The 576,716-nt window shown below is 40.2% G+C and overlaps 5 protein-coding genes, 1 long non-coding RNA gene and 1 other non-coding gene across 15 annotated transcripts; 3 read left to right on the plus strand and 4 right to left on the minus strand.

The window, feature by feature from the left end:
- Positions 1-2,628: 2,628 nt before the first annotated feature.
- Positions 2,629-62,990, minus strand: TRMT11 (tRNA methyltransferase 11 homolog). Of its 3 annotated transcripts, XM_061131433.1 has the most exons (13): positions 62,862-62,990; positions 54,201-54,266; positions 52,438-52,511; positions 45,537-45,618; positions 45,341-45,433; positions 44,912-45,046; positions 44,031-44,187; positions 35,501-35,581; positions 32,756-32,920; positions 30,823-30,895; positions 30,553-30,684; positions 23,363-23,483; positions 2,629-3,191 (listed from the first exon to the last, which is right to left on the minus strand). In XM_061131433.1, the coding sequence occupies exons 1-13, from the start codon at positions 62,931-62,933 to the stop codon at positions 3,060-3,062; spliced, it is 1,383 nt and encodes a 460-aa protein (XP_060987416.1). In that variant the 5' UTR covers positions 62,934-62,990; the 3' UTR covers positions 2,629-3,059. The 3 variants fall into 3 exon arrangements, with proteins under 3 accessions (XP_060987416.1, XP_060987417.1, XP_060987418.1); XM_061131434.1 differs by lacking the exon at positions 44,912-45,046; XM_061131435.1 differs by lacking the exon at positions 52,438-52,511 and having other exon boundaries at positions 62,862-62,932.
- Positions 62,991-72,697: 9,707 nt separating this feature from the next.
- Positions 72,698-85,357, minus strand: HINT3 (histidine triad nucleotide binding protein 3). 2 transcript variants are annotated; one of them, XM_061131521.1, is made up of 5 exons: positions 84,993-85,338; positions 80,492-80,609; positions 77,052-77,121; positions 76,122-76,248; positions 72,698-73,194 (listed from the first exon to the last, which is right to left on the minus strand). In XM_061131521.1, exons 1-5 carry the CDS (start codon positions 85,191-85,193, stop codon positions 73,162-73,164), a joined length of 549 nt encoding a protein of 182 aa, XP_060987504.1. In that variant the 5' UTR covers positions 85,194-85,338; the 3' UTR covers positions 72,698-73,161. The 2 variants fall into 2 exon arrangements, with proteins under 2 accessions (XP_060987504.1, XP_060987503.1); XM_061131520.1 differs by lacking the exon at positions 72,698-73,194 and adding an exon at positions 74,699-74,935 and having other exon boundaries at positions 84,993-85,357.
- Positions 85,358-104,096: 18,739 nt separating this feature from the next.
- Positions 104,097-263,581, minus strand: NCOA7 (nuclear receptor coactivator 7). 5 transcript variants are annotated; one of them, XM_061131669.1, is made up of 17 exons: positions 262,720-262,829; positions 240,297-240,430; positions 238,589-238,699; positions 183,394-183,614; positions 163,211-163,290; positions 159,002-159,109; positions 154,585-154,698; positions 153,915-154,040; positions 151,956-152,140; positions 146,592-147,628; positions 145,134-145,302; positions 120,757-120,904; positions 113,018-113,143; positions 111,363-111,515; positions 107,100-107,195; positions 106,612-106,685; positions 104,097-106,233 (listed from the first exon to the last, which is right to left on the minus strand). In XM_061131669.1, exons 3-17 carry the CDS (start codon positions 238,636-238,638, stop codon positions 106,098-106,100), a joined length of 2,823 nt encoding a protein of 940 aa, XP_060987652.1. In that variant the 5' UTR covers positions 238,639-238,699; positions 240,297-240,430; positions 262,720-262,829; the 3' UTR covers positions 104,097-106,097. The 5 variants fall into 5 exon arrangements, with proteins under 5 accessions (XP_060987652.1, XP_060987653.1, XP_060987654.1 ...); XM_061131670.1 differs by lacking the exons at positions 240,297-240,430; positions 262,720-262,829 and adding an exon at positions 263,425-263,581; XM_061131671.1 differs by lacking the exon at positions 240,297-240,430 and having other exon boundaries at positions 146,592-147,595; positions 262,720-262,846.
- Positions 255,810-434,264, plus strand: LOC133048092 (uncharacterized). The gene is made up of 4 exons (XR_009690944.1): positions 255,810-256,007; positions 347,830-347,914; positions 349,775-349,907; positions 434,247-434,264. It is a non-coding gene; the product is annotated as an uncharacterized LOC133048092 (long non-coding RNA).
- Positions 273,195-273,266, plus strand: TRNAE-CUC (transfer RNA glutamic acid (anticodon CUC)). The gene has a single exon. It is a non-coding gene; the product is annotated as a tRNA-Glu (tRNA).
- HEY2 (hes related family bHLH transcription factor with YRPW motif 2) lies at positions 293,051-304,402 on the minus strand. 2 transcript variants are annotated; one of them, XM_061131674.1, is made up of 5 exons: positions 304,260-304,402; positions 302,256-302,334; positions 302,034-302,117; positions 299,420-299,501; positions 293,051-295,178 (listed from the first exon to the last, which is right to left on the minus strand). In XM_061131674.1, the coding sequence occupies exons 1-5, from the start codon at positions 304,340-304,342 to the stop codon at positions 294,493-294,495; spliced, it is 1,014 nt and encodes a 337-aa protein (XP_060987657.1). In that variant the 5' UTR covers positions 304,343-304,402; the 3' UTR covers positions 293,051-294,492. The 2 variants fall into 2 exon arrangements, with proteins under 2 accessions (XP_060987657.1, XP_060987658.1); XM_061131675.1 differs by lacking the exon at positions 302,034-302,117.
- Positions 434,265-567,432: 133,168 nt separating the features above from the next.
- LOC133048094 (large ribosomal subunit protein uL16-like) lies at positions 567,433-568,098 on the plus strand (the record flags this gene model as incomplete). The annotated part of the gene is made up of 1 exon (XM_061131683.1): positions 567,433-568,098. A coding segment is annotated over one exon (639 nt), but the record flags the coding sequence as incomplete, so codon positions are not given.
- Positions 568,099-576,716: the final 8,618 nt, after the last annotated feature.

The following is a 576,716-nucleotide window of genomic DNA, read 5'->3' on the forward strand; positions in this document are numbered from 1 at the left end:
ATCCGAGAAAAATGGGATTGAGCGAGTTGGAAATAAAAGTAGGTTTTGCTTATTCTATGAATACAATGCTTCTAAGAAAAAAATATCCTTACACGTGTTTAGTTTTCTAAATAACTTCATAATGGAGAAAAACCATGCTCTTGTAAGAGGTTGTCAAAGTCCTTATTCTGGTATAATTTACTCCCTTTGGTCAAACAGAAAATTCAACAATAAGATCATCAAGGTTCTTAGCCACAATTACCTCCCATTTCTATCCCTATGCTCCATATTAATTAATTAATTTATGCCCTGCTTTATCTACAATGGATTTCCCCCCCATTAGAACTATTAACATCACCTTAGTTCCATGGTGCTTTTACAAGGGAGATTAGAATGGGGTAGAAAGATCATCTTCCCCAAAACATGTCACCTTCACTCTTTAAAACATAAACATTATACCTTATTACATATCTCCTGGGATTAGCAATACCTGATAATACTTCCAGCATGGGTTATTTCTTTTTATCCAAAATGACTAAGGCCTCTGATTCAAGAGTTAGATTTGCTTATACTGGTATCTAAATAACCACCTTAACATCTAATTTCCTGATGTTAAAAAAAGTCATCCCTGATTATAAGAGTATAATAAAACATATTACCTAAACAGTTGTTTCTGTCCCAAACTTTTAAAGCACCTCTTTCATTCGATAACATAAACACATTCACTATAATCCGTCCGTTTTAACTCATACTCTACCTTTCCCTACCAAACTTGAAATAAATTTCTTTAGTTGTAATCATCATTCTCCTTAAATGTGTAAGCAATATCAAATTTTAAGTGAATTTTCACCATAAGGAAATAGTTGTAACACTGACTTACCTTCCAGAGTTTAAACAGCTTGAAAATGTGTTATTGCTCAATCTCTGTATTTAAAGAATTAGTCATAAGGAAGTTAGTGGTGAACAGGCCTAAACCTGGGTTACCCTGGGCAGGAGGCAGCTAGAAATTTATAGGAGATTTGAAACTTTTTTTTTTAATCTGCTGGCCACTTTGTCTAAATACCCCAAAGACCACCCACTCCACTATTCCCTCCCAGCTATCACAGAAAAAAAGAAAAAAAAATCCACCAGAATGGATGGGAAGGAGGTTACTTATGATGAAACACCACCAAGGTAACCATCTGGCTTTTATAGATGTTTTAATATATGCCAGAAGCAAAATTATAGAGTCTGTTATATTATGAACATTAACTAGGCCAGTCCACAGACCACCTAAGGTTCACTCACAGATTATACTGTAAATTCATACTATAGGACTACCTAATACCTAACATGCAGGCATTATGCTAGGTGATATTCTTGCTAGTAAAGTGCATGAGGAATACACATGAAACTCAAGCAATCCTGGAAATGATCTTCTCCAACTTATACAGGAAGTAGTAAGATCCTGATGCCAGAAAATAAAGTTGTTCTTTCTAGAATAAGAGGGCTTGTGACCTCTAAAATCGAAATCGGTTGAAAGTGATCAGCTTTCTTTTTCACTTTTGGGTACCAACCTTACAATCTCACAACAATAAATAATTAAAGAGTAGAAGACCTCCACCAGAGGTAATAAGAAATAATTTGAAATTTTTTTAAATGTAGAGTCATTTTTTTAGAACAAAGTGATTAAAATTAACATTGCAACTTTTCCAGATCTAATTTGGAACTAATCTGGACTAATTTTTGTGAAAACCAAAAAACAGGGCAAGGCTAAAATTTCATATTCCAAATTTAGTCAGCTACAAACTTTCAAACTTACTCCCCATACAACCTCAAAAAAATTTAAATAAGATGGTTTACAACAGAAATACTGAAAATAAATCATCCTTGAATACTTTTAGATTTTCCCCAGTGTACCACAAATCACATCCAGAAACCCAAACAAAGTAATCACTGAACTGTTTGAGATCTGCTGAAATTCAGAGCTGCAGAACAAGAAAAAGAGGGAGAATGTAGCAGACGGCCTGCTCCCTTTCTGCTTGGGCAGCACCGGTCTTCTGGAGGTCTTATGCTATGCACATTCAAATTGTGAGTCCATAAAAGCCAGCAGTAACACTAAAATAATAATAACAGCATAAATAAAAATAGGCTCTGGTTAGAGAGAAAGGATTCATTTACTGCCGCCCTGCTGAGGTACTTTGGCCACCGAAAGCAGGAAAGCTATTAGCATCCTGAATTAATGGGTATAGTGGTTTCCGAAAAAGATATTTTCATGATGGACACAATGTGGACTCAGCAAAGTTTCTCCTTCAAGAAAAATATAGCTTCTATTTCAAAGGGCTCTGATTAGACTTAATACCATTAGGGAACCATCAAGGATTTGTGTTGTTGTTACTGCTTTAACTATCAGTTACTTTCTAAACCAAAAATTGTGGGTAGTTAACTTGACCGACAGTCAAGGTTTAGGAATGCAGGAGCAAATCCAAGGTACAGACGAACTTCAGATGGGAACAGGACTCAAGGAGTTTGGAATCTTTTTAGGTTGTCAGGTCCTAGCCTTTCTCATTATCACCATGATCACTGTTACTACTTATTTGTCTGGGATTTATAAACAAAAGTTCATTTCCATCATCACACCCCCCTCTCTATACTACATGATTTTAGAAATCCTCAGTAAGCTTTATTAGTGACAATGACAATGTAAAACAATTACAATCAAAAACAAAATAAACAAGTCTACCTAATGAATAAATTCTCAACCACTATTAATTGCCTATAACATATCCAGCAGATTATCTGTTTAAAAAGTCAACATGATTAGTTCCCTTTATATATTAATTACCAAAAATATAACTGTTTTCAATTTCCATAATACTTGAAAGTACAAATATAAATTAAAGTTCAAAAGACCACATACAACAAAATAGTCTATAAAACAAAGCTAAAGTTAAAAGAATTGTACTGACTTTGTACCATTTATTTTATTATATAAAGCTATTTAAAACAGTACATTTTCTGTATTATACATGAAAATTCATATCCAGATGTCTTTTCTATCAAATCCTTATTCTTTCTCCGTTGTCAAAAATCTTAAATTTTCATTCCTGGCCAGATTTTTCTTCCTTGGCAATTCTTTTTGTTACCCCACTGAAATATTTCTCACGGAAGGAATTATGACCTTGGTACAGCAGAAAGTGATCGCTCAGCAGATGTGAATACTGGTCCCGGTTCTGGTTGGTTAGAAGATACAAAAAATAAAGATGTTTGAGTTACTTCTTTTGTTAGCCTGCAAGCAAAGCAGTTAAACAAAATCTCACTTTCGGGTACCCAGTTGTTTTCCTTTATTACATCTGAATTGGAAATATACCACCATTTTATATCTGGGTCATGCTTGTGTATCCAAAGTACTTTCACCTACTTCACCTCACCCAATTCACACAACGGTCCTCTGCACAAAGAGGACAAATACTCTTACTGGGGAAGAGGGAAAGCAGGGAGAACCATCTCCTGCAACTCTAGTCCGGACGGCCACCAGCGTCTTCCAATTCCTCGCTCAGCACAAACTGAAGCCATCTTTTTTTTTTTTTTTTTTTCATTTATTTTTATTAGTTGGAGGCTAATTACTTTACAATATTGTAGTGGGTTTTGTCATACATTGACATGAATCAGCCATGGTTTTACATGTATTCCCCATCCCGATCCCCCCTTCCACCTCCCTCTCCACCCGATTCCTCTGGGTCTTCCCAGTGCACCAGGCCCGAGCACTTGTCTCATGCATCCCACCTGGGCTGGTGATCTGTTTCACCCTAGATAATATACATGTTTTGATGCTGTTCGTCTTTGACTGTAAGAATTAAAGAGCGAAGAAGCTTCTATTCCAACAAATTACTTCATCTACATGATGTCATACAGGTCAGTAAAACTGTTTGGGGATACGTCCACATTCGGTTAATGACATCAACTACTCCTGGCAACTTTAACCTCAGTAGATGAAGATACAGGCTAAACATGTGGTCTTCACACTCTGAGACTTCAAAGACAGGTGAGGAGTAGTGCTCAGACAGATCTTTAGGAAACTAGAAATACGAAACTGGGATAGACTGTCATGCTTCAGTTTAGAAAACCAAGGGATAAGACTGACAGAAAACATTGAAACATCAGCTTTTTGGTCAATTCCACTAGTCACCTCAAAATGGGAAAAAAAACTGAATTAGAAATAAAACCTCATATCCCATGCCCTTCTGCAAGTTCATATTCAACTGCACAAGGATTAATGTGATTTGGAGAACAGACATGGAGACACAATTAGAAAATATGAAGCCTAATTTATTACCCTGGTTTCAGTATCAAAACAATATCTACAAATATATCTAGAATATAACAATCCTCAAAATATTCTTGTATTTTTCCTCATTCCTGTATGAGATGAATATCTTCATTCTTTCCCTCATCTCTAATATTAATAATAGCCCAGGTTTTGCCAAAATAAAGTTAATTTGGCTGATTTGTTTATTCAAAACTATTTTGCCCCAGAATGCTTTTTTAAAAATCACACACAAAAAAAACAAATTATTAAACATGCTGAGATTTCCTGATTCATTTTATTAAAAAAAAAAAGTGGCTACTTAAATTCTATGGCACTAGGAATACTATACTTCCAAATTCTTGCAAGCACATGAAAACATGATGGTGGTTACTAACTTCAGGCTATATAAATGTCAAAAGTTTAAAAATAAATTTTACCTATCTACAGGTAAAAAATTAAAGAATACCAAATGAAAGATAGTATTTATTATGGGCCAAAAAGACAACCCACTCCAGTATTCTTGCCTGGGAAATCCCATGGACAGAGGAGCCTGGTGGGCTACAGACCAAGGAGTCGCAGAGTCAGACACACATACACACACACACCACCCTAAATGCTTCATAGAAGTGGAAATGTTAGTTGCTTAGTCACGTCCAACTCTTTGCAACCCCATGGACTGTAGCCCTGCCAGGCTCCTCTGTCCACTGGATTCTCCAGGCAAGAATACTGGAGTGGGTTGCCATGCCCTCCTCCAGGGGATTTTCTCAACTCAGGGATGGAACCTGGGTGCCTTGCATTGAAGGTAGATTCTTTACCATTTGAGCCACCACGGAAGCTCAAATGCTTCATAAGCACTATCTAATATAAACTCATCAGCTCTAAGAGATAAGTACATTACTATCATATCTAGAGATGAATTACTTAAGAGTACAGGCCCAAGATAATACAGCTAGTAAGTGACACAGGATTTGAACACAGGTCTATCAGACCCAGGGACTACACTCTTTAAATGTAACATAATAAGGCTTTTTTTTTTTGGTCCCCTAAAGAGCTAACTTTTTCCTCAACTCGAGAAGCAGGAGTATCTCCGAGAACAAAGCATGTGATGAACAAAGGCGTCCCAGAAAGGAAGAGAACTGGATCAGAAATGCTATTAACTTGGTTCTAATACCTAAAAGAATTATTTCAATGACACAAAATTTTCCTACTAGGAGATGTAAGGAGCCACAGATGCCCTAACCCTAGGAGGACAGTTGACTTGAAGGGAGGACTCCAGGTGCACATCTCAGAACTGGACGGGGGAGAGCACAGTACAGAACAATGGTCCAGCATTGGGCCTCTGTGCATGCCAACTCTGATCAAACGTCTGCCTGAGGAGTCACAGGAAAGGACGGGACATGCCTTCATCTAGTCCTCCAGGTGTTCTGCATTCTGTCCACACATCAAATACGATCATTAGGAAACTTGTCTACTTGCTGAACTGCATGAGCTTAATCCTGGCAGAAACACCTTTACTTGGTTACAAATAGAGCTATGTCCAGAAGTGACATCTCTCCTGCTATTATTTCTCACAACTTTGCGTCATTCTCCACCCAGTCATCAAAATCAGAAACCTGGGTCAAACTGCTCTCTCTTTCTCACATTAAGTCAGTCCTAAAATCTTAGGTTCTGCATCCTAAATATTTCGCATCCACTCCTCCTCTTCATCTATAACTCCAGTACTACAGTTTAAGCCTTCCTCATCCCTCCTTGCTTTTTTCCTGAAAAGCCAGTTGCCCTGGCTTTGTGGTCCCTCTCTAGTCTATTTTCCACAGTGGGATTAAATACAACTTACTAAAATGCAAATCTACTACACCAGCATTCTGGTTGAATCCAAAGAAGTCCCAACTCTTCCCAATGCTGAGGCTTTTCCTTTAACGTTTGGGAGTGACATTCAATTTCACATCAGTTTGCTGAATGTCCTCTCACTTTCCCCTTCTGCACAAGAGGGATCAGAACACTGTCAGGCAGTGAGATCCTTCAGGTCTGCCTTCTGTCCATTATTGTCCCTATGACTCTTCTAAGCCATGCAAGATCACCTCTACACCAAAATGCACTGCAGACTAGTTCAGCAAATGTTCTAGGGCTGCAGGGTATACAGGTCAGAAATGTGTGATCCGAGTGTGCAAGCTTAAAAGGCAGAGGTGTGGTAAGACAGCTGAAGACCAGGATGGGCCAAGAACTAACTGAGGCTCAGCTGCTCATGCATCTAACCTACCTAAACTGCCAACTATGCAGCTCATGAGGGGAAGCAGGAGAGAAAGTCAGAGCACAATGGAAGATAGGTGTCCTCAGAAGACAAACTGAGAGCTTAACAAGATAGCTTGCCTTTGATTTCAAGGATATACACAGGGCAAACTGATGATAATAAAGAAAAGACTATAAAGATCAGAGGCAGAGACTAGGAATAAACAGCAGAAGCCTGGAAAACTCAAAGTGGTGATTACAACCTATACCAATGAATGATTACCAAGAAAACATGTACTAGCTATGGCATTCTTTATCTTACTAGTTTAGACCTCAAGATTTACTCAAAATACAGTAAAAGCAAAATAAGCCTCTTAACAGATCGTACGCTCAGTGCTATAGCGACCCAGTAACAGAGGAAGACATGGTGTTAGAATAGTGGGGAAAGACTACTATTAGAAATGCAACCTCTTCAGGGGGGGTGGGGGGGCGCACAGCAGTGAAGTGAGTCACTCAGTCATGTCCAACTCTTTGTGACCCCATGGAATAGTCCATGGAATTCTCCAGGCCAGAGTACTGGAGTGGGTAGCCGTTCCCCTCTCCAGGGGATCTTCCCAACCCAGGGATCGAACCCAGGTCTCCCACATCGCAGGCGGATTCTTTACCAGCTGAGCCACCAGGAAAGCCTTGGGTGGAGAGGGGTCCTATTCATCTCCCAGGGAGTAGAGAAGAATTTATGTGAGTCCTATACTGGAATGCCTCCTTCTACAAGGACTGATTGCCCCGATTGCAAATTCAGACATTCATAACAAAAACTCCTGGAGAACCCAAAAGCTCCAAATCCCTTGTTCAGTCAGGGACCTGGCAAGCGCTGTTCTATTACTAGCAGCTTAAGTCTGCTTCAGGCAAAGCCAGACACTCCAGGACTTTGACTACCATTTTCATCTCAGTGGAAAAGACATGGCTCACAAAATGTTTCACATAAAAGATTCAGTACGTTATGGTCCACATACATATATGTAAATATCACAACTATGAATAGTACACTCTGGTCCTTATGAAAAATACCATTTGCAGCATTCAGAACTTATGTTACCTTGACACTGAATAAAATAGCAAAGTCTATGTTTTTCTTCTCATTTCTCTCTCTTTCAACCTATCTTTAGTTCAGTTAACCAGGGATCACACTTGAGATGATGATATTCAACTCCACATATTTTTCATCACCTTTTGATAACTCTTCTCTATTCACATTCCCTGCCCATCTCAACCAAGAATATCTGCAGATTTTTTTTTTCAACTCAGTATCTCAAAGGCCAAGAGTTTACTTAAAAGGGAGAAGAGTATCCTCAAGCAACACAACCCTTGAAGTCCTTCACTAACTCCAGCTTGCCCCAGTGTTTGATTTCTGGTTTCTCTGACACTTCCAAATCTGTCTATCACTATCAGTCATGATATCATCCACGTATCATAAAACCTGAGTTCTGCCAATTTTTAGTAAGCAAGATATACTTCATGGAAAATAAACATACACAAAGAATCAGGAAATGGCAAGAAAAAAAACTATGGCAATGAAAGATTACAGACCACCTTTCCCAAATATCATGACTACTGGTTAAATTTTGGCACATGTAAGATTGTTGATTATACTATCTACTATTTATCATTTTTATAACCAGAAATCAAGAATTTCTGTAGGAAAATTCTGGCTACATAATGGGAATACACAGCTTTCCGATCTATCACTTAACTTTGTAAGACAAACACCAATTATGACAAGAAACATACAGACTCTGATTTAAGAAAGCAACTGATATACATTTATAGCTATGTGTTTGACAGAAGTGAATTATTTAATTTCCTGCATCTTTTCACAGCAGATTATTACCTAAATTTCCCACATACGGAGACTTCAAGAGTTTAAATAATTATTACCTAAATTTCCCACATACGGAGACTTCAAGAGTTTAAATAGCACAAGTCACACAGCTAGCATGTAATGCCAGAACTGTAGACTAGATCAGGCTTTAAAGCTCATACTTTTTCTGTCACACAGTTTTTTTTCAGTAGACATTACATCAAAACAAAGGTTAAAGAGTTAACTTCCTGCATGGTAGATTAGTGGGTTGTTCAAAATGGAGTGTGACATTTAGAGGCCGGTTTTCACCAAACAGCAACATCATGGTAGCACATGTTTCGGCTCTAAACATCTAGACAAAACCCCTTTAACCACTGTCCCACCCAGCCAATTTCTGGTCCTATCACTACTACTAATTCTACATAAACTCCCCGAGGAATTTTAACACAATTGCCAATGGGAAAAAAAAAACCAAAGGAAGCTTTACAATTGGCCGTGTACTTTTATGTGTACAGTGCCCCCTGCTGGCTGGAGCAGATAAATTCTTCTTTATAGTATTTCCTGATGTGGGTAAAGAGCATCTGAAGCCCAGCTGACCACGATGCATTGGACAGTCAGGAGCACTCCACTTCCCTCACTGTCTGAGTCCTGATTGCTGTAAACATATAGAGGCACAGAGCAGCAACAGGACAGTCGTTTTCCTTCAGAGAGCACTGGCATTTCTTCACATCATTTCATTTTTAGAAGAATGATGTGGAAATATACCAATACGTATTTACCTTAGTGATTCTAAAGTGTCTTATCACTGTCATTTATGTCCAATCTAGAATTGCAAATTATTCTCTAGAAAAATAAATAAAAAGTACACAAACCAGGCCTTATTCAAGTTAACCTTTATTTTTACAACTAACTCTACATCAGCCCTGGGTGTTCATTGGAAGGACTGATGCTGAAGCTGAAACTCCAGTACTTTGGCCACCTCATGTGAAGAGCTGACTCATTGGAAAAAGCCCTGATGCTGGGAGGGATTGGGGGCAGGAGGAGAAGGGGACGACAGAGGATGAGATGGCTGGATGGCATCACCAACTCGATGGACATGGGTTTAAGTAAACTCCGGGAGTTGGTGCTGGACAGGGAGGCCTGGCATGCTGCAATTCATGGGGTCTCAGAGTCGGACACAACTGAGCGACTGAACTGAACTGAACTACATTAAAAGTTGCTTAGTTGTTCAGTTGTGTCCGACTCCTTTGCAACCCCATGGACTTCAGCCTGCCAGGCTCCTCTGTCCACAAGATTTCTCAGGCAAGAATACTGGAGTGGGTTGCCATTTCCTCCTCCAGGGGATCTTCCCTACCCAGGGATTGAACCTGCATCTTCTGCATTGGCAGGCAGATTCTTTACCACTGAGCCATCTGGGAAAAAAGTAGAGCATCAAAAAGAACAAGAGACTTTAAAAGGGAAGTACTTTGGCTACTTATAATTTAATAAATGTTAACTTTTTAAAGGGGAACAAATTCTCAAGAAAAAAAAACAAACTATGTTTTATAGTAACATCTGAAGCTGCCACTTTAAGTGGAACTAATGACACTTTGGATTAATCTGGGAGAATATATATATGCAAGAGTGTCCTCAAACTGAACGTCATAAAACTGCTCACTTTAAAGAAAATAAAGCTGAGAACTGCACTTACGTAAAACTATCCTTCTAACCACTGTCTTCTCCCGGAGATCTGCCATTCTTTGTTATTTCCGCCTTAATTAGAAGGAAGGTGTTCTGATTTCCACAGTATAGAGATCCACCTGTTTTTTGTTTCCTTCTCATAAGAATAAGGCCTAGGTATCATAGGATTAAACTAATTCTAAATCACTGACTTTTCAGGAGTGACATCAGGGTAATGACAAAATTCAGTGTATTTTCAAACAGAAAATAGCTCTAACTAGCTGTTCTTACTCTTCCTTCAAATGAATGATTTAAATACTGTTGAATTTTATTGCTTTTATTCTAGAGGGGCCCCAAACAATCACCGAACAGTTACTATTTATTTCATAAATATTTACTGAGTAGTGAGCAGAACAGTCAAACTCCATTAATTCACAGAGTTACAGACATTAAACAATATACACCCTAACATATACTTACAAACTGTGATGAAATACTGGGAAGAAAAGGGTACCATAAAAATATAAGGAGATACCTAGTTAGATGGGAGAGAAGAAAATGAACAAGAAAGGCTTCCCAAAGGAAGTGACATTTACCTGAGACCCAAAAGGTGAATCAAATTTACTCATAAAAAGAGACAGGAAGAAAGCATTCTAGGAGCACAGTGAGGGAGGAAACACAGCGTGAAAAGATTCAGACTAGAAGGAGCTAAGCACATCCTGGGACTGAGCGCAGGCCAGTGTGGCTCAGGCTTGAAGAACGAAAGGAAAGGTGGCTGAAAAGCAAAGGGGAGAGAAGGATTCTGAACTTTAGTCTAAATTTCCCAGCAAGTTACTGATGAACTTTAAGCAGGGGAGTTTCATTATCTGCTTCCATTCTGAAAGATACTCTGGCTACTGTACACGCTATGTGATGGGAGGAGAAGCTTCAGAAGCAGGAAAGCCAGCAGAAAGACTGCTGCAGTAGCCCGGGGGAGCAGTACTGCAACCTGGCCTTTGGGACGGAGGGGCAAGGATAACAATACCTGCACCTACTCAGTCACCCCAAGCCAGATTTCTAAGATAGCCTTCAACTTGTCTCCCTTCCCCAATTATTCAGTCAGTCTTCAGGTCCTGCCACATCTACCTACCCAGAAACTCTCAATATCACTGTCTCTCCCACAATCTCTATGTTCTATCTTTCTTAGCTGACAGCCTCATTGTCTTCACAAGATCATGCCAGAAGCCTCCAGGCTGGTGTCACAGACATCTTTCCACAACAAAAACTTGCCTGCATATTGAAGTCTGGGTGACCTTCCTAAACAAGAACTTCTGTTAGTCTCCTAACTCACATCCCTCAGGATTCACCATAACCAATAGGATAAACTTGAAACTCTTCGGTAGGTAAAGACCTTCAACACTTGGCAGGCCCCTGGTTTTCCACTTTACCTCCAACCACTTCTCCCCAAATACTAAGTATCTCAGTCATGCTTCAATGTCGAGAATCTCCTGAATGCACCCGCTCATGTCTCTGTACCTTTGCTGAGAATGTGGGCCTCCTGACTCAAGCACCATCTCCTCGGGTAGACGCCCACCGGTATTCACATAGCAACGTGCACAGATCACTACAGAACCAAAGCTTCTCTCACATCAAGTTCTCTAAGGATAAGGACTATGTTTCATTAGTCTGTTCTATCTCAGCATATGACAGAAGTGGTTCTATAAACACAAGCTGAGTGAAGAAAGCCATGGCTTTCCCCTCAGAGAGCACACAATCAAGTCAGAAAAGAAAACAGAACAAAAATACCTGAATGTAAAGATCAGTAAAAGACAGTTTTCCTTCTCATTTCCCACAGTACTTTTTCCATTCGCTCTCAACAAAAACTTATATCCATCTTTATAGAGAAAAAAGAGGAGTCAGCAGGTTTGAACTTTCTCAACTTCCTTGCCTGCAGCCCACCCTCTACTACAAATTGGATCCCCTTGCTTAATTCTACAGTCTCATCTCTCACACCACTCCCTACCCACATTCTAACTGAAGCCAAAATTCTCTCACAGCAACCCCTTACTGCCAAAAGTGACTTTTAAAGAATCCGCCAATAATATATCTAAGGATAATCATCAATTTATAATTAATTTACTGTTTAAAAACAAGAGCTTTCCCCTAGAAAGGTATCACTTTGGGGATGAAGTTGAAAACCATTTATAAGAAAACCAAATGCCTTTTATTTTAATTATAGGTCAGGTTTAAGTTGTCCTTTTACTTACTTAACTGACAATTCCTGATAATGAGATAACAATTTTTTTCTACCTCACTAGTATTAACCTAAAGTCATTTATATTCTCAAAGTGGCAGCAGTTTATATAACATAGCAGTTTCACTGAAAACACTTGAATACAAATGGCTTATGAAACTTATTCTATGATAAGTGGAAACCAATGATGCTGTCATGGTAATAAAAGCCAAACTGGTGATGCTCACCTAATTTTGTCAAGACCAACTTCTGGATTCAGGCAACAGATTAAAGGTATAATATACATTCTTCAATAAGGTGAGAGGAAGAAGGCAAAGAGACGGAAGAGGAAAAGAGTCAGTAGATTTTCCTTCTTATAATTAGCAGAGAGTGAAATGAAAAGTAAATGATAGTGCTGGATATAATGGAACTCAGTTCAGCTTCAGGGTAATTACCCACGTCCAGCTTTTGTTTAAAAATCCTTGCTCCCCTTATCAAAGCTTCCCACTGTTCTACATCTGGTACTGGACAGTAGCTATAGAAACCACTTGTGCTAAAGTTATACAACTATAAACAGCACTAGGCCATTTCCAAACCAAGGACAAGCAGGTCAAAAGTCTGGCATCCAATACTATTAAGGGAAACTTTCAGCATTACTCTTAATGGGAACAAGGTAAGGGTTGGAAATCTTCCTCCCTAAATTAGGTATTCACATACAATCTATACTTGTAAAAAAAATTACTCTGTAAGGCATTAAGTTACCTAAAATCTAGTAAAATATTTTAATATATTAAAAAATCTTTATAGCTAGTGTTCTGAAAATGAGTGACATTCAGTGACTGAACTTTGACATCTGGCACTCAACACATAATGTCTAACTGTAAAAAACAAACAAACAAAAAAAAACCCATCATGGATATCTGTGCTATCATGATATATTCCACATGCTCACCACTAAAATCTATAACTTCATAAAATTCAAAACTTAACCCTAAACATTAAAATACAGGCCAACGCACAGGATAAAAATGTAATGACAACTTATTAGTTACTCTATCTAATAGTTAATTACAGTTAAGAAGAATCTTACTTACCCTAAGCAGCAAAGGATGAGTCATAGACCAAAGCATGCACAGACATGCACATACAAACTCTCCTGTTTTAATGTGGAGACACTTCGTCTCCTAGGTGACTTTTTAAAATCATCACAACCCATTAAAAGGAAAATTAATAAAAATACACGTGCATTTATATATATAAAGATCAAAAACAAAGAATTATTTTGCTTAGCAATGAACTGGCTAGCGATAATATTACAAAGGAAAGCAAGGAAGTGAAAGGAAGTGATTACCACAAGAGTCAGATTAGTGCTTATACCTGCAGGAGGAGGTGTTTATAAACAAAAAGAGCCACAAAAGTGGGGTGCTCCAATACTCCATAATTTTGACCTTGGTGGTCATTGCAGAAATGTTTACTTTATAATTATTCATTAAACTGTACCCTTAGGATTTGGGCAAAAAAATACATATTACATTTCAGGGTTGGGTTCTTGGTGGGTCATACGGTGAGAAGACAAGTTTGTATTTCAATTTGAAAAATACTAAAAAGACAATTCTAAATTAAATAACCATATGATAAACAAAGATACAAAAAATAGAAAATGTGTCATTTGAGATTTATTAAAAAAAAAAAAGCTCCAGAGGATTATGCTGACTCTGAACATACACTTCTCATTTCCCTAAATCATTCATGTCTTGGACTCCCAGATCACACTTTATATTTTGCAAATGACCTCTGCCTAAGATTCTGTAAGAGCAATACATTAACGACTGTTTTACTGTCATGGTTTGAAAATATGAACATGAGAGCTGGAACATTAAGACGAATGCTCCCTCTGCCATCAGAGAACTGCTTTTTCCTGCAAATAAGAGAGTTATATCCAAGTAGCATCATAAGTAGAAAGACCCAGGTATCTTAAATGATTCCTTCTTGGAGCTAGTAGGGGACAGAGTTTTGTTTTTACCTGGTTTACCAGAAATAGTAGCTTCAAAATATTGTGATAGCATTAATTTAACAAAAAATCCAGTCTGGCGAAGTCATTTAGTTGCAGAAATATAAAAGAAAAAGTCAAATGATGACTCTCCAAAATTTAAATTCATGGGAAAGTACCATTAATAGCAAAAGTAATTCACTTGGTAAGTAGATGGCATGATCCTTAAACTTGAATTAATACAATACGATATATAACATCATCAGGCTTCTATCTGTGGTTATAAGCCTTTTATAAACACCTCAAGTTGAAATATAATTGAAAAATAATGCAAATAGCTTCCTTTTGATTTCTAATGCAAAATAATTTAGAAGATTCTCTCTCCATCTCTGTTCCTCGACCTCTCTCTCACACACACACACATATTTTGATGTTAATGAATACTGTACTGTACTAAGACACAGACTGAGCTCATATCCAACTATCACGTTCTTAGTGTCATTTTGTCTTATTTTTGTCACTGATAAACAAACTAGCATCTATTTCCCACTAGGCTTAAGATCAAAATACTTCATACCTAATTTTTAATCTTTCCTCTCTGATTGAAAGGAAGAAACCCATTCACTGTGGCAAGGGATAGGCAAAAAACAAAGTATTTCAGAAAGAAAGGTCAACAGGAAGAGACAACCTTTAATTTAAATGGCTGCCAAAGGAAAAACAGCTAACAACGCTGATCCTGGGAGAGGGTAATGCATAATGGAAACAGGCACAGCATGAAGTCAGCAGAATACCAGGGTTTATCATCAGCAACACTGCTATCATTCTCATATGTCAACTACTCAGACGAAGTCAAATTTCTTCCACTTCAAGCCATCCATAAGACATTTTCTCAAACAAGTGACCTCAGTTTCTCTTCTTTCTCTTCCTCATTTGAAACACTGTTGTTGCTAGTGGTATGTTAATGGCTCTTTTTTCCCTCCACAGCTTTAAAATCTTTCAGTCCTTTAGTCAAGTCTTTCGGTTTTGGCCACCTTCCATTATGATTAATGAAGCATTCATAGGCTTCATGTTACAGGACTCTTTCATTTGGTCCAAAATAAAAAATTACATTAACTTTCATCACCTGCCACTATGACCTCCCAATATTCTCTGTTTTAAGTCATGTGAACTATACTGCCTAGCTACTAAAAAAAAAATAATGACAAATAACTCATACTATAACTTTAGTCTAAATTAATGTCCTTGTTATCTAAAATAAGTTTACCCATACTTTGGTGCTTCTCAAATCACCAGCAGAGTAACTAGGCAGGAGTCAAGTAAATAAGCCACAAAGAAATAGGGCACATGATGGCCTATTTAGTGCAATGGCAATTGAAGATAATTTTCTTATATTTAACCAAGTACTTTTATAGCATATAAAAGTTGTATGAATGTTTAAAAAAAAAGTTCAAGGAGATCTTGAAAATGGCTGCCTTGGGTATACATTCGTCTGTCCAAGTATACTGGTATAGAACACAGAGGATCATTTTGGGTAATTTTCACTGAAGACAAACTACTGCACTTGTATTCTTCTGGATAACTCTAGAGACCAGCATTTTTCTCCTATGAATTTTATATGAGAAAAATGTTTTATATGAGTAACCACTGTGACCACAACTATATATGGCAGCACTGACTACACACTGTATCAGCAGGAAAAATAAATTCTAGTACAACAAATCCCATTCTACCATGGCTTCATGAGGCATGAGCAAAGACCATCTTCAAAAGAAACTTGTAACATGCCAGTCAAGAATGTCTGCCTTTTAATCTTGGCATATTCTAAAGGATTCTAAAGGATTGTGTTTTGGTAAAGAGGCAACACGATGTTGAAAAAAGGATACAGAATTTCAGGTACAAAGAGGAGTTTTGGTCTCAAACTGGCCACTTCCTACTTAAGCAGACTAGGCTAGCCCTTGGGCACTTTCTCATCTCTAACCATATGCACAATAATAAGGTCAAATCGATGTGAAACTTCTGCAAAAAATAAAGCCTTATAAAGGGCTATTTGTCATTCATTTAGCTTTCAGATTATATCAACAGGGAATAATGACAAAAAACTGGCTTTTCTTAGCGTGCATTTTCACATTTTAATATAGTCGGCAAAAATTTTCTTCCTTACTACAAATGTTCAGTAAGTCTAAAAACCATAGCCAATAAAGATACAAAATTTTATGAACTATCCACACGCTTTAGATATTTTTTTACATTTATAACTTATGTTTACGTTTTAAAAGGGGGGAGAGGGAGAACACTTTATAACAACGTATCAGCTGGGCCAAAAGTTATACTGAAGTTAATCCTAACAAGTGACAAATCAAAAATGAAGAGACACAGTATACAAAAGTGTAAAAATCTAAAATTAATAGTCTTCCACTGCCAACGTCGACAACACTGAACAAGGTCAAGAATAATTTGTTAGATGTACATGAGAACTGTTTGACAATTTTATGTCATCACTTTCATTATAAAGGACTGGGATCTTGCTGCAATTATATACACTCCTCTCCATACAAACAGAAGGTAGAAATGAAGCAATTAATTAAAAGCCAAACATGACCAATTTAACATGACAAAGTAATTTCAGTTATAATAAACTCCATGCAAATTAAAACTCAGAGTAAATTTGATCTTATAAAGGGAAGGCCATTTCAAAAAATTACTCGAGCAACAGGATTTCCTTACTTTACAAGTTAATTTGAAAGGACAAAAGTAAAATATTCATTATTAAGCATATCTTAGAGGAGAGTGTCTTTATTATTAGATAGCAAAAATATTCTTGGAAGCATCCTTAGATCATCTTCTATTTCCTCTTCTGTGTATTAAATTTGCTTGGGAAAATATAAATCTATCAAAAAAATACCAGACTTTCTTAAACAAATCAAACTCGGAGGAGAGCAAACATTAAATGGTCCACAATGGGTCTTAATTCTGTCATTAAAACAGAAATGACTGGTTAATCATGGGGCTCCAGTAATTATTAAAGCCTTTTCTCTAGACTGTTATCCTTCCAATTCTTTAGAATAGTGCTTCAAGCCTTCATAAACACCATATGGTGCACTTTTTATGGAGGCCACAGAGTAATGACTGCTGATGTCATTCACTGTACTTTCTAATATCAAGACTTAAAACTGAAAAATCTGTTGGTAATATTAATTTTTCAAATGTATTAAAATAAGCATTAAATAAACAACCTAACTTTATACCTCAACAAACCAGAAAAAGAGGAACAAAGCCCAGAGTAGAAGGAAATATAGGTCAGAGCAGAAATAAATGAAATAGAGATGAAAATGATAATAGAAAAGATAAATGACACTACGAGCTGGTTCCTTGAAAAGATAAACTGGTAAGCCTTCAGCCAGACTCATTAAGTATAAAAAAGGCTCAAATAAGTAAAATCAGAATTGAAAGAAGAGACTTTGACACTACAGGGGAAAAAGGACAAGAGACCACTGTTAACATTTACATGCCAACAAATTATACAATCTAGAAGAAATGGGATAAATTCCTAGAAAGACTGCTAAAGAATTCTAATAAATTCCTAGAAATTCCTTCTAAGACTGAGTCATGAGGACACAAAAAATCTGAACAGACCAATTACCAACAGAGCCTGAAAAAGTGACAGTGAAGTGTTAGTCGCTCAGTCCTGTCTGACTCTGCAACCCCATAAACTGTAGACACCAGGCTCCTCTGTCTATGGAATTCTCCAGGCAAGAATACTGGACTGGAAAGCCATTCCCTGGGCTTCGCTGGTGGCTCAGACAGTGAAGAATCCACCTGCAATGTGGGAGACCTACGTTCGATCACTGGGTTGCGATGTTCCCGTGGAGGAGGGCATGGCAACCCACTCCAATATTCTTGCCTGGAGAATCCCCATGGACAGAGGAGCCTGGCGGGCTGTAGTCCATGGGGCTGCAAAGAGTCAGACACAACTGAGCGACTAACCATAGCACAGCACAGCCATCCCCTCTCCAGGGGATCTTCCTTACCCAGGGATCAAACCCCGGTCTTCTGTACTGCAGGGGGATTCTTTACCATCTGAGCCAGCAGGGAAATCAGTAGAGTGCATTAGTAATCAGAAGCTTCTAAACATACAAAAGCAGGGGACCAGAGAGCTTCATTCAGTGATTCCTACCAAGCATTAGAAGAAGAATTAATACCAACTTTTTCAAACTATTCAAAATATAGAAGACGAGGGAACAATTCCAAACTCATTCTATAAGCCCAGCTGTACCCAAAACCAGACAAGGATACCACAACAAAAGAAATTACAGGCTAATATCCTTGATGAATACAGATATACAACTCCTAAACAAACTATTACTGAACCAAACTCAACAATACATTAAAAGAATTATATGTATGACAAAACCCACTGGAAAAAAAAAAATAATAATAATAAAAAAAAAAAAGAAAAGAAAAAAAAAAAAAGAATTATAAACCATGATCAAGTGGGATTGATGCAACAGTTCCAGGAATGCAACAGTTTAATACTCACAGATCAATCAACATGATACACCACATCAACAAAAGGAAGAATAAAAATCATATGATCATGTCAAGAGATACAGAAAAAGCAGCTGACAAAATTCAACATCCATTTATGATTAAAAAAAAACCAAACCTGTCAACAAAGCACGTATATAAGGAATGTACCTCAACATAATAAAGGCCACGTATGATAAGTCTACAGATAACATACTCAAGAGTGAAAAAGCTTAAACCTTTTCTTCTAAGATCAAGACAAGGATGCCCACTCTTGACAATTTTATTCAACACAGTATTGAAAGTGCTAACCAAAGCAATTAAGCAAGAACAAGAAATGAAAGGCATCCAAAATGGAAAGGAAAAGGTAAAACTGTCACTATTTGAAGATGATGTGATAATATATATAGAAAACCCTAAAGACTCCACTAAAAACTGTTAGAAATAATAAACTGTGAAGTTTCAGATGCAGTAAAGCTGCAGAATACAAAAATCAATATACAGAAATAAGTTGTATTTCTATAAACTAACAAATTATCAGAAACGGAAATTAAGAAAACAATCCCATTTATAATTACATCGAAAAGAAGAAAACACCTAGGAATAAATTTAACCAAGGAGGTAAAAGATCTGAAAACTATGACACTGATAAAAGAAACTAAAGACAACACAAATAAATAGAAAGGTATTCCATACTCAGGGACTGTAAAATTTAATATTGTTATAATGTCCATACTACAGGTTCGGTGCAATCCCTATAAAAATTCCAATTGTATTTTTCAAAGAAATGGAACAATTCTAAAATTTGTATGGAATTGCCAAAACACAAAACCAAAAACCCAAACAGCTGAAAGACACACATAGATAATGCATACCTGAAAAGATGTGCAACATGACTAATCAGGGAAATGCAAACCAAAGCCACAATCAGTTAACACCTCACACCTGTTAGAACAGCCATTCTCCAAAGGAAATAACAAGTGTTGGTGAGGATACAAACGGAAGGGAACCTGTGTGCTTTGTTGCAAGGAAGGTAAATCTGTGCAGCCACAATGGAAAACAGTATGCTGCTGCTGCTGCTAAGTCGCTTCAGTCATGTCCGACTCTGTGCGACCCCACAGACGGCAGCCCACTAGGCTTCCCCATCCCTGGGATTCTCCAGGCAAGAATATTGGAGAAGGTTGCCAGTTCCTTCTCCAACACATGCATGCATGCTAAGTTGCTTCAGTCGTGTCTGACTCTCTGCAACCCCACGGACAGCAGCCCACTAGGCTCCTCTGTCCACTGGATTCTCTAGGCAAGAGTTCTGGAGTGGGTTGCCATTTCCTTCTCCAATGGAAAACAGTATGAAGATCCTGCAAATTAAAAACAGAACAACCATGTGAACCAGCAATTCCACTTCTGGGAATTAATCTTAAGAAAATGAAAACACTAATCTGAAACGCTATATACAACCCCACATTCAAGGCAGTATTATTTACATAGCCAACATATAGAAGTAACCTATCACTGATGGACGAATAGATAAAGATGTAATAAATACATGCAAAGAATGGGGTCAATAAAGCACAGAAATGGCACAGACCTAACAGAAACAGAAGATACTAAGAAGAGGTGGCAAGAATTCACAGAACTATACAAAAAAAGATCTTCATGAAACAGATAATCACATTGGTGTGATCATTAACCTAGAGCCAGACATCCTGGAATGTGAAGTCAAATGGGCCTTGGGAAGAATCACTACAAACAAAGCTAGTGGAGGTGATGGAATTCCAGTTGAGCTATTTCAAATCCTAAAAGATGACTGTGAAAGTGCTGCACTCAATATGTCAGCAAATTTGGAAAACTCAGCAGTGACCATAGGACTGGAAAAGGTCAGTTTTCATTCCATTCCCAAAGAAAGGCAATGCCAAACAATGCTCAAACTACCACACAATTGCACTCATCTCACATGCTAGTAAAGTAATGCTTAAAATTCTCCAAGTCAGGCTTCAGCAATATGTGAACTGTGAACTTCCAGATGTTCAAGCTGGATTTAGAAAAGGCAGAGGAACCAGAGATCAAAATTGCCAACATCCGCTGGATCATCAAAAAAGCAAGAGGGTTCCAGAAAAACATCTACTTCTGCATAATTGACTAAGCCAAAGCCTTTGACTGTGTGGACCACAACAAACTCTGGAAAATTCTGAAAGAGATGGGAATACCAGACCACCTGACCTGCCTCTTGAGAAACCTGTATGCAGGTCAGGAAGCAACAGTTAGAACTGGACATGGAACAGACTGCTTCCAAATCGGGAAAGGAGTAAGTCAAGGCTGTATATTGTCACCCTTATTTAACTTGTATGCAGAATACATCATGAGGAACACTGGGCTGGATGAAGCACAAACTGGAATCAAGACTGCTGGGAGCAATACCAATAACCTCAGAAGTGCAGATGACACCACCCTTATGACAGAAAGCAAAGAAGACTGAAGAGCCTCTTGATTAAAGTGAAAGAGGACAGCGAAAAAGTTGGCTTAAAGCTCAACATTCTGAAAACTAAGATCATGGCATCTGGTGCCATCACTTCATGGCAAATTGATGGGGAAACAGTGGAAACAGTAACAGACTTTATTTCTGGGGGCTCTAAAATCACTGCAGATGGTGACTGCAGCTGTGAAATAAAAAGACGCTTGTTCCTTGGAAGAAAAGTTATGACCAACCTAGACAGCATATTAAAAAGCAGAGACATTACTTTCCCAACAAAGGTCCATCTAGTCAAAGCTATGGTTTTTCCAGTGGTCATGTATGGATGTGAGAGTTGGACTATAAGGAAAGTTGAGCACCGAAGAACTGATGCTTTTGAACTGTGGTGATGGAGAAGACGAGAGTCCCTTGGACATCAAGGAGATCCAACCAGTCCATCCTAAAGGAAATCAATCCTGAATATTCATTGGAAGGACTGATGCTGAAGCTGACACTCCAATCCTTTGGCCACCTGATGCGAAGAGCTGACTCATTTGAAAAGACCCTGATTCTGGGAAAGACAGAAGGCGGGAGGAGAAGGGGACGACAGAGGATGAGATGGTTGGATGGCATACTGACTCAGTGGACATGAGTTTGAGTAAACTGTGGGAGTTGGTGATGGACAGGGAGGCCTGGCATGCTGCAGTCCATGGGGTCACAAGGAGTTGGACACGACTGAGCAAGTGAACTGAACTGATACACATATATATATATGTGTGTATATACACACATCTTAGCTTTCAGAAATGCCCTGCTACTAAAGCCCAATTATTGAGAAAAATGTCATACTGAAGATTCTGAACCTTACTCTGTAATAAAAATGAGTCACTAAACCGGCTCTGTCACGCAGTGGATAGCACACTGGACTTCTAAAAATGAGTCACTAAAATTCTTGCATAAAGAAGTGACCTAACCAACGCAGTGTTTTAGGAAGATTTATTTAACATATAGGGCTTCACAGGTGGCACTAGTGGTAAAGAAGCTGCCTATCAATGCAGGAGATTTAAGAGACGCAGGTTCAATACCTAGGTTCGGAAGACTCCCCTGGAGGAGGGCATGGCAACCCACTCCAGTATTCTTGCCTGGAGAATCTCATGGACAGAAGAGGCCTGGCAGGCTACAGTCCATAGGTTCACAAAAAGTTGGACACAACTGAAGAGTCTTAGCACGCATGCACATTTAACATATAAGAACTAGAGGTGTGAAAAGTAGGAGGAGAGGTAATTTAGGAACTTATCAGCATAAACCAGGTATATGGTAACAAGGGCCTGTATTAGCGATAGATAGGAAATAGAAATTAAAAGAAAAAAAAACAATAACTATGTAGAATAACAAACATTAGTCTTTATTACTGTGAAAGAATCCATAAGCTGTGAAGCACATGAAAAGAATGAAATGCAGAGTTAAGGACGAGTAAGACAAAATCCTCAGGCAGTAACACTCTCTTCTTTTCTGCTTGCCCTCCAGATCCAAAGCACTCATGGGGCTTACCGAAGTTCTAGTGAATATGGAAGTGCTTTGGTTGTTAATCAAGATCTGTACAGACCAAGATGAATTCTGCAGATTTAATTAAGCTCCATGAGGAGGCATTATTCATATCAATTCTGATCTTGGTATGAAATAACAGATGTTTTGTTCTTTCTTTTCAACCTGAAATGAATTGTGTGTGGGAGAGAAAGAACGAAAGAAGGGTAACACATGTTGGACCCTAACAGATGGGTCCTTCTCCCTTAAATAAAGTGACATTTTCTCTTCAGTAGAGTCTGCAGTCAAGCAGGTTCTGCTTTTGAAGAAAAAGGGTAACTAGTACATTGCTAATTACACCTTGGTTGTTTAATTAACAGTGCTCTGTTCTATAACTAAGTTAGCCCAAGGATAACAAACATAGCCCAAAAAATAAAGGTCAACCATTCTTTCTATTCTTCAGTTTCTATATTCTATTCCTACCCCACCAAATGCCACAAACCTGTTCAACTTTTGCCTCCTCCTAAATTCATTAAAAACTTAAAAAAAAATCTAGGACTAACATTAACCAAACTTCATGAGAGGAAATTAGAAAAATCTATGTCTTAATTCTTCCGGAATTTATCTGGAAAAAAAAAAAAACTTGGATAATTTACCTCAAATTCCTTCACCTTTTCCATTGTTATCAAGCGCCTTGATGTGTGACTGGAAAGCTTCTGCTCGCAGTTGCTGATGAGTTTCAAGCAGGGGTGCCAGGGTACCATCTCCTCGGTGTATCTGAAGAAAGAAGAGCTGACTGTTATGAACCCTCACAGGTGTATCCCGCACAGGACCATCAAGGGGGTTGATCCAGTGTGGAATGGGACCTCCTCCCCCTACAGGCTGCACCATTTCATTTCACATATGCTAACTGTCCACATAATCCATAAACCATCTGCATTTTTAAAAAGCAGCAGTTTAATTTTTTACCTGTATAATATGAGAGAATACCGATATGTTTTATTGAAGAATGCCAAGCATTTAAACCACAAAAATACAAGATGACAATCTGACCCTAAAGGATCCCGCAAGAGCACAAGACAAATACAGTACACAACAACTTTCTGACATTCCTGACAGACTGATTCAGCTAGGGATTTTTATAAATTCCCCAAATATAAAGTCCACTACACCATATGTTTTCCCCTTTAAAATGAAATGTCCATGCAAAATTTTAATGACATCTTGAGACCTCTAATAACTTTGTTATGTAAAGATAATTGAGACAAACTACCGCTAGAACATGACAGAGGACATCAATCCTCTGCCATGAAACAGAACCAGTCACGATAGAGAGCGGTGGTCCCCGCTGCCGTGCAGCACATGTACTGTACTTGGCGAATGAAGAGGACACCGAAAAGCACAGCAGTCCAGCTGCAGTTCACAGCCTGACATCCGATAGGCTTTTGGCATCAATCTTGGTAGAAGAAGCAGGTAGCAAATGTGGGGGAAATAGTTATGGAGCAGAATTCAGAAGAACAGTAGGAAAGAGGGCTCCCTAGGTATGCGCACCTTTAAGAACACCGGGATTGCCAGTTTTTGTTTTCTTTTTAAATCTTCATACATTTCTAGATACACAGTTTCTGCAAACATTTCTTATATGGGAAATCTTAAAGCTCTGATCCCCCTTATCCCCCTCTGATCCCTTAAAGACTGTCTCCCCCACCCCTCTAACTGATTTATCTAGGTCCCCGTGACCTTCAACAAGCTCTCCCTCACTACCTTGACCACTTGCTCAGAACCTTCACCACCCACTTACCAAACGACATTCATAATGCACCTCACTTCATTATCAGTGGAAGGAATTCTCTTGAAGTCATTCTCTGCCTTCTTCCCCAGGGCTTTCCAACAAGTAATGACCATTTTGGATTTCATCTCACCCCACAATCCTCTAATGCTAACTACACAATCAGAAATGTGCTCTTATAACATCAGCTGATGTCAAATTTGGAGACTTCATACAAGGCATTTATGATATGAAAGAATACATTCTATATCATAGTTGACAGACTAAAATAATGATAAGAGAAAGAAAATATAGTTCTGCCTTAGGCTTGCAAGCAGCAGGGCTTCTAGATGTCTGAAAATGTCAAATTTAGTAATGTACCCTTTTTTAAAGAAAAGAATCTTATTTTCTGGCAAAGTGACAAGGTATTATTGTTAAAATGCTATTTAAATGTATACAAATATAAATTCCTCATGCTTATATAATCTGTATAATTATAAAACCCAAGATAAATCTATAAATCAAAGGACAAAACCCATACACTTATGACATGAATAAAATATGCTGGGAGGGATTGGGGGCAAGTGGAGAAGGGGGCGACAGAGGATGAGATGGCTGGATGGCATCACCAACTCTATGGACATGAGTTTGAGTAAACTCCGGGAGTTGGTGATGGACAGGAAGGCCTGGCGTGCTGCAATTCATGGGGTCGCAAAGAGTCGGACACGACTGAGCGACTGAACTGAACTGAACTGAATATTAAACTGGTAAAACTAAGTCACTGGCATTTGGCTTAACAGCAGAAAAACACATTTACATATTCTAGATTATTTTTTTACTTGATCTTTGAATTTGAGCATGAAAGGACATCATTTAGGTTATCATTATCATTAACAAACTTGTTTTTAACTTACTAGCCTTGAATGAGCCAATAAATTTAATCACGTACTTCCAAAATGTACTAAAAAAATTAAAAAACAGCATTTAAAATCATCTACTATATATTTACTAATATACTTCAAACCAATGGATTGTTTGCAATCTGTTAAGTAGGAGCTATAAATCTGTACTATGCCCAGATTATGATGATGGAATGGTATCTTAATTCTGTTTTTACTACTATATCCCTATGATATAAGCAACTATTTAAAAACCCACATAGTTAATAGTCAGCTAGAATAGGCAAATCCACAGAGACAGATAAATGGCTGGAAAGGAAAACAGCAGGAGAGATTGTTTGTGTGAATGGGGTTTCTTTAGGGGATGATAAAAACATTGTGGCATTAGACAGCAGCTATGGTTAAATAACCTTGTGGCTATGCTAAAAACTGTGGGGTTGCACACTTAAAACCTGTGATTTTTCTGGACTTCCTTGGCAGTCCAATGGTTAAGACTTTGCTTCCCAATGTTAGGGGTGTGGGTTCGATCCCTGGTTGGGGGAGCTATGATTCCACATGCCTCGTGGCCAAAAAAACCAAAATATGAAACAGAAACAATATTATAACAAATTCAATCTTATTTAAAAATAAAATAAAATTGTGATTTTCATGGTATACAAATTAAATTTCAACTTTTTTTAAAAAAGGAAAAAAAAAAAAAAACCCTATATTTATACATAGGTTTTCCATCAATCAGTTCTGACAGTCATTTATCTTCCTGTGAATCTTCACGCCTCCAAATGTCATTAGAGTTGCACTTCCCATTTGAGACACAGATTTTGTGATTAGAGCACTTACTAAAACAATTTAAAGAATCATTTTTTTCTGTTTCCCAGATGAAAAATGAAAAATATGTTCTGTTCACTGCTCTGAGCCACCACAAAATTCATTTCTATCACAATTAAAATTTACCCCCAAATCCTACTCTGGAGTCCTTTATCAGACTTCTTCATTTTGTCATCATTTTTATCACAAGCTTAGCAGTTGGATTTCTATGAAAGGACATCTTTCACAAAGAAACACAGTTCCTAATCGTTTCATGTCATTATGTGGAACCTGGACAAGAAGCTACAGTCACTCAACAGCTGAGCAACTCCTATAACATCAAACACCCAAGTTGAAAGTATGCCCTTAACAAGTCAATGTTACACAGATCTTCAGGGTCATTTGCAAACAGTTGAAATTGTGAATAAACTCACAAATACCAAGAGTCAACAGTAACTTTATGTGATAAGTTTCTACGAGTAATAGGAGTAAACTACTAGAAGAACACAGATGCTAGACTGATGTATTCCGCTGGGAAGGGTTGGGAAAGTGTCAGAGGTCATAACAATTAAGCCTGGTCTTAAAAGATTACCAGAATTTTACAGCTGAGGAAAGAAGAAACAGTATATCAAGCAAAAGGGACAAAATAAAAAAGGTAAAAGGATATAAAGAGTACAGAGTGTCTTGATGCAGGCCCCAAATCCAATATACTAGAGCAGGAAGAATCTGGTCTAGACGAAGCAGAATTTGTTGAGCAGCAGTTTCTTCACCACAATTTAAATTGTCAAACAGTGAAAAAATCCTTTTTCAATCATCAGTTTTGATAATTCTTCACAAATAACTAAGCTGCGATGTTTTTATTATGCCTTACAACTTTCAAAATGTCCCGGGTTTAAAAAACGTAAAAATGTTCTGGGTTTAATGAATAATACCTTAACTTGATTATAATGTGCAATTCTTATTTTTAAACTTCAATCATATTAACAGGATTTGGTTGAGTAAATGAATTCAACAGTAGAACTAAAAGCCAACATCACTATACCAAAAATACAAAAGTTTTCCAATTAAGCTGTGCCAAGGCACAGTTTTAAAATGAATTATTTATTCCCAGTCTAATAAAAAACTATATCTGCAATACAACATAACCAAACTAATTCTATGTTGTTTAATTCACAAGCAAAAACAATATTTCAAACTTTCGCAGATGACTTTAGTTTTAAGTACATCTAATAGAAACAGTAAAGATTTTGGGTTATGTTTGCTGCAAAGGTGAAAACAGTTCATTCACTAATATAAACTCATGACAAATTAAGTTCATTAATAAGGTCACTTTGGGTTAAGACACAATGGAAGGAGGAGGAGAAGGCACAATGGAAGTCTAGTAATGAACATCGGAAGATCTGGAAATAACTCTCTCAGACAAGTAAGTCAGGGAAGTAAATGCCACAGAAGTCTTCCTATTTGTTTCCTAGCCTGGATGAAATTTGCCCTTTGATAAAACATCTAAAGCTTAAAAAAGAAAAAAGAAGTGATAAAAACCTGCCTCCTTTTTACTTCTAAAAAATCCCTTTGGTTTTATGAACTTGGAAATTTCCCTTTGTCAACAACTATTAAAAGAGAAGTCCCTGAAGAAATACCCTAGCCATTTTTTAAGATCTTCAGAAATAGTAAAATAGTTAAGTGCCTCCAATTTGATTTTCATAACAACATAAAAAGAATTATAAAACATACTCATAACCACATTTAATTTCAATTATAACTAAATAATAAACTACAAAATAGAGGAAAATAAAAAAATGCCAGAAAATAAGAAACACGAAAACTAATGAGGATATTTCAAAAGGACAGAGCAGCCACCTCAAAGGGACTCCCATAGTTTCAAATCTAGGACGATTTGAGTAACAAAATCATGATAGAATTAAATTATAACCCAATGAATAATACTGGAATTTCTGAATCCATACCAATATAAATCAACAAATTAATGGGAAGGAAGGGGAAATTAATCCTTATAGAATGCCAACTTACAAATGCAGAAGGAATGATGGAATAGCAAACTCATCATTATGGTGGCTGTCAACAGTAAAACAAGATATTGGTGCATCCTGGGTTACCATCCCCTGGAACATACTAGTTGAAAAGAAAATGGTAAATCACCTTCTTTATCAGAGTTCTGATATTTCTTTATCAGAAATGATAAAGTTTCTCCACTTGACGGAACAACATGACCAGATGATTAAGATCTCCAGGAGGGGCCGCTTCTGTGTGACCCATAATGCAATGCACTACACGGTATCATTTTTGTGGTATTCCTCCCAAGAGCATTACCAGAGTCTGGTCAGGATGGACCTGGTTAAGCGTCAACCTTCAGAATATAAGCCATGTACTGTACAACTCTTAAGGACACAAAAGATAAGGAAAAGACTGAGGAAGTATTCCAGACTGGAGGAGAATGACATGATGGATCAACGCAGTACATTTTCCTGGAGAGGCTATAATCAGTAAAATCTGAAGGGGTCCAAGATCGGACAGAAGCACTATCAATGCTGTTTCCAGACTTTGGGGCTTGATGGTGATTTGACAAGAATGCTCTTGCTACTGAGAAATGCAATGAAATATGTAGGGGTGATGGGAAATCGTATCTGCAACTTCTCAAACAGTTCCAAGAAAGATTAATGACAGTGGGCATTAATGTAACATGTGAGAAAACAAGGGTAGAGGAGGTTATGTGAACAGTTGGAAAATGTAGATGAGGGGAGGAATTAGAGCTTTTTGTACTGTATTTGAAACTTTTCTATAAATTTTAAGTTTACTTCAAAATAAATTATTAAAAAATTCAGTCCTGAAACTTGAATTAAAACAAAAAGACAAGGAAGCTTGCTGCTGGAATTTAGCTTGTCTAAGGCAGAAGACCCTGATGCTGGGAGGGATTGGGGGCAGGAGGAGAAGGGGACGACAGAGGATGAGATGGCTGGATGGCATCACCAACTCAATGGACATGAATTTGAGTAAACCCCAGGAGTTGGTGATAGACAGGGAGGCCTGGTATGCTGTGATTCATGGGGTGGCAGAGTTGGACACGACTGAGTGACTGAACTGAACTGAAGGCAGAAACCACTTTTGCATAGAAATAAGCAAACATGCTCTTTTCTGAAAATATTAATAAAACCTCATCTATCACTTCACATACCAGGTACCCGAGATCTTGACAAGATGCTGAACACAGCACAAGGAATAATGAAACCAATGAACTAGTCAGCTTTTAACTTTAGACAAGTCATTTCACTCCTGAGAATTAACTTCTCACATTTCTAAAATTAAGAAACGATTAATTTCTTAACAGAACATAAGCCCAGTGTTAAGGGGTTCAAATATAAATGTGCACAGTCTTATTAGCCAATAAACAAAATGCAAGACTAAAGTTAGCGCATGTAGCTCCCAATGTGACATTTATAAAAAAACAAAAAAGCATAGCTTCCAACTGCTGAAAGACCATCTACCATTACAAAAACACAAACAAGATAAAACTGTTCTAAAATGCTCTTTGTATAATTATATGTAGGAAATATAGACATTAAAATAATTTTTAAGAAAGATTTCTATAGCAGATTGAATAGCCAAATCTTGAGCTTGATACTGCTTTTCAACTCTAAAGATTCTGTTTTGTTCAACACATCTTGTCTTTCATTGTTGGTGTACATAGCTCTGTTTGAAATTAGTAATTACTGAATAATAAAACCCAAACCACTAATCTTGAACATAATCAGGGCTTTAAATATATGCAAAGCTCTTATTTTGGTCTTAGTTTTTTAAGATGATCATAAAAGCCAACATATATTAAAGCTAACAGGCAGTAAATAGATTAATTACTCAGCTAAGTTGTTAAAAATTACCTAGGTTTGTGGCCTGGCAAAAGAGCTAATGAACAGCTGACACATAGACCCTGAACTAAGAGTGATAAACAACATGGGCAAACTTTTGCACTTACAGGTCAGACAGTAAATATTTTAGCCTTATGGACCACGTGTGCTTCTGACACATATTCTTTTTCATTGCCTTTTTCCCCTCTAACAGCCCTTGAAAAAGGTAAAAACCAGTCTTAACTCAACTGCCTTACAAAAACAGGCTAAAGATCATATCACGTGCACAGGCTGTAATCTGCCAACCCCTGATGTAAAATAAAAAGTCCAAAGCAATTCAATCAATAAGAGGAAGGGGCCTGTTTTATACAACGTGTTGGTAAATAAAGGCTATTGTACACATTAAACACAAAGATATTCACTCTGAATATGATTAGAGACAGGGAAAAAAAGCATGTTAGATATACAAACACCATAATAAAAACGAAATTAAAAGTAAAATTATTATTATTACATACTCTGGTGTGTATACTGGTAACCAATAGACCAGTCTTCCACCTAATACGAGGGTCTCTGCTGAGAAGTTTAACAGGTCAAAAAACATATCACTCAGATGATAACTCAAGGAAACAGGAACGTGGCTTTCTGGACTAGACAAAACAAAATTTCAGAATCAGTGAAAAACTTAAAAACCAGTGAAAAACTAACACTATTAAACGCAGTTAATTAAAAAGAAGCAATACGCTTCTTCCCAAGGTGGTAATATATCATATTTAATATTCACTTACCATTTTTCTATTCCCTTTGGTATTTCCTTCTGGGAACCTGTTCTTCTTGTAGATTCTCTAATACCATACGGAGCTAGAGAGAAAGCGCAGGGAACACGGACAGTCAAAGGTCACCCCATCACCACTGCCAAGCAGGTGGACACCACGTGCCTCCAGGTGTGACATCCAGGAAGGACACAGCCCCTGTGCACCATCCCAGCAGAGAACGCAACGAGAGGGACACTCTCGCTGACACTGAGAGGGCAGGCAGGCAGGTGGCTGTGTTCTTCAAAATGTCAACATCACGCAAGACAGAGGAAGGCTGTGGAAATGCTACAAATTAAAGGAGGCCCTAAAGATATGACTACTGAAAGCAATGCGTGACATTAGACTGGATACTGTACTTCAGGGAAAAACATGCTATAAAGGAGTATTACTGGGTAGACCAACAAAACTGAATGAGAAACTACAGGTTAAAGCACTGCACTGACTCACTGAAATTCATAACTACTCTGGCTATCTAGGGCTTCCCAGGCTCAGTCGCAAAGAATCTGCCTGCCAATGCAGGAGCACAGGTTCGATCTGTGGGTTGAGACGGTCCCCTAGAGGAGGAAATGGTGACCTGCGCCAGTTATTCTCGCTAGGATAATCCCGTGGACAGAGAAGCATGGCAGCCTGCAGTCCATGGGATTGCAAAGAGTTGGACAGGACTGAGCATGCATGCTCTCTGGCTATCTGAGAGCCTACCCCTATTCTTAGGAAATACACACTGGAGTGTAGGAAGGTAAGGGGCCAAGATGGACACAACTTACTCTCAACTGATCAGGAACAAAACTACATATTTTTATAAATACATATAGAGTGACAGCAAGTAATACCGTAGGTTATAAATAAAAAGCCACCCAATTTCCGTAAGTATATTCATAGTGACTTTACAACGTGCCCAACTCTTTGAGAACTCATGGACTGTATGTAGTCCATGGAATTTTCCAGGCCAGAATACTGGAGGGGATAGATTTTCCCTTCTCCAGGGGATCTTCCCAACCCAGGGATCAAACCCAGGTCTCCTACATTGTGGGCAGATTCTTTACCAGCTGAGCCACAAGGGAAGCCCAAGAATACTGGAGTGGGTAGCCTATCCCTTCTCCAGTGGATCTTCCCAGCCCCAGAAATCAAACCAGGGTCTCCCGCATTGCAGGCGGATTCTTTACCAACTGAGCTATCATTGTAATGCCTTGGTAATTTTCCTTTTGGTGGATCTAAAACCACCTAAGTTACCAAAGAACTGAAGAGGTCTGAGATGGAAGGGGTGAGATACAGCTTGCCACTATGTACAGATTTACAGTCAGAGACTACAGAAAAGGCAGATCTATTCTTAGACAGGATGCCTGACAAGCCCAAGAACTCAGAAGGCAAGAGAAAACAAGTTCCTATGCACATTCCTGAAGCTCAGTGGGTTCACAATCCCAGTCGCTCACACAACTCCAGATTTCTCATAACTCTAGGAAGAAGATGCCAGTTACAATGGGCATAACAACAACAACAAACACAAAAAGTCAGACACAGAAAATCTGAGATACCTGAAACTTTCTTCTCCAAAATCTGATCCCATAATTGCAAATGATATATTGGCTCTAGTTGGTATAGTAACAACCAACTACAGTTAAACATAAAACAAATATAAAAACAAATTTATGTCTTAAAAATAAGCTGAAGAGAAAAAAGGGGTGACAAGTTAATATACATAGTTTAGAAAAACAAAACCATGTAGCTAAATTGGTGTCCTGCCCCACATTTATAATTTTTTCCTTCTCATGATGTGAAGAAGTCAGGAGTGGGGGGAATGCTAGTACAAGTTGGCTCTTTTCTGTTGTACTTATACATTTTGTACATTAAATGTAAAAGACCTTAGGAACCCAATGCTACTCTTACTTTGGTATAAAAACATACTTACGATCAGTGATGATTGCATCAAAATATGTGCCCTTCCTCCACGAAGGTTTAGATGCATCTGAAACCAGGACATCAAGGTAATACTTCTCTAAACCATACTGACGAAGATTTGCCCTAATGTTTTCATCCGGTCCTCTCCATTTCTGGTTTTTCCTACTAGCCTTTCCTAAAGGGAAAGAAAAAGGAAAACAGAACTAACAAACAACATTCTTAACTCTTGTCACTTAGCTAAAAGCAATGCTTAGCTCATCCGAACCTACATTAACTCAAACAGAACCTGCTTTTGTTTAAAATTTTAAATTTATAAAAATGAACAATTATTTTTATTTTAACTTATTATAAAAAATATTCTGAACAGCAAATTGTAGTGTTGTCTAATTATCCTTTCATGTAAAATGGTCTTAAAACACTCACTCAATAATTAATGCATTCAAAGCACACTAATAAAGATACAGGGCTGGTTTGGCAGAAACCAACACAATACTGTAACGCAACTATCCTTCAATTAAAAATACATAAATGAAAAAAATAGATATAGGGCTGAATAGAACATGGTCCTTTTCCTCTAGCAATGAAGAAATACTGATGAACCAGGTAAATGGAGCAGAAATGAAGAGAGTTAACTTCGGAAATGCAGTAGCAGTGACCATGGAGACAGGAAGTAAAAGGGAAACACGAGATATGAAAGGTTAAAGTGGGGGCTCAAGGGAAGTTCAAAAGTTTTAGTTTGGAGACATGAGGAGATGATGACATCATCAATTAAGATCTGAGGAAGCAAGAAGAAAAACAAGCCTAGGAAAAAAGATGAAATTCATTTAAAATACATCAATCTCGATATACCTTGAGGTACTGTAGAAGATTCAGAAAGAGATATTCAGCAGGGAGCTAGAGGCCAGAAATATATATACACACTGGGAGGTATCAGTAAATAAACTTAAGCTAAATGTATAAGAATGAATGATATTTTTTATTAATGTAAGTGGCAGTTATATGTTTGTTCTATAATTTCTCTATTTTTATAAGCTCCTCTGTATTACGATCTACTTCACAATAAAAACGAAACCTAAAAATTAAAAGATAAATGACATGACTCTGCACAGTATGTAATGTGATAGAAGGGGTCAACAAAGATGCCTGGTGAAAAGCAACATGTAAATAGACACTGAAGAAAACCGCAGGGCCTTCAGGAAACTGAGAAAGAAACAGACAAAGAAATCAAAGTACCACCCAGTGAAGTCACTGAAGGAAACCAAGGGAGGCATTATGAAGGTCAACACTGCCCAATACTGCAGACCTGAGCTTTCAGTAAGCATGGAAGCTGGAGAACAGGTAGAAGACAGTTAAGAGATGAAAAAGGGGAAAAAAAAAAAAAGATGAAAAAGAGGAAATAACAAGTAAATACTAGTCTTTTTAAGAAGCACTTTGGCAAACAAGAGGAAAACAAAGTAGTAGCTAGGAGGAGGGCCTCTACAGGGCTGATAGAAAAAGTTTTGCATTTTTAAAATAGAAGAAATTTGGAAGTATTTGAGAGTATAGTAAGAGATGAGAAGCACAGGACCAAGCAGACTGAGAGGTTATCACATAACTTTTAAACATAACTCATCAGAGTTATAAAAAGAAAATTTAAAATGAAGCACATAGGACAATATCCTTACAGCAAACATACTGTTTGTACTAAAAGCAAACAGGAATAATTCTTGGCACTCTGTCTATGCTAAAATACTACAAACAGAGACTATCTTTTTCTAGTTAGCCCATTTAGGTGAACTTTATAAAATGTTATTCATTCTCATTATAGTACTAAATTCCTTACAGTCAAGGTAGGAAAAAAGGCAGTTCATCAAATACAATATATCAAATTACCTCAAGAAAAGGAAGTCTAATAAATTCTCACCTATAGAGCAATTTACACTGGGTGAGAAAAATAAAAAGCATGTTTTACAGGCTGATTCTAGCTACAACGATGAAACAGTAACATAAATACAATTTCAAAATCAAAGAAACTTTACATTTTTGTTAGGTATAAAGAAATATTTTTAGATTGATTCAATTTCATACAATCACACTTCATTAGCATAGCTTCTAGATTTTAAAAGTGTTTTCCAAAATTGCCTCAAAAGCAAGCCAATGTTTATTTCACATTGCTCTCAGTCTAATGCAGAATCTTTAAAGTTACTGTCACCTTAACTGCTTTGAAGATGTTTTGGTCAATTATGAAATCAAAAACATATAGGGTACTCAAGGACTAGAGTACTTAATCAAGTATACACATAACAAATGACTGCTGAACAAAAGAATGGTGATAATTTTTAAATAGAAACTATGTTTTACTAAGGTGAATACACTAATTACAAAAGGCTTAGTTAGTCCCTCTCCTACTTTTTTCCCAGCCCTAAAGTTTTACAACCTTATTGATTGCCTACTTTTTAAAAATCTAAGACCAAAAATAGCTCTGAGAGAAGGGCTTTTTGTTATTCATCTTTAGTTCCCCTGGGAGGTCATTTTGCTCACTGGATAACTTCATGAAAAGCAGATACCCAATGAAACGTCTTACTGTTGTAAAAATAACTAAAACTATATTATATCACAACTCTATATTTTCTATATTTTAACATTAAAAACAGATGTATAACGCCATACATAATTATTTAAGTATTTTAAAGGCACATTTGGTACAAGAGCAAAGACTCATTTGCTCATTTGTTATAGAGGAAAGACTATAACACTGTCTAGAACCACTACTCACCCAAGCCATGAACAGTATTGTAGTCTATATCTGTCCCATATACGTATGCACCAAAATGAGCAGAAGCTATCAGAAGGCCACCTGAAAAAAATCACACAATTGTGATTTGTTAACCAGAAAGTCCCAGACTCTTATTTCTTCCTCTATTTAATCTGATCCAGATTCTTACAAACTAGCTATAGGCAGAGTACCCTGGAATGACCTTGGTTCTGGCCATATTTAATAGGCTTCAGGATGAAAAAAACTCCTAACCTGTGCTCATCACCCTGGTTAGAAAGCAAGAAATTAATATATGTCCTGGCATTACTACTTGAAAATTCCCAGCACTACTTTGGGAAAATTATTCATTTTTTTGGTGAAAATAAGGTGTTTAGACATTTTCCTTTTATTTTTGAGAAGTCTATGTAAAAGCATCTTGCTCCCTTCTTACAAATAAACATATAAGGCTGCTACACAAAGAGCTGGCAATAAGTAAGTTCTGACAATTGAGCTTAATTCTCACTGAAGTCAGAGTTTCAGATAAACTTAAAGAGGGCATAATTAATATATGAGATTAATTGTTACAAAAATTAAAATATGAGGACAAGTAACAGTTACTCCTATAATCAGTGAGGTAATTATCTCATTTTAAACTGTAAATACAAATTTCTGAATAACTATTATCAGACATAAACACAAATAGTTAACACAACAAATCTTTTTACCTAGTGCTATAAACAAAGAAAAAACAAATGTCCTAATCCAATCTGAGGGGACTAAGTAACTTGGTAGGTACGACCAGTTTATATGGAAAAAAATCCTAATAGAAATTAAAAATTAATGAAACCCTTAATGAAAAACAAAAGGTAATAATATTTTTAAATTGTTTAAGAACAAGAATTCACAAAGTTAATACCTGTTCTTTTCAGTGAACTTCACTTTTTAAATTACCCAAACTAAAAATGTTCTTAGTGGTTGGGTAAATCCTAATAGCTTTACTGCAGAAAGATCTGCCAGTCAACATGAAATCAGAAATATACAGAAACATATACTTAAGACGATGGATGAACTTGGATACGAGGAAATAACTAGGGCTCTTTCCATTCTATCCTTTTGAAATGCAATTAAAATTAAGATGGGTAGTGCCTCCAGAGGGTCAAGATCTATAAATCTTGTTTTAAGATTTATAGATAGATATAGATCTATGTATCTATAGAGATATAGATCTATATCTATCTATAAATCGTGTTCCTTCCATAGTCATTTAAAACATAGTTTGGTAACGTACTTAAAAATACTTTGCTCGATGAAAAATAACTGACTACTTCCTAGTGGAGCCATGAGTAAGAGAGATGGAAGCCTAACAGCACAGCAGAAATCAAAACCTAGGTTCCCCCATACGAACTACAAAAAGCATTTGTTTGAGGAGGTAAAGTAAGACCTCCTAATTCTTAGCCTATAAATGGAACAGTCAAAATTTAGGAAAGATACTGTATGTAATGACTTGAAATACTCATTAAAAAAAAAAAAACCACTTCATCCAAATTATGAGGCATTACTACAATTCTGCCAATTAAAGCAGATACTCACCTAGAAGAACTAGTTGTCAAGGGGAACAGAAAAGCTTTCCTGTGCTTCCTTAAACAGAACCTTATCCATTTGGTTAGAGTGAGCTTTGAGAAGACCCAATTTAGAGTACACTGCTGAAAGGAGATGAATAATCTGTTAGACTACATCTGTTAGTTAACTTTGTACTCTTTAAATTTTTTCAAGTTTTAAACAAAATCACTGTAAGTTAGCTTCTCTGGTCACTGGGTAATCATTGTTAATCATCTCATTTTATTTCAATTAAATTGAAGCATTTTTGCATTTAGTTATACCTCAGATGGAGTTTCCTTGGAAGCTTTTTGGTGGAAGGGGCAATAAAAAAGGAGGGGTGAAGTGTTGAGGGGGCAGATAATGCAATTCACCCAATTTCTCATTATGGTATCAAGTGTAAAAATACCACAGTGTGATCTAGACTAGTAAACCAGTGTTTTAATTTCTTATTACTTAAACAGTAACCAGTTTAAGGTTCGGGCAATATCTTATAGGCAAACAGACACATAACTGAACTTTATAAAATGGAGAAATTAATTTATGATTTTCACCCATAAAGATTTAAGTGGAAAGCTATACAAAATGTGAAAATCATAACTGGGATTTGGTTTTGCTGAAAGAAAAGGAGGAAAAATTGTGATACTACTTCACCTATGTTACCCTAAAAGAAGAAAACAAAATACAGAGAACTCTAATAAACTGGCAGCTTATGCAAAAGGATAATGCCAGAAAACAGAAATTCTACCAAAAATGGGACTACAGAGTGGTGAATCAAATGGGAAGCAGAAACTATTGAAAGACCTACAGAGATCCATTGTCTCTCTCCTAACTTCCTCTTCTCTTCACAGTCTCTTCCCAGAGCTAGGACAGTGGTTATCTCAACACCCTTGTCTCACACCTATCATTCTGCAAAGATAAAATTTTACAATTTTACTCTTTTTTATACCTATGGGCCACCTGAAGGCAGAAGAAGCCAAGGAATACACAACCAGTCTCCTGGGTATATTCTCCACTAAAGGAGTTGATTCATTTGAGAAAGGAGAAAGGGAAAGGAATCTGAGCTATGGCTGCAGAGCTATGTCACTGCCCCTGCAGACACTGGCAGACACTTATGCCAATTATTTTCATTATAAACAAGGAAACAGAAGTTTACAATTTTAACCCTCAATTACTTTTTTTGCTGCCATAATTTGCAAATTATGAATATCTTGGAAATCAGTCAAAGAAGGAACTAGGAAATGAACTCATAGCCAAATTGTTCATTGTAACAATTCAATATTGGCTATATCTAACATCTTTCACCAAAAAGGATCTCAGTGCTTAACAAAATAATTAAAAAATGATAAACTGTACAGTTCACTGTCTACCATGCATCACACAATTTCCTAAGAAGTTCATATACATATATTACCTCATTTACCCTCACAATATATTACTTACTATAATTTTACAAATGATGAAATTGAGGCCCAGACCAGTTAAGAATTTTACTCAAAGTCACATAGTAACTGGTAAGAGTAAGGACTTAAAACTCACTCTCTCTGCTGTTATGGTGGTCTATAATCAGATAACCTCCTCTAGGATCAGCAGCAACTGAAGTAAATATCTATTAGGTTGCTACTTAGATACACAAAAGTAAAAATTTGTTATTAAACAAATTAGATTAAGTAAGGGTACACACTCAGTTAAGAGTTATATACCATTCACAAGTCTTATAACACCTCACAGGTCAGCCTGTGACATAGGTATTCAACTGATGCATCCTCATCACTCCTTTAGTGATGTTCATATTAGAATAGCAGTACTTTCTAATTACTGAGAGCTGATCCAGGATATGTATCTTCTCCCTTGGAAAAATGGAGATACAAAACTTTAAAAAAAAAAACAAAACCCTTACTACAATGAGAATCTACATATTTGCTGAAACAGAAATGAACAGTGTGTTTCTGCAACTTATAATGTTATGCTAGACAAGACAGCAGACTGTCTAAAAGAAAAAGGGAAAGGTATTTAGGTAGGAAAAGATTATATCTCTCCTTTCAACTTCCCAGAAGTTCTCTAACCTAGTCTATAACCTTGAAAATATCCCAAATCATAAGTAGTCTATGGGGAAAGCATTTAGGAAACTAATAAATATCAATTTTCTATCTTTAAAACAGAAAAGGGATTGCACACACTTAAATTTAAAAACAAACAAACAAAAACTAAAAAGGAAAAAGGACAAAAATAGCCAATAGTGTGTGAAAAACTATGACCATGGAGGAAAGCACTGGGCTGCTTATTTCTCCAATCCTTCAGAAGGTACTACCCATCAAAGAGAGAAAAGGCCCAGGAAAGAGGACAAACTGCTTAAAAATTCTTGCCTGTTCACAATTACTAGCCATTATCAGTTTTAAAGGTGGAGCCAGTGGTAAAAAAAAAAAAATGCACTTGCCAATGCAGGAGATGTGAGTTTGACCCCTGGGTGGGGAAGATTCCCTGGAGAAGGAAATGGCAACCCACTCCAGTATTCTTGCCTGGAAAATTCCATGGACAGAGGAGCCTGGTGGGCTACAGACCATGGGGTTGCAAACAGTAGGACTAACTGAGCACCAGTTTTAAAACAAAAGCACTAAAAGCTAAAGTCTTAAAGCTACACTTAAACAAAAAACACAAATTATGAAATGTATTTTATCAATGTCTTTACAAAGATCCTCCTGCAATTTTTCATTAACTGTCCCACATAGTGCAATTAATTCTCCATTAACTGTCCTTATGTTGTCATTGTTCAGTTGCCAAATCATGTTCGACTCTTCGAGACCCCACAGACTGCAGCACACCAGGCTTCCCTATCCCCTGTCCCTCACCATTTCCCAGAGTTTGCGCAAGTTCATGTCCATTGAATCGGTGATGCCATCCAACCATCTTATCCTCTGTAACTGTCCTGTACAAACACTCAAATGACCAAGATATGTCCCTCACTCTAAAGACCTGCCCTAAAGCAAATAAGGGACAGTAGTCAACATCTTGACTGCTATGGAAGTTAGCATTTCATAATATGCCCAGCCTCATCCATGTCAAGGAAAGAAAATTTTACCCATACTAGTAACTATTTTTAAACTTTATGATAGTGCCTATGTGTGTGCACACGCATATTAAACACGTACATGTATGTATCTCATTAAAAAAAAAAAATCACTCCCCAGAAAAAGGTTTTAGAAATCCAAGAACAAGATAATTAATAGAGGGTTAGCATTTGGAAAAAGACAAATTAGATTTATTCCTCACAGCAAACAAGAAAATAAATTCCAAATGCATCAGAAATCTAAAAGGAAAAAAATCAAACTACTGAAGAAACCATAGCTGAATTCCTCTATAACTTGGATGTAGGGAAAGCTATTGCCTGGTTTAAAAAAAATTTTTTTTAAAAAGACAGTTATATGCAAAGTCAAAAGAAAAATGGCAAGCTGAGATAAAATATTTTATATATTTATATACTTAAAACAGGAAAAAAAAAGAGGGGGACTAAAATACAAAGTATTTTTAAAAATAAGGGGGGAGACCACAATATCTACAGAACAATAGGGAAATGACTTTAAGAAAATTCAAAAAAAGTTTCACAGCTAGTCCTTAAAATAGAAAGTTATTAGACTTCACTCATAATAAGAAAAATATAAATTAAGATTACACTGAGATAACATTTTCACCCAATGGACTGGCAAATTTCAAAAGCCTGATAATACACTCTGATGGTGAGGCTGTAGGGGAACAGGGACTCCTATACATTGCTGGCAAGCAAGCAAAATGCCATAATGGAGAGTAACGTCGCCACATTTAACAAAATTACACACACATATACTCTTCAACCTGATTTCCTAATTCTAGGAATTTACCCTAGAGCTATATTTCCAACACTATAAAAGTATATATATATAAAGATTATTCATTGTAAGCATTATTTATAACTGTGAATGTGGGAAACTACCTATATCCAAGCTTAGGAGATTGTCTGAATAAATTACAGTATGTAAGAATCTGCCTGCAACGCAGGAGACTGAGTTCAATCCCTAGGTTGGGAAGATCCCCTGGAGAAGGGAACGGCTACCCAGTATTCTGGGCTGGAGAATTCCATAGACTGTATAGTCCATGGGGTCACAAAGAGTTAGGCACAACTAAGCGACTTTCATTTCATTTCAAATCCATGGAGTACGCTATAAAATACATGAAAACAATCTCTATGAACTAAAGGAAGTGATTTCTAGGAAATACTGTTAAGTGAAAAAAGAAACCTATAAAGTTAGAGTAGAATTTGTAGTATATGTGAGAACTCACAAGTTCTAAACTATGCATATATGTTTAGTTATGTATACATACAGTATGTATGCATGAATATGTGTATTTGCATATGCACTTATATATATTATATATATATGTATGTATATATATACACACATGCATTTCCAAGTTGTCTGCTGAAAGGGTGTAGAAGCAAAAATACCTAGTACCTAGATCTTGGTTTCTAATACCATTCCCCACTAAAAGAAATAAGAATTTCAAAGAGAAATGACTGATCCCAGGGTCTGGGGAGGTAGGAAATGAGCCAGAAAGAAGAAGGAGGTGCTTAAAAAAAAAAAAGACTACAGGAACATATCACAAAGACAGATCCAATATGAAAGGGCTCGCACATGGCAAATCTGGGACAATTTGAGCAATAAAATAGTTAAGAAAAAAATGAATTAAAGACCACTTGGGAAAAGGAAGGGAAATCCACTAATTCTTATTAACAATAGATAAATGAATACAAAGAAAAAGAAAGAGCTTTTGCTTATAATAAGACAGGTATCCACTGGAGGTAGTGCTGAAGACAGAAAATCATCCCTTTGTAGCCAAAGTCAAGACTGGTGTGGGCGAGAACTGTCAATCAGCGCTAAACGTGACAACCAGAGGGGTGGGGGTGATTCAGATGTTTAGAATAGAACATTTACAAGATCTTGGTGTGTCTCCATACAGACTGCCTATTAACTGCAAGAAAAAAAAATAGTAAGAATTAGTGGACACAAAATTACTAATGCAGTGGTCGAGCCAGGAAAGTATGACCCCTTAATCTAACCATAAGGAAACATCAAATTACCCAAAATAAGGAATATTCTGGATAAAAAATAAAGAGAGGAGGGATAATATTCCAAGTTTCATAAAAGAAAAAGACTTCGGATATACTCCATACCAAGGGATCAAAGAAATGCTGACAACAAAATACAGTACCTGATGCTAGAATGAAAAAGAAAAAAAGATGGTATAAAGGACATTCATGAGTCAACCAACAAAAATGGAACACTAAATACCAACACTAAAGTGCCATATGAAAAGTATGTTTACTAACAGTGAAAACTATACTGTGATTATGTAAGAGAATATACTTATCATCAAGAAATATATATTAAAGTGTTTGAGAGGTAAAGGAGTATAATGGATGCAACTTACTTTCAAATGGTACAGAAAGAAAAATACTGTGTATATAAAACATAATGAGAAAGTAAGTGATAAAGCAAATAATGCCAAATTTTAACAGCAGTCCACTCTGGGTCAAGAATATGTAGGTTTTCTTTCTCTTGTTTTTATTCTTGTTAACATTTCCCTAAGTTTGGTATTATTTCCTGTCAAGTTCAAAGAGTTGGGGAGGCACTTAGGATGATCAGGATAGGAAAGAAAGGAATGGGTAATGTGTTGAGGGTAGGATATAGACAGACAACGGAGGAGTGGAGCAGAGATGCACCAAGACTGATCTAACAACTCAGGAAATTATTCCATCACTCAGAAACCTCTTGACCGTGATTCTATTTGCTCCTCATGTGCTGTATTCCTCACGTTAGTTTATGGTACAGTAGCTGGCTGGCAGACCCTAATGCTGAGACAGGCAGTGCTATGACAGAAAGGGCACTGAGCTCTGGGGTCAGTCTGCTTGAGTTTGAAACCCATGAGATTTATACAACGCACAACTTTGGGCAAGTCATTTACTCTCTCTCTCTGTGCCATAATCTCAGGAAGGTTTTGTAGAGTATCTCAATTTCAGCAGCTGTAAAGAGTTAAACTAGAGAGTAACCTTAGAGTTCTCAGCTAGTACCTGACATGCTTCCTATTCAACAAATGGGAGCTCCTGCATCATCACTGCTTACAGTTTCTGGTGAGTTTCTGACAGGGAAAGACCACTACAGTGAGAAAGTCCAAACGCACACAATTTATTCCCACAGAATCTGAACAGAGTGAATTTAGTCAGGTGAACCTAATTGTGAGTACTCCATAAACATAGGCAAGATGGAAGAAAAATGGGTTGAAGCAGGAAAATGTCCTCAGACTCAGCTGAAATATCCTTGGACTTCCACACAAAGTTAACTACAAGGACACCCAATCAAGTGCGGACAAAACCCAGGTCATGGCCTCAGCAGTCACGCTCTAGGCCATTGATACTCAGTCACTTTTCTTATTTTCAAACTCCACATGTGAACCTCCACAAGCCAAAGATAAGGCACATTAACCACTTTTTATATAAGTATATGATTGCCAATTTTAAAAGATGAATATTTTTTAAAATCATGTCACTCAAGTCTTTCTTCCTCAAGTTTTCCTGATTTTTTAATCAAGTATAATAAGAAATATCCTATATAAAGAAACTATAAAGCTTTACAACATTTCTATAATGAATGGTATGCTCCCCTTAGTGGTTTACTTAGGGGGAAAAACTCCACAAAATTCTAAAAAATTTAATAAAAATAAAAACAGTGCCCACAGAATTCTTTCAGTATTATCTTTAGAAGTAGCAAAAATGTCAAATACTAGCTATTATACAAATATGTGGTTGTCTCTTAGTGATAAATAAAAAATTATTGTAATCTTTTAGCAAAAATAATACTATGCTCTTGGCTAATATAAACAAGTAACATCGCTACATTAGTTAAAAACAATTAAATAAAAATACCTGTTCCAACAAATGGGTCAAATACAATATCATTTTTTTTCACTTTTCCATGGTTGGCCATGATGAATGATAAACCAGCATCCATGCTTGTATTTCCAATAAAGTGTCTCTTTTTGACACTGTATGACTCAATAAGCTCTCTCTGCCCATCTGCAATCTAGATCAGAGATATTTTTCAATAAGTATAAATCTACAAAATAGATTTAAAATAATTATTCAAATTAAACCCACAGTATCTTGATGACAATAACTTCTTTCCACTTAATCACTGCTTCATGTAAAAATGTGACTGAGGCAGTTACGGACATACACTTTTTATTTCTTAGTGTGTTCCCATTTACTTCTGCTTTTCAAAGTAAATTTGAATTGAATTTGAATGCAATTATTCCAGGAGCTGGTAGGGAGCTCTAGCCACCTCTGTTATTCTCCTAAATAGCAATATCGCGTAGCATAAACCACAGATTCCATTTGCCCACTCAGTGACTTAGGGAAGTGAGCAGAACTGTTCTGCAGTAATTTCATTTAAGAATGGAAACTTCAATCACAGAGCTCCACAAATGAGCAGCCTGCTGTCACAGCACTCTGCCTTTTCTCTGCTTTTATTTAAAAGTAGTTCACGCTTTCCGACAAGTTTTGGGTTAAGGTTTCCAGGTACGTAACCTCCTACCTAGGCCCCACATCTTATAATAATCCTCTTGCATTTCATCAGAATCTCTGGAAAAAACAAAACACACAACCACATATTTTCCACTGATTTTAATTCACACAGTAGTTCTGACTCTTCAGCTCCTTTCAAGTTTTACATATAAAGAGTCCAATTCAAAGGACTAACATTTAAGTTTTAAAGAAAAATAAAACAGGTAAAAAGAACACTTGCTTACCCATCTACCAAAATAAATATTATGTGGTTTTTCAGGGATGTGGTTTGGGTCCAAACCATAATCCTCCAAAATAGAAAATACATGTTGTGCCTTCTTTAAATTTACTTTCCCTTCAAATGGCAGAAATTCAAGCGCCTAAAAAATAAAAGTAACTCTAAATAATATAAATATCTAAAAGGAAAAATAGTGCTTATATAATAATTCCTATCTTGTAAGTCTGGTATCAGCATTAAATAAGACAAAACATGAAAAGTGCTTAGCATATAATGTGGTACAAAAGCACTTAGTAGACATTGGGGATTCTTACACATCAACGGTGGCTATTTTACATTAATCTCATAGGTCCTTTTAGCTTTGCTTTTGGGTGTGTGCTCAGTCATGTCCAGCTCTTTGCGACCACAGGTTTTGGTTTTTGCTAAATTCACTTACATCTATCCGTTTGACTTTTTCTTCTTGTGTCAATGTTTTATTAAATGTGTGAATCTTTATTTTATATGTAGAACCTGAATGCAGAAATGGAACCTAAAATAAGAGCAGATAAATTATTTAAGTTTTGTACATAGTACACATGTAGATAGTACAGTATCTACAGATATGCTTATATAAAACCACATTTGCTACGTACCATCTTCTCTACAGGGTAGTTTTTAAGAGAACTGTACAGCTCCTCTGGACACTTTCCATGACCCCACAGTTCAAATATAGACCTAGGAAATAAAGGATTGGCACTAATTTCAGTAAAAAAAATTAGTTCATACAGTAATATGTTAACAATTATTTCATTGGTTCTTCATGCTCACTCCACCAAAACAATTACTGCCTATGTTTCTAAGCTATTAAATGAGAAATACGTATCCTGAAAACAAATATAGCTTAAGTCTACATTACAAACACAAGTTGAACTTTATACAGAAGAAGAATTTATAAGTCAAGATCTTTTTTGAAGTCTTCATCATTATCATTTCATTTTTTAAAAAAACTAGGACACAAATGATGCCATAAAAATCACTTCTTTTAATGAAACAGTTACAAAGTGCAAGAAATTCAATCTTTCCCAATGTCTTCTACATAAAAGGAAAAATGACTGGATAAAACTGTTACCATTGATATTGAGCCATATTTGATAACACTTAGTAACTGTTACTTTTAAATACGAAATTCTTACTATGAAAAAAATCTCAAGCTTATATTTATTTTAAGGAATAAAAAAAATTAAGCAAAATTTTATTGCAATCAACAAAACCATTTTTAGAATCAGTTGTAATGAAACTTGATCTATATATTACAGTTTTGTGCATCTAAAATCAACTACTTTATGATTAGAAAAAATGCTGCTCTCAGGACTGCAAATATTATCCTTTGAAAATGAATTCCTCCTTTCCCTTGTACTGAATTTATAGAAATAGGGCCTCTACATTTACACTGCTCTTACTTAGCTAAGTTAGAGCTAACACTCAATATAACTCAAAGTACCAGGGACTGTTTTAAGGCCATTTAATATTAATTCAGGCATTCCTCATAGGAATCCTGAGGTAGCTGCCAGTATCATCATCCATTTAACCAGTGAGGAAACTGAGGCACAAAAAGATTACATGACTCTCTCAAGATATACAGCAATTTGTAAGGTAGGATTCAAACCCCAATCCATCTGACTCCAGAATCCATACACCACTTCTCTATGCAAAAAGACAAGAACTCCAGGCCATTCAGGAAAGGCACAGACAATGCCACAATTCATAATTATCCCTAATGAACTATTATACAGTAACAATAAAGGAACTAATGCCTGGAGTGATAACCCAGATTCAGTAAAAATAATACTCCATATCCTCTTTCAGAAAGAATTTATATAATGACAAATTTATATGTAAATGGAAAAATAAAAATATTCAATATATAACATCATAAGCTTCCATTATAACTGGCACACTGGAGTAACACCTTTTATGATTTAGATTTTCAGAGTAAACTGTTTCCATATATATGACTGCACTATTATGATTCCTATTTTAGAGATTAGAAAACTTACATGGATTGCTACATTTCCCATGGGTGCTATATAAATAAGCATGGGTGTCAACTTATTAATATCAGTATGATCAAAAATATTTCACTGATTATAGCAATAATAATGAAACCTTTCTGACAAATAATGCTTTAAGAAACTATCCTTCAAAGGAAGGAGGGTTAGAACTGGGAAATGTACACAGGCAGCACCAATCATTTCTGTAATGGTTTATTTTTTTTTTTAATTGTGGCAAATTACCCCAAAATGTTGAGATTTAACAAGGTAGGTACCTAGGTATTTGTTATATTTTTCACTCTGTAAAATGCTAAAAAAATGGTGCATGTTAAAAATAAGTCAAACAAAATCAACTTTCAATCCCTATTCTACCACAAAAAAATCTGAATTTGTTAGTTTTGAATACACACTTCTAATGTCCACTATTCAAGAATAATCAATGCTACAATTAGAATTGTGAATTTTATCCTCTGAAAATGAATTCCCCTTTATCTACTAATTATAGACAGAAGGCCTCCACAGTGATACTACTTTTACTTAGTTATCACTTAAGATATAACCTCAGCTATGCAAAATATACACAGACTAAAAAGCAAAATCAAGTGGGCCTTAAGAAGCATCACTATGATGAACAAAGCTAGTGGAGGTGAGAGAATTCCAGCTGAGCTATTTCAAATTCTAAAAGATAATGCTGTGAAGTGCTGCACTCAGCATGCCAACAAATCTGGAAAACTCAACACTGACCAAAGGACTGAAAAAGGTCAATTTTCATTTCAATCCCAAAGAAAGGCAACGCCAAAGAATGTTCAAAGTACTGCACAATTGCACTCATCTCACACGCTAGCAAAGTAATGCTCAAAATTCTCCAAGCTAGGCTTCAACAGTATGTGAACTGAGAACTTCCAGATGTTCAAGCTGGATTTAGAAAAGGCAGAGGAACCAAAGATCAAACTGCCAACATCCGCTGGAGCAACAAAATAGCAAGAGAATTCCAGAAAAACATCTACTTCTGCTTCATTGACTATGCTAAAGCCTTTGACTGTGTGGATCACAACTGTAGAAAATTCTTCAAGAGATAGGAATACCGGACCACCTTACCTGCCTCCTGAGAAATCTGTATGCAGGTGAAGAAGGAACTGCTAGAACCAGACATGTAACAATACTGGCTCAAAATTGGGAAAGGAGTATGTCAAGGCTGTATACTGTCACCTTGCTTACTTAACTTATATGCAGAGTACATCATGAGAAATACCAGGCTGGATGAAGCAGAGCTGGAATCAAGACTGCTGGGAGAAATATCAATAACCTCAGATATGGTGATGACACCACCCTTATGGCAGAAAGCGAAGAGGAACTAAAAAGCCCCTTAATGAAAGTGAACGAGGAGAGTGAAAAAGCTGGCTTAAAACTCAAAAAACTAAGATCATGGTATGCAGTCCCATCACTTCATGGCAAATAGATGAGAAACAATGGAAACAGTGAGAGACTTTCTTTTCTTGGGCTTCATTATCACTGTAGATGGTGACTGCAGCCATGAAATTAAAAGGCGCTTACTCCTTGGAAGAAAAGCTATGACCAGCCTAGACAGCATACTGCAAAGCAAAGACATTACTTTGCCAACAAAGGTCCATCTAGTCAAAGCTACAGTTTTTCCAGTAGTCAAGTATGGATGTGAGAGTTGGACCATAAAGAAAGCTAAGCACCAAAGAATCGATGCTTTTGAACTGTGGTGTTGGAGAAGACTCTTGAGAGTCCCTTGGACTGCAAGGAGATTCAACCAGTCCATCCTAAAGGAAATCAGTCCTGAATATTCACCGGAAGGACTGATGCTAAAGCTGAAGCTCCAATATTTTGACCACCTGATGCGAAGAACTGACTCTCTAGAAAAGACCCTGATGCTGGGAAAGACTGAAGGCAGGAGGAGAAGGGGATGACAGAAGATGAGATGGTTGAATGGCACCACTGACTCAGTGCACATGAGTCTGAGCAACCTCCGAGAGTTGGTGATGGACAGGGAAGGCTGGCAAGCTGCAGTCCATGGGGTCACAGTCAGACACGACTGAGCAACTGAACTGAACTGAAAAAGCAGCCAGGGATATTATTTCATAATGTTACACAAGTATTACACAACTATTTATTGTGCCATTACTCAAATGCATTCATCAAAGATATGAGCTTTGAAGGAAGCATATAAATCTGGTTCTCAATAAGCTATTTTAAGCCTATAAGATTTATCTTTGGAATTCAAACATCTCTCAGAGTCATAAATTTTAATATGCTAATATACAGTGATAATTATTCAAATGACATGTTTTTTAGTTTTGTTTCCATTTTCTGGTCATTTTTGTTGACTAAGTAAAACTCATTAACAAGCTTCAATTTATGAGATTAGATTTAGCAATGCAGCTAGTTTTCAACTGTTGTTGTTAAGTCACCAAGTCGTGTCCTACTCTTGGGACCGGATGGATTGCAGCACGCCAGGCTTTCCTGTCCATTTCCGGGAGTTTGCTCAAACTCATGTCCATTGACTTGGTGATGCCATCCAACCAGCTCATCCTCTGTTGCCCCCTTCTCCTCCTGTCCTCAATTATATGGGGGTTGTAATCTACTCAATAATAAAGCATTGCTAACCATATTAACAAAACTAGATATATGTAAAATCTTATTTGCACTGCAATATTAAATATAATTTCCAAGCAAAAAGAAGGAAGTTCTCAGAAATCTGTCAAACTGTTCAGGGGGCTAGAGGGGAGTGTTAAAAAAAATAAAGCAAGGACAGCATAAGTTTTTCAGTTTTAAAATGCTAGTTGAAGAGCTAATCAATGAATATAGTAAAGTTGCAGGATATAAAATTAACACACAGAAATCCCTTGCATTCCTATATACTAACAATGAAAAAACAGAAAGAGAAATTAAGGAAACAATACCATTCACCATTGCAACAAAAAGAATAAAATACTTAGGAGTATATCTACCTAAAGAAACAAAAGACCTATACATAGAAAACTATAAAACACTGATGAAAGAAATCAAGGAGGACACAAACAGATGGAGAAACATACCGTGTTCATGGATTGGAAGAATCAATATTGTCAAAATGGCTATTCTACCCAAAGCAATCTATAGATTCAATGCAATCCCTATCAAGCTACCAATGGTATTTTTCACAGAACTAGACCAAAGAATTTCACAATTTGTATGGAAATACAAAAAACCTCAAATAGCCAAAGTAATCTTGAGAAAGAAGAATGGAACTGGAGGAATCAACCTGCCTGACTTCAGGCTCTACTACAAAGCCACCGTCATCAAGACAGTATGGTACTGGCACAAAGACAGAAATATAGATCAATGGAACAGAATAGAAAGCCCAGAGATAAATCCACGAACCTATGGACACCTTATCTTTGACAAAGGAGGCAAGGATATACAATGGAAAAAAGACAACCTCTTTAACAAGTGGTGCTGGGAAAACTGGTCAACCACTTGTAAAAGAATGAAACTAGAACACTTTCTAACACCATACACAAAAATAAACTCAAAATGGATTAAAGATCTAAATGTAAGACCAGAAACTATAAAACTCCTAGAGGAGAACATAGGCAAAACACTCTCCGACATAAATCACAGCAAGATCCTCTATGACCCACCTCCCAGAATATTGGAAATAAAAGCAAAAATAAACAAATGGGACCTAATGAAACTTAAAAGCTTTTGCACTACAAAGGAGACTATAAGTAAGGTGAAAAGACAGCCCTTAGATTGGGAGAAAATAATAGCAAATGAAGAAACAGACAAAGGATTAATCTCAAAAATATACAAGCAACTCCTGCAGCTCAATTCCAGAAAAATAAATGACCCAATCAAAAAATGGGCCAAAGAACTAAACAGACATTTCTCCAAAGAAGACATACAGATGGCTAACAAACACATGAAAAGAGGCTCAACATCACTCATCATCAGAGAAATGTAAATCAAAACCACAATGAGGTACCATTACACGCCAGTCAGGATGGCTGCTATCCAAAAGTCTACAAGCAATAAATGCTGGAGAGGGTGTGGAGAAAAGGGAACCCTCTTACACTGTTGGTGGGAATGCAAACTAGTACAGCCACTATGGAAAACAGTGTGGAGATTCCTTAAAAAACTGGAAATAGAACTGCCATATGACCCGGCAATCCCACTTCTGGGCATACACACTGAGGCAACCAAATCTGAAAGAGACACGTGCACCCCAATGTTCATCGCAGCACTGTTTATAATAGCCAGGACATGGAAGCAACCTAGATGCCCATCAGCAGATGAATGGATAAGGAAGCTGTGGTACATATACACCACGGAATGTTACTCAGCCATTAAAAAGATTTCATTTAAATCAGTTCTAATGAGATGGATGAAACTGGAGCCCATTATACAGAGTGAAGTAAGCCAGAAAGATAAAGAACATTACAGCATACTAACACATATATATGGAATTTAGAAAGATGATAACCCTATATGCAAAACAGAAAAAGAGACACAGAAGTACAGAACAGACTTTTGAACTCTGTGGGAGAAGGTGAGGGTGGGATGTTTCAAAAGAACAGCATGTATATTATCTAGGGTGAAACAGATCACCAGCCCAGGTGGGATGCATGAGACAAGTGCTCCGGCCTGGTGCACTGGGAAGACCCAGAGGAATCGGGTGGAGAGGGAGGTGGGAGGGGGGATCGGGATGGGGAATACATGTAACTCTATGGCTGATTCATATCAATGTATGACAAAACCCACTGAAATGCTGTGAAGCAATTAGCCTCCAACTAATAAAATAAATAAATAAATAAATAAGTTAATTAATTTAAAAAAAAGTAAAATAAAATGCTAGTTGAAAATGCAGTTTAATTTCCAAACCCAAAGACAGATTTTTCCAACAATGAAAAAAGAAGAAAGGAAAAAAGAATAGATACTAATGATGAAAGCCAGAAAACACTCACGCAGGATAAATGAGAATGACATCATTATATTAATTCACATCAAGATATTACAATCAGAATTACACTAGCAAATAAAACAGTAAAACATATTTTATGGCAGGCTTCATTTTTTGTCATCTTACACTTCACCAATCTGTTCATCTAATTAAAAACCATCTATAAGAAAAACTAAAAAAATTTTAGGCTTTCAATACTTTGGTTATAATTAAATGTGGCATTTTTCCTATGTAATAACACAGCATTTACATCTTAAACCATACGCTTGCTTAATATAGAAGTTTTAAAAAGTTATTCTAAAGCACATGTTTCTGCATTTCATCATTGAGATTCTCTCATCCACAGTTTGAGTAGGTAACTCTCCTCTGTTCTCTCGTCACCATCCAGTGGCAAATACACGTAACTACAAGCTAAACTGAGCTCCCCGCAACAATCAACCCCTTCTACTTTCTGCCAATATAGCAAAAAAAAGGACAGAGTGGTTATGAGAAGTCCAGCTTACACTCATGCAGGAGAACATAATAAGTTGTTCTTACTTGGCACACACTGTCCGTTTCATTAAGTTTCTGGCAATATCCTCAGAGGGAATGCTAAGAATCCAAAAAGGAGACTGAAAGAAATAATAATATACAACTTACTTTTAAGTGGTTTTATGACCTTATTTAAGAAGTCAATGAGAAGAAATTCCTATTTGCTACTTTTATCTGAGAATATATAATCTGACACTAACCAAAATAAAAAACTACTCCAATAGTGGAAAAAAATTAATTAACAGATAACCTGTTAGGATAATTCAGTACAAAATCAGAATACTTTTAAAAATGACCATATAAATGAAAACATTTTGTACTGCAAATTTAAGGTTATTTACACTTAAGGTTAATTTCATGTATTGCGACCAAGAATTAATGCACATTTTACCCTTAAGTATAATCTCAAAATTTTTTATTTTTGCTAATATTTTCTTATAATACAGCTATTTTGTTTTGAATTACTAAGTAATATGTCTGAGTCATCCCCTTTTTTTTTTCTAGCTAGCTTTGGCCACCTAAGAGTGTGGAGTCTCTGCAATAACTATGATGAAAAATTATATGGAGTATATTATTCAATTATCACTTATTATTTTATCCAAGGAAAAAAGTTCAAGTGCATCCCGAGGGTTTTAATACCCAAGATTATAGGCATCTTTGTGCTCCACCCAGATAACCTCTCGCCAGAATGCAGCAATATATAGTAGGACCCCAACCTCAGTTCATCGCCCTCACCCAATTATATCCACATGCTCTCTCTTTTCCTCCTCCATCAACAACTGAAGTTCACTCAGGAGTAAAAGTCCAACACCAGGGGACTTTCAATTTAATTAGTTCTCTCGCTTTTTATGAGAAGTCCTCCCTGCCAGACCCAGTCTTGATTCCAATTTTTACACTATCCTACAAAAAAATTCAAAATAACCCAAATAGGGGAAAAGACAGTAACCTTAGTATTATTTTTATTAGGAAAAATTTAAAAGCCTGCTGAATGAAGTGAAATCATTAGATAAATTATGATTGAGTTAATTGATGGAAAATATACAGCCCTGTTAGTAGTGAATGCTAAGCAGAGGTATGTGACTGTATTAATGCTATCAAATGAAAAAGAGATACAGAAGTTCACTGCTAGTATTACAACTAAGGGGGGAAAACATATAACAAAAGATTAGAAGGCAGTCTACCCAGAAAGGGTTTATCTGTCCTGCCCAGACGGACAAAGCTTTGTCAGTCTCCCCAGGAAGGTTTAATCAGATGTCTTTGAATATGTGAGAAGGAATACAGCCCGCTTAATAAACATGTCTTGCTTAAAAAAAAAAAAAAAAAAAGTCACGTCAAAGAAGAATTGTGAATGATTATTTTTCTATTTTTTTAAACTTCCCCAATACACTGATAAACTGTCAAACACAAAATACATGGCTCATAAACTCACAATTTCACACAGGCATAATTAATTTCAAATTATAAAATGAGTATCAAAAGTAAGTCTGAAATCCAGCCAAATTCTAATTATACCTCATCAACAGAAGACAGACCTCTTTTCAATAAAGGGACAGATACAAATTATGGTAAACTACTGAAGTAAAATGTAAAAACTAATCAAGTAAATGTTGGAGATGAATCTAACTTTCCAAAACAAAAAAATTTCCAAAATATCCTTTTTATTCAACTGCCCTTAAAAACAGACACAAGTAACTATAAAGACATAAATTTAAGATTTCTAAGGATACTATATATATATAGGTCTAATAAAAAATATAAATTCAACTTACCTTTCCATAAGTTTCCTGACTACTGGTGAACTGACCTCCAAAAAGTGAAAGCAAAGACTTTATCTCCTATATTGAAAATATTAGAGAATACATTTTTAACACATGGAACTTAGAAGTATAATAAAATACAGTTATTAACATAATTTTAAAAAAAAGAGAGGGGGGTTTATTATCTACCTAAAGGGCTTAAATGTCAATACCAGACAAATTATAACTCTGGGTTCTGAAAATATTTAACAGTCACAACCATGGGAAGCAATTTCTGAGAAATTCTAGAATAAAAAAAAAAAGTTGTCAAAAGATTTTGAGAAAATGCCCTGATTTCTGAAAAGGAAAAAGCAGATTGCAAAAATGATATCTGACAATGGATCAATAAAAATAAAACCATTAGATAATTTGAGGATGTTCAGAAAGGAAATAACATGTTTGTAATGAGGTTTAGGGCTCTTACGTCTTCCCTTTAAATATTAATTTCATAAACATTTTTCTCCTTGGCTTTAGGATTACAAATTTTCAATAGGAAACAATATACTTTATGTTGAACACCTAGGTATTTTAAAATTTTATCAGCTTAAAACAAGGCTAAATATTCATTTTCATAAATATCTGGCTTTTTCCAAATTTCAGATTATTTCTTTAACAGAGAGGTGCAATAAACAATATTATACCCAGAGATGTGGAAAATTGTATGGCTTCTTAAAGTACATATGGTCAAAATACTTTCTTAAAGAATTGTTCTAAGTTATAAGGTCAGAGTATCAATTTGCCTTTACCACTGTTCAACTGGATGCTGTACTGTTTTTAATTAATTAAATATATGAAAAATAGCACTTCTGTTGTTTTAATCTTTTGATTACTTGGATAGAAAATTATTTTTAATGTATGTTTAAAAGCTGTATTTGGAACCATTCTTTCTCTAGAAAATAAAATCATTAGTTATGTATTAATTTATGATTAATGAAGGCCAATAATAGAATTTTACTAAATGTCAGAAGAGAATCCTTTACAGATTAAATTTGCTGTCTTGTCCAGTTAATTAGATGAATAAATATATGTTGAATTAAAAAACAGACAAGTGATTGGGGAGCATCACTATGGATTAATTGAATAAGTACAAGTTATGGTAAGTTAACCTCCTTTCTGGATAAAATCACAGAACTAGAAAGAGAATACAACAGTTACTTTAAAAACATCAAGAATGCAAAGTTGAAATCTGTTCAGACAGTTCATATAGCCTATGAAGCAAATACTCTGTATTGGTAAACACGAGATGAGGATACAAACCTTATAATTTATACTGCTAACAAATTTTATCTCCTCAAATAACATAAAGCAGGTAGACTCCCACTCTGCTGGGTGGGTCTTACACAGGATGAAACCTACTGAGAGGGTGCCTACGATCCCCTTTCCCCTCAGGCAGGAGAAGGAACAATTAACATCAAGCCCACCGCCAGCCCTGGTCACCACAGGACTAAGTCCACCCAGACTATGAAAGCCCTCTACCTCAAAACCAAGGAGAACGGGAGGTTTGTGCAACTAGTGCCTTATCTGTTTTTCCTTTTGTTTGTGCAACAAATCTTTTTTTTAATCCCAGGTACTAGAAGGTGCTGCATTCACTTGAATCATATGGACAGACCAAGAACTAGCAAGACACTATCACGAAATCACTGAAGGTAGTCCAATAGTTGGAGAAGGCGATGGCACCCCACTCCAGTACTCTTGCCTGGACAATCCCATGGACGGAGGAGCCTGGTAGGCTGCAGTCCATGGGGTCGCAAAGAGTCAGGCATGACTAAGCGACTTCACTTTCACTCTTCACTTTTATGCATTGGAGAAGGAAATGGCAACCCACTCCAGTGTTCTTGCCTGGAGAATCCCAGGGATGGGGGAGCCTAGTGGGCTGCCATCCACGGGGTCACACAGAGCCGGACACGAGGGAAGTGACTTGCAGCAGCAGTCCAATAGTTATTTTGCAACACAGGTGACACAGATTTAAACAGGAGGCGGCATTCGACCTCGGAGGCAGGCCACAATTTGGTGGCCAGTTCTTCCAAAGAGCAGCTCTGTGATTGTATACAAGAATATTAACTTCCCTCAACTCCCAGTTCCCTCATCGATAAAACAGGACTCAGTTACCTCAAAGGGTTAAGGAGATCTATAGCAAAAAGAGCAAAGAACCTAGGCTGTAATTGAAGGAATCAAGATAGTGATCACCACAACACTGTCCTTGAAGTTCAGTGAGTCAAGAAAGCAAATAAGACTGACAATTATACTACTTAAAAGAAAAAATGAAGTTATAGATTAAGTTTCTTGGCCAAGAATGATTATTGTTCACTCCTTATTAAAGCATATTATGAATTCATAACATGAATTCATACATTCATAACATTTTCAAAATTCTGCTCTTGGAATACAGTTAGAAATGAGCAACAGGTTAAAGCATAAAGGTTCCAAGCATTAAAAAAAAAAAAAAAGTGAGGATTATTCAAAATTTTATGGCATAGGATTAGCACTATTACCCAAAATCTAAGAAATGACTCAAAAGTCAGAGTAAATGTGATAATCCATGTTTCAAACTGAAAAGCAAAACATGTATTAAAACTACCACATCAACCTACTTGGAAAAAAGCAAAGCAAAAATTTTATTCATCACATGGCAAATTTACTTTTAGTTGAGAATCTTTTTACATCAGGAACAAAGAATTTAGACATTGGATACAAAAATATGGCATGATCTGGTACATACCTGATGCATTAATTCACATGAGCTTTGCAGTTCTTTTAGCCACTCACTTTTTCATCCACTTAGTTCACTTCAGAACCAGCAGTAAAATCCAGGTGTCTGAACTTTACTTTTAGTACAATAAGGCGGCTGCCAACTAAAACTGGCCCTGATTAACTGCACAGAGGCAAAACCAGAACCATATTTGCACTCTTAATCTTTCACTTTAAATCACATAGGCAGCTACTCATTACAGCTTTCCGGTCTGGCAATTCTAATAATGTGTGTGTGTGTGTGTGTGCGCGCGCGCGCGCATGCATGCATGCACGCACACACACATGCATGCACACTCAGTCAAATCCAACTCTTTGCCACCCCATGGACTGTAGCCCGCCAGGCTCCTCTGTCCATAGAATTCTTCAGGCAAGAATACTTGAGTGGGTAGCCACTGCCTTCTCCAGGGGATCTTTGCCATCCAGGGATCAAACTCACATCTCTTGTGCCTCCTGCATTGGTAAGCAGGTTCTTTACCATGGTGCCATCTGGGAAGCCCTCTAACATTAGATGGGTCCAAAAGCATCCTTTTGATTGCCTTCCCCAAAGAGATCCTATTTCACTCAATTCAATATTTATTAAATGACTAATATATGCAAGGCATTGAGCTGTGTAAAGATACATAGTTACCCTGCGGGAGCTAGGGTCTAGTAGAACTAACATTTACCCTAGTAACTGAAATGTGAAGTGTACAACAGTGAATGCCCTTTAAGAAGCAGATAATAATAATAATATACTAGAGTACAAAGGAAGAAAAGATTGCTTCAGTTTTAGAAGAAAAGTTTCAATGGAAACTCACTTTAAGCCCTGAAACACAGGGAGAATCTATACAGAAAGAGAACTTTCACTTTCAGTGATGGCAATTCAATTCAAATCTAATTCAGGTAATTCAGATTAAGCCTCCTGTTGAGAAGAATTTAAAAAAAAAAAAAAAAGACCTCTACTTGAAGGCATGAGAGATGACAAGAATTACCAAATCAAGATCCAGGACAGGGCAGAAATCTCAAGGTAAAGTCACTCTCTCCCTGGGAAATATATGGAATCCAAGAGTAGCGGTGAAGGTGGACAGCTTAACGGAGCCAGAAGAACAAAAAAGAGAACAGGGCCAACAATGGGAAGGAAAGAAAGTTTGATAAAACCACCCAGTTTAGACTGGAATCCCCCAAAACTACGCACATTATCAAGTGTGTTCAAATCAGAGCAGAAACAGACTCAAGGCCTGAAAACAGATTCAGCAATCCTGGAGTGTTAATGCTCCTATCGTCAAGAGCATTCGCATCATCCCAGCCTTCATATATTTCTAAAAATAAATTTAAATAGAACTATATTAAACTTTACTAAATAAATTTAAATAAAACTATATCTGGCATGTATTTTAAAAACACCCAGCACACATATGAAAAAGAAGCAAGAGAAACTGACCCACAGGACCCCTTTTATCAATTATATGCTTTAACATAACAGTGTTTTCTATATTGAAGAGGATAAAAGACAAAATTAAAAATTTGGGCAGAGGACTGAAAAAAAAAAAAAAAAGAAATTGAGCATCTGAAAAAGAATCAAGGAAAAAAATGATAAACCTAAAATAAACAAGTGTGTGGGCAAATCTAAATGAACACTGACTATACAAAATCAATAGGCTGAACAGTGGCAGAGGAAAGACCCAAACAAAACGGTGGGAATGACAGGGAAGGGTATCTGGCTGCACCGTTTGTGGCGGGAGGTCTGGGAGGGTGCAGAGGAGAAAATCATGCAATGGCAGGCTTTAGATGCCAGACTCAAGTTTCAGCCTTAGGACAATGGAGACAGAAGAGAGGACCGAGCTCTGCGGAGATGAAACTGGCATGAGGGAAATACACTAAGAAGAATTTAAGAAAGAAGAAACGGGTTAAAAATCAGCAAATACTAGGGACGCTATTTTCAAGACTGCAGCCTAACCACTCCATTCTCCCTGCATTACCTGACTACAGGTTCTCACCCTCCTTGGCTTCTCTCTACTTCCACCCTGGTGGATTAGAATCCTACAGGATTCTCAGTGGTATCCCTTCTCTGGTACTCCAGCATTATCTTTTTAAAACACAAATGATTGTGAGTCACTTCATGATTTAAAAAGGAAAAATGTTTGCTACTTCTTGGCTTAAAAAGGCAGGGGTGGGGGGGAAAGCCAGTGGTGCTCCATAAACTAAAATAAAATCCAAATTACTTCCAACAGTTTCAAAACGCTCCAGAATCTGGATCCTAGCCACCTCTCTAGCCTCACTATCTGTTACTTCATCCTCCTTCCCCACACAAGTCACACCCAAACCACCATAAACAACCACCCCTCTGGGCCTCTACACTTGCTTTTCTCTCTCAATGAAGGGGGCTCTCCAGTCCTCTTCATCCCCAGAGTATCTTCCTTATCAATTAAGATCTAACTAAAATGTTACTTCCTCCATGAGACTCTATGTCTTTGCACCTCATCTTGCCAACACACCTCCTCAGCAACACATTAGTCCTGAATCAAAGCAGCAGTCTTCCTCGCAAACTCGTAAGGCCGGTGAACTGAACACAACTGAAGAGAATCACAGAATCCTGGCACAATCACAAATACATGCTCTTCACCCCAGTTGAGTTTTCAGCATCACTCTAACACCCAAGTTCTTCTCTACTCAATTGTTTAGCTCATCAGCTCCCTCTTTGCTTTCAATGATTATTTCAAATTTTTCTCAATTTCTCCATTCAACTGCTTGGTCCTCTATCTTTCAAGAAAGTAAGTACCTTGACTCACTCATTACCTAGAAAATAGCCCTGTAGGCAACTACCCACACCTGCCCTAAGTCTCCTCTGCCCAAGCTCCCATCTATGGAAAGGCCAACACCTCCCACTGTTGGCCTTATACCCACTTTCCCCTTCCCTCCAGCCTAAAAACACACCAATTTCTCCAACAGGGAAAGGGATTCTCCCTCGACTCTAGGTCTCCCGCAAACTGTTAACCAATCTCTTACTTTCCTTTCTTTTGTTAAGAGCAGTCTCTCTCTGCTTTCTCATTTTCTAGTGATCACTAAACCAAATAATCTGTTTCTCCCCTAAAACTATACAACCACTCTAGAAAAACCCTAAAGCTTTACCCACTTGATTTCTTTGGTCTCATAATAAAAAACAGAGACATCAATTCGCCGACAAAAGTCCATACAGACAAAGCTATGGTTTTTCCAGTAGTCATCTATGGATGTGAGAGTTGGACCACCAAGGCTAAGCCCTGAAGAATTGATGCTTTCAAACTGTGGTGCTGGAGAAGACCCTTGAGAGTCCCTTGGACGGCAAGGAGAGCAAAACAGTCAATCCTAAAGGAGATCAGTCCTGAATATTCACTGGAAGGACTGATGCTGAAGCTCCAATACTTTGACCACCTGATACGAAGAGTCGACTCACTAGAAAAGACCCTGATGCTGCAAAAATTGAGGGAAAGAAGAGAAAAGAAGTGACAAAAGGATGAGATGGTTGGAGGGCATCACTGGCTCAATGGATATGAGTCTGAGCAAATTCCAGGAAATAGTGAAGGACAGAGAAGCCTAGTGTGCTGCAGTTAATGGGGTCGCAAAGAGTCGGACACAACTTGGCGACTGAACAACAAGAACAACTCTCTTCCTATTCTGACGCTTGCCTACCTTCCTCATCACCTTCTTTTCCCACTTCCCCTTAATATCAATCCTTCCAATGCTGTACTTGGCCCACTACTCTTTTTGATGCTATGCTTTCTCTGAATAATTTTGTTCTCTCTCCTAGAGTTCATATACAAAAGACTTCTAAATATTAGTTACCAGCCCAGGCAGCTCTATTAAGATCTGTGCATACTCATATTCACTGCCTCCTCGTCATCTCTGTTTGATGTGACACAAACATATCAAATTCAGCATAACCACAATTTAAATCTTACTTCTGCCTGTGCTATTTTAAATGGAAACACCTTGATAACCATCCCAGGAGTCATCCTTGATCGATCCCTCTCCCCCCCACCTTCAACCAATCATCTAACCTTCAATCCCCATCATCAAGCCCTGATGATTTTATCACCGAAACATTGTCCCAATGTATACAGCCATCTTATTCCTTGCCCTAATTCAGGCTTTCTTAATTTATTAACAAGACTATTCCAACAGACTCACCTCCTAGCTCCTGATTACCCTCAAATCCACCCTCTGTACTGCTTCCAAAGTGACTTTTAAAAAATCTGATTTTGTCACGTCTTTACTTAAAATTCTTCAATAAAATCTCGTTCTAAGTTCCAGAGTATTTAAGGCTTTGCATTTTACGAACCCTACCCTTCTCTCCAATATTTTGGCCACCTGATGTGAAGAACTGACTCATTGGAAAAGACCCTGATGCTGGTCAAGACTGAAGGCAGGAGAAGGGGATGACAGAGGATGAGATGATTGGATGGCATCACTGATGCGATGGACAGGAGTTTGAGCAAGCTCCAGGAGTTTGTGATGGAGAGGGAAGCCTGATGTGCTGCAGTCCACAGGGTCACAAAGAGTTGGACACTACTGAGTGACTGAACTGAACTGACCCTTCTCTCCCAGGCTTCGCTGGTGGCTCAGTGATAAAGAATTCGCCTGCCAATGCAGGAGACACGGGTTCGATCCCTGGGTTGGGAAGATTCCATGGAGAAGGAAATGGCTACCCACTCCAGTATTCTTGCCTGGGAAATCCCATGGACAGAGAAGCCTGGTGGGCTAGAGTCCGTGGGGTTGCTAAAGGGTTGGACACAACTTAAGACACTACAACAACAATCCTTGTCTCCCGCTCTCTTGTCATTCTTTGCTACATATTTGGTAATTCAGTAATAATGAATAGCTTGTAATTCTAATTTACTTGTGTCTCTCCCTGGCCTGGCTAACTTCTACTGTCTTTTAAGTTACAGTTCAAGTGTCATACCCTCCTGAAAGCCATCTCAATGGGAACATCCCCCACCCCTCAGATTTCCCTTCCATATGCTGGTATTTCACTGCGTGTCTATCACTGCACTTATCAAAATTATTTCATAATGCTCTGTTTATGCATCTGGTCACCCTTTAGTCTAAACGGTCAACTCCGTGAAGACAGAAACTCTGTCATCATTATATCCCCAGCGTCCAGCACATTCTATTACATATATTCTTAAAATCTTTCTTGAATAAATAAAAATTTCCCCTACTTTTCATCATTCAACCCTAGCACCCACATTCACCACCACTACTCCAACCCCCATGAAATTTGAGCCGCGTATTCGATACTTAAAATACTACCCTAAGCATTTCTGTCCGCTGTCTCTATTTTCCCATAGACGAAGAGCTTCAGCAGGAAGAGGACGGGTCATATTCACCTACCTGCTGCTGTTGCTAAGTCGCTTCAGTCGTGTCCGACTCTGTGCGACCCCATGGACGGCAGCCCACCAGGCTCCTCTGTCCCTGGGATTCTCCAGGCAAGAACACTGGAGTGGGTTGCCATTTCCTTCTCCAATGCATGCATGCATGCTAAGCCGCTTCAGTCGTGTCCGACTCTGTGCGGCCCTATGGACAGCAGCCCACCAGGCTCCTCTGTCCACGGGATTCTCTAGGCAAGAATACTCGAGTGGGTTGCCATTTCACCTACCTAACTCCGGTTAACTGGCACAAGGACAGAAGAATGAATAAATATGCTTAGCGAAGCTGAGAAGCTGTTTCGGACTTCTCTCTCACATCCTCCCGGGGCTCAGAGCCGTCCCAGGGGCCGAAGGACTGGGGGGGACGAGTGATCTCCCCGACAAGCACAGACCCCCAATCCCCGCGGGCTCCGACTGGGCGGGTCGCCTCCACCCGCACATCAACCCCCACTGCGCCGTCCTCTCCCGCCAGAAGCAGTGGACGGCCCTGCGGGCTCACCGGAAGGCGGAACTCCAGGTGCTCCTGTGCCATGAGCAGAAGATACCTGTTCAAGATACCCGGCGGCGCCATCGCAGCAGCCCACGACACGCCTGCGCGGTCCAGAGTGTCTCACCGTTTTCTTCCCCCACAGACCACTTCCGCTGGGGCGGAGTCTGAGCCGGAAGCGGAAGTAGGGCGAGCCGGGCTCTGACCGGAGTTTCCCAGCTGTTGAAATTTGAACCCTGCGGCTCCCGGGGAGGCTTCTTCCGGTGCTAGGTGCGTGCTAGTTGAGGCCACCTTGTACCAGGAGCTTGTGTGAGATGCTGCGTTGTGTTCCAGAGCAGGTTGCGATGAGACAGTGTAGTTCCCAGTGATCCTCCATCTGAAATGTACTTTTAACTTTCCCTGCTACTGCTAAGTCACTTCAGTCGTGTCCGACTCTGTGCGACCCCATAGACGGCAGCCCACCAGGCTCCCCGGTCCATGGGATTTTCCAGGCAAGAGTACTGGAGTGGGGTGCCATTAACTTTCCCTACAACTCTTCAGATCCGAGTTCTTCAAACTGAACTGAAATTTCACTTATTTCCGTGCAGACTTATCCAACCACTTTAGGCTTGGGGACTTACTTAGCTGGACCACAGACTCAAGATTTAGTATGCTTTTTATATTTTCAGTAACTTTCAAAGATACATGCCTTGTAAGCCAATTAGAGTCAGCTCTTGAGGAAGGTCATCTCTTAAAAGATCCATTCTGTACCTCACAGAAAACAATGTTCTCCTCAAAGTAAGTACAGTTGATCTTTGAACAAGATGGATTTGTACTGCTTGGGGTCCAGTTATATGTAGTTGTTGTTGTTTTTCCACTGAGTACTACTAAAGTACTACAAGATTAGAGGTTGAAAGGGCTTGAGGTCCAGTTATATGTGGTGGTTGTTTTTCCACTGAGTACTACTAAAGTACTACAAGATTAGAGGTTGAAAGGCCAACTATAAATTTTTACACAGATTTTCAACTTTGCAGGGATTCGATACCCCTAATCCTTCCCCAAGACACCCCCCACCCCATCTTGTTCAAAGGTCAACTGTACTTGAGTTGTGTTGTTACTCACGTGACAAGTCCACAGCCAATTGTATATTAAAACAGTGATGTTCAGTTCCGTCGCTCAGTCGTGTCTGACTCTTTGCGACCCCGTGAACATGCAGCACGCCAGGCCTCCCTGTCTATCACCAACTCCTGGACTCCACCCAAACCCATGTCCATCAAGTTGGTGATGCCATCCAACCATCTCATCCTCTGTCATCCCCTTCTCGTCCTGCCTTCAATCTTTCCCAGCATCAGGGTCTTTTCAAATGAGTCAGCTCTTTGCATCAGGTGGCCCAAGAATTGCAGTTTCAGCTTCAACATCAGTCCTTCCAATGAACACCCAGGACTGATCTGCTTTAGGATGGACTGGTTGGATCTCCTTGCAGTCCAAGGGACTCTCAAGAGTCTTCTCCAACACCACAGTTCAAAAGCATCAATTCTTCGCCCCTCAGCTTTCTTTATAGTCCAACTCTCAAATCCATACTTGACTACTGGAAAAATCATAGCTTTGACTAGACAGACCTTTGTTGACAAAGTAATGTCTCTGCTTTTTAATATGCTATCTAGATTGATCATAACTTTCCTCCCAAGGAGTAAGCATCTTAATTTCATGGCTGCAATCACCATCTGCAGTGATTTTGGAGTCCAGAAAAATAAAGTCAGCCACTGTTTCCACTGTTTCCCCGTCTATTTGCCATGAAGTGATGGGACAGGATGCCATGATCTTAATTTTCTGAATGTTGAGCTTTAAGCCAATGATGTAAGTTGCTTCTAACTATTCACACTGGCACAGATTTGATAGCAGATAGTTCGTAAGTTCTAATAATTTATATATTCTATGTATATGTTGTTGCTTTTGAGGATACTGAGTCTATCATGCTTTTGAGACCTGTTTTACATTCTACATAATATTGTGCAAAGTACAAAAGGGTTGGTATTCTGCATATCCCCACCATCAAGTGACAAGATCATAGTTGATGCTTAGTGGAAGCGATTAAGAGCATAGGCTGTTGTCAGTCTTAGGGTCAAACTTCAGTTCCACTATTTACCATCTATATGCTCTTAAGCAAATTTCTTTGCCTCTTTACGTTCAGTTTTATCAGAAATGGAATAATACTGCCTCCCTTAAGGGATTGTTCTGATTGAGATAATGTACATAAAGAGTTTAATAAATTGTATGGGGCAAAGGGGCTTCCCAGGTGGTGCTAGTGGTAAAGAACCCACCTGCCATCACAGGAGATGTAAGAGAAGTGTATTCGATCTCTGGGTTAGGGAGAGGGCATAGCAAACCACTCCAGTATTCTTGCCTGAAAAATCCCATGGACAGAGAAGCCTGGTGGGCTACCATCCATAGGGTTTCAAAGAATTGGACATGACTGAAGCGACTTAGTACGTGTAGGGCAAAAAAAAAAAAAAAATTTGAGGATATTTTTCTTCTCATAAAAACAACTGTATGAGAACTCCTCTTAACAAGCCATCTACTTTTTTTAGGTAAAATGTCTTGATAAGCCCACTTGAAGTAAGTGAGCCTCTGAATGTCTCTTGGCCAAGGCTTCAGAGGAGGATAAAACTACTAGATGTCAAAAGGGAGTTGTTGACTCCTTTGAGAAAAGAGGCCAAGGTAGACACAGAACTGATGAAATGTTACGGCAAGGATGTGCAGTGCTTGATAAACCCCCATCCCTCAAGTTTCTCAGAATGATTAAATACTACACATGAGGTTTTGATAGAACAGCTTTTTAAGTTTTAAAGAAATGCTGATTTTCACAGCTGGGTTGATTTGGTGCTGTGCAGAAACAGCAGGTGAGAATACTGGCCCTAAGAGAACCCAGATGAATTCAAGTTTCCCAGATTTTTCACGGTGAGATCCTTTGAGCTAAGGTTTAATAACTAAATCACCACTAATTCTTCACTCCAGAAATGAGCAGGAGAGCATCTGCATCATGAATCCCAAAGCGTTGGCTACATGGTCTGGGGAGATAGAAATTAACCCTGCATAGGCCATTAGGGTTAGTGTGGAACTACTCTGAGATCAATTAAACTGCCTTTGGAGGAATCACAGCTAGGACTCTTCAACATTTTGTGGCTTTCTAGAGTAGTTAAGCAGCAGCAGAAAGGTATGGACTTGGGAACTTGGTGTTCAAACTAGCATCTAGAGACTTGCAATTAAAAAAAAATCATTTTGTTGAAGTAAGTTCATTTACAGTATTGTGATAGTTTCTTGTGTACAACAAAGTGATTCCATTATACATATATATATTCTTTTTCATATCCTTTTCCATGGCTTATTATCAGATATTGAATATAGTTCCCTGTGCTATTCAGTAGGACCTTGCTGTTTATCCATTCTATATATCATAGTTTGCATCTGCAACTAAAAAAAAAAAAAAAAGAGTACTGGAAGGAGGTAAGAGGTTCAAATTCTGTCTTCTGGGAGCTGATCCAAAGCTCCATTTTTGTTTCATCTATCCAGGCAGATCTCTTAGAGACCTGGCTCCTCTTGTGAGATTGGAGCCTCTGGGATAGGCTGCTCATATTAAAAACCCAGAGGTATTCCTGGGAAGTCAGGAGAGGAGATTTTGCGTTCAGGTCATAATAGGTCACTACAGTGTTGAGACCAGTAGGACATAGTGAAGCTAGGAAATGAGAGGTATCAGGCCCAGCAGCAGAAGTGGGACAGTACAGCTAACTGAACGTCTAACACTTGAAAAGTGTTTAGATGTCACAGAGAACCACAGGGATTTGTGAATCAATGAGAAGGAGAAAAGTATTAAGACTAAATTTTTGCAACAAATTATAAGCAAGGGGATTCTGAGCAGTTCAAAGAGTACAGATTTGTTGTAACAAATCATAGAAGAACTATGAAAACGTCACTATAGTGAAGCAATCCTGAGGGGGTTCTGTTTCACAGGATTTCAAAAGAATACTCAGCATCTTCAGTCTTAATGAAGATAATTCAGGAAGAAAAGGAAAAAGAAAAAAAAACAACAACAACTGGCTGCTTTCAGGAAACAAAACTGAACAAAGTGGGACTCTTAAGAGTTCAAACTCAGCTCCTGGAGGTTAAATTTCCAACAAGCAAGATCTCCAGATGAGGATAAAAGTAGATCCCATCTTCCAGTCGAAAGACTCCCCAGAACAAACCTGAAGTCCCAGTTGCAAACTAGACCAACTAATTTGCTTCCTGTGAAGCATAATCTGTGCATACAGAAAAGTGTGAAGGGAAACAGGCTGGAGATTCAGCCTTCTCTCTTGGTCATCCTGCCACTTTCAAATAATCTAGGGCCATACACTTCCAGGCAGATGTAAGATGGCAGCATGATTGAGTTAGGCTGGAAACCAACTCTCCCCACCTGAGCAACTGCATGAAATTGAAACAATTTTTCCAAAAGGAGCCTAGGGCCTGCTGCCAAAATTAGGGATGCCTTTCTTCTTTGGGCCTGTCCTTAATTTCTTTCTCAATCTCAATGAGATTGAGATTGCACGATACCAAAAAATGGTTTCAGTCTTTTACTCCACTTCAGATACAAGGCCATGCAGGACCTGGGTATCATCTACACTGCTCCAGGCTTCAGTTTTGTAGCTTAGGTGGCTCTGTACATCTTTGAACAAATGCCATTTATTACTTCTCTTGGGCAGAACTAGTGTACTAGGCCTACGTTCACAGTGCATTTGCTTTATCTGAGCCAGATCTTTCATCTTTCTTTTTTTTCCTCCTCATTTTCCTTCTCTCGCTTCCTTCTCTCCTTCCTAAAATATAAGAAGCAAAATATGATATCTAAATAAAGGCTTTTGACAAGTGTACATGCTAAGTTGCTTCAGTCATGTCTGACTCTTTGCAACCCTGTGGACGGTAGCCCACCAGGCTCCTTTGTCCCTGGGATTCTCCAGGCGAGAATACTGGAGGGGGTTACCATGTCCTGCTCCAGAGGATCTTTCCAACTCAGGATCAAACTTTTGTCTCTTACATCTCCTGCATTGGGAGGCAGGTTCTTTACCACTAGGGCCAACATTTGTTTGCAGATACTAAGTAGGTGTGCAGCTTTCCCAGGGGAAAAAAAACACAGAGATTCTTATTTAGGCACAACTCCCAGTAATCACCATCTCTTGATCCTAGTTGCTTCCCATGAATAGGAAAATAATCATATGTAGTGTAGTTAGCTTCAGGTCCTAGAGGAAGATTTTCTTGAACATGTACTGTAACAGGGCCCAGAGAAGTTTTATTCAATCCCATAGGACACAGGTTCTCCAATTTAACTGCACACTGGAATTACCTGAAGACTTTTTAAAACTACAAGGCCTGGAATCTATCTCCAGAGACTCTAATTTGTCTGGCATGTGGCCTGAACACAGTTATTTTTTAAAAACTCCTCAGCTTTTATTTAATGTGCAGCCACCAGCATATCACCTGGGAACCACTGAGAAATGCAAAATCCTGCCCCACCCTACATCAGACACTCCAGTGTAGGGCCCAGTAGTCTGTTTTCAGCGAGCCCATGAGGTGATTAAAATGCACACTGGGGTTTGAGAATCACTGCCCAGGAGAGAGTGGCACGGATGATGGGTGGGCTTTGCGTCCCAGGTACCAGATAGCACGTTTTGCCTTCTTCGCACCCACCTTTGGGAAGAGAATGTATGTGATAAATTTGCAAAACACTGCAAATATTTTCTCAGAAGATATAACAAGAAAATATTCCTCTCTTACTAGCCAGAATGAGAATCAAAGACAAATCTTAGCTGAGAAAGTACCTAGTATAGCCTCCTGTGCTGTCACTTCAGTGGTGTCCGACTCTTTGTGACCCTATAGACTGTGGCCCACCAGGCTCCTCTGGCCATGGTGATTTTCCAGTATAACCTCCTAAAGTAGGTGATGTCTTGTGGCCCAGGCATGGTGATTAGAACTGAGGCTTCAGAGCAAGTTTTAAAATTCCAGAATGAAAGTGAGATAAATGTGTCCCCAAGGCAAGGAGAGAAGAAGTAAAGTGAGTCAAGATGGCAGGAGCTAGATAGCACTTTCCCCTTGCCCTGCAAATGTTTGGTTGGTAGCTGCATGAAATGCTTGGTGGGGGTGGATTCTTTGGAATCACAGAGGTTTCACACCTGAGTGATATTGGTCATGGACACTGCCATAATGCCAGGAAGGTCCTGACATCTAGGTTGTACTCTTGATTTTTGGATTGAAAGCTGCCTGAAATCATTATCATGGTGCTTGACCAGAGTTTGGTTTGTTATGGTAATGTTTTAAGAGATGCAGAAATTAAAATACGGTATTTCCTGACTGGTATTATGCATCAGTCACTGGGTTAAGGCAGTGGGAATACAAGGTTAAAAAATCATCCAACTAAGAGTTTTAAATCCAATGGCAAGAAATACACTATATTTCCTGGCTGGACTGTGTAAGGTCTATGCTAGGAAAATAAAATATCATGGACCACAGCTGATGGTACATTTAATGATGCTGTGGTTGAGGATGGGAAGTACCAGACATGACTCCCCTAAGGAGGTAACATTTTAACCTGGCCTTTAGAAGTGAACAGATTTTCAAAGGTGTGCTCAGTTTAGTTGAAATAGTAAAAAAAAAAAAGTCTGGCATGTGGACTATGAGTACAGGAGATAAAGCTGAAAAGGTTGATGAATAATCTTGAGAGGAAATAGGACATTTTCATAAGAAAGAAAATTGCATCATCAGGTCAGTAATTTAGAATGAACTCTGATGTAGGCTGTGTTAGAGAAGAACCAATAATGGAGGCAGAAAGCCCAGTCAACAGATTCTAGTAACATTCAAGGCAAGACAGGATGAGTGTCTGGAAAGGCAGAGACTCTGGACACTTACAGGAATGAACTGATTTTTGTTTCAGGGTCCTTCAAAATACACAGTCTGTATGATACCATAATGATACATGTCATCAGGGAGCGTCTGTGTGTGCTCAGTCATGTCTGACTCTGCAACCCTAATGGACTGCAGCCCACCAGGGAAGAATCCTGGTCTGCGTTGCCATGCCCTCCAGGGGATCTTCCTGACCCAGGGATTGAACCAGTCTCTTGCATTGCAGGTGGATTCTTTACCCACTGAGCCACCTGGGAAGCTCCTACATGTCATTCATTATATATTTGCCCAAACCCATAGAATGCACAACACCAAGAGTAAACTTGTTTTTAAGATAAACTATGAACTTTGGATGGTGACTGCAACCGTGAAATAAAAAGACGCTTACTCCTTGGAAGGAAAGTTATGACCAACCTAGACAGCATATTAAAAAGCAGAGATATTACTTTGCCAACAATGGTCCGTCTAGTCAAGGCTATGGTTTTTCCAGTAGTCATGTACGGATGTGAGAGTTGGACTATAAAGGAAGCTGAACACTGAAGAATTGATGCTTTTGAACTGTGGTGTTGGAGAAGACTCTTGAGAGTCCCTTGGACTGCAAGGAGATCCAACCAGTCCATCCTAAAGGAGATCAGTCCTGGGTGTTCATTGGAAGGACTGATGTTGAAGCTGAAACTTCAATACTTTGGCCACCTGATGCGAAGAGCTGACTATTTGAAAAGACCCTGATGCTGGGAAAGATTGAAGGCAGGAGGAGAAGGCTACGACAGAGGATGAGATGGTAGGATGGCATCACCGACTCAATGGACATGAGTTTGAGTAAACTCCAGGAGTTGGTGATGGACAGGGAGGCCTGGTGTGTTGCAGTCCATAGGGTTGAAAAGAGTCAGATACGACTGAGTGACTGAACTGAACTGATGAACTTTGGGGTGATTTTGATGTGTCAATGAAAGCTAATCAGTTGTATTAATAACAAATGCACCACTCTGGTGGAGAACCTTGATAATGGGAGAGGCCTTGCATGTGTGGGGCAGAAAGTATAAGAAATCTATGTACCTTTCTCCCAGTTCCACCATCAACCTAAAACAACTCTTAAAAAGTAAAGTCTTTTTTTTAAAGTCCAGAGAGACAAAATTTCACACAGTATTTTTCCGTATTTATTTAGCAGAAATTTAGCTAAGTAAACACAGTTTGAAATAGTTCATTATTAATAATTTTATCATTCTGCAGTTACCAAAAATAGTATCACAACATGCATAAATAATGCTCTTGATACTACTTTAAACATTTTTAAGACAGGTTATGAATTAGCATTTGTACTGAGCTGATGTTATAACTTTAGTAGCTAGAGTTACCAAATATTAATAATTACATAAATAAACATAATTAAACTGTATAATTAAACATAATAATTAAACTACAGCAAAAGCTGAGTGAATTTCAATTGTCATAATTTGATTATTAATCTTGACAGGAGAAGAGCCACTAAAAATTTAAGGCTCCAAGGGTTTTCCAGAAAAGGAGAAAAGCTTACTATGAGAAGGTATAATCCCATATAAATTAAATCAAATGGCTAATCAGTTTTAAGAAGCCCATACGGCGTCTGAGAATTCTGAGAACTCCTTAGATACCTTACATGTTATTATCATAATACTGTCCATTATGTCACTACAAGGTCACACAGTACAACACGTTGCACATGTTGAAGACTCCTTTCCTGATGAAGCTGCTCACGGCTAAACTGATTTACAGGAACATGTAACTGCGAATCTGCATAGGTGCTCAGCAAGCTACTTAATACAATAGTGCTGAAAAACTTGTAAATATGATTTTGAGAGCCCATAACCCCTCTCTCCACCTCCAGTGAACACAATGGAATCTGGATTTTCAATTGTAAAGTCAATAATAACGGAGGCAAAACCCAAGGAAAGTACACGTTGGTCTCTCGGCCTTAACTTCCACTATCTACCTGCCTAACACTGAGTCACAAATACTTAGCTCTACTGCCGCCTGTCTCCAGTGTTTCCCTCTTCACAGACTCTGCTATGGACATTTTGATACTTAACATACAAACTTGTACTCACTGGTTTTGTCTGATCCTTGTATTAGCAATTAAAGGCAGATGGTCCTTTCTCACTTCTATATTTCCTGATCCTGGCAGTGCCTGATACAAGTTAAATGCTCAGAAAATGTTTATTGAATGAATAAATGAACTAGACAATATTGATTCTAGAGATTGTAACTAAATATTGTAATTGTAGTAAGTATTTCATGACTTAAAACTATGTTTAATATATTGCCCCCCAAAAAGGAAGGAAAAAAAAAACTAGTCTTCTCGGATTATTTCTAAGATCAATACTTTAATATACTTTAAACCTTATGTTCATTTATATTCATGTACATGGTACAATTATACACTTGCACAATGTAAGATTAGCTTTCAGTGCTTATTTTTCATTCACATTCGCTGCTAATTAGTGTAGATTAGCACCAAAAGACAATTCTTAAAGAAATATGTCTCATGAAATGATTTATTAATAACATTAATATATTATTAAAGTAAATTTTCTCATCCAAGCCTATCCATCTCTACTTTCAAGTCAGGGCTTGTTCATGATAAAAGACAGGTCTAATCACTTTTTAATTCTAATTTTCCTTTGGTATAGTAAACAAGCTATCAAGTACCAGCTTCCTCCAGTTTTTAATATTTTAATAAAACCACTTCATGCTTCTTCCCCATTTATATACTTACAGGTAAAATTCCATTACAATGAATTCTCTTGGATAGCCAAATTGATATGTTGTAGCAAATTCACTGTTAGAGAAAAATTATTTTATATATACTATATAGCTTTCAGTATCAATTTATTACAAAGATGCTAGGTTTCAGGAAGTGAAAACCAGCATCTGAAATCTGTAAGTGACAACATATACAAGATCAGAGATCACTGTGTAGTATGGTACTCTTTATTTTGAAATTAATTACAGAACAATCAATAAGTAATTTGTCTCCTTCATATAACAAAGGTTTCAATAAAGTACTTTTATACCAGTTTATTCTTCATAAATAAATCACTATTATAACTGACAACTGACTGAAAAATAAAAATATTTGAATTTCTTAAAAAAATACAGAGCCCTTCTTGATTAACAGAATTTGTTTTAACGGGATTTATCTACAGTATCTTATACCTTAGACAATGAACCATTAAAACAAAGTCAATGACAAAGAATTTATATGACCATATCACATATTTCAGGAAACAAACATGAAGAAACAATTTCAGGCTACCCAGTAATAGCTTCTCATAAAACCCAGTGATCCTTACAATTGTAATTAGACTTCAAGGAGACCAAAATATTAGTCTATGTTAAGCCAAGATTAGGAAATCTTCGACTGTTGACATTTTCATGTTCTTAGTTTTTCAATCAAATGATCAGCCTGTAATTAAAAAAATAACATATCTTTATTCTAATTATCATAGCCTATATGAGATAATTTTACTGGCACTCCTATTATAATAAGCTACAACAGAAGAGCTTGATACTGCATATTCTTTTCCTAAAAATCTTACAAAAAACTCTCAATTGTTTTTAAACTATAATAAAGGTGTTCATTTAATATTTTGTATATAAATAGGCAGATTTGTATCCACATTGCCTATTTGTCAGAAAGTTTCAAAAAGAAAAAGAAATATAACACTAAAGTTTTATAAAGTAAACTAGGGGGGCTTCCCTAGTGGCTCAGCAGTAAAAGAATCCGCCTGCGGATGCAGGGGACAAGGGTTCAATCCCTGGCCAGGGAGGATCCCACAGGGTGTAGAGCAACTGAGCCTGTGTACCACAACCATTGAGCCTACTTTCCAGAGCCCAGGAGCTGCAATTCCCGAGCCCATGTGCCACAACTGCTGAAGCCCATGCACCCCAGAGCCTGTGCTCCACAAAGAGAAGCCACCGCAAGGAGCAAAGAGAGTGCCTCCCACTCGCCACGACTAGAGAAAAGCCCGTGTAGCAACCAAGACCCAGCACAGCCAAAGCGCAATAAGAATTACTTTTTTAAAAATCAAGAAGTAAACTATATATGGAGGAACTTGAAACGCATTTTACTAAGTGGAAGAAGTGAAAAGGCTACATACAATATGATTCTAACCATATGATATTCTGGAAAAGGCAAAACTGGAGACTTACAAAAAAAAAAAAAAAAAAAAATCAGTGGTTACCAGAGGTTAAGCAGCAGGGAGAAATGAATGATCAGAGCACAGAGGATTTTTAGGGCACTTTAACTACTCTGCATGGTACTACATGGATATATGGATATATAGATATACCTATGGATATATGTCATGATACACTTGTCCAAAGCCACAGTATATACTACACAAAGAATGAACCCTAATAAAAACTATGGACTTTGAGTGATAATGATGTATCAATGTAGTTCCACAGATTATAACAAATTTATCACTGTGGGGTAGGATGCTGATAGTGGGAGAGATTGTGAGTATCTGGGGACACAGGATATATGAGAACTCTCTGAACTTTCCATTCAATTTTGCTGTGAACCTAAAATCCTTAAAAAAAAAAAAAATCTATTTAAAAAAGAATAAAAACTAAGGTCTTTTAGTTATATTATTTCAGATATTTTACTCAATCATCTTATATATCTGGAATACTATATAAGATTTCAAGAATAAATGTTAATATCTTTATTTTGATTTTTTCAAAGTCTCATAATATATACTTAATATCCATATTTAAGAAGAGTTCGGATTCCCAGGATGAACCATTAATAGATATCATAATTTTGTTCATTCGTTTTTTTTCCCAACTAAAAAATCTTATAAGGAATACAGTTTAGAAGTTATAAAAAATGTATTTAAATTATTTTTATTATAAAACATAGTATACAAAATTAGAAATACAGATTTTAAAAAATACCTCTTTTTTATCATACCAACCTTTTAGAGAGACCACACCAGCTTCCTACAAAATGTCCCATTTTGTAATCTGAAGTACAGATACGTCTTGGCTTCCCAGGTGGCACTAGAGGTAAGGAACTCATCTGCCAATGCAGGAGATGTAATAGACAGGTGTTCGATTCCTAGGTCAGGAAGATCCACTGGAGGAGGGCATGGCAATCCACACCAGTATTCCTGCCTGGAAAATTCCATGGACAGAGGAGCCTGGCAGGTTACAGTCCATGGGGTCACACAGAATGGGACATGACTGAGGCAACTTAGCATGCACACACGTACATCTTAAATATATTTTTAATTAAAGAAAATAATCTGGACAAGCTGAAGAAAGAGACAGTAAGTCTGAAATGTGAATTTTCTAAAAATCAAATGTTTTTTCATTTCTCCTGTAATATGACTATAATAATAATATATATTAACTAATGGTAATCACTTAATTTGTAATTTGATGGTTTTTCAGATATAGCTGCTACAGGTCACCTTATCATCATGGACATATAAGAAACCAGTAAATTACTAGTCAAGTGGCCCTGGAAAGACAGAGTCATTTAATAACAAAGTTTGACTGTCAGGTTACAAGCTTATAATCAGTAGAATTCTATCATACTGTTGCTCTAGCAAAGCAGAATTCTGCAATTTTCGAGACTCACAGCTTCAACTTCAGGTTTAGTAGCTGATGCTACTTGCCTCTGTTTCTACAAAGAGGCTAATGATGATAGAGGCTGCATTTACTGAGCCCTTACTATCTGCAAGGTACAGTTTTAAGCACTTCTGCACATGTATGTGTTTGTGTGTGTGTGTGCTCAGTCACTCAGTGGTGTCCAACTCTTTGCAACCCCATGGAATATATATAGCCCACCTAGCTCCTCTGTCAACCGAATTTTCCAGGCGAGAATACTGGAGTGGCTTGCCATTTCCTTCTCCACGGGATCTTCCTGACCCAGGGATTGAACCTGCATTGGCAGGCGGACTCCTTACCACTGCACCATGTTAATTAAATCATCAATCCTCTTCTGAACCCTGGAGGCAAGCATGATTACCCGTAAGTCAGTATAGACAAAATACTTGGGCCTTAAAAAGTTTAAGTAACTTGCACATGGTCACTTGAATAACTAATGGAGCCAGAATTCAGAACTATTAATGCCACGAACTTCTATATCATCTCCTCTGCTTACAATTCAGACTTCACCACGGTGTCTCTTCCTACAGATTTGATGACCTTGAAAGTCCCCCAAATTAAAAGGATTATTTTGGATATGTGCAAATAGTATGTTAAAACAGATGACCAAATCTAAGAGGTGTAAGTGTCTACTGTTGCCAAGAAAAGAAAAACTACAACCAAAAGGACAAATGTTTTTGTATGCTGCTAGCGTAACATAACATTAACACTCACTGTGGTAAACCAATAGGAATTCACTCTATAAACCAATCTTGACATGAAGCTCAGCTGATCAGCTGGTGCCAGAACATGAAGGTGCAAGTGGGAAATGGAACAGAAGGGGGACACATGGAAACCCATTCTGAAACACAAAAGTACAAGATAACTGACAGATTAGTTCTACCATGGTTTACAACTATATTTTCAGGTTAAAACACATAAATGTTAAAGATACCCAAAACAGGTTACCTAAGGTAGACAGATTACCACTCAAACAACTCTTCCACTGTTTTTCTACATGAACTTCAGAGTATTCACCCAGTTCTTTCTCATGTTGAAGTTCACAGTAAGATAAACTCTTCATCAAGAAAAGCTTTCACAGAATATCATGGCACTGTGTAACTCATGATTTCTGAGCTGGCATTACGTCTTACTTCAGTTCTTATCATATCTTTAATTCTCCTAAAAACTGCTGAGTCACTGGACACTGATTAAAGTAGGGGGTCCTTAGTTCTAAGACATGACCAGTAGATGGCATGCTTTCTCCTGAATAACGTGGTCATTTCCTTACCATCACTAAAAAAACTTTCTCATCACTTTAAGTTTCTTGAATACTAAAAGTTAGATTTTTTCCCTAAGGAAATTCAATTTATACACAATTTTATAGGAATGCACATACTGAACAAAGGAGACTAAGTAACTTAACTCTACCTGCCCACTGCTTGAATATACTTGTCTGTCCAAACTGTAAGTGGTGATTATTACACGATGTTGAGATGTGAAAAGAAGTTTTGTTTATTAAATTTACCAATGAACAATATGTTCACTTTCAGGAAAACTGCATTTAAACCATGAACTCTGCATCTCTACTTTCATTTTCCTGAGGAAATAACATTTGAATAAAACCAACTGTATGTATTGGTTTCCATCTGCAAGTATACATACCTTGTATTTTCAAAGTCAGTGAAATTATTCCTTTCTAGAATGGCTTTTCCAGCAGTTACCATGTTCTCAACTGCAAAACAGGAAAGAAACTACATTATGCTATAGGAGACGTTAAGTTCATTACCTAGTTATTAACCCGAACTTTTAGATCCTAGTAAAAAGTCGTATCAAATGGATACACATTTAAAGACTTCTTCAACAGCTCTAAGTTACTGAGACGTTTGTTGATCAACACTTGAATGAAGGTTCAACCTATCACAAACTATCACACGTGAGCTGACTCTAAACAGCTCTTGAGGGATATTATCAAGCGATACTATTTAGGACATCTGATCCTACTGTGGTCTAATTCTAATCATAAGGAAACCAAGTATCTACACAAAAACTGTCTGAGTTAAGAAGACAAGAAAACTTTGAGCTTGTCTTTGAACTCAAATTAGGGATATGACACCCCTTTATACTAGCCCAGCTGTGCATAAAGGTTTGTTTTGGCTTCCAAACTCTCATCTGCCTTAGCATCTTAGTCTCAGTGATTAAGGGTCTTCAGATGGGATACGCTTCCCCATTAAAACATTTTTGGCAACCTAGTATCTTCAGAGCACAATGCCAAACTTTAGATTCCCTTCTGTTTCTGAATGGTGTAATCAAGCATTTAAAAAGGGAAGAAGTGCGGGAATCTGCAGAGGATAGTTGTTACAATGAGGCTTATAAAATCATTGCTATCAGTTCCCTTCTCGTAAGTCAGGCTTGAGTGGGAAGGCTTCCATGACAAGGTCAGTACCAGTCTATCAAAAAAAAAAAGCTCAAGCCAGACTGTATCTTGTTTTCTTTCAAAAGACTCCCAAGATTCGAGGGGGTGGGGTAAGGTTAAATTAGGAGACTGGGATGAACATACATACACTACTATATGTAAAACAGATAACCAACAAGGACCTACTGTATTAACACAGGGAACTATACTCAGGATTTTGTTGTAACCTGTAAGGAAAAAGAATTTGAAAAAGAATATATATACATACATGTATAACTGAATCGCTATGCTGTATTCCTGAAACTAACACAATATTGAAAATCAACTATACTTCAATGAAAAGAATTTAAAATAAGAGAGAGATGGTAGAAGCATGCTACAGTCCATATAACAAGATAGAGAAGGACTTTCAGCACCATAAATCTAGTCCCGAGATTTTAATTGGATGACAAATTAAACTGAAAATATTCAGAAGAGTGTTGCCTAGTTTCTTGTTCAATATGGAGACCTGTGTGATTATTCAACTTGCTTTTGCTTTCAACATAAAACTATTCTTGAACGTATAATTTGAGAAAAAAAAAAAAATACCCCCAAGATGCCAAAGATTTGAATAAATAAAAAAGACTGTTTTTTCTTTTAATTTCTTTAAAGGACATATGACTATTTAATCATTTTAACAGTCACATGGCATTATAAAGTATATAGATGAAATATAAATGACAACAACTGATACAATGCTAACTCTAAGTAGGCTGTTATAATTGCAGGATGTGTATTTTAATTTCTCTATAGCAACTACTTTAAAAAAATACAAAGAAAAATGGCTAAAATGACAGGAGATAAATTAAAGTGGAATATTAAAAGTATGTTTTAAAAAAAGTATGTTTGATCAACCACAGAAAGGCAGGAAAGAAACAGGGCAACAAAAAAGCAAGTGGGACAAATAGAAAACAAATGGCAAGATGGTGGACCTAAATCCAACTATGTCAATAGTTATATTAAATGTTTCTGAACAAAATGCTCCAATTAAAAGACAGAGATTTCCACATTACATTGTTTTTTTAAAATGCCAGATGCAATAACATTGCTATCGTCACATCTTTAAATATACATATTCAATTTATTGTAAGTGAAGGATAGAAGGGGCTTCCCTGGCGGCTCAGTGGTAAAGAATCCGCCTGCCAGTGCAGGGGACACAGCTTCCATCCTTGGGTCGGAAAGCTCCTGTAGAGAAGAAAATGGCAAGCCACTCCAGTATTCTTGCCCAGGAAATGCCACGAACAGAGAAGCCTGACAGGCTACAGTCCATGGAGTCTCAAAAGAGTTGGATACAACTTAATGACTAAACAACACCACCACAAGGATAGAAAAAGATACCCAAGGCAAACAGTAAGTAAGAAAGTTGGGAGTATCTAAATCAATATCATACAAAATAGACACAAGAAGTATTTCCAGAGATTAGAAAGGAACATTTTATAATGATAAAAATAGATCATTGAGAAGACAATGCAATCATGTTATACATTCACTTAAAATCAGATCCAAACTACATTAAGCAAAACCAATTGTCTCTTTCCTATTTCATTGATATCTACTCTATTATTTCCTTCTTTATACTTATTTTGATCTGATTTTGCTTGCCTCTTTCTAGTGTCCTAAACTGAAAACAGGTCATTGGTTTTATACCTCCCTTTCTAACATAAGCACTTAAAGCTATAAATTTTACTCTATGCACTTTAGCTACATTCTATAATCCTTTGATATATATTTTTATTACTAATCAATTCAAAATATTGTCCTTTTTGAACTATTTAGAAGTTACTTAAGTGTGTTAATTTAAAAATATTCAGTACTATTCTAGATTTTATTATTTCTTCAATTTAATTCCATTGTCATCAGACAACATATAAGATTTTGATCATTTGAAAATGTATTGAGACTTATTGTCCAGAATATATCTTGGTGAACATGTGCTCATAACAAAATATGTATTCTATAATTAGGTGAAGTTCTATTAAAGTCAATTATAGTCACAGGGCTTGACACTGCTACTAAGTTCTTCCATATGCTTATTATTTTCCCAACTTTAAAGACTAAAAAAAATTAATTGCAAGGACTTTTAAAGGTTTATTATGAAGATATTCAAATATACACAAGATCAGTGAAAATAGTATTATATAATGAAATCCCAAACATCTACTATGCTGCTTCAAAATTAGTAACATTTGATTTGCAACAGTTATAAAAGCTTTTAAGAAGAAAAGAAATATTAGAAAAAGAAAAGCAAGCATAAACACATTTCTCCCTCTTAAAAAAAAAACAATAGTAAATACTTAAGGGGCTTCCCTGATGGCTCAGGTGTAAAGAGTCTGCCTGCCAGCGCAGGAGAAATAGGTTCGATCCATGATCTGGGAAGATCCCCCATGCCACAGAGCAGCGAGGCCCGTGTGCCACAACTACTGAGCCTGGCTTCGAGTTAATAAATGTTGAGGTTGGATGATAAGTACATAAATATTATACTAAATATTTTCTTTAATTGTGCATATATTGGAAATTTTTCATAATGAAAGTTTAAAAAGCCACAATGCTCCTTTATCACAATACCTGGCTAAACTGTTTCAATTGTCACTGCCATCACTGATGCCCGTTCAAAATGATATGACCATGAAGAATACCACCATTCACTTACTGAGTTCTATTTGATCTTTCTTTAGATATTTGCAGTTTTCAAAATGCTTCTTTGGCACCACAAGATAATGATGAGGTGCTGCTGGCTTGATATCTTTGAAGCAAACTAGGTCTTCATTCTAAAGGAAAAAAATGTGTCATTTGTTTGTGAATTTTTAAAAAGAATTTCCTAATGCGGTTGTGGCATATGTTAAACATTATAAATCTCAGTCTGATATGGAAATGGTACTTACGTTACAACTAATGTCCATTGGGCAATTTTGTGATTATGCATTACGTCCATAAAGACAAGCTTTAGTTTCCTTCATGAGACACTCATTTATCCCAGAGAAGAAAAAGACTTATATAAAGTCAATTTCAAGGAAACAATTATGAATGAAGCTATTAAATTCATTACTATAATCCCAGAATTTTTAAAATTTCATTATATAGTTCTCCATCTCTACCCTAAGGTTTTTCTCCTCCTACTATGTACTTTCAAAGGTTTGACTACAGAATCATAGCAAGTTTGATAAATTCTTTTTCAAATTTAGTTTTTTTCCAAAGTCACATTTTCTTCAATTATAGCATCATCTAGCAACTACATGGGATTACATTTTAAAACTTTTTCTACAAAAAAATTTTTTTATTTGCCACTTTATAGCATTAAAAAAGACTCAAAATATTGAAAACAAACTCCAGTATATTGTGCTAAGATATGTATGGCATCAGTTTTCTGTTTTATAAACTCTACATAGTAATGTAAGGAAAAAAGGAAACAAAACAGTGCGTCTTTCAACCTATTAACATTTGAGTTTCAGGCTTTTCCAAGAGAAAAATCTATATTCCCTAAATAAGCTTATTCAATTTCTTATACCTAAAAATTAAGTAAAAACTAAACAAAATCAGTATCAATAATCATAGTTTCCCTCAGACACACTGACAGAATGCACTGTTGTTCATTAGTTCTCCACTCCAAGAACTAAAATTCAACTGGGACAAGAGCCTCATATGCATCCTAATAATCTTGATTTCAACAAGAATGATGATGAAAGGCAATACAGGCATCATGAACTTCCTTATCAGTGTCCATCAGTTCAGTTCAGTTCAGCCGCTCAGTCGTGTCCGACCCCATGGACTGCAGCACGCCAGGCCTCCCTGTCCATCACCAACTCCTGGAGTTTACCCAGCTCATGTCCACTGAATTGGTGATGCCATCCAACTATTGCATCCTCTGTTGTCCCCTTTTCCTCCCGCCTTCAATCTTTCCCAGCATCAGGGTCTTTTCAAAAGAGTCAGTTCTTTGCATCAGATGGCCAAAGTACTGGAGTTTCAGCTTCAGCATCAGTCCTTCCAATGAATATTCAGGACTGATCTCCTTTAGGATGGACTGGTTGGATCTCCTTGCAGTCCAAGGGACTCTTAAGAATCTTCAACACCACAGTTCAAAAGCATCAATTCTTCATCACTCAGCCTTCTTCACAGTCCAATTCTCACATCCATACATGACCACTGGAAAAACCACAGCTTTGACTAGATGGACCTTTGTTGGCAAAGTAAGGTCTCTGCTTTTTAATATGCTGTCTAGGTTGGTCACAACTTTCCTCCCAAGGAGTAAGCGTCTTTTAATTTCATGGCTGCAGTCACCATCTGCAGAGATTTTGGAGTCCCCCAAAATAAAGTCTGTCACTGTTTCCACTGTTTCCCCGTCTATCTGCCATGAAGTGATCAGTATCCATACTGCTCATCTAAGCTTTAGGTAACTGACAAACTGGTCTCCAGTGACACCACATGATACTTTTAATATCATAAATATACTGTGGATCTGTCATTCTATATGACATTGCTGTACTTTATAAAGAATAAACCATATACTTTGCTCCTTTTCCTTCTTCAGAGCTTTATTCAAATAACACCTTCTTTTTTTTAAATTTTTTTTAAAAATTGATTTGGCTGCATCAGATCTTAGCTGTGGCACACAGGATCCCAGCTGTGTTCTATGGAATCTCCCGTTGCGGCATGCAGACATGGGCTCCAGCCAGTAGTTGTGGAGCAGGGGCCCGGTTGTTCCAGGGCACGTGAGATCTTAGTTCCCGACCAGGGACCAAACCTGTGTGCCCTGCATTGGCAGGCGGATTCTTAACCACTGGACTACCAGGGAAGTCCTCAAATGCCACCTTCTTAGTGAAGCATTTCCTTACTAAAAGTTTAAAACTGCATCCCTTTTCTCTTTCGTTGTTCCCCATCTAAGAAACTATGCATTTTATTTATTATGTTGCTTACTATCTATTTCCTGTGAGTAGAATGTAAGGGCCACGAGGACGGGGGTTTTTGCTCCTTTTATTTGTTTCTGTATCCCAATGCCTCCGGCAGTGTCTGGCACAGAGAAAGCACCCATGTAAATACTGAGTAATGGACGGGTGACTGAGTTTCCTCTTTCCCAGGGACAAAGCTCTACCTCTTGAGGCCAGTTTAAACCTCTGTCCATTGGCACCTGCCCATCAGCATTTAAGCACACCAAAGACTTCCTTGTTTCAAAAAACTTACTCTTAACTCCACCTCCTCCCGTAGTTACCACTCGCCCTTCTCCCCAAAACTGCCAAACTTCCTTCAGAAGTATTTGCTGTCTTCAATGTTTTAGATTGACTCTCGGGGTTTTTATCAACCATCTGCCCTCTGCCCCATCACTGCACTGCAGTTGTTCTCCTGAAGGTCAATGGTCATCACCCTGGGGACAAAACCAGTTCTAATCTAAGTTGGCCTCTCTGCATGCATACAGGAGAGTCATCCAACCCAGATATGAGGATGAGGGAAGGTGGATATTGCTACCAATCCCTATCTTCTCAACAAATTCCTTTCTCTTCGCTTTCCTAGTTTCCCCTCTGTATCTCTGTCCCCTTTCCAGGTCTTCATCCTCCACCTCTCTTATGGTGGTAGTGTTCTTTAGAGTTCTGTGCAGGGATCCCTTCCCTACTCTACAAATATGTCCTAGGTGATCTTGTTAATTTCCCTCTTTTCAATTTCCACCTATAAGCTGGCAGTTCCTATCATCTGGGTTAGAGATGCAGACCTCAGCATTGTCAGACTCCTAATTATTCCTAAATTGATCTGCTTTTCTTCATCTCCATTACTACATCTTATGTCAGGCCATCGTCAGGCTGGATTACCTCAACAGCTTCATAACCAATCTCCATGCCTCCAGCCTGGTCCTCTCCAAATCATTCTCCCCCAGGGTACTAGATGATCTTTCAAAGATCAAACGTTTTCATGGAATTCCTCAACCCCTTTCTTCCAACCCAGCATGAACAGTAGCAATAAACGGTGGAGTTTCCTTCCCTTCACTCTGCAAATAAAGCCCAAACTGCTTAACATGAAGTACAACAGCCTTAATAACTTGGCCCTCGCTTACCTCTCCACCCTCATCTTTTACCACTCACCCCTTCAAACTCTATGCTCCAGTTAGATTGAATTTCTATTCGCCTGTGGCAGAGACCAAACCGCGGAAAGTTCTCTTGACCGAAGACATTCTTCTCTCCTCCTCCTCACCTGACCATACTTATTTTTTCATGTCTCACTTCCTCTGGAAGGTCTTCCCTAACCCTTCAGATCTGGTCAGGTGCCCCTCCCACGGGCCTTGCAAAATACTGCAGGCGGTAAAACCATCTCACCGTAGCACGGAGTACTATCAGCTGCCTCTTCTGTCTGTACTGACTCCACCCTTTAGATTATAAAATGTAAACAGGGACTACTAGCTTTTATTTACCTTGTTCACCACTGAATCTCCAACAGTGCTTAGAAGGAATTCAATTTACTTTTAACAAATGAATGATTACTACAAAACAAAAACACCGCCCAGAATCTTTGGAGATGACTCTTTCAAATGACTGTTTCTCTAAAGGCGAGTCAAGCTGGTAGACGAAAGTGCCTACCCGGTATCTGTTTTAAAATATCTAAGCAGAGTCTAAATGCTCTGAAAATTTCCACATATCCCAACTGATAATAACATTTCTAAGGAACTGGACTCTTTAGTGGAAATCGGAATCTATTAACTAATAGCGTGACCACGGACCAGTTCTGCCAACCTATTTTCAGTCGATCTAACAAATGGGCTTTTCACAATCACCATTATCTATTTTCTACTAGTTTGTTTTCAGTATCAGTATTTAAAGAATGTAAAGGCAGTGTCTAGAAAAGTCGGGTGGGGAGGTGGGGTAGCGGGAGGTTCCTTTAATAAAATCAGAGGTCACTATTGTCTACCGACCACCTCGGCAGCTGCGGAGAGAGGTTTTCTCTCTGCCTTTTCTCCCCTTAGAACAGTAAACGAGGCTGGCGGCAGTCCCGGCGCCTAGAGAAACAAGCCTGTCTGTATCTCGAGGACACCCAGCTTCCCCCAGCTCCATTTACGCAGGACCGTCCCCACCCGATCCACGCCGGCGAGGCCCCTCTAAGCGGAGCCCCCCCTAAGCGGAGCCCCCCGGGGCGCTCCGGATCCCACCCACGCCCGGGCGCGCGTCGCAGCCCACCTCACAGTGTAGGAGTTCGGTGCCGGGTTCCTGGTGCGCCGCGATCCGGCAGAACACGCACTTGCTACTGTAGTTCGCGAGCTCCGGGGACTCTGCGGCGACCGTGGGGGCCTCCCCTGGGGACCCGGCGGGTTGGGCAGCCACCGCTGCCTCAGAGCGGGCACACGACTTTCCTAAATCGCATTTCTGCTCCTCCATCATCGCACCCGCTCTTCTGCGCCGCTGAGAGGCTTCTCCGGGAGGACAGGGCCTCTTGCAGAGTTAGCCTCCTGCACCTCCTAGATTTTACCTCGAGGTGTCGCCCCTCGTCTGGCGCTGGGCCGGGCAGGGAGCTGGGCACAGCGCGGATCCAGGGCGACCGGAGGCGCAAAAGCCAGAGGCTGGCCTTCACGCTGACTGCCACGCGGGGGCGCGCAAGGACGCGACACGGAAGAGCAGCCGGCGGCGACGGCAGTCGCCCGTCCCCGTGCGTCTCGGTGGTAATGACGCAGGACTTCCGCCACAACGCCGGCTCGCGGCCCGCGTCGCGATGACATCACGTTCGCGCTCTCCCCGGGAGGCCGAATGAATTTGTTGACAGATTCTGAACGTCTTCTCCCTGAAGCCAGTAACATAAAGTGCATCGAGTGTATAATGATGTCTTTAAAAAAAAAAGTTTTAAAAAATTCGTAGGTTTTACGAGAAGGAACATTTCTAGAGCTGTTTTCTACACAGACTATATTTGATGCTTTGGGTATGCATTTTCAACCATGATCATTTTAGGCGATAAGGCTCAAAATATCAACCAGAACTTCACACCTGTTTTTACCTTTTGTTGTTATTATTGACAGCGCCAGCTAGATCAAAATAGTGGGCTTTATCTCATTCTTCACACACAGGTAAATGCGGGCTCCTGTAGTTTATAGTCTGACATTCCAGAACTTCATAGAAATTCACGAGGAATTGACCTAGAAACTTCAAGAAATTGACAAGAAATTCAGGCAGGGCTTTCTTGGGAGTTGTGCTTCGGGAAAGAGTGAAAAATGAGTAACACATTGCCTTGCTGGCTCCCTGGGTTGAGAGGGGCGCACAGGTTGGTCCCTTGAATGAGGGTCGGGGCAGATCTGTGGGTCTATCAGGAAAGGTGGCTTAGGAGGCCTGCCCACCCATCCCCACCTTCTTGAGGGTGCTGTGTGCAGGGATCATGAGTAATACCCTCTTATTGCTCAGGACATGGCAGAAGTGGCATTTAGGTTTTTGGTTTTTATGTACTTTGTTGTTTATAATTTGCCCAGGCTGTACTTCAATTCAGTTCAGTCCCTGAGTCCTGTCCAACTCTTTGTGACCCCCATGGACTGCAGCATGCCAGGCTTCCTGGTCCATCACCAACTCTCTGGAGCTTGCTCAAAACCTGCAGGCAGTTATTTTTAGTCCTTTAGTTTCCTTATATTCTGTTGCTCAAGGAGACATTTGTCCACATGCAATGGGTCCCAAGTCCCCAGTCTGTCTCATTCCTCTGCTGTGAGCTTTTGCACCCCTTATTCTTAAGGATTAAAGGGCTGAAGTTTCCCTCTTCTGAAGCATCTTCCTACTGGACAGGGGTCTCAGACCCTAGCTTACACTAGAGGCATAGAAGTCCCTTGCTGACTGTTTCAAGCACATGTAGGGACCTGGGCCATCCTCTGCTGGAATGGATTGAAACCCTTGAGCCATAATGAGCCTTACTTGAAAGTGCTGGAGCCTAGAAGATACAAAGTTAACCAAAAGATTAACCAGACAAGTGCCAAAAAGAGCAATAATAGCCACTAAGGGGCCTAGAAATGGAAGGAACCAAGTTAACTTTGGGAGTAGGGCTTCTGTAACTGTTGACCAGACAGTGAGATTGTGTTGCTCTTGCCAAAATTGTGAAGCCTTTCTGCATGGGTGAGAATTTCTTTAATATTAACACCCACCTGTCCTGTTGCATTGATCCAGGCACGGCAGGAAGTATTAGTTACTAAACAAACTGCCTTGTACTGCCAGAAAGTAACAAAGAGCAAGGTGATTATGAACAACTATATTAGCCAAAAGAAACAAGAGTGGTCTTATGTCCCTGTAAGGCTTGTTCTATCAGTTTCATCACATAAGCACACTGTCCGGGTGAAATTTCTCAGTGTTACTTCATGATAAGTTAAGTTTCCACATAGAGCCACCAGTCCTGTTGCTAGCCCTGCCCTATGCTAAGATTATTTCTCTTGCTCTCTAGGTTCAAGGGTGAGCCAGCCTGGCCCTGTTACAGATAAAATCCCTCTTATCCCTATAGACCATACAGGACACTCTCACACAAAGTGGACATCATCAGTGCATTTACAGGCCATAGGATGAAGGCCTTGGAAAAAGGGCAGGTCCTGGCCATAACTCCATAACATGATGTTTTGGGTGTCTGCAGAGGAAAAGAAACCCTTCAGGGGGGCAGACCTGAGTGTCTCATGGTTGTTCAGAGCTGATAGTCCTTGAAGGACATAGCTGTTGCTAGTACCTATGCAACTAGGAGACCACAAATCGTTATGTTGGTGATTTAGATTATATCATGTTATAAGGGTCTTCATGAAATGCTCGAGTGTGATCTGGTTGGTTTTGTCAGAGTTGACAACTGTAGGCCATCTCATTTGCTCGGTGTCCCACGGGTGGGTTGAATTGGATTGACGAGGTGGATGAGATGTTTCTTTGAACGGTTCACACTCCCCTTCCATGTTGTTTAGGAAGACGGAGCCATAGTCTGAAACAGGACACTGGTTGCGGGAGGTTGTAAGTACAGTTTCTCCCTACATAAGAGGCAGAATATCTGGTGTAATTCTGTTCCCAATTGCAGGGGGGCGGAGGGGGCAGGCATATGAAACAAGTGCCATTTGTGCAGTTTAACCTAGCATGCGCGGTGCCTTGGGTGGTTGTATAGGGGATTCAGATTAAAGCATTGTAATAGCCCCCTGGAAAGTGCAAGCGTGACTAGCAGAGAGGAAAGGGGTGGCATTGCCCCTAATTTAGTTTGTTAATCAATGTTGGAACTGGCAGGATCAAGGGAAATGTAAGAGGAGGGCCAGTAGCCAGCTGGGAGGAGGGGGGTGCAGTGGGAGGGTGTTGATGGCATATCCAGCATTATTGTAAATGTTCCCTTTTGGACATGATTTTTGGAAAGTTTGGAAATGTTGCTAAATGAGTGTTCTTGCTATTGTTCCCTGGCTACAAGGACTAGTAAGGTGCACACAGTCAATAGCAGAACATTTTTGGGGTGGAGAATTTTCCCTTAAATTAAACCCAGCACGGACAAGGGGGTTACTTCTCTGGCGAGGGTGGCCGAGCAAACCAGTAGGATGCAATCAACAGCACAAGAGCAAAAATGGCAAATAGGAGACCAACTCACCACACCGGTTTACTTATCTGTGGATCGTGCCTATGCTTGCAATAGGCATCTCAGGTTTTCCACTGGCTCACAGATGGATTGCTCTTCTCTAGTGACTTGTGGGGTTTTTGGAGGTAATAGTTTTAGTCTAGACAAATGTACCCAACCAAATTTCCCTTGCAATCTGACAGCAGTCGGGATGGCTAAAATTACCTCACAGGGGCCTTTCCATTTTGGTAATGATTGGTCTTTGGGGGAACTTCTTTCCAGGTTTTAAGAAGAACCTGGTTCCCAGGGTTTATTTGTGAAGGAACTGCCCCTTCCCGTGTGTTTTTAGTGGGGGCTGGCAGTGCCTTGTGGGCATAGTCATAGATTGCCTTGTGAACTTGTCCTAGATTAGTAATATACCAGACTGTCCAGCTCACTTCCTCATCTAGTACAATGTCAGTAGTAAGAAAAGACCTCCCACTGGTCATTTCTGAGCTAAGCCTCAGACCACTCCCGGGGGCTACATGGACCTCCAGGACTACAAGAGGAAGCAAGTGTCATGAGTCTCTTGGCAGAGCTTTGCTGAAGTATGGTTCATTTTCTCCACCTTCCCTGAAGACTGGAGGTCTTCAAGTATGGAGGCCAAGAATTACATAGCTTGTAATCAATCCCTAGAGCCCTTGTGAGCCCCCGTGTGATTTTGGCTATAAAAGGGGGCCTGCTATTGCCCTGAAGGGGAAGTTCAAACCAAGGAACTGTTTCTTTTAAAAAGGACTTAGACTTCAGTAGCCTTTTCAGGTAGAGTGGGGAAGGCTTCAACCCATCCTGTGAAAATATCAGCAAATAGCTTCTTGTGTAAAAAGATACAGCCTCACCATGGGGGCATTTGGGTGAAATCTAACTGGCAGCCAGTCTTCCCTGTGTGTGTCCCTTGATGTTGAACTGGCCTGAGTAGCAAAGGGTGGATTGGATGGATTTGCGGGTTACTACAGGCACACAAATCGTAGGCAAGGGTTACTTGTTTTACTGTCTTTTGAGCCCCTTCCCTGGAAGAGCCTTTTACATCAAGCCCCATAGTGCATCCCTGCCTCAGTGGGTGGCATCAGGCAACCTCTTAGCAAGTTTCCATTGTTGAACCTTAGGGATTAGAGCCTTCATACCAGCCTGTGCTTCCTTTCTTTTCCTTTCCCATTTCTCAGCATTTTCTTCTTCCTGTGGGGAATACTGGGGAAACCCAGGACATTGAGGATGGCCAGTCACTAGGGTCATAACTTGATCAGGTTCTTGTGGTCAAGCTGCCTGTTTTTGCAGTTTGATCAGCTTTGCTTTTCCCCTGGCTCACAGAAGATCTATCCTTCAGTGGATTACTGCTACCTAGCTTGGGAACTGCTCTGTTTCTAGAAAGCCAGAATTAAAGCTTTGTGATTTTAAAGAGGACTTCTAGCAGTTAACATTCCCCTTTGCTAAGTATTGGGGCAAACATACAGTTAACAAAGTAAGTCTCAATTTTTTAACAGAGCCTGGTCACAGGTCATGGAGCATCTGATCTTTATTTGAGCATAGATTGCAGCAATAAACTTCAGAAAAAAACCTTACAATGTCAATTTTTAATAACTCAAACTACAGGAAAGGGCTATCTGGGAGATGAGTTTTAGGCAGTAAATACAGATTACTTACATAAGTGTAATTGATCATACAAGTTCTTTTAAATTGGCTCTGCTGGACTTTTCATAAGGAGGTCTCAGACTAAATTTTTAAAAGACCTCTCAGGACCCAGGAAAGCCATGCCAAGGGTTTATCATAGATTTTGCCTAACAGATTTGAAGAAATTCCTCCTTTTCTGCTGTCTTCCCCAAACTACCTTGAAATTCTTGCATTTGTTTGGAGGTGGGCTTCCTTATTTACTGGATAAAGTTCCTGGGAAACTCTGAGTTTCCAGTTTCTGGAGGGATCAGGTAGAGAGAAAATATAAATGCTTCAATTCTACTTAGCGTTGTAATTTACCAAACTGCTGTAAATCATAATTAGCTTTAGGGGAAGGGTTTCCTTATATATGGTGAACACAGAATAATAAGCTAATAATATCTCAGACAAAACAAAAAAATTATAACCATATCCATCAGTTTACTCAGTCCTATGTAATTAACAGTTTTATAGAGCCATCAAGTTTACTCAATTCAGCAGAACAATATGAAAGTTATCAGAAGCCTGTATTTGTCAAAAAACCCTTTCTATGAATCTTCCTGAAATGAAACATTTTTTATTTTTTAAAATTTACATTATTGAAGTATAGCTGATTTACAATGTTGTGCTAATTTCTACTGTACTGCACAGTGATTCAGTTACATATGCATATATATATATATATGTATATATATACACACACACACGCACATTCTTTTTCATATTCTTGCCCATTATACTTTTTCACAGAATATTGTACATAGTTTCCTGTGCTATATATAGTAGGGCCTTTTGTTTACCCGTCCAACATATAATAGTTTTTTTTTTTTTATTAGTTGGAGGCTAATTACTTCACAACATTTCAGTGGGTTTTGTCATACATTGATATGAATCAGCCATAGATTTACACGTATCCGATCCCCCCTCCCACCTCCCTCTCCACCCGATTCCTCTGGGTCTTCCCAGTGCACCAGGCCCGAGCACTTGTCTCATGCATCCCACCTGGGCTGGTGATCTGTTTCACCATAGATAGTATACATGCTGCTCTTTTGAAATATCCCACCCTCACATTCTCCCAGAGTTCAAAAGTCTGTTCTGTATTTCTGTGTCTCTTTTTCTGTTTTGCATATAGGGTTATCGTTACCATCTTTCTAAACTCCATATATATGTGTTAGTATGCTGTAATGTTCTTTATCTTTCTGGCTTACTTCACTCTGTATAAGGGGCTCCAGTTTCATCCATCTCATTAGGACTGATTCAAATGAATTCTTTTTAACAGCTGAGTAATATTCCATGGTGTATATGTACCACAGCTTCCTTATCCATTCATCTGCTGATGGGCATCTAGGTTGCTTCCATGTCCTGGCTATTATAAACAGTGCTGCGATGAACATTGGGGTGCACGTGTCTCTTTCAGATCTGGTTTCCTCGGTGTGTATGCCCAGAAGTGGGATTGCCGGGTCATATGGCAGTTCTATTTCCAGTTTTTTAAGAAATCTCCACACTGTTTTCCATAGCGGCATAGTTTAATCCTGTTAAACTATTAATCCTGTTAATCCTGAACTCCCAATCCTGAATGCCCTGGCTTGGCAACCACAGGTATGTTCTCTATGTCTGTAAGTCTGTTTCTGTTTTGTGGATAATTTCTTTGTGATACATGGTATTTGTCTTTCTCTTTCTGAACTACTTCACTGAGTATGATAACTTTAGTTGCATCCATGTTGCTGCAAAAGAATTTCATTCTTTTCATGGCTGAGTAGTATTCCATTGTATATATGTACCATGTCTTCTTTATCCATTCGTTTATAGATGAACATTTAGGTTATTTCCATACCTTGGCTATTGTGAATAGTGCTGGTGTGAACATAGGTGGAGTGGCAGTTGCCCTGGTTATATCCCTTGTGATACCTACAATTGCTTTTCTCACTTACCTGGTATTTTCAAAAAGCTGCTTCCCGTTTCCAAACCTCGGACTTGATACAGGTCCCTGCCATGGAAGTGGGAGGAGCAGAACAAGGTATTTGAAAATTTTCTAGAGTATGTGTCCTAGTGTGGGAGCAGGCAAAAATATAGGCACTGTGTGTGTACAGGCAGAGCTGATACCAGCTGGTATTCTGGATAGCTGCCCTGGGAAACAGCAATTTGAGTTGTGTGACAGTAAATGAACTTTAAATTTTATTTGCAAAATGGAGTGCTGTTTTCTAATTTCGAAAGGGCACCATATGGGGCAGTAGCAGCCCTGCTTCAGAGTAGGCTCTGGAGTTAGACAGCTGTGCAACTTACCATCTGTGAAGACATGGGCTCAGTTTCTCTCTCTCTCTCTCTCTGAGATATATATATATATATATATATATATATATATATATATATATATATCTGAAATACTTTGCTGTATACCCAAAACTAATACATTGTAAAATTAGCTAGAATTTAATAAAAAAAACTGGTATCAAAAATAATATACAACATGGAGTAAGTCACATTACTGTTATCAGCAGCAAACATTTATTAAGAGCCAACTTTGAACATCATATCACAATAAAACAAGCGTTCATTTGTCCATGCTTTCCCCATCACTGACTGATCCCTTTCTCGGCTCTCCTTTGCAACCAAACTCCCCCTCAAGAGCTGGCCATGCTCTTCCCAATCCCTCCCCGCCGCCCGGCTCACACTGTCTCCCATCAGGCTTTCACGGCCATCATTCCATCCAAACTATTCTGCCGAGAGGACCAGTGACCTCCATGTCACCAAATCTAATGGTTCAGTGCTCATCTTTTCAGCAAAAGTTATTGTCTTCCTCTTAATGAACTTCTCTTGTTTCCAGGACACCACACTTGCTCAGCATTCCTCCTTCTTGGTTGGTGTTCCTTCTCAAGTCTCTTTGGCTGCTTCCTCTTCTTCCAGATCTCTCTCATCACTGATGGGCTTTGGTCCTAGGTTTTCTTCTCTCTCTGCCTCCCGCCTTCTCTCTCTCATTCCCCACCTCTCACACATAAAAAGCTGAACATATTTAACATGTGCAACTGGATGATACTCTTCCCGTTAGCTGTACTCACTCCCTTGGTGATCTCCTGCAGCCTAACGTCGTCACATTAGTCAGTGACAGAGCTGAGACCCAAACCCAAGCAGTCTAACGGGAACGCGTGCTCTTAAACCATAGTCCTTTGACATAGACATGTGTTCAGTAGGTTACAAGATGATACACCTAGTATGAGTTCATGTTTATCAGATATACATATGAATTTATAAGAAAGCTGCGAGGCGGCGGGCGCGGGAGCTCCCGGCCGAGCGGCGCCGGCCACACGCGCTCCGCTCTCTCTCTCTCGCTCACCCCCGCGCCCGCCCGGCCTGCATGCTCTGCGCCCGGGCAAACCGCTCGCCTGCTCGTCTACCTCCAAACTTCGGTTCTCGCCTAGCAAAAAATGCGGAGATTAGCATTTTTTTTTTAATTAAAAAAATTTTTTTGTTTGTTTTTTTTAGAAAAATCAAACTCCAAAGCTGATAATTCCTGCTTCCTTTGGGATTCTTTTTAACCTCAAGAAACGGAGTGGTTTATTCAAGAAACAGGGTTTTTTGTTGTTGTTTTTTTTTTAAAGATCTACGAGATGCGTGCTATTCTCAGCAGGCGCCCTACACACACACACACACACACACACACACACACACACACACACACACACACACACACACAAAAAGAAAGCTGCCTGAAAGAATATATACCAAATATATTTGCACTGTGATCTCTGGATGGATAAATTATGACTCGATGGTTTATCTATATATTTTACATCCTCAGGAATGAAAATATAGTATTTTTGTCATAAGGAAAACATTTTGATAGATTTAAAATTTAGGATTCCAGATAAACTTCGTCATCCTCTTGTTTCATAAATAATCTCATTTCATACATTTTTTGAGTTGTTCAACCATGATGGCAAAAATCAGAAGGCATTTTTAGGGCAGATTTTTTGGTGTTTCTGGCAGAGACAGACAGAGGCGCTACTACAGCGCTATGTCTGACGCAGCACAGTGCTGAGTCCATTTACAGTGAGGATACAGACAGTGTGTTGGTGAGTCTGTCTTAATCTCATAAAATACCATCTCAACAGCAGACACCCCTTTTTCACATCCTAAATAGAAATTTCCTGAATATAAATACAAAAACCTTCTCTGGCTTACATTGAGGAAACAGGAATAACTTTTTACTGCTTCACCAGTGTCTCAAGAATTTTAGATTATTCTGGAGATAAAATTTAAGCATGGGCACATTTCCCTCTCCCTAAGAAAACCAGTGTAAAAGCAAGTGTATGGGTAGGTGCAAAGTCACGTCCGACTCTTTTGAGACCCCCATGGACTGTAGCCCATCAGGCTCCTCTGTCCATGGGATTTTCCAGGCAAGAATATTGGAGCGGGTTGCCATTTCCTTCTCCAGGGGATCTTCCTGACCCAGGGATTGAACCCATATCTCCTGCATTGGCAAGCGGATTCTTTACCACTGAGCCGCCTGGTATGCCCATAAAAGGAAATACTTAAAGCTAAAGTGGCCATTGCTTGGTACTAAGTATTGCATGATGCTGGCCTCCAACTGTTGGAGTGAGTGAAATGTCTAACAGGCAAAAGAAGGGGAGGAAGGAGTGCTTGTGTGTGGGAAAGGAGAGAAGTTTCCAGTTTCTGATTACTAAACTGCCTTATTTAGAGCTCTCTTTGAGCAAATATTGGCATGTGGCCCAGGATCCTAACTTGTGACTGTTTGAGGTCTGCTGAAGGACTTTAAGGGAAGTCCTGATCTGCTGTTCTGAAGTAGAAACTTGGTAAATTGTTTGTAATGGATATGATGACAAAAGAAAAAAAAAAAAAACCCATCTCTTTATAGCAACTTTCCCATTCCTTCTATTTCCCTGATATTTTGTCTATTTGTCTACAGAATATAATGCAGACACTTCTGCTTTTTGCTATAATCCTTTCCTGAAAGCCATGTCGTCAAAGCATTGACAGTAACTTCTACTTTTATCAGAAACAACATTACAAGTTAGACTTTGCATTTCTGATAGAGAATGCAGAATAAACAAAGTTTGATGTGACTAACACCACAATAGCACTCCCTTACCTTTGTCTGGCATTTTGCAGTTTTCTAAGGCACTTCCATGCCTGCAACTCAGGAGACTTGGGTTCAATCCCTGGGTTGGGAAGATCCCCTGGAGAAGGGAATGGCTACCCACTTCAGTATTCTTGCCTGGAGAATTTCATGGACAGAGGAGTGTTGTGGGCTACAGTCCATTGGGGTCTCAAAGAATTAGACACAGCTGAGCAACTAACACTTTCACTTTTTCACTTGTTTCACATATGTAAATTAGTTTGATTCTCTTGACAAATCAGAGAAGAAGATATTATTACTTCTATTGTGGAAATGGAGAAAATGGGACAGAGGAAGATGAATCAGCCTATTCAGGATCACTTAGGTGGTAGATAATAGAGGGGTCCATCTTTCAGACCTTTTGGTAGAACCAGAAACTTTCTTTCTTCCTCAAATCAACAGAAAACAACTACCACGTAAATCGGCACACTCCCATCATCTTGAAGTTAACGTCAATTTTCTTGTCAAATCACCTGTATTTTTTCATAATCTCAAGGCCAATTAATCTCATCTTTACCATTCATTCCTTTTCTTATTAATTTTTTTTGTCTTTACTCATACCCAAACTGCCTCATGCTTCCTTTTCCCCTTTTTTTCCACCTCTAGCTTCTTTGAATCTTTTTCCACTCTAATAGCCACAATTTCTTTGTAAGCACCCTAATCTATATCCACAACTTCCTCACAGAACCATACTTTCACCTTCTCCCCTTGACTGAAACCTGGCATTCCCCTAAGGACATCACTCCCCTTGAGCCCTGACAAACAAAATCTGCTTTTTCTGCCTCCCTTCCAACATTCCGAGAGAGATCTGGAAGCCATGTCAGCATTCTCTAGCTTCTCACTGCCAGTCCAGGTGATCCCATTCCTACCTGTATGCACCTCCCCACCCTCTGCGCCCTTTTGAGGATCATGTTGTAGCACGAAGCGCAGCCACGTCGTGCATCAGCTTCTTGGCCACTCCCTCAGATAAACAGAGTGTTCAGCCCCTGGCCCACAAATGCTGCCAAACCCCCTGTTATCTCAGACAACCCGGCACCCGTGATTCATAGCTTCTCCGTCACACAAAGGGACTGCGTTTGCCTCCATCCCTCTTTAACACAACTCATTCCTGTGGCAAAATCCCAACCTGACATCTTCCAGATGCCCTGAAAAACCTAAACTTTAATGACTCTTCACAACTGTGAAAGCACCCGTCCTAGCAACTTTCACTCTCTCCTGACTTCTTAGTGATTTCTGTTCTTGATCTCCCTTCAACGCTTTCTGTTGGATTCCCATCTTCACTGCTCTCCCTTCCCAGCATAAACCCTCAAAGCCCATCATTTCCCAGAATTGCTTCTGGGGACCCACCATGCCCTCCCTCTTATTTTTGCTGTACTGCCGACTAACTTGCTATTGCCTGTGGTTATCTCAGTGGTTAAAGGCACGAGCTGGGGAGTCAGACTTCCTCAATTTCTACCATTTAGTAGTGATTCCATCTGAGACAAATCATTAATTTTTCAGGGCTTTCATTTCCTCAGTTGGGAAATAATAATAGAGTACTTATGACCATCACTAGTTATAATGAAGATTAATTGAGATAATATACGTGAAGTGCTTACAACAGTATTATGCCTCACACATAAGTGCTCAAAAATCTCTACTGTTATTACAAATAAACTGCTTGATGCTGCTTCTTAAAAGAATCACATAATCAAATTAATAAGTGCCAATATATGCCCACATCTGCAAAGCAAAACACAAATCAACAAACATCCCCCTTTTTTACCCCTCTTCCTAGATATTGCCCACTGAAAGGAGACACTTGAGAAAATACCTTTGTAGGGCCTGAGGACTTCTGAGGTGTGTGTTTGTGCTTAGTCACGCAGTCATGTCTGACTCTTTGCGACCCCATGGACCATAGCCCACCAGGCTCCTCTGTCCATGGGATTTCCCAGGTAAGAATACTGGAGTGGGTTGCCATTTACCTCCTCCAGGGCATATTCCTGACCCAGGGATCGAACCCATGTCTCCTGCATTGGCAGGCAAATTCTTTACCACCTGGGAAGCCCAAGGACCTCTGATATCATCATGTTAACTATTTGTCCTCCTAATCAAAGGTAGATGGGATTAACAGACTGACAAATTTCTTTTATTCTTAAGGCAATAACAGCAAGGATTTCAGATGACTACTTCCCAGAAGACAGACTAGAAGAAACAGGCATTGACATGAATAGACATCTCACAAAGGAGAAAACATACATGGCTAAGGAATGTGTTAAGAGATGCATATGCTCATTAATAGTCAGGAAAATGCAAGTTGGAACTACGATGAAATAACATTGCATGTTCCTGAAATTGGCAAAAACTAAGAAATTTAACAATGTCAGGTGTTGGACAGGATATTCTAATAGGCATATAAATGGTACAGTCACTTTGTGAAACGTTGAGAGATTATCTTGTAAAGCCAAATACTTACTCCATAGACTAGCCATTCCATCCCCATGAACCTCTTTCTTGTGGGCGTCAGGACAATTTTCAGAACCAGACAAAACTGCCAGCAACTCTATCCACTGATAGAATGGATTAAATAGTGATACAGTGGTACATTCACAGCAAAGAATATTAAACACACACAGAAATGAAATAGAGAAGCAATAACAACATGAGAGAATCTTAGGAACAATGATGAAAGGAAAAGAAAAAAGCACATGTCTAACAAGTAAATCGTATAATGACATTTTACATATATCAGTCCACTTAATTCTTCCAACATTGCTCTCATTTGACAAGTGAGGAACTGGAGGCACAGAGAGTTTAAATAACTTGCTGGCAAGGGGAAGGTTCCAGGATCTAGCTAACATTTACTTCATGCTTACCATACCATGTACTTTCCTAGGTTATTATTTTATGAGAAATGCTCCACATAAAATGTCCTTGATTTTTTTTTACCTGACTAATCTTTCTTCCAAAATCAACACCTTGAGTTAGGAGTGAATTACTCAGTTTATCATATGCCTTTGCACTCTTCCCCTACCCCTATCACCAAACTGCAAACTCACTGGACAGTTGGATCTTTACTTAAATGGTCTTCTGAACTGTTTTCTAGATTTCTCACTTGGAAACAGTGTGACTCACTGTTAACACCCTAAAAGGAAGCCTTGAACTTCCCTTTAATCTACACTTTTCAGAAGGCCAGTAACTAAGAGGTCTGAAAACGAAGGAATTTTATTCCCAGGAAGCATTCACACACCACCCTAGACTTTACATGACACTCCTGAGACCCAAAGGACGGAACTTGAGCAGCTAGAGGAAGGTCATTTCTTCTTGCTTCACAATCTTAAGAATGATGCTTGTAAACCTGTGACTAAGCACTATATCGCAGGAAGGGGAGGAGAGCCAGGAATCCAAAACCTGTATTTTAATCTCAAGTTCTACTACTTAGCTGTACAACATTGGGCAAGTTCAAATTCTCTGCTGTTCATTTACTTTAGTTACGCACTTAGTTCAGTCAGCCTTGACAGGCATTTATCGAATGCCTCCTAGGTGCCACGCATCCTGCCAAGCATGACACCCTGACAAGCGCTGGGAATACAGGGATGCATAAGACCTTTAACTACAGACGGCTGCCCAACCATTAAGGAGCTTTCTTTCCAGAGTGAGAAACTATGTTATCTTGGAGCCTGGGACGGTTAAGCAGAGTGTGGGTAACCTTGTGGTGGAGACGTAGAGACTGGACAATGGTCAGCATACTCTTGTAGTTAAGAGCTTAGCTCTGGGGTCAGTTATAACTAAATGTATCCTGGCTTTAACTGATGAACTCTGTGATTTCTGGCAAGTTACCTAACCTCTTGAAGAATCAGTTTACTCATCTCTAAAACAGATAATACTATATATACTGTATTATACTGAATAGCTGTTTAAACAATGACAGATCCATGCAATGAATAATGAGGTAAGTCTACATATATTGATTAAAAAATGCTATTCATAGTATATTGTTAAATTAAAAAGACAAAGAACTCTGTGCATAGTATGGTTCTGTTTAAAAAAAGAAGATATAAACAAAGATATATGCATAGACATGCTCCAAAAGGAAACACAAGGAATTTCTGTGGTGGTTACTTCTAGGGATATAGGAAGGAAATGTTTGCCTCTTACTGAATTCCCTCTGTACTGTTTGAAAACTTTACCACGAATATGTTTTACTTTTTTTTTTTTACTTGTTATTTCTTGTTTTTTTGATAATAGCCTTTCTAACAAGTGTGAGGCTGTGTTTTTTTTTTTTTTTTTTTTAATATTAGTTGGAGGCTAATTACTTTACAATATTGTAGTGGGTTTTGTCATACATTGACATGAATCAGCCATGGATTTACATGTATTCCCCATCCCAATCTCCCCTCCCACCTCCCTCTCTACCTGATCCCTCTGGGTCTTCCCAGTGCACCAGGCCCGAGCACTTGTCTCATGCATCCCACCTGGGCTGGTGATCTGTTTCACCCTAGATAATATACATGTTTCGATGCTGTTCTCTCGAAACATCCCACCCTCGCCTTCTCCCACAGAGTCCAAAAGTCTGTTCTGTACATCTGTGTCTCTTTTTCTGATTTGCATATAGGGTTATCGTTACCATCTTTCTAAATTCCATATATATGCGTTAGTATACTGTAATGTTCTTTATCTTTCTGGCTTACTTCACTCTGTATAATGGGCTCCAGCTTCATCCATCTCATTAGGACTGGTTCAAATGAATTCTTTTTAATGGCTGAGTAATATTCCATGGTGTATATGTACCACAGCTTCCTTATCCATTCATCTGCTGATGGGCATCCAGGTTGCTTTCATGTCCTGGCTATCATAAACAGTGCTGCAATGAACACTGGGGTGCACGTGTCTCTTTCAGATCTGGTTTCCTCGGTGTGTATGCCCAGGAGTGGGATTGCTGGGTCATATGGCAGTTCTATTTCCAGTTTTTTAAGAAATCTCCACACTGTTCTCCATAGTGGCTGTACTAGTTTGCATTCCCACCAACAGTGTAAGAGGGTTCCCTTTTCTCCACACCCTCTCCAGCATTTATTGCTTGTAGACTTTTGGATAGCAGCCATCCTGACTGGCGTGTAATGGTACCTCTTTGTGGTTTTGATTTGCATTTCTCTGATAATGAGTGATGTTGAGCATCTTTTCATGTGTTTGTTAGCCATCTGTATGTCTTCTTTGGAGAAATGTCTGTTTAGTTCTTTGGCCCATTTTTTGATTGGGTCATTTATTTTTCTGGAATTGAGCTTCAGGAGAAGCTTGTATATTTTTTAGATTAATCCTTTGTCTGTTGCTTCATTTGCTATTATTTTCTCCCAATCTGAGGGCTCTCTTTTCACCTTGCTTGTAGTTTCCTTTGTTGTGCAAAAGCTTTTAAGTTTCATTAGGTCCCATTTGAATATGTTTTACTTTTATAATTAAAGAAAGAAACAAAACCTCAGCTTAAAAATTCGAAATAGCAAATGGGAACCATTGCAATATGTCTGAAGGTAGTTTTCATTACTAAATAAGTTCCTGCCTTAAAGATGAACTTTCCTGTGCAACTCTCACATTAGTTGAATCCTCCACCCGAGGGAAGTATTTCTTCATTTACTTATCTAACCCTTAGCTGTGCTTGCTTTATGTCAGACACTATTTTAAGTGCTCTCATCATGATACAATCATGAGGTGGTTGTTATTATCCCCATAGTGGGGATCAGGAAGATGAGGCACATAGAGGTTAAATTACTTAACCAGGGTAATGTTGCTAGTAAGCTCTAGAACTAAGATTCAAACCCAGACTGTCTGGCTCTAGAGAAGCCATGCTTTAATCCCTGCTTTTGCTGCCTTTGGAAGTCTAGAAGCTTTGAGTTCTCGCCAGGTAATCTGGTCGTATGATCTGCTGAAAGGAATTTATGCCATGCATACCCCCCAGCTCTCCCCACATTTCTGGTGTCCAACCTACCCACATTTCTGACCCTTTGTAGGATCTAAGAGGCAAACAAATGCTATAGGAGAACAAGACTAAGCCCTGCTGGGCATGGAGTAATAACAGGACCTTTTAGCAGCTCTCAAGGTCAACACAATACCTCAACACAGCGTATCTTTGTAGAAATATTCTTACTGTTAATTGGCATCTTCAAAGATGAAAGGGTTGGTCTCAGTCAGCTGTTAGGTAAAATGTGGCTGATCCATTACCCGGTAGAGACTGTTGAACCAAGAGGGACTGCTGTGGAGATTAAAGGCTGAACTGATCGGCTGAATTCCAATGTTTTCAACATATGTCAGGGTAAAGAGGATTTTTTTTAGCTGGAGAGACATGAAAACGCATGTCTTATCATCCAAGTTTGTTGAATGTGAATGTTCCCTGTAGGTGTTTCTTGGTTACCATTTTCTTCAGTATAACCTCAGAGTTGTATTAAGCTCTATCAAGGCTACTTTTTGTAACCCTAAAAGTGGATTGGTTGATGAAATGATGGGTTCTTGTTGATGGGTAAATAGGACACCAAGATTATCTAACCATCTCTTTTCTTATGCTTTTTGATTGCCCTTCATTCTAATAGGTTGATGCTGAAAGCGGTCTCCACAGGCAGCAGGTTCTCTGGGTGTGCATGCAGCCACTGGCCATCCCAACTGGGAAGCTCAATGAGGAAGACCAGTCATTGAGCAGAACTGTTTGAGGCATTTTGGGTGGTTCATTGTTCCTTGAGGATTCTGAAACTGGATGCACAACTCTGTGTAAGAAATAAATGCTTTTTCCCTCCTGTGGTTTATTGTGCATTGTGGATATGTGCCTGTGAGGGATATGTCATCCTATAGGACTGCCATGGGCACCAGAATGTCCTGGATAGGAGCAAAACATATACTGATGGCCAAGGAGGAAATTTATTTAAGACAAGGTCCGGGCACTGGGAAAGCTTTGTGTTTTTTTTTCCTTAAAGATGAGCATCATTTATCCTATAGAGATCTAGGTTTTCAGTGTGAAAAGACTCTCAAGGAAGTGAACCTTCTGGTTATTTTATTAGTGGACCACCTAAATAATGAGACACACTATTACTTTAGGTGGTACCTAGTTTTGTGAAGATCCATAATGGTAGGGACAAATCAAAGTACTTAGAACTAAAGGTTCCCTTCTGGTGATGGAGTGACAGGCTGAGTTCATTGCTGCTAACATATGATTTGGTTTTGCCAAATCTTGATCCCGAGCTGTGCTGTTCAACATGGCAGTCACTGACCATATGTTTAAATACTTAAATACTTTAAGATTAATCAAATGAAATTAACAAAAATTAAATTAAAAAAATTCAACTCCTCAGTCATCCACGTCACATTTCAAGTGTTCAACAGTAGTATGGTAGCTAGTGGCTATCATAAAGGACAATGCAAATTCAGGGAACAGTTCTATTAGAGTAGAATGTTCTGTTGAACTTCACTGATCTAGAAAATAAATAGGTCTCAAAGGTAGTCTATCAAAACACACCATTTAGATGCTTGATTGGCCACACCAGGGAGATTCTATCTAGTTTTTATTCTGAACCTCTAGATATCTGAAGGATTGCTAGAAGGGTGGAGGCAGTATGATTTTAGATTTGGGTGTGGACTGTAAAGCCCAATTTTTTCAGCAAAGATAACCTTCTGTTGGCAGATCACTGTGGACACGGGTCATAGGCAAGTAGGTAAGAAGATGCTGAAAGGTTAGGGCTTACCCTGAATGAGGAGTGTGTGACTGGGCAGGAGGAAGTGCGCAAAGGTACTTTTTTTTTTTTTTTTTATTATTATTATTTTTTTCCAGTGGGTTTTGTCATACATTGATATGAATCAGCCATGGATTTACATGTATTCCCAATCCCGATCCCCCCTCCCACCTCCCTCTCCACCCGATTCCTCTGGGTCTTCCCAGTGCACCAGGCTGGAGCACTTGTCTCGTGCATCCCTCCTGGGCTGGTGATCTGTTTCACCATAGATAGTATACATGCTGTTCTTTTGAAATATCCCACCCTCACATTCTCCCACAAAGTTCAAAAGTCTGTTCTGTATTTCTGTGTCTCTTTTTCTGTTCTGCATATAGGATCAATCAAAAAAGAAGATATAACAATTATAAATATATATGCACCCAACATAGGAGCAAAGGTACTTTTGATACTTGCACAAGCGCGAGGGTGGCTATTTAGTTTCTGGAACTTCCTTTGGTTTTTGACCTCCTTACCTTTCTTTATCTGATTATATTGCTAAAAATAGGTTAGGCATCTTAAGAAGGTGAATCTCCTCTTTCTTTTCTGGTTTAAAAGATTCTTAATGCCTTCCTCAAAGGCATTAAGGAAAATATTTCTTTTATTAGTCCTGCTTCATATGCCTTTAAAACTTTAAAAGGATTTAAGGAAAGGGAAATCAAATGAAGGCTGATAATACCTCTCACAAGAGTTCAGGATTTCCCTGGCGGCTTGTCACATGAGGGTGTATCTAAGCCACTTTCAACAGTGGTGAGACATTTGGCTGCCCCCTCCCATCTACGTCTTTTGATGTAGCCTCATGAACTAAGGAACTGGGAAGGAAAGAACAGTGTCTGAGGTCTTCATCTGCAGGGGCTAGGAGACAGGATGTTAAAGAAAATTGATCAGAGGGTAAGGTGTCTCTCATGGAAGTTAGGAAGTAGGTCAAGAGAGAGATGTTAAAAACTAAGTCACTATTCAAAGAACAACTAGAATTAAGAACAGAGAAACTAGCAACAGAGCCAGGAGTTGTCTCTAGTAACTGTAACAGGAGCAGTTTCCTGAACTGAGTGGGAGTGTGGGTATGGGGAACAAAGAGGGAATTTCCAAGGTAGCAATAAAAACATGAGCATTGGACCTTACTTATTTAGTCTTGGTTATTTCATCATCCTCTCATGCAAGTCAAAGCTCCAGCATGCAATAAATACTTGCTAAATGAATTCCCCAGAAAGAAAATCACATTGAATGCATGAATTCCTTTATTGAAAATATTGGGCTAGCACTGCATTACATACACTCAATATCCATAAATGAAGGGCCACACATGTCTGATTGGACAATACTGTTTTAAATAGAGAACACAGCATCTGAATATGCTCTCACAAGTATAATATCATGGACTAAAGTAGATAAGAGTGAACTATATGCAAAATGACCATTTTGTTAATAGCATATGGTTGCAAATGGCATAAATGGTAAACGTGATCATACTGAGACATTCCTGGAATCTTACACAGGCACATTATGTAACAAGCAGATTAATAAGGTTCAACTGCCAATAAGTTGTTAATGAAGAGTTCGCAATAGAACTTGGGTGAAAGTACACCCAGGCTACAGATTTAAGATTTTATAGCATTCAAAGAAACTTGTATGGAATGTGAGTGTAGTAAAATAATTGTTGATCTGACAGGAGGCCACATGGCAATTTGTCTGTTCTCTTTTATAAATAGTCTAAAGTAAGAGAATAAGCTAAAGGAAGTATTCTGCCAGCTTAAAGCCAACATTCTAAGCACTGTTTACATTTTTAAAATGCAGGTCTATAAACTACTACTTTCTATTAATTTTTCCTTTCAAAGATCACTGGAAATGTAATTTATGACAGACAACTTTCTGAGCTTTGGCTATTACTTGACTTTGTTTTTCCATTAGCAGTCTTTGGCTTTGTAAAAGTTTGACAATAATATTTGTTAACATTTTAACAAGGTTTTATTATTAACTTTCATAAAAGAGTGTTTAATGATGTGAAAGTGAGTTGATATTTAAAAACTGCTCTTTACTTTTTATTCCAATTGTGGTATAAATGCATTTCTTTGCACTGAATTTTTTTCAATTGAAAGTGTAGAAACCAAGACAATTGGGATCACTGACATTTTTCATTTGATATAAAATATACAGAAATTAAAACATTCAATCTCATTTAAAACAGAGGCCTGTCAATGTAAAAACTTGGGGAAGATTATGCAAAAAAATCCAATAAAAATACAATTTTTGTTACTAACACATGAGATTTTATAAGAAGCAAAACATTTCTTTTCAAAAGCAGGGTTCTAAATCCAGGATCATAAAGGTATACATTACTGTAAATATTAACTTATGACTGTGAGAAATGGCTTATTCTTCTTTACACAATTATGTTCAGAGTAAATAACTAAAAATGTACCTTTTCAATGGCAAAATGGGAAGATGGCCTACAACAGGCAAATCAATAAACATTGATAATGAGTTTTTAAAAATTCAGAATTGTCTGTGGGTATATATATGTGTGTGTATATATATATGGACATTAAGCAGCACATACATATACAGATCACCCTAAACAATCAGGGCAAAAAAAATGTAATATAAAACTATATAAATCAAATGGATTTGTTGCCAAAACAGCACAAAACGTATACATTTCTTTAAGTCAAGATTTGACACATTAAAAGAAAAAAAATTGCCAACACATTTCAAACAATATACTAGAAATAATAAATAAAACAGTTTTAAAAAATCATATATTCCCTTTAAGTGCTGTGCACTTTCAATTTTTCTAAATGAGACTAAACTTTTCAATGGCAAACAATAGTATGCTGTACATTTTGGTAATGAAAATTATGTTGATAAATATACAAGGAATGTATATACTTCTACAGTATTTTCTTTTTCACAGTTACCAAAAATAAAAATTGCATTCAACTCACATCTATAAATATTCTGACTCCTCACTCTATGGGTTTGAAGGAATTGAGAGTATGAAGTCTTTCAACGATCTCAACTTCAAATTCTTTCTTCATCGTCTGCCTTCCGCATGTACCTTTCAGAATCTCTCTGCAATGTAAGTGCGCTCTGAGATGATGGCAGAAAGAAAGCACTATGATGGGATGAGGCAGTCTGGGCTGGGGCTTCGTCTTCCAGCTAGCTTTAGCAGGGCTGACCGAACCCAGCCTTTTTAAATGTTCTATTTTAAGGCAGTCTAAATTTCATTCGAATGTCCATACCTCGAGGTCTTGAACTATGAAGTCTTCCTTTTTGGAAAGAATATCATTATTAAAAGTGCTGCAGGAGTTGCTTCGTCCATGGTATAAATCAGCATCTAACCATAAGCCAAATCGTCCCCTACAAAGGTTAAAAAAGCAAAATGGTGAAAACATCTCAATTTTATGTACATGCTTTCTGTCCTCCCTTGCCTCAACTTCTTTCTTTTATGCTATAGTCAAAACCCTAAACTGCTTATAAAACATTTCCTTTATTTCATTTAAATGACCTGTCTTTCAGGTGGTCCCTCATCTGGACACATAAATAAGTCATTTTATCTTCTATTCTTAGTGTCATGTGTTAGACCACACTGTCCTAAATAGACCACACTGTCCTAAATAATCGACTAACTAAGCATGGACCAACTACAATCAGCTGATACCAAAGTTTCAGTTCCCTGGATTAAAACAGACCCACTCTGATCAAGTAGTAAATTAATAACAACAACAAAAACCTTACCCTCCACCACCAAGTTCCAAAGAACTTATGTCTCCATTGATAAAGTATGAGTTTTCTCCACTCCACTTAAAGACCTTAGGTAGAAACACAAGACAAAGAGAGATCAGACATTTCAATCTGGAGAATTAGCAAAGAGGGAGGGGACCACCCATAGGCTGAGGAAGCTCCTGACTTCTAGACCTTTCCCACACCAGGATGAGCTGTCTGAAGGGGTGATGAGGCAGGAAAGGTCTCTCGCACACATGTTGGCTCTGACCTGCAATTCCACCTTGGATCTCAGAAGTTACATGCAAAAGTTCCCAAGGCCCAGGAAGGGAACCAAGCGGTTTCTATGCTGCGATCATGAAGTGCTGAGCAGGCTAGGGTGAGGCCAAGTGAGGTTATGGGATGGGACGTCTACCGCTCCAACCACAGCCCCCCACCTCCAGCCCCACCGACCCTCCTGACACCATGATACGAGGACATCAGTATTCCTTCCATTTAGGTACCTTGAAATGAGGGCTAAATGTGTAGAGAAAAGTTTCGCCTGTGCCATAATAGTGATCACTGAATTTGAAAGGATGAGTCGCATATGCTCCAAAGATCTGTCAAAAGAAAACAGAAATGTTAGTAGCTTTCAAACACAAATCTCCCAAAGAAAGCCCTTCTGAAATATTTTAGCATAATCCTATTCTGAGGTCTCATTATATCTCTTTCAACAAGATTATTATGAAGAGCATTACTAAGTCAGAGTTTCTAAGTAAAAAAGACCACCAACCAACAAATAAAATGTCCCTGGTTCTTATCAGTACCCAAGGGGCTCAGAGAACTTATCGGTCAAAGGTCAACAACTGTTTCAACTTAAAAAGACTTCCAAAGTCCACTGTAGAGACAAATGTCTTCCAGTGAATACAGGTCACAGACTGGAACATTAAACAACTACAACATACATCTTGCACACAGAAATGAGTGGTTGGGAGAATGAGGGCCTGTCTCTGATGTGTTTTATACGTAGAATCACAGTCAGATATTTCCCCAGAGAAAATAAATTTTCCTCTCCCTTGATTTGTAAAAATGAGTTTTCAATATGCTTAATAGAACTGTATCCTTAACGTGACTGATCCAATACATCTTAGTTCAAAATGACTTTTAAGAAAAAAGTAACAATTCCATAATACTGTGGGCTTTCAAGGTGGTTTAGATGTATCTGCATCAGTGATTTTGTCTATTTTTTCTTGTTGGGGTTGGAAGGAGCAGTGTTTTCAGAATGACCATCCCACTGCTTCAGCCTCCTATCCTCCTCAGGTCCCGACCAGTACTTGCAGGGGTGAAGACTGGTAAAAACAAGTATACATATTCTGGAATTGTCCCTAGGTGATTCTGATATATCTTCTCCAAATCCCACTTGAGAAACAATGCTTCAAATGGAGTCTATCTGGAAAATGTCTTACAATTTTTCAAAATAATTTAAATCTGATTATTATCATCATGGACTCTCTGCTTCAGTTCCTAGCTCTTTGAAATACTAAAAATTAAGCAGAGTAGAAGTCTAGAAACTCTTTCTAACCCATGTTCCTCATACCAAAATCTCTCCCTAGAGCTGCTAAGAGCAAAGAAAAAACAGTAACGAATTTTCTTAGCAATCATAGAAATTTTTTAAGCACGGGAGATAGGATGATACTAAGAAATGACAGTTAATTTTTTGGATATGCATCATTATGGTTATGTAAGAAAACATTCATTTTATTTTTTATATTTATTTAGAAAGAAGTTGTATAATATGTACACAATTGTATTGTTGGGTGTATAGCATCTAAAAATTTAATATATTTGACAATAATAGAACAAAGGAATCCAGGGAGGGGAAGGAAGATAGCCAGAAGCGGACAAAGGAAGGTTAATATGACAAAACCTATAAATGCATAATTGCTCTCCTTCTCTCAGCTTTCTTAGTAGATAAAAATCACACAACTATATAAATGACAGTTTATTGTTGACTTTGTAATATATATCAGTGTTATACCACAAAATTACTATAAAAAGTGTAAAGATGTAATAGAACAATATAGGAGTAACATTTCTATACCTCACTGGAACTAAGTTAGTATAAATCAGACTCTGTTACTTGATGATTGCTCTATTATTTTCCATAGTGCCTTGTGGTATAAATTACTCCATGGTAATTCTCATTCAATTATATTTAGGCCCCTTTGCCACGGTAGTTTCCTCGGCCAGTCTATGTAATTTATCCTGACTCCAGGAAGGCTCTCCTCAGCTGTCTCTTGCCCTGGTTTTCTCTGGAAGGTCTATAGCTTAGTCTGTGGCCTTCATTCAGCTACTAGCCTCCTCTTAATTGTTTGCCACCAAATTTGTATTGTTTTCTAGACCTCCCTTTAGCTTGAACTTCCCCCACGTTCTTCTAAATAATGTCAGGTCCTTAGGGGAGAGCTTCTGAGCTGTATGTTTTATGGTCTGCCCATTCACCTGGAGCTGGGAGCTAGGGATTCGGCTTGTTTTATGAGCAGAGTGCTGGGTAGGGGCAGTAGCGACTGGTCTTGGCTCCCCTCTCCTGACGTGTAACTTCTGTTCTGTGCTGAAGCAAGGGCAGTAGACACCCCAGCATTCTCAGCCTGCAGTGCTAAAGGTAGACCAACCGTCCTCCGAGAAGGGCCGGAAAGGGGAAGAGCGCCCCCTACTTCCAGGCCGCCCTTGCCTGCAATTCAGCCTCTGAAGCAGAATGGTGGGTAGGGCATAAGAAATGCTAAGGACCTGCGTGGGGGCTGGGCTTGATGGGTCCTCATGTTCTTGTCCACGCGTGCCCAGAACGAAGCCTGTGTCTGAACAGGGACTGGTCGGGGGGCAGGGGGGCCGGGAACAAGCTATACTTCAAGCGCCACAGAATCTCACTGTTATTACCAAGATTCATTAAATATTCTTCAAGTGAATTTTCACTTGCCGTATGCCCTTAGGACAATATCCACAGACTTTAAGTATTATTGTTCTTATATTTCCCATCAGTAATGGCTGTTTCACTAGGGATTGGTTCTGTAGAACTCCTCATGCCTGCCAGTCTGCATGTGTAATGCTTTTATATTAGAATTGTATATGGTTCTTTTCCAGATAAATGTACAGATGTTGTGCTATCATGTTCCCAAACACAGTGGAGCTGCATCCTTGCCTTGGGGGTAGATGGGATGGGGAAAGCAGAGTTAGTGTTCAGCTGCCTTCAAATAACACAAATGCCTTTCAGTAAGATAACACCTCAGAGACAAGTAGTGTAATCTTCAGGAATAGGCAGGCCTCCTTTACATACCTCTGATAGGAAGCTGAGTAAAACCATGCATCATCAAAACCTGCTCTGTGAGGCCAACAGATTTCCCAACAAGTTTGCTATCTATTAGTAACTTAATAGCAGAACTAATCTATACGTACAGTGCAGGTTTGTGTGTGGTCTAACACCATCTAGCCCTATCTCATCTAAAACGTAGCACCTAACTTTGCAAACATTTCACTAAATCTCCAAGTAAATTCCATTTTAAATCTTTGTTGTTATTATTTAAATTTTTTTACTTTGCTGCTCTCTACTATTCAGCTTGGACTATGATTAAATAAAGTGTTCTCAATCTGTAAATAACAGTAGTAACAGTGATAATAGCTAAACCATTCCCCACAACTCTTAACCTCTAATTATACTGTAACCTACTCACAGGAAAGAACACAGTCGAGACAGAGAGTGCCTTTAGTACCGCTCTCTCTCATTTTTCCCAAATTATGACAGCAAAAATCTATTTCCCCTAAATTGATCCTAATTATATGGCATCTCAACAAGCTCCTCAATGTATAATAGTGTCCCACACCTAACAGACACTCGTGCGTTTTCTCAATGGATGCATAAATAAATGGTTGTCAAGTAAACCCTGCTTCCAAATGCCAGAAATAGAAAATAATGATAACTACATCTTAAAAAAGCAAAGAAATTTCTTCTTGCTATGACACAGACCAAATTGAAATGGTCTTGAAAGATGAAAAAGCAGACTTGAAAGATTTCTTCCTTTTGTAATGCAGAAGTCGCCCTGGATGGTATAGAAAAGAAACCTGGACAGATTCCACTCAAACTCCCAGCTGACTGAGCCAAGAATTATTAGTAAAGGGTAGATGGGAGTAATATCTATTAATAGATTTCATCAGGGCCTCCAAGACCAAGAGAGATGAAACAGAGATGAAAGTGAGAGAGATGAGAGTGTAATAAGCAATGGCCCAGAGCATCTTCTCCTGTTTCGTAACAACTGGGCCCATAAGGTACAACACATCATGTGCCTAACCAGCTCTCCATCCCAGGAGCTACGCAGACAAGGTTGGTGGGCACTACTTCAGCTACCTGAAAAGAATTCTGGGATGGCACTGAAGCTTCTGTCTGCAACTATCTCCAAATCTCGACTTGAATTCTTCCAACTTCTCCAGTTTCAGCTTGCAGGATATCCCTGTAGCTTCCTACTGTATGATGAGAACAGGAAAAAATGCGACTGCACCAGGAGACATGCTCCATTTTCTTTTTCAGAGATGCATTCTGAAGGAAGTAGGGGTAAAACAACATAATAATTGGGGATTTACTTCAATTCTTCAGGAAAGAAAAGAACCGAGTGTCTGTGGCAAAATCCTGCTAACTGTGTGGTCTGGCTGATGGGAGTTCATTGTATCAGTCTCTTTCCTGTCGCGTAGGTTTGAGAAACTTCAATGAAAAAATGTTTCTCTATAACAGGAACAAGCCTCACCTGATTATCCATATCTTTGATGACCAATAGGACAGGACTGTCTAGGGCTGCTGACTTCCGGTAGAGAGTTTTCAAGCTGGTCCCATGCTCTAGCGTGCTGTATGCGAGTCTCCATGGATACCCCTGCACCCTTGCTGGAAGGCGTCGGGCCAGCTGTGAATCCAAGGATGGAGATGTAAATATACAGGCTGCCTGAAAATCATCACGCATGACCTTGTAGCACCAAACAGATGCCTGTGGCTCAAACTCAAAAGTCACATGACTTTCCACATTGTTCCCCTTTACTCTAGCAAATACTTGCCACTATAAACTGAGAAGGCAAAACCATTGCTTGACATTGTTTACCTTGGCAGGGATGCTCCCCAGAGCATACATTCCCTCTCGGGGATGATGCTGAAGGGTTACTGCGCCACTATACATTTGAAGATAGACCACCGAGCTTGAGTAAGAGGTATGAATTAGACTCACGTTGTCTTGTGTACACTTCAACCTGACTTTCACTGAGTATTTTACCAGCTGATCTTTCTAAACATGCCAAGGCTCAGAGCTGTTACTGACAACTGAAGTGTCTCACCAAACTGAGCACAAGAAAGCATGGGTATTTTGTGCCAGTAATCTGATGTAGTTTGTCCTCCTTGCACTTGTATTTTTCACTAATTTTCATATTTAACTTGATTTTGGCTGTTATAGGGCTTCCCAGGTGGTACTAGTGGTAAAGAACCGGCTTGGCAATGCAGGAGACGTAAGAGATGCAGGTTTGATTCCTGGGTTGGGAAGATCCCCTGGAGAAGGGCATGGCAACCCACTCCAGTATTCTTGCCTAGAGAATCCCATGGACAGAGAAGCCTGGAGGGTTACAGTGCATAGGGTCACACAGAGTCAGACACGACTGAAGTGATTTAGCACAGTAGCTGTCATAAATATCAATAATGCATATCTTTTAAAAAATACAAACAATGGAGGCTGTAAAATGTTGAAGTCCTCAGAATGCTTGGCATAGTTCTAGAATCAGCATGAACTCTGTCTCTGTAACTGCTTGGTCAAGTCACTTAGCTTTACAGGCCATTACAGATGCTTTTATAAATTGAGGGACTTGAACTTGGTGATTCTCTAAGGTCTCTGAATTTCAGTTTCTAAGCTGATTGATGGGGGAAGTACAAGAGGTCCCTTCCTAAAGTTCAAACTCAAGCACATAGTATTTCAAGAAAATGGAATTAAGAGATGCTCAGGAAATAGAAAGTAAACAAAACAAAACAAAACTAAGAAAAGTTATTCCCAGTAGTGATAGATGGTTTTCACAAAGCAAGTTAAGTGTACTATGTGACGTTTACTGAGCCTGATCAATTGAAACCATGGGAACTCTGAGATAAATGATCGTTTTAAAATATGTTAGGACTATAATAGGACACTTTAAACATTATTCTGAAGATAAGAAATGGCTTTTTGCTCAGGTCTCGGGAAATGGATGTAGGTGTCTGGTCAAGTCCTCCTTCTCCCAAGAGGGTGGCAGGGACACTGTCTCTCTGAAACGGGGGGCCTTGGTCAGGCTGCTGGGGTTTTCCTTTAAAACCGGACTCACTCTCTACCCCAAGTGAGAAGAGCAAATGGTCTTAAGGTTTGGAAGGCCGCTACCCTCATCCCCAGGGAGAACCCACCTGCTCAACGTGCATGTTCTCCAGAAGCGAGCTGTGGGGCTGCAGGATCGGCAGGGCGGCCTCGTCCTCGTCTTCGTAGTAGCTGCACGTGCTCTTCCGGCGTTTTGCCTCCTCGACCGTGATGATCTGAAACAGAGAAGCCGGGTAAACCAAAAAAAAAGGATATTCTGGCTTTTCCTTCACCTGCTATTAACAAAAAGGACCTCAGTTACATGACTGCCTGTAACCAGTAGGGTTTTAGCAGCAGGACATAAATTGAGCCAAGACCCTTGGGAGGAAGGGCTAATTACCATCTGGATTTCAGAGAAAATGCAGAATTTAACACAGTGTGGCTGCAACACTTAGTATGTACAAATTAAGTCACAAGTTTTCCAGTTTTGGTGCTCTCGGTAATCAGGTAAGAATTATGTATAATTTCACAAGCAATTCATACCCTTGAAATGCCCGAAATGATTCTCCATTAGCTTGCATCTAAATTTGAATTATTAAGGGGGTAATTAGAGATCATAGTATGAGTAAGTCTTCTATAAATAGGGAAATTGGGAAGATTAAGGATAGCTTTTTAATCAAGACTCCTAATGTTTCCTCTCAAGGCCAAGCACATAGCAACCAACCCGACAGAAACAGCAAATGATAATATCTATGGAAAATAACAAAACAAAGAGGCATCAAGCTTTAGTCTAAATTATAATTATGTTATCATTCCTTATGGGCAGTTCAGAAGCCATCAAAGGAGTATTTCCTTTAAAGCTGAGAACAGAAGCATGATGTCAGTACACACAGCATTCATTTCACTGTTAAATACACTTATCAAGTACCAGGTTCGAATCTTCTCGCTTTTTGCCTCTCTGAAAATCTGGATAAGTCACCAAATTATTTTGAAATTGAAGGGTATAGAGAGAAGGTAACTAACACACTAAAATACCTGAGTACAAACAGGACTGATTTTTGCATTATAGAGAAAAAGCATTTACGTGACCTCAGTGAAAAGTTGCCGGATAGTGACTACTCAGTTTCTAGAATGCTGTCACCTGAGCCCGATTTATAGGTAAGAAAATTGGCCCTTAAATTTTACCATTTTCTAAGGGGCATTTACATAAAGAACACACTGTCAAAGAATCACAAATTCAGCATTTTAAATGTGTTGAGTAAAGCACATGTTTCGGGGGACCTCTGCATTTAACACAAGTACAAAATGGGGCTGCAGAATGAAAAAGTAAAGTGTGGAATTTTGACTCCAAAGGGAATGGGCAAACCACACCAGTGTCTCTCTCCAAAGTGAATAAAAGAATAAAATCTTTGAATAAAATCTTTGAATAAAATCTCTCTGGCTGAGAGAGCAGCCTGATCCTTTCTAATTAGAAAGCATTTCAAAACGTCTGAGTGGCAGAGCGCAGAGGGTCCGCAGGCACCTGATTAGCTACCAGGACCCCAACATACCTTCACGAAAGGCTCTTGGTCCGGTCTGGCACAATAGAAAATCTGAGTGTCCGGAGGCAGTCCTCGGACTCGCATGGTGAAGGGGTGGGAGCTGCCTTGCTTGCTCTCTGAAGAGGAACAGGTCTTTGCCTGGCTGCCTTACAGCACTGTTACAGCCTCGCGGAGCTTCAACTGCTTATGCAGGATCTAGTTTCCTGCATGATTGAGTTTCTGTTTCCCTCAGGAGAGCGTTCAATATTTCTACAGGAACACACCCAAATTAGGATTTCGAGCAAACACACACTTCCTGTTAGGCATAGCTGTGAGGCTGTAAACCGACACTTTCACCTTTGAAACGGTGGTGGTTTCCTAACAGCACAACAAAACCTCATTGTTGCGCGTTTTTTTCTTTTTCCCCCTTCTTCATCTTGAACTTTTCTTCCCAACTGTCCTCAGGCTGCCTGAGCTAGCTTTTTTCTAGCCCTGCCTTCTCAGATTTTTTTTTTCCTGCATCTTCTCTGAAGGGAAATCTCCATTTTAAAACTTTGAGTGTGTTCGCTAACATCAGTTTGAATCTCAAAGGAAAGATGAAAAGGAGGCTTTACCGGAGAGAGGTTCATTATATTTAGAACAATGGCATTTCACTTCAAGACCCTGTTATGTTTGCTGGGTATGAGAGATGTCAAAGAAAGGAAGAACATCTGGTTTATATGAGGCTGAGAAAAATGTTACTTTCGATTCGGTGTTCCAAAAGTGTTGGCAAAGTGATATTTACCTTTTAACCTTTTAAAATATTAATCTTAATGACAAATAAGCATGATGAGTCTTCCTCTACTGCCCAGATGAGATTTCTAGGGGTTGGAAAGAAATGCAGATCACCGCTGGATCAATTTTCAAGGATCTTTCTGTGAGTTTTCCAGGTCAAAAATGGCCTTTTGGTCTCTGGTACCCCTGGGGGATTGAGCGCCACTACACAGATCATCCCAGGGGTCATGAGGCTGTGGAGGATATCTGGTGGCCAGTCTCAGGCTGGCCAGAACTTATTCTCAGTGCAAGAGTCTGGACACAATCTAGAGCAGAATCACTTGGACTCTGTGCCAGTGAGCTGGCATGATCTTCTGTGCCTGACGCTTCGTGACAGCTAACATTTGCTGAGTGCTTTTCTATATGACCCCAAGTGCCAGCTGCTTTGCAAGGCGTGACACAAGCAATTACAATATATCACTTGTCAGCTTTTCAAATTAGCAGAAGTCTTAAGAAAGGAATAATAGTTAATAAGGCTTTCTGTTAGCAGAAGCACAGTGAGAAGGGTATTCCTCACATTTCTGGCAAATTGTCATTATATACAAAATTAGGAGCCTTAAAAAAGTAATACCCTTATGCTAAGTAATTTCACTTTCAGGAAATTTTAGGAAAAGAGTCAGAGTTATACATCATCTCATCCTTGTGAAAAACTTGAATGAACACGATTGCTACAAGTGGCGGAATTGTTAAATTTTGATTGAGGTTTAAAATACTAACCATTAAAACGAGGCTTCAAAATCTTTAAATATGATACAATTCTCACAAGATGTCAGGTAAGAAAAGCCAGATACCAAACTATACATAAAAATGATCTCATTTTGCAAAAATAAAAAAGACTCACTCTCTCCACCCTTACCCCCTAGAAAAATACTCTATGATAGAAAGAGTTTAAAAAATGTACAAAAGTGTTATGTGGTTAGATATTATTTTTAAAATATTCTGCATTGTACTTTTCTATAGTTTTCAAATTTAATATAATAAGCAGGTATTACTTTTATAAAATCAGGAAATAAAGCTTATTTAAAGAGCTTGGTATGGAGGGTGGACTGGTGGTTGGGTTGGCCGGAGGTGGCCCTGTAAGGGTGCAGACAGCTGCTTAGGGCAGTGGGCCCCACCCCACATATGATCAGAATCAACAAATTCTAACTAGAGATGACTGAGGATGAAAGAGAAGAAGCTGGGATGACATTTAGGTTTCTGACTTGGGGAACCACTAATTAAGATGGGAAGGCGTAAGGACAAGCGCGTTTGGGGGAAAGATGACGGGACTTTATGGACAGGCTGAGGATCAGACACCTGTTAGAGGAGTGAAGAAGGTTCCTCTTCCCCACCCACAGAGGAGAAGCAATGGGATGCCAGGGGCTCGGCTTTAAGGTAATGCTAGTAAGCCGAGTCTGCTCCTGCACATGGGAAGGAGCCTGGCCAGCACTCTTCTCCTCATTGTACTTTTGGACTTTCTTGCCCATGTGGCAAGAAACTGGGATAACAGTCCAGTCACCTCTGTCTACAGGTATCTTTTCTTTCCATGTGCCCCAAGTGTTAACAAGAGCACTAGGATCTTGGAAGAGGCCACCTCCCCATTTCTTCCTCCTCCTCCATCCCTTCTTCTTTTCTTCCTCTTCCGCCACAGGTCTAGAGACACACCTTCTAGAGGGATGTGCTCTTTCATCCTGCTCAGCGGCTCAGTCCGAGCGGCTCACTCAAGCCCACTCGACTCTAGACCGAGAAGCACACCTTTCTCTCTCTGCATGCCTCCTTAGCGCCTTTTCTTCTGTGTTGGTGGGCATGGCCGCTTCTCCCACTGGAGTTGTCAGGAGCTGAGATTCCAGATTTGGATTAGTGGAAAGAGGCAGAATAGGCCTAAACGAGGGCTGCTTCAATTCAAGCTTTCCAGACCTAGTCAGGAAAGGTTTGAATTCCCAAAGCAATTGAAACCCTCTCTCCAGGCCTCCATAATGGGGCAAGAGACCATAGCCTTTGCAAGAAAATACACCTTTCCTAGCTCTGCTGCCTCTGTGCACATATCTCATGGGGGCCTCTTGGGCACAGATGGTTAGATGAGGAGGACATGAATTGATATTCCTTGATACCTTAGCCAGAATGCCCATGCCACACCATGTCTGCCTTGTGGAGACCCAGGGGTGCCCGTGGGGCATCTATGTGCCCTAGAGCAGCAGCTTGGAAAGAAAGAAGCATGTGAAGCAGACATGTGGGAATCCACAGCATAAATCTCAAAAGCTGATGAGCTCATCCAAAGAAGATGTAATAGATGAAAAGAAAAAAGAGTCAGAGAAAAACCCTTGGGGAAGACCATGAGAAAAGGAACAAGCAAAGTATATCTGAGGGACCTCCCTGGTGGCCTAGTGGTTAAGAATCTGCCTTCCAATGCAGGGGACGTGGGTTTGATCCCTGGCTGGGAGCTAGGATCCCACATACCCCAGGGAAACTAAGCCTATGAGCCACAATTACTGAGCTGGAAACTACTGAGCTCGCATGCTACAGCTAAGACGTGATGCAGCTAAATATAAATATTTTTTTAAAAGTATACTCAGAAAGACTGGCCAGAGATAGAAATAAAATAAACAAACAAAAACCCAGAAATGATAAGAAAAGCCAAGGGAAGGAGAGTCTAATAGGCTTGTGCTGTGCCGTGCTAAAGTCGCCTCAGTCATGTCTGACTCTTTGCAGCCACAAGAACCGTAGCCCGCCAGGCTCCTCTGTCCTTGGGATTCTCCAGGCAAGAATACTGGCGTGGGTTCCCATGCCCTCCTCCAGGGCATCTTCCCCACTCAGGAATCGAACTTGAGTTTCTCACATCTCCTGCAGTGGCAGGCAGGTTCTTTACCACTAGTGCCACCTGGGAAACCCTATTTTTAATCAATGGTTTCAAACAAGACGCTTACGAACAATGTGAAGACAAACATGCAAACGAGTTAAGTGCTGGGCCACAGACCACAGAGCTAGGAACAGGGGGCCGGGGGAGCACAGGAGGAGGAATCGACCGAAAGCCTCACAGCAGTGACCAGTGAGCTGGACCTTTGAAGGATGACAGGAGCCTGCCACAGCAAGCTATGTGTGTGTGTGCGCACACATCAGTGCGCACTCGGTGGGAGTGAGTGAATGAGAAAGGGATGAGTGAGGGCAAACACACACATGAAGGGACCAGGCATGTCAGAAGGAGTTAGACCCAAGGGGCCGGCTTCATCACCTTTCACCATCCCAGACTCACAGAGCTCCAGTCTTGGAAGATCCAATGGCCGCTTGAGGAATCTACATCCAGGCTGGGAGTGTTGCTGGAGAAACCTCACCCCCCGCCACCCCTCACTGCAGCCTGATGCCAGACCCCACCAGGGCCTTCCAGGCAGCCGTCCTCCTGCACTGCGTCAGCTGGCATCATTCCTAATTTCTATAGCTCCTACTCAGACCTTCTCCGTATTCCTCCAAGTCCTCCCTTCTTTACTTCCAGGAGACGCCCCCTTCTGCTGTTACCAAGAAATCATCAAATGAGCAAAGCCATGATTTATATAATACCACCACTGAATCTGCATTCTATTCACACACATCCTATTCTTTTCTGCTGCCCGAACACCTAAGACCAATCCTATCCCCACCCCCACATTCCCTGCCAATTCTCAGGGATCCAGTCCCCTGCTTAGCCCCTCTCTTAATCTCTTATCTTCTGAACCCTCTACTCCACTGTTCCTGCTGACCTCGTCTGAAAGGTTAAAGTCTCTCTCACGAGAAGGAAAACCTCCCACCCTCACATTCTCGCCCAGCTTTCCATCTCATTTTTATTCTCCAGAACCAAATCTGAGTGGTTGGCCCATAGCCACCAGCTCCATTCACTCATCCTGGATACATTCACTGAATGTTGGAAGCTACGTTTTGAAGCTGCCACTTTAATGAATCTGCTTTTTTTTGCCAAAGTCACCGACTACTACCCCTTTGGTTTTAGATCCACAAGACAAACCTTAGTTCTTTCTTGTTGACTGATCCCTGGGATCAGAACACAGAGCATTTTCTACTAAACCTAATCTTCTTGCTATGCTCCTTATCACAATGAAGGGCTGGTACCTTGATCCTTCCAGTTTCCACTCTAAAAACCAAGAGATCAATCTTGACATCTTTCTTACTTTCCACATGTAATTAATTACTCACAAAATCCTGTCTTCCTCCTCCTATCTTTCAAAAGCCCTCAGTTTCCGCTGTCGTCACTATCATTCTTTCAGCAACTGCTCGCTCTCAAGAGCGACTACTGCAAGAGCTCCCTAGCATGTCTTCAAGTGTTGTCCAATTCCAGTCAACTGAACATCTGCCAGCAAGAGCAGGCTCTCCAAAATGCGTGTCTCTGTTTACTTCTCCAGGCTCAAAACAGCTCAGTGCCTTCCTACTGCCCTTAGGAAAATAACCAAACTCTTCACAAGCAGTTCATAGGTCCTCTGTGATCTGCCATTTCACTATCTCCAGCTTCGTTCCTTGCCATTCCCTCAGCTTTGCACTCTATGAACCAGCCACGCTGAACTCTGTATTAGTTCATCAGAAGCCCCACACTCTCTGTTCCTCCCTCGGGTTGCTCCTCTGCACAGCAGACTTTTCTCTCTGGCCAGAACATGTTCTGTGTCCCACTTCCACCCCAGCTGCCTGTCCCCCCACTTCTGACCTCAGCTCAGATTACTCCTTCCGGGTCACTTCTTTTGATCCCCTAGCTCCACTCAGGTACCTGGGTACATGCTTCCCTAGCATGTGGCACTTCACCTATAGTGGCAATTACCTCATTATATTGTAATGATTCTTTACCAACTATCAGGGCTCAGCTGGAAAAGAATCCTCTTGCAATGTAGGAGACCCCGGTTTGATTCCTGGGTCGGGAAGATCCGCTGGAGAAGGGATAGGCTACCCACTCCAGTATTCTTGGGCTTCCCTTGTGGCTCAGCTGGTAAAGAATCCACCTGCAATGTGGGAGACCTGGGTTTCATCCCTGGGTTGGGAAGATCCCCTGGAGAAGGAAAAGGCTACCCCCTCCAGTATTTTGGCCCAGAGAATTCCTTGGACTATACAGTCCATGGGGTCACAAAGAGTTGGACACGACTAAGCAACTTTCACTTCACTTCACTACTGTAATGATGTATCCATACTCCTTGATGGTAAATTCTACTTAGCCCATCCACTGTGCTCCTAACATGAGAAGGGCTTACTAAGTGCTCAAAAAATAAATTATGAATGGTTTTTCAGACCAAATTAAGAAGCTTGACTTTTATCATGTATGTAATGGGGACCCTGCAGCAGTTTCAAAAAAGGGAAGTGAAATTACTGGCTGGTAGGTGTGGTGATAAGTGTCTTTGTGATACACAAAACTAGTTTCAATCAGAGGAATAAGGTTTTTCCTCATAGGATTTCAAAGGTGCACAGGAAATCTTAACTTCTTGCCAGCCATTAGTGCTTGGATTTTGGACACAAGAACATTCTGTTTGTGCCTTGTACTTTAAGGACAACAGTCTAACCCTCCTGAGTCTCACCTCCCAGCTCTTGGTGGTCGGCTCACTGAAGAAGTTGTCAATCATATTCAGTTCTTCTTTCTCCACCACCACAAAGCCTTGCTCTTTGGCATCTTTCCCATAGACGTCAGGAGACCATTGGACAAAGAACGTGTACAAGTGATCCACCCTAAAAAACACGTTTGCCATAGAGGTTAACACCAAATCTACAGGCACGAGTAGGAACTTGGGCACGTACAACTATCTTTTTCCTGCTTGGCAAGTCCATGTCGTTACTCAGGAAATCTCCCATGTTGAAGACAATCTCTACCTGTGAATTCCAAATTTGGAAAATAAGTCAATAGATGCAAGCAAAAGTCCACAGACACTAAGAAAATGTCCTTCAATCTGAGGTAAAGATCAAGAAATGGGACTTATAGATAGAAAACACAATGAAATATTTACACCAAATGTTTTTTTTTCTTCATTGGATCCTCATTTATTGGATGTCTCTATTCACGGGGGAAAAGCTGACCTGAAACTTTAGATGGGAATAAAGCAATATTCCAATGGGTCTTTATGTAGACTGAAACATTATTATATCATAATTTTAATAAAATATCTTTAATAACTAGAAAATATCAGGGATAATACTAGCTATCATTCTAACATTAGAAACAGACTTAATTTTACCACTACTAAGAATGCAGTCTTGCCTTCAATATCTCTGTTCTCCTATACATATTTAACATCTGAAGCATCTCTCCAGACTTAATCAACAGACAGGTGGCTAGTTCCCAAGAAAAGACTGGGAGCTCTCAGTCTTAGCACCTAAAATACTCCCCACCCCTCACCCATGTGAAAGAGTCAAAAGCTCTCTGACCTGCAACCATCACAGTGGAGGTGTAAAAAACAGATAGGATCAAATGATTCTTAGAGTCTTTAATAATTACAACACGATAATGTCAATTTGATTCTCCTGTTTGGCACAGTGGTACCTCATTGCTAAGTTTATAAAAGTTCTAACTGTAAAAATATTGTAACACTCTTGCTGTAGAGTGAATATTTGAGTCCCCCTAAAATTCGTATGTTGATATCTAATCCCCAATGTGATGGTATTTGGATGTAGGACCCTTCAGAAGTGCTTAGGTTATGAGGCAGAGCCCTCATGACTGGGATTAAAAGACCCCCCGGAGCTGGCCAGCCCCCCGTGCCACGTCAGAACGCAGTACAAAGACAGCCATCTATGGAACCAGAGCAAGCCCTCACCAGACACTGAATCTGCCAGCACTTTGATCGTGGACTTCCAAGACTCTGGAACTGTCGTGAATAGATCTCTTCTTTAAAAGCCACTCAGTCTATCATATTCTGCTATAGCAACAAACTGAAGGGGTTCCCTGGTGGCTCAGTGGTAAAGAATGCCCCGGCCGCTACAAGAGACTCAGGTTTGATCTCTGGGTCAGGAAGATCCCCTGGAGAAGAAAATTGCAACCCACTCCAATATTGTTGCCTGGAGAATCTCATGGATAGAGGAGCCTAGTGAGCTACAGTTCCACACAAAAGAGTCAGACACAACTGAGCAACTAAACAACAACAAACTGAGAAATATTAATAGGATTAAAACAAACAACAAAAATGTCACCATAATTCTAACATTCCAATGGATCAAATTGCCTTTAGGTTTCTATAGTCCTAATCTGTTCTTGATCATATGTACAAGGTTTTCTTTCCATTGTTATCAGGGCTAAGACATAATTGTTTGTTATATGTAACATTAAAGAGTGCCTATTTGTCATTGTTGCTAATCTTCATACTGACTTGTAATGGCTACATTTCACAGAATAAAAAATAAACCATAATTACCCAAATTCCTATGTCCTTGGGATGTTCAGTTTGTTTCCAATTCTTTTTCTTTGATTGTACAAATAACATTGCAATGAATATCCTCATGATCCATGCCTTTTGTCATCTTTTGAATTATCTCCTCAAGATTAGTTCCCAGAAGAGGGATTATTAGGCCAAAGGGCATGGTTTTATAGCTTGTGATCCATCTTAACAAACTGCTCTTGAAAGCTTGACTAATTTACTCTGACAGGAGCATTGCAGTTTGCATCTAAGGTAACAATCTTGCTTAGCCTTTTTTTTTCCCAAATGAATTTAATATATATTTTAAGTTTTATCCCACTGATTCTGTATTTCTTTGAGTGGTAGTGGGTTGAACATTTTTCAAATGTTTTCTTCCTGGCTGCCTTCTATGAATTGGCTCTGTGATTGTGGAGTCATTGTTTTTCTTTTCAATATATGGGAGCCTTTATACAATGTAAACATTAACCACTATCAAATGTTTTTCTAAGCTGTTTTTTCCCTTTTAAAATAATTATGTCTTTTCTTTCATAATATAAAATTCTAATTTTCATATATTTTAAAGGTATAGTTCCTTTGAGATTTCTACTCCTTCAAAACAAGGGAAGTTGGCACCCAAGACAAGGTGTATATCAGTGTGCTATGATATGCTAACCATTTCTATTTTTTTCTAAAAAAAAAAAAAAGAAATATAGATATATGTTATAACTGTACATGGCTGTGATAGTTAATTTTATATGTCAACTTGGCTAGGCCATGGCCAGCCTTTGGTCAAATAGGAGTCTAGATGTTACTGTGAAGATATTTCTTTTTAAAGATGTGATTAACAAGTAAGCAGCCTTTCAATAAAGCAGATCACTCTCCATAATATGGGTAGCCCTCAGCCAATCAGTCAAAGGCCTTAAGAGAAAAAGACTAAAGTCCCCAGAGCAAGAAGGAATTGTCTCTAGATGCCCTTCAGGTTTGTGACTGTAATATCAACCCCTCCCTATTCCTCCAGCCTACCAGCCTACCTTGCACATTTTGAACTTGGCAGCCTCCATAGCCATGTAAGCCAATTCTTTAAAGGAAATCTTTCTCTGTACATGTGTGCATCTGTATACAGACATATACACCTACACATACACACATCCTCTCAGTTCTCTTTCTCTTGAGATCCTTGACTAAGACAATGGACAACTCTGAAAAGCTATGTAAAAAACTGAGGTGAATGGTTATCTCTGGGGAATGGAATGAGGTAGAAGAAAGATACACTATATATATCTTTTCTTAAGTTATTTAAATTTTTGGACTTGATAGTACATTTTTATAATTTGAAAATTAAAATTACATTTAAAAAAAGCAAATAATGGGAACTTTCCATCTCACTCATATCCCTGTCCGTCACCTTCTGGGTCCACATTTCCCCGATTTAGCTGACCACTTTATTATCTCCTTGTGTGTTTTTGTGGTGCTATTTGTACGTTGTTCATTGTTGTTCAGTCGCTAAGTCGTGTCTGACTCTGCAACCCCATGGACTACAGCACACCAGACCTCCCTGTCCTCCGCTATCTCCTGGAATTTGCTCAAATTCATGTCCATCAAGCTGGTGATGCCATCTAACCATCTCATCCTCTGTCACCCTCTTCTTTTTCCACCTTCAGTCTTTCCCAGCATCAGGATCTTTTCCAATGAATCAGTTCTTCACATAAGGCGGCCAAAGTACTGAACTTCAGCATCAATCCTTCCAAAGACTATTCAGGGTTAATTTCCTTTAGGACTGACTGGTTTGATATTTATATCTATTTTTATAGCTAGAAATAAACATGAATATAGATTCTTTTCCTCTTTCGTTTCTATGAAAAATAGTACTATTCTCTAGCTTTTTTTGTTTAACAGTAGAGCCTGGATACCCTTGCACAGCAGTATAGAGATGGCTTCCTCATTCCATCTTTTATAGCTACATAGTACTTTACTGTGTGGATTTACCCTAGTTTATGTAACCATCCTCTCTAACCTGGTCACCTGGCTTGTTTTCAAGACAGTGCTGTCATAAACTATGCTATGAGTAACTTGGAATGTCATTTTGCATGTGTTACAGATAGAGCCTATGATGTATTCTCAGGAGTGAGACTGTGTTATCGGAGGAGCAATTCACTTATGGCATCAGTTTTTGCCCTCCCATCAGCAATATGTTTGCGCTTTTGAATCTCCAAACTATTTTTATCATATAATATGACACTTCCTATTAAAAGTTAACTTAGAAACAGTAAACTAAATCATGACTCCAGTATACAATTCTAACTCTTTTTGAGCTTTCTAACACTTAAAATTTAGTCCATCTTCAGTGTATTTTAGAAAAAAGTTGAGAAGCAAATATGTTTCACTCTAACTTTTGTAAAAGGACACATTTATTACATGCTTACCCACCTCAGATAAAATGGCTTCCTAAATATATGTGGGTTAGCTTATTTGTGAGAAAGAAGAAAGCAGTTCCTGATACATGGGAGCTGGTCTGTTCCTATCGGCCAGGTCCCAGTGGTAAGAGGAGCTAGCCTAGCACTCCCAGCTCGGCTCTGGTAATCTCCCGTTGAACATAAACAATTCCACAGAACATTAACATCAGGCAGACACTCTATGACCACGATGAATCATGACAGAGACGAGACTGCTGAGGTCTTATATCTGAACACAAATAGTGTTCAGCCACAAAAATGACCAAACATCCCTCTAATCTGGCTAATATAAATGACTGTGCTACTTCACCAATTATGGCATTAGCCTCTCTAGTTTTCCCTCCCTCAACGTGGGATTTCTGCTTCTAATCCAGTGCAAAGTCCAACTTAAAGTTCTCCCTCGAATCACCTAACATACATCCTATGACCCTTTTCTAGCACCCTCTAACTAGAAAGGGCCCTAAGATGGCCTTAAGTCCCATTGCATTCTACTTCAATGTAGTAAGTCAAGCCAGCTCATTCAACTTCAGGGGTGTTCCTGGTGGTCCTTGGCTGTGGGGCATTGCTTCCTTAAACAATACTCTCTGTGCACCCACTATGCGCCAGTGACACGGCCCTGGAGGAGCTACCTTCTGGAATATCAGGGTTGGAGATATAAGGTATCATTTAATCCAGCTGACTCTTCTTGATATAAGACAATGAGGACGTTGAAGTCTACTATGAGCGTCACAGCCAGGACCAGATCTCATGAGGTGACAATCAGGGTTCTTCGAATCACATTGCAAAGTCTTCCCCAAATGTATCCTACATTGATTTCTGCACTGGTTCCCAGTTAATGTCCAGGTTATGACACAAGACACATTTCCTTAATCACTTTTTGAACCAACTGTCCATGAAGGACTGCTCATTTATTTATCCTCCAACAGGTTACTCTCAAAGAAGAAGTCATTGTACAAGTATAAACACTGAAGAAGCCTCCTAAGAAATGCTAGAGGCTCATGCTGGCATATGTCCCTGTGTAAGACTGCAAGGGAATGAGGGATGAGGCAGAGATTCGAACTGAAGATTTTATTTCTAAGAAAATTTAATATAATTTTATTTCTCTTACAAGAAAATTTATAAATTGTGACAACTGCAGGTAAGTGAAGATTTTAAGGTGAGTTCCTATCTCAGCAATTGCCAGTCACTGTCCTTTTTGGTGACCAAGACAATAAATTGTTTGGGAAACCATTTGAGCAATTCTTTTTACTATGCTGATTCAAGGTGAGTTAGGACACATTATTTTAGAGGAGGGTAGAGTTGAACAGTTCCTGTTTGGTGACCACAGCTTGTTCCCATAACCCACTGGGCAGGTGAGTGGGAAGGAAGATCCGTATGAGGGCCAAATGATTTCCCAAAAAGAAGGAATCTCATGCCTAATACCTTCTTTTTCAAAGTTCAACGTTATCAGAGCATCTCTGTTGAATTAAGCTGGTCCTAATAGTGGTAAGCTCTAAGAAAAGCATAATATCCCCTCTTCCACCCCTTCCTTCTGGAAGAGAAACTCTTCAAGGGGGTGGGGGGAACAGTCTGATCTAGACTGATGACCTGGGATCCATACAAATGCTATGGTTATTTCAGGAGCAGATTAATTTGGGCATGTTGAGTTGCTGATGGGAAAACTTAGGTCAAACAACTTGCCACAATGGACATACGATGGAAAGCAATGGCTACACATGTCATACATATATGTGTGAGTTCCCTTCGTTGCTGTTCACTCAGTCGTGTCTGACTCTTTGAAATCCCATGAACTGCAGCACTCCAGGCTTCCCTCTCCTTCACTATGAGATCCCTAGGAGCTGTAACAAGTGAAGGGCTGGGGAGGAAAAGGTGAGTTTTGGCACAAATATTCTTGCCACCATGCCCTTTTCTCTCTAGAAGAAATATGTCAACCTGGGGCAAGAATCTGCGGTGATCAAATAAGAGAGGTTTATTCCAATCTCTTCTCTTGGGATGGCTGGATTTCCTGAGAGGTGAATCAAGCCTCTGGGATCGTTGGTTGACAGAGTGGCCTATTTTGTAGCAAGATCAAGAGCAGCCAGGGCCATCCCTTTAAACTGGACAATCCCCAGGCTTGTTGAACTTACCACAAAAGGAAGTATCTAGAAAGGAGAGGAAAGGCATTCTCAAAATACCACAGAAAAGAAGGTCAGTGTCAGAAAAATTTTACTGCTAAACGCAGAAGTGACCTTATGTTTTAAGCAATGCTGATGAAATATATCAGCTACCTATAAAGAAAAGACTGGATTCCCTGCCTTGAGGACCTCACATTACACAACAGCTCTAAGAGTCAAGTGTTATTAGACCCTGTTTAAAGATCAGAAAACTGAGGCTCCAAAGACTGAATGATGTGCCTGAATACCCCATCACTGGAAATGTTCCAGCCAGTCTAAGCTGACTGCCTCCTCTTTTATGAATGCTGAGCCCCAAGGGGCATGGTGCACTTTTGTACCTGTCTAGCTAAGGGTTTCCTAGTACGGGTCGGCTACTTCCTTGGTTTGGGGTTTTATGAACGAAGCTTAAGGAGGCATGAGATGCCCTAAGGGGCCCTTAGGTCACATGGGGGCACACCCCTCATACCTCCTCCTCCACACTTGCACGCACTGCACACAGCACTCAGCTCCAGGCCTGGGGAACGTCAAGGCAACCCACTCTGCTCAGCCAAACCGGTGGAAACGGTTCTCTGCTGGCTGTGATAGGTGGGACAACACCCCTGGACAGCCTCCCACCTCTCTCAGGGGGCAGGCTCTCTGTCTGCTGCCAACAGTCTCCCCAGCCTCCAGAAGCCTCAGGCGATATGGGAAACCTCCAAAGGAGGTTGTGCAACAGGGCAACCTGCTGGGAAGTGCTCGAGTCTCTTCTCAGATGCCCAGGACCCTGGCACACTTCAGCATCTCTCAACCATAGCCTCCCACACGTAAATAAAACCTCCTCATTGTCTCAGGAAGAGAGGTTTTCACGCTATGCCTCTGAGTGGAAAGCAGGGGTGAACAGTTAAAAAGGCCTGTTCTACAGGAGAAAATTAAAGCTCATTTGGAGCCAGTTTGATTGCTTCATTCTTTGGTCCTAGGAGACCAAAGAGAAGAGGATGTGACTTCATTTTTTTTTTTCTTTCCTCCTTCTAGATTAGAGCGGCCCTGAGTTTATTTAAGTTTCTCTAACCTAATTCCTGGAACAGTTCTTTTTGGCTAGCTTAACTGGATTTTCCTGGAGGTTAGTTCCCAGAACCGAACCCTGCCCTCTGGAAACAGGCCTGAAGTTCTGAAAACCCCCTCCCTGTCCCTCTGCCCTCCTCTCGCCCACGCGTTCCTCACGACCACGACCACGTCAGTTCTGCTCTCTCCTTGACCCTCACCCCTCGCTTTTCCCCAGCATCAGCCCCTCGGGAATTCACACGCTTCCAGGCCAGTCTCTGCACCTCACCCCTACCAGGGCCTCCTAAAGGCACAGAGCTTTCATCCTCCCGTTGCACCTGCCCTTCCAAACACCTATGCACAGAAACAGTCATCTTTCTAACTCCGCTAGTGAGATGATGGATGTTGCTGAATTTGCTTATTGGTGCTTAATGGGTCCACGACAAGTCAAGGGCACCCAACATGTGTCAGAAGAAACCCGCCCTCGTGGGGCTCTCTACTCCCCTCCAGCACCCCTCCCCTGTGGGTCCCCCACTCAGCAGCTATTCCAGAGTCAGCCCTCAGCCCCGATTCAGTCTCTCTTCTGCCCACCCTGCCTCTCAGAACAGAAGACTCTCTGTAGGACCATTCTAATAAGGTGCTCCCCTCTGGCCCTCTCTTAGTGAGCTTTCTCTTCAGAAGTAACTGCTCTCCTGTTTTAACCCTCCTCTCAGAAATTCAGACAGTCCCACCCCTGAGTGGACTCCCTACTTTATTCCCATCTCACTTCTCCACCACTTTATCTCCTTCATCTTAATCCACAAATTTACTTGCACTTCCCCATTCTTAAAAATACATATATAGGCCTCTGGGACCTCCATGGTGGTCCAGCGGTTAAGGCTCCGAGCTCCCAATGCAGAGGGTTATGAGTTCGATCCCTAGTCAGGGAACTCAGATCCCCCACATGCCTTGCTTTGTGGTCAAAAGACCCCAAACAAACAAACAAAAAAATAAGCCTCAAGATTTTGTTTCTCCCTAAGGCTTCCTTCCCATACCTCATCTTCCCTTCAGGTTATATTGTTAACATTTGGGTTAAACATTTTTCTCGCAACTCCTTTTTATTCCTGATTCTATTAACCTTCTAGTATATGCCCTTCGTCCCAGGTGGCGCTAGTGGTAAAGAACCTGCCTGCCAGTGAAGGAGACATGGGAGACCAGGGTTCGATTCCTGGGTCAGAAAGATCCCCTGGAGGAGGGCATGGCAACCCACTCCAGTATTCTTGCCTGGAGAGTCCCATGGACAGAGGAGCCTGGCGGCTACAGTCCACAGAGCGGCAAGGAGTCACACACGGCAGAAACGACTTAGCACAGCACAGCAGAAACTGCCTCAGAAGCTGTGTGGATGGAGGCGGGGTTTTCACATCCTGTCCCCTCCCTCACCACGTCAGTGAAGCTGATTTCCTCCGACTTGACCTACTGTGAAGAAACTCAATGGTATCTCATTCATCATTTGTCTTGGCCTCTGACAGCCCGCTGATGGCTTTTATTTCATTTTTTATTTTTTTAATTAATTAATTAATTTTTATTTTTTATTTTATTTTTGAAGTACAATGACTCGCCCTGTGGTTTCCGTGAGTCACCAAGCTTCGGCCTCAGTTACCTCAGAACACTGTCTGTGGCCTCTGGCCAAGCCAACACAATTACTGCATTACCAGTAATTACCGCCCTGCTGGCTACCATGCGGTCATGAAGCAATAAGGGTTGAACACCTGTGAGCAGGGGACTCACAGGCAGGTACTGGGTCCTGGAAAAATCTGGTATGTGAGGAAGAAGCAGGAGAAGAAGTCCTGGAAGGAAGCCAAGAGGAAGAGGCAGAGAAGTAGAAGCAAGGTGATAAAATACAAATCTGAGCACTTGATCCAGCTGTGCAAAATCCTTCCACTGTCTCCCTGGAGGTTTTGGGATAATTTCAAACTCCTTAGGGCTGCCTGAGAGCTTTGTTTTGGGTCAGTCTCCCTAATGGGCTCTTTGCTGCAGCCACATGCTCTTGTATCTCTGCTCCAACATCCCACTCTGGCCTCCGCGCTCAATCTGTTGCCTCTTTCTTTCTTGTTGTTATCATTTTAGGAAGAGTGACAACAAAGGTAAGCCCGGTGGAGAATCATTTCATGCTGGGGTCAGGGAAGGCCTCCAAGGGGCCCAGGTCTAGCTGTGTTTTGAAGAAAGAGTTAGTTACAGCAGGAAGGGAAGCAGCATTCCACTGGAGGGGACGTGTGCAAAAAGACCTGGCATCATAAGGGCACGGTGATGCTGGAAGGAGGTCAAACTGGACATGGCAGAGGGAAGGAGGGACAATGCAATCATGTCCCTGGTGGCTTCCTGATGCAGATTCTGTAATCGGGACAGGCTACCGAGACACAGTGCCTGCCCAGGGTTATCCAGCCCCTGCCCTTGAGCGATCAGGCTGAGAGAAGCCAACAAAAATGCCCAACACAGTTCCAACAACACAATGGCAGAAGCCAGTGGGCATCAGGGCTGGGATGTCCATGTAGGACCAGAACTCATCAGGGAGGGGAAGAATTCCTGACAGGTGGGGAAAAAAGAGATAATTTTATCCTTTGTTATTGGACTGGCAGGAGAAGGGGGGAGAAAAAGCCAGAGGAGCTGGGTCACTGGGTCACAGCAAATCCTGGGCACAAGATAACATGCTTTGACCTTATTCCGAGGCCACTGTTCCCCAAAGTGTAGCAGGGGCAGCTCCAGTGACTTCAGAGGATGCCCAGAGGAACATATTTCCATTGTTATATATTTATTTAAAGAGTATCAGGAGTCAACACAATTAGCATATTATTAGCTCCTAAATTTCACAGATATTACTATTACTATTACTCAGGAAAAGCCTAAATTAAAAATAAAAAAAAAGAGTTGATCTAAATCCTTTGAAGACAACTCTTAAGGAAACAGTAGTACAGATGGCTTGCAGATATGGGGGTATTTGGAAAGGAAGTGAATGACCGAAGTTTGAGAAGCACCACTAGGCAATAGGGCTCCGGCAGGGAAGTGGCCCAGCCAGATCTGCAGTTTAGGCAGACTGCTGTGGAGCCAAGGAGGGAAGGTCAGGAAGAGATACGACGGAGTAGAAACAAAGACTTTGTGGAGAAGGCGGCAATGGCAATCCAGCCAAGAGGCAATCAAGGCCAGAGTCCAGAAGGGGTGGACGTAGGGGCACGCTTGCCATCCACACTCCTCCAGGCACGAGAATAGTTCCCGCCACTATTTGGTGTCATCCAGCCACTGGTGACACCAAAACCCGGCACTCAGCTTTGTCCAGGCTTCCTGTCTAACTCCAAACTGGGGCTTAATCAGATTTCGTCATCTGCAGTGCTTTTGCATGCAGATGGTGACTGCAGCCATGAAATTAAAAGACGCTTACTCCTTGGGAGGAAAGTTATGCCCAATCTAGACAGCATATTAAAAAGCAGAGATAATACTTTGCCAACAAAGGTCCATCTAGTCAAGGCTATGGTTTTTCCAGTAGTCATGTTATGGATGTGAGAGCTGGACTATAAAGAAAGCTGAGCGCCAAAAAATTGATGCTTTTGAACTGTGGTGTTGGAGAAGACTCTTAAGAGTCCCTTGGACAGCTAGGAAATCCAGTCAGTCCATCCTAAAGGAAATCAGTCCTGAATATTCATTGGAAAGACTGATGGGAGGCTGAAACTCCAATACTTTGGTCACCTGATGTGAAGAACTGACTCATTTGAGTCAGTCCTTCCCAGATGCTGGGAAGGATTGAAGGCAGGAGGAGAAGGGGATGACAGAGGATGAGATGGTTGGATGGCATCACTGACTCAATGGACATGAGTTTGAGTAAACTCCGGGAGTTGGTGATGGACAGGGAGGCCTGGCGTGCTGCGGTCCATGGGGTCACAAAGAGTCAGACACGACAGAGCGACTGAACTGAACTGAGATTTCGTCATAAGCCTCAAGGCTCCTTTAGAGATTCACCCCAAAGAAGACACCATATTCAAGTTAGAAATCTGCATTTAGCAGATAGAGTTGTCATCTCTGGGAAAGAAATTCAAAGAAGGGAAATGATAAAGGTTCTTAGAAGGCAGCAGGCTTACCTTAGAGGCAACAAAGTACGGCCAACTATAGGAAAGGAAGCCACAGAGCAGCAACAACTGGCTTTCATTTAGAGGACAGACAAGCTCAGTTATTTTTCATGATAACCTCAGGGGCTAGCCACCGTAATTAGCGCTCCTAGTTAGTGCTGGAAGGAACAGATGCTTATCCAGGTTAACTAACTTGCCCACAGCCACACAGTATGTTAGGGGTGGACCTGGCACTAACCTCAGGTCAGTTCATGGTCTCAACCCATATGTTGTTGCACTGTTTCCCTTATGCCAGCTTTGCTGTTCTGGTTTTACTATTTCATAAAAGCCCATTATTGACCAAGCTGTAGGGTTGATGGATATAAAACGTGAGGACAAATCAGAGATGATGCTTGGAACAAAACATTATTCCAACTATTCATAGTTTAGGTATAAAGCTTTTAGGTATGATTATCATTTATGCTATCAAACAAGACTACTAGTTATGGTGGGATTTTATTTACTGTTGCTTTTTTTTTAAAACATAATTGTGAGGTAAAGGACAAAAGCACCATTTCTAAGTTAAAGACCTGACCTTCCAAGTTAGTTCCACTTGTTATCAGCTGGAGGCTATGGGAAAGTTCCTTAACCACTCTGAGCTTTTATCTTATTATTATTAATCTATTTATTTATTTGACTGTACTGGGTCTTAGTGGCGGCACACGGGATCTAGTTCCACGACTAGGGATCGAACCTGGGCCCCCTGCATTGGGAGTGAGGAGTTTTAGCCACTGGAACACCAGGGAACTCTCTCTCTGAGCTCTTAAAAAATGAAGGTAAGAAAACCTAGCTCCTCATTCCAGTGTATGGAGCGTTAAATGCATAAGTTCATTCTACTCTTAAACAGATCTTTTAGAAAGTCCCCTATACGTGATTCTCTAAAATCATGCTACCACATAGACCAACAAACCTGACCAAAATGACCCAGAAGCAGTTAGGCACTCTCGTCTTATCAAAGGTCACTTGACTGGTACGAAAAGAAACTGGGGCAATACACAGCAAGATACAACCCGCAAACCATGCCCTTAATTTAAAAACTAAGCAGGAACCACTAAACAATTTAATGGCTATTACATTAAAGATATACTTTAGAGTACATTATGGTACAGAGAATAGGAAATAATACTACAAGAAAAGGAAGAAGGAAGAATGTTACCCAGAGAGTATGGAGTACATATCTAGTCCCACTGTTCACCTGTATTAATGGTAAATTATAGATATTCTATGCACTTCAGCCTAAAACCTCCCCAGACTTTTCCACTCTGAATACAGCCACAGAAACCCAATAAGGCAAAGCACTCTTTTCCTGTTTGTTTTCAATATCTTGCTCTCTTCTTACCCAAGTGTTTTATTTAAATCATTAGAGAAATGTATAACTTTTCCTGATTTAACTACAATCACAACAATTTTTTTTTTTTTTTTTATGCTATCTATTAATAGAATAGCTGTGAGCTCTAGAGCAGACTGGTCATTAAAAAATAGAATGCTTTCATTTTCTTTTTTTTTTTTTTTTTATTAGTTGGAGGCTAATTACTTCACAACATTTCAGTGGGTTTTGTCATACATTGATATGAATCAGCCATAGAGTTACATGTATTCCCCATCCCGATCCCCCCTCCCACCTTCCTCTCCACCCGATTCCTCTGGGTCTTCCCAGTGAACCAGGCCCGAGCACTTGTCTCATGCATCCAACCTAGGCTGGTGATCTGTTTCACCATAGATAATATACATGCTGTTCTTTCGAAACATCCCACCCTCACCTTCTCCCACAGAGTTCAAAAGTCTGTTCTGTACTTCTGTGTCTCTTTTTCTGTTTTGCATATAGGGTTATCGTTACCATCTTTCTAAATTCCATATATATGTGTTAGTATGCTGTAGTGTTCTTTATCTTTCTGGCTTACTTCACTCTGTATAATGGGCTCCAGTTTCATCCATCTCATTAGAACTGATTCAAATGAATTCTTTTTAATGGCCCAGTAATATTCCATGGTGTATATGTACCACAGCTTCCTTATCCATTCATCTGCTGATGGGCATCTAGGTTGCTTCCATGTCCTGGCTATTATAAACAGTGCTGCGATGAACATTGGGGTGCACGTGTCTCTTTCAGATCTGGTTTCCTAGTGTGTATGCGCAGAAGTGGGATTGCTGGGTCATATGGCAGTTCTATTTCCAGTTTTTTAAGAAATCTCCACACTGTTCTCCATAGAGGCTGTACTAGTTTGCATTCGCACCAACAGTATAAGAGGGTTCCCTTTTCTCCACACCCTCTCCAGCATTTATTGCTTGTAGACTTTTGGATAGCAGCCATCCTGACTGGCGTGTAATGGTACCTCATTGTGGTTTTGATTTACATTTCTCTGATGATGAGTGACGTTGAGCATCTTTTCATGTGTTTGTTAGCCATCTGTATGTCTTCTTTGGAGAAATGTCTGTTTAGTTCTTTGGCCCATTTTTTGATTGGGTCATTTATTTTTCTGGAATTGAGCTTCAGGAGAAGCTTGTATATTTTTTAGATTAATCCTTTGTCTGTTTCTTCATTTGCTATTATTTTCTCCCAATCTGAGGGCTGTCTTATCACCTTACTTATAGTTTCCTTTGTAGTGCAAAAGCTTTTAAGTTTCATTAGGTCCCATTTGTTTATTTTTGCTTTTATTTCCAATATTCTGGGAGGTGGGTCATAGAGGATCTTGCTGTGATTTATGTCGGAGAGTGCTTTGCCTATGTTCTCCTCTAGGAGTTTTATAGTTTCTGGTCTTACATTTAGATCTTTAATCCATTTTGAGTTTATTTTTGTGTATGGTGTTAGAAAGTGTTCTAGTTTCATTCTTTTACAAGTGGTTGACCAGTTTTCCCAGCACCACTTGTTAAAGAGGTTGTCTTTTTTCCATTGTATATCCTTGCCTCCTTTGTCAAAGATAAGGTGTCCATAGGTTCGTAGATTTATCTCTGGGCTTTCTATTCTGTTCCATTGATCATATTTCTGTCTTTGTGCCAGTACCATACTGTCTTGATGACTGTGACTTTGTAGTAGAGTCTGAAGTCAGGCAGGTTGATTCCTCCAATTCCATTCTTCTTTCTCAAGATTACTTTGGCTATTTGAGGTTTTTTGTATTTCCATACAAATTGTGAAATTATTTGTTCTAGTTCTGTGAAAAATACCGTTGGTAGCTTGATAGGGATTGCATTGAATCTATAGATTGCTTTGGGTAGAATAGCCATTTTGACAATATTGATTCTTCCAATCCATGAACACAGTATGTTTCTCCACTTGTTTGTGTCCTCTTTGATTTGTCTCATCAGTGTTTTATAGTTTTCTATGTATAGGTCTTTTGTTTCTTTAGGTAGATATACTCCTAAAACAACAAAGTAAATGGCAACGGGACCACACCTATCAATAATTACCCTAAATGTAAATGGGTTGAATGCCCCAACCAAAAGACAAAGATTGGCTGAATGGATACAAAAACAAGACCCCTATATATGCTGTCTACAAGAGACCCACCTCAAAACAAGAGACACATACAGACTAAAAGTGAAGGGCTGGAAAAAAATATTTCACGCAAACGGAGAACAAAAGAAAGCAGGATTCGCAATACTCATATCAGATAAAATAGACTTTCAAATAAAGGATGTGAAAAGAGACAAAGAAGGACACTACATAATGATCAAAGGATCAATCCAAGAAGAAAATGTAACAATTATAAATATATATGCACCCAACATAGGAGCACCGCAATATGTACGGCAAATGCTAACGAGTATGAAAGAGGAAATTAATAGTAACACAATAATAGTGGGAGACTTTAATACCCCACTCACAACTATGAATAGATCAACTAAACAGAAAATGAAAAAGGAAACACAAACCTTAAATGACACAATGGACCAGCTAGACCTAATTGATATCTATAGGACATTTCACCCCAAAACAATCAACTTCACCTTTTTCTCAAGTACACACGGAACCTTCTCCAGAATAGATCACATCCTGGGCCATAAATCTGGTCTTGGAGAATTCAAAAAAATTGAAATCATTTCAGTCATCTTTTCTGACCACAGTGCAGTAAGATTAGATCTCAATTACAGGAAAAAAATTGTTAAAAATTCAAAAATATGGAGGCTAAATAACATGCTTCTGAATAACCAACAAATCATAGAAGAAATCAAAAAAGAAATCAAAATATGTATAGAAATGAATGAAAATGAAAACACAACAATCATTTTTTTTTTAAGGCAAAGCACTCTTGACCATAGAAGTTATTACTGGAAAACTATCACCTAATTTTAAAACTCACCCTCAATGGCCTGACCTAAGGTCCTGATACAGTGAACGGTGTCAGATTCTTGATCTCCAAAGAAGAAGATTTAGGTTCAGGACCAGGAACCAGGCTTGATCGCTCAAGAGCTTTTGTGTAGCAGTTTTATTAAAGTATGATAAGGACAGAGAAAGCTTCTGACATAGACATCAGAAGGGGGATGGAGAGTGCCCCCCTGCTAGTCTGTAGCAGGATGTTTTATATCTGTTGGAAAGCTATTCATTAGATAAGAGGGACACCTCAATGCTGAGGGTTTCACCAGGCCCCTCTCCCACAATATGCATTTTTGAAATATGATGCCATGAGCTGTGTCATCCCCCAGTCATAAAACAAATGATATGAATACTTGTCTGTTGAGCTATTATCAGTCCAAAGTTTGAGAAGAGGAAAAAAGTTAGTTTTAGGTGGAACCATTTTGAAGAAAGGCAAATTCCAAACCAAATACATAGTTTCATTAACATAGCTTAAGAAAAACATTTCCATAAGAAAAACGCATTGGTTAGCTCAAGGTTTGAGAAAAGTTCAGGTGGAACCAGGTGTTGTCATGGCAACACAGAATTTTAGGAGACACCTGCAGCCTATTTCCTCCATTTGGAGACCCCTGGCCTTCCTGCCTGTTACCCTCTCAGCCCTTATATGAAAGGGGTCATTTTACTTGCTGGTAAGGTCCCTTCTGGATTCAACATTCTACAACTTCAAGTGAAATTAATGGTTAGTAATGCTCTGATGTAATGTCCATTCTTAAAGGGTCTTTTTGTCTCTGCAAAAGAAAACTTTATTTACAAAGCACCAACTAAATAAGCTTCTTTGTTCTAGTTCACCAAAAATAATAGGAAAGTCCTTTTGACAATCATTCAGCAAAACAGAAGTTATAGTTACAATACAGATCACTCACAAATAAGTAAAAACTGAAGGTTTATATTAATATCAATTCTGGAGGCCTTCAGTCGGCAGCCTGTCTCAGCAGCAGGGAAGTGCTTTTTGCACTGCTCACTACTTTTTTTCCCCCATAAACAGTGGCTAATACTGCAAAAGCGGTGAGATTTGACATACATCATCCATAATTCAATTTCTTCTGAAAGAGATGAGAAGATTTAGCAACACCAGGCTCACATTTCCACATAGCAGCATTAGGTTGGAGGTATCAAGTTACTCAGCAGCTGATTCCCAGAGCAGATAATTAACACGGGCCCCTGAGTGTCCCTCCCCCCATCCCTCCATCTGGCCCCTGCAAATATGTAGGTTGCAGTAATTACTGTTGCTGCATACTTACTCCCAAACACTATGTGCGGCACCCATTGGCTGGGATTAATTATCCTGCAGTGGAAACAGGCAACAAACTACTCTCCAAAGTGTTGGCTCTCACTCTTCCACCAGAAAACACAGCCACCTGAGTAGAGAGCTCACTTTAAAAGGGGCGTTCTTTTTTCACACGCTTAGGCTCGACTGTAGAGTCACTGATTAACTCAAGGCACTTGCCAAAGCTGGTTAGTGAAGTTACTGAAGGGTGGCTGCCTACCAAGGTGCTTCTGGAAAACGATGATCAATTGCTAGAACTTTAAGTAGGTGAAACAAAAAGTAAAGTGACCACGAATAGAATGAAAGGAAGCAATACTTTAATTTGAAAGTATTAAAAAAAATTAAAGTGAGAATATTTACATAAGCAACCTAATTATCCTATAACTTACATTTTTTTCAGTAGGTTCCCCAAAGTTAGAACTTGTGTTAATACAAAGAAAGATAATCCCTTTAGAATTATTTTGGAGCTCTTTTTGAATTTTTTCTCTATTAGTGATATGCTTACCTTAAAACATTATTATAAACTACAATATAACATAAAAATCATCAGGTTTGTATTCTGAAATATACCTGGTTTGGCTAAGTAGAGCCTAGATTGTTCTAGAAAGTATAGTAAAGACTATTGAGAACTATGGTCTTTTGGGCACTGACCGTTATTAAAGATTTCAGTTTAGCTCGGATACCCTTAAAAGCAAGCAAAATATAACTTTTGATCAGAAAACGCAGCATTAACTATGGCTCAAGATTTTGTGGGGTAAAACTAGGTCAGTCTGTGATTCCTTTAACTCACTCTTTTTTCTCTAAGCAAAATGTTAAGAGCATTTTTCTTAGTCTTCATGAGGGTCCTTAGGACTTTGATTATCTTCCCACTGTAAAGTGAGTTTAATAGAAGAATCAATTTTTAAAATTTTATATCTCATTAACAAAAGTAATGCATGCTCACTAAATGCATGCAGATAGGATATTTAATGGCAGAGAAGTAAAAGCAGTTTACAAAATAGTGTGTATGTGTATATTGTGTATTTGAGTATATATAGACTTACTACATTAATGCATGCATAGAAAAAAGGCTGAAAGGCTACAACAATGAAGATAAACTGTAGTTAGCTTTGTGTAACAAAATTATGAGCTTTTTATTTTCCTTTTGCTTTTTTATATTCTTCTCAATACTATATAAAGTATGCATGCATGCTCGGTCGCTTCAGTCATGTCCAGCTCTTTGTGATCCCATGAAACACAGCCCACCCGGCTCCTCTGTCCATGGAATTTTCCCAGCAATAATACTGGAGTGGGTTGCCATGCCCTCCTCCAGGCGATCTTCCCGACTCAGGGATCAAACACGAGTCTCTTGCATCTCCTGTCGTGGAGGCAGGGAAAACAAAGAAGGTTGCACACTCCATTGTACATAGTGGTAGTGTAGATAAAATATGTATAGTGGACTGATGCTGAAGCTCCAATGCCTTGGCCACCTGATATGAAGAACTGACTCATTGGAAAAGACCCTGATGCTGGGAAAGATTGAAGGCGAGAGGAGAAGGGGATGACAGAGGTTGAGATGGATGGATGGCATCACCGACTTAAACCCACTGGACATGGGTTTAAGTAAGCTCTGGGAGTTGGTGATGGACAGGGAAGCCTGGTGTGCTGCAGTCCATGGGGTCGCAAAGAGTCAGACACGACTGAGCTACTGAACTGACTGACTGAAAAATACTCATGGGCTTTCCCTTTCTCCCTTTCCCTCTCTTATTAGCCTACTTGTTACACAAATCACACTTAACTGTTACTTCATCCTTGATTGATAAGTTAAACATTTACACATGATTTGGCCAATTCTACATAATTCCTGCTGTTTCCATCTTACTGATTTTAAAAGCTAAATAATATGAAATCAATTATTATGAAATATTTCAGAGGTTAAGAGACCATAAATAATTGAAAAAAGAGAACATTTTTAATTTGAATAGGAATTATTGGTTCTTTCTAAGAAAGGAAATAATCTCAGTAGAGGAAAAAAGACAAATGTATTTTTTATTTAGAAGAGTATCCAAATGTTTGGAATACAATTTGTATTAAGCCTCTAGGTAGTCATTAAGTTTCAACACATGCTAAAAGATCTGCATCTTTACTACCACCTCCCTGGCATTTTGTGTTTTGATGTCGTATTTTACATCTTATATCTTCTCTTGTTTCTCCCTTAACTGTTAGCTATAGTTACAGTTGATTTTACAATTTTTTTTCTCTTTTAATCTTCATACTGGCTTATGTAAGTGGTTGATCCACAGCCTTTACTATATACTTCCCTTTACTAGTGGGCTTTTTCCTTTCCTATAAATTCTTACTGGAGTTTGGAGCTTACCCTTTTCCACTTAGAGAAGACCCTTCGACATTGCTTTTAATGAGTTGGTATAGTGTTTATGAACTCTCTTAGTTTTTGCTTCTCTGAGAAGTTCTTTATCTCTCCTATCCTGAATGACAATCTTGTCAGGTAGAACACTCTTGGTTGCATAGGTTTTTCTCTCATAGCACTTCACATTTAACATGCCACTCCTTTCTGGTCTGCAAAGTTTCTACAGAGAATTCATTTGATAGCCTTACAGGGATTCCCTTGTACACGACTTTTCCTCTTGTTGCCCTTAGAATTCTCTCTTCAAGTTTTGCCATTTTAATTATGGTGTGTAGGGGTGGATCTCCTTGGGTTTATTTGAGACTCCTTTGAGACTCTTCTGTTTCCTGTACCTGAATATATGTTTCTCTCCTTCAGGTCTGGAAAGTTTTCAGTCATAATTTTATCAAACACACTTTTAACCCTTTCTTCTGTCTTCTCCTTCTGGGACTCATATAAAGAGGATGTTAGTATGCCCGATGTTGTCCCAGAGGTCCCTTAAATTGTTTATTTTTTCCTTTTTGCTGTTCTGATTGGGTGATTTTCATTATTCTAATCCTCCAGATTGCTCATGTGTTCTGTATCACCGTGTGTGCCGTTAATTCCTTCTAGTGGGTTTTCCATTTCAGTCTCTGTCTTCAGTTCTGACTGGCTTTTGTTTCCAAGTTCCTTATTAAAATTCTCATTCTGTTCATCTGCCCTCTTCCCTAGTTCAGTTAGCATTCTTATTATCAATGTTTTGAACAGCTTATCTGCTAAATTATTTATCTTTGTTTCATTAGTTGTTTTTTCAGGGAGTTTTCTTGTTCTTTTGTTTGAAACAATTGCCTCTGTCTCTATGAAATTAGGGGTAAATGGTTACCTATCCAGGTCTTGAAGGGCTGCCCTTGTGTAGGAGCATTCTGATACAGTCTGCCTGTGGCTCTGTTGGGAGAGCAGGGTATGAAGTTAGCACAGGTCATGTTTTTCCCCAGGTGTCCAAGCAGCTCTCACTTTGGTGGAAGGTGGAACTGGTGATGGAGGAGACACAGCCAGAACCAGGTGTGAGCTGGGGTTTCCCCTGTGCCTAGTGGCTGATGCTGTCTCATTGGGTGTGGGGTCAGATGGCAAGGTGATGGAGCAGGTATGAGCTGGCTCAGTTCCTCTAAGTGTGTGCTCTCTCTGTTCCCACATTGGCACCTTTGCCCCAGATGGGAGCAGCACTGGAACTGGCTGGGTGGTCCGAGCATGCCAGTCAGTGCTCCAGACTACTCTCCATCTGCTGGGTCCATGAGAATCAGGAATGGCTACTTACTCTCTCCCCATTCAGGAAACAGTGACAGACTTTAATTTCTTGGGCTCCAAAATCACTATGGATGGTGACTGCAGCCATGAAATTAAAAGACGCTTGCTCCTTGGAAGAAAAGCTAGGACAAATCTAGACAGCATATTAAAAAGCAGATTACTTTGCCAACAAAGATCCATCTAGTCAAAGCTATGGTTTTTCCAGTAGTCATGTATGGATGTGAGAGTTGGACTTTAAAGAAAGCTGAGCGCTAAAGAATTGATGCTTTTGAACTGTGGTGTTGGAAAAGCCTCTTGAGAGTCCCTTGGACTGCAAGGAGATCCAACCAGTCTACCCTAAAGGAAATCAGTCCTGAATATTCATTGGAAGGACTGATGCTGAAGCTGAAGCTCCAATGCTTTGGTCACCTGATATGAAGAGCCTACTCACTGGAAAAGACCCTGATGCTGGGAAAGATAGAAGGCAGAAGTAGCAGGGGATGACAGAAGATGAGATGGTTGGGTAGCATCACTGACTCAATGGACATGAGTTTGAGCAAGCTCCAGGAGTTGGTGACGGCCAGGGAAGCCTGGCCTGCTGCAGTCCATGAGGTCACAAAGAGATGGACATGACAGAGTGACTCAACAGCAACACAACAACATTTGGGGGTGCATATTTCTTTTTGACTTTTGTTTTCTTCAAATAAATACCCAGAGGTGAAATTGCGAGACTGTGTGGTACTTCCTTTTTAAATTTTTTGCAGAACCTCCACACTGTTTATCATAGTGGTTGTACCAATTTGCATTCCCACCAACAATGCATGAGGTTCCCCTTTCTCTACATCCTCGCCAACTCTTGTTGTCTTTTTGATGACAAGCATTCTGACAGGTGTGAGGTATCAAGATTTTGATTTGCATTTCCCTGATGATTAGTGATATGAGCATCTTTTCCCATGCCTGTTGGCCATCTATGTATCTTCTTTGGAAAGATGTCTACTCAGATCCTCTGCCTGCTTTTTAATTGAATTTTTTTGATACTGAGTTGTATGAGTTCTTTACTTATTTGAGTTCTTTATGTGTTTTGGACATTAACTCCTTATCAGACATATAATCTGCAAATATCTTCTCCCTTTCAGTAAGCTGCTGTTTCATTTTTCTATGGCTTCCTTCACTGTGCAAACACCTTTTAAGGTTGATGCAGTCCTATTTGTTTATTTTTGCTCCTGTTGCTCTCACCTAAGAAGACGTATCCAAAAAAATATTGCTGAGACTGATGTCAAAGAGCTTACTGCCTATGTTTTCTTGAAGGAGTTTTGTGGTTTCAAAGTCTTACATTTACGCCTTTAACCTATTTTACTTTTCTATGTGGTGTAAGAAAGTGATTCAGTTTTCCCAGCACCATTTATTGAAGAGACTGTCTTTGCCCTATATTCTTGCCTCCTTTGTTGTAGATTAACCGACCATAAAAGTATGGGTTTATTTTGGGGCTCTGCATTCTATTCTATTTCCCAATCTTAAACTAAAATGTGGCTTCCTTTAGGGTAGGTAGAGACGGAAATATATAAAGAACAACTGAAAAAAATTTCCCAACATCTACACATAAAAAATCATTAACATAGTGAGATATAATATTTCCCAGAAAAATATTTGGTCAATTAATGATTAGTTTAAGAAAGACAATTAAGCATGCCAGGTTATTTGCTAGCCAAAGACAAGAAAAACAGGGACACTATAAAATACAATGTAATGGAATTCAACAAGTGACCTACTTTAAAAAAGCTCACAACAACTACTTGTGTGTGAGGTCAAAGAGAAGTGCTATTTCAGCATTACAGACTTATCATGGCTTAAAGAATGACAATAAAATAACTACATGTGTGAGACTGCAAATAAATTACTCTATAATATAGATTCCTTGGTATACATACATCTCAAAGATAATAAAACTGAAAAAACCTAAATTCTTTATATTATAAACTCTACATTTTTCCAGAGAGAAAATGACATAGGTAGGTTTCCCAGTAGACCAGTAATCCACATAACTTAAATAGAGCTGAAAGAGTCAGTACTTTGTTTTCTCCACCAATAAAATCAGGAATTGGTTGGCCTAGACGTCTGTTATACATCTATGACATATGATTTTAGAACTCTGATTTTCACAGGGCTTCAGAAATTATGTGTAAATATTTCAAGAAGAAGAAATGTAAAAGACACACATTTGCTTTGTATCTCCTCATTATCTGTAAACTTGGAAGGAGTCAGTGTTGGGGTTGCAAGCACAGGTAGAGGATTACACCTTGTAAACACAAAATAAATTACATTTAACGTCTATGTTAACACGAGTTTGTATCCCTAACAGAAAAAATATTAGCAAATTCCTTAATTAAAATTCTATTAATTAGCTTCACATTAAACTACGAATTATTAAGATCAGGCAATTCTTCATGAGAATTACCATCCTGAGCACTAATCAGGCAGAAGTTGTGCTCGTGTTTGGGATTTAATTTTGCTTTATTAAGAAAGCATGCTGGGGAATTCCCTGGAGATCCAGTGGTTAATACTTGGCTCTTTCACAGCTGTGGACCTGGATTCGATCCCTGGTCGGGAACTAAGTTTCCACAAGCTGAGTGGCATGGCCAAAAGAATAAAGTAAAATGAAATTACCTCTTCAATATTGAGATATCTGGGGAAAAGTTAATTTAAATAAATAAACATTCATACTTAAGGAAGCTCACTGAGTATTTATTCTTGGCAGGTATGTTAGCCAAAAAGCATGTCTTGATGACTAGTTAGGTAAAGGAAAAATGTGTGTGTTTAACAATTTTGAAGACTAGTTGCAAGGCCTCTGTGAAGAAATTTTTATTCAATCACAAACAAAAGAAAATTTTTTTCTAAAAAATATTTGAGAAATATTTGTCCTAAATATTTCTATTATAAAGAACTCAGTGATGTACTGCTGAAGAATGTCATGCCACTGTCCCTGCTGTCCCAGACAGTCACATCACCAATAAAACTTCTTTGGCAATTTAAAAATACAAATCTCTTTAGAGGCCTATGTAGCCCCCCAAGCACACCCAGATGACTTCAGACACATTTCTCATGCTGCTGACTCACAGACACTTTCTCCATAAGGGGAAAGCAATCTTTAGTCCCCCAAGAATAACAGGCACTTTAAAATTAAAATCATGCCTTTCTGCAGCACTTGGGGTTTAGCTCTGCTCCATCATATTCCTTTATTCCTAACAGAATAGCACTTCCACTTACTGGCACCTGAAAATACTTCAATCTTCCTTCATTTAAAATTCAACTGGCTAGAAAGTTTTGAAAGTGGTTCAGCACACAGGACCAAAGATGACTTCAAATTTGCTATATTGAAACCACCCTTAAGCCCAAAGCTACTGAAATAATATCCTTTTAGAAATTCTAAGATGTACCATGAAGAGAAATCTCTTATTCAAGAATAAAATCAAGAATTTTAAGACTAAATTAAAAATTGAGATGCATTTAGAGTCTACTTGACCAACAGATTTCCTATTCTAGCCCACACTCACCTCTCCCGAGGAACAGCAAACCAGTACTCCGGTTGCTTTCTTCGTTTGCCATACTGCTGGACCACGGCTGTCGTGTGAGTGGCAAAAGATTTCCTCATTGGTTTTCCCACTTTAATGCACAGAAACATGGGTGGAGTCTTGCTTTTCTCTTCTTTTGAAGGAAGTATATCTGAATCACACATGAAAAAAAGAAAACTCCATTACTAACAATATTGGTGATACCGAAATATTTCAACTTAGAATTTCCAGTCTCCTCTTAGTGGTGGAAAGTCAAAGCATATGACATAAACATCATATAACATGATCATGTTAGATTAGGACTAACTAAATGTTTCAGACCTTCTTAAGCACAGAAGGTGAAAGTTCTGGATGTTTCACATTGGTCTACATCACCTGAGATGCTACAAACTAGGAATAAGGATAAAACCCAACACAACAGCAAAGAGTAGAGATTTGTGACAATCTGCAAGAATACATATCAGTGAATGATACTGAGGACCAAATCACACCACAATGCCATTCAGTTTAAAACTGAAATACCTTCAAAAACCGAAGTGAAAAAGGAAAAGTTCCTTGAAAGATTTTTTAAAAAGCACACCCCTTTCTTTATAGAATTCTGTGTCATAGTTCAATGTTCAAAATAGATACCATATATTGCTGATTCTTCCCAATTACTACTGACCCTTGAACAACAGAGGGTTTAGAGATGCTGACACTTCTGCAGTAAAAATACACATATAACTTTAGAGCTGTCTCTCCATAGCCCTCCTCCATAGATTCAAACAACTATGGATGGTGCAATACTGTATTTCAAATTTATTGGAAAAAAAATCTGTATACTAGTGGACCTGTGCAGTTCAAACCCTTCTGTGTATCAATAAAGATATGCTCTATTGAGGAAACACTGTTCTCAAATAACTGTACCACTTTTGCCATTGCATCTGCAAATTTTAGAAAGGCAACTATACAGGCATACCTTGGAGATATTGTGGGTTTGGTCCCAGACTATCACGATAAGGCAAATATCACAATCAAGTGAGTAACACAATTTTTTTTTGTTTCCCAGTGCCTATAAAAGTCAGGTTTATATTATACTGTAGTCTATTAAGTGTGCAATAGCATGATATCTATAAAAGAGTACAATGTAATTAGAGAATCCTCTATTGCTAAAAAAATGTTAACCACCATCTGAACCTTCAGGGGTAATATCTAAGATCACCGATCACAGATCACTACAAATATCATAATGAAAAAGCCTGAAATATTGCAAGAATTACCAAAATGTGAAACAGAGACATAAAGTCAGCAAATACTGTTGGAAACAGGGCGCCAGTGGTCTTGTTTGATGCAGGGTTGCCACAGATCTTCAATTTGTAAAAAAAAATGCAGTTTCTGTGAAACACAATAAAACAAGATATGCCTATAGAACAGAATAGAAAGAAATTAAAAATGGCTTACCTTCAATGGGTACCTGAATTCTCTTTAATAGCCATAACTGAACTTCAGATTTATTATCCATTTGTGCACCTTGGCCGCTATTGTCCAGAATAGGTTCCAAAGAAGTATCTGGATACTCTTTATTCATACTTTCTTCTGTAGAGGAGCTCAGTTGCAACGGAAGGGGTGTTTTCTCTTTTGCCCAGGTTTTATCTGGCTCTTCCTTGCCCTCAATCGGGGGATCACCTGTTTGGGGAAGAGAACTACTAAGGGTGATGTCTATTCCCACTGGCTCAGTACTTTTGCCATCGCTTAATTCTGCCTTCTGCACGTTATCAGGTAACTGTGACCCTTCTTTGTTCTTATTAAGGTAATATTCAATGAGTTTGACTTTATCTAAATCTTCGTGGATGTTCAGTGTGTTGTCCATTTGGCTTTCTGGGGACCCAGACCGCTTGTCCACCTCTGGCATCATATCTTGTTTCTCACAGGTTTCTAAGTCTAGGGCTCCCTTCAGTTCAGCATCACACCCTGTTCCCGAAAAATTCAGGGCTGACTGAATTTCCGTAGAGCTGATTACTCGTGATTTAGTCTTCCTTAGTTCCTCTGGATCAAGAGAAAGGCACTCCTTTGAGGTGTCTCTTTTGTCCGTTCCACCTTTAGTTTGAGAAGAAAGTTCTTCCAAGTCAACGAAGTCATCATCTTCCCCTAAAAGAGAATTTTCTTTGGCTACAGATTCAAATGCAGCCCGAGTGTCAGAAGGTTCCTTGCTGACGTGAGCTACTGCGGTAGATTCTTGGGTTGCCTCTGCAGCGGATTCCAGTTCCTTTACCTTGTCTGACACAGAGCTGTCTGAGGGCTTTGTTTCTGTGTATTCTGGTGACTTCTCTGAAGGTCCCATTGGTGTGGAATCTGAAGTGATGGTTCTCTCTCCACTCTGCTGCCGTTTTTCTTTGTTGAGAGATTTGAACTTACTGAACGGGTTGATATCCTTTTCTGAAGCCAGGTCTTCCCATTCTCCAGGCCTGTACAGAGGACAAAGATCCTGAGGTAGGTCACTGCGGGGGGAAAAATTGTGGGTGCACATGGAATGTTAAAAGCAAAACCAAAAGCAAAAGGATGAAAGGCAAAAAAAAACTGAAACAAAATCCAACCAAAAAACCAAAACATAAATATACCACAACTCAAATTTATGTTTAAAGGACTTTAAAGCAAGGAAATAAAATCAAGAGACTGACTTCAAAATGAAAAATTAAATCAGCCATAAAAAGTGGCAAAATAAAGAACCATGAGAGTTGCTTGCATATCCTATTAGAAGCAAATGAATGGTATTTGAGGTCATTTATGAACATGGAGATGTCACCCACCAGATTTTTAATGATGAAATAAAGTTTCTGATTTTCATGAAGGACAAAGGAGAGGGAATGTTGTAGTACTATGTCTAAAATTCCTTAGATATTCAAGGCTTTTCCTTTTTTCATAAAATAGTACATAAACCAACTACATTACTTTTAAAAAATATTTTTATTTATTTTTTAAAATTTATTTATTTTAATTGGAGGCTAATTACTTTACAATATTGTAGTGGTTTTGCCATACATTGACATGAATCAGAATGGCTCATTGACGAAGTAGCTACTCATTTAACTGCTCTGTAAAGTAACTGACATGGAACCATAATTTTGGTTTCATGGTTTAAGATCCAACGCTTTCAAAAAGAGACATCCTTCTACTCCTAAAAGAGATACAAGGGGATTATTTCCACTATTACTGCAGGTACATAGCACCAGCTCAATTTTATAGTTTAAAAATTTATGAAAATAAGTCAAATAAGTTCTTACTTACAACAATCAGTTTACATTTCTTATCTCTTTCATTTTATTACACTATCATTTTACTTTATGGCAATAAGCAGCTGTTTTATCAGCTGAAACAGTTTCCTGGGACAAGGTCAATTATTTTTCCTTAGTGACAGATGCTTTATTACCCAGATTTAAATTATACAAAAAATATTGATTAAACATGTTTTCCAAAGTCCTCCACAGTTTACTTACCTTACTGTCGATATGGACTAAAACACAGATATGAAACCCTTTTTAAAAATAACATGTTTAGATTTCAGAACTAAATTTTCTAAAAAGGCTTGATCATATTCAGGTAATACTTTATTATTCTGGCTTTGAAATGATTATGACAATACTCAGCAAAGTCCTAGGGAGTTCAAGTTACAAGACTGTCTCCCCAAAGTTACTGAATAAATCACTTGCATGGAGCATCCAGGTTTTTTCCAATATAAAATAAAAGCCTATGTAACTGTTAGGCTCTGATAAATGCTTTAAAGTGAAAGTGAAGTCACTCAGTCACGTCCGACTCTTTGCGACCCCGTGGACTGTAGCCTACGAGACTCCTCCGTCCATGGGATTCTCCAGGCAAGAATACTGGAGTGGGTTGCCATTCCCTTCTCCAGGGAATCTTCCTGACCCAGGTATCAAATCCGGGTCTCCTGCATTGCAGGCAGACACTTTAACCTCTGAGCCACCAGGGAAGCCCGATAAATGCTTTAAGAGGCCTCTAATTCATAATTCATTTCAATTCAATAACCATTCGCTGAGCCCCTATACACCATATATGCTAAAAGACAATTGTGACAGTGTCTCTGTTTGGAAGAAGCCTGCACACACAAAAATGTTCTGCTCACCATGAGCATCTCAAGAGATGTTATAGATGCTTCAATCTTAGAGTCAAGTATAATGTAGCATAATTTCCATTTTCAGACCCCAAATTTAGTTTGGCATATTAAAGACCAAAGTCAGTCCTATAACAAAGAAGCCCAGCTTTTCACATACTTAATGATCACACTGATAAGCAAAACCATCTTCCAATGAACACCTAAGTCCCTTCCTCATCTCTTACTTCCCTGGCTAGCTTAACTTCCACAAAGAAAGCATATGACTGCACTCTAACCAGCCTCCTATATTACCTTCTCATCTACCCCTTCCTTCTTGTTCTACGTAATCCAAACCAGGATTAATTTAGCCATCTGTTTTGTTTTTTTTTTTTTGTATTGCAGCTGCCAAGCTCTTCTGGGGCAATGTACACAGTGGTGTCAACTGGCTCTGCTGTTAATTAATGTTTTCTAGACTCAACCAGGGACCTAATGATGACCAATAATCCCTTCAGTTGTTCCTTTCCTAGTCTCCATGGCAGCTGGAGCTACAAAATGTCTTGCACAAAGTATATAAGGCCTGAAGGTAAAGATCGAGAGGTTTTACACACACACACTTTTATTATCCTCTAATAAAAAAATTTTGTTAATAATAAAAATAAATAAAAACCATTTGCACATGGCAACCAGATAATTTGCACTTCTTGCTTTAACATATAACTTTAAATAATGAAATTTAAACTACTTTAAACTTTTCAACAGTTGATGGAATTCTGAGGTCAGTACCAAATTCATTTGCCACTGATTCTACTACCTCATTCTATTTTGCTCATTGGTGCACATACTCTTCATTAGACTAAAAACATCTTTAGATCCCTGCATCCACAGGAACAATCACTACAACTCTGAAATAATTTCAGCACACCAGGAGCCAATTCTCAACTCTTCCCTCTCCCCCCAGCTACAGCATTAGCCTCGGACCATGAAACACAATCTCACAATGAGAGAATGCTTTCTGTAAGGATGTATCTTCCCTATTACTAAAGAACACTTAACATCCTACCCTGAAGATGTGCAATAGAATTGCTCCATTAAAAGCCATCACTGGGGAGGAAATGCCCCTAACTGCCTGGCCATCCACTTCCAAACTTAACTGTTTCTTTACCTGTTCTTGTCTTCTTTCCTCTTATCACAAAGAACCCCATGTTCATTCTTTCCAAAACTAACTCCTTCACTCCCTTTCCTCCTTCTCATCTAAAGATTCCAAGACGGCTGGACACTCCCTCACATGGTTCTTATGGAACGCTATGTTCATGTCTAGGTCTACAGTGCTGTTCAGATACCACTCCTGTCCGCCTGTTGTACCCAGCAGACAGAGACAGTGGCTGTGACCCACTCGTCAACATATCCCTGCCACACAAGAGGCGTGCACTCAGATGTATTAGAACCCTCAATCTGCATGAATAGAAGATTCCCACAGAATAATGAAGAGTTTCAGATATGCACAGAAGGTTCAATACATATTAGGCAGCAGGTTATTTTCTAAGAGTTTTGGTATATCGACCCTTTTAGTTCTTGTAACAGCTCTGCAGGCTAAAAAATACTATTAATTCCATTATACAGATGAGAAAACTGAGGCTCAAGATTGAGTTACTCAGGAAGGTCGTGGAGTCATACAGTGACAGAAAATCCAGGCATCGTCACGCAAAACTTCCTGGCCTGCTGTACTGCCTCCTAGAACCTCTCACTTAGACGCTTCAGCCAGGACTCAGAGACCTCAGGGGCCCTGCTTCCATGGTTCCTCCAGTGGCTAGGCCACTGCAGGGTCTAGTGGATCAGTAAGGACTGCAGAAGTCCAGGGGAGCCTGCCGGCATAAACCCCTAGGGACTCTGTTTCTGGGTTAGCTCCCTAGTTTCCTTTCATTCTTTTTATGAGTCCAAGGGGCAGGTTTCCCTTTGTACTGCTGGACCCACTGCTGTCTCTTCCTTCCTACCACTGAGAGCTTCCAAAGATGTTTACTGCGAGCACATACACAGTATACAGAATGAGGCACACTGACAAGATGACAAAGAATCAGATTAGCTCTACAAGTGAATCGATTCTCTGAGTTTCCTTCAGCTGTTTCTTCATGGGGAGCTTCTCTTTTTTCAATCAAAAAACTCAGTTTTAGAAGACAAAAGGAATCAGAACTAAAGCAATATCCACCTACATTTCAGAGACAAAATAAACTACTGTTACTCTCTTTCACACCATTTAACGTAGTCTGGCTACAAGGCAGTGTCTCTGCACTGTCCACTCCAATCTCTCTCCACAAAGGATTAAGGAAAGACACAAGCTGAGGAAGAATATAACTCTGCTTACCAATTAAACCGAATAGAAAATCCTGATTAACTCTTGATAATCAGACAAATTCTTTCAGAGAAACTTCACTTATTCTTTCGTAAATTAAGAACGACATCCAGGAAAAGAAGCCAAAGAAACAGCATTTTTACATGCTAGCTTTTTTGATTTTCTCATCTGTGAATGTTCTACTCCTCCCTATTATTGATTTTATCATTTCCATTTTCTCTTTTTTCTATTTCTTAAAAATTTAGTACAGATATTCTACCTTCAAATTCACCTCTACACAGTCTCTCACTCCCACCAATGCCCTCACTTTTTAATTGCATTTAATTCTCCCAGTACTCCCTTGGCTGGTAAACAAAGAAAGGTGTCTTACGATGGCAAGGCATCTTTGATCTTCATGTGGGAGATGTCATTGTAGAGGGCGATGGAAACGACCTCTTCCATGGGGCAGATGAGGCCGTATTCCTCACAGCCATTTTCAATGACCAGGGGATCGGACTTGTGAGGGTCGAACATGATGTTGTTAGGAGTGACAATCATGACGCCTCCGACCACACCCTGAGGAAGAAGACAGAACAGAGTCGCTACAGGCGAGATGCGGCCAACATAGTAGCTTTAGTGAACCCATGTTGCCATTCCACTGACTTCGTGAACCCCGGTATCTGACAGGACAATTGCAACCCTTCTACTGGAAAAACAGGCTGAAGAAATTGCATCGTTGGGTGCGGAGTGCTGAGTCAGAGAACCAGACATGCCTCGCTGTGGCCGTCAGCTGAGCCTGGTTCGAGCATGGCTGCTCAATAGAACAGGGATCTTGGGTTTCACATGTATGTCTCAGATTCCCTAGTTCCCTGTTGGTAAAATGAGAAGGGCTGTCCCAGGTGGTGTCCTGACTGACAACTGTGGACTTTACAATTCACTCAGCACGTATTCACCTGTCCAGCAAGTGCATGGCACTGTGCTCTGGGGGCAGCTATCTCAGTCTCGGTGCCAAAGAACATCCCTAATATTTTGATCTAAGATGCTCAGAAAGCCCACATTCAGCAAACAGGAATATGAAATTTTTACAAACAGAAGTGAATATATTCAAACCATGGAAACTGAAAGCAAAGAGAAGCTGGGAATTCCCTGTTGTTCCAGTGGTTAGGACTTAGTACTTTCACTACTGAGGGCCTGGGTTCAATTCGTGCTTGGGGAACTAAGATCCCACAAGCCATGTGGTGTGGCCTAAAAGAAAAAAAAAGAAAGCAAAAACAGTAGCATGGTGGGAGCTTGTCTGAAACTTTGTTGGTTTACATGGTAGACCATGTTGACCATGGGGATATTGTCTACCAGGCACAGTAGAATACAGACGACTCCCTTTAGGTAAATTATTTATTCTGATACTCTTAATGAGTTTAGTGATCACCTTAGCAAAAAGTTTTGCCTTTCAGACATTACTTATTCTTGGTTGCAAAAGTTTTTCCTACCGTTGGAACCCAGCATTCCTAAGAGCACAGGAATTCGCTTTATATCAACATTACCCCTTCTTCAGAGGCTCATTAAAAGTCAGATTTGTTTTTTACACAAAACACCAACAAGCAAAAAACTAAAAAAATTATATAACAGACATTTTCAAACCAGCATCTCTAGTGGCAAACAAGTTGATAACTTAGCATTTTCCAGGTCAAGTGCTAAGCTCCTTAAATGAATCATCTTTTTTTGTTTTTAATTATTTTTTTAATGTTTTATTTTGCACTGGGGTATAACCAATCAACAAACAATGCTGTGATAGATTCAAACAGCAAAGGGACTCAGCCATAAACCCCCCTCCCAGCCAGGCTGCCACATAACACTGGGCTCTCTACACAGTACATCCCTGTTGGTTACCATGAATTATCTTCTAATTAGCACACCCTACTAATTAAATTTTATTATTATTCCTACTTCATAGATGAGGAAAATGGAAGCTTAGGAAATGTAAATATTTTCCCCGGGGTCTCAGAGCTAGTGGCGGTAGAGCTGGATTTAAGTTCAGTTACTCTGACTCTAGCATTTGCTGTTAAAACACATTCTATACTGTCTCCCTAAAACTTCATGGGCTAAGAACTGAAATATAAGTGATAAACCCAAGATCACAAAGGAACACATTTCCGCTCAATGGTTACTATTCCCTTAGTAAGTAAAATGCCAGGCATCCAAGAGGAAAAAACAAATGCACAGTTGTGAAATCCTGCAGCTGAAACTTCAGGTAAGATATTTTTAAGTAGTCTGCCTTTGGTAATTTGGAACTGGTTTAGTTTTCCACAGATTCTAAGAAAAAAAAAAAAAAACAAATTGCATAGCCATATACCTTTCCATCAGTGAAGTACCGGCAATTCATTTTCAAAAATTTTACCACTCCTGGCTCGTCCTCTTCTGAAGTGGATGATAAGACTCTCTCGATGGGTTTTAAGGCCTTTCTTGCTAAGTCAGCATCCTTTAGAAAGCAAAAATTTCCACAAATAGAAGCACTTTTAAAAATATTATTTATTTATATGAATTCAGTTATCTAAGTTTCCTATAAGTAACCTGTTTTTATTAAACTTTAATATTTATAAAAGGCAAATGTCTTCCATCCTTCAAAAATAATCACCCAAGTCAAACTAAGATTTTTAAAGCGTATATGTATGAACATATAAAAATGCCTCATCACATCTTTAGAAAATACCTTAAATGAAAGAATTCATATTGAACTCATTCAAATTCTGTAGAAAAAGGAGTAAAAGTGTTACAAATAAACTACTGGCCTCACTGAGAGTTTAACTTCTACATAAACAAGACATGCATTTCTGCCTTTGAGACCTTAAATGTGAACAGGTTTTTTCTCTCAACTAATGACAAATTATTTTAACCCCACCTCTTCAGTGAGGGAGGAGAGTTTCAGATGAACTCTTGAGAAAAATAACGTGAGCTATTTTCTATAATAACTCAAAAACCGGTACTGATAAATCTGAGCTTCAGTGCAGGAATGAAATACATACAGGCAGTTTATCGTATTCTGCATCTGATGATGAAGGAGAGACAGTAGCACCAGGACTGGATGATGATAACCTTAAGGTACTCGAGGGAAAGTTGGCATCTGGCACAAAAAGAACCTGAGAATGGGAAAGACAGGCTAGGTGAGTCCCAAGAACCAGGGCAGTGTTCAGAGCAGTGACTCTCCGCACAGTTACCACACTGGGTGTGGGATGAAGACCTCATTGGCTTGCACTGAACTTCTGACTTACTCGGGGTCTCCCTGACTAATTTGTGAAATAATATTCAGCAACAGGAATGTGTGCGGTACAAAGGGTGTTGAACATACTGCAAGGCTCTCACAGAAGAGAGAAAGGTGGGGGGATATTCTGCATAGGCTATGTGAAGCAGGTGAGTCCAGATGAAGCCGTGGGCAGCAGAATTTGGACAGGAAGGGAACAGCCTTTCAGGGCAGGGTACAATAGTACATGGGCATAGACGCGAGAGTAGCATGGCATACTTCTAAACATAACACTCGTGTCAGGAACAAACAGGATGCATAGAGGCTTTCTGACTCCAAGAAGGCCGTGAGGGCTAATGCAGTAAGGTCCTTATGTGAAAAACTATACACGGCAGCATCAATAATCTCAGCACCTTCTCTTCCATCACTGTTTGGCTTATCTAAAAATCCCCTAAGTTGGTGGCGCTGGTGGTAAAGAATCCACCTGTCAATGTAGGAGACACAAAAGACGCAGGTTCGATCCTTGGGTCAGGAAGATCCCCTGGAGTAGGAAATGGCACCCTACTCCAGTATTCTTGCCTGGAGAATTCCATGGACAGAGGAGCCTGGCGGGCCACAGTCAATGGAGCCACAAAGAATCGGACACAACTGAGCGAATGAGCCCATACTGCACTAAACTGCTTTCTTCTGCAAGATATTCTGGTTCCCGAAATGCTATTACGATTCTGTTATTCAACACTCTTTTAACAACACATGCTACATTCTGGCATTATGTCAAATACTATCTTAAAATGACCTCTAATGTTATAAAACATGTGAATGTGAAAGTGTCAGTCACTCAGTCATGTCCAACTCTTTGTGACCCCCATGGTCTGTCCATGGGATTCTCCAAGCAGGAATACTGGAGTCGGTTGCCATTCCCTTCTCCAGGGGATCTTCCCAACCCAGGGACTGAACCGGGGTCTCCTGCATTGCAGGCAGGTTCTTTACCATCTGAGCTACCGTAATTCACAGCTTAATCATGTAACAACTGTTCAATATTGTTACTGAACACTCTGCCCCATCTTCTAGTCATATCTCTATTTTATTTACTTATTTATTTTTGAGAGTTCTGTTTTATTCAGTGGGAAGTTTTAGGACTTAAGCCCAGGAGACAGCATCTCAAGTAACCCTGAGAGAACTGCTCTGAGGAGGCAAGGGGAGGAGCCAGGTTATAGGAGGAGTTTTACAAAGGGCAGGTAGTTTGAACATCATAGATTATTGCTAAAGAAAACCAGATATCCCAGGTTAAGGAATTTAGCACTTTTTTTGTATGGGAAGAGGCAAGAGTCTGGGCTCACTCAAATCATTCCTTTGCATATCTCTATTTTAACTTTGTTGTTCAGTAGCCCAGTTGTGTACAACTCTTTGCGACCCCATGGACTGTAGCACGCCAGAACTCCCTGTCCCTCACCATCTCCTGAAGCTTGCCCAGGTTCATGTCCACTGCGTCAGTGATGCCATCCAACCATCTCACCTCTGACAACCTCTTCTCCTCCTGCCCTCAATCTTTCCCAGCATCAGGGACTTTTCCAATGAGTTGGCTGTTCACATCAGACAACCAAAATACTAGAGCTTCAGCATGAGTCCTTCCAACAAGTATTCAGGGTTGATTTCCCTTAAGGTTGACTGGTTTGATTTCTTTGCTGTCCAAGGGACTCTCAGGAGTCTTCATCAGCACCACAATTTAAAGGCATCAATTCTTTGGCGTTCTGCCTTCTTTATGGCCCAGCTCTCAAAACCGTATGTGACCATAGGGAAGACCATGGCTTTGACTATACGAACCTTTGTTGGCAGAGAAATGTCTCTGCTTTTCAACACACTGTCTAGGTTTGTCATAGACAAATTTTAACTTTAGTTCTTTTAAATCTCTCTTCAATCCAGAAAAAAAGTGAGCCAAGAACAAAACACACCTTAAGATAAGGTGGAAAAATCATCATCAAGGAGAAATAAGATGAGGACTGATAGTACTGAAAATATGAGCTTCCAAATTACCAAACATTCATTAAGAAGTGGGCCATACAATTTGGTCTAAGTTTCCAAATAACCAATGCAAAGAGATAGACATCATGAGTCAACAGAATTCACTATCCATAAAATAAAAACAAACCAGTTTCTTACTAGTACAAGTAGTCTCCCACGAAGCCTCATTAAAAAAAAAAAAATGTGTCTCACAGTGAACTCTTTGTCCTAATGACACATTGACAGTAAATGCAATAACCAGTTTTGAAGGACTGTTCTTTGTAACAGTGTCAAAATGGGTCGGTGGCAAATGTCAAAAGGTCAGAGTTTCGTGAATGTAATTTACAGAAGGCTAAAATTACATGGTCTTAGTATACAGCTCTCATTTATTGTATGTTTCTGGGCTAGGACAGAAACAGATTTCTTCCAAACAGATGTCAATTCTCTATTAATATTTTCTTTTTGCACCTGAGCTCTTGACAAGTGTTAGGCAACATAGGTTGAGATTCTATTGCCTGACATTCTAAATGTCAAATCAAAGAGATAATTCCTATGCTTAAATAGCCCACTGTACTGTAGATAGAAGTGACAGTGTTAACATGGAGAAGTCCAGTCACTATATGTCCTCCTAAAACATGCAAGTGAGTCTGGATCACTCTTCTTAATTCCTCATCTTTGCCAGAAAAATCATGAGCACAGCCAGATCTCGGGACAACTAACAGCAGATAATTGTTTAGTTATATGAGGGCTACACAGCACAACAAAGGCAAGAAGGACCATCTCAGTAAATGTAGGCCAACCCCTCATTTCAGAGATGAAACCAAGGTCAAAAAGGAAGTGACTTGCCCAAGTTTAATAGCTATTAAAGGGTCAAAGGAAATGAAGCTTTGGAGCACCTATTTTTGTATTATTATCCTTAAGGAGGCATATTAAGATGGTTAGATGAGATGGTTAGATAGCATCACCAACTCAATGGCCATGAATCTGAGCAAACTCCAGGAGACAGTGGAGGACAGAGGAGCCTGGTGTGCTACAGTCCATGGGGTCACAGAGTTGGACATGATTGAGCAACTGAATAACAACAACAGGGCATATGAAGACAGTTCCTATACCTCCTATTAGCTGCTGGGCCTTAATCCAGTACCAATAAACTATTTTGTTCATGGACCTGGTAAAAGAATAAAGAATCACCCTAAGTTATCTTAGTAAGTTCCAGCGGCTACAGCTTGAATTAGTAAGGATATGCTATGGGTCAGTTAACACATTATTCAGCAATATCCCAGACTATAAGAAACCCAATAAAAATGACTAAAATCTATTAATTTCCCAGAGGTAAAAATGTATTAATTTTTGAAAAATTTTAATTCATATTTGCCCTCAATTACCTGGTACTGGCAGTATACTAATTTCTCTCATTTATGACAAGGACATAAATACCAAAAGCATGACTGTTCAAACTGGCCAATTTATAGCCTGGTGGCTTCATTTGCTGCCCTTGAAATAAATGCAAAGAATACTACTATTGCCCAAATGAAGTTTTTCTTAGAAGTAGCAGCATCCACTGTGAGAGAACTCAATGTCACTAAAAATTTATTTATTTGTAAACTTTTTGATGGCTACCATTCTGACCAGTGTGAAGTAATACATCATTGTACTTTTATTTGCATTTCTTTAATAATTAGCAATGATGAGCATCTTTTCATGTGTCTGTGGCCTTTTCTTAATGATCCTGCTGAAGGTCTCCACCTGTGGCCAGATTGATTACTTTTGTCATGGTATCAAGTGAAGGCCAAAATGACAAAAATTTTGCCTTAATATTTAAAATAAAATGATGGCCATAATATACCCCATGAGAGGACTAAACTGAAACTTGCAATTCTAAATTAAACATTTGAAGAATATCTGCATGAAATTCTACAGGGAAAAAAGTTACATTAATTTAACTTTTCTTGATGGAAACATCTATTAACACAAAGGATAGTTAAATCACCTGTGTTAATCATTTGCAAAGCATTTATCTCTGAACAGTTCATAAGCATCAGGACGCTTTCAGAAGTCTTGGATCTAAGAGACTGAACCAAGACACAATAACAATGATGACAGTCCTGACACGCTAAGAGCAAGTCATTAAAAATGGCAGTGAAAATAAATTTCTAAAAGTAAAATGTTTCTAAAGGAAAATTCAATAAGAAAATCATTACCTGGCCTGGAACAATAGTATGCGTGAAAAGCTTATTCAGTTCCACTAATTTATTGGGAGTGATGTTAAATTTCAGTGCTATGGAGTTTAGGGTGTCCTGGCTTCCAGCCTAGAATAATCAAACAAACAAGATTCAATACACAAAGCAAAAGACAGACAAAATCTTTCTCCTGATAGTCACATTAATCTATTTTTGATATGAGTGAATAAAAAAGTAACACATACATCCAAATGTATTATGAAAAAAGCAAATACATTCTCAATTCTTAACAAAAAAGTCTTAAATATTATTCATTTCTGGGCTCCCTTATTTGCAAATTTCACTGTCTACTAATAGATTTCTAAGCTTACTCTGGCACAACTTAGGTGTGTGGAGCAGAGGGTCTACGAGTTATAATATAATGCTAAAAAGAAAAGAAATATTACACATAACATTATTCATAGGGGAAATGGAGCTAGTTTCTCTCTTCGCATTTTTCTATTTGCCTGTCTCTTTACTATACTTTAGGATCCTGGATTGTGGCCTGTTAAAGACCATTTTCCCCACAGTGCCTGACACATAGAAGGCATTTAAATATTTGATGAATGAATACAGTGAAAGGCATGGAAATCTAAAAGGACTCAGACTAGCGACCAAAAACTGTCCACTGACAGTAACATGACAATTTCCCACAGTCAGCCAAATTAGTGTTATTCTTTAAATCCATAAAATTTGTGGTATGTTTCAGCTGTTCATGTCTCTGTCCTTCTCTAATAGAGGAGGAAGAGGAATAAAAAGAGGAAATAAAAAGAATCCACCCGCCAACGCAGGAGACACAGGTTTGATCCCTGATCTGGGGAGACCCCACATTCTGTGGAGCAACTAAGCCCTCCTGCCACAACGACCGAGCCTGTGACCTAGAGCTCGGGATGCGCAACCACGGAACCCATGCGTTGCAATTACTGAAAGCCACGTGCCCCAGAGCCTGTGTTCACAAGAGGAGCCGCTGCGGTGTGGAGCCTCCGCACTGCAACAAGAGAAAGCCCCAGAGACAACGAAGACCCAGCACCGAGATGCTCCCAACTACAGCCCTGGGTCAACACCGGTGGCTAACTCTGTAAGCACAACGGGCTCCGCCAGGCGAGCCTTGAATTACAGGCGGAGATTTGAGGCGCCTGAAGGAATTTGTAAGCAGATGAAATGAGACAGATGTCGAGTTCCACTTACCACTCACTGCCCTCAGGTATCAAAAGCCCACCGACTAGGTGCACTTGTCCCAGTTCTATAACTGTCCCAGAACTATAACCAAGTTCATAGTTACAGATTACACTAAAACTACCTCAAACATTTCTAGAACAAGATAGAAATACATAAATTTTTTTAAAGTTACTGAAAACTTAACAGATGCCCCTACCTTACCCTGAGCAAAATCATCAGTACTAAAGGTTAACAAAAAAGTTTTCAAATGTTTTTTCAAGTAGTACCTATTAACATAATATATTCAAACCCACAGTTGTTCAAGGTTTAGAGTCAGTAGAAGACACAGATTGACAATGTAGACAGACTACAGTCAGACTGTTGGACCTGAATCCAAATCTGCCATTTGCCAGCTGTGTGACCTTGGGTCACTTGCTTAACTTCTCTGTTCCTCAGTTTCTTCATCCAAATGGAGATACATCTGACAAGTGATCAATAAACTGGCTTCATATTTTTACACAAAAACTTGAGGATACTATGTACAGGGCCTTCTGGGAAGGAGGAAAACTTAAATGATCTGCAGGTATTACACATATATACGCATAAAACATATATACAGAACCAAGTTACAGAACCTGGGGAGGGATACTTGTACCATTAAATGTTTGAAACTAAACAAAATGCCTGAACATTCACAGGACTGGAACAATATAAGCAATTGTGTAAGTGGCTCTGGTCATGGTTCTCTAAACACAAAGTTACGGGTCACCTTTTAATAATGAGAAGTACACAAAATAACTGGCCAACTAATCTCCATAACATGAATCAATCAGGTGGACAGATCTGCATTACTAATTTGATCGCCCGTTTATATGAATTAATTTGGGGTTGATTTTTTACGCTTCACTGCATCGTTTAGTACACCCTGTGTGAAGCATCTCCTAGCAAAGACTACTTCTCATATCCTTGGAGGTGCTTGTGAGTCACACTGTAGGATATATACATGGCTTTAGAATCAATGATGTTTTTAGTGATAAACAATCCAACACTCTCGCAAGATCTTGCAGGAGGTAAAGGCACTGTGCTAGGTGTTATGGGCATCAACAACATATTGTAGCCAGTGGTAATGGGACATACATAATCACCCCCAAATCTTCCTGGAAAGGCCCAGGCCTATAAACCATAGAAAGATGCCTAGAAAGATGTCCACAGAGCACTGTGCATGAAATGCCAGTGCCAGGGCCTCCAGTGTGGGAGGTAACAGGCAGGAAGGCCAGGGGTCTCCAAATGGAGGAAATAGGCTGCAAGTGTCAGACATTTTTTAATCTCTCTCTTAAGCAGCAGGAGGAAACAAACTCGAGATATATTTTTTTCCCCTTCTCTATACAAGTTTAAAAAGAGGTTAGTCTTAAAATACTGTGTTGCCATAATGACACCTGGTTCCACCTGAACTTAACTTTTCTCAAACCTTGAGTTAACCAATGCATTTTTCTTAAGGAAATGTTTGTCTTAAGCTATTTTAATGTACTATGCATTTACCCCAGACTCTGTCTTCAAGCCGGTTTGCCTAAAGGCTCAGAACTGACCTGACAAACCAGTATGTTATACACTGTTCTCTTAATCTATGTTATTGAAACTATATATTCGTATGGGAATCTGCCTTTCTTCAAGATTCACGTCATTTATTTTATGGCCCAGGATGACTCCCCCGGTGCCAAGATTATCTCAAAATGCATCTTGTGGGTGAGGGGCCTGGTGCCATTCTCTGAGTTTTGAGATATTTCCTGCCTTTAATTAGCAGACTGCTAGTAGCTATATAACATCCAACTAAAGACTAGCAGGGGGGTATTCTTTCTGCCTCCCTCTGATGTCTATGTCAGAAGCTTTCTCTATCTCCTTTATACTTTAGTAAAACTTAAAGTTTTACTAAGCCTTGTCTCTGGCCCTGAATTGAATTCTTCTCCTCCGGAGGCCAAGAATCCCGGCGTCTTTCCATGGTTCAGCAACAACCTTTCAAATGTGATGCTTTACAGAAGCTTGGAGAAGATTCACCATTCTAGAAGAAATGCCAAGGAGGGACAGGCCTTGCTGCTTGCCTTATATAGAGAGCCAGGCATTGCACACAAATAATGAGTAGAAAATAAATACACATGAGGAAAACACAGGGGCAGGGGCAACAGCACTTAATTTCTTTCTAGAAATCAGAGATCACTCCTCAGCAATGCCAGTTCAAAGTAATGAAAACAGATCTATAACTGAGTGCCCACTTCGTGCCAGGCCTGGGATAAGCATGCACAGCTGCTGGCCTTCAGAAACTCATGGAGTGATGGGAGAGATGAGTACATAATGGGGAGGTGCAGTCATGGACACATACACTGTATCATTCGTCTGCTGATTCAACCATATGGAGGTCTAATACCCTGCAAGCACCAGAATTAGAATGGCAACCAAAATGGGATCTGGTCTCTCTCCATGGGTATATGAATTAAGGCACAAGACAGACATTGAAAGATAACAATTACACTAGTGAATCAACACTGTTAAACTGATAAAGATTATGCAAAAGAACACAATTCTATGAGACGGTAAAATGAAGGAGTCTGCCCTAGACTTGCAGGATGGTCACAGAAAGGAAGAATGAATGTAGAGAGTGATAGGAAGATGATGTTCAGGCTGAGGTTCTGGTTTGTAAAAATGTATGGATGATGGAGTCACTGCTTCTTGAAAAAAGGCCAAGCCCAAAGGTCTAAGTGAATGTGTTGAGTAGACAACTGAATAAATGGTTTGGGAAGTCAGAAAGCATGACCAGGAAGGAGACCTAAAATTACTCATCACTGGCATATCAAAGGTAATTCAAGCAATAGGTTTATTCAGGGAAAAACTACAGAAAGGAGAAATGACTGAGGTCTTAAGAAGCTTTGCTATTTAATGGCTACACAAGGGGAAGGCAGCTAAGGGGCAGGATGTGTCAGGAGAAACATTATGCAAACCTAGCGGTATTAACAAATGTTTGTACTACCTGTTTATACTTACAGTGTATTCCATAGTACCATGGGGCTTCTGAACCACCATCTTCTTCTCTTTTTTATCATGTGTTTTGTTTGGATTGTCATCTGAGGAATAAAATGATATAAGTGAATGATTTCACTTTCAGGAATTGAGGATAGGGTAAATTACAGTATATTAAAACCCATTCTCAAAATGACTTTGAAAAAACAAGAAGACACTAAAAGAAAAATGGGCTGAAGGTACAAATAGACCAAACTCATAAAAACATATTGGTCATCAATGTATACATGAATAAATGATTAATGCTAACTGAACTGAACTGAACTGTAATTAAATAGTACAAATAACAAAGAGGTTATGCCTTATAGTTATCCAAGTATTTGTTTAAATGATAATGTATAATGATGAAGTTAAACTAGTACGGTGATATAATTGATATACAATGTAAATCAGTACAGCCCTTTTAGAAAGTGATTTGTCAATATGTAACAATAGCCACAAAAATGTCCATAACTCAGTAATCTTTCCCTTACTTATCCTAAGGAAAAATCAAAACAAGGAAAATGCTAGGCACAGTATATGGTTACTGCAGTATCATTTATAATAATGAAAACTTGGAAAGACCTTTATGTTCAACAACACATTAATCTGGACCACAGATCGAGCTGCTTTTAAAGGTCAAAACCAGTCAACCTAGTAGTTTGGCAGCTACAAATGATTCAACCTAACTGTTATAACAAAATACCTCTTAATATAATCAACCAGGACACTGAAAACTAGAGAGACATATATCAATGGATATACATTTAAGTGACAAAAAGTACAAGATTGAACTAACTATGAAAAGATGCTCTAACTTGTATGAGATCAGAAAAATGCAAATTAAGACAAGCTATCATTTTACAGCTATTAGCACGGCAAAAATCAGAAAGTTGGATAATTCTAGGGTTGGCAAAGATGCAAGCTGCTACACGGAATGTTAACTGGTAAAACCATTCCAGCAAAGTAATTATATACAGCCTGCTGCTGTTGTTTCCCCGCTAAGCCGTGTCTAACTCTTTGTTACCCCATGGACTGGAGCCCGCCAGGTTCCTCTGTCCATGGGATTTCTCAGGCAAGAATACTGGAGTGGGTTGCCATTTTCCTTCTCCATGGGATCTTCCTGACCCATGGATCAAACCCACGTCTCCTGCATTGGCAGGTAGATTTGTTACCACTGATCCACCAGTATGACTCAGCAAATTGACCCACAGATACACATCCTCTCCCAGGAGATATCAGAAAGTGAGTGACCTGCTGGAGGGTGCATAGAACAGAGTTATCTGTGGCAGTGGGGAGCAGGAGGGTAAGCAAAATATATCTAAGTACTGCCTAGAATCCCAGAGCGTAACAGGCCAGAAGCATACACCAAAACATGTTTAGAGAGAAACAGAATGGTATGTACAGAGTGGTACCATTATATGTACTAAAAACAGCTGCACACAAAACTGCACACATTAAAAAAAAAAAACTTTTATTTATTTATTTGACTGCACCTGGTCTTAGTTGTATCACGTGGGATCTAGCTCTCTGACCTGGGACCCCAGCACTGGGAGCGTGGAGTCTTAGCCACTGGACCACCAGGGAAGGCCCTGTGGTTGAACAGTTTTATCAACCTGTTTCTTGCCTATAGAATTTGGGGAGTTGATCAGTCTTATTTCATCTTCTTTCGGTTCCTTGTCTATAGAATTTGAGAAGTCTATCAGTCTTGTTTCATTTCAGCTTCTTTCTATTCTCCTCAGTCCAATGTGGCAATGTTCCTGCTGGTATAACACTCAAGAACGTGGAGGGTCCCCTGTCCATTAGACAAAAGGCTCATTTACAGATCTTTTCAAGAAATTCCATCTCTGTTTTTGACTTCCACTGGGATGGCTGAGGGAATCCATGAATTACAGCTCTGATCTCTTCAAAGAGCCTTCTGACAGCTAGACACATTTTTTTAAGGCTACGTCCAAACAAAAGCCCACTCACATTGAACACAACAGAATGCAGTGGATGGGGAGAGAAACAAGAGCAGGAGATGAGGACCCTCCCCATCTGAGACCCTACAGCCCCCCATACCCACATGCAGACCAACAGTATCATTTCAACTACCCAACAAACACGGATGAGCTGGCTGAGGACGGAAGGGAACACAGGAATGTGAAGACAGTTAACGTACATGGGATTCTCTGCCTTTTAAGAATTTCCTTTATATTATTTAAAATTAAGAACCAAGAGGAAAAAAAATAGATTGCTATTACAGTCCTTTTCTAGTCCTTTATAGAATCAGAGACACTCTGAAAATCTATTATAAGCTTATTCACTCAGCTGTGTCCAACTCTTTGTGACCCCATGGACTGTAGCCTGCTAGGCTCCTCTGTCCATGGAATTCTCCAGGCAAGAACACTTGAATGGGTTGCCATGCCCTCCTCCAGGGAATCTTCCGAGGCCAGGGATAAAACCCAGGTCTCCCACATTGCAGACATATTCTTCACTGTCTGAGCGACCAGGGAAGCCCCAAAATCTTCTAGACTATGTTAAAAAAAAAAAAAAATGGTTTCTCTTCCTTTAGGTGATCGATCACAACTAAATTATTTCAGGAAGATGAGACTCTACTGACTATGGTCTTTAGATCTCCAGATTCTGTAGGAGGAGAATCTGGAGGTTCCATACAGCCTAGTGAAAAATCAAGGAGAGTATTTTAAAACTCTCATCATCTGCATGGTGTTCATTCCTTTTAATATCTTAGCTCCACTCTCTGCCCCACACCCCTGCCTTTTTCTTTGCTGCCATAATCAGCTGTCCCTTTAGGTCCTCCTGCTTTCAGCACAGTCTCTTCATATCCTTCTGTAGGTGCTTCCTATTTCTAGAGCCTAATCTGCTGCTTCTTCCCATCTGTGGCAGCTTCAGCTCATGCCCTTCCACAGGTTGTACATAGTCATCTCTGGTCCCACTGGGGGTCCTGTTGTATGCCAGCAAATCATGAGAGTTTCCATATTATTCAGCTGCCAAAGAAAGCCAGGTGCGGGCTGAACTTTTCAGGATAAACTTGACTATGTACAACTGATTTACTACAAAAATTACTTTTCTTCAGTACAGGTGGATAGGCCAGAAAAACGGCAAACAAGGCAATAATATATTTAGAAGGAAAAAAAAAATACAACCTTTCCTCCTGAGTCTAAGATTTTGAAATATCTGAGGCAAGGACCATGATGTATACATCTTTGAATGTCTTGTGCCCTAGTGTGATACCCATTACACATGCTTGCATGACATTTTCCAATACAGATCAATGGGCCTGATGAGTTTGAATATGAGCAATGTTTTCACTGATAGAACATCACACCAGGAACATCATCTGAAGCAAAGCCACAAACCAAACATTAGGTTTTACAGCTGAGTGAATACAGAAAGCTGAGAAGTAACCGACACGTTCTAAGGACCCAATCTGTCTTCACCTGATTATAGTCCAAGGTAAGGATTCATCAGTTAAGTTCAGTTCAGTCCCTCAGTCATGTCTGAATCTTTGCGACCCCATGGATTGCAGCATGCCAGGCCTCCCTGTCCATCGACAACTCCCGGAGTTTACTCAAATTCATGTCCATTGGGTTGGTGATGCCATCCATCCATCTCATCCTCTGTCGTCCCCTTCTCCTCCTGCCCTCAATCTTTCCCAGCGTCAGGGTCTTTTCAAATGAGTCAGTTCTTCGAAACAGGTGGCCAAAGGACTGGAGTTTCAGCTTCAACATCAGTCCTTCCAGTGAATATTCAGCACTGATTTCCTTCAGGATGGACTGGCTGGATCTCCTTGAAGTCCAAGGGACTCTCAAGAGTCTTCTCCAACACCACAGTTCAAAATCATCAATTTTTCGGTGCTCAGCTTTCTTTATAGTTCAGCTCTCACATCCATACATGACCACTGGAAAAACCATAGCCTTGACTAGATGGACCTTTGTTGACAAAGTAATGTCTCTGCTTTTTAATATGCTGTCTAGGTTGGTTATAACTTTTCTTCCAAGGAGCAAGCATCTTTTAATTTCATGGCTGCAGTCACCATCTGCAGTGATTTTGGAGCCCCCCAAAATAAAGTCAGCCACTGTTTCCCCATCTATTTGAAATGAAGTGATGGGACCAGATGCCATGATCTTAGTTTTCTGAATGCTGAGTTTTAAGCCAACTTTTTCATTCTCCTCTTTCACTTCTATCAAGAGGCTCTTCAGTTCTTCTTTGCTTTCTTCCATAAGGGGGGGTGTCATCTGCACATCTGAGGTTATTGATATTTCTCCTGGCAATCTTGATTCCAGCTTGTGCTTCATCAAGCCCAGCGTTTCTCATGATGTACTCTGCATATAAGTTAAATAAGCAGGGTGACCATATACAGCCATGATGTATTCCTTTCCTGATTTGGAACCAGTCTGTTTTTCCATGTCCAATCCTAACTGTTGCTTCCTGACCTGCATACAGATTTCTTAAGAGGCAGGTCAGGTGGTCTGGTACGCCTATCTCTTTTAGAATTTTCCACTGTTTGTTGTGATCCACACGGTCATACTGTTTCCTAAATATTTTTTTTGCAGTAAGTTTTCAAGACAGCCAGCTGTTCCTCTCAGTAAGTGAAGTCTTGGATACATTACCTCCACAAGTTCCACAGCACGTGGTCTATGAAGCTCTGGGGAGAGGGGGCAGAGCCCTGGGCTGCCTGGGGAGAGAATTTCTCTGCTGGGTTCAGGAGGGGCTCCACCGCCAGCATTTCAGGTGAGGACTCAGGGCCACCCTCAAGGATGCAGTTATCTCCCAATGACTCCTGACACCTCTATTTCGAGCTTCAGGTCTCCTTAGACCTTTCTGTTGTTCAGTTGCTAAGTTGTGTCTGACTCTTGGCAACCCCATGGCCTGAAGTATGGCAGGCTACCCTATATCCTTCACCATCTCCCAGAGTTTGCTCAGATCCATGTCCATTGAGTTGGTGATGCCATCCAACCATCTCATCCTCTGCTGTCCCCTTCTGCTTTTGCCTCATATCTTTTACACCTGCCCAAATTCAAATTCTCCCCCTGTTTACAAAAACTTGAAGCAAACAATGTAGAAGTATCTACTACCAGAGGAGAACAAAATTGGTCAAGTGGTCCTCAGAAGCCATTCAGAGCAAAGTAACTGTACCTCCTGTTTGCCCCGCCTCTGAAAAGTTTTCAGAGACAGTTTTTCCTGGTCCAATAAGTGTATTGAGGAAAATCTGAGGTCTCCTGCATTGCAGGAAGATTCTTTACCAGCTGAGCCACAAGGGAAGCCCAGAAGAATGAAACACAGGCCCTTTTGCCTAAACTGTTCTGTTTCCTCATAAATCCTAGAAGGGTTGAGATGGGCGACGGGGGGAGTCAGCGTTGACCCGGTGCCCTGCCCACAGGTCCTGCCTCCTCCTCCCTTCCCTGCCCACAGGAGGGCCAGGGGTGTCTGGAACACACGCCTACTGGCTCCGGCATCTGAGGAGATCCTAGATAACATTTGTTGAGAGACTCCTTTCTCTCTCCGTGTGTTGGGGCTAACAGAAGTTGATGCGCAGGAGTCCAGGGCCTGGAAAGGCAGGAAGGCTGGATGTAAAGGAATCTTATCACGGCCAAGGAAATACATTTTAAGAGAATACCTGAGGCTTGAGAACAGAACCTACAGAAGTCTGAGATTTGGAAGGCGGGGAGGTAAAAAGAAATGTGGTTGATTGAGGGGGTGGGGAAGACTGAAAAGAAAGGAAAAGATCATTACGTCACAAAGGCATAGAAACCAAGCTAAAGGAAGGTTGTACTGACGCTCTCAAATGTTACCCTGAGGATGGGAGATGGAAAGCTGGAAACAAGTAACTGGGAGGCCACAGAGGTCCTGCGGTAAAGAGTGATCTCAGGACAGATGTGCTGACCCTTTCAGTAAAGTAGGGATAAGGTCATCTGCTAAAATGTAAGGAGTTTGAAGACACGACTGGGGGCTTAAGGGGCTGTGAAATTTGGAAGAGTTATTGCGGCAAAGATGAGGTTTCAATGATAGAAATACTGAAAGAAGCAACAGGAAGAAGCAGTAAGGGTTTCCCTGAGGGCCGAGTCTCAACACCAAGGTGACAGACCATGGAAGGAATAAACAAACCCCCTCTGTCATGGCCACCTGTGTTAGGAGAACAGCATGATGTCTCTGCTGCTACTGTAAGACATTACCACAAATCGAGTGGTTCCGAATTTTAAACAGTCACAAACTTATGATCTTATAGCTCTACATGTTTCAAGTCTGACATGGGGTCTCACTGGGCAAAATTCAGGGTGTCAGCAGGCAGCTCTTTTCTAGAGGCTGAGGGGAAGACTGACTTCCTTGCCTGTTCATCTCAGAATGAGCCCCCCCTTCCTGACTTCAGGGTCCCTCCCTCAATCGGCAGAGCTAGCAACATCAAGCCGAGTCCCCTCACACTGCTGTTTCTCCAGTTCTCTCTCTCCTGCCACCCTCCTCTCACTCTTAGCCCTCCGGTGTTCACACTGGGCACACCTAGATAATCCAGGATGCTCTCCTCCTTCAGGTCAGCTGATTAGCAACCTTAATTCCATCCACAACTTGAATTCGCCTCTGCTGTGTAACCTAACAGGTTTCAGGAAAAAGGACAGGGACACCTTCTGTGAATGGGTAGGGGACATTAATCTGCCTACCAGAGATGGAGAACAGGCTTACGGGAAGAGACAAAAGAATTTCAGATCCCAAAAGGAGATTTTTGATGATTCAAGTAGTAACCCATGTATGTGAGTGTGCTGGGGTGGGGGGAGGGAGAAAGGGTAGAGGCAGTTAAGGAATGCAGCTCTGGTTATGTGTTTTGGTTTTGAAAAAAAAAAAATCCAGCAAAAATGAGATACTATCCATGACCTTGAAACCTGGGCATGTGGCTCCAGGCACAGACCACTGGGACTGAGTGAAGTCAGGACAGTGGACATTATCCATTACTGTCCTTGAAAACAGAAACAAGAGACACCGGTGAATCCCCTGGCTCTTGGTTCCGTAAGCTCTACATAGATAGAGGAAGGACAGAAAAGACAGTATGTAGCTTTGTTTTTCCTCTTATTAGCTATCTGAACAAGCACAAATAGAATGTTGAAAATTACTAGGTTTTCAAATTTTATCAGGATCAAATTTGCTCTGGCCTTCCACTTACTGTCTGTGTCCCTTCTTCCCACACTCCTCTTGAAGAGTCAATTCTCTTCTTTCCTTGCATCCTTATCACAAGACCATCTGAACAGGGGACACGAGGCTGACGGCATAGGACTCACTACACACTTGTCCAAAGAGGAAGGATGGCTTCCAGGACATCCAAAAGAGTGGGATCCAGTGCAGCGGTAATTGTCTATGTCTCTCTCATGGTAGTTTACTCGCTAAGTCCGACTCTTGCAACCCCATGGACTGTAGCCTGCCAGGCTCCTCTGTCCCCGACATTCTCCAGGCCAACAATACTGGAGTGGGTTGCCATTTCCTTCTGCAGTATCTCTCTAGAGCTTTCTAAGAAAAGGCCATCCTGATACATAAACAGGAAAAGCTGTTTCCAATGACAGACACAGCCCCAGACTGGAAAGAGATGGCATAATTTGATTTTAATCAGTCAGGTCATATACCATTTCCCTTATGTCACCCCACATTTTTTTTTCTGATTACATTTTGGTTTTGGAGTCAAAACGAGCTGGCTTCACCAATCAACCCTCAGAGCTGTGCAATGTTGAACAAGTCACTTAAAATCTTTGTACCTCCATTTCCTTATCTGTAAAATGGACGTCTCACAATGCTGCTCAAAAGCTTAAATGAGATAATGGGCACAGTTTATCTCAGAGCTTGGCACAGAGTGTTGAACAAATGCTACCTCGGACAGCAAGGAGACTAAACCAGTCAATCTTAAAGGAAATCAACCCTGAATACTCATTGGAAGAACTGACACTGAAGCTCCCATACTCTGGCCACCTGATGCGAAGAGCTGACTCAATGGAAAAGACCCTGATGCTGGGAAAAATTGAAGACAGAAGGAGAAGAGGGCAACAGAGGATGAGATGGTGGGATGGCATCACTGACTCAATGGGCATGAACTCAGGCAAACTCCAGCAGACAGTGCAGGACAGGGAAGCCTGGTGTGCTGCAGTCCATGGGGTCTTGAGGAGTCCGACACGACTTGGTGACTGAACAACAACAGTAACATCAATAATGTTAAAGTTTGAATACAGAAATATGAGAATGACATAGCATTAATGTGATAGATGATTATAAATTGTTTAAAGGAGAAAAGCCTTATCTGATTACTTCGGTACATGACAAAAAAAAAAAGCATCTGATGAAATTAAATAGCCATTATTATATATATATTTTTTAAAATAACATTTTAAAAAATCCAACTGTTAGAAAATTAAGAATAGGAGTGAACTTCCTTAACATGATGGAGAATGTTTACTCTGTGACATTCATTAGAAATGGGCTTCTGAAAAAGCAATGAAACCCTAAAGGTTATATACACCAAAAGCAATTTCCCCATAAGAATGAAAACAGAATGACTCCATGACATCATTCAGGACTGCAATGGCTTGTTAATTACCTAAATGCAGCCTGAACTAACACATGAGTGAGGCCCCCACCCCAGCCTTACAGAGGATTCCAGGGCCTGCAGTGGGAGAGACACTCACTGGCACTGCACAAAGTCCATCCATTCTTCTTTTTCCTGTTGTTCTGTGAAGATAAGTGCCTGAGAGCACTTCCAGCAAAGCTTTTAATGCTTCTGGGCAGAGTATCTTCCAGCCCACTAAATTACAACAAAGAGGTTAACCTAATGTGATGCAAGGCTAAACCACAAGTATTGACGGTCACAGAACAAACTTTGTAGTGGAGATGAAAACAGAAACACTTCAAATATAAGGAGAGCGTGGAAATCCAAGAAGAGGGAATCCCTGCCCTTTACTGGAGGTCTCCTTTCAGAGCCCTGAAAGGCAACACCTGTGCAGAATGAACACCAGGAACCCACTGGTCCCCAATGGTCTCTAGAAATTAAGCACCGGAAGCCCTATTCTAAGCCCTCCTGAGAAGCATTCTTGTAGCAGAAATCGAAAGCAAATATAAAAAGTAAAACACTAACCAAAATACATACAGGAACTCCTACTACCAGTTTATACTCGACTTTTTTTTTCTGGAATCTCCATTCAAAGCAACACATAAGAAAGTTTTAAATACTGAAAAGAAAGAAGTGAAAATTTGATTATTACCAGATAAGTTATCTACCTATAGAGCCAACATCATAAAAACACCCACTGGTGGCTCAGTGGTAAAGAATCCACCTGCCAACGCTGAGGCCGTGGGCTCGATCCCTGGTCCAGGAAGATCCCACGTGCTGCAGAGCAACTAGGGCCGTGAGCCACAACTACTGCGCCCTGGAGCCTGGGAACCACAACTCCTGAGCCCTCGCTCTGCAACAAGAGAAGTCACTGTGATGAGAAACCCACTCACCGCAACTAGAGAGTAGCTCCCACTCGCCGTAACTAGAGAAAAGCCTGTACAGCAACTAAGACCCAGCACAGCCTAAATAAATAAACTTTTTAAAAATCCAGGAACTGTACAATTGTTCAGTAAGGTGACCAGATATAACAGTCTTTTATACTTGCAATAGAAACTATTTGGAAAAGTCCCAGGCAAAATGGTATCAAACTAGAAAATATCTAGGAATAAACATAGCCAGACAATGACAAGAGACATAGAAAGTAAGTTTTAAAGGTTCTCTGAAGTATATAAACAGAAGCTTGAATAAAGGGTGGTACATATAATGTCCCTAGTAGGAAATATCATTCTTGTAAATATCTTTCTCTTCAAATTAACTTTTAAATTATATGCAGCTTAGGTAAAAATTTAAAACAAAATTTCTGAGAAGGGAAATATGTCAAATTGATAACTAGCCATAAATATATGACTAGAAGCATAATACAGAATATTATCCAAAATTATTTTTGAAAGAGAAATGAGGGTAGGTATATCATCCAAAAGGAAATCCTAAAGGAAATCAACCCTGAATATTCATGGAAAGACTGATGATGAAGCTGAAGCTCCAATACTTTCGCCACCTGATGCAAAGAGCTGACTCATTGGAAGAGACCCTGATGCTGGGAATTGAGGGCAGGAGGAGAAGGAGAAGGGGGTAGTAGAGGATAAGATGGTTGGATGGCATCATCAACTCAGTGGACATGAGTTTGAGCAAACGCCAGGAGATAGTGAAGGACAGGGAAGCCTGGCGTGCTGCAGTTCATGGGATCAAGAAGAGTTTGACACAACTGAGAGACTGAACAACACTACTGTATCATGTTAAAACACATGATTATAAAGCCATAGCAATTAAAGCACTGTAGTGAAACTACCCAAAATCAGAGCTGTATTGAAAGTGTGTGTGTTAAATCGCTTAGTCGTGTCCAACTCTTTGAGACCCCCTGGACCTCAGCCCGCCAGGCTCCTCGGCCCATGGGATTCTCCAGGCAAGAATACTGGAGTGGGGTGCCATTTCCTTCTCCAGAGGATCTTCCCAACCCATGAATCGAACCCGGGTCTCCTGCACTGCAGGCAGATTCTTTACTATCTGAACTACCAGGGTAGTCTGGTATTGAAAGAATTTCATGTAAAATAAAGGTACCTTTACAAACCAGTAAGAAATGGCTCAGTTTTCACATAAATGTCTACCTTCATGTTACAATGGAAGCTCTGGCATCAGGCACATAGAATGAATCCTGGTCTGTCCCTGACTCACTACGTGACCTTGGACAAGTGACTTAAGGCGGTTTCTCAGGGTGTAAAATGGAATGCCAACTGGACTCTCCCAGAGAGCTACTGTAAGGATTAGATAAGGCAATTCAATCAGGCAAAGCACTCCACAAAGTGCAAAGAAAGAGCTCAGGAAACCTTAAGGATTATTATTAAATGATAATGGTAAGCACTAGATAATGTTTGGAGATAAAACCATATCACTCTGAGGTCAAAGCAGATGATGGATCAAAGATTTAACAGTAAAATGTCAAGTCACAAATACTCTTGAAGAAAATATAGGACTTGTCTTTGCTTAAAGATATCACATTTTCTCTACTGATACACACTTTCCGTATCACTAGCCTGCCTCAGTCAAGAGTGCAATTAAAATATTCAATATTACTGTTTAGCATTCTAAGGGTAATTTCTGGAATACCTGATCATAAACCATTAATAAAATTTTAGATAGCCATGCCATAAGGAGTCTGGAGAGGGTGGGAACGTGAGGAAGAACTCTGTACTCAGTGTGAACACCATGTTTCATCCTCTGTTGACACAAAGGAAAATGTCTTGCAATAGGCGTTATTTACCTTCCTTCAAGCACATCACAAGCACTACAGTCCTTGATTAAAATGAGTCACGCTGAAGTAAAACCTAGGCTGGAAGAAGGGCAGAGGAGGAGCTGTCTCTCACAGAACATTCTACTTCAGAGCCCAGTACCACCCTCAGCTCTGATCACGCCCTCACCTGTGTGCAGAATGAATGAAGATTCACCACTATACCACCAACACGATGCTGTGGAATGAATAAACTAGTCTCATTTTGACTCCAAGAAACCAGTTATTTCTCTCAGCATTTGATTTAGTTGTAAAATCAGTGAGTGTTCTGAATGTAACTACGTATGTGACTTGGTCAGGTAATTAAGTGAGAACTTTCAACCTTATCATCACATTCATTATAGCTCAGGGGAAAGGGAAATCCCATCATAGTCACCTTTTTATTCCTCACTAAGATATAACAACGTTCTTGGGGCAGGAGAGAAGACATGAAAATGTTGTTTAACTCTTGCCTTATTTTTCTCTCAGAGTAGATTGGAGGGAAGCAAGAAAGCTGAGGGAGGCTTCACTTGGGCTTTGGTACCACAGAGCTGGGCTTGAACCCGGCTTCATGCTGAGCTGCAGTGGGACCTTCTGAAAGTTTTTCAACTTCTCGATTTTCTCATTTACAAAACAGGCAATAGTGCCTGCAGTAGATCATGATGATTAGAAAATTAAACAATGAAATAAAGCATCTAGCCCACAGGAGACACTCACCCAAAACATTCTTTCTGCTCTCCCTCATGTCTGATGCTGCTTCTCCTCACCTTCCCACCTTCTTTCCCATCCTCTGAAAAAAAATTTCTCAAAATGTCTTTTTTTCTTTTGTATAAATAGATCAAGGGTTTAACTGAGTAAATTTCAGCCTTAGGAGATATTTTAGGAAATGTGAAAAACAATTCTATATGAATCAAAACTACCTGTGGTCATTTGAAAATACAGTGGAACAAAAGAAGAAAATACCAATCACCCATTTTACCCTGGTTCAGACAGAAACATCTGATTTCTGGTAAATGTACTTCTAGCAGCTCTCCTTCTTTTAAACAAAAATGGAATCAGTCTATACCCTATTGCCAACCTGCCTTTCCACTGTAACAGTGTTTTGTGAAAATTTCCCACGTTGTCAACTATTTCTCTTCATCATTAAAAAATAGTATTCCATTTTGAGTTATTGATGTTATCTTAATTTTCCCACTATTTTAAACAATGCAGTGATAGTGTCTGTGGTCAAATCTATCGACATGCACATTCATTTCCTTAGGGTAAGCTTCTGCAAACAGAATTGTTGGGTCAAGAGTGTGCAAAAGTAAAACTCCTGATAAAAGTGACCAGATTGCCTTCCAAAAAAGACCCAACCACATTCCTTCTGTCAGTATTTTTCCCTTGCAAACTCCCCAGTTCACTTCTAATTTGATTTTTCACAATCACTCAAACTGAAAAATCACTAATTCTGTTGAGTCTGAACTGCTGTCCTTCGCTCAGCCCAAATCACATTTGAGTGTTTCACCAACAGTGAGATTTCTCATAATACAAATGGGATATCACACACAATGACTGAGCAGGAAACAAGATTTGCATGACATAGAGCACCATGATCACAAAAGGACTAGACTCTCAACCTGAACTCAGAGTGGAGCAGGTTCTGTCAGACACAGTTGCTATATTCAGCGACTAGAATGGACTACAATACACTGTGTTAGTGGGAGGGTTGGAGTGGTGAGAGGAAAAGGAAGGAGTTTCCCCTGAGCAAAACTCAGCCAGATTACCAGGAACTGGTAGCCTAGGGGAAAATAGGGAGAACCTGATCAGCGTACAAACCTCCAGGGATATGATAAGACAAATAGGTTCTGAGGATCTAGTGAACTGCGTGGTGACCACAGTTAATAATACTGTAAGTTATACTTAAAAGTTGCTGAGAAAGTGGATCTTAGATGTCCCCACCACACAAAAGAGATGGTAATTATGTGACCAAATGAAGGCATTAACTAATGCCAGGGTGGTAATCATTTTGCAATATATCCATGTATCAACATATTGTATACATTAACCCTACACAATTTTATGTCAATTATATCTCAATAAAGCTGGAAAAAAGAACGGTGATGTCTTTTTATAGTCATACTTAAAACCACGTTTACAATGATTATTATGTATTTTTTAATTTTATGTTTAATTAGTTACAATACTGACCACCGACAATTTTTTTTACAATTTACAACAATTTTTTATACAATGACTTTTTCATCCTTGAGGACTACATTTCGACATGCGTCTCAGAAAAGAATATCACTCCCACACAGTAACTTTATTTTACGAAAGGTATGACACAAAAGGTCTGTTTCCTGAGACCTTAGTATGTCTGAGGACGTCCTGTCATCTTTGAACCCGGAAAACAACTTTCACTTCACAATTCTGAAGAAGTATAATTCCTGTACTATTCGCTGCTATGGAGAAGTTCACGCCTCTCTTCCTTGTTCCTTTGTAGGGAATATTTTGTTAAGCTTTTTATTTTTTTGCCTATTTATTTTTACCATTAATCCATAACCTGCAAACAGTTTAAGTGCAGTTTTCCCAGTAATTCTGCTTGAATATAACAAGCTCTTCTGATTTTGAAGGTGTAAGTTTCTCTCATGAAAGCACTCGTCCATGGCACTTGTCAGATTGGACCTAGGCTTTCATGAGATGACTTCATTTTAAACATTAGTCTGATTTCCTTGATGGCCCCAAGAAGGACAGGCCCAATTATTTCCACCTTAATCATATCAATTTATTTTATACCCCAGTCCCTCAAGTATCCTGCTTGATTTTAAAAAAGTATGAATTAGGTTCTTGATATCCTCCTTCCACACCAAAGTCCATGTTAACCCTTTAATTTGAACTCTGATGTACGAGAATGAACATTATTTTTGAACAGAAGAGTAATGCTATTGTATGTCTGTGGTTTGACCTACTTCTATGTGTAGGAATTAACTTATGAAAATAGCACAGCTTTGGCTTTCTGAACTTGCAAAGTGAAACAAAGATAGATGACAGATGGGAAATCTTCACACGTGTGGTTAAAAAATACCCCAAGGAAAGGTAATCTGCATGAGGAAAAGTGTTAGGGTTGCCATCGTGAGAAATAATTCACTAGTTGTTTACTTTTACTGTGTGGCAAACCCCAAAAATGTTTAACAAAAGAAAAGTGGAGAATTTCATTTCTTTTACTCTTGTTAAGTTTCTTTTGAACTCAGGAGGGAGAGTTACAATTTGAAATGTTTTCGACTTTACAGGTTTATTGTTGAAAAGCTAAATTCATTCTTTATATGCAGAGGTTTTCTCTAAATAAATTTTTATTGCTATAACCACAAAACTAACCATACTCATACCTAAGTGCTTTCTGTTTGTCAAAATAACCTCCCAATTCTCTCAAAATATCTACTTTACCATTCAGGATCCTTACTAATCTTTTACATAAACACACTACAAAAACAAAGTGATTTATTTTATTCCAATTTAGTCTTGCCTCCCATATATATAAACCTTTTCTCTTTCAGGTCTTACATCTATATATCTATGTTTCAGTTTGAAGAACTTCCCACTGAGACAGTATCCACATTTATAAAATTCCCATTCCTATCTTCACTTCCATAGAAGCAAAGATGTATACTCTTCTAATGTAAAGGAATAATGTATTCCTTTAATACAAGAGAATTTTGAGATATATTTAATTCATGCCACTCAATATATTTTGATACTGTGATATGGACCAAACATCTTTTGAAACATATGTAAACAACTACTTGTGTCAAATTTAACTATAACTTAACAGCAAATTTTGAAAAATACATTAACATATTATTAAAACATAAAACTGTAAAAATATACTGTGATCAAACAATTCCTTAAGGGTTTCTATAAATAAATAGAATAACTGAGTAAGGAGCTCTATGTATCAGTAAATACAAGGGCAGGCATAGAAGAGTTGAGTTCGCTTATGTCAGAAGCTTTTGTTTGGATGCTTACCACGTGCCCGGTGCTACAGTAGGTGTTAGATCTCAATTTATCTGATGCCATCTGCCTCAAGGAAATTACTCCTATTTCCCCTCCTCAAAAACAAAGCACTTTTGGAAGTGGTATCATTTTGTTACAGGCAATTCTCGTGATTCGGTCTTTCCATAACATCTTTTATCAGCATCTTAGCTCTTGTGTTCTTCTAAGTGGTAGGGGTAAGGAACTGCCATCCAAGGCCTACATGAGACACAGATAAATCTAAAGAGCTAAAAATATTATTTTGTCAAAATATGCTTCCTTAAATCATGTAGGTGATATTATAGATGTGGAAACAGATACCGACAGGAAGCAATTATTTTATATTGATGATAGAACTTTACATTTGTCTAATGTTCTTTTTCTAAAGCCCTTGGGTTTGCTCTGTTATGTTAGTCAGTTCTCTATAATTTTCTGATTGGTATTAAAAATAACTTTAAACTGTGTGATGTGAAAAAAATGAAGAAAACAAAACTCTCTTGTAATTTCTGTCCCCAGAGAAAACAAAAATCAGCCTACCTTCACAGATCCTTCCAGACTGTTTTTCTATAAACTCATTATCATTTCAAAAGTCATCCATTAACTTTTAGTTTGGACTTTCTGGGTTTGCCCTGGATTGTGTCTTTTATATTTATTTACCTTACACCTTGAAGTAGCAATTTCCAGGCCTTTCACCAGAAATTCAGGCCCCTCTAGACAAATCTACTTGGTACTCTACAATATCTCCAAACACACATTCTCTATTTTCCGTCTTCTTGAGTTTTCAAGTTTGTCAATTCTTGACTCTGTCCTTTTTCTCCCTCACATACCGTACCAAATAATGCTGTTTCTAGGAGTAAATTCTCTCCCTAGGGTTCCGTTTCTCCTCTGCCCCAGTCTCCCACCTGCCTTCAGGCTCACTTTCACCCAATGTCCTTAGATTTATCCTCTTAAAACAGAGAGTTACAGAATTCCCTCAACGGCTTCCACGGATACAGGATAAAATCCAAATCCTTAATGTGGCTAGGGCTTTCACGGTGGTACAGCGGTAAAGAATCTGCCTGCCACTGCAGGAGACGCAGATTCAATCTCCGGGTTGGGAAGATCCCCTGGAGAAGGAAATGGCAACCCCCTCCAGTATTCTTGCCTGGGAAATCCCATGGACAGAGGAGCCTGGCGGGTCACAGTCCATGGGGTCGCAAAGAGGTGGACACGACTAAACAACAACACATGTGGCTTACAAGATCCTCCCATTTTAGCATCTCTTCTCCCCAGACTGGTGCCATCAAAAGAACTTAAACTGGAATTACTTTTGACTTGAAGTCTAAGCTCCACCTAGTGGTACAAGACAACATTTCTGGGTGGAAATCCAAGGAATATGAAAGGTCCACCATGTGAGATCAAGCAAACCTGCCAACACAGGTGTCCAACAGCTAAGAGTAAAATGTGGAAAAGACAAGGAACGCTGGGACTCAACGGCCCGCCTAGTAGTTTTCTGTAAGCACTGGGTTCTCCTAAGGAAATGCCTGAAACCTCCAAACCAGTTATTAGTGCCATTCTCGAAAGAAGATGAAAAGTTATAATGGCATCTCTTTAGTTATTGTCACCAAACAAAATCACAGGATAATTCTGAATCAACTTTTTATTTGTTGCCTATATCTTTCCAGAATTTTCATGAAAGTCCAAACAATCACAGTATTCATTCATGTATAATCATCCACTCAATGCACATTTAAAGAGCACTTGTAAAGCAGATACTAACAAAGCTAATAATATAGGGTCTAATCCACACCAGTCTACAAACAGGAAAGAAAGTAAATAAATCCATGATGATAATACAGAAGGGAAATTTAACGTGTCCAGGGAAAGAGTGGGGTTCCTGGAAGAAATGATGACTGTGGTGGTTAGTGAAGTCTAGTAAGAATTAAGTATGTACACCTATAGCTGATTCATGTTGATGTTTGACAGAAAACAACAAAATTCTGTAAAGCATTTATCTTTCAATTAAAAAATAAATAAATTTTTAAAAAATTAAGTAAAGAGTAGAGTGAACAGTACTAAAGAGTCTCTTAATGAAGATCAAAGTGAAAAAGCTGGCTTAAAACTCAACATTCAAAAAACTAAGATCATGGCATCTGGTCCCATCACTTCATGGCAAATAAATAATCAAACAGTGACAGACTTTATTTTTTTGGGCTCCAAAATCACTGCAGACAGTAACTGCAGCCCCCAAATTTAAAGACGCTTGTTCCTTGGAAGAAAAGCTATGATAAATATAGACAGTATTAAAAAGCAGAGACATCACTTTGCTGACAAAAGTCCGTCTAGTCAAAGCTATGGTTTCTCTAGTGGTCATCTATGGATGTGAAAGTTGGACTTATATCAAGAAGGCTGAGCACCAAAGAACTGATGCTTTGGATCTGTGGTGTTGGAGAAGACTCCTGAGAGTGCCTTTGACGCAAGGAGATCAAACCAGTCAATCCTAAAGGAAATCAACCCTGAATATTTAATGGAAGGACAGATACTGAAGGTGAAGCTGCAATACTTTGGCCACCTGATGTGAAAAGCCAACTCACTGGAAAAGACCCTGAAGCTGGGAGGGATGGGGGCAGGAGGAGAAGGGGGCAACAGAGGATGAGATGGTTGGATGGCATCACCCGACTCAATGGACATGAGTTTGAGTAAACTCCAGGAGTTGGTGATGGACAGGGAGGCCTGGTGTGCTGCAGTTCAGGGGGTAACAAAGAGTTGGACACAACTTAGCAACTGAACAACAAGAGTGAACGGTATTGCTTCAAAGTGCTACACACACAACAGAGTGTAGCACGTTAAAAAGCTAGCCTAATACATCAGCTGAAGTTAGTAGAGCATCATGAAAAGAGAAATCTCAATGGAAAGGACTCTGTCAGCTTCCTGCAGGGAAACCCTACAGACCAAAATGTCTAGATTTTAAAATACTTTGTAAGCAGCAGCATTTAAAGTAGGATGAGAAGACAGTGTTTTAAACTGTGTGACTGGAAAAACCACACATTTTCAAATGTCCAATGTGTACACGGTAAAAGAGCTGAGAAGCCATTTTCCTTACCCCTCTTTCTCTTTTTGGGATAATACTCAACACTGAAAATTTTAAGAGGGAGTTTATTAATCACACAGAAGTCTTTTTCAAAAGGTTTACAGTTACAGCTTTTTATAAAATGCTGGATGGCTTCAGATTAAAAGCATCCATGAAATTATGTAATACATCACAAATCACAGGAACCCAGTGAATACTACAAGCCACAGGCTTCCTGCTACAGATATCTCACCTGCCTCTGTCAGAGCAATGTTAGCAAAATCTCACTTATAACCATCCCTGTGGTAACCCACCGGCTGCCATTGATGAGAACTAGTAGAAAGTTATATTAAACACACAGATCAGATCTGTCCCCGGTAACTGGCATTAACTGGGACCAAGTCTTGGGCCCTGTGGACCAAGTGCCTGCTACCAGCCCAGGTTTCATATACTGGACTGCAGTTCATTCTTAGAGACCTCCTTAGTCTTCTGAGCCTTGCAATCCTCAGTACACCGTAATCTGTGTCACATCAAGTTTCATCTCTGGTTCCCTTTCTTTAGGGGGTTTCCCTGATGGCTCAGACAGTGAAGAATCTGCCTGCAATGCAGGAGACCTCTGAACATACTCCAGGCTTGCCTGTGATGGGATCAGTAGGTATGAGAAGGATGGTTAAAGCAAAACAGGAGCATGACCTCCATCACGCTAGACAAGCCACTGGTACTAACATGACCGCAGATGCAACGATCATCCTCAGACACTGTATGATCATCACTGCGGACTCATCTTAAGAGGCCTCTTAACTGCAACTTCCAAGTCATCATCGTCATGGTCTTTTGCTTTTTTTTAATCTAAGGATGAGAGGCCATGTCTCCTCCATTTCCTATTGCCTAGCTGATACCAAACTGTGCAGGCATTTCTATCAAGAATTCTATGGATATGTCTATAAACATTAAGAAAAATACTTCTCATACAGGGTAAGTGACCATTATTTAATAAATATTTATGAGCAGACACTATGTGTTAAGCACGGTGTTAGATGCTGGAAGATAAGATTAAATAAGACACATCAATCTTATTTAACTGTACTTCTCTTTATATAAGATTTTATCACTAAAACAGGCCTGGCAGCACACAGAAGCTGCTCAATAAACTGTTACCATTGTTTCAGGCTTCCCACCTGGCTCAATGCAGGAGCCTCAGAGATGCAGGTTAGATTCCTGAGCCAGGAAAATCCCTTAGTGAAGAAAATGGCAACTCACGCCAGTATTTTTGCCTGGGAAATCGCATGGACAGAGGAGCCTGGTGGGCTGCAGTCCATGGGTTACAAAGAGTCAGACACGACTGTGCATGCATGTGCAAGAGTAACAAATATTACAGTCCTCAAGTTCTACCTCTCGCTCTCATTATTATTATATAGCATATTATAATATTACATATACATTATTATTATATGGACTTCCCTGGTAACTCAGATGGTAAAGAACCTGCCTGCAATGCAGGAGACCCAGGTTCGATCCCTGAGTTGGGAAGACACCCTGGAGAAGGGAACAGCAACCCACTCCAGTATTCTTGTCTGGAGAATCCCATGGCCCAGAGGAGCCTGGTGGGCTACAGTCCATGGGGTCGCAGAGTCGGACACGACTGAGCGACTAACACTCCACTACTATAATATGATATGCTATTACCAGTTACAAATTATCATCTTTTAAAAATTACTACAGTTTTAAAATGAAAACACTGCAGAGTTGCCACCAATACTCACCAATACTATAATATCTCTTTAGTTCTGTACGCCTGATCTCCTTTAACTGATTACTTTTTCTCTTCTTTTTCTCATCAGTAATGTACTCCTCTTCCACAGAAATGTTACACTTGTCTTGCTCTAAAATGACTTTACTAGCATCTTCTTTTCCAGAATGAGTCCTTGCAGCCATAGCTGAGGCTGTCTCTGCATTTTGCTTGGCCTGCTTCTTCTTTTTCAATCTAAGGGTGAGAAGGAAAAAAAACAAAAAACATTAGAAAGATAATTTGCTAAGAGAAATTACATTAATTTCATGCTATTGGGCTTTGAGAAACTAATTAACTGATATTGAAAACACTTTATATTATTTTTTTCCATTTTTGTTTATTTTTATATGTTATTATTAATTATACTTTCCTGTTCTTTTTTCTTTTTTAATCAAAGATTAAAATCAATCAAAAATTCTTACATGGAGATCTGTGGCCTTTCCTCTGTTTTATGTCTTCAATATTGATGTCTCAAAAACATCACTGGGAAATGCTTTAGACCTGAGGAAATACTAGATTCTTCCATAGGCTATAAGACATTGGGTATGTTTTTTACCAAAATGTACAGCTACTTTACTATCATGCCATGTTTAGTGTGTTACTTTTTTAAGTGTTTCTGGTCTCAAGGGTACCTTTAGACTGATGAGCAAGCATATTTATAAAAAACAAATCCATTATAATTGACTCACACACTGAATATAAAGGTTTGTCAAGGAGTGAGCTGGTTCAGGTTTGAATAATTCTTTTCCTTTATACCTATGATAGTTGTAAGAAAAAGCTGAACTTCTTGGGATAGACAATGCCATAATGACAATATCAACTTAGTATAATTACTAATATAAAAGCTGACTGATAACTTTAACTTATTTGACATTTTCAACCTTTCACTCCTCAAAGACGTGTAAAAGGTTTACCATAATTCACCGAAATCCAGTAACTCAAAATATTTTCCAGGTGATGTATCATTCTGATTAACTGACATGTCACTCTGTACTCACTAGTCCTTCTTAAGAATGTTTTTACCTCCCAGAATGTAAAGAGTAAGGGCCTTGGCCTCCACTGTGTGAGACAGGCTGGTCACATATAAACATTTTTAAAATTAGGATCCTATCCCCTCTTCGGTCTAGGCACAGTCAGCTTTCTCACACACAGTCTCCTTCCTTTACTCCCGTGAGCATCTACACAATTTGATGCTGGGCAATGGATGAGGAAATGCTTTGGGAGGAAAAGGAGATAACTAGGATCAGAAAGGGACTACATTTTGATTTTATGCTGCTTTGCTCTGTACTGTTGGCCAAATCAATTTAATAGTCTAAAGAGGTCCCTCACTGAGGCTTGGCTATCTAATGCAATCTTTTATCAGGATGAACTGAAATAATACATGTCAACAATAGAACACACACAAACAGAATATACCCAAATACAATCATATGATGACATGAGAACTAACTATGGCATGGTATACGACACACTTAGATAACAGTCTCATGTTCTAACAGATATTTCAACTAGGCTGTCATTCACTTAACACTGAGCAGGCAAGTTCTTAGATTTTCATTGGCTAATAAATTAGTATATGGCCTAAGAGAAAGCACAGCTAGAAAAAAAAAAAATCACAGATGGATCTACTCCCCATCTCTGAGTTTAGCTATCTCTTTAGGTTTACTTGTTAAAAAACAAACAAACAAGCATACAATCTAAACAAAATTGGAAACTCATAAAAAAGGAATTATACCCAATAAACATATTTTTTATTTTGTACCCTCACATTCTACACTGCTTTTTTTTTTTTTTTCAGGTAAAACACTATGTAGCTCTTTGCAAAGGTAAGTCAGATAATGCTCCTAATGAAACAATTTCTTGATCAAGATTTATGTATGACGTTGAAATTAATATGGAGTGGTGGCTTCCCAGGTGGTTCAGTGGTAAAAGAATCCACCTGCCAATGCAGGAGATCAAATTTCAATCCCTGGGGCGGGAAGATCCCCTGGAGAAGGAAATGGCAGTTCACTCCAGTATTCTTGCCTGGAGACTCCCATGGACAGAGGAGCCTGGTGGGCTACAGTCCAAGGGGTCACAAAGAGCTGGACATGACTGAGCACGCATGCACAACCTAGGTATCACACAGAGATCAGTTCTTTGCTTAGGGAGGTCTATGCAGACAGCTGATCTCTGTATCCAGAAGGACATGCTAATCTTGTTCTGATATATTGGTTTAACAAAAACATGCCTGAGATGAATGTTATTGCCCACTTCCTAAAATGATTCCTTCCAGGGAGGAGAGAAAAGAGATTTCCAAAATTAGTTCTTCCCAGCCTGAGATAGTTGCTGCTTCTTAATCTTCTGAATTTTTCCACTGTAAATTGATCTAAATGTCCTCATTTCATTGTTCCCATTATAATTAAACTCACTCAGATCTAGGGCACATGTTTTGATGAACAGCAGCACTGTTTGGGGACATCTCATTAGAGACTGTTTTTCACAGGTGGAAATAACAAAATGGGATACATTGTTATATTCACTTTCCCCCTTTTCCATACAGACCTTTATTGTCAAGCCATAGAGCCAAACATATGGCTATTAAAAAAAAAAAAAAAAAAGCTACATAATAGCAATACCAAATTTTCATAACAGAAGACAGAGTACAATTTAACACTTCGGTGATTTTACAATCAGTTACATCTTTTGTTTTGACTACAGAACTCAGGAGAATTTGCTTCTCTGGAGGTTATAAATATGAGTGGAGCATTCTGACCTTGTAACTGGAAATCATACTGTGAGTTCTGCAAGCCCACTGTAAAATCCTTCTTCAAAGCATGAAAATAGATTTTTAACATTTACCTACAGGAGAATAAAAAGAAAGGCAAAATCGCTGTCTGAGAAGGCCTTACAAATAGTTGTGAAAAGAAGAGCAAAACACAAAGGAGAAAAGGAAAGATACACCTATTTGAATGCAGAGTTCCAAACAATAGCAAGGAGAGATAAGAAAGCCTTCCTCAGTGATCCATGCAAAGAAATAGAGGAAAACAATAGAATGGGAAAGACAAGAGATCTCTTCAAGAAAATTAGAGATACCAAGGTAAATTTTCATGCAAAGATGGGCACAATAAAGGACAGAAAAGGTATGAACCTAACAGAAGCAGAAGATATTAAGAAGAGGTGGCAAGAATACACAGAAGAACTGTACAAAAAAGATCTTCACAATCCAGATAATCATGACAGTGTCATGACAGATCATCACAGATCATGACAGATCACTCACCTAGAGCCAGACATCCTGGAATTCAAAATCAAGAGGGCCTTAGGAAGCATCACTACAAACAAAGCTATTGGAGGTGATGGAATTCCAGTTGAGCTCTTTCAAATCCTCAAAGATGGTGCTGTGAAAATGCTGCACTCAGTCTGCCAGCAAATTTGGAAAACTTGGCAGTGGCCACAGGACTGGAAAGGGTCAGTTTTCATTCCAATCCCAAAGGAAGGCAATGCCAAAGAATGCTCGAACTACCGCACAATTGCACTCATCTCACACGCTAGTAAAGTAATGCTCAAAATTCTCCAGGCCAGACTTCAACAGTACATGAACCATGAAATTCCAGATATGCAAGCTGGATTTAGAAAAGGCAGAGGAACCAGAGATCAAATTGCCAACATCTGCTGGATCATCAAAAAAAAGCAAGAGAGTTCCAGAAAACATCTACTTCTGCTTTATTGATTACACCAAAGCCTTTGACTGTGTGGATGACAATACACTGTGGGAAATTCTTCAAGAGAACGGAAGACCAGACCACCTGATCTGCCTCTTGAGAAATCTGTAAGCATGTCAGGAAGCAACAGTTGGAACTGGACATGGAACAACAGACTGGTTCCAAATTGGGAAAGGAGTACTTCAAGACTGTATATTGTCACCCTGCTTATTTAACTTATATGCAGAGTACATCACGAGAAACGCTGGGCTAGAGGAAGCACAAGCTGGAATCAAGATTGCCGGGAGAAATATCAATAACCTCATATATGCAGATGACACCACCTTTATGGCAGAAAGTGAAGAAGATCTAAAGAGCCTCTTGATGAAAGTGAAAGAGGAGAGTGAAAAAGTTGGCTTAAGGGGAGGAGCCAAGATGGCAGAGGAATAGGACGGGGAGACCACTTTTTCCCCTACAAATTCATCGAAAGAACAATTCAACGCAGAGCAAACTTCACAAAACAACTTCTGATCGCTAGCTGAGGACATCAGGCGCCCAGAAAAGCAGCCCATTGTCTTCGAAAGCAGGTAGGACAAAATATAAAAGATAAAAAGAGAGACAAAAGAGCTAGGGACGGAGACCCATCCCGGGAAGGGAGTCTTAATAGAGGAAGTTTCCAAACACCAGGAAACCCTCGCACTGGCGGGTCTGGGGGAAGTTTTCGAATCTCGGAGGCCAACCTAACTGGGAGGAAAAATAAATAAAACCCACAGGTTACGTGCCTAAAAGCAACTCCCAGCAGAAAAGTACCCCAGATGCCCGCATCTGCCACCAGCAAGTGGGGGCAGAACGGAGAGGAGCGGGCGGCATTGCTTAGGGTAAGGACCGGGCCTGAGTGCCCTGAGGACAATCGGAGGGAGCTTTTGTGAGATACCAACTTAAACTGTGGGACAGCAAAAGAGAGAGAGAAAATTAACCGGCCTGAACACACTGCCGGCCGTTCGCAGAACAAAGGGTCTGAGCAAGTCCAGAGGAGCTAGCTGGCTGCAGGCCGGCCCAGCCCCGCCGGAGGCAGGAGGCAGGGGGGAAGGGAAAGGGGAAAACTCGGCCCCAGGGATGGCACCCCCTACCACACTGCAAACGGGCCTCCAGTTTCTAACCAAAGACTTCCTGAGATTCTGGATGGGCGACATCCGCTGGGAGGGTCGCGGCTAAACACAGGGTGCACGCACCCGCCTGGCACGCGCGGAAACTGAGGCTGGGGCCGCGGAGGGGAGAAGGCGCGCCGCACCCGGGGAGAGTACGCCCGTCAAGCTCCTGGCTGCCTGAGCTGTTCCCGCCGGGGGAAGGCACAAAACGCAGGCTCAACCGAGTCCGCGCTTTTGTGGAATACCAGAAAACTGGAACCGCACGCAACGCCGGGCACGCTCCATATAGAGCAGTCGGGAGCCTGAGCAGTGTAGACGGGGAAAACAGCGCCTGCCGCTCCCTGCAGAGCGAGGGAACTAGCGAATCTGAACAGGAGACCACCTCTGCCCGCCTGTGTCAGGGCAGAAATTAGGCACTCAAGAGACCGGCAAACAGAAGCTAAATAAACAAAGGGAACCGCTTCAGAAGGGACCGGTGCAACAGATTAAAATCCCTATAACTCTGTGAACCTCTCTGGGTGTCCCTCACGGCGGAGAATATTTTCACCATTAACCTAGAAGTTTTATTATCAGTGCTGTATAGTTGAAGAAGCCTTGAGACTACTAGAAGAATAAAACTGAAATCCAGAGGCAGGAGACTTAAGCCCAAAACCTGAGAACACCAGAAAACTCCTGACTACACGGAGCATTAAGTAATAAAAGACCATCCAAAAGCCTCCATACCTACACTGAAACCAACCACCACCCAAGAGCCAGTAAGTTTCAGAGCAAGACATACCACGCAAATTCTCCAGCGACACAGGAACGTAGCCCTGAGCGTCAACATACAGGCTGCCCAAAGTCACACCTAACACACAGACCCATCTCAAAACTCATTACTGGACACTCCATTGCACTCCAGAGAGAAGAAATCCAGTTCCATACACCAGAACACCGACGCAAGCTTCCCTAACCAGGAAACCTTGACAAGCCAATCGTCCAACCCCACCCACTGGGTGAAACCTCCACAATAAAAAGGAACCACAGACCTCCAGAATACAGAAAACCCACTCCAGACACAGCAATCTAAGCAAGATGAAAAGGCAGAGAAATACACAACAGGTAAAGGAGCATGAAAAATGCCCACCAAGTCAAACAAAAGAGGAGGAGATAGGGAATCCACCTGAAAAAGAATTTAGAATAATGATAATAAAAATGATCCAAAATCTTGAAAACAAAATGGAGTTACAGATAAATAGCCTGGAGACAAAGATTGAGAAGATGCAAGAAATGATTAATAAAGACCTAGAAGAAATAAAAAAGAGTCAATTAAAAATGAATAATGCAAAAAATGAGATCAAAAACACTCTGGAGGGAACCAAGAGTAGAATAACGGAGACAGAAGATAGGATAAGTGATAAAATGGAAATAAATGAAGCAGAGAGGAAAAAAGGATCAAAAGAAATGAGGACAACCTCAGGGACCTCTGGGACAATGTGAAACGCCCCAACATTCGAATCATAGGAGTCCCAGAAGAAGAAGACAAAAATAAAGGCCATGAGAAAATACTCGAGGAGAAAATAGCTGAAAACTTCCCTAAAATGGGGAAGCAAATAGCCACCCAAGTCCAAGAAACCGAGAGAGTCCCAAACAGGATAAACCCAAGGCGAAACACCCCAAGATACATATTAATCAAATTAACAAAGATCAAACACAAAGAACAAATTTAAAAGCAGCAAGGGAGAAACAACAAATAACACACAAAGGGATTCCCATAAGGATAACAGCTGATCTATCAATAGAAACCCCCCAGGCCAGAAGAGAATGGCAGGACATACATAAAGTAATGAAAGAGAATAACCTACAACCTAGATTACTGTATCCAGCAAGGATCTCATTCAGATATGAAGGAGAATTCAAAAGCTTTACAGACAAGCAAAAGCTGAGAGAATTCAGCACCACCAAACCAGCTCTTCAACAAATGCTAAAGGATCTTCTCTAGACAGGAAACACAGAAAGGCTGTATAAACGTGAACCCAAAACAACAAAGGAAATGGCAACGGGACCACACCTATCAATAATTACCTTAAATGTAAATGGGTTGAATGCCCCAACCAAAAGACAAAGACTGGCTGAATGGATACAAAAACAAGACCCCTATATATGCTGTCTACAAGAGACCCACCTCAAAACAAGAGACACATACAAACTAAAAGTGAAGGGCTGGAAAAAAATATTTCACACAAACGGAGAACAAAAGAAAGCAGGAGTCGCAATACTCATATCAGATAAAATAGACTTTCAAATAAAGGCTGTGAAAAGAGACAAAGAAGGACACTACATAATGATCAAAGGATCAATCCAAGAAGAGGATATAACAATTATAAATATATATGCACCCAACATAGGAGCACCGCAATATGTACGGCAAATGCTAACGAGTATGAAAGAGGAAATTAATAGTAACACAATAATAGTGGGAGACTTTAATACCCCACTCACAACTATGGATAGATCAACTAAACAGAAAATTAACAAGGAAACACAAACTTTAAATGACACAATGGACCAGCTAGACCTAATTGATATCTATAGGACATTTCACCCCAAAACAATCAACTTAACCTTTTTCTCAAGTGCACACGGAAGCTTCTCCAGAATAGATCACATCCTGGGCCATAAATCTGGTCTTAGTAAATTCAAAAAAATTGAAATCATTCCAGTCATCTTTTCTGACCACAGTGCAGTAACATTAGATCTCAATTATAGGAAAAACAATTATTAAAAATCCAAACATATGGAGGCTAAATAACACACTTCTGAATAACCAACACATCACAGAAGAAATTTTAAAAAAAATCAAAATATGCATAGAAACAAATGAAAATGAAAACACAACAACCCAAAACCTATGGGACACTGTAAAAGCAGTGCTAAGGGGAAGGTTCATAGCATTCCAGGCTTACATCAAGAAACAAGAAAAAAGTCAAATAAATAACCTAACTCTACAGCTAAAGCAACTAGAGAAGGAAGAAATGAAGAACCCCAGGGTTAGTAGAAGGAAAGAAATCTTAAAAATTAGGGCAGAAATAAATGCAAAAGAAACTAAAGAGACCATAGCAAAAATCAACAAAGCTAAAAGCTGGTTTTTTGAAAAAATAGACAAAATTGACAAACCATTAGCAAGACTCATTAAGAAACAAAGGGAGAAGAACCAAATTAACAAAATTAGAAATGAAAATGGAGAGATCACAACAGACAACACTGAAATACAAAGGATCATAAGAGACTACTACCAGCAGCTCTATGCCAATAAAATGAACAACTTGGAAGAAATGGACAAATTCTTAGAAAAGTATAACTTTCCAAACCTGAACCAGGAAGAAATAGAAGATCTTAATAGACCCATCACAAGCAAGGAAATCGAAACGGAATCAGAAATCTTCCAGCAAACAAAAGCCAAGGACCAGATGGCTTCACAGCTGAATTCTACCAAAAATTTAGAGAAGAGCTAACACCTATCTTACTCAAACTCTTCCAGAAAATTGCAGAGGAAGGTAAACTTCCAAACTCATTCTATGAGTCCACCATCACCCTAATTCCAAAACCCGACAAAGATGCCACAAAAAAAGAAAACTACAGGCCAATATCACTGATGAACATAGATGCAAAAATCTTTAACAAAATTCTAGCAAACAGAATCCAACAACATATTTAAAAAATCATACACCGTGACCAAGTGGGCTTTATCCCAGGAATGCAAGGATTCTTTAATATCCGCAAATCAATCAATGTAATACACCACATTAACAAATTGAAAGATAAAAACCATATGATTATCTCAATACATGCAGAGAAAGCCTTTGACAAAATTCAACACCCATTTATGATTAAAACTCTCCAGAAAGCAGGAATAGAAGGAACATACCTCAACATAATAAAAGCTATATATGACAAACCCACAGCAAGCATTACCCTCAGTGGTGAAAAACTGAAAGCATTTCCCCTAAAATGAGGAACAAGACAAGGGTGCCCGCTCTCACGACTACTATTGAACATAGTTTTGGAAGTTTTGGCCATAGCAATCAGAGCAGAAAAAGAAGTTAAAGGAATCCAGATAGGAAAAGAAGAAGTGAAACTCTCACTGTTTGCAGATGACATGATCCTCTACATAGAAAACCCTAAAAACTCTACCAGAAAATTACTAGAGCTAATCAACAAATATAGTAAAGTTGCAGGATATAAAATTAACACATAGAAATCCCTTGCATTCCTATACACTAACAATGAGAAAACAGAAAGAGAAATTAAGGAAACAATACCATTCACCATTGCAACAAAAAGAATAAAATACTTAGGAGTATATCTACCTAAAGAAACAAAAGACCTATACATAGAAAACTATAAAACACTGATGAAAGAAATCAAAGAGGACACAAACAGATGGAGAAACATACCGTGTTCATGGATTGGAAGAATCAATATTGTCAAAATGGCTATTCTACCCAAAGCAATCTATAGATTCAATGAAATCCCTATTAAGCTATCAACAGTATTTTTCACAGAACTAGAGCAAATAATTTCACAATTTGTATGGAAATACAAAAAACCTCAAATAGCCAAAGTAATCTTGAGAAAGAAGAATGGAGCTGGAGGAATCAACCTGCCTGACTTCAGGCTCTACTACAAAGCCACAGTCATCAAGACAGTATGGTACTGGCACAAAGACAGAAATATACATCAATGGAACAGAATAGAAAGCCCAGAGATAAATCCACGAACCTATGGACACCTTATCTTTGACAAAGGAGGCAAGGATATACAATGGAAAAAAGACAACCTCTTTAACAAGTGGTGCTGGGAAAACTGGTCAACCACTTGTAAAAGAATGAAACTAGAACACTTTCTAACACCATACACAAAAATAAACTCAAAATGGATTAAAGATCTAAATGTAAGACCAGAAACTACAAAACTCCTAGAGGAGAACATAGGCAAAACACTCTCCGACATAAATCACAGCAGGATCCTCTATGACCCACCTCCCAGAATATTGGAAATAAAAGCAAAAATAAACAAATGGGACGTAATGAAACTTAAAAGCTTTTGCACAACAAAGGAAACTATAAGCAAGGTGAAAAGACAGCCCTCAGATTGGGAGAAAATAATAGCAAATGAAGCAACAGACAAAGGATTAATCTCAAAAATATACAAGCAACTCCTGAAGCTCAATTCCAGAAAAATAAATGATCCAATCAAAAAATGGGCCAAAGAACTAAACAGACATTTCTCCAAAGAAGACATACAGATGGCTAACAAACACATGAAAAGATGCTCAACATCACTCATCATCAGAGAAATACAAATCAAAACCACACTGAGGTACCATTACACGCCAGTCAGGATGGCTGCTATCCAAAAGTCTACAAGCAATAAATGCTGGAGAGGGTGTGGAGAAAAGGGAACCCTCTTACACTGTTGGTGGGAATGCAAACTAGTACAGCCACTATGGAGAACAGTGTGGAGATTCCTTAACTAAATGGAAATAGAACTGCCATATGACCCAGCAATCCCACTTCTGGGCATACACACTGAGGAAACCAGATCTGAAAGAGACACGTGCACCCCAATGTTCATCGCAGCACTGCTTATAATAGCCAGGACATGGAAGCAACCTAGATGCCCATCAGCAGACAAATGGATAAGGAAGCTGTGGTACATATACACCATGGAATATTACTCAGCCATTAAAAAGAATTGATTTGAATCAGCTCTAATGAGATGGGTGAAACTGGAGCCCATTATACAGAGTGAAGTAAGCCAGAAAGATAAAGACCATTACAATATACTAACACATATATATGGAATTTAGAAAGATGGTAATGATAACCCTATATGCAAAACAGAAAAAGAGACACAGATGTACAGAACAGACTTTTGGACTCTGTGGGAGAAGGCGAGGGTGGGATGTTTCGAGAGAACAGTATCGAAACATGTTTATTATCTAGGGTGAAACAGACCACCAGCCCAGGTTGGATGCATGAGACAAGTGCTCGGGCCTGGTGCACTGGGAAGACCCAGAGGGATTGGGTATAGAGGGAGGTGGGAGGGAGGATCCGGATGGGGAATACATGTAAATCCATGGCTGATTCATGTCAATGTATGACAAAACCCACTACAATACTGTAAAGTAATTAGCCTCCAACTAATAAAAATAAATGAAAAAAAAGAAAAAGTTGGCTTAAAACTCAACGTTCAGAAAACTAAGATCATGGCATCCAGTCCCATCACTTCATGGCAAATAGATGGGTAAACAGTGGAAACAGTGGCTGACTTTATTTTGGGAGGCTCCAAAATCACTGCAGATGGTGACTGCAGTCATGAAATTAAAAGATGCTTTGTTCCTTGCAAGAAAAGTTACGACCAACCTAGACAGCATATTAAAAAGCAGAGACATTACTTTGCCAACAAAGGTCCGTCTAGTCAAGGCTATGGTTTTTCCAATAGTCGTGTATGGATGTGAGAGTTGAACTATAAAGAAAGCTGAGCAGCAAAGAATTGATGCTTTTGAACCATGCTGTTGGAGAAGACTCTTGAGAGTCCCTTGGACTGTAAGGAGATCCAACTAGTCCATCCTAAAGGAGATCAGTCCTGGATATTCACTGGAAGGACTGATGTTGAAGCTGAAACTCCAATACTTTGGCCACCTGATGATAAGAACTGACTCATTGGAAAAGACCCTGATCCTGGGAAAGACTGAAGGCGGGAGAAGGGGACGACAGGATGAGATGGTTGGATGGCATCACCGACTCAATGGATATGAGTTTGTGACATGGAGACTTTGTGACTCTCCTCTGGGAGTTGGTGATGGACAGGGAGGCCTGGTGAGCTGCAGTCCACGGGGTCACAAAGAGTCGGACACGACTGAGTCACTGAACTGAACTGAACTGAAGGGGGAATAATTGCCAACCTGAGAAACGTGGTAAAGTTAATGCTCTTCAAACATTCCTTTTCAGGACTTTTTATCTTTGAGGCCTTTCCTTTTGTTCTTCAAATCAATATCATTGCAAGACATTCCCACAGAAGGGTTCTGTTATCACTAAATTAAGGTAAACTGGAAACAAAAAGTTCTACAAGAAAATAAACTCCCTTTATTTCACCAAAGGTTTTTCAATGACCCCAAATGTACACATTTACATGGTGGACTAAAAAAATTACCTGGAAAATTATCTTAAACAGAGAGGTGATTGAAAATAATGAAACATGTTTAACATTTAATGGCTGTGAATGTAGGGGGAAAAAAAAAACAACCCTAAAAAACAAAAAACCTCTTGTAATGCTCTATTTGTCTTAAAAAAACAAGCAAATAAAAGGCCACAGTGACATAAAACGAGTGTTTATTTCTAAATCTCCTGTCACTGCTGTAACCCAGGCCTGTCAATTCTGTTTCCTGAATCTCTCCTCAGGTTCACCTCCTCCTCTTGGTCTCTGCCCCCATGGAATGATTTCAGGCTTTCATTATCTCTCTGACTGAACTGCTTTTTTACTATAATTTATTCTTTATTTTATTATGAAAAAATACATGTTCATACTAGTAAATTTTGAAAATGCAGCAAAGTAAAAAGAAAGAACTCTAAGATGAAATGCTAACACTGAGAAGCAATCACTGCTTGGGGAAGAAAAGGAAAGTAGGGGCGATTACACTAGTCAGACTTTCCCCAAGGGCAGAGGAATGATTCAGGCACTATGGCTTACCATCAGGATTCTGAGCTTCTTCTATGTACCTTTCCATAAAGGAGTATTAAAGGACTACATAGAAAATGACCTACTGTATAGCACAAGGAACTCTACTCAATATCTTATGATAATCTAAAGTGGAAAAGAATCTGAAAAATTATTTGTATGTATAACTGAATCACTTTGTTGTACACCTGAAACTAACACAATATTGTAAATTAACTACAATCTTTTTTAAAAAGGAATATTGAAGGGATTTGTTGGAGTATCTTGGCTCTTTTTACATTAAAATTGTGTGCACCTGTAAGACATATGCACACCTCATTTTTTCCCTACTCATACCCTAACCCAGAGCTAAAGAAATAAAGTGATACTGTGAAAGAAAGCATTTTTAGTAGCTCAGTAAAAACTGTTTTCCTCCGAAGCTTTTTCCTTTACTAAAGGAAACACGTTCAGAGCACAGGCAGCCATCAAAGTCAAGTTCCTTTCTTTGTCTCTGCAAGAGGTCTCCTCTGCTGTTCGCTGACTTCCAGTGGAATGAAACACAAAAAGCCACCAAGTGGAGAGAGGAGGCTTTCATTTGCAATAGAGCGAAAGCTTCATGAGGGCAGGGGTTTGTCCAGGTTTTATTAAATGCCATATTCCCAGGGTTTACGCATGGTACACGTTAGCTAGTCAATAAATACTTCTTGAATAAATAAGTGGAGAAATAAGGTTATGTTCTGATTTGTTTGAGATTTGCTCTCCTACAAATATGCCATTTTACAGCTTTGATTAGCAATGTGTTCTCAAAAATAAGCTCTCATCTCTTGCTCTGTTGGTAAATTACTACCTTGCTCAATTCTTTAGTTTCTTCCTCTGTAATACAGCCCAACTTAGAGAAATATGAGAAATAAATGTGAAAAGTCATGAAAGAGCCTTTTATCACCAAATTACTATTTCCAAAAGTTGAGGGCTATTGTACATACAGCATTGATTTTTTAAAAAAATTTTTATTAAATCTAAGTACAAAAATGTTTATTTGATATTATGGTATTCTAAGTTGCTCCAATCATGTCCGACTGTTTGTGACCCCGTGGACTGTAGCCCACTAGGCTCCTCTGTCCATGGAATTCTCCAGGCAAGAATACTGGAGTTGGTTGCCACTCCTTTCTACAGAAGATATTCTCGACCCAGGAATCGAACCCAGATCTCCCGCATTGCAGGCAGATTCTTCACTGTGAGGAACCAGGAAAGCCTCCTCTCTTTATCTAGATACTTAAAAAGAAAATATATTAGCCATATATAATTTAAAATATATAAAATAGATTTCTTTCATTAATTTTAAATTAGTGGTTCTCTATGACTCTTACTTAGACAAAATAGAGTAAAATTTTAAATAAAGAAATTTAAATTCAGTTCTTCAGTTATAAGAGCCATATTTTAAATCCTCAACATGGGAATTCCCTGGTGATCCAGTGGTTAGGACTCTGCCCTTTCACTGCAGGTTCAATCCCTGGTCAAGGAACTAAGATCCTGCAAGCCACAGGTACGGCAAAACAAAACAAGGCAAAACAAAACACAACCCTATTAGCAAGAGACAAAGAGTGAAGATAGAAATGTTTTCATATTTAAAGCTTATTGAGTATATGCATGGAATACAAGATCTACAAGGTACAACAAAAAATATGGTAAAGTGACTTTCTAGCAAAAGAAAGGTAAAAGTTGTAGGGAAAGATAGAGTAAAAAAAATTAATTTCTCTTTTTTATATTTTAGATTTTAAACCATGTACAATAGCTAGTCAAAAAATTTTTTAAATATTTAGTCTTTGAAGTCTCCTTCCTACAATAATTTAACTCATATATTATTAGATTTTAAAAACTGAGTTTACATTTTAAAAAAGATTATCATGAAAAGTTTGAAAAAACTTTTTTTCTAACAGCAACTGCTATTGAGCTGACTAATGAATCAGGCACTATGCTACACACTTTCCAAATATTATCCTATCCTCATAAAAGTCCAGGGAGGTAGGCAGTCTTATCTCCGTGTTACAGATAAGAAAAGGACAGCTGAGAAAAATTAGGGCCATTTTGCAAGGTCACAGGGCTTAGTTAAGTTGTGGAACAGGAATTCACAACGGCCACAGGACCTCCAAGCTCTCTCCTCAAAGTATTCTATGGCAAGTGTATATATACTGTGACTTTAAAATCCACTGGACTTTGGAAATTCTCAGAACTACTTGGGGAAGAATGGTGTGGCAATCTAGTAGGCTGATATGGACAAACATGCTCACGGGAAGGAAAGAGTTAGGTTCTGGGCTTGGCTGTCTCATAATCAGTCATGACCCTCTTTGGAAATAAGATAAACTCTCTAGGACTTCTAAGGTAAACAAAAGCAAGAGGTTGACATGATTTTCAAGGTCTGTCTCGCTCTAACAGTTGGCTGAGATTTAGGAAATGTGCTAACACTATTTTTGAGGTTAAAAAAAAACTCTTAAATCCAAACTAAACCTTCCTATGAGTCTGCACTTCCCTGTGCTCCGTCATATCTGATGATATCTCCCTTCCATGATAGCGCCTTCAGCCCTGGAAAAATCCAGAGGTCAAGAAAGAACACCCTTTGTATACAAAGGATGTTTAAAAACAACAACAAAAATAAAACTAAAAAGAGTTTAAAGGCAAAGAGGCTCTGTTCTACAGTTTGGAGCTAATAGCTCCATGAAGAAAAGTAGAAAATAAGAAAATTGACCAGCCATGGAAGCAATATAATTTTTTTTTCTTTTACTTTTTTTACTTCTTTTATTTTTTAAATTTTCTTAAGCAAACCCTTTGGTGTCTCATTTCATCTAGCTACAGGTGAAGAGGGGATAAGATCTGGTCTGTGTAACTCCAGAGAACATATTAATGAGCTATAAGAAGTTACAGAGAAATAAACATTAGGTCAGGGTAACTGTCTAACAGAGCAATCTAATAATGGAACTGGCTGCATCACAAAGAAGGGAACTCCCTGTCACTGGAAGTATTCAAGCAGGACAGGTCCAAGTTGTGACCTCCCAAACCACATGGAATAACCCTGTGCATTTTTTAAATTGGGATATAATTGATATATAAGTTTCAGGTGTACAACATAAAGACTCAGTAGATATATTTAGTGAAATGACTACCATAATGTCTAGTTATCATCTATCAGCATGCATAACTACAAATTTTTTTACTGTGATAAGAACTTTTAAGATCTACTCTCTTAGTAACTTGCAGATATACAATAGAGTACTATTAACTATAGTTATCAGGCTATACATTATATCCATAAAACTTACTTTATAACTGAAAGTTTGTACCTTTTTGACAACCTTCACCCATTTCGCCCATCCCCCAACACAGTCTTCTTTAATACAAGTAATTCTCCTCAAAATTTCTTCCATAGGGAAATAAGAGTACTAACATAAAAGATGTAGATGTGTTATTATTTCCTTTAAAAAGTCATAGAACAGTATGATCGCTTCAGTTCAGTTCAGTCACTCAGTCGTGTCTGACTCTGTGACCCCATGGATTGCAGCACGCCAGGCCTCCCTGTCCATCACCAACTCCCGGAGTCCACCCAAACCCATGTCCATTGAGTCAGTGATGCCATCCAACCATCTCAACCATCTCATCCTCTGTCGTCCCCTTCTCCTCCTGCCTTCAATCCTTCCCAGCATCAGGGTCTTTTCAAATGAGTCAGCTCTTCACATCAGGTGGCCAAAGTACTGGAGTTGCAGCTTCAACATCAGTCCCTCCAATGAACACCCCAGGACTGATCTCCTTTAGGATGGACTGATTGGATCTCCTTGCAGTCCAAGGGACTCTCAAGAATCTTCTCCAACACCACAGTTCAAAATCATCAATTTTTCGGCACTCAGATTTCTTTATAGTTCAACTCTCACATCCAAACATGACTACTGGAAAAACCATAGCCTTGACCAGACGGACCTTTGTTGGCAAAGTGATAGTATGACCCTATTTTTGTGAAATAAAACAAACAAAAAAAAAAATAGAAGAAAACCCTCCAAGACCAACAAATATTCCATTTAGCTATATACATATGTATGAAATTTAGATATATAGATATGGGAAAATGGTGGGTCAATGAAGAAGGAAAGAAGAGGGGCAACTCTTGACTTCTGTTGTTCAGTCACTCAGTTGTGTCTGACTCTTTGCGACCTCATGGACTGCGGCACACCAGGCTTCCCTGTCCTTCACTACCTCCTGGAGTTTGCTCAAATTCATGTCCCTTTACACTTACATAATTTGGTGCTGACTTTTTTTTGTACAAGAAGGATATATTACTTTGTAATTACGAGCCAACTTTTTAATTAAAAAAAATGAAACATCTGCAACTATGACAAAATTTCACTACATCTTGTTCAGAGGTTCACTCCTTCTCCTGAGTCCAGCTATCACAGTGAATTGCTGCATTGCAGCCCCAATCCCCTTCTTTATCAAGGCAGAGCTGCTCTGTGGCCCTCAGGGAACCTTCTCTTAGTTCTTGTTCTTGGCTGTTCCACTGCATCTTTGTCCTTGTACTGTTCTCACCTTCAGAGTCTTGGCTGTTTGTTCCCTGACTGCCTAAACGTGACTCTTGCCATCTCCAGACTCAGAGAATGGGCTGTTGCCATGGAATAAGCTCTGTCTGTGGGCTAGAAACATCTACGTGTGAATACTCATTATCTTTATTAGGTATGCATCATCAGTCATTATTGTTGTTTAGTCCCCCAGTTGTGTCTGACTCTTTGCAACCCTGTGGACTGTAGTCTGCCAGGCTCCTTGTCCGTGGGATTTTTAGGCAAGTTACTAAATCTCCACCTCAAGTTCCTTGTCTGTGCAAGGAAAAAAACGGCCTCAGATGGGGTTTTTTTGATGGTTAAACTAAGTAGTTCAAAGAAAGCTTACTTGTACTATTAAACACAACCTGTGTCTGGCTCTCAGTAAGAGCTCAACAACCAGATGTTACGATTTGGTTGGCCAAAAAGTTCATCTGGGTTTTTCCCAGATGCAAAACCCAAATTAACCAAATTTGGTAAAACCCAAATGAACTTTTTGGCCAATCCAGTACTTGGTTATGCCACTGCTGTTGTCTCTACTTGAGGATTTCTAAGAATCCAAGAAAATGAGGTAACATATAAAGTAATATAATACAACCAAGAAGGTACCTAAGGCTAGACATTATTCTTCTCACTATACATAAATATTAATTTTAGTTAATACTGTGCTATGAATTTAGACAACAGCACAAAGCTAGAAAGCTATTTATTATTTCGAGGAGAACATCACTTCTGGTATTCCATTTCACTTTGTGATTTCACAAATGGAAGGTCAGCTTCCTGTTTCCACTGCAAATTGCCAACTGGGATAAATGCCAAATAAAATCAAACTTAAAGTGTGTGTGGGGGCGGGGGTGGTGGTGGAGGTGGGAATCATTGAAAAACAAAACAAACACCTAATGAAAATCCTGTCTTGGAATTATGATCAAATAAAACCAAAAAGTTCCAGTAATCCCTGTGGGGGTGGGGGCAGGGAATCTGTAGCTGTTCCTGATTGAAGCGCCACCTTTGAAATGTGCATTCATTTATTCATTTAGTTTAATTTTGATCTTGAAATCTCCCTTTCCCCCAAGAGAATTTATCAAGCTCAAATGGAAATATTCTGGCTCCAAAGAACCTACAGTTAGAAAAAGAAATTCTTTGGCTTTGGGTTTAATAACCAGCAATATGCCCACACAGGTGAACACCACAACAGAATTTCCCTTGGCCTCAAGAAACAAGTGCATTCCAATAAAGACTGCTAAAGAGAACACGAATCAGGGACACATCACAAAATTTTCCCTTTTCTAGGATTTCTTTGTTCTATAACAGTGTGGAATCCACAGATCTGAGGGGACTCTGGTAATCAAAGTGCAGGTGCCAGGAGTGGATGTAGGCAAACTGGCACACTTTCAGAGGAGCCCTGGGGTGGGTTCATAATGGATGTTTCAGAGAACCTTCCTTGCTTCCCCCAGTACCAGGATGATAATGGTACTGCCACAAAAGGGATGCCTACTGTGTAGAATGTGTGCCTTGTATTTATAAAACAAGACAGGCTTTTGTTGCATCTATAGATTGCCCGTGCGGGAGTCTGGTTCCCTTTTCGAAAAACCAGGATGCTGAGTCACAGCCTGAAAAAGTTCCAGGGGAATCAATAGCACTGACAATAGTAATATACACCTCAGCTATAAACCAAAGAAAGGGAAGCAGAAATGGGAACTTGTTCTGGGAGATAAGTGAACTGCATTCTGCTAAGAGTAATCAGCCAAGTCCTATAACTATAACATTTAAGTATTAGGAATTTTTACTGCTTGTCAATTAAGAATAAGCTGATAAATATAGCAATGCAGAAGTTAACCAAAATCTGCAAATACAAATGTTAAGAAATGACTAAGTAGCTTGTAAACTCCCTTTTGGTTTACAGTGGTATTATGTATGTATTGATAGTTCATTTAACTGAATACTATCAACTAATTAGCTGTATTAGCTTCCTATGGCTGCTGTCACAAATGACTACAAACTTGGTAGCTTAAAACAAGACAAACATATTCTCTCACAGTTGCGGAGGTCAGAAGTCCAAAATCAGTCACACACTCTCTGCAGACTCCCTTCCCTTGCCTTTTCCAGCAGTGAGAGCTGCTTTCTTCCATCTTCAAAGCCAACAGTGCAGTATATGGTTTCACTGTCATTCCTTTCTGCAGTCAAATCTCCCTCTGCAGTCAAATCTCCTCCTCCTTAAGGGAACACTGAGACTGCATTCAGAAGCCCACCCAGATAATCCAGGATAATCTTCCCATCTCAAGAGTTTTAAGGTAATCTTATCTTCAAGGCCTTTAAGCCAGAGAAGGTTAACATTCCCAGGTCCAGAGATTAGAACCTGGGTATCTCTGAACAGGCTTCTCCAATGGCTCAGTGGGTAAAGAATCTGCCTGCAATGCAGGAAACACAGGAGACATGCGTTCGATCCCTGGGTCGTGAAGATCCCCTGGAGAAGGAAACCCACTCTGGTATAATAGCCTGGAAAATCCTATGGACAGAGGAACCTGACAGGCTACAGTCCATGGAATTGAAAAGAGTTGGACATGACTGAGCAACTAACACACATCTTTGAACAGCAAGAAGATCAAACCAGTCTGAGCACCAGGGAAGCCCCAAAGGAAATCAACCCTGAACATTAATTGGAAGGACTGATGCTGAAGTGCCAATACTTTGGCCACCTGACATGAAGAGCTGACTTATTGGAAAATACCCTGAGGCTGGGAAAGATCGCAGGCAGGAGAAGAAGGCGACAGAGGAAGTGATGGTAGGATGGCATCACTGACTTGATGGATATGAGTCTGAGCAAATTCCAGGAGACAGTGAGGGACATGGAAGCCTGGTGTGCTGCAGTCCATGGGGTTGTAAAGAGTTGGACATGACTCAGTAACTGAACAACAACAGTCTTTGGCAGGGGGGGGGGGGGGGGGGGGAGGGTCATTATTTAGTCTGCCACACTGATAAATTAGCTTTTGTGTCATAAATAATTGTAAAATGAGCACCATATCACTGCAGTGTCGTAGTTTCCCCTATCTAATCATTTCTGCATCCACACACTGTATTGTCCATGTTAAAGTTCACTCCTGGCAGTGACTGACAGCACGTATTTCTCAAGAAAACACCTCAAAATTTTACTCAGAACTATCCTGAAATCTAAAGGAGCAATGAAAATACTACAGACATAAGCTCTCATTTTATGTTCAGTTGACTCCAAAATAGCTTCCTGGAGGTGTAGGTATTAGAAGGAAAAATTGTAACAGGAGGGATTTCTAAAGAGTTCACCTCATTTTCATATCTGATTTCTTTAATTGTCACTGAAATCAGTCACTGTTTATGATCAAAGCCACAAAGTCCTCCAAATATTTTTTTCTTTTACAAGAGCCCTGTAGCATACCCAGAAATCTTTTATTTTTAAGTTGGTTAAATATTTTTTTTAAATATCTTTTACTCAAAATGAATCATATGCTCAGACTTTCCAGTGACATTTACAGAAAAAAGCACTGGGATATATATTTCAACGATGTACATATTTCAGCAAAACAACAAAATATTTCAGAGATACAGTTCTTCTGAACAAATAGAAAATTTTGATTTATTAAAGCCATTTAAGCAAAACAAGCAACTAAAGCATAACTACTTTGAAAATTTTCAAGCAGAAATATAAAGATGCCAGGGATCTTATTCTCAGATCTAAGTCTCTAGAGAAAAATGGAGAAAAATAAGGCTGAAAAAATACAATCCTGAAAAAAATCAAGTTCAGTATATACCGTAATGTTCTCCTAAAGGCCTCGTGAGTGAAACACAACATTTATGATCAGCAGAAATGGTCTGCTGACAGAAAACAATTATGAGTGGCATGAAATGATAATATGTTCTACCTCAACTTCTCTCTTCCTTCCAACTTTTAAAATATATTCTAATAACTTTTAACTGCTTTTAAACAACTTTAGACACACATATCCTTTTCTGATAATGTTATTCCAATGTCATAAATTAGACATGGCATCACAATTCCTCCTACCATTATGGATTTGGATTCTTTCAGAAAGAATAACCTTATATCAGGGATACATTTTAAAAAAATTAGTTTCACAGATGCCCACAATGTAGTTGTTTCACCATCCAGTATGTAGATGTATTTTTTCCAATGAATATATACCATCTGTGTCCTTGGGAAGTAACATTGCTCAAAACTAGGATCTAGGGAGTGGGAGAATAGTAATATCTACTTTGAAATATTTCCCTTCTAAAATTAGTGTAGAACTCTGGAGTAATTCATTTGTGTGTCAGGGTGAACCAAACACAGATTTTTTAAGAAAAATCCTGGCCTTGCTTTTATTTATCTGAGGGCCCATCTCTTAGGGTGATGATCTTCCAACCACATGGCAGTCTCCGTCTGGGTATTTAAAAAAAACAAACAAACCTCATCAGTGGTCATCTTTCAAGTACAATAAGTCCCCTACACATGAATGAGTTATGTTCCAAGAGTGCATTTGAAAGTCCAACAATGTTAGTTAGCCTAGGTACTGGACCAACACCATCGGCTATATAGTACTGTACTGTAATAGGCTTATAATACTTTTCACACAAATATCACCAAAAAAACAAACATAAAAAATTAAGAAAACTTTTTTAATCTTACAGTACAGTACCTTGAAAAGTACAGTAGCACAGTACAACAGTTGGCATACAGGGGCTGGCATCCAGCGAACAGGAAAGAAGAGTTATTGACTGGAGGAGGGAGAGGCAGTGGGAGATGGTAGAGCCGAAGGATCATCAACAGTAGGACACGGAGGGCAAGCTGCAATTTCATTTATGCCTGACTTGATTCACATCTTGGAGAGTTTGCAACGTGAAGGTTCACATGCAGGGGTCTTATTATACACTAGTCTGCTCTTAACCAACCAAAAGAACACCTGTAGTTTAATAAAAACATAATATTTGATCTTTTTTCCTATCTGGCTCAGAATTCTCGGAACATTTGGCAGTCTCCTGAGTGATGCGAGTTATCTCTGTATGCTAATGAGATGACTCCCGGTATGTGTGTGGAGGAGGCATAGGGAGGGGAGCAGGCCAGATAGCTTCAAGACAGGGGCTGGTCCCCAGAAACACCACAACCTGATTAGAGGCTTGGAACTTTCAGTCCCACCCCCAGACCTTGAGAAAAGAAAGAGGAGAGGGGCAGATGAAAGTTCAACCACCAATGGCCAATAATTCATCATGCCTGTGTGTGTGTGTTCGTCCCTCAGTCGTGTCTGTCTCTTTGTGACCCCGCAGACTGTAGCCCACCAGGCTCCTCTGTCCATGGATTTCTCCAGGCAAGAATACTTGAGTGGGTTGCCATTTCCTTCTCCCGGGGATCTGCCCAACTCAGGGACTGAACCCGGGTCTGCCACATTGCAGGCAGATTTTTTACCATCTGAGCCACCACGGCAGCCTACCAGTGAAATCTCCATAAAAAGCCCTCAGATGACAGAGTTCAGAGAGCTTCTGGGTTGGTGAACACATCAATGTTCTGGGAGGGTGGTAAACCCAGAGAGCATATAGATGCTCTATTTACCCCCACCTGCATCCTCTGCCTGACACTTCTCTTCCATCGGGATGTTTCTAAGTTGCATCCTTTATAATAAAGTGGCAAGTGCAAGTAAAGTATCTCCCTGAGTCCTGTGAGTCATTCTGGTGAATTCAGACCTGAGTAGAGGATCATGGGAACCAAACGCGTGGCCCAGTTGGTTTTATATGTGGGTTGACTGGCGATGTGGAACTTACAAGTAGCATCTGGAGAGAGGGCAGTCATGAGACAGGGAGCCCTTAAACTCATAGAGTCTGACACTGACTCGGGGGTGCTGGTGCCAGAAATGAATTGAATGCCTGAACACCCAGCTGGTATTGGAAAATCTGAGAATACCAGAGTCTAGACTTTGCCAACTTTGAGCACAGCAGAGATGATGGTGCTGAGACTGATAAAGATCTGCACGAAAAACAGGCAGGCTACACTTTCTGATGAGAGTTGGATGACTGATGGAAGGCATGCTGGCAAGTTCTGCTTAGCCCAGGTGGTGGTTTACTTGTTAAGTCATGTCCGACTCTGAGCCTCCATGGACTGTAGTTCTTCAGGCTCCTCTGTCCATGGAATTCTCCAGGCAAGAATCCTGGAGTGGATTGCCATTTCCTTCTCTGGGGGATCTTCCCCACTCAGGGATCAAACCTGGATCTCCTGTATTGCAGGCAGATTCCTTACCAACTGAGTCATCAGTTTGAAATCCCAAATGCTTTAATGACTGAGCATTTAAAATGGGGATATTTCACATTAAAATCCAGAATTCAGGGGACCTCCCTGGCAGTCCAGCAGTTAAGACTCTGTGCCTCCAATGCAGAAGATGTGGGTTCGATTTCTGGTTGGGGAACTAAGATCCCACAGCTGAGGTAAAAAGATAAATTGGGTTTCAGGTTCACCTTGAAGCACTGGAAGACACAGTGGCAATGGATTAGAGCCCCAAATGGCAAAACAGGATGGCACAGAGAATGAGCAGCTATCCTCTGTGAGAGCGGCCGTGCTGCGTAGTCACCAGTCTCTTCTATCTGTACAGTGACCCCAGGCCCAAGGCTGGCAGCTCCCACTTGGCACCCACTCATCTGTACCACCACTTTGGTCCCTAAAGTCACTGTCTGCATATTGTGCTACAGAGACCATAAAGTTTTATTCTTGGGTCAATTCAGATCCTCAGGAAGCGGCAGTCTCAGACTACATTGTGTTGGCCTACTACAGAATGTCTTTGAGTCATGTTTTGACATCAGATCCTCTATTTTCACTCACAGTCACTGGAATAAACTGCTATTATGGACATTAAAGACACTACCCCTACATTTTTTTTAGTGTTCCTTTTATCTAAGTTGTAAATCGTATATAATTTTAGAAATAAGGGCTTTGTCATCTGGGGACCTGGTATGTGCTCCACTGATGATTAGGGAGAACTGTGGAAGGGAGGATGAGATGGTTGATGGCCTCACAGAGTCAATGGACATGAACTTGGCAAAACTCCAGGAGATAGTGACGGACAGGGAGGCCAGGCATGGTACAGTCCATGAGGTCACAAAGAATCGGACACGACTTAGAGACTGAACAACAACAACAACACGGAAAGGAGTCCCTTTATATCACCAACCATCAAGTACTCTTCCCTCATTATCCTCGGGGGAGTGGTTTAGGATCGGCAGCCAGATGCCAAAATTCATGGATCTGCAAATCCCACATTTGGCCCTCCATAGTGGCTAGTTCCGCATCCATAGATTCAACCAACCTTGGATCCTGTATTAATTTTTAGATCCACAGTTGAGTGAATCCAGGGGTGCGGAATGTACAGATTCTGAGAGCTGATGGTACCTTTATTTTTTTAAAAATCTGCATATAAGGGGACAGAGCCATTAAAACGCATGTTTGCTCAAAGGTCAACTGTAGTTCTCAGTCAACTATACAACTGTGCTGCTTAGTATTCTATTTTTTCTTCTCAATTTATATGTTCCCTGGCCGGGACTTGCAGTTTTTAATTAGCATTTTACAATTTTTTTATAAGGGGGACAAAGAAAAAAATATACTAATATGTGGATAATTGCAACCTCACTCCCTGTGGTACCTCCTAGAGGGAAATTGGGGTTTGAGTCTCAGTTTTTCCCCTTTTCTTTGGTTCTGGGTTTATTGACAGAAATGTGAGAAATAAATTAGAAGAAGGAGAGAAATGGAGAAGAACATATAGTGAGAGAAGAAACAGAAGAAAAGACACCCAAGAAAGAAGGGGAAAGATAGGACTGCTTGGATTTGCAGAGGCCTGTGGTGACTGTAGCCATGTAGAAGACGATTATCTCTTGGCAGGAAAGCTATGACAAACCTAGACAGTGTGTTCAAAAGCAGAGACATCACTCTGCCAACAAAGGTTCGTATAGTCAAGGCTATGGTCTTCCCAATTATCACGTACAGTTTTGAGAGTTAGACTGTAAAGAAGGCTGAGCGTCAAAGAACTGATGCCTTTGAACTGTGGTGCTGGAAAAGACTCCTGAGAGTACCTTGGGCAGCAAGGAGATCAAACCAGTCCATCTTAAAGGAAATCAACCTTGAATACTCTTTGGAAGGACAGATGCTGAAGCTGGAGTTCCCATCCTTTGGCCACCTGATGCGAAGAACTGACTCATTGGAAAAGACCCTGATGCTGGGAAAGATTGAGGGCAGAAGGAGAAGGGGACAACAGAGGATGAGATGGCTGGATAGCATCACCAATGCAATGGACATGAACTTGGGCAAACTCTGGTAGATAGTGAGAGACAAGGAGGCCTGGCATGCTGCAGTCTATGGGGTCGCAAAGAGTCGGACATCACTGGATGACTGAACATTGTGTTTCAAGAAGTCAGAGAAAGTTTGGGATGATAACTGACAGCCATGTTCAGAGAGATGGGGAAAGATGATTTCTTAAAAGTTCTATTATATATAATGCATTTACTCCCCTCTTAGATGTTTTCTGAGAGGTGAAGTAAATAACTTGAATTATTTTTAATTATTTTCACAGTCATACTTATTTCTTTGAATGTGACTTAATACTGGGACTGGACCAAAACAAGTCTGCCCATATAGATGGGGTTCATAAAAGTAGTTTTTATAAGGTATCTGAAATTTTTGTGGAACAAGGTGAGGTGTGAATGAATGAATGGATAAGAAATAAGGGCTGCAATAATAAAGCAGGTTGATTATAAGTTGCATATATCAAATTCCACAAATTGTTATAATCCTTGAGTCCCATCATGTCACATACACTAAAAGGGACTAATACCACAAGTGAAGTTGCTCAATATTCATATGACAGAAATCAAACTCTACTCAACATCAAGGTACTAAAGTAAAAGACTGTAAGTGCTTAGTGGGGGACAACTACACTGAGACCTAACAACTCCCTCATCACTTCAACACTTTGCCCATTTCCCCAGAGAAAGAGAAGTGGACTTTATCAGCATTAACTCTTCTTCATACCTAATACGTCACTTGGCACAGGGAGGCGAAACAAAATTCATTATATGCCATTAACTGAGTAATCAAACCATCCTCTCTCCAAGGGCAGTCTTTACTAAGAAACTTTCACTCTGATTTTAGTACATTTTCTTTTTGATTTTTTAATAGTAGTTTATAAAAGGCAATTTCACATATATATTTGCCTTTGTTTATGTAGTTTTAAATATTGTGATCTGAGAAACTCTTAATTTTCATACATATTATTAAACTCTTTTACATGTTTATAATATTAGAATAATAATCAATCAAATTTTCTGTGGATTTGCACGTTCCTGTGTTAAGCCGTAAGAAAACTCAACTGGATTTTACTTTGGCTGAGATTGAAAGAAGGCTTCTGAATAAAATCAAAATATCATGAAAACAATATTTCATAAGATGATGGAAGATAAATATGTTTTTTAACTCTCACTAAGACTCTCAGCAGGGGGTATACTAGCTACAGTTCAAATGAAAGTCAAACAAAATTTCACTGCTATTTACATGGATGAGAGCAAAGAAGCCCCAACCAGCAAAAAGCAAGGCCCAATATTTAACCCATGTATTACAGATTACAATTTTACAAGAACATGGGCAAAAACTAAAATTCAGTATTTATCAATCATTATATCCTTAGTAAAACTGTTACACACATAAAAAATAGGTGTTTTCATCAATATATATTATTCCTCTATATTCAGATATTGTTTTAGGGGACTTATGACACTAAAGAAAACACTAAACTGAGTTTCAGAATTCTACAGAAAGCTGTCACAATATTAAAAATTCTCAAATGGCAAAACAGTAATAATTTAAAATGATAAAATAATTATCTAAGCCAATAAAAAAATATCTTTTCTATTTTGTTTTCCAAGAAGCACAAATCATAACATTTCAGGTAGGAAAGCTCACTGAATTATCCAATGATGGGATTAACTATTATACTGACAGACTCCTTCAATACACTCCAGTGCCTAGAAATTCATCAAGATTCAACATGTATTATTCTTCGTTTTAAAACTTCAACTCCAGCACCTAGTTCAGTATCTGACATGCTATAGATAATTATAGTAGGCTTTTGTTGACCTCCCCTATAATCTTTTCCTCTTTGTTTTGCTATCAAGGACCAATTTTCAATACATACACCCGCCTCCCCATACTTTTAATACTATATCTGGGGAAGCTTCCACCCCAGCTCCAAGGAAAAAAACTACAAAAAATACAGTTCAATACAATTGAACAATTTAAATTTGGACTGTACGGGTCCACTTATATGGGGGTTTCTTCAACAGATAGTCCTATGTCCTACATGATGCGAGGGTGGGTGAATCCATGGATGCAGAACCATGAATACAGAGGAACTGCAAATGTGGAGAGCCAACTCTAAGTTATATAGGGTTTTTGACCACATGGAAGGTTGGCGCCCGTAACTCCTATGTTGGTAAAAGGTCAACTGAATCCCACCCAGGCCAATCAGACTACTGAGGCGCCATCTACACAGCAGCCAAGAAATAGCACATGACCTTAGCTGCTCCAATCAGAATGAACCTCAGGACTCACTGGTAACACACTCACTTTGCCTGCTGTTACACAGAGGAGACCCTGTGCTGTCAGGTTTTATCAAGTAAAACCTGGGAAGGAAGGCAAAAGAATGGAAGAACTTATCTACAGAGAAACTGAGTCAGGATAACATTATTTGGATCCCAAATCAAGGTATTTTTTGAGTCAAATATAAAATCTATCCCAGGACTTTTTAACTTACAAAAATGAAAGTGGACGTGTTAGTCACTCGGTCGTGTCCAACACTTTGAGAACCCATGGGCTGTAGCCCACCAGTCTCCTCTGTCCATGGGATTCTCCAGGCAAGAATACTGGAGTGGGTTGCCATTCCCTTCTCCAGGGGATCTTCCCGACCCAGGGTTCGAACCCGGGTCTCCTCCATTGCAGGCAGATTTTTTATTGTCTGAGCCACCAAGGAAGCCTTACTTTTTTTCCTCTAAGCTGGTTTTATGTTTACTTGACATCACCACATGAATGACCCCAAAATGTGGACTGGCTGAGTTGACGTTGGACAGCAGCTGGGAAGTTGGTCATCTCTGTCATGTGACAATAAAACGGATGCCCGCTGTATCCTAAAACTAGATCATGTGTCTATAAGGACTGCATTATTAAGGGACTTGAGACAATTTTCAGGATTCTGGACTAAACTGTCCACTTATTTAGCCTTACAAAAAGAAACAAATGTAGGCTGTAACTGATCTGCTGAAATTAGAGCCAGATAAAAATACAGTTCCATTAAGAGAAAATCTTTGTTTGTGATTTCAGTCACTAAGAGAATATGTGTGCTAAGTCACTTCAGTTGTGTCTGACTCTTTACGACCCAATGTACTGAGAGGGTAACAGGCAGGAAGGCCAGGGGTCTCCAACGGAGGAAATAGGCTGCAAGTGTCAGACATTTTTCTCTCTCTTAAGTGGCAGGAGGAAACAAACTGGTGATATTTTTTTCCTTCTCTATACAAATTTAAAAGGAAGTTTCTCTTAAAATGCTGGGTTGCCATGACACCTGGTTTCACCTGAAGCTAACTATTCTCAAACCTTGAGTTAACCAATACATTTTTTTCTTATGGAAATATTTGTCTTAAGCTATGTTAATGTACCCCAGACTCCGTCTTCAAGTTGGTCCCACCAAATGGCTCAGAACCTACTTGACAAACCGGTATGTTATACTCAGATATTGTTCCCCAAATCTATGTAAACGAAACTATTTGTATGGTAATCTGCCATTCTACAAGATTCAAGTCAATCGTTTTATGGCCTGGGATGAATTATCTGGTGCCATTCTGAGTTTTAAGACATTCCTTTCTTTTCATTAACAGACTGCTAGTGACTATATAACACTCAGCTGAAGACTAGCAGGGGGGTACCCTTTCTGCCCCCTTCTGATGCCTATGTCAAAAGCTCTCTCTATCTCCTTTATACTTTAATAAAACTTTATTACACAAAAGCGCTGAGCGATCCAGCCTCGTCCCTGGCCCCGGATTGAATTCGTCTCCTCCGGAGGCCAAGAATCCCGGCGTCTTATCGTTCAGTGACAACCTTATAGCCTGCCAGGGTCCTCTGTCCATGGGATTCTCCAGGCAAGAATACTGGAGTGGGTTGCCATGCCCTTCTCCAGGGGATCTTCCCGACTCAGGGACTGAACTCGTGTCTCTTAGTCTCCTGCACTGGCAGGTGGGTTCTTTACCACTAGTGCCACCTTGGAAGCCACTAAGAATATGGTGACCTGGAGTCTTACAGAGGCGGGAAAGCCAAAGTATCTGCCCCAAACTAAAGTTGCTACAAGGAAAGTAGGGGACTCGGCTGTTCTCCCGTGAGTGTTTGTGAGAAGTCCTTCCCAAATACCTCCAACTTATTCCCTCTGCTAGACACACGTGATGATGGCCCCATTGCACAGATGCAGCAGAAATACAGTCCAGGGCTCCTAAGAAGGAAATCAACAGTGCCTCTCCAACTCAGGTCACTGATTTTCACTGCCCTGAAGTAGAGACTCAGTTGTTCCTGTTGTTCAGTTGCTCAGTCATGTCCGACTCTTTGTGACCCCATGGACTGCAGCACATCAGGCCTTCTTGTCCTCCACTATCTCCCGGAGTTTGCTCAGATTCATGTCCATTGAGTCAGCAATGCCATCTAACCATCTCATCCTCTGCCATCCTCAAGGGTAAGGAAATGGGCTGAGGCCCAGCTCACAGCTGTGAAGTGAAAGTCACTCAGTCATGTCCGACTCTTCACTACCCTATGGACTATACAGTCCATGGAATTCTCCAAGCCAGAATACTGGAGTGGGTAGCCTTTCCCATCTCCAGGGCATCTTCCCAACCCAGGGATAGAACCCAGGTCTCCCGCACTGCAGGCAGAGTCTTTACAAGCTGAGCCACAAGGGAAGCCCCTGAGAAACCCAAAATTCCCAAGCCAAATTCTATCTTCATCCAAGGACCATGGCTCCACCAAGTCTATGTTTCTGGTTTTCAGCCCTGGTGCTCGGCCAATGAAAACATAATGAAAGCCTCTTAAATGTTTTAATGGAATTGTATTGCCAGGAAAAAAAAAAAAAAATCTTTGATTTGTCAAACAAAATGGACTTGTAATTGCTCAACTCCCAAAGGAAGTGCTTGGTCCCCGAATCTCTGCCATCAGAAGATGGCTACTAGAGAAGTCTGATTCCCAGAAGACTCTTCCCCGCTGTTGTCCAAACAGTGGACAAGTGGCTCTGGGCAGAACTGGGGCTGCCCTTAGGCTGTGCAGGGAACTGACCCGCTCCCAGAGCAGCAGAACCTGCTCTTCCTGTCCAGCAAGACGGGCCAAGGACAGCAGACCACTGGCCACCGTGTGCTCCTTCCCAGCTGCCATTCCCAAACTCGAGCTATTTCGTTTTTATCTTTGATTTTTTTCCAAAAGGGAGTTTTCAATGCAGTCCAGCCAGGGCAACTCTTGAGTTGAACCACTAGATGAGCTCTCCCACCCAGGAAGACATGAAGCTAGAGCTGAGGTGGTCTGCTCGTCACCACATAATGAGGGTCTACAGCCACTCTGGCAGTTCCCTGTGGGGTCTGAGAGTGAAAAGGAACAGCTGAGAGATGCGGTGGCTGAACCCAGAAGTCCTCCATTCTTCGTGTCCTGTCTACTCTTGGAGATTTTTTTTCCCACTTGCATGAAAAAGAACACTAACTGAACAAGAAGGATTTGTAACTAAGTCAAAGGCATTTACAAAGTTCTTCATGAGACTGAGCATCAGAATCTGCCCCTGAAGTTTCCCTGCCTTGGTCTGACTTCTCTTTGTACCGCAGAGAACTGAGATTCCTGCTCTTCGTGGCAGGCCTTGCAAAATACGAGACAGAGAGGAAACCCAATCTCACATCAAGGTTTTTTTTTTTCTTCTTCTGGCTAAATATCTCCAGTCTCTTCCATTTCTCTTCACACAAGATATGCATGTGTTTCTATTATGCCCACTGCTCTCAAACACAGTTGAGTGCCTGGAGAATCTCCTCTGGGGCCTGGGCAGGCAGGCATGGAATCCGTTTTCATCTCCTCAAAGAGATACTGCGCCATTTAGGGCTGTCACAACACAATGTCCACTGTGGAAGAGCCTCTTAGTACATACTGATGATTGGATGGATGGAAAAGGAGGCAGGGAAAAAGAAAGGAAGGAGAGAAAGAAGAAAGAAAAACAAAAAGAAAGGAAAAGGAAAGGAAGGAAGGAGAAATGTAACAGGCCAAGACATTTCCAAGTAACTACTTTGAAAAAAGCATGCATTTCATAGACGAATGGTAACATCCTATGCAAAACACTGCTTGTGGGAGTGCAAACTCAGAAAAACTTTTTGGAGAGCAATTTGGAGTCATTATCAAAATTTTAACTATATACAGGCTTTGATCACTGCTAGGAGTTGATTCTACAGAAATATTTGCACAAAAACACAGAGATATGTACATAATGCAATCCAATGCAACACTGTAATAACAAAAAAAAATGGAGGCATCATGGAAAGATGTCTATATATAGTATTAAGTTTGAAAAAGGAAGCTATAGCAAGTAAGAGAAAACATGCAGGGATATTTCTTAAAAGATAGGTATAATTCTATTCTCCAAGTTACCTTTGGGAAATAAATTGCAGAGGAGAGGGGGAGAAAAGAAGGTCAGAGGACTTCAAAAATCATGTGTGCTACACTCTTTTATACCATTTGAGTTTTTTATCGGTATCACTGTTGTTTCTAATCATGAAAAAAGGGTGAGCCTCTGCACTTGGTAAACACCGAGGTCTTTCTCACTTACTCCTTTGCTCCTCTATTCCCTATTTTTTGTTCCACCAAGAATAATGCTTCAGTGTGCAGTGACCTTGACCAGTGAGGACACCAAGCTTCTTAGTGGCACAGGATTACATACTCCTCCGGGGGACAGTGCAGTCACAGCAGCTGGCTTCAGGAAATGCCCCCCCACAGGGCTTAGCACTGATGATGCAGCCAGCAGGGGCCAGGGTTTGTAAGGCCTCAGTAGGTAATTTCTAATTCTGGTCTCGTTTGACCCTTCAGCTATAACCAACACTACTAACCAGATGTTTTCTAGCCTTCTTGACACCTCCCCTCCTGGTGAGGAGGGGCCTCTTCATCTCTATCCCCCTGTGTGTGTATTCAAGAGGAAGTTCGCCAGCAACAGAGAGCAGATGCCCAGATGAACACGGATAAATAAGATCAGAGAGGTCAGAGGCTGAAACATGCAGGCTTGATACCGAGTAAGGAGTTTAGAGTTTATGTCAAGGGCTATGAAAAGCCACTAGAAGATTTAACAGAATGAGACGACCTGATGTGTGTTTTGTAAGTTTTTTTCTGGCTCCTACGTGAAGAATGGGTTGTTAAGGGCAAGAGTGGAAGTGAGGAGGCTAGTCAAAGGCTACAGCAGCAATCCAGAAGACAGGCAGTGGAATTAGGAGACGAAGTGGACAGATTCAGATTATGTTCTAGAGGTGATGTCCACCAGCTTTGCTGAAAGACAGTGAAAGTGTTAGTTGATCAGTCATGTCTGACTGTGACCCCATGGACTGTATGTAGCCCACCAGGCTCCACTGTCCATGGGGATTCTCCAGGCAAGAATATTGGAGTGGGTAGCCATTCCCTTCTCCATGGGATCTTCCCGACCCAGGGATTGAACCCAGGCCTCCTGCATTGCAGACAGATTCTTTACCATCTGAGCACACAAAGAAGATTAAAATGGACTGTCAGATTTTTGGCTTAAACTAATGGGTAGTCTTGCTTAGTAACTGTGATGGAGAAGATCAAGAATAGATCACCTTAGGGACTTGCCTCCTCACATTCTTCTCAGAAGACCCACTGCCCATGGCTTCCATTTTTATTCCCCAAATACTAACTCTCAACTTTATACCTCCAGCTCAGAATTCTGCTCCGAGCTGCTTCTCTGTGGATCCCATCACTCACTATGTAATTCTATGCACTCTTCTCATAGTACAGCAAGCTCAAGATGAGCCAAACTGAACCTGACAGCTTGTCTCCCCAGATCCTGGTTTCCTGGAGGTGTTTCCTATCTTAGTGGAGGTACCACTATTCATTAAGTTGTTTACATGGAAACTGGACCCTGGATCCTGCTCCATTTCAATCTCCACATTCCACTATTGCTATTTCCTACTGATTGCACCTTCTGTCTTTATACAAGCTCTCCCTCCACCAAGAATGAATCCCATCTCTTTTGCTACCTCATCTCTATCATCCCTCAAGAGATCAAACGTCACTTCCTCAAGAAAGCCTTCCCTAACGCTCAGATTTGGTTAGAGGTTAGATTTGGTAGAGGTCTCCCTACCACAGACTCTATGTTGCCATCTACTTTTACTTTGCAGCACTCAGCAAATGTTTAATAGCTGATTCCCCCAACAGAATGTGAGATGAGGGACAACGTCTGTCTTAACTACCACTGTAGACTCAATGCTTTCTTTGCAGAATATCCAGGATACACGACAGAATCAAAATATACATTTGCGGAATGAATGAATGGAAATTCCCTAACTAGTCACTAACTGATCCTGGTTAAATAACAGCCTTTCAAGACTCAGGAACTCATCTCTACCAAGAAATTAGCTTAAGTAGTTTCTGAGGTGTTTTTTAGCCCTAAAGGCCTATAAAAATAAAAAAACAAAATAAATAACAAATTTAAATCATATTGAGGGACTTCCCTGGTGGTCCAGTGGTTAAGAATCTACCTGCCAATGCAGGGGACCTGGATTCAATCCTGGTCCAAAAAGATTCCACATGTTGCAAAGCAGCTAAGCCTGTGTGCCACAACTACTGAAGCCCGCGTGCCTATAGCCCATGCTCCACAACAAGAGAAGCCAGCTCAATGAGAGGCCTGCAAACCACAAATACCCCTGCTCACTGCAACAAGAGAAAAGCCCATGCACAGCAGTGAAGACTAGTACATCTAAATAAATACATGAATAAAATTTTTTAAAAATCACATGGAGATTGATTACTCAGAAAACCAAAAAAATCTTCATTATATATTTTTTGAAGTTTCTTAGAATTTTCTTACAGCTGCAGAGGACTGTCCTATGTCCACACATATTTAATAAGTATTATTTGTATTTTTAAGTCACTTTAGTTGCATCTAGTGATTTCAGACACACAGCTATGTGTTTTCTGAGCATTTGCTTTCCACAGTTAAAGCTAAATAGTTTTACTTATTAAAAAACAAAAATAAGCCACCCACACATTCCTATTAATACTCTCCTCCTGCTGCTGCTGCTAAGTCATTTCAGTCATGTCCGACTCTGTGCGACCCCATAGACAGCAGCCCACCAGGCTCCACCATCCCTGGGATTCTCCAGGCAATAACATTGGAGTGGGTTGCCATTTCCTTCTCCAATGCATGAAAGTGAAAAGTAAAAGTGAAGTCACTCAGTCGTGTCTGACTCTTCGTGACCCCATGGGCTGCAGCCCACCAGGCTCCTCTGCCCATGGGATTTTCCAGACAAGAATACTGGTGTGGGTTGTCATTGCCTTTTCCGAATACTCTTCTACTATGTATCAAAGTATATCTTATTTTTAAAGATTCTTTATGGTTTCTCGATAATCTGCTTACCAAATATATTTGTATGCATTATGAGTCTTAAAAAACAATGAAAACGTTGCCAGTTTTTTTTTTTTTTTTTAAGGGCCATTATTATTTCTCAGAGGAAGCAACTCTGTGGAATCAACAAAAAGGAAGGAAGAAAGAGAGGGAAGGAGGCCTTACTGAAGCTAGCAATAACTTCATAATTTCTCTACAAGCAGGACTGAGGAGCAGAACTGAATTTTGGAGGAGTTAAGGAAGACTTGGGGAGTTGTCTTGGGCTTCCCTGGTGGCTCAGATGGTAAAGAATCTGCCTGCAATGCAGGAGACCCAGGTTTAATCCCTGGGTCGGGAAGATCCCCTGGAGAAGGGAATGGCAACCCACTCCAGTATTCTTACCTGGAGAATCTCATGGACAGAGGAGCCTGGCAGGCTGTCCATGGGGTGGGAAAGAGACACAATGGAGCGACTAACACTTCTACTTCTCAATTTTGCGAAAAGTTGCACAAAAGTGGAGTTGCCTTAAAGTTGCACCTGCTAAACAGGCAGACTCCTTTTATCAGGACTGCATGTTTATTCGGGTGGCACGGGGGCGTGCTGATGGCAGCGGCATGGGGGAGGGTACTGAAGCGCCCCCCCCCCCCCCCAGCAGCTCCTGCCTCCACCCTCATACAAAAGACCTGCCCCTCCTTACTCCTTTCAAAGGTTTTAGCTGTCTGCCTACACAACAAAATTTTTTATGTGTCTACGTGTGATCACACTTGTCTTTCCTGGTTTCTGCTTTTTGCTTAATTTATCACTTTCTCCACAATGAGGTCAAACTATGAGACTCACTTAAATTTACGACCTCAAATTATTAACAAGTCACTGAATTTCTAGGACCAACCAATTCGCTCTATAGTAACAAAGATGGGAACAAAATTTTATCTTGAAAAAATTAATTTCCTTCATTAATTTCTAGAAGCTGGAAAATCATTTATATGAGATGTAAGAAAGAAAGTTATTCAGTGGCTCCAGACAGAAGCAAAACTAGTAAGAGAACTCTGGTGGGCAGAACAGGCGGCGGGGCGGGGAGTGGGGGAGCAGGCTCAGAGACTGTGCCACGTGGGGGCCACAGGGTGATGGCGTCACACTGGTGTGAGAGCTGGACCAGACCGACTATGGGAAAACAACAGAAGCTGCTGGGAGCCTAGCTGTCCTTCAGGAGTCCTGCCAGAGAACTTCCCACTCGTAGCAGCACTTTCCCAGCAGATAAACTTAGTGCATTGTTTCACTGTAACTGGCTGTGAATTTTGAGCAGTCCATCAGCCACAGCTGATTTTAAAAACTCAACTTCTAATCAGAAAGAGAATAACAAATACGGTACGATATTGTCATTTACACGTGGAATCTAAACTACGACACAAATGGACATATCTAAGAAACAGACACAGAGAACAGACTTGTGGTTGCCCAGAGGGTACGGGGTAGGAGGAAGGATTGGGAGTTTGGAATTAGCAGATGCAAACTAGTATATACAGAAGGGAAAAGCAACAAGGTCCTATTGTATAGCACAGGGAGCTATAGTCAATATTGTGTAATAAACCATAATGGGAAAAAACTTACAAAAAAGAATATATTTATGTATAACTGAGTCACTTTGCTCTACAGCAGAAATTAGCACCAGACTGTAAACCAACTATGTGTCAATAAAATTTTAAATACTAAAAAAATTAAAAACTCAACTTGTGAGCAGCTTTGGCACACTAGACCCTCACGGACCACAAATGAAGCCTCCTCACTGATCAATGACAAAGGGGTCTTGTTAAAACCAATGGTTTGTGGGCTTATTCTTCCTCTTCAGAAGGCAAACTTCAATCCTTCATTAGCATTACCAGTGAATTAGTGAATGATTTCTTATCCAACAAGTAATAAATTAATTCAGTGCTTGCTTTACTGATTGCTATAATAGTTAAAAGAGAAAGAGTAAGGCACCACGGGCTCTCTGCCGGGGAGGGGACTTGGAAGCAACCAAAAATTGACCAGGCTGGGTTAGTTAGGACAAAGTGGCAGAGATCCTCCTAACACTTACCAAAACCATCAGTCAGGAGGAACTTGTCCAGACACGTGGTCAAGGGACTGATCTACAATGGAAGAAATCCTGAAACAATTCTCGAGTGACTTGGAAGTGCTGGGGAGGAATCTGGTGAATTTGGATCTTCAGCAATGTCTTCTCCTTACCTTTCAGCTGAAGACTGTGAATGTAACTCAAAAGGAAGATACTGAAGTATACAGTTAGATACCAGTGCAACTAATCTAAGGAAATCTCTCTGTGTCCCAGTCACATGCAGTCCCAGCCACATTCACCTGACCATCCATCTGCACAGTGTCTCCTCCCTCACTCTCTCCTTACGGTATCTGAAGACAGCCCCACGTCACCTCTTTGATGATGATACCCTGGCTCTTTTGAGCAGTCACTTCTGCCCCATGCTCAGAGCACTTGACAGTCACATTGCTTCCAGTACTTATTCCACTGTTATTACTTTACAAGTATCCTGTTATTACACTAGATTGTGCATTCCTACAAATGTCTGCTGAGGGAAAGGACAGATGAATATGACTTCAAGGCCAGAGTCTAAAAGGGAAATGGCTCAAGAGGCATATGCTCTTTCAAAACAAATTCTGCCAGCTCTACCACGGATGAGCCTGTTGAAGAAGCAAAGCAGAAAGCATCTCCAGAAACAAATGCTTCCTGATGAACCCATGTTTTCAATGGACATAAATAAAGGATGCAGAAAGGCACATAATGAAATGCAAACAAAAGCCAAAAGCAAATGACAGAAACCCATAAGAACAATGATGGATGGCTGAAGATCAGAGTTAACAGAAGTTTGTAAACAATGCAAAGGAAAAAGTAACAGGAAAATTTCAGGGATGTTGAGAGGATGAAGAGACAAGAAGTAATAAGCCCACTGCCTATGGCACCCTGAATGAAGTTTTAAGATAGAGAAAGTAGATCTAGTTCAATCCTAATTTGCAGCTCTATCAAACAGACTAAGTATAAAACTAAAAAGCATAGAGCACCCATGGCTAAGGAAAAAATGAAACCCAGGATGAAGTCTCTAGCCCTATAAGCAGTAACTCCTTGAGTGGTAAAACTGTTACTAGTAATCACCAAAGAATCATGGAGAAAGATTAGAAGAAAAAAAAGATCCTAGTTTTAAAAAAGGAACAAAACAGATTCTAGAAATGACACAGTAAAAGCAGCTTGATACCAACTCCCAGAAAAATAAACTGACAGATATTAGACAAATCATTTGTGATAACTTGAAGATGAATTATTGGTTGGGAGACACTAGGGGAATGCTAAAATGAATGCATACGAACTAAAATAATTCTCTCTTTAATAGGCTGCTAGATTTGCCATATTGATGCTCATGTCACAGGAGGCAGCATAACAAGTTTTCACTTAGGCTCTTGAAAATGTCTGTGGCTAGCTTTTTATTAATGAAAGTAGGATGGAAAGAGCTGAGCTAGAGATTTTGGTTAAGTGAACTGAGAGAAAATTGAGTTACAGCAAGTTGAAAGACTTAAAGATAATTATTTAATTACTAATAGTACAAATATGCCATAATGCATACAGCTCTCCAATTCAGCATTTTTATCAACTATGTGGATAAGGACACAGCAAGCCTGTTGTTCAGCCTGTATAATTTGGCCCAAGCTAGAATGGACAGCAAATATGTTTGATGTTAAAAATCAGGCTTCAAACTTTCTGTAAAATTAGAATAATGGACGGAAAACAAGATAAAATTAAAATTCTAATTCACAAGGAAAACACTCTTTTCCCTTAGTGTGAATGATTGTCAACAAACTAATGAAGTATACTGCTGTAGTAACAAAATTATAAAAAGTAATATTTCTTCAAATACATTAATCAAAACCATACCAAGATAGTGAAGAATCTGAAAACTATTTTAAGTAAGGATACTTAGAAACTTAGGATAGTCAGCCTGAAAAAGAGGGTTCAGAGAGAATACTATGTTATCTTCAAATACATACAGTGATAATATACGAAAGAGGGATTTGATTTATTTTGTGTGGATTCTAAGTAACTGGAAAAGAGTAGAATAAGTTAAAGCTAGCAGGAGGAAAAAAATCATAAAAATCAGCGCAGAAATAAATGAAAAAGAAATGAAGGAGACAATAGCAAAGGTCAATAAAACTAAAAGCTGATTCTTTGAGAAGATAAACAAAATTGACAAACCCTTAGCCATACTTATCAAAAAAAAAGAGGGAGAGGACTCAAATCAATAAAATGAGAAATGAAAAGGAAGTTACAACAGACAATGCAGAAATAAAAGGATCATAAGAAACTACTATGAGCAACTATATGCCATAAAATGGACAACCTCGAAGAAATGGACAAATTCTTAGAAAACTATATCCTTCCAAAATGGAACCAGGGAAAAATAGAAGATATGAACAGACTAATCACAGGCACAGAAATTGAAGCTGTGATTTAAAAATATATATATTTCAACAGACAAAAGCACAGGGCTAGATGACCTCACAGGTGAATTCTACCAAAAGTTTAGAGAAGAGTTACCACCTATCCTGCTCAAACTCTTCCAGAAAACTGCAGAGAAAGGAAAACCCTTGAACTCATTCTATGAGGCCACCATCACCCTGACATCAAAACCAGACAAAGATGCCACCAAAAAAAGAAAATTACAGGCGAATGTCACTGATGAACATAGATGCAAAATACTCAACTAAATACTAACAAACAGAATCCAGCAACACGTTAAAAGGATCATACACCATGATCAAGTGGGCTTTATCCCAGGGAAGCAAGGATTCTTCAATGTATGCAAATCAATAAATGTGATATATCATATTAACAAACTGAAAGATAAAAGCCATATGATCACCTTAACAGATGCAGAGGAAGATTTCAACAAAATTCAACACCCATGTATGATAAAAAGTCTCCAGAAAGCAGGCATAGAAGAAACCTACTTCAACATAATAAAGGCCATATATGACAACCTGGGTCAGGAAGACCCCCTGGAGAAGGAAATGGTAACCCCCTCCAGTACTCTTGCCTGGGAAATCCCATGGACGGAGGAGCCTGGTGGGCTACAGTCCATGGGGTCGCAAAGAGTCGGACACGACTGAGTGACTGAGTGAGCATTCAGTCTTACCTGGCCTTCCCAGGTGGCTCAGTGGTCAAGAATCCACCTACCAGTGCTGGAGACATGGGTTTGATCCCCGGGTCGGAACGATTCCCTGGAGGAGGAAACTGGCAACCCACTCCAGTATTCTTGCCTGGGAAATCCCACAGTCTGTGGTCCAGGAGGTCGCGAAGAGGCGGACACAAATGAGCACAGGCACACACATGACAAGCCCACAGCAAATATTAATCTCAATGGTGAGAAGCTGAAAGCATTTCCTCTAAGATCTGAAAGGATATAAATTTTAACTAAAAATTTAAAAGCAACTGTCGACTAACAAGAGCTTTTTAAGCAAGAAACATCCTTAGGAGTCCCTGGGACATGCCTCTGACTGGGAAAACTCAAATCCAGGCTGGAAAAGGCCAATTTGTTGGGTGGAGTGGGGTTTCCAGCCATGGTGTGGTAGCCCAGATGACCTCTCTTTTTCAACTAAAAGATTTTATGTTTCTGAAGTTAGTTATGGTGCCTGTGTTAAGAGGAGGAATGGAGGAAGAAATGAGATATCAAGATAACATAAACCTGACACTTATACTCTTTCTCATCTCTCAATCACTTCTTTCAAGTCTCCAGGACATTACCAAGTTACTATATAACCTGGTGCTTCTACATCTCAAACCGACTCAGAGAGGGACTGAAGATTCTCATATGATGTGCCTATCAAATTCAGTTGTTATGAAACTGTGCACTAAAAGAAACTCGTGGAGGGGCTTCCCTGGTGGTTCAGTGGTAGAGAATCTGCCTGGCGATGCAAGAGACATGGGTTCTGTTCCTGGTCCAGGAGGATCCCTTGAGCCTGTGCTCGAGTCCCCGGGAGCCACAACTACTGAGTCTATCAAACCCCAGCTATGGAGGCCTGCTTGCCTAGAGCCCCAGGCTCGGCAGCGAGAGAAGCCACTGCAATTAAAAGCCTGCATGTGGAAACAAGATAAAAGCTGTGTACCAAGGAAGAACAAAACTAAGTAAATAAATAAATGAAGAAAATTAATTTTTAAAAAAAGACAGCCATGGAGACATTCATTAGATTTCTGAATGCAGGAAAATAAACTTACCAGCTATTATCTGAGTTGTGCCCATCTTTGCAGGCCATGATCTCTTGGTGTCTCTAATTTTCTTGAAGAGACCTCTTGTCTTTCTCATTCTATCGTTTTCTTCTATTTCTTTGCATTGTTCACTTAAGAAGGCTTTCTTATCTCTCCTTCCTATTCTCTGGAACTCTGCATTCAGTTGGGTATATCTTTCCCTTTCTCTTTTGCCTTTTGCTTCTCTTTTTTTTTTTTTTTTTTTTACCTATTTGTAAGTCCTCCTCAGACAACCACTTTGCCTTCTTGCATTTCCTTTTCTTGGGGATAATTTTGGTCACCACCTTGTGTACATTGCTATGAACTTCCATCCATAGTTCTTCAAATACTTGTCTACCAGAACTAATCCCCTGAATCTGACAGAAGCAGAAGAGATTAAGAAGCAGTGGCAAGAATACACATTTCTAACAACAAAGCTAGTGGGTGTGATGGAAATCCAACTGACCTATTTCAAATTCTAAAAGATGATGCTGTTAAAGTGCTGCACTCAATATGCCAGCAAATTTGGAAAACTCAGCAGTGGCCACAGGATTGGAAAAGGTCAGTTTTCAGTCCAATCTCAAAAAAAGGCAATGCCAAATTATGTTCAAACTACTGTTTGAATTCACTGCACTCATTTCACATGTTAACAAGATTATGTTCAAAATCCTTTAAGCTAGGCCTCAGCAGTACGTGAACCAAGAACTTCCAGATGTACAAGCTGGGTTTAGAAAAGGCAGAGGAATCAGAGATTAAATTGCCAACATCTGAGAGAGCACAGAAAGGGCAAGGGAATTCCAGAAAGAATCTACTCCTGCTTCATGGACTATGCTAAAGCCTTTGATTGCATGGATCACAACAAACAATGGAAAATTCTTAAAGAGATGAGAATATCAGACCACCTTACCTGCCTCCTGAGAAGCCTATAGGCAGGATAAGAAGCAACAGTTAGAACTGGACATGGAACAACGAATTGGTTCAAAATTGGGAAAGGAGTATGTCAAGGCTGTATACTATCACCCTGATTATCTAATTTATATGCAGAGCACATAATGAGAAATGCCGGGCTGGATGAAGCACAAGCTGGAATTCAGATTGCGGGAAGAAATATCAATAACCTCAGATACGCAGATGACAGCACCTTATGGCAGAAAGTGAAGAGGAACTAAAGAGCCTCTTGATGAAAGTGAAAGAGGAGAGTGAAAACCTAGCTTAAAACTTAACATTCAAAAAACTAAGATCATGGCATCTGGTCCCATCACTTCATGACAAACAGATGGGGAAAAAATGGCAACAATGACAAATTTTATTTTATTGGACTCCAAAATCTCTGTGGATGATCATGAATTTAAAAGACATTTGCTCCTTGGAAGAAAAGCTGTGACAAATCTAGACAGTGTATTAAAAATCAGAGACATTACGTTGCCAACAAAGATCCATTTAGTCAAAGCTATGGTTTTTCCAGTAGTCATATATGAATGTTAAGAATTGGACTATAAGGAAGGCTGAGCACCAAGATGCTTTTGAACTGTGGTGCTGGAGAAGACTCTTGAGAATCCCCTGGACAGCAAGGAGATCAAACACAAAATCAACCCTGAATATTCATTGGAAGGACTCATGCTAAAGCTGAAGCTCCAAAACTCTGGCCACCTGATGCAAAAAGCTGACTCACTGGAAAAGACCCTGATGCTAAGAAAGATTGAAGCCGGGAGGAGAAGGGAGCAACAGAGGAGGAGAGGGCTGGATGGCTTCACTGACTCAATGGACATGAGTTTGGGCACTCTCCGGGAGAGAGTGAAGGACAGGAAAGCCTGGCGTGCTGCAGTCCTTGGGGTTGCAAAGAGTTGAACACGACTCAGGGACAGAACAATAGCAACAACAAATAAAGTCTACTTTTGATTAGGTGAAAGAACTAGGGGATGTCTTACTTAAGCTTGTGTCAGATAATATGGAAACCAAACTCAAAGTAGAGAAAGATTTTCCTATGTGTTTAAAATAAACAGGAAGAAGGTAAAGATGACATAGATTAGGTTTATAACTCAACCAGCTTTATAATTTTAAGTTTTCAATGACTTGTTCAGACAGTGCAAATTGCACTTAAAGGTAAATATGTGTGTTTATAACTAATTCTTTTATTTTAAAAATCCATATACTCGCAGAGAAATTATGTTTTCATATACCTAATGTGTACATATTGCTCACTTTTACATTTAAAACACAACTACTCTTATAAAAGAAAAATATCTTGAAATTCTGATTATGGAAGCTCAGAGTTACGGTTAAAAGAAATTAAATTTCTCTCGTTATCTAGTAAAAGCAGTTGATTTAGCAAAGTAAAAGGAAATACCTCCCACTTGAAAAAAATGATGGAGCCATTGAAATGGAGATGGCTCATTCCCCAATGACCTCACCAGCATCTGCTTCAATTACCTTCTGAAAATGAAATAACCAAATTACTGTTCAGCTTTCCACTGTGCTAACAAAATTAACCTGAAATATCAAAATTCACCTGCTTCAAATTATACATTACACAACTTATAAACCAAAACCTCTTCACATGGTGAACAACACGCACCAAGGTTGTCATAATCAACAGTAACATTCTCACATGCACAGGAAAAATTAATGGAAAGATGAACAACTTAGCTCAAAGCATCCACAACAGGAACTGGATTCAAATCATGCCACCTATTCAAAAGCAGGATCAATCCATTTTGAATCTAGTCCTCTTTGTACAACAGATGTGCTCTTGGACATGTATGTATAAACTGTATTTAAATGCCATAGAGTGATTTAGAAATAGAATTAGGGTCCATGGTTTTTTTTCCCTAAATATAGGAAAGAATATTTTAAGCATGAATAACTGGCCTCTAATTAACTGTTCCCTACCTTCCCAGGTTCATATTTTGGCTATCTAGTTTGTCAAGTATTCTACAAGTACATTGATAAATACTACTTTTAAATTTTGATGCAATCCATAGCCTTGTTTTCTGGTTCCTCTATATGCACATCACACTGTCAGTCCATACCTAAAGAAACCTTGTCTCAAAACTAGAAAGCTACATTTCTCATTTCAGTACCTGATGTACCCAACCTCAAAGTCATCTTTACAAGGTGCAAGTGAAATCAACTCCATCAACAGACCATTAAGAAAAGCCCTCCTTCATGCTTGCCACCACCTTCTGCCTCAGCAGATGCTAGACCATGTCTTGCTTTGGGAAGAGATCCAGGAGGTTCCCCAATTCAACTAGCATCTTCCTTTCTCTGGGATACTCTGATTCAGGCTCCGTGGTGCTGACTCATCGGTCTGCTTTATTTGGTGCTGAGCCACACCTGCAAACCGTAGGCCACCCTATGTCTTGCTCAGTCTCTTTAAATCTGGCCCATTATCCTTTTCAATACTGTTTACATTTACAAGTGAGAAGCAAAAAGCTAAAACAAGTAGGCAGGCCCAGTGTATGTTCGCTGGTATAAGACAAAAATGGGTACAGAAAAAAAAAAATGGGACATTAACCATTTTGCTTATACACACTTTATTTAAAATGGCACATGAAGGAAGAGGGAAGTAAAAATGCATGAACAGGGGCTTCCCTGGTGGCTCAGTGGTAAAGAATCTGCCTGCTAATATAGGAGGCAAGGGTTTGATCCCTGGTCCAGGAAGATCCCACATGCTGCAGAGCAACTAAGCCCATGAGCCACAACTACTGAGCCTGTGCTTTGGAGCCCAGGAGCCACAGCTGCTAAGCTCATGTGCTGAAACTACTGAAGCTCATGTGCTCTAGAGTCCAAGGTCTGCAACAAGGGAAGCCACTGCAACTGGAGAGAAGCCTCTGCTCAATAGCTCAATATAGCTAGAGAAAGCTCATCCAGCAATGAAGACCCAGCACAGCCAAAAAAAGAAATAATCAGTTTTGAAAGTTTTTGAAAAAAATGTATGAACACGAACATGCCCAGTGGCACAAGCACCAGGTCACTGCCTCCACAACAAAAGTAAACATGCTGGGAGACCTTCACCAACTGTGAGGGCCGCCAACTCTGAATCAAGAGAAGAAATCATAGGTGAATCCTTGATATACACCCCAAATGCAGAGGAAGTTCAGGAGATTGCTGACTTTTTCATTGGTAGGTAGGGACTTGCAAAGTTTCCCTGAAAGCACAGAGATTTCCTAGCCTGTTCCAAAGTTCCTAGTAATTCCTTTACAGTGGAAAGCCAGAAAATATCAGTTTTAATTATTGTATCATTTAGATCAGTGAGTCCTATTTATCTTTATATGGGTTCTATGAAATTCAATTCAACGTAGTTTAATGAAGAATACAACATAATAATTAAGAACATAGTGTGTGAGGTCAGGCATACCAGGGCTGAGTCCCAGATCTGCTATCTCATCAGTCACTTAACAAGTGACCCTGGGTCAATTACATAACACCTGTGATACAGTTTAGCATCTTTGTAATTAGAAAGGTAACAGAGCAATCATGAGACTAGGTGAGTACACAAATCAGTCTCTGTTCCGTAGTACATGTTGGTTATCATTCACAGTGAATGACTATTAGGAGTAGGACATGAACCTACACCCTGTGAGGAAGATAAAAATTAAAAAGAACTGACAATAAATAACACAAGCAAATACGGCAGAGAAGATGAGAGTGCTACTGGGTGTATCCAAAGAGAATGGTGTTAAGGGCTCCAAGAGAAGGGATTAGGAAGCCTAGCAATGCCTTAGGTCAAGTGGCAAGGGAGGGCACATCTAGTTATGTGTGTGGGTGGTGGTGAAGGATTAAATGAAACAGGAAAGGCCTCAAGGAGATAATTAAAGATGGGGTTGCCAGAGTTATGAGTTTGTTGTCACTGTAAATAAAAAGTGGATCGTAAAGAGCAGTTCTTTGCACAATGAAACCAGAGGCTTGAGGAGGCAAAGAGTAAGAAATGTACAGAAAATCAAAATAGGAGATACAGACAGAAAGGTAGGAATGAGCCATTTTGTTCAGAACCTCAAATTCAAGAGAAGACTGGGGATGGGGAAGTGACATATCTGAAGTGTGCCTCGGAGAGACTAACCTGGGAGGGTATGTGGGAGGGTATGCAATCAGCATCTGACTTATGAGTTAGAGGGGGTGAAGACTGTAGAAATTTTCAGATAGGAATTTGAGGGGGAAAGAAAGGAAAACTTCTACCAAAATCAATGACAGCTGGATTACAAGCATAAGTGATGAACTTCCTGAGCTGCGAGCACAAAGCATCCTCTAGTTCAGAACTCAATCTTCTCTTGTGGAAGAGTTGTTGTACCAACAGCAATTTGCTGTTCGCTCACTCAGTTGGGTCCGACTCTTTGCGACCCCTTGGACTGCAGCATGCCAGGCTTCCCTGTCCATCACCAATTCCCAGACCAACAGCAAGCAAAGGTTTCAAACGCCTGCGACAAAAGTCTCTGGAGCCAGTAGTGACAAATTTAAGTTCAAACTCAGGAGTCAGTTCAGCTGAAGTCTTTCTTGACTGTCAGCAACAACAGGCAAGGAGGGGGGCACAGCTTAAATCATTTACTTTTCATGTGCTTTGGTCTTTGTGTATCTTGGAGTCCTGTCTTGGGTCTTTCACTGAGAGCCGTGACTAGGGCCTGGAGAAGTTGCAAGGGATAGATAAACTCCCTGAAATGTACACAAAATTCATGCCTGTATATTATATTTATTCTTGCTCTTTCTCAATCTTTCATTTATTCATGTATTCCTTACTTAGTATAAATTTATATTAAAATTCATTAGTGCTTATTTTTCAATAGAGCTTATTCCAAAGACTTCATGTATTTTAATTCAATCAATCCTCTCAACAATCTTAAAAAACAGGTAATTACTATTATTATTTTCATATAAGAGAAAAGAAAACTATACAACCCCACAGCTAGTAGTCTTACAGAGAAAAATAACCCAAGGAGGCCCCAAAGCAGAAGCTGCATAAGCTTAGCTTCATCAGGTAGTTTTGCTGAATTACAGTCTTCTTGGATCTCACTCCAGGATCTGGGACACTCCAGATCAGCAAGGGAATTTCAGGTTAAACAGGGACAAGCTTGTCACTTATCCTTAAAATTGGTTAGACCCATTACACTGCACTGTGGGAAAGCACATTTATATCATCACAAGCATTTTACGTACTGCTCTCTTTGAAAGTGACAGTGAAAGTGAAAGTTGCTCAGTCGTGTCTGATTGCGACCTCATGGAATAGTCTATGGAATTCTCCAGGCCAGAATACCGGAGTGGGTAGCTGTTCCCTTCTCCAGGGGATCCTCCCAACCCAGGGATCGAACCCAAGTCTCCCGCATTGCAGGCAGATTCTTTACCAGCTGAGCGACCAGGGAAGCCCACATTGGTTAGAACCATAACACTGCACTGTGGGAAAGCACATTTATATCATCACAAGCATTTTATGTACAGCTGTCTTTGAACAATTGCTTACTGTGTGTTAGATCAAAGAAATTTTTTTTCGGGGAGGAAAAATAACTTCACTGCCAGTATACCAACCACTGAAGAATTTTCTAAATCAATGAGTCACTGTTCAATATGGTACACAATAAAAAAAAAAAAAATTTAAATTGAGATTCAATATAAACATCCTTATAAATATTTAAAACAAGATTTTCATGAAATAATATTTATTTTGACGACATACAACACACACTGATTATTTTCTATTCAGTCTAGCTCAGTCTTGACTGATCTTTTCTATTCCATTCCATTAAAACAATGCTGGTTCCTATCCACTAAACTGATTTCATGATGCCCAATAGGTTGGTAACCTACAGCTTGAAAAGCAGTATTCTTCAATTAAATCAAGTCATTCTGCCTGTTCTTTAAAAATGAAGCAAAGAGCACGAGTCTGCTACTGGCTAAATGTTTATATGCCATTTTTTTAATCTGTATAAAAAAAAAAAAGTTAATGATTTCCTGAAAGCATTAGCAGATCAAACTCAACCACGGCTGTTTTTCCCAGTAATGAATGACAAGCAATATGTAAATATTCCCTTAAGAGCCACTTGCTCTGAATTCAAATCAAGAAAGTAGGAAACATGAGCCTTAAACAATATTGCAGCTCACACAAGAATTTAATTGGTAATTAGGAATATTTTCAAATAAAGCATATGCAGCTTCTTCACAGGAAATGATTTGAAAGGATTCTTAATTTTTTAAGGTTAGTAAAATTCTGAATACTGAAAAACGTAAGGTGATAAAATTAAGACTCACAAAACTTTTATATCCTACATTAAAGAAGAGGTTTTAAATGAATATTCTCAGTCTGTTGATTGGTAAAAAAATACTTAACACTTCACTGACTCAATGGACATGAGTCTGAGCAAGCTCCAGGAGATGGTGAAAGACAGGGAAACCTGGCGTGCTACAGTCCACGGGGTTTCCAAGATGAACACGGCTGAGCAACTGAACAAGAACATATGTCAACCAATATTTAAGAAGGCATAAGGAAGGAGGCAGGAACTATTGCTGAGTCCCTCCCCTCCAGATGGCTCATCTAGCAGGAGAAAGACTGTAAATGTATAAACATAAACAGGAGCTAAGAACATCACACACGGGAGTGTTCTTGCGTAGGGCTATGGATCACTACAGCATGTGTCCCCAACAGCCCTCTAGGATGGTTCTTAGAAGCTGAAATCAGATAGAGTTTCCAGTGAAGTCAAAGAGAACATTCTACTTCCACATCTACATACAACTTTTCCTACGTATCACAGTATGATGCTACAAATATGTTCTAATCCCCTCCCAGACAATGTAAAAATGAACACTTAATGCCATTTAAACGGAAACAACACAGAATGAAGAAAAACAATCAGAGATACAGATGAAGCAGACTGGGATACAGGGTCCAGACCACCCATTTAAAGGCTCAGTGATTGGAAGCAAGTTATTTAACCTTCAAACTGTAGCTTCATCATCTGCATTTCTATCTACTCATACAATCATAGTAAGATTGAAGTGAGGGAACGCACCTGAAAGCACTTGGGAACGCACCTGAAAGCACTTTATAAAGCACCACAATGCTATTATTATTCACTTTTATTAGAATCAGTAGGCATAGTAAAACTGAAAAGATATTAACCAAATATTCAGAAGGTTTAGAGTTAACACATAACAAGCACTGAAAATGGATCTGTTTGCTTTTCATACACCAGCTCAAGTAAAGCCTGCAATATGATAATATCTGAATCCAACAACTGGTAATAATAAGGTTTTCCCTCAAATCTGGGACATACTAAGGTTCTTCTCTAATGGCCCTTGGCCAGCAGGAAAAAACAACCTAGAGACTGTTAATTAAAGGAAGGGCAAGAGTTCACATCACACCACTCCACCCATGTGGTATACGCATTCTTAGCCCAGCTGTACCACAAAGAGACGGCTCTTTCCTAAGGTTCAAAGAGTGCTCCTCTGGGGCTGGAGCCGGGAGCACTCCCTGGGTCCTCAGCAGTGCTGCAGATCAACCAGCCAGACCCACCCAGGTGACAGTTTCCACTGGATCTTAGACTCTGAACTTGACCAAGAAGGCAAGCTGAGATTATCTGTACAAATGTAGCTCTGCATTCATTCCTATTATGGGCAACTACTCTTTTTAGACAAAGTGCAATTCTAGGGTATAAACTGGATCATTGTAATGCACCCACCTGACTTACACAGGTGGGGTATACAGACTGTATGTTTCATATTGCCTTGGTTGGTTAATACTCTGACATTAGCTGTATTATGGATAGATAAAGTAGATCCTAGGTGGCGCTAGAGCCCATCTGCCAATGCAGGAGACACAAGAGACACGGATTTGATCCCTGGGTTTGGAAGATCCCCTAGAGAAGGGCATGGCAACCCACTCCAGTATTCTTCCCTGGATTAATCCCATGGACAGAGGAGCCTGGTGGGCTACAGTCCATGAGGTCGCCAGAGCTGGACTTGACCGAGCACACAGCCCAAGGTAGATAAGAAGGATTATGGGACAGCTTCAAGTTATAAACAAGTTGTTTTCAGAAAAGGTCACTTATAATGCAGATCTTTAGAATCCATGATGTGTTTCTGCATATTAATTTACAGTGGCATAAATTAACATAAAGCTGCCAAACTGCCCACAGAAATCTACTCAGCCCATAACGTGCGTGGCAGCAGGTCAGGTACCTGTGTTCTATGGGGGCCATTCTGCCACCAAGCTGCCACACAGCCCTGGGCAGCCCTGGTAAGGACAAAATTGGGCTCAAACGCTGCCTCACCTGCCGGTTATGTAATCTCACTGAAGCTATTCAAACCCTTTGAGTCTAAATTTCCACAGCAGTCAAATCATATTTGGGGATGAACCACATGCACAAAGAGCACAAAAGGAGCCTACACAAAAATCACTGAAAGAACGCTAAATTCTGCAGGGGCCAAATAATGTCAAAATGAGTGTGAACGTCGTCCCTGTGGCACGACCGGGAAGAGAAAAATACAAAATACCTGCCTTCTAACCGTGAGAGGAAGAAAGAGGGAGCAGAGACCACAGGGAATAATGATCACCCTGGAGATAGTACAGAATGTATAATTTCCTTTAATAGTGCAGTTTTTCGTTTGGTTTCAAGACTTATCAAGTATCACAGAATTAACACCCATACATATAATAAATGAATTGTATATATATAAATCATTTGCAAAGGCGTGGAAATATGTCTCATGAGCCATGTGATCAGGAATAAAAAACTAGAACAAAATGCCAAAGATGCTGAGAAACCAACTGCGCCAGAGCCAGGAGATCCTGAAAGCTCCTTAGGGCTCATCCAGGACAGATCCGTCGAGCAGTGATGCTGACTCATGCTTCCATTCAGAGCTACGCAGCACATTTCAAGATAAAGAAAAGGAAGGATTGGGTGATCCTCAAGTAACTAATTTCAATCCTAAACTATTAAAATGGGGTCTTTTTAATTTAACTTTGCTCTGATGTTAATTTCAGAAAGAAAGAGAACCATAAACAAAGGGGGGTGGGTAAAGGATTATTGACTAAATACAATCAAACAATGTTTATGAAACCACAAGGGAAATAGCATACCAATAAACAGAGGTTATTTAACTACTCAGAAGGGTAAAGGGGTGGGGGATGAGAGTTTGAAAGCAATTTTTAGGATCTCTGATACATATTGCAGTAGCAGGCAGAAATCAGGGCAGATCTTGCTTTTGCTCTCCTCTGCACACTAGTAGTGGAGAGGGAAATGGCAACCCACTCCAGTATTCTTGCCTGGAAAATCCCATGGATGGAGGCACCTGGTAGGCTACAGTCCATGGGGTCGCAAAGAGTCGGACATGACTGAGCGACTTCAATTTCTTTCACTAGTAGAGGTTTGTGTAAAGAGGTGTGGCCACATCACTGCGGCTGTACCCTTGGCTTGACTTTCTGACCTTCCCTAGAGATCTTGCTTGGAGCACCCGTAAATACATACGCTTGGCGCACACTGCCCTAGGTGGTCAGAAACTTGCTTTCAAGCAGATACTGTTGGTAATTCCACTTGACAGAATTCTATGGTTTGTCAGAGGCAGTTGAAAAGATTTATGACTCTGGCTGCCTCTTTTCTGATAATAAAGTTCTTCAGGTTTCTGTTTGTTTATTTGCTGTTTGCTTTTAATAGCTTGACCATTTGGGGCTGCAACAGCATCATAATAGCTAAACTGCAGGTTGAAATAGTTTAAACTGTTCTCTCATTTCCTAATAACTCATCACAGTGATTTACTATTTAATAGTACCACTGACTGTTGGCCTTGTTCTGCTTTTTCTATGGCCCTAGGATCACACCCCATTTTTGAATGATTTTCTTTTTCACTGTTAGAATACTTTCCACAAGAGGTCAAGGCAAGCATGACAATTAACTTTTGCATTTCTGAGTTGAAAACTACTAGGCTGTTCTTCCAGAAGTTTCACCTTGCATTCTCAGTTTAAGGGGCTCCCCTCCCCCTGCATCTTAGGAAGAAAACACAGGTAACTCTGAGCAGGTTGTTCATGAACCAGGGTCATCTTTACTGTTGATATCAGTTTGGATGCAGCCTGAGAAGGCGCTACAGCTTGTGGAATCACTATTTAGAGCATCCGTTGGCAAAAGGAAAAAAAGAATCTTGACCTAAAGTCACATCTTATACAAAAATTAACTCAAGATGGATAGCCAACCTAAGTATGAAACATAATACTATAAAATGTTTGGGAAAAAAATGAAAGAAAATCTTCAGGATCCAGGGCTGAGTAAAGAGTTGTTAGACTTAATGCCAAAAGCACAATCCATAATAGGAAAACCTAGTAAATTGAATCATTAAAATTGACAACTTTTGCTTTGCAAAAGACTCTGTTAAGAAGCTGAAAAGAAAAGCCACACACTGAAAGAAAATACTGGCAAACTATCAAAGGACTAGTATCTAGAAAGTATAAAGAACTCACAGCACTAAATAATAAGAAAACAATCCAGTTAGAATGTAGACAAAAGATAGGAAAAGACATTGTGATGAAGAAGATGGACAGATGGCTAAAAAACACATGAAAAGACATTGTATCTTATTAGTCATTAAAGAAATGCAAATTAAAATCACAATGAGATATCACTACATACCTCTCAGAATGGTTCAAACAAAAAAAGAGCGAGAATACCAAAAGATGAGGATCCTCATCCTGCTGATGAGGATGCCAAGAAACTGGATCATTTACACACTGCAGATAGGAAGGAATGGAAAATGGTATAGCCACTCTGAAAAAAGAGTATGGTAATTTCTTATAAAATTAAATGCACTTATCATTTGACTCAGCCACTCCACTGAGCATTCATTTCAAATAAATTAAAACTGATACTCACAAAAAGAATTTTTTTTACACAAATGATCCTAGCTTTATTTGTAATAGTTCCAAACTAGAAACAACCCAAATGTCCTTCAATGGGTGAATGGTTAAAAAATTGTAATACATCATGGAATACTACTCAGCAATAAAAAGGAAAAAATAGTACATAATACAAGCAACATCTTGGGCAGATCTCAAGTGCTGTGATCTGAATGTTTGTGTATCCCCAAAATTCATATGTTGAAACCTAGTGCCCAATGTGATGGTATTTATTAGGAGACAGAGGCCTTTTGGATGTGACTAGGTTATGAGGGCAGAACTCTCATGAATTGCTGCCCTTATATAAGAAGCCTGAGAAAGCTCCTTGCCTCTTTTACAACATGGAAATCACAGTGAGAAGACAGACATGATGGCTCCCTGATCTTGGACTTCCAGCCTCCAGAACTGTGAGAAACAATTTTTGTTGTTTATAAGCCGTTCAGTATGGTTTTTTTTGTTGTTACATTTTTTTTTGTTGTTTTGTTTTTTGTTTTTTTGTTACAGCAGTCCAAATAGACTAAGATATCAAGGGGATTGAACTGGGTTTAAATAAACCAATCTCAGAAGGTTAGCTACTGTATGATTCCATTCATATAATATTTTTGAAATGACAAATTATAGAGATGGAGAACAGCAGTGGTTGTCAGGAGGGATGGGCAGAAGGAAGAAGGTGAATATGGCTTCCAAAGGGTAGCACACGAAACTTTTTTGAAGGAACTGATCTGTATCTTGATTGTGATGGTGGCCGCACAAATTTACATGTAATAAAACTGAACAGGACTAAACACATGCATGCTCACCCATACACAAATGAATGCTTGTAAACCCTTGTGAAATCTGAATAAGGTTAGAAGACTGTATCAATGTCAATTTCCAAGTTGTGACAGTTATTATACAATAGTCACGTAAGGTGGGAAACTGGATGAAGGGTGGAAGACATCATTCTATTATTTTTTAGAGCTACATGTGAATCTAAAATTATCTCAAACATTAAAAAAAATCACTATATTGTTGTGTTTATTCCAAGTGTCCTGCCTTTCTATGGTTCACCCATTAGATGGCTGATGTCTTTCTTCCCTAAACAACCTTGCTACTCTCTAGGGTCCTAACAGTGGAAAACAATTCACTAAAATTGGTAGTTTAATTCTTGCTTTCCGAAAATTCTTATTCATAGTTTAGTATTACTAAGTGAAACATGTCCCCTGGATATAAACCTATATTTGAATACTGACTCTTACACTACATGAAATGGACAAAATACTTACTTTCTGAGTTACCTCATTAATAAATGGGAGTAAAACCTATTTCATAAGTCTATTGTGAAGCTAAATAAAATAATAAGTAAAGTACTTGGCACAGAGTAGATCCTTAAATGCTCATTCCCCTCATTCTCCCATTAACAATCTATCCAGACATAAACGTGTCAACAAAAAGTTTGGTTTTCAGTTCCCAAGATGTTTATTTGGAAAACAGGAGATGCATCTTCAACAAGCATGCTAAAAGTTGGGGATGCAGTGAGGCTGAATTGGTTCTTAAGAAATATTTCAGTTTAGGAGATTATAATCATCATTTTAAACCCAAGTTCTCACTCTGAGCTTGAAAACAGTCCAACCATCAAAATGGTTTATAAATGTTTTAGTGTACCTTTCATGTTATTATGAATAGTGACTGGCTGCCATATAGATGTTTAAATCTATCAATAATAACCAATCATACAGTAGATTGTTTCCATTCAGATACCAACATATGTGTATATGTTGGATGAGTTCAAGCTTTAAAAATGACAAGGACTACAATGGTATAATTTCATCCATTCCATTTACCTACAAAAATACTTTTTAGTAATAGACACCCCACAAGGTAATAAACTTTACGTATGTCATAGGTTTTTAGTTATAGCTCAACTAATGAAGCTAAAGAGCAGTAGGAAATAAGTACTTAGGATTTAAAATGCAATGTAGCTTGCTAAGCACAGGATTCTGAGCAGTCTGCAGTGTGATGCATACAGACAGCTAGACTCTCGGAGCAGCACTGGCCTGAGAGAATTGTCAAAGATAAAAATAGAAGAACCAAGTGTTATTTCTCTAGTAAAAATAAGAAAAAGATGAAACAAAGTCCATCTAATTGCTCCTGGTTACGTGCCCTCTTTAGAAATAGTCACAAATCAAAAAAAAAAAAAAAAAAGCCAAATGTCCTTAATACTTAAGGACAAAGTCCCCTCAAACATTTTTCAATACTGGTATAAATTTGCCAAACAAATGCTTACCGAGCAAAATAACTTTGTTTCCGTTCCTTCTTCTCTTCCTTGGTATCCATAACATGCGATCAAAAGTGCAAAATATTTGGAAAATTCCTTTTTAATCAATGAGTCATAACCCTGGTAAAAAAAAAAACAAAAAATAGAGTGACTGTAAATTAAGAAGTTCATAATGGCCAATATGAAGAAAGAAGGAAAATAGAGCTACATGGCCCCAAGAAATAGAAGCTAAACTTTAACCAGTGAGTAGAGTCACATGAGTCATATATGAAATACAAGTGCCCCTGGAGGAAGTGGGGGGGGGGGGGCAGGAAACTATAATTAGAATGGAGGTGTTAAAACATTTTAACAAAATGAAAAGTAGCTGGAAAAATAAATTGAAGTACTTTCCTCATAATTAACAATTATTTCAAAGTGTGCTAAAGCAAAAACTGCTGACTTTGGAAGATTTTAGGCTGGCTATGCAGAAGCTAAATTTTTAAAAAATCTTTGAATTCATAATCACTATTTTCAAGCCATTAATGATGAATATGTCTCATCCACAATGATGAAAAAAATGGATCACTTGGGTGTTTTACAAGAATGTTCTTCCTTTAAAAATAAAAATAACACCAGCATTCTATTTTATTTTGGAAACATGTCAGCAAGTATCAATACATCTCACTCGAGCAAATGTGGAAATGCAAGCACAAAGCCTCGGGAAGCTATCCCTCAGAAAGGTTTTATCTGCTTGCCTCTACCTCACTATCTCTCCCGTGCAACTCTCACCTCTGCTTCCCAGGAGTAACCTGGTTTAAACCTATAATAAGAGGTGGTCTTCAGATCAGTCTTCCTTAAATACCACTCTCATCATGCCATGCCCCTGCTCAAAAATCCCCAAAGTCTACTTACTGCCTGGAGCACTAATCTAAATTTTCTGCATAGCATTCGCCTTTCCTAAAATCTTGCCTTTTCACCCTGAATGAGTCTCAAAGTAAAAAAAAAAAAAAAAAAATTTCATCAATCAAAATTATTTACTAATTTATTTCAACTCCATAAACAATGTAATTCACAATCCCTATTACAGGGAAGGTACTGTGATAAATGAGTGAAATGAATGACTGAAACTCGCTCAGTTGTGTCCAACTCTTTGCGACTCCAAGGACAATAGCCCATCAGGTTCCTCCATCTATGGGATTCTTCAGACTGGAGTGGGTTGCCATTTCCTTCTCCAGGGGAATCTTCTCGACCTAGGAATGGAACCCGGGTCTCCTGCATTGTAGGCAGATTCTTTATTGTCTGAGCTACCAGGGAAGCCCCACTGCGATAAGTATCAGAGACCAAAGATAAATAAGAGATGGAAAGGAAAGGAAAGTCAGTCACACAGTCGTGTCTGACTCTCTGTGATCCCATGGACTGTAGCCTGTCAGGTCCTCTGTCCATGGGATTCTCCAGGCAAGAATACTGGAGTGGGTTGCCACTCCCTTCTCCAGGAGATCTTCCTGACCCAGGGATCAAACCCGGGTCTCCTGCACTGCAGGCAGATTCTTTTCGGTCTGAGCCACCAGGGAAGCCCCACAAGACATGAGACTTGCCCTAATAGTGTTCACTGTCTTGCAAGGGAGACACTCAGGATCTCAGCTCTGTGGGATACAAACAGCTGTGGAGAAGAAACAGACCCCAAAGGAAGAAGACTGAGGCTTCCACAGGGCCCACCCTCCTGCAGCCCCCCACACACCAAGATCTGAAGGATAAGCGTGGGTTCCTAGTTACAGGGCACGGGAAGCAGGTCCGGCTGAACAAAAGCGACGTGTAGACACAGTCTCTCTCTGCTGCTCCAGGATCAAACGTGAAGCAGGAGAGCGGTGGGAGCTGAGGATGAAGACATGGACAGGATTTGGGCCGTGAGGACCTTTCAGGTCATGCGAAGAGCTGGAACTGTGTCCTCGCTGCCCACTAGGCACTGCCTCTGCTCCCCGGCACCTTCCAGCACCAGGACACCAAGGGCTCAGGCTGACCCCACGGCCGCCCTCCCGACAGACCTCGCCGCGGGGAGGGAGGGCGTGTAACACCCACCGGGTACAGAGGATGGACTTCAGAAGACTGACAAGAGGGTGAACAGACTCTTGCCCTATCACAGTGGACTTCCCTAGCAGTCCAGTGGTTAAGAATCTGCCTGCCAATGCAGGGGACATAGGTTTGATCCCTGGTCCTGGAAGATTCCACTTGCTACAGGGCAACTAAGCCCGTGCATCACGACTACTTAAGCCCGAGCACCCTAGAACCTATGCTTTGCAACAAGAGCAGCCACGACAATGAGAAGCCCGCACACAGCCATGAAGAGTAGCCCCTGCTTGCTGCAACTAGAGAGAGCCCACACACAGCAATGAAGACCCAGCACAGCCATAAATAAATTTTAAAGATGATAATAATACATGATTTTTTTAAAGAAGATATCACTGTCTAACTAGTTGAGAGAGGGCCCACACTTAGGCCAACAGTATTTACACAGAAAGAGAAGGCATGAGTTCAAGACATATTAAGGAGGCAAATGAGTCCAAATCTGGTGACGCACTCCGCAAAGACAACATGGGATGGGAAGGGATGATGGATGCCTTCCAAGTTTCTGCCTCAGGGGCTGGATAGACTGTGATACCACAGATAAGATATGATCTACAGGAAAAGGGCAGGCACTTGGCAGGGTGCAGAAGCAGAAACAGATGAAAGATAAGTTTTGGGCACACTGCCTTTGAAGACCCACGGGACTGTCAGCTGGAGACATTCACCAGATGTTAGATTTCATAAAGCACAGGAGTGCAGAGAGGGCTAGAGAAAAAGATTGAGAAATTAACAGCATATGGTTGTACTTGAGGAAAAGAAAAACAATATGATGATAACACCCTGCACATACAACAACTATGCACAAGGCCCTGTACGGAAACAGTGAAGGACACGGGCTCAACTCTCACTAGTTTATCTCTGAAGCCCTGACGTGGGGCTGCCCTCAACGGATTGACCAACCAGTAGGAAAAAATAAGATGTGTGCCCATAACTAAAATGGAGAGTTAGTAACTTAGAGCTGTCCAAAATAACACCAAGAATCCAGAAGACACAAAGTTCAACTCGGAGGTAACGAAGTAAACCTTTCAGGATGGTGAGGATTTCAACAGGTAAAGAGGGAAAAGAGAAAGGATTTCAGGAACAGAGAATGGCCAAGCATGAAGTCTGGACATGGAAGGGCAGAGTGGCCAGAGCAAGGAAAGAAAACCACCTTTCCTTTCCACAAGTCATCATTTCAACATTTCCCACATGTTCTCTCTTTTCATCCCTACACCACACTATGAGTTAGGCATCCTTACTTTCAGTAAACTGAGGCTGAGAGATGCTAATTTCCCTAGTTCAACCCTCCCAGCCTTGGTGGAGCAGAGATTTAGATCCAGTTTGGTGTACCTTTCCATGCCTTTTGATAACCTGTGAGGCCAGAAAGCATTTGGAGATGAGTTAGGAAAAATGGTCTGGAATCAGCAGCATCTACTGCCTCGGCGTATACTCTTCCGGTTAAGACAAATGTACCCAACACAGCGGAGGGGCAGTGGGTCAGTGAGCCCTCCAACAGGACGGCCTCGGTGGAAAAGACCCTGATGCTGGGAAAGATTGATGACAGGAGGAAAAGAGGGCGACAGAGGATAAGATGGTTGGATGGCATCACCAACTCGATGGACATGAGTTTGAGCAAACTCCGGGAGATGGTGATGGACAGGGAGGCCTGGCGTGCTGCAGTCCATGGAGTCGCAAAGAGTCGGACACGACTGAGCAACCGAACAGCAAAGTGGAGGGTGGGGGTGGAAGCCACGCCTTCACCAACGAGAACAGTACTCATTCGAAAATCTGGGGAGCAAAAGATGAAAACGACAGTAGCCAAGTGTCCCAACTCTCATCACCTCCATTTCACATGTGGCCTGAACCCACGGGGCTCCTCGCCAGCTCTCTACCTTCATCCTTACTGTTCTCCAAGCTTGAGGTAATCTTGCTACACTTCTTCTCCTGACCGGATCCAGCACAAGATTCAGCCGTGCTTCCCTGGCCACTTGTGTGCCCTTCTCTCTCTGCCTTATAAGTGCACTTCACGTGTCACTTATCACTTACTGTGAGGCACTTGATCCTAGACGGCGTGACAACGCCACTTCACTTAGCCTCCGCAGCCCCAGATGACCAAGGTTCCCTCAAGTCAAAAACCATCATGTCTCACACTCTGCTTATACTTCCCTAAATACCTAACACAGAACTAGGCAGAAAAACCACATGCAAGCTAAGCAAGGAATTAATCCAATCCTGAGGATAAGATTAATGACATGGCAGACAGACATCAATCCAAGGATTCCTCCCAAAGTAACAGTTATTTGGGGACTTCCCTGGTGGTCCAGTGGTTAAGATTCTGTGCCTCTGCTGCAGAGGGCATGGGTTCAACCCCTGCTTGGTTTGGCAAAAATATATATATATATATATATATATATATATATATATATATATATACACACACACACACACATATATATATATATAAGTTATTATTTGGAAATGGGGACTGTAGGTTCAAGCCAGTCCCCCTGGAACTCCAGAAAGAATTAGAACCCTGGCTCTCTGCCCTGCCCTAGGCCAGGTAGTTTATTTTAAAGTCTCACTTCTGCATGCCATCATATGTGATGATCTCTATTTAATAGATTTTCCCTCATGAATAAAAATGAAGCCATAACCACCTAATTGGAAAATTTTTATATTGCAAGCTGAGCCAGAAACTAATATTTGGTTCCAGTGGAAAAATATTGACAAAAATAAACACAAGGAAAAAAAAAAAGATTAAATAATCCAAGAACTGACATCTGGTGCTGCTGAGTCTGTTTAGAACTAGAGGAGTTCTTTTTCCATTTTCTATTCAACAGATAAAAAAAAAATATCCAAATCTTTGGTTTCTTTTAAATTTCTGGGAACTGATCTATTTCTTAAACCAGATGGATGCAGCCCTTTCAGGTACGGACACACCAACAGATTAACCAGGAAGAGATTGGCAAAGGATGCTATAAAAATGATTTTCACAGAGCACCACCCGGCAGCCTTCATGCTTCACTGAAGAACCAGAGCTCCTTAAATCAATCTTTAATGGGAACTACATTCTCCATTATAAGTGGTTATAATGGGCTTCTTAAAAGCCCTTCTTCCATTTAATGTTGACTTTCTCCTCACATCAATAAACCCTAGACTCATCCAAACACTGAATTACAAGAGTCTCCTGCTTTCAGGGTGCATTACAGACCAAGAAGAATGCTATGAGAGAGTACAAGATGTATCTTCTACCTAAATATTTCTTTTTGTGATCTTAAATCAGTACAGTCAATTTAAATTTAGTTCATTATTTTTTAAAAAAATGACATATACAAAACCCTTAACCCCGTAAGAGCTGTGTTAAAGACAAAGTATTTTCTGTATCACCAACAAATGTCTGATGCTCCCCGTGACGCCCCTTAGAAGGAACTTAAGGACAGAGCTATCAGACACCCTAACTCCATTGAACCAGTGTAGACCCACACAGCCCAGGGTGGCTTTTTGGCTCCGCACCGAACACACTGCACCTCCTTGCTCATTCGGGTATGACCAGTGGGGACTAGGAAAACACCAGAGCACACATAATGTCCATCAGCTGTTTTCCCAAAACATGTTTCCTATTATACAAATGATATAATGACAACAACACGCTGTAAGGCTTGGCCACATAAGGCACAGGCCAAAATGTACTTTTCTATGCAAACATTTCCTCCTAGAAAATACTTACACTTATGCTGAAATATGACAAGAATTCAGTCCTTCTCAAAACTCTACTGTCATCTAAACACAAAGGGTATTCAGAAACATAGGTGTTAAACAAAGGTCAGAAACTTGAACACTCTAACAAGAAACCTGGGAAGAAAGACATAGAAATAGAACAAAAGCGTGCTGTAAACATGTAAGGGAAACATCTAGGAGATGACGTTCCCAGTAAACAAATGTGTGTCACAGAAACAAAACAGAACTTAATAGCAACAAAGAACTACACAGTTATACTAGAATCAAGGTGGTGATCAAGGACAGGCTAGAGGTCTACCACTTGAATGGGACAAAGCCAATGGATGGCAAAAATGGAGACTTCATCAACTCCTATTCCATTATTTTTTGTCAAGGGAACTGAAATTAGATCTGAAAAGAATTAAACAAGTGTGGGTATCAGTGCTCTCTTACCCAAAATGAGTACAGAGATTTCATCAAATCTCCTTGATACTCTAAAGATCCACCTCTGGGCTTGACAGTCACTTTGTGTAAGTTCCCTCTAGGAAGAGAATGTGCAAATAAGATTTCTAAAGCATCACTGGAAAGGTCAGGAATCGCTGAATATGTGGGAAAGGCCAAAAGCCTGACAAGGTGCAAATACATTTTAATTTTCAACAAAAGTTAGAAAAGGGAGTATGCAAATTACACACTGGAGAATATCATACGAATCCCCAGCGAAACTTTTAGACGTGATACTTAAAGGCAGCTTGGGAAGGACTTAGAAGAGGAGGCCGTGAACCCTGAGATCCACGACGTTCACAGAAAATCAACCATTCAGCGGAACAACAACAAACAAGCAGATCCCTTTTTGAAGCATCTCCCAGGGACCAAGTACTCCACTGGAGATACAAAGAGGAAGACTGCATTCACAGGCCAGGACGCTCAGGTGAAACAGGCAACTGACATCCATCAGGTGGTAAGGCAAGCAGCAAGCAGTCTGATACTGGTGATACAAGGAACCACACAGCACAGAGGGGAAGCAACTACTCTGCCAGGAAGGGAAGGGGAGTCTGGGGCCAGAGCCGGACTGCAAGGGAGGAACAAGAATTTGATGCTGAATGCAGAAGAGGTTGGTCTCAGTAGGCAGAATGAGGATGTACAAGCCATTGGCAGGGAACGCATGGTACTCAAGGAGGCCTGGTGGTCTGGTACGGTGGACATGTAGGGCTGGTAGAGAGAAGGAAGTTCACGAATGGGGCCTAGCCAAACTGTACTGACCTAATTTCCCTCTTGTACACAGTTACTATTCTAGTGCAACAAGGAAATGAGGCAAACATAGTGTAACTGTACTTATAAGGCACTTGGTAAGTTTCTCTTGATCTGCTTATGAATAAGATTGAGAATGTGGCCTAGACATGAATGAATGCCCCCATGATTGGATTGATTACAGAAAGCACTGAGTCACTATACCAAGAGGCATGTGCTCACCAACTGCCTGGCCTCTATCTGGAGCTGGGAGCAGACCTCCCATTTCAACCTAGAGGGAGGATGTTAACAGCTTAATGCAGTGTTCTTTCTTAAGCCTTGTCCTCATTAATAAATTTACCAATGATTCGAATGAAAATATGCACTTGATAGACTTTCGAATAGATAAATAACATCTTGGATAACAGCATTTCAATTCAGACAGATGTCAGCTGTCTGTAGATCAACTGAGGGCTCTACATCTGGGAGAGGTAGAACCCAGCATTAGCACAAATGAATAGGACAGGCATATATCACGTGTGGGGTGACAGTAAGATTCACATACCCAGTGGTGTGATTCCACTGCTTCACAATACCTCCCCGCACCCACCTAGGCCAAAAAATAAAAAACTAATGCAGTCAACCCAGAATAAAAAAGACTATGATGGTCTGTCCCACCCTTTTTGAGGGTTATAATATATCATGACTATTGCATTTAGCTCTGGATCTCCTCATACAGGAGAAATAGAAGGAAACTGGAACAACTAGAATGATTAAATAACCCAAAACTAAACTTTAAGCTGTGCTGTGAGCTTAGCCGCTCAGTCGTGTCCGACTCTTTGTGACTCCATGGACTGTAGCCCGAGAGGCTCCTCTGTCCATGGGGATTCTCTAGGCAAAAATACTGGAGTGGGTTGCCATGCCCTTCTCCAGGGGATTTTCCCAACCTAGGGATTGAATCCAGGTCTCCCTCATTGCAGGCAGATTCTTGACCATCTGAGCTACCAAATTTTAAGAATATTAGTCAAAGGAGCTGGTCGGGGTTAGCATGGAAAGAGTTGAGAGGAAAGGATGTGAAAGAGGAGTTGTCAGGAAAGGAATTTCCCAGGCAAGAATACTGGGGCAGGCTGCCATTTCCTCTTCCAGGTGATCTTCCCGACCCAGAGATTGAACCAGAGTCTCCTGCATCTCCTGCATTGGCAGGTGGGTTCCTAACCACTGAGCCACCTGGGAAGCCCTAGAGGAAAGGACAGTTATTGTCAAATATCTCAAGGATCCTATTTGGTAGAGGATTTACCCTTGTACCAACAGACCCTCAAGGGTCTACCTAGAACCAGGCACGGGGTACTGAGAGAGAGGTGTCTTGGCTCAACATTAAGGGCTTGATGCAAACAGTGGCCTCCAGAGAGAGCAGCTTCCTAATCTCCAGAGATGACGGCACAAGCTGGACCACTCTGGGGGGTGGCTGTGGACTGGCAGATTTCAATTCTACCAAACATCAACACCCCTCACCTGATAAATACAGGTGACCTTTGAACAACAGGGGTTTGCACCTCCTGAGTCCACCTACACTCAGATTTTTTCAGTAAATATACTATAGTATCACATGATCTGAAAATACAAAAGAACTGCATGTACAAAGGGCCCATGCAAGTTACACACATTTTTTTTTTAACTACACAGAGAGTCAGCACCCCAACTCTCACAGTTTCCAACGGTCAACTGTATATAAGTATTTTATAACATGACCTTTTTATAATGCTGAGATGAAGCTGATAAATAATATAACCCATTTAACACAATTTTGTGAAGGTGACATAATGCCTTAAAGGAAAGTAACTGATCACAGGTAGTTCAGTATCTAAATTCCCAGGTTTCAAAAATCAATATAATGCCAAAAGACAAGTAACTTATAACAGGTAAGTCATAAGTGAATAATTTATAATAATAAATTCTCAAGCACAAGTTTATTAGAAGACACAACAAATGCTCAGATGCTCATACCACCACTAGTTTAGCTATAGGTGAAATGAGATCAGAAATAATTTCATAGGGGGAGGGGCATATGTATACCTATAGTTGATTTATGCTGATGTACGGCATAAGCCAACACATGGATAGACTAATATTTTTAATTAATTTTTTACAAAAATTTTTCATGTCAAAAATTCCTTCATAGCTGAGATTTTACAAACTTCACACACCTGAGTAGTTCTGTTTTCAGGATTCTCTGTGCTTTACCTGACTAAGCCCTCTAACTCATATTAAGGCAGCACAGCACCTTTAAAGGGGCCTCCCAGGTGGCGCGAGTGGTAAAGAACCCTCCGTTGATGCAGGAGAGCTAAGAGATGCAGGTTGGATCTGTAGGTCGGGAAGATCCCCTGGAGGAGGGCATGGCAACCCACTCTAGCATTCTTGCTCAGAAAATCTCATGAGAGAGGAGTGTGACAGGTTACTGTCCATAAGGTCACAAAGAGTCAGACACGACTAAAGTGGCTTAGCAGGCAGGCACCTTTGAAGCTGGACAGACCCCATTGGAATCCAGACTCCAGCCTTTCCAAGGTATAGAGCCTTGAGCAAGTTACTCAATTTCTCTAACTTCCAGTTTCCTTTTCTGTGAAATGGTTGGTCTAGAGATGAAACATGTCCAAGGGGTGTTTATCGAGTCTAGCACCCCATGGAACAGAAAATTCCCTCCACTGAGATTTCAACAAGCCCAAATGTTCCTGTGTTCATGAAAATTACACCTATCTTCATCAGCGCCTGCAGAGTTAGATTCAAATTTGCCCCTAAACAGACATGTTAGATCATGAATTAACTCAAGCCAGGCAGCCCAGGAGAATGTAGAGATGAGAGCAAGCAGCAACAGTCAAAACATTTACCGAACATTAACCATATGCACCAGATTTTTTAATTTAATGCTATCATACACACAGTTTAATCTTTATAACTCTATGAGAGTTCATTTTCTCAATCCCTTTTAGATAAAGAATCTGAAATTCAGAAAGGTTAAAACATTTATTCAAGGTCAAACAGCCATAAGAGTTGGAGCCAGAATGATCAACTTTGTCTGACACCAAACTCAGAACCATTCATAATGGATCTCTAATGTGAGGCTGTAACACTACACAGAATTTCACATCAGTTGCCTGATTCTTCCTGGCAGTTGGTTCTACCCACCATTAAAAAAAAGAAGAGAGTGAACACCAACATTCTTGTCATTCGTCCTTTAGGACATTGATTCTGAACCACATTCAAGTTAGTCATTGCTATTCATTAATAAATGCACTACACTAAACACGTTCACCTATTTAATAAACATTTACTGCTTCTAAAAAGCTAACTGGAATGCACATTCCCTTACTTCATTAAATTAAGTGAAATACCTCTTAAATATTAAGGACTGAAGTAATGATATAACTGACTATGCCAGAAATATATCCCTTAGCAGTTGGCATATTTTTTTTGTTTCTGTGGTTATGAAAAGTAATTGTCTGCCAATCCAACTATTTCTCCACTGAAATTAGTAAACACACAGAATCAGAATTTAAAAACGGAATTTTGATCTTTTAAAAAAATTTCCTTATGGATTTTAAGTTACAAAAGTACCTTTTTTTTCCCCCCTAGGGACTAAGACTGATGATTCTTTTTAGAACTAAAAGTTATGATTTTATAAAACTTCTACCAAAGGTCTTTAATATATTGCATGCATTTTCTCATTAATACTTAAAAAGATATAACTATTTAGTCTTAAACAGTTTTCTATCTGTACACAAACACAAATTAAATGGGGAACATATACAGAAAGTCATGTAAAAAGTTATTGGAGACAATGAAAACAGAACAGAGTCTGCTCTGCTGATTTCATGTCTCAACCAGAAAACTTCCTCTTTCTCACCATCAGTCACTATTTATTGGGTGTCTGCTCCAGGCATATGAGTGTCCAAAACCCACAAAAGTTAGGAAAAAAAATATCTGGTGCCTGCAATGTCACGAGGTGATTTCTAGGGACACTCCCTATTATTGCTTCAGCACTGTAAGATCACTTCAGATCATCTCTAAGATGAGTTCAAAGGTGGCAGGCTCCAAACAGCAGCAACAAACAAATAGGTGAGGGACTTCCCTGGTGGTCCAGTGGTTAAGAATCTGTCTTGCAATGTAGAGGATGCAGGTTCCATCCCTGGTCAGAGAACTGGGATCCCACATGCTGCCAAGCAACTCAGCCTGCGTGCCCCAACTAGAGAGTCAACTCAGCCTGGGTGCCACGATTACAGAGTCCATGCAACAAAGGATCCCATGTGTCCAACTAAGACCTGATACAGCCAAGTAAAAAGATAAATATTATTTTTTACAAAAAATGACAAAGGAAGAAAAATTTGTCTTCTATTACTTCTGGCATTCATTTTAATATTATTAGACAGATCCACTACTAAAATCCTAGGATCTCTGGCCTATTTGTTTTTTTTTTTTTTTTTTTCGCAGTTATCTTTCTAGCCCTGGCCCAAAAGGAAAGAGTCTTCTGGAGTCTCTATCTACTAGTATAGAACTCAAGCCTATTCCCCAAAGAGTAGGCCTTCCAAAGAGCAGGCACCAACATCATTCACTGCATCAGCTGCCTTTGCTCACAGCAAATGCCATCAACTACTGCAGGGGTCCTGGTCTTGCATCATACCCCAACTCCTTGAATTTTAGGACAGGAATAAGCATGGGCAGTGGTTACTACATCTATTTCTTCTTCTTATTGTTACTATTACTATTATCAGGTGGGAGCTATCTGTTAGATGAATCTGAATCAGGGTTAACTGACACAAACAGATGGAAGATGTAATAAATGAAATGCCTTTACAAAGAACCTATAGGTTGTAAGCATTAGTTTTCAAGAATTAAATCTGGGTGTCTTTTGAGACAATCAAGAGACATAATGCTCACTTTACCAGGTAAACGGCCATTCTACTAAGGGAAAGCCACATGCTTGTTTGTTTTCATGTGGATGGCATTGGCAACGGAATGCCATCTGCAAAATACACTGGCATACACTCATACATGTGAAAATGCCAAATAAAAAATAATTGAATTATCACTCTTTTTAATATGCTTTCAGTATGTTTACATACAAATAAGCATACAATATAAATATACAAGTGGCAATAAACCATTTACACTTACTCCAAAATTGTACCTTGTCACATACTGACAAGCCATCTCTTCAGTGAGGTAGCATTTATAAAGAGCCTGTTTTATCCTACCACTGGACCATACATCTGAAACCTATGCACATAAAGAGGACTCAATACACTAAGAAAACTTCAATTTTTAACAAGGAACTAAAACTGACATAAATAAAATAATCAGCAAAAAAGGGATACGATAAAAAGTCGTGCCAAATAAAACTTGTTTCACACAGAGAAGTAGCAAGTCAAAGGAAAAGGCCAGGTCACATGGGCCAGTGTTCCCAGGGAGGTGTGTGAAGTGAGACATGACCAAAACAACCATTCACGGTGGCAGTTCAACAGTGCTACACAACGGACAGTCCCATTTGTAATCCAGAAAGAGCTGTATCCTTAATGAAAAAGTTCTCTACCAGAGCATGCTCAAGAAATTCCACCTTCCTTTCAGATATATGGGACAAAGATGGAGAGAAGCCTGTACTGTTTTGGTTAGCACAGTACAAAATGTGGTAAAAATGCAAACATGCCTTCAGGAAGAAGGCAGGATGAAAAGTGTCTTCAGGGCAGGAAATCTGCCCAACCCAAAGTTAGACCAGCATTGGGAGGTTCTGTGACCTCTTCTTCAAGAAAAAAATTATATAGTAGTCAATACTAATTTTCCAAGAGATCTGGTTAAGAAACCAAGTCTATGGTTTAAGTACGCTTTCCTTTAAAGGTTTATGCAGTTGTTTGATATAAAAATTCTTGAAGAATTCCAAAGGAAAAGGGCCCTTGGGTATTTGGCCAGACTGGATTGTTGTCCTCAATTATGTACTCCTTCCTTGTAACAATTACACACACACAGCTTCCGCTATGACATTCAGTGGTGCTCTGCACTAGCATACAGGGCATTCCGCTCTAAGCCAGTTGGCTATGTGGCTTGTCTTAATCAACAGACTGAGGACAGTGTACTCATTTCAACACAAGGCTCTAAGAGGCCTGCAAGTTCCTGCTCTCCATCAGAAAAGTACATCCCAGGTAGCTACTTTTCCTTCTTCCACACGGGTCCCAGGATGAAGACCTATGGAACAGACCTGAACTCCTGCCTCAGCTTTGGAGCCCAGCCCAGCCCTTCTGGACCCAGTCAATGGTTGCCAACCTGCAGATTCATGAATGTGAAATAAATATTTGTGGTTCTGAGACACTAAGCTTTGGATGTTGTTAGGCAGTAGTATCAGGATTCCTTGGTGGCTCAAATGGTAAACAATCTGCCTGCAATGCAGGAGCCCTGGGTTCAGTCCCTGGGTCAGGAGGATCCCCTGGAGAAGGGAATGGCAACCCACTCCAGTATTCTTGCCTGGAGAATCCCATGGACAGAGGAGCCTGACGGGCTATAGTCCGTGGGGCTGCAAAGAGTAGGACACAACTGAGTGACTAACACTTTCATTTTCACATGCAGTAGTACCATCACAACAAAAACAAAGTCAACACACCTTTAGAAGTATCCTGATCCACAAATTACTTTGTGGATTTTTACCAAGAAGATCAACGCCACATAGTACATATTACTGTCCACAGGCATAATTCTACCAAGGTCAGGAATACCAAAGCCCAGAGACAAAAGCAGTCAATTAACAAAAACAGCCAAGAAAGCATCTCTTTGTTCCAGTTCTCATTTATCCCATGACCACTGTGCACGGCTATGCAAGTTTAACTATAAGAAGACATCACTTAACACCAAGCGAGACTTATGTACATCTTGGTACATTCATCTATCTGTGTGTGTTAGTCGCTCAGTCATGTCCAACTTTTTGCAACCCTACGGACTGTAGCCCACCAGGCTCCTCTGTCCATGGGATTCTCCAGGCAAGAACACTGGAGTGGGTAGCCATTCTCTTCTCCAGGGGATCTTCCCAACTCAGGGATCGAACCAGGGTCCCTCCACACTGCAGGGAGATTCTTTACCATCTGAGCTACCAGGGAAGTCCAAAAATGAGTGTTAGTCAAGTCCGACTCTTTGTGACCCCACAGACTGTAGCCCATCAGGCTCCTCTGTCCATGGAATTTGATATTATTTATCATTAGGGGTTGAATTGCATCACTGCACAACCCACAATCCTCCCAAATACAGTGAAGTTGCATCCACTGTACTCCAGGATATGACCTTCTTTGGAAAGAGGGTCATTGCAGTTACGTTCAGTTGAGATGAGATCTTGTAAGTACTGTGGGCCTCTAATGACTGGCGTCTGTATAAGAAGATAGCCATACGAAGATCAAGACACACAGGGATACCACCACGTGAAAACAGAGCAGAGATCAGAGTTAGGCAGCGATAAGCCAAGGAACGCTAAAGGCAGCCAGTGAATCAGCAGAAGCCAGAAGAAGAAAGGATCCCTCTACAGGCTTCAGAGAGATCAGAGCCCTGCCAACACCCTGATTTTAGATTTCTACCTTCCAGAATTGTGAAACAATGAATTCCTATTGTTTTAGGCTACCCAGTTTTTGGTACTTGTCAGAGCAGCCCTAGGAAACCAATTCACTTGTCTTAAATCTTACATACTCTAACTGTTCCAAAAGGATACTGCATCAAAAATATGACTTCCCCATCATGTCTATTCTGCCACTTTCCCTTATACCTTAAAGGAAATCTGCACGTGCAATTGAGAGCATTGGTAAATATTATTTTGAATATTAGAGCAGAAAGCTCACACAGTAAACATTTGTACCCAGGAGGTAATTCAAGTATACTTTATTGAGTCGTGGACTAAGAACTCACCTAATTATCAAGGAAAATTCTCAACAAAAAGGGAGTTTTGAAATCTTCTGAGAATGTAGCATCACCATGTATTATGCCATCATACCGGACTTCAGCGATTTCAGTCTAACAGACTCATGCAGCTAGGTTTCTCACACACTTATGCTATCCTGTACCATTTTCTACGCAGAAATGTCTAGCTAAGCTATAAAGCAAAGTGAAAGTGTTAGGTGCTCAGTCGTGTTCAACTCTTTGTGATCCCATGGAAAGTATCCCACCAAGTCCCTCTAGCACTTTCAATTTGCTTTATAGCTTAGCACTACTGTAAGCTGATAAATGTGGAAGTATTAATCACTCAGTCGTGTCCAACTCTTTGTGATCCCATGGAAAGTAGCCCACCAAGTTCCTCTTGGAAACAAGTTCCTCAAATTTCAATTTGCTTTATAGCTTAGCGCTACAGTAAGCTGATAAATGTGGCAGTATTAATCGCTCAGTCGTGTCCGACTCTTTGTGACCTCATGGACTGTAGCCCACCAGGCTCCTCTGTCCATGGAATTCTCCAGGCAAGAATACTGGAGTGGGAAGCAATTCCCTTCTCCAGGGGATCTTCCTGACCCAGGAATCAAACCTAGGTCTCCTGCATTGCAAGCAGGTTCTTTACTGCTGAGTCACTGGGGTGAGCTATAAGCTCTAAAGCAAATCTGTATTTAATTTGTAGTACAAATCATTAAGCGCCGAAAGAAAATGAAATTAGGGGTAGAGTCCTAGAAAGTGTTGATGGAATTAAGTATCAACCTGGTACTGAATACTGGCTTTCAAGGAAGAAATGTATGAGGAAATTCAGATAGAGCAGGCAGTCAGAAGGGTTACTGAGAAGCCTTCTGATCCCACTGACTTGCTGAGTGTATGCAGGTGGGGCTAGGGAGATAAGGTTGGGTGCCCAAAATGTGCAGATGATATAATGCCAGGATACAATGCCATCATTGCCTAAGCAGCATTCCCTGGCTTAAGTTTCCATGAGAAAGCCACCACCATGAATATCTCATAAATCATTTCACTTTGGTCTACTTATTCTTGTAGAACTAGCCTTGAGGCTGATCTATACATAAAACAAGCAAGCAAGCTAAATGCAAGAAAATATCAAGCAGATGGTGTGTGGGTGAACATGTGGAGGAAGTGAAATATTAGCAGCTTTGAAAAGAGGAAGAGAAAGTAAAATATGTCAAAATGAATATGCATTTTATAAAGAAAACTCAAGAATATAAGTCCTATGATATATTAATTTCAATTATTTGTAACAATTATCATTGTAATACTTATGATAAATAAATGTGAAATATTTCACAAATAAAATGTGAAAATGAAAAAAAATGTGAAAATGAAAATTGCTATATATCATTACTGGGGACAAAAGTCTCAATATTTTGTCACTTCCCTGCCTTTTCTGCTATGCAGCTGTATTTATTAAGCAAATTAGGGTCTTTTGCATATAGAGTTTGGTATACTATCTCTTAAAAAAAAAAACTCCAATTTTTACAATATCAACCTTGCTAATAACTAATACTTATATAGTTGCTTATCCTGTGACAGAATTTCAAGTACTTTATATATATTAACTTATTAGCTCTCAATACGCATGAGAGGTGGATACTATTATTATCTTCATTTCACAGATAAGAAAATCAAAGAGAAATTAACTTGCCTAAGTTCACCTACCTGATAAACAGTGAAAAAGAACTTTAAGCCAGGTAACTGGCTCCAGCATCCTCACTCCTAACCCATTACCATACCACCTGCCTCCCAGAGACAATGTGCTTATCACTGAAACTAAGCTTCATCTCTGATTTTTTTAAGGATGTACTCAGAACAGAATCATGGCAATCCATTCCAGTATTCTTGCCTGCAAAATCCCACGAACATATGAGCCTGGTGGGCTACGGTCCATAGGGTCGCAGAGTCGGACACGACTTAGCAAGTAAACAGCAACAGAATAGAATCACAGGAGCCAACGGAGTCTATGAGCTGAACTGCTCTCCCTCAAAGGCATAATACCCCCATATTACCTCTTACCACCTGTGAAAAGGGAAATGACCCAACTTCATCATTGTTACGGACTTCTACAATCTAATTATAATCTGCATTTCTTTGATGTAATGAAGGTGAATAGTTTTTCACGTTTTGGCCATTTGTAGTTCCTGTTTTGTGAGCTTTCTATTCCCACTATGTAAATTGTTTATGTCCCCATCCCCACCCCCAAATTCATATACTGAAAACTTAATGTTCTAGGTGATGGTAAGAGGCAGGGCATTGAGAAGGTGATTAGGTCATGAGGGTTCCTCCCTCATGGGATTAGCACCCTCACAAAGGAAGCCCAGAGAGATGACCAGCCCCTTCCATCATGTGAGGACACAAATAAGAAGCCCCTGAGTCTACAACTCAGAGGCCTCTCACTAGAACCTGATCATGTTGGCACCCTGATCTCCAACTTCCAGCCTTCAGAACTGTGAGTAATAAATTTCTGCTGCTTATAAGCCACCCAGTCTATGGAATTTTGTTATAGCAGCCCAAATGGACTCAAATGATTCCTTCCTAGAATGCTTGCTACAGCATGTTCAATTGAAAGTATTTCAGAATATACCAGAGGGTTGCTAACTAGCTGTTTCGATGGGAGCCTATAGATAGGCAAGTACCTCAGGGGAATTACCAGGACCCAGGGCTGAAGGCTCAGCTGTAAACACCTGGGGCCATAAGGACTGAGCAGGCTCTCCCAACAGACTAACAGCCTGCTTTATACCACACAGCAGGGGCTGTACTTATCTGAAGGCTGGCGCAGTCATTAATGGTACTCGAGACACTCAATTCTCTCACATCAACATGTCTGGGAACACAAATCAGTAAATCTGATGTTTGCTTCTACATGTGTGTAGGTTGCTCAGTCGTGTCTGATTCTTTGCAAACCCATGGACTGTAGCCTGCCAGGCTTCTCTGTGCATGGAATTCTCCAGGCAAGAATACTGGAGTGGGATGCCATTCCCTTCTCCAGGGGATCATTCCCGACCGAGGGATCGAACTTTGGTCCCCTGCATTGCAGGCAGATTCTTTACCATCAGGGCCATCGGGGATGTTTGCTTAGTGAGGTCAGAATTACAGAAGGAAAATGAAAGCTTTCAAGGGATCTCACACCTACGGAGCAGTCTCACAAACTTTCCCTATTTTCTACATGGCTAGCGTGGTTGGTGATCAGAATCATCCATTAGTCAGAGGATTCTACCCGAACAGTGCTGAACCAAAGCTATTAAATTCTTACCCGCTAAACCCTGTTAATCAGTTAACGATTTACCTCAAGCCAGGCACTCTGCAATAAAATCGAGCACCGAGGACACCCTCTGATTACCTGGCTTGGAAAGAAAAATACCACATTTGCATACTTAGGAGTCACTTCTTAGGATGAGCTACTGTCTCCAGACAGTTCATGTCATCTATCAGGACTGATGGTTAACACTTTCGATTTTTTAAGGGTAACCCCATACTTGGAGAGTTTCACTCCTTTATGTACCAGCTACAGAGGCAGAGGCAATACATACACACACAGGCACACACACTCTCTCTCAGGGACATAATAAATATGGAGGTTTTTTAAAAATGAGTGTTAACACAAAGTTTGAGAAGAGAATTAGTAAAGTAAGGTGGGGATGCTAAAGAAAATAAATCACATGGACATGTATTTTACTGAGCGTTGGGCAATGAGCAGTAGAGGAGAGATGACTAGTTAAATGAAGCTTCAACCTTCAATTTTTTTTTTTGGACCCATCAGAGCACTTTATCCAAAATCACAATTATTTTTCTACTTAGAAAGGCAGTTGTGCTATTGATGAGAAACGCCTGTTCTCAGTATGGACGCCTCCTTGCTACACTACATATAGAAGGCTCCGTGAGTTTCTGGAATCTCAGCCAAGAATGGTCCATAGAGATGACACCAGAACTGAATGTGGCCTGCTAATGAAAATAGTAGGACAAGTGTTTCACGCAGAGGAAATGGCCTGGAGAAGAAAAATCATATGCAATGCATGTGCAGGAAGTGACAAACAGTTCTGTGTTACCAAAATAGAGATTCTGAACTTGGGGTCTGTAAACAAGGACACAGAGGCAAAGCAGTGTAGTCAGTGTCTGATGGGACCACGAGCTTTCATCAGATATTTTTTTTTTAAGTATCCCTGATTGGCGATGGGGAGGTGAGTTAAGAAAAACTGTGTGCCAAATGCATGACAGGGAGGGGTAGGGGACAAGAGATGAATTCCTCAGAGGTCACAAGACCAGGCTGAGTCACGCTGGACTCCCTTCTGTGCAAACTGGGATCCTTTAGTAGAATGAAAAGGGATGTGTAAAAGGAAGACTGGCTAAAATGTAGGCGAAAGTGAAGTGCAGGCAACAGTCCAAAGCATCTCAGCAGCCAAACAAGAGCAGTGGGAATGGAAAGAAGGGAATCAGAGAAATGATTAGGAAACAAAACAAGCAGGCTGAATATTCACGTTTGCTTGTATCAATGTATGCACAGAATGTTTCTGGGAGGATTTTCAATTAACTGATAACACTGGTTGCCAGCGGACAGGGGAGGGGGGTAACCAAGAAAGAGGATGAGAGGGCATCTTTCCCACTGTTTACCCATTTGTACCTTTTGAATCACACGAAGGTAATGCCTACTATAAAAATAAAACGTTTTTTAAAAGGACATGGAGCTTATCGTAATGAGATGTCTCTATTTAAAAACTTAAATTTTTCTCTCCAAACCCCCTCTCAGTGTTTCAAGCTGCACTTCTGAATTCAGATTATTTTTACCTCAAAGGCTCCTGGACTGTACCCATGATTGTCCCTTAAGAAGGGCCAATCTCTCTGTTGACCAGGGTGATAAATGTATGAAACTGAAGTGGACACCATACAGATGTAAATAAACAACTATTTCCCTGGTTACATTCAACCAACTTAACACGTAGTTGTCAAAATACCAGAATGAAGAAAAGTCTGATCAATTAACTCAGGGAGCTCAATCTTCTCAATTTTAAGATAAGAGCTCAAAGAAGAATCTCTATGATTTACAAAAAACAAAGATGAATCAAATAAATTACTGATGTGAAAGAGATCATATGTGAGGTCCATTGTGGTGAGTGTTAAGCTAATATAGCCTAACCCTTTCGCTTATATTAGCTTTTTTTAAATTAAATAGAATGAATCTCCTATTCAGCCTGATAACAGCATATAAAGCAGGTACTCCAGAAATAACTGACTTAAAGTGAATGGTTTGACCAATTTTAAATTAGCCAATAGCAGACATAAATTTAATACTTAAAAAATAAGTGGATCTTAGCTTTGCAAAACTAAATAAGAACACTGTTTCCCATTTGGCCATATAAGCTCAAATATACAAAACCTGCAATACTTGTTCAAAGCATATTTAATGGTACTTATTAAACTTATTAATCAAAACATACTGTGTCCAAAGATCAATTCTACAAATGTTTCCATTCATTGCTTTTATGTTTTATATTTTGACTTGTTCTACAAAAGATGTTGTGAGTCAGCTTAAAACAATAAATTCAATATAACAGGAAACTCTATTAGGTAAAAAAATCAGAATAAGAAAAAAAGGTAGAACAGAAACTCAAGACCAAAGGGAGAGTTAGATCATCAATATTAGCTCATAGGTTTTTACGGGGTTATTAAAATTAAGTTGCAAAATTGACTCTGTGTTTCCTAGTGGCAAAGCAGAAAGGGAAACTTAACCGATTATCTAATTCTAGTTCTGCATGATGAAAAGAAAAAAGGACACTCAATAATTATTCAGGGGAGGTAAAGCTTTTCTTTGGCATTTAGAGTTGAATGAAATTTCTTGCATGAATCTTCAAATAGGAGCTGTAGAATGAACTATGATCTTAATAACCACATCTCTTAAGCAACTTAACAGTAGGTTTCTTGTGACTGTCTTTATTAATAAAACGCTTCCTTGTGAGCACAATTTGGGGGGAGGAGTGCAAGAATGCAAAACAAAGTAGACAAAGTACACAGTTTCTGAAGATCTGGCCTAACACCTGGCCTAACACCTAGAACTGGAGGAGAATGGGTGGACATCATAGCCTTTGTTCAGCCAACTCTCTATATAAACATTTCTCTCATATAAGCTTCTGATCAAATTTATGAGCAGACAAGTCATAGTCCCTGGCATTCTATACCACCATTAAAGGGAGATTAGTATACAACAATTATTCTTCATCCACTAGTTCCCCACATTTGAAACTCAAGGTTATATAAAATTTCTTTTCTCTACTTTTTCTGCAACTATAACAATGCTCGTTCTAACATAAGTGAATTGAGCGGATGTTACTGGATGTAAATAATAACAAAATTATGGATTGGGATTTTTTTTTAAAAAGGACAGTAAGAACATTTAGTGGGCTTCCCAGCAGACGCTACTGGTAAAAAACCCATTTGCCAACGCAGGTGGCAAAGGAGATGCGGGTTCCATCTCTGGGTTGTGAAGATCTCCTGAAGGAGGACATAGCAACCCCCTGGAGAATCCCATGGACAGAGGAGCCTGGAGGGCTACAGTCCATGGGGTCGCAAAGAGTTGGACACAATTGAAGCTACTTAGGACGCACGCAGGCAAGCGACATTTAGCAAGGAAGGGATAGGGGTTTTGGTAATAAAACCTTAGGAAAGATATAGAAAAATAAGATAGAGTAAATCCAGGTTTTAGGACTGAATTCCAGCCGTGCATGTGGAGGCAAGGTGCTCAGTGGCAAGTGGCTCAGAGGTCAGGACCCAGGTAGTGAGTCATTCAATTGCAGAGATATTGTGCACTGGGATGCAGGTCTCGGAGAGAAAAATGCCTCTTTCATTCTGACAATAGGAACTGATTCCAAGGCCAAGAGTGCCAGCACAATCAAGCTATCTGCAACAAAGTGAGTTTAATGTAACTGCCGGGGAGGGTTCTTTTAAGAAGTTTAGAATGAGCAAAGAAGAATGATGTAAATTAACTGCTCAATATCTCTGACTACACAATTAACATGCATAAAATGTAGCTATCTTTATGTCATGGGAGAATTTTTGCTCTGTTCAAATAAATCCTAACGTATTTTTCATAAGCACCCTCCTACTGTTGATTTGCCCAATCTTCCCACCTTTTACATAAAAGTGTTATTTCCTCACCATCTAGGAAGAGCCCAAGCAGGCTGGAGGAGCAATAGTAATAAACTAGGGCTTACCACACTTTTGTGGAAGTAAGTCTTTGGGGTAATATGTAATAAGAATGGTGAAGAGTATTAAAATGATAAAAAAGGAAAGGAAGAAAAAGGAAAGATAATAAGTGACTGGATCATTCCCAGATAATTTTGTTAAACAAAGTGAAAAAAGGTTAATACTGACTCATAAAACTTACATAACGGAAAAATAAAAACAAAACTGGAAATACCACAGCGCAAAAATAAAGCAAGTGAAATGTAATGCAGTTATCCTTGATGATTTCAAGATAACATAAAATTAAAAAGGAGAAAGGAACAAGCCTTCCAAACCCTTGATTTCACAACCACGTTGGTTGTCAAACTTGAAAACTGATATGTTTATATATGAGGGAAACCCATATTGTTGAAAATGTGTATCTATATTGTGTTTTTTGAATCATTTAGGAATCACAGACTCTTCTAAATGTTTTATTTTCACCTTTACCTGTAATAAATACATTATAATTAAGTCAACCACAACAACTCAACCCTAAAATAAGTTAATATGTCACTTATTAACCAAATTATTGTTACTCTTGGAGTAACCTGAAATTTCCTTTAAACAAGTTGCACTTTTTAACTGTGTTTTAGAGTTTAATTAAAACAGGTTTGATTACCCATTAGAAAAAAAATGCAACCTTAAAAATGAAATTAACTTATATTAGCAGTTGGAGAGAATTACCTTATTTAATAACACATTAAAGAAGGAAAACATGTGGTCCTAAAAATGTCAAAATTCAACTTAAATACTGAGATAACTGATTTTGACTATTCATGCAAAGAGGTAATTTTAAAAATACAGTTAAACTTCAACCACCATGGAGTAAACAAGACGTTTTAATCCTAAACTGTCTTTAAATGAAGCCTGAAACACAGCTCATTCAACAAATAACCCATGAGCACCTATTATACATCAGACCAGGGGATTACGGAGACTGAACAAGGGGAAGTCTCTGTCCTCCTGGCGCTCTCAACCTTAATATGTTAATAAAATCGGAGCGTACAATGATCCATTTTCCCAGACTCTAAACTTACTGCTTAACACGAAATTTAAAAATTATAGCCTATGAAGAGATAATCTTGCCAAAAGGTCATCGTTCGTTCTAATGTACGAACTTTACACGTGGGAGAGAAGAAACAATTTATAGCCAGTTTCTCAAAAGTACAAACCGTATTAACATCTAGTTGGAAGCTAGGCTGAGCCCAAGGCTGCCTCTGCTGGCCAACTCCGAGCATCTTTCCAGCAGATTCTAAACTCCCTACACCTGTATCAAACTTGCCATGCTCCCAAACACATCCCTTCACGAAAGCTGCAGGCTCGCTCCCAGGTAGGCAGCACGAGAATTCCCCAGCCTCATCTAGCTCCTGAATATCTGATTTCTAAAGGGGCCTTCTCCAACTGGCCCTAAATGACTGGCTATAAGAATCTGAGACGTCACTTTCACGTATCAACCAGCTAGCTCCGAAATACACCAAAATCCAGAGTGATTTGTACCTGCCGCTAGAATAACTCTTTGCGTGGCTGCACATTGGGAGAAAACAGGAAGAAGGCATCTGTCCATCAGGCCGAAAAAATACGGTGACATTTATCCACCTGAGTTGCAGAAAATTCGGCGGTGCTCCCACTCTCCATCCCCCAATAATCCTCACACCAATCCATCCTCCCCGCCCCTGCAAGCAGCGCGGGCCCCTCCGGGCCCAGGGGCTGGACGGGGAAGGGTCACGCTCTCCTTCGCCACCGCTCGGCCTCCCGAGCTCAAGAGGAGGCTGTCAGGTTAACAGAGGGGGGTGCTGCGCCCAGCGCCATTAGAACACCTCCGAGCGCCGCACCGAGCTCCGGCGGGAGGCAAGTTTCGCGGGTCCCGGCCCCGGCCCCCCGCCCCTCCCCAGCGGCAGCATCAACCGCGGGTGGCGGCCAGGGCTGGTCCCCGCCTAGCCACCTACCTACTACAGGGCGGGGGCGCCGGCTCCTCGGGTCCCGGAGAAGGGCGTCGGGAGCTCGCATTTCTGGGAGCGGTGGCCTCTGCCGCTGGGCGCGGGGGAGCGCATCCTCCGGGGTGGGTGGGAGGAGGGGTCGGGGGAGGACCGCGCGGTGACGCGGAGCCGGGGCAGGAGGGAGGAGCGCCCAGGCGCGCGCCCCGCGGGACCGGCGTCCCGTGCTAGTGGACGGACGCGGCGGCCGCCGCCGGGACTCCTCAGGCCTCTCCCCTTCGCCCGGCGCCTAGCCAACCCTGCGGGTACGCCCGCGGGTCAGGACATCGGCCGCGACAGGCTGCCGGGCCCGGCCGGAGGCGGGGAGCCGCGGGTGGCGCGACGCGGTGCAGACGCCCGCCTCTAGCTCCGCCCGGCCCGCGCCACGCTCGGCGCCCCTCCGCCGCGGCGGGGGCCGGGGAGCTCGGCGGTTCGGCTCGGCCGCATCCTCCCCGCCCCGGCGATCTCGGGGCTGGGAGGCTGGGGGCACCCGCGACGGCTGGCAGCCTCGGCGGCCCCGGCGCAGCCCCAGCCCCGGCCCGGCGGCTCCGCCCCAGAGAGCTGCGCGCGCGGCCTCCGCAGGCCGCGGTCCTTTGTGACGCCTCCCGGGAGCGAGCTCGAGGCGCTTCGCGCGGCCGGCCGGCCGGCCGGCGGCGGAGCCTAAGGAGGTCTTCTTACCTCGCCCCGGGCGGGTAATCCCCTACTGCTGACCGCCACTCTTAGAGTGAATACGGCTCTGAGAGCAGAGCTCGAGTTCGTGTCTCCCCGCGCTTTAAAGCCTTGAGGTTCCTTGTAGCTCGGGGACCGCTGGTCACAATAAATTCATCCTCTGTCCTTTCCGGCGTTGTGTTTCGCATACGGGCCCCCGTGTCCGCCCCCTCCCGCTCCCATCCTCCGCACAGCATCCAGGGTGCTGCCACGTTGCTATCATTGCAGCAGTGGGGACCGAGCAATTGAGCCCTCCAGGCTGACTCTTGGCACAGACCCGGGGGAGCCTGGGTTGGGAAGCTTGGCATCAGCTGCGGGCCGGTGCCTGTGAGCTTCCCATCCCCGCTGGGCAGCTGTTCCTTCTAAGGTCCCATGACAAGCACCGCAAGATGACTGGGAGGATTTGGCCTTGAAGTTGACCCTTACGTAAGGAAAAGACTTAATGGAGCCTGCAGCTGGTGCGATAACATTGGTGTGTCAGAGGCCTGACACACAGGCCCGAGAGATAGCGGCCTCCTCTGGCTTCTTGTTGCTGCTTATGCTGTAACAGCCTCTCCTGGAAGACAAGCGAAGCAGTTCACAGAGATGGTTTGGAATTTCAGTTGCAACTGGTCGCCTTATACTGTCTTGCAAAATATGGAATAATTACCCAATTCTGCACTGAGCATGTATAAAACTGGACCTCGGGTCTACACCTTTTTGGTTTGAATGTGAGGAATTGGAAATTTTCCTCTTTTTTTTTTTTTTCTTTCTTTAGGCATTATGTTATTTGTAAACGATTTCCAAAGGAAAACAAGGCTCCTGCAATTTAAAGAGCTGATTTCATTGAATCAGAAGAACGTGGTTTGGGACCTCCAGAGAAACGGAGAGGCTCTCACACTTCTTTGATGTTTTTGAAATCTAAGATTAATGTAAAAACTGGCAAAGACACGTTCCATAGCAGTACAAGCTGTGAGAAAATCGTGATAAAATTTTTGAGATGAATTCTTCTGGGTAAGGAGACATCCAGCGAGGTGTATGGGTCAGGAAACACAGGCCACGAGACTTGGTCACATCCAGAGACTCTGATTTGATCTACAGCCCTGTTATTATTCATGATATTTTGCCCCATATTCAGAACGACTTGACTAACATTTGTATATATGTGGTGAATAAGGGAAAGAATGAAGTCATCCAGTGAGGTTTGGCAGTTGCTTACTCTTAACAACATGTGTGAAGAGGTCTGCTTTAGATTGTAGTCTGTGCAGGAAATGTCCCTTGAGTGCAATTCTGGACTGTTTCCATCCTTCCACCAAGAGTCCCCTTTTGTTTTTCTCTCTATGGACCCCAGATTTTGTCGAGAAAAAAATTAAACAGTGATCTTTTTTATTAGAAACACATTTTAAAAGTACTAACCATCAATTATAAAATGTTTCTCAGCCTTTCAAAAACATTGCTTCCAATTTAAGGATTCTCTTTACTATCTTCATGAACTGCTCTAGAAGTACTATAGGCTATATCACATGCTTATTATAACATTTTATTACAGTGAATGTCTTGAACTATTGTTCATTCTTTTTCATTTACTTGATATTTGTTGATTTGCCTAAGCCTTGTCTTTACAGAGAAGTCCAAAGAAATAAACCATTTCCTTATGCTCTAGATCTGTGCTGTGTCATACAGTGCCCACTAGCCACATGTGCCCATTTAAATTTAAACTAAATTTAAAATGTAGTTTTTCATTCCACTAGCCACATTTCAAGTGCTAAAGAGCCACACGTGGCTAGAGACGACTCATTGGACAGCAGAGAATAGAAATTTCCATTATTTCAAAAAATCCTTTTGGACACCACTGCTCTAAGTAGAGAGTGAAATTTTAATTGAGATAAAAGATATAGTATATAAACTTATTTGGGAAATCTTAGTACGGTACAAATCAAACCTCAGTAGAATGTGTACTTCTTAACAGGGTAATCTCTAAGAGTTCAGACTCTGACTTCAGACTTCAACTCCATCACATGCTGACCTTAAGTAAATAATTTAACCTCTGTTGTTGTTAATCTGTAAAAGGCAGATGATACTAGTACTAAATATCAGGATTGATATAGGGCTTCCCTGGTGGCTCAGATGGTAAAGAATCCACCTGCAATGTGGAAGACTTGGGTTTGATCCCTGGGTTGGGAAGATCTGCTGCAGGAGGGCATGGCAACCCACTCCAGTGTTCTTGCCTGGATAATCCCCGTGGACAGAGGAGTCTGGCAGACTACAGCCCATGGAGTTACAAAGAGTTGGAAACGACTGAGCTTCTAAGCACAGCACAGCACACATAGGGATTAAGGGCTTCCCAGGTGGCTCAGTGGTAAAGAATCCATCTGTCAATGCAGGAGAAGCAGGTTCAATCCCTGGGTCAGGAAAACACCCTGCAGAAGGAAATGGCAATCCACTCCAGTATTCTTGCCTGGCAAATTCATGGACAAAAGAACCTGACGGGCTACATTCCACTGAGTCACAGGTTCAGTTCAGCCACTCAGTCGTGTCCGACTCTTTGCGACCCCAAGGACGGCAGCATGCCAGGCTTCCCTGTCCATCACCAACTCCCAGAGCCTACTCAAACTCATGTCCACTGCGTCAGTGATGCCATCCAACCATCCTCTGTCGCCCCTTCTCCTCCCGCCTTCAATCTTTCCCAGCATCAGGGTCTTTCCCAATGAGTCAGTTCTTCGCATCAGGTGGCCAAAGTATTGGAGTTTCAGCTTCAGCATCAGTCCTTCCAATGAATATTCAGGACTGATTTCCTTTAAGATTGACTGGTTGGATCTCCTCGCAGTCCAGAGTTGGACACAATTTAGCAACTAAACAACAACAAAAACAATAGGAATTACATGAGATAATCCATGAATGAGGTTTAGACTAAATTCTAGAACATGACTTCCATGAAAGGTATTTTTACAGCAATATACATTATTATAAGGACGTTTTTTTGTTGTTTTTTTAATTATACCCTTAGCACTCTTCACTGTACTTGGGTAATAGAACGTGCTTGGTAAACACTGAGTTGATGAGAAATTATAAGGCAACACTGATTTTATGTCTTTGAGGGCCTCTATTAAATATGAAAGCAGACTTTTCCATCTCTATTGCAAGGTAGAGGCCATTATAGAACAATTTAGGTAGAACTGTCATGTCGCTTTTCCTGGGGTAAAGAACCCTGTATGGTGAGACTTTGGGGCAGATAGAAGCTGAGATTTCTTCAGCCCTTAAAGAAGAAAAGAGAGTCACTTGCCCACCTCTTTTTTGCCCCTCAGGGTAGGAATGGGATAGTAGGAGGCAACTGGACCCCAGAGTTCAGGCATGAGGTGTTCTCCCAAGGGACTTTTCAGAGGAGTGAGTAGGAACTCCACAGCTAAGGGAACATCACCAAACAATAGCAACCATTACTGCAAATGTGTTCTGAATTTCTGAAATAGCTATCCAAGAATAGTTTAATGAAGTATGACCAGTGTGCCTGTTTCTAACCACAATACTAGTAACCGCTCATGAAACGGGAATTCCAGAAACATAGGCAAATACTGCTGCAGCACTTTGTCAAAATGAAAACCCCCGGGTAAGTAATGAGCTCATAACCACAAAAAGAACTGAAACTCCTTTGGGAGTATTCTCTGGAAAGGAGTTGAAGAGATTTTTTTACTAGGTAGTAAATTTAATCTACCAGCACTAAGACAGTTCATTCTTTAGTGGTTAAACCAATCCTGCTTTTTCTAGCACAAAGAGAAAAACTTACCTGCTTTCACACATCTGCCTTAGGCTCGCTGAGACACAGGAGTTCCATAGGAGGGAAATACTACCTCTGGGAGGTCTGTTGGAAAGTTAACTTGCCCCTAAAGATGCAGATTAGAATTCACTGTTTAACAGTGTTGAAGGCGGTGGCTCTTTTTCACAACTGGAGTCATTGGTCCAGAACATTATAGATAACCATCTTGAGTTTTGAGGAGGATGCAAACAGCTTCTTTTGTGGGTCGGCCTGGGTTCAGGGCTTCTCTCACCCTGTTATAAAGAGGAGGTAGAAATCGTGTCTAAAGAGGAGGGGGAAATTTTGTCATTTTAAAAGAGGAAGAGCCTGCCAGAGCTCATTGAGAAAGAAATACTGACATACATAGGAATGAATTGTCTGGGTGCCTGTTAGCAAGCAGAACTTATGGCTGATTATTTAGAATAAGCCCAAATAAAAGAAGTCATTATATTTTTCACTAATTTCTGAAAAACTTATTTAAATAACATAGTGCTAAGATAATTAGTTGAGATATAATTGAAAATTCTGAAATGAATCCCTAAACTCAAAGTGATGTTAAGTGGTAATTGGTGTTTGGACTTATTTGAGTCAAAGAAATTTACAGTGCGGTAAGCTAAAAGGGGGACTTCCCTGGTGGCTCAGATCTAAAGAATCTTCCTGCAATGCAGTAGACCTGGTTTCCATCCCTGGGTTGGGAAGATACCCTGGAGAATGGAATAGCCACCCACCCCAGTATTCTTGCCTGGAGAATTCCCTGGACAGAGGAGCCTTGCAGGCTATAATCCATGGGGTCATAAAGAGTCAGCCACGACTAAGCAAGTAATACTTTCACTTTTTTCAAGCTGAAAAGGGAGTTTTTCAAAGGAAATAATTAGAGATTCATAAAAAGTTTCAAAAAAATGTACAGGGAAGGCCCGGGTTTTCCCCTATTTATCCCCCAAAGATAACATCTTAGGTAACTACAGTACTATATGAAAACCAGAAAATGGCGCTGGTTTAGTCTTTAGAGCTCATTGCCTCTGTGTGTTTATGTATGTGTGTGTGATTTCTATGCAATTTTATCATCGGTACAGCTCCTTCTACTACCACCACAATAAGATATAGGACCAGTCTATCATTCCCACAAAGGTGTACCACACCTGCACTTTACTATCACCTCCATCTTCCTCCCCACCACATCTAATTCCTGTAAATCACTAATCTGTTCCCATCTATATACTTTCAAAAGTTCTATATAAATGGAATCTATAGTATATAACCTTTTATATTGTCTTTTTTTTCCATTCAGCATAATTCTCTTGAGATCAATCCAAGTTGTTACATATAGCAATCATTTTTCTTTTTTTAAATAAATATTTCACTGTGTGGGTGTTCACCCACTGAAGGATGTTTCATTTGTTTTCAGTTTCAGGTTATTATGAATAAAGCTGCTATAAACACTTGTGTGCAGATTTTATGTGAACCTAAGGTTTCACTTTTCTGGTATAAGTGCCTAAGGGTACAACTTGACTGGGTCATTATATTATGTGCATACTTAGTTTTCTGAGAAACTGCCAAGCTATTTTCCAAAGTGGTTGTACCATTTTACATTCCTATCAGCAAAATATGTGTGATAAATGGTGCACTGATGATCTGTTAAATGAACTTATTAAACTGAAGTACAGTCAAATGTTTCTTTTATCAATACTATCTGCTGCTCTCCTAACCGTAATTGCTTGTTTCCTTGAACCCTGACAGACTAAACTTCAAGATCAGGCATCCTGGGCCTAACACAGTAACTAACATATATTAGACCATCAGTAAATATTTGTTCAGCAAATCAACAAATTAATGAACAGAATAAGAATAGCTGAATCAGTTTGAAATCAAACTGAAAAATTGAGTTGTCCATAAATTATAACTAGGACTGAATTTGAGCTGGATACCATGATTTTTTTCCAATATATAACATTTTCCAGCTAGAAATTGGCACTCTATAAGGTAAGTCATTTGTGGGTCAATTAATCAATAAAAAATACATGCCAAATTACATCAGGCCAAGGTTATTTGCTGTAGTACTTTAATAGCAATAAGTTGAAAATAATCTAAATGGCCAATGATATAAAACTGCTTTGATAAAATATCTATACAATGGAATACAATACAGTTAATAAAATAATCAAAAAACTATGTAAAGAATGGACACCTTTCAAAATAAATTAATAAAAAGGTTACAGAAAAGTATGTAGAGGATGCCCATTCTTATGTAAAAATTTTAAACAAGGAAGTTTAAAAAGATATAAGCATTAAAGATGTTAATATTCCAAATCATTTACAAAGTATTGGGTGTGCCTGAACTACCTTATGTCAGAAAGCAAATAAATGCTAAAAAAATTTACAGGAACATGTTGAAAGAATACAGGAGAAAGTTTAAAGGGACTCATTGTGGCCATATTTGGGACAATTATTAAGTGAATAACGACAGCAGGAGATTATAACACATTGACTAAAAACACAAAAATAAAAAAGAATGTGAGTCCAAACTGTTATTTTAAAAATAAACAACAAAAAGACAGAGGAGAGAAAGCAAAGTTCTTGACACGAGAATGATAAAATAACACCGTTTTGCCATCACCACAGTAGTAACTGATTTCATGCAAGGATCATCAGTGGATGCTAAAGCCATTGGGTGAGATTTTGCAGGGGAAGAGAAATTTCATACATTTTCAAAGTATTACTTCCATGGCTGATGTTTGCTTTTTTTTTTTTTTAATATTTGTTAATTACAAGTGTCAAGGGTAACTTTACAATGGAGAAATATAGCACACACCTTCACCAAATGATCCAACTTACTGTGTTTGTTTCCTATTGGCACTGTGAAAAAATCACAAACTTCCTGGCTTACAACAACACAAATATATTATCTTATGGTTCTGGAGTCCGGAATTCTGACATGGGTCTCACTAGGCTAAAATCCAGGTGTTTGTTGGCAAAGTTGTTTCTTTCCGGAAGCTCTGCGGGAGAACCTTTCCCTTGCCTTCTTCAGCTTCTAGAGGCCCCTTGCATTCCTTAGCTCATGGGCCTCTTCCTCCATTTTCAAAGCCAATAAAGGCTGGTAGAGTCTTCTCAGGATCACATCACTGGAATTTAAAAGTCCTTCTGGACTTAAAAGGACCCCTGTGATGATTCTGGGCCCACCCAGGTAAAATCCAGGATAATCTTCTCTCGCCCTCTCTCACAAATTCCTTAATCACACCTGCAAAATTCCTACTGTCACATGAAGTAATATCTATGTGTTCTGGACCTTAGGACAGGGACATCTCCGTGGGGTTCATTATCCTGCCTACCACAATTACCATTAGAGATAATGCATCATCATTATTTGATTATGATGTAACATACTGAGAATAACATATCACTTAAGGTAGTTTCCTGACAAAAGAAATACTTGTCTAAACTGAAGGACTTTCCGAAGCAACTGGCCTCCACTATTCAGTGCTGTTAAAAAAAAAAAATTGGGGAATTGTTTCAGATTAAAGGAAGAAGACTACAGAAACAAGACAAATACAATGTATAATCCTTGAGTGGATCCTGGATAAAAACAAAAAAATATAACAGGGGTCACACAATTGGAAAATTTCACTATCAATGGTAGAAAAAATAATATTGTATAAAATTCAAATTCCCCAAGTGTGATAATTGTATTGCTTGTTCTTAGGTATCAAAGTAAAGTATCATGGTGTCTGCAACTACCCTCAAATGGTTCGAAAAAAGATCAACAGAAAGTAAACATGGCAAAATATTGCTCCTGCTGCTGCCAAGTCACTTCAGTCGTGTCCGACTCTGTGCAACCCCATCGATGGCAGCCCACCAGGCTCCCCCTTTCCTTAGATTCTCCAGGCAAGAACACGGTAGTGGGTTGCCATTTCCTTCTCCAATGCATGAAAGTGAAAAGTGAAAGTGAAGTCGCTCAGTCCTGCGGGACTCTTAGCGACCCCATGGACTGCAGCCTACCAGGCTCCTCCGTCCATGGGACTTTCCAGGCAAGAGTACTGGAGTGGGGTGCCATTGCCTTCTCCGGCAAAATATTGACAACTGTTGAATCTAGATTAGTACTATAAATTAGAATATAATGCAAGCTATAGGTATAATTTTAAATATTCCATCAGCTATATTAAAAACAAAAATAAAGAAATTAATATTAATAATTTAAGTTTTAATAATATTTTAATTCATATATTCAATTCGCATTTAAAATGTACTCAACTATTAATGAGTTTTTACATTTTTTTCCATACAAAGGCTTAAAAATCCAGTATTCATTCAACAACTATAGAACACCTCAACTCTTACTAGCCACATTTCAGCACACAAGTCACACAGTGGATGCTGGTACTACTAAATTAGCCCAAGATGGATGAAGGGTATATGTGTGTTCATTGCTCTATACTTGCAGTTTTCTGTAGGTTTGGAATATTTCAAGATAAAAAGTTTGAGGAAAAAGAAATAGATATTTCTAGGAAATAGAAAATAAAAACAATTTAAAATTGCACAGACGATTTCCAGGAGGATACAGAAGAAACTGTTAACAATGGTCAGCTCTGGACAGAAAACATGAAGAGTGATTACAAGATGAAAGAGGGATGACGTTTCTTGCTGTACTCTTTCCAACACTTTGTACAAGATTGGGACCAAACCTATTACAACTTAAAATTATTCTAAAAGTAATATCCGCTTTATCTTTTTATCCGAAGCCAGATACTTATCATGTAAGCTCTGAAAATCCCCAGTTGAGACGTAAGAACTCCACCTACAGCGCCCGATTTCCGAAAAATTCCTTGATACAGGAAAGGAGTGTGGGTCCCATCTAAAGCATAGCAATTACATTTAGAAATTTCTTCTGGTGATGTTTCCATCTTCATTTATTAAGTCACTTTAATCTTCCTGTTTGCGTATTATTAAATAATTTTTGAGAAATTTTATCAAGAATCTAAACTCCATTTCTGAATTGCTGAAAACAAGAAAAAAATCCTAAAGTCCACGGTGATGGACGAAGGCTGTAATTCACAGTGGCGCCGGATGTTGCGAGCAAGTTCATTACAAATTTATATCTGTTTTACTTAAGCCTCCTTCCATCTTGCAGCGGAGCGGGGTCCCTCGGGTTACATCAGTCCAACTGAACGGTCGGCACTTTCAAAGCTGAGTTACATGCTACTGCCTTCTGCTCCTATTTCATGGGGGATTCTGAACTGAGGCTGGGCTGAAAGGTTTCTTGATTCCCTTGGTAATTGCATCATTCCCTGGCCTTTTCTCAACATAATAAGAAGTGAAGCAACTGCCCAGATAACAGTGCACAGGCCCGGGGTCTTCACTGAGCAAGACACCCGCAGCCGTCCTCGCTTCGTTAATCTGACTCCCCAGAAAATAAAACAGTCGCGTCCTAAAAGGCCACGAAGCCCTTCATCGTCCACGTTGACACCGCGAGGTCGCGCGCAGGGTCGCACCGAGCTCTATACCGGGAAACGCTCTGCTCGCGGCAATCAAACGCTCGATTTCGTAAAAAGTTTAGTGGAATTTTAACAACTGCGTGAGAAGGAAAGACAGAAAGACATATACCGAAAGAGGTTAGATTTAGAAGTAGCAGCTAAATGACTGAGAAAATAAAAAAGCAAATACACGGTTCTGGGCAGTCCTTTTAACATTGTCCAGGTATAGATATTTACACGTCACGTAATTTGGATCCAATCCCAGGACGTCTTCGGCAGCGTGGCAGTCAGAACAGGATTCGATTTGGAGGCTCCAGCAGGTCCCCTTGGGTGCCGTCGCGGAGCTAGCCTGAGAGCGCCGAGGATTTCTCGGAGTTTGAGACTGAAATCCAAAACCGGAAAGAAGTAGGCAGGGTTTAGAGTCAACAATCTTACCCGCCATTGGTCCGGTTTACGTAGACACTTTTACAGAACCAAATAAGCCTGGTGAGAAAAGTTACTCAAGTTCCCTGGTGGTCTAGTGGTTAGGATTCGGCGCTCTCACCGCCGCGGCCCGGGTTCGATTCCCGGTCAGGGAAACAATTGTTTTCTTACTTGCAGTCCGAGTTATTGATTCCCCACCACCCCACAACCCATTATTGCTGTTCCGAATTACTGATTTCTCTCCCACTATCGTTGTTACCGATTTTTTTTTTCCATTATAAAAATTCAATTCGTTTCTTTTTTAATATTACTAAACCTAAGACTTAAAATACACCATACCTTTTAGCAGATAATTGCAATCAAACAACAAAGTTATCTCCAATTCTAAAATACTCTAAATACAACTTAAGCCACTTATAAAATAGGCATTTTCCAGCTTTGGAAGATAATTTGGATGTGTATACAAACATTAATTTATTGAGCCTTGTTCATATGGAGTTTCCTTTGGCCAAGAAGAGAAGGAAAATAATTTTAGGAGGGATTCTATCTATTATACTTCATACTAAGAGTCATGTTTCATATATTTGGATTATGTGTTTTGTAGATTGCATATAGTTGAATTGTTCTTATACTGTTCTCCTTTATGAATCTAAGATCTTTTTTGAGGTATGTTGTTGGTTAATTAACAAGTAATTGTTTTATATTTTCTCTTACCATTCTTCTACCTATGCAATAAAACATTATGGTTAATTATTTTACCTGTTGTATTTTAACTTTTCTCAAAGACATTCGCACAAATATGGCAAATTTCTTGCATCCAGTGTGTTAGTTCCCTGTAGATTTATCATATAGGCAAAGAAAGACTCTTGGAGGTTCCTCAAAAGAAAACATGGAAATGTTGGCATCAAAAAGAAGATAAAATGGTGCTATTAATATATAGACATTACACTTTTTTATCTAGAAATTTCAAAATCATTCTAACCTTTGCTATTTTTTAAGCTACTGTATTTTTTTTTTTTTTTTAACCATTTCATGTTAAGCCTGAAGTTTTACAGTAGCATAGAAACAAACTAAGGGCTTGATTACAGCTCCTATGGCTTTGTCTTACTTACCTTTAATCTGTGCTGAGACTAGTTTGGAAGAGGAAAATGTTTATTAATGGCCCAGGGGTTGGAAAAAGCAGAAGGGTTTAAGGAGTGTTTCATGAAGGATTTAAGACACAAATATATTTGTTATTATTGTTGCCATTAACAACCAAAAAAGGGCACCGTTTCTCAGCAGTTTGTTATGTGGTGTGGCTCAGTGGTAAAGAACCCAGCTTCCAATGCAGAAAACACAGTTTCCATCCCTGGGGCGGGAAGATTGCCTGGAGAAGGAAATGGCAACCCACTCCAGTATTCTTGCCTAGGAAATCTCATGGATAGAGGAGCCTGGCAGGCTAGAGTCCATGGGGTCGCAAAAGAGTGGGACAGGACTTAGTGACTAAACAACAACAAAGGTACTTCAAATAATTGAAGTACATGGTGAGGAAAGGGAGGAGGAAGTGGATATGAGAATGAAAATAGAACTGAAAACTGGTTCACCAAATAACCTAGAGGCCAGTAGGATCTGGAAAGCCTGAGAAAGGGAGCATTTAACCTTAGGAGGTCCAAAGCCTGGCATCTACACCAAGGGTGGCTGCACCAGGCTGGCTATAGCAGGGCACCTGGGCCAGGGAACAGTGCAGGTCCAGGTCAGGCAGGTTAGTGTAGCCACATTATGGAGGACCTGAAGACAAGCTACAGAGTCGCAAAGGGAATGCAAGAAGCCTAGGTATTTGATAGGACAGAAAAGCTTAAGAATAATAGGGAAGAAGCAGTAATGGCTCTGGAAGTTGTGTTCTGTGTGGTTAATAAAATTGGAGTGAAAAATAAATAAATAAATAAAATAAAATTGGAGTGGCCTGAAATGTGATTAGGAGGTTGAGATGGGGAAAAACAGACTCAGGAGAGAAGTAAGTTCAGTTTGATCCCAATAGAGGCAGCACAGCTAAATGGTGGTTGGAAAAACAGGATGGCACTTAGGAAGGTAAGGGATTTTGGAGCTATTAGCTTAGAAGTTTGAGAAGATATGGGCTCTCTTTCAAAATGAGAATCTATAAAAAGAAGACCAAGGAATGAACCAAGTGAAAATACATTATAGGAGAATGGGAAGAAGTAGAATAACTATGAAGGAAACAGCAAAGGAGCAGTAAGAGAGTTTATCGGCAGACCAGAGAAATTTAAGAAGGAAGTAGCTATGAAGAGAATAGGATATTGCAAAAAGGTTGGAAATGTCAAGGAGAATATCAAGGAAATTAAGCAAAGATGGGTGGTGAGACATGGCTGTTGGGTGCTGAATAGACCAATGGAAGCCAGACCACAGGCAGTAAGTCTATCTAGGCAGCCATAGCTTTAAATGGGGCTTTCCAGGTGACACTAGCGGTAAATAACCTGCCTGGCAATGCAGGAGACTAAGAGACACAAGTTCGATCCCTGGGTTGGGAAGATCCTTTGGAGAAGGGCGGGGCAATCCACTCCAGCACTCTTGCCTGGAGAATCCCATGGACGGAGGAGCCTGGTGGGCTACATGGGGCTACATGGGGTCGCAAAAAGTCGGACAGGACTGAAGCAACTAGCACACACATGCACCACATGCTGAAGGTCTGAACTAGTCTTAGAAACAGTAAACCTAGCAATAACTAGATGTCACAAAAGAGCAAATACGGAGAAGACAGTGGTCTTAGGAAAGCACAGTCTCAGGAGCCAGAGACTGAATTAATCTTGTCTGTCAATAGCAGCTGAGTTATCTCGCTTATTCCCTGGTGGCTCAGATGGTAAAGCGTCTGCCCGCAATGCAGGAGGCCAGGGTTTGATCCCCGGGTCGGGAAGGTCCCCTGGAGAAGGAAATGGTAACCCACTCCAGTATTCTTGCCTGGAAAATTCCATGGAAGGAGGAGGCTGGTAGGCTACAGTCCATGGGGTTGCAAAGAGTCGGACACAACTGAGCGACTTCATTTACTCACTCACTCTACCTTGGGAGAGTGACTCAGCTTCTCTGAGCCTCTGGATCTTTACCTGCACAATGGCAGTTGCTACTAGCTCCCATGCATGCTTCACAGAGGTACTGTCATCCATTCATTCATTGGTTTAGCAAGCACTTATGGAATTTTTACTTGGTGTCAGTCACTGTTCTAGGCACAGGTAAGAAAGGGCAATAAGACTGTCTAACACAGTTGAGTAGGAATCAAAGGAGAAAGTGACTAAGGTTTTGATTATGGCCTATTAACTTGGAAAGGGTGCTGATTCGGATCGAGGCACAGCAGGAAGTCCAGTTGCCTTTAGGTCTGGACTAAGGAGAGGCCATTCAAGTGAAGCTGTCCTGCATATAGGTTGACTTTTTTTTTTTTTTTTTTGACTAATGATAGATTCAGAGGAGACTCAGCTTTGAAGTGAGAACTGAACCCTCAAGAATGGACATGCACACCAAGAGACTGAATGCAGCAAAAAAGAAGAGCTGAGTTTGCAGGACTAGCTAGGGGAGAATAAAGGGGGAAAGTCTGAAGGAGCAGAGTCAGGATAAGTCAGGGTCAAGGAAGTCAAAGAAGAAAGACCCTGGAGATTGTAGGGTAGTCATTTATAGCAAGAACACATTTCTCTTGCTTGGTTTATTTTTTAATGGAGTTTTATTTTCTTTGATTATGGTTAGAATCATTTTAATTGCATTTTATCTATTTTATTTTTTGTGTTTTTCTACATGATATTGTGATTTAGACACAAAAATATCACATATCTACAATAGCCAGGATATGGAAGCAGCCTAGATGTTCATTGACAGATGAATGGATAAAGAAGATGTAGTACTTATATACAATAGAATATTACTCAGCCATAAAAAGAACAAATTTTGAGTCAGTTGTAGTGAGGGGGATGAACCTGAAGCCTCCTATACAGAGTGAAGTAAGTCAGAAAGAGTAAAACAAGTATCGGATATTGACACATATATATGGACCTTGACAAATGATACTGATGAACCTAGTGAAGAACAGACGTGTGGACACAGCAGGGGAAGGTGAGGGTGATGAGAACCGAGTAAGCAGCATTGACATATATACACCGTCATGTGGAAAATAGCGGAGAGCTGCTATATAATCCAAGGAGCCTGCCTGGTGCTCTTTGATGAACTTGACAGGTGGGGTGTGGGGAGGGAAGAGAGGCTCAGGAGGAAGGGGATACATATATAATTGTGACTGATTCACATTGTCATATGCCAGAAACCAACATGACATTGTAAAGCAATTTTCCACCAATTAAAAAATAAAAAATAAATACATCACACAACCTACACATAGCACAACGTTGTTTCTGTTGTAGAGACAGAATATTTTACCCCATTTCTTGCTTTTTGAAGAGTGGGGAAAAGCTGAAGGACTGTCTGCAGAAATACCCCACATATGAAGAGGTTTCTTAAGGGTAAAGGAATAGAAATTAGTTAATGTGCACAAAATATAGCAAGAGTTATTTGCTGTATACCAAAAGATGTATTTCTGTCAAGCTGCTTTATTTGAATAATCATCATTCACCCAAAGATGGACTTTGACTTGGGCTGACAAATTCTAAAATTATAAGGATGTCTGAAAGTAACCAAGGGTGGGGAGGAGGTGAGGGGACTTTCAACAGCAGCTAGTACAGTGCCCGACATATGGCTGGTGTTAAATGAATGAATTAACTAATCAGTTGAGCCAAGAAGTAGGTTGCTAGGTCTTCACTTAAAACCTAACCCCTCATAATACTCTTTTTTTATGAATCACACCTTTATATTTCCACTGAGAGCAGAAAGTAGAAAAATAATTCAATTGAGTCATCCTGAATAATGGCTATCGCTACTGTGTTCTTTCAGATGATTTCTAAATAATTTCTGTGAATTTCTATGACATATTTAACATAATAGTGCATTTAATAATTTGCTATTATTTTGTGTAAGTTATGGTTTTGAACGCTGAATTAAGCACTTTATCCACAATATTAGAATCAATTCTTATAATTATCCTTGGTTTGTAGTTTAGGAAATTCAGAAAGTTTATAACTTAAAGTCCACAATTATGTCAGGGAACCAGGATTCCAACCTGGATTTGCCCAGCCTAAGTCATGTATTCTTTAAGATTCTCTCGTGACAACCGATTTTCTGGTCATACTATGGAGTGTTCTTTAGAGCACTCTTTACAACTAGGGTAGTTCATGGGGGGTGTTCCATAGAAAGAAAAAGAAAGTATTTGATATTTCAGGTTCTCTTTCAAATGTATAATTGAACTCTACCTATTACAACTTTAGTGAGAGTCAACCCTAGTAGCTGCTTACTGGAAGCTACTAAATTCCCTAAAAACTTGGGGAAATCTTATCAAGAAATAAGTTTAATAGCAAACACAGTGTACTTGCAGTTTTTGGATAAACATTGATTTGTGAAAGTGCTTTTTTCTCCTGTTTAATTTTTACTTAATTAAAACTAAATTTGCCACATCTCCATGTAGATCACTATTACTGACTTACACAAAAATGGTTCTTTTTTTTTTCATTTTCCTCCTTTAATGAGTAGGCTATAGAAAAAAATGGTTTTACATTAGTTACATAAAACGAAAGTAATTTAAATTTCAACTATGGACACACTTGGTCAATTATTTTTTCTGCTCATTACATTCTCTCAATTTTCATAATATATAACCATAATATATAGTACTTCCAGTAATTTGCTATTGTTCTGTGTAAGTTATAACTTTGTAAATTCCTTGAAGTCACAGTTCATAAAACACACTTCTGTCTTCCAAAGTGATAATCACAGAATTGTGCTTCAAATTATTGTTGTTTTCTTGGTCTTGATAATTAATTAGATCCCTGAAGGCAATGAAATGATAACAAGTCAGGAGCTTCATGAGGAGAAGCTCTATGTCATCAGTTCACTTCAGTTGCTCAGTCGTGTCCAACTCTTTTCGACCCCACGAACTGCAGCACGCAGGGCTTCCCTGTCCATCACCAACTCCCGGAGCCTACTCAAACTCATGTCCATTGCGTCGGTGATGCCATCCAACCATCTCATCCTCTGCCGTCCCCTTTTCCTCCCTCCTTCAATCTTGCCCAGCATCAGGGTCTTTTCCAATGAGTTGGTTCTTCGTGTCAGGTGGCAAAAGTACTGGAGTTTCAGTTTCAGCATCAGTCCTTCCAATGAATATTCAGGACTAATTTCCTTTAAGATTGACTGATTGGATCTCCTTGCTGTCCAAGGGACTCTCAGGAGTCTTCAGCAACACCACAGTTCAAAAGCATCAGCTTTTTGAACTTTTTGAGCTTTTTGAACTTTGGCACTCAGCTTTCTTTGTAATCCAAATTTCACATCCATACATGACTACTGGAAAAACCATAGCTTTGACTACATGGACCTCTGTTGGTAAAGTAATGTCTCTGCTTTTTAATATGCTGTCTAGGTTGGTCATAGCTTTTCTTCCAAGGAGGAAGCGTCTTTTAATTTTCACTCACCACCTGCAGTGATTTTGGAGCCCAGAAAAATAAAGTCTGTCACAGTTTCCACTGTTTCCCCATCTATTTGCCATGAAGGGATGGGACCAGATGCCATGATCTTAGTTTTCTGAATGTTGAGCTTTAAGCGAACTTTTTCACTCTCCTCTTTCACTTTCATCAAGAGGCTCTTTAGTTCTTCTTCACCTTCTACCATAAGGGTGGTGTCATCTGCATATCTGAGGTTACTATGATATTTCTCCCTGCAATCTTGATTCCCGCTTGTGCTGCATCCATCCCAGTGTTTCTCATGATGTACTCTGCATATAAGTTAAATAAGCAGGGTGACAATATACAGCCTTGACATACTCCTTTCCCGGTTTGGAACCAGTCTGTTGTTTCATCTCCAGTTCTGACTGTTGCTTCTTGACCTGCATATAGATTTCTCAGGAGGCAGGTCAGGTGGTCTGGTATTCCCATCTCTTTAAGAATTTCCCACAGTTTGTTGTGATCCACACAGTCAAAGGCTTTGGCATAGTCAATAAAGCAAAAGTAGATGTTTTTCTGGAACTCTCTTGCTTTTTTGATGATCCAGCGGATGTTGGCAATTTGATCTCTGGTTCCTTTGCCTTTTCTAAATCCAGCTTGAACATCTGGAAGTTCATGGTTCACGTACTGTTGAAGCCTGGCTTGGAGAATTTTGAGCACTACTTTGTTAGCATGTGAGATGAGTGCAATTGTGCAGTAGTTTGAACATTCTTCGCCATTGCCTTCCTTTGGGATTGGAATGAAAACTGACCTTTTCCAGCCCTATAGGCACTGATGAGTTTTCCAGATTTGTTGGCATATTGAGTGTAGCACTTTCACAGCATCATCTTTTAGGATTTGAAATAGCTCAACTGGAATTCCATCACCTCCACTAACTTTGTTTGTAGTGATGCTTCCTAAGGCCGACTTGACCTCGCATTCCAGGATGTCTGGCTCTAGGTGAGTGATCACACCACTGTGGTTATCTGGGTCATAGAGATCTTTTTTGTATAGTTCTTTTGTGTATTCTTGCCACCTCTTCTTAATATCTTCTGCTTCTGTTAGGTCCATACCATTTCTGTCCTTTATTGTGCTCATCTTTGCATGAAGTGTTCCCTTGGTATCTCTAATTTTCTTGAAGAGATCTCTAGACTTTCCCATTCTATTATTTTCCTCTATTTCTTTGCATTGATCACTGAGGAAGGCTTTCTTATCTTTTCTTGCTATTCTTTGCAACTCTGCATCCAAATGGGTGTATCTTTCCTTTTCTCCTTTGCCTTTAGCTTCTTTTCTTTTCTCAGCTATTTATAAGGCCTCGTCAGACAACTGTTTTGCCTTTTTGCATTTCTTTTTCTTGGGGATGGTCTTGATCACTGCCCTTGTACAATGTCATGAACCTTCATTCATAGTTCTTCAGGCACTCTGTCTATCAGATCTAATCCCTTGAATCTATTTGTCACTTCCACTGTATAATTGTTAAGAGATTTGATTTAGGTCATATCTGAAGAGTCTAGTGATTTTCCCTACTTTCTTCAACTTAAGTCTGAATTTGGCAATAAGGATTTCATGATCTGAGCCACAGTGAGCTCCCAGTCTTGTTTTTGATGACTGTATAGAGCTTCTCCATCTTTGGCTGCTAAGAATATAATCAATCTGATTTTGGTATTGACTATCTGGTAATGCCCATGTGTAGAGTCTTCTCTTGTGTTGTTGGAAAAGGGTGTTTGCTATGACCAGTGCATTCTCTTGGTAAAACTCTATTAGCCTTTGCCCTGCTTCATTTTGTACTCCAAGGCCAAATTTGCCTGTTATTCCAGGTATCTCTTGACTTCCCACTTTTGCATCCCAGTTCCCTATAATGAAGAAGACATCTTTTTTGGGGTATTAGTTCTAGAAGGTCTTGTAGGTCTTCACAGAACTTTTCAGCTTCTTCAGCATTACTGGTTAGGGCACAGACTTGGATTATCATAGTCATCTTTGTATCCTCTAAACAATGACAGTACTTGGCACATAGTAGCAATTAAAATGACTCGAGTGGATAAACAAAAGAATGAGGCAAAAAATCAGAACTGGCACTTTTCAGAATAAACACGGGTCATCAATAAACCTTTGAAAAGAGGATGGACTTCTTGTGTCATCAAGAAATGCATATTAAAAGAAAAGAGATTCAGTTTATACCCATAAATTATAAAAAATGGAGCAAAATCTAACAATATTAAGTGCTGGTAAAGATGTTGAACTGAAATGTGTATACACTAGTGGTAGGAGTATAAATTGGTGCAATGAAATAAGTGAAAAATAATTTATTATCTAGTAAAGGCATGGAGGTTCTCATACCTAGCAATTCAAACCCCTGGGAGAAATCTTCACGTGAGCACCAGAGGATACATACTAGAATGTCCACAAGTAGCACCGTCATAATAGACCCAAACTGGAAGCAAGCTAAATATCCATCAAGGGTAGAAGAAGTAGTTATGTGGCAGCGTGGATGAGAGAGGAGTTTGGGGGAGAATGGAGACATGTATAGGTTTGGCTGAATTCCTTTGCCATACATGCGTGAGACTATCACAACACTGTTAGTCACGATACTCCAGTAGGAAATAAAAAGGTAAAAAAAAGAGTACAACATCTAGATATATAGTGGTACTGTCATTCAGTGAAATACTACAGAGTAGTGAAAACAAATGAAGCACAGCCTCTCTTATCAACATGATGAAATGCAGAAAAATGCTGCATAATTCCAAAAGCAAATCCAATACAGAATATCATTTCAGATGAAGTTTTAAATGCTAAATGAACACTATTTCTTAATGATATGTATATACATGTGTGCTTAGTCGTTCAGTTAAGTCCAACTCTTTCTTCTGACCCCATGGATTGTAGCCTACCAGGCTCCTCTGTCCATGGGATTCTCCAGGCAAGAATACTAGAGTGGGTTGCCATTTCCTTCTCCAGGAGATCTTTCCCACCCAGGGTTCGAACCCAGGTCTCCTGCCTTGAAGCAGACTCTTTACCATCTGGGCCACCAGGGAAGCCCTGTTGATAGGTACATGGATGGTAAACTAAACATAAAAACAAGGTCGTGGGTATGCCTGGTTAATGGAGAAAACAGAGAAAGGATTCAGTGAGAGGCGCACAGGCACCCAGGAGTCTTTCTAAGTACTGGCAGTGCTGATCTGGGTGGTGAGTACAGAAGTATTAATTCTCATTTGATTATTTATAACATACATATGTTATACTGTTTTTCTCTGTCAGTTCAATATTTAATTAAAATAAAAACAAAAAGGAATGAATGATAATGTTTGAATAAAATCTTTGGGATAATGACATGTAAGCAATATTTAATTGACTAAAAATTCCACTCCTCTCTGCTGCTGTAGTTTTAATGGTTTTTTGTTGTTGTTGTTGTTTTTGCTGTTGTTAAGTATTAATAGAAAAGTTCTGGGAAGATTGAAAATTATAAATGTGAAAATAAACCACAAGGTGGCGCCCTAGCCTCATGTGTTTCATTCAGACACATTTAATCCCAGTAACCCATACTTGGCTCAGGTGGTAAAGAATCAGCCTGTATTGTGGGAGAAGACTGGCAGCTGTAGTCCATGAGGTCTCAAAAGAGTCGGACACAAAAGAGTCGGACGTCACTGAGCAACCAGCACACACACACCCCATAGTTACTTCGAGAATTATCAGTTCAGTTCAATCGTTCAGTCGTGTCCAACTCTTTGCGACCCCATGGACTGCAGCATGCCAGGCTTCCCTATCCATCACCAACTCCCGGAGTTTACCCAAACTCATGTCCATTAAGTCAATGATGCCATCCAGCCATCTCATCCTCTGTCGTCCCCTTCTCCTCCTGCCCCCAATCTCTTCCAGCATCAGGGTCTTTTCAAATAAGTCAACTCTTTGCATCAGGTGGCCAAAGTATTGGAGTTCCAGCTTCAACATCAGTCCTTCCAATGAATATTCAGGACTGATTTCCTTTAGGATGGACTAGTTGGATCTCCCTGCAGTCCAAGGGACTCTCAAGAGTCTTCTCCAATACCACAGTTCAAAAGCATCGATTCTTCAGTACTCAGCTTTCTTTAAAGCCCAACTCTCACATCCATACATGACTACTGCAAAAGCCATAGCCTTGACTAGATGGACCTTTGTTGGCAAAGAAATGCCTCTGCTTTTTAATATGCTGTCTAGGTTGGTCACAACTTTCATTCCAAGGAGTAAGCGTCTTTTAATTTCATGGCCACAGTCACCATTTGCAGTGATTTTGGAGCCCAAAAAGATAAAGTCTGTCACTGTTTCCACTGTTTCCCCATCTATTTGCCGTGAAGTGATGGGACCAGATGCCATGATGTTAGTTTTCTGAATGTTGAGCTTTAAGCGAACTTTTTCACTCTCCTCTTTCACTTTCATCAAGACGCTCTTTAGTTCTTCTTCACCTTCTGCCATAAGGGTGGTGTCATCTGCATATCTGAGGTTATTGATATTTCTCCCTGCAATCTTGATTCCAGCTTGTGCTTCATCCAGCCCAGCATTTCTCATGATGCATATAAGTTAAATAAGCAGGGTGACAATATACAGCCTTGACGTACTCCTTTTCCTATTTGGTACCAGTTGAGAATGTTGGATCTAGTCAAAATCTAGAGTTTGTTGTATTCATAAGGAGCAATAGAAAATTATTTTTCTTTTAGCTTCTTTCATCTCGTTTCATCAAGTATGCTTGATTTTACCTGCATATATATTGTGCTATCAGATTAAAAGTTGGGGAAAACAATTCAAATAAACTCAATGCAACAAGAATGCAGGTGTAGTGTATGACATTTATTCACTTACTCGTCATTCAGTCATGCATTTGTGTATTCATTCATTCATCCATTGTTCACACATATTTTCTGAGCTTCTATTCTGTACCAGACACAGGGTAAAGAGGCCCTGCCCTGGAAACTTAATGGTGAACAAAATGTGTGTGCTGAGTCGTTAAGTCATGTCTGACTCTTTTCGACCCCACGTATGTAGCCCACCAGGCTCCTCTGTCCATGGGATTTTCCAGGCAAGAATAGTGGAGTGGGTTACCATTTCCTTCTCCAGGGGATCTTCCTGACCCAGGGATTGAACTAGCATCTCTTGCGTCTCCTGCATTGGTAGGCAGATTCTTTACCACTGGGAACACAGTTACTACTGTTTGCTTTCCATGTAGTGGTGGAGATAGAGCAATCATATAGTAACAAATTTAAATTACAACTTATACATTCAGTAAAGGAAAAGTGTGTGGTTCAAGCCATTCCACAACATGGTTTTGAACCAACTGGAGATTTTAGAGGAGTGATCCATCTCTCAAGATTTGAAAAGTAAGGTAAGTTACCTAGTTAAGAAGGAGAGAAAAGAACATTCAGAGTAGAAGGAATATGTACAAGACCTTGGAGCAGGGGAGAGCAACGAGAAAAGGGCTGGAAAAAAGGCAGATGGCTGGGTGGTGAGTCAGAGGTAGCAGAGACGGGGGGTGTGTCTGCTAAGTCGCGCCAGTCCCATCCGACTCTTTGCGACCCTATGGACCATAATTTGCCAGGCTCCTCTGTTCATGGGATGCTCCAGGCAAGAATACTAGAGTGGGTTGCCATGCCCTGCTCCAAAGAGAGGTAAGCAGAGGTCTAAAAAGTGGGCTGGGGTTGGATCTTACATAGCCTCGTGGCCTGAGGTTAAGGATTTTGTCTTCATTCCAAGAGCAACAGGGAGGCAAAGAAAAGGGGGTGCGAGCGGGTCGAACTCCCTGCCCAGTTACTGGTGAGGTGGCTTCATCAGTGTGTATGACAGATTCTGCCTTAAGTGCTAGATGGTGGCATGACTCTGTTCACCTATGCGTAATTAGTTTTTCTATAGTGAAGGACGTTATTTATTTATTTACTTTCAGGCCATGCAGCATGTGAGATCTTAGTTACCCAACCAGGGATCGAACCTGTGCCCCCTGCATTGGGAGTGTGGAGTCTTAACCACTGAACTGCCAGGAAAGTCCCCTCATTAAAAAACAGTAATACAATTTCAATCTCAGCTGTGTTAGATTTCAGATTTTTCTTTTAAAGAAACATGACTCCATCATATTTGTTTTGAATCAAACTAAAAACCATTGCTTTTGAAGACAGAAAATGTGAAGTGTACTTCTTAACAAATAAATAGGCTGATTTTGTACATCCCCAACAGAATAAAAACCTTTGGTACTTAAAATATAAAAGGTATGAAAGAAAAGGTTTAGTTTATGATCATGTGTTAGAAATTTGGAGACCTGGGTTACATGACTGTGGGAAAAATTGATCTAACTTGGCTGAGTCTCTGTATTTTTCACCTGGTAAATGATGCACTGGTCTAAATCATGTTCTTCTAAGTCTGAAATTCTATCCACCTGTAAATATAATCAAAAAGAAATATGTACATGCCACTAATTTAATGTAAAGAGAATAGGTCTTGGTGGCCTACCTGGGCATGTATTCGAATAAAGTTGTGTGAATGGGACCAAGTGAGACTTGTTCTGGATCTTAAGAGATTTTTTTTTTTTTAAATATTTTATTTATTTATTTTTTCAGTGGGTTTTGTCATACATTGATATGAATCAGCCATAGATTTACACGTATTCCCCATCCCGATCCCCCCTCCCACCTCCCTCTCCACCCGATTCCTCTGGGTCTTCCCAGTGCACCAGGCCCGAGCACTTGTCTCATGCATCCAGCCTGGGCTGGTGATCTGTTTCACCATAGATAGTATACATGCTGTTCTTTTGAAACATCCCACCCTCACCTTCTCCCACAGAGTTCAAAAGTCTGTTCTGTACTTCTGTGTCTCTTTTTCTGTTTTGCATATAGGGTTATCGTTACCATCTTTCTAGATTCCATATATATGTGTTAGTATGCTGTAATGTTCTTTATCTTTCTGGCTTACTTCACTCTGTATAATGGGCTCCAGTTTCATCCATCTCATTAGAACTGGTTCAAATGAATTCTTTTTAACGGCTGAGTAATATTCCATGGTGTATATGTACCACAACTTCCTTATCCATTCATCTGCTGATGGGCATCTAGGTTGCTTCCATGTCCTGGCTATTATAAACAGTGCTGTGATGAACATTGGGGTGCACGTGTCTCTAAGAGATTTTTAACAAACTAAATTTGAATGAGCAACAGTACTATTTACTGATAGTATACCATGTAGGTCTTTTGAACATTATCTCATTTAACCCTCAGAAAATCCTTGTGAGACAGGTGTTTCTTTCTTGGTGGGGGGACATTGCATACAGCATACAAGATCTTTAGTTTCTCCACCCGGGGCTGAACCCCCTCCCTGGAGTGGACTTGCCAAGTTTTAACTGGACCGCCAGGGAAGCCCCACGTGCTGCTTTTTAAATCTTATTTTACTGATGAGAAAAAGCTGACACAGATACACTCATTTGCCCAAAGTCACACAGTCAACATATCTCTTATATTTTGTCCTACCTCCTTTCAAAGACAATGGGCTGCCTTTCTGGGTGCCTGATGTCCTCTGCCAGCATTCAGAACTTGTTCTGTGGAACTTGCTCGGCGTTCAAATGTTCTTTTGATGAATTTGTGGGGGAGAAAGTGGTCTCCCCACCCTATTCCTCTGCCATCTTAGGACCACCCCAGTCAATAGATCTCAAGATCTGACTTCAGAACTCATCCTTTTAGTCATTATACTACGTATTCTACTCACTGAAGAGGTGAGACTTTATAAATGACTTACCAATATTGACTAGAATAGAGAGAAACTGACTAGACTTATAAATATGGATTTTAAGTTATGTACAAGTGATCTGTGTAAGTACCAACATTTTAAATAAGCTACCACATCTTAAAACTGCTTACTAGACCTGATTTAACTAGTTAAACATATGGTAAACTGGATAGTGTTGTGGAGTGACACTCATTTAGCATATATATCAGTATGTCTTTCCTGTATCAATAGGGGATGTGCCTACAGAATTAAACCCCTATGCTATACATTTAAACTTTCCAGGTGGCGCTATGGTAAAGAAGCCAACTGCCAATGCAGGTAGAAATAAGAGACACAGGTTCAATCCCAGGGTCCGGAAGATCCCCTGGAGGAGGGGGTATGGCAACCCATTCCAGTGTTCTTGCCTGGAGAATCCCATGGCCAGAGGAGCCTGCCAGGCTGCAGTCCGTAGGATCGCACAGAGTCGGGCACAACAGAAGCAACTTAGCACTTCGAACACATACATTTAAAGGGAACATTAAACAGATAACTTTTATACTTCTCTGGCTTGTTATACCTTGAAAATAAACAGTGCTGAATTTTGTTTACCCTTCTGTCTTAAGCTCCTGATACCCAAAGCAAGAAAGCTGGCTGCCGGACGTCAGTGTCTTGGGAACTGCCTAAAGGCACTTACGCCGAGTTTTTGCTCCTGTGTTGTTCTGTCTGTGGCCCCCGCTGCTGGGCACACTTGGGGTTTGACGGTCACATCAAAGTCGGTAGACTGTGTGGTGGGACTTGGTCAGCATGAGCCATATAATTCACAGGTTTATTGCTGAGACCTGTTCTTCTGATAGTCACAGTCAGGTGGTACTTGGTGTTTAGGTAAGCTCTCTTGGTGTAACACGTATGACTTAAGCCTGCTTAATGCCTCAGCAATTGTGGACTCTTGGATATCCTTTGGGGGGGTTTTCTGTACCTTGAAAGAGGACTCCGTGTCCCATCAAGCCTCTTTATCTTAGCAGTAAAGGATGTTGTCACCAGAGACAATGCTTGCCCGATGAGCTTGACAATATCCCCATGAGATGACAGTATCCTTATCTGACGTCAGCAGGCTGTATGTGGGTTTTGACCTTACCACACTCCACCATTTGCACTATGCTGTGCTTATCTTTCTGCTGTCAGAAATATGTCAAAATAACAAAATAAATTTGACAGTGGCTGCCTATGAGACAAAAAAGTGGCTGGCTCAGTTCCTGTTTGGAAGGTGGCTGGTGACTGTGACTGAGAAATGTGTTATGACGATGATGACATGTGGTCTCTGCACCTCTGTGATCTGCCCTCCTGACTGCGGCCACGTCTCCATGGGAAGCCTATTTAAAGCAGTTGTGCTGGGACAGACTGGCTAGGATATGGGAAGAAGACAGACTTTGCTGGCCCAGGACAAAGTCTACACGACCAGCTACATAAAGCTCTGGTCATGTTGTTTTGCTGGGGGAAAAAAAAGTCTTTGGTTCTCTGCACTTAAGTGAAAAGGTTAAAAAAAAAAATAAGCAATGAAAGACCTAGGAAGCAGGAGGAGTTTTAGTTTTATAATGTGGAAAATAATATTCAGCTCAACAACTTATAATCAGAACAGGAAGGATTAACTCAAAATACTCAGTTGTTTTAGGAATTTGTGAGCAATATAAAATTTATCATCCCACTTACACAAGTGAAACATTATGAATAATAGCCATTCTTCTTTGCAAAATAGCTTTTCTTCTGCGTGAGAAAATTTGACTTTGTTTTCACTGCAGTGAAAACCCAAAATGACTGCAATGCAAGCTTAAGACAAGAAACTTTAGAGTTAACTTGCCTCTTTCGGTCCCTTAAAAAAAAAAAGCTTATGAGGCATTCTGTTACATGCATATTTCATTTCACATGCATAAATCTCTTCATTCCCACAGACTAATAGAATGACAACAGAGGTCTAGGATACAGAATATTCAGTTCTCAGAAGACTGAGAATTTAGAGGCATATAAAAATGTCTCTGGATATAAGATTTTTGAAAAATTATACACATATAAACTGTTAACTGTTATAGAAAGCATGCTTAACAGCAGGTGGAAATTTTTAGGTTAGTTAAAAAGCCCTTCCTGATAACAAGACTTGTTAAAGTGAGCAGATTACTGAGCAGGTCTTCATAGGCCAAACGAAGAGTGTTGTTTTATGACATGATGGACCTGGAATGTATAAACATTCAGAATAATCCATCATTTTCCCCTCAAAAAAGAAAAAAATCCCTTAACTTCTATATCTAATGGAAGACACGAATTTTTTTTCAAATTCAATTCTCTCAGCTATCTAGTCACTATTTTGCCTCACTTTTGTCAGCCACCTTGATCACAGAATATTTTTTGATAGCTTTTACAGAGGGTAACTTCATTGATTAAGATAAACAGTTTAAAATTTTAACTCTCAACTGCTTGACAGTTGAAAGTTAAAACCAGGGAACTGCCAAAATAATTTCCTTTTATGTTGCATTGTTATAAAGTGCAGTTATTATTTTTTATCCTTTCATATACTAAACGGGAGAGATGATAGTGATTTTTATGCTAATTTGCTCTTGTCTTTAGCTCAAAGTGATCTCAGGCAGGTTGAAACTTTTGGTTGGTCTGAATGAATGAGTTCAAAAGTACTGCCAGAAGCTACTGCCTAGAGGTCAAAGGTATGGGCTTAAGAATGAGAGAGGCCTGGGCTGACTCACAGCTCAAACTGCTAGATTTGACCTTGGAAATCAACCTCTTCTCCATTCCTAACCTGTAGTGATAATAAGACTATCTCCCCTATAGGACACTTAACCAGGCTTCAGTGAGGTAACAGATTTCAAGCACTTGACACGGAGCTTAGCACAGAAAATGGAACAGTATTAATAGTATTATGTCTTATATTTGTTTTTAGACTAGTGACTTACAGTGTGTTGTTGATTCTGTCAGTCTTAAAAGAGGACCTGACTCCCTGACCAAGCAACCCCACTCCTGTCTGTTCTTCTAAAGTTAGAAGAGGGGGAGAAAGTGCCACCTGGTACCTGAAGAACCGTTTCCCATCTGCCTCTGGCCTCTTGTACAAGCCTGTCTATGGAAGCTAAGGGACTTTTCTTCTTTTAAAGATACCTCATTCAAGTTCAAAGACTTAACCTTCATCCCAAAGAACACAAGCTATAGTCACAGTTTATGATATCGTATTTGCTGTAATGCTTTGTTGTAGTTGCTAAAATATTCACAACCTCGGTTATTGCTCAGATCTTAAAAGAATTACAAGGGGAAGTCAAACTCCTTTCTTCAGTATAATGCAGAACTAGGAATAGTCCTATTGTACAATAAAAACATGAAAAGCTTAAAAAAATACATCTATCTTTAGATCATTAAACCATTACAAGGTCAAGCCAGATTCTTTGATTTAACTAAGACCCTTGCTGATATTTTTAAAGTAAGCTAAATCCTCCACATTTTAATCTATGTACATTTCTAGCCATGGATTTTTAAAATCACATATGAATATATTATTATTGTATCACCTCAAAACCAAGATGCAATTTGTAAAAAAGTTTCACACTTTAGAAATTGGGATATGTAAAATTATGTTGTGGTGGTTGGTACTGTTCCTTAAAAACTAAACTAATAGTGTACCTTGTAATTGATGGAGTCTTGGACTTACAGAGATATGAAATTCTAAAATCATCTTGCTTTGTGACTACTTTTACCTTGCATTAATTATTGGCAAAAGGGACAAGTTAAATATATAATAAGAAAGATAATTTAAAAGGCGTCTTTAAGACTGATGATACATTTGTACATGTGGATTATAAGCCAACAGTCTAGTTAATATTTGGACTCTATGTTTAAACATTACTTTAAAAGTCCCTTAGATTTCTCCAAATATGATAGGATTTGTAATTGCAAAAGATCCCAAGGAGAGAAAGAGCCTACCTAGCTAGTTTCTAGAAACCCCTTCCCTCATTTTCAGGGCACCTGTTTCTCTTGAGGGTCCCTGTGAATAGCTCTGGTGGCAGTAGTACCCAACACCGTCAGGCTGCAAGATCACACAGCATCAGAAAGTGAGTGTACACAGCATAATGCTGGGCACACGGGAGTTATTCAATAAATACTTTCTTGTTCACTGATGTGAAATACAAAACTGGGTTCTAATTAGTTTCACATATAGCTTTCATCATCTGGGGAAAACAAAATTTCTAAAAATGTTCTCCTTTTTTTTTCTTTTCATATTTTTCCCCATCAAAAATCCTTTGAGTTAACTTTGGGACCAACTTTTACCCAACTAAAAGCCACCAATAAATAAAACCCTAAAAGTTCTTTTTCCTTTAAACTATAAAAACAAATTTTTTTTTTTTACTATTTTGGTAGTGAACACTGAAAATTCCCACACTTAAATGCAGAACACTGCTTTCACAGAACACTGAATCAGAGAAGGAAAACTCAATTATAAAGTTAATGGAATGAAATACAATGTTAAAAATTGAAGATGTAAAACATTGATTAAGAACCAATGAAATTTAAACAATTGAAATTACTGACTATTATCTTTAGGAATACTGACAACTCTTAGCAATCATGTAACATGTTGGCTGGCAAATATTTTAATCAACTAAATTGAAAAATAATAACCAATATCTAACTGGAAAGGAAACAGTATAAGGAAGAAAAAATAGGAAGAGAAAAAGATGAAAGGAAGAAGGGATTTACTTTCAATAATTAATTCAAATTTTAAAAAAAACCTGATCACTAAAAGTTTACAATCTACAAAAAGTTATTTGAATGCTGTCATTACACAACAGGCACGGAATCAACTATTAGATCCTAAATCAAAATTATTTCTATGCCTGTTATCCACAAATCATGATTAAGAAACAAACTCCAAACACCACTAAACCCATTTTGTTATTTGTTACCTAATCCCATCAGAGCTAACTGATATAAAATAACCACAGAACTTACAGACAAGGAATAAAGGTGATCTGTTTTGGCTCATTTTTTTCACCCACTTACAGAAAAAAAAAAATAAACTATATGCTTGATTTTTCAAAATTAAAATTATTTAAGAGGTCTCCCACTTTTTTCTTTAACTCTAAGGATAACTGATAAGCATAATAAGAACATTAAAAAATCCTTCTCATATGTTTGGCCCCACAATTTCATAAACTCTGAGACAGTCTATTTTAGGCTTCACTGAAGGAGGGATCCCTGCATAGTTTCTACAGCATCAAAAGAATCTTGAGGTAGGTACAGAGGATTTATCAACATATATATATATACACCTATCATGTATGCATGTGATGTTTTAAAAACACTCTATAAATATTTGAGTTACAAAATGTATGACACAAACTTATTACCCTACGTTCAGTATACTATTATTTGACCTTCTGGTATTTGCACTTTTCCAAGAACTATGCTAAAAATAAAAGGCAGAGGAAACCAATCACTTCTTGCCTCCAAATGGTGTCATACTCACCTATATTTAATTTATTTACAAACTCAAATATCTGTTATTTTCAAGGCTGTGAATTATACCAAATGACTTAGAAAAAGAAAAGCCAAAGCTTAATTTGTTAGTGAAACAAGGCCTTTCTTGAAATTCCTGTAAACTTTCATTCTGCAAAGCAACTCATCCACATTAAAATGGTCAAAAAGGACTTCATTTAATTAGTGATATGTAGACTTTTGCATAGAAAAAGGTTACAAAGTAATGCATAGAAGACTAGGTACAGTAATTTTTAAAACAAATATTTAAAAGTATAATTTTGCATAATGTTTAACATTCTCATAATGTTTATTGCTTTCTCCACACAGCAGAGAAATGAAGTGCATAATAATACATGCTGTGTCTTTGTCTTTCAAACATAAAATCTCATGTGCTCAATTTCAAAGTATTAAGAGATTATTTTGTCGTTAAACAAAACAAGAACAACAAAACCAAAACACATTATGTAGCACTAGTCTAGGCATGGACAAAAATAATTTATGTACATCCCATTGAATACATTCATCTTGATTTGGGATCAAATGCAATCAATCACAAGCCTAACAACGGACGTTTAAAAATTGTGGCTTTTCTCTTACCATCGTTCTCTCCCTGCCTCATCACTTCCAGAAATGCAACTTCTTACCAAAAGGTGACAACAGATTTTACATGTTATTGGGATGAAATCAAGAAGATAAATATGTAAAAATTGTCCAAATGATACAGAATAAATTAAACTTTTACAACTGGAGAGTTTTCAAGTTGGCATCAGTCAGATAGCCTCTGGTGGGCACATAGTAAGCAACTGCTTCTAGGTACAACCTATAAATGCATGGTTTATATAAAGAAGCACCACGTTTTGAGCCATGAAAGAAAATGCCTGGGGGTTTGCAGGCAGGGCAGAAATGCTTGTTAATCTGAGCACTGATGTAATAATTGCTTACACGAATGCATTGCTAAATGTCACCACTTGGCAAGTCTGTACAAAGAAAGCAAACTAAGATAAAACTAGGACTTTCAACTTGAAAATTATTTTCAGCAATCCTTTTGGACAATAAAAACCTGCTGGTTTCAACAGAGTGCTCTTCTCCTGGGTTGTACTAAAGTATCTGCAGCCTAATGCAGGGCTTCAGTCCCTTATCCTTTCTTAACCCAACCTCTACACTCTTCTCTACTTGTGCAATGCTGTATGTTCAAAAGAAAACTTTACTAGCTCAGGCACTTATGAAACACAAATATTTTTTCCCATCTAGTTGCAAGAGAATTGAGTCAGGTCATTTTTCTTCCCCAATTCAGACATCCTGATGCACTGCTGAATGGTATGGTCCATATATTTTCCAGGAAACTTCTAAATGGAAACAAGTGTGAAGTTTTCAAAAGTTGCTGATGTCAAGTTACCAAATCGCCTTAAACCAAAACAGAGAAAAAAAAAAAAAGATAATACCACATTTCCACTTGTGAGGTTTGCGTCTCAAACAGCTTGACTGTTCTCTGTGGGTCTGCAGACATCTCTATGGCTACTTCCAGGGTTGCAGAGGTTTTAAGCTGACTCGGAAATGAAGGACATTCAGTTGCTACCGCGAGGAGTTCCGTGAAAACTTAAAAAGCTCCTACTTCTGTGCCCCAGGGTCGATAAGGTTTACTGTTTGTCCCACCGCCCGTCTGCTGAGGGCTGGACGTGGCTGATACCGACAAGGGCGGGCTGATGGCTGTGGCAGCTGCCACGGCGGCAGCTGCGTTTGGGGGGAGCATGGGGAACGCCCCGGCGAAGGACAGAGGGAAGCTGTGCGCAGCTGCGGTGGCTGCGGCCGCGGCCGCGTGGACGGTGGCGGAGAGGGACAGCAGAGACGTGGAGAGAGGCGGCACGCAGGGGGCGACGCTGCCCGTCGCGGGCATCCGCAGGGCGGAATCCGCGTGGGCGAACGTGGCGGTGAGGAGGGCGGAGCCGTGGGCAGGAGGCACTTCCGAAGTGGTGGACAGGCGACAGGGCGTGGACTCCGAGGCGTGGAGTCCGTTGGGCTGGAGCAGGGCTGCCGGGAGGTGGTGGAAGGCCGCCGCCCAGTGGTGCGGGTGCAGCGGGTGATGGTGGTGGGCCAGAGAGGAGGTCATGGCCGCCGCCTCCCGCTGCGAGGCGCACGAGCTGAGGTGCGAGACCAGGCGCATGCGCAGGGGGTCGGAGGAGTCCAGGCCTTCCACGGAGCTCAGGTACCTCGCCACTTCCGTTAGGCACTCCCGGAAGCCGATGCTCATGAAGTCCATGGCAAGGGCGTGCGCGTCAAAGTAGCCTAAAAGGGGGTTCGAGCACAGTGCGGGCCAGCAGAGGCAGCGAGGGAGACAGAATGATAACCGTTACGAAGGGTCACCACCAACTACGTTCCACCCTCTTCTTCAGAGATTTAAGTACAACTAGCGATCCTCCCTGAAGATGTTGCCAGCTATTTATGGCCGTAATTTTTGCAGCCGTTAAGAAAGTGTACTTTGCAATTCACATGTGTGACAATTCTGGTAGTGCTATACACTACAGCTGTTCTTGCAACCAAATATCACAGTGGGGGGGGGGTGGAATTAAGAACATCTGTGTTTCAAACACTTCCAGGAAAAAAAAATGGTGTCCCTCTTGTATGGTGGGACAGTGAAATTCTCTAGTAAACTTTTGCACGGCTATTACAGAGGACCCGTCTCTCTGTCTCTGTCACATGAGTTAGAGATTAAAGGGTTTATCGGAAACATCCTCACTCTCTCGGCATTTGTAGCAGAGACGTGAAAAGCATACAAGCAGATTGAGGACTTGGTTAGAAATGTGCTAGAACTGCTTAATAAAGTCATGCATGCTTCGTGCCTCATGGTTGTTTTTTTTTTTATCGACAAAATGAAAACGCCATTCTTTGTATGAAAAAAATTTAAAGAAAGCAAAATGATTTTTTAAAATGTGGCTATTCCCACCATACCACACACAAATATGAACAGGTTATATAGTGTGCTGATTTTCAATTAGCCTGGTTGCAGGCTCCTCAAAGGTATAGTATTTTGAGTTTTTTGTCATTGTGCTGTTTCCCTTCAAGGCCAGTTTGTTGTAGTGTTTTAGTAGGACCCTCATAAATGGTGATCTATAAAATATGGCATTTTTTCTAATAAAAAATTCCATTCACACACACACAAAATGTGGCTACTAATTTGAGGGTCAGGTTTTTCTATCAGGTAATATGAGGCTCCTTGGCTGACATGAGGTTACTATAACTCCTAGCTTTCCTGAAGTTCAAATATAAATTTCTTTCATTGGTTAGCTTAGTTTAAGTTTTTTCTGGCATTTATTCAAGAAAAAAAATGTATGTTAATTATGTCAGTGTGTATGCATGTACCCCTACACATAAGGTTATTATCATAAAAATGGCTACAGTCCATCACATTTATGAGAATCTCTTTTCATCCAAAGATAATACATTAGATAGAAAATAATAACATCTGACTAGAATCAGTGCCCATTTAGGGCATTCCCCCATCAGAGATTTGGGGAAATGTCACCATTTTGAATTAGTGACCTCTAGTATGTACAAACATATCTTTCTCAGATTTTTTTTCTCATTTGCAAGTTTTTTTTTAAAAACAATTTTTAAAATTTAGTTTACTCACTTTGGGGATGTGTGTATATATAAATGACAAATTCAAACAAGGTTATTTTCATCTAAGGCATTTACTGTATTTCTTTTTTGTTTTTGTAGATCAAAGTATCACCTGTTTCATTTATCATCTATTAACATTTAAACTAACTTATTCTATAGTTTGACTTTGGAAAAATAGTAGTCCTATTTGGAAAAAAACAGTATTCAAAGTCCAAGAGCTAGAATTCCAACAGAAACTTGGAAGTCCCAAAAAAGAAATTTTGGAGAAAATATATACATTAAGATAGTAACAACACAAAGCTGACATAAGAGAATATCAGGAAATGTGGAAAATAAGCAACAAAAATCGTTATTATCACAGGCCTTCAGCACAGTTAGCAATAAAGCCTCTGACATTAGGAGGTAAAGTTCTTCCTGAAGAAGATGCCTCCAAAGAAAGATTTCACATTAAATGTCCTTAGGGTTCTCTGTAAGGCTTTGCAGACTTCTGACTTCCATGAGAGAAGGGAGGTAATCATCAGAATAGACAAAGTCCAGAAATCCAGAGGGATCTAGAAATTTAGGTTACTCTAAATCTTCTCTAGAAACTACTGCCTTAGCAAAACAGACTAAAGAATAGATCAAAAGAATTGAACCCCAAGAGCTTCCAAGAATTTTTCATGACTAGGCACAAAGTAATTGAAATTGGTGATTTGCTGGCTATATGTTGTTGCACATGGCTCAGTTCTCTGTTGCATCTTAAGGCATATAAATTATATAATTCCTATTCTATTGCTGAATGCAGAGGGAAACGATGATGAGCAGCTGTTTCCTGTGACTGGATCTTTGGCCAAAAATAACAGCAGAGGGGTCCACGCCACTTCCATCACTGCTCTATGGGCTTTAAGTGACTAAACTCACAATATTGTGAAGTAAACACTCTCCCTGTCCTCATTTTATAGATGAAGAAACTGGGCTTCAGAGAAGGTTAGTAACTTATCCAGGGTCACAGAGCTTTAAAAAAAAAAAAATATAGCAGAGCCAGGATTTGAAACCAGGCAACCTAACCGCAGAGTCTCTGCCCTTCGCCAGTACATTCTGAGGCCCCATAGCTGCTGTGAGTCTAACAATTTGCGCCCACACTGCCAGCCCCCCCTCCCCCGAAGGCCCACACATTCTCTGGTGAGGTGACCTCTCTAATGACCGGGCAGTCAGGCGACTTGTATGGAACTTGCTCGCAAACGTCTGTTCACAGACTATTTTGGGACGGATTTTTAGGACTGTTCAGGTAGCCGAGAATAGCAACCAAGATGGAACTTCATTTTTATACTAAGGCATAAGAACAATATTACTCTTTAGAAGTATAGCTCATGCCAACTATTTGAAACGCGGATAAAAATTCTTAGCTTTACAGCTAACAGTGCCAAGAGAGGTAAAGCAATCAAACCCCTTTCCCCTGCAGCATCTCTAACTCAGTCAGTCTCCTAATATCTTTGGGTGGCACGTGTAGAGACAGAATCTTGGGGCTGCAGGGGCCCTTGAGAATTCAATGCTGCTAGTACAGGCCTCCCCATGTCACTTAGCACCTCTGTCTCAGTTTAAAGGTGGGGGCACAGGCTAAGCTGGGTTGGATCTGGCATCTACAATTTCATCCAGTTCTCTACCATGTAAGAATATTTGCATGCTTTGCAGAGGGTTACATTTTAATGAGAAGAAATCACAATTCCATATCCCATTCAGTATGTTCATTCATGCAGGACGGTTCCTTGAGCAGGGACAACAGCGGGTAAGTCACACTGAGTGTGAAGGCATCCCTTTACTAAGATCACCCTCCACCTGACACAGGTAGAAAGATGGTGATGCTCAGAGCTGATGTTCCCCAGGTCCTCAGCTGGAGTTAAATACTGAAATACTTGGGCACCGATTGGTAAACAGCTATTTCTCTCCTTGCCCTGCTTCCGCTCTGATCTAGGGAAGACTCTGGTGCTCTGCAATAAAAGGCCAATGCCGAATAGACAGAAGCCTCTAGGGTGTAGCTGCAGGACTTCGTCTTTGTGGTACCCTCTCCTCAGCCAGTTATCAATTAATATAGACCAGCACCCTTGGCTAAGATGAATACCGAAGGCCTTCTGGAGGGTGAAAAGGACACAAAGGGCAAAATCAAGTCTGATATGTGAGAAGTAAGATAACGAAATCTGAATGAATCAGCATTCAGGATCTCACATCCATTTACACCACGAAGTGAGGGTCCGTCCCTGAGTGCCCTGGGCTGTTCTTCCCTAAATCACTATCTGGTACAGAAGACATCTCTCCATGGCACGGGGCCAGGGCACCTGCTCCTGTTTGCTCTCTTCAGGAATGACTTGCATCAGTGGTTTCCAGGACAGAGACTCACTACCTGCACTTCAAATGCTCTGTGTGGTCTAAATCCAAGACCAATCAGACTCTGAAAACAACAATGAAAATTCACTTCTTTTGGAATAGCTGCTTGATACTGAGTCCTAGCCTTGATTTAATGGGTGGAGGGGAGGACGGTGGGGGAGGGAAAGAAGAAGAGAAAAAGCTTGCCTCTAACCTCCTGTTTATGTTTGGATGTTTGTGTGTTTGTTTTGTCTTTGGTACAAATTCCAGCATGCACTTCTGAAAGTCCCAAACAAATCTCTGACCAGGCTGCTATGAATGAAGCCTTACTCCCACAGTACTATGAAAGCAAACACAAGCCCAGGGTCAAGTGCTTCTTTTGTTCCAGAAGTTCTTTCCCACGAGTTCAATCCTGCCATTAGCATTGATTTCCACGGCTTTAATCTGGGACCTCCTATCTCAGCTTGTTAAAGAACTGTTCAACTATGACTTCCTTACAATCTTAAGGAGAAAAAAATGAAAAGAGAAAGGCAGAAAGCAGGGGAGGAATGAAGTCACCAACTTACCTTTACCCCCAGTTGCCTGCAGCATCTTTAAGTGATCTACTGTCATTTGAAGGATTTCAGCTTTTTCTAACTTTGCAGATCCCTGAATAAACAAATAATGAAGTCTCATAAATCCTATGGAAACAAATTTGGAACAATTTATCCTGAATGTTCATTTTCCCTCACACTAAGAAATTCTCAATTTAATTTTTTCACAGAAAAAAAATGAACTCCTTCCAAATTTCACATGAAGACACTAATTATGATACACCTAGTGACAGATATTTGCCATTTTAACTCTTAAAGAATAAAAGGCGTGATAAGTAATTTTTAATTACAAAAACGATTACACTAAGCCACTCCACGCAAACTATAACAACTGCAGAATTCTCAAACTTTGCATCAATCTCTGCCCTGGTTAATAATACACTTTATTAGGCGATATGTGATAGTCTTCCCCGGTGGCTCAGGCGGTAAAGAATCCACCTGCAAGGCAGGAGACCCAGGTTCGATTCCTGGGTGGGGAAGATCACCTGGCGGAGGGCATGGCTACCCACTCCAGTATTTTTGCCTAGAGAATTCCATGGACAGAGGAGCCTGGCGAGCTACAATTGATGGGTTCACAGAGTTGGACATGACTGAGCATCTAACACTATAGGGCAACTGACACTTAAGTCTGGATCAGTTGAATCCAAATCTGGAGGAAAAGGAGACAGGATCTCAGCAAATTATTGTTAAAAACATATTTTTCAAAAATAGAATTCTAAGATGCTTTTAAGGTAATTCATACTACACTACTGTAAGTAGAACCCAAAGTGCAAAAAGAGACTTTCAAAGTTTTTTTCCCCAATAACTACCAGCAGGTGTCACTGTAAATTCCAAGATCATAAACAAGGAAGCATAATCTACCTCTTTTATCTAGTAAGCAGCAAAAATGCTTAAGGATATCTGAACGCTTTAAAACGGCTCTTAATAAAACTGTCTTGGAAATATATTTTATGCCCATTCCCCCACTTTAAGGCACCTCTGGAAACCAACTGGAATACAAATGTGCCACTTTAAGCTGTCTCAGAGGGCTGTGGGTGGCTTCTAATTTCTTGGAAGAGCTAAATAATTAAATCAGTATGTTTTCTTGAAAAGGAAACTGAAGTTTATTTCAGGTTCCTATGCTTTACTTGTTTTGTGAAAATTGTCAGCACCCAGTACATGCTGAGAGTGCCAGAGTTATTTAAACTGCTCGAAAGAACACTCTTCTAATCATACTGTGACAGAGCCAGCTCACCAGGGTTGGTGGCCAAGCTCAGCAAATGGGAAAGCCTGTGTTTATGGTAACCAACTGCCAAACTACTGAGGTCTGCTTTTAAGGTTTGTTTTAAGTCGACAGTTAAGGGGGAAAAAAAAAAATCTAACAACCCTCCCTCCTCCCCCAAAAATCACCGAACTGTTCCTCGTAACTGTAGACATTTCAGTACAGAAAGTAAAAAAGGTCATTGATTACTGATATTTTCATTTTCAGCATATTGTGGGAAAGGCTACTAATCAAAACTACAACTTGCCCATTATATTTAGCTTATCAGTTTTAGCATACAGAGTGGGTGCCTTTTTTCTTTGAAAAATGTATAATCAATAACATACGACACCTTGTACTTCTGTCCATGTTCAATTTTTCCATGAAGATGAACAGGAGTTTCAGTGAAAGTGACTAATAACAAAACTGCAGTTTCTGGATAATTTCCAAGGACTTTGTGGGGCTTGCTTTATAATGTCTGTGGTTCATGAAACAACAAAGTGGAATAAACAAACAGTGGATGTCTTATATCCTATTTGAAGTTAATTGAAAGTATAACATCTTCAACAAGGGTATGATGCCATGCTGTTTGAAAGATGCTGTTAGAAATCTGATCGTCAACCATGGAGGCCGAGGGAAAACCACAACTTTTCCAAAATGACAGAGGAAGATTTAAACATTTGGCTTCCTACTCTCTCAAGTGTGCAAAATATTTTTTCCTTTTTCTTTCTTTTTTTTTTGGTAAAGAAATACTTGAATTCTGAAAAGGGGAATTTATGGCTAGTTTGATTTTTACCAAACTTTCACAATATGCCTCAAAATAAACATGATTCTATTAACCCAGGGATTAAAAATGAAACCAAGTGGTTTGGTAAATAAATTTTGTTAGTACTATTATTTAGGAAATAGAACGAGAGATGTTACTTCCTCGGCTTTGGCTATTTTTTTTTTAATTAAAAGAGCTTACTTGAAAGAATAATTAAAAATAGTTTGAGACAAAAATGAAATTTCACGTAGATATCTTTTTTTTTTTTTTAAGAAGACTACTACATACAGCTCAGTTTTAAACCACTACTGGTATTCATAGAAAGAACAGAGAAAGCATGAACATGTTACCCTGAAGGGGAAAATAAGCTAGAGAATGGAAATGTTTTTCAACTTCATGATGGATTATGTTTTTAATAGTTTTGCCACAACAAAGCATTTTATTGAAATAGCTGCTGTGTGCCAGATCAGGGCACATACACCATTATTTTAATGAGCTTTAACAAGAACCCACATTCCCAGATGAGAGAATCAGATTTTTTGAGCTCTTTGGTGGGATGGTCAGGGGTGGGGGCAGCTTACTTGTTTTTCAAAAGCGGTTGGCACCAGTCGTCTCAACTCAGATAAACTGTTATTTATCCGATCTCGACGCCTTTTCTCTATTATCTATCCCCGAAAAGCAAAACAACAACAAAAGTTTATGAATACACAGATGATAAAATGATTCATAATGGAAAAATACAACTGCTACACGTTAGGCAGGATTACAGGAAACAAAAAGAAAAAAAAAAAAGAATCACATACCCCTCTCCTTTTCTTTCTTGCCATAATCTGAGATGTTGTTGTTGGCGAATTCGACCTAATCACAGAGCTAGTACTTTGCCTACGAGATAAGAAGAGTTTGTCAGGTGCTGTATGAACACCACAATTGTTTCTTCTGGGTGCTTGAAGGCACCCATGAAATAATTCAGAGAGAGAGCATAGTTCAGATCAGTGTTATTTTATTCTTAATTCTTATTCTTAACAAACTTTGCTTTCAGCCCTTTCATATCTTTTCAGGAAAGAATCATGCCATTTTTTTTCTTTTAATGAGTAATCCAGATGCCAAATCTACTGGCAGAAAACATCTCTAAACTTTTATTGGTCTCCCAATGAAATACTTATGGGCAGTCAGGGTGAGAAGTTAGATATTAGTACTTCCTAGTTCCACTCATAAATGTTTCTTAAAAGTCAGCTAATCTCTAATAACATCCCTCCTCCTCCCTAAGGTCAGACCCACTAAACAAAGCAATGCTATTGTAAAATAAAGGCCATGTTTAGCAGTATTATCAAACAGATATACAGTCACTGTATGTCAAACTGCTGTCCCTAGATGCAGTCTTTAAGATAAACAGAAGTTATCTATTTCAAAACTCCAATTAGTCATACAGGAGGAAAAAAAAAGACAAATTCAATGTTTTCTGCTTCAATTTTCCAAAAGAATGACCCCAGATTAAATATGCCAGTAACAGAAAAATTAGATCAACTATTAGGTGAATATTTACTTTGAAAATAAAACTCTAGGTGAGTATCTCTCAGCCTTCAATTTAAGCTTAAAACTCTGTAACCCATCTTGAGTTTGCTAATGAAAAAATATTTTGTATCAAAAGTTCAATCAAATCACTGCACTGTCACATAATTTTTATGATGCATTCTAGTTGGTATCTGTTTCTCGTCATAATTCATGGATACTCTGCTTTTTCATGTTCTCAAATTCTCCAGGTTCCTGTTATTTGTTCTTTCATTTTAGAAATGTTGCGCACACCAGGTTCTTATTACCTCACCTTCTCACTTCTGGATCTTATTTCTGAATTAACTGTTCCCCTCATTCCCACTCCTTCTCAACTGGTTTCACCTTTCACACATCTTTTGTTTTCGGATCTTTTTTTTTTTTTTAAGATGACACAACAACACTTTAATAATTATAAGATACTTTGGAAACAATATTTCAAGTAAATATCTTTGCATTTGCTGATTCCAGGCTAAGGTCTGTACATGTTAGAATAATGTTGAAAGAAAACCAGTTTTCCAAAGGTAGAAAGAATTTTACTCTTGAGTGACAGCTGCAGATAAATAATTAAGGTGCTTCTGGGGATGCCAATTAGAAGCAATTATCATTTGACCCGCCTTGGCACTAAAACGCCTCCATAACCCCCTCTGTCACTGCAGAGTTGAGGTCTGGCTTCTGTGATCACGACCCCGATCTTTTCCAGACTTAGGAACAAGCAGTCAGAGAGAGGATGCCCGAAAGACTTGTCACTCACACCTCCGTCAACCAAATTACACTCGACCAACCTGGAAATCTCAACCTACTTAGCCTTGCCATCGCTAATTGCTTTAATTTCTCCAAAAAGCAAGTCATCTTTTAGCGTCTTTAAATATTAAAACAATCCCCCCCCCCCTTCGCCTGGCCCATTTTGAAAGTGCTCCCCAGTACAGTTTCGGTGGCGGGGGCGTCGCGGGTCGCCCGGACTTCCCAGTCCGCGTGCCCAACGCTGACAGCCGGGGGACCCTTCGCCAGCCCCTGCAACACTTTCAGCCGCGTCCCCCGTCTTCTCGCCCCACCCCTCGAGTGCAAACCCACATGCCTCGCCCCACCCCAACACGCGCTCCGCGAGCGCCCACCACTCAGAAGTATTCCAGGAAAAACTTTCCCCCGCTCGGCTGGAAGGCGGCGGAGAAGAACCTCCGGATGTCCAACGAGCCGCTGGTACACAAAGCTCCCCGATGCCTCGGGCTCCGGACAGCTCCCGCCGAGCCCGCGCTCACCCCGAGTAATTGTTCTCGCTCCCCACGTCGATGGTCTCGTCCATGTCGCTCTCAGAGGTCGTCTCCTCGCAAGGGCGCTTCATCGCGGAGAAGACCGCGCGGGGCGCAGCCGGGCCGGAGCCACGGACGCCGAGCGGGACGCAGCGCCCTCCCTGCCTGCCTCCTCCCGCCCGCCCTCCCTGGGCCCCGGCAGGCGCGGCTCCGGCGGCGGCGCGGTCAGCTCCTCGCGGCTCTTTCCCACGCCGCAGCCCAGCTCGGCCGCAAGAGCCGGCGCCGGCCACGCCTCCCTCCCCGCGCGGGCGGGGCCCCCTCGGCCACCACCCGCGCGCAGGCCCCCGCCCGCTCCGCCGGGCACCGCCTCCCCGGGGCCAGCGTGACCTGGGATTGGCTGAGGTGGAGGGGCGGGGCCGCGCTGGCCAATGCAGGCCGCGGAGCTCGGGCTTGAGGCGTGGGAACGCGGCCGCGCCTCGGCGGCCCGGGAGCTGAGCGCGGGTGGGGAGGCGCCGCGGCGAGCGGGAGCGCGAAGTTGCTAACCCTAGATAGGGAGGCGCGCGGACGTGGGCACGGGCGCCGGCGCGGGCGCGGCGGGGGCGGGCCGGCGAGGGGCGGGCCCTGGACCTCGGGTTTTGCGCTCCTCCGCACTCCGCCGTCTGCTCGTGAAGTTTCAGCCCTGTGTTTAAAGAATAACCCCAAGCGCGTGGCTGAGTGTGAGCGAACGTGTGTGACGTCGGGAGGCGCCGTGGCTTAACCGAACCGCCCCACTCGACTGTCCCTTGTCTGGACCAAAACTGCTGACTGATTGACCCTGGCGGTCACATTTGCCCTCTGGGGTTTTTGGAAACCCTAAATCAAAGTTGCTTTTCTCCCAGGCAACTAGCACGGCTGCTTCCGCGGCCTCTGGGCCGAGAACAGATAAGGACGCGAGTTTCTCCGACCAGGTACTTAAAACCGCTGGCGGTCGGAGGGTCTGAGAGACAGGCCACCAAACGATTTTCGATTTGCTCTGAATCAGTTCTTTGTATTTGGCCACCCGGGCTGTAGGTTGTAGATAATAGATCCCGCTGAGTACACCTTGGGTCGGAGTTGTGTCTACTCTGGTGACAGGAAGGACTAGAGCAATGATGCGGGTATTTTAGGACACGTTTAGTAGTTTTTCCAAGTTCGAGTTTTTCGGGCTTGGATGATCCAGATAGTTGCAATTCTCCACACTCCCTGGTTTGGGTAGTCACAGCGGTAGAGTTAATTAGAATCCCTACGTGAAAGAAAAGAAGAAAAATCAGGCTTGGCAATTTGTTTTCTAAAAGACGAATTCGTGTCCAGTTTTTTTGTGCATTGGACAGCGTGGGTTGTATACCATTCTAGATGGGCCCTCAAACGTTTTCAAGCTGCTCTTTCTCTCCATGATCTGAAGTAGTATCTCTGGAACCGGCGGCTACGCGGATGTGTCTGCGAGGGCAGCCGGAGTCGGTTTGCCAGCCCGGCCGCAGCGATACCGGGAGGCGGGCGCCGGGTCGGTCCGGGTCAAGCCGAGACTGCAGTCACCGCGTCCGGCAGCTCTGTGCTAAGTGTGGAAAAGCCTCTGAGAAAGAGGCGTCAATCAATCGCCAGAAGCCTGCGCCACGGACGGATTCTTATTTTTCTGGGGATCTGCTTAGGGTGTCCCTCTCACACTGCATTCTCTTTGCTCACACAAGACCGGCGCGGGGCGGGGAGGAGAAAGGGAAGGGACGCGACTTGAGAAGGCCGATCCCGGGCGGGAGCTGGGCAGGCGGAGAGCGAGAAGGACCTGCAGTCCGCGGGTTAAGCCCTCGTTAAGCCACACAACCCCTTCCCCACAAACCCTCGTCTCTTTTGTGCGGTCCCCACCGCGGCGCCTGCAATAACCGTGTGAACAGAAACCCGAAACGTTCCATCCTGACTTCTGAAACTTAACACCGGGCAAAGCACACAGTCTCGGGGCGGGGTGGGGGGGAGGTGGGGGCAGGCCGGGCGGGGCCTGATGGGGCTGGACCGGGTCAGCTCGGGGCCGCCGGGGACGGTGACCCCCCCAGCTCGGCTGTGGGCTTCGGCTCTGTGCGGGTCTCCCGGCCTTTGCTTCGCTGCCTCTCGGCTGCCCTAGCCCGCTGCTGGGAGCCGAGCGGACTCGCGTCCCTCTGGCTCCGACCTCCCCCGACGCCACTCGGCTCCGGGTCCTCCAAGCCCTTCTAGGATGAGCGGGTGTGCGCGGGTGGCCAATCGCTCCTCCCCGGCGGGTGCGCCCGAGTCTAGTCTGCGCAGGCCACTGGGGGACACATCGCCTCCAACCTGCGAACTCAGCCTTCACAACCTTCAGCGAAGGCTGCGCATTTTTCTGAAAGTGAATGCCTACAGGTGCCATTAACCTTGGCCACGCGATCAAATTAGCGGGCGCTTCCAAACGCCCGGGGGGCAAAATCGTCATTGAAAAAACAAGTTCTTTCTCACTATACGGCTGCATTTAATTTTAATAATTGCGAAAAATTGCAAAGAGGGAAATGACTGGCTTGCAATAAAGTTGCAACTAGTTAAAGTTTTTCCGTATTTGTCTTTGAAGACTTAACCACTGTACCCATGCTATAAAGAAAACTATGGCAAGGACGTTCGAAATGCACACGCGGGTTTAATGTCACTTAGAAATATTTTTAAAACCAAAGAAGGTCGTGTTTTAAAAGCGTTTGGAACAGTGTCTGGTATATGATACGCGCTGTATACGTCTGTTAAATAAACATGAATGCTTAAGGCAAAAGACCTCGGCGTTTTGTACATAATCAAATTAGTAATGTGCTCACTTATCTGCAACATACTTAATCGTAATTAGGCAACACGAGATTTTTCAATTAGGTCTTTTATTCCCCTTAAGTATCCTATTTGCCGATCCCCTGGTTAGGCGCCCTAACACTGAAAGAGCTTCTCGGGTCAGAGGAAGAAACACAGGAGATGCCTTAAAACACACTTAAAAACGGTGGTGAATTGTCACGAGTCGGGAGGTGGCGGGGAGCGGGCCGAGGTGTAGGGGTGGTGTCTTCGGAGAGAAAGAAAAGAGAATGAGAAAACCGCGGGATTTCAAGCCTCATCGCTCCTCAGCGACATCCTTTTCAGCGAAAGTTGGTTGAAGGCTTACTAAGAACCCCAGCAGAAGAAAAGATGTCCGCGCGCAGAGCAAACGGCAGTTCGTTCCTTTTCAAAAATTTGTACAATGAGATAATTAGACCGAAAGATGTGAGGAACTTCCCTACAAAAGAAATGCCATTAGGAAAGAAAGGCCAGAAAGACAAATCTGAACGAAACGGAGGAAGGGAGACTCAGCTGCCTTCTCGAAATTGGTCCTCTCGTCCCTTTTTGTCCTTCTGTGATTTAGCTCACTTAATGACGTGAGTGAGATGTCCAATGCCGAAATTTGGAAACATCAGACTCAGTGGTACCCATCCTCCCCAAGTCTTCCCTCAACCATTTAATATAAAGTTGCAGGTTTTGCACCAAAAAACGCCTGGCCGCCTTGACCCTGTTATTTCTTGTCCCACAAAATTTGAGTCGTTGCATAAATTAATGAAGTGATTACTTTGCAGCATTCTAAAATTCTTCTTGCAACATTTTTGGAAGGGATCTGGGATCTTTTTTTATTCTTGGTCTGCTTTTTTCCTCATCAGAGCCCTCAGATTTTTCAAGATCAGTGATCACACTTCCTTATTTGTTGCTTCTCTGAATCCTTTGAGATGCGGCTTACAGTTACTTAAAAAGTGTCAGCCACTCCAGTGTTTGGGTTCATTAGAAAGTCACTAAGGCATGACACACTTAAAAAAAAAAGTTTTAGTCTAACTTCTTAGTGAAATACAAGCAACTTTGTCATTTAAAGACCCTTGTGTTAGTCTGAGAAGGCTAAGTGTACATAGTTCAAATTGAGAAGTCTAATATTTTGCCTTTTTGGAACTACAGTTATTTACACAGCTTTTTCTTGCAAATGGAAGACAAGCAGGTCGTCTGAGATGTGTATGCTAGTGTGTTTGCAATTGTTGGGGCAGGTGACCCACATCTCCAGGCAGCCTTGCTGGGCTGGCTTCTCTGACTACAAGGTTATTGTGAGCTGGCAACACTTTATAGTGTGTGAGAATGCTGCCCCCTGAGAGTGAAGGCCAAGGGCAAGATCCTTGTAAATTTCAATAGCTTTTCCAACATCAGACCAGCAGCAGGCAGGCCACCCTAGGGTCAGTGTGCGACTGGTATGTATTTGCAAGCCGGTAGAGCAAAACAAAGCTGAAAGCAAGGGTAAGTTTAGGCCCACCAACCTTGAAGTCATCTCTAAAAGGGAGTTAACAATGATACTTGCCTGGTTAGCCACACAAAATGCATTGTATTCCTTGGTTTGACCCAGTAGGTACTGCTCATTTGTTACATCAGAAGCTTTAATGTAGGGAGTCTTAAGACCCAAAACCCTCTTTCTTGGGAGTTAGAATGTTTAAGTTGATCTGTTATAAAGGGGCAATTTATTAAAAAACTTTTATTTCATGAGTGCTATTATTCGTACTTAGCACGTATCTGAGTATAAAGGCTGGTTTTATTCCAGGACCCTTGAGAAGAGGGTTGTAGAATTAAGTAACCAGTTTTCCATATCCCTGAAAGCAACAATCTAAAACTATACTGACTATATTAACTTCCTCTTTGTGAGGGTTAACTTGATGTTGGCAGGCTTTTCTTGTAAGAACATTCTTTTAAATTTTCATTTTCTTGAAGTTGTTTAGACTGACAAATTTTTCCTCTCTCTTATGAATACAGTAAGAAATATTCACTCCTCTTATGGACATCATTTTTTAACTAACTGCATCTCCATCCTCTAGACTAGAACAGTGCCTGACGCCTAATGGATGCACAATAAATGGTTTGGAATGAATTTCTAATTGAAATGAATGAATTCTTTGTTTCTTTCCATATATATATAATCTATTAGATACATAAGAATAATAAAATGGAAATAAACAACTGTGAAGTGAAAATCATGAAAAAAATGATGAGAATATATTTAAATATGAACAGGAAAGCATTTATTATGATGGGCCATTAGTTCACCTCTGAGCTTCCTGGCAGCCAAGTCAGAAAGGGAAACATAGTGAGTTTTCTAATTATTATAATCAGAAAAGAGAAAGCATATTATGTGTCAAAGAAAAGTTTATCCAACTGCTAAATTCTAAAACAACTACATGATTGCTTTGTTCACAGGTTTTAAGATTTAATTTTGTTGAGAACAATTATTTTCTTTATCTAAAATTCTTCCCCAAGTATCTACATTAATTATTACATGAACATTCATCTGATGTATAAATGAAGACAATAGTTTATCTCCTACTAGCTGAATAAGTCATTTTCTATGCTCTCAAGATTAATAAAGTGACATTAATAGGACCAGTGCCTTACAAAGTTACGAAAATGTGTATTCTCCATAGGAAAGTTTCTTTCAGTTTTAGAAAAAATTAAAGATTCCTGGATCTGGTTGGTTGGCATTACTTGATAAAAGTGAAAGAGATTCTACAGATTTCTGAAATAGCAAAGCCTATGGAAAATTTTAGGACTAAAAGCATTTCCCACTAGAATGCAGACCACGTATATTTTTCTTCACACTTTTATTAGATGTGTGCACATTTATGCCCTTATCTGTTTATTTTTAAATTGATATAGAATTTATGGTGAAAAACTCCTCATAGATTTAAATAAGAAGTTGCTAATTTTAGATTTATTATGGAAAAATACAGGCTATTTTTGGACCTTCATGCTTTGTAAGCCTATTGAAGTAGTACTTTACAAGAAACATAGAAAATAGCAGGTTTTGGCATCTATTGGTTGAGCGGACAGCACCAAAGTTTTTTCTTCTTTTTCTGACTTTAGCCTTTAAAATAATTTAATAATGCTATAATGGATTGGTAACATATGACTAAAATTTTTTAGAGGAAGATTTTGGTTTTAAGTAATAGCTCATTCTATTCCCAGGAAATGAATAAAGAAAATAACAGTTCTGTGAGCAACTGCAGTATTCATCAGGGCAATGCAATCTGTTTGGAAGCAAAGGCCATGGTGCTTAGTAGAGAGGAACCTTGCTCAACTGCAGCGTGAGGAAGGGTTGTGTACTCTGCCTTGAATATGTAAGAAAAGTGCATGGAGTGTACATTTCCATAGCACTTTTAATCTGAGAATCCTTTATTGGGCTTTATTGAGTATGAATCTAAACTCACAGCAGTGCAACACTTGTCAAGGCCAACTATCAGGATTTTGCTAGAATAACAGTCTCAATAGCAACATAAGTAGAGTCTGAAAATAGTAGACCAAGTTATGGATAGAAAATAGAAAACCAACATAAAGGATGTTTGTGGGAGTATATGTATCTATCTATCTATATATATATATATATATACAAATGGATAGATAGAAGTATTTCTATGTTACACAGAGATTCTTCTAAGTATCTCTATATTACACAGAGATTCTTCTATCTACCCATTTGTATATAAATAGACAGATACATATACTCCTACATACTTTGTTTATATTGATTTTCTGTTTTCTATCTATAACTTGGTCTTCTGTTTGTAAAAATAGATAGCTGGTGGGACTGTGGTGTAAAACAGGGAGCTCAACTTGGTGCTTTGTGGTGACCTAGAGGGGTGGGATGAGGGAGGGGATATGTGTATACATATAACTGATTCATTTCATTGTACAGCAGAAATGAACACAACATCGTAGACCAATTATACTCCAATGAATATTATCTCTCTCTGTATATAAATATAAAAGGCACAAAATAAAGTTTTTTTTAAATTGACATGACTTGACTGTTAATTTATAAATGTCTATGGTAATAATCTGGCAATGACCAGTAACTCACATCCCAGGAAAATGTTGCATTTTGTGGTTAAACCACTATTTGTAGCATGAAATTTACAAACTATGTATTTTTGTGTGTATTTTCTGCACTTTAAAAAATTACATTCACTGTATTCCAGTTGATATTATTTTAGACATTGAAAAATTTTTTTATTTTATTGTCGACATTTCAAATGTTTCCTTATGTAATTTATAATTCATTTATTTTTGGCTGGGGTGGATCGTCATTGCTGTGCAGACTTTTCTTTAGTTGTGAGCAGGAGTTACACTCCAGTTGCAGTGCGTGGGCTTCTCACTGCAGTGGCTTCTCTTGTTGCAGAAAACAGGCTCTAGGATGAGAGGTCTTCAGTTGTTTTGGATCCCAGGCTCTAGAGCACGGTCTCAACAGCTGTGGCACACACATTTAGTTGTTCTGCGGCATCTGGGATCTTCCTGGCATGTGTGCTTAGTCGCTCAGTCATGTCCGACTCTTGGTGACCCCATGCACTGTAGCCCACCAAGCTCCTCTGTCCATGGGGATTCTCCAAGCAAAAAATATTGGAGTGGGTTGCCATGCCCTCCTCCAGGGGATCTTCCCCACCCAGAGATCGAACCCAGGTCTCCAGCATTGCAGGTGGATTCTTTACCTTCTGAGCCACCAGGGAAGTCTGGGCCAGGGATCAAACTCGAGTTTCCTGCATTAGCAGGCAGATTCTTTACTACTGAGCCACCAGCGAAGCCCTTCGTTATGTAATTTTAAAAATGTAGAACCTTAGAAAAGTAGACTAGTAGTTGAGCTTCTTGGTGCAAAGTTATGTTAAAGGGTTTTGTTATGTTAAACGGTTGGGAGAGTGATTCTTTCTGGTGTTCAGGTGAACTGAAGAACTGTGTTCTCTTTACGTGAACTCATGAAATATTGATAAATAACTGTATTTGCATGCATAGCTTCTAGTTAAGAGAATAAAGATTTGAGCAAGATTTAAAATGGAAACATACTAACCATAAATGTATTTGTGTGTGTATATATGAATTGAGAAAAGCTTATCCATACTTTAATTTTAACAAAGAAACTCTTTATTTTCATTCAAAACTGTAGTTTGAGAACTAGTACATTAGGAACATCACAGCGGGGACTAAATAAACAGAACTGTGGGAGGAAATAGTCTGAAGGTAAAGCCAAAGAGATTATAGACAGAGATCACTGACAGAACTATTAGTGTGTGTACTTGAAACTAATAAGGCTAACTCATTAATCATGGCCTGATTTTTCAGACCATGCCTCTCATAATTCATCTCATAATTGGTTCTCATTTCCAGGCCACTAAATGTTGAACACCCACTTCGAGTGATGCTCTCTGTTAAGCAGTGTGGGCGATATCTGGTGAATAAGCCTCCAGTCCTGTTCTCAGGGAAGTGCAAGGGAAATAACACAGGCGTCTAAAGACAAACAACTGTTGCCAAGATGGGAGGCAGTCAAGGCCAAAGTAAAAGGAAAACCACATGCTATGCGCATGAAGTGAAAGAAGATTCATTTTTAAAGGGAGATGGAATCAGGGGCAGTAACAGATTTTTTGTATAAGATTAAGGGCAGCAACCCCATTGGAAGGGTGGGAGTAGCCCAAGGACTTTGGTGTTCAATTTCCATTTATGTGACAGTCACACTCTTCTTAGTTACATACTGTGTTTATTGAGATGTCTGTATAGCTGTTAAACATTATGAGAAGCAGAGGTTTCTAAGCCCTCATCTATCCTTTGGTGCAATCATGAGATTAAGGGAGAAAATGAAAAGAGCCTTGAGGGGTGTGCAGAATAGCTACAGTCACAAATACAGTCTCATGGAGAGGGATCAGAATCGCCAAGACACCTGATGAGTGTAAGTGATTAGATTCTTAGGGTAAGATGGATGATTCTCTGTGGACATGAGAGAGAAGAAGGAAAGTAGGTGGGAGGGAAAGAGTTGTCTGGGGAAATGACTTAGGCTGTAGCCAAATTATGGTGGAGCTTGCATGCCAAATGGGTGTCTTGAACTCATTTGAGAGGCACTGGAAGTTTTTAAGAGAAGTGCCATGTTTAGAGCTATAATTCATTAGATTGATCCAGTCAAGTCTGTTCCTTGGTTTAGTTGTCACTGATTTGAATTGAAAACATTATAATAGAAGAAAAACTCCAGGGTGGTTTGTCCTCATAAATGGAATTCTTCATCTTTATTTCTCAGTGCATGTCATTTAGACACCAAAGAGCAATGTCAGATAGGACTGTTAACTCAGTCCTTGGGAAACTCATTGCTTTTAATTGGGTTCTTTGGGTTTATTTAATATGTCCTGATTTAGATGAAAGAACATGGTCACTACCTGTTTTGCGGAGTAACACCGAATTATGCCAGGACTTGCACATCAATATTTATACATTTGTTTTGACAATCTGTCATGTCATAATTAAAATAGCACACTGTTATACTCTCAAGGATTAAGAGAACTTTCTAAAGTGAGGTTTCAGCTTCATTGACTTCAAAGCAACACATCACATGGAAGTTGCTAGCTATTTTAGATTTATAGAGATTGAATACTTTCAGTGAAAGATTGAGTCAAATTCTTTCCTGCTGCTTTCTTGCTGAAGGAGAGAAATAGGTTGTAGTTACATTTCTAGAGGATGTCATAAACAATATTCAAGGATGTTACAACTTGAGTTTTGATTAACAATCTTTTAGACTAGTAAAATTCCATCCTTCCCTGAGAAGCCTTGTTGAAATGAAAGTAACTTGCATTTAAATATTGGGTATGCTATCAGTAAACAGCAATAATGTTTGTTTAAGAAATGCAAGAGAATCTTAACATTGTGATTTTCTTTTAGTCACTGCATAGCAGATGAGAATAAAACAAAGTTCCTAGTGGTGGGCAAAGGTTAGCAAGGTAAGATTCTCTTTGAAATTGAATCAGAGCAGAGAACTTGAAGTGCAGAGACTTCTTTTCAGATAATACTTCACATTCAGCTTCAGTCCACTGAACAAACATCTATTGTGCTCATTAGGAAATTCAAAAGCAATTTAACATGTGATTTTTGCCCTTGGAGAGTTTACTAACTAGAGAATACATTAATGATGTGAATAACTGCCATTTATCAAATGCTTACTTTATTTGAGATATTTAGCTATCAAAGTCCTACATGGATTCATTTATTTAATCCTCACCAAAACTCCTTGAGGTAAGACTATCATTTTATGTATGTATGTATGCCTGCATGCTTGGAGTTTAGATTTATTTATCTATTTATATTTTTTCTTCCAGTTTTATTGAGACATACTTCACATAGAGCACTGTATAAGTTTAAGGTACATAGCATAATGATTCAACTTACATATATTTTAGAATTATTGCCACAATAAGTTAAGTGAATTTCCATTATCTCATATAGATACAAAATTAAAGAAATAGGAAAAGATGTTTTTCCTTGTGATGGAGATTGTTAGAAATCATTCCCTTAGACAACTTTCATGTATAATATGCAGCAGTGTTAGTTATCTTTACCAGGTCATATCTCACACCCCTAGTACTTACCCTGTAACTAGATGTTTCATTGGCTTTATCTTATTGGTGAGGAAATCAGACTCAGTGATGTTAAATAACTGCCCAAGATTTTATGGATATTAAGGGACAGGTCAAGCCAGGTTTACCCCAGGAAATCCTATTCTAGGCCAGTGCTCTTGCTCATTACTGGACATTACCTCTGAGAAGAATTTACAGACACAGATTGTGCAAAACAGTAGAAGTGATACACACTTGAAGAAAAATTTGTTAACTGAACAATATTGTTAAGCAATTATACACCAATAAAATTTAAAAAATAAAATAAAACAAAAAAAGAAAAAATTGTTTCCCAAAGGCCATTTGTAAGTGTGTTATTTAGAATGCCAAAACAGTTTTTTTTTTCTTTTTTTACAGAAACTATGATATCTGGTGGTTAGTTCTCTACTAACCTACTCTCTAGTCTACTCTAGTTTTCTACTAACCTACTCTACTAGTTTACTCTCAAAAAGCCTAACTACTTCCTAACAGACCCAGGAAAGTTTATGGTTAAGAACATAAGCCTTGGCATCAGACAACAGGGGTAATTCCAACCTCTGCTGCTGGTTGCATGGCCTTGAACACACTCCTTTTTCTAAACCCAGGACCCCATTCACAGGGTTAATGATACCTAATAAAAGAGTAAGGATCAAATAAAATAAAGAGTGCCAAATGCTTACTAATGTGCTTGACACAGGGAAAGAGACGGTTTTAAAGCAGGTTAACATGGGTTCTGAGAACAGGGGACCAACTTCGTTATTTTATTTCTTTATTAAAATTAAGGACATCTTTCATTGCTTTTATATTATAGTAGCAGTATATATTCATTGCAGAAAAATTAGTAGATTTTATTAGTAATAATTACATTTAAATTGCCATTTAACCTGACAGTCAGAGACAATCACCATTGATATTTAGATAATTATTGTTTCAGTTTTGGTATTTTTTCCTTTTCACAAAACATGGAATCATTTTGCCTCATAACATTTAATAATCTGCTTTTAAACTTAAAAATATGATGAGAATTTCCCTCATTCCATTAGTCTATAACATTTTTTCCCTGATAGTATAGAATTCTTTGCTATGGATGTACCATAAATTCACTTTACCATTCATTATCTCTGGACATTTAAATGTTTACAACCTTTTTTTTCTATTATGAACAATGCTGAAATAAACAACCTTGTAGGTAAAAAATGTGTATTTGTTTTAAATTATTTTTAGCTTAACTCATTAGAAATAGAATCAGGTGACCAAATGGTATTCACATTTTAAACACTTTTAGTATTTCCTGACGAATTAACTTACATAACTGTTGGATCAATTTATATCCTTTCCACCTATGTGTGAGAATACTCATTTCTTTGAATCATCACCAACACTAGATAGTATGATAGTTGCCAACCTGATAGGTGAAATAGTATCTATCATTTTAATTTGAGTTTCTTTGGTTATTAATGATGTAAGATTTTTTCATAGTCTTTTTGGCTATTAGGAGTTTTTATGACTTGATGTACTTTATTTTTCTCTTGAGATAGTTGTCCTTTCATTATTGAGTTAAAAGCACTAATTATAAATCAAGGTTCAATGTTTGTCTCATATATTACAATTGCACATAAGTAGTTATTTAAATTTCTCATTTTCTCTTCAATCTTATTTATGCACTTTTGATGTGTATGTGTAGAGGTTTTTACTTTTTCAAGTTTATCACTATTTGATTTTTTTTCATGAAATTTGGTTTCTTTAAAATGAAATTAAAATTTCATCTAAATTTTTCAGTTAAAATTGTATTCAGTCGAGAATTTATTTTAGTATATTTTATTATATAGAAATGAATTTTAATTCATTCAACAAACATTAACTATTAATACATGCCTACAATGTACCAGGTATGATTTTGCTTGGGGAACAACTGAAGTACAAGACAGGCAGAATTCCTGACCACAGGAGGGGCTCCTCTTTCAAATAGCTCATTAGTTGATGTTTGTACATTACTTTCCTCTCACTGACTTAAATTCCTCCTTCATTACACACCAAATACATATGTATAATCAGGTCTGCTTATACACTTTCTATTTGATACCATTTATTTGTTTCTTTGTTTCTGTGCCAGTATCTCACTGTTTTAATGATCATAATCTTAAAACAATGCATTTTAATAAATAGCGAGGCAAGAACTAATTTCATTCCCATTGCTTTGTTCTATAATTTTTTTTCTTGACTTGTCTCTTCTATTTATTTTTTAAATTTTTTTCTTGTGTCACAACATATATAGCATAAAATCTTCCATTTTAGCAATTTTGAAGTGTGTAATTCAGTGACATTAATTATATTCACTGTATTTGATATCATCACCACTATCTCTTTCTAAAACTTTTTATCACCTCAAAATGAAATTTTGTATCCACTAAGCCTTTCCCCAGACTCTCAGTTCAGTTCAGCTCAGTTGCTCAGTTGTGTCTGACTCTTTGCGACCCCATGGACCACAGCATGCCAGGCCTCCCTGTCCATCACCATCTCCCAGAGTTTACCCAAACTCATGTCCATTGAGTTGGTGATGCCATCCAGCCATCTCATCCTCTGTCGTCCCCTTCTCCTCCTGCTCAATCTTTCCCAGCATCAGGGTCTTTTCAAATGAATCAGCTCTCCGCATCAGGTGGCCAAAGTATTGGAGTTTCAGCTTCAACATCAGTCCTTCCAATAAACACCCAGGACTGATCTCCTTTAGGATGGACTGGTTGGATCTCCTTGCAGTCCAAGGGTCTCTCAAGAGTCTTCTCCAACACCATGGTTCAAAAGCATCAATTCTTCAGTGCTCAGCTTTCTTTATAGTCCAACTCTCACATCCATACATGACTACTGGAAAACCATAGCCTTGACTAGACGGACCTTTGTTGGCAAAGTAATATCTCTGCTTTTTAAAATGCTGTCTAGGTTGGTCATAACTTTCCTTCCAAGGAGTAAGCATCTTTTAATTTCATGGCTGCAGTCACCATCTGCAGTGATTTTGGAGCCCCCAAAAATAGTCAGCCACTGTTTCCACTGTTTCCCCATCTATCTGCCATGAAGTGATGATGGGACCCGATGCCATGATCTTAGTTTTCTGAATGTTGAGCTGTAAGCTGAATTTTTCACTCTCTTCTTTCACTTTCATCAAGAGGCTCTTTAGTTCTTCTTCACTTTCTGCCCTAAGAGTGGTATCATCTGCTAATCTACTTTCTTTCTCAATAAATTTGCTATTCTAGATATTTTATATGAAAGTGAAAGTGTTAGTTCATGTCCAATTCTTTGCGACCCCATACCTGTAGCCCACCACATTCCTCTATCCATGGAATTCTCTAGGCAAGAATATTGGAGTGGGTTACCATTCCCTTCTCCAGGGGTTTTATATAAGTGAAATAAAAATATTTGTCCTTTTATGTCTGGCTTATTTCACTTAGCATGTTTTTAAGGTTCATCTGTGTTGCAGCACATATCAGAGCCTGATTTCTTTCTATAGCTAGATAATATTCCAGTGTAGGTAATATAACACTTTGCATATATCCATTCAGTCGTGGTGTCCCTTGTATTATACTTTTGGAAGAACTTTGGAATCATTTTGTCAAACTCTTCTCCCAAAGTCCTCTCATGTCTTCTTAACATTCTTTCATGTCCCTTTCTATCTACCTTTTGTTCTATTAAGCCTGTCTTCCCAGTTAACTAGTACAGAATGCCTTCATACTGGCCCAAGCCAGAACTCTACCTTGATCCTTGAAGTTCCCTCAAGCTGCCTCATGCTTCACAGTTAACTAGTCACATCTTCATTCTCCAATAAAAATGGACAATTTCTTATTTGCAATTAATCTCATAGAGGTATTGGGAAAAGAATCTGAATTATTCCTTAGTTGTGAAAATTAGATGCCTCTTGGTGGAATGTGTATTTTAGGAAAATGGTATTTGTGAATTTAAATGATTTGCTTTTTTAAAAAAAATTATGATAACATAGCAAAATATCTTTTAAAATTTTAGTCTACAAGAGTAGACTAAGGGTAGCTTATTTTTGAGTTGATAGCTTCTTAAGTCTACCTGCCCATCCACAGTATGTTAAGGCATCCCTGTTTTGTCAGCTATTTTCTGTGTGAAATATGAACTCCATTTTTGGTTGGACTTCCTACTATATATAGTAAGGACCATTACTGACTCCAGTGACAGTAGATGTGTTTGGATGTAGTTTGTGTGTCTGATTGGCAGTGAGTTGGTATAAATCAGGTACTATCTTAAAACAGAGATCTTTTGTAAACAATCAAATACTGAACTGTGTATTCTGGTAGATAGTTCAGGGAAGGAAAAGAGAAATGAGGACTGGCATGGTATGGGACAGCTTCATCAGTATTTCAAGAATAATTTATTTGAAAAAGAAATGTTTCTTTTGGTCTTTGCAAAAGTAAGGACAAGTTTCTAGAAGAAAGAAACTATTAGACTGATGATGTTTATTAGTCCACTGTTGCATGAGTGGTGGAAAGATCAGTGGCTTTGGAATTGTGTATAAATGGCTTAAGTTCTTGGTTTGTCACTTGGTAGCCTATGCTATCTCAGTCAAATTAATGTTTCCTCTAAGCCTTAGTTTCCTCAACTATAAAATATACTTCACTCAGTTGTTTTAAAGCTCAAACAAGATAAATAGTGTGAGATCTCCTAGCAACATGTAGACCATTGTAAACACTCAGTGAAGATCAGTTTCCTTTTCCTTCCTTCCCCGTGATGATGTGCTCAGTCACGGCTGACTCTTTGCGACCCCATGGACTGTAGCCCACCAGGTTCCTCTGTTCATGGAATTTTCCAGGCAAGAATACTGGAGTGGGTTGCCATTTCCTTCTCCCTTCCTTCCCTAAATAACAACAAAAATAGTCTGTATAGGGGAACCATTTGTAGCACTGAAAATTCAACTCTTCTTGGTTAATGGCTGAATAAAGATAATGTCTTAAATTTTCAAAACGCCTCAACTTTCCTATGTGTAGCTTTCATTTTATGCTTCGCTAAATTATGGTGCTTGCAAAGCGCCTTGAGCTTTTCCAGTACAAAGAACTCTGTAAGCAGGATGGAATTAACATTATCCCTGGTCTATAACGTGTCGGACCTGCATTCTTAGTGATTGACAGGATACATGTTTATACAGTTGATGTCGCCTAGGGACATATTCTTGCCCGAGTCCTACAGTACTGTTTTGCCACCTGTAACTGTGCTAAATAAAAATGGTCCCATCTATCATTTCTGTAGCTTTTCCTCATAGAAGCAGTCTTGATAAAGATAAAAAACCCAGGACATCATAGCATCAACAATCTTTTCCTCTTCAAAGGCATCTTTCAGACCAGGCTCTAGCAGTCCCTTACAAACATTAATTATATAAATCTTATACACTATTGCTTTGTGGGAGGTGAAGTGTTTAGTAAAAATGATCATCTGAACAGAGGTTGGCTGTGTGGGGGAAGGACGGAAATTTGGAAAGTGGGATATGAGTGCTCAGAGAGCATTCATTGCTAATACAAAGTCAGCTGCGTGCTAGGCTGATGCTGTGTACTCTTCTGCTCGGATTTTGAGTAATACATAAAATTCAGGCTATTCTTTGTGAGAGAGAAATTTGTGAGTGGTATGAGCTACTTAGGTCTTCCCTGGTAGCTCAGCTGGTAAAGAATCTGCCTGCAATGCAGGAGATCCCAGTTTGAATCCTGGGTTGGGAAGATCTGCTGGAGAAGGGATAGGCTACTCACTCCAGTGTTCTTGCCTGGAGAATCCCCATGAGCAGAGGAGCCTGGCGGGCAACAGTCCATGGGGTTGCAAAGAGTCGGACATGACTGAAGTGACTAAGCACAGCACATGAGCTACTTACATATTAAAGATATTAAATCTTAGGGTTAATTCTGCATACTGTGTACTCAATGGCACCCTGACGTCTGGGGTTGAGTTGTCCTATGTCATAGGATGAAGAAACAACTCCAGGTTGAACTCAGATTGAGTCCAGGTGGCTCATTCTGACTCCTGTAGGGAAGTAAATGGTAGATCAGAAATTTGGAAGCCCTTCATCAGAGTATAACTTCCTGCTAGAGAATGATTTAGTGGAGGGTTGAACTTCAAAGTTAATACCAAGAGTGTATAGGATTTATGGGCTTCCCTGGTGGCTCAATGGTAAAGAATCTGCTTGCAATGCAGGGGCTGTGAGATCAAGATGCCAGTTTGACCGATGGATCGGGAAGATCCTCTGGGGAAGAACATGGCAATCCACTCCAGTATGCTTGCTTGGGAAATCCCGTGGACAGAGGAGCCTGGTGGGCTATAGTGCATGGGGTCGCAAGAGTCGGACACAACTTAGCAATTAAATCACCCCACTATAGGATGTATATGATTTATGCATATTTATTAGCATATACCCTTTTTGCTTGTTTTATTTTGATTATTGCCCCTAATCTTGGGCCCTGTATCACTAGTGATTCATAATGATCATCATGAATATTTTTTGGGGAGGGGGGAGAAACTATTTCTAAAAACCTAAGAGAAATCCTATATGTTATTTATTTAAACATTAATAATGCTCTTTAGGGTAACAGAACTTATATACTCTATTGTATCACAATGATACTGAATAGACTGATAAAAATATCAACTGTCTTCAGTGTTTCAGCACTGGTCATTGTTTAACTTTTAGGACTTGAACAAATTTTTTTTACACTTGGTCCTTGTTGGTTATCTGTTTTAAATAGAGCAGTTTGTATGTGTCAGTCACAAACTCCCAATCTATCCCTACTCCCCACCCTTCCCTGCTGTTAACCATAACTTCATTCTCTAAATCTAAAATTGTATCATTTTCTTTTTTTTTTTTTACCACTTAGGATTTCTTATAACTGATGTGTCTGGTTAATCTTTGAAATGAGAAAGCAAGTTAATGCTTTTGTAGTTTATTTGATAGGTAATTTTTTTTTGCAGTGTGGAATTAGTGTAGAAAAATTATGATGATATCCTTGGTGTCTAAAACATAGCACAGTACCTGGTACATGTAAATACTTAATATTTGCTAAATGAATCAGAGCTACTGACATAAATCACTTTCCATAGTTGAAATCCTTGCTAATTTGATTCTTTGATTGATTTCTGATAAACTCATTGGTTCTGCATTTTTAAAAACGTAATTTAGAATAGAAGGATCTTTTTTTTTTTTTTTTTTTCTGGTGAAAATCTTATACTTTCCCATAGTTCCATTTGCCCAGAAAATGTCAGAGCTGCTGTGACAGTTCATAGGAACTACCTGTAGTGAATGAACATCGATTATCTACCCCCTTTCTCTCCTTCCTTGAAGTACTCAGGTTTTCCTTGGAAGAACCACCCCTCCTCATTGTGTGGTGGCCCTTAGTTGGGTGGGATTGAATTGCTTGCAGTACAGGGGTTGGACCTGAATTGGTATAGACCAATCAGGACATCCCCTGACTGTTGCTTGCTATAGGCTTATATATGCATGTGCAGCAGTCCCCAGGTCACTGTTATTGTGCACCAGAAATTCAGTCTCAAGCTGATTGAGAGATGTGACTGAGAGCATGTGAAACAACCTTTCTGGGAGACTTGTTTTGGAGTCATGAGGGAAGGCTGAACTTGACCTTATGGAGAAGGGCAAAACCAAGAAAACTGTAGAAAAACAAGAATCATGTTCCTGACAGAGCTACACCTGAAGCCAGCCCTAACTCTGACCTTTACTGTTATGTGAGTCCCTTTTGGTTTTTAAACTAGTTTATTAGAGGTTGTCTGTTCTTTGTAAGGGAGAAAAATCATCTTAATTGATATATATAGCCTTATCTTAATTATATTATTTTACAGGGAAATGTTAAAAAATACTAGTTTCTCTGCAAAATAGTTTAACTTTTTGCTTTTAGAGAGGCACAATAATTTTCCTCTGACTAGAAGACAAAGATACTTTTGTGTATTTTAGGTAACAAAACCACTAGAAAAACAGGCTGAAGTTTATGAGATACTCCTAAATGTTGTCCTTTCCCCCCCACAAGTACCTGAGATGTTATGATATTTTGCATGGCACAATTCATCTATCATTACATGCACCTGATATTTATCACTGCACCTTTTAGGCGTTGTCTGTTAGGGGTTAAAAACCCTATTATGAAGGAGGCTGGAAAAAAAAAAAGGCATGTCAGCAATAAGTCCATTTAGGTAACCTTTGCAGAGTTGGTGTTTTTTTCATGTCAACAAGTCTTTTGCTTTATATTCTGCCTTGGTTTCCATCACTGTTCATTTCAAAACTTCCCCAAGTCAGACTTTTCATGAGGAATCATCCAAAACAGAATACATTTGGAATTCTGCTTCTTATGACCTAGTTGTATCACAAGAGGGATCAAAGAGGTTTTGTTCTGTTTCTATAATCAACTATTTCTTTGAGAGGGCAGATTCATAAGAGTCTGAATTATGCTTAGAAATGCATACAAGGCAAGCAGCTACATGGCATGTTAATTACCTCCCTCCACTTCAGTGGGGGAAAAAAATATCAGGCAGAAACAGATGTCTAAGGTTAAATTCAGTTTGATTCTCTTCACATAGCAAATAATTGGACTGTTTCCTTTCTTTCTAGGCTTTTTCTTTTCTTTTCTTTCATGTCTTGTCTTTAGTCTATTTTCTCTCCAGCTCTTCCCTTTCATTTCCTAAGCATTCACCTTTTGCTCATGTTAAGAAGATTTCTACTTGACAAATTCTCCTTGATGGACTCTATAGGACATAATATTAATACAAAGGGAACAGATGGCTGCCTGTGGAACCCACCAATTATAGTAGTACCTTGCTTAATCTGAATTGACTAATTAAAATTCTCAATTAATTGGAATTGATAATTCAGCATACATGACCCCTACAGTGACCTCAAGATATAGTGAGCTTGCTAATGAGTATGTAGAATTATTTTCCTACCCTTTGTTGTGAGGACATGAAAACAAAAGGCAAGGAAATTAACCCATTTATGGGTTTATTAAAAATCTAAGAAAATCAAATCCTAGTGTCTTATATTTGCTATGAAATCAGAATACATATAACCTAAGTTCCATATTTTCAGCATATATATGTGTAACTTTGTTCTTGTCAATCATTATTGACATTTGGATTAATCACTAGTACTTTGAGATTTTCCATTTTTCCATGCAATTTGATGAATATTTATTAACTTTCCAAAATATTCAAACTACTATGCTGTCAAGGTGATTAAAAAAAAAGAGTTTTCCAGTCACCACTGTCATTTAAGAAATCACTCCAAAACTTATGGCTTAAAATAACAGAAGTCATTGTATTATGACCACAGGTTCTTTGGGCAGGAATTCAGGAAGGGGCTTAGATGGGTGATTTCAGCATTGGGTGTCTCATATGGTTGCACTCAGATAGTGGTTGGAGTTGGAAGAACAAGGGAGCTAGAGGAGTTAAGGCCTCTGTTTTCCTTCAAGGGGCTTTAGGGCCTGTCAGTGTGGTCTCTTTGAGTGGGATAGGTTGGACTTCCTTATAGCATGGAAGTATCAAGGCAGTTGGATTGCTTACATGACAGCTCAGAGCAAGAGTTTAAGGTAACAAGGTAGACACTATATCACCTTTCACCGCTAGCCTTAAAAGTCAGGTGGTATCACTGCTGCTTCATTTCATTGATTACAAGAGTGTCATCAGTCCCTTCAAATTCAAGGAGAAGGATATTAGACTTCGTATCTCATTGAGAGTTTCTAAAAAAGCATGTGGAACTGGATTGTGGTCATTTTTGGAAAATAAAATTTTCCATAATGAATGAAACACTATCTTTTCCAAAGAAGTTTCTACTCGAGTGACTACAACCATTAGACATTTCTTTTGTCCTAGTTATGCCATGAAAAAAATTGTCAAGACACTGAAAGATTACAGAGGCAGAAAAGTCTAGGAACCTCTTGGATAAAAATAAGACATAGACATCCAACTGCAGTCTTAGCAGGCCCATAACTGACATTTGTAGGGTCTGGGGTTTGATAGAAATGAAGCTCCTAGATTGTTGCTGTCTTTTCGCCTTACAACAGAGGCGCTCCCCCTTTATATTCAAGCTCTGTACCTTTTCCCCCATTGCAATAACAACTTCTTCTTGGCTCTGGGAGTGAGCATACCAAAGGCAAATCAGCTCTCTGGAGGAAGAACCAGAGAATCTGCTTTTGCATGGGTAAGAGGCCCATGCAAAAGTAGATCAGTGTAGATTTAAGTGAAGAATTCTGGAGTCCCAGGTATGTGATTTATGAAAGTAGACCGGGGCTGTGAGTGAACATGCTCAGCTGGGCCCACAGACTCCAGCCCATGTAGAGGGTTGTGGCTGGAGGGCCTTCTAAAATTCAGGGGCCTGGGCAAGACCTAGGCCAAGGGAGCTACTAAGACCCAGCACAGAAGCCAGTATATAATTGGTCCTCAATATATATGTGACATATAAATTATTCTGGGGCAGATTCTGATAAGCATGATGAAAGAGACAAATATTGGCTGCTGTGAAAACTGCAGAAAAGAACCATTAATGTTGACGAGGTATCTAGGGAAGACTTCTGTGCCTGCTACCTTCAAGAATGAGGAATGAGGGATTGAAGAAGTAGGGGGAAGTGGGATGGGAAGTCAGGAAAAGGCAGGAATTAACAAATTCTAGAGGCAAGCATCAAAAGTAAATCTAAAATTATGTTCCCCGTCAGGGTGAAGCTGGGTTTAATGGCTTTCCAAAGCATAAACAATTCAATATCTCTAAAAAACAGATGCAAATTCCAAATTTATTAAAGTCTATGAAGCCACAAATACCTAAAAAGAAAGAAAAAAAAATCTAGAAAGAGCAACTTTTTTTTTTTTTGTAAGTAATAAATGGATGTATGTAGAGAGAAACATACTCCCCAGGCCATCTCAGAAGGCAGAAGTGGCCTTGAAATGTGAAGTAATTTCATAGGCTAATGAGTGGAAGGATTATTCCAACTATTTTGGGGAATGGGCAGGGAGTTCCAGGAATTGGGTCACTGCCCCATTTTTCAGTGTTTGATGGTAGGCCTTGGAACTGTCATGGTGCCTGTGGGTGTGTCATGTAGCTCTCTGATGTGTTATACTGAGGTTCAAGGTCTAGTGGAAGTCGACTCCTCGCCATCTTAGACTTATTTGGTCCTAATGAGTTCATGTTGTGTCCTCAGTTTATCTCATTCTTTCAAAGGTTCTGCCCTGCCCCCTTCCCTCCTGTTTCATTCCCCCCTCAGAAGTTTTACTCCCGTATTCTTATGGGAAGCAGAGGGGTGATGGTCCATCTTCTATAATTGCTTCAAGGCTAAGTAGGGATGTCGACCCTCCCTGTCAGGGAGTAAAAATCTCTGAATGCCTGATCTAGGGACCCCAGGGGAAGAATATAATTGGTCCTTGTTTTAAGTCGGGATGGGCTGGAAACCTCCCATAGCCATCATCTTGGTGTGGAACTGTTGTAACTGCTTCCATAGCTATAGAAAGAGCAATTTTTAAATTAACCATATGCCACTTCTCTATACTACTTTTAAAAAAAATACTGTGTTGACTGTATGCTCTTTGCTTCTTTACTAAGTATCAATTTTATGTTCTGTAGGGAGATAAGAAAGATATTTTAGTCTTAATTGAATATTTTTAAAAAGTTATTGCTTAGTTAAAATTTTAGCACCATCATTGTTAGTAATGTCATAAATTTTTACAACTGTCGTAAAATTGGGAAAATGTTTTGCCATACTGTTGAACTGTGACAAACCTGCTCTCTATTTTTAATATAGTTAAGGATTTGTTTAAATCTAGATTTCTGATAAATTCTATCTCACACCATTATCATAAACTGTGAGAAATATGGTCCTTTTATAATTGTATGTTGTTGTTGTTCAGACTCTAAGTCATGTCTTACTCTTTGTGATCCCATGAACTTCAGCACACCAAGCTTTCCTGTCTTTCAGTATCTCCCGGAGTTTGCTCAGACTTATGCCCATTGAGTCAGTGATGCCATCCAACCATCTTATCCTTTGTTGCCCCCTTCTCCTCCTGCTTATCATCTTTCCCAGCATCAGGGTCTTTTCCAATTAGTCAGCTCTTTGCATCAGGTGGCCAATGTATTGGAGCTTCAGTTTCAGCCCCAGTCCTTCCAATGAATATTCAGGTTTGATTTCCTTTAGGATTGACTGGTTTGATCTCCTTGCAATCCAAGGAGCCCTCAAGGGTCTTCTCCAACACCACAGTTCAAAAGCATCAATTCTTTGGTGCCCAGCCTTCTTTATGGTGTGACTCTCACATCTGTTCATGACTACTGGAAAAACCATAGCTTTGACTATATGGACTTTGTCAGCAAAGTGATATCTCTGCTTTTTCCTATGTTGTCTAGGTTTGTCATAGCTTTTCTTCCAAGGAGCAAGCATCTTTTAATTACATGGCTGCAGTCACCATCCACAGTGAATTTGGAGCCCAGGAAAATAAGATAATTGTATTTAAATGCTTTTTAAAATGTATTCCTGATAAGAGAAAACATCTCTTTTTGATTAGATTTTAATGAGAACCAAATCCTCTGTAAAAATATTAGACACTTGATATCTGAAGAATTTTCTACAGATTAGCTTCTGGCTCCATACATTTCAGCCTCATCACTCTGCCATCACATGGCATCAGGCCTGAGCTACCAAGGGATCAACCCCTGGTCCTGTACCTCTATGTCAGGAGGCCAGGAGAGTTGACACAGTGGGTTGCAAGAGGATTCTTAGAATCTATACCTGCACGGCGGTGATGACTTTCATGGAAGTATCTGTGAATCATCTACATATGACAATGTACTGAAACTGTGTGTATCCCTAACTGAATCAACCACCCCTTAATCATATCCTCCAAAGGCACATGGCCATCCAGTGTTACCTAACAGGAGGGGAAGTTGGAGTGGAAAGAGACAGTGGCCTGTTAAAAAATATATGCATATTACTTTGAACATTTTACAAAGTCATGTACTCATGTGAACTCAATGCTTTGGCCCTTTCAGGGCCTTAGAAAGGGCCCAAGCAGATTAGGTACTTGAAGCTTAAATTTTATCCCCGTTAAATTCACTTCTGCTCACCATTCTCTCTATAGTCACTAAAGAAAAGAAGTAACCCAAAGTGAGCCAGGGGCTTTGTCCCGGTTCTCCCAACTCTGTTCCTATGGGCCACCTTATGGGAATTACTCTTGTTATCTACTAAGTGTTGGCCCTTTCTCATCTGCAAAAGGAAGTGCAAAATCAGAATTCCACTCAAGGGACCCTTTGTGGCCCCACCTGGAAGGTATATCATATTAAATTATGTCAGTTATGTACATTTTAGTCTGAATTGTTTCCATCAGTTAACACTGCCATTTCTGTAACTCACACTAATGTCACCATTTATGCAATGATCCAGAACTTAAAAATAGTTTAACTCAACTATAGAGAAGTAAGTATAGCACAAAGAACTTACAAAAAGGGAGAACAAACAGGCTATCATTCTACATACCGTCACTAAAAGTACGCTGGAACATTTTTTTCCCCCAGTTTTAAAAAAGTCGGTCTTTGGAAAAAATTTGCAAAATGCATACAAACTTCTTATAAAAACAATTCAAGTGCAGAAATTTATATAGCAGAAAAAAAAAAGCTCTCATCCCCCAATTTCACTCCAGAGGAGAATTACTGCTCACAGTTTAGACAAGTGCAGCCTTCCAGAACGGTGTATGCCCATGCAATGGTAAGATGACATTCTGAGATATTAACGGAGGATTTTCCCCCCACTGTATTTCCTGGCGGTCCTGGCCTTTCACCCATTCCATAAACTAGAACATTTTGTATTCACTGCTTCAGGGAAAAGATGACCCAACTGAATGCATTTTAAAAAGGAAGTCAATAACTTTTGAATCTCCACATTTTGAGCCCTTGTGGGAATAGAAAAAGAAACAGAATAAAAAGAGATTTGGGAGAATATGTGATAAGTCCAAAGAAGCCTTAGAGCTTTCAAGACTAGATAAAAAAGCTATCAACTCTTGGAAGAAGAGGGTGATTTAGAGAGGAAGAAAGGGTCTCCAGCAGCTTATACAGATTCATTCTGAAAATTAGAAAAAGACCACATTTTGGGGAATGAATTATAATAAGGTACCTTGTTGAGCAGATCCTTGCCAGGGGCAGTTGCTTAGGTGGCTGACAACACCTTCATAGAAAGACACAAGCCCCTCCTTCTTCCAGCAAACTTGGCCCCATGCCATTGACTTTGTAAATTTCATCCCTACTCATACTCAAGCAAGTACTTTTGTGTGGTGTTCGTCCCGCACAACCGTATTGCAGTTTCTTTTCTTAGGGGTTCCTGGGAAAGAAGGTCCTCTGCCCTGACTCCTGAAGGCAGATGAAATTGGTGGTGGAGAGACAGGACTCAAGCAGGTTTAGCAGATCTGAAGGTGGAGAGGCCATGCCTGCTGCCCCGGTCGTCCCTCCGGGAGGGCTGGTGTCAAGGCCCCAGGAAATGCCAGTGGAATGTGTCTAGACCCACTGGACTTTAGACATTCTCTCAGAATTTCCTACAGTGTAGCATGAATGGAATGACCCTTGGGAAAGGCATGGAAGTGGCTGGGAGAGCCAGACTCGGGAAGGGGAGGAGGCAGAAGTGACTGGCACAATCCTAAGATGGGTGACTGGACAGGGTAAGAATGGATCCCTGGATACCAGTGTGTGTGTGTTATCGCTTAGTCGTGTCTGACTCTTTGCGACCCCATGGACTGTAGCCCTCCAGGCTCCTCTGTCCATGGGATTCTCCAGGCAAGAATACTGCAGTGGGTGGCCATTTCCTTCTTCAGGAGATCTTCCTGACCCAGGGATTGAACCCAGGTTTCCTGCATTGAAGGCAGATTCTTTACCATCTGAGCTATAAGGAAGTCCCCAGGATACCAGTACTGATAAGAGGACAAAATCAAGGACAAGAAGTCTCTTTACCCTTATTTTGACCCTAAATAAACCTTTCTGGAGCACAACTGCAATATCAGGAATTAATTTCCTATGACCACATAAAAATAAGGCTAAAACAGAAAATAAGTTCATTGTTTTAAAAAAAATGACATTTCCTGCATATCTGAATTTGTAAATCGAAATTCATACTTCTTTAGCATTGTAATGATAATAACATTGTATGTATATTTCACAACATATTTGGAACAATCTTTTTGACGAACACATATGAGTCAAGCTTCTTAGAAATATCCCTTCAAAATGTGGCTCAGTGTGGCATTTATTTAACCATTTGCTGGATGTTTAAGTTGTGGTATCAGCATTTAACTCTTATAAACATTGCGGCAGTATTTATCCTTTAACATAAACTAACTATTGTTATTAATAGCACAGCCTCTTCAAATTTTTTTGTGTACCTAGATGTCAGATATTGAGAGCTGGAAGCGTGCATACACATTCCATCTGGAAGCGTACACACACACACACATTCATATCAGTGTGAGAAATCATGTGCTAAAATTAATGTTTAGATCCATTTTCAAAATCATTTTATCAAGTGAAATATTAGTTTGCGGCAAGTGTGTATCTTAAAGCTATGAGGTGGAGGCCCTCTGCATGGGTGGAGCTAGAAGGCTAGGAGATGGTCTACTCTGGTCAGCTCCCTGCCTCAGTGCCTCATCTTTTCCCTTCCTCTGCCTCTGAGTCAGTTTCAAGGTGTAGGTGTGATAGTTCTTCTCTTTCCCTGTCAGTTTCAAGGTGTGGGCATGATACCTCATCCCTTTCCATGTTCAGGGGTCAGGAATACCATGGACAAGATTTAGGATATTGATCTGGAAAAGGTAGGTAGCTTAGGTGTCTTTTATGGTTTTTTTGACTCTTGCTTCTGTGATTTAATATCAACTGTTGTGAGGTTAATCATGCTCTCTTTTGTGTTTCCATAATACTTAGTATATAATTCAATTTTAGCACTTACCATGTTCTTCTTTCCAGAAAATGCTGTTCCAGAAGAGGAACATTCCCTTTAGCTTTAAAACCTGTAGAACTTACCCGTAAAACTTGGGGAGTACTAGTTTTTCCATGAAGGGCTTCTGAGTGAATGAATGAGTCATACACATTTTCACAGTGCTTTAAATACAGTGTGGACAAGCTCTTCTTCAAGTGTATACATACTTTTCAAAAAGTACAAATGTTCCTATTTTAGTCTCCCTTAGTTTTCTTTAGACCGACTATATAGGTGTCTAAGGGTTCCTGCTTTAGAATGGATTTATAGAAAAGGACTGGAATTGGCCCAAATGTCTCACATCATATTCTTGCAGCCACCTTTGGTAGATGACATAATGAGAGAAGCATATGTACCCGTAACAACTACTACTGTGTATGAAGGATGGATTTGGTACATGTTAAATAAAAGTGGGGCTGTGTCTGCTTTTTACATCTGAGAGCTAGGAGAATCAACAGGCTGCCCATCTGCCCAATTTTGTTACTGGGATGTCTGGGTGAATCCCATAGAATGCAATACAAAATGAAGTAGAGCAGAGAGCATGTGATAAGTGCTCTGTAAGTAATGGGGGGGATCAACCTCAAGAAGATAATTGTTTTATTCTTATATGTTTTTATTTTCATGTAATTTCAAACTTACAGAAAAGTTGCAAGATGATTTCAAAGGATATTCTTATATCCTTCACTTAGAATCTCAAAAAGATAAAAACTGAAATTTGCAGACATGAGGTCACTTTCCTCTAATTATTTGTGTATCCTGAAATCAAGAACATTTAAAAAATATTTATTTATTTGGCTGCACTGAGTCTTAATTGTGGCTTATAGGATATTAGTTCCCTGACAAGGGATCGAACCTGCACCTCCTATGTTGGGAGTACAGTCTTAGCCATCTGACCACCAGGGAAGTCCCAGGGACAATCTTTTACATAACTAAGTGTGATTATCAAAATTAGGAAGTTAACATTGATACATTACTATTATTTAAGATACAGACAGATTTTTCAAGTTGTCTAAGTAATTACCTTTATAGAAAACAAACTAGCGAAAACACAATAGCAGCAGAACAAACAAACAAAAAACCCTGCTGAATCTCACATTGCATACAGTTTAGTCTCCTTTTTCCTGGAACAGTTCTTCAATACTGCTTTTTATTTTATGACACTGACATTTTTGAAACGTGTGGCCAGTTACATTTTAGAATGTTCCTCAATTTGAATTTGCTGACGTTTTCTCATGATTAGATTTGGGGTATGCACTTTCAGCAGGAATTCCACAGTAGTGATGCTGTTTCCTTTCCAGGGTATCATACCACGAGGCATGTGATATTGATATGCACCATTAATGATAATGCCTGATCATTTGGTTAAGAGGTGTCTGCCAGATTTCTTTACCAAAAAGTTGCTACTTTTTTCATTGTAGTTAATGAAGAAACTTACAGGAGAAACTTAAGACTCTTCCTGGGCTTAACTTAAACACTTATTCGGCTTCCCTGGTGGCTGAGATGGTAAAGAATCTGCCTGCAATGCAGGAGACCTGGGTTCAATCCCTGGGTTGGGAAGATTCCCTGGAGAGGAGAATGGCTATCCACTCCACTATTCTTGCCTGAAGAATTCCATGGACAGAGGAGCCTGGTGAGCTACAGTCCATGGGGTCTCAAAGAGTTGGACCTAACTGAAAGACTAACATTTTCACATTCTTTCAAACACTCTTGCTACTCATTAAATTCACGCACACTAGTTTAGCACCTGTTAATGATTCTGGCCTGAGTTAATTATTTCAGTGATGGTTGCTGATAGTGACTTTCCAAGTCCACTATTTCTTCTATATTTATTAGTTGATTTCCTACTGTAGAGAAGAGCTTTCTCTTTATATGTATGTATGTATAAATAACAGTATAGACTCACGGATTTTTCTTATTCAATGGGTTACAATAAGTTACTATTATCATTATTTGATGCTCAGATTTTCAGGGTTTAACTCCTGGGACGTTCTTCAAGCTAACTTTTTTGTCCTTCTGGTATGCTCCCACCATTCTTTGAGCACTTCCTTATTTTCTGCCCCCAAAAGATTTTCCAGTTTCAAGTTGTACTTTCCCTGCCCCAGACTAGTTTTGTTTTGCAAGTGGAGAGTAGGTATTGCCTTTTGGCCCTCTCAGTAGAGAGAGCTGCAGAAAGCCACAGGGATCATTTAGACCTTCCTTCTTTCCACATATGTAACTCTTCATTATCAGTGAGGAATCAGGCTCCCACTGACCACCATAGATTTGGTTTTTTGCATCATCCTAAAATATTCAGAAAATAGTTTCAAGGACTCCGCTGGTAGTCCAGTGGCTAAGACTTCGTGCTCCCAATGCAGGGGGCCAAGGTTTGATCCCTGGTCAGGGAACTAGATCCCACATGCTGCAACTAAGACCCAACACAGCTAAATAAATAGATAAATAAATGTTTAAATATTAAAAAAATAAACATATAAAAAGAAAGTATAGTTTCATACCTATATTTCAGTGATAACAAGAAACCCCTGCTAATTGGACTTCAATAATTGTTAACATTTTTTGTCTTTGGCCTGAAGGTATTAGTCTCATTATTCCACTTAAAAGTTTCTTGAGTTAGTGTTCTCCCCTGTCCCCCAGTTTGGTTCATTTGTTTGTTTCTGCTTGTATTCCATTTTAGTTTTTCCTTCATCCTTGTTTTCTTGAATGTGTGAAGCATTCACATGATTCCATAAGTCAGGATTATATAAAAAGTGGTGTAATTTCCTATCATTCCTTTAGTATTTTCACCAATATCATTGGTTTCTATTTTATCCTGTGTTTACATACAGATGAGTAGATATATGTATATTTTCTTTTTTTTTCTTTTCTGAATTCATATATATTTACCTGTTTATGTTTACCATTTTAAAACTGTAGTTCATAAGCATTGTTGGAGAAAATAAAGATAATATAGGAGCTCTCTCTGTCATTTTTTTTTTTTTACATTTGATCTATTTATTTCCTATATATATACATCTTTTCTTTTTCTAAAGAGTTTATTGAGGTAGAGTTGATTTACAAGGTTGTGTTAGTTTCAGGGGCACAGCAAAATGGATCTATAATACATATACATATATCCACTCTTTTTAGGTTCTTTTCCCATATAGGCCAGATATATGTATATTTTCTAAATTTCTCTTCTTACACAAAAATAACTTACTATAGACATGCTTTTCTTTTTCTCTTAACAGTGTATCCTGGAGAGCACTCCATATTGTTTCCATAAGGATCTTATTCATTCTTATAGCTGCCTACTACTTTATCGTGTGGATGCACCATTGTTTATTCAACTGTTTTCCTATAAATGGGCATTTAGGCTGTTTCCAATATTTAAACATTATAAACAATACTTCAATGAATAATCTGAATAATATTTTACAAATATATTTTTATATTTTTGGAGGTGTATTTTCAGGGTAAATTCTTACAAGTGGTATTGCAGGGTCCTAAGGTAGATACACATATAGTTTTGTTAGATATTGCAAATCCCTGTCCATGCAGGTTTTGTACATATCCATTAGCAATATATGAGTGTGCCTGTTTTATATCTTTGCATATGGTAGATGAGAAATAAAATCTCATTGTAATTTTAATTGACATTTATTTATTTTACTATGAATTATGTTGATCATATTTTATTATTTTTATGGGCCATTTGTATATCTCTTTTTTGTCAAGTAGTCTATATTTTCTGGGGCCAATATTCAGTTGTCCCATGGAATAAATGAAGTAAGTGAAATAAACATGCTCATCTTTAAGCACTTTTTTGAGAGAGTAACCAACTCTATATTCAGAGGACTGTAGGTTTCCACACCTGTAATCCATTGTGTACCATTGATAAGCCTCTACCTAAGCTTTCCCAGAGAGAGGGGACTCCTTCGTTAAAAGGATATCCAAAGCAGAAGTTCCATAACAACTAGAGATATTGTTCTGATGTTTGCAATTGAGCTTGGGAAGTCAGGAGAGAAAGAATGAAAATAAGAGCTGGTTTTTCCACTTACTTGGGTGGTTGAATTAGCTGACCTTTAAGGTCTCTTCCACCCTGAGTTTTATGATTCCATGAATCATTCCTCTGACTCAGGCCAAGTTAGTGATGAAATGGCTGGGGAGGTGTAGGGGTCAGAGGTGAGCTGGAGATGTGGTGAGTGGGTGAGAACAACAGAAAGAGGGGAGAGATTTTTAAATGAGAATACAGAGTTAAAGAAATACATTTTTTTTTTTCCTCTTTCAAAGCCTGGTATCAGAGACAGGAGCAAAAGTGCTCATTGGTAAAAAGGAATATTGAACGGATAGAGGATGGCAGGGGGTGATAGTGTGGTTGTGGTAGGGAGAGTTGGACAGAATTGTAAGGATGAATAAGATGACAAAAGCATCAGGACTTCCTGGGCAGTCCAGTGGTTAAGATTCTGTGTTTCCAATGCAGGTTTGATCCCTGGCCAGGGAACTAAGATCCCACATACTGAAAGAAAAAAAAAATGGCAAAAGCATCACCAGCCACTGTTTCAACAGGGAGAACAAAGCAGATATGAGGGTGCACAAAGTCCTTAGAGTGATTTTTCCTTCTTCCAATTCCAACTACTTTGTGTATACATATATTTTTTAAAAACTACTTTGGATAAAACAAACTAAGGTAAAACCTGTAACATTTTCTGAATAGAAACAAATTCATTGTATTTTTAAAAACTATTTCAGATTTTAAGGCTGTCCTTAGAGGAGAGAATTTAAGTGAAAATCTTCTATAGATCAAGGTCTTTATAAGAAATGATGGAAAGTATCTTGAAGTAACTTAACGTCATTTAGCTATTCAGTTGTATAAAATATTTTCCTTCAATTGACCAAACAGAGGTTGAGATTGCAAATCAATGTATATGAAAGTGGACATGCCATTTTCATTTCATCTTAAAGAAATATTCTGGATGGAGCTGACAGTTGGAAGGAGACCCCAGTCCCAGCAGCTAAGGCAGCAAGTCTGTCATTGAAAGGGCATCTCTGGGCCAGACCCTGGGCAAAGTGGAGGGAACAAATGGGTAAGGAAGACACAGCCCTTTTGCTCAAGGAGAAACAGTTCCGTCTGATCCATCAATGGTTGACATTTTTCTTCAGTTCAGTAGCTCAGTCGTGTCCGACTCTTTGCAACCCCATGAATCGCAGCATGCCAGACCTCCCTGTCGATCACCAACTTCCGGAGTCCACCCAAACCCATGTCCATCGAGTCGGTGATGACATCCAACCATCTCATCCTCTGTCATCCCCCTCTCCTCCTGCCCTCAATGTTTCCCAGCATCAAGGTCTTTTCAAATGAGTCAGCTCTTCGCATCAAGTGGCCAAAGTATTGGAGTTCCAGCTTCAACGTCAGTCCTTCCAATGAACACCCAGGACTGATCTCCTTTAGGATGAACTTGTTGGATCTCCTTGCAGTCCAAGGGACTCTCAAGAGTCTTCTCCAACACCACAGTTCAAAAGCATCAATTCTTTGGCCCAAAACCCTGGATGAAGGGCTTTCCTATTCATGGACAAAAAGTAATGATGTATTGAAAATAGTATGGATAAGCCTGAGTTTACCCTTGGAGAAGTCACTTTTCCTGAGGCTTCATTTATTTATCTACATGTTGAATATCATAATATCTGTTAGAGTTCTAGAAATTAGACAAGGTCTTTATAAATTTCCTAGCAAAGAGTTCTAATACTTAGTAAGTATTCAATAAATGGTAGCTATTATTACTACCTTCCTCATCCTCATTGGATTCATGGCCACCACCGTAAGCCTTCTCTATAAATCCATCATGATAGACTCAAGTCACCTTTCTCTTCCTTCATTTTGATTATAACATATCTTCTCAAATATGTCTGGGCCTTCACATCCTATTTCAAAGCACTTTAGCTCTCTGATTCTTGTGAGTTTACTAATGTCTATTTCCCCTACGCTTGCTGTTTTCTAGAAGAAAATTCCTTAACACTTCTACTCCATCTTTAAGTTTTATCCCCTTGGCTACAACTTAGTCTGTGAAGCTTGTACACTTCAGTTCAGCAGACATTCTTACGCATTAGAACATTCTTTTTTCCCATAGATTTCCCTGGGATGACTGGAAAAGAGAAGCAAATCTCACTGACACACCTCCCACATGATTCCCCCTTGTACTGTTACCAAATATTACTTACTGCATATGTTTTCTACTTGGATTACATGCAACATTCATAAAAATTTATTACCAGGGCAAAGCAGGAAGTAATCTCAGAAACTTTTGGCCTCATCTGTTTTATTCAGAAGATGGAGAAATGGTTCCTAGGGAAGTTAAGTTGCTATATTCACAAGCTACTTAAGCAAAACAAGAATTCTGATGATAAACGTTAACTCTGTGCTTCTGTCTATTCCTTATTATCTGTGCCAATGATGCATCTTAAGTTTGTATTCATAAGATATAAATAAATAAACCAATATAGTCAACAGAGAATTACTCTTTAAGAGTTTAATAAACATATGAATGGAGATGATTCTCACTTACCCTTTGTTTTCCCGATTAGTTGTCCCAGAATGAGGGGAAATGGGCCAGTCTTGAGCTGGGAGCTGTTTTTGTCTCCATTCTCCTTTCTCCCATCTCTGTACATCTCTGCTGGGGACCTCCGCAGCTAGCTGGGCTGTCTCTGAGAGGGGATGTTTCAGGAAAACTTGGGGTCCTCTGCTTACTTTCAGGTTCTGACCATCCTGCAATTCCAGACCTCAGATATCAATTTCCTGAGACCTTCTTTTATTTATTTATTTATTTTTTCCCATTTATTTTTATTAGTTGGAGGCTAATTACTTTACAATATTGTAGTGGTTTTTGCCATACATTGACATGAATCAGCCATGGATTTACATGTATTCCCCATCTCGATCCCCCCTCCCGCCTCCCTCCCCACCCCATCCCTCTGGGTCTTCCCAGTGCACCAGCCCCGAGCACTTGCTGAGACCTTCTTTTAAAGTGAAGGTGGGACCCTATCCTGCAAGTCTCAGAGCAGATATGAGATTCTACAGACCCAGCATGCCTGCGTGTGTGCTGAGTCGCTTCAGTCATGGCCAGCTCCTTGCGACCCCGTGAACTGTAGTCTGCCAAGCTCACCTGTCTTTGGGACTTCCCAGGCAAGAATACTGGAATGGGCTGCCATTTCCTCCTCTAGAGGATCTTCCCCACCTAGGGATCAAACCTGCATCTCTTACGTCTTCCTGCATTGGCAGGTAGATTCTTTACCACTAGTATCACCTGGGAAGCCACAGACCCAGCAAGTGCTCTCAAAGATTGCTGCTCAGAGGAATGCCCACTTAACCCGGGTTAGGGAAAGGGAACTCATTTCAGTGTTCTCCTGAGGAGGTTCTGTTGGAACTTGGAAGGACACATTTTAAATACGTGAATAATCCCTGGTTGTGTGCCCTCTCTCTAAAACAGCTCACAGAACTCGTGACTTCAGAGGGCTGTGGGGTTTTCCCTTGGTTCAAGTTCTGAGTCATGGTGCTCTTTACTGACAGCTTAATGTATATTAGGAAAAATTCAGTTTGGCTTGGGCCAGTTCCAAACCACAGGCCTCTTTTGCATTCCTGTCCTCTCTACTATTTCCTCTGTGGGATTTGTAGAGGAGGACAAGACGGTCTGAAGAAAAAAAAAGATTTTGTATTCATTAATTATAATTATAAATTTGTCAAGTTGGGAGGTTCAAGTCAAAAGTTAGATCCCAGAAACCATGGATGTGAGAAATTACAGATTATCTCAGGTGTTTCTGAAAGATGTAGTTTAGGCTTACACAGCTTTCTTTGAATAACTCAACAGATTTTATTTTTTTTAATCTTTGTATTTTAAATTGGAATATAACAAATTAACAATGTTGTGATAGCTTCAGGTGGATAGCAAAGGGACTCAACCATACAGACACACGTAATCCATTCTCCCCCCCAAAATCCCTTCTCATCCAGGCTCCCACATAAGAGTGAGCAGGTAACTCAACAGATTTTAAATGGGGTATTCTTTCAACACAATGGTTGTTTGGAATTGTTTTTTTTTTTTAATTTTTGAAGTCATATTCTGCAAACATATCTTTTCCATTGTTGTTTGAAACCCAGACATTGCTTTTGCTTATTAATTGATGATAAATTGGTTTATATTATTAAGAAGTTACTAAGAATATGACTGATACTTTGTAATTCTCAAAAGCCAAAGAATTTTAACTCACTCTTCTTCATAGTTCCTAAATAATAAAGAGGTCATGGCACACTTTCCTCTTGTTATAAACATCTTTTCACAGGGATGGAATGGTGATTAAGGAATGAACTGTCTCTGCCCCCATAGAGTTTAAAGTCTGGAGAGAAATCAGACATTGAATAGGCATTTATGTACCAGGAAGACATCACCTCCATAAGTACTGAATGCTGTTCTTTAATAAGATTACATGAATACCAGGTAAGAATGATTAGAAGTGTCCAAAAAGACAAATGCACATAAGAATATTTCAATCTATGTTGAGTTCACTGGTGATTACTTGGCAACCCTTACTTAAGAAGATTGGAGAAAGAATCTGGAAAGAATAGATATAAGTATATAGATACATCTAAATCGCTTTGCTATACACCTGAAACTAACACGACATTGTAAATTTACTACTCTTCAATTTTTTTAAATGATTAAAAAATGTAAAATAAAATCTGGGAAAGTAAACATGAAAAAAAAGAAGAAGATTGGAGAAGAGAAGTGAAAAGCTTTTACAAAGATAGCTTTATTTTTAAGTGTGTAGTTTCTCCCTTTCTCAGAAGAAACCTAAATAATGGCCTTTTGGCTTTGGTTCGGGGCATAGCTATTTAAATTGGTTGTTCCTGGAATGGTCTAAGGGATGGTCATCGTGGGCATGGAGGGAGTGTGGGCCTGGCTTCATTGTTGCTCGCACAGATTCAAAACACTGACTTCTTTTCAGAGACTCTGAAGGTATTTTATTTAAAAATATAAATTAATAAATAGCAACAATGGAAACTGCAGGAAAGGAGACTAGACCTGAATGTCAAAATATCAGTCAGATCTGCCTAGGCTCTGGAATAGCATGTCTCAGGAAGTATAAGAAACCCTGCTGCTTGATATCATTTCAAACTGGAGTGACTTAACTGGTAGTAAAACAAAAGAAATGATAGCTTACATCAACAAAAGAATAGATAAAAAGACTTGGTAAAGATTTTCTACTGTAAGTTTTCTGCTATAGTTTTCATATTTGACTGACCGTTGCTCGCATAATAATCATTTCCTAGTTTAATAGGTTTCTATTGGGTATATATTCTCATAAACACATAGCACAATAATAAAAAGCAAGAAAGTCTGAAATCATTACATGACAATAAAAGTATAGTGAGGCATGTTCTTGCTCTGCACATCTGGAATAAATATTCCCCAGAATAAAATAGACTATTGGGTGAGCTTTAAGTCTGTTTTAATTCCAGAAGCTCATGGTGGGTAAACTGATTAGAATTCTCTTTTCCTTTGTAATAGATAGAAACACTCAAATGTGACACCACAGCGTCAACTATAAAGTAGTAACTGGACTCCTTTGTCATCTCTCTTCCCCTGTCCATCCCAAGCCCTTGATAGCATTTCAGAAATTCAGCCCAGGATGCAAATGTTAGGTTGACTGCATTACACACTTGCAGAATGCATTGGTCTCACTTTTTTATAACAGTTTAGATTTATTATTATTTATAGAATGAAGGTAGGAAGATATTTGTTTCTAATAATAAATAAAGAAGCAAAAAAGTTTGCTTCTTTATTTATTATTTTATAGATATTTACTTCTATATAGTAAATGGCAAAAAAATAGCTTTGTCTTTACTGGGACGGAAAAAGATGAACCTGACAAACTGGATAATATGGGTTTGGAGTACGTTTCATTAGCACAAGGAATTTTTAGCACTTAAACAAATGAGAAAGGATACAGCCTTTCAGGTGAATCGGGAGATAGCTCTGAAGTATCCGGACCAGTGTTTGGATACAGCAGGCCAGAGCAATTGGTCAAGTTCTAGAAACAGTGACCAGGATAGATGCTTCAGGTAGAAGACTCTGAGACAGGGAATGGCTGGGCCTCTGAGCAGGAATGGTCAAGCATGTCTATAGACAGTTTCTGGGAGGCTGGTGAATCAAGAGACGCTCAAGGTGAGCAGTGAAAAGAACACAGAAGCGATTTGTTCTCTGCCTGTTTTTGAACTTCTGCTATGTGGGTGGGCCAGGGCTTGCAGGTGTCTGTAGCCAGGAGAGAAGGACCTCGCTAAGATCAGCTTTCAGTTTTCTGTTATCCTCACTCCTTGTCTCCAGCTATTCAGCAACATTGCATCTTTAATGGTTAAGCTCTGGGGCAGGTGGCTATTTGTAAGGCTACTAATTAGATAACGAGACTAATCTGCACCAGGATGCAGATAATGCATGGAACTGTGCCAAGACCCACAGCTCAGGAGTTTATGACCCCCAGCTGCCATGGCGACCATGGCTATTCAGTCGGAAGAGCCTTTGTGTTGTGGGATGGGAGGCAGGCCATGGGGCAGAGCATCAGCTTCTGTGTGGTTTGAAAGAGAAAACTGAAAATGGAAGAGAAGAGACAAGTAGGCAAGAAGGCATTTGATTTTTACCCAAATGTGTAGGTTATTCTGTGCGCTCACTTCCACTTGCTTATTTGAAAAAGCAGGGCTTTTCCTTGAGGCTAACCGTCTGGTAAGCCTGAGATCTGAAAGGAGACATGCTTTTGTGGGTCTCTTCTTCTTGCACTGTCTTCACACTTCACAACCCTTACCTCTCGGCCTTTGATTTCTTTTTCTTATCTTTATTTTTTCTAAATGTTTGGTTGTGTTCACTAAACAGAACGTATTCTAAACGTCAAGCTCATGACTTCAGAAGAAATGGAGATCTATATTCCGGTTTTAATGTATGTAATATAATCATATATTCCGGAGTGGGAACAGGTTATAGTGATAGATGGTCACTTGCTCAATTGTGTCCTGATGTGATAATGAATAACTCCCCCTTTTCATCCTCAAAAGCAACCTGGATAGGGACAGTGATTATCCTACTTGTTATTTGCTCAATCGTGTCCAACTCTGTGTGACCGCATGGACTGTAGCCCTCAGGCTCCCTCTGTCCATGGCATTCTCCAGGCAAGAATACTGGAGTGGGTAGCCATTCCCTTCTCCAGGGGATCTTCTCGACCCAGGGCTCAAACCTGGGACTCCCGCATTGCAGGTGGATTCTTTACCATCTGAACCACCAGGAAAGCCCTACTTAGATTATTCTATTTAGAGATTATGTTATCCAACTCTTGATTTGTAGATAAAGAAAGATCCATGGTATTTAAGAAACTTGAACATTAAGCTGAGTCAGCACTCTTGGAAATGAAGAGAACTATTATAAAAGGGGGAACATAAGATTAGTGAAATGAAGGACTATTGAGTCTAGACTGAATAGGGAAGAAAGTAAATCCAGAAAGAGGCTGAAAGATGGGGAAAAGCAGGAGAGGGAGGGATCAGGAGCAGGAATGAAGAAAGGACAGCTTGAGTCACGGAAACAGAGAACCAAAAGGACAAGAATTTGTGGGCAAAGACGGAAATAGTGAGTTTATGATGGCAAACTTCATTCAGTTCAGTTCAGTCGCTCAGTTGTGTTTGACTCTTTGTGACCCCGTGGACTGCAGCAAGCCAGGACTCCCTGTCTATCACCAACTCCCAGAGTTTACTCAAACTCATGTTCACTGAGCTGGTGATGCCATCCAATCATCTCATCCTCTGTCGTCCCCTTCTCCTCCCACCTTCTATCTTTCCCAGCATCAGGGTCTTTTCAAATGAGTCAGTTCTTCGCATCAGGTGGCCAAAGTATTGGAGTTTCATCTTCAGCATCAGTCCTTTCAATGAATATTCAGGACTGATCTCCTTTAGGATGGACTGGTTGGATCTCCTTGGAGTCCAAGGGACTCTCAAGAGTCTTCAAAACCACAGTTCAAAAACATCAATTCTTCTGTGTTCTGCTTTCTTTATAGTCCAACTCTCACATCCATACATGACCACTGGAAAAACCATAGCTTTGACTAGATGGACCTTTGTTGGCAAAGTAATGTCTCTGCTTTTTAACATGCTGTCTATATTTGTCATAACTTTCCTTCCAAGGAACAAGCGTCTTTTAATTTCATGGCTGCAGTCACCATCTGCAGTGATTTTGGAGCCTCCCAAAATAATGTCTCTCACTGTTTCCATTGTTTCCCCATCTCATTGCCATGAAGTGATGAGACGAGACGCCATGATCTTAGTTTTCTGAATGTTGAGCTTTAAGCCAACTTTTTCACTCTCCTCTTTCACTTTCATCAAGAGGCTCTTTAGTTCTTCTTCACTTTCTGCCATAAGGGTGGTGTCATCTGCATATCTGAGGTTGTTGATATATCTCCTGGCAATCTTGATTCTGGCTTGTGCTTCATCCAGCCCAGCGATTCTCATGATGTACTCTGCATATAAGTTAAATAAGCAGGGTGACAATATACAGTCTTGAAGTACTCCTTTCCCTATGTGGAACCAGTCTGCTGTTCCATGTCCAGTTCTAACTGTTGCTTCCTGACCTGCATACAGATTTCTCAAGAGGCAGGTCAGGTGGTCTGGTATTCCCATCTCTTTAAGAATTTCCCGCAGTTTATTGTGATCCACACAGCCAAAGGCTTTGGCATAGTCAATAAAGCAGAAATAGATGTTTTCTGGAACTCCCTTGCTTTTTTGATGATCCAGCAGATGTTGGCAATTTGATCTCTGGTTCCTTTGCCTTTTCTAAATCCAGCTTGAACATCTGGAAGTTCATAGTTCACATACTGTTGAAGCCCGGCTTGGAGGATTTTAAGCATTACTTTGCTAGCATGTCAGATGAGTGCAATTGTGTGGTAGTTTGAACATTATTTGGCATGTCTTTCTTTAGGACTGTAATGAAAACTGACCTTTTCCAGTCCTGTGGCCACTCCTGATTTTTCCAGATTTGCTGGCATATTGAGTGCAGCACTTTCACAGCATCATCTTTTAGGATTTGAAATAGCTCAACTGGAATTCCGTCACCTCCACTAGCTTTGTTCTTAGTGATGTTTCCTAAAGCCCACTTGACTTTGCATTCCAGGATGTCTGGCTCTAGGTGAGTGATCACACCGTCGTGATTATCTGGGTCATAAAGATCTTTTTTGTACAGTTCTTCTGTGTATTCTTGCCACCTCTTGTTAGTATCTTCTGCTTCTGTTAGGTTCATGCCATTTCTGTCGTTTATTGTGCCCATTTATGCATGAAGTGTTCCCTTGGTATCTCTAATTTTTTTTTAAGAGATCTCTAGTCTTTCCCATTCTATTGTTTTCCTCTATTTTTTTGCACTGATCACTGAGGAAGGCTTTCTTATCTCTCCTTGCTATTCTTTGGAACTCTGCATTCAAATGGGAATATCTTTCCTTTTCTCCCTTGCTTTTTGTTTCTCTTCTTTTCACAGCTATCTGTAAGGCTTCCTCAGACAGTCATTTTGCCTTTTTGCATTTCTTTTTCTTGGGGATGGTCTTGATCCCTGCCTCCTGTACAATGTCACGAACCTCCATCCATAGTTCTTCAGGCACTCTGTCTATCAGATCTAATCCCTTGAATCTATTTCTCAATTCCACTGTATAATTATAAGGTATTTGATTTAGGTCATACCTGAATGGTCTAGTGGCTTTCCCTACTTTATTCAATTTTAGTCTGAATTTGGCAAGAAGGAATCATAATCTGAACCACAGTCATCTCCTGGTCTTTTTTTTCTGACTTTATAGAGTTTCTCCATCTTTGGCTACAAAGAATATAATCAATCTGATTTCGGTATTGACCATCTGATGATGTCCATGTGTAGAGTCTTCTCTTGTGTTGTTGGAAGAGGGTGTTTGCTATGACCAGCGCATTCTCATGACAAAACTCTATTAGCCTTTGCCTGGAGTGGCAGCTGAATGGTGCTGGAGCGCGTGTGAGGAGATACCCCACATCCAAGGGCAAAGCAGAAGCCCCAGCAGGACAGTAGAGGGGGCGAATTCACATTTACAATCAAACCTCATTCCTGCCAGAGATGCTCAGAGGGCTCAAACAAACCTTATGTGCACCAGGACCCAGAGACCCCACAGAGACCGAGACAGAACTGTTTTTCAATGTCTCCTGTGAGGGTACAGGTCAGCAGTGGACTGCCACATGGGTAGCGGCTCTGGGTGCAGCAGACATGGGTATGGCATAAGCCCTCTTGGAGGAGGTCACCATTGACCTCAATGTAGAGCTGTCAGAACTTACACAGGACTGGGGAAACAGACTCTTAGAGGGCACAAACCTAAACTTGCATGCACCAGGACCCAGGAGAAAGGAGCAGTGACCCCACAAGAGACTGAGCCAGACTTGCCCATGACTGTCCAAGAGTCTCTGGTGGAGGCGTGGGTCGGCAGTGGCCTGCTGGAGTTTGGGGGCACTCAGTATAGCAGTACCTGCATGGGACCTTTTGAAGGAGGTCACCATTATCTTCATTACCTCCACCATAGTTTGGCCTCAGGTCAAATAGCAGAGAGGGAACACAGCCCCGCCCATCAACAGAAAATAGGGTTAAAGATTTACTGAGCATGGCCCCGCCCATCAGATCAAGACCCAATTTCCCCCTCAGTCAGCCTCTCCCATCAGGAAGCTTCCATAACCTCTTATCCTTCTCCATCAGAGGGCAAGCAGACTGAAACCCACAATCCCAGAAAACTAACCAATCTGATCACATAGACCACAGCCTTGTCTAACTCATTGAAACTATGATGGCAAAGGTGAAGCATTAATAGTATGGGCTGGGGTTGTGGAAGCCACAGCAGGAAATAAACCACTAAGGATTTACCAGAGAAAGTTCAATAAAAGGAGTGTTTACAGAGATGTGAGTTGGTAAAACAAACAAACAAACAAACAAACAAACAAAAAACCCCAACAAAGGATGGTGATATATTTAGGAATGAGCAGAGCCAGGTTCAATTGCTGGGTCAGGAAGATCCCTTGGAGAAGGGAATGGCTAACCACTCCAGTATTCTTGCCTGGAGAATTCCATGGACAGAGGAGACTGGTGGGTTATTGTCCATGGAGTTGCAAAGAGTCAGACACGACGGAGCAACTAACACACACACAAAAGAGACAGAAAGCCAAGCCATTTTCATCCCTGGGCCTGAAAAATCAAGGCGAGTGACATTTGGCTGGTGGTACAGCCATGGGAGAGGTACTGTTCCTAAGAACTCTGGCCATAACCAGATGAATGCAACTATTGGCAAAATCTTGATTAGAAAAGATTGTGTGAGGATGGGATCACTGTGTTCTTCTACTCTTGCATCTCCTGCCAAGGCCTCCTGTTGGTTAAATCTGAACAGGAGGCAGAAAGAAGCAGAGAAGCTCAGAAGATGGATCTGACAGGTACTCAGAAAATAAACAACACTTTAAAGTGTTGTGAAAACAGAGTTGCAGCAATTGTCTGTAGGTATTGGCTTCACCCAGGATGACAGTGAGATAGTGGAGAAAGCATGTAATAGTCTGTCCCAGAGGAGACCCCGGTTTGATTCCTGGTTTGGGAAGATCTGCTGGAGAAGGGATAGGCTACCTGCTCCAGTATTCTTGGGCTTACCTTTGGCTCAGCTGGTAAAAAATCTGCCTGCAGTGTGGGAGACCTGGGTTCGATCCCTGGGTTGGGAAGATCCCCTGTAGAAGGGAAAGACAACCCACTCCAGTATTCTGGCCTGGAGAATTCCATGGACTGTCCATGTGGTTGCAAGGAGTTGGACATGACTGAGTGACTTTCACTTTCAGAGTTTTATATATATTTAATTTCATCCTGTGGAACTACAGTGCATGATAACTGATAGTTAGAAATATAACCAGAAGGCAATCTAAGATTTTGAGGTCTCATAAAAAGTAAAATTTACTCAGATAGTTTTTGTGTTATCTGTATTCCTCTTATTTACAAATTTAAATCTTTGTGTAGGTCATTATAGAGTTAAGGGTTAGATATACAGTGCACCTTAAACAACTAGAGAACCAGAGGAAATATATGAGGCAGTGGTTTTTGGACAATAGTCAAAGGCAGCTCAGGACAGTAATCCCTGAGAGAAAGGGATCCAGTTATGAGATTGGTAGCAAAGGAGTAAGAGCAAAATTTAGAGGTGATGGAGATACTCTATATCATAGTTACGATAGTGGTTCTATGAGTGTATACATTTGTCATAAATCATTGAATTGTTCATCTAGAAACAGTGAATGTTACTGTATATAAGTCATACTTCAATAAAAGTTTCATAGAAAAAAAATTTAGGCTACAGATGATTTTTTATAAGTTAGCTTTTAAAAATTATATGTTTACATGCTTATTTAAAAGAAAAAAATAGAATAGAAGGGTATAAAATGAAAAACAAAAATCTTTCTCTTAAAATACTGCTTCTTGGGCAATTTGTTGAAAACAATTTAAGAAAATTTTCAGAAATTTTCTACATTGTTTCTATTGTTTGTTTTAAACAAACATTTATCAGATGTGCTTTATGCTTTAAATTTTTTCTTTCCTTTCTCCCTCCCACCTTCCCTCCCTTACTTCTTCCTTCCTTCCTTCCTTCCTCACTTTCACAAGAAGACTCTTATTTTATGACTTCAAAAATTTTTGGACACAAAAATTGGTAGATTTACCTTTTTCTTACAGGCTGCATATGCTTCTATTGAATGGATTATTCTAATACATTTAGTCATTCCTCTACTATTATATATTCAGATTTAGTCCATGTTTTGCTAGAATAAAAAATGCTACAATGACTGCTCACAGGTGTATATATATTTTTATATCTTGTGCCCAACCATGCGGGGGCCATTGTTTATGCAAATTTTAAAATTTCATAAATATGATTGAATAGCATTTTCAAAAAACTACTTACTACAGAAGTATCTATTTCTTTGTATCCACACAGATTCTGAGCGTCATCAAACTTTTTTATCTTCACTAATCTGATAGAAAAAAGAAAGCTACCTCATTGCTTTTCACTAAGTAGTTACCATTTTCCTTGCTACCAAACAGAGCACAAGATCATAGGACTGTCTGATAATCCATAAACTTCTGAATGACCCTATTTGCCTTCTAGATTTGATGAAGACCTATGTGGGGCTTCTGCAGTGGCTCAGTAGTAAAGAACCCACCTGCCAATGCCAGAGACGCTGAAGACGCAGGTTCGATCCCTGGGTGGGGAAGATCCCTGGGAGGAGGAAATGGCAACCCACTCCAGTATTCTTGCCTGGAGAATCCCATGGACAGAAGAGCCTGGCGGGGTACAGTCTATGGAGTGGCAAAGAGTCAGACACGACAGAGCAGCTAAGCGCACATGCTTTATGTGCTCCGCTGCTGAGAGAAACCACTTGTTTTCAGAAATCCCTCCTCCTTCCCCTTCATGATCATACTGCTCTTATGTTTTCCGTATACCCCTAACACTTTAGATCCTACAGGAGTAGAATATATATCCACGTATCTCTTAGAGTTCATGCTTTTAGCCTCTTCTTTTAAATGTTCTTGCTCTCCAAATGTTCTTTACCACATGGATATTTAATCATGCATACAACAAACCAGCCTTACATGTGACTCTCCTAGTAATGCCATATGGTTTCTCTGAATGAGGATAGATGGAGGAATTTATGGACTTTGATCACTGCAGTATAACAAATACAATTATGGCATGGGAAATTTCCTACTAGAGTTCAAGAGAAAATGGGATACACCCCTCCTCTGGATGATTTGTGTGTCTGAATGAATCAGGAGGTTTCCCCCACATCCCATCCTCTTTCATATGTAATCAGGGAGAGGATGTGCCCATATGCATTACTGCTGAAGGGTTTCTCTCTAGCCCTGTTGTCAATCAAATAATCACTCCTTTAAAACAGAGGGAATGATTTAGCAGTTCAAGTGTTGGCTTTGAAACATTTAGACTTGGTGGCATCTTTCAAAGTTTCATCAGGATTGACTTAGTCCTTCATTCTGGAAATATCACAACCACATGGGCTCCTAAGCTGTTGTAGAAGAGCTCTCTAAGAAACTCCAAACCTGGGGGCCCTATTTTCTCTGAGATTGTTCAACATACACAGTATCATTTTCTGAATTGTATCCTTATCAGACAAACTATGATTAGACTCTGATCTTAGTTATCCCTGGTAGGTTTCAGCATTTTAAATAGTGAGTGTAAACTAAATATTTAGTTCCATTCTTAATTCCCAAAGCTATATGCATTTTCACACAGAGTGCTTTTATGCCATCCAGTCATTTCAACCTCTAATGTCCTTCTCTCCTTCTGCCCTCAATCTTTCCCAGCATCAGGGACTTTTCCAATGAGTAAGTTATACGTAGACATATATCCCTTGTTTTTTTTTTTTTTTTTGGATTTCCTTTTTATAGTTCCATAGTCATCCCTGTGAGTAAATATGTCATTTTGCTTAGGTAATTCACCATTGGAGTGTTGCTTTCTGAAACTGTAGCAAAATTTAGCCTTTTGTTTGATCTGTGTTCTTAAAAAAGAGAAGGGAGGGAAGCAAAGTTTTCAAATTCAGGACACCCCCTTAGAATTGCTGCTTTATGCATTGTTCCCAATGAAATGAATTGTCAGGAAGTTGGATGCCCCCTCATCCTTGGCCTGGCCTCTTTGAGGACAGTCACTGTCATCATTGTGACCCACAGCCTCAGTCAGAGGATTCTTTATTAGAGGATGGAAGAAGTTGCAAGAGACCACAAAGCAATGTTACATGTAGCCGAGTGTCTGAGGGAGGCGTGCAGAGGTGGGAAGCAAAAGGTAGAATCAGAGGTCGCTGGAATACAAGGAAGTGCCTTTGTATGAGAGGCATCCCCTGTTGTGTGATCACCAAGATCTCTCTGGAGGAGAATCAACCCAATTTGTTCCCACACTTGGCGGGATAGGAAGGGATCTTGTGGGTGTGTGGCTCGAAGGTGGCTGGGTCACCAAGAAACACAGGAGCCCACTTGGCCCGGACCTGAACTAAAACCCATTACAGTAATAAAAAATATAGCAGCTTGGCCCTTTCTTTCAGGCTTCATCTAAATGTCTACAGTTCTGCATCTCTTGTCAGCCCCAAGGCTTCAGTCCCTGTGGTCCCAGGAGTCTGGCATCCCCCAAGGTTCGAGAGCGGCTGGGACCGTCATCATCTGCACTCCGGCTCGGAGGTAGTTATCTCCCTGGCCTCCTGGGGGCTTCTGGCGTGTTTTTCTTCTGTTTGATGTGCTTGTGTTCTTGTTGTTTGGTGAGTCTGCGGCAAATCCCCGCGGCCTTGGGAACATGGAGGTGCTGATAAGAGTCTTCAGTGGAAGATCTCTGTTAAACTCTACATGCCTTTTCTTTTTGTTTGTTTCTAGCACCCTGCTGGTTGTCAATGGCACTGTGTCCCCCTAGTCCAGACGCCACTGAGGAATGATGTCCTTGTCAGTTTTCTTTAGAAAACAGCCTGTAGGTCTCAGTAAGGGCTCTTTCTTAACATCAACCATCAGCCTGTTGAGAAGCCTGCACAGATTAATTGTTAAAAATTTAATTTTTATTGGAGGATACTTGCTTTACAAGGCTGTGTTAGTTTCTGCAGGACAGCAAAGGAATCAGCTACGTTGTTGTTCAGACTCTGTGACCCCATAGACTGCAGCACACGAGGCCTCCCTGTCCTTCACCATCTCCCAAGGTTTGCCCAACTTCATGTCCATTGCATCAGTGATGCCATCCGGCCATCTCATCCTCTGATGCCCTCTTCTCCCTCTGCCCTCAATATTTTCCAGCATCAGGGACTTTTCCAGTGAGTAAGCTATACATAAACATATATCCCTTCTTTTTCTTGGATTTCCTTCCTATTTAGGTCACCAGGGAACACTGAGCAGGATTCCCTGAGCTTATAGTAGCTTCTGATTAGTAATCTATACATAGTATCAATAGTGTACATATGTCAATCCCAACTTCCCAGTTCAGCCCATCCCTCCCCCCTGATTGAGGGCAAGAGGAGAAAGGGGTAGCAGAGGATGAGATAGTTGATGGCATCACTGACTCAATGGGCATGAGTTTGAGCAAACTCAGGGAGATAGTGAAGGACAGGGAAGCCTGGAGTGCTGCAGTTCATGGGGTCTCAAAGAGTTGGACATGACTGAATCACAACAACTCTCCCCTGATGTGTGTGTGTGTGTGTGTGTGTGTGTGTGTGTGTGTGTGTGTGTATTTGGCTGCACTGCATGGCTTGTGGGATCTTAATTCCCTGACCAGGGATGGAACCTGAGTCCACAGCAGTGAAAGCCCAATTCTTAACCAATGGACCACCAGGGAATTCCTCTGGGCAGACCATTTATTTCAATTGACCAGAACCAAACCTAGTTAATGATCACAAAAAATGAATGCTTTTAGGTTTGTTTCCCTTTGCACACTTACAGAGCTAAAGATTAAATATATAAGCAAGCACTCTGTTTCTAAGATATAAGAAGACAAAAAATTTCAAGGACTTTTTTTTCATTTTAAAATTTGGATGGAATTCCAAGCATCATGATGAAAATACTCTCTGTGCTAATAGTGGGTTCCATAGATCTTTAATTTCTCCTTTATGTAAGTAACATTGATGTAGCATGGACAGATGGTTCAGGACTCTGTATAAGTGGAACTGCAAACTTGGACACGTTTTCTAGTTTCTCTGAGGTTCAGTCTTCTCATCTGTAAAATGGGCATACTGACAGCACCTGTCTCCCAGATATGTTATGGTGATTTAATGAAATAATTCATGCACAATGCTTTCTATGTAGTGAAAAATACATGTTAACTGCAAATGTTTCCTTGGTATAAGTATGCAGAAATTTTACAGCTGGCTAAATGCATTTGATTAAAATAAACATGTAAAATTAAAGCTTTAAAAAATTACAGGGGGGAAAATTATAGTTGTAGCCCACATTCAGTGGGTTGTGTCATTATGCTGTGTTTTTGTTTGTAATGTAGCGTATGTGTGCTCAGTCGTGTCTGACTCTTTGTGACCCCATGGACTATAGCCCTCCAGGCTCCACTGTCCATGGAATTTTCCTGGCAAGAAATACTTGAGTGGGTTGCCATTTTCTTCTCCAGGGGAATCTTCCCAACTGAGGGATTGAACCCACGTCTCTTGCATCTCCTGCATTGGCAGGCAGATTCTTTGCAACTTGCTCAACCTGTGTCATTATGTTAGATAGAATAAACACTTTTTTGCTGTCTCCCTACACCCTCTCCCCAACCCAGGGTTGATGTATCTGGTGTTTGTTAACTCATTGGGGAGAACTGGGAGTGTACATGATGGATTTTGCTTTTTCACTTCCTTCTCTGAATCCATGCCTCCCATGCATATATCTCTCGTAGCATTTTCTAAATTGTATTGGGATCATGCATTCATCTATCTGAATTACCCACTAGGATGAGAGCTTTTTGAGAACAGAGACTGTGTCTTATTAACTTTGTCTTATGAGCAACTTTTATAGCACTTGGCACCTGGTGCCATGTGGGTCCTGAGTAAATGTTTCACGACTGACCGAATGTATTTCTAAGGACTTTCTGCCAGCTGATAGCAGTACTTAGCTATTATTAACTACAACCAGAAATTTTTTGAAAAATAAAATTAAGTATAAAATGTGTTCAGGTTGAGAAAATATTACAGTAATACATATGTCATGTTTTAATATCAAATCACTTAAAAATACTTTTAAAATTTTGAAACATTTCAAAAATTGAAAAGTTTAGAAATTAAAATAACAGATGCATGTATACCAGTCACTAAAATTAAATAAGTAGAGATGCTGCAGCTTTCTCTATATCTTTATAAAAACATAATGTTAAAGTTAGAGGCCTCCACCATCTACTTCTCTGGTCTCATCGCTTTTCCTTCTCTTCCTCTCTGGAGGTAACTGCTATCCTGAAATGGTATCTATTTTCTCTGTAGTAAAAGCACAAAACTATTTAAAAAAATTTTTAAATGAAAGTAGAGACTTTTAAAATATAAAGTCTTTTTTCAACTTCCTCTCTCTCTCTCTCTTTTTTTTTTTTTGGTGACATGATTTTTTCTCTCAGCTCTGAAGACCATGCTAACTAGGACAGTGGAAAATGTCACAGCTCCTCTTTGGCTAGAGGGCCTGACTGGGGAGGGGTACAGATTTAAAATTAAACATAACTGTGCCCTGACTTTTGCTTGCTTAATTAAAAACTGTGATCTAGGTATCAAATCACCTTGCCTTTTTATTCTTAAAACCACCACTGGCATATGTAAGCACCAGTCATTTTATTTTTCAAGAAGTCTACATCAGTTCTGGAAATAGTCACTAACCTCTTTGTCATAGGTGCCTAAGAATTTTTCTGCCTGAGGGGGGAAAACTATTAATTTTGTTCATTTTTAAAGTGATAGACTTCTATCTGTCTTCTTCCACCTTACCCTCCCTATGTGCATGTAACATAGCAGATATACTCCAAAACATACAGTTCATTTGATACATCTTGCTACACTCTAGATTCAGATTTTTTTTAAAACTTGAGGTTTAATTCACACATCACATATCATGAAATTCATTTTTTTAATTGTATTTAACCAATACAATTGATTGGTTTTTAATATATTCAGAAGGTTATCCAACCACCATTGCTAATTCCAGGATTTTTTTCATTATCCCCAAAAGAAACCCCCCACCCTTCTTGCAGTTACTTCCGATCTCCTTTCCTCCTCTAAGCAACCACTAATTGATCTTTTGTCACTTTGGATTTGCCTATTCTGGACATTTCATATAAATGGAATCATACAATCTGTGACCTTTTGTGACTGGCTTCTTTCCAGTTTCATTTATGTTGTAGAAATGTGTCAGTACTTCATTCCTTTTTATGATTGAATAATAATCCATTGTAGATCACATTTTGTTTAACCTTTCATCAGTTGATGGGCACCTGTATTGTTTCTACTTTTGGGTTATTATAAATAATTCTGTTCTGAACATTTACATACAGGTTTTTGTGTGAACATATATTTTCAGTTCTCTTGGGTATGTATGCCTAGGGGTGGAATTGCAGGGTCATTTGGTAACTCTATGTTTAACTTCTTGAGGAACTGCTGAATTACATTCTAGAGTGGCTGCACTATTTATACCCCCCGCAGCAAAGTATGAATGTTCCAATTTTTCCACATCCTCAGCAACACTTATTGTTGTGTGTCTTTTTTATTATAACCATCTAGTGATTATGAAGTGGCATCTTGTGGTTTTGATTTATATCTCTATAATGACTAAAGACATTGAGCATCGTTTCATAAACTTATTGGTCATTTGGATATGTTCTTTGAAGAAATGTCTATTCAAATTCTTTGTTCATTTATTAATTAGATTGTCTTTTATTGTCTAACTATTACAAGAGTTCTTTATGTATTCTGGAAACTGGATCCTTTATGGATATATAGTTTGTAAATATTTTTCTCCCTTCTTGTGGTTTATCTTTTCATTTCTTGATAGTGTCCTTTGACAAAAAAATATTTTAATTTTGATGAAGTCCAATTTACCTATTTTTTTCTTTAGTTGCTTATACTTCTGCTATATCTAGGAAATTGTTACTTCATGATCATGAAGATTTCGTCTCATGTTTTCTTCTAGGTGTTTGATAGTTTAGCTGTTACATTTAGATCTTTGATTCATTTTAAGTTAATTTTTGCATATAGTGTGAGATGGGGTCCAACTCCATTCTTTTAAATGTGTGTATCCAACTATTTCAGCACCATTTGTTGAAAAGCTTATTTTCCCCCGCTGCCCCCTCTCCCCCATGAATGATTGGCACTCTTGTCAAAATCAACTATTCATGATTGTTTAGGTTTATTTCTGGGTTCTTTATTCTATTTCTTTGATCTGTTTATCCTTACACTAGTTCCATGCAGTCTTCATTACTATAGCATTGTGGTAAATACTGTAGCTTTGAAATTGGAAATTATGAGTCCTCCAACTTTGTTACACATTTTCAAAATGTTTAGCTATGATGAGTATTTACATACAGATTTGGGGATCAGCTTGTTAGTTTATGCAAAAAAGCTAGCTGAGGTGTTCTGTGACAACCTGGAGGGACAGAGTGGAAAGGGAGGATGGAGGGGGGTTCAAGATGGAGGGCAGCATGTGCGCCTATGGCTAATTCATGTTGATACATGGCAAAAACCGTCACAATATTGTAAAGTAATTATCCTCCAATGAAAATAAATAAAAATTTTAAAAAGCTAGCTGAGACTTTGGTAAGGATAGTGTTGAATTAATTTGGGAAGTATTGCTATCTTAATAGTATCAAGTCTTCCAATTCAAGAACATGCCAATATCTTTTTATTTATTTAGGTATTCTTTAATTTTTTTCAGTGATGTTTTATACTTTTTCAGTGTGTATATCTTACACCTTTTTTGTTAAGATCATTCCTTAAGTATTTTATTCTTTGACACCTTTATAAATAAAATTGTTTTCTTAATTTTATTTTCAGATTGCTTATTGAAATTGTGTAGAAATACAGTTGCTTTTTGTGTATTGATCTTATACCCAGAAACCTTGCTGAACTCATTTATTGGTTCTAATAAATTTTTTTGTGTGTGTGGATTTCTTAGGATTTTCTGTATACAGGAGCATGTAATCCACAAAAACACACAATTTTATTTCTTCCTTTTCAATCTCAAGGCATCATATTTCTTTTTCTTGTCTGATTGCCCTGATTAGAATTTCCAGTCTCTGTATTTGTGAATGAGATATTGGTTTATAGTTTTCCTTTCTTATGATATCTTTGTCTGATTTTAGAATAGTTTAGAAAGTGTTCCCTTCCTTCTATTTTTGGAGGCCTTTGTAAAAGGCTAATAGAGTTTTGCCAAGAGAACGCACTGGTCATAGCAAACACCCTCTTCCAACAACACAAGAGAAGACTCTACACATGGACATCACCATATGGTCAACACCGAAATCAGATTGATTATATTCTCTGCAGCCAAAGATGGAGAAGCTCTATACAGTCATCAAAAACAAGACTGGGAGCTGACTGTGGCTCAGATCATGAACTCCTTATTGCCAAATTCAGACTTAAACTGAAGAAAGTAGGGAAAACCACTAGACCATTCAGGTATGACCTAAATCAAATCCCTTATGACTATACAGTGGAAGTGAGAAATAGATTCAAGGGACTAGATCTGATAGACAGAGAACCTGATGAACTATGGACGGAGGTTCATGACATTGTACAGGAGACAGGGATCAAGACCATCCCCATGGAAAAGAAATGCAAAAAGGCAAAATGGTTGTCTGAGGAGGCCTTACAAATAGCTGTGAAATGAAGAGAAGTGAAAAGCAAAAGAAAAAAGGAAAGATATTCCCATTTGAAGGCAGAGTTCCAAAGAATAGCCAGGAGAGATAAGGAAGCCTTCCTCAGTGATCAGTGCAAAGAAATAGAGGAAAACAACAGACTGGGAAAGACTGGAGATCTCTTCAAGAAAATTAGAGATACCAAGGGAACATTTCAGGCAAAGATGGGTTTGATAAATGACCGAAATGGTATGGACCTAACAGAAGCAGAAGATATTAAAAAGAGGTGGCAAGAATACACAAAAGAACCGTACAAAAAAGATCTTCACAACCCAGATAATCACAATGGTGTGATCACTGACCTAGAGCCAGACATCCTGGAATGTGAAGTCGAGTGGGTCTTAGAAAGCATCACTACGAACAAAACTAGTGGATGTGATGGAATTCCAGGTGAGCTATTTCAAATCCTGAAAGATGATGCTGTGAAAGTGCTGCACTCAATATGTCAGCATATTTGGAAAACTCAGCAGTGACCAAAGGACTGGAAAAGGTCAGTTTTCATTCCAATCCCTAAGAAAGGCAATCCCAAAGAATGCTCAAACTACCACACAATTGCACTCATCTCACACGCTAGTAAAGTAATGCTGAAAATTCTCCAAGCCAGGCTTCAGCAATACGTGAACCAGGAACTTCCAGATGTTCAAGCTGGTTTTGGAAAAGGCAGAGGAACCAGAGATCAAATTGCTAATATCCGCTGGATCATCAAAAAAGCAAGGGAGTTCCAGAAAAACATCTATTTCTGCTTTATTGACTACGCCAAAGCCTTCGACTGCGTGGATCACAATAAACTGTGGAAAATTCTGAAAGAGATGGGAATACCAGACCACCTGACCTGCCTCTTGAGAAACCTGTATGCAGGTCAGGAAGCAACAGTTAGAACTGGACATGGGACAACAGACTGGTTCCAAATAGGAAAAGGAGTACGTCAAGGCTGTATATTGTCACCCTGCTTATTTAACTTAAATGCAGAGTACATCATGAGAAACGCTCGGCTGGATGAAGCAATCCTGGAATCAAGATTGCCAGGAGAAGTATCAATAACCTCAGATATGCAGATGACACCACCCTTATGGCAGAGAGTGAAGAGGAACTAAAAAACCTCTTGATGAAAGTGAAAGAGGAGAGTGAAAAAGTTGGCTTAAAGCTTAACATTCAGAAAACTAAGATCATGGCATCTGGTCCCATCACCTCATGGGAAATAGATGGGGAGACAGTGGAAACAGTGTCAGACTTTATTTTTTTGGGCTCCAAAAATCATTGCAGATGGTGACTGCAGCCATGAAATTAAAAGACACTTACTCCTTGGAAGGAAAGTTATGACCAACTTAGATAGCATATTAAAAAGCAGAGACATTACTTTGCCAACAAAGGTCCATCTGGTCAAGGCTATGGTTTTTCCAGTGGTCATATATGGATGTGAGAGTTGGACTGTGAAGAAAGCTGAGCACCGAAAAATTGATGCTTTTGAACTGTGGTGTTGGAGAAGACTCTTGAGAGTCCCTTGGACTGCAAGGAGATCCAACCAGTCCATCCTGAAGGAGATCAGTCCTGGGTGTTCATTGGTAGGACTGATGCTGAAGCTGAAACTCCAATACTTTGGTCACCTGATGCAAAGAGCTGACTCATTTGAAAAGACCCTGATGCTGGGAAAGATAGAAGGCGGGAGGAGAAGGGGACGACAGAGGATGCGATGATTGGATGGCATCACCAACTCAAAGGACATGAGTTTGAGTAAACTCCGGGAGTTGGTGATGGACAGGGAGGCCTGGAGTGCTGTGATTCATGGGTCGCAAAGAGTCGGACACGACTGAGCGACTGAACTGAACTGAACTGTGAAGGATTCATGTTAATTCTCTTCTTTAAAATTTGGTAAAAAAAATAAAATAAAATTTGGTAGAATTCACCAGTGAAGCCATTTGGTTCTGGGCTTTTCTTTGTAGGAAGTTTTTAGCTATTAATTCAATTTCTTAATTTATTAAAGGCTTGTTTGCATTTTGTATTTCTTCTTGATTCAGTTTAGTTAGATTGTGTCTTCTTAGGACTTTGTCCATTTCATCTAGTTATTAATCTTTAGCATGTAATTGTTCATGGTATTTCCTTATAGTTTTTCTTTTATTTCTGTAAGACTAAATAATACCCCCCTTTTTTTTTTCTGACTCAAAATTTGAGTCTTTTCTCTTTTTTCTCAGTCACTTTACCTCAAGGTTTGTTGATCTTGTTGATCTTTCCAAATAACTAACTTTTGGTTCTGTTGATTTCCTCTATTTTTCAATTCTCTATTGTAGTCATTTTCATGCTAATATTTCTTTCATTTTTCTCAACCTGGGTTCAATTTGCTCTTTTCTAGTTTCTCTTATAAATTTTATTCTGAGCAGTGCTTTCATCGCATCTCATACATTTTGGTATGTTGTGTTTTTTTGTATGTGTGTGTGTCCCCAAGATGTCTATGAATCTTTCTCTTAAAATTAACTTTATTATTTTTTAGTAGTCTATGATCTCAATGAAATACATTAAACTCTAGAGTGATTTAAATCTCAAATATCTTTTCACTGTTTACTTTCACAGTCACTTAAGTATAGTTATTGGCCTGGCATAGCTGAAGTTGTGTCTTTTTCTATTCTGTAAGCCAAACAGCCACTTTTCCTAGAGATGTGGACTTAAACTAAAGTCAGTCACACATTTCATGCATGGCTTATAGGTGTTTTTATTTTCTTTAATTATATTTTTATACTTTTTTTAAGTTTTAAACACATAATTCAGATTTTTCAATTTTCTATTTTATTCATTTTCATGCTAATATTTGAGTTTTGAGTTTTTCAAAGTTCACCAATATCTTTATATTCCCTTGCTTTTGTGAACTATCATTTTTTCCCCCAAGTGACTTGTTTGACATACCATCATTCTTCCAGTTATCATTTTTTTAATTAATTAATTTTAATTGGAGGATAATTACAATATTGTAATGGCCTCTGCCATACATCAACATAAATCAGTCACAGGCATACATGTGACCCCTCCCTCCCCACCTCATGCCTCCAGGTTGTCACAGAGCACCGGCTTTGGGTTCCCTGCATCATACATCAAACTCCCACTCCAGTTATCATTTATAGGAACCTGAGTATACAACATGAAAGTCCAGTAAACTTATGACTTTGGGGGAAATTTGGCCAAGATTGAAGGTGTGTAAAAAATGATTACCCTTCATTTGTTTAACAGATATTAAAAGAACTCCTACTATGTTGCCAGGCAGTGTTCAACAGTTCACAAAACTGACAAAGTTCCTGGCCTTATGGAACTTACATTCTAGTTATGGGAAAAAAGTAATACAGGTAAAGAAATAAGCAAATAAATACATGTGTCTGGTGTTAATAAGTTCTAAAAAGAAAAATAAAGCAGGTCAGGGGAATAAATAATACTTAAACAGAATGTATATTTAGGGAAGGCCTTTCTGATTAGAAGTCATTGATCTGAAATCAGAATAAAGTGAAAAGTGAGCTATATGACTATCTTGAGATGAAAAAGCAAGCCTTTGAGGTAGGAGTTTGCTGGGTAAATTCAAGGAGCAACAAGGAGCCCTGTGTAGCTAGAGACAGAAGAGGTAAACCAGTAGGTGAAAGCAGAGAGGTAACAGAACCAGGTCATTTCAGGCCTTGGCTGCACATAGTAAGAACTCCCAGCTTTCTCTGAGTTGGGTGGGAGCCTTGGAGGTTTTGAACAGAGCCGTGACAAGATCCAGCTTATGGTTTAATAGGGTCACTCTGGCTTTCATGGGAAAAACACAGTGTAGGGGGAGAGGCATAGAAACAGAGAGACATATGAGGAAGCTATTTAATACTCCAGGCAAGAGATGATGCTGGTTTAGACTATGACAGTAAAAGGGAAAGTGCTTCTAGGGAAACATTAAATTCTGTTAGTTTGAGTTGGTGAGAGAAAAATGGAAGTATACAGTAGCTAAGTGACATACTTCTTTTAGTTTTGATTGCTTATAGAATTCACAGGAACAGTGTAGAGATTTATCCTGAAATGAACACTTGACTATTCATCAGCTAGGTTAAAAAATAAAAATATGACCAATACCTTAAAAGCCTTTGCGATCCCCTTCTCAATCATATCTTTTTCATGCCTCCCAGAGTTAACCATCATCCTACCTTTTTTGATCATTCTCCTGTGCATCTTTATAGATTTACCAGTGATATACGCATCCCTACCCTAATCCTGCCACTGTGAGATAGAGGTTTCTGGGAGGAGATGAGTGACCAGGACTGCATGATCACAATCTGGCTACAGCTTTTCTGAAAGTTGACAAGACCCTTCACCTGGAGAAGTCTTTGGCAAGGTCTTGTGTGACTATTGGGAAACACTGGGCTGGCCTACTGGAGTCGGGCCAACAACCAGGACTGTGTTGGGGGCTGGGTTCTAGATGTCTAGCAGGAAAATCATAGTAACGGGAGTTGCTTTTTATTTTTATTTTTTTGCTTCTCAGCTAATCACTGCTGCTCAGTTTCTAAGTTTACCCCCAGCTCTTGAGAGAAGGTCAAAGCAGAACACTTCCCTGGTATGAACTGAGTATCTTCAGCTGATCTAGGCTCCAAGGCATGGGGTGGACAGCACTAACTTACTCAACATGTAGTCAAAAAAAGCCAAGTACAGATAACAATTTTGTTGGGATCACCCAGACATTCTCAGCTCGTGAAGAAAAGAAGACCTTGAGTCACATTGTTCCAGTCTTAGCTAGTTGCCCTCTCCTTCCATATAGCTTATCATCCTGGGATATCCCTTCACTCACCTTCTTGGAATGCCTTCGATTTTATCCTGTTCTCTGCATCCTATGTTTTGTGAGCTTTGAGCTTAACTCTACCATTGTTATATTCTTTCATAATGATTTAGGTTAACCAACATACCATTTTTTGGATGCTCTTTATTCCTTCTTATATCTTTATTTTTCCATCTGGGACCATTTTCCTTTTGTCTGAAGAACAGCCTTTGGAATTCCTTTGATGCATGTCTGCTAGTGGTGAGTACTTTTGGAGTTCTTCAAGACATTTTAAAAACGTCTTTATTTTATCTTTATTCTGCATTGAGAATCAGCAGTGTTTTTTAAAAAAATTTCATGTGAACATTTATTGACCTTCACCTGACTTTCTTTTTTTCGGTGTTATTTGTTTGGACCTATTTGGCCCTACATGACTGGCTCTTTTGTGCCACATTCAGCAATCTGGCTCTACAGAAATGGGAACTTCAGCAACTTTTCATCATTTCTACCCTCATTCTCTCTTCTTCACTGACTTTCCCTGTTCCATATAGAGGGTCTACCTATTGATCTTCTAGACTTTCATGTCCTTCTCTTACCTTACCTTTTGACCTTTTGACCTCTTACCTTTTGACCTCGCTTCACGTTCTCCTCTTCAGTAATCTTGCTCTGCTTCTTTAGACCAGGCTTGGCACAGGTTCTTGGCTACACTTTTGGCCCCCTGCTTGACTGTCACCCAAACTCTCTTTCAGCTCTGCTGCATCTAGCCCCTCTGGAGAAATCTCTCTCCAAGTTAGGCTTGGATCAAGGAAGTTCTGACCTTGGTACAATATTTATGGGAATGATTTTTTGGTTCAGTTCAGTTCAGTTCAGTCGTGACCCTTTGTGACCCCATGGATGGCAGCAAGCCAGGCCCCCCTGTCCATTACCAACTCCCTGAGTTTACTCAAACTCATGTCCTTTGAGTTGGTGATGCCATCCAATCATCGCATCCTCTGTCGTCCCCTTCTCCTCCCGCCTTCTATCTTTCCCAGCATCAGGGTCTTTTCAAATGAGTCAGTTCTTTGCATCAGGTGACCAAAGTATTGGAGTTTCAGCTTCAGCATCAGTCCTTCCAATGAATATTCAGGGCTGATTTCCTTTAGGATGGACTGGTTGGATCTCCTTGCAGTCCAAGGGACTCTCAAGAGTCTTCTCCAACACCACAGTTCAAAAGCATCAATTCTTTGGTGCTGACTTTTGGTAAGTTGATTCAAAAAATTCAGATTCTTGTTGATGACACATTTAATTAAAAAAGGAACAGAGAGGAACTTGGGGTGGATGGGAGAAGTTCTCTCACAATTTATCAAGTAAAAATTTAAACATAGAATAAACCAAATGAAACTCCCAATGTATGTATACAAAATCGTGTTTAAGTAAATATACATTTTATCTGAAATATTTAAGTTGTTTCCCTGTTTTAGGGATTTAGGGCTATGCTTTATGATTTTTATGTCTCAATATTAAGAAGTAAAAAAACTTTTTTTCTCAGAATAATTAGACATGATTATGCCATGAAAATTTATTGAATCGTTGAAACTAGAAGATGAGTTGGAAAAGACCTATCAATAATTTTCAAATAACTACAAATGAATTAAAATTTGGTTTAAAACCTATATTCAGAGTCCTTGTTACAATGATCTTATAGTAAATTTGTTTGACTGAGAATGGTTTTAAATGCTTTTGAGTGAAAGTCAGTTTCTTTTTGAGAAAAGCATTCTACCATGGGTTACTTTTATAGCAGGTGTGAGAAAAGGAGGTGCAATTCAATTTGTGGCTTTGATTTTCTGTGTATTTGAAGGAATCACTTTACTGGCCTGGTATTCACTTTTCTCAGCTATAATATGTGGAGACTCATTATTACAAAGTGTTATGAGAACCTTAAGTGGATTATAACCATGAAAGTGCAAATAGCCAGACATTTTGCTATTTTGACATTTTGCTACATTTGTGTTCATCTGATTTTGAAATTTGTGCTCTTTTTCCAGTTTCATAGAGGAAACATCATCTGCATATTTCATCCTGTTGTGATGAATTATAAGAAGAGATATGGAAGTCAGCTCTGAGTTTCCTTTTCTTTTGGTGTATGGAAACCAGTCTTTAATATTATTACTTTGTTTTGTGGTTTCCCTTCCTCTATGTCAGCTGCATTTGTGTGAAGGGCTTTCTCCAAGATTAAACATTTGCCCCCTTGGCAGCTTTTCTGAATTTTCATCTGCCAAACTCTTCACTTACAAACTATATAAAGCCATTTTTTTTTTTTCAACTTAAAACATGATGATGTCCTGACACCTCATCACTGTCAGGACCTTGATAGGGAAATAAGGCAACTGTTGTAATGCGGGATTGAATATGAAGATGAAATTGTGTTGTGGGGAGAGAGATCAAGAGTATTGAAGGAAAGTTCTTTCTATTAATATTAAAGAGAAATCCATTTTTTATCCAGTGGCCTGATTGGACAGGAACATGGTGTCAGGGATAATGAGATAGAGATACAAAAGTCAGCCAAGTTGAGAAGAGTGGATGTGTCTGGGGGTGTTTCTCGAGTCAAGAAAGCCACTGTCCTTTTGAAAATGGGAGATGGCCTCTGAATTTGTGAGGTTAATGCTACAGCTGGGAGGCTGAGTCTGTGGGCTCAGAGGTATGTGCAGAATGTGTTTGATCAGTTTCCCCACTTGGGGCTAAAGAAGGGGGCATAAAAAGAATATGCTCAAAATAAGCTTGAAAGTATGAGCCAAGTTCTGGGGAATAAATCTTAGTTTGAATGTAGAGTCTAGAGAATTTCTCTGTTGGAATCTTTTGCTACAGAAAAAGTGTGATTTGCTTTGAACTTTTCAACATATGAAAAGCACACAAAATATTTTAGTGCCTCCATAAGCATTTGTGAGTCTCCTGTTCTTCTCCCTGCATCTCCAGGAACCTGGCACCATCTCTGCCTTTTGGGGAATGTAGTATGGAACTAAGCATGATAACAGTCTTTATGGCCTTGTTGTGTCCTTGGAAACCAAGAGATGTGAGTCAAAAATGGCTTTGAGAAAGCAACGGTTGGAAACCTCAGTTTTTCTATTGAAAGAAACTTTGGTAGAAGTCTATTTATAAAGTTTATTGCTTTTCTTCAAGGACTCCATGGACATTTGCTCCTACAACATACCCAGGCAGTAACATAACCTAATACCAAGAGTATCCTCATGGGTGTAGATCTTTATTCCATGGGTGGATCACTAGCCCAATGTCACCCAGGATGTTGGAGGAGAGGTTGGCACCAAGCCACAGCCCTGGCCTCAAATTCTGTACAAATAACTGTCTGCAACTCCCCTAAAATGCTGATGCAAGATATCTTTGTGGGAAAGAAACAAAGGAGAAGTAATATGGCCAGGTACATGCTTTAATTCGTGCAAAGAGTGGTCAAATAGAGAGACCTGGAGACCTGAATTCTTGAACTAATTCTGTTGCTAGCTGGACTGGTGCTGGACGAGTCACTTAGTTGTTGCGTGGCTCAGTTTACTGATCCAAAAATGAGCTTGGTGATGCTTGACCTGTCTATCTGAATATGATTCTAAGGAGATGAGGTGAAAAGTGAAGTGTTATATAAGATGTAATATTGGCATTATGTGTGAGTGCTCAGTTGTGTCCAACTCTTTGGGACCCCATGGACTGTAGCCTGTCAGGCTCCTCTGTCCGTGGGATTCTCCAGGCAAGAATACTGGAGTGAGCTGCCTTTTCCCACTGGAGGGAGTCTTTCCTTCTGAGGGATTGAACCTGAGTCTCTGATGTCTCCTGCTTTGGCAGGCAGGTTCATTACCACAAGCATATTGGCTCTATATTAAACAAGGGCAATGTAACAAATGATCTTTCCAAAGCTAACTGGCATTTAATAAACTCTTGGTGCCTAAGAGATACAATGAGTTATATCAGAAAAAGCAATAGAACAGGAGTCAGGAAATGGGGGCATGACAAGTAACACAAACAAGTTACGAAAGCCAGCTAAGTCCTCTGGGTCTTGAGTGTACTTAGCATGCACACACGCACGCCAAGTTTGCCAAGTGGATAAGGAATTGCAGAATGTTGGAGCAGGAGGAGACCTTGGTAATGATGGGAAATCAAGACCCCGAGGACTTAGCTGGCTTTCATAACTTGCTCATGGTAAGGTCCCTTGTCCTGCCCACATATTACTGACTCCTATTCTATTGATTTTTCTGATATAACTCATTGCACCTCTTAGTCACAACCATGGTAACTTACACCCTAGATGCAGAATAAAACGATGCTGAATTCTAGCTACAAGTAATAATTTTAAAAGGTTTTAAAATTACTTCTATGAGCTATTTTAAACTTTCTTAACCTGTTTTTTTTTTTTTTTTTCTATAGCTCTACCCTCAGAGAAATACTTTAAACACAAGCATGAAGAAACAAACATTTACTGTAAATTAATTATTGTTTCCATTTCAAAAAGTTGTGAAAGGTTTATAGAACTCCCCAAGATTTACTCAAGTTGGTTTCTAAGAATATTTTCCTATAATTATAAACATGCAATTATAGGAGTGGTTGGGAGGATAATTTCAAACTTTTTTCCCTCTCATTTCTTCTTAAGGGCACAAAATCCTATTCAATAATGAAATGTTTATTATTGAAAAATATTGATGTAACATCAAAAGATATTAGCAGGAATAGGAAATGTAAATCTTGTAAAAGCAATTAATTTACATTTATCAGAGTCAGGACTATACACTATTTATTTAATTTTTAATACTTTATAAATTACATACAGAGGACTTAGAAAAGAAGCAGGGAAATGTTTTAGACTTGTTTCTGGCCAAAAATGGAAGCAAAATGTTTTTGTGACATTCAGAAATGTTCATTTTTCAGTTAAGTTCCATCTACATTTAGGAGAGCCAGATAAAGTTTATAGTTTTATCAGGGATCATCCCTGATAAAAATTCATCTTGCTAAACCTCTTTCAGCTCAATGAATCTTATGCCAGTTTTCATTCTTAATCATGAGGTGATTTTAAACAGGTAGTAATGCTTCCTTAGTCCTAGTCAAGCTACACTCAAGCAACTGTTTCTTGCTTAATGACTTAATATTACTAGCAAATTAGGAAAATAATACATATGAAGATGCAGAAAGTATTTACTTTAACTGAAGAGGTGCTATGACCTGTACACATCATAAAAATTAATATTCAGTTCAGTTCAGTCGCTCAGTCATGTCCGACTCTTTGTGACCCCATGGACAGCAGTACGCCAGGCCTCCTTGTCCATCACCAACTCCCAGAGTTTACTCAAACTCATATCCATTGAGTCAGTCATGCTGTCCAACCATCTCATCCTCTGTTGTCCCCTTCTCTTCCCACCTTCAATCTTTCCCAGCATCAGGGCCTTTTCAAAGAGTCAGTTCTTTGCATTAGGTGGCCAAAATATTGGAGTTTCAGCTTCAGCATCAGTCTTTCCAATGAATACTTGGGACTAATTTCCTTTAGGATTGACTGGTTGGATCTCCTTGTAGTCCAAGGGACTCTCAAGAGTCTTCTCCAACACCACAGTTCAAAAGCATCAATTTTTCGGTGCTCAGCTTTCTTTATAGTCCAACTCTCACATCCATACATGACTACTGGAAAAACCATAGCCTTGACTAGATGGACTTTTGTTGGCAAAGTAATGTCTCTGCTTTTTACTATGCTGTCTAGGTTGGTCATAGCTTTTCTTCCAAGGAGTCTTTTAATTTCATGGCTGCAATCACCATCTGCAGTGATTTTGGAGCCCCCAAAAATAAATTGTCTCACTGTTTCCACTGCTTCCCCATCTATTTGCCATGAAGTGATGGGACCAGATGCCATGATCTTAGTTTTCTGAATGTTGAGCTTTAAGCCAACTTTTTTACTCTCCTCTTTCACTTTCATCAAGAGGCTCTTTAGTTCCTCTTCACTTTCTGCCATAAGGATCATGTCATCTGCATATCTGAGGTTATTGATACTTCTCCTGGCAATCTTGATTCCAGCTTGTGCTTTGTCCAGCCCAGCGATTCTCATAGAAAATTAATATTGAATGAAATATTAATATCTCATGAAAAATTGCATTCACCTAAAGACTCTTGGGTTTTTTTTTTTTTTTTTTTTTGCTACTTACTGGAGATAATGAAAAATCTTGACCTCCTAGAAATTTTGTTGAGAGAGACACTAATTTAAATTAAAAAAAAAAAGAAAAGCTAGACACATTGGAATTTCTTTGTTTAAACTTGTGAGGCAAGATACGCAATAAGACATTTATAACCACCACTACATTGTTCAAAACATTGTTTCAGGGATGGATCTGACTCAGTCCTGAAGTGAGTTCACTGGACACCTCCCTTCTGGTGTGGCCAGAACAGAAGGGAAAATAAGCCAGTGTTCACAAAGGCACTTCAAAAATGAAGATCGTACCACAGAGGCATTTATTGAAAAGTTTATATGTTCTAAACCCTTTTAAAAACATGTTGAATCTACTAGTAGTTTGCCTGGACTGTTATTGGACCCCACAGTTTGAGAGTTCAGTTGGCAACACCTGGACTTTTAAAAGGCCTTTTTCTGCTAAGGTGAGTGCTGTCAAGGGTGCACTCCTTCAACTTTACACTTTTCATCTGGAAAAGCACGGCTGGCTCAGCAGCTGGGGCAGAAGGTGTCTGGATGGTCACCGTCTGTTGTCACCTAATTGACTGAAGCACTTGGAACTTGAGGAATGTGGAAACAGTGGGGAAGGTGGATATCAGCAATACCCTTGAGACAGCTCCATCATTTTCTTGGATAGCTGATAGAACCAGATTCCAGAGAGAACAGATGAAAACTAACAGTAAAATGGGAGGAGATAATGTCCTGGGCTAAATATAGTCCTAAAGGCTCTATTTCTAAACAGAGGGTTTTATATGCCACTTGGGAGTTTTTCGGCATTCTCAGCGTTCTGAGGCACTTGTTTCCTGAGCCAGCTGAAATCAGCCTTGAAGTCCTCCCATCCTCTGTGTTAGGTAGCCTTCTGATCTTTGGTTGAGGATACAGACAGTGATGAGACTGGATCAAATGCGGCACACAGAGCTTTGAGGGAGAAATAAAACCAGAACAAGTGTTGCCAGAACCAGGTATGTAATTGTAGAAGATGGACAGTGAGTCGATTTTGAGGATATACCAAGATCCCACCACAGACATGGTCTATATATTTGGAAGATAAAGCAAGAATAAATGATATGGGAAAGGGAGGCAAACCTAGAGAAACAAGTAACACTGAAATTGCTTCTGGGAGTGGGGACTACCAGTGGATAGCAGATGCTCGCGTATCTCCTTAAGTTGCTGTTTATTAAGATCCTATAGCAGAAGTTGCTGAAGAAGCTAGAAACCCGATCACCAAGGTTTTCTTGTTGTTTATCCTGGTTTTGATGTATTCTGGAAGGTATACTTAGCATCACAAATCCCTGTGACACAGATGTTTCCTCCATGTTTATGGAAGAGATGTGTCATAGTTTGGGTTCTCCTAATACAAGTACTGAGATTTATAAACAGTAAATGTGTTGGGGAGTGCTCTTGGCAACAATGCCTTTGAGAGGTGAGGAAAGCAGGCTTAGGCAGAGAAGAAGCTGAATTACAATGCTTTTGCAATAAAGGCCTGGGCTCCTCCTACTGGGAGTTCTGCAGCTGGAGTAATACTTGAGAGTTATTCCAAATGGGGGCCCAGATGTCAGTTCTGAATAAAAATCAGTCACAAGATGCACAAAGAAAGGATTTTTATCTCTATTATGCAGGTAAGGAGATTCAGAGTGTTAAAGTAAGTGCTGAAAGTTACACAATTTCTAAGTGGAATAGCTGGGGTCTGGTCCTGTTGCCACTGAACTCTAGACCCACGGTCACAGCCAGATAATACATCAACCCTGGTGGAAGAGGATGGAATAGGGTCTCCCACTGGCCCGACCTAAGAAGTAAAATAAATGTGCCTCTGATTTTCTTTGAAGTTATCTGATATGCATGGTTTTGTTTTTTTTTTTTTTTGGTATAATATAGGTAATAGCACATACTTTATTAAAAATCATCTTTTATTGATCAAATTTTCAAAACAACTTTCTTTGCCAGTAAAGTTTTCCTTTATAACTTATGGTTTAAAAGTAACTCCACGTAAGATTCTTCTTTTAGGTCTTATGTTAGTTGATCTTCTCTTAAAAATGGACCAGAAAACCGTCTCAATGTTTGCACTAAATACTCACTTGAATTAATGTACTTCATAATGAATAATAAACATAATAAACGTTGAACTATTGTAGTTGAGTTTTCCACCCTCTCCACACAGTAGCTTTGTGGGTTTGAGTAAACGGTGGCCAGAACATAAATGTGGAATCTACGGTTTTGAGAGGTTATGAGATTTACCTGAGGTTACATAGTTCGTGCAGGTGATCCAGGCCTCACGTACCCCTTTCTGGGATATGAATGCCCTGGGTGCTCCTTATACATTGCTTAACCTTAAGGAACATTCCACCATGGCTCCATAGCATCTAGGAGGTTATGTGTTGTACCATATGAGTCAATGAAAGAACCAGGGCCAATATATTTTCAATGCAAAAGGTGCAGCCAAAACCACTGCAAAGAGGCACTGGAACTTGGATCTACCATGAGTTCTTAGGAAAAATAGTTGCTTTGGAAAGGCACTAAGAATTTCAATAGAAAATGTTATCTGTTTTCTTTGGATAAACTCCATTATTAGTCAACGTGACGTGGGCTTGGGTACCACATTAGAACCAGTAACAAGAAAATATTGATCCTACAGCTCGTGAGAAGCATGAAGCAGGCACGGGTTTATCTCGGTGCTTCCATAAATGGCGACTATGATTCTAGTTATTTGAAGGCTTCTTGACTATTGTTATTTGAAAGGGATCCAGCTAAAACAGAATTTGCCTGGATTCTTGGGTCAACAATTTCACTTCCAGTGGCAGAAATATACTACTTAAAAGGATTGCGTCTATTTTTTTCCAAACTTTCCTTTTTGGTCACTTAGCCAAAGTGAGGTCTTGGAAAATATTTCCCACATGCTCAAGTGTGGGGAAAATGTGTGTGTGCGTGAGTTTGTGAAAGAGAGAGAGTGCGTGCACACACTCCACTGAATTAGCTGCATCTGAATGAATTATAACAGTAAGCATGGCTTGTTCAATAGACCAAACCTGTTAGGAACAGCACTGAGACTGGCTAAGGTTCGATTCGGGCTGCCGAGTAAGTGTTATTTTCATGATGTGTGGATCACATAGTGAGTGTTGGGAGACGTAACCTTGGAAGCAGTGGTTGAGGCAGTGACAGGATTCAGACTCTGGTCTTCAGAGATGTCTCACACAATGCCAGTGACCCAGCACACTGCTTGGTCTAATCTCTGGCAGGGTCAGGGTAGTGCCACCTTTGTTGGGATAGTGTCCAAAGATATGTTGCGGCCAGTAATTAAGACAGACATTTTTTAGAACAGATGGGTACAGGAAAGGTGACTGACAGTTCCTAAGTTCTACAGGGAGACTTGAGGTTACAACAAAGCAGTTTTTGGTAGAGATTGAAATGTCCATGGTTATGCACATAAAGTTACTAGGTGTTGCCAAGAACTGAGAGCTCTGATTTGACCAAACAACCAAGAAAATAGGATATCAGCATTAGAAGTCTTATCATTTGACAAATTTAACCATTTTAAGGAGAATTATTAGGTCCTGGGAATTGAGGGCCACAGAAAATATTCAGGACTGAATCAAATAATTGTGTTGTAGGTTGTAGTGCCAAAAACTTAAAAAATGTCCTTGGACTTGGTTGAGCAATTGTTTCTAGGAATTTATCCTAAATAGTTAAAAATATGTGCAAACAATTTACTACAAGGGTTCTTTGAAACTTCTCTTTGGTTAAAAATTAGAATAAATGAAGTATTGACAATCAAGAATTTGTTAGATTATTGTGAATCCACATAATAGAATCACATTTGGTCATTAAATATGATGGGATAGAGATATGTTTATTATATATTTATATATAAAGGTAAATATGTATATTACTTTGAAATATTTCAAATGCACAGAACAGTTGAAAGAATGGTACACTGATTATCTGTTAACAACTTGCAATACCTTCTCTTTCTCTCTCCCTGTCTACTTATATATGTATATGCACAGTCTTTTCTTTTGCTAACTCTACTGAAAGCAGGCTACCAATATCGTGATGTTGTATCCCTTACTACTTCATTCATCATGCCTCTTCCAAGAATAAGAGTATTCTCTTTCACAACACCATTACCACACCTAATAAAATCATCATTAATTCAATTACATTACTCACAAACTTTTAAATTATCCTAAAAAATTTCTTGTTGTTCTTTTTTTCTGACCCAAATTCCGATGAAGTTTCACTCATGGCCTCAACTGCTGTCTGTCTTTAGTTCCCTTCAGTCTAGAACACTGTTCCCCTGTCTTTCCATGATATCAAACCATTTGAACAGTCCAGCTCAGCCTTCTTACAGAAAGCCCCAAATTCTGGATTAATCTGTTTCTTTGTAATTAAATTCAGGTTAGACATTTCAGGCAAGAATACTTCATAGATGATGTATGTACCTCCTATAACATTATGTCAGGAGGCACATAATATGAGGCAATCACATTATTAGCAAAGTTTGGCTTGACTAGTAAGTGCCTTTCCTTAAAGGCACATTTTCAATTTAATGTGATCTGACATTTTGAAATGCAGATGTATGTTTATGATATGGAGTGATGTTCATGCTCTGTTAATTAAAAATAGAAAATTACAAAATGCAAAGTTCTCAATTTTGTTAAAAGCGCTTACCCATACACACACATGCAGAGAAAGGTCTAGAGGGATAGAAATCCCAAGACATTTATAGCTGTTATGTCTATATGTGACGTGGTTGTCGCATATATGTTAGATGTCACTTATATGTAATTCTTGACTTTGGGTGATTTTAATTTTTTATTTGATTGTTTTCCTTGATTTCACACTTGATCTTAGCCAAAAGGCCGAGAAGTGATGTTTCCCTTAATTTTTATAATGATTCCATTTCACTTGTATATTTTAAAAAGTTAGTAAAATGGATTGGATGCGACTGATGATCCAGTCTATTTTACATAGGTGAACATGTGTGTGTGGTCTCCTTTAACCCCCCCCTGTTTTGGTGAAAGTAAAATTAAATATGTTGTCTGCAGAATTGGAGCTACTTTTATTATTACACCAGACCCTACAGGGCATATTTCCCTAGGAAGGAGCTGTTAGTTCAAGGAGAAAATTCTCATACTTCTTTCCAGAATTTCAACATGTATATTTTAATAAGCACAGTGTACTTAAATAGTATAATTTATAATTTAAAATAAAGTCATCAAAGAATATGAAACACATTTATTTCTTGCTTCAGGATATCATAAAAATGCTGTGATTTTGGCCAATTTTTATGCATTTGCCTTTCAGAGTGATATATACATTTGTGGTCTAAGGTCACTCACCGTTTGCAGATATCCTCTGGATGTTTGGGTAAGGGTGTGTGTGCTTAGTCACTCAGTCGTGTCTAACTCTTTGTGACCTGTGGACCCACCAGGTTCCTCTGTCTGTGGGATTCTCCAGGCAAGAACACTGTAGTGGGTTGCCATTCCCTTGTCCATTTGAGGAAAGGAAGTAACCTTTATTCAGCACAGTCCCAGGGAGCTGGTGAGTCAAGGAGGGGTGAACCTAGACTCTTCTTGACTGCCGAGCCATTAGTATGTGCCAGGTGGTAGGACCACTGAAGACCACAGGCTGATGGCTCTGGGCAAGGTTTGGAAACCATCTTGGCTAAATGACAGAGTTGAAGATGGCCAGATCACAGCCTCCTGCCACCTTTGTTATGGATACACAGCCTGTTGTTGCTGGAAGCAAAGGCTGCCACTGGCCTTGCAGCAACGCTGACCAGGCCAGAGGCAATGATATTGGGTTCTCTCCTTGGGGAAAGCTTCATTTCATCCCTGGGAAGGCAGACAAGCTGGTGCAAAAGGAAACCCACACCTAGTAACTGATACACAGCAGGGACGTCCTGCTGGGAGATCTGCAGAACAGGGCTAGATGGACTTCGGCATTCCATCCACTGTAAGCAGGATGTGAGAGATTAAAAGGGAGTTGGAGTGGGCTGCACAAGGCTAAAAATTATCTACTAGAATCACTGATATTTTCCACTGGAAACATCAAAAGCACCCTTGGTATATACTTGCAGGAATAAATCCTCTGGAATACTATTTCTGGGGAATGTAATAAGGTTAGTGCTAGGCAAAACTGATGAGTAGGTGGTGTGATTTTTATAGTATGCTAGTTCTATTTTTTTTTTTTAATTTTTGACTGGGCTGGGTCTTCATTGCTTTGTGCGGGCTTTTCTCTTGTTGTGGAGAATGGGGGCTACTCTTCCTTGCAGTCTGTAGATTTCTCATTGCGGTGGCTTCTCATGATGTGGACCACAGGCTCTAGGTGGCACGCTGCAGTGGTCGCAATGCACGGCCTCTCTAGTTATGGCTCATGAGCTCTAGAGCATAGGCTCAGAGTTGTAGTTGTAGCACACGGGCTTAGTTGTTCCGTGGCATGTGGGATCTTCCCGGACCAGGGATTGAACTGATGTCCCTCGCATTGCAAGGCAGATTCTTAACCACAGGACCACCCGGGAAGTCCTGCTACTTCTGTTTTAATGCCCATCTCCACCAACCCTGGCATCCCATTTTTCTTAATACTATATTCCTTTCCATTGAAGAATCTGTTCTTTATTTTCTACCTTGGAATTCAAGGAAAAAATGCACTTTGCTAAACCTTGGTGGAGCTGAAAGAACTCTAGACTAAGCTTCAGAAGACTTGGGCTCAAGTTTCAACTGTATTACATATTGGATATGTAACTTGGACAGGTCTCGTAGTTTTTTTTTTTTTTTATCATCTGTAAGTGGGAGTCATGGGCTTCCCAGGTGGTCCTAGTAGTAAAGTACCTGCTGGCCAATGCAGGAGACACAAGAGATGTGGGTTTGATCCCTGGGTTGGGAAGATCCTCTAGGGGAGGGCACGGCAACCCATTTAAGTATTCTGCCTGGAGAATCCCTTGGACAGAGGAGAATGGCAGGGCTACAGTCCATAGAGTCACAAAGGGCTAGACACAAATGAAGTGGCTTAGCACGAGCACAAGCATGTGGGACTCGTAATCTGATATTTAACCTATGTCTTAGTACATAGTCAGAGAAGGAAAGGAATGAGAACTACTGCTTCCTGGGCATCTGCAGATGTGCCAGAATGTGTGCTGGCTAACTTGTGTAGCAGGGTCTCAGCTGGAGCCCAGACTACCATCACCATTTGGAGCCTGCAATGCCTAGGTGCGTTTGGTGACCTGGCAAAATGGATCTTCTAGAAGTTTGGGAGAACTTAGAAGCACCTGGGAAGAGAACTTATCTTGAGGGAAGAACAAGTTCAATAGACAACTTGGTTCTCTAACATACTATTAGCAGAGAGGAGTTTCTAAGTCAAGTATAGTGTTTGTCATCCATAGATAGATATCTAAGTCCAGCCTCTCATGGATTTATATCTGAAGTCTATGAATAAGTGGACCTCTATGAGAAAAAAAAGCAACCCTTTCAAAATAGAACTTTGTGAGAAAGTGAGGCACAAATGACTTCGCTCTTTACACCTCTGTGGGAAAACGTGACGCTTGTGGAGGAAGTGTGGCATTCTCTCTGTGGTAGTTTATATCCAAGATGGCCACCATCGATCCCTTTCCTTCCTATGTGTCAAGTTCAAGCCACATGGAGAGACCCTGGTGACATCATGTGGCGACAGTCCAAGGAGCACGGAGTTACTAGATTCTAGAATGAAGAATCATTAAAGAAGAGGAAGTCTTAACTCTCAGCTTAATACCCCCACGAGGATGTCATCAGGATCAGAGAAGAGCCACACAGCCAAGCTCTCCCCACAAAACTATGAACAAAACAAAATGACTGTTTTAAGTCCCTCAGTGACCTTTAAAGGAAGGCTCTGTGCATGTCTATGTGTGTGTATGCATGCTTCAGGTGTCCTAGAAAATAGTTTGAAAGCTGTTTCTGTGAAATAAAACATTTTTAAAAGCTATTTCTGTGAAACAGTGTAGAAAAGCTGCACGTGGGAGTGAAAGGATGATTAAGCTGGACACTAACAGGAAAGGGCAAGTAGCCAGCATTTTAACCGTGAGCTTCTTGTTATGCATAGTTTTCTCTAGGAACAAATTTTCAATTAAGACATGAGGCAGGTGGTGTCTTGGGAGGCTTGTGGATAAGCTTTCATGGATTCCCTTAGTTCAAATCAAGAAAGCTTTGGGGGAACCTAACTCCTTCATGTCCAGATTGGATCTTGCCATTCCGAGTTATATAGGAAGGGGATTATATTGATGTGGGTTGAGTATATGGATGCAAAGGGACTGGGGCAACAGGCAATCTCTTTATAAGCCTATGACTTACTTTGTATACTCATAATAAGAGCTCCTTTATGTAGGAGACCCAGATGAATGGGAGGTCTCTTTATGAGGGAGTTAAAATGAAAATAAAGACCATGTGATAATGATTGATTATAATGAAAGACATCAGATTGTTTTGGCCAGGAACTTGGTCCCTGTGTAAAAGACCCAGGATAAGGCTTTAGGCGTTCCATGGCTGGTGTACTAGATCTAGACCTGCGAGGCCAGGGTAGGCTCTACCCCACAACATGGGGTAGATTCATTGACCGACAGACAGCAGGCCAGGCTGCACTAGCCCTGCTATATTCCACGAAGGATGTGATCCTGGAGTTCAGGAGAAGCACTCCTGGCAAAAGGCACTTCTGTTTAGGGACTGAAGGACTAACCAAGCGATAAGTCGACAATTCGGCCCCAATGTTGGAAGTGCTGTACAAGGGAGTCAATGTGCCAAGTGTCTGCAGACAGAGTGATACATTTCTTCCTGGGGTCGTGGAGAGGTTATCACAGCTCGTCTATATTACAAAGTTTACGTCAGGTCCCTTTTCAAGGAAACTTTCTCTTGTTAGCTGGGTAAGCTGTGGAGATATACAAGTCCTGAAGCAGGATACTCTTGGGCAGTAAGTGGATTCAAGGAGGTGATTATTCGCTGAAGTGTATTTCTTATTCTTGATGATGCTTTACCCTTGGGTGTTGTATGTGTCGAATCACTTTCTTCTTATTTGCCATGCAAATAATCACTCTTCACTGGAGAGTCATTGTGTTCTATTTTTAGGTGATTTTAATGTTTTACAAATTGCTTTTCAGTAACTTAAAAACAGCGTGTTTACAGACTCCAGGCTGTCTGCCCATTTGTGAGTGGGGTCTTGGGTCAGGTCTCTCAGATTCTCACAGGATTCGTTACTTACCCACATTGTGGTCTGCAATGCACACCATAGGCCATGGAGGTAACTATATAGCCAGCTTTTGTCTACAATGAAGGGGCAGGAAATCAAAGGTAACAACTACTTCCTGACCAATTCAGCTCTCTGTCATGGAGTAGATGTTCGTTTGATTATTTAAACACGGGTGTGGGGGGCGGGGAACAAGTTCTAACCTCCGAAGGCAAGCAGCAGCCAGGACGTCCTCCAAATGCTTAGGGGGCCACATGTCAGGCCTTGTTTTCACCCAAGTCCACTGAGGTGTAAGAGAAACTTTCTATAGGAAATAAGTAACTGGATATGTTCATTGTCAGAACATGCAGGGAATTTTGTTAACAATCACTGCACAAAATGGGGGGCAGTCAGAAGGAGACTTTCTCTTTATGCCTGCTGCTGCTGCTGCTGCCAAGTCACTTCAGTCGTGTCCGACTCTGTGCGACCCCACAGACGGCAGCCCACCAGGCTCCCCCGTCCCTGGGATTCTCCAGGCAAGAACACTGGAGTGGGTTGCCATTTCCTTCTCCAATGCATGAAAGTGAAAAGTGAAAGTGAAGTCGCTCAGTCGTGTCCGACTCTGTGCGACCCCATGGACAGCAGCCTACCAGGCCCCTCCGTCCATGGGATTTTCCAGGCAAGAGTACTGGAGTGGGGTGCCATTGCCTTCTCCATCTCTTTATGCCTGGTATCCCTGAATTCAGTACTAGGACCCGGGGAAGGCTCTGTCTTGCCTCCTGCACTGTTGTTTTAACCAAAAGTTTCACCTCTCTGAGATTTGAATCCACAAGGATGGGAGGCAAGGTTGGTCAGGTCTACTCAGCCCAACAGTGAAGAAACAGCATTCATCCTGCTCACACATCTTCTAGAAAAGCAGATAAAATGGGACATAGAGAGACCAAGGCTTTCTACAAGAGGAAGATGGGTAACTACGTGGACATACCAGGGAGGTCTTGCTTGAGCAGGAGAGAGAGAGAGAAAGCTAAACCCTCACAATTACACAGAAGAGATGATCTCTTTGTAGAGAAGATCAAAGACCTGGGTCTCAGATGAATGTTCCTGTTTAGTTTTTGTGCAGAACCTAGCCAACACTTTGCGGTTACTTCTGCGAAAATTCAAGTAAAGAAAACAGAAAACCAGCAACTCAGGAGAAATGCATGAGAGACACAAGAGATCTGAATTAACTGGCACAGTGTCTGGTGGGTGAAGATCTAAACTCCAAATTCCTGTGACTGAGATTCCCCACCCCCAACCCCCATTCCGGCAGGTTCCAAACAAATTTAAGGAAGAACAAAGAGTATTCTTTGGACGGAGAGGTGTGGAAGGAGATGGAAGATAAAGAAGAATGGAAAGGGAGCAGGAAGTTGTGAAATCTCCCATTCAAGACACAGAAGCAGAGGGTAGGGAGTAATGACACCCAGGTCCATTTATTAATACTCATCCATTCCTTACATCTGTCCATGTAGGAGAGAGAATAACAGAGACCAAGAGTGGCTGCCACACACCAGCCTTTGAAAGCAGTTTGCTTATTTTAATACTTCCCAGATGGATGCTTTAAAAGCTTCTCTGTGGTTCCTTCAAAATGTAGCATTGCAGTTGTTGGGGTGGGGTGGGGGTGGGGTGAACAGGGGAGGGGGTATAAGGGCCAGCGTTTAGAACTGACAGCCCTTTTGTTGTTGGAAGGCAGTGAGGAGAAGCCAGGAGTCGAAGGGCAAAAGGACACAGCTTTCCTTCTCCTTTAATGCCAGGACTGGGGACACATATGGTGAAGCCCAGTGAGGAGACGCATCTCTCTCAATGTGGTGTGGGTCAACAAGGGGCTTTTGTCTCTTAGGATGTTGGTCCAGCACCTTCCATCAGAATTCAGCTCACTCAAAAATTTAAGACACCCGCCCCTACCTCCTCTCCTACGTCCCTGAAGGATTATATTACTGTGATCAAAGTAACTCCAGATAGAAAAGACCTTGCAGGTTATCCAGTTCATCCTCTGTTAGTGCAGGGTTTCCTCCTTCAGCCTGGCCCTCACTGTCGTGCTCTGTCTGGTTCCTAATGTCCTTCAGGAAGGAGTTCCTCGCCCTTCCCTGGGGAGGCTGTTCTCTAGTCCAGCAGTTCTAGCCGCCAGGAGTCTTCATTGACTCCCATCTCAAGCTCTCCCTTCTTCAGCTGGGTCCCATGACCTCCCAGCACTGCCTTTGTACCAAGTCTCCCCCTCGGTGGCTGCATGCTGTTTCCCACCTTTGAGCCCACGTGGATTAAAACCCCTCTTGTGTCATTCAGTCTCCTTTACACATCCTGTCCTCCATTCTGGAGAAAGCCAGGTCGCTTTCGGGGATTCCTTCTACCACGTTTTGTTCGTATCTTTCTTCATATGTGAGTAAGGAGTAGAAGTCTAATTTTCATTATATAGTGGGGGTGCTATTAAAACCTTGTTTTTATAACACCAGTGATTCTAATATTTTCCCAAATACTGTTAATGATTATAAAGTTCTTATGTTTCCTCCCAATAGGCTAAATCTTCACAGATCAGCCCTGTTATACACTTGATGATGACAAATTATGTTTGTAGAAACGAGAATATAAGTTTAGAAAAGAAAGATACATGTCCTTAAGCAACAAGATGAAAAGTCAGCTTTAGGGGAAGAGCTTGTAGGAACATCTGCAGTGTGGCTTTGTTAGGTTTGTTTAGGTTAGGTTTAGGTTAGGTTTGTTTAGGTTAGGTTTAGGTTAGGTTAGGTTTGTTAGGTTTGTTTGTCAGGATTCTTGAAGTAACTGTCTTTATTTTTTAACTTTTTACTTTTGATGGGGTATGTGCTGTGTGCCTAGTCATTCAGTCGTGTCTGACTCTGTGTGGCCTCATGGACTGTAGCCTGCCAGGCTCTTCTGTCCTTGGGGATTCTCCAGGCAAGAATACTGGAGTAGGTTGCCATACTCTCCTCCAGCAGATCTTCCCAACTCAGGGATGGAATCTGTCTCCTGTGCTGCAGGCAGATTCTTTGCCATCTGAGCCACCAGGGAAATCTTTTATGGGGTATAGCCGATAATAATGTGATAGTTTCAGGTGGACAGCAGAGCAACTCAGCCATACACATACACGTATGCGTTCTCCCCCAACCCCCCTTCCATCTACGCTGCCATGTAAGGCTGAGCAGAGTTCCATGTGGTTCACAGTAGGACCCTGCTGGTCATCCCTTTTAAATATAGCAGTGTGTGAAGTATATGTCCTTTATGCCAGAGTGGTCTCAGGGACTGTTTGGTGCTACCACCTCATAGAATATGTAGTTACATGTGAATGACACCCTGAGCCCAGATGACCACAGATTCAGATTCCTGAGTCTTTTAAGGCTGTCCAGGGTGGACTGTCTAATCAGAGAGGTTTTGTACATGTATCTGATGTGGCAGGAAATCCCCCTTTAAGTAGGGAGAATGTTAGAAGACATGGCATCATTCTAATGAAAAGTCTAGGCTCTGGAGGCAGACTGGATATTTTTGAATCTTGGCTCTCACCATTTTTTTTTTTAACTTGGGCAAGATACTTAGTCAGGTTTCTTATCTGTAAAAGGAAATATTAATCACAGATTATCTCATAAGATTTTGGCAGGGTCTGAGGTAATGCTCGCAAATCAAAGCCCAATGTCTGGCACACAGTAAACACTCCTAACATGCTCTAAGCTTACCTAGAATATCTTTCTGAAAGGCTTCGCCAAATTAGGTACCAGGATGCTCTTGTAGCATTGTTTATGATGGTTAGAAAGATTGGACACAGCCAACATACCCAACAATGGAGGACTGAAGTCTGGAAAGTTTCATTAACAATTTAAGTTAATTTAGAAGAGCAGAATACGAAGATGTATAAACAGTATGATCCCAGTTTCATATTTTCATATATACATATACACACATACATATACATATGCTGTCTCTAAATTTACACTATATTTGTATCAAAAAAGATTGGATGTAAATGCACCATATTGTTAACAATGACTTGTTAAGGGTGGTATAAAGGTGGCGCTAGTGGTAAAGAATCAGCCTGCCAACGCAGGAAATGCAGGTTCTATCCCTGAGTCGGGAAGATCCCCTGGAGAAAGGAATGGCAACCCACTCCCATATTCTTGCCTGGGAAAATTCCCACAAACAGAGGAACCTGGCGGGCTACCCTCCAGGGTGTTGCAAAGTGTCAGAAACAACGGAGCACAGTTACACAGTTAACTATAGCTGATATTTTTTTTCCTATTACTAGCAGATATTACTTTTATTCTGCTATTTCCAGAGATGGAATGTTTCATTATCTGGGGAGATATGATCTCTGTGAAATAACCTGTATAATTTATGTTTTTAATATTTTAGAGTAAGAAATATCCTTAACCTAAGCCTCTGCAAAGCCCTGCTTTATATTCAGCATCAGGACATACTTTTTTATAATCAGCAGAAAGGAGATATGGAAAGCGATGTTCTTTATCAGAAGGTCTTGCAGCCTGTTACTCTGTGATTCATCGGAAGTGACCCCTGGGGAGGGCTTGGTCTTGCTGATTCCCCGCCTCTGAGCTGTCTCTTTCTTGGCATGTTCTGAGTCATCTTCTGCTGAGGGAAGTCCTGCTCACATCCTCTGCAGAAAAAAGGAAGATTATTCATTGACTTTTAAGTAAACAGGTCTGAATTTGAATTCTAGCCTTGGCACTGGAGAGTCGCACATATAGGGAGAGAAAGAAGCACAGTCCGTGTTTATGGCATGTGCCAGGATGCACTTTACATAAAAGTAAGACCAGGGAACAAAAAGCTGCATAGAGTGAGGCTGTCTTCTCACCCCACATCCTATGCTCTTATCTCCATCTAGCAGCTGGCTTCTTATGAATCCTTTACTTTTTCATCTTGGTTCAGTTCAATTCAGTTGCTCAGTCATGTCTGACTTTTTGTAACCCCATGAACTGCAGCACTCTAGGCTTCCCTGTCCATCACCAACTCCCAGAGCTTGTTCAAACTCATGTCCTTCAAGTCGGTGATGCCATCTAACCATCTCATCCTCTCTTGACCTCTTCTCCTGCCTTCAGTTTTTTCCAGCATCAGGGTCTTTTTCAATGAGTCAGATCTTTGCATCAGATGGCCAAGATATTGGAGCTTCAGCTTCAGCATCAGTCCTTTCAATGAATATTCAGGACTGATTTCCTTTAGGATGGACTGGTTGGATACCCTTTCAGTCCAAGGGACTCTCAAGAGTCTTCTCCAACACCATAGTTCAAAAGCATCAATTCTTTGGCACGCAGCCTTCTTTATGGTCCAACTCTCACATCCATATGTGACTATTGGGAAAACCATAGCTTTGACTAGACAGACCTTTGTCAGCAAAGTAATGTCTCTGCTTTTTAATATGCTGTCTAGGTTGGTCATAACGTTTCTTCCAAGGAGCAAGCTTCTTTTAATTTCATGGCTGCAGTCACCATCTGCAGTGATTTTGGAGTCTAAGAAAATTGTTTCCCTATCTATTAGCAAAGAAGTGATGGAACTGGATGCCATGATCTTCGTTTTATGAATGTTGAGTTTTAAGCCAGTTTTTTCACTCCTCTTTCACTTTCAAGAGGCTCTTTAGTTCTTCTTCACTTTCTGCCATATGGGTGGTGTCATCTACATATCTGAGGTTATTGATATTTCTCCCGGCAATCTTGATTCCAGCTTGTGCTTCCTCCAGCCCGGCATTTTACATGAAGTACTCTGCATATAAGTTAAATAAGCAGGGTGACAATATACAGCCTTGGAGTACTCCTTTCCCAATTTGGAACCAGTCTGTTGTTCCATGTCCATTTTTAACTGTTGCTTCTTGACTCGAATACAGATTTCTCAGGAGGCAGGTAAGGTGGTCTGGTAATCCCATGTCTTTAAGAATTTTCCACAGTTTGTTGTGGTCCATACAGTCAAAGGAACATGGGAATAATAATGAAGGGGTTAAATGAAGTAACCTGTTAACCTTTTAGGGAGTCCATGGAACACGATAGATGCCCAGTTCAGAATGGTGTGATGGCGATCTTGGATGAAGAAACTGAAAGAGACTGATTTAGAGCTGGAACAGAAATTCAGTGACCCAGTTCCTAGACAGGTGCTCTCTTTACTGATTCCCAGGTAGCTCCAGTTGTAAAGAACACACCTGCCAGAGCAGGAGACGTAAGAGACCTGGGTTGGATCCCTGGGTTGGGAAGATCCCCTGGAGGAGGGCACAGCAACACACTCCAGTATTCTTGCCTGGAGAATCCCATGGACAGAGGAGCCTGGCGGCCTACGGTCCATAGGGTTGCACAGAGTCAGATGTGACTGAAGTGACTTATCACACACACACTCTCTTTACCACCATGGGCACACACACTCTCTGACACAGAATGTAATTATTCCATGAAAGAAAGAATTTAGAAGTAAATGCAGTGTCCTCTTTTTGTTTTTTTAAGTAATATTTTAGATCTGAATCAAAAGAAATTTTTGATCCAGGTAAAGCTTTTTGTCCCTACTTGGTCTACCCTATTTTTATTCAGAGTTCTAGCATAATGATATTTTTAAGTGAAAGAATTGACCGATACTGATGGATTTACAAGTGAAACCACATGTCAAATTACACATTATGAGCTAAGATTTGAACCCCTTGTGACGTTTTTGCAGCCTTTGTCTTGTTTGGCATATTTATTCACATAGGAAGAGTGATCGGGGCTGGGTCTTTTCTAGAACTTACTAAACCTTCAGACCATCTGTGGTGTGCTCCAAGAGGCTAAAGCCCAGGGATGTACTTACTGCAGCATCAAGGTAGGTAACCTGTATTTTTTCCGGACCCTGTTCCAGGCTACCATTAGCCACAATTTCATTTTCTCATCTCAGAACTGGAAACATTTGACAAATTATGTTTTGGCCATGGTTGTTTTGAGTAGCTGAGATGCCATATCTGATATGGCTCATTATCATGATATTATGAGCAATATCATATTCCTTTTTCTTTTTTTTAAATTACAATCCTTTTTTTCCTGCTAAATTCAAGATGGCTGAAGGAGAGCCTCTGGCCCCCGCAGCGGCTCAGGGCTGCAGTCTGCCGTGTCTGCTCCCCTGACCCTGGGAACGCAAAGTAGGCTTCTAAAGATTCCACTGTTTGCTTTCAGCCTCATGCTGGGCCCCTGCTGTTGACCACATTTTGAATGTTTTTCTAATGATTTTTCAACTACTTCTTTGAGAAAAAGGTTCATTTCTGGAATCATCTGTTGGTAATTAGGGTGACCAGCTAGTCATCTTCTATTATAAGGCCTAGATCATGATTTCATGGGCAGTGGTGATCAAAGTCACCTGTGTATTATGGCAGAGATTTGGTTCATTGAGAGAGTTTGGGAATCACTTAGAGTCTGTAGGCTGGAGGCTCTTGGTCAATCTATGGTTATGTTGTTGATAATGAGGATTACTGGAATTTGTAGTGTTTTATAGTTACAAAGCAACTCGTGACTATTAACTTCTTCAACAGAATTCTGGTTATACAGCAGAATTTCCTATTAGATTACTCAAATTCTGTTTATCTAACAAGTACAGTAGAGCTTTTCAAAGGTCTGGGTACCTTGGATTTTAATATTAATAGAACATGGTCCTACTTTCAGAATGTTCATAGGAAAGTAAACTACAGTCATTTACTTGGTACTCACAATAACCCTGTGACGTGGGATTTATTTTTCTGATTATTTAGGCTGCGAGAAGTTGTGTCGATATATTCACATTCAGAGGGGGCCATACAGATCCTCAAATACAGGCTTCTTTGCTCCAAACGCTTGCCTGGGCTCTGGACTCTGATGTCTACATCCTCATCCTGGGCTCCACCACTAACTAGCTGTGAACTTTCTTAAAAGTTACTTAGCCTCTTTTAGCTTTGGTCTCCCCAGCTATAAAATGGGGGCAATAATCTTCTTGCCTCCAGTGCAATTGTGAGGATCATAAGAGATAAGCATGTGAAACAGTTAGTGCAGTGCCTGGTACTTAGTAAACCTCAACAAACGCTGCTGTGATGGGGATAACAAGAATCATCACGACCACAGCTGCAGTAGGAAGTTTGCCTGTTAGACATTCTTAGAAGCTCCCAGATAAAAATGTCATGGTCATGTTTGCAGAAGGGCAATGGGACCAAGGAGGTTACGTCAGTTTCCATTCTTTTTTGCTAGTGATTATGGATACACACACACACACACACACACACACACACACACACACACTAATTTATCATTTATTCAATAATGAATAGTTGTTAAACATATATGCCAGGCATCAGGTGCTTGGAGCTTACATTCCAGGAACTACTTAGCCTTCAGAATAATTTCTTGACTGATTATTTTCAATATCTGCATTTTATGTGTGAAGGAAGTGAGATTTAGAGAGTTATATAATTATATATAGCTTCTCCTTCTCTCTCTCTCTCTCTCTATATATATATATATATATATACACATATATGCACACACACACACACACTCACACACACACACAATTTGCCTATAGTTACCTGGCTGGTAAGTGGCAGAGCTCGAATGCTAATTCAGGCCTTCTGCCACCAAGTCCAGTGCTGCTTCTACTACTATCTGGAGCAAGACAGTTCTTTCATCCTAGAATCTGCTTTACTTTCTTTGATGAAGGGATGGAAGTGACCACAGACCACCATACATGTTATGCAAATCTAAAGTTTTAGGTTGCTACAATTATAATTTATTCAGAGAGGTCCAAACAAATTTTTTTTAATTTAAAAAGACAATATATTAGATGAGAGGTGATATGATAGATTCCCCTCTTTCCAAATAGATTCATTCTATAGACAGGTAGATATTTATCCTTAAAGTCACCAAAGATACTGCATAGTCATTTTTTCCCTCACAACCAATTTCACTGTCGAATAACAGACATCCTTTTTTCTTGTATTGTACAATGTAAATATCTAACATAAACTTGAGCAGTCACAGGCTAACATGAAGCTTTTACATGGCACTCAGCCTGTTTAAGTTGAATTAAATTCTTTCTCATTCTAGAAGCAATAGAATGAAATATCAGCTGATTACCCTCTTCTCTATATAATACCTGAAGAAGGCTATTTAATCCTGATTAGTTCCTCTCTCTTTTCATAAATAAACTCTAAATCCCATGCTTTTCCTTTTGGAACTTATTATTATTATTTTACCATTTTAAAGTTATTTAGCACGATAGTCACAAACCTAAGGTGCTTAATTTCGGCCCAGGGATTTTGGATAGAATTGCTCACTGTCTGACAGTGTCTGTACTTCCTCCTTCAGCTTGAGGCAGCAGGGTCTTGGACGCCCCTCCTGAAAGTGTAGTCTTATCCAATACATTTGAAGGTGGGAGCTTGAGAACCAATAAATAAAATTGCAGGGTGAACCTCATACACCTCTGAGAAAGAGAAACTTTCCCGAGAGCTCCTGTAGCACAGACCTGCTTGAGAATTTATTCATTCTTATTTATACTCCTCTACTTGGCCTTTTCTACAGAGCACTCTTAAAAATATGTAGCCAATCTACCCACTCACCATATAGCGGCACTGTGTGTGTGTGTGTGTTAGTTGCTCAGTTGTGTCCAACTCTTTGCGACCCCACAGACTAGCTCACCAGGCTCCTCCATCCATGGAATTCTCCAGGCAAGAATACTGGATTGGATTACCATTCCCCTCTCCAGGGATCGAACCTGCATCTCCTGTGTCTCCTGCCATTGCAGGCATATTCTTTACATCTGAGCCACTGGGGAAGCCAGTAGCAGCACCGACTTCCAGGTAAATGTAACGGGATCATCACTCAGCTCCTATGGTTTTGAATCTTAATCCTAAATTCTAACCTTCAAAATCAGATAGATTTAAGTAGCATATTTTTTCTTACTACCTATTTTGCTGATCAGTGTCTCAAAACCACTTAACTGTATATCAGTGATCTAAAAACATTCACGTGTGAATGAAATGATACCCCTTTGGGAGCAGAAAAATGAAAGAAATGAAACCATTTCTGAATTTCAAGATGATGAAATAATAATTGTATAAAATGGACAATTCTGCATTACTTACAAATGAAACCTCTACTTCATGGAAACCTCAATGAAATGCCACATAGAGTTACAGTAGATGAACATTTATGTAGGAGATAGAGGAGTCTAACCCCTGGAGTGGCAAATGGCAACCCACTCTAGTATTCTTGCCTGGGAAATCCCAAGGACAGAGGAGGCTGGTGGGCTACAGTCTATGGGGTCACAAAGAGTTGGACACAACTTAGTGACTAAATAGCAAAACAGCAACAGAGAAATCTAAACCTTATGCTCTGATATCTATTCTACATCAAACCTGTACATTTTAAAGTGGAATTTTAAAATTATTAATGGTGTAAAGTAATGGAGAATGTTTCTCACAAGTATTGTCTTTGACTCCCATGACATCACGTTTTAGGAGATGATAATGAACAAGCATAGACCTGATACCGTTATCCATCTGGGCTGAGCAGACTGCAGTGGGTGTCAGGTTGTTCTGGGAGTGAGTGGATAGAAGGGCTGGCTGCCCTTGATGAACAGAACTGAAATCATCACTCAGGCAGTCACCAGCGAAAGCCTTGGGTGGATGCTCCTAAAACACAAGTGCCCGTTTAAAAATTAATTGCGTTTGACATTGGAAACACACATCGTGGATCTCATGTGGATGACTTTCCTTTGAGGTCTTCAGTGCTCACTGCTGCGCGGCAGATGTGCTCAGCCCCTTGTAACTACAAAATGCAACTGGGATGATCCAGGTCTTTATAGTTGGATGATGAGGACCAATCATCAGAAATCAGGAAATGGGATGAATCTGAGAGTTTTCCATGGTGTGGGGAGGCTTAATCCCCCAAAGTATATAATAACACCCAATCAGTCTCAAACACATTCTCACTTTGATGGTAGCCTCCACAATCCTCTGTAGTAATAATGAAGAATTATTCTGGGTTAAAGTGTTGATTTTCCTCGAGAGCCTTCTTTTGGCCATTCTATGTTCATGTATTCCTTGCCCTGTTTCTTTGCTTTTTCATCTTACTTACAGGTTTATGGATTCAGGGCTTAAAAACTGCAACTTCAATCCTGCAACTGGAGATTGAAATTCTGTGCTCAGTTGTTTTTTTTTAATTAAAAATTTGTGTTTGTGTCTATTAGTATTTATTTAAAATGAAAGAGAATTGTTTCCAGCTTTATTGAGATACCACTGAAATTCTGTTCTTTACCATTTTTGTCAAAGCTGCCGCTTTTCCCTGTTTTGACCCTGTGGTGCCATATCATGGAAAGACACAGGGGACTCTTCACTCTCCACGTGTGTACTAGTCATCCTTTCAGAGATTTTGTGCTATTTTCCCAAGGCAGCCCAGCATCACTTGACTACTACCCTGGGCTCCCGACCACTTTTCTGTTGTGTGTTGTGACATTATTGGACTTTGTGTGTGTCTATTTCGGGTGTGACTTGCTGAACCTCTGAGCAGGTTGTTTTTGGATAGTGTTGAGAATTTGACAGATGCTTCTGCCAAAACATCTTTATGTTTTTGAACCAGGTAAGAAAATAAACTGTAAAGTTTGACTTAGTGATGATCCTATGCTTCAGTGAGTTTACAAAGTGAGTCTGCAAACTCAGTATTCAGTGTTACCCCTTCCATTCTGTTAGAATGATAACACCATTCCTCTCAAGGACAATCACTGGAGCAATCAGTGATTTAGTTATTTGGGCAAAGTAGCAAAGTAAAATTTCTCGTCTTTGCCTAAATTCTAACTTTTTCTTTGTTCTTGGCACACTTGAGGCTTTTACACTGACTTAGTTACATAACCCAATCAATCATCTAGTAGTAAAGTCTTTGCAAGATTATAGAAAGAAATAAAAAGAGAAAAAAGACAGGGAGAAAGAAAGGAAGGAAACCCCTTCTCCTTGCCAGCCTCCCAATCCCCAATACCACCAAAAGCTTCCAAAGTCTTAAATTTGCTTTCCATTAAGACAGTGGGTAGACAGCAGCTGTTCAGCTTCTTAAGAGAATACACGATATGGTAATAAACATCATTTCAGAAATATGCTTTTTGTCCACTTTACTAGGAAGCACAATAATGAGCTCGGCATGTTCACTACGCTTTTTACTCCAGGCCCTGATTTTAACAAGGGGGGGCTCACTGCAATTGGTTCACTCCCTACCTAGCAAATGGAAATGTTTGCTTTGTCTTTCAGTTCCAGCCACCCCTGACTTGAATTCTTTGTGCTGTGCATTGTAAAATGCTCTTTGAAGTTCATGTGTCATCCATTTAGAATGAACACCACAGGTTGGCATGCACAGCTCCTGTCTCCAATCGTGCTTGGTGTCCCAGTTTCTCTGGAAAAGGTTCAAATCTGACAATACCCTTCACTTAGGGTAGAGAAATCCATGCATGATGCTGGGCTTGCCAGAGGGAATCTAAAATTTTATGGCAGCTTGCTTGCAGTTTGTGTAGGAAATTCAATTTATAGGGAAATAGAAAGGTGATGATTTTAATGCAGTCAAATGTCTTGAAAAGTACTTCCTGGATGTCTCCTGCTATACACTTAGCTATAGCAATAGACGTATAGCAATCTGTGTGTCTCCTCTTTCTCTATAGCACTGGGCAGTCCTGGGGAAGGTAGAGAGAAGACAGGTTTGGTTTAGGACAGTTGTTTGTGGGTGGAGATGTATGTAGAAGGGAGAAGGAATTGGAATTGAAGGATGCCCCCAATATGTTTTTTCAGAACTCTATTTGGGAGCCCACAGAAGGAACTAGATATTTTCTATATGATAATCTTGAGCCTGGACATATTAAAAGTTACAAGTAACATGTTCTTTAGGAGACCATGTACTGTGCTCTATGTGGGTATAGTACTTTATGGTTTACAAAGCTTTTTTTAAAAGACATTTCTTTTTTTTCCCCCATTTAATCCTCACAACTTTATTCTAAAGTTAAGACTAATATTTCTGTTTTCTAAACAAGAACTGAGTTGTTGAGTCACTAAGTCATCGCCTACCCTTTGCAACTCCATGGACTGCAGCACGCCAGGCTTCCCTGTCCTTCATTATCTCCTGGAGTTTGTTCAAACTCATGTCCATTGAGTCGGTGATACCATCCGACCATCTAATCCTCTGTCACCCCCTTTTCCTCCTGCCCTCAATCTTTCTCAGCAACAGGGTCTTTTTCAGTGAGTCAGCTCTTGGCATGAGGTGGCCAAAGTACTGAAGTTTCAGCTTCAGCATCAGTCCTTCCAGTGAATATTTGGGGTTGGTTTCCTTTAGGATTGACTGGTTTGATCTCCTTGCTGTCCAAGAGACTCTCAAGAGACTTCTCCAGCACAAGAATTTCAAAGTTTCAATTCTTTGGGACACAGCCTTCTTTGTGGTCCAACTTCTTTATGGTCCAAAAACAGATTTGGAAGAAAGATATTGGGTTGAGATTCCTATTCTGCTGTTTTATCTAACCTTCCTGGGCATTAAATAAGACAACTTTCACAAAGTGCCTGGCACACAATAAATATTTTTTCTTACCTTTTTTCACCTTCCCATCCTTACCAGATAAGTAGGTTAACTACACTTTAACTGATTGTAAGGCTGAAACTGGGCTTCCCTGTTAGCTCAGCCAGTAAAGAATCTGCCTGCAGTGCAGGAGACCAGGGATTGATCCCTGGGTTGGGAAGATCCCCTGCAGAAGGAAGTGGCAACCCACTGCAGTGTTCTTGCCTGGAGAATCCCATGGACAGAGGAGCCTGGTGGGCTACAGTCCATGGGGTCATAAGAGTTGGACATGACTTAGTGACTAAACCATCAAGGCTGAAGCTAAACACTATTTGTATACTGAATACTCAAAGTACAGGCTTCTTTAAATTTGACTCTGATCATAATCAGGGTAGTTCATAATGGGCTTTCACTTATGGATGAAAGTAGTCATTAGAGAGAAGCAAACTGAAGAGCTCCAAGTAACTTGAAGGATGTTACTTGAAGACTTTGGAGATATCTATGAATGAGTTAATGAATTTTATCAAATAATTGATTTTTCTATTGTAAATGGAAGTCTATAATCCCCGTAACTCTCTGATCTTGAGGTCCTTGTTTGTAAAGTGGAATAGTCTAAGCAATCATTATCGTGTTGAAAGAAACTCTGAAAATTGTTTGCTCCACCTTTATTTGACAGACAGAGAGAACATGACTTATTCAAGGCCAAGCAGATGAAAATGTGTGGCCTACCACATTCATTTGTTCTTTCATTCATGTGACAGAGCTGAGGTGATGCTAAGGTGGCCTTCTTTGTTTTCTACCAAGTTTGCATGAGCAGGGATTCTAGAGAATTAATTTTGGAGGCTACATGCTGCAGTGGTTAAAATTCCAGGAATTAGACTAGCTGGGCTTGTAGCTTAGCTTTACCACTGATGGACAATTTAGCTTCTTGGAAGTTCAGTGTAAGCATCTGTACAATGGGGATAAGAAGAGAATTCACCTCTGTGGTGAATGTGAGGATTAAATGAAATCGGGCTTTTACTGCCATTAGATACCAGATGTGGTACATAGAAAAACATTTAATAGAGTTTTCTTTTGTTATCAGTCAATAGTTATTGAATACCTGCTGTGTACTAAATGCTAGGCTGGGAAGGGAACTTGCAATGGGCTATCTCTTAACTTTGTCACATTCATTTTTTTAATCCAATAATTCTGATGTTTATCTTTTCCTGTTATATGTTATGTAATTTTAAAGCATTCATAAATTCTTTTTGAAATAAAGTAGGATATAAATAAAAATATTGTTTATGCCTACAGAAAGTGAAGAGGAGCTAAAAAGCCTCTTGATGAAAGTGAAAGAGGAGAGTGAAAAAGTTGGCTTAAAGCTCAACATTCAGAAAACTCAAATCATGGCATCTGGTCCCATCACTTCATGGCAAATAGATGGGGAAAGAGTGGAAACAGTGTCAGACTTTATTTTTTTGGGCTCCAAAATCACTGCAGATGGTGACTGCAGCCATGAAATTAAAAGACGCTTACTCCTTGGAAGGAAAGTTATGACCAACCTAGATAGTATATTAAAAAGCAGAGACATCACTTTGCCAACAAAGGTCCGTCTAGTCAAGGCTATGGTTTTTCCAGTGGTCATGTATGGATGTGAGAGTTGGACTGTGAAGAAAGCTGAGCACCAAAAAATTGATGCTTTTGAACTGTGGTGATGGAGAAGACTCTTGAGAGTCCCTTGGACTGCAAGGAAATCCAACCAGTCCATCCTAAAGGAGATCAGTCCTGGATGTTCATTGGAAGGACTGATGCTAAAGCTGAAACTCTAATACTTTGGCCACCTGATGCAAAGAGCTGACTCATTGGAAAAGACCCTGATGCCGGGAGGGATTGGGGGCAGGAGGAGAAGGGGACGACAGAGGATGAGATGGCTGGATGGCATCACCAACTCGATGGATATGGGTTTGAGTAAACTCCAGGAGTTGGTGATGGACAGGGAGGCCTGGAGTGCTGCGATTCATGGGGTCACAGAGTCAGACACGACTGAGCGACTGAACTAAGCTGAACTGAATTATAGGCATATTATAAGTAATATTTTGATGAGTTAAAATATTTGATAATGGAATACCCCTGATAGCCATACAATTGAAAACTCAGATAACACAGAAGTGGGAGAAGCTGGAGTTAATGAATGTTGAAATTTGAGAAAGAAAATAGCTTAGTTTCTAAATTTAAATTTCTCTATTAGTTGGCATTCATCTCTCCTTAACATAAATCACTCTTTTCGTGTCTTCTACACTTCTTACATAATTTTGATCTTTATTTAATGTGGCCAGCTTTTTAAAATGTGAGCAGGGAAGCCAAGTGTGTCATTATAGCAACAGATCTCTAAATAGTTAACAATATATGAGCCACGTATTATTGTACAACTGTTGACATTAGTATGAGGTCTACACCATATAGAAGATATTAGCTGTAGGATACATACACCCTAATATTCATAGCAGCATTGTTTATAACACAATAGTCAAGATATGGATGCAGCCTAAGTGTCCATCAATAGGTGAATGGATAAAGAATATGTAGTATATATATGTGTGTGTGTGTCTGTGTGTACACACAATGGACTGCTACTCAGTCATAAAAATGAAAATTTTGCCATTTGCAGCAACACAGATGGGTTTGGAAGGTATTATGCTTAAGTGAAATAAGTCAGGCAGAGAAAGATAAATACTGTAAGATATCACTTACATGTGGATTAAAAAATAAAACAAACTAGTGAATATGACAAAAAAGAAGCAAATTCAGAGAACAAACTAGTGATCACCAGTGTGGAGAGGGAAGAGGGAAGGACAAGATGAGGGTAGATGATTAAGATATACAAACTATTAGGTATAAAGTAAGCTACAAGCATATAGTATACAACATGGGGAATATAGCCAATATTTGATAATAACTTCCAATAGAGGATAACTTTTAAAAATTGTGAATTACTGTATTGAACATCTGTAGCTTATATAATATTTTACATTAACTAAATTCAAGTTAAAAGAAGAAAAAGCATTAATAATTACAATTAGTACATGTTATCAATGCTAAATTTCCCGATTTTGATAAGTGATAATCATGTCAGTACTCTTAAGAAATGCATACTGAAGAGTTTAGGGGTAAAAGGACATGATGCTTCCAGTTTCCTCTCAAATGGTCAAGAGAGAGAGAGACAAAGAATGGGAAAAATATATGAACAATTCATATAATCTGGGTAAAGGGTATATGAAGATTCCTTGTCCTACTCATTCTTACAGCTTTTCGGTATATTTAAAATTAGATCAAAATAGAAAGTTCTAAAAAGTAACTCCACCTGCCTATGAAGGAAACACAGGAGACAGGGGTTGGATCCCAGGGTTGGGAAAATCTCCTGGAGGAGGAAATGGCAACTTACTCCAGTATTCTTGCCTGGTGAATTTCATGGACAGAGGAGCCTGGCAGGCTACAGTCTGTAGAGTTGCAAAGAGTCAGATATGACTTAGTGACTAAAACAACAAAAAAGTAACAATAGAATTTTTTGCTTAAAATGTGAGATATTTTTAGCAGTGATGTTTCAACCCAGAAAGTATTCCCTCCCCACCTCCCACCCTGACACATAATCACTATTAAAGATTTGCCCCTCTGTCCAAAGGCAAGGGAAAATGCCTATTAACATAGTACTCTCTGGCGTTCAATAGTAATCTTAAATTGGGAATGGAACATGGAAAAAGGATGCAGGCTATGTCAGATTTCTGGTGTTTCAAGGCCCAGTGAGCTCTTAATGGTAACCTCACAATCATTTAAACCAGTTACAAGGATTGTCCTCATTTTACAGATCATAGGGTTGAAAAGTTTAAATGAATCATCCTAGTGCCCCCTTTCCCATGGAACACACTGTCGTGTGTAGAAACAGCAAGCCATATCCTCAGCTAAGTTCATTGTGATGTTCGTGCCCGGCAGAGGCAAAGGGTTGCTTTTACCCTCCACCACTTTTTCCAACAGCAAAGCTTCTGGTGTAAATTTCCACCCACATCTGACGCTTTAGATCAAGAAGGATTCCCAGAATGGTCTAATTACCTGATCTTCTCATCTTTGGGAAGATATATTGTGAGAGTAAAACAATTTTCACTTGACATAACCATTGTGACTTGTTGCTGTGCATTGGGCTCTTACTTTAATATCATTATGCCTAAGGACTTGCAGCTAGGAATTCTTTGAAAATACATGCAAATGGCCGGAAAAATTAGAGCAGTCTTGGATGCTGTTAAAATCACAGTGAAAGACAAATGAGTGGCAATTTCAAGCTCTTATGAGATTGCTGATAGCTCCACATGTATGAAATAAAAATCTATGTATGAAGGAAATGAAAGGGGAGAATGATGCCTGATTCCTCTGGTCAGGTTGCTTGTGGTTCTAATGGGGATATGAGATAAACAGACTAAGGCAACAGCAACCGAATTGGTGGGATGAGGAGCACTAGTCCTAGAGATCTTGGCTTGAGTCCTGATGAGTGCGTACGTGCTAAGTCGCTTCTGTCATGTCTGACCCTTTGTGACCCCATGAACTGTAGCCTGCCAGGCTCCTCTCTCCATGGGGTTCTACAAGCAAGAATACGGGAGTGGGTTGCCATGATCTTCTCCAGGGGATCTTCCCAACCCAGGGATTGAACCTGTGTCTCCTGCGACTCCTGCATTGCAGGTGACAACCTTTACTAATCTCAGTTCTCTTATTTGTGCAATGAGGGGTTGATCAGATTCCCTTCTAACTCAAAACTGTGCTTTCAGTAATGACATTATCAAATTCAATCTCTCAAGCAGTGAAGACTTTGTTAGAAATTTGTTATATAGTGGAATAATTTTTAAAAATTACTAGTTTTATACAATATAAGGAATTATTTCTGAGATTTTTAAAGTTAAAGAAGGTCAAGATCCTAAAGTTTTTAGTAATCTTTACTCTAAAAGACGAGAAACTCTTTGGACTCATATTTTTAGCTCATGCTGGCATTCAAGTCCTGAGTCATTCTATTTGAAAACAACATTGCTTTTTAAATGCCAGAGTATGAAATATTTATAAGGCATAGCTACAATGATTGAATAAGCTATTAATATAATACTAACACAAATAAAACAAGGTGCATGTTATCACAACCCTGGAGAAAGGAAGGGAATTTAAAGATGCAAACGAGTCAGAGGAGTCAGAAGCTCCCATGAGAGGTAGCAGAACAATAATTACAGTAGTGACATTTTGAGAACCTGAGACTGGAGGGTGTGTGTGTCTGTGTGTGTGTGACTGCTCCTCCCGACAAACCAAAGAGAGAGTTGATAAATTATGCCTGTAACTTCATAGTTTCATAGTTATGCCTTTGTATTTCAGATTAAAAACTTTGATTTGCCTTTTGCTGATTTTTATGGTACTAATAGGGCTATTTTAACAAATTCTGATCTGTAAAAATCCCTACTTACAAAACACATCACTTCTGGAATGGTCATTTCTTTGTAACGTTACTTTAAATAAACATCTAGCTTTGCACATACTATGATTTGATCGTCAAGCACATTTGTTGTTTAAAGTGAAGTGTAATCTTTTCTTAAAGAACCCTCAGATTGAACAAACAAAACTCCCAGGCATCAAAAAAAAGAACACCTTCAAAACTCAGAAATGCTAAAATATAGAATTGCTTAGTAAATTAATTATATAGAGAGTTTCAAGACAAATTATTTTAAAATAGCAATATATTAGGTCCATAAGGGCTTCGCCCATAGCTCAGCTGGTAAAGAATCTGCCTGCCAGTGCAGAAGATGCAAGAGATGTGGGTTCGATCCCTGGGTGGGAAGATGCCCTGGAAAAGGAAATGGCAACCCACTCCAGTATTCTTGCCTGGAGAATTCCATGGACAAAGGAGCCTGGTGGGCTGCAGTCCATGGGTTGCAAAGAGCTGGACATGACTGAGCGTGTGTGCACACACACAGATCCATAATCTCTTAGACACAGTTCTGAAATGCAAAAGGCTAGGAAAACTAGGTTCCTTCACTTTATATGATGGCAAAACTTAAGGTGACCTGAACAAAGAAAAGAAAACCTGACTTGAACTTATGTGAGTTTATTTATAGTCTTATTTACTTCAGTTAGTATGAATTTTTCTGCTTTTTTCTGCAGAAATATTAATGGGTTTGATTACAGAGAATGGCGCCAGCCTTGGCTGACTTGATATGCAACATGCAGTAGATATGCTGTGTTACCTTTGTAAAATCCCCAGATTCTGAAGTTTGAAATCCACATGGCCACATGGATTTCAGCTGAGGGACTGTAAATATAGTATTATATAATATAACATAATATAATAATATATTATAATATAATATAGCTCTTTGAACTTCCATTGAATCCTTTATATAGATTTATACAAAATTTAAATAGACTTTTAAAAAAATCAATAGTTCACAGTAGCATTGTATATTTGTTTTATTTACAGATATTTCTTCCTTATGTCTTTCATCTTCCTGAACAGTTGACTATAAAATGAATTTTTCAATATAAATCACATTTTCCTATGGGTTACTTTAGTTCCCCAAAATGACAGAAATCCATAGATACCATGACTATATGATATATATGACTATATAACCAGCTTTGACCTCATTTTACAATAAAAATAACTTTAAATAGCTTAACATATGTATAAGATCATATAATTAAAGGAGGAAGTTAATATTATGATATTAATTAAAACAAATTGTAATATCAAAAATACACTTATTTCTCAGAATCCAAAAGTTGTTCTTTGAGATTCAGCTGATATGGGAAAGAGATTTGCTCTCACCTTGTGAGGTCTTGCTTGCTGTTTCTATTATGATTCCAAAATGAATATCATCAGTACATAACCTGAGACTATTTTCATCATCCAAAAAAGAAACCCTCTACGCATTGGCAGTCATTCCTCATCCCCACTCCCTCTGGCCCCTGACAACCTCTAATCTACGTTCTGTCTCTATACATTTCTCTATTCTGCATAGTTCATATAAATAGAATCATATAAGATGTGTGTGACCTCTTGTGCCTGTTCCTTTCACTTAGCATATGGTTCTTAAGGTTTATCCATGTGGTAGCATGTGTGGGTACTTCATGACTTTTTATGACTGAATAATACTACATTGTTTGGCCATACCATATTTTGTTTATACATTCACCAGTTGAAGGACACTGGGATTATATCCATCTTTTGCCTGTTACAAATAATGCTGCAATGAATATTCACATACATGAATGTCTTTGTATGAACATGTATTTTTAATTCTCTTGGATGTATCCCTAGGAGTGGAATTGCTGAGTCATGTGGTATCTATGTTTAAGTTTTTGAGGAAATAACAAACGGTTTCCCAAAACAGCTACCCTGCCTTTCTGTTTCATAAAATATTTTTGGCACGTTTTCTTCTTGGACTTTCATTGCTTCTTTAAAAATATATTTAAATCTTATCTTTATCTTGAGCTTTGTTTTGAAATCATAGGTGAAGTAAAACAACAAGTAATTTCCCCCCCCCAAGGTGGCTACCTAGTTATCTGAGCACTGTCTTTTCATCATTGGTTAAAAATGTCATATGTACTAATTTCTTATAGGTAATTAATATCTAGTTTTGGACATTATGCATTCTGTTTCATTATTGTCTGTTTTATCTGATTGTCTATTTAGAAACTCATACCATGTTGTTTTAATTATTTTAGCTTCCTATGTATTATAATTTTAGAAAATGTTTTCAACTCATTATTTTATCCATTCTTCTTGGTTTGATGAGTTCATTTGATACCAGGAGTTCTTGGGAGGATGAAAAAAATCAAGTGAGTAAAAGTTTCCATGGTGAAAGGAAGATAGTGTCACTTGCTTTGCTGGAGAAATTATGGAATATAATATTAATTTAAACATCAGCCCTTTTCAACCTGAGATCGCTCCTTCTTGTTGCCTCATCAGTTTGCCATCTAGGTGGTGAGTACCTTGGCAAAGGATGGTCCATCTACATTTCAACAGTATGTCTTTCTTTTTCTCCACACTTTGCATATTAGGCTAATTATCCTAAATTTTTGCTTACAACTACATGATTTAGGTTTATGGCTTTGAAAGGATTCTTTTATTTCAGGACTAAATTCTCTGTGAATGATGAAACCAATGCTATGAAAAGGAATACATACAGTTTGCTAAGCATTTATCCAAATATTAATAAGAATAATTTAATAATCTATTGCATACTGTTTAGCTATTACATGCTGACTTATATGTAGATTATACCCAGATTCTATACATACAGTCCCTCTCCTCTTTCCTGAGAAGCAATGTGGGGCCATTATTCATTTTTGAGCAGGCCAATTATTTAATGGAAGTCATTATATTTTGCAAAGAAAATCTGATACTTGCACATGAAAGAGATGAAATGGAAGAGAGCCTGGACACAGGAAGGCCAGTTAAAATGTTATTGGAACAAAGTGCTTTATGGCCTGGTGGTGGTAGGAAGAAAAAGCCAGGGTTGAAAAAAAGACTGAAGGAAACTTGCAGGTAGATTCAAAGAAACTGGATGATTTGAGTTATTTGCATCTTGGTGTATAGTCCCTGGCGGTGTTATCAGTGATCTTTTTCAGAACTTACCTCTTCTAGGAGGGCTGTTTGCATGTCACTTCACTCTTTTTCACTTCTGCCATATTGTTTTCCAACTTATAATGACATTTTACACTCTGGAATGCTGTTGCTTTCACAAAATGCCATGTTGCTCATGCTGGTGCGTGGTTGTTCCTACAATAGTCTATATGCTCCTCAAAGGCAGGGATTATTTTGCTTATTTCTTTGTATTTCATGGAATCTAATGCTGCTGTTCGGCCTACAACAGAGGTTTAATAAATATTGCTGACTGATAGGGTGACCTAGCAGGGAAAGGCAGTGTAAGACCAGGGGAACTGGCACAGCACAGGAAGATTCAGGAAAATCGACTGGATTCCCGTGTTTTTTTTTCTGATGACAAAAGTAGAAATAATCAAAGGAGACCCCCTGTGTGAAGTGGAGTCTTCTGGAGCAGACCACCCTGTCATCTCGTCGTGTCTGGTCAGGGTCCCAGGGAGCCTTCTCTTCAGGCCACAACCTGGTGCACAACACCGGGCCAAGGGCCTCCCACAGTCTTCATTAACACATGGGACACACACACACACAGGCACACATGCACACACACACACTCACACACACACGCACACACACATGCGTGCACACACATGCACACGTACACACATGCACACACCCACCCACACACACATCCACACACGTACACGCACGCACACACACATACACACATGCACACACATATGCACACACACATGCGCGCGCACGCACACATATACACACATGCACACACACATACACACATGCACACACACACACACACAGGCGCACACACATACACACACACACACACAACTGATTAAAAAAAACTGACCAAATTGAAAAAAAAAAGAAAACTATAGCAAAGAAAGGATACTGTTTATACATTTCAGTTTCTCAGCATCTGTGGCTGTCATCTGTTTTCGGTTTGGTAATTTTTATTAAGGCAAAGTGGCACATGCTGTCATAGGAACGGCTCCAGCTCACGCTCCCCAGCAGGTTACCGGGTATCCCCTGGTGTGCTGAGACATGATATGCTTTCTGCCGGTGGATGAAGTGGAGGGAAATCTCTGCTCAGCATTAATTTCTGGTTCCATACGGAAACAGACAAGCCATGGGCAGACATGTGAAATGCAGACAACAATTACTCCCTTAAAGAAGTTTGTCCATTAATTTTATAAATAGCTATTCAGCACTCATAGATCCCTCACAGTGATTTTATTTCCCTGCGGAGGTTAAGATAGTTGGCCTGCTATCAAGAGGGTAACCTCTGCGCTGTGATCTTTCCTTGTGGTCCATTCACATGCCCAGGCTGCTTCTCCAGAACCCTATCTGCAGCTGGGATCAAGCTGTCTGCGTTTGAAAGTGTGGCCCATGGTCAGAGAACAAGACTGACTTTGTAAAAAAATCAGTGGTTCTCAGATTTGTTAGCACCAACTATGTGAAGTAACTACAATGATTTGGAAGTGGACCCTGGTCACTGAACTCGACCTCTGGTAAACTTTGGGATGAATTCACATTTTTCTGTGCTTTGAAGGAGGGTCTGGTAGAAGTTGTGGCAATATCTGTGAATCTTCTGAATGCGTCTCACTAGACAACTGCAAAGTAATGTTGCAACACATTTGCCAGAGTCAGAACTGTGGCTTAAGTCACTGACTTAGAGAGTGACCATGATTCTGCCCAATGCTGAGAAAATGAGAAGAAAACAAGGTGATTTCTGAGACTAGAGACTGCTAGACACACAGCACTCTCTCGATGCCCTAAAAGCCGCAAGGCAACATTAGGTTGTCAGAAGACGGGCAGTGGAGGGTTCTAGACAGGGCTCAGTCAGGCCTCTCTAATGAAGTAAATCTGCTCTGGAAGGGTGGGTTGGGTAGCGTGACCTTAACTGTTTCCCTTCAAAAGCAAGCAGAAGCATTTTTGCTAAAATCTGAGAAATTGGGCTAACCAATCAATCTTAAAGAAAATCAACCCTGAATACTCATTGGAAGGACTGATGCCGAAGTTCAAGCTCCAGTATTTTGGCGACCTGATGTGAAGAGTCTACTCACTGAAAAAGACCCTGCTGCTGGAAAAACTGAAGGCAAAAGGAAAAGGAGGTGGCAGAGGATGACATGGTTGGATGGCATTATTCACTCAATGGATATGAGTTTGAGCAAACTCTGGGAGATGGTAAGGGACATGGAAGCCTGGCGTGCTGCAGTCCATGGGGTCATGAAGAGTCAAACATGGCTTGGTGATTGAACAACAACAATGAGAAACTGGGCCAAAATCTGTCTACTGATGCTATGACAATGAGTTCCATAAGATTTTGGACTCCAAATGGTGAAGCTCTTCTGGAGACTTCCTGTATGTAGCTCAGATCCTTCAAATGAAGACTGTGATTCCACCACTTGCTTGATGCTCATAGTGACTTAACCAGCTTACCTGATTGATCCTACTGTCTCTGTCATTCACACCCCTTTGACCACTGTTGTGGAGGCAGGGGAAAAAAAAGAAGGTTGCAGGCTCAATTGTACACAGTGGTAGTGTAGATTAAATATGTATAGTGGACTGATGCTGAAGCTGAAGCTCCAATACTTTGGCCACCTGATGTGAAGGGCTGACTCATTAGAAAAGATCCTGATGCTGGGAAATATTGAGGGCAGGAGGGGGAGAGGGCAACAGAGGATGATTGGACGGCATCACTGACTCAATGGACATGAGTTTGAGCAAACTCTGGGAGATGTTGAAGGAAAGCCTGGCATGATGCAGTCCTGGCATGATGGAGTTGCAAAGAGTTGTACGTGGCTTAGCGACTGAATAACAAAAGTATTATTCTTGACATCTTAGAGTGTGAAGTCAAGTGGGCCTTAGGAAGCATCACTATAACAAACCTAGTGGAGGTGATGGAATTCCAGTTGAGCTATTTCAAATCCTAGAAGATGATGCTGTTCAAGTGCTGCACACAGCATGCTGGCAAATCTGGAAAACTCAGCGATGGCCACAGGACTGGAAAAGGTCAGTTTTCATTCCAATCCCAAAGAAAGGCAAAGCCAAAGAATGTTCAAACTACCGCACAATTGCATTCATTTCACATGCAAGCAAAGTTATGCTAAAAATTCTCCAAGCCAGGCTTCAATGGTACATGAACTGAGAACTTCCAGATGTTCAAATTGGATTTAGAAAAAGCAGAGGAACCAGAGATCAAATTGCCAACATCCGTTGGATCATAGAAAAAGCAAGAGAATTCCAGAAGAACATCTACTTCAGCTTCATTGACTATGCTAAAGCCTTTGACTGTGTGAATCACAACAAACTGTGGAAAATTCTTCAAGAGGTGTTAATAATAGACCACCTTACCTGCCTCCTGTGAAACCTGTATGCAAGCCAAGAAGTAACAGTTAGAACTGGATATGGAACAACTGATTGGTTCCAAATAGAAAAAGAAGTACGTCAAGGTTGTATATTGTCAGCGTGTTTATTTAACTTATATGCAGAGTACATCATGAGAAACATGGGCTGGATGAAGCACAAACTGGAATCAAGATTTCTGGGAGAAATATAAATAACCTCAGATATGCAGATGACACCACCCTTATGGCAGAAAGTGAAGAAGAACTAAAGAGCCTCTTGATGAAAGTGAAAGAGGAGAGTGAAAAAGTTGGCTTAAAACTCAGTATTCAAAAAACTAAGATTATGGCATCTGGTCACATTACTTCATGGCAAATAGATGGGGAAACAATGGAAACAGTAACAGACTTTATTTTCTTGGACTCCAAAATTACTGAAGATGGTGACTGTAGACTTGAAATTAAAAGATGCTTGCTCTTGCTCTTTGGAAGAAAAGTTATAACAAATCTAGACAGCATATTAAAAAGGAGAGACTTTGCTGACAAAAGTCTGTCTAGTCAAAGCTCTGGTTTTTCCATGATGTGAGAGTTGGACCATAAAGAAGGCTGAGTGATGAAGAATTAATGCTTTTAAACTGTGGTGTTGGAGAAGACTCTTGAGAGTCCCTTGAACTGCAAGGAGATCAAACCAGTCAAATCTAAAGAATCAATCCTGAATTTTCTAAATTCTAAATCTAAATTTAGATTTAGATCTAAATCTAAATCTAAATTATCTAAATTCTAAATCAATCCTGAATTTTCACTGGAAGGACTGATGCTGAAGCTGAAACTCCAGTACTTTTGCCACCTGACACGAAGAACCAACTCATTGGAAAAGACCCTGATGCTGGGCAAGATTGAAGGAGGGAGGAAAAGGGGACGGCAGAGGATGAGATGGTTGGATGGCATCACCGACGCAATGGACATGAGTTTGAGCAAGCTCCCAGAGATGGTGAAGGACAGGGAAGCCTGATGTTCTGCAGTCCATGGGGTCACAGAGAGTTGGACCTGACTGAGCCAATGAATAACAACAACAAACAAAACTGTAAAGTTCTTCCAAGATCACATTCTCAAGGCTGATGTACCCGACCCTTGCTCCTGGGGATAATAGCCAGGCTCAAAGCCGCTGTCCTCTCTGGGAACTGCCCTCCTTTGTAGAGAATTGTTCCACCCAAGGTTTCATCTCCTCCCAAAGAATGAATTAAAACCAATGCTTGCCTTCTCTAGGGATTCATAGGCCTGTCCCCTTTGCTTCATTTTGGAAAAAACTCCGAAGGGCCATGAAGCTCTAGAGCTCATCTTGAAATCTGCGGAGTTTACTTATCATTTCATACAGATCACCATCTCCCGATGACTGACTGATCCTACCTTTTTTTTTTTAACTTCCTGATAGGTGTGTCTTCTGAGAACATTCTGTATGCAACATTCCATTTTTAGACATCTTTTAAATTGTCAGTGAACCCAGTTGAAGACGATTGGTACCAAGAATGGTCACAGGAAATAGACTCTAAGAGAAAAATTATTTGCTGGCTCAGTGGCAATGAGGATCCCATTACTACATACAGGTAGAATATATATAGTCCCTGCCATGTTGTTCTGGTGTTACTGTTAAAACTTCTTTGGTGTAAACTGGATTGGGATATTAGTGGACGAAGATATACTGGCTGGTATCACATATTGACTGGTATTGAGAAGCATGAAAGAAATGTAACTATAAGGACTTTGGAATTGGATGACTGTTGCTTAGCATCGAAGAGGGATAATGACAAGCTTAGGGTGATTAATTACCAATTCAAGGCAGAGTGTAAAAATTAGAGGGCCTTTTTGGCAGCATTTAGGGAAATCCTAATCTCTTGTAGGTGGAGGGCAGACAGGAGAACCAAGTTGAGGACTTAATCTTCAGAGTACTGGAGCTTCAGAGAAGGTTGAACTCCCATCCTGGTGATTCTCTGGAGCCAGTGTTAGGGCCGAAGTAGGAGAGGAGTGGAATCCTGAGACTTGGGCTGAGGATACCTGGATAAATGCAGCTGTAAACTTTGAAATCTCTAATTCCCTTAAATTTGCTGGGCTTGCAGAAATGGTGCATCTTCCTTTATTAGAAGATGGTGCCTCTGCTTTGCTTGAGGATTTTGTGGAAGACTCAACAATGAGGAAAATGCTTGCCCCTCCCCCAGTATCTACCCTCCCTTTCCTTCCTGGTGATCCAACAAATGACAACAGCTCTTACCACACATTCCAGCGACCACGTTCCCTGGTATTTACCAAAAGAAGTTGAAAACTTATGCCCACACAAAAATTTGTATCAGATGTATGTAGAAACTTTGTTCACAATTGCCAAACTTGGAAGAAACCAAGATGTCCTGCAGTAGTTAAGCGGCTAAATAAATAATGATACATCCAGTCAATGGATTATTATTCAGCACTAAAAAGAAATGTACATGGAATTCTCCAGGCCAGAATACTGGAGTGGGTAGCCTAGCTATCAAGTTATGAAAAGACATGGAGGAATCTTAAATGGCTATGACCGAGTGAAAGAAACCAGTCTGAGAACCAGAATATCCTATATGATCCCAACTGTATGATGTTCTGGAAAAGACAAAACTATGGGGGCAATAAAAAGCTCATCGCTTGCCTGGTGCCAGGGGTTGGTGAGAAGGGGTAGTTAGAATGAATAGGCAGAGAACAGAGGATTTTTAGAGCAGAGAAATATTTTGCACAAAACCATAGAATATACAATACCAAGAGTAAAGCCTAAGCTAAACTGTGGACTTTTGTTATTAAGATGGGCCAATATAGGTTCAATAATAGTAGCAAGTTGATTACTCCAGATCTCTTTCACTCTGGAAAATACAGCAATTCTTCTTTACTGGAATCTTTATGTATTCTGAGGTATAAACTTGCTTTTCCTGCCAACAGAAATTCTGCCAGCACCACTATCAGAGTACTTACAGAGGGTTAGATTCATCAACATGGAATCCTGTGTAACATTGTCTTGGACCAATGGGCCTAATTTACAGCAAAGGATATGCACCATTGAGTTCATGATTATGGATCCATTGGTCCCATCATACTTGGAAGTTGCTGACCTGAGAGAGTGGTGTCATGGCCTTTTAAATACACAAGTGAGATGCCAGCTCGGAGATAATACCATCTGAGGATGGGGTATTGTCCTCCAAAGTGAATCCTGCGATCTCAGCTTTAGGCTCTGTGGGTGGAGATGTCCTGGTCCTCAGAGGGACCATATCTCTAGAAGGAACGGTAGGAGTGTAGTAAACTTGAAACTATCGCTGACATCTGGTCTCTCCAGGTTTCTTTTGCCCAAGAGACCAACAGAAGAGAGGGAGGGGAGAGAAAGAGAGAACTGGTGGAGGGAAAAAAATAAGTCCTTGCCAGTACTCTCCTCAGTGGTCCAGTCATTAAGACTTTGCCTTCCAATGGGGGGACACAGGTTTGATCCCTGGTCAGGGAATGAAGATTCAACAGGCCGTGGGGGTGCAGCCCCAAATTGAAAAAAAAAAAACCCAAAACTCCTTGCCTCTCCCCCTCCCTGCCCACTGGGTCTGCTCTGCTGCTAGGAGCATCTGGCAGACCTGCACCGTCAGCGACAGCAGTGGGGGAGCCGTGGCTCGGGGCCAGCAGGAGGCCGGCTGCATGGGTAAGGGGCTGGCAGAAGCTGGAAGGACTGGAAGCAAATTGTTGCATCCAGCACAGAGATTTGGTAACTAAAGTTTAGGATCTGTGTGGCAAGGAATGAGTGGCTAAAAATCCTCTCGAAACTGCTGTTGGATTCTGAAATGAATGTGTTTCTGGAACATTTGCTGAAGGGAAAAAGAGTTAAGATTATTACAGGGCTGTTTATTTGTGGCCCATGTGTCTGCTACATGGACGGACCTTTTTATAGTGACACAGAAGAATCTGGACTCTGCCCGCCCCTGCCAGGCCACCTGCTCCCAGTACATTTGGATAAAAGTCTGGGCTCTTCTGCTCGGAGTCAGGCCAGGCACCAGCCTGCTTTTCTGCCGTTGCCTCCATCTCCCCACATAAGCCCAGCCTCCACTGTCCTTGACACTCTTGAACTTGGGACAGTCTTTCTCTTTCTTTGTTCCCCAAGGTACTGCTACTACCATGCTCTGGTGCATAGCAGCTTTTGTTGAAGATCTGGGGATGAAGGAGAATGACCGCATAAGAGCTGATGACTTGAAGCCCCTCGGAGTGTGTCCTTGCCTGCAGTCTTTGCCAGCAGCTGTACAGCCGGGCGTCTTCTGCTTTGAGTTCTTGCCATGTTCTCTTCTGTTTTCTGTTCCTGCTCTGAGTTGTAGTCCATCCTCACACCATCCCTGGGGGCTGCCGTCAAGCAGTTGGCCAAGGTTCCCTGCTTCCATCATGGCTGGTCCTCCATGGGATTAGGAGACTCTAATTAGTCCCTTCACTCTGTTCAAAGTCCCTCGTGTAGTGAGGCTCTGAAAGCAACATACATCACTCCAAGCAGGTTCCTAACTCTCAGAATGAAACAGGAGTCCTTGATATCTGACTATTCCTTTGATGTTTCCTCTGTTCAGTTTTCTTTCTCCATTTCTGGGAGATGGAGGTGCTGAAACCTCCAGTTTATACAAGCTAACCTCCATGGAGCTGTGTGGGACAAAATGGGAGATCTTCGATCTAACATCTCCCCTTTCAACATTTCATTCAGAGCCTAGAACAATTTATCTATCTATCTATCTACCTATCTATCTATCTATATGTATGTGGGCTTCCCAGGTAGCGCTAGTGGTAAAGAACCCACCTGTCAATGCAGGAGATACGGGTTCGATACTTGGGTTGGGAAGATCCCCTGGAGAAGGGCATGCAACCCACTCCAGTATTTTTCTCTGGAGAATCCCAAGGACAGAGGAGCCTGGCAGGCTATAGTTCATGGGGTTGCAAAGAGTTGGACACAATTGAAGAGACTTAGCACACACATAGGTATAGATATAGATATAGTTATAGGTACAGATATAGGTATAGATAGATATATGTAAAATTCTTCATTTTAGTTCAGGTTGTAGTAAAAACAATGAAAAGTATTTAATTGTCCATCAATACAGGAAGAATGGATTAGATTACAGTGCATAAAGTAATAAAGTACTATGCAGCCTCTAAAAACAATGATGAGTCTCTATGTTTGCTTATCCTGAATAATGTCAATGATTTGCTATAAATTGAAAATGCATTTTCTAAATGAAAAGGTTAGAACAGGATTGAAAAAAAAGATGTCTCCTCTCTCTTTCTCTTTCAATGTAGCAATAGCTGGATAAATATAGGAAAAAGAAAGAAAAGGCCCCAAGCTGCTTCTGAGTGGTGGAATGTGTCTTTTTTTTTTTTTTTTCATATTTTCAAGTAAAAACATTTACAAATATATAGTATAATATGAAGCCAACTGGTAAAAACAAAGGGATCAGGTTAAATATTCTCTAGATACTTTCAAATTTTCTTATTCTGAGAATAGGTATTTCCATATGAGGAACAAATAAAAATTTTAAAATCTGCAGTGCTTAAAATAATTCCTGGAATACTTTAAGCACTCGCAATGTGTAAATCTTATCCAAAAATTTAATTGTATCATTTAGTGCATTCTATTGTTCTTTATATTCTTTTTTATTATGATGATGTTTGAAGATGTTCATTAATTTGAAAGTATTAGTGAAATTAAAAATTTTCTCTAAAAACTTTAATAATTAAATGTATACTTACATGAATCATTTTTTCTTGCTTTGTTTAATATCTAGCTGAGCACATGTATGCTTCATTCAACCAGCAAATTCGCACAGCACTTCTGTGATCCAGGTGGGGCTCAGGTAGGAAGAGACAGCCCCTAGCACTGGGCCCATGCGTCAGCAGTCTCCTCCTGCTGCTTTCACCACGGGTAATAGCCTTGCTGCATGATGGCTGGAGGTCTGGGGCCACTACGGCTTGCTTGTCTAACCTCTTCTTGTCCAATCTAGGATCACCATGTTTAACAGATAAGCAGTGGACATGAGGAGATAGATAGGACTAGTCTTTCAGGAGTATATCCATCCATGACATCATTCACCGTCTACTACAGGTCTTTGTCACATTCTCTGACCACCAGATTATCTGGCTTTGATCCATTGAAAACCTGTGGAATCCAACATCTAGCACTCTGACCCACACTGTTCAACCCACAATCTTCCCATGTCTTCCAAAAATACTGCATTTGGCCCTTTAAGAAACTGAATTAGCTCTTTCAGATCAAGACAAGAGTCCACTTATTTCACAGAAGCAGTAATTCAGTTATAGTTGTCCTGGTGGCCTAAAAAAGTCATCGCTGCTTCCAGAGGTGCCTGATTTACTCCCTGGATGTAATTTATGTACTGGGAAAATCTGATTTGCTGAGTCTTTGTTCTGTGAAGCTCAGAAGCAGGTCAAAATTGAGAATTCACTGCATGACCTTGGAATTTGTGGCAAGGGCGCAGCACCACTCAAAATGGAAATAATAAAGCCTCCACATTCTGGAAGGGATTTGGGGGTGCATTTTTCTTGTTCAATTTTGCAACTCTTGATCTAAGGAAGAGTTTCTCCAACATGAGGCAACTGCCAGCTTAGCAATTCATTCCCACAATATCTAATGTAACTTAATCACCATGTGACAGTTGCTACAGAAAAGACTGATAGCAACAACCCACACCAGAACCCTCTTACTTCTACAGCATGGGCCTTTCCCTTTCATTCGTCCTCTTGTGTTTGTTTTCAACCTGTCCAGGGGATGTTAAAGATGTGCAGTCAAATGTGTATCGTGTCTTAGGTGAGGAGTGTTTTCATTTCTTACTTGGCCAAAAGTGACTGACAAAGTACAAAACAGGAGGAGAGGAAAAGGTTGTAGTTTGTCACCAGAGAGTCATTTCTCAGGGACCCTTTTTCCCTCAATCTCCTCCACAACTCTGTCCTTCACTCATTTAGCCTTGATTTTAGTGTTGGGGTTTTTTTGTTAGTTAATGGATGGTGTTTTTTGAATTAGGTGTTATAGGGAAGCGTGAAAAAGAAAAAAAGAATGTGAGATCCCTACTCTTAGAATGCCTATAATCAAAGAGGTCTGTACCCTGTAATATTTTCCCTTTCTCTTTTGAACACTTTAAGGATAGTCACTCAACTATCCTTCTCTCTTTTGCGGGTCTTCTGAGGGACAGTAAGGTGATCACATCTTATTTCTCATCAAGAGAAAGTGAAATAATTCCGAAATTTTAGAAAAATGTTACTTACCAGCAGCTACATTTGAATCAGGCAGACTCTCAAAACTTTGGGACTGAAAACTTGGATGGCAAGGAATTTTGAGCAGCATGGTCAACACGGGGGAGCTGGTAACATTTTTTAAGCCAGAAAACTCCAAATTAGGCATTCCGTGGTTTTGTCACCAGACTTTATGCTGACACAGTGGATTTCTGAGTTAGGTGGTTCTCCATTTGGGGCAGTCAAAAATGTTTAGCAATCTGGACTTTCCAGAACTCCAGTGACAAGCTGACTACTCCAGGCAGGAGGCTGGGATACTAAGATCCAAGACATGCAGGACTTGCTGGTGCTGAGCAGGGCACGAGGTTCAGGGTGTGGCTCCCAGCCCTTCAACTGTCTCAGGAGAACAGAAGCCACAGTATGCCCCTTTCTTGCTCTGTAGGCTGGAAAACAGGCTTCCCTGGTAGCTCAGATGGTAAAGAATCTGCCTGTAAAGAAGGAGACCTGAGTTTGATCCCCGAGTCGGGAAGATCCCCTGGAGAAGGGAATGGCAACCCACTCCAGTATTCTTGCCTGGACAATTCTATGGACACATCATCGGGCTGCAAAGATTTGGACACAGCTGAGTGACTAACACTTTCACTTTCAGGCTGGAGAATGTATGTATGGGAACATCTTCTGCACCTTCCACTCCATTTTTCCCATGGCTTATGTGCATTTGGACACCGTCCTTTGGGTTAACAGACAAAATCTTTTTTCCATCTCCAGGAAAGTCAAGGGCAATCCATATAACTCTTCGATTTCTTTATGGTGCTTGGCGTGTAGGAGATGCTCAAAAATACGCTTGTCGATTAAAGCAGTAATTGGACGAATAAAACCTGGAGAAAGAAAATAACCTTCTTTTACCTTTTTCAATTTAATCTTTATTTTGCATTGGGATGTAGTTGGTTTTCAACATTGTGTTAGTTTCAGCTGTGCAGCAAAATGATTCAGCTATACGTATGCATTTGGTCTTTCTTTTTCAGTTTCTTTTCCCATATAGGTCATTATAGAATATTAAGTAGTGTTTCCTGTGTTTTACAGTATGTCCTTGTTGATTATCTATTTTATATATAGTAGTGTTTGTATGTTAATCCCAGACTCTTAATTTATCCCTTCCCCACTTATCTTTCCTCTTTGGTAACCATAAATTTGTTTCAAAGTCTGTGAGTCTGTTTCTGTTCAGTAAGTAAGTTCATTTGTATCATCTTTTTAGATTCCACATATAAGTGATACTATGTGGTATTTGCCTTCCTGTGTCTGACTTAGTATATCACTTAGTATGATAATCTCTAGGCCCATCCATGTTGCTCTTCCATAGCTCAAAGATATCATCATCCTCTCCTTTGTTGTTGTCCAGTCACTCAGTCGTGTCTGACTCTTTGTGACCCCATGAACTGTAAGACAGCAGGCCTCCCTGTCCTTTACTGTTTCCTGGAGTTTGCTCAATATAATGTCCACTGAGTCAGTGATGACATCCAACCATCTCATTCTCTGTCACGCCCCCCTCCCCCCTTTTCCTCCTGCCTTCAATGTTTCCCAGCATCAGGGTCTTTTCTAATGAGTTGGCTCTTCACATCAGGTGGCCAGAATATTGAAGCTTCAGCTTCAGCATCACTCCTTCCAATGACTATTCAGGTTTGATTTCCTTTAGGATTTAGTTTCCATTTAGTTCAATCCTCTGTGTACATTTTCCTTTCTTATTGACACTTACTAGTTAGTGCCTATGCTTTGAAGTAGTAAGGAGACTAATGAAGAGATGGGTGAGCCCTGCCACATTTAGGTTTGTTGAATATTGCAAACTGTTTTGAGTTCAGAATGACCCAGAGCATGTTTGGCAAAGCACTTTTCCTCAATGTTTTAAGAGCATGTGGCCTTAGATGGAAATTTAATCTGCATGTTCATTTACATGTAACTCATCAAAATATTTTAAACAGTGCTTTGAAGTCTGCAGAGACTTTTCAATCCATTTTATGGAAACTTTTCAAGGTTTTCTCTGGAAACTGTGTTTGGCTGAGATCAGGCATACTGGATACCAAAAGCTGCTTACACTACAAATATTTCATGTTGATTTAAATGCCATACCTTATACTCATAGGTGCTCCATGACTGTGCCAACCCATTTCTTCATTTCTAAATTTATGTCATTCATTAAACTGTACAGAGAGAGGGACAAATAATTGAAACTTGATGGACCAAAGCTTAACATAATCAGTTTTTGATGGCATTGTAATGAGGAATAAAAGTGCCATGGACAATTCAACCTGGCCAAAAAGAGAAAAAAAATTCATTTGGTTTGAGAATGACTAGTGTTTCTACTAAATGATGAAAAATCAATATTCCTAGAAACATTTGTTTAGTTTGTTAGATCTGTAAAATACCGACAATTTTTTGGTAGAGGGTGGCATGGTCATGTTCGCGTTTTGGACAGGAATTTGTTGCAGTAGTGGAGGATGGATCCGTGGATTGGTTTTTTTTAAGTTAATTTTTATTGAAGTATAGGTGGTTTACAATACTGTGTTAGTTTCTGCTGTACAAAAAAAGCACATGTATGCTAATATGTATTTGGATTTCCTTCCCATTGAAGTCACCACAGAGCACTGAGTCGAGTTCCCTGTGCAGTGCTTATCCCTGCAGATAAGCACTGCAGATTCTTATCAGCTGTCTGCTTTATACATGGCAGTGTATTTATGTTAATCCGAATCTCCTAGTTCATCCCACCTCCCCACTTCTCCCCTAGGTAACCTTATGTTGATCTCTACATCTGTGCCTGTTTCTGCTTTGTAAATAAGTTCATCAGTACCATTTTTCTAGATTCCACATATCAGTGATACTATAAGGTATTTTCTCTTTCTGACCTATTTCACTCTATAAGAGTCTCTAGTTCCATGTGGATGCCTCATTTAAATGCAGTAGTCTAGATGGTAAGGTGGAAAGGCAGACAGAGATTCAAGGAACATTTAGAATGTCAATTACCAGGACTGGAGAATGACTGGCTAGGTTGTGTGTAGGTGGATGGCAGTGATAATAGGAAGAAGAGGAGGTTTAGGATGGCAGCGAAATAGTGAACTCAATTACAGACATATCAATTGAAACATTGAAAACTAAGGAGGTATTGAACTTAGGATTCTGAAGCTATGGGGGGAAATTTGGACTGGATAAAAGTTTGTCAGATACCAACTTATAGCCAGGTAGTCAAGTGAGAAGTGGGTGAGCTTATCTGGGAAGGTTAGCAGACCAAGTTTGTAATTGTGGAGACAGAGAGATGGAGGAGGACACGCACAGGAAAGGGAGCGTGTTTTTAAACTGAGGAAAAGGAGCTTGCTTTGAGAAAGGAGGAACTGAAGAGGGTTGAGATGGGATTTCTCAGGGGAAAATGGTAGGGACAGGGTGGAGAACTGGGTCTAGACTAGGTGGAGTTTTGCATGTGGGAGAGAGAGCACATTCTCTGAGACCAGAGGGAAGAAGATGAGAGTGAGGAAGGAAGAAGAATTTTAAAATGAGTGCATATGTATGTATGAGCATGTCCACCTTAATTTTCTCAAGAAGTAGTAGATGATGTGGTTAGCCAACAACTATAAATATGAGCATGCTTGAAAGGTGAGAAAGCTTGAGGAGAATAGTGAGTAGTAAATATATATCCATGTGTAGTAAAACATATATGTGATATTTGCTCAGGGAAATAATAGGCAACTGGCCCAGCACAGGCAAAAGACCTTGAATTAGTCATTAGCAGTGACTCTTTCTATTGCAAGTGACAAAAAGTCTGCCAAGTCCTAAGGAAAAAAACAGAAAATGATTAGATGGGAAACAGTGTCCCCAGTAATTTTCAGTCTCTGCTCCTGTCTGAGTTGTTCTAACTCTAAAGCAGGTGGTCCTCTAATACAGACTTTCATTCTGTTTGGAAGGATGTGGATTGATTTTGAGATGATGGAGTGTATTTAAGATTTCTGACATGGAACTCTTCTCATGAGTAACGTATTTCAGAGTTTGGCCATGCAGATAAGTAAATTAAGGTAGAGATGGAAGTAGGGTGAACTGAGGAAGCCCAGGAAGTGTGAGGCTGGGATCAGGAAACCTCACAAGGACACATTCAGGATGATGCTGGAGTTGAGGTAGGAAGGACCACTTTGAAATACTTGAATGAAAAGGAGTGACTGGGAAATTGCTAGATGACAGGAACAAGAAAAGATGGTACATGCCATAAACCGATGGCATAAGGAAGTGAAAGTGTCAGCTGCTCGGTCGTGTTTGACTCTTTGCTATCGCAGGCCTGTCCATGGAATTCTCCAGGCAAGGATACTGGAGTGGGTAGCCATTCCCTTCTCCAGGGGATCTTCCCAACGCTGGGATCTAACCCAGGTCTCCTGCATTGCAGGCAGATTCTTACCATCTGATCTAGCAGGGAAGTATAAGCAGATGGCTATTTTTTCCCCAAAGAGGAAAAGGATTAAGTTTGAAGGAGTGCTAGGAGTTAGGAGAATGATAACTTTCAAGTAAGAGAAATCCAAGTCCAATTAGTTCAGGTTAAGGAGAATTTATTACATGTGGCCAAACTGAGAATGTGAGTAGATGGAGTTGCTCCTGGGTGATCAGAATCAAGGATGTCCCCGCCAATGGTACTGTCTTTCTCTACCACTCATTTTGTATCTCTTCTCCTTTGGCTTCTAGTCTCATATTTTTCAGCTTTGCTATGTAAGAAGATCTCTCCCTCTTCTCTTAGCTCTCATGTGAAGATTTGGGGGAGAGAACTCTGGCATAGCTCAGTTGGGTGTCCACTGCTGTGTCTAATACTGTGGCCAGTAATGTGAGAAGGCTATGATTGGTCCATTTAGGATCACGAGTCCAGCCATGGACCAATCACTGTGCCTAGGGAGGTGGGACCTGTAAGACTACTTTCATAATAAATGCCCAACCTCTGACCTTGGCCTGTGGGTGGTAGTACCAGCAGATTCCTTGCCAACTCTTCAGCTATGTCTCCATTCCTGCCACACAGGTCTCCCTGCCTTTCCTTAAATGCGTCAAATGTGCTTCTGGATCAGGATCTCTGCCTCTGCTGTCCCACAGAAATACTTTCTCTCCAGATACCTGTATAATTCAGTTGCTCACTTCATTCAGATTCTCTACTCATGTATCACCTCCCGGAGAGGACTTCCTTGACCACTGCATCCGAAAGAAAACTCCTGAACCATCTCATCTCTAGCCTCCCCTACCTGTGTTTTTGTAACAAGGGCTACCTCCTCACACATTATGTATTTATCTTGCCTCCCCCAGCAGAACTGCAGTCCCATGGAAGAAGGGGTTTTGTCTCTTTGGTTTATTTCTGTATATTCAGGACCTTGAATGGCGCCTGGCCCCCTCTGCCCCAGGATGGGAGATTTCAATTGTAGAGCTTGTCTGGCTGCAATCAGGCAAGGATCTTGGTCACCCTCTTCCCTACTTCATTCCCTCCCTTTCAAGAGTTTCCCGAGACCATCTTCACAATAAATCACATGTACCTGAGTCCCTGTTTAGAATCTGCTTCCGGGAACCCTGACTTTAATACATTTATATTAAAGTTACCTGGTTTGCATGTTGTATTAGTCGCTCGGTCATGTCTGATTCTGTGTGACCCCTTGGACTGTGGCCCACCAGGCTCCTATTCTGTATGTTAGTGACAGAAATTTTTGAAATAAAGTCTTCTTGATAAGTTGGTGGAAGAAAGTGAAAGTGTTAGTCACTCAGTCATGTCTGACTCTTTGTGACCCCATGGACTGTGGTCCGCCAGGCTCCTCTGTCCATGGAATTCTCTGGGCAAGAATACTGGAGTGGGTTGCCATTCCCTTCTCCAGGGGATCTTCCAAACCCAGGGGTCGAACCAGGGTCTCCTGCATTGCAGGCTGATTCTTTACCATCTGAGCCACCAAGGAAGCCCCTGATAAGCTGGTACATAACGAAATTTCTCAAAATAAATAAGGAACATGCAGCCTACTTTTGAGCAGTACAGTTAGGGATCTGTTAGGAGGAGAAATATACCAACAGATGAGAGTGACACTGCTCCAGGCAAACAAAATATTTCAGTTCTCTTACTGATCATTTTTCCTGGTCTGTGGAGCAGGGAAGACTGGATAGAAGCATCTGCTCTAGCTGGGTCTGGAGGAAAAGCCCAGGGTTTTTTTTTTTGTTTGTTTTGTTTTTGTTTCTTCTATTTTTAAAAATTTATTTTTTTAAATTGAAGGATAATTGCTTTACAGAATTTTGTTGTTTTCTGTCAAACCTCAAGATGAATCAGCCATAGGTATACATATATCCCCTCCCTCTTGAACCTCCCTCCCACTTCCTTCCCCATCCCACCCCTCTAGGTTGATCCAGAGCCCCTGTTTGAGTTTCCTGAGACCTACAGCAAATGCCCATTGGCTGTCTACTTTACATATGGTAATGTAAGTTTCCATGTTACTCTCTCCACACATCTCACCCTCTCCTACTCTTGCCCCATGTCCATAAGGCCGTTCTCTATGTCTGTTTCTTCACTGCTGCCCTGCAAATATTCTTTGGTACATCTTTCTCGATTCCATATATATGTGTTAGTATATGATATTTATCTTTCTCTTTCTGACTTACTTCACTGTGTATAACAGGCTCTAGGTTCATCCACCTCATTAGAACTGACTCAAATGTTTTCCTTTTTACTGCTGAGTAATATTCCATTGTGTTTATATACCACAACTTCTTTATATACTCATCTGTTGATGGACATCTAGGTTGCTTCCATGTTCTAGCTTTTGTAAACAGTGCTGCAATGAACACTGGGGTACATGTATCTTTTTCAATTTTGGTTTCCTCAGGGTAAAGTGCCTAGGAGTGGGACTGCTAGGTGGTTTTATTCCTAGTTTTTTAAGAAATCTCTATGCTGTCTTCTGTAGGGAAAAGCCCAGTTTTAATTAAGGCAAAGAAATGAAGGAAATGAACATTCAATAAAGAGGTAGAGGGTATATAGGGTTTTGTTTATCTTGGCGTGGAGGATCCAGAGGGAAGAGTGAAAGATCTGGAAGATCAGAGAGAAGATAGAGGAGAGGAGAGGAAGTGGAAAACAGTATGGAGATAGCTGGAAGAGAAGAGACTTCTGGAGGGTGTTATGTTTGGAGTGATAATGAGGCATGATGGGGGTAGGCAGAGGGAAAGGATGGTACTAATTCCAAATGGTGTTAAATCTGGGCCTCGTTGCTTCTGAGTCAGCCTCGTTCGGGGCTGGGGTGGGCTGACATGTCTGTGAACCAGAAGTCTGGGCCTCCTGGTGTCAAGCTGGCAGCTTCAGGACAATCTGCAGGCAGCTTCTCAGGAAATGTGGGTCCACAGTTCCCGGGAGAAGGGACTGAGAATCTCCATTTGGGTAGAGTGTTAGTAGATTTTCCCCCATATGCTAAATATGGAAGATGAGATAGGAATTAAACTTATTATTAGCACTAACTTAGCAGTACTAAATATAAGCAATTTTTAATCCTTCAAATGATGAGGTCATATTGCTACAGCCCCACATTCTTTACTTGAGATCTAGAATTTACTTCAGAAGCTAACAACATTTCTGAAATGAATTTATGAAAATTCATGCAAAATATTATACATTTGTGGTTTGTGCCTATTGAGGGGAGAGGATCCTTAACTCCCATCAAATTCTTAGATTCCCTAACTTTCATCAAACTTCTAGGAATAGCCATTATTCTAAGCTCAGGAGATGATCGTAACTCTCTTCTGCTTCTTTGGGAGATCTAATGTTAGCTCCCTCTCTCTGGCTACTTAGATGACATTGACATGGGAATGCTGAGTTTGTATGGATTCACCCTGTTATATGTATGTTGTTTGGGGTACTACTAAATTATTTTACATTCTTTTCTAATCAGTGCTAGATGACAGGGAGAAATGTTCTGCAAATGGTTGAATAATGAGGCTAAGGTTCTATTTTAAAATATTCAGTAGATAAAACATAGAGCAGGTAACTTTAATATAATTGTCTTAGTGAGGTTGCCTAAAGACAGGTCCTCAGACAAGGATTCAGTTGTGACCTTTGTCAACAAGGTATGTGATTTATTGATCAGCGTTTCTCAGGAAACCCTTGTAAGGGAGGGAGGGAAGCAAGATAAGGAAGGGGAAGGAGCCAGGCAAGGGTGTGATCTTTGACCTGATTGTGGAAAATTTAAATCTCTCTGTAGAGTTGCCCTACTTGAGGCCAAGGAGCCAGGCTTTTTATCTCCCCATCAGTCACCAGCCACCTGCTGGAGGTGGGGGGTAAGGTACAGGTGTGATGGTGGTGATGGTGGTGATCCTCGTGATGAAGCCCCACCCCCCCCGTCATCAAGGACATGATGCTTCCCAATGATTGCCAGTGTTCAATCAATCCAGTGTACCAAGTGGAGGATAAGATCACCTGCACTTCCCTTTAGCCATTCCACTGGCCTGGGGGCCCAGGAGTCAAGGCTGAGGCCTCCACAGCACATGGAAGCAGGCAATGGGAAGCTGTCAAGCGTTGGTTCCAATTAGTCTGAGGTTAGCCTCATTCCTGCCCAGAGGCAGGGCGCTAAAACTCATGTAATGCAAATGAAACGAATAATCAAAACAGTTTATATACAGGGCTTCCATATAAAATCCTTTCATATGTGTTACCTCCTCTTTGACTTGGTATCCAGAGGCAGTATCTCTCCCCTATTCTACAGGTCATGGTCATCAGTGACCTGGTCACAGAGTTTCTAGGGAGTGAGCCTGGATTTAATCCAGAGTTTTCTGATTGTTATCTAATCACTTTGCATCAGACATTGCCTGTGAAGTACATGCAATGCGGGTGCTTGGGGTGCAAGAGATGGAGAAAGCAAGGTCTCAGATCATTCTGCAATGAATGACATCAGGTATTTCCAGATGTATATTTTTCTTCCTTTCCTGATAAACTGTAAGTGGAAGGACCTTTCAGTCCTTTGATGTTTATCTCTGAAAACTTGAAAAATTATACATATTATGTTGTTGTAGATACTTACGTATGTGTGTTTCCTTCCCAAACTTTTACAAGACACGAGTGTAAAAACCAAACAGCAGAGACTGCCACTTGGCCTGCTCTTGGTAGAGCCTACCATCTCTCACTGCTTCCTGTGGCCCCTGTGATCCATACCCAGGACAGGGAACTTGAACTGGGATCCAGGGCCTCTTCTGATCTTTGGGTAGGGTAGGCAGTTTGCAAGAAGTGGAGATGTTTGCTTCCTCTTGAGTGAGACAAGGAGGCACAGATGATGCAGTTCCATTTTCCATAGATGAGGCTACCACATAGCTTTTAAAGTCATATGACTTGTGGACTACTAGTTAAATGAATTAGCCGTGACCCAGAAGTGTCCAAACTCTGTGCTCAAACTTTATGTTAGAAATACCTGATGCAGTTGCTGGTTAAAGACTATGGTGGGGGTTTCCCTGGGAGCTCAGTGGTAAAGAATCCGCCTGCCAGTGCAGGAGACACAGGTTCAATTCCTGATCTGGGAAGATCCCACAGGCTGTGGAAAACCCGTGTACCACAACTATTGAGCCTGTGCTCTAGAGCCTGAGAACTGCAACTACTGATCCCAGATGCTGCAACTATTGGAGCCCCAGTGCCTGAGAACCCGCACTCTGTGAAAAGAGAAACCACCTCGACGAAAAGCCCAAGCCCCTTAACTAGAGAGGAGCCCCCCCTTGCTGCAACTAGAGCAAAGTCTGTGCAGCAACGAAGACCCAGCACAGCCAAAAATAAATAAATTTTAAAAATTATATAAATTAATATATATATATATAAAAGTCTATGGTGATGCCCAGGCCTACCCAACAGGGACTGAGTTCACTGATGTGAGGTGTGGCCTTGGTATCCCAGATGATTCTAACATGAGACCTGTGCCAAGAAGCATTGGAAAGTAAACATTTTTTCAGGGTAGGGAGCAACTTAAAAATTTATGTTTGTCATTCTATCGCATCTGTGCAAAATTTCCAGGATTTCTAGGAAAATCAAACTTCAGTTTAGAAGTGTAATTTGTTTAGAAAGAAAACAAACTGCTTTCATATTTCACAGGTCCTTTTGGAGGGCAGATTATAATGGGTGATGATTGACCCTGCTGTCTTAGAATGACCCTGGAGAACTTCAAGGTAGGACAAGCCTTGAAGTGGTGACTGTTAACAAGATGTTCTTCGCTTTTTACTCTTCTCTGCCTCTCATACATTCTTGGTCTCTCTGTTAATTAGTGACAATAATGACTAAGTAGAAGTTCCTGTAATTATATTATTTACTATTTTTTAGAATAGAATTTTATATTCTTGGTCTCACTTTTGGATAAATGAAAGATTAAGTAACACCCAAGTTAAAGTCCTAACTCTTCCTCTTCCATGTTGTGTGGTCAATGGGCAATTTCCCTAAGTCTCTAATCTTTGATATTCTTGCCTACAAAATGGAAACAATAATAATTATCTCATTTAGTTGTTGTGAAGATTAAACTGGATTCTGTATAAAGATTTTTGAACAAGTTGGAGCTTGGATTTAATGAAGTCTCAATAAGTAACAGCTATTATAACTTTCTTATTAGTTGTTAGCTTTCCCATTACAATAAATCAACATACAGCAGACAGATGCCCAACAATCTTAGTTTCTCCTAGTCCTACTCCACAACTGAGTTCTCCTTAAGAAATTAGAAACAATATCTCTCTCCATGTGCACCAATCCTTCCCCCTACCCTACTAAATTTTTGCTGTTTTCTTACAGCTCTCAATTTTTTCTGCAAGTCAATATTTCTTAACAGAAAACTGTCCATAATAGCAATTTCGTTTAATTAACCTCATTTTTCTCTATTGAAAACCCAATATTGGTTTGTATTGAATATTTTTTTTTCCATTCCTTATCACCAGCTTTGGGGACGCACACCACTGGCACCTGCCTACTGAATCACACATGCCTTCCATGGCAAACCCACTCCAGCATTATTGCCTGAAGAATCCCATGGACAGAGAAACCTGGTGAACTATAGTCCCTGGGGCCACAAAGAGTCAGACGTGACTGAGCAACTAACACCCACCCACTCACACAGAGGTCAACAAACAAAACTGATTTCTTACCCATCAAGAATGAGCTTGCTTTCCAGCTTTCAGCATGCCCCTAACCCCGCCGCCAGCCACATCCTATTTCTCACCTCAAAACAACTTCTTTAGTAAGATGTGCCACGTAAGGCCACCCAGATTATGCTTTTTACACATCCAAGGACAAACCATGTACATAGACTAGGAGGTCAGTAGTGATCCCTAGAAGTTTGTCCATACTACTCCGTAATTGTGTCTTTTAACATGCCTCTCAGACGCCTTCTCATAGATTTATCAAGATGGCTAGCATATTGACAGCTACACATTTGACATGCTTTGCTTTTTGGTTCTTGGGTTTTAAAGAAAGTTTATTTTCACTTCATATTTATTTGGCAATGTACAATAAATGTTGTAAACTTGCATCAAATTTATGAATGAAGAACCATTTTAAAAAAGAAAGAGATACTGTTTTCCAAAGTGGTGGTACCATTTTACATTCTTACTAGCACATACACATTAGAGTTTCAGTTCTTCCACATTCTCACCCATCCTGGCTATGGCCAGTTTTCCTAATTTTAGCCCTTCTAATGGGTGTGTGGTGGTATCTTACTAGGGTTTTCAGTTGCATTTCCCTAATGACCAATAATATTTAGCATCATTTCATGTGTTTCTTTGCTATTCATGATTTTTTGGTGAAGTGTTTGTTCCAATCTCTTTCCCATTCTTTAAATTGGGTTGTTTGCTTTCTTAGCATTGAGTGTTGAGACACACACATACACACACACATATATACTTTTTATATACATATACCTTATTTGAATTTTGATATCTTCTTGCTGACTTGTAAATTCCCCTGAACAAGAGAGTTCCTTAGGAAAAGAAGACACACTGTAACTGTAAATCCAAGGCGTTCAGTTGAGATTCAAGTGCTTGATGGATTCTCGCTAAGTATTTCATGGTGGCGAGGACCAGTCCATGGGTCACTCTCACACATTTGGAGACCGTGCTACACAAAGTCAAACACTTTTTAAGGTTAAGACTGTGGATTAACCTAATCCTATTTAAAGAGCTCTGTATGCATAGCATATGTTATACAAATTGCAACAGAAGTACTTTTAAAGTTTTTTTTTTTTTTTTAGAGAATGGAAATTTGGTAGTTTCCCCTAAGTGGTTAAATCAGGAAGCATTTGCTTCTAAATTATTAGCAGTCTGCTTGGAGTCCCAGTTTAGTATTTCCAGTGGACTGTCTTTGTAGATAATTTTAAGTAATAAACAATTTTACAGGAACTAGTGTCTGCTTACCAAATGTAGAATGTATGAGTTGGTTGTATTGCCAAAGAGCAGAATCATGGTTTCTGAAAATAGCTTTAAGAAGTTCAGACCAATTGGCAACGCAAACTGCACTATCTTACGGAGCATTATGTCCTTGGGGATAAATACCACGTGAAAAATGAACAAGGATAATATATTAAATTGGTCATGGTAACTCGGCCCTCACCTCTGGTTGACTCAATCTTGTGCAAGTTGGTAACAGCAATTCCTGTAAGTTGTGAGAAAAGATTATTCTATTGCATCAAATGATACAACATACAGTATTGCAGCATACAACACTAGTCCTTTTAGTTTAAGTTTGATTTTGTTTTTAAATGTAGTGGACAACTTCCAGTGGGTCATTGGCACCATGATGGATTTCCTAACTCTTCTTCACTCTTCTGGTGGGCTGTCAGCTAACCAAACCCAGAACTTCCACTCACTGAACCACCCAAGGAGCTGCCAGTTTTGTTTTATCCTCTGACTCTGATGTCTCATAACCAGAGATCTTTCTGGTTGCAATTTTAGGTCAATTTTTTCCCCCTTTGGTCTCATTCTCAGAGCCCAGCTGCTTCATTCTACCTGAACAGCATAGCTTCATGTAGGAACTTGTTAACTTTGCTAACTACATGATTGAATGCTCAATCCAGTTTATAAAAAAGGAATTATTTTGTTGAAGTTTTCTTATTTTCATAATATGATTTACATATGGGATTCTGTATTTGTTTTCTTTTGTTTGGAGGATAAATTAAACCACCAGCATCTTATAATAATCACCACTGTCCCATGGCAATTCATGGAGTTTTTGTAAGTCCAAGACACTTTTCACATGTTATCTTTAATCTTGACAGGTCTTAATTCACTCATTTTACAGATGAGAGAAATAATTTACTTGTCCCAGATTACACAGACAGCAAGTGGCAGAGTTTATTATTGTCATTACCAGTAGCAGCAGTGGGTTTCTTCTTCTTCTTCTTCTTCCTTTTTGAGCTGTTAAAGTTTTGTGCTAGAATTTGGAAAAAAATAAATAGTGGAAGCACTGCCATCTTTAATACATTTTGAAAAAACTTTATGATACAGTTGAGAAAATGGTATAACTGAAATCACTTACATGTTTTAAAGGCAAGAAATGGAGATTAAGGGTTTTAAGGTCACTGGAAGCTTCTACAAACCTCTTGAAGAATCAAGTATTTTGACATCTATCATTGCCAACTTTTCTACTTGGCAAAGAGAGAAAATGTTGGTTTACTAACATACATGGCATTCCAAAGCTTGTTACTTTGGATCTTTTATCTTCTGGATGGAATGAAATTTTTTTACTATTTTTTTTTTAATTGCAATTTTACAAATTTCATAAGCATGTGTTATTTTCTGTATAAGTCTTGGAAAACAGTCACTGAGAACATTTACAGTCATTCCATTCAGATACAGGGCTTCCTTGGTGGCTCAGATGGTAAAGAATCTTCCTGTGACACAGGAGACCCAGGTTTGATTCCTGGGCTGGGAAGATCCCTTGGAGGAGGGAACGGCAGCCCACTCTGGTAGTCTTGCCTAAAGAATCCCATGGACAGAGGAGCCTGTTGTACTACAATATAGTCCAGGGATCGCAGAGAGTCAGACATGACTGATTGACTAATTACTAACACTTTCATCCAGATACAAAAAGAAGGCAATTCTTAAAGCAGAAGATAACCTTTTAGTGAAGTATATTTCAGAATTTGGGAAAAGACAAAGTTGTTATAACATGGATATGATTGTTTGCAGGAGTTGGCAAGTTCAAACCAGTTAGAAATTGATACCATCAAAATCTGTCAATTCTGCTTGCATGTAGAACTGAAGAAAACTAACATTGTGTTACTGGATTGTAATAAAAGTTTATAAACAGTGAATATATAAGCTTTACCAAATTCAAGAAGGACATAGCATTGGGGAAGCCTCTTTTGAACTAATTGATATGCATTAAGCATTCAAGTTCTGCTCTCCATCCCTCCTCCCCTAAAAAAATTAATCAGTGCTTTGACACTGTATGAGGGCACTTGTGAGAAATTTGTTGAGAAATCCTTATACCCTCATGATATTCTGTAACTTCTCTTTGCTCAGTCATGTCTGACTCTGTGACCCCATGGACTGTAACCAGCTAGTCTCTTCTGTCCCTGGGATTTTTCAGCAAGAATACTGAAGTGAGTTGCCATTTCCTCCTCCAGGGGATCTTTCCCACTCAGGGATCCAACCCATGTCTCCTGCCTCACCTGCATTGCCGGCAGATTCTTTATCTGCTGAGCTGTTGAGGAGGCCCATGCTTCACAACACTTAACCAGTTTTAAATTATTCATGCATTTTAGTGAGCAGTCAACTAATGGTCACCTCTCTCACTGGACCTCTTGATGGCTGGAACCACATCTGTTTTGCTTGCCTTTGTATCTGCCTGGCAAGGTTTCTGGCACATAACATCTGCTCCCTAGTATACTGGTTGTTACAGGATTGTTGAATGAATGAACAAATTCTTGTTCTGGGACTGCAGTTTGAGGAAGAAACAAGTTAGACATGACATCTGTGTCTCACAGAGAAGGAAGAGGACAGTGCTGGTGGCTCAAGTGCTGTGCCCCGAGGATCTCCATTTCTTGCCAGTGAGTGGAAGAAGGAGGCTGGGGCAGAGCATCTAGAATGTTCACACATGGACATAAGGAAAAGTGACTTACCATCTTAGAGAAAACAAGAAATTTTTCATCTGAATTGGGGTCAATCTTCCAAGTCCAGGGTATTTAGTACCTGATTAGGAGAGGAGACATGAGGCTCCTCTAACCAGCTAAGGAGATGCTGGGCAAGCTGTTAGGGATTCCCTTTTGTTCCCTTTAAAATGGAGGAAACGGAGTTCTAAGGTGAACGTAGAAATCAGAAGGGAAGTGGGTGCCACATATGAACTTTTTCTAGCCATCTTATGTGAAATATTGAGTGAATTTTCTGTATTTTGAGAGACAGTTGGTAACAGGAAGCCAGCATGAAAAATGTGGTCCAATTAAAGTAGGATGTGTGAAAAATAGTATAGAAAACTTTGTATTGGAGAGAGAGACTCTTTATATATATCAGTTTGTGTCTATCCTTTGAAGGACTTGATTAATTCTTAAAATAAAGAGAAAAATAATAAAACAAACATAAAATAGACCATGTGAGCTATAGCAAAACCCTGTTTTGTTTTCTTTTCCCAGAACATATATTTAAGTAAGTAAAAAGCTTTAATTGCAATCAAGTGCTGGCAGCGGCAAAGTCATACATGATAACTTGGTATGTGATTTCACTTTTACATGATCTCCTTATTAAAAGACCCTTGGAATGATATGTTGAGGAAAAGAAGAGATCTCTAAGGACAGAGAAAGCAATGAATTCCGTTTTTGGAGAATACTCTGCCTCAGATCATTGAAGTCTGAATCTGGGAAAAATGAGCAGGAACCTGGCTGATTTCATGTGCCAGGGAGTTGCAGAGTGAAGAAAACTGACCCCAAAGGCTTGAAGTTCTGAAGAAAGGACTTCTGGGCTCTAACAGTTCCCTTGTGAGACTTTTGTTGTGCAGTTTCTTTCTCTATCCCTTTATCCAGGTTGTCATTTTTACTCTCCCTCGACCCAATTGATGATTTCAATGACTTCTCCACAATAATCCTTGGGGCCTGGTTCTGATCAGCAAGCTAGATGCTTGTTTCATTTTTTAGATATTCCCTTGATTGGTTCCTGGTTCCCAGTCTCCATATTTTGCATTTTTTCCCCCTAAAAGAACAGCATTTGCCATATGCCATGTCAATCCTATAAATGATCCAAGTCCTTTTCTATTTGATGACACTGCTGAAAGCAATGAGAGTGTCATTTGCTGTCTTTAAGAAATTATATGTTTTCCTTGGGTGTCTGTCTGTACTCCGGCACAGCTGGAATCCTTGAATTTGCGATACCCACAAATTGGCACACTATCTGAGCAAATAGATACTCATGTATATCCATGTGTTGTCCTTATTTGAAAATTCAGTGGCCAAGATGCAATATTCACAAATTCTAATTTCCCAAAGGAGAGGACTTATAGACCTAATAGTTGATAATTTCACTCCTCTATACGTACTTCTTCATAATTCTGCTTGGGCATAGATTTCCCCTAAATAAGCTATTACCATAGAAAAAGTTGAATTAAGTGAAATTAATTGATGCAGTATTGCCTTTGGATACTTAGAGTAGAAAGAAGACCAACTGGTGGAAACTGATGTAATATCAGAAAGAGTTTTTGAACATCTGGTTTTGCATTATTTTTCAAAGACACTAAGTGTCTTGTTATTTCTCAGTCTTTTGACTAGCAATGAAGACTAGATTTGTCCAAATCATATAGTTATTAGTATCAGAATTGAAAGTAGACAGAATTCTCCAGAGTCAATCATCATGCTACTTCACCAGCTAAACATGTGCATAGATTAATTAGGTAAACATGCTATCATTTTGTATAAGTATTGAGGTAGAGATGGGGATAAATATAGATAGTATTTGAATAGTGGGACGAGGAGATGAATATATCTATCCTCCTACTTTTTTACAAACAAAGTAAATTTTTGAATTCATTTAAGGAGGTTTTCTTGACTACACTTAGAAAATTGTATGATTTAAGATCATGTAATATTATCTATCTAGCTTTGTGTAAAAACATCCAAGTTTAAGTCAATCCTCAAGTTGAAATCCTGTTAGTTTCCCTTCACCACTTATCTAAGCACTGTCTGAATTTCATGCACCCTGAGAGTTCAAAGATCACTCAGAAATCTTCTCCTTTATTCTTAGCTTTTCTTTTAGCACCTTCTTCAGCCCCCATGATTGGCAGCTGTGAGGGGCAAAAATACCAGGCCTTCTACTTTGTCCAAGTTCAAGGGAACCCAAGTTCACACGAACAAGAGTGTACATGGGAGATTTGCAGACACGACATCCAGGATCACATCAGCTGAGCTTTCCAGACGGCTCCTTCGTGTTGATTTTGTGTCTATAAGCACATTTATTTTAAGTAAACATAAAATAATAAAACCAGGTTTCAGGGCATTAAGTAGATATATTGGGGAAAATTTTTTAACCCAAAATAATTATGCTTCATTTAGACTGCATGAGCTATTACTATTGGACAAAGCAGCCGCAGTTTTAAGAATGGCCAAGTGGGAGCCATATGCACTTTCCATGGTAGGAGTTGATTATAAATATTGACCTATTGCTCGAGGCAACACATTAACCAGCCCTTTCTTTGATGGAAAAATTACATACATAGAATCCTTTTAAAATCCCTGTAGGATATTCATGCTGGGGGGTCAGGTGTGTGTGTAGTTCTATATATGTGTGTTATGTTTAAGGGATGGGTTGACAGGGGCACAAAAGGGCCTTATTACAGATGGTCTGTGTTGTTGCAAAAACGATATGCTGAATATTCCTACGTTCAAATTTGACGAATCGCAAATAAATTCACGTTATAACAAGGCTTGACAAATGTTTTCACATAAATTTTTGCAAAAGAAAAAGTTGATTTAAAAACTATCCTAACTACTAGAGTAGCCATAGGGCATTTAGTTAAATTTTAATTTCAGATAAATAAATAAATAAGTAAATTGTTAGCATATGTTTATCCCAAATATTGCCTGGCACATACTTACACTGAAGATTTATCATTGTTTACCTGGAATGCAGGTTTAGCTGGGTGTCCTGAATTTTTATTTGCTAAACCTGGTAGCCAAATAACTAAGTGAAGGTATGGAAGTCATTCCTTCAGAATCATTTCGTACCTCGTAGCTTGGATGTGCTATTTCAAAATAAGTGAGCTGTGTCAAAAAAAGTTGAGAAAGTTGTGACCTGCTGTTGTGTCAATACCAAAGAGCTCATGTGGCTGCTTCTTGCCTCTTTTTTGTTCTATTTTATTAAACAGTTGCACTTCCAAGCCCTTCTAGTTATAGGCATTCACTTTGAGAGAGGACACCACATTTTAAGCCCTTCTCTTATCCTTTGGAGACAAAAGCTTTGAAAAATTAGGACCATGTTTGAACCTTAGATACATAAAGGATGCTCTCCAGCAAAACGCGATGTATTGTTTCAAGCTGATTTTTCCCCTCTTTTCCTTGGGAGAAAAATACAGCGTCTTAAACTAAAGCACACTTCAGCGGTCCCCCTGCTTGACTGGGGCTGGCAGCCACAACACAGGGCTTTCATCTCTGCTTCAAAGTGTGGTGGAGGGAGTTTGGGGGGAGGGGAGCGGGGAAGAAAAGGGAGGGCCGGTTGAATGCGAAGAGAGAAACAAACAAACAAAAAAGTAAAATGGGTTGGGTGGGCAGAAGGAGAAGTTCCCCTATCTTTCAAATAACACGTCCCCCATGGCCTGGGCTGGGATTTGCAAAACCCTCACAGTTTCCCTCCTCCCCCCGCCCCCACCCCGTTGTGTATTTTTTTGTTACCACCACTTCCCATGCTGGGAAGATTCTTGTCATCCCTCACATATTTTATCCGCAGAAAAGGCTGCCCTGCCCTGGGCTTGGTGATTGAGGCTGTGCTCCTGGTGTGCCGCTCTATCAGTGGTTCCCAAGGCTGTCTAGCCTGGGAAAAGCTGCATGGACGCGTTCCAAAACCAGCATCACATGCATCATTGTTCTTACTCTCCCTGATTAGAGTGCACACAATGAAAACAACAGCAACAGCCTCGTTTTCTAGCCCTCCTCCCAGCACAAGGCAGTCCTCAGTCTGTTTTTCTTTCTCTGGGTCTTCCTCCAAGTTAACCGCTTCAGTGCTGGGGGGAGTCTCAGACCTCACAGCAGCTGCCCCCGAGAGCTCCTCTGTGCTTCTGGGAGGTCACCCGCAGCTCTGGGGCCAGTGGGGGACCGGGCCGGCTTGTCCTTCTCCTGGAAATCTGGGCAGAGTAACTGACTAACGGGCGAAAAGTCAAAAGCTGTGTGTGGTGCCCTGCGTTGGCTGGGGGCTCCTATTCCAGGACGGCCCTTCACAGCCTTGGGGTTGGCTAAGCGCTCAGTTTCTCGTAAGCAAATGTGGAGACAGATGTAAAGATGTGAGTGGGGGTCCTGGTGCTTTAATTCTGAAAGCCACAAAAATCTGTCTGTGTTAAATCTGTTGACTTTAGCTGTTGAGTCTCAATTATCCATATGAAACGCTTCTCAGCCTTCTTTGCAACTTCTGAATAAAATCTCTGTAAACATTTGCAAGTATGTGAAGATATTGAACATTTGCAAGATTAAGCAATTTTTACTTTAAAAGCCATAGGGCAAATCCAAGTCCTTTAAAAAAAAAAAAAAAAAATTGGTTAATAGTAAAGAACCTGCTTGCCAACGCCCAAGACGTAAGAGATACAGGTTTGATACCTGGGTCAGGAAGATCCCCTGGAAAAGGGAATGGCTACCCACTCCAATATTCTTGCCTGGAGAATCCCATGGACAGAGGAGCCTGGCAAGCTACAGTCCATCAGGTTGCAAAGACTTGGATACCACTGAAGCGACTTTGCACACACACGCACACACACAACACACACACCCTCAAAAAAAAAAGAAAGGAAAAAGAAAACCTTCTGACATGTAACTCGTGACTTCTTTATTTAAAATAATGGACAATTTATGACATACCAGTCAAGAATTTGGATATCCTCTGGATTATAGTGTAACATAATTGACCTGACTTTTATTTAAGGGTATGAGTAGATGAGGAGCCCGGTGGGCTACAGTCCATAGGGTCACAAAAAGCTGGACACGACTGAAGTGAGTTAGCACGCATGTATGCATGCATGAGTGGATGAAAGGTGGAGAAGGCTATGTGACCATGGGTCAGTACTTTAAAAGCAACAACTGAAACTCTTCATCAACTGGGCAAACATCCTTAGTCTGGAGAACTCTTCAACACACTCGGAGTCACAGCTCTAATGGAGAATGTCTTTAATGCAGGTGGAGAGACAGACTTTATTTGCTGTGTTTCTGGTGTTTGTCTTGAGACCAAACATGACATACGTTTATGACCTGGATGGAGGTTTGGTCATGAATTTGCCTTCAGCCCAGTCAGAAAGATGAAAGGCTGAGGTTCTCCTTTGAGGCACTATCCTTGACTTTTAAGTACTTTTAGGAGATAAAACAGAGAATGACCCTAAGGTTTGTTAGCTCTTAGAAATGCAGTGTCTCACTGCTGCGGTGCCAAGGACTCCTCCTGATTGAGGCTGGATATTACTCTCTTGCCTCTTTAATAAAGTTCCATAAGATTGCTGGTAGAAACCACTGTCATTTATTGATCTGTACAAGGAAGCACTGTCAATTATTGATTGATCTGTGCAAATCGAGAGGCTTCCTTCCTCTTCCTTCTCTCCCCTCTCCTTCCTCCTTCTTTCATGCGTGGCACAGCTATAATTAACATAATACCATTAGCCAATTTCTGATACATGGGGTTTGGGGCCACACATCACGCTATTTCAAGAATCTAATTCCTCCTCTTCTGTTTAATTGTTAGTCAACTATTTGTCTCCCTGCAGCTACCTACATGAGCTTTTTTTAGGGCCTCAAAAATGAAGTAAATAAATAAAAACTCCAAATCAAAAGCAACAAAAACTGAATTGTGTCACTTGCCTAAGGCATGACTTTTCTTAGCAACCATAAAAATCCCACAGTAAGAAGGGAGATAGTAGATTATAGGATGATGGGTGAAGCAAGAGGAGACCCCCGCTTGTCTAAGAGAAGCTGAGTTGGTTCTGGTTTCTAAGGTTATAAATATCCCTTTTTATAAAAAGAAAGCTTATTTTTTCATACTTAGACAGTTAGGGAGGAGATGTAACAACATGTCATTTCACGGGCTCTTTTTTCTGCTCAAGTCCCTGAATATAAATATTTGTTGAAATGAATTAGACTAGTTATAATATTACATTGTATCACTAGCATTTCTTTCCTGGAAGTAGACCTGCTTGCTGGAACTTGAACTAGTATCTCAAGTTCACTCTTCTTGAATACATCCATGCGCAACTGCAGGGCAGAGATCTTCCTCGCCTGTAACCTCAGTTTATCCTGAGTGAGTCTCAGCAGACGTAAGCCGTTAGAGTCACCCCTGGGGCAGAATGAAGGCACCAGCATGGGATTTGACTTTCATTCCATCACAGGGTAACTTTGGAACAATCAGTGGTTTTTTTTTTCATGATTACCACCTCCCAGAACTGGTATGAGGATTACATGAGATAATGGATGGAAATGCTTTATAAAGTATACTCAGCTTTTACTTTCTAAAATCTTTTCATTTTGTGAAAACTGTGATAATGAGATTTACTGTCAAATCAAATTGATTTACAATGTGTAAAATTTATAGTCATCTTTTTTTTTTTAAGGTAGCTCTGCATTATGCATTATCTTTGAAGTTATTTAAGTTTACCCACACACACAAACACAACATTCAAATCTTAGCAATATCTGAATTAGTTTCTTAAGCTTATCTAGTTTCCTAGGGCTGTTTTTTAAAATTTTTATTGTTGTGCAAGTTTCAGCTGAAGTGATTCAGCTAGACATATATATATATCTAAATATATGCAAATTTAAGATTGTTTTCCATTATAGGTTATTACAAGATATTAAGTAGAGTTCCCTCTGCTATACAGTAGGTCCTTGTTGGCTATCTATTTTATACACAGTAGTGCATACATGTTAAGCCCAAACTCCTAATTAATTCCACTCCCCTTCCCCTTTGGTACCTAGGGCTGTTTTAAGCTACTGTAATAGGTATCTTAAAATAGCAGAAGTTTACTCTTAGTTGTTAAGGCCTAAAGTTTGAAATCAAGGTGTTGGCAGGGCTCTGCTACCTCTGAGATTCTGGGTGGAGTCTTGTCTCTTTCTGACTTCTGGTAGTGGCCATAATCCTTGGCCTTCCTGGGCTTGCCGCTGAGTAGCTCCTGTCTCTGTTTCCGTCTTCCCAAGACATTCTTGCCATCTTCCCATGGCATTCTCCTTCTTAAAAGGTTACTGGTCCTATTGGATTAGGGCCCACTCCAGTGAATTCATCTTGATTATACCTGCAAAGATGCTATTTCTGAAAAAGGTCACATTCATAGGTACTGGGGGCTTCACACTTCTTCAATATCTCTTGTTTGGGGTACATAATTCAACCCATAACACAAAATAAGTCAGCTTTTCACTGGCCGTGGACCTGGCTGCCAGGCTAGAATTTGCCATTAATTAGCCAACTCACCTGTAGGTAAATGAGGGAATTGCAATGGACCTCTTTGGATAGTTTTCAGTTCGAATGTTCTATAATTCTATCATTTTAGTATTCTTCTAACCACGATGGTTCTTTTTTCACTCGCCAACAAATCTGTGTACAAGCCCCAAAGTCCAGCTGCAGAAGGAAAGGGGAAACTTGCAGTCTCTTTGAGCCCATCCAGGAGAATTCCTGGTGGCTCAGATGGTAAAGGATTCACCGGCAATGCAGGAGACCCAGGTTTGATTCCCGGGTCTGATCCTCGGGTCAGGAAGATCCCTTGGAGAAGGGAATGGCTACCCACTCCAGTATTCTTGCCTGGAGAATCCCATGGACAGAGGAGCCTGGTGGGCTAGAGTCCATGGGGTAGCTAAGAGTCAGACACGACTGAGTGACTAACACTTTCAGTATCATCACGGTGAAGAACTCACTCCAGCCCCTCACTTTCTCTTGCCTGGACTGTTGCAGTAGCCTCTCAGTATCCTTGAGTCTCCTCCTCCTATGGACCTCCAGCAGGGGCTGCCAGACTCACGTCACACCCTGGAAAACACCCTTTAAATCTCCCCAGGGGCACTGTATGAATTACAGTTCCAAGCATGACACCCTGGGCTTTATCAACACAACTTGCTGGCTCAGTTATCAACACAATACCCTAGCTCATTTGTTCAAGAGTTACCCTCCATAAATCTAATCTACTCATTTTTCTCCCATTGGATTTTGCTTTTCACACTCTGGTTCATTATAGTCCCTCTATTTGTTAGACCTTTTCCCTTTCTCATCTGCCTAGAGAATTTTCATTTATACTACAAATTTCAGTTCAAATAACATCACCTTTGGGAAGCCATTTCTGACTATCTGGAGTAGTCTGAAATAACCATTCTTTCTTCTGTTTCATCACTTCAGTTCAGTCGCTTTGTCGTGTCCGTCACTTTGTCGTGTCCGACTCTTTGCGACCCCATGAATCGCAGCACGCCAGGCCTCCCAGTCCATCTTAGTTCATGTTTATTTCTATTTTTGCACATGTCATTGAATTGTAATGTGTATGTTTATTACCACTAGATAGGATGTTGCTCACCAGTTGGCATGATGTTTTTTGTCTTTGGGTCAGGGCCTGTACCTTCTTTATTTCCAGGTGTCAAACACATATTGTGTGTGTGTGTGTGTGTGTGTGTGTGTGTGTGTGTGTGTGTAGTTAGTTGCTCAGTTGTGTCCGACTCTTTGCAACCCCATGTTCTGTAGCGTGCCAGGCTTCTACTGTCCAGGGATTGTCTAGGTAAGAATACTGGAGTGGGCTTGCCATTCCCTTCTCTAAGGGATCTTCCTGACCCAGGAATTGAACCTTGGGTCTCCTGCATTGCAGTCAGATTCTTTACCATCTGAGCTACCAGGGAAGCCTGAAACACATATTGGGTACATAGAAACATTTTATGAAATTGAACTAAATAACCAGTTCTTGACAAAGAACTGAAGCCAGCAGTCAGGGTCACACAGTTTTGTTTTTTTGGTTTTTTTAAAATGTGAGTTGCTTTTGAATTAATGAAACAGTAAGACGTGCTTTGGCACAGCTATCTGGCATACCTGGGTTAAGTTCTAGTGCAAACAGCTGCATTGCTGTAACTTGCCATAAAACACCCACTTCACACAGGGCCGTGTGCGGTGGGGCCTGTGGAAGGGGGCCAGGCCCAGGGCTGGCAGTTACCTGAAAACACTTGGGTTAAGTTTCTATTGCCATGGCAGTTAGACAGCTTCTTATAATTATTCCCTTCAACTGGCAGGCTTGCCTCACAGGATGTATTCTAATAGGGCTGGACTCCTGGACAGGCACCATCTGCTTGCCACCTTAAATGTTTCACTGCTCAGTACCACCCCTAGGTTGCCTGGGAACTGCCTTGCGAATAATCTAAGCCCATGTCACAGGACCACAAGTTCTAAATTATCAAGTATGTGGATAGACATGGTGACCGGTTAGAAGAAGAGAACCCCAGTTGGGGTTATCACTACAGGGGTGGCCACTTCTCTCCTGTTAGATTGGCCTCTTTCTAATCCCACTGTGGAGCTCTGACAGTGAAAGATCAAACTCCCATAAAGACTTAGGCTGAGCCAGGATAGGAAAAGAAAGGAGTAAAGCCCTGGACACTCCTGGGGATGATGGAGGAGAAAACACCCAAGGCTCTGGAAGAATGGCAGTCTTGATTTTTGGCTTTAAATCATATGATCAATGAGGTAGTTGTTATTATTTAGTTGCTAACTTGTGTCTGACTCTTTCGACCTCATGAACTATAGCCCGCCAGGTTCCTCTGTCCATGGAATTTTCCACGCAAGAATACTGGAGTGGGTTGCCATTTTCTTCTTCAGGGGATCTTCCCAACCCAGGGATCGAACCCAGGTCTCCAGCACTGCAGGCGGATTCTTCACCATCTAAGCCACCAGGGAAGCCTGATGAATGAGAGAGTCTCATTTGTATCCCCCATTCCCTAAAGAACAGATGAACACATGCAATTATTAACCTTCTTTGTTGTCAAGATAAGTATCTGAATCCCTGCTTCTAGAGCATCACCTTCAAATGTCACTGATAAGTACTACTGTCTGTATTTGTGTTTTTCTTGATTCCATAATGAGACTGTAACTCTCTGAGAGCAGGACTCACATCTCATACATTTTTGTCTTTTCTAAGAGTGTCTTCTACCTGTTCACACATGAAAACTATTGAGATTGGAGATCCTTGAGCATAAATATTCAAAGTGTGGACCCTTGTCATCTAAGGAAAATGGACCTCTTAAAAGCAGCGAAGGAACAACGATGATTATGGAGGAGAATCCTAATTTAACCCGTAAGAGAGCACCTGTGGCTTTATTCAACTGCTGCTGTTGGCAATGAAGGTACAATAATCATGCAATTTATTAGAAGCTTTATTAGGAATGACCATGGCTTCCCTGGCAGCTCCGGAGGTAAGGAATCTGCCTGCATTGCCGTAGACTGGGATTTGATCCCTGGGTTGGGGGAATTCCCTGGAGAAGGAAATGGCAACCCACTCCAGTGTTCTTGCCTGGGAAATCCCATGGACGGAGGAACCTGGTAGGCTAGTCCTTGGGGGTCACAGGGTTGGACACTACTGAGCAACTAACACTTTCACTTTTCAAAATGGAAAAAAATAATAAATCACAGTGGATAAGTAGGTCATTAGAGGTAGATGTTACCAGAGAGTACAGGATTTATTTTATCTTACAAGTTCCAACTTGGTAAGTGCATGGATTTGTTGAAGACTCTTATTATTAAAGCCCTACTAAGTGTAAGTTGCAATGCTCAGTCTTATTTAAAAGGGTTAAGAGGACTTCCCTGGTGGCCCAGTGGTTGAGATTAAAGGCTTCCATTGCAGGGGCCATGGGTTTGATTCCTGGTTAGAAAATTCAGCATGCAGCGTGGTGTAGCCAAAAAGAAAAAAAAAAAATTTTTTTTTAATTAAAATAAAGGAGTTAAGAGAATTAGCACAGTGGAGGTCCTGTTTCTAAAAGTTTTTTGTAAAAATGCAATGCTACAGGAAAGAACATCACCTAAACACAGGCCTCAAATCACTTGGCAAGGAGTGCTTGTCAGGTGAGCAGCGTGGCCCTCCCTATACTAATGGGTGCCCAGTGATGCTTCTCATCTAACAAAGCCGACAAGATACAACAAGCTGGTGGGACCTACAAATCATTTCCTTCCTGTTGCAAAACGCCAGTGCTGTCTGACCGCCTTTCACGCACCACAAACCGTTTCAGCACTCTGCCATAGTCGGAAGCCTGCCTATCATAAAGGCCTATGGAGTCCATCCTATGAAATGTCAAAATATTGTAAATATTAGTGATGGGCCAACCTCAGAAGTGTTGGAGGTTTAGTCTGGGAAAAGGTCCAAGATTTTGTGTGCTTATGTAAACACTTTTGATCTTGAAAAATTGGTCTGCAAATCTTGCAAGAACAGGTTCCCTCCCAAGGCTTACAGTATTATTTTGGTTTGGTGTACCTTGCATAGTCTTTTTTGGAGAAATTTTACTATTTATTCCTTTTCTATGTTTTGCATTCTGACCAAAGCAAAATGCACCAAGATATATGTATTTTATAAGAAAAAACAAATGGGTCTTCACTTTGCATGACAGTAACTTTATCTCTGAAAACTGGGCAAAAAGTTATTCACCAATTCTTATCTTACTAAAATTAATTCAATATTTCTGGTGACTTGTAATGCATAATTATACTTTGGAAGAAAATAGATAGCATTGAGCCTCTCATATAGATAGGAACAGATGTGAACTGATATTGAGGCTGAAACAATACATTGTTAGCATTTTGTATATTGCATTTGATTCACACATATTTGGACATACGTATATAATATTTTCTGTGACATTCAAACACAATATGTATTGGTAAATAATCCATCTGCTCGAACACATCAGTGAGAGTAAATAGCTGAAACCCTATTTATATATAAACCATGGAAATGTGGTTTTTAAAAAAAGGTCCTACTAGAGTTCATTATCATATCTAGTAAAGTCTAGAGGAGGAGAAGTTATAGTGCAGAATCTCTCAAGTGTGTTCTTTGGGACATAGGTGTGTAAGGCATAAGTAGTATTCTAAGACATAGGTTTTGGAACCGTAGATAAGCACAGTTCTTTAGGACTTTTCAGAACTTTTAAAATGCGAATGTTCAGTTGGGTTTTTCAAGTGGAGGATTTTCTTGAGACCCTCAGTGTTCATGAGCCAAATTTGACAGCATGATGGTACAGTGGGAAGTGCATTATAATGAAGATTTTAAAAGTAAGACTCATGTCCTGATTCTGACATTTAATTGCAGTATGACTTTCAGGAAGCTTCTAACTCTAAAACAAAGAAGTTAGATGGGATGATCTAACTTTAGTACAAGATGCTAAAGAATCTTGTGCTAGATTTCTATACTAGGGCTATATGCTATTTTCTTTATTCCTTCGAGGCCTAGCATAGTACTTTACACTTGGCAGGGCTTTGATAAACGTTGATTAAATTGAACATAGCCTTTTACATTTTAAAAATTTATTTTAAATTGGAGATTAGTTGCTTTAGAATGTTATGTAGGTTTCTGCTGTACAACATTAATCAGCCATAAGTATACATATATCACCCCCGTCTGGAACTTCCCTCCCGCCTCTCCCATTCCACCCCTCTAGGTTGTCACAGAGCACCAGGCTGAGCTCCCTGTGTTAATCAGTAACTTCCCGTTAAGTATCTATTTTGCATATGGTAATATACATGTTTCCATGCTACTCTCTCAATTTATCCCATCCTCTCCTTCCGCCACTGTGTCCAGAAGTGTGTTCTCCATGTCTGTGCCTTTTCATTTTTAAGAATCATTAATCCAGCTAACGTTTTACTACCTGCATTGTTTTGAGCAAATCATTTATTCTCTCTGAGCTTCAGTTCCCTCACTTATAAAATTTAGGCATTCGACTTGGATTTCAAGACTTTCTTACTGTTAGTAATGTTATTAATATTCCTATAGCACATGTAGCCTTTTCAAATGAAACCTCACACAAGAGTCCAGTGTGTAAACCTAATCAGAAGTGGAGCTGCCCTGGTTCAGGGTCTGGAGACTCCACTAGTTGTCTCCACCCAGCCCAACCTGAACTGATTTTCTTCCCCCTGCTCTTCAGGAGTGTCTGAGGAACCCCTAGAGCTCCTTTGAGCAATACTGATATTAATAATCCCTGAAGCTTCTCTTAGGTCAAACATCGTATACCTTCCTCTGGGAAAATATACAATTCTTATTCCCAGGACTAATAAGCTTTAGAGAACATCAAATGTAATCAAACCCCCTCCCTACTTGTAAAAAACTTTACCCTGTCATGAACCACAGTCTGAAACAAATGCAACAAAAATCAAGCAAGTATAAAAACTACAATTGATAGATCCCATCTTGGCTTAAGTAATATTTTTGAAACTCTAAAAGAGTATTTTTATTTCATTATGTATAAATGATCAGAAATCCATAAGAAATCTCTATCCTTGGAATAATCTTTATGCCCAAATTGAAAAAAATTCTTGTACTTTATCATGGTTTAATAGTCCCTCATTACATAACTCATATAACCAAGAGTAGAAATAGAGATTTATAAAACCAGAGTGGAAGTCAGTTTATTAATTATCAATGCATATCACAGTGGCTGAAAATTTAGCTCAGCATTTACATTAATATCTGATGACATGCTGGTGAAAAAATCTATTTCAGGGAAAAATATCTAGTGAGAAATCACTAGGAAGTATCTCAGTGACCTTTTTACAAGAGACCTTAGGGCTTTTTTGCAGATGCATATTTTTAAAAAAGAAAAGATAAACAAGACTAGACTCTGTGTCTGAATCAGCCTCTTGGAAGAAGACAACTCTGGGCGATTCAGGGGCGATTGTCCCTGATTCTGCAGTGGAGAGAAGCCCTGATTACAACCAAGGACCCCAGGCTGTCTGACCCCACCTCCAACCCCCACATGAGCTGTGGGAACCCTGTGTGTTTATGGATCTCTGCTTTCCTCCCTCTAGATAAAGCAGAGTTGAGGCAGGGCTGGTTATGTCACTGAAGAAATCAACTTATCCAGCCCAGTTTTCCCACATGCAAATGACATATTTATGTTAGGAGCTTGTTGATTTAGAAAACAACCGGCCCAGTGATTTGCAAATGATATTTTTATATGAAATTTTGCACCAGCTACACTTCTAGACTGAGCTACGACATACTCACAGAGGGGCTTTATTACCAAGTCTCTGTGGTATCCTGGGGAGGCAGCTTATTCTACAGGTTATGATCCTGGCATTGTGTTTAAAATCAGACAGAGGAAAAGAGCGAACACAAAGGATCCAGATGCCTCCAAAGTGAGGGACAGGCAAAAACCAAACCACCTAGGTCTGAGATTAAGGGGAAAAGGCAAAGTTGTTAATTTAAGAAGAAAACCAGACCATGCATTTGTCAATTTTAATCTGGGTATGCAAAAAAAAAAAAAAAAAGAGAGAGAGAGACATAAATAAAATCAGGAGATTATCTTTTGTGCTAAAGAGGCAATGTGTTAGAATAAAGTGCCTTATGAGAATAATATGTGGAATTTAGAATATAAGAAGGGAAGGTAGGAATCCTTATTAAATTGTCTCCATGTCTTACTGTTTTGGTAAGTGTCCATTTCTGGGCTTCGCAACTTGAGAGAAACAGAAGACTTGGAGGGTTTTCAAAAGTGATTTAAAGCATGGAAAATTAACGTTTAAAAAGAAGATTAAGGAAATGGGCATGAATTTGAAGGAAAGGAAAGGAACTTCCCTGGCAGTCCAGTGGTTAAGACTTCAGCTCTCAGTGCAGGGGGTGTGGGTTCGATCCCTGGTTGGGGGACTAAGATCCCACATGCCTTGGGGCATGGCCAAAGAAAAAACAAAATATTAAAATAAAGGAAAGGAAAAGCCCTTTGAACTTGAGCATATTTAAATAATTTGAAAGACTTCATTTTGGCCTCTCTACAGATTATTTTATAGAGAATTTCTGTTCAATAGAAGATCACAAATGCTGTTACAATACTTTTACAACCAAAGTGTGAGTAACCAAACACAGCAAATGAATTAAAGTAAGTTCCAGATGTACCAACTATAGTTTTGCATTAATTATTTGTGTAGAACATGGAATTTGCAACCTTGTAGTTGATGAGCATTAAAGTATGTTTATACCGTGGTATCTGATAGTTGGATCTTCTCTTCCACAGTTATATTGTATTCAGACACTGTATCAGGTTAATTTCTCTATGTGTTAGTATCAATTGACAACAGACCAATAGAAAGATAATTCAGAACTTTACTTTAAAAAATCTGTATAACATGTTAGGAACAACCCAACTCTAAGAATTAGTTAGATGAAGCAACATCCAACAGAACTAAAATTAGTTTTCCATGATTTATGCAATACAGCCAAGAAGGGTGGAGGATGCTATACATTGATAAAGTTCTAGGTATGAACCTTGGTTCTTGATCCTTGGCCTTGAACAAGGTGCTCAAAATTCTCTGAACCTTAGAATTATCATCTATATGGTAAGAATCACCATGTTAATCCATGAAATTTTTCTTGGTAATTGAGATAAAACTTCTCATAGGACTGATGCAAGAATTAAGTGAATTAATTCACAGAAAGTATTTCAACAGTGCCTGGCAGATAAATATTAGACAATAAATATAATAATAATAAATATTAGGCATTATTATTATCATCAGGAGAGAAAGACCCTAACACAATGCCCAGCACATAGTAGAAACTCAGAAGTATTAGTTAAATCTAAATCTGACAGAATAGATTTTTAAAAGTGGAGGGATTCTTTAACACAGAAATGTAGGTATTAAAGGGAATGCATTAAAATGAGGTTCATAGCATACCCTTGCCTCCTGGGGCTGTTGTCATTGAGGACGATGTGCCAGTCCAGTCTGACTCTGGTACCCTTGGTGGAGAACTCTGACTCCATCTGATTTTTCTCCCACAGGAAGGATGACCATTCCCAGGCAAGGCTATGATAGATCACCTTAGGACATTGGCCTCCGAGGATGGGAGACTGAAACTTCCAGGTTGGGTTTTACAAGAACTCCTTGCAAGCTGACTTCAGAGGATACTTTCCAAGTACAGAAAGGCAACTAACATTTGGGCAGCCTACCTCTCTATCTAGCTTGGATATAAGATGACCTTTTGAATCTAAATATATGAAGAAAAAGCAAAAGGAACAGTGGATATATAAAAAGCCTTCCTCTTAAAAAAAAAAAAAAGAGGAATTTGAGGTTAAAGACCCTGAAACATGACAACCAGCAAACCTAAGAGATGACTCCAAAAAATCTCCCTAGTCCTGATTCATAACTCAAGTGGTTATTTTAACCATGGATCTGCATTATATCAAATATTTATCTTATTTTGGAAATAAAGATTAAGATTGGTATTAAAAAGATTAAAAAAAGAAAGAATAAGACAGTGAATTCATGACCTTTCTGCAGAAATGCTAATCACTTTAATAACATTTGAGAAATAGCAAGCAGAGATCATCAGAACAATCAGTGAGGAAAATAACTCAACAAAAGAAGTTGCTCCTTTAACCCTGTACCCAGAGTTGGACAAAAGTCACATTTAAGAATTGTTTTCAAAGTGCCATGACCATCCTTGCAGAAAGCCAGGGGAAGGAAGGGGCAGCAAAAATTGTAGCTGGTGCCTATGGGTTTCCAATCTGTAACACAGAGTTTCTTTTGCCACACCTTAGGATTAACCTTCACCAATGTGGAGAGTAATGCCTGTAAGTATTTTTAAGCTTCCTACTCCCACAATCATAATAAAAAGAACCACGCCAAATCAGAACAAAGAGTAGATAACTGGAAGCACTCCTGTCAATCATTTGCATTCTGGTTGGCTTCCAGGTCTTGTCTAGGTCATATTATGACTCCTTTATTAGTGTTTTAGGTCACCAGGAGACAAGCAAGTGCATCCTATATCAGGAAGTGCAGTGAGCCCCGGGAGTGAGATATTTGGCTTTAGTAGGCATGGCGGCTGTGACTCGGAAATCCAGGGAAATGAGTTAAGCTCAGTCAGACTCCAGGCGCCGCGCTGCCTCCCAGCAGATAGAATGAAGTAGAATAATAGAAGCTTTCCTGCCATTCTCCACATTAGGCTGAATTCCGGTCAGGCCTTCCAGTTGGGTTTCTGGAGGCTGTTTTCTATTCAGCCTCCAGGCTGCAGGCTGTAATTCACAAGAAGGGGCTCCAGGGAAAGGCTGGCCCCAAGTTCAGGCGGGATGGTGCCAGGGGAGCCCTCCTGCAGGAAGACAGATTAAGGGGCAAGTGTGCCCATTTGGTGGGTGAGGGTGAAATTTAGTGCCTACTTTAGGCTCCAGAGAAATGACTGCCTGGCTGACTGAGACCTGGCAACGCACATAAGCTTGAATATTTACATTTCCACCCGCTCCCTTACACAGTGACTAACCACATCTGCTTAACTCTAATGGAGAAGGAAAGAAAGGCAGCCGGGCCATCTCCTCCACCCACTGGGGACTCCATGTCCTGGTAAGATAAGCTCTTAGCTCGCCTGGTACGAGCCAGGCTCATTCTTTTCACAACGCCATTCCTATTTAAGGTCCGAAAACTTCAGATGACCTCACTGCCACATGAATCAGTCGCCTGAAAACTTTTCCTTTATGGTATGATAGTAAAATGCAGTTGTCAAGGGAAATGGAAAAGCTAGCAAAAGTCAGTTCAAAAAGAAGCTTTCCGTTTCTGTAAACTGATAAAAGTAAGTATCACAAAGGCGAAGTTGCCTGGATGACTACCTTCTCACTTCTAAGAATTCCATATTCACCAGGAAAATATTCAACATGCAGAAGGTTGAGATGGGATGCTGCGCTGTGATATTTGCAGTGTCAGACTTTATACAAATGTTCATGCGTTTGGTTTCGATGCTGCAAAAGATAAATGACTTTAAGCTAAGGAAACTATTTTTAAGAGAAAGCAAGAAGAGTTTGTGACCAATGCTCACTTGGCCCTTCACCTCTTGTCTGCTTTACCTCCATGTGCTTTTCTTGTTTTTGTAAGTTAGCACTGACTCTATTTCTGTTCAGACTCTTTAGTTTTCAGAAGCTTAAATATACAGTCCTTTTTAAAACAAAAACGGAAGAAAAAAGAATTTTTTTTTTTGTTAATCAGCCTCTTTTTAAGAGGTGTTTCATCAGCCTCCTCTCCCTCTCCGTGGTGTTTCTCGGCTGCTCTCGGTAGTATACGGTTCTATGCTGGCTGGCAGGAAGCGCACTTGTTAGCTGAATAGAGTTTATCCACTAACATTGATCAATATAGGTTTTATTTATTTCCTGGGAAATCCAAAATGCCATCCAGAGAGTCTTGGTCAGGTAGGAAAACTAATAGAGCTATATAGTTCACAAATCAAGACAAGAGGGCCATCGGCAAGATTTATTGATAGGAGCCTTACAAATGAAAGCGAGTTCTCCAAAGTTTTCTGTGACAAACTGGCAACCTCAGAAACTCTTTGCTTATTCGCAGATGACATCACTAGTTGGCTTATAAGGACAGAGCAGTGATAGAGAAGGGAATGGATGCATAGCTCTTGCAGGGATAAGCTTACTTGCCCTCTGAAAGCCTCAGGGCCTAGCAAGGTGTCTGACACAAGGGAGGTGCTCAGCAAAGATCTGTTGAATGACTGTTGAATGGAAAAGCTGACTAAGGCCATGACCATACATCACTAATAGTTAAAAGAAAGAACAAGTGCATAAATAAATGCACAGTTTACCCTTTGCAGCTATAGGAGACAATCGAGATTATGTGATCTTCCAGGCCACTTCTGGTGCTAAAATTCTGCATTGTTTTTTGGACACAATAGACTGCATTTTCTTCCCATCATGAGAGAGAGCTGAGCATTCTGGGGTCTTCTTTGGAGGACTTTGAGAGAGGCCAAGCCTTGAGAAGACGGTATTAAGTTTCCTATTGGTGGGATTTGGAAGGGCATGAGCATGTTGTTTTCCTGATACAGCAGGGCTTACTGAGTCAAGAGCTTGTTTTGAAGTCATCCTAAATAGACTGCACGCACGCACGATGAGAAACCTTGTCTGGGGGCCCGTTTACGTCTGCATGTGCTACAGGTGTGGGGGTGGCTGTGGCATCGTGTGCAAGTGCTAGATGAAAGAGGTTTCAGAACTCTGCTCCCGGCACCTAGAGACATCCACGGTGGACACAGACCTCAAGCCAGAGGACAGTGCAGAGTGTGTGGTCTGGCCGCCTGAGCGGTCGGACCCACGGTGCACGCACAGCCCCCAGCAACCTGCCACCCCAGGCCTCTCACTTTGTCACACTTCAAAATTGTGACTATGGAGGGCTGAAAGCTCTAACATTTGGTCAAGTACTCATTTCTGGTCATTTAAAACTTAGTCAGGTAAATAAAATATAACTTCTTGAGTACGGCCAGGGCTGTGGAGGGGCAGATGGGCAGGCAAGGGGGAATCTTTCTAATGACCAGAAAACCCACAAGGCATTCTGGACATCAAACATCAATTACAATGTACCACTTTGATGAGCTAAGAGTAAGCGAATCAGAACCAGATGGATTAAATTCCCCTTGAAATACACCCAGGATTAAAAATTAAGAGAAGTAGTGCTAGACACACTGCACTGTTTCAAATGCTCTGGCGAGCAGTCAGAATCACTAGAGAAAAAAAAAATCGCTAGAGGTATTTGACAATTAAGTGACTGTCCACCCACCTCTAGATTCTATTTTGGCTGCCTAAATGGTGAGAATTCTGTGTGTATGAAATATAGAAATGTTTATGGAATCTCAAGAGTGGACAAAAGAGGAAAAATTCTTTCAATGTGTATTTTATTTACTTACTTAGGTAAATAAGTTAACATGAAATTTCATAGGGAGTGTTTATTAAGCTACAGTGGGTAGAAAAGAGCAGTTGCATATGTGTGCATACAGACTGGCCCAGGCACTTAATTAAAGACACTTGATCATGTTTGACAGGTCTGAATAGGTACTTAAAATGCGCACACACACGCCAAGGCATCTACATGTCCATGTGATGCGTCCTGACCCTGATGTGTTGATCAGCCCTTCAGAGAGTTGCTTTTCTTAGTGATTACTCACTGACACATGACCCTCCACACGAGCGGCCTGTTCCGCTTGTGACAGCAGGCACGGCTGAACTGCAGGCTCTTCTCAAGCCTGATCCTGGCATCTCAGGACCCTCTGGCTTCCACGCACAGGCTGTGAACAAGCAAACAAGGGCTTCCAATTTTATGCCTCGTAGCCTTGGTCGTGTTCCTGCAACAGGGTTTGTTCTGTGTATTTACTCACAAGGCTCCCTTGGGAATGTCTGAGGCAAAGGTTTTAGATTCCCAGACAGTCCCTAAAGAGATAGTGATTCTTGCCTTATTAGTCCTATGCATAAAATGGTAGTTTATATATATGAGGATGATAACAAAAAGCACAGGCAACAAAATTAAAAAAAATAAGTAAACTGGACTTCATCAAAATTAAAATGACTTTGGATCAAAGGGCACAAACAACAGAGCCCAAAGGCAATCCAGAGAGTGGGAGAAAGTATTTCTAAAACATATATCTGATAAGAAGAAAATATCAAAATATATATACATAACTTCTACAACTCAACAAAAACAGAAACCCAAAAAATCTGATTTAAAAATGAACAAAGGACTTGAGAAGACATTTCTTTGAAGAAGATACACAAATGGCCCAAAAGCACATGAAAAGATGCTCAACATCATTAATCAGTAGGAAAATGAAAATCAAAACCACACTGAAATGGTTCATTAGCCATCCTAATCATACTCCTTAGGACGGCTACTATCAACAAAACCAGAAAATAAAAACAAATGTTAGTGACGATGTAGAGAAATCTGAACCCTTGTGAGCTCTTGCTGGGAATGTAAAATATTAATGGTATGGAAAACAGTATGGCAGTTTCTCAAAAAATTAAAAACAGAATGATCATATGACCAGTAATTCTATTTCTGGTTATATACCGCAAAGAATTGAAAATAGTCCTCAAAGAAATATTTTTATGCCTATGTTCATAGCAACATCATTCACAATAGTCAAAAGAGGAAGCAATGGAAGTATTCACTGACAAATAAATGAAAAAACAAAATGTGGTAAATTCACACAATGGAATATTATTTGGTCTTAAAAAAGAAGGAAATTCTGACCCATGATACAATATGGATGAACATGTTAAGGACATTATGCTAAGGGAAATAAGCCAGTCAAAAAAAGGACAAACACAGTATGAGTACTCATGGGATGTATTTAGAGTAGCCTATTCACAGAGACAGAAAGTAGAATGGTGACTGGCAGGGACTGGAAGAGAGGAAAATAAGTTTTTTTTGTGTGTAGAGTTTCAGTTTTACAAGGTAAAAAGTTCTGGAGATGGATCGTGAAGCAATGGGAATGTATTTTAACACTACTGAACTGTACACTTAAACATGGCTAAGATGAACATTACTCAGCCATGGAAAAGAAGGAATCTGAGCCAGTTGTCATGAGGAGGATGAACCTAGAGCCTGTTACACAGAGTGAAGTAAGTCAGAAAGAGGAAAACAAATATCGTATATGGATGCATATATATGGAGTCTAGAAAACTGCTACTGATGGGCATCAGTGGAAAGGCAGACATAGAGAACAGACTTGTGGACACGGTTGGGGAAGGCACGGGGGGACAAATTGAGAGAGGAGCCCTGAAACATGTACATCACCATATGTAAAATGGGTAGCCAGTGGGATTTGCTCTGTGACAGGGAGCTCAACCCACGGCTCCGTGGCAACCCAGAGGGCTGGGAGGTGGGAGGGAGGTCCAAGAGGGAGGGGACATGTGTATACCTATGGCTGATTCATGTTGTTGTGTGGCAGAAACCAAGACAACATTGGAAAGCAATCATCTTAAAATACATACAATTTTTTGAATGACTAAGACGGTGACTTGTATGTGTGTGTGTACTCGGTCACTCAGTTGTGTTAGACTCTTGGTGACCCCATGGCCTGGAGCCTGCCAGACTTCTCTGTCTAGGGGATTTTCCAGGCAAGAATACTGGAACGGGTTGCCATTTCTTCTTTCAGGGGGATTTTCCCGACCTAGGGATCAAACCTGTGTCTCCTGTGTCTCCTGCATTGGCAGGTGGATTCTCTACCACTGAGCCACCTGGGAAGCCCATGTTATGTTACAATTAAAAAAAAAAATACACATCAGTTTATTTGAGAGGCAAATTTTTTATTTATCTATTTTTAATTGAAGGATAATTGCTTTACAGTACTGTATTGGTTTTTACCAAACATCAACATGAATCAGCCATAGGTTTACCCATGCCCCCTCCCATGTGAATGTCCCTCCCACCTCCCTCCCCATCCCACCCCTCTAGGTTTTACAGAGCCCAGGATTGAGTTTCCTGAGTCATGCAGCAAATTCCCATTGGCTATCTATTTTACATATGATAATGCATGTTTTCACATTAATCTCTCCACACATCCCACCCTCAATTTGAGAGGGAGATTATTAACAGAGCTTTAAAACCAGACTTTTAATCCATCATGAAGAGACTCTAGCATCATGGGATGTCTTTACTCAAAATGGATGATTCTCAAAGAATGTTAGCCTTTTAATATCAAGAAATAATATTGAAGGTAGAATTAAATTGCTGGGTTTTTTTGTGCCACACACATATGTGGCAAGAAACAAATACAGTTCAGGAATCAGGAATTATATAGAGTTCAAATGTTAGAAATTGGGGGAAAGGGAATTGGTAGCATGCTTCACATTTACTACCTTAAACCTTCATAATCCTATCAGTAAGTATTGCCTTCAGGCTACAGGTATGACTGCTCTAGGAGGTAAGTCCCTTGGCCAAAGTCACAGGTGATCAGTTGTGGAAATAGGACTTGGACCTAGGGCCTATATTGCTACAGTGCATTATAACCAAGGAGAGAAGCAGGCCTAGAACTTTGGACAGTAATGGAGGCTCACATTTATGAACATGTTAGTAATGTAACTGACAGATGAGCAACTGTGACTTGCAGCTGGAGAGACTAAACATACAAACACTAGAGTCAATTTATCAAGAGTCATCTATGAGGTGCTACGAGGCATGGTCAGTGCATGCTGACTAAAGCCAGGGCTGCAGCTGTGGTCCTCTGGGACCTCTGTCTAGCTGCCCCTTTGAAGTCTGATCTACTTTGGCTGAGATTCCCCTGGGACTCGGTCAGAGTCAGACAACCAGAAACAGTGATCAGCGGGTAGGCTCTGGAGCCAGATAGCTGGGTTCAGATTCCGTCTCTGACTGTAGCTGTGTGATTCAGGGCAAGTTATTTAACTTCCCTGTGCATTCTTCCTCATCTACAAAATGGGGATTATAAAAAAAAAGCACCTTGCTCATAAATGATTTGAAGATTAAATGAATCAATGCACATAATGTACTGAAATAGTTCCTGGGTCTTCCCCGGTGGCTCAGACGGTAAAGAATCTGCTTGCAATACAGGAGACCTAGGTTCGATACCTGGGTTGGGAAGATCTCCTGGAGAAGGAAATGTAACCCACTCCAGTATTCTTCCCTGAAGAATTCCATGGACAGAGGAGCCTTGCAGGCTATAGTCCATGGGGTTGCAAAAATTTGGACACGACTGAGTAACTAACATTTCCAGTTCCTAACACACAGCAAGTCCTTCATAGGTGTTAAATATTATTCTCTACCAATTGTTAGGGTTTCCCTGGTGGCTCAGTGGTAAAGAATTCCCCTGCCACTGCAGGAGATGCAGGTCTGATCCCTGGGTCAGGAAGATCCTGTGGAGAAGGAATTGGCAACCCACTCCAGTATCCTTGCCTCGGAAATCTCATGGACAGAGGAGCCTGGCGAGCTACAGACTATGGGGTCACAAAAGAGTCAGACATGACTTGGTGACTAAACAACAACAACAAACCAATTGTTAGAGACATATCACGCATCAGACATGGTACCTAGGAAATACTCTGTTTTTTGTGGTTTCTAGTAATTCAAATGTATCTATACCAACAGAACAAATATGTTTATTGTATAAATTATACATGTAAAGTTCTACACCCTGAAGAAACAAAAGAAAACAAAGATACAGTATATGAACAACTTTTAAACATGTCTACACATAAGAGCATGTTCCTAAACTTATCATAAAATTATTCTGTTCCAATAGTCTTCCTCAGCATTAAAAATTTCTGCTTGACTTTTTATATCAGTTTGTCTCTGAAAAGCCAGAGCAGGTTGCACAGAATTTTAAAAGAAAGAAAGAAAAGAAAGTTGCTCAGTTGTGTCTGACTCTTTGTGGGCCCATGGACTGTAGCCCACCAGGCTCCTTTGTCCGTGGGAGTCTCCAGGCAAGAATATTGGAGTGGGTTGCCATTTCCAGGCAAGAATACCGGAGTGGGTTGCCATCTCCTTCTCCAGCAGATCTTCCCCACCCAGGGATCGAACATGGGTCTCCTGAATTTCAGGCAGATTCTTTACTGTCTGAGCCCATAGGTCGTGGCTTATTCCAGGTATACACAGAAGTGAGCTTTAGGTCCTATTTACTCTTGGCCAGATGATTTTGCATATCTTTTCCCTGAGAGACATGATAAATGATTAAAAGATGAGAAAGCTCTTCTTTGGTGACTGCCCTCCTCCTTTCCCATCATCATGGCCACACTTCTTTTCATGAGGAGAAGGCAGTAAAGTGATCCAAGTAAACTTTGGGTTATAAACAACCAACTAATCAAGACCTTTGTGAGGTGTGGTTGTATGTTGTGTGTGTAGTCAGCTTACATTTACAGTAATGTAAGTTGTCTACCAAGAGAAGGGTAAGAATTCTGGAACTAGAGATATTATTAAGATTTTTCATTGGCCTCTGAATTCTACATTATTATTTTTTATTTAAAAAAAATCATGTTTTGAGCCCTTATCATGTCCCAGATGGTATGCCAGGGATTTTATAAATATTAATAATATGGTATGTAACACAATTGGAGGAGGGCATGCAACCTAGTCCAATTATTCTTGCCTGGAGAATCCCATGGATAGAGGACCCTGGTGGGCTACAGTCCATAGGGTCACAAAGAGTCAGACATGACTAAAGTGACTTAGCATATGTAACACAATAACACTGTAAAAGAGGTTTGACTACTCCCATTTACAGTTGAAAAGCCTAAAGCCTGCAGACTAAAATGACACAGCTGGTAAGTTTTGGAATTACTGAGCCAAAGATCTGACTCTAAAAATGAACTCTCAACCGATATGCTCTACCATTTCTCATTTACATTCTACAATCATTGACAGGACTTAAAATGGTTTCAGAAAGCAGATAATCAGTTATTGAAGTCTGTATAACCAAAACTGCAATTATCCTAAGAAAAAATTCTCAAAGAAGATAAAATGCCATCTTAGACATTTGAAGTTAGAGCAGAGGAACAATAGAATTGGAAGGGGTCTTTGGAGCCACTGAACTAGGTTTCCATTGCAAGAAACTCAGAAGACTGTTTGCCAAGCCTTTGTATGAATATGCCCAGCAGTGTGAAGCTCACTACCACATGCAGAAGCTGACACTCCTGTCAGACAGCTGGGATAGCTGGAAAGTGCTTGCAACTTCTTTATTATTATTATTTTATTATTGACTGTGCCGGGTCTCCGTTGCTGTATGTGGGCTTTCTCTAGTTGCCGCAGGCAGGGGCTGCTCTCTGATTGTGGAGCACAGGCTTCTCACTGCATTGGCTTCTCTTGTTTCGGAGCACAGGCTCTAGGCACACAGGCTTCAGTAGTTGCAATGCATGGGCTTAGCTGCTCCAAGGCATGTGGAATCTTTCCAGACGAGGGATCGAACCCATGTCTTCTGCATCAACAGGCGGGTTCTTAACCACTGGGCCACCAGGGAAGTCTTCTTGTTACTTCACATAAATCTGCTTTCCCGTGTCTTCCTTCCACTTTTTCTGGCTCTGCTAGAAATAAAATAATCTAATCTGTGCTCCACATAATAATCCCAATTTTTCATGTATACTTTGGTCTCCCAGTGTGACTCAAACACAAATTATTACTGGCATAGTTGGAGGCAGTGTAGTGTAGAGGAAAGAACATATATTCTACAGTCAGAAAGTCTGTTCAAATTCTGACTCAATCATCTGCTTCTTCTGAAATCCTAGTGAAGTTACCTGACTTCTCTGAACATAAGTTTCCATATTTTCATAAAGATTTTACAGGACAGTTCTGAGGGTTAGGATGAGATGATAGATATAAAATGGCAGGCACTCAATAAAGATTAGCAGTTATTATAAATTAATCTTTTCTCTGGTGAAGGGTCCAAGTGTTTTGCTACCCTAAGTAGGTTCATCTCAGACTATTGACTAAACTAAAGTCTTCTATAGTCCATAGCACATGGGCAAGTGACCTTTGTGCATTTAAGTAGTACAACAAGAGAAAGTTTTTCAGTCGTATGTCAGTGGTTATATGTGTTATTGTTGGTGTGGTCATTCTGTGTGCATGTGCACATGCATGTATGTAGGTTCTCCAGATACATCTAACCACCTTATTTTGGCTGCCCAAGCTATATCCATTGATATAGCTCAAGTGTCCAAACAAGCTGGTATCCTGGGATACTAGGGTCTTAGGTAGGTATATGACTTAGATGACTTAAGATCAAGTTCTTCAACTTCCTGATCATCTGAAATCTTTCCTTAAAGAATTTCAGGGAATATCTGCCTTCTGTGTAATTCTACTGGTTTAGGAAGAGTTGGATTGGTAGTCATGTCATAAGGCCAGCTTTACAGAGTAAAGTTTTCTTCAGACAGACATCTTCCCTTCCTTCTTAGCTCAATGTGTATTTCCTAGTCCACCTTACAATAATAAATGCAGTTGGGATGAAAACATCTAGTTCTTTGCAAACTGCTTTTATGTCTTTTTCCATAGTGTGTGCTAAGTTGCTCTAGTTGTGTCCGACTCTTTATGACCCTATGGACCATAGCCCACCAGGCTCCTTTGTTCATGGGATGCTCAAGGCAAGAATATTGGAGTGAGTTGCTATGCTCTCTTCCACAGTTCAGTTCAGTTCAGTTGCTCAATCATGTCTGACTCTTTGAGACCCCACGGACTGCAGCATGCCCAGTTTCCCTGTCCATCACCAACTCCTAGAGCTTACTCAAACTCATGTCCACTGAGTCGGTGATGCCATCCAGCCATCTCATCCTTTGCCATCCCCTTCTCCTTCTGCCTTCAATCTTTCCCAACATCAGGGTCTTTTCTAATGAGTCAGCTCTTCACATCATGTGGCCAAAGTATTGGAGTTTCAGCTTCAGCATCAGTCCTTCCAAAGAATATTCAGGATTGATTTCCTTTAGGATTGACTGGTTTGATCTCCTTGCAGTCCAAGGGACTCTCAAGAGTTTTCTCCAACACCACAGTTCAAAAGCATCAATTCTTCACTGCTTAGCTTTCTTTGTCAGCAAAGTAATTTCTCTGCTTTTTAATATGCTGTCTAGGTTGGTCATAGCTTTTCTTCTGAGGAGCAAGTGTATTTTAATTTCATGGCTACAGTCACCATCTACAGTGATTTTGGAGCCCAAGAAAAGAAAGTCTGTCACTGTTTTCACTGTTTCCCCATCTATTTGCCATGAAGTGATGGGACTGGATGCCATGATCGTAGTTTTTTGAATGTTGAGTTTTAAGCCAGTTTTTTCACTCTCCTCTTTCACTTTCATCAAGAGACTCTTTAGTTCCTCTTCACTTTCTGCCATAAGGGTGGTTTCATCTGCATATCTGAGGTTTTTGATATTTCTCCCTGCATATTGATACTTCTTCTGGATGAATCTTGTACTTCATCCAGCCCGGCATTTCGCATGATGTACTCTGCATATAAGTTAAGTAAGCAGGGTGACAATATACAGCCTTGACGTACTCCTTTCCCAATTCTGAACCAGTCTTCCATAGTAATAGCTCTGTATCGGCAAGTGACTGCCCAGTCAGGCTGCATTCCCCAGCGCCCCTTGTGGCAAAGGTTGGTCATGTAGTTTGGCTCTTAACAATGGAACATGAGCAGAAATGAAGTGAACAACTTCTGCCTCACTTGCTTAAGAGGAATTCTCTAGCTTTGACCTTCTGCTCTTTTCTCTTTCCTCAAGGCATTGTGACCTTGGACACCTGGAAGATGGCAGAGCTGCCATCAGCCTGGGTTCCTGAATGGCCACAGGAATCCAAGCTGCCTGCTGGCTGAAATGCTGACCTTGGGTTGTTAGGTAAGAGAGGGATACATTTCTTTGCTCTGACCACATGATTATTAGGTCTCTTCTTAAAGCCACTTATTCACTTGTTTTATTTACTGCAGCTCTGAAATTCTGTTTAATTTGTACAGTTGAACAGTTATTTGTTTCTTCTTAATTTGACAAGAATCGAGTATCTATTTTATTAGAGTCAAGGTTCCAAAGAGAGGAACAGAGAAGAAAAAAAAAAAATTTACTCTATGGGTCCTTTGCTCTAGGAATAACCATCAGAATTTTCAATGAGTTCACTCCTTTGGCAATATCAGCCCAGACCTCATTTCCAGTTTGGTTAAGATTGGCCTCTTGTGCTAAAGAGGCAGACAGCTAGATATTTTCTTGCTCCATCCTCCTTGTAGCCCCACAAAAACTACCAACACGAAAGATGGGTTTTTTTTGGTTTTATTTTGGCTTGAGCTTTCAGACTCTTCCTATAAGAAACTGTGTGTTACATCCAACCATGACTTTTTGCTCCTACCACTTCAAGCATAAGTATGCACTATTTTGGTACGGACGCTATCAGTTTTGGGGTAAAGCCCCTCTTTCTCTGATCTGTGTTCTGGATCTGGCTGCTTCTGCAGGCTTCCCCAAAGAGCCATGACTGTGAGCCATGGCGCTTCATCATTATCTCCATGGAGCCCTTTGCACAGGAAATCCTGTGTGAGGCTGGCGGGGCGACAGAGGGAATGAAGAAATCTCATTCATCAGAACAAGCTGGTCAATTTCTTCAAGTAAGAAGTCTGTCTAGCATCCAGGGATTTCCTCCAAAAGGAGAGTGTACTTTCTCAACTTACTGATAAGATTAACGTATAGAATCACTGTCTGCAGATCCTAGGCTGCCCTTCAGCTGTATTCTTCCTAATTGTGACTTTTGAACTTTTCTAGACATGCACAAAGTGAAAATCTCAATGTTCACAATCTTTCACATAATAAGATAGTATGTAATATTATTTTGCAATCATTTTTAAATTATAGAAATCTATTAAACGCAATGTATTTTAAACGAAACTTCTGAGCTCCACCATCTGACTTCTGCTACCTGCTGTCTTCTCCATCTCTGGTGATGATAACTCCACCTTTACAGTTGTTGTTGTTCAGTCACCAAGTCATGTCTGACTTTTTGCAACCCCATGGACTGCACCATGCCAGATTTCCCTGTCTTTCACCATCTCCATGAGTTGCTCAAACTCATGTCCATTGGGTCAGTGATGCCATCCAACCATCTCATCCTGTGTCACCCACTTCTCCTCCCGCCTTCAATCTTTCCCAGCATCAAGTTCTTTTCCAGTGAGTCGGCTCTTCGCATCAAGTAGCCAAAGTATTAGAGCTTCAGCTTCAGTGCCAGTCCCTCTGGTGAATATTCAGGATTGATTTCCTTCAGGGTTGACTGGTTGGATCTCCTTGTAGTCCAAGGGACTCTCAAGAGTCTTCATCACCACAATTCGAAAGCATCAATTCTTTGGCTCAGCCTTCTTTACGGTCCAACTCTCACATCCATACATGACTACTGGAAAAGCCATAGCTTTGACTATACAGACCTTTGTTGGCAAAGTGATGTCTCTGCTTTTTACTATGCTGTCTAGGTTTGCCATAGCTTTACGGTTGCTTATGTCCAAAAATTCTGTCGTCCTTGATTCTTCTTTCACTTTCATCTCACAACCAGTCTATCAGAAATCCTGACAGCTCTGCTTTCAGAATTTTCCAGAATCGGATTCCTTTGTACCACCTCTACTCCTGCCATTCTTGGGGAGCCGTCAACATCTCTTGCAAGGATTAAGTGGCCTCCTAACTCCACACACACACACACACACACACACACACACACACACCCCATCTATTCTCAATGGGGCAGCCAGACAGGCTCTTTTAATGTGGAAGCCCTGTCATTCAACTCCATTTCTCAAAAACTTTCAGATGTCTCTTTACTCTGCTCTGACTAAAACCCCAAGTCCATACAAAGGCCTGTAAAGCCCTTGTTCCCTTTCTGACCTCACTGTCTGCCACCCTCCCCCTCTAACTCAGAGCCTGCCCCAGGGGCTTCCTTGTTGCTCCTGGATCACATTAGGCCAGCTCTTGTTAGAGGGTATTTGCTCCTTAATCCTTTCTTCTAATATTTGCTTGGACAACTCCCTCACTTTCTTTAAGACTTGGCTCAAATGTCTCCTCTTCAATAAGAGCTACTAAGACAACCCTGTTTGTATTGCCACTTCCCCCTCCACTTTCTCTATTCAGTTTGTTTGATAGCATTGATTGTCAGCTCATTGCAAAAGACCCAGATGCTGGGAAAGATTGAAGGCAGGAAGAGAAGGGACCAACAGAGGATGAGACGGTGGTATCACTGACTCAGTGGACATGAGTTTGAGCAAACTCTGGGAGATAGTGAAGGACAGGAAGCCTGGCGTGCTGCAGTCCATGGGGTCGCAAAGAGTCGGATATGACTGAGCAACTGAACAACTGACCGCCTGCTAGCATATGAGGTCACTTCCTTGCCTGTTTACTGTGTCTCTTGTCCTTCCCACTCACCACTAGAATATAAGCTCTATGAAGGGAGGAAATGATGTACCTGAAGCACCTAGAACGATGTGTGGCACATCATAGGCACTTTATATGTTTGCTGAAAGAACGAATATGAATAGTTATCCAAGATGAACTTGATTATCTGATGAATACGAAACAAACTGAGGTGATCAACTTCAGAGACCTAGGCTGCAGATGTTACTTTTCTAACAGATGGCTATGGCAGCACAAAAGCACTGGACCCTGAGGAGAAGACTTTCCTGAAAGTCACCCAAAAAGTATAGAAAGGAATCTTGAGATGACAGGCTTGGCAAAGGCTTCCCATGTTACATTTTGGGACATGGGGGTTGTGAACACTGTTTTTGGAGTTAGGACTTGTCCTTGTTTTTAATTAGAATCTGAGTGACTGAGAAAAGCAGTGTGGATCGTGTTCCCTGCCTCCTGCACAAATATTTCCTGGTCTGGTTTCAGGTATCCCTTTCCTTAGGTGGGTCTGCCATGGAGGGATTAAAGCGCCTTGTGATTCAGGGCCTGGGCTGTCAGCGCTGCTGACACACGTGCAGTATCTTGGATCTCTATTCCTTTTCTCATTCACACTCACCTTTGGGCTGAAATGGTGAACTTGGTCAGTAGAATCCAATGCCTGAACCTAAGTGGCTGGGGTTTTCAGTCGTTCTGTTCTCTTTTCTGGTCCCAAGACTGCCCTGCCTCTGCCAGAATTAAAGTGCGGTGAGAAGGGCAGGGAACAGAGAAAAGCAGTGGCTGGAAAAAGGTGAGTAAATGGAAAGAACAGATGTGTTGGAACCTGGAGAGAAGGCAGCCCAGAGATGGGGGAGTGTGGTGATGCTCATGTGTTGCCCGTGCCTCTTTCTCCCTGGCATTTTCATGCATTATGCTCCCCAGTGACCTGAGGAACATGCTATTTTTTTTTCCAAACCCAAAAAAGCTACTTCATCATTCAGATTTGAAATCTCTGCCAATAGGAGAAGAAAATACTTTGCCAAAATTTACAAGCACGGCTTGCTTTAAAAATGTGAAGATTGAAAGGTTCTCAAATGACCCAACAACCCCTAACACACTTTCCAAGATATTCCACATTGGACTTGTTAGCCTACCTGGGATGTGTTCTTTGATACGTCCAAATCAAACCCTTCTGCACCACGTTTTTCAAGCTGATTTCAGTCAACAGGAAATTTATTAACAACAAATTAGCTTTGCTCAGTTGACTACTAAATAGCCATTAAAACGACAGGAGTAGTAGTAATTGTGAGGGAGCAAAGTACTGACAGAAGGTAAAAAAATTCTTTCCCCAAAAAGAAAGAATCAGGACTTCCCTGGCAGTCCAGTGGTTAAGACTCCATGCTTCCAGGGCAAGGGGTGCTGGTTTGATCCCTGGTCAGGGAACTAGGATCCCACATACTGCAGGGTACAGGTGAACCAAAGAAATGAACAAAAAAGAGAAGAATCTGTATGAAAGAAACTTTCAGATCTTCGGAATGTCCAGTATAGTTCCCAGTAGCTTGTTGAAAGGCCCTGGGCTGTCTAAACAACCTCCTGTGGATGAATTGCCAGAGCAGCTCATATAAAAGGAACAGTGGAAAGGTGCAAAAGTCATTAGCAGGGGAGAAGTAGGAAGCAATCAGCAACACTTGAAACAAATCATTACCGTGAAATTACACTCCCAGCTTGAGATAAGTGTCCTGGATCTGTTAAAGCCATATACACCTCGCTCCTTTAAATGAGATGAGGAAAGTTTTCCTTTTTGGTAATTTATGAAGTGTTAGACCAGGATGGATGGCGGTGCCTGAGTTGGGGTGGGGATGGGGGTGTCCACTCCTTCCCAGGCTGCCTTTAAAGACATATTACCTGCACTGGGGGGCTTGGGCAGACAGCCTTTTTCCAATACGTGTCTGGACAAGACGCTACGTTTGGGGATGAAACGGAAACCTGTTGGACCAACTGTATTTTATTCAGCAGTCGTTTTGAGGAGAAAAGCCCAAGCCGTCTTCTCGGACTGCCATGGGGTGAACACGGGGGCGCTGGCTGCTGGAAATGGCTTGGCACCTGAGCCCTGCCTCCCACGGCCGCTCGGCCCTTGTCCGCAAGAAAAGCCTGCTTTCCTTTCCCCTGTCCAACCTGGCCTTGGGTTTAGGTCTCATCAGACCCTCTGGCGTCTCCTTTGGAATCGGCCTCTCAGAATGTCCTTGGTTGGCGGTGACTCACAGAGTCCGGTTGCGGTTGTCTTCTCCACCTACCGTCCGGGAAATCGCGGGGTCCGGATCCGTGTGCACCGCGGGCGGCCGCGCATCAGCAGCATCTCAGCCCGCGGCGCTGGGAGGATGCTTCGCCTCGCTCTCAGCAGCAAAGTTGTTTGCTTTTGAACCCTCTCTCTGTGTTTGGACCCAATGGGCTACCTCCCCACTGGGGTGCTCCTCCCAAAATCAAACTGGTATCCCGGGGCCGAGATGCTTGAAATACAAAGATGAGGTTCTTTTTTTGTTGTTGTTTTTCCTGGCAGCCACCTCAGTTCCTCCTCCCAGTGCCCAAAACTTTTCAGTTATATGTGTTTCCTGGACGCATCCTTCCAGTTCTTGACAGCCAGCTCGGAGGGTGTGCTAATTCTCAGTTACAGTTTCCCTTTTTGCCTTCTTGTTCTAGTCACAAGGAGATTTATGAGAAAATAAGCTTTGACTTTTTTTTTTCTCTTTAGACTTTAAGTGGAAACTTGAATGCTCACTTTTGCTAAGAAGGGGGAAGGGATGTGTAATCTACACAGCATATAATGAAGTCAGACATACCCAAGAGGAAGACATTTTAAACATACTGTGAGTAAAGTTAATCTTGGTGTCATTGTGATAGGGACTCTTCTTGTTTATTCCCATAAAAATCTTAGAATTTTAATATATTAGCATTGAAAGGGAATGTAAAAATTATCATTATTTTGAAATGAAAGGCGATGGTACCATGTACACATACTTCTTGTCCTCTAGTTTCTTAAACCATCTGGAGACAAGGTGCTTTTAACCTTACAAAGAAGCCTATCCCAGCTAAAACAGTCTCAATATTGTTGAAAATTTACCCTTATATTTAAATGTCTCTGAGTAATATATCATACTACTATTTTGTTTTACCTTCTAGAAATATGTGAAAAAATTAATAGCGCAATCTTAGAATTGAAAGAGACATAGACAAAATCCTATGACATATTACAATTCTTCACACCTTTTTTCCCAGATGATACCTCTCTCCTTCTTTCAAGTCTTTAATTATGTGACGTGGTTTCAGATTGTTTTACATTTTCTTTTCCATCTTTGGATTCAATTCCTATTAAAATTTGGTCCCCAGGTGTGATAAGAGAGACAATCACATTTCAATTGCTAAGGAAGATTCATGGGATTAAAATAACAATGCTTATGAATCTATGTTTTATTGCAGGCAAAAACACGTAGCATAAAAACAACCTTAAAATAAAGATACCTATTATACCCAAAAGGTGCCTTGCAACAAGGGGTCTGGAAAGTCTGGCCCTGGCTCTAATTATCCTCCCTCTGTGAGGGTCCTTCTAAACAGTTAAGAACCATTACTCCATTCCAGTGTCTTCATTTTAAAGAGAATTATTTGAAGACCGCAGGTATTAGAGATGTCCATGGGCTTCCCTGGTGGCTCAGCCGGTAAAGAATCCGCCTGCCATGCGGGAGACCTGGGTTCAAGCCCTGGGTTGGGAAGATCCCCTGGAGAAGGGAAAGGCTACCCACTCCAGTAATTCTGGCCTGGAGAATTCCGTGGACTGTATAGTCCATGGGATCGCAAAGAGTCGGACACGACTGAGTGACTTTCACTTCACTTCATAGCACCAGTCTGAATCAGAGCATATTTTACTGTGTTTGTACCCCTTAGGGTACAAGAAAGCAGAAATATCAGGTTATCAAATGACCGAATCTATATGACTTTTTTCTTTCCATTCTGTTGAATTCATATTAACTTGCATTTTTAAGTACCTACTACAAGCAAGCATTAATGGCCACATCCATAATTATAAACCCAGCTGCTAAGACAAGCATAATAAAAAAATATAAAAATGTATGGTTTTTAGAGTGGACATATTAGTCAGAATCAAGGTCTCTAGACAAAGAGAAACTATATGTGTGTATATGTACACACACATATATTTATGCATATCACATACCTCTCATATATATATATATCTCATATATACACGCATATGATAAGATTGAGAGAGATTGACTTATTGGATTTTTTTTTTTATAATTGACTCACACAGTTGTAGGGGCTGGCAAATTCAAAACTAGCAGGGCAGGGTGGCAGGCTGGAAACCCGGGAAAACGCTGATGTTATAGCTCAAGTCTGAGGGCCATCTGAAGGCAGAATTCCCTCTTCCTTAGAAGTTAGTCTTTTTCTTTTAAGGCGTTTGACTGATGGGATGAAGCACCACCGCCCTCCCCCCCCACCCCTTGGAGGGCAATCTACCTTACTTAGGGTCTACTGATTTAAATGTTCATCTCATTTAAGAAAACCTTTACAAGGACATCTTGATTGGTGTTTCATCAAACACCAGGGCATCATGGTCTGGCCAGGTTAACTTAAAAGGGTGGATATTTTACTTACTTCTTACAGGCCAGGTTTACTATTAATACTTATTCCTGCTTCTCTCTTTCTATTTCTTCAAAGTTGTGTTTGTTTTCTTTTCAGTGTTTTTAAATAGCTGTTTTCACTACTCACTTCACTATTTACTTATAGCATTTCTAATTATTAGAGAACATTAAAATTTTAGTAACAGCAGTAATGTTTTGATATTTATGGCAACTATATGAAAAACAGTATTTTTCTGAATAATGATTAAAAGCGGTGAGCTCGGTACTTTTAATCACATAATATGTATATATATTTATCACATATAAATATGTATGTGTTTATTCCTCCTCCAGTTTAACAGCAGCTTATAGCTGATTAAATACAAAATAAATGCTCTCCAGGAATATAATAACAATTCTAAAGCAAGTGGGAAAGCCATATTTGTTTCAAATTATTTTAATACATAATCTTACACTATTTTTAACATTTAAACCATTTTTCTGAAAAAAAAAGTTATATTGGAAGAGCCCCTAAGAATTCATCCTGCTGTTATTTGGTAACACCCACAATAATGGAGTAAGAACTTATCAAAATGCACAGAGAAATAGATTCTACAACGTCTATTTGTAGAAACACAGGCTTTTGCTTCACTTCACCCAACTATGCTCTGCTCTAGCTTAAATCCCTTACCTCTTTTTATCAGCTCTTAAGAGAGACATGACTTAGCAGCAGCAGCAAGAGAGACTGAGTGTATTGATCCGCATCCTCTATAATAAGAATACCACGTCTGTCTGTTACTACAACCCTTCCTGTCTCCACGTTAAAGAAGGCCAGGTCATACTGGCCAAGTGCTTAAGTATGATGTTCACTTCTCATCATCTCCCTGTCAGAGCGACACATACACTAGTATCCTTTTCAAAACTGAAGAAAGTGAGTTTCTGCTGCAAATCAAACAACACAAGCCAGTCCTGCAAATCTCTCTGAAGAATAAAAGTTTATGTCTTTACAGATGCAGACCCCCACATTAGTGCTTCCTGGGAATCACAGACTGTGGAATATTGAGCAGGCACACCTGCTGACTGCATTCTCCGAGAAGTAAGTTGTAGAAGGAATTTGTAGAACTTGTAGAAGGAGCGGTGGTAGAAGTAGACTACCAAATTCTGTCAGTGGTAACGTGATTTAAAACTTTCTCAGGGCCTAGCTGCTGTAGAATCTGCTTCCTGGGGATTATTTGTGGAAAAGCTTCCACTGTGGGGTCATGCTTTAGGGTTCTCAAAGGACACCCTTGAACTATTAGGCCATGTATTCATTTTTTAATGTAGAAGGATCTTAACTTTGAAGATGTCAAAAGTCCCATTATGTTAGATATTTTCTTAGACTCTAGGCCATGGAAACAGAAAATGTATTGAACTGAAAAAAAAATCTTTCAGATAAATAACCCATAACCTGTAGCATATATTAAAAAATTTAAGAAAATGTCTTGATGCTGTCTTTTTCTCCCCTGTATCAATGCCTCCACGGTACTCATTCTCATTGGCTTTTCAGTATTATGACATAAGGCTACTTTTTGAGAAGGAAAATTACTTGAGATGTGTACCCAGAACTGCTGATAGAGATTTTGCAAGTACCAACACAGTAGCTGAGCATGAGGTGAGGGCATAGCAGTATGTCCTGTGTGAGAAATGGAGCCAGGGGTCCTGAGCATTGTTCTTACCTACAGAGTATCAGACATCTCTCACATGGGCTCTAACCTTGGTGTGAGTCCTAGGCAGTATGGTTTACAGAGGAAAAAACTGGTGAAGACACACTAGAGAATCCACCTCTATCCATTGAAGCCTTTTCTGTAGAACGTATTTCTCCTTAGTTAAGTAGAACCGGAGCCCAAGGATCAGAATCTGAAGTCTTCTTGATCTAAACCAGGTTCTTCTAAGAGGTCAGGTGATTGCCCACCTCTTTTCACTAGGGAGTGTTTCTGATTCCTTTTCTTACACATGACTCCAAAACAAGATCACGAGATCTATTCCCTTGCGTGGCTATAGCAGCCAAGGTCAGAGCTGTTAGAGACTGAGGATTTTTATGTGCCTAGAAACATAGGAGAATCCCGACGCTCTTGTTTCTCTGATAACCCAGAGAAACAAGATGGCAGATTGGGCATTATTTTCCATTTCAGGGGGCTGGGGGTGGGGAATGAACTGGAGATTGGAGTGAGGGCAAGGAACAGGAGAGGAAAGAGACCTGGGGAGGAGGAGAAAGGACTGGGAAGTGAGCCCAGGGCTGGTATCTGGGGAAAGGAGAACCAATACCTCTTTTGTTGTCAGGAAAGCCCTGGACACAAAGAGTGAGTTTGAGTTTCACTTTAGGTCAGTTCAGGGCATTGTGAAAAGGCAGTTTTCAGACAGCGAGCTTAACTGACTGACTCTGAGGTAATTAAATCACTACATTAGGCTGCTGACCATGAAAGCAGAAAAATACAAGCACACAAAAGAAGAAAACAAAAACCTTACATTTGCATCTAATTATATAATTAAAATGTTTACTGTTCCATGTAATAATTATGTGGCTCATATTTGATCATGATGGCATTTCTCTAATTGGGTAAAAGTTTTACCCATTTTTCTTGTGGGACAAAATTTGGTTTCATTTAGTCATTTTTCATTCAGGCATGTAAGGCTTCCATGCCATCTGACTTTGTTTTATTCTGGCTGGGTTTTTGGCAACTTCTGTGGTAATTTTCAGTTTTATTTCCTCTCTTCAGTGATGACTGTAATTGTGGACAGCCAGTTACCTGAGGAAAGGATTCTTTCTTGGTCCTCCATTTGCTTGCTTAGTGTAAACTTTCTCAGACTCCACAACACACAGTTGGCATTAAATCAGAGCAGTTACTCTGCAGTGTTGAGAAGGTTCGTAACAGAGGAACTGTTGACCTCTGCTGTTGCATTGTGACTGGTTCATTTTTCCTTTTTCATCAACATTACCATGCTTCCGGTTTATGTAGCAGTCACATGCACCAATATGGAAACAGGAGAGTCTGACAGAGAGAATAAAACATTTGGTGTTGTTTGTTTTCATTTGATTGACATGGCAGGTAGTGAGTAACGTGGTGTGATAGGTTCAGCCAAGGTTGCAAAATGCTGGGCATCCAGTGATTATAAAGACAGAAGTTACCATTGATGCCAAGGACCCTTCAGTCTATGGGAGAGAAAAAGATAGCTACATAGGAAATAATAACAAAGGAGCTGAGGGTGCATGGACACATGGAGGAGGGGGCACATGTTCCACACTTAAGGGGCTAGATGGGCATCATGAAGAAAAGGAAAGCTGGATAAATGGACAAATTGTAATTATCATAGCTGTTCTTGGTGGGTGGTAGCAGATATTCACTGAGATCAATAATAATCCCATTTGGCATGGTCTGTGGAGAGTTAGAACACAGAGACCTCCTTTAGCATATCTCTGGGGATATTGATAGGTATTTTTCCTTCTTGTCACATTGTTTGGAAATGTGCTCTGTAGTGATTCATTTCAAGTGAGCTAAGATACTAGTTGTAACATCTCTTTTTATTGTGGCTTTCATACTCATTTCATGCATTTACTTTCTGCCTTCTCATTTTTAGCCTTTAAAGAACTTCAATAATAATAAACTGTAATGTCTTCAGCATAATGTTTGCTGAATGCAATGTTCTGACCCTCCACAGTCTATCGAAAAAATGCATAAAGAAATTTATTTATGTATAACACAAAAAGAAGCAAAAGTAGGAGATGCCTTCATCTTGAAACAAAAGTTCAAAACGAGAGCAGTTCATATGTGATTTTTATAGAGATGTGACTTTTTTAGTGTGGAAATATGGTGTTTTTTTAACATTTAAAATCTGACTTTTGATCCATATCTCTTAAATGCTACAGTAAAAAAGACTTTTTTAAATCATTTAGTTGAACATCCCAATTTTATTTGTGATAAAAACGGGGACCAGAGTGGCAAAGTGACTTGCATAACATCATCACTTATTTAATACTGGAGCCAACTAAGAACCCAATGTCATAGTCAACGCCCCTTTCAAATGTGCCACATTAGTAGAAGACTGGAATCTGCTAGTAACAGACACAACAAGATATTTCTATTTGGGGGAAATTATCTTGGGAATTTAATTCATGAATAAAAATTCAAAAATGAAAAGTGAGCCTATATCTACACTAGACAAAAATAATAGACCTTGTGGATATGTTGTTGCTCTAAGCAGATAGACAGATAGAAAGAAAAACATGTATGCATGTGTGCGTGCATGCTAAGTCACTTCAGTGATGTCTCACTCTTTGAGACCCTATGAATTCACCAGGATCCTCTGTCCTTGGGATTCTCCAGGCAAGAATACTGGAGTGGGTTGCCATGCCCTCCTCCAGGGATCTTCCTGACCCTGGGATCAAACCCGCGTTTCTTACTTCTCCTGCATTGAGGGGCGGGTTCTTTACTACTAGCGCCACCTTGGAAGCCCCGTATGTATCTGAGAGAGGTCATATTTTTCCCCTAAGGCAAATTTGCATGTAACTAGTATTTATGAAAGGAGAAGGCAACGGCACCCCACTCCAGTACTCTTGCCTGGAAAATTGCATGGATGGAGGAGCCTGGTAGGCTGCAGTCCATGGGGTCGTGAAGAGTTGGACACGACTGAGCGACTTCACTTTCACTTTTCACTTTCCTTCATTGGAGAAGGAAATGGCAGCCCACTCCAGTGTTCTTGCCTGGAGAATCCCAGGGACGGCAGAGACTAGTGGGCTGCCGTCTATGGGGTCGCACAGAGTCGGACACAACTGAAGAGACTTAGCAGCAGCAGCAGTAGTTATAAAAAAAAGTCAATCTGCTAAACTCATTGATGATTTCTGAGAATTCATCTTAAAGCTCTTTCTCCCTCTAAAGACCACATTGACTTTATTCTATCTGCAGCCATTCCATGTCTTCACAGAAAAATCTTAATTTATCATAACCTCAGGGGAGACACCAAGCAGCAGGTTCTCTGCATTGGTTTCCTTGGTTGCCATAACAAATGACTGCAAACTGGGCAGCTTAAAGCAACAGCAATTTATTCTCATCATTATGGAGAGCGGAAGTCTGAATGCCAAGGTGTTGGCAGGGCTGTATTCCCTCCAAAGGCTCCTGGGTAGATTCTGTTCCTTTTGTCTCGCAGCTTCTGGTGAGTGTTACCATCCCTGTGATCTCTGCCTCTGTGTTCCCATCACCCTCTCCAGCGTGTTCATGTTTTCTCGTCTTCTGTTTCTTATAAAGACGGCTGACATTGCACTGAGGGCCCACTGTAAATCCAGATAACCTCAAGATCTTTCTTTACATCTGCAAAGACCTTTTTTTCCCCCAAAAGGTCTCATTCATAGATTTGGGGGATAGGGGCGGGGATATGTCTTTGGGCGAGGACACCATCCCACCCAGTGTGGTTACCTTTCCACAAGCAGCAGAGTCAACTGTGCAAACTTGCAGTTCCACCGTTAGGCTGGCCCACTGTCCTCGTTTTCCCTGGCTGAGATTTCCCGGCAATGGCGCTTTCAGTGCTAAAACCAGAGGAAGGAGCATTCTGGTTAAACCATGATGGCTGGTTACCCTCCAGCAGAACAAAGGGACTGCATGACCAACATCCCCACACTGGAAGCATGACGTCAAGGCAGGAGAAAACAAAACCGTCCAAGACAAGGTGGGTTGGCTCAGAGATGCCCCATCTCCTTCTGACCTCTGCTTTGACTCCTGTGATGAGTGAGTCAGAGGCTGCTGCTGAAATGGGAGACCCTGGAGAGAAGTCCTGTCTGTCAGAGCTGCTCTCCGGACTTCATTTCTGCTCATCTCATTACCTGTAGCAGCCCCGCGCTCTCAGCTGTCGGGGTCTCTAAAAGCAGCTGTGGCCGAGGAAGCTGACTGGCTAGCCTTTAGCCACCTGGCCAGTGATGCCTCAGCGAAGTGTTTCCGTGGACCCCCCGGTGATTTACATTGTGCTGAAACGCCCTTCCTTTTTCTCCCGCCTGCTCCCTCCTTAACCTCCTTAACCCCTCCTTAAGGGGGCATTCAGCCCCCTCCGAGGGGGCCTCAGGAGAGCCAGTGAGGAAGGCGAGGGCTTTGATCTCCCACAAGGCAGTGTCTCTTTCTCTATCCACTTGGGCCAGAGGTCACTGGGTGAGGAAGAGCGGAGATGACCTCAGCCCCGGGGCCCACATGTCTCTCTCTTTGAAAAGTTCCTCTTTGTCAAGGACAAGGAAAGAGGTCTGGAGTTTGCTGGCTGCGGAGCTGTCTGAGAGCTGCCGCCCTCCACCTTGTTCTAATGGCTTCTGTCTTGAGAGAACAAGATAATCCCACCTTCAGACCAGCTTTATGAGCTTCTGGTACTGCTTGTAGCCTCTTCCGACATGAAGCTTCATGGACTGTGGCTGTATCTGGTTGCATTTTAAACCCTATTTTATTCTCCATGCTGCAAAAGATAAGACTTTTGTGGGAAAACAGCTGCTTTGCATCAAGTTATACGCAGTAAATTAAAAAACAAAAGTAACCTGAATGAAAGAATGGGATCAGGTCAGGGTCTTGAGGGTGAAATGACCACACTTCCTGCTTTTGTTAGATTGCATTTTTATCTTTGCTGTTTGTTTGTTTGGGGGATTGTGTCTTTACACAGATTTTACATTTTTTTCATGATTAAAAATGTTAATCTCCTAATTCAATACTTTACCAAAAAAAATCTTTTAATCATTGTCATGTATAATGGAGATGATTTTCAAAAATTTATACGCAATAATTTTTTTGGTTGAAAGCAAGATTTTAAAAAATTAGATATTCCTAAGAACCAATTTCCATTCATTCATTCATGTATTTGTGGCATCTTGATTGACATATAGTCTCTGAGAATATACAACTTTGTATATACTGTTCTTAGTGGTTGCTTTCTATACTACAAGATGAATATGCAATTTACCATGGTTCACAGGCACATTTAATTCTCACAACATAGTCATAGTTTTCTGCCTTTTAGTGATTAAAAAAAAATGAAGTTCAAAGAGCTGGGTGTCTTGCCCCAAATCACAGAGCCAGAAAGTGTCAGAAACTCAGATCTGAACCAAGTGTTAGCTGATACCAATGTCCCCATTCTTCATGCTGCACTAGATTTGGTAAACCTATTTAGGGAAGGCTCACCATCTAAGAGAAGAAGGCAATGACACCCCACTCCAGTACTTTTGCCCGGAAAATCCCATGGACGAAAGAGCATGGTGGGCTGCAGTCCATGGGGTCGCGAAGAGTCGGACACGACTGAAGTAACTTAGCAGCAGCAGCAGCACCATCTAAGATCAAGAATCCCAGCATGAGAACCTCTTGTGTAATCACTGCTCAGGGGGCATGGAGTCATGTGGGTGTGAGCATCTGCTGATAATATGGCAAAGGAGTTAGAAATTTTGTAGGTTCTGAGGTTCGATTCCCAGGATGAAGAGTCAGAAAAAACAGTAAAGAGGTGTGTAAGGAGGGTTGAATGTTGGATAAAGGCTGGTGCTCTGGGTGGGCAGGGGCTCTGCCAGTGAAATTTAAGACACTTCCAGGACACTGAAGTATGTTAGCTGGAAGATGCATTTTGGAAAAACACCGTAGTACCTACTGAAATATTCTTCCACTGATCTGCAGAAAAACATCCCTGATATTCTTTGGGAGAAGGAAGGAGAGCTAGAAATAGTAAGAAAAATGGGGTGCCTGATTTGAAAGCTTAAAGAATTGCAGCCAATTCCAAGGGGAGAACTCTTAGGGACAACCGCAGCTATGTGACCTTGGTAAGTAGGTTAACCAACCTAAGGCCCAGTTTCCTTACTTGTAAAATGGGGAGAGTAATAACAAGACAGAGTTCCAGAAAAACATCTACTTCTACTTTATTGACTACGCCAAAACCTTTGACTGTGTGGATCACAACAAACTGTGGAAAATTCTTAAAGACCTGAGAATACCAAATCACCTGACCTGCCTCCTGAGAAATCTGTATGCAGGGCAAGAAGCAACAGTTAGAACTGGATATGCAACAACAGACTGGTTTCAAATAGGGAAAGGAGTACGTCAAGGCTGTATATTGTCACCCTGCTTATTTAACTTATATGTAGAGTACATCATGAGAAACGTTGGGCTGGAGGAAGCACAAGCTGGAATCAAGATTGCTGGGAGAAATATCAATAACCTCAGATATGCAGATGACACCACCCTTATGGTAGAAAGTGAAGAAGAATTAAAGAGCCTCTTGATGAAAGTGAAAGAGGAGAGTGAAAAAGTTGCCTTAAAACTCAACATTCAGAAAACTAAGATCATGGCATCTGGTCCCATCACTTAATGACAAATAGATGGGGAAACAGTGAGAGTTTATTTTGGGGGGCTCCAAAATCACTGCAGATGGTGACTGCAGCCATGGAATTAAAAGACGCTTACTCCTTGGGAGAAAAGTTATGACCAACCTAGATAGCATAGTAAAAAGCAGAGACATTACTTTGCTGACAAAGGTCCATCTAGTCAAAACAATGGTTTTTCCAGTAGTCATGTATGGATGTGAGAGTTGGACTATAGAGAAAGTTGAGTGCTGAAGAACTGATGCTTTTGAACTGTGGTGTTGGAGAAGATTCTTGAGAGTCCCTTGGTCTGCAAGGAGATCAAACCAGTCAATCCTAAGGGAAATCAGTCCTAAATATTCATTAGAAGAACTGATGTTGAAGCTGAAACTCCAATACTTTGGCCGCCTGATGCGAAGAGTTGACTTATTTGAAAAGACCCTGATGCTGGAAGGGATTGGGGGCAGGAGGAGAAGGGGACGACAGAGGATGAGATGGTTGGATGGCATCACCGACTCACTGGACATGAGTTTGAGTAAGCTCCAGGAGCTGGTGATGGACAGGGAAGCCTGGTGTGCTGCAGTCCATGGGGTTGCAAAGAGAGTAGGACATGACTGCCTAATTGAACTGAACTGAATACCAAGCCTGTGTGACTGTTGTTGGGATTAAATGAGACAATGTACGTGAACCACTTAGTACAGTAAAGTTAATTCCCCTCCACTCTTCCCTCTCTTTCATCTTTCCCTTGCTTTGTTGAATAGCACTCTTGTGTTGTAGTATAGAACTCTCACAGTCATTACTGTTTGAAATTTTCTATGTGGAATCTATATGGCCCTATTCAGTTAGAAGGGCTTCCTCGATGGCTCAGTGGTAAAGAATCTGCCTGCCAGTGAGTAAGATGTGGGTTCAGTCCCTGGGTTGGGAAGATACCCTGGAGAAGGAAATGGCAACGCACTCCGGTACTCTTATCTGGAAAATTCCAAGGACAGAGGAGCCTTGGGGGCTACAGCCCATGGGGTCATAAAAAGTCAGACATGACTGAGCAAGTAAACAATAACAACAACAACAAATTCAGTTAGAAACTTGTTGATTTAGCACGAGGAACCTCACTTACAGTCAGAATAATTAATGATAACACCTCAGATCCAATTTTTCAGGCCCAAAACCTTGGGGTCACCCATGAAACCTCTCTCTCAAACCCCACATTCAGAATTAACAAATCTTGTTGGTTTTTTCTTCCAGATCTATTCAGATTCTGTCCACCACTCATCACCTTTACTGCTTACACGCTAGTGATAGCCACCATCAGCTTTTATTTGGAATAATGCAGTAGATTCCCAAGTGGTTTCTTTGTCCATCTTACTCTCCTTTGGTCCATCCATTCTCAACACAGCAGCTAGAAGTACATTTTTTACCTTTTATCTATAATTTGTATCATATATCATATCTACTCCAAACCCTTCTCTGGGTCCCCATTTCATGCAAAGCAAAAGCCAAAGTCCCTACAATGGTCTGCAAGGCCCTACACAGTCTGGCTTCCTTATTATTCTGATTATTATTATTACTTATTATTACTCTGATTTCGCCTTTGACCACAGCTGTTCTCGCCCCGATACAGTTCCTGCTACACCTGACTTGTATTCCCAGAGCGTGACCAAGCACCCTCCTGTCTCAGGACTTGAGTTTTTGCGGTTTCCTTCACCTGGAATGCTCTGTGTGGCTTCTTCCCTCCTCTTTTAGGTCTGGGCCCCAATGGCATCTTCTCAGAGAGACTATCTCTGACCACATAATTAAAAATTGCAATATTCCACACTCTAGACTTCTTCTTTGAAAGTATTTATTACTCTCTAGTACTCTGCTGTACTTTGTTGAAACTTTAGTGCTATCACTGAAGTTTTATGGCTTACCATAAAAAAAAATCACCAAATAAAATAAAAGTTACCATCACTTAAAATGCATATTATGTGAACCTCATGCGAGCAGAGCTTTGGGTGCATTTGATCATTGTCTAGAAGACCTGGCCCCTAGCTGGTCCTCAAGGCGTTAAGTATTGAATGAATGTTTAAGACCTAACTCCTGCCAAACAGCAACTATGGTGCTAAGTGAAGTCGCTCAGTTGTGTCCGACTCTTCGTGACCCCATGGACTGTAGCCTACAAGGCACCTCTGTCCATGGAATTTTCCAGGCAAGAGTACTAAAGTGGGTTGCCATTTCCTTCTCCAGGGGATCTCCCCGACCCAGAGATCGAACCCAGGTCTCCCGCATTGCAGGCAGACACTTTACCGATAAGACATTGACATTTAAAGATAGGCTTTGCAAAAAATAAATCCAAAAATGAAAATAGGCTTTGCATAATGAAGGTCAGTTCAGTAGCTGTGCTCCAAGCCCATGCTCTGGGAACCTCAAAGGAAGGGAACAGAATATTCTTGCTCAAGCTTTTAATTACAAACATATTGTGTAGCTAAACCTGATATGTGTTAATACATAGCAACAAGACCCACCTCCATTCTTTCCATCCTGGGACCAGAGAACATTTAAAAAGGAAAAGGAGAGAAGATTTAGGAGTAGATTAAGGATTCATTTTCCCTCCACTATACAGCACCAACTCTTTTTATTTTTTTGGCTCATGTGCCCACACTTGACCTCTTGTTTCCCTCTTTCACCCTGGACCTCAGTAACAGCTCCTTGACAAGGGCATCTAATCATTTCTAGCATACGACAACATTTGGTTCAGATTCCCTTATCAGCATTACCTTTTTTTTCCTCTCCTACTTGCCCCACCTCCACCTTAAAGGAGACCCAGAATGGACCTCAGAGATCAGTGACACGTCCACCACTTCTTCAAACACTTCATGCAGAAAATCTTTCAGAGATGTGATTGTGGAACCCTTGAACTGGAAAATACCTGTCATCAAGACCTTTACATCTGTTCAAGGAATTCATTCCAATGACATTGCTTGGCCCTAAATTAATTGCTAGAAATTTATACACATTCACACACACGCAAACATGTGGACATTTTTTACACATTTAAAATACATTGATCTAAACTCACTTATTTCTATTGAACAATTATAAGTCAGTCTATTCAAATAATTTAAGAACTTCAATTTGATTTCTCTTAACATGTATTAAAGGTTCGAGTTAGAGTTTTGAAAAGTTTGTTTTCTGCTTTTGAAAAATGTGTGGATAGCATTATAGTAATTTTTAAATATGTTGCATACATAAAAAGCATTTTCATTACATACAGTGCATATTCAGTAATCTGAAATTAAGTTATGTCTAGTATGTATTTTGTTACTTCCCAGTATCATTACTTTATTCACGTTCAGGGTAACAGATCCAACTAAAATGAAACATCAGCCATGGCTTTTAATTTTCACTTAAAAGGAAACTTCAAAATGCTGAAAATGTTGCCTTTTAAAATCAGAATTACTTCCAGATTTCTGTAGTACTCTGACTACAAAAATATTTTTAAATTTGTAGAACTACCATGGTGGGTAAAAAAATGTGAAATTTCTATCTTTTTGTTAACTTTTAACGACTTTATGGTTCATCTGAAGAAGGTGTCACTTCTTTGAAAGTCAAGCTATTTTCCAAAGCTAGCATGTAAATCCATGTTAGCTTATTCACTGTGATCCATGGTCCTTAATTAGAAGTGAGTGTTAGGAGAATTCCTCACATATAAATGTGAATTTTCCCTGTACCAACTCAACTTTCTAAACAAGGTGAGAAAATAAAACACAATTAATGTATAAACAATGTGTTCAATTCACAAAATTCTTAGATAATTTTTTGAAATAGAATTCTTTATTTTTTATGAAGTTATAGAATGAGACACATAGTTCTCAATAATAATTGTGTGATCCTGTTCTTTTTTTTTTCATTTATTTTTATTAGTTGGAGGCTAATTACTTTACAGTATTGTAGTGGTTTTTGCCATACATTGACATGAATCAGCCATGGATTTACATGTGTTCCCCATCCTGATCCCCACTCCCACCTTCCTCCCCACCCCATCCCTCTGGGTCTTCCCAGTGCACCAGCCCTGAGCACTTGTCTCATGCATCCAACCTGGGCTGGTGATCTGTTTCACACTTGATATTATACATGTTTCAATGCTATTCTCTCAGATCATCCTACCCTTGCCTTCTCCCACAGAGTCCAAAAGTCTGTTCTATACATCTGTGTCTCTTTTTCTGTCCTGCATATAGGGTTATCGTTTGATCCTGTTCTTAAATGGTATCTTTTCTCTAATTTTTTTTCTACAATATAGCAAGGTGAACACCAGAATGATGGCGAAAATTTGAAGCAACTTGAAATAAAATTAATTTGGGGGTTATTAAAACAAGTATTGCATTATGGTAAAAGTTTGAAGTTTTCTTTGTTTATTGTTTATAGCCTCTGCTTTAAAAATTATTTTTAAAACATTTTATTGAGGTATGATTGACATAAACTCTTAATTTTAAATCTATCTTCAACTTTAAATGATTTCAGATGTAGTTTCAACTGCTGCGAAATATTTTATAGTCATAGATATGTTTGATAAAGACAGGAATAAGATCCTAAAGTTAAGGGGCATGTAACATTTCTAAAATTATACTAAATATAAATTTAACAGAGAAAAATACTATATAAGGGCACTGTGATTAAATAAAGTAAATCTTAAAGATATTTCAATAGCAATTAAAATATATGTTTCTGATAACCATAAGCCAAGAACTGACAATAGATACACAAAAAATAAAGAGAAAGGACTACAAATGAGACTACTAAAGAAAATCATCAATCACAAGGTAATAGAGCAAAGAAGAAAGGAATAGAGAAAGACAAACAAATAACCAAATTACATCACTCTGTCAGTTCCAAATGAGAATGCTGTTACCTGCTCCACCACTGTTGTAAGAATGAAAGGAACCAGTGTATGTGAACAACTGACATAGAACCAAATACTATTAATTCCTCTTATTAGGAAGAATCCAAAAATTTCATGTTCTAAGATGGATAGAGTTGCATCAAAAAGAATAAACACCTAGGAATAAATTTAACCAAGGTGGTGAAAAACCTATACTCTAAGAACTATAAGACATTGGGTTAAAAAATTCAAGAGGATACAAATAAATAGATACACCATGCTCAGGGATTGGAAGAGTTAATGTTGTTAAAATGTCCATTCTACTAAAAAAAAAAAAAAAAAGATCTACAGACTCAGTGCAATCCCTGTCAAATACCAACAGCATTTTTTTTTTTCACAGAACTAGAACCAATTAACCTAAAATTTGTGTGGAACCACAAAAGACCCTGAATAGCCAAAGCAATATTGAGAAAGAATATTAAAGAGGTATCATGCTCCCTGATTTCAAACTATACTGTGAAGCTATAGTGTTCAAGACATCTAGATTAGTTCCCCAACCAGGGATCGAACCCATGCCTCCTGCCATGGAAAGCACAGAGTCCTAATCACTGGACTGCCAGGGAATGCCCTGGTTTGCTCTTTTTTTTTTTTTTTTCACTTTCTATGAGCTAATAAACTCTAATTAACATAGCAAATAATGAAAAGTTTTTAAAATTAGCTTTATTTAGAAATAATTCACAAACCATAAAATTCATCCATTTACAGTGCCCAAGTCAATGGTTTAAGTATATTCAGTTTGACAACCATCACCACAATCAATTTTGAAATATTTTCATCACTCCAAAAAGTGAATGAATCTTTTTGCAATCTCTCCCATACCCATTAGCAATCTCTCCCTGTTTCCCACCTTTTTTCCTAGTCCTCAGCAATTATTAATTTACTTTCTGTCTCTAGGAATTTTCTCATTCTGAACATGTCTTATAAATTAAATCATATAATCTATGGCCTTTTGTGATTGTTTTCTTTCACTTGGCATGATATTTTCAAGATTCACCCATGCCGTAGCATTTATCAGCACTTCATTCCTTTTCGCTGTGGAATAATTAATGTATGGATATATCGTGTTTTGTTTAGCCATTTATCAGTTGATGGATATTTGGGTTATTTTCATTCTTTTGGGCTTCCCTTGTGGCTCAGCTGGTAAAGAATCTGCCTGTAATGTGGGAGACCTGGGTTTGATCCCTGGGTTGGGAAGATCCACTGGAGAAGGAAAGGCAACCCACTCCAGTATTCTGGACTGGAGAATTCCATGGACTAAGTCCATGGCATCACACAGAGTCAGACACGACTGAGTGACTTTCACTTTCACTTTCATTCTTTGGCTATTGTTAATACTGCTGCTATGAACACCTGCATGTAAAATTTTGTGTGTATATATGTTTTTATTTCTTTTGGGTATATTCCATAAAGTGGAATTGCTGGGTCATAAGATAACTTTAGGTGCTTCCAAGGTGGCACTAGTGGTAAAGAACCCCCCTGCCAATGCAGGAGATGTAAGAGATGGGGTGTTCAGTCCCTGGGTCAGGAAGATCCCCTGGAGGAGGGCATGGCAACCCACTCTGTTATTCTTGCCCGAAGAATCCCATGGACAGAGGAGCCTGGTGGGCTACAGTCCATAGGGTCACAAAGAGTCAGACACAATTGCAGTGACTTGTCAGGCATGCATGACAACTTTAATGCTAACTCTAACAATAATGTACAATTCTGAGGACTTGTCAGTCTATTTTCCAAAGTGGCTGCTCCAATTACATTCCCACCAGTAGTGAATGTACATTCCAAAATTTCCTCTACATCCTCACCAACATTTATTACTGACTGTATTTTTGACTATACTCATCCTAGTAGGTATAAAGTGGTATCTTATTGTGGTTTTGACTTGTATTTTCCTGATGTCTACTAATCCAATCTTAGTCTAAACCACAAAGGCGTGTTTTTCAACAACCAAATACTTTTTCCAGATTTTCAATTTTTTTTGCCAGAAAATTATATGCATTAAACATGTTCATATATATGTGATCTACGCTACTTAATTCTCAGAGTATGAAGGTTGGGTTGGTGGACAAGGAGACTGTCAGACCAAGTTATCTCTTTTTAAGGACATGTTAATCATTTTTCTATATTCAATCCCAAAACACAAAATTTTTGGACTCTTCATAATCAGAGTAACTAATACTATCTGATTGTCAGTTCTTGACATACATTGGTTCCTTTAATGCTTGTTACAAGGCAGGAACAGGTATCATTGTTCTCATATGGAGCTGACTGAGTGATGGAATTTGGTCAAGGCTACCTATCTAGTGAGAGTTGGAGTAGACATTTAAGCCAGGATCTGCCTGATTCCAAAGCCTATATTCATCATCACTGCTCCCTCTTAACTTTGATGTATTGTTGTTCTATTGGTAATGTCATTTGATATGGACTCAGAGTATTCTTTTTAAGTCCTGTGTAAGGATTGCTTAAGGGAGTCATCAAACAATATCCCAAAGTGTGGTGTTTCTAACATGCAATGGTTAGTTGATAACTTGTACATATTCTGTACTGAGGTCTATGTTACAAACTTTGGGAAAAACGTAAAACTTCTACTTATTGAACTCCTGTTGTTGTTGTTGTTGTTAGTCACCAAGTCATGTTCACTCACAACCGCATGGACTGTCGCCCTCTAGCCCCCTCTGTCCACGGGATTTCTCAGGCAACAATACTGCAGTGGGTTGCCATTCCCTTCTCCAGGAGATCTTCCTGACCCAGGGATCAAACCTGCATCTCCTGCATTGGCAAGTGGATTCTTTCCCACCAAGCCGCCAGGGAAGCCTGTGCTTGCACGCTAAGTCACTCAGTCATGTCTGATTCTTTGTGACCCTATGGACTATAGTCCACCAGGCTCCTCTGTCCATGGGATTCTCTAGACAAGAATACTTGAGTGGGTAGCCATGACCTCCTCCAGGGGATCTTCCCGACCTAGGGATCAAACCCATGTCTCCTGCAGCTCCTCTGTTGCAGGCAGATTCTTTTCCAATGAGCCACTGGGGAAGCCCAGAAAAACCTGTACCGTGTGCTAAATACTATTCTAGGTCCTTGTTATATTACATCTCTTTAAACATGCACAACAAGCTCACCACATAGTCCTGAATCAATTTACAGTCTAGTTGGTGAGATGAGACATGCATTTGAGTGCACGGAACAACATTTTAAAAGGAGACAAATAACAATACTTGGCACCATTAAGCAGTATGTGCTTAATTTCCAAGTGAATCATATAACATTTCCAGAAATCTCCCATTATGGAAGGCCAGACACACTTACAGTGACATCTTCTGTAGTCAGGGCCTCTGACGGTGATTCTAAACCTTCTACTCCAGTCACCTAGCAGGAGTGAAGTAGCAGCTTCTACTATTTCAGTCGTCTTTCTTCACATATATTATGTTTATGGCTATACTTTCACTGCTGCTAATTTGAAAGAAGGGCTGGGGCAGGGTTTCTAAGTCAGTTGGCTTCCTTGATTGATTTGAAGTCCCTGGCAGCAGCCAGCGAGCTGTGGCAGATTCATAGACAGCAGCAGCAGGCTCAGAAAGGCCAAGAAAAAAATCAGTAAAGCTTCTACTGCTTTTCCTATGAGGGGTGGGGAGGTGGGGTAAAGATAAAGCAAAATGTACTATTTTAACCATTTTCATGCGTATGAGATGTACAATTATCACTGTCATTCATCCCCAGAACTTTCTCTCTGTTGCTTTTTGAGCCAGCCCTGCCCTGTGAGGGGAACATGGAGATTGAGGAGGTTGCAAAGCAGGTACAGAGCCATGGTCTCTTCATTTTTTCCTTTCTTAGTTGTTGTTCAGTCACCCAGTCGTGTCTGACTCTTTGCGACCCCATGGACTGCAGCACGCCAGGCTTCCCTGTCCTTCACCACCTCTCAGAGCTTGCACAAACTCATGTCCATTGAGTCAATAATGCCATCCAACCATCTCGTCCTCTGTCGTCCCCTTCTCCTCCTGCCCTCAATCTTTCCCAGCATCAGGGTTTTTCCTAACAAGTTGGCTCTTCCCAGAGACCCCCCAGTCAAATACAAAGAGAAAATATAGGTACATTAATTTTCTTCTTGGGCTTTTCATGTCTTCTTTCTGTCTCATAATATTTTAATACAATAACTGAAAAAGGAATATGGAAAAAAAGAATATGGATTTTTCAGCTAAATGTTCTAAGCATCATGAGGACAGATATACATCCTTCCTGTAGAAAATAGTGAAGTATGAGCCTCTACTTGTCACGTTAAACTTATCAGAGAGTAGTTGAGAGCTTTTGCGTTCCATCTATGCCACAACCTCCTTTCCTAGTCATGTAGAATTATGAGTAACCCTCTTTATTGCAGAAAGACAAAGTAACTTCAAAATAGGCTGTGTATTTGTAATATTTTTTTAAAGAATTGTTTGCATTCAGGAGAACTTGCAGATTGGATAAGATAACCTACCAAGAGAGATGTCTGAGAGGAATTACTGAAACATAAATAAAATAAAAGTCAATTAAAATGAATTTTCAGTGCTGTTGATGATGATAAAATGGATAAGATACTTAAAAATGTTGCTAACAAAAAGAATAAAATACTTAGGAGTATATCTACCTAAAGAAACAAAGGACCTATACATAGAAAACTATAAAACGCTGATGAAAGAAATCAAAGAGGACACAAACAGATGGAGAAACATACCGTGTTCATGGATTGGAAGAATCAATATTGTCAAAATGGCTATTCTACCCAAAGCAGTCTATAGATTCAATGCAATCCCTATCAAGCTACCAACAGTATTTTTCACAGAACTAGACCAAAGAAGTTCACAATTTGTATGGAAATACAAAAAACCTCGAATAGCCAAAGTAATCTTGAGAAAGAAGAATGGAACTGGAGGAATCAACCTGCCTGACTTCAGACTCTACTACAAAGCCACAGTCATCAAGACAGTATGGTACTGGCACAAAGACAGAAATATACATCAATGGAACAGAATAGAAAGCCCAGAGATAAATCCACGAACCTATGGACACCTTATCTTTGACAAAGGAGGCAAGGATATACAATGGAAAAAAGATAACCTCTTTAACAAGTGGTGCTGGGAAAACTGGTCAACCACTTGTAAAAGAATGAAACTAGAACACTTTCTAACACCATACACAAAAATAAACTCAAAATGGATTAAAGATCTAAATGTAAGACCAGAAACTATAAAACTCCTAGAGGAGAACATAGGCAAAACACTCTCCGACATAAACCACAGCAAGATCCTCTATGACCCACCTCCCAGAATATTGGAAATAAAAGCAAAACTAAACAAATGGGACCTAATGAAACTTAAAAGCTTTTGCACTACAAAGGAAACTATAAGTAAGGTGAAAAGACAGCCCTCAGATTGGGAGAAAATAATAGCAAATGAAGCAACAGACAAAGGATTAATCTCAAAAATATACAAGCAACTCCTGCAGCTCAATTCCAGAAAAATAAATGACCCAATCAAAAAATGGGCCAAAGAACTAAACAGACATTTCTCCAAAGAAGACATACAGATGGCTAACAAACACATGAAAAGATGCTCAACATCACTCATTATTAGAGAAATGCAAATCAAAACCACAATGAGGTACCATTACACGCCAGTCAGGATGGCTGCTATCCAAAAGTCTACAAGCAATAAATGCTGGAGAGGGTGTGGAGAAAAGGGAACCCTCTTACACTGTTGGTGGGAATGCAAACTAGTACAGCCGCTATGGAGAACAGTGTGGAGATTTCTTTAAAAACTGGAAATAGAACTGCCATATGACCCAGCAATCCCACTTCTGGGCATACACACTGAGGAAACCAGATCTGAAAGAGACACGTGCACCCCAATGTTCATCGCAGCACTGTTTATAATAGCCAGGACATGGAAGCAACCTAGATGCCCATCAGCAGATGAATGGATAAGGAAGCTGTGGTACATATACACCATGGAATATTACTCAGCCATTAAAAAGAATTCATTTGAACCAGTCCTAATGAGATGGATGAAGCTGGAGCCCATTATACAGAGTGAAGTAAGCCAGAAAGATAAAGAACATTACAACATACTATCACATATATATGGAATTTAGAAAGATGGTAACGATAACCCTATATGCAAAACAGAAAAAGAGACACAGAAATACAGAACAGACTTTTGAACTTTGTGGGAGAATGTGAGGGTGGGATATTTCAAAAGAACAGCATGTATACTATCTATGGTGAAACAGATCACCAGCCCAGGTGGGATGCATGAGACAAGTGCTCCGGCCTGGTGCACTGGGAAGACCCAGAGGAATCGGGTGGAGAGGGAGGTGGGAGGGGGGATCGGGATTGGGAATACATGTAAATCCATGGCTGATTCATATCAATGTATGACAAAACCCACTGGAAAAAAAAAAAAATAATAAAAAAAATAAATAAATAAATGTTGCTAATGGAAAGTAAGTTAGTAAACCTATGGGGACATTTTTATGTATATTTAATATATATTTGTTTCTATATAATTTATTTATATTTTGTATATTTATTCATAGATATTATATATATATTATATATATAATATGTGTGGAAAATAATTGGCGGAGATTACATACATCAAGATATATAGATAGGCAGACATAGATATATGCATCAAGAACCACTTTAATTTTTTCCCCAATTTAATTGAGATATAATTGATATATCACATTGTTTAACGTGTACGACATAATGATTTGATATATGTATATACTGTGAAATGCTTACCATTGTAAGTTTAATTAACACTCAAGAACCAAACACTTTGATCATAACTTCACTTCTAGGGAATTATTTTAAGCAAATGATTAGACAAAGATTAACACATTAAAGTTATCACAATATTCATGATAGCTAAATTATAGACAATTTCAATACACATCTCAAACTGAAAAGTGGTACATTACAACTGATTTAATTGAGTTAATATGACATTGCAATCATAATGTGTTAATAAAGGGTTTCAGTAACATGTAAAGATGCTCGTGACAGAGGGACTGTTAAATGAGAAGAATATGTTTTCTAAGCCATGTAACCTCAACCATGTAGAAATATGCACAGAAAAGAGGTCAGAGAATATGCACAGAATCAGAGTTCCCAAATCTAGATTCCCATATTCAAACCAATAGAATTTCTTTTTTTTAATACACTGAGCTCAATTTTGTGGGAAAGAAATAAATCAGAAGTAACTAAGTTAAAGTGAAGAGTTTGTTTAGAATTGCCCATCCCAGATTAGGCCTGTGGGGAGTGAGTTTATTCTTCCACAGCTTTTAAAAATGACATGTTTAATGGTGACCCTAAGGCATATTACATTCTGAGGCACTTCTGAATCAGGAATGGATTTGCTCTGTATGGTTTTAATACTAGGTGAGTGTATTGTCTTATTTTTTGAAGTTGGTGGTCTATGGGATCTATACAACTCTGTAAGAAGAAGATCCAATTAGCAGAACTGCTTTTCTCCCATCTTTATGGATAATCTGGGGCTTACCATCTTGTGGCTGCAAGTTTTATTCACTTAAAGAACTCCATTTTTATTAATAATTATTTAATGAGTGGATCTCACTTGGCCTCAAACAGTCTCCCACATGAGAAGGTCCACATCGGAATGATGAGAATAAAGTAGTCTCCAAGTTTCTGTAGCCAACGTAATATCAGCTCAAGCAAACTGGAGGAACAAGTTGTGTCATTAATACACGAAGCAATGAAAAAGTAGACAGACCACCAGTGTGTTAATATTTCACACAGGCCACTGCATCTTCTCCATGGTCTCTCTTGTGGCAGAACCTTCCAGTCTTACCAGTGGAAGACCGGCATCTCTCCAGGAAGTGAAAGCCTCCTTTTCATATGCTGAAATGCCATATGTTTCGAGTTGATGGTGATACTTCAAAGGTTCTGTGAAGTGGCCACAGGGCTTTAGCTTGTTCATATGCCTTTGGAACTGTTTCTGAAGACTACCCCACCGTGGCCATTCTGGGTATTTTAATAGCTTTGTTTACAACTGGGGTACAGATTTTGGTCTAGGATCAAACATGAGCTCTGAATGGAAAAAAACGAAAACATTTACATTGGCCAAGAAAAATGCTTTACTTCCAAGTGGGTCCAAGATAGCAGCTTAATTTTGAGTGGCACCTTTCTGAGCCCCATAGGCAGGACTGCTAAGATTTCCAGGTCCAGTATTGCAAGAATCCCTTTTTCCAACTGTTGACCTGACAGAAGGTGCCAAAGTATTTCAGGTGACTCTGCCTCATCCTGTAGGGTCTCCGGGTTTTATCCTTTTGACATTTGAACTGCATTAGAGTGGATGTATCATCTGGGGTCTGTGCTAGACTCCATCCTAACTCTAACTTCAGAGTTTGTCAGATGGTAAGCATTTTGCTGAATGTCTGATGAACAGTGTGTTAGTTCCAGGGAGTGAGCTTAGAGAGAAATGATAGAGGTTAGGGATGTAGGTCCCAGAATCACAGGATGAACCTAGTAGATGGTTCTGTGCTTAGTAGGTTATTGAACAAATAAATGAGTAAGTGTATAGTACGTGAGAAAAACAATAATACAACAATAGATGGGCAATTTAAATGAGTGGTGTATGTATGTGTGTGTTAGTTGCTCAACTGTGTCCAACTCTTTGCCACCCCATGGACTATAGCTCTCTAGGCTCCTCTGTCCAGGTAAGAATACTGGAATGGGTTGCTAGTCCCTTCTCCAGGGGATCTTTCTGGGTTGGCCTGCTTTCAAGACAAGTTCTTTATCATCTGATCCGCTAGGGAAGCCCCAATTTACATGATACAAATGGACAACTTTAGAAAATTAAGACTGTAAAACTGTTTAGAGTGGGATTAGATTTAAAGGCAGCAGTTGTGAGGAAATTAGAAGCAGGTCTCTAAGGAACTAAACTAAACCCACTTTTTGGAGTATCTGTTGGAACAGAAATATCTGTTTGTTTCAGCATAACAATGCGAAAGTACTCTCTATAGGGTAAAGGACATTCTTCTGATGATGCAAAGGCCTTTCCAGTCACGAACATGACAAGGAATGCTCACTTAACACAGTAAACTCCAGCCTGCAGGTAGGTTGTTTTCATGCATTCTTTAAACTCATCCTACCAGGTTTCAAATGTAGCTTTTCTTTTTTCTTTAAGTTTACTTATTTTTAAAATTTTGCTTTTTTTTTTTTGCCACACTGTGTGGCATGTGAAATCTTAATTTCCCAACCAAGGTTCCAACCCACATTCCCTACAGTGGAAGGGCAGAGTCTTAACCTCTGGACTGCCAGGGAGTCCCAATTTATTTTTAAATCTTATAAAGTATAGTTGATTTACAGTGTTGTATTACTTTTTCTGTACAACAAAGTGACTCACTTCTACATGTATATTCTTTTCCTATTCTTTTCTGTTATGATTTATCACATGATATTGAATATAGTTCCCTGTGCTATATAGTATGATTTTATTATTTAACTATCCTATTTTTAATAGTTTGCACCTTCTAATCCCAAACTCCCAATACTTCCTTCCCCCTCCCCCCTTCCTCCTTAGCAATCACAAGACTGTTTTCTATGTCTGTGAGTCTGTTTTGTTTCTTAGATATGTTTGTTTTTGTTGTATGTTAGATTCCACCTGTAAGTGATATCATATGGTTTTTGTCTTTCTTTTTCTGACTTATTTCATTTAGTTTCATAATCTCCAGGTTCATCCATATTGTTGCAAATGGCATTAATTTATCTTTTTAATGGCTGAGTAATATTCATAAATATGTATATACATACATACATACATGCCTACATATGTATATATTCAGGTTACTTCCAAGTCTCAACTATTGTTACTAGTGCTGCTATGGACACAGGAGTACATGTACCTTTTCAAATTATAGTTTTGTCTGGGTATGTGCCTAAGAGTGAAATTGCTGGATCATATGGTAGCTCTGTTTTTAGTTTTCTTGAGGAATCTTTACAGTTTTTCATAATGACTATACCAATTTACCTTCCCACCAACAGTGTAAGATGGTTCCCTTTTCTCTGCACCCTCTCCCACATTTCTTGTTTATAGAAAATGAAGATTTTCTTAACACAGAAGTCAAAAGATTCTCTTTCAACTGTGTTTCCATTAAGCTTATCTTTTTTTCATGAATTCATTAATTTATTTATTCTCTATTTATCAAGAACCTACTCTCTCCTAGACTCTGTGATTAGTGCTGGGAATCCAAAAAAGACAGGGTTTCTTACACCAAGAAGCTTGGTGTTTAAGGAATATAAACAAATAGACAATCAAAATACAATGTTCCTAAAACACCTCTATTGTATCTATTTATTTAGATGGATGCCTCTATTTATTTAGATGACCTAATTTGAACTACTTGAGCACAACTCATGTATATTTGATTCCCTAGCATCTGGAATACATCCAATGCACTTAAGAAAATTTATTTAATTTATTTTCAGTTCAGTTCAGTCGCTCAGTCGTGTCCAACTCTTTGCGACCCCATGAACCACAGCACGCCAGGCCTCCCTGTCCATCACCAACTCCCGGAGTCCACTCAAACTCACGTCCATCGGGTTGGTGATGCCATCCAGTCATCTCCTCCTCTGTTGTCCCCTTCTCCTCCTGCCCCCAATCCCTCCCAGCATCAGGGTCTTTTCCAATGAGTCAACTCTTCGCATGAGGTGGCCAAATTACTGAAGTTTCAGCTTCAGCATCAGTCCTTCCAATGAACACCCAGGACTGATCTCCTTCAGGATGGACTGGTTGAATCTCCTTGCAGTCCAAGGGACTCTCAAGAGTCTTCTCCAACACCACAGTTCAACAGCATCAATTCTTCGGCACTCAGCTTTCTTCACAGTCCAGCTCTCACATCCATACATGACCACTGGAAAAACCATAGCCTTGACTAGACAGACCTTTGTTGGCAAAGTAATGTCTCTGCTTTTTAATATACTATCTAGGTTGGTCATAACTTTCCTTCCAAGGAGTAAGCATCTTTTAATTTCATGGCTGCAATCACCATCTACAGTGATTTTGGAGCCCCCAAAAATAAAGTCTGACACTGTTTCCACTGTTTCCCCATCTATTTGCCAGGAAGTGATGGGACCAGATGCCATGATCTTAGTTTTCTGAATGTTGAGCTTTTAGCCAACTTTTTCACTCTCCTCTTTCACTTTCATCAAGAGGCTCTTTAGTTCTTCTTTACTTTCTGCCATAAGGGTGGTATCATCTGCATATCTGAGGTTATTGATATTTCTCCCGGCAACCTTGATTCCAGCTTGTGCTTCTTCCAGCCCAGCATTTCTCATGATGTACTCAGCATATAAGTTAAATAAGCAGGGTGACAATATACAGCCTTGACATACTCCTTTTCCTATTTGGAACCAGTCTGTTGTTCCATGTCCAGTCCTAACTGTTGCTTCCTGATCTGCATATATTTTAATTGAATAAAATCTGGCATATGATGGATCTAGAAGTAGTTAGTATCCAGTAGTTATTGTCTGTTGATATTATAAAACTTCCATGGTTTGGAAAAGTACTGCATACACTGAGTCCAAACTGATTCAGACTAAATTCCAAAACGTCCCTTTATTTTTTAAAATTTATTTTAGAGGAAATAGTGGCATGTAATGGGAAGAGCTTGGAGTTTGTACTTAGAAGGTCTGGAATTCGGTTCTGTATAAGTGACATCTTTTCTTAGAGACCCCGTTTCCTCATTTCTAAAAGAGGAACATAAGACTTAATTCAGGGTTTTTTTTTAATGGAATTAAATAACAAAATGTGAAAATCATCTTGTCAACTATAAAGTTAGATGAAATGTTAATGGTAAATCAAGGAGTCAATTAGACACAAAGAGAAGGCTACTGGGCATTGTGCAGTCAATTATGACTTCTTTCCCCTGTTCCTCTGCTCCTTGGGGAGATGCTGTTTCTCCATTCCATGTGGCTTTGTTGTGCCCCTGCCTTGACCTCAGCCTGGCACAGATGACTGAGGCGAGGCCAGCCAGTGTCTGTCTCCTGGGAACTGGACCTTGTGGTGGACAGACAGTAAGCCCTGAAGGCCGCTGGAGTGGCGGCAGTGTCCAAGGGAGTCCAGCAGCTCCAGGGAAGAAGCTTCTTGCTACCCTGGTTTCTGCCCTTTCTCGGGCCTGGACATTTCTCTTTCCCTTCCAGTCAGTGTTAGTATTAATTGCTCAGTCGTGTCCAATTCTTTGCAACCCCATGGACTGTAGCCTGCCAGGCTCCTCTGTCTGTGGAATTCTTCAGGCAACAATACTGGAGTGGTTTGCCATCCTTTCTCCAGGGGATTTTCCTGACCCAGGGATCGAACCCAGGTCACCCACATTGCAGGCAGATTCTTTATCATCTGAGCCATCAGAGAAGTCCCAAAGGGGGCGTGACGGGTTTACCAAAGAAGACAAAAGCCTGAAGGGGGAGCCTATGGGATATTCCCGACCCAAGAATTGAACCTGTAGCTCCTGTCTCTCTTGCACTGCAGGCAGATTTCCTTATCCCCTGAGCCACCTGGAAAGCCCATTTAGATATGTGGGGAAGATAAGCTCTGAATTTGGGCTTCCCAGGTGGCTCAAGGATAAAGAATCCGCCTGCCAATGCAGGAGACGCGGGAGAAATGGGTTCAATCCCTGGGCCGGGGAGATTCCCCTGGAGTAGAAAATGGCAACCCACTCCAGTATTCTTGCCTGGAAAATTCCATGAACGGGGAGCCTGGCGGGCTACAGTCCATGGGGTCGCAAAGAGTTGGACGTGATTGAGCATGCGTGCAAGCAAACTCTGAATTACATGTTAGTTTTTCAACTGAAGCACAGAAGGGGAGGTTGGGGCTCTAAAAGGACAGAGAAACAGAGTCAGCCACATTGCCTCTTGGAGTGTGTCCCCTCTGGCAAGTTGATTGTGTCAGGGGCTGCGTGTGCTACCCCATCTCTTTGACTTGATACCTCTGGTGAGAACAGCACAACCTGGAAAGACACCTGGCTGGGCTTCAGATGAAGCAAACGACCCGAAGCTGACTGGCTCCCACAGGCCAGCCTGTGCTGCCGACCTTCATATCAGGTGATATGAGAGCCTCCTGGGCTTGAGTCTGGACTCTGCCACCAATGTCTAGGCGACCTTGGGCACCTTCAGAATCTCCTGGAGCCTTTGAAGCCTCAACTCTGAATCACAGGCAATAAGTATGAGCCACCTTTTAAAACTGTTATTTCCAACCAAGTAAGCTAATGTGCTCCAGATTCACAATAGTGACTAAAAGTGAAATAAGGAAGGTATTGGCATTTCCTTTCCCAGCCCAGGAGCAGAAAAGTTTCATTTTCCATATCAAAAGCACAAACCGACTTAAAGAGAAATCTGTTAAGTTGTGAGAGACTGTGAGGAGAGAGCGTCGTTAGTGTAAGAGTAAATGACAACTTTAGTCATATAGATTTCCCTTCTTGAGGTGCTTAAAGAATCAAGAAATGTTATCTTTTCCTAAGGTGTATTTAGGTAACTATTTTCATATAGAAATAGGACATTTCCCCAGATCAAGCATTCATGGATATTTTAAGATCCTCTGGAATTGTCAAGAAGCAGGGAAATTTTAGGTTTGTTATTTGAGAAGACTTCCTCCTCACTGTGAGACTTATAATTTTATAATGACTATTCTCAAGGGACAAAAAAAATCCAATGTGTGAATTGTTTAGAAGCTATATTACTAGACTTTATATTCAAAATTTGAATGTGAAGGCAATTCCTGTCCTCAGTAGGAAGAATAGACATTCAGTTCTTTCACCTTCCACATCTTTTCCATTTATTTTTAAGTTCCTCATGATATGTCGCTAAGTAGTCTAGAATTAGCCAAAAATTGGATTTCAAATGATCTTAATGTCTTCCTGAGGTTTTTAGTATCTAAAGTCAACAGGTAGGTTGTTAGGCTAGTTCTGCAGGATTGAATGAAGCTGTCAATAGTGAAAAATAAAACGTTAAGTGATGAGGAAATTAACTGGTATTTATTGCAGTTGTCAGGCTACATTTGATATGACAAAACCCACTGAAAAAATAAATTAAAAAAAGAAAAAAAAAAAAAAAAAGCTATCTGGAAGTATGAGTTCCAGCTTGGGAAAATTTGATAGGAAGTGAACCACAATCAATCTTATAGAGGAAAGGCTGGCTGTGTTGTATAAAAAGAGGTGCTAGGAAAGGACCTTTCCCCCTAAATAAATATTTCTTCGGTCAGTTGTTTCCCTTGGTACTCGAAAATTCTGGCATTAAAAACATTTCTTCTAAGTCATATTAAACTACTTTCAGAAGGTATTCAGCTTTCTTTGTCTATCAACATCTTTGTGTTAATACTAATTAACTTGTTCAAAACTTATTCTCAGAGGGTAATTAACTGGGATGGGGCAGGAGAAAATGCTATGCAAGGAAACTAAATTTTGATACTCTGGAAGGTGGAAAAGAAAATGTTGGAGAAGAAACTATGCAAAGATGTCAGGACAAGGTGGGGGATGACAGTGAGTGGCTTCTGCTAGTCCAGGAGTTAGTTCGAGGGCGGGGAGAGGGGCTTCCAAGGGTTAATGTACCTCCTTGGTTTATAATTTTTAGCTAAGGCTGGCTCTGAATTGGGGTTTGGGGCACATGCGATGGGGAAATCCGATGGGGAGGAGAGTAGTAATTAATCTTAGTAATGGTCCAGCTCCCCTTGGAGAGGAGTTGAAGGCCTGGGGGCTATTGCTATCCTTAAAAGCAGATGCTGGGAGACAGCAAGCCTGGAGGCTGATAACAGAAATCTGTAGACAGGAAGATCAGAAAGTTTCAGCCGGCTGGTGGCACAGGTGGGAGCCGCCTCCTGGGGTGAAATGGGAAGCTGGTGAGACAACAGGACCACCCTGAAAAGGAAAGGATGTGTAAAAGGGAAGGGGTTTTGTTCCTACATTCAAAAGAAAAAAAGCGAGCCCTGTTGCCAGCAGTAGTGAGGAAGGATGTTTCTGTTATCACGGAGAGCTGGGAAGAGGCTCAGAGGCTGCCGGAGGCCTTCTGGAGTGTTCTGCTTGACCCCCCACTTGACTCGTGGCACCTCGCCTATGATGGACACCATGAGCCACCCCCTCCCCCAGAGCTCCCCTTGCGAGTGTTGAAGTGTTAGTCCCACAATCCAGCCTACAAGTGGCCAGTAAGATGGGGTGCAATGGGCACAGTGCAAATTCCAACCCCTTTGATAAGTCATCCATGGTCTGGGGGCTGCCTGATCAAAAGGTGCAGACTGGGATTAAGACCCCAGATAAGAAGAATGAGTGTCTGGGAGAGGCCCATTCAACCCTTTGAGGCCAACTGTTGTAACTGGTGATCTTTATTTAACCCACACCGAGGTAAGGATTCTTTTCTATTTCAGCTTAGTTTAACGGAGAGCCCATCTCTCTGATGGCCTGAAATATAACTACTGTGCTCACCAAAGTGAGTTGTTTCCCCAGGCAGTGCCAAAGCCTGGCTACTGACCCTCCTTTGGGAGCACAGACTCAAAATACCATAAATGCTTGGCTAGGAAAATATTGGGCTTGGTTATCTGTTCCTCATCTGGGCCACATATATGAATCTCTGGACCCGGATTCTAACTTCCTTTTGTAGATAGTCTATTTGCTGGCAGCTCTGAGAATCTCATCACAGGATATTTTGACAATGAAAGTATTATCTCAGTGATTCGTTATTTAATGCTTTTGTTGCATGTGGGCATGCGTGTGTGCAAGCTCCATCAGCTCAGTTATGTCAGACTTTCTGTGACCCCATGGACTGGGTAGTCAGTCCATCAGGCTTCTCTGTCCATGGGATTCTCTAGGCAAGAATACAGCAGTGGGTTGCCATGTCCTCCTCCAGGGGATCTTCCTGACCCAGGGATGGAACCCACTCTCCTGAATCTCCTGCCCTGGCAGGCAAATTCTTTACTGCTGAGCCACCTGAGAAGCCCCTTTCATTGCAGATTTGCATATAGATGTAATCTGAATAAAATAGGTAAACTGAGGAAAATAAAATATTCCAGGAAGCAGATGTTGTGATTGCCAAGTCTGATTGCCAAAACTGTGATGGAAAAAATCTTGATACACAAGACTCTGTTCTCAGAAGCACAGAGAAGGAACACTGACATGAGCCTGAGATGTAGTCCTAGAAAATACAGATTTGCATGTATCAAGCATTATTATCAGTGGAAGTAAAAGGGTCCTTTCTCTTTCATAGGCAGAGGAAAGTTTCATCTTTTCATATAAGGAGCTCATCCCAGTGAAGCAAATTCTGAAACACTTTTAGTTAAGCTACAGTGTATACTTGTTGTAGAACCAGACATGGAAAAACCCATTTCTCAGATTTATTCACCAGTAATACTATTTCTCAGACTTTCCTTGTAAATCTCATTCTATCTAGAAATACATCAAGTGATGAAAATGATTGACTCCTCAAATATTATAGAGAGACCTCTAAGGAAGACTTTTGAAGGAAGAGGCTACCTTAGGCTTAAGATGGAGCATGTAGGGGTCTGGATTGGAAATTGTGTAGACTGAATAATTATTACTAACTGAGTTACTATAACTGAGTTAATAATGTCAAGTCATTTGCATGCAGTTAATATGTGATTTGCATTTCTTTCACTGGACACCTGAGAAATGATGTACCTGCTCAGATTTCTGAATTTCCAACAGTTCTAACATGTTGGACCTCTTTGAGAAGACAACCTCAGAGTGGCATGCTAGTAAACTGTTATCTAATTAGAAACTAAATGAAGAAATAATACCAGTTAATTTTCTTTACTGAAAAATACATTTATTTTTGCCTCTGTTATTCTTTTTCATTTTGTACATTATTATTACAGATGAAACATGCAAAAATAGACAGATTATTATAAGGAAACTTGGTTTACCCATCACCTCCAGATATCAACAACTTTTCATCAGTCTTGTTTCATATAAACCTCTCCAACTCACCTCTGTTTTTATCTTAAAGCACAGCTCAAAACTCATTTCATTTAACCCTTAAATATTTCAATATGTCCTAGAGCTTTTTAAAATCCAAGTATAGAGCAATGATTTAACCCAAGCAATATAAGAATCTTTGAAAAATACCCTTCTGAAAAAGAAATCTCTCTCCATTTTTTTAAAAAAATGTCCCTCTATTTTTAACAGAATATATCTTCTAAAATGACTTCTGCTAATCTGATTTTGGCCTTCCCCTGTGGTTCAGTGGTAAACAATCCATCTGCAATACAGGAGCTACAGTAGACGTGTGTTCGATCCTTGGGTCAGGAAGATTCACTGGAGGAGGGCATGGCAACCCACTCCAGTAGTCTTGCCTGGAGAATCCCATGGACAGAGGAGCCTGGAGGGCTACAGTCCATGGGGTCACAAAGAGTCAGCCATGACTACAGTGACTTAGCATGCATCCAATCTGATTTGGGGAGAATGGGGTCCCTGAAAAAGATTTTACAACTTAAATTTTCCCCTGGTCCTAAGTAGTAGGGACTATTGTTTTCTTGAATTATAAATGGAGACTGGCTCGGTATTTAAAATGTGTCCCAAGATTAGCAGCTTTGCAGCATGGGGGTGGCACAGAGCATGCCTTAATCCTTTAATGAAAAACACATCTTTATTTGAAATACGGGAATTTGATATGTTTCTATTACATTTGTACTTTACAACTTTCTACTCCTCTAACAGAAACCTGGAAGTTTGCATGTTCCTGGCAGCCACGTTGCCCTGTAAAACATGAAATAAACAAAATCTCTTTGATGAGTGACCCTTAGTGTCATAACTGGTGGGAAAAGTATAATGAGAGGAACTGGCAAAAGCCACGAGAGTTCTATGGAACAAATGCTACCAAAATAGAACCATGTACTTCTGCTAGGTGACAGTCAGAATAAATGTGCTGCTTGATATATTTCTTAGGAAAACCAAGCTGAGGTTCCTACGTCAAACTTTGCTCAGTTCACTTTATTGGAACTGCACTTAAAGAAATGCCCAAGGTTACAAACCTAAGCCAGTGTGTTCCTTAGTCCATCAGTGGCACATGGACCACAGTTTCCTCCCATTTATATTTGGAAATCAACACAGGAGCCCAGCACGGGCATTTCCATGGTAAATAAAAAGGCATTACATTTCTCTTTCTCCAGGCCAGCTGCTTTTCCAGCTCTTCTTCCTGTGCTCAGGAAAACGACCCAGGATCTCTTATGAGAACCTGTGTGATTCAAACTCTGCCAGGAAAGCATGAAGCGGTTTACGTTACACTCCAATACGGGTTGGGTGAATCGCAGGGCTGATTGAAAGGTTAACAGGCTAGATAAAGCACTGAAAAGAAGCACAAGGAAATCCATTCCTAGGCGGGTTTCGCTTGGCATCCCTACGTCCTGTGCTGGGTTATCTCTGTTTAGCTCCCCTCTTAATGCAGCTCAGTTGATTTTTTTTTAGTTAATTTAAAAAGCAGTAAGAACATGTCAAAAACCCAGAAAACAAGTGGGACAGTCACAGCTTCCTCTCGCAAAGATGGTTATCAGTGCTGTCAGGCATCTCCAGTCTTGCTCCTGGGAACACGCCTCCGTTTAGATAGGGCCGAGGATTAATTGACAAGGAGCTGTCTCCTGATATTGAGTTTCTTCCTTCCCTAGCTGACAAGCAAACACCACTCCACCCCCCCCCACCGGTTTGGTTTACTGTGATATTCTGATGCTTGAGTGGTTCCGAAATAGCCCGGGCAGACCTGCCTTCCTCCACATTGTCCCGTACCTACTGGCTGGTTCCCAGAGACGAGAATATGGTTAGAAAGAAAAACAATGGCCCTCGGTGCCACGGTGTAGAATGGCAATGGGAGGAAATGACAGAGACACAGGAAACAGGGAGAGAGGTTTTCTTACACAAACAAGCCCCAGGAGGGAGGAACAGACTAGGAAAAACAAAGGTAGAAGAGAAGAAAGCAGCCACCCGGCCCCAGGGAGAATGTGGTCAAGGGCAGGGTCCCCCCTGCGCAGTAGGACCAGGGACCTTTGGCACGTCAAGTCGGTGACCAAGCCTTCAGGGGTTCCTGAGGTCTGAGGTGAGCAGAGAGGCCAAGAAGGAAATCTAAGAACGTACTAACCCCCAGGATTTGGAGTCTCTGTGAAGGGCTCACCCCGTCCCTGTGTGTGTGCGCGCTAAGTCATTTCAGTCGTGTCGGACTCCTTGCAACCCTATGGACTGCAGCCCGCCAGGCTCCTCTGTCCATGGGCTTCTCCAGGCAAGAACACTGGAGTGGGTTGCCATGCCTTCCTCCAGGGGATCTTTCCGACCCAGGGATCGAATCCTCGTCTCCTGCAGCTCCTGCATTGCAGGTGGATTCTTTACTGCTGAGCCACTGGGGAAGCCCTGTCCCAGTGGGAGTCAGGAGCAAACTGCCTCTTATTTCTGCCTCCCCATGTGTATGTGTGTGTGCTATCTCTTCAGTCATGTCCAACTCTTTGTGACCCTATGGACTCTAGCCCGCCAGGCTCCTCTGTCTATGGGATTCTCCAGGCAAGAATACTGGAATGGGTTGCCATGCCCTCCTCCAGGGGCGCTTCCCAACCCAGGGATAGAACTCTCGTCTCTTCTGTCTCCTGCATCGGCAGGTGGGGTCTTTACCACTAGCGCCACCTGGAAAACCTCCCCAGGTAGCAGCAGGAAATAAGCACTGCCCAGTGATGGCTCCTGTCCCAAGTCGGCACTGATCTCAGGAAGTGCTTGCTCAATGGTTCTCTTCTTGCACAAGATGGAATTTGTATCCTCTCTAACTAACTGATGTGGCGCCCCTGCTCCATCCTTCCTGCTTCAGGAGCTGGTTTCTCAGGGATGGATGCCTCCGTGGCTCCTGCATCTGCATTCCCGTAACTTCTCCCAGAGGCACCATGCTCTTATCATTGCTTGTTGCTTGCTCACCTTGGTGATCCATGACCTCAGCACAGGCCTGCACTTAGTAGGTGCTCGTGAAAGTCTTGCTGACATGAAGTGAACTTCCTGACTGCATTCTTGCTTCCAGGTAGAACCTTCCTGTCCTTGGGCTTCTGATGTTGGCTCCTCCCTGGTGACCTCTCTTGGCCACTGGCAACATTCACTTACTTTTTCATCAGAAAGGGCCCAGGGAGTATTCTGAGAGAGCAATAGGGAACTCTTCTGCCCACTCCCTGTTTGGGGGCTAGCATGATAAAAGGAAGACCACCGTCTAGAGATGCCTGACATCTGTAATATTCCTCTGTGGAAGTAGTCTTGAAAGGTTTCCCCCCTCGCCCATCCCCAGGGGGAATGATCCCCGTGGGGGCAGCTCCAAGGGCAGCTGGAGGGGTGGTGATGGCTTGAGCTGCCCCACCACCCTCTCTCCTAAGCTTCTGTGAATAAGGCAATGCATTTTCATATGCACTGTTTTCTTGTATGACTATTGCTGGTTTCAGGATGTAGTATTAATAAAAGCATTTTACCGATCCTAGCTGGCATTTCCCAAAAGGTAGCTGTGATTTTAAAAGGTGCTCTCGGGATGAAAGGGAGGATGAGCTGAGTCTAGAGGACATAGTTCAGAACAAATTTACTGTATTCCCTTACAGAGGGTTTCGCTTTGTGTACAATTCCTTCTCGATCTCTGATGTCTCATTTAGAACAGAGTTTAATATTTCTCCCTTCATATTTTGTGATCCCCCTTAATTTTGCACAACTGTTAAGTGACATTTACATGTCCATTTAAGTTTGTGTGGTGAGGTGATGGAGCCAGCAGATGAAGGAGAGACCTGCCTTGTCTTCTGCTGTCCTCCCCATGGGCCCTTGAGGAGGAAGCAGAATTCTGAAGTGATTCTCAGAATTACTGAGGTGACCTCAGTAAATGGCAGCCAGGTGGTCCATGGTGGAGCAGGAAGGAGTTTTTGGCTCAAGGAGAAGTAGTTAACTGGATGACTTGAAGGAAGATGTGAGAGAGAGACGTGATCTCAGGGTGGGTGGAAAAAAACAAATTAATTGTGATTAGTTGTTTAATGTATTAAGTTACAAACTCTCCTCATTAAATTATAAATGCTACATGGGTAGCCACTAGGTCCAGAGTTATATTCAATAAATATTTGTTCAGCAGGTGAATAAATACATTTATTACACTATTGATTTAATGTGTGTCCAACTCTTTGCAACCCCATGGGGTGTAGCCCACCAGGCTCCTCCATCCGTGGGATTTCCTAGGTAAGAATGGTGGAGTGGGTTGCCATTTCCTTTTCCAGGGAATCTTCCTGACCCAGGGGTCAAACCCAGGTCTCCTACATTGCAGGCAGACTGTTTACCATCTGAGCCACCAGGGATGCCCATTGATTTAATAGTTTATTACTTGTTCATTAAATCATAAAAAAAAACACACACACACACACAGAAACACACTGACTTTCTTTTGGGGGCTGAACATTAGATACTAAGAATAATGTAGAGCAAATAAATGAAGCCATTCCATTTGGATATGCTTCTCTGCTATAGTTCCCCAAACTCATAGAGCTTGCCCACAGATTCAGCCCTGTAAAAATGGCTTTTATTTATCCTGCTGGTCACCAGCCCCATGGTTACTGGAGTTGTTGACAACTTCCTTGTTTCTCCCAGTTGGAATTATCTCATTCCTTCATCTCTCCAAAATATATTGAGGATTCTTAGTAACTAGTTATTTTTCTTTCAAACTCCCAGAGCATCAACAACCTTGCTAGTTGTTGGATTAAAGTGCATTTCTAAAGTTAGGACCCATCTTGACATCTGTGAAGGTGGAGAGGAGGTGGACAGCAGACAAGCTTAGATTTGACTGTAAGATAATAAATATAGCACTATTTTCTAAATGTTCTGAGCCTTGGGCAAAGACTTATAGGGTGGGGATTCTGAAACCAAAAAGAAATTTGCAAACAACCCGCAAGTTTTTCTCATTTTGTAAATAAAGATAGAAGACAAGGCAGGATTTAGCTTCTATTTTTAGTTCTGCTATTCCTTATTTGGTTGTTTTTAGGCAATTCCACCTAATATCTTCTTACCTTTATCTGTACGTACTTAATCTATGAAGTATCTTTAAGAGATTATAGCTAGGGAAGAACAGGGAAGTTTTAAGCATCACAGAAATGCAATGCCTCTGGAGATCTAGGTGGGTGATGATTCAGTTCTGTACTACCTGTGAAGTGGTTTCAGATAAAGCAAATCAAGACTATTTCTTTGAATTAGATAATGTATATAAAATTCTTAGTACAGTCCCAGGCCTATCATTGAGTGCTCAGTAAATGTTTGCTATTATTATTATCATTTTCTTCCCCATTCTGAAAATTATAACATTTCAGAACCCTACCAACTAACTTGAAAATAAATCTATTGATTTATACTGAAAACTCAATATGTGCATGGAATATCTTTCTTTTGATTAATGCAACAAGTTCAAGAGCAATATTTTCACAGTGAGGGCGTAAAATCTATGCATTAAGAAGTGGGATTAATTCCAGAGAGCAAATTGCTTTTATTTCATCCCTCAGTGAGTTCTTATCTTTCTTTATCTACATTACCTAAAGTATCTTGGGTGAAAACTTTGTTTTGGAGCATCAGATTTAAAATTATGTTCTGTGACTCCAATGGTTTTGGTATAATTGCTACATATATTTCTAATCCATTTTCCTAAAAGTCCAGAATTTGGGAGGAGTAGGGATAGATAATAATAATACTCTCTGTTTATCCATGCCATTTAAACTACTAGAGTGCAAAAGTACTTGCCAAATAGTTGTAACTGGCACAGAACAAACTTCTTATTAAAAAAAAAAAAAGCTTACTTTAAAAAAAGGTTTGCCTCAATTTTTTAATCTAACAGCACAAGCTGCTGAAGAGGAATATTTATTCTTTAAGTGGGAACATGGAAAGACCATGTGAATGTGCAGCTTTAAAATTAATTTTAAGGGAAAATTTAAATATCTCAGACCACTGTGGTCCATTCTATAAACTTCCTCCCCAGTTTGTGCTTCTCCTTTTCTTCTGCCATGGCTGATGTTTCCTTCAGGGTTTCACCATTACTCACAGTGCTTCTAATCGAGTATTTGACTTCAATTGGATTTTAATTAAAATAGAGCAAAACTGGAATGAGATGCCTTGTGAGAGAGAGAACTCCATCACTGGATTGGATAGTCAGATCCTGTATGACAATATGGTAAGGATGCTGAGGAGAGCATCCTTTGGAGTTGGCCTATGTGGTGAATAGAATCTTTTCAGATTCCTGGGATTTTGCTCTATAGATCTAAGTTAACACAATCGTATTTATTTATTTGCTTTTATTGTCTACTTATTTCATTTATATGAGATATTTGGCATTTTACTTAATTTTATGCTGCATGTTATTTTTCTATTTATGCATCTACATACTTGATTTTGGACTTCCCTGTTGGCTTAGCCATAAAGAATCCTCCTACAATGCAGGAGTTGCAGGAGACGTGGGTTCGATCCCTGGATGGGGAAGATCCGTGGAGGAGGGCATGGCAACCCACTCTAGTTTTCTTGCCTGGAGAAGCCCATGGACCGAGGAGCCTGGCTGGCCGCAGTCCATAGGGTTGCAAGGAGTTGGCCATGACTGAAGTGACTTAACATGCACACACACATACTTGATTTTAAAACCACTTGAGAATTGTTGGCAATGCCTTAAACAGTTGTTGCAAAGAGCCAATCCCAAGACTATTTTGGGGTGGTGGGTCCTCCCTAGGCAAATCTGAAGTATGGATTCTAGAAAGTCGGTCCTGGGGGCTGGATTCAAGGAGGCACAACGGGGACAGAGGTATTATAAGAATGAGTTAGATTGCAATTTAGGAAGCAAAAAGCTAAAGTAGTGAGACTTGTAAAGATGATCAAGTGTTTTCTCAAGGGAAGTAGAGGAAGATCCCAGTTGGTGGTTAGCAGGGCTGTATTCACTCAGTGCAGGCTTGTTCATGACAAAAAAATGGATTCGAGTCTAAATTGCCTAGTAGTGTTGTTCTACTGCTGTGTCCTCTTCTTCTCACTGCTACTATTTCATTGAAGTTCTTTCTTTTTCTTGGGTATCTTCAGTTCAGGTATATAATCCTGCTTTTATTCTCCCAGAGCCTCTAAGCTTGCATGCTTTGTGAAATTTGGTTCTGGGTGACTGAGCAAATGCTCAACCACCTGCTCTGATGTTCCAGAGTGGGAGGAGAAGCAGTAGTGACCATTTGCTGAATTTTTTTTTAATTTATGTTTTAATTGGAGGAAAATTGCTTTGCGATGCTATGATGGTTTCTACCATACAACAATGCAAATCAGCCATAACATACACGTACCACCTCTCTCTTGATCATCTCTCCCCTCCTACTATCCCATTCCTCTAGATCATCACAGATTGCCTGGATAGGCTCCCTGTGGGAATTTCTTTTTCCAGCATTTCAGTGGAGGAGTGAGGAGCCGTGAATCAAGTCTTTAGGTAAGTGAGAGAAGGATTCAAGGAGACAGTGAGGAGCCGTGAATCAAGTCTTTAGGTAAGTGAGAGAAGGATTCAAGGAGAAACTTGATGGTGTTGGAGGTTTACTAGACTAATTATGGTGGTCATTTCATAATATATACAAATATTGAGTCATTGCATTACATGCCTGAAACTAATATAAGGTTATATATCAGCTATATCTAAACAGAAAAAAAAATAAAGAAACTCAGACCCTAAACTATAAAACCATAACATTTTAGAACCAGCAGATACCTTAGAGGTTAGAGATTATTTTGCTCACGGGTTCTCTACCCTGACTGTATATCAGAACAATTTAAAAACAGTACTAGTATTGGGACTTCACCCCAAAACATTAATTCCCTTTATTTTTCTGACACAAACACACAAAAGCTGAAGCCTGCAGGTTCTGTTAATTGCAACAGGTTGCAGAGTAAGTGGTGGCAAAGTGGGGCCAGCACCACCAGCATCAGGGCAGTGTACTCCCAGCAAAAATCACTTTTTTAGAAAGTCCTATGTATTTCTCTCTTCCGTCTCATTGTTTAAAGTTCTGGGTGGAAATGGTGATCCTCCCATTTTTTTCCCACCCTGTTTCTTCACCTCAGCAGACACCAACACTTACTACATCTTTAGAGGATCCCTCTTGCAAAATAACTTGGAAACTCCAGACAGTTTTGTTTATTTAAAGGGCCCCCAATAGCAACCAACTCCAGTATTCTTGCCTGGGAAATCCCGTGGACAGAGGAGCCTGGTGGACTATAGTCCGTGAAGTCACAAGGGTTGAGCACGATTTAATGACTAAACCACCACCACCTGATCAGGGACCCTTGCACTAAACTGAGATCACTTGGAGTTGGTGAAGCTCCCCACGTTAAGGCACACGCGTCCTGAGAGCAGATTGACCATCCCTGGCGGCTCAGAGGTTAAAGCATCTGCCTGCAATGTGGGAGACTGGGTTCGATCCCTGAATCGGGAAGATCCCCTGGAGAAGGAAATGGCAACCCACTCCAGTACTCTTGCCTGGAGAATCCCATGGATGGAGGAGCCAGGTGGGCTACAGTCCACGGGGTCCCAAAGAGTCGGACACCATTGAGCGACTTCACTTTCACTTTCAGGATAAGAACCTGATTGGAATGGGTTCAGTGCAAGGAAGGCATTCCAATCTTTCCCCCACCTCCCTGAATTCCATCCAGTAAGCTGCAGTCTGACTAAGTGGGTCACGAGTGTCTCCCAGGTGGCACAGCCAACCTCAGCAGGAGACACTGTGGCCCTCTGACCCAAGGGCAGCGTTTCCCATTACAGAAGTGAAACGAGGTTCCAAGGCTGGCAATGGGGCACTGTCGCTGGAAAGGGCCTGACTTACACAACCCAGAGCAAAAGCTCAAAGGCCTCCAGTCTCCCCCATCCCCTCCCCAGCACATCTCTTTTCAAAAAGCAACAAATTCTGGCTGGTTATCACTTATGCTCCACCCCATTCTTCTAAGTCAGCTTTTGTGCAGGAAAATAGCGAACTATTTTCATGGCCTTATCAGTGTCCCAGGAAAGGGGAAAAGAGGTCTGGCTGGCTATCTGCGCCTGCCTGGGGACAATGAGACGCTGAAAGCGGGCTCCAAGGGCGAGGGGCTGCCACTGCAGACCCCGCAGAGCGTCTGCAAGGACCAGGGAAGGAGTTGGGGAGGGGGAGGGGCTCTGCTCAGCCTAGTGAAAACATAATAGCTCCTGGGGTGGGCTGCTGCAAACAGGAAGGGTGTGGGCAGGATCTGAGCGCAGCTGCCATTCTGCTCATGCCGCCCATTCCCACAGCCTTTGATCAGCAGGCAAATGGCATTTTGTGCCCTGAGATAAATGCCTGGTCAGAGGGTGTGGGTGGCTATGGAAGGGGATAAGGATTAAAGATGAAGGTGGCTTAGAGCCTGCCTTAAGGATGTGTGTTTCAAGTCTGGGATCAAGGAGGTGCTGGGCGCAAGGACACAGAAAGGTTTCCCATGGATGCATTCATTTGCTCATTCATCAAATGTTCGTTCTGCACCCAGTAAGTTCAAGGCTCTGTGCTAGACACTGTAGGGAATACAGTGGTGAATAATACACAAATTGTTTCTAGTCTAATATGAAACATCTTAAGCATAGGGAGGTTATTTGGGATGCCAGAAATCACAGGGTGGAGGGCGGTGGAGTAGCAAGAGGTGAAGTACCCTTTCAGTCTATATACATTCTCCCCCACCATAACCTCAGATACTTGCCACCCCCACTTCCACCCCTCCCCACCTTAGGATGTGTGCCTTGCGGATGAAAATCACTGTGAATGAGGAATACTCTGCATGTGAACTGGGTGGAGGCAGATTAGTGAAAACAAAGGAAACTGCTTGGTCTAATGGAGAATCTGAGGCTTCTACAAAAACAAATATATAAACAGACAATAACAGCCAAAACCTTCGACTACACAGTAAAGAGTGTTATTGCTATGAAGGAGATGGAGGTCTTAAGCAGTGAAAAGAGAAGTGGTCCCTTCCAGCCAGGATGGAATGATGGTTGATGGTGATGATGGAGGGGAGGGGGGCTGGTGAAGAAGAGCTTCATGGAAGGATGATTCCTGGAGGAGGTCAAGGGGTGCCTGGAAGGATGGGAAAGTAGAAAGAACATTTTGGGGGCAAATAAAATATCATATCGGGTGGCAGGGGTGAACACGTGTAGTAGAAAGTGGCTCCCTTTGGCCGAGAATGGTTATGTTTATTCCAAGAGAGAGAACGCTGGAAGGTAAGAATGGAGTCATTCTCTGGAGTGCTTTTTAAACCTCTGATCAGGCCACAGTGAGTGGGGATTTTATCCTCTCACCCATCCCTTACCAAGCCTAGACTTTCCCTCAGCCTGAAGGAAGTCCCCCAGACCCTGTGATAAAACGCCTTACCTCTGAGCCAGCCACAGAATGTGAGGGCCCCACACCAAAACAGTTCAGTAAATGCCCTAAATCTTTCCTGAAAATCTAGGCCAAGGCCTCTTACCATTCATTGATTTATTTCACAAAACAAATATCTCAGAAGTGTCTTCTATTAATTCATAATTTATAATGAAAATTAATTTGTAATGCATCATTAGGATAAAATCAAAAATTCTCTTAAATTTATAATTGAATAATGTTCTGGCATTGTTCTAGGCCTTGGGGGATATCACGTTGAATGCAAAATGCAAAATCCTGCCCCCAAGGAAATAACATTCTAATTGGAGAAAAGGAACCAAAAAACATAAGTGGCAAGTGATGCTTTATAAGGAAGAAGAGCACCAGGTTAAGATATCAGATACAGAGATGGCGGTGGTGGTTTAGTCTGTGTAGGGTGGTCAGGGCAAGGCCGCTCTGATAACTGAGAGGGCAGGAACATGACTGAAGTGAGGGAAAAGCATTCTAGGAAAAGGGGATTTGGTTCATCCTGTAGTGGTTGCAGGGCTTCCCAGTTAGTGCCAGTGGTAAAGAACCCACCTGCCAGAGCAGGAGACGTAAGAGACACAGGTTCAATCCCTGGGTTGGAACGATCCCCTGGAGGAGGGCATTGCAATCCACTCCAGTATTCCTGCCTGGAGAACCCCATGGATAGAGCAGCCTGGAGGGCTACAGTCCATAGGGTTTCAAAAAATTGGACACAACTAAGTGACTAAAACTTTTTCTCTCACTCCTTGCAACCTCTATGCGTGAGTGCTAAGTCACTTCAGTCGTGTCCGACTCTTTGAGACACAATGGACTGTAGCCCTCCAGGCTCCTCTGTCCATGGGATTCTCCAGACAAGAGTACTGGAGTGGTAGCCATTCCCTTTTCCAGGAGATCTTCCCAATCCAGGGGCCAAACCTGTGTCTCCTGCATTGCAGGCAGATTCTTTACTGTCTGAGCCTCCAGGGAACCCAGTTCACTAGTGTGGATACATGCACCTCCCTTTGGGAGGTAAGCAGACAGCTAAGGGGAAGCCCATGCTGTTTGCTTGACCGGAAAACCATCGCATGGCCTTTTTGTTCCTTGGTGGCCAGTCCTTTGCGGTTCAGTGTTGTGTGGTGGTTTGAAATGGTTTCAAATCTGCTTGTTTGTGACAAAAGTGAAACTGTTTGTAAGGGTAGATGTGTTTTCAGAATGAAGTTATTCTTTTGATAGAAAAGTGAAGTTGTGTGTCCGGATGTCATCATCCATGTCTGTGGTTGCTGATAAGCACTTGGTAGCCCAGCGCCTGAGGGTGCTACTGGGGGCTTATCAATAAGAACATAAAGAAGCAGCTCTGGCTAGGGGACTGGTTTAGAAATACCCAGAGTTTATAAGGACGATCTGAGGATGTTCGGTCTGGGCAAGGCCACACTTTGCTGATCTAAACAGCTGTAGTAAGACCTTGGGGCATTGGCTTCTGCCTTGGTAAAGTCTTCTCTTTAACCAGTAGTGGCAAAAGCCACACAGTGGCCCCAAGAAGTTCGTGTAGCCGACAAAATATCCCAGTTCCCTAGCAACTTGCTCTAGCAAAAAGGGACTTTCATTTAACTCATCTAAAGGTACACCTCAAGCTAAATTTGGACTTTATTCCTTCATCTCCCCTTGCATGGAACAATAGCATAATTTCAGGGGTGCCCAGCCTCTGGTATCTAATGCCTGATGATTGAAGTGAGGCTGATGTAATAATAATAGAAATAAAGTGCAAAATAAATGTAATGTGCTTGAATCATCCCGAAACCACCCCCCACCACACACACCTATCTGTAGAAAAATTGTCTTCCGTGAAACCAGTCCCTGGTGACAAAAAGGCTGGGGACAACAGGTGTAATTAATCTATCATTAGTTTGGCGTATGTTATTTCTTTATTGGCTTATTGGGAGACATTATCCCATTGTCTTGTGAAATTTTGATAATCCCCAGAGTGAACCTGGGGCTTCGCTGGAGGCTCAGACAGTCATGAATCCTCCTGCAATGCGGAAGACCTTGGTTCAATCCCTGGGTGGGGAAGATCCCCTGGAGAAGGGAATGGCAACCCACTCCAGTATTCCTGCCTAGAGAATCCCATGGACAAAGGAGCCTGGCAGGCTACAGCCCAGGGGGTCGAAAAAAGGCAAACTTGACTGAGCAACTTAACACTTCCACAGTGAACTGGTGTTAAATAAAATACTGGCAAAGACAACTCAATCTCTGAGCATGATTTGCTGCTCCTCCAAACAAAACACTCAGTATAGCCTTCTTTTAGGATGAAGGCAAACAAAATTTACCCAAAATATCTTCATAGGCCCTGATTTTGGTGAGTAATCCTGGATTAGGAAAATGTTGTGGTTTAGAATTCTTCTATGGCACTGAAGGTGGTTTTGGAAGGAGACTGTGAAATTTTAAAAAGGGTGTTGAATTGTTAGGGATAAAGAAGGTCTTCCTATAAATCAGTTCCTCATTAAATCTAAAATAGGTTTCTCCTTTGAGGTGTAAAGGAGGATCACATCTTTGTTGCCTGTTTCAGAGCCAACAACCCATCAGTAAACAACTCACAAATGTCAGAGTTTTCTTTGGCAGATGAAATCCCCTGTTGAAACACTATGAAACTTGGTATTTCTCTCCCTGCCCTGAAATTGCCTGTGCTTTCCCAAACCTATGTAAATATAGTTGGAAAAGTTCAAAAAAACATGTGCGTGGAAAAATTAGTAAGTTGAATGAGACTCATGTCTTGGTATACAGTGTGCTCCCAAAAATGAGAAAGTTGAACTACAGCTGTACTCACTTCCTGAGGGCTAAAAAGTTTTTTTAATCATAATTTTTAAAGAAAAATTTGGACATAGTTCAAGAACTATTGCTAATATCAATTAAGGTTGAGAATGACTCTTCTTATAACTAGTATCAGTCTTTTAAAATACATAAATTATTTATTTGGCCTCACCACACAGTTTGTGGGATCTTAGTTCCCCAACTAAGGGAAACTAAGGGAAATCAACATTAATTCATCAGGTCCCCAGTAGTGAAAGTACCAAGTCCTAACCATTGGATCACAGAGAGTTCCCTTAAAAATATTTTTATTTTAGTAAAATAATAAAGGAAATGTAACTTTAAAAGGAATATCAGAACTTCCTCTATTCTTTCCTTCTTTCTTTGTAAAGATATTTCTTTAAATGTGATCGTACCTGGAAGACCTCTTTTTAAGGAGATGATTTGTATTTGAAACCACTTTCTTGGGCTGCTTTGGCAGGAGGGGACGGGTGGTGGGTGGTATTCATTTTTTGGCCCCTGGGAGATCTTAACCATGTATATATGTATCAGGACCTCTGAAATAGCAAATGTCAAGAATAAATGAATTGTTCAACTACATCAAATGTGTCAAAGAGGGAGTTTTAAACTAGAGAAGAGAGAAGGAAACCTATTCTGAAGAGATTTAATTTTGTTCTGTACTTGTTGTTGTTCAGTCTGACTCTTTGTGACCCCATGGACTGCAGCACACCAGGCTCTCCTGTTCTTCAGTGTCTCCCAGAGTTTGTTCAAACTCGTATCCATTGAGTTGGTGATGCCATCCAACCATCTCAGCTTCTGTTGCTCCCTTCTCCTCCCGCCTTCAATCTTTCCCAGCATCAGGGTATTTTCCAATGAGTCAGCTCTTCACATCAGGTGGCCAGAGTATTGGAGCTTCAGCTTCAGCATCAGTCCTTCCAATGAATATTTAGGGTTGATTTCCTTTAGACTGGTTTGATCTCCTTGCCGTCCAAGGGACTCTCAAGAGTCTTCTCCAGCACAATTTGAAAGCATCAGTTCTTTGGTGTTCAGCCTTCTTTATGGTCCAACTCTCACATCCATACATGACTACTAGAAAAATCATAGCTTTGAGTCTATGAACCTTTGCTGGCAAAGTAATGTCTCTGCTTTTGAACATGCTGTCTAGGTTTGTCTTCCTTGTCTAGCTTGTCTTCCAAGGACCAAGTGTCTTTTACTTTCATGGCTGCAGTCACCGTCTGCAGTGATTTTGGAGCCCAAGAAAGTAAAATCCACTTTCCCCCATCTATTTGCCATGGAGTAATGGAACTGGATACCATGATCTCAGTTTTTTGAATGTTGAGTTTTAAGCCTGCTTTTTCTTTTCTTTTTTTTTTTTAATATGGTTTTTCTTTTTTCTTTTTTTTTTTTTGTCATTTATTTTTATTAGTTGGAGGCTAATTACTTTACAATATTGTAGTGGGTTTTGTCATACATTGACATGAATCAGCCATGGATTTACATGTAATCCCCATCCCGATCCCCCCTCCCACCTCCCTCTCTACCTGATCCCTCTGGGTCTTCCCAGTGCACCAGGCCCGAGCACTTGTCTCATGCATCCAACCTGGGCTGGTGATACGTTTCACCCTAGATAATATACATGTTTCGATGCTGTTCTCTCGAAACATCCCACCCTCACCTTCTCCCACAGAGTCCAAGAGTCTGTTCTGTACATCTGTGTCTCTTTTTCTGTTTTGCATATAGGGTTATCATTGCCATCTTTCTAAATTCCATATATATGTGTTAGTATGCTGTAATGATCTTTATCTTTCTGGCTTACTTCACTCTGTATAATGGGCTCCAGTTTCATCCATCTCATTAGAACTGATTCAAATGAATTCTTTTTAATGGCTGAGTAATATTCCATGGTGTATATATACCACAGCTTCCTTATCCATTCTTCTGCTGATGGGCATCTAGGTTGCTTCCATGTCCTGGCTATTATAAACAGTGCTGCTTTTTCATTCTTGGAAAAGGATGGTTCTTGGAAGCTTGTACGTCTGAAAGACCTGAAAATGTGTCTGCATTTGAGATATTAAGTAAGGCAAGAATACTGGAATGGGTAGCCATTCCTTTCTCCAGGAAATCATCCCAACCCAGGGCTTGAAGCTGGGTGTCCTTCATTGCAGGCAGATTCTTTACTGTCTGAGCCAGCTGGGAAGCCTGGGAAATGATCTGGGACTGAGCTAATGGTCCCTTTGTCCCTTTGCAGAGTGAAAGACCATAGACCCTGAGGGATCTAGGCTCTGCTCAGGCTTGAGGAGCTGTCTGTTGGAATACAGGAACTCTGGAGTGACCCCGTGAACCACTGGTGTCTTGGCTTGAGCCCAGCGGCCAGTTGGTGGGCCTAATGAGGGCCAGGGGAAGGAGGGGTCTCATCCCACATGCTCTAAGAGTAGTGCTTTGGAAAGGGCTACTTTTGAATAGCCTGCTTGACCTATGGAAAGCCTAGGAGATGTGCTACTGAAACAATTTCCCTGTCTGGGAATTTTTCTTAATTTTCTGGGGTAGGTCCACGGTAAATCAGGTATTTCAGACATGGATAAAATCTATTTGACCCCCAGTTGCAGCAGGGGACAGAAGACCTCTTAGGTGTAGGTCATCTTTCTTCAGCTACTTCTTAAGTCTGATAAATCAGGTCAGTAAAGTAACCTGTTTGAGCTTCTACAGTGGCTCTCTAATGAGCAGCAATTTTTTCCTCTGAGTGGGCTAGTGGTATTGTGAGGGTTAAATGAGATACCCATCATCATTCCTAGCATGTTGTGTCTGATACACAACAGTTCCCTGCCCCTCACCCCCCAAGTCTACAATTAGGGCGTGAATACTGGCTCGGGGGTGCTGGCTATGGAACAATAAGCTGTTCTGAGACCCACCAGACAGGTGAACACATGTTATTCACTACTTCAATTTGTTGTGATATCAGACAAAATTCCACTTTCTTAAGATCAGAGTTCATTCATTCAACATGAATGTTTGCTAGGCTCTGCTAAGTTCTGGAGGTATCAGGGCAGTACAGTCCCCATCTTAAAGCAGTTCTGAGTTTTGGGGAAAACCCAGCACATAACAGACAAGAAGGGCTCCAAGGATTTTGTTGTTTTTCAGTCGCCAGGTTGTGTCAGACTCTTTGCGACCCCATGGGCAGCAGCATGCCAGGTTTCTCTGTCCCTCACCATCTCCCTAAGTTTGCCCAAGTTCAAGTCCAATGAATCAGTGAAGCCATCCAACCATCTCATCCTCTGTCTTCCTCTTTTCCTTCTGTCTTCAATCTTTCCCAGCCTCAGGGTCTTTTCCAATGAGTCAGCTGTTCACATCAGATGGCCAAAGTATTAGAGCTTCAGCTTCAGCATCAGTCCTTCCAAAGAGTATTCAGGGTTGATTTCCTTTAGGATTAACTGGTTTGATCTACTTGCTTTCCCAAAGGACTCTCAGGAGTCTTCTCCAGCACCACAGTTCGAAAGCATCAATTCTTCTGCGCTCTGTCTTATTTATTATCCAGCTCTCACATCTGTACATGACTATTGGAAAGACCATAGCTTTGACTATATAGACCTTTGTTGGCAAAGTGATGTCTTTGCTTTTTGACACGCTGTCTAGGTTTGACTTGGAGTCAATCAGACAAGAAGGATGAGGGTGGAAAAGGCTTCAGGGGTGGGGATCATTTTTAATAAAGACATTAGATAATTCAAATGGATGTGCCTACAAGAACATATTTGAAAACAGCACTGCTCTTAAATACATTCAGCCCACAAGACTTAATTTTTGTGAGTAACATGACTCTCTTATAGTTAACTGTAAAAAATAAACTGACTTTATTGCCCTGCATCTGAGCAAGAGCACAAGAATGCTCTCCAACATTTTTTTTTTTTTTTGAGAGGGGGTGGTAATCTTCAATCCTATTTACCAAGAAAATCACCTTTTCTCCCAAGCCTTTTCCAATCATCATATTAAAAGCAAACAAACAAAAAACCAAGTACCCAGATAAATTAACTTAGATTCCCCAGAGACATAGACCTCCATGAGTCTGTCGTCTAAGCTGCCAGGATTGCACTGACATTCTCTAGTGCTCCAAAGAAATGTGTGGTTGGAGACACATTGTCAGTGTCCAGTGCTCACTCAGATGGATTTGGTTTGAACAGGGACTAAGCATCAGGTGGGTAGTATGTGCACTGAGTAATATGGAGTATCGTTTTGTTTGGGTTTTGCTCTTGTAATGACTTATGGGTTCAAGTTGTGTTTATATAAGACTGTGACAAACAAATTGAAAAGTGGAAAAAAATTTAAAAAACTAGCCGATTGGCTTATCTTCTTGTCACACCAATAATTTACTTTCTAACTTCAACAGCATGAGTGTTTGGATGGTAGCAGGTACAGATTTGGCTTAAGTTTTCCATGTGGTGTAGGTTATTTTGTGACAGCTTAACTCTGTGAAGAAAAGTTTTTTAAGAAACCAGTGTGTCTACTTGCATAAGGCTTGGCATTTACTTTTACCAAAACTTAAAACTCCATGTACAGAGAAAGAGAGATGCCTGACCACACAAACCCTTGTTTATTACACTTTAATTGCCCTTTTGGTCAGAGATGGGATTGCCGATGTAGCAGCATTGATGTTCACTGTTTTGTTTTGTCATAGTGTCCAGAAGAAGGTTAAGTAACATATTCCTGTAAGGTAGAGCCAATTGCTGCTTCCCTTTTTAAGAGAATTTTTTTTCCTCACTGAAATGGCCTGTGAGATACAGGTGGCTAAGTATTCCATGATGCATGGTGTCTCACACATCTTAACCAATTAGAAAGGGCTGTAGAGAATTACATGGAATTAATCCCATCCAGAAGGTCTAGGGACAGCCTCAACTACTCAAACTCTAGTTACTTGGTTTATAATGTCACAAGAGCCCTTGATGGGATTAAAGCTGGGTATCTCCCAGCAGTTTGTCTATTATTTCTGGTGAACAGCGTGTGTATGTCTGTGTGTGTGTGTGTGCCCGCGCGTGTGTGTCTACAACTGTGTCAGCATTTGTCAGGGGTTAACCTTAAGCTCTCACATTCATTTTATTCAATACGCCAAGCTAAGAGGTCCTTTGAAAATAGCCACTTCTTTTACATTTATAAAGACCATGCCATTTAGTTGACTTCTCTTGACTTTTTCGAGTGTTTATTTTGAATTTTCATTTTATACAGGAAATAGACATAATCACCAATAAATTTAACTTTAATAACTTAGACCCTGGGAGCCTTTCTTGGTTGGCAAAATATTCCCTGCATGCTGCAAATCCTCCTTATGGGATATCCTATTTCTTATCTGGAGTTGAAAGTCAGGATTAATCCACATGATTAAGAAAATCTTTCTAATAGATACCCTGCATCCTTTTTAAAATTAAACTCTGCTTGGAAGTTTCTTTCTTTTCTTACTAAAATCACAAACTCAATGATAAAAGTAAAAGTAGATCACAGGAATTTTAGTGTTTTCTATATGTATTTTTAAAACTCAAAGATGATGGGGTCCTACTCATTAATTAGATCACAAAAAGTGACATTAAAATATAATTTTGAATCAATTGATTGTTAATAATCAATATTCATTTAACAATGTACTCAATAGATCAGAGAAACTAGGCAGTTTATAAATAAAAAGCTTTTGATTCTTACAATTTATTTATCCATTTGAAAAATTTCTACATCACACATACTGTATATATGTGCTTGAGTGAACACACACACACACACAGAGTTCATCTGCTCTGTACACTCTGAAAGCCAGAAACACTTCTGCAGACAGCATTACTAAGGTTTCTCATCTTTCCCTTTTGCTTTCTAAGGGTGGAATAATGTGGCTCCTTCCCAGACAGTCAGACATGCTATAAAAAGTAACATCAACCATGGGAATTGTAAAGGCAGAAGGGATATGCCATAAACAGGGATAAACATCTTCCTTTATGCAAAGCTGCCAGATCCCTTTAAGCAGAGAACTGCTCCCTGTCCCCACGGTGGCCCCTCTTTCCTGTCTAGGGGTCAATGAAGCGGGGCCTTCCCTCCTAAGTGACCCACCATGAGAGGCTTAGATAAGGCACACAGTTGCCCTCAATAGACTTCAAACCCTCATCTCCGGGACAAAGTGGGAAAGCTATACTTTTGTTACCACTCTGTCGAGGAGAAAAAGCCCAAAGAAAACATTCGCTAGACAAAGCCTATTTTGTGTACTGAGAAACCCTGATCCTTGACTGTTGTTTGCATCCTATTTATGCAACAGAGATGATTTTTCAGAGGTTTAGGAAAATCATCAGGAAGGCAATTTTAATACTCTATGTTTGTTTGCTTGGCATGCTCTCCATTTTCTAAAGGAAGAAGACATTCAGGCAACTTTCTTTAAACAAAAATTTAGAGGGAAAAACATAATGTTCATTTCTGAATAAGAAAGGCTTCTCACTATGAAACACTCTGACAAAATGAGAAATAGACTTTATACCAAGTCTTAATGAACTTATTCCATATACATGATGTATAGACAAAATATGCTATATATTTATATTTTTATTATATGCTGTATATTAGTGTATATAATTATTTCAATTTTTTTTATATGGGATCAACAGCAAATTCTAGATATGATGGCTTTTTCTAACTCCCAAATCCAAACAGGTTTTAAATGATGTGTAATGTTTTCACATCGCGGGGAAGGTAGGAGATAGCATGAGAGGTGAAGAGTGCCAAAGACAAAGAGATGCAGAAGGGGAAGCATGGGTTTGGGGGTCCTGTGGTCCAGGTTTTGGATCTTAATCCCTCACTTTACTCATTAATAGACCTTAATAAGCATTATTTTGCTTTGATTTTTGAGCTATGATAGTGGGACAATACCTCTTTTCCAGATCTACAGTTACACTTCTAAAAGCTTCCATCATAAAATAGCCATGAAAAAAAAAATTTCAGAGGTGGTTAAGTACTGAAGATAGATAACTTTGGAATGACTTAGTTTTCTGTTCCACCTCCCCTTGAGAGGCCAACGGAGTTTTGAGAAGCATTTGCTGCACTATACCGGTGAATTTTCAAACTAGAATCCATTATTCAGTCAAGAAGTATTGACTGCTGGTTCTATGCCAGGCATTGTGCCGGTTACCAGGGGGGTTCTGCAGTGTGCTTTGAGGAGCTGCAAATGTTTGATTTCAATTTTATTCTAGACTTATATATATTTACTATTTGAAAAATCAATAGAAATGGCATGTGTGTTCAATATGCTATATACTACATTTAACACTTTTGACATCACTAATGTCCTCAGATTAACTCATTTTTGTGTAGATTCAAGATACAATTTCTTCTGCCTTCTCTGAAAATATTTTTCCTTCTCCTAAATGTGCCATCTATTAACAATGTAATGGTGCTTCAATATTCCTTTAAAATTCAGCCTGCTCAAGTGTACTCATGTAAAAGTACATGACAGGGTTATATGAACATCCCAGGTCAGGCCTGGGAATCTGCTCAGCACAAGCTCTGTTCCCAGGATAACTGCACAATTGTGCAAAAATTCATGACAAGTTATTTTGTTCAGTAAAAATTGGGATTCTTACTGTAAAGCTATTGGGTGCTTTTCTTCTGACTTTTGTATTTATGAGAAAGAACAAACAGTTGTTATATATTAATGGTAATTCAGTTTTTTAAATGAAATGCTGCTCACTTTTTTGAAGAGTGTGTTAACATTGCAAGGAGAGTTGTGTAAGAATTGCATCGTTTGTAATGACTTGAATGGTTGGATTAAAATTTTTCTCAATATTCTGCAGCTTAAGCAAAATACAGTGAAAAATGAAATGATGAGGCTGATTTCAAATTATTTTCTAAATCAAAATACTAGTTGTGCTCAATGATTGATTTTGTAGTAACTCAATATTACAAATTAATTATATAAAAGAAGTGCACCAATAAGATTATGTTTCATCTGCTTCTATGCTGGGTCATTTAAAGTACTATTAAACAAGGATAGTAACCATGACTCTATATGACTTTTTCCAAAAAGAAGGTCATGGGGAAGAGAGTAGCCAAACTGCTACAGAAGCTCTGTTTAAGACATTGCTATTTTCCTTTTCTTCTGAATGAGAAGGAAACTTTACCCCTAAACATGTAGGTTGTATGGTAATGCCAGCATAAATGTTTTACCTCACAACTGGATAGCCTATAGAATTGTGACTGAGAAATCATGTTTTACTCATTTTATGCACAAGGTCCCTTGAGTGAAAACATTATCAAATCACCTCCCCCTACCCACTTCCACCTTCTCCTGGTCTTCCTTGGTGGCTCAGATGGTAAAGAATCTGCCTGCAGTGCGGAAGGCCTCTGTTGGATCCCTGGGTTGGGAAGAGTCCCTGGAGGAGGGAATGGCAACCCACTCTAGTATTCTTGCCTGGAGAATCCCCATGGACAGAGGAGCCTGAAGGGCTACAGTCCATGGGGTCACAAAGAGTCAGACATGACTGAGCGACTTTCACTGACTCACTGACTCAGCCACTTCTGCCAGACTCAAAACCCTGCAGATATCTGGACAAGGGTCATGTGGACTCTTCTCGTTCTATGGGGCTCATTTCTCCTTTAACCCAAATGCCAATTCATTCTTAATTTTTTTAAAAATTACAAGAAAATCATCTAGACATTCAAAACCGAAAGCACCAGCTTTGTAAGAGTTCCTATGGGAATATTTCCTTTGCTGGGTCAATATTTAGAGTGGAGTATATCCTCAGTGTCTGTCATTGTTCTCAACACCAAGGAGTAAATATCACTTCCTGTTCCCAGATTTTACAAACTGAAAGGGAGGAAAGAAGAAATAGGGAGTGACCTGTCAGCATGTGAAACTGATGCTTCCCTTGGATGATGAAGATTGGATCCAGGCTAGGAGTTGTCTCAAAAGGTTTTTGTGCATTTGAGGGCTGGGTAGGGTGGGAGCAGTAGAGGAGCTTTTATTAATGCAGTGTGCATGACATGAGTAATGATGTTTATTTATTACTCCATGTTTATAGTCTTGATAGTTTAAATGTTGCTTTTATGTGAATGATGATTTACAATTGCTTTTTTGATCCATTGCACCTATACTAGACAATTTTTTATTGCTTTTAATTGGAACAAAATTGCTTTACAATGTTATGTTGGTTTTGCTGTACAGTGTAAATCAGATCCATGTATACATATATCTCCTCCCTCTTGAGCCTCACCCCTCACCCCCACCCTCCAAATCCCAGCTGTCTAGGTCATCATAGAGCACGGAGCTGAGTTCCCTGTGTTATAGAGCAACTTTCCACCAGCTATTTTATACATGGTAATGTATATCGTCATGCCACTCTCTTATTTTGTCCCACCCTCTCTTTCCCCCACTGTGCCCACAAGTCTGTTCTCTACGTTTACATCTGTATTACTGCCCTGCAGATAGCTTCATCAGCACCATTTTTCTAAATTCCATATATATGCATTAATAGACGATATTTGTTTTCTTCTTTCGGACTTACTTCACTCTTTGTTGTTGTTCCATTGCTTAGTCATGTCCAACTTTTTGTGACCCCATGGACTGCAGCACGCTAGGCTTCCCTGTCCTTCACTGTCTCCCGGAGTTTGCTCAAATTCATGTCCATTGAGTCAATGATGCCATCCGACTATCTCATCCTCTGTCGTCCCCTTCTCCTCCTGCCCTCAATCTTTCCCAGCATCAGGGTCTTTTCCAATGAGTCAGCTCTTCACATCAGGTGGCCAAAGGATTGGAGTTTCAGCTTCAGCATCAGTCCTTCCAATGAATATTCAAGACTGATTTCCTTTAGGATTGACTGGTGTGATCTCTTTGCTGTCAAAGGGACTCTCAAGACTCTTCTCCAGCACCACAGTTTGAAAGCATCAGTTCTTTGGTGTTCAGTCTTCGTTATGGTCCAACTCTTACATGACTATACTGACCTTTGTTGGCAAAGTGATATCTCTGCTTTCAATACACTATCTAGGTTGGTCATAGTTTTTCTTCCAAGGAGCAAGCATCTTTTAATTTCTTGGCTGCAGTCACCATCTGCAGTGATTTCGGAGCCCAATATCTTCACTTCACTCTTATACTAGACAATTAAATAGATGCAAATTCCCATTTAGAAACTGGAAATAGATTTTATCTTCTTCTCTAGAAATTGGTGTGATAAAGTTGCTTTCCCAGCAGCTCGCTGTCACCTGGCTGTCTATTCCCTTTAACCCTTCTGGTCCAGAGAGATTATAAACCTCTGCTGAAATCTGTTTACCAATTAGCATTGGTGGCATCAGCCTTGCTGATTCCACTTTTCATTTCTCTACCTCTGCCTTTCTCTCTTGCCCCTTCTTCCAGTGTTCTTGCCCTACATTTTTTGTTTGTTTTACTGAAAGGAACATGATTTTCTGTTTCTAAAATTATTCCCTTCTGTACTTTTCTGCCAGTGTTCCTAGGTATTCACAGAATTCTCCTGCGTAAAATATGAACAACTTGCCCTTAATTCTGTAATTTTTTTCATTTTGAAACCACTTTCTCCACCCGAACACAAGGTTAAGATGGTCACTATATTTACCTCTGTTCCTGTGGATCACCACCCAACTAGACAGAACATGAACCAGTGACTAAGCAGTAAAAAGATCCTTGATCATCCGATCTCACTCATCCCCTACACAAGATGCGTTAAACAAAAGACACTCAGAGCTAATCATCTGAAAATCCTGCCAACGTAAAAGCAGGCAAAACTTCAAAAACTTGTTAAAACAGGTGGAAAGGGATCTATCTTTATGCTTCACTCGTATCCATTCAAAATCATTGTTTTCCTTTTACAAAATGCATGTGTGGGGACAAGGGTAGACTAGAGGTTAGCTTTGGTTTGAGTCCTTGAGATATAAGCCTGATGGGGACTTATACTGTGCTCTGCAGAAAGGCACTCCTTGCATCTATTTCCCCGACAATGAAATGGAAATAATACCTCCATCCCGAGGGTCCTGGGGTTTACTGTCAGTGAAGTGCTTTGGAATCCACTGCTGAAAGGCGCTCAGCAGGTTCAAAGCACCAGCATTAACAAAGGTTTATCATATTTATAAACCAGTAAATCCTTCCCATGGGTGTAAAATGATTCTTCCTAGTTTTATTCTCTACACAGACCTCAAAAAAAAAAAAAAAAAAAAGCTTCAAATTCTTCCATACTATCAGCTTAACACTCTGCTCCAGCTGCTTACATACTCGCAGCTCTTCCCATCCTTTTCTGATTTGCAGCATGCGCTGAGCCCAAGACAAAAGAAGTACTATTCACGAGTGTGACTCATGTGAAAATTGAAACTTCATGCTCCATTTTATTAAGCCCCTTGCTTTCTTTCTGTGGGTTAGAATAATTGGGAATAAAGATAAACACTGTAAAATAAACATGAACGCTGAGTCCAATAAAGTAAATTTGAATCAACCGTTCAGTGGCAAACCTAGTGGACAAATAGGGGAACTGCAAGCGTTGAAAAGCTGGTGGTGGTCCAGTGGTTAGGACTCCGTGCTCCCAATGCAGGGGGCACGAATTCCATCCCGCGGTTGGGGAACTAAGATCCCACGTGCTGTAGTGTGCGGCAAAAAATAAATAAAATTAAGAATGAAAAGCTAGTGATGAACCTGATCCATAATTTTACTAAGCATTCTGTGTAAATATGTTATTTTAATTAATAGAAGCAATGCCCAGTTACAAAACACATGGTGATTGTAGTAACTTTTCTCACAAAAGAATAGGGGGTCCAGAAGAAGAGAAGAGGTCACCTTGCCAGCAGCACGGATGAAGGACAGCAAAATGGGTGGAGAAGGCTCAACGTAAGTGATGGTATCACAGGTTAGATGGAAAAAAAGAAAGGTAACCTGTAGCATGTGCCAAGTTTATGAAGACATCATGCTAAGCAACTTACATGCACTATATCTCATCTCATCCCAATAATGACTTTACAAGATAGGTATTATGATTGCTTTCATTTTGTTGAACCTGAGAGCTATGTGTCATTTTCACCAGGTAATGGAACTAGTAAATGACAGAACAAGAATTTCTATATGGTTTCATACAACTCCCAGTCTAACTCTTTATACCATACCCTAGCACCATTTTGGAAAAAAAACCAAAAAAACAAAAAACCTCTGTTGATCCTCAAAACTATTGTTATTTTTCTTATTATGACTTGGTAACAAGCACACTGAAATAAGACTATTAGTTTTCATCTTGGCCTAGTATGTCTCTTTCACACCTCTGTGTCCATATTCCCTTTTCCGAAATCATATTTGGACTGAAAATCTGCTCTTTGAAAAATTATATCTGTTTTATGTATGTTGGTAGTGAAAATAAATACATGTAAGTCATAATGGTTGGTGTCTTCTTATGCCCTAATGATAAGGGTGGATAGGCATTGAGATGAAGTTTGAAGAGTTTAGATAAATTTTGGTATAAAGTATATGAAAACAAAACCCAATTTTGAACATCATTTGAGGAAAGTTTTTCCAAGTCTTGTACTAAGAAAGGAAAACTCTTTCTGGGAGATTCTGTGAGAAGAAATTAGCATCTGGGTTCTCTGAAGAAAGCAACTTTTGCCCCAACTATTTCTATCCCATAATATCTGTCTCCAGAAAGTCTCTGGAAAGGAACTTGACCCTTCTAAAACTAGTCCCAATCTGTTCCCTGACCTACCAGTATCTCAGTCTCACTTCATTAATCTATCCTCTTCATTGCCCTCTAAATTACCTCTTTATCTATTTCTCAGATCTCTAGTTTTAGATCCCTGCCTAAAATTTGTCTCTTCCCTTGTAGCCTGGGGCAATGAATTGCCTTTGTTTCTGTACTAGACCCTTACATTTTGATCTGCTTCTGGGTTCTGTTTCATCCATAACGTTAAGGATGATGGAGAGTAGGGAACAACAATGTTGATCTTCTGCAGTGACAAGAAGCTCATTGAAAGTATCTTCATTAAGGCCTGGGCGAAAGTGAGGGCCCAGTAACTGAGAGTTCCTATGAGAAACAAAGTTTTGTTGTTTACAAAACTCTAATCTATGGGCTGTTGTTATAGCAACCAGAAGGGGATAAGATAGCCTCACAACAGAATACTAGTCACTCACTAAAAAACAAAAAAAACCACTACTCATACACCAACAGCTTGATGGATTTCCAGGGCATTATGCTCCATAATAAAAACCTACTCAAGCAGTGCCACAAGAGGTCTACACATAACAAATGATGATAAGGACATGGAGAGAAGGGAACCCTCCTGCATTGTTGGTGGGAATGTAAATTGGTGCAGCCACTATGGAAAACACTATGGAGGCTTATGGAGATTCCTTAAAAACTAGAACTATTGTACGATCCATCAATTCCATTTCTGGCTGTATATCCAGAAAAACTGAAAACACTAACTTGAAAAGTTACTTACACCTCCAATGTTCATAGAAGCACTATTTATAATAGCCATGATATGGAAGCAATCTAAGAGTCCGTCAATAGAGGAACAGATAAAGAAGAAGATAATAAGCAATGGAATATTACTCAGTTATAAAAAAGAATGAAATTCTGCCATTGCAGCAATGTGGATGGAGCTAGAGAATATGTTTAGTGAGAAAAGTCAGAGAAACACAAATACTGTATGACATCACTTACATGTGGAATCTAAAAAGTAATACATATAAATATATATGCAAAACAGAAACAAACTCAAAGATATGGAAAACAAACTGGTATTTACTAGAGTGGAGAGAGAAGGGAGGAAGGGAAAGCTAGGGGTATAGAAATAAGAGATACAAAGTACTGTGTATAAAGTAGATAAGGAAGAAGGATATATTGTATAGCACAAGGAATTACAGCCATTATCTTGTATTAATATTTAATGGAGTATAATCTGTAAAAATACTGAACCACTTATGCTATAATCTGAATCAATGTTGTAAATCAGCTATACTTCAATAAAAAAAAATACCAAGTTTTGCCAAGCAGCTTTTTAATATCCTTTTGTTCTTACTCCTAGGCTTCCGAAGAAGGTTCATGTATGAAAAATTTACCCAAAACATAGAATATAATCTATATTATTTCAATGTCTCTTGATCAACAATAGTACTGTGCCAAATTAGATCATAATAAAATTCAAGGTTTACAAAGTACTGCATTTGTTCATTCTTTATTTTCCATCCCATTCTGATGACTAATGCAGATAGGAGAATGTTTATTCCACACATTTTTAAAGCTTTGCAAATAAGTTGCAAAGTTTTGAAACTCATAGACTTGCTGAATAGGAGTAGTCTGTAGTTGTTTAGAATCTTATCTTTTTTCTTTTTTGACTTTTTGTTTTGTATTGGGGTATAACCAATTAACAGTGTTGTGATAGTTTCGGGTGAATGGCAAAAGAGCTCAGCCCTACATATACATGTATCTGTGCTCCCTCAGATTCCCCTCCCATCCAGACTGCCACATAACACTGAGGGCGTTGTATGTTCTATACACAGGTCCTTGCTGGTTATCCATTTTAAATATGGCAGTACGTACAGGCATCAATTAAGTTTGCTCTCTAAGTCTCTGTTTTGCAAGTTCATTTGCATCATTTCTTTTTAGATTCCACATATAAGGGATGCCATGATCTATTTCTCCTTCTCTGTCTTACGTCACTCAATATGACAATCTCTAGGCCCGTCCATGTTGCTGCAAATGGCATTATTCCATTCTTTTTAATGGCTGAGTGTGATTCCATTGTATAAATGTATCACAGTTTCTTCATCCATTCCTCTGTCAATGAACTTGATTTCGCCACACCTTGTGGCATGCAGGGTGCAGCGTGTGGGATCTTAATTCCCCAGTCAGGCATCGAACCCACACCCCGTTCCGTGGAAGCAAGGAATCTTAACCCAGGGCCTCTGGGAAAGTCCCTTAATTATCTTTTTCAAAAATTTTTACTGACAAAATAAAAGCAAGTTACTTACTACCTCCAAATCTCTAGGAATCATCAGTTGATCTCTTGACTTTCCCTGCCAAAATCAGGGACTTTAAATCTTTGCCAGCGCAGGTTAGGATCATCCCTTTTCTCAGACCCCACAGAAGCCTGACTTGTAGAAAGTGTTTGATTTTTGTTCTTTTAGGTTCTTTTAGGACAAATCATTCTAAATCCCTGCTTCCAACCACTCCTAAAGTGGTGCTGGAAGCTGCTGGGATCCCAAACTTAGTAGAAGGGCTGGTTACCCAGGGATTTCCCCAAGGAGATATTGGAATTCTCTTCAGTGACAAATGGGAGTTGGGAGTGGAGTGAACATTAAGGCTACCATATTTTAGGATTGTCTTCATGTGATAATAATAGAAAGCACACTAATTTTTAGTTGATTTTTGTCACTGTTTTAAATTTTCTACAGACAGAACCCCCACATGTTGCCTATACTTGGAAAATCTACCCCTACCACCCTCCCCTCAGAAAGACACCAGTTTCCTCACTTCTCTGCTCAGAAGGATATCCTGCTCTCATCTTTCCAGACAAAACTGAGTGAGATTCAGATACGACCCAGAGGGTGAGCTCTGAAAGAAAGAAGGAGACAGAAAAAAAGACAAAAAGAAGGAACCATTTTCCTCTTCATGTTGAGAGATGACTCTACAAAATGACTTTTATTGCAGTTCACTGAAAAATAAATTCCAGATTACCATAACGAATACCAGTTGGAACTTTATCATCATTGAAAAGTGTCTTTCTCAGTGGAAGTAGCTTAAGCACAAGAATGTCAAAATCAAGATGTTAACTAATGTCCGTTTCTGATTTCTATTTTACTTTCTAATATGTCAAGTCTTGTATCAACCACTGTCTCCTCTGAAAAGTTGTTGGACACCAGAACTAGATAAGGTTCTATCTTGGGTTATGTTCCCTAGCCAAAGAGCCTGAGACAGGAATTTTGGTACATATGATTGATTGAGGGATTCTTCTCAGAAGAAAGAGAGGGAAGCAGGAAGGAGCTAAATAAGAATGTAATCTCAGGGGAACTCTTTCAGTCTGAATGCATCTGGAGCTCTGGAGCATTGCACGATGTACTCCGGCCAGCTTGTACTTGGGTACACCACGTCAATCAATTGTTCACTACAAGTTGCTCCTCGTGGAGGGCTGGGCTGGGGTGGGGTTATATTACCTTTCAGGAGAGATAATTCCCATTTGGTGAAAGACAATCTTCCAGATAAGAGAGGAGCCTTTAGCAGACAAACTCACAGTAACTGTAGGGTGAGTGCACTGGCCTAGAAAAAGGGGATCTCGGCAGGGTACCAACAGCGTCTGTGACACTCTCTTCCTTATGCCACTCGTAAGCAGTTGTTTCTCACATGAATTCTCTCCATCCAGGAACATATTTTCTAAGACCTGGTTAGTCAGTGGGGTGATGCTTAGTTGACCGCCATCAACAGGCTGAGTCACTGAGTCCACAGTCATTTCGTGACTGGTGAACTTAATGAAGCTGATGGAAACCAGGATTCATTCAGACTCTAAGTCTTTGAGGGTAATACCAATCTCTGCCTTTCCCCTCTGGGATGTGCTGCTGGTTTACATGTATTATCTTGGAAATTTCAGGATGCAGAGATATTACTTTGTCGACAAAAGTCCGTATAGTCAAGGCTATGGTTTTTCCAGTGGTCATGTATGGATGTGAGAATGGGACCATAAAGAAGGCTGAGCACTGAAGAATTGATGCTTTTGAACTGTGGTGTTGGAGAAGACTCTTGAGAGTCCCTTGGACTGCAAGGATATCCAACCAGTCAATCCTAAAGGAAATCAGTCCTGAATATTCATTGCAAGGACTGATGCTGAAGCTGAAGCTCCAATACCTTGGCCACCTGATGTGAAGAACTGACTCATTGGAAAAGACCCTGATGCTGGGAAAAAACTGAAGGCAGGAGGAGAAGGGGATGACAGAGGATGAGATGGTTGGATGGCATCACCAACTCAATGGACATGAATTTGAGCAAACTCCGGGAGATGGTGAAGTACAGGGAAGCCTGGTGGGCTGCAGTCCATGGGGTCGCAAAGAATCAGACATGATATGAGCGACTGAACAATAACAATAGCTCTTTCTCTACTAGGCTGAAAAAGGGAATCTTGACAAGACATAACAGTGTCATCCATGACAAAGCCTTTCCTTTCTGCCCCAGGTCCCTGCTATATGGCTTTATTTATTTAGTCCTTAATGTAGTGGCATGATCTGTGTACATGACTATCCCTCGCTAGGGCAAAGATATTTTCAGATCAGATGGAGAGGTTCATCTCCATTTATCCTTATACCCTCCCATATCTAGGCCAATGCCTTTCAGTTAGTAGGTATTCAATAAATATTTGTTGCTTTGAACTCTCACCAATAATAATAAAACAATAAAATAATGAACAAGGTAGGAATATAATGTATGTGTGTAGCACTTTATCTTTTGGGGGCTGAAAGATAGTCAAGTGACTAGAAAACAATAACAACTCCCAAAACAAAAAATAAAACAAACTACCTACAAGACTAAGCTGAAAGTTATTTTCATTGCAGAATGTATATTTTGTTTTCATATTTATGAATCCTTCATTCCAGGAACTGCAAATACAACTCCAGGACTCTTGTCAAGCAGTATCTTCTAAATAGCATTTTTGATATGATAAAAGTTCATCAGTAGTTTTCATATCTTTTGATTCTCTCCAAGTCTCTCAAAAGTATCAACATTCTGAAAGTAAAATTGAAAACTCTCTAAGTTGTAGGGTTGGGATTTAATCCTTGGACAAGTCCTCCTTAAGTCATAAAATCAATAAATTATTCCTTTGAAATAAATGGAAGCGAAATGCTTGGTGGAAGAGTGAAGGGGTAGTGATATAGTCACCCAGGTAAAGCCAAGGACAAAATCGGCCCTAATGTTTATGTGGGATACTGACAAAAAGACTTTGGGAAACTAGGGATTTTAGACAAAGAAATTGCTCTGGGGGCCTGGGTTTGATCCCTGGTTGGGGCCAACTTAGCTTTGTTTTACTTGCTATAAAAATTTTGCAAAGATTATCTTTCCAATCCATACAACTCGTGTCTTGTGACTGCTGCTTTTCTTTCTGATTAAAAAGCATCTATGATTCTTGTAGCAAATTTGAAAAATAAAGAAAAACAAATGGAAAAATAATCAAAGCCTGCTACCTGAAGGCAGCCACTCTTAGCAACTGTGCTCACTTCCAAACATTCCCTTCTTTGTGCATATGTATGCATGTACATGGGGCTTCCCAGGTGGCACAATGGTGAAGAATCTGCTTGCTAATCTTGGAGACACAAGAGACGCAGGTTTGATCCCTGGGTCTGGAAGATCCCCTGGAGTAGGAAATGGCAACCTGCTCCAGGATTCTTGCCTGGAAAATTCCATGGACAGAGGAGCTTGGCAGGTTGTAGTCCATGCGGGTCCCAAAGAGTCAGACACAACTGACCACAGCACACAACAACAATGCATATACATAAATATCCTATTTTTATTTAACATAATTGTGTGTGACTTTTATCATGCCATTAAAAATAATATCTCTGAGACCCTTTAATTTATTTATTTATTTTTGCTGTATCATGCAGCATTTGGGATCACAGTTCCCCAACCAGGTATCAAACCCATCACCTCTACAGTAGAAGCATCGAGCCCAAACACTGGACCATCAGGGAGTTCACCAAATACAAGATATATTGTCATATGATTGCACTATTATTAACTTAATTAATTTACGGAAACGTTTCTCAGTTTTTGGATATTTAGATTATCCTCAATGTTCTTGCCTGGAGAATCCCAGGGAAGGGGAGCCTGGTGGGCTGCCGCCTATGGGGTCGCACAGGGTCGGACATGACTGAAGTGACTTAGCAGCAGCAGCAGCAACATCTCATTGTTGTTATTAATAACACTATAGTTAAAAAACACCATAGCAAAAAGTTTTTGGTCTACCTTTCTAGTCACTTAATTCATTCAGTATTCATCAACAGATATCCACTTAGCTCTTATTCCAGGTCAAAGGGACTGTGCAATCAGCGAAACATACAGCAGAAGACAAGTTAGGCCCCTCTCTGCCCTTTCTGCCATAAGGAAGATTTGAGGGTTTTTTAAGTTTTTTTTTTTTTTAATGTGTACCATTTTTAAAGTCCTTATTGAATTTGTTGCAATATTGCTTCTGTTTCTTGCTTTGTTTTTTTTGGCCACAGAGGCATATGGGATCTTAGCTCCCCAACCAGGAACTGAACCCACACCCCCTGCATTGGAAGGCGAGGTCTTGACCACTGGACCGCCAGGGAAGTCCTGTCATCATAGAGATTTTGATCTGCCAGGAGAGAAAATCCTGACGTTTTTGTAATTACAAGTATGATGACTATTTCCAAGAGGAAGTGCAATAGGTCTTGTGTGTTAGTGAGGTCGGCTGTCATAACAAAATACCATAGACTGGGTGGCTTAAACAACAGAAATTTGTTTTCTCACAGTCTGGAGGCTAGAAGTTTGAGATCAGGGTGCCAGCGTGGCTGGGTTACAGTGGGTGATTTCTTTCTGGCTCGTGGGCGGTCCCCTTATTCAGTGTTCAAGTGGCTCTTCCTCAGCAGTGTGCTCGATGAAAGAGAGTTCCCTCTCTTCCTTCTGTGATAAGGCCACCAATTCAATCAGATTAGCACCCCACCCTTAGGACCTCATTTAACCTTAATTATTTCCCAAAAGTCTTACATTCAAACACAGTCACATTGGGAGTTAGAGCTTCAATGTGTGGATGTGGGGAGAGGGGACACAAGTCCATAGCACCTTGGGGAGAGTCTACTTGAGTATTTTCTTCAAATGTTAAACAAATTTAAGGTTCTACTGATTTTCTTTTGAATTTGGATGTACCCTTTTAGAGTTACCAGATTTAGCAAATAAAAATGCATAATGTCCAGTTATAGTTGAATCTCAGTTTAACAACAAAAAGTTTTTAGTATGTACCATACAATATTTAATGTCCTGTATCTTCTCTGGCAATCCTTTCTTCCATGCTTTACCACGATGAACATCACTTTTGTTTTTTTCCAGGAAAGGGATCATAGCTTACGCATTTATTATTCTTCAGGAAGCTTAGCTTATATATTTGTTGAACTGACTTGTGAACAGTGAGATGAGGTAGTTTTTAAAGTATCCAGGTAAAATTTATTGCTACATTTGTCTGACGTTTCTGTGGGTAAACACTTAAAAAAAACTATTTCTTTCTCTCTCCCTCTTTTTTTTAACCAATTTATATGCCTTTATTATTATATGACATACGTTATTATGACTTATTATTATATGTATTATTGTTATGACATTATTATATGACTAAAATTTTTATTTTTAATCATTAGTTCCTAAAGTATCAAAATATATCTACTTCCTTTCATTTTAACATAAAATTTTAAATGGAGGAGGCTTAAGAAAACACATTGTTCATTCCTTAATAATTCTTCACAGAAACCCCATTATAAGTGAACAGTTTTCCTTGCAAAGTCTGTACTGCTGGAAAGCTTTTTATAAATACTCAGAACAAGGTGGCAATGGTGTGGGGCTTTCAGAAGACCTGTTTGTTGCACCTCTTCACGTTAATTCTTTGTCTCAAGGCTGCTTTTCACTGTATTTTAGGCAAGGTATCTCTTATCTCGAGAGTAGGGTTTCAGCAGCTAGAATACTTTGTGACTCTCAACCACTTTCTCTGCCTTAAAGGCTTTCTAACTGTTCCTTGAAAAACACCCAAGCCAAGAAAGTGGCACAATTAGCATTTGCTTCAATACTCTCACAGAAGCTCTACCCAAGATAATTTTACACTCAGTCATGGACACATTATACCAGTTTTTTCAAGGGATTACCAACTGGAAATGAGAGCTGAAATGTATCCTATACAGTACAATTGTACATACAAAGTACTAACGTCTTAAGAGACACAATTTCAACTTATCTATGGAATCTAGCTGCCCAACGAAATATTCAGCAAATATTTATTACATGGAAGTATCTGATTTGAATGTCAATGCTCTCCAAAGTACTTTACTGGTCTCCAAACTCATTTTCAGGTTTCCTAAGGTTGCTTTTCTTTCTCTATGTCCATAACTTTTCTCCCTAAAGCCATAAACACCAGGCATTGTCTTGCTTATCTTCTCTTAGGAAATATCCTCCACTGGAATGACCCAAGCTCCTGGCTAGCAAATGCTGAATTGTAAACTCTTGAGGATGGAGAATACAACACATAAATTTATGTTTTCCTCTTTTAGTTAGGTTTTGACTTAATCAGTTCAGAGAATGGGAAACTGTGAATTAAAAATACTCTTAAGAGTTGAAAGGAATACCTCAGTGTTCTATATTCAAATAAGAAAATATTTTGGAAAGTCTGAACTACAAATGTTTTAATTCAATTTCAAGTAACAATTGCTTTGTCATACACTTCTCTTGCCTAGCAGTAATTTCCAAGCTCTACAGTTCTTTTAGAACCTAAGCTTCAGGGGGATAAGAAGTTTTTAGTTATTTTGCTCACTTCTCTATTTCTAGTGCCTAGAGCGGTGTTTGGCACGTAGCATAGTCCCTGTAAACATCCTTTGAATATATGAATAGATAAAATATAGCAAAAGAAAAAAACAAACTGTGCTTGGTTTCACTTCCTGGGTGTATAATCATGAACAAATGCTTGGTGAGTAAGAAGGATGCTCATGATTTGCACTAATTTCTTTTCTACCGTCAAGGTGGGTGTTCATCAGGCATACCAACTCTTTCTAATTGATGTTTTGAAAACTCCCCTTGCCAAACATTAGTGACTTTTGTCCTGCCATGTTTACATACCTGACACCAGGCACAGGCACTTTTTGAAGTTAATTAAAGATTCACTTATGTTAAACATTTCCGGATGATAGCAAGAGACCAACTTGGCAGACAATAGAAATAATCTCTAGTACTTCCCTCTGTGATTTTTCTCAGACAGGTCTTGAAGGGTCTGGTCCTAATGGGATTGATAGACTCAAGACGGGGTGATGGGGAGATGCTGTGTTACTGCCTAAAGCAAGAGAAGGCAAGTGAATTCAGGGACAAAATCACTCAGGTCACCCTTTGCATCTCTGAGTGCACATTATCCAGGACAAATGTAAAACCCCCACTCTGGCTTCCCCTAGCACCCACCACCTTTCTGGTATGCCTTCCATTAATTTGTTGCTGTGTGTTTGAAGGCTAGTTTTAATACCAGCTTAAAAGATAACCTTATCAGATGGCTCTCCAACTTTTTCTCCTGAAATAGTCTTTTATCTTCTCCCATGATCAACTAAGTTCTTGAAGATTTTATCTATTTAAAATGGTATTTATAAATTAATAATTAATTAATTTCTCATTTTTATTTTATTTAGAAACTCTGCTCATTGGAGGTTTTCATTAGCAAGTGATAAGCTGTTACCACAAGGCATTGATTTAGCTCCAGCCCCTGATAGCTGAGACAGTGAAGAACCTGCCTGCAATGCAGGAGACCCAGGTTCAATCCCTGTGTAGAGAAGATGCACTGAGAAGAAAATGGTAACCCACTCCAGTATTCTTGCTTGGAGAATCCCATGGATGGAGGAGCCTGCTGGCCTACAGCCCATGGGCTCTCAGAGTCAGACATGACTGAGCAACTAACTTTGGTTTTTTTTTTAAGAGCAAAGAGTCTCAGTGTTAACCCCAAAGAAGTTTATCCTGGGTGAAATATATGGCTGACCTTAGGCTGTTTGAAATAGTCAAAGTGGCTCCTGTGGACTCCTGCAAGCCCTGGGCTGAGAATCACATTACACTGAACATTGGGACCAATTGGAGAGCTTAAAGATACCCCATTTCAGACCAATTAAATTAAAATTTCTGGACCCTGGAGTGATTTTTTGAAAATAAATTCATGTGATTAAAAAGTTCAACAGGGCTGAAGAGTGATTTTAATGCATGACTAGGGTTGTCATGCACCTACACAGTGTAAGCATATCTAAAGCAAATGTCAAAAAAAAAAAAAAAAAAGGAAAAAATAGAAAGGAAAGGGGAAAAAAAGGGAAAAGCCTCCTTAGGAAGATGCATCAGTAACTGTGAGAAAGGCTTTTGGAACTGTGGGTCTGGCCTCTGTCTTGCTAATGGCAACTCCTGGATGTGAGAAAAGAGGTGCCCTTTTCTTCTAAGAACCCCCCTTCCCAAGGCACACCTCAATAACAGAAAAGGGCACTGCCAAATCCAACAGGAAACAGGAGAATGAGCTCCAACTCAAGATGTTTCAGGATTAAATTCCCTGCCTTCAATTAAATACGTGTGGACATCATTAATTTCTCAGTTGGTGTTCTTCCAGCCAAACAATCGTGTGTTTGCAAATGGCTTTCTCTCCTCCCCACACAGCTCTGGTGTCATCCCTTCTGTCAAGTTCAGTGTTTGCTAACATTTGGGTGACACTTCAGATTAGAAAGTAACATAGTAGTAAAGTCAGGCATCTTTGCAAGTTTTTCTACTCTTCCCGTGGTCCCCAAGACCCTAACCCTGGCCCCTTTGCCCCTGACTAGTGACCATTCAAAACCTCAAGAGAAGTTATGTGATGATTAAAGATGTCCAATATTTCCCCTTAGGATTTATAGATGAATAGAAGCATTCCAAGTGAGTATTTGCTCATAAAGGACAAAATCATCAAGAAGAAACAGTAAAATGAATGCTGAACGTTTTATGAAATGTGAAAATTCTCTGATTCAATATGTTTGCAGCTGACTTACAAAAATAAAGACTTCCATAGGTTCTTTTTGATAAATGTAGTACATCTTGTAGTACCTCATTGATTTCAACAACAAAAAATACCCATGCTTTTTCACTTATCAAGTCTTTCTGAGCATAGTAACGACCTAAAAAAAAACCTCAGTGGACTCAACTCTCTGACTGGTAGGGAATACAGAAAATTTTCAGTGTCTACCCTCAGAGGCAGCTGAGTTGGGTGGATAGAACAAAGGCTTTGGAGAAAAACAGACCTGGAGTTGAACATATATTCTGCTCATTACCAACCTTGTGATTTTATGCAAATTAACCTTAATCAGGCTCAGATTCCACATGTATAAAGTCAGACTGATAGAATACCTGTCTCAAAGAGTTGTTAGAAGGATTCAATGAGCAAAGTCTACAAAGCTTACTGGATCCATTGTTTAGAAATAATTCCTATTTATTGCTATTATTATTATTATTATTCAAAAAAGTAGATGACATTCACTTTCCTCAAAGAGTTTCACGTCTTTTGAGCGGAAGGATTGATGCTAAAATAATACAAGTTAGCAATATAATGAAGCTCTCAACTAAGAAGAAAGATAAAGGGAGGGACTTATCAACTAAGAAGAAAGATAAAGGAAGTCACGCCATGTGGCTTGCGAGAGCTTAGCTTCCCAACCAGGGATGAGAGACAATGCAGTGAACATGCCAAGTCCTAACCAATGGACTGCCAGGGAATTCCCGTTCCTATTTGATTTTAATCATATGTCAAAAGCACATGGTTCTGTAAATCTGTGAAATGGGTTTTCAGTTTCATAAATTTTTACTCTTATTTCCCTAGACTCCCTAACAAAAGCCTCTGCTCTGATAGTTCTTTGCTTTTGCCTCAGCTGTCTCTCTCTTTTTAAGCCTCAATCTTCCTCACATCCCAGTCGCTTGAAATCCAAACTATCCCAAGTCACACTTCTTTCAACAGCGATAAGACTTCAGTTCACCAGCCTGATACTCCGTTACACAGTTCATTTTTTCCTTTGTATCTATTTCTTATTTTCTCAATTAGACTGTAAACTAAAGGGCTTATCATAGTTTTAGATTGATTTTCTAATTCTTATTTTCCATAAAACCCATGAATTTTAATTAAGTAAGTGGAGCCATTATACACACACATCTTCAGATTACATGCTTCGAAAAATATCTTGGTTTTCTGAGATGAAGAAGGATTTTTAAAAAGTATTTATGGAGGTTGATTAAGTGACTTGATCAATATGGAATATTAGAAAAGAAACTGATGTGTGGTTAGAATGTCAAGTTGAATGGCAAAGTGTATATTCAAGTTAAGCATTTCAGGTCTTGGGACTAACCCTAAATATGACAGTATGTACAATGGCACTTGCATGTTTAATTACATATATGACATAGAAAACTTTGGAGATGAACAAACTGACCATTAGGACAAATCCGGTTTGTCCCTGAAGAGGGGATTTAAATTTACATGATTTTATTACCATATACTCTCAGATACATAGAATAAACTAATTATATCACTGTGGTGTGTAAAATGGGTTTGTTACAGCCTTGTTGACCTAACATGCCACTTGTTTAGAATGATATGTTTATCAGATTTCACAACTGCTGCACTGTTAACGAGAAGGCATACTTTTTCTGTGCATGGGAAGAAAGTTTTGGTAATTGCTTGAAAGAAAACAGTTACTTTTTCATCATTTGATCCACTATTTCTTTCACCACTTATCATTTCTTCTGACCATGGGTATTCCTTATCTTAATATATTTAAACTAATTTTAGTTTTCACTTAATTTGTAAATCGATGTTCAATGTCAGACAAAAATTATTAAATGAACATATTTTATGAGATTAAAAATATTTCCAATATATATCTCATCACCACTGCCATCCCCTCAAACTGATCTTCTTCATAATGAAAAATATAATGGTGAATTATCTCACATTAGACAAAAAGCATGACTACTGAAATTTATATATTATATTAATATTGGGAAGATAAGAAAATAATTTTTAAGATGTGTAGCTAGCCAAATTCTGTTTAAACTTTTAAGCCTTTAGTGAAGTTTCCTTCTGGGGCTGAGGATTCAGCTAACTTTGTTGGTTAGTTCAGGGACAAGGAAGTAACCCTTCTAGTTGTGGTTAGAAGAGCCAGCACTTAGGACTTAGCCCATGTGATTGGGGGACTGATTAAACACAGTGGGGTGAACAAGTAATTAAATATATGGAGGATAGTAAAGGCCGGGTTTCACCATTGGAGATTAAAGTTACAAATATGAAAAAAGAGAAGGCCAGAAAAAATTCTGGATTGGAATCTGCAGTACTGATGGAAACACGCGAGTCGTTTCCTTTGATATAAGTAGAAGTAGATACATATTAGGTATGGATGTAAATAGATATCAATAAAGACATAGACACAGATATCAGTTGTATTTTTCTGCTTGGGTTACCATAGCAAAATACCACAAACTGAGTGGCTCGAACAACAGAAACATTCTCTCCAAGTTCTGGAGGCTGGAAGTCCAAGATCAGGGAGCCATTATGGTCAGATTCTGGTGACAGTTTCCTCCTTGGCTTGCAGACAGCTGTGTTTCCCATATGTGCTCATATGGCCTTTCCTTAGTGCATGCACATTGAGAAAGACAGAGATCTTTTTATAAGGACACTAACTCTATTGGATAAGGGCCCCACCCTTACAACTTCATTTAACCTTAATTATTACCTTCTAGGCCCCATCTCCAAATACTGCTACAATGGGATTTAGGGTTTAACTTAAGAGTTTGGGGGCACACAGACATTCAATCCATAACACACACAAAAACACACAAACACACACACACTACATGAGCACATCTAGAATACACACAGGGGCACGCACACCTGAATCCATATCTTGGTTCACTAAGGAGAACCAGGACTCCTTAGAGAAATGGCTAATTCCAGGGCCTTGGGAAATAAAATTCAAGATAAATCTAGGATATCTTACTGAGCTAGATAGTAAGAAAATGCTAAAATGGTAATACGAAAGCCAGTTTGAATGACTCCCACTTGCCAAATCTGGGATAATTTAAGCCTCAAAATAAGTAATAAAAATAATGGATTATAAATCATTGAATAAGGTATAAAACCATATATCTGCCTATTAAAATCTCTGTAGATAGATAGATGACAGGTAGATAAAAAGACCAGAAGAAAAGCTCTACTTTAAAGTAAAAGTATTCCTAATGATGGAGTTAGGAAATTACCACTTGGCAAGTACAATTATAATAATCAATTCCGGGCAAAAAATCATTGCTGAATGCCAAAACTAGTTGGTGATGAGCATCAGGATATTTGTAGTGTTAACATATATCTTATTCAAATACTTGTTAATCACTTATTAATAAACAGCCTCAAAATACTGGCAGGTATCATCATAATCAAGTGGTAAAATTCTGCAGCACCCATACTGGGGCAAATTGACATCATGTGCTTCCTCCTATGACACTCCAGGAAGAATATAGCATTACTGCTGTGATATTCTGTCATGAAGCATACCCTGAATCTAACCATGAGGAAAAATCAAAATCTTCAGGCTGAAGACCGCTGCAGGAAATAATACTGTACTCTTAAAAAGTACATAAAATACAAGCTCATAAAGTACCAAGAAAGACTGAAAGAATTTTTCCAAGTTAAAGTAACTAAAGAGACATGGAAACTAAATACAACTGGTATTCCTAGATTGGATCCTGAATTTATAAAGGATATTATTATAATAGTCAGTATAATTAGAACCGAGTGTGTGAATGTGATGGTGGTAATCTATTAATGTTGATTTTTTTATGCTCTGTGCTTATGTGAGAGAATTTCCTTATTTTCAAGAAATAGACATTCATATCTTGAGAAGTAACGGGATATTATGTCTACTTACTCTTGAATGGTTCAAGTATGTATATTATATAGAGTAATTAACATGATATTAGATATATATGTACATATTTTACTTATATGTGACGTATGTGTATACAGACAGAGAGCAAGAGAGAGAGAAAGATAAAATGTGAATAACTGGCCAATCTGAGTGTGGGTTACATGGATGTTCTTTGTATCTTTCTTGCAACTTTCTTGTATGTTTGAAGTGATTTCAAAATAAAAGGTTAAAAAATTAATAACTTGCAGTACAAACAATGTAGAAATTTAAATGAATTACCTAAGATGGAGAATGAGCAAATGTAACAGAATTACCCAGAGAGAACACCCTTAGGTATATATTAGAAATGCTCAAGCTCAATAAAAATTCTTTCAGGGAGAATCATAATCTATTGATAAGCAAAAATAAGTTGGGATGAAATCAAGTGATGTCAAAGTTTGTCAGAGTTTAGGCATAAAGGAAACATTTATTGCAACATCATTGATGGCATTATATATGGTTGTGCCTATGTGCTCACTCAGTCATGTCCGACTCTTTGTGACCCCATGAACTGTAGCCCACCTGGCTCCTCTGTCCATGGAAATTTCCAGGCAAGAACGCTGGAACAGGTTGCCATTTCCTACTAAAGGGGATCTTCCTGACCCAAGGAAGACTCCCGAACCTGAGTCTTGCATCTCCTGCTTTGGCAGGTGAATTCTTTACCACTGTACCACCTGGGAAGCCCCTTTATATATGTTATTCCTTACTTATTCAAAAATGGAATATATTGAAGTGTGAATTTATTGGACCAAAAAAAAAATCACTGGACTTGCTTGAAAATGAAATGTAATTATTTTCTAATTTTCCTGAGGGAAAATGTTGCTGGATTCACATCATCATGCAATTACTTGGCTCAGCTCTATGTACGTATTAAACGTTTCTCCACAATAATGATGGGAACAGACACTGGATATCTTTTTTTTTTTTTTTAACCATAAGCAGTATCTAATCTGTAGGCAATTAGAAGATCATAGTGTGGGGATAGGAGTGCTCCCTTATTACTGGATAAAGAAAACAGAGGGCCTGGGGTACTTGTTGGAGGACCGCATCCTCTGAAATCCTATCCAACAATGACAGCCTGATGCATTTAGCTCAAAATATGTTCTATACCGCAGGCTTCCCCTCTGACTCAGCGGTAGAGAATCCACCTGCAATGCAGGAGCCACAGGAGATACAAGTTCGATCCCTGGGTCCGGAAGATTCCCTGGAGGAGGAAATGGCAACCCACTCCAGTATTCTTGCCTGGAGAATTCCCATGGACAGAGGAACCTGGTGGGCTACTGTCCATAGGGTCTCAAAGAGTCAGACACAACTGAAGTGACTTAGCACACATGAACACGTGTGTTCTATACCGGTTGTTCTCAAAGTGTGGCTCTCAAGACTTCAGCATCAGCATCAGTTATCACCTGGGAACATGTTCAAAACATAGGTTTCCAGGTGTGCCTCGGACCTACTGAATCAGAAATCCTAGGTTGGGGGCCTGGCAATTTGAGTGTATTAAGTTCATCAGGAAATTCTGAAAGTTTTGAACCACTAATAACTTCTGCATTCAGCAAGTTTGAAAGAACAACTGTTTGTTAAGGGAAACCCAGGCACCTGTGTCTCCTCAGAAAAGGGACTAATTCCCAATTTCCTTACAGGTAAAAGCCTTCAGAAAGAATCATCATAATTTAAGTGACTCGAACCCTCTGAGAACTGCTTAATATGACCATAAATAAAAATTTAAAAACAATTAGAGAGGCACCAGAAGCTCTTTTTATCCTCTTGTGATCCTCTAAATGCACCAAGGACTTGCCACTTGGCTATTATCATTTAAATCCACGTCTACATTAAGGTCCTTGGTTTGCAGTATTTGCTTTGGGGAACCAAATGCCTGTCATTTTATGGCACCATGGGACGATTAATAAAGGCTTTTAAATAATGCACTGGATCACTCTGTGAACACATCCTGCTGGTTAAATGAAAACAGCTCAATAGAATACCTGCAGGCCAGTAAGAATAAAATTCTTCTACAGGGACAGGCAGAGGTGGGAAGTCTGTTTTAAGTTTAAGATAAAGCAAGATTGGAAGTCCAGACCATCTTTTTTTTGTTTCTTGCTGCACCATATGGGATGTGGGATCTTAGTTCCCCAACCAGGAATCGAACCTAAACCCTTGGGAAGTTCCCTTGCCTGCTAAGACACTTCAGTCATGTTCAACTCTTTGCGACCCTATGACTGTAGCCCTCCAGGCTTCTCTGTCCATGGGATTCTCCAGGCAAGGATACTAGAGTGAGTTGCCATGCCTTCCTTTAGGCTGTCTTCCCGACCCAGGGAATGAACCCACATCTCTGTGTCTCCTGCCTTGGCAGGAGGGTTCTTTACCACTAGCGTTCCCAGACAACCTTATAAGAGCTATGGAAGGAAAGCCGAAGAGAGAAGGCTGTTTCTGAATCCCCACCTGCCTGAAATGGAGGGTCTCGGTGGAGGTGCTCTGCCTGCTATCCACAGATTTCTGAGCGGTCAGGGCTTTCAGAAAGGATGCAAGAGTATCCAGTCACATTCTGTTTTGATGTTTCTAACACACAGAGTGTTTTCATCAGTTTGGGCTGCAGTAACAAAACTTGATAGTCTGGGTGGCTTGAACAACAAATGTTTATTTCTCACAGTTCTAGAGGCTGAGAGGTCCAAGATCAAGAAAACAGCAGATTTGGTGTCTGATGAGAGCCTGCTTTCTGTGTCACAGATGGCCCTCTTCTCACTATCCTCACATGGCAGAAAGAGGGTAAGAGAGCACTCTGGGGTCTCTTTTATAAGGACACTAATCCCATTCATGAGAGTTTCACCTTTGCAGCTAATTGCCTCCCAAAGGACCAGCCTCCGAACACCATCACAGTGAGGATTAGGTATCGGCATATGAATACTGGGGAGACACAACAGTCAGTCTACAGCAGAGAGCTTTTCAGAACTTAGGAATCTTGCTGATTTTAAAGGAGAAGATGCATCTCTGAGCAATTTGGACTGGTCTTCCTCTCTTGCCAAAGGTCAATCTGTGTGCCTCTGAGATCTTTGGAGATAAAATGTTTGTCTTCTCGGCCAAATTGTGCCTTGAGGTTTGCCCTGACACCTGGAAAAAGTCATCTGATCTTCATTTATAGATTACTTATTTCTCTGTTAGAAGCAAGGCTTCCCAGGTGGTTCATTGGAAAGAATCCACCTGCCAAGCAGGAGATGTGGGTTTGATCCCTTGGTCGGGAAGATACCCTGGTGAAGAGAATGGCAAGGCTCTCCAATATTCTTGCCTGGGAAACCCCATGGACAGAGGAGCCTGGTGGACTGCAGTCCAGGGGTCACAGGGTCGGATACAACTGAGTGACTGAGTACACACACTGTTAGAAGCAAAACCAGCTCTTGTTAATAAACTAACACTCTGGCCATCAGTGCCATATCAACCCCTTCATTGGCATTCCTGGACTTGAAGCTCCTCTGGACCAAAGGTCCCACTCATGGGATGGCCCCCTGACCTGAGACAGAGGAAAGACTAAAAATTTCATTCACCTGGTGGGCAGTCCATCCAGGAGGGTCATCCCCAGGCCAAAAGCTGCAGTTAGTTTTTTCTTTCTTTTTCAGGCTTCTCATACTATGTATTAGCTCCATTTTTAAAACCTTTTTATTTTGCATTGGAGAAGGAAATGGCAACCCACTCCAATATTCTTGCCTGGAAAATTCCAAGGACAGAGGAGCCTGGCAGGCTATCGTCCAGGGGGTCGCAAGAGTCAGACACGACTGAATACACATCATAGCTGAGTAACAATGTTGTGATAGTTGCCCCCCTCAATATATAAAGTTGTTTGTCAGCTGGGCATCTCAGACTGCACACAACCAAAACAGGATTCTTTTTTTTTTTAACTTTATATTTTGCATTGGAGTATAGCTGATTAACAATGTTGAGATAGTTTCAGGCAAACAGCAAAGGGACTCAGTCATACATACACATGTATACATTCTCCTGCAAATTTTCCTCCCATCCAGGCTGCCACGTAACATCCAGCAGAGTCCCTTGTACTATACAGCAGGTCCTTGTTGGTTATCCAGTTTCAATATAGCAGGGTGTACACGTCGATCCCAAACTCCTGAACTATCCCTTCCCCTCCCCCTCCCCCTCACCACACCAACCATAAACTCATTCTCTAAGACTGTAAGTCTGTTACTATTTTGCAAATTAGCTTATTTCTATCATTTCAGCAGTTAGCTTTCTGACTCCTTCAACTACAGATCATTTAAATGGTGCCCTTCAGGCAGTTTTGTGGGCCAGTGCTCCTGGAACTCTGGGGCTCATAGACTTACTACAGGACTACTCCAAGGTATGGGCCACTTATCTTAAACCCAGCCCTGGTTGCCCATTCCTGTCATTCCCTGGGATCCACTATACCTTTCTTTTAGCTCTTAAATCTTTTTACCTACAGTAAGCCTGGCTACCCTAATTCATAAACACCCTCTAATGGATGCTGCCATAAACCCACCATCAATCCTTTGAAGAACAAACAGGATTTAATGGGTATTCTGTTATATTGTGGAGCTTCCCAGGTGACACTAGTTTAAAGAACCCGCCTACCAATGCAGGAGACACAAGAGACATAGGTTCAATCCCTAGGTCCAGAAGATCCCCTGGAGGAGAGCATGGCAACCCACTCCAGTATTCTTGCCTGGAGAATCGTTTAGACAGAGGAGCCTGGTGGGCTCTGGTCCACAGGGTCACAAAGAGTTGGACATGACTGAAGCGACTTAGCATGCACTAACAGTTATATTATGTAGTTGATGTGATGTACAATTTCTGGCAAACTCCACAGTTGGAAGAAGTGAGCACAGATCATTCTGATTACATTTATCCTCTGTGCTCTCAACAGTTTGAACTATTTGCTTTTCCTGGAATGTTCAGGAATACGCCATGTAATTTTTACCTATGATTCTTTGAACATACATAAACAACATCATAGATAACATTTATGGAGTATCTACTATGTGCCTCATGCTTTCCTAAGAATGCTACACACCTGTGTTCATTTGAACCTCGCAACGCTTTTTGAGTAGTTACTATTGATAGTTCCATTTGCAGATAAGGACATTGATGCTCAGGGGACTGTGTAACTTGCTTATAGGTATATAGGCTATAGGGCTTATAGGTAGTTCAGTCAGTTCAGTCGCACAGTCATGTCCAACTCTTTGCGACCCCATGAACCACAGCACGCCAGGCCTCCCCCTCCATCACCAACTCCCAGAGTCCACCCAAACCCACGTCCATTGAGTCGGTAATGCCATCCAACCATCTCATCCTCTGTCGTCCCCTTCTCCTCCCATCTTCAATCTTCCCCAGTACCAGGGTCTTTTCAAATGAGTCAGCTCTTCCTATCAGGTGGCCAGCTTCAACGTCAGTCCTTCCAATGAACACCCAGGACTGATCTCCTTTAGGATGAACTGGTTGGATCTTCTTGCAGTCCAAGGGACTCTCAAGAGTCTTCTCCAACACCACAGTTCAGAAGCATCAATTCTTCAGCACTCAGCTTTCTTTATAGTCCAATTCTCACGCTCATACATGACCACTGGTAAACCATAGCCTTGACTAGATGGACCTTGGTTGACAAAGTGATGTCTCTGCTTTTTAATATGCTGTCTAGGTTGGTCATAACTTTCCTTCCAAGGAGTAAGCATCTTTTAATTTCATGGCTGCAGTCACCATCCACAGTGATTTTGGAGCCCCCCCGAAAAATAAAGTCAGCCACTGTTTCCACTGTTTCCCCATCTATTTGCCATGAAGTGATGGAACCGGATGCCATGATCTTAGTTTTCTGAATGTTGAGCTTCAAGCCAACTTTTTCACTCTCCCCTTTCACTTTCATCAAGAGGCTCTTTAGTTCTTCTTCACTTTCTGCCATAAGGGTGTGTCATCTGCATATCTGAGGTTATTGATATTTTTCCCAGCAATCTTGATTCCAGCTTGTGCTTCCTCCAACCTAGCATTTCTCATGATGTACTCTGCCTATAAGTTAAATAAGCAGGTTGACAATATACAGTCTTGATGTACTCCTTTTGTTTCTGACTTGGGCCTTTCTTGAAGAGGGGTACTTAATGGAGATAATGACAAGACAGATTTTAGTATTTTTGCCTTCAGGATAGCTGTGTTTTTATACTGCAGTTGTGTAAGAAACCATGTTTTTAGCTGTACTAATGACACGTGCTGAAAGTGCTCAAATTCCATCTGATTACCTTAGAACATGAGGGGATCGGAGTAAAGGTAAGAAACGCTTAAAAGAAGGACAAAGGGGCAGCTTTATCCAGGCTTGGGGTGTCTAAGAGGCCAGAGCATGGGGGAAACTCTAATTCTTCTGCGATTTGGATTTGGGTTGCTTGGCAGAGTATAAATACATGTTTAGAAATGGGAGAACAGGATCTGAATCCTCAGTCTACCTCTCACTGGCTGTGGGACTTGAAGCAGAATGTTTAAAATTCTCAGAGCATCAATTACCTTTATTAAGAACCTTTTAGTTCTAAAGACATATCATTTTATTTCAAAAATGCAATTGATAACACACAATACAAAAGCAATCCTTTTTTTTTTTTTTTTTTTTAAGCAGGGCAAATGAGGATAGCTACTCTTACATAGACCTTCAAATTCTAGCATTCTAGTTTTTAAAAAATGCATGGCTTGAAAAAAATGTAATGTGTCTGCAAATAACTGCTTTCTGGTGCCTTTGCATTTGCTGTTCACAGAAAAAAGCAAAAGAATACCTTTATAGGCTTATTTATAAGTGACCCCAAAGGTCTGAATATGCATACTTTAGAGTCTTATGATTTCTATCTGTGTTATTAGCTGACAATAGCAGATTTAGCAAACTCAGTACTACCCAGAGGTGTGGGCAGCCCTCTGGGGCCAGGTCTCCCATAGACAAACTGACCCCTTCTTTTCTGAGTTATATGTACAGTTGCTCTATTAACACTGAGTCAATTTTCTGGGAAAGTCTGTAAAACAAAAAGTCCAGGATGTGACTTGGACAGATTGCTGACGGCTTTTCACAGTCTGGACTTTATGAACTCTTCCGTGTATGACAGTGTTTTGTTTTGGTTTTAATGTATTCGATGGTGGAGGGATACTGAAGCAAACCATTGTAGTGAGGCGCACAAAGATTTAATAGAGTCCTAAACAGGACACAGAGAGGAATTCATTATGAGCCAGGAGTGAGATTCCAATGCTGTATATTCAAAAAGGACAATGTCATTAAAAACTGAGTGTATTGAGATGAAAATCCTTGAATATATTAGCAGGCCATGCACCTAGGTGATCAAATAGACCATGGCTAAAGTGAGACTTCCTTGGTGGTTCAGTGGTTAAGAAACTGCCTTGCAACTCAGGGATTTGGATTGAATCCCTGGTTGGGGAACTAGATCCCACCTGCTGCACAGATATCCAATTTTTTTTAAAAAAATTGTGTCTAAACTAGTGGCTCAGACAGTAAGAATCTGTCTGTAGTGAGAGAGACTGGGTTCGATCCCTAGGTGGGGAAGATCTCCTGGATAAGGGGACAGCTACCCATTCCAATATTCTTGCCTGGAGAATTTCCATGGACAGAGGAGCCTGGCAGGCTACAATCCATGGGTTGCAAAGAGTTGGAGGTCACTGCGTGACTAATACTTTCATAGTGAAGTATAGGAAGGAAAGATCATCAGTGACGAATAACTAAATATCAAACACCACGCCTCTGTGAGTTTCACAAAAGACCCAATTCCTGTAAACATATTAATCCAAAGCAGTTTATGAATGTCTCCTTTCAGAAGCCAACAATCCATTCAATCAAAAATGTAGCTGGGTGTTTGACTTTGTATGAAAGGTGAACAGAATTATCCTCCTTCTGCCTGGGTATTGTTGAGGTCTGCAATCATAATCCCAGGCACAGTATTTTCAATTTCTCCACCCCTCACTGTTTGTGGAAGACAGAGCTTGATATTTTTCTGTGGTATCTGATGTTGCACAAATTTTGAACTTGTCTTCAAATGGAGACACTTGAAATTTATCTGGAGAGAAAGCATACAGAAAAGTAACTGTAATGTTTAATATTCTTTTTGTGTGTGTGTGCTTTTTGAACAGTCACTATTTGCCAGCATTCTATTAAATGCATTATATGCATTTCAGTTCTGTTCAGTCACTCAGTCATGTCCGACTCTGTGCGACCCCATGAACTGCAGCAAGCCAGGCCTCCCTGTCCATCATCGACCCCTGGTGTCCACCAAAACCCATGTCCATTGTGGCGGTGATGTCATCCAATCATCTCATCCTCTGTCGGCCCCTTCTCCTCCTGCCCTCAATCTTGCCCAGCATCAGGGTCTTTTCAAATGAGTCAGCTCTTTGCATCAGGTGGCCAAAGTATTGGAGTTTCAGCTTCAACATCAATCCTTCCAATGAACACCCAGGACTGATCTCCTTTAGGATGGACTGGTTGGATCTCCTTGCAGTCCAAGGGACTCTCAAGAGGCTTCTCCAATACCACAGTTCAGAAGCATCAATTCTTCTGTGCTCAGCTTTCTTAATAGTCCAACTCTCACATCCATACATGACTACTGGAAAAACCATAGCCTTGACTAGACGGACCTTTGTTGGCAAAATAATGTCTCTGCTTTTTAATATGCTGTCTAGGTTGGTTATAACTTTCCTTCCAAGGAGCAACCATCTTTTAATTTCATGGCTGCAATCACCATCCACTGTGATTTTGGAGCCCAGAAAAATAAAGTCAGCCATTGTTTCCACTGTTTCCCCATCTATTTGCCATGAAATGATGAAACCGGATGCCATGATCTTAGTTTTCTGAATGTTGAGCTTTTAGCCAACTTTTTCACTCTCCTCTTTCACTTTCATCAAGAGGCTCTTTAGTTCTTCTTCACTTTCTGCCATAAGGATTGTGTCATCTGCGTATCTGAGGTTATTGATATTTTCCCCAGCAATCTTGATTCAAGCTTGTGCTTCCTCCAGCCCAGCGATTCTCATGATGTACTCTGCCTATAAGTTAAATAAGCAGGGCGACAATATACAGCCTTGATATACTCCTTTTCCTATTTGGAACCAGTCTGTTGGTCCATGTCCAGTCCTAACTGTTGCTTCCTGACCTGCATACAGGTTTCTCAAGAGGCAGGTCAGGTGGTCTGGTATTCCCATCTCTTTCAGAATTTTCCACAGATTATTGTGATCCACACAGTCAAAGGCTTTGGTGTAGTCAATAAAGCAGAAATAGATGTTTTTCTGGAACTCTCTTGCTTTTTTGATGATCCAGTGGATGCTGGCAATTTGATCTCTGGTTCCTCTGCCTTTTCTAAAACCAGCTTGAACATCTGGAAGTTCACAGTTCACATATTGCTGAAGCCTGGCTTGGAGAATTTTGAGCATTACTTTAATAGTGTGTGAGATGAGTGCAATTGTGTGGTAGTTTGAGTATTCTGTGGCATTACCTTTCTTTAGGATTGGAATGAAAACTCACATTTTCCAGTCCTGTGGCCACTGCTGAGTTTTCCAAATTTGCTGGCATATTGAGTGCAGCACTTTCACAGCATCATCTATTAGAATTTGAAATAACTCAACTGGAATTCCATCACCTCCACTAGCTTTGTTCATAGAGATGCTTCCTAAGGCCCACCTGACTTCACATTCCAGGATGTCTGGCTCTAGGGAGTGTGAGTGATCACACCTTCGTGATTGTGAAGATCTTTTTTGTACAGTTCTTCTGTGTATTCTTGCCACCTCTTCTTAATATCTTCTGCTTCTGTTAGGTCCATGCCATTTCTGTCCTTTATTGAGCCCATCTTTGCATGAAATGTTCTCTTGGTGTCTCTAATTTTCTTGAAGAGGTCTCTAGTCTTTCCCATTCTACTGTTTTCCTCTATTTCTTTGCATTGATCGCTGAGAGAGGCTTTCTTATCTCTCCTTGCTATTCTTTGAAACTCTGCATTCAAATGGGTATATCTTTCCTTTTCTCCTTTGCTTTTCACTTCTCTTTGTTTCACAGCTATTTGTAAGGCCTCCTCAGACAGCCATTTTTCTTTTTTGCATTTCTTTTCCATGGGGATGGTTTTGATCCCTCTCTCCTATACAATGTCATGAACTATGAACCATGTCCATAGTTCATCAGGCATTCTGTCTATCAGATCTAGTCCCTTAAATCTATTACTGACTTCCACTGTATAGTCATAAGGGATTTGACTTAGGTCATACCTGAATGGTGTAGTGGTTTTCCCCACTTTCTTCAATTTCAGTCTGAATCTGGCAATAAGGAGTTCATGATCTGAGCCACAGTCCACTCCCAGTCTTGTTTTTGCTGACTGTATAGAGCTTCTCCATCTTTGGCTGCAAAGGATATAATCAATCTGATTTCAGTGTTGACCATCTGGTGATATCCATGTGTAGAGTCTTCTCTTGTGTTATTGGATGAGGGTGTTTGCTATGACTAGTGTGTTCTCTTGGCAGAACTCTGTTAGCCTTTGCCCTGCTTCATTCTGTACTCCAAGGCCAAATTTGCCTGTTACTCCAGGTATTTCTTGACTTCCTATTTTTGCATTCCAGTCCCCTATAATGAAAAGGACATCGTTTTTGGGTGCTAGTTCTAGCAGGTCTTGTAGGTCTTCATAGAACCATTCAACTTCTGCTTCTTCAGCATTACTTGTCGGGGGCATAGACTTGGATTACCGTGATATTGAACGGTTTGCCTTGGAAATGAACAGAGATCATTCTGTCGTTTTTGAGATTGCATCCAAGTACTGCATTTTGGACTCCTTTGTTGACTATGATGGCTACTCCATTTCTTCTAAGGGATTCCTGCCCACAGTAGTAGATATAATGGTCATCTGAGTTAAATTCACCCATTCCAGTCCATCTTAGTTCACTGATTCCTAGAATGTTGATGTTCACTCTTGCCGTCTCCTGTTTGACCACTTCCAATTTGCCTTGATTCATGGACCTAACATTCCAGGTTCCTCTGCAGTATTGCTCTTTACAGCATCGAATCTTGCTTCTATCACCAGTCCCATCCACAACTAGGTGTTGTTTTTGTTTTTGCTTTGGCTCGATCCCTTCATTCTTTCTGAAGTTATTTCTCCATTGATCTCCAGTAGCATGTTGGGCACCTACAGACCTGGGGAGTTCATCTTTCCGTGTCCTATCATTTTGCCTTTTCATACTGTTGATGGGGTTCTCAAGGCAAGAACACTGAAGTGGTTTGCCATTGCCTTCTCCAGTGGACCACATTCTGTCAGACCTCTCCACCATGACCCGTCCATCTTAGGTGGCCCCACACGGCATGGCTTAGTTTCATTGAGTTAGACAAGACTGTGGTCCGTGTGATCAGACTGGCTGGTTGTCTGTGATTGTGGTTTCAGTCTGTCTGCCCTCTGATGCCCTCTCTTAGCACCTATCATCTTACTTGGGTTTCTCTTACCTTGGACGTGGGGTAACTCCTCTTGGCTGCGCTCATGCACCATGGCAGCTGCATTTAGTTGATCTTAAAACAACCATGTGAGTAGATATTATCATTATTATATGTGAGGACATTGAGACTTGGAGACATTAAGTGGCTTCCCAACATCACATCCTAACTTAACTAATAGCAGGGTTGGAATTTAAAATGAGGTGTGTCTAGCCACACATCCTCATCTCCTAGTCACTGCAAATGGCATTAAAACTCTCAACCATGAAATACGGAAACAAGTGCAAATGTGGTGCAGACTGACTCCATGACCTTTTGAGAAGACACAGAATAAAGAAATACAGTTTGTGAATAACAATGCTTTGGGGATAAAGTTGTCTTTCATTTGTCAGGATGGACATAGAATTTTACAGTGAGAAGACTGTTTCAGTGACAGACCTTATTTTCTTGGGCTCCAAAATCACTGTGGACGGTGACTGCAGCCATGAAATTAAAAGATGCTTTCTCCTTGGAAAAAAAGCTATGACAAACCTAGACAGCATATTAAAAAGCAGAGACGTCACTTTGCAATAAAGTGGCAAAGTATGGTTTTCTATAGTCAAAGCTGTGGTTTTTCCAGTAGTTGTGTATGGATGTGAGAGTTGAAACATAAAGAAGGTTGAGCACTGAAGAATTGATGCTTTCGAACTGTGATGTTGGAGAAGACTCTTGAGAGTTCCTTGGACTGCAAGGAGATCAAACCAGTCCATCCTAAATCAACCTTGAATATTCATTGGAAGGACTGGTGCTGAAGCTGAAACTCCAGTCCTTTGGATACCTGATGTGAAGAACTGACTCACTGGAAAAGACCTTGATGCTGGGAAAGACAGAGGCCAGGAGAAGGGATCGACAGAGGCTGAGATGGTTGGATGGCATCATTGACTCAATGGGCATGAGTTTGAGCAAACTCCAGGACATAGTGAAGGACAGGGAAGCCTGGCGTGCTTCAGTTCCTCAGGTCTCAGACACGACTGAGTGACTGAACAGCAACAGCAGTGAGGAGACCAGAATCTGCTCGTGAGTATGATCGATCCTTAAACAACGTGGGTTTGAACTGCATGGCTCCACCTGTAAGTGAATTTTCATCAAAATGTACAGCTGGTGCTCTGTATCTTCAGGACCGCATCTGAGCATTCAACCAACCAGGGATTACAAACGTAATATGTCATGGGCATTTGATTGAATTCATGGATGCAGGGGGCTGACTATGGGATTTGATCATGTAGGAATTTCGATCTCCCCTAAGTCCTGGAGGGCTTCCTTCATGGCTGAGATGGTAAAGAATCCACCTACAATGCAAGGGACATGAGGTTGATTTCTGGGTTGGGAAGATCCCCTGGAGAAGGGCATGGCTACCCAATCCAATATTCTTGCCTAGAGAATTCCATGGACTGCAGAGCCTGGTGGGCTATAGTCCACGGGGTCGCAAAGAGTCAGACACGACTGAGCAGCTAACACTTTCACTTTTCACTTCAATGTCCTGGAACCAACCCCCATGGACACTGAGGGACAAGGGCTGTGTATTTTACACAAGTTTTCCCCACTAACCATCATCCTTTCATAATCCAGCCTTCCTTCCTCCCTAACCACACTGCCCTGCCAGCCACCTATGTTTTTCCTACTCTATACTGCCTGAAAGCCTGAAAGAAATGAGAATGCAGTCTTACTGTAGACATGAATTCTGTTCTTTCCATCTAAAGAAGTGGCATTATGTGGATAAAAGGACTTATTTTCTTCAGAATAATCAGCTTCCAAACTTGACCACGGCCACTTCCTTCTCACTGGCCCACGTTCCTCCACCTCAGACCCTGGTGATCCCAGTGATGCAGAGAAATAGTGCCTTCACCACCTGCACCAGGTCACCTTACCCTTTGAAATCTTTGTTCCCTCTATGTAGGCCAGGCTGCTCGGGCCCTTTTATAGGGCTCTTTATCTTATCCCTGGGGTCTGTAATGAATCTCTTCCCTTCCTTCATGCTCCCGTCACTTTGCCCAAAGCTATCTCCTCAGCATTCATTCCATCTTGTTTGACCAAAAAGACTCTACTCTTTCATCTAAGTCATTCCCAGACTTTATCCAGAAGATCTCTCTATTGGGAAAAGTTCATTCCTCGCTTTCATTTCTACTTAGCTCCTCTCTGATCTGAGTGATAAATTTCTCTCTCTTTCTGGCAATCAAAATCTCAGAGGAGATGTTAAAATTAGTGATCCCCTGTGTGCTTGCTGTTGTATTGATGATCCCGTGCACTTTCTCTTGTATCATGGTGCGTGGTTATGTTCTTCATATTGTTGTGTGACCATGTTGAATTTTAGACTTTAAGCTAAGGGAGCAGGCACCTTCTCTACTTTGCTTCCTGCTGAAATGTTTTGAGCTTCATTGTATGTATTTGGGCAGTTGAATTCTATTTGGCTCTTGGAACCAATGGGATACAATTTAAATAAAAACAAGATAATACTAATTTTGGACTGCTTGTATGGAATTCATTTATTTTTCTTTCTGGGTTTTGGCTAGCACATGTGAATTTTGTGGTAGAGTCATACAAGTTTTAAATAATTAAATAGAATAGACTGAAGTGGTGAAAATGCCAGATTACATTCATTTAAAAATGAAAACAGTTGTTTTATCACTTTTAAGAATGTATAATGATATGAATCATTTACTTATTGTTACAAGTAGTAACAATACTTGTTCAAGGAGACCTATGATATTATCATCACAGTCAGGAAGCCATATATTATATTGAGCACAGAAAGACCCACATTTGAATCCCAATTTTCCATGTAAAACTTTATGTTCCTGGACAAGTCCTTCATGTTTCAGACTGTGTATGTCTTCTCCCAGACCAGTACTGAGCATTTGGTGAGATACTATAAACAAAGCATTTAGCATGTATGTTTCCTGCAAATAAGTATTCAAAAACTTTTAGCTAATATTAGTATCTTAACTTGCTTTTTAAAAGGATGCCTCAAAACCACTTTCTTCCTTCCTATAATCTTGACTCCATCTGTAATTTACTCAGCAAACTCTTTTTTCCTAGAGCTTGGTCTGAATTACCCATCCATTCTCTTTCAACTCACATGAGCTGGGTGGAATAAGGGTGAGAGAACTTTTCCCTACTTCCTCAGCCCCCAGCGTCTCCTCAGATCTCACTTGAGTGAGAAGGGCATTGTTGAGGCCGGAAGTGGCAGGTTTGATGGCTTCTGCCTTGCACATCATGGTCCATAGTGACATTCAGAATGGAGGCCCTTCTGCTTGGAATCCCCCTCTCCTCTTCCAGGCCAAGTTCACCCACACACTGTCTCAGAATTCTTGTAAAAGCAGGAATGATGACACTGTATCACTGGATAAAGATAAGAGATGGGCTTGGAATTCACTCTCCAGACAACAGTATTGAAATGCACATGAGGAATATATCAGAGCAGAAACACTGGTGCAAGGCTACAGGGCCTTTGCCATACGTGAGTGTTAGGGGGCTTGTTTGTTTTGGCTCTTTATAAGGAGTTCTGGGAAAAGGTCTGTAAGATGCCTGAGGAGTTCACCAGCATTTCCATGCTGGTAAGGAAGGGCTTCCAGATGTACAAGCTGGGTTTAGAAAAGGCATAGGAACCAGAGATCAAATTGCCAACATTTGTTGAATCGTACATAGAGAAAGCAAGGGAATTCCTGAAAAACATCTGCTTCTGTTTCATCGATCATGCAAAAGCCTTTGACTGTGTGGAGCACAAAAAGCTGTGAAAAATTCTTAAAGAAATGGGAATACCAGACCATCATACCTGTCTCCTGAGAAACCTGTATGCGGGTCAAGAAGCAACAGTTTGAACATTACATGGAACAATGGACTGGTTCAATATTTGGAAAGGAGTACATCAAGGCTATATACTGTCATTCTGTTTATTTAACTCATGCAAAATCCCAGGCTGGATGAGTTACAAGCTAGAATCAACTGCTGGAAGAGATAACAACCTCAGATATGGAGATGATTCCACTCTAATGGCAGAAAGCAAAGAGGAACTAAAGAGCCTCTTGATGAGGTGAAAGAGGAGAGTGAAAAGCTGGCTTAAAACTCATCGTTCGAAAAACAAAGATCTTGGCATTTGGTCCCATCATTCCATGGCAAATAGATGGGGGAAAAGTAGAAGCAGTGACAGATTTTCTCTTCTTGGACTCCAAAATCACTGCAGATGGTGACTGCAGCCATGAAATTAGAAGACACTTGCTTCTTGGAAGGAAGGCTATGACAAACCTAGAAGCATATTAAAAAACAAAGTTTATCACTTTGCTGACAAAGTTCTGTATAGTCAAAGCTATGGTTTTTCCATTAGTCATGTATGGATGTGAAGATTGGGCCATAAAGAAGGTTGAGCATCAAAGAATAGATACTTTTGAATTGTGGTGCCGGAGATGACTCTTGAGAGTCCCTTGGACAGTGAGGAGATCCTAAAGGAAATCATTCCTGAGTATCATTGGAAGAACTGATGCTGAAGCTAAAACTCAAATACTTTGGCCACCTGGTGTGAAGAACTGACTCATTGGAAAAGGCCCTGATGCTGGGAAAGATTGAAGAAAGATTGTGTGTGTGTGTGTGTGTGTGTGTGTGTGTGTGTGTGTTTTAAGAAAGAGAGCTTATCTTATATGTCAGAGTGTAATAGGGAAAGTTACAGATTTAGTGGCTTTTTACTTTTAGTAAGTCCAAAACTGAACTAGTACCCTTTAACTGCAAACCTTCTGCTCCTTTCCTTGTCTCAATTATTTTCAGGAATAGAAGAAGAATGATTTTTCTTTTGTCTGACATTCAGAACATGGTGTTCAGCAGGAGATTTTGGAAGTTGATTATGGTCTGTGCGTGGTAGTAAAAAGGGGGTGGGAAGAGATATTTCCTGATTACAATTTGTAATCTTAGGCGGCTTTCCTTAGATGGCTCCTTGTTTTTGCTCTCCTAGAAAGCCTAGCCAGGACATGGAAACCACCTAAATGTCCAACAACAGATGAATGGATAAAGAGATATGGTGTACATATAAAATGGGATGAAATTGGGTCATTTATAGAGATGTGGATCTACCTAGAGTCTGTCACACAGATTGAAGTAAGAAAGAAAAACAAACATGGCATATTAATGCATACATGTTGAATCTAGAAAAATGATACAGATGAACCTATTTCCAGGGCAGTAATAGAGATGCAGAGGTAAAGAACAGACTTGGGGACACAGAGAGGGAAGGGAAGAGTGGGACAAATTGGGACATTAAGATTGATATATATGCATTACCGTTAGTTAAGGAGGAGACTACTTCAGCACAACAGTGTCAGCAATAAGAATCAGGTATTCCAAACGCAAATGGCCCCGGGATTTTTTTTTTTTTTTTTTTAGGATTTCCTTGAAGTGAAATGTCTATTTTTAAATCTGTATTTTAAAAAATAAATAAAGCAAAAAAAAAAATTGAGCATTAGTGAATGTAGCCACAAAATGATATGAACCTAAGACAAAAACTGCAAGGGAGATGTTCCTGCAGAGGCAAAGAGGCCAGGCTGGGTGGGAATGGGGTGAACAGACGCCCTGAGCTGAAGTGGAAGGAACATCAATGTATATATAAATAGCAAAATGATTCCACAATAAATTTAGGTAATATATTACATTATCACCTCACATTGTTACACATTATTTTCTTGAGATAAAAACTTTTAAGATCTACTCTTGTAGTGGCTATAGAGTAGATCTTAGAAGTTAACTGTGATCACCATGATGGTGACCATGGTCACAACGATGTACATGCTCAGGACACGTTGGCTTGGCTTATAAATGAGAATATACAGAACCTAATGTGCGGCTCGGCATTGAGAAAACAATGCCAAAGGTGGGAGGATAGATGGAAAGAGGCACAAGGGCTAACAGAGAGCATTCTTAAAATCAAAAGTTGCTCAAGTTGGAAAAAATCTTAGAAAATATTTTCTTTCTGCTGTGTCCTATTGTTGCTGCCTGTTGTGGCGTTGGAGAAAACTCTTGAGAGTCCCTTGGACTGCAAGGAGATCCAACCAGTCCATCTTAAAGGAAATCAATCCTGGATATTCATTAGAAGGACTGATGCAGAAGCTCCACTACTTTGACCACCTGATGGGAAGAGCCAACTCATTGGAAAAGACCCTGATGCTGAGAAAGATTGAGGACAGGAGGATAAGGGGGCGGCAGAAGATGAGATGGTTGGATGGCATCTCTGACTCAATGGACATCAGTTTGAGTAAACTCCGGGAGTTGGCGATGGACAGGGAGGCCTGGCGTGCTACAGTCCATGGTGTCGCAAAGAGTCGGACACGACTGAGTGACTGAACTAAACTGAACTGAACTGACTGATGCTGCCCGAGAGCTGAATGAGCTGCCCACAGGCACACCCTGATGAATGACAGAACCAGATGGGCCACCTGTCTAGTGATACCTCCTCTAGAATTCTCTCCACCTTCAGACAACCTGCTTTAACAAATATGTGACCGTGTAGGAGAGAAAATGAAGGCCTGACCAGAAGACCTCAAATCAAAATAAGTGCAAAATCATTTAAGTTAGTGACATCACTGACCTTTCAAAGCTCTTGGGCAGGGGATATGTCAATTGTTGATTTAAAAAATTTTTTTAATTGCATTATAATTGATTTACAGTGTTGTGTTAGTTTCAGGTGGACAGAAAAGTGAATCTGTTATTCAAATATATATATATATATATATACACACACACACATATCCACTCTTTTTTAGATCCTTCTCCCATATAGACCATTATATAGTATTGAGTAGAATTCCCTGTGCTTTACAGTAAGTCCTTATTAGTTTCCATTTTATACATAGTAGCATGTTTCTGTCAGTCTTCCAATTTATCCCTTCCCCTTTTAGCCCCTTTGTAGCCATAAGTTTGTTTTCTTCATCTGTTACTCTATTTCAGTTTTATAATTAAGTTCATTTGTAATCTTCTTTTAGGTTCCACATATAATCAATATTACATTTGTCTTTCTCTGTCTAACTTACTTCACTCACTGTGAGAATCTGTTAGGTCAGGCTGCTTCCAGTGTTTCAAGGTAAAGAGAAACTTTCTCATGGGTGAAGCAACAAATATCACCAATACAAATATTGTATCTGTTTTGGCAGAAAGACTGCCAAGTAAATATTCACTCGTTTGGGTTCAGTTTTTCTTTGAGATTCTATCCTAGTCACATTCTCAGCTGAGAAAGAGCTGATAAATAGATTATAAGGAGACACCAGTGTTTTTTCCCTCTCACAGACAAGCATCCGTTCAGTTCAGTTCACGTCAGTCGCTCAGTTGTGTCTGACTCTTTGTGACCCCATGGACTGCAGCACGCCAGACTTCCCTGTCCATCACCAACTCCTAGCTTGCTTAAACTCACATCCATTGAGATGGTGATGCCATCCAACCATTTCATCCTATGTCGTCCCCTTTACCTCCTGCCTTCAATCTTTCCCAGCATCTTGGTCTTATACAATGAGGTACTTCTTCACATTAGGTGGCCAAAGTACTGAAGTTTTAGCTTCAGCATCAGTCCTTCCAATGAATATTCAGGACTGATTTCCCTTGGGATTGACTGGTTTGATCTCCTTGCAGTCCAAGAGACTCTCAAGAGTCTTCTCCAATGCCACAATTCAAAAGCATCAATTCTTCAGCGCTCAGCTTTCTTTATAATCCAACTCTCACGTCCATATGAGACTACTGGAAAAACCATAGCTTTGACTAGACAGACCTTTGTTGTTAAGGTAATGTCTCTGCTTTTTAATATGCTGTCTAGGTTGGTCATAGCTTTTCTTCCAAGGACTAAGCACCTTTTAACTTCATAGCTGCAGTCACCACCTACAGTGATTTTTGGAGCCCAAGAAAAGAAAGTCTCTCAAAGTTTCCATTGTTTCCCCATCTAAATGCCATGAAGCGATGGGACCAAATGCCATGATCTCAGTTTTCTGAATGTTGAGTTTTAAGCTAACTTTTTCATTCTCTTCTTTCATCAAGAGGCTCTTTAGTTCTGCTTCCCTTTCTGCCATAAGGGTGGTGTCATCCGCATATCTGAGGTTATTGATATTTCTCCCGGCAATCTTGATTCCAGCTTGTGCTTCCTCCAGCCCAGCATTTCACATGATGTGCTTTGCATGTAAGTTAAATAATCAGGGTGACAATATACAGCCTTGATGTACTCCTTTACCTATTGGGAACCAGTCTGTTGGTCCATGTCCAGTTCTAACTGTTGCTTCTTGACCTGCATACAGATTTCTCAGGAGGCAGGTCGGGTAGTCTGGTATTCCCATCTGTTTAAGAATTTTCCACAGTTTGTTGTGATCCACAAAATCAAAGGCTTTGGCATAGTCAATAAAGCAGAAGTAGATGTTTTTCTGGAACTCTCTTGCTTTTTTGATGATCCAACAAATGTTGACAAATTGATCTCTGGTTCTTCTGCCTTTTCTAAATCCAGCTGAACATCTGAAAGTTCATGGTTCACATACTGTTGAAGCCTGGCTTGGAGAATTTTGAGCATTACTTTGCTAGCATGTGAGATGAGTGCAATTGTGTGGTAGTTTGAGCATTCTTTGGCATTGCCTTTCTTTGGGACTAGAATAAATCTGACCTTTTCCAGTCCTGTAGCCACTGCTGAGTTTTCCAAATTTGCTGGCATATTGAGTACAGCACTTTCACAGCATCATCTTGTAGGATTTGAGATAGCTCAACTGGAATTCTGTCACCTCCGCTAGCTTTGTTCGATCCTTCCTAAGGCCCACTTGACTTCGCATTCCAGAATGCCTGGCTCTAGGTGAGTGATCACACCATCATGGTTATTTGGGTCATGAAGAACTATTTTGTATAGTTCTTCTGTGTATTCTTGCCATCTCTTCTTAATACCTTCTGCTTCTGTTAGACCCATACCATTTCTGTCCTTTATTGAGTCCACCTTTGCATGAAATGTTCCCTGGTATCTAATTTTTTTGAAAAGATCTCTAGTCTTTCCCATTCTATTATTTTTCTCTATTTCTTTGCATTGATCGCTGAGGAAGGCTTTCTTATCTCTCCTGGCTATTCTTTGGAACTCTGCATTCAAATGGGTATATCTTTCCTTTTCTCCTTTGCCTTTAGTTTCTTCTTTTCTCAGCTATTTGTAAGGCCTTCTCAGACAACCTCCTCAGACCCATTTTGCCTTTTTGCATTTCTTTTTCTTGGAGATGGTCTTGATCCCTGCCTCTTGTACAATGTCATGAACCTCTGTCCTTAGTTCTTCAGGCACTCTGTTTATCAGATCTAATCCCTTAAATCTATTTGTCACTTCCACAGTCATAAGGGATTTGGTTTAGGTCTTACCTGAATGGTCTAGTGGTTTCTCCTACTTTCTTCAATTTAAGTCTGAATTTGGCAATAAGGAGTTATGATCTGAACCACAGTCAGCTCCCGGTCTTGTTTTTGCTGACTGTATAGAACTTCACCATCTTTGGCTGCAAAGAATATAATCAATCTGATTTTGGTATTGACCATCTGATGATGTCCATGTGTAGTCTTTTTCTTGTGTTGTTGGAAGAGGGTGTTTGCTATGACCAGGGCATTCTCTTGGCAAACTCTGTTAGCCTTTGACCTGTTTCATTTTGTACTCCAAGGCCAAATTTGCCTCTTACTGCAGTATCTCTTGACTTCCTGCTTTTGCATTCCAGTCCCCTATAATGAAAAGGACATCGTTTTTGGGTGTTAGTTCTAGATGGTCTTGTAGGTCTTCACAGAACCATTCAATTTCAGCTTCTTCAGCATTACTGGTCTGGGTGTAGACTTGGATTACTGTGATATTAAATGGGTTGCCTTGGAAACGAACAGAGGTTATTCTGTCATTTTTGAGATTGCATCCAAGTACTACATTTCAGACTCTTTTGTTGACTATGATGGCTACTCCATTTCTTCTAAGGGATTCCTGCCCACAGTAGTAGATATAATAGTCATCTGAGTTAAATTCACCCATTCCAGTCCATCTTAGTTCACTGATTCCTAAAATGTTGACATACACTCTTGACATCTCCTGTTTGACTACTTCCAATTTGCCTTGATTCATGGACTTAACGTTTCAGGTTCCCATGCAATATTGCTGTTTACAGCATCAGAGTTTACTTTCATCGCCAGTCACATCCACAACTGGGTGTTGTTTTTGCTTTGGCTCCATCCCTTCATTCTTTCTGAAGTTATTTCTCCACTGATCTCCAGTAGCATATTGGGCGCCTACCGACCTGGGGAGTTCATCTTCAGTGTCCTATCCTTTTGCCTTTTCATGCTGTTCGTGGGCACACATGACAAGCATACATAGAAGCAAAACATTTCTCTAAGTGTCTGCATGCTCACTCAGTTGTGTCTCACTCTTTGTGATTCTGAGAATTGCAGCCCTCCAGGCTCCCTCATTTGGTTCTCAAGGGGAAGAAAAATGCTCCAGCATTTTTCTCTACTATCTTCTACAGTATTCTCGGCCATCATGACTCTACAAAGCTCTGTGAAAGTTGAAGATGGAGTGACCCTAAGATTACACATAGTCTTTCCAACTAACTAAAAATCTGTTTCCAGTGTTCCCTATTGTCCTCTCTGCTCTATAGCTCTATTCCCAGGCACCACTCTCAGTCTGGAGCTTCCCAGGTGGTGCAGTGGTAAAGAATCCACCTGCCAATGCAGGACAAGAAACTTGGATTTGATCCCTGGGTCGGGAAGATCCTCTGGAGAAGGAAAGGGCTACCCACTCCAGTCTTCTTGCCTGGAAAATTCCACGGCGAGAGCAGACCTGGCAGCTTACGGGACATGGACTCTCAGTTTTACATGGACATTAATGTTAAATACTGGAAAAAATGCAAAGATGAAGAGCAAGAACGAGAGACAGTAAGAGAGAGAGACAGAAAGAGAGAGAGAGATCATGCTCTGTAATAGTCACTTTGAGAGTTGCTACATTTTTATCTTTGGGGGCCCCTGAAGAGCAGACCAACTTGCTTGTAACTTTCTTTCCTTTCCATAAAATGGAAGTTGCTTGTCAATGTCTTACCTTCTCAGTCTATATGTTCTCTGGCCCACAGACCTGGCTACTGCTTCCCAGAGAACACTGACTCATATTTCCATTAGGCAAATACTAGTGGACTTCATGGGTTGCCTTCAGCCACCTAACTGCTGCTCTCAGTGGCTGAGATTCCAGCTTTGAACCACAGTTTCTGAGCTCTCAGGAAAATCTGGCAGAGTTGAAAACTGTCTGATAAAATGTCTCCTCACAGTAATTCTAGATCCTTCTGATGAATCCTAAGCTCCAGTAACCATAATGAATTGAATTCACACACTACAAAACCCCAACATGGTTCAGTTCTGATTCTGGAGTATAATCATCTAAAGTTTAGATTCTAATCAGAGCGCTGGCCAGAAAGGAGCCTGCCAGCTTAGCCAAAGTTGTGGTATTTAGGGGCTTAAGGATCTGAGGATGAGAAGCTCATTTTGGATATTGTAAAACATATGCATTCCATTTAAGACCCTTCTCTTGAGAATGGCTCTGACTCCTGTTCAGAAGGAACATGAAACTAACATATTCCTCTCAGCTGTATAAATATCATTTGGCAAAAGATATGAGCTGACATGCCAGCAATTAAAATATAGTCTGTCTTCTCCATCATTGTCTCAGCTAGGCTGTCTGCCTATATTTGACCTCCTTTCTGGGCTGGTTGTTACTGTTGTTCAGTTGTGAATTTGTATCCAACTCTGCATCCCCATGAACCGTAGCACACCAGGCTTCCCTGTCCTTCACTGTCTTCCAGAGTTTGCTCAAACTCATGTTCATTGAGTTAGTGATGCCATCCAACCATCTCATACTCTGTCATCCCCTTCTGCTCTGCCTTCAATCTTTCCTAGCATCAGGGTCTTTTCTAATGAGTCAGTTCTTTGCATCAGGTGACCAAGGTATTGGAGCTTCAGCATCAGCATCAGTCCTTCCAGTGAATATTCAGGACTGATTTATTTTAGGATTGACTGGTTTGATCACCTCACTGGCCAAGAGTCTTCTCCAGCCCCACGGTTCGAAAACATCAATTCTTCAGCACTCAGCCTTCTTTATGGTCCAACTCTCATATCTGTACATGACTACTGAAAAAACCATAGCTTTGACTATATGGACCTTTGTTGGCAAAGTGATGACTCTACTTTTTAATACACTGTCTAAGTTTGTAATAGCTTTATGAACCTGTGGACTTCATTTAAGCCAATAGAATAATACAATGCAGCAGCACTGACGGTTAAGAGCAAGCTGACCAGAGGACTCCAGGAGAGCTTCCATAATAACTTCAGTGATGCAGAGACAAGCAGTGGGTTCTCTGCCTCCTGTAGGCATTCCAGTGTTTCTCATGAGTTTTGACCAAAGTTAAAGAACTCTGTTTGAGATGCTATCCATGTAAGTCCTATTTTTCCATCCTCCCTGCTTTGAGTGGTTCCCAAATGGCCCAGATTTCCCTTTGTTCCTCAGCTGAGAACTGGCCTCCTCGAGTCTTCTCCAAGCAGAGCTGAGATACAACATTTATTTCTATTCAGTACCTAGTGCAGATTATCAAGCTGCCTTGGTTCATGGTTCCCTTAGTGTCTTGGTAACTTTTATGATGTGAAAGAAGCAGTTCCACTTATTAAGTAGAAATATCCAAACAACTTAGTAGTAGTAGGTTACTCAGTGACCAAAATGGACATGTCACCATGTTAAAACATCTTGCAGCCCTCTTGTGAGCTTGCTGTGGCATCCTGGGCACCTCGCAGCAACATTGGGTGCTGTACGCTACACAAGAGGAATGTGACATAGTTATCTCCTGTCTAAACAATCTAGCAGAGAAGAAAATACAGTAAGGATGTTACCCAGCAAAGTGAGCTGGTAATAATTAAAAGATGTTTTATTGGTTAAGATGTTTAATTGCAGAAAGCAGAATTCACTCAACCTGCTTCAAGTAGAAAGAGCTTCTTAAAGAGTATTAGGTTGCATATAGAATTTCTAGAAAGGCCAAGGAAGCAAAGTTAGCTACTACACTGTCAAAAGAGTTGTCCAATTTTACCACAAAAATGTTTAGTGAAATGGTGACTGGTGCGGCCCTTGCTGTCTTTCACTCAGCACCTACATGACCCTCAGGGATGCTCCACAGCTACCTCAGCAGAATGAAATACCTCCCTGAGTGCAGCAGGTGCCTCATCATGAAGAACTCTGCTTTCCAAGTCTCATGGGAGCCTGGATATTGACTTGAGGGATCTAGATCATAGGTAGACACTCTAGCTGAGGAGTCAGGGGTTAATGTTTTGTTTTGTGCTTTTTATTTTTCCAGCTTCCTTAGGATAAAAAGCAGTTCAGAAGAGGACTAGGATGAATGCCATGTGATCTACTCTGCAGTCCAAATGAATACATTGGTTGCCAAGAAGGAGTAAGAGATTTGGTCGTGGAACAATTAGAATCACTCCCTCATTCATGGACATAGGATCTGAACTGGGCAGACACATGGGTGGCCAGTCATAGTGGAAAAAAGACAAGCAAAGGTGCAGTGTACAGTAAGATTGAGATAGTCATTTGGGGCTTCGTCAAACAAGGAAGGGAACTTGGGTTGTGCCAATGTGGTGAAAGTCTTATACCAGATGAAGGGTCTCCAAGAACATGGTAAAGGTGCCCTGGAGGTTCTTGATTAAAAAACGAATAGAATCTTGGAACTAGAAATGGAAAATAGGACATCTCTTCTCTCTCTAGACTCACTCCCCTTAGGTCTTTAACTCCTATGGCTTTAAAGGTGTCCAAATGCTGAAGACCCCACATTCCTTAATCCAACCCAGATCCCCCTTCTGAACTCTGTACTTACATACCCACCTGCCTACCCAACCTGATACAGGTAGCGATATGCATCTCACCATTACACATGTCCAGACTGGAATTCTTGGTTTCCCTCCCTTCATAGACACGCTCACAGACTTCCCACCTCAGTATAATTAGTAGAGTCAAACTTTCAGTTCTCAGGCTAAAGATCCCTGACTCCTCTCTTTCTCTCACATGCATAACAACTGTCAGCAAACCCTCTCAGTTCTTCAAAAGACATCCAGAGTCTGACACCTTCTCATCAACCCCTCCACTGACACCCCTCTGTAAGTCACTATCATTTCTTGCCTAGATTACTTCAATAGCTCCTAATTACCCTTCCAGTTTTCCTAACATTCTCCACACAGCAACCAGATTTTTTTTTAATGCAAGTTAGTCAAATCACACCACTCCTCTGTTCAAAATCCTCTCATGACTTTTCTCATCAGAGAAAAAATCAAAGTCCTTACAAAGCTACATAATTTGGCCCCAGCTACTTTTCCAACCTTGCCTCCTACTTGTTGACTGTACTCTAGCCTCAGGCATCCATGATATTCCTCAAACATCTCAGCACACCTCCGCCTTAAGCATTTAAGCTTCCCTCTACTTTAAATACTCTTCTAGTTGATAGTTTTGTGGTTCTTTCACAAGCATTTTTCTTCTGTAATCTGTTCAAATACCACATTATCAAAGAGGACTTTTCTGTAATTCAGTTCAGTTCAGTCGCTCAGTTCAGTCTGACTCTGCAGCCCCATGAACTGCAGCACGCCAGGCCTCCCTGTCCATCACCAACTCCCGGACTCCACCCAAACCCATGTCCATTGAGTTGGTGATGCCTTCCAACCATCTCATCCTCTGTCGGTCCCTTCTCCTCCTGCCCTCAATCTTTCCCAGCATCAGGGTCTTTTCAAATGAGTCAGCTCTTCGAATGAGGTGGCCAAAGTACTGGAGTTTCAGCTTCAACATCAGTCCTTCCAATGAACACCCAGAACTGATCTCCTTTAGGATGGACTGGTTGGATCTCCTTGCAGTCCAAGGGACTCTCAAGAGTCTTCTCCAAAACCACAGTTCATAAGCATCAGTTCTTCGGCCCTCAGCTTTCTTCACAGTCCAACTCTCACATCCATACATGACTACTGGAAAAACCATAGCCTTGACCAGACAGATGGACCTTTGTTGGCAAAGTAATGTCTCTGCTTTTTAATATGCTGTCTAGGTTGGTCATAACTTTCCTTCCAAGGAGTAAGCATCTTTTAATTTCATGGCTGCAGTCACTATCTGCAGTGATTTTGGAGCCCGGAAAAATAAAGTCTGACACTGTTTCCACTGTTTCTCCATCTGTCATGAAATGATGGGACTGGATGCCATGATCTTAGTTTTCTGAATGTTGAGCTTTAAGCCAACTTTTTCACTCTCCTCTTTCACTTTCATCAAGAGGCTCTTTAGTTCTTCTTCACTTACTGCCATAAGGGTGGTGTCATCTGCATATCTGAGGTTATTGATATTTCTCCCGGCAATCTTGATTCCAACTTGTGCTTCTTCCAGCCCAGCGATTCTCATGATGTACTCTGCCTATAAGTTAAATAAGCAGGGTGACCATATACAGCCTTGACGTACTCCTTTTCCTATTTTCCAACCAGTCTGTTGTTCCATGACCAGTTCTAATTGCTCTGTGTGAAATAAAACTAGACACTATTTTTTTATTGCATTTATCACCATTTACTACAATTCATATATATATATAATATATATATATATATATATCTCTTAAATTTTTATTAGAGTAGAGTTGATTTACAACATTGTGTTAGTTTCTGCTATGAAAGTGAAGTCGCTCAGTCATGTCTGACTCTTTGTGACACCATGGACTGTAGCCTGCCAGGCTCCTCGGTCCATGGAATTTTCCAGGCAAGAGTACTGGAGTGGGTTGCCTTTTCCTTCTCTAGGTGATCTTCAGGACCCAGGGATTGAAGCCAGGTCTCCCACACTGCAGGCAGACACTTTACCCTCTGAGACACCTGGGAAGTTTCTTCTATACAGCAAAGTAAATCAGTTATATATATGTGTGTATATATATATCTATTCTTTTTTAGAGTACTCTTTTCTCATATAGTAATTATAGATTATTGAGTAGAGTTATCTGTGTTATACAGTAGGTTCTTATTTGTTATCTATTTTATATATGGTAGTGTGTATATATCAATCCCAAACTTCCAGTTTAACCCTTTCATCTCCTCCTCCCTGATAGCTGTTTGTTTTTACATCTGTGGCTCTTCTGTTTTGTAAGTAAGTTCATTTGTATCATTTTTTTTTTTTTAGATTCTACATATAAGCAATATCATATGGTATTTGTCTTTCTCTATCTGACTTATTTCACTTAGTATGATAATCTCTTGGTCTATCCATATTGCTATGAATGGCATTATTTCATTCTTTATTATGGCTGAGTAATATTCCATTTATATATGTACCTATCTTTAGCCATTCATCTGTCAGAGGGCATTTAGGTTGCTTCCATGTCTTGGCTATTGTATATAGTGCTGCTATGAGCACCGGGTGGCATGTATCTTTTTGAATTAGAGTTTTCTCCAGATGTGTGTCCAGGAGTGGGACTGCTGGATCATATAGTAGTTCTATTTTTAGTTTTTTAAGGAACCTCCATACTGTTCTCCATAATGGTTGTACCAATTTACACTCCCACCAACTACGTATATATAAATTGACCCTTCCCATAAATCAGGGCAGCACCTGGTATACAGTATAAGCTTAGTATTTGTTGAATGGATATAATCAATCAAGGTCAGATTCATAATGAGGACATAGTATAAAATAAGAAATAACGTGGAGAAACGGTGGATGATTTTTTACTTCCATATCTCTGGGTCCCCACTCTATCCCTCAATCCATGAAAAATTCAAGGGAATCACGAAAAGTATGTGGACCTCATGAAACAATGTGTTAATCAACATTAAGTATAGAACAGCATGGTTTGGAGACCAAACAGGTGGCCAGTTACAACTTCATACACTTTTCTAAGCCCCAACAGCTTATATGGCTTTTTCACATTCATTTTCTAACTGTATCCTCACAACAACACTGAAAATCAATTGGGTATATTTTCCCCATTTCACAAACAAGAAAAATTAAGCTTAGCAAAATAAAGTTACTTCACCTGGTGGCAAGTGAGGAGCTCAAATGCATCTAAGAAACTCTCAAAGTTTTGGTCTTTTCCCATCACACCAAGTACACAGACCCTAAATGCAGTGGTAGAATCGAGCTCATTACCTACACTCTCTTCGCTTCTCATAGGTGAACAACTGCACCAAATTAACTGGTAATGTTTGAGTTTGGGGCAGCTGCTGAATTCAAGAGAAACTGATTTGGAATTTGTAGTGTGTGCTTGCTGTGGCTGCATCTTTTACATCCATGGCTGATGTGTGAAATCACTCTGAATTAACCGCAATTCAGAACACAACGTTATTCAGAATGATTGAAGGATACATTCTGCTGGCATGATTTTCCCTTTTTCAGAGTGAGGAAGCTTCTTTATCAACAGGTGCAACACTGATGTTTTATCTTCAAACAATTTGTGTACGTTCTTAAGAAAAAGCATCATTTGATGGGTCCAGGCCTTCCTTTATACAATTGTTGTCTAGGTTAGGTGGAAGGACGATCCTTCTGATGAGTGTTAAGGAGGACCTTCTGGGAGGTTCTCCCTGTAGCTCTCCAGCCCCTGAGAGAGTGAAAATTTGGGAGTAAGTGCCCTCCAGCCCAGCCCTGCAGACACAGGCCTGAGGACAGCAAAGTATTATTATTGTGAGAACTGGAGATTGAAGTCTAAAGGCTGAAAAGTCAGTGTTTCTGGGGAAGTCATTTCCTCTGATTCCAGCTGCCCATCATCATCCCAGAATGACTGAGAGAGAGATTAGCTTCATTTGGAAAATGGGAGGTTGAGAGATGACAAAGGTGGTGGTGGTTTAGTTGCTCAGTTGTGTCCGACTCCTTGTGACCCATGGACCGTAGCCCACTAGGCTCCTCTGTCCACAGGATTTCCCAGGCAAGAATACTGGAGTGGGTTGCCATTTTCTCCTCCAAGGGATCTTCCTGATCGAGGGACCTAACCTGAATTCCCTGAATTGCAGGCAGAGTCTTTACCACTGAGCCACCAGAGAAGCCCCCAATGACAAAGATATTGAAAGTATAATTGGGTAAGGTTTAATTGTTCCTTACAATAGACAGTTCAAATAATAACATATACTCTATAAAAAGTAGAAAACAGGGAGCTTTTAACAGAACAGTATAATTAAGTGGCATAGAAATATTTGTAAAAGAAATTACCAGCAAAAGGTTAGTAATGTGGGGTCCCTATTTCCCCCAGAGGTTGCCCACATAAAATTAATGGAGGATTTAAGCAATTATTTGCACAATTAAAATTTTCTTCTTCGCCTCAGTTACTGGAGCTCTCAGGTGGAAGTTTTCAGAACCCAGATTATCACCATAATCTGGAAGGGTCTCTTTGCTTTGTATGGGTAAATATAACTATATGATGCTGCATTTATCCTGCTGGCAAAAAAAAAAAAAAAAAAAAAAATTGGTCCAAGCTCCTTTCATCTGAATGACTTTCTTTTCTTTTTCAAAATAAAGATGCTCACACTTAACCCCTAGAGATTCTGATTCAGTAGATTTGGTTGAGGCTTTAGAAATCTAAGTTGGAAACAGCTTGCAGGATAATTCTGATTTTCAGCTAACTTTGGGGTACACAAAACCACAGCATCTTTTTCCTGAGGTTTGTTATGCAGTGCGCTGTTTAAACAAACTCCAGCTCTCATTTGCTTTCTTATTATTTTCCTAGCTGTGCTGAGCACCAAAAAAGTCCACTTACTTTAAAGGTCCAGTTAACTGGATTTCTCTATGTTAACATAGTTCCATACTTTCCACTGGATTTTTTTTTCCCCCTTGGAGTGTGAGAATTTGACAAGGAATGGTCTTTGCAGCCTTCAGCCTCTAATATCTGCAGTTTCAGTGTGTCATACCTCTAGTCTTATGAGAGGACATGTCACAGCCTCATATCCTTACTCAATATTAAAAAAATGTTAACAGCATTATCATAATTTCCCCCTTTTTCAGTTTGAGATTTCTACTGTCATTGATGATAGAGGGTGAGATAAATGAGACTAACACAGCATTGTAAATCAACTACACTTCAATTTGGGGCTTCCCAAGTAGCACTAGTGGTAACAAACCTGCCTGCCAATGCAGGAGACATAAGAGACATGGGTTAGATCCCTGGGTCAGGAAGATCCCCTGGAGGAGGGCACAGCAACCCACTCCTGTATTCTTGCCTGGAGAATCCCATGGACAGAGGAATCTGGGGGCTACAGTCCGTAGCATCGCAAAGAATTGGACACAGCTGAAGTGACATAGCATGCACACGCATGCTTCAATTTAAAACGAAAAGGAATAGAAAGGCCGTATGCTCCACGAAAAGAAAACAATAAATAAATAAAAGAAAGGGTACATTGATGTCCCCTCTTGGGAAACTAGCAGATCACGAACAAGGGCAACTTTGAGCAGGATTTCAGCCTTACCCAAAAACAACAGTTCTCTTTACTCAGCAAAGAGTGCAATATTCAACCTTTTCATGGAAGGATTTAGTATTCTTTTCAAAGCAACATATCAAAAACCCACACACAATGGAAACATTCCCTCTCACTGGGGCATCAAAGAAGAGAGAACTTGCACACAGACTTTCTCAACTGAAATCTTTTCATTTACAGCCTCAGATATGTTCTCTGGGGATCACTGACTTAAAACCATGAAGAAGAGGATGAGGGGCCATCATGCCATTTCCATTAAAAGCAGTTGTTGAGGCCATTTTCCCATTTTCTTTCTCTTCTTCCTTATTTTGCTATAATTCTTGCATTCCAGTAAAATGAGGCGTTCTGCAGCAGGCCAGACAACACTATTCTTCCTTAGCCCTAATGCCAGTTGCTTTTCAAGTGGGTGGTGGGATAACTAAGAACAGTTGTTCCTGGGGCACAGTCTCTTCAAGATTTATTATAACAAAGTATTCTGCCCTTTCTCTTTGTGGGGACTTTTTTTCTCTATAAAATTTAATTTAATTTATCTTGGGAGAAGACCAGTGGCCAGTGAAAAGTCACAATCACACCATCTATGCAACCCAAGTGAAACAGGAAGAGACTTTTCCATTTAACACAGAGTTCTGACCTTATCCTGTGTACTTGGAAATGCACAGGGAAGAGTAGCGACGTACATATTTGTATATATTTTGTTGCTGTTTGCCACAGCTCCCAGCAGGCTGTGGCAGGCAGACTTCTAAAATGGCTTCCAATGGTTGTGTCTCCTAGTACTCATGCCTTTGTATAATTCCCACCCGCCCCGTCCGCCTCCTTCTGTGTGAGCTGCTACAAATGACTAGTTTCTAATAAATAGGCATGGCACAAGTGATGGGAAGTCACTTCCATGACTAGGTTACAAAGGATTGTGACTTCTTTTTGCCAGCACTCTCTCTCTCTCTCTCTCTCTCTCTCTCGGGGACACATTCTGCTGTTCTGTTGCAAGATGCTCCGTGGAGAGGCTTACAGGGCAAAGAATGAATGGAGACCTCCAGCCAATAGCTCAGCCAACAATCTGCAAGGATCTAAATCCCCAGGAGTGATCTAGATACAGATCCTTCCTAGATGAGCCTTGTGATGACTGAAGCCTCGTGAGAGACCCAGAGAGAACCAGAAGACTCAGTGAAGCCCTGCCTGGGTTCTTGGCCCATAGAAACTACACAATAATAAAAGTGTCTTAAGCTGTTGTTTCGAGATAATTGGTTACAGAGCAATAGATAACTAATACACATGCACTGTTTTTGTAAATACTACCTTTGAATGTACACATACAAAAAAGTATGCAAATCATAAGAACACAGTTTAATGAATTTTTATAAAGGGAATACATGTGTATAATTACCATCCAAATAATAAAAATATTACCAGCGTCCCAGAAACCTCTCTCTACCCCTCAAATCATTAACCCTTTCCAAGATAATCATTGTTTTGATTTCTATTACTATAGGTTAATTTTCTTGTTTGGGGGTTTTGTGTGTTTGGAATTAAGCATTATATATTCTTCTGTAACTGCCTTTTTTCTCCAATCATTTTTTTCCTAATCATTATGTTTTTGACCATCATCCTTGTTGCTTCAGGTAGCAGAACTTCATTTACATTTACTGCCATATATCATGACTGTTTCCATTCTACTGTTGATGGACAATTGGGTTTTTTTTTTTAAATATGTATTTATTTATTTTTATTTTTTAGGCCATGCTGTGTGACATACAGGATCTTGGTTTCCCAGCCAGGAATTGACCCTATGTTCTCTGTATCGGGAGCATAGAATTTTAACCACTGGACAGCTAGGGAAGTCCTTTAGGGTTGGTTTTTATTTTTGTTTTCTCATTATTTATTAGAAGTAATGTTGCTATGAATATCTTACATATGTCTTTTGATACATCTATTTCGCATCCCAGGAAAGGAATCTGTGGATCAATGGATATGTATTTGCTCTGCTCTAGTGGACAACTTCCCTTGTGGCTCAGATGGTAAAGAATCTGCCTGCAGTGTGGGAGACTCGAGTTTGATCCTTGGGTTGGGAAAACCCCTTGGAGAAGCGAATGGCAACCCACTCCAGTAGCTGTACCTGGAGAATTCTATGGACAGAGGAGTCTGACGGGCTACAGTCCATGGGGTTGCAAAGAGTCGGACACAACTGAGCAACTAACACACACACAAACACACAGTAGACAACTTAATCACCATCCAAGGTGGACGCACCAATTACAATAATAAGAGCAGTGTATGAAAGTTTGAAAACCCTCTCTTCCTTATTCATCCATGCATGCTATTCTCAGGTTTATTTTGAATTTTAGCCAATCTCGAGGATACACAGTAAAATCTCATTCTAGCTTAGTTTGTATTTTTCTAACAATAAATGATGTTAAGCAATTTTCGTATATTTATTGGCATTGGAATATATTCATTCATAAAACATCGATATATTTTTATCCTTCTTTTAGTAAAATTTTTATCCTCTTAAAAATAATACTAAGATATATATATTTAAATATGAATATTCAATTTGCCCAGCACCATTTGTTGAAAGTTTGTTACTCATACTTCACTGTAGTGGCATTGTATGTATTTCCTAAGGCTGCCCTCACAAAACACCATAACTGTGTGTCTTATAACAACAGAAATTTGATGTTTCTCAGTTCTGGAGCCTACCAGTTCAAAATCAAGTTATCAGCAGGACCAGGTTCCCTCTTCCCTGCCTCTTTCTAGCCTGAGGTGGTTTGCTGGCAGTCTTTGACATTTCAGCACACAACTGCAGCACTTCAGTCTCTGCCTCCTTATCATATGATTTTCTCCCATCAAGTCTGTGCTCAGATGTCCCTCTTCTTATAAGGACACCAGTAATACTGGATTAAGGGCCCACCCTACTACTTTCCCTGGTAGCTCAGACGGTAAAGTGTTTGTCTACAATGCGGGAGACCCAGGTTCGATCCCTGGGTGGGGAAGATCTTCTGGAGAAGGAAATGGCAACCCACTCCTGTACTCTTGCCTGGAAAATCCCATGGACTGAGTATCCTGGTAGGCTATAGTCCATGGGGTCGCAAAGAGTCGGACACGACTGAGCGATTTCACTTTCACTTTTCTACTACTCTAAGACTTGAAAGTGAAAGTGTTAGTCACTCAGCCATGTCCGACTCTTTGTGAACCCGTGGACTCTAGCCCAACAGGCTTCTCTGTCCATGGGGTTCTCCAGGCAAGAATACTGGAGTGGGTTGCCACTCCTTTCTCCAAGGGGTCTTCTCGATCCAGGGATTGAACCCAGGTCTCTTGCATTGCAGGCAGATTCTTTACCGTCTGAGCCACTGTAAGACTTGATCATAATTAATTACATCTATAACTCCCCTTTCAAAAATCAGGTCACACTCTGAGATACCAGAAGTTAGGACTTTAACATATATTTTGAGGGGACACAATTCAACCTATAACAGGCATTTTTTTTTTTTTTTTAATAAATCAAATGATTTGTGTATATGTATGCCAGGCCTCCCTGTCCATCACCAACTCCCGGAGCCTACTCAAACTCATGTCCATCGAGTCGGTCATGCCATCCAGCCGTCTCATCCTCTGTCATCCCCTTCTCCTCCTGCCCCCAATCCCTCCCAGCATCAGGATCTTTTCCAATGAGTCAACTCTTTGCATCAGGTGGCCAAAGTATTGGAGTTTCAGCTTCAACATCAGTCCTTCCAATGAACACCCAGGACTGATCTCCTTCAGGATGGACTGGTTGAATCTCCTTGCAGTCCAAGGGACTCTCAAGGGTCTTCTCCAACACCACAGTTCAAAAGCATCAGTTTTTGGCACTTAGCTTTCTTCACAGTCCAACTCTCACATCCATACATGACCACTGGAAAAACCATAGCCTTGACCAGACAGACCTTTCATGCTGCGATTCATGGGGTCACAAAGAGTCGGACACGACTGAACGACTAAACTGAACTCAACTGATGAGCCTCTTGCCAGTGCATGCTCAGTCGTGTCCAACTCTTCACAGCCCTATAGATTGTAGTCCTCTAGGCTCCTCTGTCCATGGGATTTTCCAGGCAAGAATACTGGGACTGGATTGCCACGCCCTCCTTCAGGGGATCTTCGCAACCCAGGGATCAAACACAAGTCTCCTGTGTCTCCTGCATTGGTGAGTGGATTCTTTACCACTGAGCCACCTGGGAAGCCAGGGCCCTATTTGGGACTTTCTATTCTTTTCCTGGGCCTTCCGTATTTTTTTTTCCCCTAAGTAAATAGAGTGTTTTAAAACAAAAGTGTAGAGAACGGTGCTTCGGAAAGGCAAAGTGGGTACAAAATTACGAGTTTGATATAAGGCAAGGAGGAAAAGGAAAGGGCCCTACATTAAACAGGACAGGATACATTAAATAAACTACGAAGAAGTACAGGCTGCAGGAAGCCTGGGAGAGTACGTTCTTCAGAATGTGGTTTGTATGGTCCTAACATGGGGGACACAGCTGTAAGCAGTGGGGTAAGAGGAACCAGAGGTTGTTTAATGCTGAGTCCTGGCAAGCCCTTAAGGTCAGGAGGTTCTGGCCACGATGGTGGTAGTAACGATTTGGCTGATAATTGCTGGGTTGGAAAGATAAGTATCAGGAAGGCAAAGATGTGGTCAGGATGGTCCACAGGGGTCCCGGCAAAGCAGTGGGAATCTGCAAACTGGAACTGAAGAAGCCGGGGTAAACTCTGTTAACTCTGGGTTGTAATTGACAAACCACTTCCCAGCCTTTCTCAAAACACAGAGATGTATATTTAATAAATGTGTTGGGGAGTTTACAAAGGCATTTTGTTTGTAATAAGTGACATTAGGCAAAGTTTTCCTGTCAGCAAATAGGACTGCCATTTCTATTCCTGTGTTGCTACATGTAAATAAATCGCTCCTTTTGTGTAACCCATTTTGAGATTCCTGTAAACGCTGGGGATAAAGAGCTTGTTTTTTACTTTTCTTGAGACAAACCACATGAAGAACCCAGGCACCAGTATGCCATCTAGGCCTCTCCCCCATCCTGGAAATGCAGAACTGGAAATGACTTGTAGTAAAAGGATTAATGAAGGAACATCTCTTCCAGTTAGCCTTTCTCAAAAGGGCAGAGTAGAAGGACCCTACTCTTTAGTGAAGCACTTCAACATTTAGCATCCTTTATCCTTAGAAATGCCCAAATCTAAATCTTTTTTTTGTTAAAATTGAAGCCTCTCCTCCTGTTCTCAGGGAAAACAAAGAACATGAAACCAGATTGCAAGTCCAAATTAGGTTTTTCCTTTAATCTCACTCATAGTCTCTCCCTTCATAGCCCACAGCATGGTTTGCAACCATATACTTAAACATGTATTTGTTTATTGTCTCTCTCTGTCCTCATTTATGGTTTAGTACCCCAAGGGCAAAGAGCATGTCTGTTTTGTTCACCACTGCATAGCCAGAGCACAGTTCTATGCCTACGCCTTAGCAGGCTGTCAACAGATATTTGTTCAATAATTAAATGCGAGAGAAGGTGGGGTGTATAATGTTGAATCTATCACAGATCTTTGTTTAATGTCAATGCATACAATGGGCATTTGTCTGCTACTGCCATGTTAGATGCAGTCAGTGAGTCATTCTGCTTTTGCATCAACTCCCTTCATGGTATCTCCAGAGATTGTTCAAAATAATATTAATACTCCAAAGTCTCTTTGACTAAGGAAGCCTCTAACTAGCCTCCAGTTTTTCTCTCATTGGTCAGGCCCACAAAATTGTAATAGTTTAAGCTTTAAAAATATCACATTCAAGGCTAGAATGAACCATGAGGTACTGAATTAAAGTGAGAGACATGATTATGAACTCATGATTAGCTTAATATAGATACTGAGGGATTCACACAAAAATAATTATAGAAATGTGTATTTATGAGACCGCCCCGCCCGGTGTTACCGGTATTATAAGAACAAGCCGTACCCAAAGTCCCGCTTCTGCCGAGGTGTCACTGATGCTAAGATCCGCATCTTCGACTTGGGGCGTAAGAAGGCCAAAGTGGATGAGTTCCCACTCTGTGGCCACATGGTGTCAGATAAGTATGAGCAGCTCTCCTCTGAAGCCCTGGAGGCTGCCCGTATTTGTGCCAACAAGTACATGGTGAAAAGCTGTGGCAAAGATGGTTTTCACATCCGAGTGCGGCTCCACCCCTTCCATGTCATCCGCATCAACAAGATGTTGTCTTGCGCTGGAGCTGATAGACTCCAGACAGGTATGCGTGGTGCCTTTGGAAAGCCCCAGGGCACAGTGGCCAGGGCCCACATTGGCCAGGTCATAATGTCCATCCGCACCAAGCTGCAGAACAAGGAGCATGTGATTGAAGCCCTCCGCCGGGCCAAGTTCAAGTTCCCTGGCAGTCAGAAGATCCACATCTCCAAGAAGTGGGGATTTACCAAGTTCAATGCGGATGAATTTGAGAACATGGTGGCAGAAAAGCGACTCATCCCGGACGGCTGTGGGGTCAAATACATCCCTAATCGTGGTCCCCTGGACAAATGGCGGGCCCTGCACTCATGAGCATCAGCTCTGTTCCCTCCTTAATCACGCTCACCAATAAATGCTATTTCCTGTCAAAAAAAAAAAAAAAAAAAGAAATGTGTTATGTGGTTAATATACATATATTTATTTCCCAAATCTGTCTGCTAAGAAAGACTACAAGCAGTTATATCCCAATATCAGCAAGTAAAACTACCACCCAGATCTTGGTTTCTAATACTTTTTTCCAATAAAATGAATCAGTGATCTTTGGAGAAATGACAGATCCTAAGGCTCCCCTGGTGGCTCAGATGGTAAAGAATCCACCTGCAATGCAGGAGACCCAGGTTAGATCCCTGGGTTGGGAAGATCCCCTGGAGAAGGAAATGGCAACCCACTCCAGTATTCTTGCCTGGAAAAGTCCATGAACAGAGGAGCCTGGTGGGTTACAGTCCATGGGATCTCAAAGAGTTAGACACAACTGAGCGATTAAGCACATGCAAGACTTGGTTAGGGCATGTGCAAAATAACCTCAATCATGTTGTACCAGAAAGTGAGGAAGTGCTTAAACAAAATGACATGGGTGTGTCACAGGGACATAGGAGTTTACTGAAAGAGAATTCAAAGGCCAAGATGATGTGACTTATGGATCAAAATAAATAAAGTAGCATGGGAATATAAGGCAAAATATATAAGAAATATCCACCAGCACACAGTCTAAATACATGATTGAATAAATAAATAAACTGAGGGGGGAGACAAATTTATACAGACTAACTCCAAATAATTTGTACAGATATTCTTCCCTCAAGGAGATGGAGTGTAACACCCCATTCTTTAAATCTGGGCTTTACTTAGTAACTTGCTTCTAAAGTTTACAGAAAAGAGAAACCTGGTAGACACCATCTCAGCCAGGTTAACAAGGTTAACATCATCCATGTTATGTTGATGGCATGAGTCCTTCATATGATTTGTTGAGAATGACATCTTACCTCTCTGGTTTTTCTCCCAAATCAATAACCCCAGTCTAACCACCTGAACACATGGCAAATCCCAACTGAGGGATAATTTACAAAATACATAACTGGTACTCCTCAGACTGTCAAGGTCATCAGAAACAAGGCAAGTCTGAGAAGCTGTCACAGTCCAGGGAAACTTAAAGAATAAAGGTAATATGGTATGTTGGGTGGGATTCTCAAACAGAAAAATGACACTAGGGGAAAATTAATGAAATACAACTAAAGTACGGAGCTTAGTTAATAGTAATGTATCAATATTGGTTCAGAGTGGGAGTTTAACACCAGAAAGAGTGAAAGATGCTCAAATTCTAGATATGTCACAACAGTGTGGTCAGCCCGATTTCATGATAGATTTGATCTGCAGAGTGAGAAGGTCAGAATTATTCCAAGAGGCTTGGCCAGAGCACCTGGGTGAAACAGGTACCATTTACTGATAATGGAAACAAGAAAGAAAGAATGGGTCTGAGTGGCACAATAAAAAGTCTGATTTTACACTGCGGCAGAGGTAGCTTGCTGTCCACAAAATCTGCCTTCCTTCTATAGGGAATTGTATTAGGAAAGCGGTTGTCCAACCAGAACGCCCCTTTCACAGTCCCCGGTGCCATGTGACCAGTCTTGCCAACATGGTGTAAGTAGAAATGACTGTATCTCTCATTGGTCACAGCCTTTAAGGAGTCGGTGTGCCTTCTCCATGCCCTGTGTCCATTTCCAGAGAGGGATGCAGAGGACATTGAGGTCCTAGGAAACAATGAGCCACAAGCAGTATTGGTCTTGGTTCCTTGAATCACCACATGGAAGAAAGCGCCCCAACAACCCAGGAACATGTGTATTAAACAGTTACTTGAACCAGCCAAAAAATTCTTTTGTGTTAAGCTGCTGATGTTTTGGGTTTCTTCTTATTCTCTTCTACCTTTTTCTTCTCCTTCTTGAATTAACCTAGTACAGAAATACGAATATTGAGATGTCTCTTAGACATACAAGTGGAAGTGTCAAGCTGGCATTTGGATTCATGTTAGGTGATCAATGAATAGTCATTGAAAAAAGAAAACTCTATTGGACTTTGCCCAAAGCCTTGAGCCAGGAGATGACAGAATCACATTATCTAACCATAACACAGATGCTTCTATTTCTTTTGTTAATGGGGTTATTACCAGAATGTTATTACAGGGAAATGTGAAAGATGTAGTATAACTGAGCTCTAAAAGTTCCATAGACAAGATCATTTCATTATTTTATAGACAAGTCTATAAATGAGAGAAAAAAAGATAATGTGGTTTGGTCATCAAGCCATTTAGATGACAGCAACTGGTCAAAATATTGGATATAAAGAATCCTGACTGACCATTTGGTGCCTCAATTGGTGTTTCTGGTGCCATGTTGTGGGAATGCTGAAAGGATTCTATTCCTCTTAACAGTTATCCATGTCTTCAATGGAAATATAGAGGACAGCCTCATAGACTCCACTGATGACAGGGATGCTAAAATTTTGTAACTCAGTGGACAGTAGGATGAGAATACAATATTATTTAACAGATTTTAGTAGTAGTCTTACTCTAAAAAGATAAAATTGAATGGGGCTCCAAAAGACAAATGACCAAAAAGGAGAGTGGAGACTTGTCTTAGTGGAAACATGTGTGAAAAGCAATTAATGGATTATAGACACCAGTTAGTGCAATTTGAGTAAAAGATAAGTGGTTACTATAAAAGTTATGCCACTTTAATCCACTCTAACAGAAGCACAGTACGCTTATTCAGGAAAAGGATGTTCTTTTTTCAAACTGCACTTAACAGATGATGCTGGAAGCATTGAATGCTATGTATCCATTATATATTTCAAATATATTTTATATAGACATGTGATATATAATGTAAATGCACAGTATATGATGTTCTATTTTAAATGTTTCATCTTGAATGGAATATAGAGAAACTAAGGAGTGGTAACTATAAAAAATAATATCTAATAACTTCTGGACATTTGATACATGCCAAGTACCATGCTAAGCATTTTACTTACATATTTTAATTTAAACTTCCTAGTCACTAAGTAAGTCATGAAGAGATGAAGGCTCTAGAAAATTGAGTGACTGACACAAAGCCAGACAACAAATGAAATATGAATCCAAGGGACTTCCCTGGTGGTCCAGTGGTTAAGAAGCTGCCTTGTAATGCAGGGGACACCAGTTCAATCCCTGGTCTGGGAAGATTCCACACACCACAAGGCAACTAAGTCTGTGTGCCACAACTACTGAAGCCCATCCGCTCTAGAGCCTGTGATCCATAAGAAGAGCCACCACAATGAGGAGTCCGAGCATTGCTAGAGAGTAGCCCCAACTTGCTGCAACTAGAGAAAAGCTCATGAGTAGCAAAGAAGATCCAGCACAGCAAAAAATTAAAATAAAAAATATGAAGCCAAGATTTGAATCTAGGCAGGCTGACTGTAGGGCTTACTCTCTTACCCACTTCCCTGTGGAACTGAGGATGCTGTTCTCCAAAGATAAGATGAAAGAAGGGATCAACTGACTCAAGGACAAGTTGCTTTGAGACCTATGACAGCTGTCCACAAATACTGGCAGGTCTCCTGGGTGGAAGAAGGATTAAACTTGAGCCCAAAGGAGAATGTGTGAAAACCTTAAGGAAGCAAGTTTCCCCTAAATTAAAGGAATGATTTTCTAACCAAAAGATCTGTTTTTTCTAATAAGGACTGTCTTGAAAGACAATCTTATTGTTATTATTCAAGGTATTCAAATGAGTAAGAATGTGGAGGGAAGAGTTTTTTCTAAATCATGGGTATGATGCTGAAATTAATTCAGCAGGATATTAACAGTATAATTTTTAAAATGAAATACAAAAAGTAGAAGAGAAATTATTTGAAGTATCACCTTTGTGAGACTCTTGTCTGATGTATGTGCATGTGAAATGCACTAGGTTGTGAAAATGTATTTCTAGTGAGTTATTAAGTAGGTATGAAAGCTGCTGCTGCTAAGTCACTTCAGTCGTGTCCGACTCTGTGCGACCCTATAGATGGCAGCCCTCCAGGCTCCCCCTTCCCTGGGATTCTCAAGGCAAGAACACTGGAGTGGGTTGCCATTTCCTTCTTCAGCGCATGAAAGTGAAAAGTGAAAGTGAAGTCGTTCAGTCGTGTCCGACTCTTAGCGACATCATGGACTGCAGCCTACCAGGCTCCTCCATCCATGGGATTTTCCAGGCAAGAGTACTGGAGTGGGCTGCCATTGCCTTCTCCAGGTATGAAAGCTACTGGTGTAGAAAGTTGTTCTCCAAACCTTGGCTAGTCTTTGAACCAGTGTTGTTTCTGATAAAGTTACCTCTGATATTTAGCGAATAGAGAAAATTATAAACAATACGGTAGGCTTTTTATTAAACTAGATTTATTTGATTTAAATGGTCATCCTTCAGTCTGAGATTATGTCCTTCTATTGGTGTCAAAATGTCTTATGTTTTTACAAAATGGGGAGTAGTAAATAGTGTTTCCAAACGTGGCCACATTGCCCATTCCACATAACTTTTTCAGTGTGACTTTTTCATTCTTCCACCAAGAGATGGAATCTATCTTCCCTACCCTTGAATTGGTCTGGCCCTATGGCCCGTATTCAGTCATGGAACACAGCAGAAGTGACGCTGTTTAACTTCTGAGACTTGGATTTAAGAGACCTGTAGCTTTTACTCTCATTTCATAGAATGCTTCCTCTCAGAAACTAGCTACCATCTAGTGAGGAAGTCCAAGTAGCCAGATGGCGAGGTCCTCGTGGAAGAGAAGCAATGCCAGGTTTGACTGCCCCAGCTACTTGCCAGGCTGACACATGAGTCAGGTTGCCTTTTCAGCCATCCCAGCTGAAACCTCGTGAGGCATGTGTTCTCAGGCAACCTCAAACATGGTGAGAAGTAATAGAGCGCTATTGTTGTGAGACGTTAGGTTTTGGGGTAGTTTGATATGTAGCCACAGATAAGGAAAGCAAGAGATACTAGCCAACTGCCTGATTATTTGTTTAATATTCACTCTTGACAAAATAAAAATGAACAACCTGTAGTCTGTCTCCTGCTTTTTCCTTTCTTAATTTTTTGGTTCTATGAGATTGGGTCCCTGGTGGCCCTTGTTGCTAGATGACCTTCCTTTCACTCCTGAGTTGCTAGGAGACATCCTCTCCTTTGTGAAACTTATCCAAATACTCTTAATGCCCTTGTTACGTGGAACAAACAGTCTTTTCCATTACTAGCTCATAAAACCAGGACCTTAAAACTATTTTAGTGTTTCTCACACACCACTGTGTAAGAATTTGCACTTCCATTTGGTGAACTACTTGAGGACAGGAGCTCTGTCTCATCCATTGTAGTTTCTTCAGCATCTGTATTAGTGCATGGGGGTGTGTGCTTAATAACCTAATGAAACTGAATTTTAGCTTCTTTCTAGAAAAATTCTCTGTAGACATCTTTTGTTGCTCTCAATTACCAGCAAGCTAGGGGAACATATGCTGTTAAATACATAGATGCTTACCTCATGGAAACGTAGAGAAGAGAGTAAGAGTGTTGAAGGAGGCTACAGGAAAAGGGAGAATCACCATGCATACATAAGGGGTGTTATGGTCATTGCTGTTAATATGTCCCAGTGGTCATGAATGGATGTGAGAGTTGGACTGTGAAGAAAGCTGAGTGCTGAAAAGTTGATGCTTTTGAACTGTGGTGTTGGAGAATACTCTTGAGAGTCCCTTGGACTGCAAGGAGTCCATCCTAAAGGAGGTCAGTCCTGGGTGTTCATTGGAAGGACTGATGCTGAAGCTGAAACTCCAGTACTTTGGCCACCTCATGCAAAGAGTTGACTCATTGGGAAAGACTCTGATGCTGGGAGGGATTGGGGGCAGGAGGAGAAGGGGACGACAGAGGATGAGATGACTGGATGGCATCACCGACTCGATGGGCATGGGTTTGGGTAGACTCCGGGAGTTGGTGATGGACAGGGAGGCCTGGCGTGCTGCAATTCATGGGGTTGCAAAGAGTCGGACACGACTGAGCGACTGAACTGAAACATCAAATTACTGTAGTCCCACAAACAAATGGACATCATTCTATGTCAACATTGAAGAATTTTTCATTGGGCGGTTCTCATTTTTGTAATAAACCATAGGTTAGTTTTGACTTTCTTGGATCTGATGATTTCCCATCATAAGAAGAAACATCTTTAACAAATTAGGAACATTGTGGTTATTGAGTACAGGAATTCCCTGTTCTATTTGAATGAATTAAAGAAAGCATTTTCTTAGAAGGGAAATAAGAAATATTTTCATTTTAAATGTTTAGTTTTTCCATTTCTTAGCCACATTTTATTTGGTCTTTGGACCACTGGATATGCTAAAACCAAGAATCATTTCTAGAGTCTGGTCCCATGAGTTTGGAGGTAGGAGTTTGTGAATATATTTTAAAGGATTTTTATTTATACATAAATTCTGATCTAGCACACATGACAATCTTTTGGCATTATCAGGCAAATACCATCACTCTTTATGAATATCCTTTTGGTTGAATGACATTACATATCTTGTTCATTGAAATTAGTATTACATTAAATCAAGATGAGTGAAAAATAATTTCAGAAGTGCAAATGAAGCTAAAATGACATTTGTTGCATGTGGAGTGATCACCAAACAGTTTCCATAAAGGAATAATGCAAAATATACAAATATGGAAAAGGCGAGTGTTCTATGATTTTCATATTCAAAGGGGCTCATATTAGATCTTCTGTAACTTCAAATAGGCAAAGATCACAACTATTGAAAGAGAAATATTTGATTGGGAATTAGTAGTAGAGTAACTGAACAAGGTCTAATTAACCAATGCTTTCATAAACACTAAGAACTGATCAGAGATAACTTGAAAAACTGAAGACTCTTGGAGTCCTTGAGGCCTCCTAGGTCTGTGGCCCCTACTCATCTTGCTCCTGAGAAGGATGTTCACTGTCTTCCCTCTGGTCCCTTCCTACCATTATACCCCTCAACATATAAGAGCTACACAAATGTTAACCTCCTCCAATACCACACTCACTGGGAATTGAAGTCTGGGTTTTCTAGAATGGCATCTAAACTTTTACCTGGATCCCTGTCTTCTATCAGAGGACAGTCCTCTCTCATAATGCCGGTGCCCTTGTCCCTTCCTCAGCACCCCCTTTTGTTTCACTGATTCATCCTAAAGGTTCAAAAGTCACAGAATTCAGTCCAGACTCCATTTCCCAGGAGCATCAATCACAGTGAGGCTCCCAAGGCTCCAGTTTAGCCCCTAGGAAACTACCCTAGGCTCCATCTCCCCTGCCCAGAGATCTGTGAAGACAGACCCAAGCCCTTACTTATAATTCATCATTTGCAAGAACTAAGAACTCTCACTGGGGCTTCCCTGGTAAAGAATCTGCCTGCAATACAGGAGACCTGGGTTCAGTCCCTGGGTCAGAAAGATCCCCTGGAGAAGAGAATGGCTACCCACTCCAGAATTCCTGCCTGGAAAATCCCATGGACAGAGGAGCCTGGTAGGCTACAATCCATGGGGTTGCAAAGAGTTGGACATGACTGAGTGATTAACACTTTAACTTAACTTTAAGAACTCTTACTAGAAAGTAATTAAAAGTTCTACATTCCCCAGGATCATGTGATGATCCTAATTTCCTTTCTCACCACTAGATTTCTACCATTCCAACATTCACTCTTACACCCGCACCCTGGAGGCCCCCCAGGCCAGTAATTCTGGGAAAGATGATAGAAGCAGTATATAGCTCGGATGAGGAAAAAATATAAATTTAGAGATAAACAATGGGCCATGACCACCACTTGAGTCAAGAATGTGAATTAGAAATAGAAGAAGGATGTATGTGTGTTTGTTGCTCAGTCGTGTCTGATTCTTTGTGACCCCATGGACAATAGCCCACCAAGCTCCTCTGTCTATGGAACTCTCCAGGCAAGAATACTGGCGTGGGTAACCATTCCCTTCTCCAGTGGATCTTCCTGACCCAGGAAATGAGCTCAGATCTCCTGCATTGCAGGAAGATTCTTTACTATCTGAGCCACCAGGGAAGCCCTTAGAAGGATCATAAAGATTAAACGAATAAACACAAACATAGATACATTTGGTTTTAAATGACTCCTCTCTGGATTAAGACAAAATATGAACAGTTAAGTGAAGAGAGATTTGGGTAGCAGACAAGGGAAGTGTAGGAGACAGATAGGATATAATTATGATATGATTTTAAAATTGCAGTAAATGTAGGGTCAACCTAGGATAATTTCCCACAATGTCCCCAAGTTACGGGAGGTGCAAGAAAGATACAGTAGCAAAATATCCATGGTCAAGAGTGATTATACTTTGCTCTCAAACCCAGAAAACAGCAGAGACTAAATAATTGAAGAGTGACTCAGAAATTAAAGCTATGGCTCCCAATAGCCAACCCTGGACAAGTGCCAGGCTGGCTGCAAGGGTTTAGAAATATCTGGAATCCATCTCCAGAGATTCCCATTCAGGAGGTCTGGGGTGGGAATCAGGAATGTGAATTTTTTAAAAGTCTCCTCATTGATTCAAATGTGCAGCTAGAATTACAACCCCCTGGGCTAGAAGCCACAAATTCTGAGCTCAGTGGCTAAATGTCTCCTGCTAGATTGTTGACTCTGTCTCCAG

Source organism: Dama dama, chromosome 28, assembly GCF_033118175.1.
Source record: "Dama dama isolate Ldn47 chromosome 28, ASM3311817v1, whole genome shotgun sequence".
Classification (NCBI taxonomy): Eukaryota; Metazoa; Chordata; class Mammalia; order Artiodactyla; family Cervidae; genus Dama; species Dama dama.

Coding starts and splice junctions, on each gene's coding strand:
- TRMT11 (XM_061131433.1), bottom strand. CDS start 62,933: ATGGCGCCGCCGGGTATCTTGAACAGGTATCTTCTGCTCATGGCACAG. Junction 54,267..62,861: donor ACCTGGAGTTCCGCCTTCCG/GTGAGCCCGCAG, acceptor TTTTCAATATAG/GAGATAAAGTCTTTGCTTTC. Junction 45,434..45,536: donor ACTACCCTGTAGAGAAGATG/GTACGTAGCAAA, acceptor CTCTTATTTTAG/GTTCCATTTCTGCATTCAGG.
- HEY2 (XM_061131674.1), bottom strand. CDS start 304,342: ATGAAGCGCCCTTGCGAGGAGACGACCTCTGAGAGCGACATGGACGAG. Junction 302,118..302,255: donor CAAGAAAGAAAAGGAGAGGG/GTATGTGATTCT, acceptor TTTCGGGGATAG/ATAATAGAGAAAAGGCGTCG. Junction 299,502..302,033: donor CAACCGCTTTTGAAAAACAA/GTAAGCTGCCCC, acceptor TTGTTTATTCAG/GGATCTGCAAAGTTAGAAAA.
- NCOA7 (XM_061131670.1), bottom strand. CDS start 238,638: ATGGATACCAAGGAAGAGAAGAAGGAACGGAAACAAAGTTATTTTGCT. Junction 159,110..163,210: donor ATGGTACTATGGAATACACT/GTAAGTATAAAC, acceptor TGATTATTCTAG/GCTGGAAGCCAGGACACCCT. Junction 120,905..145,133: donor TTTGCTGTTCCTCGGGAGAG/GTGAGTGTGGGC, acceptor CGTGTTTTTTAG/GGTGGATCACTTGTACACGT.
- HINT3 (XM_061131520.1), bottom strand. CDS start 85,193: ATGATGGAGGAGCAGAAATGCGATTTAGGAAAGTCGTGTGCCCGCTCT. Junction 80,610..84,992: donor CCGAACTCCTACACTGTGAG/GTGGGCTGCGAC, acceptor TTTTTCCTTTAG/AATGAAGACCTAGTTTGCTT. Junction 74,936..76,121: donor ATTCCTATTGGTTTACCACA/GTGAGTGTTAAT, acceptor GTAACCTGCCAG/GCTCCTCTGTCCATGGAATT.